Below are 505,212 nucleotides of genomic sequence, written 5' to 3'. Positions count from 1 at the left end.
TACGATTGATGATGATGAAGTCAGGGGTTCAAACCCCAACTCCGCCACACTTAGCCGTGTGACTTTAGGCCCCTCAACCCCACAGCATCTATACATATGTATATATGTTTGTACATATTTATTATTCTATTTTACTTGTAGATATTTATTCTATTTATTTTATTAATATGTTTTGTTTTGTTGTCCGTCTCCCCCTTCTAGACTGTGAGCCTGCTGTTGGGTAGGGACCGTCTCTATATGTTGCCAACTTGTACTTCCCAAGCGCTTAGTACAGTGCTCTGCACACAGTGAGCGCTCAGTAAATACGATTAATTGATTGATTGATTGATGAAGACTGTGAGCCCCCCAGTGGGGCAACCTGATCACCTTGGAGCCTCCCCAGCGCTTAGAACAGTGCTTTGCACCTAGTAAGCGCCTAATAAGCTCCATCCTTATTATCGTTACAAGGTGATCAGGTTGTCCCACGTGGGGCTCACAGTCTTCATCCCCATTTTATAAATGAGGTCACTGAGGCACGGAGAAGTCAAGTGCTTAGTGCAGTGTTCCGCGCACAGCAAGCGCCCAGTAAATACAATTGAGTGACAAAGTGGCACCTAGTAAGCGCTCACTCAATACGTTTGAATGACTTAAGTGGTTTGCCCAAGGTCTCACAGCAGACAAGTGGCGGAGCAGGGATTAGTACACAGGCCTTCTGACTCCCAAGCCCGGCCTCTGTGCACTAAGCCACGCTGCTTCTCCAATTTTTACTTGTTTTGTTATTTTGTTTGTTAAGCGTTTATTATGTGCCAGGCACTGTACTAAGCGCTGGGGTGGCGACGAGCAAATCGCGTTGGACACAGTCCTTTGTTCCACGTGGGGCTCACAGTCTCAATCCCCATTTTACAGATGAGGGAACTGAGACGCAGGGAAGGGGTTTGCCCAAGGTCACCCAGCCGACAAGTGGCAGAGCCGGGATTGGAATTTCAAGGCGTTAAGTCCTGAAAGCCGGCCTGAAAAAGCACCAAATCCCAGCTTGCTTACGTTCCAGACTCATCCAAATCTGGGCAAAGAAGGACTCGGGAGAGGCAAGGGGAAAAATTTACCTCCATGCCACCCTAACCCAAACTTTTGAAACAAACAAACACGTTCACTCACCCGCTAGCGACCACCCAGAGGCTTTTCTTCTTGGGATAAATATCCACGGTAGTCCGGGGGGCAAATGTCCTCCTCCCTCAGTGGTAGGCAGTTGTGGAAAGCAAGGTGGTGTGGACTCCTTAATCACCTGTTTCCAATCAGTGGCATTTCTCCAGTGCTTCCGTCTTCTTCAAATGCTGTGGAAGTTCTTCCCGACCCATAGGGTCTCCATGGATACATCCTCTTCAGGACGTCCCGTCTTCCGCCATAAAGTCTTTCTGGTATGTGATTCCATAGCGTTTTCTTGGTAAAGGTGCAGCAGTGGTTTACCAGTGCCTTCTTCCACGCCGTAAAAACGTGATTTATTCTGTTGTCTTTGATTATTTGGCTCTTCCCCGTGCCCCTGCTGCCCAGCACAGGTGAATGGACTTTGATGTTGCAGGTTTAGACCTTTCCGTTATGGGTATCCTGAGGTGTTGATTCACAGGAGAGTTTGAGTGCTTACTGAGTGGTGTAATAATCACAACAATGGTACTTGTTAAGCGCTTACTATGCGTCAAGCACCGTTCTAGGCCCTGGGGTACGGGTTAATCGGGTGGGACCCAGTCCCTGTCCCACGTGGGGCTCACAGACAATCCCTCCCATTATACAGATCATCATCATCATCAATCGTGTTTATTGAGCGCTTACTGTGTGCAGAGCACTGTACTAAGCGCTTGGGAAGTACAATTTGGCAACATATAGAGACAGTCCCTACCCAATAGTGGGCTCACATGAGATAAAAGGCCCCGTGAAGTGACTTGCCCAAGGTCACAAAGCTGTTACGTGGCAGAGGCACATTAGAACCCAATAGAGGACTCTACTAAAGGCTTGGGAGAGTACAATACAACGTAATTAACAACCACCTTCCCCACCCGTAATGAGTTTACAGCCTTCCAGCTGAGGACCAAATTCATCCTCTAGACTCTAAACTCTTGTGCGCGGGAAGGTGTCTACCGACTCCCTTGTATTGTACTCTCCGGAGTGCTTAGTACAGTGCTAAGTACACAGTCAGTACTCAAATATCATTGATGATTCTCTGAAAAAAGTAAAATTCACTTTTATCTATCTCATTGGAAAGAACTGCCCCAAGGTTAAAACGAAGCAGAAATCCAACTCCAAAAACAAGGGCTTAGAGTGATCATTGGTAAATTAAGGTGTTGATCAGCTACTGAAAAATTAAAGTAATAAAGGGATTTCTTTGGACGTTGCATTTTGCCAAGTTTTCCCCTTGGATTTAGAAGCAAGAAAAATGGATCCCATGAAAATCAGACCTTATGAATTCTTAGAGGGCTTATAAAACTGAAGAACTTTGCTTCTCCTCTAGGTGCTATAGGCCACATCCTACAGTGAGTATTGTGTTGTATCCAGTTAGCCTTAAAGGGTAACATCTGATACATCTGATGAAGTACTTACTAATGAACATGTGAGATGAACTGGGTTTGTGTCCCAGATGGATTATTGGTCTACTGTATGAGCATAGCCAGAGCCTCAGTTTCCTCATCTGTTAAGTAGGGATGAGATGGATTGGGAGCCCCCATTTGGAACAGGGACTATAGTCAATCTTAGATTTACCCCAGTGCTTAGCACCTGAGGAGCAGCATGGCCTAGTGGAACGAGCACGGTCCTGGAAGTCAGAGGACCTGAGTTCTAATCCTGCCTCCGCCAAATGCTTGCTGTGTGACTTTGGACAAGGCACTTAACTTCTCTATGCTTCGGTTCTCCTGCTCTCCCTCCTACTTAAACTGTGAACCCCATGCAAGACAGGGACTGTGTCCAACCTAATTAACTCCTATCTACCTCAGTGCTTAGAACAGTGTTTGACACATAATAAGCGCTTAAATACCATAAAACTGCTTAATGAATGCCACAATCATGAGACTAATACTAACATTATTATTATTACATAATAATAAGGCTTTTGATGTCATGGAAGAGTCAGCAACATAATACTGGTGGGCTCTATATTCCCCAGAGTGTGTTATAGTCACTGGTTCACCAATCTGAAACACAATAGCACGTATGTGCCACTCCCTCCCTGCCTCATTACAGGTTTAGGCTAAATATACAAATAATGAATGGAATGAACAGCAAAAAAAAAAAAAAAAGAATGCCCCTTCCTCCATGCCATCTCCCTTTCCTTCTTCCACAACTTTTGCCAGGCCATTTGTGTATTCCCAGTGACCTTGTATCCTCTCTGTTGCCGTGTATAAAAAATGTGTTGGATTTATGATTGTAGAACAGGATGGTGCCTCTCAGCACTGTGATGACAAACCTACAAGTCACTGGCTCCTTACTGATCTGTAGGAATTACAGTTGGTGTCATTTCACATTTGTTATGTGCCATTAGTATTAATCTCTACCTTCATATAAAGTGTGCTTTACAATCATACCCGCCATTAATTTGTGATGTAAATGGCTTATGCATGTAAGTTTATGTTCACAATTTTACATAGGGCAATAAAGGAGGTTCATTTAGGGCCCTTTGAAGTGTGAGCTGGAAAGTCTTATGTATTTGTTCCATTCATTACAAACACTCCAAGCTGGAAAAGATACTGGCATAATTATAACTTTATACTGGAAGCACAGCAATATATGAGAATAGGAGTGCTTTAAAATGACTACATGGGACTTTACCCACTTTGATCATTTATTAGATGCGCATGCTGTGGTCTTCTCAGACTAATTGCCAGGCGATAGTACTTGGATGCCTCTGAGAAGCAGTTCTGAATCATGGCGGATCTGCTTTCCTGTGGGTGGGACTGTGTCCAACCTGATTAGCCTGTATTTACCCCAGCACTTAGTACAGTTCCTGGCACATAATATGTGCTTAAATACCATTAAAAAACAAACTGGGTCTATCAAGTCTGTTAGGTTGTACTCTCCAAGCCCCACACAGAGTAAACACTCAGTAAAGATGGTTGATTGACACTGTCCAATCATCAGGCTCTTTCTTGTAGGCTCTGTTGAGTTTCCCAGAGGATTGATGATCTCACATGTGTACTCTAGTCTTCTCGTTATGTCCTCGAGCCTGGCTCTAGAGAATAAGTTGACCATGATTAGACCTGGACATAGCCCCCCTTTATTAGCTTGGTAACAGGGAAAGGACCAGACAAGGCCCCAGGGATCTGATATGGCCAGCTTCCTCATTGTGGAGTAACCTTAAGATCCTGATAAACTTCTCAGGGTCTCTCAGAAGTAAACTGTAACTCTTCCTAATCCAAAGGCTCAGAGTTCTTTTTTTTTTCCACCATACCAAGCAGTATGGAAGCTGGCTTCCATTGTGAGAGGACAAGGCTACTGAGATAGCTGATGGGCAGGATGGAGAGGGTGTTACTCCTTCTTTTCAGCTTCGAGATCTCTGACAGGTGTGGATGGAGAGCCTGCCTGAGCCACCTGGTTCCTAATGGACCTATCTTATACAGCAGCAAATTTAAGTAGGGAATAACCCAGGGCCCTGCTGTAGAGCCTCCAATAAAATTCTGGAAGTATTCACCTTCAAACATATGCTGGGAAGATTTTACTTCCCAGGCAAAGCCAGAATAAATCAGCAAACACTTTAACTTGTTGCTTTCTGGGCATGTCCAAGACGGAGCTCCTTGTCTTCCCTCCCAAACCCTGCCCTCTCCCTGACTTTCCCGTCACTGTTGACGGCACTACCATCCTTCCCGTCTCACAAGCCCGCAACCTTGGTGTCATCCTCGACTCCGCTTTCTCGTTCACCCCTCACATCCAAGCCATCACCAAAACCTGCCGGTCTCACCTCCGCAACATTGCCAAGATCCGCCCTTTCCTCTCCATCCAAACCGCCACCCTGCTCGTTCAAGCTTTCATCCTATCCCCCCTGGATTACTGTATCAGCCTCCTCTCCGATCTCCCATCCTCCTGTCTCTCCCCACTTCAGTCTATACTTCATGCTGCTGCATGGATCATTTTTGTGCAGAAACACTCTGGGCATGTTACTCCCCTCCTCAAAAATCTCCAGTGGCTACCAGTCAACCTACGCATCAGGCAAAAACTCCTCACTCTCGGCTTCAAGACTCTCCATCACCTCGCCCCCTCCTACCTCACCTCCCTTCTTTCCTTCTACAGCCCAGCCTGCACCCTCCGCTCCTCTGCCACTAACCTCCTCACTGTGCCTCGTTCTTGCCTGTCCCGCCGTCGACCCCCGGCCCACGTCATCCCCCTGGCCTGGAATGCCCTCCCTCCCAACATCCGCCAAGCTAACTCTCTTCCTCCCTTCAAGGCCCTACTAAGAGCTCACCTCCTCCAGGAGGCCTTCCCAGACTGAGCCCCCTCCTTTCTCTCCCCCTCCTTCCCCTCTCCATCCCCCCCGCCTTACCTCCTTCCCCTCCCCACAGCACCTGCATATATGTATATATGTTTGTATGTATTTATTACTCTATTTTATTTGTACATATTTATTCTATTTATTTTATTTTGTTAATATGTTTTGTTTTGTTCTCTGTCTCCCCCACCCAGACTGTGAGCCCACTGTTGGGTAGGGACCGTCTCTATATGTTGCCAACTTGTACTTCCCAAGCGCTTAGTACAGTGCTCTGCACACAGTAAGTGCTCAATAAATATGATTGAATGAATGAATGCTTATAGGTCACTGTTTCGCCCTGGCAAGCGTATGGAAGTCACATTACAAAATGTGTCCCCTGTTGGCTTCAGGTCCAGGAGGGCTGGGGGCACGATCCTTGTCCAGGGGAGCAGGGAAAAATGTATGTGGAGGATTGGAAGTGTGGTTCTGCTTGTGCCTGTATGCTCTGATACAAAGGGATTATTGGGTAAAAAGTATCTTAAATTTATTTTGAGATCATTATAAATGAAAAGAAGACAAATTGACTACTACTACTACTTAGTATAATAACTGTGGTATTAAGTGCTTACTTCACTCTGCTGCCCGGATTATCTTTCTACAGAAACGCTCTGGGCATGTCACTCCCCTCCTCAAAAATCTCCAGTGGTTGCCTATCAACCTTCGCATGAAGCAAAAACTCCTCACTATTGGCTTCAAAGCTCTCCATCACCTTGCACCCTCCTACCTCACCTCCCTTCTCTCCTTCTCCAGCCCAGCCCGCACACTCTGCTGCTCTGCCACTAACCTCCTCACTGTGCCTCATTCTCTGTTGACCTCTGGCCCACGTCCTACCTCTGGCCTGGAATGCCCTCCCTCCTCACGTCCACCAAACTAGCTCTCTTCCCCTCTTTAAAGCCATACTGAGAGCTCACCTCCTCCAGGAGGCCTTCCCAGAGTAAGCCCCCCTTTTCCTCTGCTCCTCCCTCCCCATCGCCCCTACTCCCTCCATCTGCTCTACCCCTTTCCCCGCCCCACAGCACTTGTGTGTATTTGTACATATTTCTCTATTTCGTTAATGATGTATATATATCTATAATTCTCTTTATCTATTTTGATGGTGTTGATGCCTGTCTACGTGTTTGGTTTTGTTGTCTGTCTCCCCCTTCTAGACTGTGAGCCCGTTGTTGGGTAGGGATTGTCTCTATCTGTTGCTGAATTGTACTTTCCAAGCACTTAGTACAGTGCTGTGCACACAGTAAGCACTCAATAAGTATGATTGAATGAAAAAATGAATCACATAACTGTTTCTTCCGTTTTCTCATTGTAGTCTATCAATCAGTCAATCATATTTATTGAGCTCTGGGGAGTTCCAGGAAGATGAGCATATCTGGAATCATTTTTCCCAATTCCCTAAGTGCTCCATCCACAACTTGTAAAAAAAACAAGTGTTGTGGGAGAACTGACTGCACTTTAGATCAGTTTTTTAGTTTGTCTTTGTTCAACCGAAATCATCAGCCTTCAACATTTGTTCAAATAGGGAGTCACTGCTTTAGAAAATATAGTAGTGGAATTCAGACCAATGAGATTTTTGGGCCCACTATTTCAAGGGAAACATCACAGATTGAAGACGCCATTAAGACATCTACCCTAGGACACTTACATTGAAGAGTATCTTTTAGATAACATAGATTGTGAATTCCCCGTTAGGGTGTAGGAACCTTCAGCATGTCTTTTACTCTCACACTAGGTCCCCACTTTCCTGGAAAAGAGCTCTGTACTGCCAACTATAAAGACCCTACTAATGCTGCCACCACCTCTCCTAATAGTGGATCAGGCTGATCCAGATTTTAGGGTACCTCCACACACTATCACAAGTGGCTTTGAAATGATGTGTGATTTAAACTGGGAAACATAAATCATAATGGCAGAGATTGAACTCTAGTTTTTTAGTAATATGGCATACTATTATTGTGGTATTTAAGTGCTTACTCTGTGCTGAGCACTGTATTAAGTGCTGAGATAGGTACAAGATAATCAGCTCACATAGTCCCTGACCCATATTGGAGTCTCAATCCAGTGGGGAGGGACATTTTAGGATAGAAATTGTCTTTGAGCTCCGAAAGCTGAATTTGGGACTGGGAAGTGTTATACTGATTTCATTACATTAACTTTGTGGAGATCTTGGTCTGTCACTTCCACTTTCCCAGACCCTCCACCCTGAGGCTTGTCACAATCCCTGACCATAACTCACTCAAACGTGGTTATCTAGCCCTGGGAATGTAAGGCTTTGCAGGAAATTTGATGTTCCATTTATCAGCATCATGTTTCTAACATGACCACAGCACCACCTGAAAAAAATCCTATTTAGTTTGAAACTCCCACTTTCAATGTTGTATAAATACAGTAGCTGTAATTCTTTGCTTTTCATCGAACTGGCCACCTGGAGTGATTATATTAACCTGACCATGATCCTGCAAAGCGAGTAAAGAATACAGGAAGAGTACAGTGATTCATGGCACATTGTTGAACACAAGAGGAGACACTAAAGGCAAGATCAGCTGAGAAGAAAGCCCTCTCTGAAATCATGTATTGTCCACTCTGTCTTGTGAACTACTATTTCATCATTGGCAGGGATTTCTGATGTATGTGAAACTCAGAAGCCAAAATTGTGGTGACCCAAATTCTTAGTGTCACTGTAATTCTGACAATATGAAATATCATGTTTGTCCTATTTTAGAAATGATATGAACTCACTAAACAATAATAATAGTAATTAAGCACTTAAATTACGTGCCCAAGCCCTGGGGTAGATACAAAATAAAGTCGGACACAGTCCCATCCCACATGAGGCTCTCAGTCTAAATAGGAAGGAGATGATATATCTCATCCCCATTTTAACAAAAGAGGAAATGAAGGAAGAGAGAAGGTAAGTAACTTGTCCAAGCTCACAGAGTAGGCAAGTGGTTCAGCCAGGATCTTTGATTCCCAGGCCTGTCCTCCTTCCAATAGGCCACACTGCTTGCCAGTTAGAGGACCTGCTTCAGTTAGCTTTTGAATCAGAGGCTTGAGAGAGTTTGCAATTACTCTGATCCAACCACTCTAGTTAGCTGCATATTCATGGTAAGTTGTCAATATCTGGGTTTTGAATAAATCATGGAAGCCGATATGAATAGAGGGTCTATGGAATGCCACCCAATGCAGGAAAATAGAAGTATTAATGTCTACCTGCACAAGACTCTCATCAATTTCCCACAAGCTGAGGTCTGAGAAAGGAATCACCTGGTCACTGGCCTGTTTGTACTCTGGCACAGCTCTGAGGCTCCCTCGATAGCAATAGGACTGGGCTGTGGAATGGAAAAGTCAGTGCCTCTTTAGATCAGACTAACAGAGGTGCTGAGAATCTCAGTCCATCAGTGGCATTTAGTCAGCATGTACTGAGTCCTGGCCCTGTACTAAGTACCTAGGAGAATACACCAAAAGCAAGATATGCCATCCCTGCCCTCGAGAAGATTGCAGTCTAATGGGGGATATGGTCAAAAATTATTTTTTGTATTTTATGGTATTGGTTTAAATCTTTGCTATGTGCCAGTCCCTGTACTAAATACTGGGGTAGATATAAGATAATCAGGTTGGACACAGTCCCTGTCCTATGTAGGAACTCACAGTCTTAATCCCCATTTTACAGATAAGGGAGCTGAGGCGCAGAGAAGTTAAATGACTTGCCCAAGGTCACACAGCTGGTAAGTGGCAAGAGCTAGGATTGGAACCCAGGTCTTTCTGACTCCCAGGCTTGTGCTCTTATAGTGAAAGCTGGAGAAGAGCAAGGACATATATCAGTAAATACTTCAACTATCTCAGGATGAAACAGTTGAATTAATACTTGACTATACAAAAGAGAATTAAAATAAAAATATGCATACGTCTTTAATGCTGAGTATTATAGTGCTCAGTCTGGGCTCTGAAAAGTAATAAGGCATCTTGGCTTTCTAGACATTAATTTTTTTTCTACAGAGCCCAGAACTGGCCAATGTCCACTTGATCATGTGCAGAATCCCATCATGCTTGCCCTGTGTAGAATCCTGGCAGAAATGGAAATTTCTGATGAAAAATGAGCTCTCTAGAGCCTACTCACCTCACATAGACATAATATGTGAAAATTCCCTGGGCACTTGGAAATAAAAGTGCTGTATAAATTACAGAAATAAAACTAATGTATGTAGCTTTTTCCATGTGTTTGATTTAAAACATGTTAATATTTTGAGTGTTTTAACGTGGAAATCAGTAGTTCAAAAAACTGCTTGATTTCTGAGAGCTCGAGATCAGGTGACAATTCATCTTCTGCCTCATGGCCTATTTTGTGTAAACCATTTTCTTTCCCTTTTCTTTTCACATTTGCTCTTTTAATTTCAGGAATTGCCTGAAAAGACTCATTCCCAAAGATAGCTACATCATCTGAATGTGTGTGTGGGGTGTGTGTGTGTGTGTGTGTGTGTGTGTGTGTGTGTACGCGCGCACACTCGCATACACCACATAAACCACACTTCCTGGTGCCAGATGAGTAAATAACCGGTCCTCATTAGGAATCTGTTGATCAGCTTTTTCCACAGTCCTGGTTCCATTAGTGGGCTTGAACCGTCAAATTACTCATGAACAAGTTATTCCCAGTCTAACTTTTTTTTTTTGCATTATTGGAACACAAAGATCCAATTGGCACTGGCAGGTTCACAATCATCTTTTTTCATATGCAGGAGCTTTTTAAGCTTAAAGTCTTCATCGAGTTTTCTAGATATTTTTGAATTGTGTGATTTTTTTTCTTAAATTGGAGGAGTTGCTTTCCTAAAAGCAAAAAAAAAAAACCTGCTAATCTTATTGCCTCAAATTTCTAAGTCACTTAAGATAGATTTTACGCAGTTATGCATGGCAAAATAGAAAGGGCACAGAATCAGAAGAATCAGGGTCTAGTCCCTGATTCTGGGAATCAAAAGATTCAAGGTCTAGTCCCAGTTTTGTGGATTATCTGCTGTACTTAACCACTGTGTCTTCATTTCCTCATTTGTAAAATGGGGCTAAAGTACTTGCTCTTTCTCTCCCTTAGACTATGAACCTTTTGTATACCAGAGACTGTGTTCCATTTAATTATTTTATATCTTCTCCAGCCCTTAGCACAGTGCTTGACACATAGTGTTTTAATAAATGCCATCATGCTGCTGCTGCTTCTTCTCCTTATTTGTTACCAGTCCAGCCACAGAAACTGTTTATCAGTTCACTGCCCTAATGGGACCCGGAAATTTGACAAGAAATGAGGAATTAGATATCATTTTAGTAGCTCGGGGCTATTTGAAGAATGTAGACTGCAATACCTCAAGAAATGAGCAGATTGTAAACTTCTCAGGGGGCAGGAACCCTGCCCTGACTTCCACTGGACTTTCCCAAGCTCTTCAGACAGTGCTCTAAGGAAATTCCATTGAGTGAATGAAAAAATTTATAACTACAATAGAGGAAGACCTCGGTTTTAATCTAAGCTGAAAAATGCCACTTTCTGTTGAACAGTGACCCAGTTCTCAGAGGGTTTTTTTAAATGGTATTTGTTAAGCACTTTCTATGTGTCACTGTTAAGAGCTGGGATAGATACAAGTTAATTAGGTTGGACACAGCCCCTGTCCCACATGAGGCGCTCAGTCTAATCAGGTGGGAGAACAGGAGAACTGAGGCACAGAGAAGTTAAGTGACTTCCCCACAGTCACACAGCAAGCAATTGGTGGAGTCAGGATTAGAACCCAGGTCCTCCTACTCCTGGGCCTGTTTTCTAATAATCCTATTAGTGGGGTGAAGAAGGGAAGAAAGTAAAGAGATCTGCTTTCACACCATGATATCTGAGGATCCTTTCTGCCACTCTTTCTTCTAAGTCCACCTTCATAGATACTAGATGATTTGAAACACATGTAAGAACATAATCTTGCTCTATACTATTGCCATCGAAGATCATGGACTCAGTCGTATTTATTGAGTGCTTACTTGGGTGCAGAACATTGTACAAAGTGCTTGGGAGAGTACACTATAACAGAGTTGGTAGACACCTTCCCTAATCACAATGAGCTTACCATCAAGAGGGGGATACAGACATTGCTATAAATGAACTAATTAAATTATGGCTATGTACACAAGTGTTGAGGGAGGGGTGAATAAAGGGTGTAAATCAAGTTCCAGGGTGACACAGAAAGGGGTGGGAGAAGAGGAAATGAGGGCTTAGTTGGGGAAGGCCTCTTGGAGGAGACGTGCTTTCAGAAGGACGTGGGTTCTAATTCCAGCTCTGCTACATGTCCGTTAGGTGACCTTGGGCAAGTCACTTCATTACTCTGGGCCTCAGTTACCTCATCTGTAAAATGAGGATTAAGAGTGTGAGCCCCATGTGGGACAAGGACTGTGCCCAACTTGCTTAACTTGTATCTGCCCCAGAGTTTAGAACAGTGCTTGGCACATAATAAGCACTTAAAAAGTACCATTAAGGCTTTGATGGTGGGGAGTGGGATCATCTGTAGGATCTAAAGAGGGTGGGCATTCCAGGCCAGAGGCAGGACATGGGTGAGAGGTTAGCGACAAGATAGACGAAATCGTGTTACAGTGAATAGGTTGGGATTAGAGGAGCAGAATGTGCAGACTGGGGATTGTAATAGAAAATCAGGGAGTTAAAGTAGGAGGGGGCAAAGTGCTTTAAAGCCTATGGTAAAGAGTTTCTGTTTGATGCGGAGGTAAATAGGCAACCACTGGAGGTTCTTGAGGAGTGGGGAAATATGCATTGAGTCTTTATTGTATAAAAGTGATCAGGGCAGCAGAGCGAGGTATGAACTGGAGTGGGGAAAGACAAGAGCCAGGGAGGTCAGCCAGAAAGCTGTTAGGGCAATCAAGATGTGATAGGATAAGTGCTTGGATGAAAAAGGTAGCAGTTTGGATGGAGAGGAAAGGGCTGAATTTAGTGATGTTATGAAGGTTGAACTGATAGGGTTTGGTGACTGAATATGAGGGTTGAATGAGAGAAAGGAGACAAGAATAACGTCAAGGTAATGGGCTTGTGAGACAGGGAGGGTGATGTTGCTGTCTACAGTGATGAGAAGTCTCACAGGGTTTATGTGAGAAGATAAGGAGTTCTGATTGGACATGTTAGGTTTAATGCATTGGTGTGACATCCAAGTAGAGATGTCCCGAAGGCAGTAGGAAATGAGACTGCAGAGGAGGAGAAAGACCAGGCCTGGAGACGTCGATGTAGTCTGAAGGAGAGCATGGCTAAGTACCAACCAACACATCTCAAATCCTAAGCACATTTCAATTTCAACATCAGTGAACCTATTTGAATGCTGTCATTGAATTCTGAACCTTGGAAACCATACTGTCCAGGGATTCAAAGATAGACAAGAAGGTAGAAAGCTAAATCAAGGTGAGTTTGTTTTTGGAAACTCAAAGACAAAGGTTGGCTCCTTTATGCAATCAAACATCACACCACACTGTAGGTTGGGTGTTTTTTTTTTTTTTTTTTTACTGAACTCAACATGATATTCCTGAACTATCCTCACGGAATATCTAGGTGATAGTAAGTAGTAGTAGTAGTATTTACTAAGCATCTACTGTGTGCAGAGCACTGCATTAACTGCTGGGAAAAAATACACAGGGGTTTTTAAACAGAGTTCCCAGCCTTTAGTGGCTTGCAATCTAGTGGTAGTGGCTTTTATTGAGCTCCTACTGAATTGGGTACATTATACTCTCCCAAGTGCTTAGCCTAGTGCTTTGCACTAAGTATATTTTCAATAAATACAGCTGATGATGAAAACAAGTGTAAATATATATCATACTAATCAGAATTTTGTGATTAGATATTTGGTTTGATGTTCTCTTGATCTTTTTTTTTTCTGGGCAGTTGAAATAAATTAATATCCTTGGAAATGGCATTTTGAATGACGACGTCCATTTTTTTATTGCATTTGTTAAGAACTTACTATGGGTCAAGCACTATTTAAAGTCCTGGGGTAAAGAGAAGATAATCATGTTTCTGGAATCATTCATGATTTGCATCCTCTGAAAAAATATATATGCTTTTATACCTTAGTGATATTTGGAGGATATGAGAGTGGATTAAAGGAATGGATGGTGGCACTGAATGGGAAAATACATGAAATCAGCATTTGGTGAGAAAGATATGAAAGAGAAGGGAATACTGTGCTAAAGGAAACAGTCTAGACAAGAATATTTTTTCAGTATGCATATTCATAGGCTTGTGATTTTCCGGCCCAAGGGAAAATGAGCTAGTCTGTTCCTCTTAGCCTGCTAAGGTCCACTAAGGCCATGTTTGAAAGCACTCTGGGAATTAGGGCTACCTTGCAATTGATCATTTGTTTTTATTGGGCACTTACTGTGTGCAGAGCACTATACTGAACACTTGGGAGAGTACAATAAGGTAAGTAGAGTCAGAAGCCCCATAGATTTTCCTGAGGATCTGATTTAATTCTAGGCAGTATTTGGAATAATTACAAGTCTCTTTGCACATTATTTGCATAGATTGCAAGAGAGCATAAAGTCCTCATTGCCTACTTACCAACAATTTTCAATCTTGAAATCTTATAGTATGTTTCAGCTTTTACCCTTATGTGAAGAGCACAGATTTTGGAATTGAGGACCTTGAGCAAGTCACTTAACTTCTCTCTGCCTTAGATTCCTCATTTGTAAAATGGCAGTGAAATACCTGTGCCTGTTCTCCCTCCCTCTTAGACTGTGAGCCCCATGAGTCTGACCTGATTGTCTTGTATCTTTCTCAACACTTGCCCAGTGCTTGGCCCATAGTAAGCATTTAACAAATACCACAGTTATTGTTTCATTTCTTGGCTTTCCCTGAATTTTTTCTCCGTTCTTCCCACTCTGACATTAACCTTGGTCCCTGCCTTCAGAAACTTACCTTTGGCAGAGCCAGTCAGAATGTGGGAACTATAAACAGAGCCAATCAATCAACAACATTTATGGAGCATCTATTGTGTACCGTGAGTACTGTACTAAGCCCTCAGAGAACAACAGAATGAAGAGACATGATCCCCGCCCTCAAGAAGCTTTCACATAGGAGGAAGAGGAAGATAAATCACTAAAGTTAAGGGGACAGAGGACAAAAATGGTCACCAGAAATCTTTTCTGGGTCACTAAGTGGTGAACTATGCTACAGAATAAACTTGTTCTCTAAATCGCCAAAAAGAGTGGTCACAAAGCTGATCGTTGCTAAAGCAGGGGCCTAAGATGCCACTTTTATATTTGGCCCCTCTATTGGGGGCAGTATTGAATTCTGCTCTAAAAATGTGGTTGTGAGTCCAACTCACAACTCCTCTCTTCACTGCACACACCCCCTTACCCCCACCCCACTGGTCTACTCATTGTTAGCAGGGAAAGTATCTACCAACATTAATATAATATACTCCCCCAAGCACTTAGTACAGTGCTCTGCACAGAGTAAGTGCTCAATAAATACCATTGGTGGCATGATTGGTCACCTCCTCCCATGCAAGTTTCTCCTCTAGACTTTAAGCTCCTTCTGGGCAGGGAACATGTCTACTTAACTCTGTTACATTGTGCTCTCCCAAGTGCTCAGCACAGTAAGTGCTCAGTAAATATCATTGATTGATGTACTTAATCCAGTGCACTGTAGCCTGTAGGTACTCAACAAATGCCATCACTACGACTACTTCAGTGCTGGCATTCATCTGGGATATTTCAGTAACATCTTATGCCCACAGGCACAGACACCCCCTCTTCAATTTCTCTTGTTGGCAAGAGAAATAATTTGGAGATGTTCCACTATTTAAATGACTCTTATTTTGGAGGAAAACAACGCAGGTGGATAATTTAGGCAGTTAGTTTGGTAGTTTGTCACTAGCAAGTCCAGAGAAATTGCAACTGATGGAGTGGAGTTTTAGATAGGGTCTTGAGTGCAGCCATAGAAGAAGCAGAATGAAGACAATGTAGTAAATTTGGAAGAAAAATGGAAAATGTAGTGTCATGTCTAATTTACGTGAAAAGTGGCTTTCACCTTATATTTAGACCATTCTGGTGTCCTCCTATACTTTAGTTATAGACCAATTTAATAATAATAATATTTATTAAGCACTTACTATGTGGATAGTAAATGAAGAGTATCAGGTACGACACGGTCCCTATCCCATATGGGGCTCAAATCTAACTTATCCCTGTTTTATAGATGAGAAGGGGCCAGGCAGGTTAAGAGATTTGTCCAAGGTCACACAGCAGGCCAGTGGAAGAGCTGGGATTAGAACTCAGGTCTCCTAACTTCTAGTCCAGGGTTCTTTCTCTGATGCCCCATGACCTCAATGGGTTTTTTTCCCATTTTTTAAATGATTTTAAAATTCTGTGAAATGTGGATAAAATAGTAGGCTTTATCTTATTTCAATTGCATCTTGTCATTGGGTAAAAGGACAAGCATATCACAGTTGCTCAAGTGGGAATATCTAGGCTAGGCCTTTAACATCTTTTCCTTCCGATTCCTTTTCAGCAGATGGATAAGTGGGCTTACTCCGTTCAGCAGTACAGTTTTAGCTCAGATTTAATTAGAAATTCATAAAATAGGAAGACTCACAATTCATCTGTCAGATAAAATAATTGTTCTCCCCCCACCCCATCGTCATGAGGCACATGCAATGATTATCACTTTCTAGGTGATCAATCATAATACATTAGATGTTATCAGTTTGTAACTATCCTACGGGAAAATCACGGCACTTAGCTGAAAGCACTAAATCAGAACTAGACATGTGAATGTGACAGGAATGGGGGTGCCTTTTTTAACATTGTTAACCTTATTGACAACAAACCACTCTCAAATATAAGACTATAACATGTGAATCCTGGCATCTAAGAAAGGTTCAGCATTTTCTGAGCTTTTCTGGCATAATGAACTCTTGAAAAATGATTCTTGGAGCCCTGCCACCTATTCTTTTCCAAGTTCCAGTTTTTCCTCTTTTCATGAGGAACTGATAGTGCATTATTAAGGAACATCATATGAATGTTTCATTATCCGTTACATTGGTGAGATATGTTAACAATAGTCAGAACAACAATCACAATGGCTGACTATGATCAAACAAAAATTCTGTATTTTACTTTGTTCTGTGAGAAAATTGTTGGAAATCATTCAACTCATAAAGCCCTCAAAATAACTACATTGCTGATGATGATCATCATCACCTTGGTATTTGTTAGGCACTTCCAATGTGCCAGACACTGTTCTAAGCACTGGGGTGGATAAAAGCAAATCAATCAATCAATCATATTTATTGAGCACTTACTGTGTGCAGAGCACTGTACTAAGTGCTTGGGAAGTACAAGTTGGCAACATATAGAGACAGTCCCTACCCAACAGTGGGCTCACAGTTGGACACAGTCCCTGTCCTACATGGAGCTCACAGTCTCAATCTCCATTTTACAGATCAGGTAACAGAGGCCCAGAGGAAGTGAAGTGACTTGCCCAAGGTCACACAGCAGACAAGTGGTGGAGCCGGAATTAGAACCCATGACCTTCCAATTCCCAGGCCCGTGCTCTATCCACTATGCCATGCTGCTTCAACAGTAAGTCTTTTCTTATACCTCAATCATTTACTGAGGGAACCAATAACTATTAAAATAAAGATGGTTCTAAGCATTTTACTATGTACATAGCCTGGGGTAGATACAAAATAATCATATTGGACAGAGTCTCTGTCCTATACTGGGATTACAACCTAAAAGTCTAGAACAGGCATTTTATCCCTATGTTACAAATGAGGAAACCAAGGAACTGAGAAGTTAAGTGACTTGCCCAAGGTTACACAGCAAGCAAGTAGCAGATCAGGGACTAGAACCCAGGTCTTCTGTCTCCCAGTCTCATGCTCTTTCTACTAAGCAATAAGGTGTTTTGCTATTCTCTCTGCAGTGGGGGAGTAAGACAACCATCAGGGAAGTTTTGCTAGGCGGGTGATCTTAAGCACAAGGATAGAAATGGGGAAAAGCTAGAGATGTTTAGCTTCTGAAGATGTTTCCCTAGCCATTAGAATGTATGAATGTTTGTACATATTTATTACTCTATTTATTTATTTATTTATTTTACTTGTACATATCTATTCTATTTATTTTATTTTGTTAGTATGTTTGGTTTTGTTCTCTGTCTCCCCCTTTTAGACTGTGAGCCCTCTGTTGGGTAGGGACTGTCTCTATATGTTGCCAACTTGTACTTCCCAAGCGCTTAGTACAGTGCTCTGCACACAGTAAGCACTCAATAAATACGATTGATGATGATGATGTCAGAAAGTGCAACGCTAGCCCTTTTTCATCAACCACCATTTTGGAGATAGAATACTGGACTGGAGGGGACATGGGTAATAATCAATCAATCAATCAATCAATCGTATTTATTGAGCGCTTACTATGTGCAGAGCACTGTACTAAGCGCTTGGGAAGTACAAATTGGCAACACATAGAGACAGTCCCTACCCAACAGTGGGCTCACAGTCTAGAAGGGGGAGACAGAGAACAGAACCAAACATACCAACAAAATAAAATAAATAGGATAGAAATGTACAAGTAAGATAAATAAATAAATAAATAAATAAATAGAGTAATAAATACGTACAAGCATATATACATATATACAGGTGCTGTGGGGAAGGGAAGGAGGTAAGATGGGGGGATGGAGAGGGGGACGAGAGGGAGAGGAAGGAAGGGGCTCAGTCTGGGAAGGCCTCCTGGAGGAGGTGAGCTCTCAGCAGGGCCTTGAAGGGAGGAAGAGAGCTAGCTTGGCGGAGGGGCAGAGGGAGGGCATTCCAGGCCCGGGGGATGATGTGGGCCGGGAGTCGACGGCGGGAGAGGCGAGAACGAGGCACAGTGAGGAGATTAGCAGTGGAGGCGCGGAGGTTGCGGGCTGGGCAGTAGAAGGAGAGAAGGGAGGTGAGGTAGGAGGGGGCGAGGTGATGGACAGCCTTGAAGCCCAGGGTGAGGAGTTTCTGCCTGATGCGCAGATTGATTGGTAGCCACTGGAGATTTTTGAGGAGGGGAGTAATATGCCCAGAGCGTTTCTGGACAAAGATAATCCGGGCAGCAGCATGAAGTATGGATTGAAGTGGAGAGAGACACGAGGATGGGAGATCAGAGAGAAGGCTGGTGCAGTAGTCCAGACGGGATAGGATGAGAGCTTGAATGAGCAGGGTAGCAGTTTGGATGGAGAGGAAAGGGCGGATCTTGGCAATGTTGCGGAGCTGAGACCGGCAGGTTTTGGTGACGGCTTGGATGTGATAATAATGTAATAATAGCAATAATAATAATTATTATTATGACGGTTCTTATGAAGTGCTTTCGATGTGCTAAATGAGAAGCAGCATAGCCTAGTGGAAAAAGCACTGGCCTGGGAAGACCTGGGTTCTTAACCCAGCTCCACCACTTATCTGCTCTGTGACCTTGAGCAAGTCACATGACTTGTCTGTGCTTCAGTTTCCTCATCTATAAAATGGGGATTAAGACTGTGAGACCTATACGGGACAAGGACTGTGTCCATCTTGTATCTACCTCAGTACTTAGTATAGTGTCTGACACATAGTAAGGCTTAGCAAATACCAAAAAAAAAAAATGCTTGGATTATTAGGTCAAACACAGGGCTTGTTCATAAGGACCTTACAGTATAAAATGGAGTGATTGAAGGTATTTTATACCTTTATACCTTATTTTACACCTTTATTTACATCGTTCACATCAGAAAACTGAGGCCCAGAGAGGATAAATGACTTGCCTACCATCACCCAACAGCCAGTGGCAGAGCTGGGATTAGAATTCAGGTCTCCTAACTCCCAACCCCAGGCGCTTTCCAGTAGTTTTTGTGTATCTATATTTTTCTACTATAATGATTGGTAATGCAATTACCTAGCCTAGTTTTATACCCAACACACAATTAACTTTATGACCCTCTTGTGGCAGTGAATCCCACTGCTTGACTATTTTTAGTATCGGAAGAAATGGTCTTTTCTTTTGATTTAATTTAGCCACCTGAACCTTGAACATCTGAACCAGTGGGATTAAAACAAGAAAAATAAATGGGCAAAAGCCAATAGTGATTAGTTGATGTCAATATTCTCCAACCCTCCATCAACCCAACTACTAGAAGGGAAAAGCTGTTGCACTTGTTTTAAATCTCCAAATACAGCCTCTGTAGCAATCGAGGATTGTAAATGCCCTGACCCATTGACATTTTTGCCTCTCACATCACTTTTAGGATCAGGTGTTGCATGTGAAAAGGTCGACTGGTAGATAAGGGCATGAAATCATCTTAGGCAAAAAACCTCCTTTTTTGGTAGATCAGCTGGATCAAGGTGGTGAGTGATTTTTTTTTTTTTTTAATGTGGGATCAAACCCATTCAAAGTTTACACCAAGTTCAAATTATAAATTTCCTTGGACTTGATAAACAAAGGGAAACAATATTAGGAAAGCTAGTATGGATCAAAGGGGGTTAGAAGAAATGATCTCAGTTGTCAGCAAGGCAGGAGTTGGGGTTCCCTGAGATGGTGTGGGGACTGCTGATGCTAAATGCTTTGGGGCTTGAAGCTCTGAGGTGAGATGATTTGTGTTTGGGAGCACATTGTGAGGCTCCCTAAGGCCCCTATCCAAGCTGCTATCTGTGCCCTGGTTATGTGTATGTGGATTTAGAACTGAGAATATGGCCGTGGCCGCTTACCTAGTTGCTGAAAGTGAACTGGATGTTTTAAAGGTCTTATGAACCGCAGTAGTAGTAATTGTATTTATTGAGCATCCACTGAGTGTCCTGCATTGTACTAAGCACTGAACATAGATGTCTAGTACTGCTAAATTGTTATCCCTTGAGTGTAAGGATCATGCGCCCTTATAGTTCTTTCCCAAGCACTTAGTACAGTTCTGCATGCAGTAATTGCTCAATATCATTGTTTGTATAAGATGTTCTGTCAGGTTTTACTGTACTGAAGGCAATTTCTCTTTCCCGCTCCCCTGTTTTCAGCCATTTCACTGCACAAAAAGAAGGTAGACAGAGGAAGGACAAGGAGGTGTTGCAAGTCATTTGTTTTTTCTATTTGCCAGGGGCTAAAGATGAAAAGATGTTTGGTGTGGAAAGGAAGTTGAAAACTGGTGTGATTGAAGCTTCTGAATTTGTGGTGGATTTCATTTGTGATATCACTGCCTCTCATAGCACCAGAGAACTGAGTTGGCTATATTTTGTGAGCTTTGCTTTGCTGCCTGTGTAGTGGAAATGAAACAGCCATATTTTGCCCACTGAATCTTCTTGCCATGAACATAAGCCTGGGTCTTGAGCCTGGGCCCAGTTTTTATAGGTAAACATGTTCCCATAATTTCCGTATGTTCTACTTTGGATTGCCCAACTCTCCTGGCTAAGGTCATCATAATTCACCCGAAAAAACACCAGAAGGCTTGAAGAATATAAAATCTTGTCTTTTTTCCCCTCTCTTTAAACTCTTTCTGTACTATTCTCTAATTGCCCAGCTGACAGACCAATCCCAAGTGGGAATATTTTAAAGCACATTATAAGTGTTCTGATTTTTATAAAAGGGCTACAGATGCATCCTAAAATAGAAGAACCTTTGAGTAACTTAGTTGATGAAACAAATGACCTAATCATTGAACAAAAAAACAACCCAGTGAAATACTGAGAAAAATAGTCATTTTATAATGAAACCTCAACTCTGCCTTAGTGTCTAGTATGTATTGTACAAGCATTTTTAAACATGCAGTTTTATTTCTGTATGTCACTCTCTCATACTGAATATATGGGTTGTAAAGATATGGGTTTGGATGACTCATTTTGAGATCAATGAAATGCATTTTTTAGCTGGAAAACTGATAAAGCCAAAAGCAGGGGAAAGGTAATCTGAGTGACAGTGGATCTGGATAATAAGTGAGAAGCAGCGTGGCTCAGTGGAAAAGAGCCCGGGCTTTGGAGTCAGAGGTCGTGGGTTCAAATCCCGGCTCTGCCACTTGTCAGCTGTGTGACTTTGGGCAAGTCACTTCACTTCTCTGGGTCTCAGTTCCCTCACCTGTAAAATGGGGATGAAGACTGTGAGCCCCCCGTGGGACAACCTGATCACCTTGTAACCTCCCCAGCACTTAGAACAGTGCTTTGCACATAATAAGTGCTTAATAAATGCCAGCATTATTATAATAAGGAGGGGGAAGAGAGTCAGAGAAAGAGATGCAAGAAGTTGTGAGATAGTCACATACAATCCTCTAGACTGTAAGCTCATATGGGCAGGCGTCAAGTTTACTAACTTTATCGTATTCTCCCAAGTGCTTAGTGCAGTGCTGTGTATACAGTAATTGCTCAATAAATGACACTGATTGATTTGATATAATTGAGTAATGAAGGGCACCCCCCTTTCCTTCTACTGCCACAGTACCCCAGCAGGACTCTTGCCTCAGTGACCCCTTTTCCCTAACATCCTCTCCATTCTGCATCGTCTATGCACTGTACCCATTAAGCATTTGCTATTCACCCCACCCACAGCCCCATAGCACTTGTGTACATATTCATAACTTATCTGATAGTAATATCTTTCATTCTTATTGAGAAAGAAAATAACAGTCTTCCAAAACCAACGAATGGGACCCTTCATTTAGACTGTGAGCACTTTATGGTCAGGGAACACGTCTACCAACACTGTTGTACTCTCCCAAGCACTTAGTACAGTGCTCTGCACACAGTAAGCACTCAGTAAATGCTGTTGATTGATTGATCTGAGTGTGCTGGTGCTAGATGTTAAAGGAGAGAAGGTCATAGGGATCATTGGGAGGGAGGGCTGGGAAGTCATAGGGATAATTAGGAAGTGGGTTGGATTAGGAAGGGGGGTTGGAAGACCCACATATCCTCTTGGAGGAAAAACAGTAGTGGCCCTAGCTCAGAATAATGACCCTGTTTAAGGTCATAATATCATCTCCCCCACCTTCCCTTCTTACAACTACATCAACCCAATCAATCTATAGTATTAATTGAGCACTTAACTGTGTGCAAAGCAGTGTACCAAGCACTTGGGAAGGTGCAGTCAACAGAGTAGGTAGATATGTTTCTAGTCCACAAGAAGCTTACAGTCAAGAGGGGGAGATACATTTTAAATCGTTATGAATAGGCACAGAAGGGCTGTGGGGCAAATATCAGGTGCTTTAAAAGGTACTGATCCAGGTGCATAGGTGAATCAGATGGGAGAAGAAGTAGAGGAAAGCCTCTTGGAAGAGATGTAATTTTAATAAAAATCACATCACATGTAAGGTCACCCCTTACACTAGCACTGCTAAGGCCATGCTCTCAGCCTGAGATGCCAATGCCTAATGAAGGGCACTGGGGGTTATCACTAGGCCTTATCTGGTACTTATCATCAAAGCACTGAAAGAATTAGTGAAGCCAAAAGAAAAAAAAAAGATTCAGAGGCACAAAAGGTTCTTTGTAGTAAATGCTATACAAATCTGGACTCAGAGTTGGAATTTGTGATCACTCATACTGTGAATACTTACAGTAGAAACCAGTCTCAGAAAATGGCCACGCTGGAAAAACAGACAGGAGACTGTGAAACAGAGGGAGGCAAGGTATGGAGAATGTATGTGGAAAAAGGGAAAGTGCCCATTGAGAGCGCAAAGCAATCAATCAATCAATCGTATTTATTGAGCGCTTACTGTGTGCAGAGCACTGTACTAAGCGCTTGGGAAGTACAAGTTGGCAACATATAGAGACAACATATATACCCAACAGTGGGCTCACAGTGAGAGGAAGCCACAGGAGAAACAAACTCAAGGCATTTGATTGGTGTTTTCAAGCATCTGTGAGCTCCCTATTTGTGTATTGGCATGTGGTTTGTATCAATCAATTAATTATATTTATTCATTCATTCAATCCTATTGAGCACTTACTGTGTGCAGAGCACTGTACTAAGTGCTTGGGAAGTACAATTCAGTAACAGAGACAATCCCTGCCCACAGTGGACTCACAGTCTAGAAGGGGGAAGACAGAGATCAAAATAAGTAAACAGGCATCAGTAGCATCATTATAAATAAAAAGAATTATAGATATACACATCATTAATCAAAATAAATAGAATTATAAATATGTACCTATATACACAAGTGCTTTGGGGCAGGGATGGTAGGTAGAGCAAAGGGAGCGAATTGGGGCAATGGGGAGATGGGGAAGCCGGGGGCTTAGTCTGGGAAGGCCTATTTATTGGGAACTTGCTGTATGTGGAGCTCTGTACTAAGCACTTGGGAGAGGTCAATAGAGTTGGTAGACCTGATTGATAGCATTGATTAGGCAAAGGAGGCAGCTGCCTCAGGGCCACTACAGGACTTAGAAGGACTCTCCTGCAGACATCGTGGCAGCCTGGTGATCCCCAGTGTAGCCTTCCGGATGTGGCTCTGCTTTGGATTATGGTAGCCCTGGAACTCGAAGGGAGGGAAAGAGGTGTGGGTAGGTAGTGCTTAGTACAGTGTATTGCATCGAAGGGGTGCTCTATAAAGACTTCTACTATAGTAGGAGGTTGTAGCAACTTCAGGCCAGGTGGGAGGAAGCAAGCTTTAGTGAGTGTGTGTGTGTGTCTTCTAGATTGAAAGCTTATTTTGGGCAGGGAACATGTCTAGCAACTTTGTTGTATTGGAATCTCCCAATCACTTAATACAGTGCTCTGCACACAGTAAACACTCAGTAAATACCATTGATTGATTCCCAGGTCTGCTACCTTCACAGGACCACTAGAGCCTGCTAGAGCTGACACATCCAGGTAATAACTAGATATCCTGGGCTCAGGTTATCAAGGAAGTGATTAATGTCATTCTTCTTCAAGACTTTTGTGTTATCAACTGCCCTAGTGACAGATTGGAACTGTGGACACCTGAGTTCTATTTCCAGCTCTGCTGAAATCTCAGGGAAGTCTCTTAGCCACGCTGGGGTCCCTATTTCTTTATCTGTTAAGGAAAACCTCTCTGTCTCAGTTTCATCATCTGCCCTCCCTACCTTTTAGATCATGTAGACTGTGTCCGATTTGATTATCTTGTGTCTTCCCCAGTGCTTACCAGAGTACAATGCATGTACTAAGTGCTTAATAAATACCATGATTATTATTACTCGAGGGAAAAGGCTGGGAAGAGGAAAGCTCCACGTGGACTGATGAAACAAAAGGCAGGTCTGGGGCACAAGCCAGATGGTGTGGTGAGGACTGTGGCAATGTGTGAGGCAAAAGTACCAGCAGGGAGGGAAAGAAGTGTCTCAGCAGAGGAGCTCCTCCTGGCACCCCGTTGCCCAGACCCAGGGATAATTAATTCCACACCATTAGGTGGGAGGAGGCAAGGTCTAACCTGGAGGAAGGGGAGAGAGCATCAGGTCTAGCCAAAATAAACACGGGGATCACGTGCATGGATTAGAACAGTGCTGGGCACATAGTAAGTGCTTGACAAATCCTATTATTATTATTATTATAAGCAAGGCTGGGCCCCAAATTGTATCTGGAATGCCTTTCTGGCTTCATAGCTAAATACTGGCCTTGGCTTTCCTTACTCTTAGAATATTCCTGCTACCCCTCGAATCAGCTCCAGGTTTCTTTTTAAACTCTTTCTCCTTTCAGTTTTTTTTTTTTCCATTTTCTAGAGGGAACCATGATTTCTAGTCTAAGCCAGTGTGGCCTAAAGGAGAGAGCAAGGGCATAGGAGTCAGAAGGACGTGGGTTCTAATCCTGGGTCTGAGTTGATTGCTATGTGATTTTGGGCAAGTCACAACTTCTCTGTGCCTTGGTTTCCTCAGCTATAGAATGGGAATACCTATTCTCCCTCCTTAGACTGTGAGCCCCACGAGGGAAAGGGACTGTGTCCAACCTAATTAATTTGTACCTACCCCAACACTTAGAACAGTGTTTGACAGACAATAGGCATTTAACCGATACCATTAAGGTAAAAAAAAAAAAAGTGCCTAGCTGGACTGGCTACCTGAAATGCTTTCTCCCACTCCTTGAATTTCAGAAACAAACATATTTGTTTTCTCCCAAGAGACTGGTTGCCCCCTGACTCAACTTTCTGCCCTCATTTATTACCTTGGGCTAAATGCATAAGCTCCTTCTGTTTAGTACCAAAAAAAGGATGTCTTAGTTTAGAAAACTTCAATTTGAAATTTTTTGAGGGCGGCGATCATGTATATTTACTCTCTTGTGTTCTCCTAAGTGCTTAGTGTAGAGCGCTGCACAGAGGTGCTCAATAAATACTATTGATTTACTTTATGTCAGATATTTTGAACTGCATGTGTTTCAGTACTGACCAACTCACTGGAAATGATTGTTCTTCATAGTCAGCTATGAGAATATGATACTATTATTAATAATAACTATTATTATCATTGTACTTCTTAAGCACTTTGTGAGAAGCACTGTACTAAACACAGGGGTAGATACAAGATAATCAGGTCAGACACAGTCCCTGTCCCACATGGGGCTCACAGTTTAAGTAGGAGGGTGTAGCCTTCCCATTTTACAAATGAGGAAACTGAGGTGCCAAGAAGTTAAGTGATTTGGCATGATCACACAGCAGACAAGTGGCTGAGCTGTGACTAGAACTCAGGTCCTCTAACTCGAAGATCTAAGTTCTTTCCACTAGATATTTAATGATACTGATTCGAAGAAATAGTAATCACTAAGTGCTCACTGGGTGCAATACACCCAATATATTGCTTGGAAAGGACTTGGAAAATGATTTGTGATTATGAATCCTTCCTCACTATGCATATGTTAACATTCAGCCCTGGTTTGTGGGTGCAAGCTCTCATTTTGCAGCATCTAATGCTATTTATAAGTTTCCTTGGATTGCAGTCTAAAGAAAGTGTTCAAGAAATCACCTCAAATCAGTCAGTCTGGTAAATGTGAGAAAGGAACTATACTCTGGATCCTCAATCTAAATTTTAATTCAAACAATTCAATTCTAGCTGCTTGTTAAGAATTATTTCCTGAATTCATTGGCAAGGAGTCCATTGAAACATTCTGTAATATATATAAGTAGAGATGCTAGAATTGTTTTGGGGAAAATGGATTAAATCCTTCTTTTTATTTAAGAGTATGGGAAGGGAGACTGAAGCAGAAACAGAGAAGGGTTGGAGGGAGATGCAAAATGTACTCATCAATAGAGACAGACACACACATTACCTTAAACATCGGCTCAGTGTGCAGTTGAAGAGAAAGCAAGAGAAGGAGTTAGAAGTTGCTTATTTTAAGCTCCCATTAGGCATGGTACACTGTATTAGACACCTGGAAAGTATCAAATAAAGAGGTTAAATGTTGCCTACCTGCAAGGAGCTTACACTCTGAGGAGACAATAAAATAATATAAAATATTTAAAATTAGAATGGTCAGAATAAATATTTGTCCTTATACGTTATCTATGCATATATATTTATATGAGTGCTGATTTGGTTCTAAATAAGTTCATAAGTACTAGAGTTGGCTGAAGGAATGTTCTGAATCAGGGTGCTGCAAAATTAATCAGGGAAAGCTTGTCAAAGGAGGTTGGGTTTTAGGAAGGTTTTAATGTGGAGAGAGAGAGAACTGTGGTCTGTCTGATGTGGAGAGAGAGGGAGTTCCAAGCCAGGGGAACAGCCTGAGTAAGGGGATGGAGGCAGGAGAGTTGAGAATGAAGTCTAGCAAGCAGGTTGACTTGGGAGGAGCAAAGAAACCTTGAATTGGGGAATAGTAGGTGCAGAGAGCACATAGACCACAATAGTAGCAGAGTGAGTTATTGATGACATTGAATATTTGGCTGTTTTCTGAGAGAACAGAGGAGAAGCTGCCTCTTGAACCTACTGCTGTAACTTCCTTTCCTCTGCTACTCCTTGCCATGCCCACCCTGTTCTCAAAAGCATGATATTCCGGTAATGCCTAAGGGAAGACAGTGCTTGACTGTCTCATCTAGCACAGGTTGAAAGATCACATTACCTTTGGTCCCCAGTCAACCAATTTATTGAGCACCTACTTTATGTAGAGCACTGAATTAAACCCTTGGGAGAGTGCAACAGAATTAAGGGACATGATCCCTGGGCCCATGGAGCTTTATCTTGGCTACAGGACCTTTTCAAAACCTCTGTGCTGAAGCAGTCCATCCCCATTTGTTGTCAAAGACGTATTCATCAGTTGAGATATCTGTGTCAAATCTGTAGGAAAAGAGTTAATCAGTTGTATTTATTGAGTGCTTACTGTGTGTGCAGAGCACTGTACTAAGCGCTTGAGAGAGTAGACTCTAGACTGTACTCCTCTAAACCTGTTCACTGTGGGCAGGGAACATGTCTACCATCTCTGTTATATTGTAGTCTCCCAAGTGCTTAGTACAGTGCTCTGCACCTAGTAAGCACTCAATCAATACAGTTGACTGACAGTACAATATAGCATAGATACATTCCCTGCCTACAAGGAGCTTCCAGTCTAGAGGAGTACAGTCTAGAGTCTACTCTCCCAAGAAGTGTCCTATTGGGTTTTGGAAGAATGTGATTTTCTTTCTCAATCTGAATTGACTCTACTGACCAAACCCAATCCAGGGAAATGCTAGTTTTTTTAAAAGCAATCCCTGCCCTAACACTTCTGCTTCTATTGCCCCAAAGGCAATTAGCATTGCCATGTCCTTTTTTTGGAAATGGTCTATGGAAAAAAGCTTATTTGTCACTGACTCATTGACTCTCATTAAGTTCTGTCCCTGTCCAATGATTTTTGAAATACAGGATGAAAGGTCACCTGATTGCAAGGGCTAGCCTGGTCCTGAGATGAACCAGCTACCCATAGATGCTAATTCCAGTTTTCTTCCTATTTTTCTCTCCGATCCTTACCATGTGTTTCCATGGTCAATGTCAATTTGGAAACTTGTGTTGATAGCTCAGGGGTATTGAGGATTCATGAAAATGGGGTTTTTCAAATACCATGAGTTCCTCTGACACATTTCCTGATAGTGGGTGTTATTAAACGCTGAATGGTTTTAAGGAAAATGTGACTCTTCCTTCTTGAATATCTCCCAAACTGTGTCCATAAACAGATTAGTGCTCACCTCCTAAGAGGCAGATGAATTATCTAGGTGATCCTTCAAAACTTTATGAGAGTTCACTGTTGCTAATTGCACCAAGGAAAACCTGTTTCTATCTCATTTTCACCACGACTAGGCACGCCTTCACAATCAAGAACAAAAAACATAGAATTAATTCCATCTCTCAATTGGAAAAGGAAATAGCAGATGCCAGAGAGAAAAATGTTCCCAGATCAGTGGCTCTTCTGATCATGGCTCAACCCAAGTCCAGTTAGTCCAGGCCAGGATCAACCCGTTTTGGTTGGCAGCAGTCTCTGGGGTGCTGCTGGGTCATCCCAGGAAATCCAGACTTTTCTTCAGCAGGTTCAGGCGACATTCATCTGCCCAAGGGTAGGTAAGGGCTTTCAGTTGAGCTTGGGGCCATTCCTAGGGCAGATAGGACAATGCTCGGCACACAGTAAGCACTCAATAAATATGATGAAATGAATATCATTTTCTGGTTCAGTCAAGAAACTGCTTGGCTTGGAATTGGCCTGGCCCAGACTCATGCCTTCAGGGCTTGGGTGATCTCCCCCATGAGGACAGACAGTCAGGTGATGGATTCGTGCAACTCCTTGTCAGACCCTATAGACATATTAGTCTGCCAACTTGATCAAATGGGAAATAATAAAGCTGTTACTCTTGGACACCTAATAATTTCAAAGCCATTTATGGTTCCAAGAGCTAAAAGCAGTGAGGGTTGACAATCTCAACAGATTTAGTTTGGGTAAACGTTATCAAATCTACTTAGCTGAACCTTCCCACTTCCCTCTTATACAGTCTACATTTTTTAATGGGGATAGGGCAAGGGCTTATAGACCCTAAATGGACTCATCAGAATCCTCACCAACCACTGGCTCCTCTCAGAAGCCCTCAACGACCCCCTAGGATATTTTTCTTATTTACGATCCCAGCGGGGCTGAGGGCATAGTAATTTGGCATTGCCTTAAGGACAAGTGAATGTAAGGTGGAGGAGGGTGTCACTGGGTATTTTTGGGGGGTGGGAACACCCTTGCCTGGTGCTAGCCCCCCCTCAGCTGTGAGTCATGGCTAGCCCTGGAAAGTGGAAAATGGGCAGTGGTGGGGTTGTTCACAGCTACTCTCGTCAGCTACCTCAACCCTGCCCCAAACAATCATTTTCTATGGTGGTTTTCTCAGCTCGTTGCCTTGGGATTCACTTCTGTAGCCTTAGGTTTGTATGGGGCAGAGTGTTCCTGCCCTCTTCTGACTTCAGCAGGACCCCAGAATTCCCAAGGTTTGCAGTTCACAGGTAGAGAGAGAAATATCTTTTTCAGTATCCTAGTTGCTGGTGAAAACCTCAGGTGGGTGGGCCATGGAAAGATGTTGCCCAACTTAAATCCAGTCACAATTAGCTTAAATCTACACCCTTGGGTCTTGAAAGGAGTATTTTTATTTACTTCAGAAAGCTTATATAATAATGCACATATCTTTCAGAGCTTCGTTACGGGCAAAATAATGAAAGGGAAAATTTAGAGATTTCAGAGAAAATCCTGTTTCCCATGTGGCACATTCCATATTTATTTTTCTCCTTTCTGACTGGAATGCAGTTGATTTTCAGAACATTCTTCAACAGTTGTAGTGTTTTGGTAGTAATAGATGATGCTTTGCTCTGAATAATTGTGACAGATAGGGTTTTTTGGAACAACAGAAAGGTAAAAGCAGCATGCTGGGGCTCTCATTGTTTTGGTTGGATTCAGGGGTGGTTATGGCAATATATTTTAAACTCTGCGGGTAAAGTCTGTAAATTTCAATTCAGATGAAAGACAAGTTTTAAAGTCCTTGGACTTGCAAAGGGAAAACTTCAGCTTCTATGTTCCTAGAGGGGAATGATTTTGCTCTGTGATGACTTTTCCAGGAAAAATGAGCTTTCAGCATTGAGACCAGAGTCTGAAAGGAACCACACCTTCTGAATCTCTCCATCCACATCCTGGGCAGATTGTCGTCTCTGTCTTTTCAAGCTACCGAAGTGCTTGCCTCAAACTAAATTAGACTAGACTGTGGCTTTTGAGGGAAACAGATGTGCTGCTGGTGGGGACAGCTCAGGCAGCTTTTCTGTCAAACCCTAATAGGCTGAGTACCGTCATACTCATATACATTCAGTTCCTTTCTGTTTATCACATTTCTACTGTGCAGAGTGGAAATTCAAAATTTTTGCCACATGTTAAGGATGAGTCTTATGGAGAGTGTGTCTTCATCAAATATTCTGGTGACAGTTACTCATTTTGGGGGGTTTAAAACTAAGCAACAAGGCCCACCACTTCCATTGCTCAACCCCCTGAAGTAAATATTTTGCGAGTTGAGGTTTTCAGTAACCCGTCCTAGCAACTGCTTGGCTCAGTGGGTAATGCACCCTTGCTTGAGGATTGAGGCATCTCCAGGAATTGGCCAATCCCACCCCTTTAGTCTCACTGTGGGCAGGTAACTTGTTTTGAGGGAGCTTCTGTTGTACTTGTTCAAGCACTATGATATGTCATGCTCAATTAATAGTATAATTACTACCCTTTCATCCCTCCTCACTTCATGGAAAAACCTTGCTGTTACTCGACTCTCTGTCTCTGCATCTTGTCTGTCTGTCTCTGTCTGTCCCTCCACTTTTCCCTTCCTCCCTCTCCCTCCTCCTATCTACCTTCAAACACTCCTACATTTCTCCTGTTCTTAAAATACGTCATCTCTTGACTCCATGTCCATCTTGTTCTTGTCCTAGTTACCTTCTCACTAAGTCATTGCAATTCATGATGAAGGTGATAGCATTATTATTATTGGCGGTCAAGTAGTAGTAGTGATGGTATTATTTCCCGAGCTCCTACTGAGTGTGGCACTGTACTGTGTACTTGGGAAAGTACAACAGAATCAAAAGACAGGTTCCCTTCCCACAAGGAGCTTACACTCTACAGAAAAGCCAGCCAAAGAATTTATAAATAATGGGAACAGTAGGAAGAACAAACCTCGGCTAGCAAGTAGAATGAATCTGCCCCCCAAAATCAGAATGAATATTTGGATCTACAGCTGAATTTACATTAAAGCCAAGGATGAAGATAAATACAGAAATGCATAGAAATGTCTCCTGGGTTGTTAGGACTCAGGATGTTTGGAGTTAGTTTAATAAGTAAGCACTCGTTTTTAGTTTGCCAATAAAACAAAATCCCCCGCTACTTATGGTTATCTATCTTTTTTTATTTTAAATTCGTTTCCTATTCTCCTCTTTACCTCTCTTCTATTCTCTCTATAAATAGGATTAAGGGAACAGTCCATAGCATAAGCAGCATGGCTTATAGAAAGAGCAGGGGCTTGGGAGCCAGAGGAGCTGGCTTCTAACTCCAGCTCTGCCACTTGGCAGCTGTTGACTTGGGTAAATAATAATAATAATAATGGCATTTATTAAGCACTTACTGTGTGCTAGCCGAGGTTTGTTCTTCCTACTGTTCCCATTATTTATAAATTCTTTGGCTGGCTTTTCTGTAGAGGGTAAGCTCTACCTTCTGACTTCTAGGGTTCAGAATGAAACCATACATTGCAACGTTCTCTCCAGAGCTGTGCCAGGGGTGTGGCTGATGTGGTCATGGCCAAGGGTTAAATGCAGGGTGGAGGAATAGGCCTGGTCTGTGGGTACTTCAAGTGTGTGCAAGGTTTCTTCTGAGCCCCCAATTGCTCAATTAAGAGCATCTTAAAATGCCCTGGGCATTAAGGATGGGGCTAAGAACTGGGTAGGAGTGCAAGTTCTGGCAACAGAGCTGGGAGCTATCATCCTCTTTAGCTCCCAAAATACGGAGGCCTGGACCCCACCCACTTAAAGATACATGAGGGATCATCTTTGCCAACTCAGTCACCCCATGGCTCTGACTTCTTCCACTGGCTTATTGGCCAGATGTGTTAGAGCAGGCCTCTTGGAGAGTCTCTTTGGGGGGGAAACAACTGATATGATTAACCGAGGTTCTGCTTTCCCAAGCATACAGGTTTGACAGGGGCAAAGCACAGACATTAGGCTGCACTCCCCCCCCCCCTTAAAAAACTCACAAATTTCAAAAATAGCGAGAGAGGCCTAAAGGTGCACAGCAAAACAGAGAAGCAATTTTACTTGAACACTGAATGTTCTGGTAGAGATGAAAAAGACTATCATCCCGCTTCCAGAAACAACTCCAGTGTATACTTGATTAAGGATATTGTTATTAATAATAATAATGATGGTCTTTGTTAAGCACATACTATATGCCAAGAACTGTATTAAGCACTGGGGTAGTTACAAGGCAGTCAGGTTGAACTTGGTCCCTGTCCCACATGGGGCTCACAGTCGTAATCCCCATTTTACAGATGAGGTTACTGAGGCACAGAAAAGTTAAATGATTTGCTCAAGGTCACAAAGCAGACAGGTGGCGGATCTGGGATTAGAACCCAGGTCCTTCTCACTCCCAGGTCCGTGCTTTATCCACTAGGCCATGCTGCTTCTCTGTTTAGAGTGTGGATTGCTATTATAGTTGGATTATATTATTACTCATTTCATTATTATTTAGTTTATCCTTTAACTCTTTCCTTCAACCCGCAAATTCAGACAGCCACTAAATTTCATTGATTCTATCTCCACAGCCTCTCCAGAATTCACTCCTTCCTCTCCTTCCAAAATGTTACCACACTGGTTCTAGCACTCGTCATATCCCATCTCAAACTACTGCATCATCTTCCTTGCTGACCTCATCTCTGGCCTATCCCCTGTCCAGTCCATACTTCACTCTAGTTGCCTGGATCATTTTTCTAAAAAAAAATTCATTTCATGTACCTCTCCCCACTTTTCAAGTGCCTCCAATCGTTGCCCATCAATCTCCACATCAAGCAGACACTCCTTGCCATCAGATTTGAGGCATTCAGTTGGCTCTCTCTCCCCCCACTTATCAATCAGTGGTATTTATTGGGTGTTTACAAGATGCAGAGAACTATACAAAGCATCCTAACTCCTCTCCCACTATATCCCAGCCTGCACACTTTGTTCCACCTATACCAACCTTCTCAGTATCCATCCATCCCTCCCTCCCTCCCTCCCTCTCATCTCACCCACCATTAACCCCTTGCTCATATGTTCCCCCCACCTGGAACTTCCTCACCCTAAATATCTGACAGATTATCACTCTCCCCATCTTCAAAGCCTTGTTGGAATCATATCTCCTTCAGGAAGCCTTCTGTGACTTAGCTTTCAACCCCCGACCCTATTTCCCTCTCTGCACATGCACTTAGACCCACATCGATCCTGACAGAACTTATGTACATATCCTTAGACGTATTTTCTTTCTTTCCCTGTAATTTATTTTAATATCTGTCTCCCCTGATAGACTGCAAGCTCCTTGTGAGCAGTAATGGTATCTATTGACTGTACTGTACTCTCCCAAGCCCTTAGTACAGTGCTCTGGACCAAGACTGTGAGCCCACTGTTGGGTAGGGACTGTCTCTATATGTTGCCAATTTGTACTTCCCAAGCGCTTAGTACAGTGCTCTGCACATAGTAAGTGCTCAATAAATACGATTGATGATGATGAAGTAAGTGCTCAATAAATACCTTCAATTGAACTTACATTTGTTTGCGAGCAGGAAGCTTGTCTTTTACATCTATTGTACAATTCTAAGTGCATAGTATGGTCTTCTGCCCACAGCAACCACTCAGTAACTGCTATTGAATGATTGTTATGGAAAAACAATTTTTGAAAAGCTCAGATAATTAAAACACACAACGGTTCAGATAGCACTTCCATTTCTTTTTAACATCATCTTTAAAGCACAGTATACATACAATGTTGATCTGCCTTCCCACAGTAAAAAAAAAAAAAGAACCCACCTCATTGGACACCCATAATTGCCTTAGAGTCAAGCTATATGCTTCCCAGATGCTGAAAAGTCCCCATTTTCTTGAGCAACACAGTGCAAGAAGCAATTCTAAACCTTGTCCCCATAACACACTAAACAAGCTTCAGGTTTTGTTGGTGCAACTCCAGGAACAGCATCAGAAGGAAATGTTTCTAATTTCTCCATTGCCCAAATAGTTTGGTCCATAGCCCAATAGTTCTGCATGATTGCAGAAAACCTTGGGGTAATTGTAGTTAACGACACCAATCTGTCTGCACATTGGAGTGTAGTTAATGACTCCAGTCTCCTGACACACTGGAATCCCAGAGTGAGTTTTTTGGGTGTATTTGAAAGAGCTTGTTCACCAAATCTGACTATGGGCACTTTAGGCATTCTTTTGGGATGATTATCCTCTCACAAGTAGACATGATATGGTGCTTAAGCATGTGAGAAATTATGATGTCAACTTGGTTTAAAAGAAATAAACCCATTATAGAATGAATGACCCCAGTCCTTAATGACAAGCAGGATTGGAGAGGGTGGGCAACATTTTCACTCAATGCATTTAAAAAATTATTTCAACTTCAAATTGTCATCGCAATAAGCACTGTGTGGTATGAAAAGATGGAAATCCTGCCTGTTCAGTTCCAGCTTTATATACTGCCTGTATCCCTGCCATCTGATTTCAGAAATACTCAAATAGCTCTAACGCAGCTTCACCCCTGCTTTCTTTGTTTTGGTTCTGGAACCTTGTTCCACTCAACCCCTCCTCTCTTTAAAGAACAATAATAATAAGAATGATATTTGTTAAGCACTTACTCTGTGCCATGCACCCTACTAAGCACTGGGATAGATGTAAGATATCAGATTGGACACAGTCCCTGCCCCACAATGGGCCTCGCAGTTTTAATTGGAGGGATGAGGAAAGTAATGCACAGAGAAGTAAAGTGACTTATTCAAGGTCACAAAGGCGGGTAGCAGAGCTGGAATTAGAGCCCAGGTCCTCTCACTCCCAGGGTCCAGCTAGGCCACGCTGCTTCCCCAGTCTGTCCTCTCCCATTGACCCTCAACAGGCCTCAGTCCTGGCCCCTGTCACTCTCCCCAGGGACTAATACCTGCTCTCCAGGCTGGCCCCAGCTGGGATCCACAGCCCATTGGTTGTCCCCCTTGGAGAGGAGATAGATGCATCTCCAGCTTCAGCAACCTGGGCTTTGCCCTTCCTATTGGATCCCTTGCTCCACCAAGCAGCTGCTCAAAAATGCTAGTGCTAGTACTATTATTACTACTACTACCACACGTAGAAATTCTTGACTATTATGAGGCTAGAACCTTAGAAACTGGGTCTAAGAGCCATCAAATAGAAATAGTTACAAAATATTTTACATTTGTAAATACTTTACAGCAATCTCCACCATTAGAGTGTAAACTCCTTGTGGGTCAGGGACATCAATCGATCATATTTATTGAATGCCTGCTGTGTGCAGAGCAATCCATCAATCAATCATATTTATTGAACGCTTACTGTGTGCAGAGCACTGTACTAAGATCACTATATAAGCACCTGGGAGAGTACAATATAACATGAGTTGGTAGGCATGTTCCCTGCCCTCAAGGAGCTTACAGTCTAGAGGAGGAGACAAGCATAATAATAAGTGTTGTGGGCTGAGGGTGGGGTGAATATCAAGTGCTTCAAATTCAAGGACAGTGCAGAAGGGAGAAACGAGTAGAGATCATCCACATACACATTGAGTCACGGGAGTGAATGAATTCTCCAAGGGAATGGGTGTAGATGTATAATAGAAGGGGACCCAGAACTCAGCCTTGGGGCACTCTCACAGTTAGGGGGTGGGAGGCAGAGAAGACCAAGATAGAGACTGAGAATGAATGGCCAGAGGGATAGGAGGAGAACCAGGAAAGGACAGTGTCAGTGAAGGCAATATTGGATAATGTTTCCAGGAGAAGGGGGTCATCCACAATTTTGAAGGCAGCTGATAGGTCAAGGATGATTAGAATGGAGTAGAGGCTATTGGATTTGGCAAGAAGGAGATCACTGGTGACCTTCGAGAGGCCACTTTCCATGGAGTGAAGGGGGTGGAAGCCAAACTGGAGGCGGTTAAGGAAAGAATTGGAAGAGAGAAAGTGGAACAAGACTTGTGCTCCTGCTGTATTCTTTTCAAGCGCTTAGGACAGTGCCTACCACTCAGTGGGTACTCACGAAATGCCATTTCTACTACTACTAATAGGCAACCATTTGTCCTAGGTGGTTTAGGCATTCACCTGCAGAAGCAGGGGACTGGGTCCTTTGATCATTTGAAGACCCTCCCGCAACATGATCTATAATTTGATTTTTCAGTCATTTTTAAAATTCACAGATATGTTTCTCTCTGTGTATGCCTTCCCTTTTGTGTATCCTTTCTGTAATCTAGCCTAGAAGGGGGAGGTCTGCTGGAGAGGCAGCGTGGTGTGATGGAAAGAGCATGATTATGGGAGTCAGAGAGTCTGGGTTCTTGTCCCAGCTCTACTACTGGGCTTCTGTGTGACCTCAGGCAAGTCCCTTAACCTCTCTGGGCATCAGTTTCTTCATCTGCAAAATAAAGTAGATTATGCTGGAAAACCAAATGAAGTAAGTAATGTGAAACTGCTCTGGAAAAACCAAAGCATTATATAAATTCAGGTTATCATTACTCAAAGCCAGAGAGGGTTTGGGAGTGTCTGGATGGATGTGGTGGGAGGTGTGGGAGGTGTGGATGGCTGATACTTCCTTTTGGAGACATGCTGGCTCTGGGAAGTTTGCCCTCCTGAGACACCACAGGGTGTTTCCGTGGTATCCTTCAAGGAAATGGTCAAGACTCCCATTTCCATTTCTGTACTATTGTTGTGTTTTGTGTGGTATTGATATAGTTGGTAAGAAGGGGGAGCATTTAGACTTTCAGCTCTTGATGTTGGTGGTAAGATGCAAACAACGTAGCAGCAACAGGTTTGGCTTACTATGCTCTGTCGGTTTCTTCAGAGCATCCAGGGATATTAGGCATCAAACACTAGAAAAGCAATATCACAAGGAAGTGACCATCACCAACGTTTCAAATGGTTGCAAAGTACTGTGTGATTCTTCCTGTATCATTGATCATCAACGAGGCCTGAATCACCAATGAGGCCCCTGCGTTGCCTCTTCGGGCACTTTTTGGGGGTATATTGGCCAGTATTATGGGCTCTTTAGCAACCGTCCTTCTTTTTCCACTCCATCTGTTGGCTGTACATTCATGGTAATCTCTAAGTTAATTGTTCTACTTTTCAGTACAACAAGTCATGATTCTCTATTTTCTTGACATGTTCACATTATGCTTTATTATGATGGAACAAAATAAAATCAGCCAGTGCTAAGGGCTCGTTTTGACTAAGGAAGACTGCAGCAGGAAGAGAGGGCTTGGTCTTAGTTTTGGGGAAGTCTGTTGAAACCTCTGGGAGCACTTGGTGTAAAAAGTTAGAAGACAAAAGATTGTGGGGTAGGGTGAGGGGGAAGAAATTCAAGGCAGCTTCTGAAAGAAATGCTAAGACAAGGAGGAGGGTGCTTTTTTTTTTTAACAGAATGGATGCAACCTAGAGAATGGGCTGGGTCCAATTTCAGTACAGCATATACTGTCAGTCTTATTTTTAGTTACTTGGGTTTGATCATGTTTCAGAAACTGTGTTCCATATGGGTTCTTTCCTGTCTCAAAATCCTCATTCATTTCAATCACAGCAACACAAACTCCTCTATCTGTTGCTGGGGTTATTATAACATTTCTTTAGGCACTGCAAGCTGGATATCCCAGAGTGGGGCTTGGGGTAGGTGTGGAACCAACCCAGGTATGGTAAACAAGATTTCAGGGATGTTGCAGCAAAGATTATCTTGCATCTACCCCAGTGCTAAGCACACTGTAAGCACTTTTGTTATAAGTCTTCAGTTTAGTCTGAATCCTGATGTTGTCACAGCCAGAATCTGCCTGTCAGCCCCCAACAGGACATATGGCTGTTTTTGGAACGCTGGAGAGCTAATCAGGTTGGACACAACCCATGTTCCACACAGGGCTCACAGTCTTAATCCCCATTATACAGATGAGATAACTGAGGCACAGAGAAGTTAAGTGACTTTCCCAAGGTCACACAGCAGACACGTGGCGGTACTGGGATTAGAACCCAGGTCCTTCTGCTCTAGCCACAAGGCAATGCTGCTCCTTCCTAGGTAGCAGAATTCAGTAACAAATCAAGTTCTGTGCCACCAAGGGAGAGACAGGCTTTTTCCCAGGATGGGCTGGATTGAAGATTGTTCTTAGGAGCATCCAGTCATATAAAAGATCAGCTGAGGTATTTGCAGAGTTGGCTGTACTGCCCAACCTTTATGAAACAAGTCTAAGGGTCCTTCTTCCCATCCTGTCAAAAGTCAGTGGGAGTGGAGTTTGCTCATGCCTACATTTGGCTTCAAAAATACAGAAAGTCCTAGGCTTACCTTGTTTATGAATAAACATTTCAGGACCTGCTTCCTCCTTCCCCACGGGACAATCTCCCTGACATTTTCAGTAAAATCAGTCAGGGGGACAGGAATGTTACACAGAGCAGGGGAATCACTAATCCTCATGACAGTGCTGTGGCGTGTACCCGCTGGGAACCACTGTTCTAGGGATTGGCAGTTGGCGAGCACTTGCATGGCTAGGTCTTTATTTAGAATCCACCTCCAACTGAGTTATAATAAATGCAATTTGGGCTTTATTCTAGTTTCCATCAGGTTTGTTTTTATTATAATTAGCATTAGTCTTGGCAAGCCAAACACTGAAATGACTCCATTGATTAGATGCTGGACAACTTACAGATGCCAAGATGTGGTTCATTTAAGACAGATGAGGTGACATGGGGATCTATGTGTGAGTGCTGCCCAAGCAGTACTCTGATTCAGAATGGCACAGATGCATATGTTCCATCCCAACTAAATGTGGTCCATGCCAGAACCCACTGGAGGCACTTCACGACCTAATGGAGTGTGTCTATAATCTTCAGCAGAGCAGCTCCATTGCCCTCCCCACCACCCCCGCCCCCCAGGCCCCAGGTACCACAGAGGGAAAACTCTGCTGACACCCTAAGTAAACATTAGCCATTCTTTGCTTATAGGTGAAAACTGGCAATAACCGTGGGTGATGTGGAAATATCCCAGTTGGTCTGGCACAGAATAAAACAGGGACAGCACTCTGTCCGTCCTGAGCACTGGGATGAGATGATTTTCTGCTGCCTGTGGATGTTCTGCTTTGCGATGCACATGTCCTTGTTTAACAATGACCAAGAACAATACTAAGAAGAGATGGGCTGGTTTTGTTACAGGAGTGCTAAGAATTCAGGAAGAACTACAGGACGAGGCCCAATGCCTGGACTGCCTTTTGTCTTGGCCATTTCTGAGAGGAACCAGTTCAGGAAGAAATCATTGTGAGAGGAGACCCGTGAGCTTAAGGGTTTGAAGTGAGGCTATGGAATCTTTAATCTTTCAAGCCTGATCAGAGCACTTTGGAGTAATGATGGCTATGGTTTTGATAGCCTTAGGTAAAAAGAACTGGCACCTAGAGAGGAACTAAGCACATTACCAAGTCTGCCTCTTTGGACAGTTATTGTCAAGGCTTACTTGGGGTATTTAAGCAAAAAACCTTCCTAAAAGGGGGGCTGTCCTCTTGTCATTAGTAATGCTTATCCGGCTTTTGGCTATGTCAGTCTTCCCTTAAAACTATCTCCCTGGATCTTGGTTCAAAAGCCCTCAGGATCACATTTTTATGAGGAGGAAAAAGTGGTCGAGAGAGGGAAAGAAGTGACATCTTTGGAGCCCTCTGTAGATCTTCATTTTGCTGACTTGTTTTGCTACCGTCTCTTGCTTGGGTGAGCCAGGCCTCTACAGACTTAGGTCTTCACAGGAAACATAAAAGTAAACATTACCAACTGTGGCCTCCTGCAACCTTTTCTCTTTCCTTCAGTCATCATTTTCAATTCCTTTTCATTTCTTTGGCTACGATGCCTCGCCTCACCCCACAAACGGGCATGACACCTCTGTCAGTGCCTCTGAGTAAATGTCTTAGCCCGCCTTGTCTGGAAAAACCTCTGTTTGGTTAATCTGAGCCTGTTATAAGGCTAGGAAAATCCAACTCTGCTTGGCTAGCTGGTTGCATGTGGCACAAAACCTTCCAGAGGCTTCCTGAAGGAGGAGGAAAAGCAGGAGGAGAAAAAGGAGAAGGAGGAGGAAAAGGAGGATGGACAGTGCTTCTGCTGCTTGAGCCAAATCTTACTTTGAGAACCACAGGCACTTCAGAGAGGAATGAAATCTGCGGAGCATAGTAAAAGGGTTCTGCTTGGTCTTCAAAAGTTGGGTGAACTGTTATTGAAAACTTTGGGGAGAGTCATGAAACAGTTACCGAAGCCAGCATTACTTGAGTGGAGGTAGCCATTGAAGTAATAATGAGAAAACTGCATATCCTTGGTTCCAAGACTCTCCAAATACTGTACTTTAGAGACATTTCCTGGGTATCTTGCAATACCCGGTGGTACAGGCCAGTAACCTTTAGGCAAAATTTGGCACCAATTTTATTTCTACTTGGCTATAATTAGAATTTTAAAATGACTGGAGGTTGCATGTTCCAGTATGATGCAAAACTTGCTGGCTCCATTTGGGGCACCAGACTATGAAAAATTAAGCCTCACCAAAAACCTTTGGAAAATGTGTTCAGTCGCTCATCCCTGTGCCAACCATTGTGAGGGAATGGGGAAACAAGAATCTCTTGGGAACAACGTCTGTTTATTTAACATCAGTAAACATTAAAAAATGATATTGCAAATGTAATAAATCTTTGCTCATAAGTAATACCAGCTGATTAACAAGTGCTAGAGACCTAATTCTATAATTGTGAGATTTGGCTGATCTTCTCCCTTGCCTTCGGTCAGCCACTACCGGTGACATTGCTTTTCCCTCTCACTCCCTTCCTGGGCTACCTGTTGTGTGACTCCTGGGACCCCCACCTTTCTCTATATATAATCTCCTTCTTTCACATGCTCCCATTGCTCCTGACCCATTAATCAGTTGATCGATGATATTTATTGAGTGCTTGCTGGGTGCAGAGCACTGTACCAAGTGCTTGGGAGAGCACAGTACAACAAAGTTGTTAGGTAGGTTCGCTGCCTCCTTTCGTCTTCTCTCACTCCCTTCAGTGTCGCTCTGGTTTGCTTCATTTATTCATCTCCCTTCCTAGTCCCACAGTACTTATGTACATACCTGTAATTTATTTATTTATATCTGTCTCCCCCTCTAGACTGTAAGCTCGTTGTGGTCAGGGAATGTATCTGTTTACTAAATTGTACTCTCCTAGGCGCTTAGCACAGTGCTATGTACACAGTAAGCACTCCATAAATACGTTTGACTGATGGCCTACCTGGAATGAGATTATTATTTCCTATTTTTTGTCCAGCTCCAACAGACCTCATCTTCACGAGCTGCCTGCCTACATATTTTGTTTTGTTATCTGTCTCCCCCCTTCTAGACAGTGAGCCCATTGTTGGGTAGGGATTGCCTCTATTTGTTGCTGAAATGTACTTTCCAAGTGCTTAGTACAGTGCTCTGCAAACAGTAAGCGCTCAATAAATACGATTGAATGAATTGAATGAATGATTGAATGAATGAATGTGGTGCTCATCTCTACCTTATCTTTCCCAGCCTCATCTTTGCTGGTCATCTACCTCTGGGAATATCACGGTACCAGGCCCCAGAGGTTCAAGAGATGCGGCCAGTGCAAGTGGTGTCTGCCAAGTCCTGTACTAGTTTCTTCACATCCTGAGGTTCCAAAAAGAGAGATCTCAACAACCAGTCAGATTGATTTTCTTGGGAGCGGGATGGGACTAGGTGTGGAGGTGGTGGAGCACACCCAAAATAGCCTCGTCCAAGCCAGAAATAGGGGCTTAGCCCAGAACTGGCCCCTACTGGTGTTGGCTAAGCTCGAGCCTAGCTGTGTCACAATGGGAGTGGTGTTGCTGAACCAGAAATTACTGGTCACTTGCCTCCAGGAGGCCTGCTATGTTACCTCATAGGCAGGACCATAATATGAGGGTGGAGGTAAGCCACCTTGGATGATCATGCCAAGAAGGCAGCATCCTGCTCTGGAACTGTGAGCCCCTTGTTGGGTAGGGACCATCTCTATATGTTGCCAACTTGTACTTCCCAAGCACTTAGTACAGTGCTCTGCAAACAGTAAGTGCTCAATAAATACGATGGAATGGATGAATGAATGAATGAATGAATGAATTCAACAACCTCTTTAGCTGCGAGTGGCGACTTCTCCAGCCTCCAGGGATGCATCGAAGCCAGTTCTGGACTCTGCCAGCGGCCTTGGCTCAGGTTCTAGGTAGCCTCGAGTCGGCTCTGCCCACAACTTCTTGTGGCCTGCTGGCCAAACCCCTAAGTCCCCCAAAGTGAGTTTCCAGACCCGGTGTTGCCTGGAGACCTTCTGGCTCATCGTTGGCAAGGCCAACTCTTGGAAGGGAACTGCAGGGGCCTGGTCAAGGTTGGCTTTTTCCTTCCTGACTTGGCCCAGGGGACTTGGGTTTCTTGGGAACAGCAGGCTTTCCCAAAGCTATGCGGTTCTTGGTCTCCAGAAGCTATTCGTTTTGACTAAAGACTGAAGCCTAGAGTGACGAAGTGGGCAGGAGGTGAGCATGGAGCATACAACTCACTCCCACAGGATGCTGAGGTACCTGATCATCTAGGTTATAAGACAGATGCTTGGATTCCTCCATTTCTCTTTTCTACTACTTACTCTCTTATGCCCTCCTAGTTCTTAGTTGAGTGCTCTGCACAGAGTAAGCACCAAGTAAACACTACTGGTGGATTTTTTTCTCTCTTTCTCTCCACCACCCACTCTCTCCTTCTTCCCTCCTTTTTTTTAAATGGTATTTGTTAAGCGCTTGCTATGTGTCAAGTACTGTTCCAAGCCCTGGGGTAAGTACATGTTAATCAAGTTGGGCAGAGTCCCTGTCCCATATGAGGCTCACAGCCTAAGGATTGTCAGCAAATCCATCACCAAATCCTGTTGGTCCTTACTTCACAACGTCACTAAAATTCACCCTTTCCATCCAAACTGCTACCATGTTAATACAGTCACTCATCCTCTCCTGCCTAGATTACTGCATCAGTCTCCTTGCTGACCTCCCTAGATCCTGCTTCTCCCCACTCCAGTCCACACTTCACTCCACTGCCCGGATCATCTTTCTACAGAAACATTCAGGACATGTCACCCCTCTCCTCAAAAACCTCCAGAGGTTGTCTATAACAAAAACTCCTCACCATTGACTTTAAAGCACTCCATCACTTTGCCCCCTCCTACCTCACCTTGCTTCTCTCCTTCTACAACCCAGCCCACAAACTTCACTCCTCTGGTGCTAACCTTCTCACTGTGCCTTGATCTCACCTGTCTCACTGCCATCCCCCAGCCCATGTCCAACCTCTGTCCCGGAATGCCCTCCCTTCTCAAATCCTCCAGACAATTACTTTCCCCCTCTTCAAAGCCTTACTGAAGGCACATCTCCTCCAAGGGGCCCTCCCAGACTAAGCCCCACTTTTCCTCATTTCCCAGTTCCTTCCACGTTGCCCTGACTTGCTCCCTTTGCTCTTTCCCCATATTCCCAGCCCCACAGCACTTACGTACATATCTGTAATTTTATTTATTTGTATTGATGTCTGTTTATCTGTATTGATGTCTCTCTCTCCCCGCCCCCACCCCACCCCACCTCTAGACTTTGAACTCATTGTGGGCAAGGATTGCCACTCTTTAATGTTGTATTGTACTTTCCCAAGGACTTAGTACAGTACTCTACACATAGTAAGCACTTAATAAATATGTTTGAATGAATGAAGGAATGAGGGAGAACAGGTATTGAATCCCCATTTTTACAGTTGAGGAAACTGAAGCACAGAGAAGTCAACTTACTTGCCCAAGGTTACACTGCAAGCAGGTCTAGTGGATAGAGCGTGGGCCTGGGAGTTAGAAGGACCTGGGTTTTAGTCTTGGATCTGCTGCTTGTCTGCTGGGTGCCCTTGGGCAGTCAATTCACTTCTCTGTGCCTTAGTTACCTCATCTATAAAATGAGAATTAAGACTGGGAGCCCCATGTGGGACAGGGACTGTGTCCAACCTGATTACCTTGTATCTACCCTAGTGCTTAGAATGGTTCTTGACACTTGGTAAACTCATAACAATTTATTATTATTATTATTATTATTATTATTATTATTATTATTATTATTAGCTGGGAAGAGAACCCAAGTCCTCTGACTTCCGGGCCCATGCTTTTTCCACTGGGCCACGCTGCTTCCCTCCTTTCGATTCCTCTATCCCCTTTTCTCTCCCTCCTTCTCTTTCTTTAAGTATTTCACAAGTTTTAGGGTGGGTGATTATGTATCAGAGAAGACAAACCAATAAATAAACTCAAGTTTTCCTTTAGCAAAGGGTAATGCGAGAGCACTGTTATTGTGTTTATGCTGTTGTCCTGTTCTACTCTCGGCAGCTCATAAGCCTATCTTCAAAGAACAAACTGAACTTGTACATGTTGTCTGTTTCTCTCCTGTATATCTAATTTTCAGAGTATGGCTAGAGGGAACAGTCAGCTAAGATCTCTACGTGCTAAGGAACCAATCTTTCAAGGATCTGCATACCTCCTATGGCCACTGGCAGGAATTTCATGAGGAAAAGAGTTCTGTCTCCTGCTCTTGAAAGGACAATGTGAGAATAGCAAATGGTGATGTATGCTTGCCACGCCAGCTCACACAGGAGGCTTAGACAGTGCTCCTTGATCCCTGGGCCAGGGCCCCTTGCAGACTTTGGGATAGTCCTGAAGCAGGACATGGAGAGCAGAGCTGTGTAGCTCTAGTCAGCTTCTGGAGGTGGCTGTACAATATGCTAGTCAATTTCTTCTGCCATCTGTTCACTGCAGCTCTCCTCTTTTTTCAGTAATTGCCTCTACTGCTGCCATCTACCCAGTTCCCTAGTAACCACCTCTTCCTTTATATCCTATTTGGCCTTACTGGATACAAAAGAAAAATATCAGTAGTGGTGCTAACGTCCCAAAGCTATATGGAGATCCTGCCATTCCTTTTACATTTTTAGGGAGGAGAGATAATGTGGAAGATAGTAGAGCTCTTGATTGGGATTTTGGGATGAAAAAGATTGGGAATTATTAGATCTGAATGCTTGTCTGGAGAGCACCTCCAGGAGTCATTAAATTCATCCCCAGGCCTCCAGGTTAAACTAAACAAACCTGGCACCTACTTTTGAAGATTACCAGGGAATTAGAAATCATCCTTTTCCTTATAACCTGTTCTTGTCTCAAATTTGGGAATTTTTATTTGAACTGTATCAAAATCATTCCTTCTACAATTTAAGCTCAGTTCCTCTTGGGAACATTCATTAAGTAGGGTTAACTCTAGTTTATTAAAATAAAGAAAACCCTTAAAAGTTCTTAGTCACCTCTTCTCATTGGTGATGATTTAATCATCCTGCAGCTCCTCCTCGGAAAATGTCAACATTATACCATTTCTTTTAGGTGCTTGAAAAAACCCAAGCAGAGGAAATGGTTTCTGATGAGTTAATCTTCTGACTCCACTCTAAGAGTTTCCAGAATTCCTCATATAGAAGGAAAGAAATGAAAATCCTCTAATAAAAAACTGAAATTTGTATTTACTTTTTAATTTCTCGGTTCCATGAGAAAATTGATTGTTCCACTAAATACATATGTAGACAGAAAAAATTAAAAGCTTCAAGAAATAGTTACTTGATTTTGGTAGTTACCTGGAAATTATTGGGTTTATGTTGAACACATGAGAAGGTACTTCTGATTTGGTTTCAATCCATTATTTTCACCTAGCAAGGATACTGATAGGTGATTAGAACCTCCTGCATCAGGAGCCTTTGGCAAATTAACCCCCCAGCTATCACTTCCCTAAAAAGCAGGAGGAAGGCTGAGGCAGGGGATGGAGAGGGAGGGGAAAGCATGGGGAAGTTTTTGGGAATCTCCCCTCAGATTTTTGAGTCCGGAGACTTGTCCCTGCCTCTCCTGCCTCTCTTGCCTCTCCTCTCCCAAACTACCATGGCAGCCAGCTCTTTTGGCTTGTCCTCCTGTATCCTGGTCCGTGATTTTTTTTTTCTGCCCTTCTCTGCCTTCTCTGCCTTCTCCTCCCTATCACTTGATGAAGCCCTTAGACTGGTATCATTTCATTATTGGACAAGTCTAATGGGCATTTTGGCTTTCGTTCTCCATAGAGGTGCTGTATTCATCTTGCCCGAGAAACCCACATAAGAAGTAGTGAACCAGTGAGTCTTATAGGGTCATTATCCTATTGGAGCAGGGCCAGAAGCAATAGCATTTTTGTAGTTTTGTAAAACAAGTCCAGCCTGTTGATGTTTACGTGGCATCTTTAAATGACAATCAGCAGTTATCACTTTAATTAGATATTTGTCCAAACATTTGATCAATCAATCAGTGGTAGCTATTGCTTGCAGTGTACCGGCCACTGTAATAATAATATTAATAATTGTGGTATTTGTTAAGCACTTACTGTGTGCAAGGCACTGTACTAAATGCAGGGGTGGTTACAAGCAAATTGGGTTGGATACAGTCCCAGTCCCACATGGGGCTCACCGTCTAAATCCCCATTTTATAGATGAGGTAACTGAAACCCAGAGAAGCGAATGATTTGCCCAAGGTCACACAGCTGTCATGTACTAAGCACTTGGGAGACTACAGTACGAGTTGGTAGACGTGTTCCCTTGCCCACAAGGAATGTGCAGCCTAGAATTACATAGATACCTGGGTTTTGTCTTCTAGAAGCCTAGCTTGCATTCTGGAACTGATACATACGATTCCGCTCAGGGCCTTGGCTTTTCATGATAAGAGTTTCCCTTCCCCCCACGTTTGAGCGTTCTGTGCTCCACGATGCTTCTTTCCTTTCCACTCCACCACCTTCTCCCTCCCTTTTCCTCTCTTTCTGCTTTTCCCCATTGCTACTGCTCCTTTCAGCTCAATCTGCAGCTCAAGGTGGAGAGAAAGGGATAGTGAGGAGCTGCAGAGATGCCCCCTCTCAGTCCCTCACTCCCTAACGACAGTGCTTGACTCTTTCTTGGCTGCAATGGGTTCCTTTTCTGCCATGGAGAGATGCCTGGGAGCAGTGAGCTCTGGGCAGCTAGCTACCCATTTTCCTGATGGCTAGATTGGCCTTGGGGTGGTCTCCTGTCAGTCTTGTCTTATGCTGTAGAGTCATTTCCAACCCATAGCGGTGCCATGGACACATATCTCCCAGAACACCCCACCTCCACCGGCAGTCGTTCTGATAGTGTATGCATAGAGTTTTCTTGGTAAAGATATGGAATATTACTTCCATATTTTTACTATTGCCTCCTTCCTCACAGTAAACTTGAGTCTCTGCCTTTGACTCTCTCCCATACCGCTGCTGCCCAGCACAGGTGAGTTTTGACTTGTAGCAGATTGCAGTGCCGCAAAATGCCCAGGTGAGCACAGTACACAAAAAGTGTCCCATCGGGAGCACATATTAATAATGCTAAACTCAAGGATTGGGTTCTGTTTTACAAACTTTGTCCCAACTCTTTTTCCCGGGCTCTGGGAATTGGGGGAGCAGGAAAAGCCAGTACTGCATCTACAACAGTGCTTGACACATATCGAACAGTTAACAAATTTCCACAGTGATTATCATCTCCAACTCGGAGAGAAAAGCCATGGGCCACTGGGCAGATTAGGGGCAAACAAGACATGGTTGTAGGGGGAAATGACGTTTTGATATTGGAATTCTCACCCGAGTTTTGCCAACATCCACCTCACTGGTAGGGTATGTTTAAAGTGCTGAAAAACAGCAGGGCTCTCATTCACTCATTCATTCAATCGTACTTATTGAGCACTTACTGTGTGCAGGGCACTGTACTAAGCTTTGAGGTTTTTCCATCAATTAGCTACTTTATCACATGCCAAGCTCACAGGCCAAGTGCAGGGCCTCCACCCTTCCCCAGTATCAGGACAGAACTGATAAGCAGTGCTGTTTGCCTGTAAACCAGGCTATAGAAGGGTTGTTTTCCAAGTCCACGCAGGGCATTGGAAGGCTTTGAAGTAGAGTGGGGCTGTTAAGTAAATTTGCTCAATAGTGTTGGATTTGGAGGTGGAGGGTCCTAAAACAGCCATTTGGGTGACAAGGGACAATGAGTGTCCTTCCCCTCCTCTTTCTTGATCAGAGCCAGGTGTTTGCTGTTCCTCTGCTAACTGTTGATACTTCCTGAGCACCCAGTGTGTCTAATCTGATTATCTTGTATCTGCCCCAGTGCTTTGGCTCCTTGTAAGTACATTATAAATACCATCATTACTATTATTCTTATTATCAGTAGGGTTCCTGTGTTTCCTTCCCATTAACAAAAGAACAGAAATGTAGTTCAGACGGTTGTCCTGATGTTGAAAACATCACATGAGCTCTACTCTGAGCAATATTTCAAATTTTCTCCACGGTCAGTTTTTGTTAGTCAGTCACATAGCTACCAAGGGTTCGATTCAGGTTCCTTGGAGAATCCCACTGGCTGCAGAGAAAATTGGTGGAATTTTAGTGACAGTCCAAGGTCACAGTTAGCCAGGGATAGGGAGGGGGCTAGAATTTGTGGCCCTAGGTTTATAATAAACTCATCGAGAAGCTGCATGGCATAGTGGGATAGAGAACAGGCCTGGGAGTCCAAAGGTCATAGGTTCTAATCCCAGCACTGCCACTTGGCTGCAGTATGACCTTGGGCAAGTCACTTCTCTCTGCCTCAGTTACCTCATCTGTAAAATGGGGATTGAAACTGTAAGCCTCATGTAGGACTGGGACTGTGTCCAACCCAATTTGCTTCTACCCACCCCAGCTGTTAGTACAGTGCCTGGCATATAGGAGGTGCTTAACAAATACCATCATTATTATTGTTGTCATTATTAGTGACCAGTTTGGGATGAAGCCTTCACTTCCTGGAGTTCAAGCCACATGACATACTTCAAGTTTCAACTCAATCTTCAGGTGACCTTGACTGCAAATCCCTTATGATCTCCACAAGGAATATTGTAGAGAACATCATGAATAAAGGTAAACCTAAGCATTTTTAACATCATTAAATGACCGTGTACCCTTCACGTGGTGAGTGGAAAGCCTTAACTGTTCCTGATTAAAACCCTTAAGCTCTCTCTAGAAGGCTAAAGATGTGTGTCTTAGTTTTTATGAAGGCAAAGGTTTTATTCTAATGAAGTCTTTCATAATGCTTCTAGATGCATATGGAAGGGAAACTGCACATTGCCAAGAAAGCTCATTAATCAGAGAAGATAGTCATTTTATATTTTTGATAGTTATCAGTATTATTACCAAAAAGTCTTACTTGTCCACAGCCTAATCTTTTTAGGTCCGAGGGCAGGACAAGAATGGCTCAATAGCAAAAAGCTGTTTTGTTCTGTGTCACCAAAGAATGGGCAAGGTTAGACTTTTAGATTAGATTTGCAAAAGATTGAACAAAATCCAGGTTAAATTTGCACTGTGTATATGAAATGTCTGTTCTGCCCTCCCTGTCTGCAAATGCCCCCTTTCAGTCCACTCTTCCGCAGCAGCAGCTTCCCACTATCATCCATTTTCCTCATCAGTCAGTCATTTATTGAGCGTTTACCTTAAGCACTGTACTAAGAGCTTGGCAGAGTGTAATATAACAGAGGTGGTAGACATATTCTCTATATGTCTGTAAGCTCATTATGGGCATGGGTTTCTGTTTATTGTACTCTCTCAAATGCTTAGTACAGTGCTCTACGCACAGTAAATAAGTAAATACAATTGACTGACTGACTGGCACATTCTCATATCTGCCATATGGCATTGTGTCTTGTCCAGTAGTTACAATGAGCATTATCTCAATAGCAAGTGAAGTTTCAGGTGTTCTTGTAGATAACCCCATCTTGCAATCTGATATTGAATATGGCTCAGAAATGACTCTAATGACCCTGTTGTGGCTTCTCTGGTAGTGCCAAGGTTTGCAGCTATGTAGAAGGTTAGCTTTGTAGATCTTCAATTTGGGATGAAGCTCCATTGTCTGCCAACATTCTCAGCCCCCAGAGGACCTTCTGGTCTTTTAGAATATTTTCTTTTACTTCTTTGCTTTTCCATCCTGTTGATTGTGCAGTGCCTGGTGGAAGTTTTATAGCAAAACTGAGCACCAAGTTACCTGAAAAAATCTTTTCCTGTGCATATGAATTCCCTGGCGTGCATCGGCACGTAGCCTGTTTTTTTTTTAGCCTTGGCATCCTTCTGATTTTGTAATTCCTGGTTCACAATCATTTGTGTCTTCTCTATGATGTGTCTCTATAGCACAGTCACCAGCCTGTACTATGTTCTCAATGACTGGCTCAAAGACTTTGGATGGTGCTTATAAACTTGGTGAGTTGGAAACATTTCCCTGTAAACCAGTGGCATGTCCTGGCAGCTCCCAGATCTCATGTTGCTTCTTCAAGCATGGTGTTTAGAACAGGTTGAACAGAAAAACGGTGTGACCTAGTGTAAAGATGAGAGACCTGGAAGTCAGGAGACCTCTTGTCTGCTGTGTGACCTCGGGCAAGTCACTTAACATCTCTGTGCCTTAATTTCCTCATTTGTAAAAATGGGGATGAGATACCCATTCTCCCTCCTCCATAGGTTGTGAGTCTCCTGGGGGTCAGGGAATTGTGTCCAGTCTGCTCGTATTGTATTAACCCAGCACTAAGCACAATGTTTGGTGCAGAGTTTAAGTACTTAGATACCATTATCGTTATTATTGTTATTATTAACAGGACTGTTATCTATCATCTAGCCTTATAATACAGAACACCGAAGGAAAGGAACAGCAAGGCACCTGAAATTTGTATTCAGAAAGTTGCTGAAGCCTAGGGTTTAGGTCATTAGGCTGATGGTAGAAAATCTGGGGGCTTTCCAAACTGTGACAGGGAATGATAAATCCTGGATCTGGACTAAGTCTAAGTTTCTCTTCTGACAATAGGAGAAGCACATTTCAGTTAACCAATCCTTTATGGAGCTCTTAATGTGTGCAGAACATTGTACTAAATGCCCAGGAGAATACATACAATGGAGTTGGTAGACATAATCCCTGCTCTCAAGCAGCATTCTTTCCCTTTCTACTCACTGCATGGGATGTTAGAAAGATTAACATGACTAGTTCATCGAGAAGTTGTCAATTCTCAGGTGAACATTGATTATTAGCACAACATATGGAAAATCCAGTTAATGTTCCAGCAAAGTTCACATGGGACAGTTCTCATCTGCACTCCATAGTACTGGTGTTTCATTGAGAGATGAGCTTATATCCTAAAATCCATTCAGGTGAAAATGCCCTTATGTGTCTTCTGCTGTCTTCATTTTGGGACATACTGAAAGAAGCTCTGTCCAGATTTTGTTGTCCAATCTCTCTTGGTAACAGAACCCGCCTCCCTCCTTTCATTTATTCACCCTCAAAGGAGTATGATGACAATATTGCACTCACAATCAGTGGGTCATTTGAGTGCAATTATGTAACACTATGGCGCTCATCAAGGGACAGGATGAAGACTCAGTGAATATCACTGAAACAAACATCAACCTTGGTAATGTTTCTATGGCCTAGTTTATGCCAGTGAAACAAACTCTAGGGCAACGTGAAGGTCACCTGAGTTTGGCATTCACCTCTGAGACCATTTTCTGGTCTTGGTTCAGCATTACAAGATTGGAGTGGAATATAAAGAGGAGAGGACGGAGAGAGAGAGAGAGAGAGAGAGAGAGAGAGAGAGAGAAGTAGAATCAGAAGAGGTTTGACATCAATATCATCCTGTATGACCAAGCATAAGGAAGGTAGTGTGGTCCTGTGTGAATCAGGAGACCTGGGTTCAAATCCTGACTTCATCACTTGCCCCCTATGTGACTTAGGGCAAGTCAATTCAGCTCTCTTGACCTCAGTTTCCTCATCTGCAAAATGGGGATAAAATGGATGTTTTTAGACTGTGAGCCCTGTGTGGGTCAGGGCCTCTGTCTGATCTGATTATCTTGTTTCTACCCAGGGCTTGGCACAGTGCTGAATCAATGAAATCATCACTAGTATTTTAGTCCCAGCTCAGTCACCAGTCTGTTGTGTGAACTTGGGAAAAAAAAAATTCCTAACTCTTTCTGAGCATCCATTATTCTCCTCTGTCCACCTAATGGGGACGAGATACCTGATCTATCTTGTCTTTTGAGCCCCAGATGGGTGGAGAACTCTGCCCAGTCTAACAATCCTGCATCTACCCCAGTGCTTAGCAACCAGTAAGTGCTCACCAGATAACTTAATCAATGAGTGAACTAGAGGCAGTCATTCGACTGTCGAAAGAAGACAGCCTAGTTTGGCCAAACAGACTGTCGAGACAGTCAAGAGAAGACTAGGGGGACTGCTGAGGCCAAGCATCCACCTGCCATTTGTTGGCCAGGGAACATGAGATTTCCTCACTGTGGAAGAAATTCTCAATATGATCATTTTTTAAAGCCACCTTAGTGTTTCAAAATCTTTCAGACTTGGCAGAGCTGATTATTGACAAAGGTTCTATCCACACCAAACAGCTAAAATTACTCACCTGTCTCTTGCACTTAGCCATGAACTAAATGGCCTTGTTGAAAATGCTGCTCTTTCTGCAGGGACAAAAGGAAAACAGGCAGCTGAACTCAGCTGAACCTTTGTGCCCTCCTTATCGTCCGTCTCTCTTTACTCCCACAGCAAGTTTAAATCATTAAAATTCTGTATAATTAAAATTTCATCCCAGTCACATCAGTTACGTTTCCTGGCCACAGTGGAAAATATAAATATCTCAGCAGGGCTTGAGGACAGAGGCTGTTTCCTGCTTGTGGTCTCCTGTTTGCACAGGATACTGTCTGCTACTGTATGCTCTTCTCAGCTGGTTTGCATTGAAATCCATGAGTGAACAAGTTCCGCTCTGCCATGACCATTTGTCGTGCTGAATTTGCTTCCACTCAAACTGAGAGCCAGGAGTTCCTCTGGGCTCTTTATTAGAGATGCTGCCCCAAACTTCAGGGATTTAAAGCCCTGATTTCTCTGTAAAATGGGGTTCTTGTCTGTTAAATGCAGTGCCGGACATTTTCTAAAACATCTTGGGTCCCTGCAAGAATAAATGAGATATCTGAATGGTATATTCTGTCATTTGGTAAACAAGAAAGCAGCAGAAAAGATATTGCTGGGAAGAACTCAGGAAAAAGGACAGGGAAATGGTCACCCATCTGTGGGTCTGGACAACTGTTCTTGCCTCTTGGGAACAATGGCAGAGTCCTCTTTTTGTCCCAGTGGGGGGGTGATGTGGGATGGATTAGAACCCAGATCCTTCTAACTCCCAGGCCCATCCTCTATCCACTCACGGATAATGGGTAGGACCCCACCATCTGTTGTATCATCTTTGAAAACGAAGACTAGCTCTGTGTAGAAACCCCAAGTCTCTATCAGCTCAGTTATTAAATTACCCAATTCAGTACCCAAGATAATCAAACCAGTTGAAATTTTAGCCAAAACTTGTGTGTCTTCCCAGGGAAGCTGGGTGATGTGTCATCGGAAGCCCTGGCCCCAGTGAACTGAGCCCAGCAGTCCGTTGTTTAGAACCTGGTGTCCCTGTAACTGCAGGCCAACCTTCAGTACTCATTGGGATGAGCTCCATCTAGGACCGGTTTGAACCTCTAGTCACAGAACAAGGATTGCCCAAAAGAGAGGGATTCCATCATGCCCCAGGTAGTCTTTAAGACAATTTTGATAAAGCCACCTCCTAACTTACCTACTGTAAGTGTATCGAAGTGTCAGCCGGAATTCGATCGGCAGTGGGAATGCTAAGGGTTTTATGAAACCTGCTTCTTTGGTAATGGGGTGTGTGGGCAGCACAAAACCAGCATTGCCAGTTCTGATGATTTAAATACATGTTTTTTCTCACTGCAGTGTGACCTTGTGCTCTTTAGTGAAGAGTGAACAGTGATCGCTGTGTATACAGCTATAATTCTATTTATTCTGATGGTATTGACACCTGTTCACTTGTTCTGTTTGTTGTCTGTCTCCCCCTTCTAGACTGTGAGCCCACTGTGGGGTAGGGACCGTCTCTATATGTTGCTGAATTGTACTTCCCAAGCACTTAGTACAGTGCTCTGCACACAGTAAGCACTTAATAAATTTGATTGAATGAATGAGAGTTGGAGATTAGAGATTAATTAAAAGGCTAAGGTTCTGAATTCCCCATAAGGCACTGGGGATTCCTGAGACCACAAAGTGAGTCTAGGAGCTCCCTGCAGTCCTCTCACCCAAACTAGGATTTGGTGAGTAGGTGACCAGTGTCTTCCCAGCTACAGTGGAGCAAGATGAAGGGATGAGGATGGAAGTATTGGCTTGTGCTTCAGAGCCTGCATTATCAGGTCCTGAAATTGGGGTTTGGCATGCCACTGGCTAGGGTAGGATGGAGAGAGGTTTCCAGGGTTCTTCTGTTTTTGAGGTTCTCTTGTGCTCCATCCTGTATGTACAGACCCACTCAGAGGTCCAATTTTTACCTGAACCTTAGAGGGACAGGTGGAATGCTAAAGAAGACAAAGCCATAGGGAAGGTACCCACAGTATAATAGTGTTTCAACATCATGGTTCTGTCTCCCTTTGATGGAAATGAAGTCAACTGAGGTCAAGTCATAGCGGCTGCCCCACTCATATTAGAGGCCTTTTGGCTTCTCCAGTCTCTGAATGGAGAAAGTGTTCTGGACAGGAATTGTCTTTGTATTTTGCTTTGTGACAGTCCTGCAAAAGGAAGGGATGGGGGTGGCCTAGATCCGATTACAAAATTAAATGGAAAAGCAATCCATTCAGGACATCAAAAACAATTAGAATAAGCAACACCACTCAGAAAAACCAAAAATGGAGTTGTAGGAGTATTTGTTAAGGACTTACTTTCTACAAAGTACCGGGAAAGAGGGCACTGGTGGGAATTAGACATGATCCCTGGCCATCCAGGGGCTTACAGTCCAAATATAAAAGAGGCGAGAGGGGACTAGCAACAGGCAGAATTGTCTTTTCTGAGATTACCTGAACTCTGCTTACATTAGTCTATCAACATTTATTGAATGTCCACTGGGCTAGAAGAATGAGGTAATTTGTGAGTAGATTTAGTTTAAAACTCTGGAGTTCATTGTATTGTCAGTTTTGGGTGCCCTGTATTCTACATTTATTCCAGAAGGCTTTCATGTAATTGTGTTTTCAATACCTAAAGCCATGACCTTTAACCTTGAGTGACATGGGACCCTCTGAATTTGTCCATGGGAGGGCACCAGATGGTTTAAACAAGCAAGGGATGGTAATGGATGAAGTATTTTGAAATATTATGCAATAGGTTGGTAGTCCTGTTCTTTATGAGTGAGATAGTGGCGTCTAAAGGTCACTGAGCTCTATCTTAGGCTTTGTTAGCTGTTTGACCTTAATCTAGGGCTTTAACTGAAATGTTTCAGGGTTTGCAGCTGCAAAATAGTCCTAACCTATTTAATAGGTCATTGGAAAAGACAGATAAAAACATTTAAAATAGTTTGGAAAATACATGTCTATATAGATAAAGGCTGACGATAAAGGCCCCTTACCACCATCTTCAGTAACAACATTTACTATTGATTGTGTTGTGTAGCCTGACCTAATCATTTAGTAAACTTACGAAAGGAATAGGAGAAATGGTCCCTGCTCAGCAGGAATTTTTCAATTAATTGGGAAGACAAGTGGAAACAAATTATCCAGTATCTAAGAGACAAAGTGATGAGAACCTAAATATATCTAACCGTGAGGTTCATTCCAGAAACACTTCTTTACTTCTGTAGTCATTTTGTTTAGCATTCAGAAGTTTTCCCAACTAGTGCTGCGTCATCTGGTGGGGTGGTACTAAGTTGGTTTGAGTGAAGTTTGGGAATTTCCATCCCACTTCCTTATCACTTAGATCAACATGGGTGTAACTTTCCCTCAGGTAGACAATGGTCAAGGCTGAAACCCTCTCTTGTCGGCTATTTGTAAGGAGGATTTTAGCCACTGCATTAAATAGAATGGAGTTTTGCATTAAAAAGAATAAGGCAAATGGCAGTCTAATAAGGAATTGATGGGAGGTCAGTACTTTGCCTCAGTCCCTGCCTAGTTGACCTCATAGTATCAGTGTGAGATCAAGCAGGAGGAGGGTAAAGTGCTTGTGAGAATCATGGTGGTTGTCCATCCACCTCCAGATCAAACAGAATCCTACCTTACCTCGCTGATTTCTTAATACAACCCAGTCCCACACTTTGCTCCTCTAGTGCCAACTTACTCACTGTACCTTGATCAATCGATCAATGGTATTTACTGAATACTTGCTGTGTAATAATAATAATAATAATTATGGCCTTTGTTAAGTGCTTATTATGTGCAAAGCACCGTTCTAAGCGCTGGGGGGGATACAAGGTGATCACGTTGTCCCATGTGGGGCGCACAGTCTTCATCCCCATTTTACAGCTGAGGTAATTGAGGCCCAGAGAAATTAAGTGACATGCTCAAAGTCACACAGCTGACAAGTGGCAGAGCTGGGATTAGAATCCATGACCTCTGACTCCCAAGCCCGGGTTCTGTCCACTGAGCCACGCTGCTTCTCTACTGTACTAGTACTGTACTACGCACTAAGGAGAGTTCAGTGCAACAGAGTTGGTAGCCATGTTCCTTGCCTCATGTATCTCACCACTTCCCCTTGCCCATGTCCTCGCTCTGGCACGGAACTGTCTCCCTCTCCATATACAAAAGACCACCACTCCCCTCACCTCCAAAGCCTTACTAAAATCACATCTCTTTCAACAGGCTGTCCCCAATTAGGCTGTCTTTTCCCTTAGTCTCTCTCCCTTCTACATCCTCTGTGACTTGGTACTATGCCCTTAAAGCACTTAATAGTCTCCCCACCCTCAGCCCCATAGAACCTATATACATATCTGTAAATCATTTATTTATTTTAATGTCTGTCTCCCCACTCTAGACTGTAAGATCCATGTGGGCAGGGGACGTCTAACTACCCTGTTATATGGCACTCTTCCTAAAGCTTAGTACAGTGCTCTGCACAGAGTAAGCATTGATTGATTGAATACCATTGATTTCTTGATCATTCATGACCTTATGTCAAAAGGACGGGTCAGGACCATCTTCCTGGAAAGTTAGTGAAGTTAATACTTCCAAAGAACTTGCCCTTTTCCCTGCATTCCCAAGAGCAGGGTAGGGAGCCACCTTTTTTCAGTTTCCTGCCCTCTTAGAGGGACTATTTAAAATACTGTATTTCTGTTGGATACAAGTCCACATTTATTGTCTAGGGGAAAACAAGCCATTCCTACGTTACTGTCTGTATGGGTGGTCCGATGAAATTGTTTGAGGGCTAGCCAGTGCCTTTGAAATTACTTTTAAGACTGGAGCAGACAAATGTAAAATGAAAACTGAAGGAGTCTTGGATCGTTCAAGCAATTGAAGAATAAAACAACTCATTTATAAAGAGTTCTGGTTAAATGAAAATCCAACCATGATCTAATCCAAGGTTATGTTGGATAAGTCAAAGGAGTGAACATTTTTTTAAAAGAAAAGAGAATTGCACTTTGCCTGATATGCAAATACTGAGTAAAACTCAGGTTGAATCCTTCACTGTAGAAAGTAAAATCCCCTTCTTTGTGAAATATTTTTCCAGTTATCTGGACAAAATGTTGTATATAGTCTTGGGGGAAGGGGCTTCACTTCTGGAAAAAGTGTGTCCCTCTCTTTTTTTGGACCTTTTTCAAAATTCACTTCCCAAGAATTCTGTGACAGCTTGATTGGTTGGAAATGGGAGAGGAAGGAGGGATGAGGCTATCTGTTTCATCATTCAGTGAGCCCGAAATATACTGGCCCACCCAAACACCCTCCACCCACTCCTAGAGGTTTATGTAGTATCTTTATTGGCTCAAGATAGAAGGTCCTGGGGAGTGGGAATTGAAAACAGCAAGGGCTAGGGAGGAAGAATTGAACTGGGCTTGGGGTGATCTGTGTTCTAATTCCAGTTCTGCCACTTGCCTGCTCTGTGGCCTTGGGCAATTTCCTTAACAGCTCTGTGTTTAATTTTCTTCACCGGCTAAAATCAATCAATCAGCGGTACTTGTTGAGCTTTTGATGTGTCTGGTTATAAAATACCTGCCCTCCCTACCTCTTAGATTGTGAGCCCCATGAGGAACAGGGACAATTTCTGATCTTGTTATCCTATGTCAACTCCATTGCCAGTCCTCTGCATATGGGAATCACTTAATAAATGCCATCGTCATATGTCTGATCATTGATGTGGCATATTAATATCAGTATCTGAATCAGATGAGTAGGATTGCTCTTGATTTGGCAGTTGTGGGGGCAGGGGCAAGAAACTGAGAAATGAGTTCTGACATTGTTATCTTTCTTGAAAGTTGCTAAAGCACCAGTTAAGGTTCAGTATGGCATGAACTGGAGAAACATAAAAATAAAGGGTAAAAATTAGGCTTGGGAAGAAATTTGTCCTGCTTAATCAGTGGTATTTATTTAGTGTTTATTGTGTGTAGAGCTCTGAACCCTACACTTGGGAGAATATAATAGAGTTGGATAGGAATGATCCCTGCCCTCAAGGAGTAAATGAAACATGGCTGGGTGGATGGATGGATGGTTGTAGGAATGAGAATGTGTCCCTTCTGAAGGATAGATGTTGATTTTTGCTCTGATCTCCATTTTGGTTAACCTTGTATTGTGGGAGGATTTGACTGAGGAAATATTTCTTGATGAAACTTGGTCCTGCAAAGGATATTAAAATAATCTTTGCATACCGTGCAGTGAGTGAGGTTTCTGTTAGGAACAAAAAGTGAAAATGAACCCTTCCAAAGAATTTTAAAACTAATAAGGCTCATATTTACCTCAGAGATTTTCTCCAGGGGACTTTCTGTTCTCTGCTGATATTAATTTCCTAATATGCAAAAAACTCCTGAGAAGAAGATGGCAAGTTGATTTGACCCCATCGGCTGATCTAGAGGATCTCCTCAGAGAAGATTAACAAGATCCTAGTCTGACTGTGTAAAGTTGGAGGGGTTTCGCCTTATCCTTCCTTTTTATTTTATTTTTACTTTAATGGCATTTATTAAGTGTTTACTATGTGCCAGGCATTATACTAAGTGGTGTGATGGTATTTGTTAAGTGCTTACTACGTTCCAGACACCTTTCTAAGTGTTGGGGTAGACAGAGGACAGTCAGGCTAGACACAGTCCCTGTCCCACATGGGGCTCCCAGTCTTAACCCCCATTTTACAGATGAGGTAACTGAGGCACAGAGAAGTTAAGTGATTTGCCCAAGGTTACACAGCAGACAAGTGGCAGAGCCAGAACTAGAACCCAGGTCCTTCTGACTCCCAGGCCAGTGCTCTATTCACTAGGCCACACTGCTCAAAAACAGAGTAAAGTAAGGCTATTGATGAGGCCCAGTCTTGTTCAACCTGTTTGACATAGCCATCTTAAGGATGCTACAAGAAATCTGTGAACTACTGTAAAAGATAATTCTGGTTCTCTGAGAAGCCCTGGTAAATAGGTTAAGAAGATCATTGAGAGTCCCTGAATCAGTCATAGGTTGCTCTGAATTGTCCCTTTTCTAAAAAAAAAACAAACCAAAACCCTAAACCAAAAAGCAAATAGAAGTCCACCCAGACAAGCAACTTTTCAGAATTAGCAAAGTCCTGAGAGCTGACAGCGTGAAGAAGGTTGAGATTACACGCTAGTCAGCACCCGGCAAACCTTTGCATTGGCACAACACAGAGTCAGTTAGTCCCTGAATTCTGCTTTCTTGTCCAATGATGCAAGGATAGAAAAATTGAATCTAGATGCTACATGTGGGAGGTTTGGGAGGTGACAGCCAGGCAGTGGTACCGGCTAGCATCTGGCCGCCTTTATCATCTGGGAAGCTTGGGTTGAACCATGACTCCACATCCAGTGTCTTGAAGATCCCCCTCTAGATGTAAAATCACCCTCTTGATTTTAAGCTCCACCTCTAGATTGTAAGCTCTGTGAGGGCAGAGATTGTGTCTACTCACTGTACAGAACTCTTACAAAGACATAGTTCAGTGCTCTGTGCAGAGTAAGCGTTCAGCCAATACCACTGATTGAAAGGATGAAACAAAACTTCAGACAGTGGGGTGTAGGGATGGGCAGGAGTGGACTGAGCAATCTGGTAGAACAGCATGATTAGAAGTGGGGAGACTCTCTGAGTGACACCCCGAGGGAGAAAATGACCAGGATCCAGGCACTGTGGGTAGCTACTGCAATCTACTGCACAAGATGTGGTGGGGGTGGGGGGGGACGCTATTGGTGGCCAATTGCTCTTATCCAAGACACTCACATTCACTAGTTAAAATCCAACTACCAGTATCTTCAAACCAAAAGAACAGCTATACATATCCGCAGAAAATGTCAAAGCTGTATTAAGCACTTACCTGGGCATTTTGGTGTGCTGGATTGCATACAAAGGAATTATAAGAAACATATTCAAAATTAGTAGCCATTCATCTGCATCACTCAGTTATTGAAAAATATGGTATTTTGTTAAATGCTTACTATGTGCCAGGCACTGTACTAAGCACTGGAGTTGATACAAGCTAGTCAGGTTGGATACAGTCCATGTCCCACTTCGGGCTCACAGTCTTAATTCCTATTTTACAGATGAGGTAACTGAGGCACAGAGCAGTTAAGTGACTTACCCAAGGTCACACAGCAGAAAAGTTGCAGAGCTGAAATTAGAACCCAAGTCCTTCTGACTCTCGTACTCTTTCCACTATACCACACTGCTTCTATAACTGATACTGAAAGTCAAGGGTGCCCCTTACTTTACTTGGACTTGACTAGTACTGCCTACCCTTTCCTAAAGAGCTATAAAAATTCTCTGCAGACATTGATCTAATGGCCTAATCTGCTCTCAGAACATCAGTGGGTGGTTGTTAGGGAAGATGGAGAAACTGAGGCACAAAAAGAGGTGAAGTGACTCATTGAATATCATGAGTTGGAGAGAGAGACAGGAATAGAAACCCAAACTCCCGTCTCCCAAACTGCTGCCCTGACCACTAGACCACACTTCCTTCCTTCCTAGACTATGAAACATTGGAAAAAAGGAACAAGGCAGAAAGTAAATATGGAAGCTAACCACAGAGACATAATTTTACTTGTACCAAAATCATGTTGTTCAGCAACAAACAGCAACAAACTCTCCAACCTTCTTGTTTTCCTTTTTTTAAAAAAAAATTGTTTTTAACCTTAAACCCATAGTGGAAAGTAGAGAAAATGGCCATGGCCTGAGCTAACTTTGTTTTCTATTAAATTGAAATGGAAATTAAATGTATGTATTTTTTATTCAGAGAGGAAATGATTTTCTTTACACAAGAAAAAGGAGAAGGGGGATTTTTGTCTGAGCAAAGCATTTGATTTAGTTCAGTATTTAAGAGCCAAAAAAGTGGGTCCAGACCTTGGCAGGCTAGGTAATGGGGTATTTTCCAGTTTCTTATCCTCCCATTGCAGGAAAAGTAATCAAATAAGTGATTCTTATCACAAATTAGTGGACAGAGCACAGGACTTTGACTCAGGAGACTAGGTTTTAGTCCTAACCCTGCTACTTGTCTGTTCTGTAGTCCCTTACTTTAGGGACTACAGGTCGATTGTCCTTGCAGTACCTCAGTTTCTTCTATAAAATGGAGATAAATTGCCTGCTCTCACTCCCTCTTTGACTATGGGCCCCATGTGGAGCCGGGAGTGTGTCCAAACTGATTATTTTGTAGCTACTCTAGTGTTTAGCCCACTGCTTGGCACAGAATAAGCACTGAATGAATAAGATCACTAAGTAGTATGTATCTAAAATAACTGCTTTTTATATTTGGAAATGATGCTATTGATTGTAAGATCATATCTGTGTGAGTTGGAGCTAAATATACCCATTCACTCACACACTCAAACGTGCGCACACAAACACACACACTCACTCACAGGAGGACCAAACTGTAAATAAGTAAGCCTAACCATCCAGGTAAAGCCTGAATTTTGTTGCTATGAAAGATACTTTAAATGACTTTGATATGTTTTTAGCTAAGTAGTTTCAAAATTTGCTAGTGTGGTCTGACACCGAGTTTTATTGGGACCAATTGTTGCAAATGTAACAAATAAAAACCCACATAAAGCAGCATTGTCCATGAGAATGACCCTATTGTCTGCCTGCGAGCTTGTGTCTTAGACCCAGTGCAGCATTTACACCCGGCATTTTGACCCCTGGGAGAAAATTTGACCTTGTTGAGGATGGAGTAACAGAGAGTGTTTTGTCTCTGTCTTAACTTCTGGTTATAAGTTTCTTGATGCCTTAAAAGATGAAAATCAAACAGAAATAATGCAAATCTTCAGATATTTATTATGTTCAAATCCATTTCAAAATTGGGGAAATTTCTGATCCTCTTAGACAAAGTGCAGTCATTAAGATGAATGGTAATATACAGTATTGGATCAAAACTAGTGAACATCTTGGGATTGTTTTTGCTTTGGGATAGAATAAAAATTGGACAAATCAGAGTGCTATATTTTTGTTATGTTTATGTTATGCTTGGAGAAATCTTAGCCATATGTTCTCTAGACTATAGGCTCACCCCTAAATTGTAAGCTTGTTATGGGCAGGGACTGTGTTTGTTATATTGTTATATTGTACTCTCCCAAGCACTTAGTACAGTTCTCTGCACATGGCATGCAATCAATATACATGACTAATGTGTTAGAAAGTGCTTGCTGAAAATAATTCTCCATTGTTGGCAATTATAGAGAGATCCTTGCTCACTAATGGGTTTGCATCATTTTGTTCTGTCTCTATTTCCAAACCTGCCTCCTGGAGTTTGATTTTTAACCTTCTTTTATTATGATATTTATTGAGCATTAACTATAGCCTAACTACAAATAAGGGGTAGATATAAAATGTTCAGATCAGAAACAGTCCTTGGCCCACATGGGGCTCAAAAACTTAATGGCCCAGAGAGCTCAAGTGACTTGCTGAAGGTCACACAGCAACCAGTGGCAGAGGTGAGACTAGAACAAGGGTCTCCCATGTTCTTTCCACTGGGTCACTCTAATGGTTTTCCCTAATGATTTCAGTATCTTGGTTATATTGATAGTTCAAATTTAGAGCATATGAGCTGATAACCGTTTCTGCACTCAGCCCCTAACATATGGACAATGATGTAGTCTATAGACTGAAACAAACAGAAGTGTGTGTTCACATAATTTAGACTAAAATCCTGCTTTCCCTTGAATGCCACCAAATAATCCGACTGATTCAGACATAACTCATCCAGATAATTTCTTCCATTCTTTCTTCATTCTGATTACAGAGTCCTCTAATAGGCAAGGAAATTCTTGCTTATACTTAGCCAGGATCACCAGTGATAATTTGCTATAAGTTTCTTAGGAAAATATGAATCTTTGCCTGTTTACTAACTCCCACGTTCTTTCCTAGTAAAGTGTGTTTTGTGTTACCTTCTTTCTTTCCTATATACCCATGAATCTACATCATTTGCAGTCCTCAATATAGTTCTCCTCTAGACTGCAAGCTCGTTGTGGGCAGGGAATGTTCTGTCAAGTCTGTTAGAACAGGGTCCTGCACAGAGTAAATGGGTCAGAAAATATGATTGACTGATAGATCGGTTGATTGTTATCAGGGTGCCCAAATAAAGATTAAAGCACAACCAAGGCTTTGACTTTGATCTATGAGGGGGGAAAGAAAAATGTCAGTCTGCTGCTGGAAGATAAAACCTGCTCCCATTCTCTCTCCTGGCCCTGGATGTGTGAGAGTAAGCAGTTTCTCTGTTTGAACATCAGGTTGGAAATCCAGTGGGAAAGATTTCGGGAGCAGAGAGAAGGGCCAACCTCTGGAGTCACAAGGGAGATTTTAATCTCAAAGTACAAGGCAAGAGGTTTTGGGGATTGAGGCCATTCTTTAGCAAGACAAAGACTGTGGTGGAGGGGAGCTGACAGTTTAAGGAGAGGCCTGGGAACAGCCTTTTCCGTGATGGGAAAGTAGGGAGAGTAGGGTGAGCCCCAAATGACTCCCTTGGGAAAACAAACCAAAAATGGTGTCCTAAACTTCCCACCTATGGGCGAGTTTGGCTCTAACTGGGGTGGGGGCCGACCTTAATGAAATGAAAGAGAAGGTATATATCAAAGACACCTAGAAAATGGCTCTAGTGGATCATTTAATACTAAGCTTCTCTATTAGATCGTAAACTCCTGAGGTCAGGGATTGTGTCTTCCATTTCTGTCACACTCTCCCAATTACATCCAGTCAAAAAATGTCATCTTTGGATGAATGTTCAATACAATAGAAAACTTTCACCAACACCTCAGTTACAGGAATAAAGGAACTTTGTCATGAAGTTCCCAGCCCGCACCCTCCGCTCCCCCGCCGCTAATCTCCTCACCGTACCTCGTTCTCGCCTGTCCCGCCATCGACCCCTGGCCCACGTCATCCCCCGGGCCTGGAATGCCCTCCCTCTGCCCATCCGCCAAGCTAGCTCTCTTCCTCCCTTCAAGGCCCTACTGAGAGCTCACCTCCTCCAGGAGGCCTTCCCAGACTGAGCCCCTTCCTTCCTCTCCCCTTCGTCCCCCTCCCCATCCCCCCCATCTTACCTCCTTCCCTTCCCCACAGCACCTGTATATATGTATATATGTTTGTACATATTTATTACTCTATTTATTTTACTTGTATATATCTATTCTATTTATTTTTATTTTGTTAGTATGTTTGGTTTTGTTCTCTGTCTCCCCCTTTTAGACTGTGAGCCCACTGTTGGGTAGGGACTGTCTCTATATGTTGCCAATTTGTACTTCCCAAGCGCTTAGTACAGTGCTCTGCACATAGTAAGCGCTCAATAAATACGATTGATGGTTGATGATGATGAAGTTTGATGTTACATTATGATGATACATAAGTTGCAATTCAGTTAATGTATGATGAGCCAAACCCCCATTTCATTCTTTCTGATCAAATACAAAATAAGTTATTTTCTCTTTTCTTTCTCTCCTGTCCTATTCTCTCTCCTTCTGTTTTTCCTTTTCTCTTACATTTTCCCTCTCCTCACTAGGTTTAGTATGTGTGACCCAGAGTAAACTAACTAACATCTAGAAAACAATTCACCTTTATCTACCATTTGTCTAGTAACCTTGTTTTTTCTGTCACATAGTGTGTTCTTTCCAAATGAAGGCCATGACCATTTAGAATTGGCTGCAATATATTGGCACCATCTAGTGGGGAAGACCAAAATGACCTTCCCCATAGAACTTCATTAATCTGTATGCCTCAGTTTATCTCTGAAGTGGGAATGATAGAATTTGCCGTTTGAGAAGCATTTTACAGAGCCTAGAGATGGACAGAGCACAGGGCTAGAGGGGCAGAAGGACCTGGGTTCTAATCCCAGCTCTGCCACTAGGCTGCTATGTGACCTTGGACAAGTCACTTCACTTACCTGTGCCTTAGTAATCTCATCTGCAAAATGGGGATAAGACTTTTGAGCCTCATGTGAGACATGGACTCACATGTCCAACCAGATTAGCTTGTATCTACTCAGGTGGTTAGTATAGTTCCTGGCACAGAGTAAGTCCTTAACAAATACCTTAAAAATAAAAATAAAAAAAAACTGGAGGTGAATATATATCCTGCATATCTGACCCTGAAATCTGGCCCTGTTTAAAGAAGGACAAGGGATTTCACAGGTTGCATTATGAAGAACCTTGCCCAGTGATTTGGCCACTCTGCGAAACATATTTTAAATGTTCACTAACATCTTGGGTGGCAGCTGAGCCCAATAATCTGTCTCAAAAGCAATTATCAGATCAGTACACACCCTTCTATATGCAATGCCCTGATTTTAAATATGTGCAAATACCACAACCACAGGTATATTGAGTAGCTTTAGCAGGAGAGAAAAAGCCAGGCTCCAAGAGAACATAATTTATCTGAGCAGAAAATAGATATCTTCCTTTGACTGTGGTTTGAAGGTAGAAGAGCTTATTGAAAGAAAACAGCAAATTACAAATAAAATGAACCCCAGGAAAAATAAGAACCATGACAGAATGGATTTGAAATGGGGTGTTGGTGTCATGCATCTGAGTGTTGGGTGGGGGCTTCTTGAATGCTAGGTGAAAACTTCCTCTCTTGGAAAAGTTTTTTTCTTTCTTATTGACACCTGGGACAATAATAATAATAACAGTGGCAGTATTTGTTAAACATTTACTACGTGCCAAGCACTGGGCTAACTGCTAGGGGAGATACAAGATAATCAGGTTGGATACAGTTCCTGACCCATATGGGGTTCACAGTCAAAGTAGGGGGGGAGTTCATATGAGATCAGTGAGGCACAGAGAAGTTAGCTGACTTGCCCAAGGTCACACAGGAAGCAAGTGGCAGAGTCAGAATTAGAACCCAACTCCTCTGACTCCCGGGCCTGTGCTCTCTCCTCTAGGCCATGCTGGACAGTAAGGAAATTAGGAACAGGTGGATGAGATCTATGAGCAGTAACAGATTGCTGCTAATGAGGGGTACCAGGGAAAAGGCAGTGGAGTTGAGGATTCAGAGCAGAGAGGAAGCTCAGAGAAGAGAGCTGTTTTCCACAGCATGGCTTAGTGGAAAGAGCATGGGCTCGGGAGTCAGAGGATGTGGGTTCTAATTCTGACTCCTCCACTTGTTTGCTGTATGACCTTGGGTGAGCCACTTAACTTCTCTGTGCCTCAGTTACATCATCTGTAAAAATGGGGATTAAAACTGTGAGCCCCATGTGGGACACCCTGATTACCTTATGTCTACCTCAGTGCTTGGAAAAATGCTTGGCACTTAGCACTTAACAAACACCATCATTATTATTATTTCACCTGAAAACAGCAAAGAGACTCTCCTGGAAAAGGGATAGTTACATTGACTATGGAATCTACTAACATGGTGACAGGCAATGGGTGAACGTGCCTCTCAGGCCGAACAGCAGTGGAACTCGGTAGCAACTCCATCCCTGTTACCCTCGCAACCAACAGAAGTTGAAGGGTGAGTGACTCCTTTTGATTCATGTCTACATTATCTCAAAGTTACCTTTATTTTGTGGGATCCTATCATCGTGTTTAATTTATCTGGGTCCCCTTTCATATGTGAATTTGTTTTGCCTGTGTTCACTGTGAATATTAGGTCGATGCTCCTCCAATGACTTTCCAGTTGGATTCAGTTGCTGGGGTGTTTGGATGGCAGCATCTGATGGAATCTACTTTAGGATGACCTGGTCAAATACCTCTTCAGCCTAGGCCAGCAGTCACCTGGTTACCCCTTGGAGTAAGAAAACTGGGGCTAGAGGTAGCTAGGGTGAAGACAAAATGCAGAGTCTGGTGGACAGACTGATCTCAGGGCTACCTGGGCAGGCCTGATGGTGGGACTGATAGTGCTTCTCTCAGTGATGGCAAAAATTGCCCATGACTGGCTCAATCTTTGCAGACATTTTAGCCCTGAAAATGACTGAAGAAACACATGCTGGGGCAGGGAATGGGCCTGGGCAGAAGTTAACCTGCACCTGCAGCAGTTCATCAGTATTGCAAGGATATAGGGAAATAAAACCCAGGGATTTTATTAAATCCCTTTGGAATGCTGGAAAATATGGATACTGTAGAGAACTATGTGATATAAAAATGTTGGATTTCAAAAAATGACGATTCAAAGACAAAGCATTCTAACAAAGTAGATTGGTGCACCCTAACTGATCTGGCAGGCAAGGTTGGTGAAAGAGGCACCAAATCCATGAGTAGCCAAACCCCAGGTGAGGTTTAGTAGTCCAAACTTGCCTGAGAGGCCTTCCCTAATTAAGTCCTCATTTCCCCTATTCCCTCTCTCTTCTGCATCGCCCTTGCACTTGCACATGTACCCTTTATTCACTCCACTCACAACCCCAGAGCTCTTATGTGCATATCCATAATTCATTTTATCATCATCAATTGTATTTATTGAGCGCTTACTATGTGCAGAGCACTGTACTAAGCGCTTGGGAAGTACAAATTGGCAACATATAGAGACAGTCCCTACCCAACAGTGGGCTCACAGTCTAGTGCCCATCTTCTCTTGTAGACTGAAAAGCCCCTTGTGGGCAGGGAACATGTCTACCAATTCTGTTATATGCTCTCTGAAGTGCTTAGTACAGTGCTCCGTACATAGTAAGCACTCAATAAGTACTATTGATTGAGAGTTTGTTGTCTCAGGTGTCTTGCTGAATTAAATTTCCCTCAGTTTTCTAGCTCAGAGCAACAGTATGTCTACTTACTCTGTGGGAACTCTGTTTGGACATAAACTCAGTGACATTGACTGAGAGGAGGAAACCAAAATAAGCAACTTCAACCAAAACCACTTGTACACAACAAGGTATCATTCAGAAAAAAACAAAATTTAAAATATCACTCACTGACGTCCTTCTGTTATAAAAATAAAAAGTTGGTTATTGCCTCTTGTGGAAAACAAAATTAAATCAAGGCAAGTATTGCTTTTTCAGGTCACATTTTTTTCCCTCTGCTTTTTGTTGCCATTAACAGAGGGACTCCCCCCCCCCCCCCCAACCCCAATAAAAATCACCCAAACATATGTGAGGTACAAACTCAAACTGTGTCCATTAGCCTGAAGATACCAGAGTCCTTTTTGAGAGGAAAAGCAGGAGGGGCAAAGACTAATACACACATAAGTTAATGTTTTCATTCCAATTTCAATATCAAGATCCATGACTCTCTGGCTGGAGGGTGGGGTGAAAGGGAAGGTGAACTTCCTTTCCAGTGCTGAAGGGTGTCTCAAAAAGTGGTTCTGTGACTTGTATGTAGAGTAGGGAGAAGGACAGATAACACTCTAGACTTAACTTTTCATTTTGAATATGTGGGCAAGCAGGGGGCAAGGATGGAGACTGGGAGGGGATAGGTTTCAGAGAATTCACAGGCTAGAAAGTTATTGTTTGGGGTCTTATAAACTCTCAGGTCTTGTCAGAGTCCTGGAGATAGAGGAGTCTGGGAGTGTAATTCAAAAAGTTTGAGAGGATGACCCCCATGGCGTTGGCATGTAGAACTAGAGCTGCCAATAATAATAATAATGATAAAGTAGATTATGCTGGTTTAGAGGGTGATGCAGGATTTTAAGGGCTTTCAATTGGACTCTGAATTCTATATTCAGTAAAAGCAAAATTCAAAGCATTATCCCAGAAGGGATTTCTTAAAGGAATGAAAATGAAAGAAATTTTCTCATCTTGGGCTTAGTGCCAGTGAAGACCTATTATGGCTGTAAAAGGCATATCTCAATGTCTGTGTTTCTTTCATTTTCAGCCTTTAGTGGTGAAAGAGTAATCAGCCTCTAAATCTATACACTTTTACTTCCTCCTGTTTCTGGACTGATCCTCTTAAGTCTATCCCATGCCTTGCAGGACACAAAACCTTAGTTATGGAAAGAATAATTTACCCTTGAAATGAGCTATTTTTGTGCCTTTGGAAGCACTATAATTTCATCCCCAATTTGGTTAGAAGACTGTTATGAAGATATCAGTGATAGTTGAAATATTGTATTTTACCATTTTTTCCAAGCTATTTACACTCCTAGCTACATGTGGACTTGCTTTCTTAGTTCTCAAAGATCTCCATATTCAGTTGGTAACACAAAAGGATTTTTGGAAGTTTAATGTAGTCACACCCAACTGAAATGTGGATGCATCTTATTTGTGATTCCTACAGGACCGCAAGATTTTTGGAGGAGTTGTAACTTGACTTAGCAGGAATCTTGCAATCAGCATCTTCCAATACAGATCTTAAAAATATGTGTTTATTAGGTGCTGCAAGTTAAAAGTTGGGTGAGGCTCACTACTCTGTCTTGCAGTGCTCTTGGTGTCCAACAGCTCTATCAGTTAATAGTATTTAATAAGCACATACCATGTGCAGAGCATTGTACTAAAGGTTTGGGAGGGTATAATAATGTAAAATGGGGAGAAAATACCAACTTGCTCTCCCTCTTCCTGAGACTAGGAGCCTCAGGTGGGATCAGGACCATATCCAGTCTGGTAATTTTGAATCTCTCCCAGTGCTTTAGCCCATGGTAAGTGATTTAACATTACTGTAGGGTTCTTGGCAGGACATGGGAGATTGCTACCTAAGGAACGGCAGTCCTGAGGAGAGCCATGTCTTGAGAGAATCAATTGTTGAGAGCAGTGACATCTACCAATTGAAAACAAGTGCAGCAAAACAATAGAGTCATGCTCCTTGGTCAGCTACTGACCATTAGGCAGACACAATTCAGTCAGCATTGGGAACAATGAGGTGACAGTTGGCCAAATTTAATCCTCTTCCAGAGGCTTGAATGTGCCTCACTGAGCTCTCCAGCTGGAAAGCTGCCATCCAGCCTTAGCATATGAGGGGAGATGATATTCCCAGCTCAACTCTAGTGGTTGGGAGACAACTCTCTAGCTTGGTCTTGATGCTGGAGGGACCAAGAGATGTCGCATTGGGTTCCAGGAACTGTCAGAAAGCTGTGGTCTGCTGACAGAAGTTGGGCTGCCATCTTGGCTCCTCTTCCAGCCCACATCTGGCTCTGGGGCTGGTCACTTTTTCCCTGCCTCAGAAAGCTGTGGGAATGAAACTTACAGCTTCCATGGGAGCGATTGCTGTCTTAGCCTCCATGGACCTAGCTCTCGGAAGCCGGTCAGAGGTGGCATTAAATGGCCTATTGTCTAGTAAACTGTATGTCAAAGGCAAAACTTTCAAAAAAGGCAAAAACAAGATACGTTCTCCTGTTTCTGACCTTGCCTGCTTATCAGTGCTTATGGGACATAGTAAGCGCTTGACAAATACCATGATTATTAATTGTTATTATTGTGGGCAGCAATCATCTATACCTATTTTGTTGTATTCTACTCTCCCAAGCTCTTAGTGCAGTGCACACAGCAAGTACTCTTGAATATCATTGACTGAAAAAGGATGCACTTTAGATAAAATATTTGATTTTTCAGGGAGATTTTACCTGTTTGAGGTAATTGGGCACAGCAAAGTCAACATTTTATGGATTATGAAGTATGACTCATTCATTCATTCATTCATTCATATTTATTGAGCGCTTACTGTGTGCAGAGCACTGTACTAAGCGCTTGGAAAGTACAAGTTGGCAACATATAGAGACAGTCCCTACCCAACAATGGGCTCACAGTCTAGAAGGGGGAAACCTTTAAAACCATTAGGCATTAAACTTCTTCTGGTGCCACAGTTTCACATCCAAAAAACGCTTATTCCAAAGGCGGTTACTACGCAGATTCAACGGTGGGATTTAAAAGGTTATTATATTTTTTCAATAGCTTTTGCATGTTATTGCACTTTGAAGCTAAATGGAAAAGCCAGTTTAACACTGTGCACACTGAGATATCTGGTTTAAACTCCTACTACATTTTAAGAGTTCATCCATTTTAGATTCCCTCCCAGGCCTACGCAAAGAATACTTTTTCCCTCCTTTCCCACTGCCGGGGATCGGCTTAGTCTGTTATTATGTTGACCAACCTCAGGGCAGATGAATGACTCTCTAGATTTCCTTTAGTTGGAAAGTGTGTGTGTGTGTGTGTGTGTGTGTGTGTATGTGTGTGTGTGTTTTGTACCTGTACTTCATGTTTGAAATGTTTAAATGTAAAATATTTAAAGTATACATTTGGCCCAGTGGTTCCAGCGGTGAACTTCTGCAAGGATTTGAGCTTGGAGCCAAGGGTGGCTAGTGAGTCAAGCCCAAGTCATTGACTAGTATACACTGACCCAGGCCATCACTAGGTTGACCTGGGTCTTGGTGAAAGGTGCCCATTCTAAAGGAGCCACTTTGTCCAATTCTACTGAGGCCACGTGTAGGCTGCTTCAGTAATGCAGTCCCACCCTTCCTGGGATTCCTGGGCCCCAAAATAATTTTGACTAGAAATCCCTCAAGGCAGGCTCAGTTACACAACCACATGTCAATGTGCGTTCAGGTAAGCCTGTCGATGGGTGAGATCATTCCCTCTCTCAGGCTTCTGTGCCTTGTGGCTAACTATGCCTCTGCCGCCTCATAATAGAAAAACTGGAAGAGTGAGCCAAATTCCAAACCCAGCCAAAGCAACAGTTTCCCAGGTAAAGTGCCTAATCAATCAGTAGAAGATTGAACATCTTCTGTTTGCAGAGCACTTTTACCAGCATGTACAGTCAGTTTGTGAATGTCAGTTCCCCACTCTGCCTCCTTATAGGCACCATTCTTATGGAAACTAGAGTGGCTGAATGAAACTAGGAATTAGGAGACCTGTGTTCAAATCTTTGCTCTGCCATCAAACTGCTGTATGACTTTGAATCTCTTCACCTCTCTGTTCCTCAGTTTCTTCAGCTGTAGAACAGAGATAAGATACCTGCTCTCCTACCTTTTCAGATTGTGAGCCTCATCTGGAGTAAGGACTGTGTTTGATCTGCTGCTGTTGTTATCTACCCCAGTGCTTAGCACAGCGTAAACTTAATAGATACTATAACAAAACGAATCTGTTTTCTGGGATGAAAAAGACATTTTTTGCCTAGGGTCAGGGCAAAAAAGAGCAAAACTGGGATCTGAAAAGGCACCAAGAACAGTTGATACAGATGCAGGTTTGTTCATCAGTGGCTCACTCCCCCGTTTCTGCTGGTATTTAGAAAGACAAAGGAAACAATTTCTTCCCAAATACTTTTTGAAGGGAGTTAAATCTTTAGGAATTTTATTCCTTGCCTTTCCCTAGTACATCTGAGAGTCCATGTCTCCCTCTAGTGTTGAAGCTTGTTCCTTGTTTCCTGCTGTGAAGACAGTGTCAGAGCACTTAAAACTTTCTACTTAATATGGTGTGTACTATTTTACACAAAAATGCGAAATGCCATTCTCTTCCAACCACCTCTGTGGACATCTTCATCCTATAACTTGGGAGAGAAGGCTAGAGAATTTTCAGTTATTTATAAGGGTTTCAGTGAAACACTCCTGCTTATTCGTGGTCACTGGAGCATATATGGCAAATTACATACAAAGATAGTGTACATTCATTCCGCCCAGTTACACGTTTTTCACCATTCCCCAATTCTTGCGTGAGGCCTTATCTTTTCTGACTGCTGACTACTCTCCTGAAGAGATGCTGGCAGTTAATTTCTGCAAGTGATTATAATCCCTTGGTTTAAAAGCTCCTTTAGGGCAGGGAAGCAAGTGTCTTCCATCCTCTCTCAAGCATTCAACACTGTCCTAAGCAGGGAAGCAGTGTGGTCTAGTGGAAAGAGCACAGTCCTAAGAGTCAGAGGGTCTGAGTTCTAATTTCACCCCTTCCATTTGCCTGCTGTGTCACCTTTGGCAATCTCTTAATTTTTCTGTGCCTCTGTTTCTTCAACTCTAAATTGAAGATGAAATCACTTGCCAAAATAAATTGCTTTTGGTTTGGAGTGTATATGTAGCAGATCTTTTCATCTACTGCCTAGAAGTTGAAATAAAAGTCCCTTTCAAGTCCCTCTAGACTATTTATGGGCGAGGAATGTGTCTGCTAATTGTGTTGTTTTTGTACTCTCCCAAGCGCTTAGTACAGTGCTCTATACATAGTAAGCACATAATAAATGCAATAGATTTCAAATTTTAATATTTTTCTCTCTAACCATGTTTAAAATGTGATTCAAGGTAAATTTAAGGGCTTAAAGATGTATTTGGAGAAGTAGCTGTGGAGACACAGAACTACACTACTACTTGGACTCCGAAAGGTAAGATGGCTCAAACTTGTAAGCAGTACAACAGGCTGGAGAAGGAGAGAACAAACATTGTCAGGTTTTGTCATGTTCACCACTAGCTGTCTTTTTCTCTGACTTGCCCAAGGTCAGAAGTTTCTCTCTAGCTTACTGCAGGGTAGGAGAAGGTAGAGAAAGAGAGACAGAATATGTACATGTACATGAGTGCCTATATCCTAAACCAATGGCAGCTTTGCCAATATATGGTCACCTGCATCTATGACCTTTACTTCCCAATTGGAAGTCTTCAACATAATGTAAGAAATATATTTTTTTACTATTAAGGTATTTGGAGGCTTCTTAACCAGAGATCTCTGTGAGAACTTTAGATGAGAGAAACTAAGGCCATGATCTGCTTTCTGAAGGTGAAGCAACAAGTTGGTGTTCCAGAGTGGGGTGCTGGAACACTTCACCAAGGATTACCATGGGGGCCCTTAGGGGTCTGCAGGCAGCCCCTGTAAGTCAAACCAGGAGGGCGGTTCCATTGTTCCCAGTGCTGCAATAAGACTGCAAGTCTGGATGGGGCCCGGCCTGGGGTAGGGCTCATACTAATCCAGAACACTTCAGACACATTCCCTGCCTAAATCCTTCTAGACTAAACTTGTTATGGGCGGGAACTGTGTTATATTGTACTCTTCCAAGTGCTTAGTTCAGTTCTCTGCACACAGTAAGTGCTCAATAAATACGGATACCGGGTCATTCCAGAAGCCTCTGTCACAGATGGCAGTGCTCACCAAGAAGCAGCGTGACCTAGAGGAGAGGGTGGGCCTGGGAGGACCTGGGTTCTAATCCTGACTCTGCTTCTTGCCTTTTGTGAGGCCTTGGGTAAATTATCTTCTCTATGACTCAGTTTCTTCATCTGTTAAAAGAAATTAAGTATGTGCTGTCTCCTACTTAAACTGAGAGCCCCATGTGGGATAGGTACTGTCTCTGGTCTGATTATTCTGTATCTCACCTGGTGTATGGCACAAAGTAAGCACTTTAAAATATTATTATTATTATTACCACTAATAATAATAAGCCTAAGAGACCGGGCCAGCTATAAAGAGGAAAAAAACATCACCAAAGGTTATGTGGCTTGCCTTCTCTTAATCTAGTAGCATTGGTGTCAGAAGCAAACCAAAGCCTTCTAACTTCCAGTTCAGTGCTCTGTCCATTGGCTTTCATATCTACCTGATACAGGGGAGGGGATCTCTTTTCACAGGGTTCATGCTCAGGAACTTGTGTCTTGGTCCAAACCCCGCAATCTTTGCCATCTTGGAACAGAGATGGTCAGTTGATTCATTCAGTTTTCCTTAATTATTATTGGCTTGGCTGAGATTAAAAGGGATTACCATAGCTATTCCAAACCTGGGCCATTATGTGCAAGTGCTCACAGGTTTGGCTAGTTTATAAAGAGAAAGGAGATGCCAAATAAATGTATCACCAGATCTGTCACTTCAGTTATGCTGGTGTATCCTCCTGAGTTTTTAGCTGGTGGTGGTGTATGTTTTCTAATCCCTATTTCTGGCTTTCATATTTTCCAAATTTGTTCCTACAGGCTTTTAGAAATGACATATATTACTTCCCTAGGGTCCTTTCCTGTTGTCATTTCCTTTTGGCTCTGTTAAAATTGGCCATAGAGTTTGTTTTTTCATGCACTGTTTCTTTTGGTCTGCTCAACTTCCATCATTCCATCAACCCAGACAAAAACTATTCCTGTATCCTCACATCTCCAGTGGCATCTTCTAACAGAGCTAAGTTGGAGGTTAATGGCATTTTGACACTGCAGACTTCACTGCTAAAGACAATCCTCCGAGGTTGGTGCTCCGGTGTCTCAGTTGTGCTTGGGTCTAACCATGGAATTTCCAGAATGTTGAGACCTGTAGTCCTGGGAAGAGTTTTCCAAACCCCAAATAGAAAAAGTACATAAAAGCACTTTTTTTCCACAGTCTCTGGAAACTGGTAGGGCATTTCAAGACTGTGTTTATGATGATCTGTTTGTTCCTCATGGATGGAATCCTTTCTATGCCTGTAGGGTTGGTCAGAAGTGGCTGAAGCTGGTTAAATATAACCCATTTTCTCTCCTTGTTTTAGAATTACAAAGCCAGCATTCTCGACCAAGATCAGTGTGGGCAGGCATGCATTGCTGTCTCTGCAACCTCAAACTCCCTTTCAGAGCTGCTGTAAATTCAGATATTCTTTCCCTACTATTTTCTCAAGTCAAAATTATATCTTTAAGTTAATTTTTTTAGGGCGATAGAAATTTTTAAACATTAATGAGAACATTAAACTCAGAACTGTTTTTCATGGTGTTACTATGCCCCTTAGCTGAGTAAATATGTTGGATCCAACTTCTGGCCAGGCATACCGATTTTATTTTTTCTCAGATAGTGCACCTTTTTTTTTTTTTAAAAAAAGCTGATGGTTATTCAAAATGCAATGCTTGTATTTCTCATTTTCGTGTCTCATCCTCATTTTGAAAATATTTCCAGTCTTATTCTGATGGACAAGCTGTGTTGAAGAACCATACTCAGTTGAGAGGCAAATCATGAATAGGGCATTTTGAGATTTAAATTGACTGTGAGCCACATGTGGAATAGGGACTGTTTTCAACCCAATTATCTTGAATCTACCCTAGTGTTTAGTAGAGTGTCTGGTACGTAGTAAGCGATTTAATAAATGCCATTAAAAATGAGAGGTCGGAAAGAGTCTTTGGTATTTCTCACAAAACCAAATATGACCTGATTCTTTTCTTAACTCTTATTTAGAATACATTTACAAAAAGAAAACATGTCCCAATGTAACTGCATTGGGCCACCACCAACATTTGTGTTTCCCTATTGTTTATAGAAAAGGATGTATATCACAGGGTGAGAACCTGACCCCCTTCTCAGCCAATCAGGAGGCTTTAGGAGGACAAGATTCTGACTTGTGTCCACAAAATAGCAAACAATGAGTCATAATTTCTTACTTTGACTTATTGTTGCTTTGAAGTGGCTTTAGATTTCTCCTTCCCCAACCATGGATGACTTGTACCTTGTCAGGTCTGAATAAACATCTAGCATTCCAAAATAGAAAACAAATGTGGTTTTACATATCATTAGGCAATTGAGCAATGCAAATAATCTGTGTGGAAATTATATTTTTTGTCCAGATAATGAATCCTGTAATGATTTAACTTTTAGCCAGCTGCTCCTCCAAGGAACAACCTTGGACACAATTCTTTGATGATGCATTCTTCACATTCTAGCAAGATCAGAAGTAAAGACATAAATAAGTTAATTGGCTCAATATGAAGAAACCCGTTCAAGTGTAGGAAGGTGATTTAGCATCTTCTAGGTCAGCCCTGATGGTTTCTGCTGTTAATTTGATGACACTCAAGATGCCCAGCCTTATCAACACATATCTCTGGTTTGGAACAAATAGGGAGCACACTGCTGCTTTATACACTTCGAAAAGAATTGTGTTAATATATGACACTTCCACAGAACATTTCTGGCATGTGGGAGAAAATATAGGCAGCCTTGCCAAGTGACTTATTTCGGAGGAATCAAACTCAGTTTTATATCCAAGAAGCGTTGGTAGCCTTTCCTAAAAGCAGGCTTTTTGCACACCTCTTTTCTCATCCTCAGTTTTATTCCACCCTCTATGTAATTGTTTGAGTCAAAACATGTCTTCAGCTATTGAGTGTATGGCATGCTCTGACCTGTAAGATATCAATGACAAGTAGTGTGGCCTAGTGGAAAGAGCATGATCCTGGGAATCAGAAGGACCTTGGTTCTAATCCCAGCTCTGTCACTTGTCTGCTGTGTGACCTTGGGGAAGTCAAACTTAACTTCTCTGTGCCTCTGTTGCCTCATCTGTAAAATGGAGATTAAGACTCTGAAGTCCCATGTCGGTATCTACCACGGTGCTTAGTACAGTGCTGGGCACAGAGTAAACATGTAACAAATATCAAAGGGAAAAAAAAAGATTGACCAGTAACATGATAATGCACAAATGTAAAAATGATATTCTGGCATAAAGAAGCAAAGATTTCTTTGCCTTAGGTCACCTAGATTTGTCTGCCATTTACTCACTATTTAATGTGTTTAAATTATAAAACTTCAAACTGGAAAGGGCTTATATTTTCCAGCAGAATGAACCAACTAATAATATTCACTGAGCACCTACCGTGTCCAGAGCACAGTACTAAGCACTTGCTAGAGTACAATAGGATTAGTAGCCATGATCTCTGCCCACAAGGAACTTTCCTTCTAGAGGCAGGAGGGAGGGGGCTGCTCTGTGCCTTCATAGGGTTTTGCACTGAGCTCAGTGAACTGTAACCAAAGGCTCCAAGTTTGCCTCTTATGCTCCCAGATTCTTTGGTTTTGTCCCTCACTGATGCTGTCCCTCTTTGATGCTGAATAGAATATGCCTTCAATATTTAGAAAAAGGTGGAGGTGGGGGAGAGAGGCAGGAGAGGGGAGGGGTCCCTCCAGGCAATTCTCTTTCGCTGTTTCCACTGGCTGGAGGCTGAGCATTCAGAACTGGGACCACAATCCCAGTTGTCAATCAAGACATTTATTGAGTGCTTACTATGTGCAGAACACTAAACTAAGTGCAAGAGGGAGTTCAGTATAACACAGTTGGAAGACAGTGAGTTTGCCCACAATGAGTTTACAGTCTAGAGATTACAATAACAATAAAAACAATGATGGTATTTGTTTAATGCTTACTATGTGCCAAGTACATTTCTCAATTATTAGGCCGGACAATCAGGGCTAATGCAAACCCAGTGCTATTTAAGTATATATCTTTAAATTATTCATTATAAATTATTCATATTAATATCTGTTTCCCCTTCTAGACTGTAAGCTTATTAAGGGCAGGGACTGTGGCTGCTAATTCTCTTGTACTCCTCCAAGCTCTTAAAACAGTGTTCTGCACATAGTAAGTGCTCAATAAATACCACTGATTGTCACATGCACTCAAGCAATACTGCAATGGACTGAATTGGGTGTTTTCTATCCTGAAGACTGCTCATTTGCCACATTTAGCATCTTAGCAGAGATTTCCTTTGCCTGGCTAAGGACCTAGCACATTACGTGTGTTGTGTTCCTTATTGAAATGCTATAGGGAGAGATGTAACAATCAACTATGTGTTGCAGTTGAAAATATTTTTCTTTTCGTTGTTCTTTTTGCAGGTGGAAGGATTTGCAGGGTGAGGACTTGGGCTGATGTGGCTATGCAAAATGCTGGCCAGGCAGTCGAGGCATGTGCCAATTGGTTTCTCACATCTGTGCTGATTTCCCTATCCCTTCATGAACTTGCATAAAATCTGACTCTATAGCCCCTCAAAAAGTGCTTTCAGATTGGCCTCCCTGCTGGGACTCCCTGGGACTTTTTCAAACATGGGGGATGTCCTCACAGGACAAATCACTCAATCAATTATATATATTGAGTACTTAATGTGTGCAGAGCGCTGTACTTAAATACCTGGGGGAAGTACAACAAAGAAGAAGCACGGTGCAGACACAGTCCTGGGAATCAGGTGTTCATGGGTTCTAATCCCAGCTCTGCTGCTTTCTACTGTGTGACCTTGTGCAATTCACTTAACTTCTCTGGGCCTCAGTTACTATGTCTGTAAAATGAGGATCAAGGGACGTGGGATAGGGACTGTGTCCAACTCAATTTGTTTGTATTCATCCCATTGCTTAGTACAGTTCTTGGCACATAGTAAACCCTTAAGTTCCAAAAAAAAAAAAAAATTCCCACCTGTGCTCTGTAGAAGACAGCCCATCAACAGCTTTTGTTGACTTGACATTTAGAAACAGCTTGACTCTTTTTCAAAAAGGTTTTAGTTTGTTAACAATTAAATTTCTAGCAGATGGAAACTCTTCATACATATGCATGGATTTTATTATACATACAAATCACTTTTTGTTGACAGACCTTTGTAGTCCCATAAGAATGGCAGGGGAATGTTGAGAAAGCTTAATTCATTGGGAAAAATTATCTTGTTTTGTAATTTATCATTCTCCATAGTGACCTTGAAAGCATTCCTGAGACCCATAGAGTCCTTTCAAAATGACTTGATATCAAAAATGTCAGTGCTGCTTAATAGAACAATTCTCTAGGGTGAAATATTTTTAGGTAACCATCAGCATAAAACAGAGGTTTTCATAGGGTAGCTATAAATTCTGAGTTCATTTTTTAAGGAAGGCCTAGAGCAAGAGTAGTAGTAAAGTTTTCACTGTTTACCAAGGTTTAATATGAGTTGGATTGGTATGAACCATAAATGATTTTTACTGATATTCTCAATCAGAGGGCATTTGGGCACTTGTCCAGTGAGCTATGGGATAAGTGCTATGACTTGCACCTTTACAGGAAAGATGGTAGGACTTAATGGTAGGACTTAAGACCTGTCCCTAACCCTGTTCTGTAGTAACGTCAGCTAAAATGTAGCCAATGATCAAAAGCCTCTTCCTCCGAAGCACTGCCCAGATCTGGCTTCCTGGCAACCCATTTAGAGGTTCTTAGCAGTTAACTAAACAACAGTTCTCTACTGAAAGGTCTGTAGGTTGACCTACGGTTAGAAGATGACCCTAATAATGGTGAGATTATATTCATGAGTGTGAGTGTTACACTAAGGATCTTGCACGGTTTGTCCATGAAAATAACTATGCCCTTTTTCTGGCCCCGGACGTGCAGGTAACCATTTGTGTCTGAGTAATGTTCATGAGGGAGAAGGAATGCTATTTTGCTGGCAATTCATGAGCTTGAGTAGGTTTGTGAAGTAGTGGTGTGTGGTGAGTTTTCCCCACTCTCTTGCCCCATCCCTTCTCTTCTTAGTTGTGTGCTAGAGAGAATAGGTGCAGGTGGTGGTCACAGAAAGATATCCTTCCTGAGCATTTAGTACAGTGCTCTTCACACTTGATCCCCGAGACTCCAACAGCAGCCGACACCTCTGTGGCTGCGCCAGTCACATAGGCTGCCTCTGCATATGATAGTCTGATTTAGTAAGGGGTCTTTAAGATTTTCTTGCCAAAATTCAAGAAATAAATATCACAACTAAGAACAAGCATGTAACATTCCTGTGTGACGGGAATTTTATATTCTGAAAAGGGAGACAGACAAAAACATTTATAGGATCCTTTGTTAACATCCAACACCTAAAGGATGGAGATTAGTAAATTAAACAGGTCAAGAAAATCCAGGGAAAGGAGAGTGAAAAGTGTGGGACTGGAAGTGAAGAAAACTTTGACCTAGACAGGGGACACTGATGTTTGGGAAGAGGTGAATGACAGGAAAAAATGGAAAGAAAAAGAGATAAAAGATGTGCTCTGTGTCTGTTACTGAGGCCCACATAGGCCTAGAGATCTAGCTTTTCTTTCTTATTTTTAAATCATGCATCCACATTCTGTCTTCATTTGCTTCCCAAACTACTAATCCAGTCTCAAGTCCACATTTTTCATTGTGAACCTCTGAGAATGGAAAAGGAGACTGTTAAATGCTTGAGGTTCTTTTAAGTTAGCCTCTGAAACATTCTTAAAATATTAAAGAGGAAAACAACCATAAAAGAAACAAGAAAACTACTTCTGAATACAAAGAAAAAGGAATTGATTCAAAACAGTGTCATCGAGAGAGGCAGGGCTATTTACAGCTTCAGGTGGTGATTATTACCAAACTGTTAAGCAACTTTTGTCCTTAAAATCTACATAATTTTGTCAGCAACCTGGGGCAGGAGATTGTTAGTACTTTGAAAATCTAAAGGCAGTAATGAATCAGTATTTTTCTTATAAATCATACAACCCAAGTCACACTGAAACAAATAAACACTAATGTGACTTGGAAAGTGAAAGAATGGATTAGTTAATAACAGTGGCAGGGGTTCACCTGAGAGATTTATTCTGGAAAATTTCATGTTCTTTAGGACTTAAACTCAGAACTGTTTATTCTTTAGAAGACACCAGTGGTGTAGATAGGCAGCCTTTGAACTGAAAGCTGACATCCTATTCCTGCACTTAGATTATACCTTCATATTTGTGATGTTTGTCATACTTATTCTGCTATTATCTCACTTTGTCTTCATGACATTTCTGTGAGGCAAGTGATATTATCCTATTTTTACAGAAGTAGTACTTAGTCCAGTGCCCTGTGATCAATAAATACTACTGATTGATGAAGAAACTGAGTCCCAGAGAAGTAACTTGCCCAGATGAGAAATTTGGGTTCTTGATATAAGCCAATAATGATAATTATAGAAAAAAGAGAAAAAATCCTCAGCTTCTGCAGATCAATCATATTTATTGAGCACTTACCGCATGCAGAGCACTGTACTAAGTGTTTGGGAGAGTTCAATATAATAGAATTGGTAGACACTTTCCCTCCCATGTATAAGAGCTGACATTCATTTGTTGCTGGAGTGACAGGTTATATGGAATTATTCATTCAATCATATTTATTGAGCACTTACTGTGTGCAAAGCACTGTACTAAGTGCTTGGGAAGTACAAGTTGGCAACATATAGAGACGGTCCCTACCCAACAGTGGGCTCACAGTCTAGAAGCTAATAATTTTTGCAAGACTTTCCCTGAACAATTGTTTTGCCTTCGAAGACTCAAGTTTGGCATACTTTTCTTCAAAATGCATTTCTAAGTCTAAGATTTTTATTGTCTAGATAATATTGCTGAAACATAGAAGGCAGAGTTACTCCGGTGAGTTGGGCTTCTGAAAGGTGTTGGTTAAATATAAATCGATAAAAAGATGTAAGACACAGTGCAATCTTTTCCTTATGTAGTCCACCTTTTGTATGGACCACCTATGTATTTTAACTATGAAGGATTTTTCCTCATGTCAGTCATCATTCTTTTCTATGGTATAGTGGGCCTCAAAATTTGATGTGTTTTGCACCAGGTCTTTATGGTCTGATGGATATGCTATGCTTTTCTTGCTAAGAGGCAATGCAAAACTGCCTCCATGCCTGCTGGAAGATGTAGTTAAGCTGTTGAGCCAATCCCGACAGAACTTCCAAACCTTGGAATTAATCAATCAGTAGCATTTGTGCACACCATGTGCAGACCACTATACTAAGCAAGCAGAAGAGCCACAATTAGAACCCAACTCTTCTGACCCCTAGGCCTGTGCTCTTCTCACTAAGTCATGCTGCCTCTCTAATAATACTTTGTTGTTATTATTGACTTCCTACCCCTTGCAGGGCCAGTTTATTGACTGATAGTTTGACACTGATAAAACCATTCTACATACCCTTCCAAGAGCTGGCTTCAGGCCACGGACACTATCTCTCTGGAGTATATGGAGTTCATGTCTTCCCCAAGATTCTTTTCCAAAGTTCATGTAGATTCATCATTGAATTTACTCTTGTAAAATGTACGATCAGCCTTTCTATTTTCCTTTTTTCCTCCCCTTTAACCTTAAGGATTTATACAGGCTTCTCAGCTCTTCTGGCCATGAGATATAGTAATGCTGGTTTGATGTTTTTCACAGCCCTTAAAATCCCAAGTTTCTGCAAGAACTTCCTGAGGGGGAGAAAACATTTGTTTGGGTGGCATTTAAGAGAAGGATGTTTTTAACAGGTTCTTTCTGAAGCTGGCCGTTAAAATGACTGACTGAATTTCATTTGTAGGTGGTCATACAAAGTTCTGACTGCAGTGTTTGAAGAACAAAGTTGATTTATTTCTTCCTGCTTCTGTGTTACCACTTTCCACGGTGTATCTGAGGCTCAGGTCTTACAACAGACAAAGGCAAGACAGATTTATAGAGATGAATGGAAATGAGTGTGACAATTCTGTTAGGAAGACATGGTCTAATGTTGATAATACTTGACATGAAGGAAATTAAAGGAGCCCAATGACTTAATTCCTCTGTGACAACATTTCAAATATTTTTTGCAGACAAAGGTCAACTTCTGCCTTTCTTCTAGTCACTTGCCACATGAGTGGACAGGGCTATAGCTAAGAATGAGTGGACAGGGCTATAGCTAAGAATCATTCTCCACGTTGTAATTTGATCATTTGATCCCCATCTCAAGATTCTGTAAAGTATATAAAGGAAAACACTAGGAGTGTTGTGATTTTTGGAGACCTGGAACATGTGAGATCAGGTTTCAAGTTTGGTTCTTTTGTCAGCATCCTGTCCACCTTCAAGGAACTTGAGGAGGAAAAAGACCTTTAGAGGGAAGTGGAAAAGAAGAGGGTTTTGGCTTGATGAGTGGAAAGTGGAACAGATTGGGATTTTAATTGGAGGATATGTAGTAATAATAGAATTTATGAAACTTTGTTCAGAGCACAGTACTAAGTGCTGGGAAAGAGTGAACTGGTGGGAATTAGACACGACCCTCATCTCTTGGGATCCACACTTAATGAACAGAGTATTCTGTTGCTCCTCTCATAAACCCCCCAAAATCTTCCCCCGGCAGACACATTCCTCTGCATTGACAAGTTGCCCTACTGGTGGGATGTTTTTGGTTCTTTGGTTTGTTCAGTCAATCAGTAGTATTTATTGAGCACTTACTGTGTGCAGAACAGTGTAGTAAATGCTTAGGAGAGCACAGTACAACCGAGTTGGTAGACATGATCCTTGATTGGGAGAAGCTTACAGTCTAGAGTCTAGAGTCATCCTCAAAAATCTCCAGTGGCTACCAATCAACCTACACATCAGGCAAAAACTCCTCACCCTCGGCTTCAAGGCTGTCCATCGCCTCGCGCCCTTCTACCGCATCTCCCTTCTCTCCTTCTACAGCCCAGCCCGCACCCTCCGCTCTCTGCCACTAATCTCCTCACTGTGCCTCGTTCTCGCCTGTCCCGCCGTCGACCCCCGGCCCACATCCTCCCCCTGGCCTGGAATGCCCTCCCTCCGCACATCCGCCAAGCTAGCTCTCTTCCTTCAAAGCCCTACTGAAAGCTCACCTCCTCCAGGAGGCCTTCCCAGACTGAGCACCCTCCTTCCTCTCCCCCTCCTCCCCCTCTTCATCCCCCCCACCTTACCTCCTTCGCCTCCCCACAGCACCTGTATATATGTACATATGTTTGTACATATTTATTACTCTATTTTACTTGTACATATTTATTCTATTTATTTTATTTTGTTAGTATGTTTTGTTTTGTTGTCTGTCTCCCCCTTTTAGACTGTGAGCCCACTGTTGGGTAGGGACTGTCTCTATATGTTGCCAACTTGTACTTCCCAAGTACTGTGTGCTCTGCACACAGTAAGTGCTCAATAAATACGATTGATTGATTGATTGCAGATTAAATTTCCTTCTCAGTGAATTCCAGAGAAAAGTAACTGTGCCCATTCCTTCCAAGCTGAGGGGTCCCATTCCCATGGCCCTTTCTCCTGCCCCCTCAAACCTGCTCCTCCCTCTCCACAGTCCCCTTTTGCTAACTGAGGAGGAATTACGGCAGTGGGCTCCCCTCTCTCTCACTCTCCAGGGTGTTGAAATGTCTCCTCTTTGAATCACTGAGATCAGGATGAGAATGGACAGGAGGTTTGGAGAGGGAAAATTCTACTTTTCTTCTTACTGTGCAACCATCTGTACTGCAGGCTTGTTGGAGTAGGGTTACACTGTGGCCCTGAGTGGCTCACCAGAAACAATGCCCAGGCCCTTCCCAAAAGATTCAGGGGTCTGGCATGAGTTCCAGGCCAATTTATAACAATAATAATAATAATAATGACATTTATTAAGCACTTATTATGTGCAAAGCACTGATCTAAGCGCTGGGGCGGTTACAAGGTGATCAGGTTGTCCCACGGGGGGCTCACAGTCTTCACCCCCATTTTACAGATGAGGTAACTGAGGCACAGAGAAGTTAAGTGACTTGCCCAAAGTCACACAGCTGACAAGTGGTAGAGTTGGGATTTGAACCCATGACCTCTGACTCCAAAGCCCGCGTTCTTTCCACTGAGCCACACTGCTTCTTTATGGGTCGTAAGCCCTAGCACAAAATATATACTCATCTTATAGCAAAGTGGCACTTCTCTTATGCTATTTACAACACTTGGTGAGAGCTATGGATCAATCAATTGATGGTATTGAATGATAGACTGTGTGTAGAACACTGTACTATGTGCTTGGGAGAGTACAGCAGTTGATAGACACTCCCTGCCCACAACAAGCTTACAGTCTAGAGGGGAAGACAGACATTGATATAAAGAAATCTGGCCTTACTTCTTATAACTAATAATCACTTGTTGGGAGGCTCTCTGAACCTATGTAGTTCTGAATAGAAAGAGATTCAAATATCAAGCAGTAGTACTTACTGACATCTTTTAGACTGTGAGCCCACTGTTGGGTAGGGACTGTCTCTATATGTTACCAACTTGTACTTCCCAAGCACTTAGTACAGTGCTCTGCACACAGTAAGCGCTCAATAAATACAATTGATTGATTGATTGATCTGCTCTGTGTAGAGCATGGTACTAAGCACTTGAGAGTGAGTCACAGAGGTAAGAGACTGATCCTTATGCTTCAGGAGCTGGTAATCTAGGGGGGGAGGTAAACAAAAAATAATTTGGAGGCTGGAGGAAGAGGAGAATGAAGAGGTGAATTTGGAACAGCATAGTACAGCATGTTAATTGATATGTACAGAACATCTGGTGGTAATTGATTTTTGTTTGGAAACTCTCATTTTCTCTACTTCACCTTAATCTCTGAAACTCTACCTCCGAGCACAGTATCCAACTTTTTAGGATACAGCCCTTGTGCAGTTTTCTGCTTAGACACCACTGTGTTTCTTTGGGTAGGACTCAGGAAAGGTAGACATGTTTTGAAGCTTTGTGAGGTGCAAGAAATATGTAAAAGGGCAAAATGCATTTCATGGAATTTATTAGATCCTCCACTAACTTTTCCACAGGAAAAAAATAATCTTGTTTTTGAAAGAAAAACTTACCCCAAATTAAGCACCCTTAAAACTGCTCTTACACTTTCCTAATGCAATTAGACAGAAAGCTATTTCATTAGAATTCCAGTGGTTGTCTAGACATACTGGTGGGATCTCCTGATCTGGAATTTAATTAAAAAGAGGGAATTTCTGTGACCTGAAAAAGAGAAAAATGTTGTTTGGCTCTAATGCCTTGTTATTGAAGATGTGGTTTGGAGAAGAACATGCACTTTGTATGGGGGGAGAATGTCTGTTTTTGAAATTAGATATTGGGGAAAGGAGATGGATAAAGAATGTGTCTAGAGGGGTGTAGCACTTGTGTGACCACTTTTTTATGGATTATCATGTTACTGAAACAGGGAGCTGGGACAGGATTCGATTTCTTGTGTTTGGTGATAAATGACACAGACGTTTTGAAGAATGGCTTTTCCTTTTCCTGTTCTCATTTTTAATATTCCTATGGTTTCAGCTTTGGTTCTTATCCACCCCACAGGGTGCAGACAAAGTGAGTGTGTATGTGTGTGCCTTTTTTTCCCCCCCCCCCAATTATAGAGAAAGATCCAGACAGGACAAAGTATTACAAATTGGCTAATTGAAATATACACTCATTCCTACAGTAATTCTAGTTCAAGTGAATCAGTAAGTATTTGAGCACACACCAGGACTAACGTATAGTCAGTTTTGCTATAGGGCACATTGTCATTACATGGAGGATTAGGGAAGAGTCTTCCTACAATGGGTATTACTCTGGATAAAACCCCACCCACGCTTCAGTCCAAGTAGATGCGGTGTGTGAAGAAACCATCCGGAAATATTGTTAATGAAAGCCATTTGGTAAAAATGGACATGAGGCCAGATATATGAGGTAGACTGGGTGGGATAAAGATGTAAAGATGTGCTCAGTTGTGACTGAAAGAACCAGGTACCATGACCAGTCAGTGATGATGATGATGGTATTTAAGCACTTATTATGTGCCAAGCACTGTTCTACGCACTGGGGTAGATACAAGGTTGTCCTATGGGGGCTCACAGTCTTAATCCCCATTTTACAAATGAGGTAACTGAGGTACAGAGAAGTTAAGTGACTTGCCCGAAGTCACACAGCTGATAAGTGGTGAAGCTGGGATTAGAACCCACAATCTCTGACTCCCAAGCCTGGGCTCTTTCCCCTAAGCCGCACTGCTTCTCTACAGTACAGTTGGGAAGAAATATAGTGGGAATTTAAATGCACTGTTTAAAATATGTTTTTGTTAGCATGGAGAATCCATGGTAAGGAGAAAAGAAGAGAAAGAAGAGGGATAGGAAAGAGATAATGTTTGGAGAAGGGCCAAGAAGCAGGATGAGGCAGCCGAGAGACAGGGTATAGGTTCTGGTCTGTTTGATCTAGTATTACCAATATTATTATTTAAGCACCCAATGGGGGCAATGCCCTATACTGAATGTTTGGGAAGTTATATATATAGTAACATATTTCCTGCCCACCAGGAGCATACATTCTAAAGGGAAAAACACATATGAATGATAATAATTATGGTATTTAAGAGCGTATTATGTTCCAGGCTAAATGCTGGGGTAGATACAAGAAAATCGGGTTGCACACTGTCCCTGTCCCACATGGGCCTCACAGTCTTAATCCCTATTTTACAGATGAGGTAACTGAGGTACAGAGAAGTTAAGTGACTCACCCAAGGTCACACAGCAGATAAGTGGCAGATTGGAACCCAGGACCTCCTCCCAGGCCCGTGCTCTATCCATTAGGCTATGCTTCAGCTCCGTGGTGGATTTATTAAGTGATCGATCCATCAATCAACTGTATTTACTGAGCACTTACTGAATTCAGTGCATTGTACTGAGCACTTGGGAGAGTACAGTAAGTGTTGATAGACATGTTGCCTGTCTACAAGAAGCTTGCAGTCTGTAGGGGGAGAGAGACATTAAAATAAATTTTGGAAATGTACATTACTACTAGTATTTATGCCATTGGTTTCCTCTTGATCGAGGGAAGGTGGGGAGGGGAAAGGAGGAGAGGGGAGGGTTTCAGCCTTGGTGACAATCACCGACATCATTTGATTGTCCTAGGGAGGTTGGTGGTTGGGAGTTTTATGACCATCACACCATGATTTTTATTTTTATTCTTTAGCACTTTATATCAAAATATTTCACCAAATTTGGCTTGATTTTTTTTCTTCCACAGTAAGTACTACATTCCTGCCAAGGTCCAAGTTTAGTATTTCAGCCATATTTTGAGTTATTTGCTTGGACTAAAGTCAGAAAGCTCTTTTGGAATGGAAAATAATTTTTTTTCACCTTCTCAATTACTCAAAGATGGCTGGCATGGTTTAACTTGAAGTTTTGAAAGAAAGAAGATATTTGGGTTGAGAACAACAGTGGGGAAAGTTCAAATTCTTGAAACAAGTCTTGTTTGATTTAGTGATGAGCAAATAAAAGAAGGTTGAGAGTGAAATCTAGCTTCAAAATTATCTAGAGTGCTCACAAAACTACAGAACTATTTTTACAACCATATGTGACAGTTTATTGGATTAATATTTTCAGCACATTCACCAAAATGCCCTAACAGAAATGCCATGTTTTCTTCATTACATGGGTAAGTGGAAGCAGTCGGACTGGAAAAGCTAAATATATTAGCTTCAGAATCAGAAAACCTAGGTTCTGGTATGGACTTTGATATTCACTCATTGGGCTCTTACTGGCAAATACTGTCATCAAACTGTCAGGACTCTCCTAAACTTTGGGTTTAGAGTCATAATGTGCTTCTAACAAATTCTCTCAGTAGGAGGAAGTAATTTTTCACTGGGCTAATAAACAGGGCCCCTCACTACTGTATTGGGTAGTAAGTGATAGCCTGACATGCTGTTTCTGTTCATTTTCCTAATTGTTTTCCTCGTATGAGAATTCCCCCTTTCACTAGTTACAAATCTCTCATCATTGGAGGGTTTGATTCTGACAGTTCAAACCCAGTTAAAAGATATTTTATAGGTCCGTGATACATGTAACCCGTAATAAGCCCCTTTTCCATCTGCTCACGGTGCAAAAGTACTTCATTTCTGAGAGGTGCTGAAGACTATTTTGGAGTCAAAGTGAATGGAGAGCTATACTCTTAAAATGGAAATAACGTTCAGTAGTTACCCAAACCCAACAGGGCTCTGAATTTGGAACAGTTTTCATGGTAGGCTCTTAAAGCACTTTACAAATATTATTAATGTTCAGAATCCTCCTGTGAGGTAAGTTGGTGGCAGTTTTATGAAGGAAGAGCTGAAACCCAACCAGTGACCTAATAAGTCTGAGGAATGGGACAGGAGCCCAAGTCTCTCAGGTGCAATTTTGAAGTCTTAATAGACTTTCCTTCTTTGCAAGAAAAGCTTGTGTAGAGCTTTGGGATAGAAATGTAGTTGCAATGTAATGTAAATGAGTATCCTACATCAACATGAGGAGTCCAGAATAATTCCTGCACAGCAGGAGGCTATTTTATAGTCTTTGTACCCTTTTCTCTCTCTCATTGAGGTTTGGCATTTTGTGTGTGTGTGTGTGTGTGTGTGTGTGTGTGTACATGTGCACATACGTAGAACAGCTCATCAACTCCAAATAACCAAGTATTGTCTAAAATACTTTCAATTCCTTTACTCTTTTGTTATTGTCTCCCTGACATGTGATGCAGTAAACATCACAGTATTAAAATAAAATGGAAGATTCAGTTTTGCAAGTATACTCAGGTATGTGGATTGGCTTTCAGCCCATACACTTTTGGATAATTGAATGTGCTACCATGCAATAATTTTGTAGCCTTCCTTTACATTAATTGATATATTAGCCATCATACAGTATGGCTTATGCAATGCTGAAAGAAATGCCTAATTGATTTTAATGATGGAACTGAATTTTCCAGTGATGTAGGCTTAATGCTACTATTGATTAGTTTATATTTTCAAACACAGATGTAGCACAACCCTAAGTCCACCTCCAGACTGTAATGAACAATTTATAGCTCCCATGTTGTTGATCATATCGGAGTCTGTCAAATTTTCTAAGTGGAATGGAGAAATCTGTCAGAAATGTCCCATTTTGTTGCAAAATGAGTCCTAATAAAGCCCCTGTGACATAGAAATCTGTTTTTCTGCTCTTCTAAATAAATGTTTAAACACAGTGATGAAAACCACTGCTTATTAGCAGAGTGTGATAAGTACCTTTTACTAAACCTATGTGGTGGTGATAAGCCTATGTGATAAGAATTTCACTAAATTTGGCTTGATTATTTTTCTTCCACAGTAGAAAGTATATTGCCGATTTGTACTTCCCAAGCGCTTAGTACAGTGCTCTGCACACAGTAGGCGCTCAATAAATATGATTGAATGAATGAATAAGAATTTACTCTTAGTGCTTGCACTAAATAGGTGTTAAATGCTGAATATATTGGGGGAGATTTACTCTATCAAATATAGTGCTCCGTTCTATGTTGGTGTTAAATTCTGATTATAAGGGAGGGCAGGATTTACTCTATTAAATACAGTGTTTTACACTAAATAGATGTTAAGTATTAATTATATTTTGGGGGTTAATTACAAATTGGGGGGTCAAGTACAGCCCTCTCACTATGTAAATGTTGTGGCGATGATATTTGGAGGAAGATCTGTGCTCATCAAATGAGTCTTGTGAACGAACATAAAAATGTAAAAAGTGCCTTTAGTGGGTCCAATCACTATCAAATCCACTATTACTTGGATAGAAGTGGCAGAGGCCAGAGTGGACCACTTAAGCTGAGCAGCTGCTTCATATTTAGGTTTAATACAATTTTAAGGTGGTTACTTTTTTATGGCATTTATTGAATACTTACTATGTGCAAAGCACTGTTCCAAGTGCTGAGTTCAACCCCTTCTCAGTCTAGGGTATTTTTTTTCCAATGCTGCGCTCTCCACTTTTTATTTCTTAGAGTATACAGGGCTGGGGTCTTGGGGATATAAAAGCCAAATCTGCTATATAATAATAATAATGTTGGCATTTATTAAGCACTTACTATGTGCAAAGCACTGTTCTAAGCACTGGGGAGGTTACAAGGTGATCAGATTGTCCCCCGGGGGGCTCACAGTCTTAATCCCCATTTTACAGATGAGGTCACTAAGGCACAGAGAAGTTGCCCAAAGTCACACAACTGACAATTGGCAGAGCCAGGATCTGAACCCATGATCTCTGACTCCAAAGCCCGGGCTCTTTCTATTGAGTCACGCTTGCTTCTCTATAGGCAAACTCTCTTCTCTATAGGCAAACTCTCTGTGGTAACATCAAAAGAGTAGTAACTTGCTACATTTTAATCACTTTACATTAAGCTCCTTTAATGTCTGTTGCCTTGAAGGCAGCTGTAAGTGACAGCACTTCATTCCAGTTCTTGGGAGACACTGGGAGAGGAAGAAGGGAAAGGTCACTAGGTAGATGGATACTCCTGGTTAAATACCCTTAGGAAGCAGTTCCTCCATGGGAGAGGTAAAACATTTTGCTTGTTCATTTAACTCCATCTCTTGAACCTTGCCATTACAACAAAAATAATATTTTCCCAGCACTGGTTCCATTATTATTATTACTGTTTTTATTATGATAATTATTATTATGGCATTTATCGAGTGCTTATCATGTGCTAAGTATTAAGATAGCTACAAGATTGGACAAAGTGCCTGTCCCATGTGGGACTCATAATGCATCATGTTCCCATTTTACTGTTGTGGAAATTGAGGCCCAGATAGGTTGAATGATTTGGCCAGGGTCACACTGTAGGCTCTTGGGAGAACTGAAGTTGAACCCAGATCCCCTAATTCCCAGCTCTATGGTCTTTCCACTAAGTCATTCTGCTCCTTCTTCACTAAGTCAAGAGCTGTGTGAAATCCTGGCTCATGTTCAGAAATGGACAAAAATCCATGACTACCGTTTCCATCTTCCAGAGGGTGCATGAGAACTCACTTCTGGCTTCAGCTCATTGGGTCTTTTTTGAATGGAAATCCATCTCCTGTGCAGCCATGCATCTTTGTGGGGGTTTTTTGGTGTTCTAGAGGAGCAGGCCATAACTTCTGAGGGACAAAGGAGAGACATACTTTCTATTCTCAAACTTTGCATCTGACTAAGCGCTCAATAAATACGATTGAATGAATGAATGACTGGGAGTTAATGGCTCCCATAAATTGATGAAAGTTAAAATGTGTTTTAAAGCATGGCACCAATTTGTCTCTCTTTCATGGCCCAATTTTAGGGAAACGTTTTTGCCATTATATATTATTTACCTAATTAGTTTTACACATTATATTTTAGAACCAAAGATCTGTGGAAATCATATAGTATCAAGCTCTAAAATTTATATGGCTTTTCTCCGGATCAAACCTTTCCAGCTTCAGAGGCCTTTTTTTAGGGAGGCTTGGGCTCAAAGACTGTCATTTAACCAGAAAATCTGTTTCCTCAGCAGTTAGACTAGAACAAAAAGACACCTCACTTGTTCTGTTGCCTTTGCAAAAAAATGGTGGTGCTGTAGCAGTCAATGAATCGGCTGAATTTAATGGTTGTCTTTCGGCAAATTGGCTTCTTGCTGGCCTAGGTGAATGTTAGAGGAAGAATGTGGATTTTGGCCTCTTCTATTGCATTGAGAGGCTTCTCAGTTCCTTTATCTTTGGGTGCTGTAGCTTCATTTCTGGATTGAAAATCCCTTAGCTGAAACATGAAATCTTCTGTTGCCAACCCTTGGATTTCACTGGTATTCCATAATGTTCACCAGAGCTGTGTAAGGAGTTGACTTTTCTGTCTTTTCTTCAGATTTACTGAACAACGCCTTTTCTGTTTTTTGGCAAGGAGCCCAAATGGCACAGTATCAGCACAATTAATGATGTCCTGTAAGCTGAAATGATATCACTGAATCCTTTAAAAATTAGAGGCATTTGATCATTTCAGGTATTCCATTTTGTTCGCTATACACATGAAGACTGCTTTGAACTTGTAGCACTTTTATTTTGCAAAACATTTTTACCTAAATGATCTCATCACGCTGGTTTCTAATTCCGTATTTATCATAACAATCCTAATGTGATTAGATGAGACAATTTTATTGTGATGATGGCTTGAAAGGAAAGATCTTGAAAATAGTTTTCATAGTTTTCTAAATGAAGAAAAGAAGCTAAAATCACTCAAACACAATCCCAAATTCTAGAGGAAATTAATTTGGATGTCTGACTGCTTCTGTTCACTTTTTTTTATGTTGTCAGGGACAGAGAGAGAGTGAGTGAGTTGTTGGCAGAGTACTTGGAAACTGCATTCTCTTCTAATAGTACCAATTTCAAAAGTCCTGATTATTGCAACTTCCTGTCTGGGAAGGAATGTCAAAGTAACAGGTTGGTCAAACCAAGTACTGGAGAGGCCATGAATCAACTTGAATGCACTCTCTCTAGGCAGGTAATCCTTTTGCTTACTGTGTGACCTGTATGTGCTGTTTAATTTTGTGCAATGAGGTAAGTGTGCCCAAGCAATGTGATTCTGTTCAGGTGCTTTCAGAAATCAAAATTATGAATTTTAAACTATGCTCCTACATGGAGGTTTTTTCCTCCATCTTTTTTCTTAAAAAAAAAAGAAAAAAATAGAACTGCAATCCCTTCAGTCAGCACTTTCAATGCCTCATCTGCATGTACTATATATGGAGACCTTTTAAATAAACACATCGTTTTCATTATTTGATTCTGTCATCAGTGAAATAAACACAATTGTGTTTATTTCAGTGTATGGGGCTCCTGATATAAGTACACATGTGAATGATTATATCATCTTAACATCTTGACCCACTTTACAGAAAGGAAAAATAATGTGCTATGTGTGCATGATGTGACTTTTTTCTCCCCCATAACCTTGCCAATACTTTGAAGCTTTATTATTGCTAAATGAAATGTGACCAAACACATCAGAGGCACTTCTGCTCAAAAAGAGCTTAAATTTGTGACAGTTTACCCATTTGAATGTGAGCAGTTTAAATGGGGAAACGTGTGAGTTATTGATTTGCAAAACTGTAGTTTTGTACTTTCCCTAACAATATTTGTTTAATTTTCATTTAACAGAAACAAAATATTTCCCCATTTATTTGGGCAGTGAGATGTTTGAGAAACTTCACCTCATTCTGGGAAATCATGAAGCAGAAGGTTGAGCCATTGATTATAGGTCCAGAAAAGGATAGTATTTGCAAATTCCTCGTATGATGTTTCTGGTGTATTAAAGTCTCTGTTTATAATATTTTATAAAATACAGAAGTATTAGAGCTATAACTTTTCAGGGGAAAGTATTTTCTATAATGAGTGATAATAGATTTTTCTAGTAATGGGTTGGTCATCCATAGTAAAAAATGACATTACTGATAAAACTGCTATCCATGTTTAGGTATGTTAAGACTTACACACAGCATACATTCTCCACTGTGTTGTAATACAATTTGCTTTTCCTACTTTGTGTTTGCCACTTATGACACCTTTAGTTGTACCAGAGCATTCTTTTTTTTATTAATGTTTTGGCTACAGTGTGATGGCAAAACTAGGAAATGTTCTCCCAACAGTGTGAGTCTCTCTGGTTACAGTACAATGTGGTGTCAAAAGAAACAACGATGTGCACAGTGTTGGAAGTGAGAAAGTAGTGTGGTCTAGTGGATAAAGCATGGGACTGGGAGCCAAAGGACCCGGATTCTAATCTTGGCTCTGCCACTTTCCTGCTGTGATGTGGGCAAGTCAGTTAACTTCTCTGTGCCTCATTTTCCTCAACTGCAAAATGGGGATTCAATACCTGTTTCCCACCCCTCCTTGACGGCGAGCCCCATGTGGGTCAGGGACTGAATCAGGCCTGATTAACTTGTATCTACCCAGCACTTAGAACTGTGCCTTGACACATAGAAAGCAGTTAATGAATACCAGAAAATAAAAGCAAGTTGGTAAACACTGCACGAGTGTTATTTAATGTGAGGTACTTGCATGAGCAACAACCCCCTCACTGTAGGAAAACTGGGTGTATCTGATTTTGATTGGCCTCTTTGTGTCTCGTCTTAACTAAAGACTGTGTTCAAAGGGAACAACCTGTGACTGCCACCTTCCAGTTTATATTTGCAGGATGTTTAACATGGGTTTCCAAGCAGAAGCATTCAATTTTAAAATGTCACCTAGCCATGGAGACCTGGGTGGGACGAGGAGTGTGTCTGATCTGGTATGTTTGAACCTACCCCAGAACTTTGCACAGTGCTTGGCACCTACTAGATGCTTACTAAATGCCACCACTAACGTCTTGCAAGAATAATCAATTGTTTATAGTTATATGGGTGTGATGGGGCCACAAGTGCTAAATCCACACTGAAGTGGAAGCTGAAATGTCCAACCACAGACTCTCCTGTATAAGCAGAATCGTCTATTAATCCATGGTGGTATTGATTTTATTTTGAGACCAGTATTCACAGTTATGTGGCAGTTTCTGTGATTAATTATACAATTGAAGTAATGAAATTGTCTTCCCAGTAGATCATTTTCGTCACGAGAAAAGTTGGCGTTGCTGGGATTTCATTCACATTTCCTTCACATTAGACAAAATTGACTAAGAGCCAGCATAGTGGTGCGCGGGTGGGGGAGAGTGCTCTGGCAGGCCTGACTTCTCCAGAAAGTCAGTCTCCTTTTGATAAAGCAGTATTTTAGTTGTAATGGTATTAAGAAAAGATTGGGAGTTTTGAAATAAAGACATCAACAGTCAGTGGGACATTTCAGGTCATTCAATCATTCATTCATTCATTCAGTCATATTTATTGGGCGCTTACTAGAAGCAATAAATAGGCTCAATAAATACGATTGATGATGATGACTCCCAGGCCCGTGCCCCAACACCAAGCAGCAGACAAATGGCAGCAAACCTTGTGACTCCCAGGCCCATGCCCCGTCCCTATGCAGCAGAAACCTTGTGACTACATTTTAGACTGTGAGCCCACTGTTGGGTAGGGACTGTCTCTATATGTTGCCAACTTGTACATCCCCAGCGCTTAGTACAGTGCTCTGCACACAGTAAGCGCTCAATAAATACGATTGATGATGATGACTCCCAGGCCCGTGCCCTAACCCCATGCAGCAGACAAATGGTAGCAAACCTTGTGACTCCCAGGCCCATGACCCATCCCTATGCAGCAGAAACCTTGTGACTACCTTTTAGACTGTGAGCCCACTGTTGGGTAGGGACTGTCTCTAAATGTTGCCAACTTGTACTTCCCAAGAGCTTAGTACAGTGCTCTGCACATAGTAAGCGCTCAATAAATACGATTGATGATGATGACTCCCAGGCCCGTGCCCTAACCCCATGCAGCAGACAAATGGCAGCAAACCTTGTGACTCCCAGGCCCATGCCCCGTCCCTATGCAGCAGAAACCTTGTGACTACCTTTTAGACTGTGAGCCCACTGTTGGGTAGGGACTGTCTCTATATGTTGCCAACTTGTACTTCCCAAGCGCTTAGTACAGTGCTCTGCACACAGTAAACGCTCAATAAATACGATTGATGATGATGACTCCCAGGCCCGTGCCCTAACCCCATGCAGCAGACAAATGGTAGCAAACCTTGTGACTCCCAGGCCCATGACCCATCCCTATGCAGCAGAAACCTTGTGACTACCTTTTAGACTGTGAGCCCACTGTTGGGTAGGGACTGTCTCTAAATGTTGCCAACTTGTACTTCCCAAGAGCTTAGTACAGTGCTCTGCACATAGTAAGCGCTCAATAAATACGATTGATGATGATGACTCCCAGGCCCGTGCCCTAACCCCATGCAGCAGACAAATGGCAGCAAACCTTGTGACTCCCAGGCCCATGCCCCGTCCCTATGCAGCAGAAACCTTGTGACTACCTTTTAGACTGTGAGCCCACTGTTGGGTAGGGACTGTCTCTATATGTTGCCAACTTGTACTTCCCAAGCGCTTAGTACAGTGCTCTGCACACAGTAAACGCTCAATAAATACGATTGATGATGATGACTCCCAGGCCCGTGCCCTAACCCCATGCAGCAGACAAATGGTAGCAAACCTTGTGACTCCCAGGCCCATGACCCATCCCTATGCAGCAGAAACCTTGTGACTACCTTTTAGACTGTGAGCCCACTGTTGGGTAGGGACTGTCTCTAAATGTTGCCAACTTGTACTTCCCAAGAGCTTAGTACAGTGCTCTGCACATAGTAAGCGCTCAATAAATACGATTGATGATGATGACTCCCAGGCCCGTGCCCTAACCCCATGCAGCAGACAAATGGCAGCAAACCTTGTGACTCCCAGGCCCATGCCCCGTCCCTATGCAGCAGAAACCTTGTGACTACCTTTTAGACTGTGAGCCCACTGTTGGGTAGGGACTGTCTCTATATGTTGCCAACTTGTACTTCCCAAGCGCTTAGTACAGTGCTCTGCACACAGTAAACGCTCAATAAATACGATTGATGATGATGACTCCCAGGCCCGTGCCCTAACCCCATGCAGCAGACAAATGGTAGCAAACCTTGTGACTCCCAGGCCCATGACCCATCCCTATGCAGCAGAAACCTTGTGACTACCTTTTAGACTGTGAGCCCACTGTTGGGTAGGGACTGTCTCTAAATGTTGCCAACTTGTACTTCCCAAGCGCTTAGTACAGTGCTCTGCACACAGTAAGCGCTCAATAAATACGATTGATGATGATGACTACCTGGCCTGTGCCCTGTCCCTATGCAGCAGACAAATGGCAGCAAACCTTGTGACTCCCAGGCCCATGCCCCGTCCCTATGCAGCAGAAACCTTGTGACTACCTTTTAGACTGTGAGCCCACTGTTGGGTAGGGCCTGTCTCTAAATGTTGCCAACTTGTACTTCCCAAGCGCTTAGTACAGTGCTCTGCACACAGTAAGCGCTCAATAAATACGATTGATGATGATGATGATGAGAAGCAGCGTGGCTCAGTGGAAAGAGCACGGGCTTGGGAGTCAGAGGTCATGGGTTCTAATCCCCGCTCCTCCACTTATTGGCTGTGTGACTTTGGGCAATTCAGTTAACTTCTCTGTGCCTCAGTTACCTCATCTGTAAAATGGGGATTAAGATTGTGAGCCCCATGTGGGACAATGTGATCACCTTGTATCCCCCCAGTGCTTAGAACAGTGCTTTTCACATAGTAAGCGCTTAACAAATACCATCATCGTCATCATCATCAGAGCACTCTACTAAACAATTGTAGGGGCCCCATTTCCTTTGGTTCAGCAGCTCTTATTACATGCTTCAGAATCTAACTCAAGGCCTCTCCTGTTTGTGAAATTTGGACTACGAGATTAGTCCTGGGAAAGCTAAGAGAAGCAGTGTGGCTTATTGGAAAGAGCACGGGATTGGGAGTCAGAGGAAATGGGTTCTAACTCCCACTCCACCACTTGTCTGCTGTTGTGACCTTAACTTCTCTGTGCCTCAGTTACCTCATCTGTAAAATGGGGATTAAGACTAAGCCCCACGTAGGACAACCTGATTAACTTGTATCGACCCCGGCACTTAGGACAGTGCTCGGAACATAGTAAACACTTAAATGCCATAATTATTCATTTTTATTATAAACCATCTTCCCATGGAAAACTCAGTTTAGGAGTCATCAATCAATTACTGAGCGGTTACTATGAGTAAAGTCCTGTTCTAGGCATTTGGGGAAAGTATAGTAGAAGATGTGGTTCCTGCCCTCAAGAAGCTTAACTGTCCAAATGTGAAATTCAGGACCAACCTACTAATTTATCCAATCGTATCTGAGCGCTTACTGTGTGCAGAACACTGTATAAAGTGCTTGGGAGAGTACATCACAACTCCTGTTTATCTTCCTGCTTAGACTGTGAGCCCCATATGGGGCAGGGACAGAGTTTGATAGACATATACTATATCTACCCTAGTGCTTAGAATCTACCCTAGTGCTTAGAACAGTGTTTGGCACAAAGTAAGAGCTTAAAAATACAACTAATTATTATCATCATCTCTATAGGTCAGATTAAACCCAAGCTCATATTCATTCTGAGGAATCCAGTTAATGCCCCCGGAATTAGTTCCAACTAGGAATTGAAAGAACTCAGGTTGACACTCAAGCTGTAAAGAAGTTGTTTTTCAATAAGAACTGAATTTGTGGCTTATTTTGCTGTATTCTTCATGGCTATTGGGAGCATCTCTCAGGGGGGCAAAGTTTGGTAATCTGGGAGTCTACTTTGACAGATTCAAAATTATTTGTAGGGGTTCCTCAGCATCCTCTTCTTTTTCAGAGAAGTCAATTTTAGCTCAAAACGCTTGCAAATAGGGAGTCAATTGGTTAGGGAATTCATTCCTTTCCTGGTTATGATCCAGGAAAGAGTGATGGTGTTGATGTTTAAACCAGTTATCTGCAAACCCCACATGCTGAAATTTCCAGATAAAAGATAGGTTAGACATAGTCCCCTGCCCCTCATCGGGGTCACAGACTAATTAGAAGGGAGAGGAAACTGAGGCCCAAGGACACACACAGAGAAATAGCAGAGTAAGGTTCAGAAGCCAGGTCCTCCGACTGCCAAGCCCCTCCTCTTTCCACTAGAACACCCTGCATTCCTAGATTCTATGGTTCAAGATTCTCACTGTAGGCTTTCTGCACATTAGCTTAGCGCTTAGTACAGTGCTGTGCACACAGTAAGCGCTCAATAAATACGATTGATGATTAGTTCTCCTATCATTCTCCTATCATTCTAACCCACCACTCTGAGTAGAATGTCTTGCCTGCCATAGACTCTTACTACTTTTACTACTTCTACTACTGCTGCTGTATTGAGGGGGTTACTTCCTGGCAGTACTCCCCCCTTTATGGAAAACTCATATTATGGAATCCATCATGCCCGGTACCACGCGCAAGCAGACGACTGTTTCTTTTGGCGCTATCTCGCTTTATCTGGACAGACAAGTGTTGTCAGAAGCATATTCTCCAATTCTATCATCACCTTCTAGCCAAGATGCAGAGTAAAAGCAGGCAGTCTGGTAGAACTGAATGTACTGTGGATTTTCATTTCCATGAAATGCATGCCAAATAGTAGGAGTCAAGCCAAAGAGGTCAAGCCCATATGACCCAATGAAATGCAACGGGGCCTAGTGGAAAGAGAATGGGCCTGGGGGTCAGAGGGCCTGGGTTCTGATCCCAGCTCCACCACTTGTCTGCTGTGTCACTTCACTTCTCTTTGACTCAGTTACCTCATCTGTAAAATGGGGATTAAGGCAGTAAGTTCGCTGTGGGCAGGGAATGTCTACCAATGGTTATATTGTTTATTGTACTCTTCCAAACACTTAGTACAGTGCTCTGCACACAGTACATGCTCAATAAATATGATTGATTGACTGAGGCCCATGTGGGACTGTGTCCAACCTGATTAACTTGTATCTATGACAGTGCCTGGCAATGGTAAGTGCTTAACTAATACCATTTAAAAAATAAAATAAACACCACTGTCAAACACTGGACTCAAATAGGTCCTTCATTTTTCACAGAAAGTCAGGGAAGTAAGTGTGGCATGCATTGCCAATATAACTCTACTATCTCTTAACCACCTGCCTGGTTTTGATCTCTATCATTTCTCCTTGCTATGGAAATGATCTGTGAAGAGTATCAGTCAGTAGCCACTCATTTCTTGAAAATTATGGGAACCTCCCAGGCATACCGTAATATAAATACCAATAATGTTCAGTCACTAAACTGCACCAAGATGGCTGTATTTCAGTGTGAACTTTGGGAAGGGTCACATATACCATACTGTGTGCTCAGGGGCTCAGTAAATACTACTGATTTCTTATGTTTATCTTGTGGCTCTGATCTTGTAAATATAGTTTAGTTTCCCTAAGCATTGAATACAATTGTATCTTCACAGATGGGGTGGGCACAATTCCATGTATTATCTAGATGTGAAAACCCCCTTTGTTTCCTCAGTTTGTGTTGAAAATGCAAAACCATAATAACACATTTCTCTGATTTCACTGAATGTTGTCTTATCCAGGACCTGAAAGAAAAGAGAGAACTTCTCCCTTTAGATTTGGTTATGTTCATAATTAATAATAATAATGATGGCATTTATTAAGCGCCTACTATCTGCAAAGCACTGTTCTTAGCCCTGGGAAGATTACAAGGTGATCAGGTTGTCCCACGGACCTTCACAACTTGTAAGTGCTAAGGCTTTTTTGTTGTGGTTGTTGTAACATTTGATGTTTCTATAGTAAACTACTCTGGGCGTTTGGGTGGCAAAATGAAGCAACATCACTTTTGAAAGTTAAATGCTGACAGTGAATTCCAGACAGAAATAGTGGAAATAAAGTCTGGCTGGTTATCCACTTGCGTTTGGGTTCGCTCCAGATTGAGGACATAGCTCAGTAAAACTACTAAGGACTCTCGATTTAAGGGCCCACCGCATGCACTAGCAGGATGCCAAATCCAAAGGATATTGAGTGTCAGAGCTACTGGGGGACACCCCCAGTGTGACTCAGAAAGTGTGGTCTTGTTACTCCATAAATCCTCTCCTAGGCTAATTCTCAAAAGCAAGCTCTTTGCCTGGGATTGTGTTCAAAGTTATAGCATCAAGCTAGAAGTCTGGATAATCAACTCAACTGAAGCTCGTTTTCAAGGAATAGAGTATAGAATCTTTTTCCATGACTGCTTCCTAATCTTTTCTTCTCTGAATGGGCTAACATTTGAGTAACTGTACTTAAATGGGCTTGTTTTTTTAGAACAGTGTAAGCTTTGGATTATCCAAAGCCAAATGAAGTGTAAATGTTAGCCTTTGACTTGTGGAACCCACAAGATGAATTCATTTACAGCCCATTCTTCATGTCAGAAGGTCTCCCAGAATGCTCTATCATTGTGATAGGTTGATGGATTTTACAAGGAGAGACAAGTGCCCAGAAAAAAAAAAATCGAAACATCTGCCCCCATAAAATCTCTCCTACAGAACCCTGGCAGAAATATTTTTGCACCATGTAAATCATACTTTGCTTTTTCAGATTTTTTTTTTAAAGAAACCCCACCATTTTTTTTAATGCTTGATGATTTATAATAGACCCTGGTTATAGTATGATATGCACTGCCTGTAAAAAAAATCAAGCTGATGGGATTATTTTGGTGTAGGTAAGAACCTGATGACTAAAATCTGAATTAAGTTAGAAGTTAAATTTTAAAAGCACATATGGTGAACAGAATTGGTCATCTGTTAAAACAGTGACCAGAAATTAATTCCTGCAGTGGATCCCTTCTTGTTCAAAAGTTTGTAAATCCTATCACTTTTGGGCAGGAATCCTTAAGCTTTACAAGCCTGGAAGATGAATGGAGTGCCACAGTGTAAAAGGCTGATGATCTTTGCAGTGTGGAAGGATGGAGCCCAGTGACTATGCAAACATATACTGATGTAGAGGTTATATTGTGAGGCTGTTCATTTATTCTGGCTCTGAGGCTCTCTCTGAACCCCCTCCACACCCCAAAACAAGAAAAAGCTTCGTTCTGCTTTTCTCAACAGCTCTGTCATTGGTTTTTTAAAAAAGCATCTTATATTTCTTACTAACAACCTCAGCTCCATCTATGTCGACCTGTTTAGTGTTATTTAGAAGGAAGATGAATACAAACTCTGAGCAAGTTGCTGAAGTCACTGTGGCTGAACTGATTGAGGTTTCCAAGACTGGCTACAAAGGAATTAGTGGGGTGGAGTTGCAGGGGACAGCAGCAGTTGAGTGCTCATCCCTGAATGAGATGTGTCTGTTAGCTAAAAAGAGAAAGCAAAAGTGTGACAGAAAGAGTAAGCAGGAGCTAATCTACTTCCTATGAGCTGGCAGTTGCAGGGAAGACCATAACAGTCTCAATTTAAGAAGCCATTTAGACTACACTGTTTAATCATTTTGCTCTTGGTTACAGTCTGTCGGCCCTACTTGTTCATAGGGAAAATCTGATTAGCAAGTGAACCAAGTGAGGAAATGCTTCACCATCGTTTCTTAGTGGCTTGGAAATTATGGTACTTGTTAAGTGCTTACTATGTGCCAAGCACTGTACTAAACTCTGAGGTAGATAGAAGATCATCAGGTTGGACACAGTCCCCTTCCCACGTGGGGCTCACAGTCTGCAAAGGAGGGAGTAGTATCGAATCCTCATTTTACAGATGAAGAAAACGAGGTACAGAACAAGTTAAGTGACTTGCCCGTGGTCACACAGCAGACAGATGGAAGAGGTGGGATTAGAATGCAGGTTCTCCCGACTCCCGGGCCCTCCTCTTTCCACTAGGCCACACTGCTTGGAAACATTGTCTAGTAGAGGTGAATCAGGATTCCCCCGAGAATTAAGCACTTATTGGGTGCAGGCACTGAGATAGATTCAAGGATTCCCACTGGGCACTTTAGAATGCTGCATTATTTCGTTTAGACCACGAGGGGATGGTGTAGTTCATTCTAGGAAGCATGTTCCAAGTAGAGCCCAGTGGATATTTTCTCTTTTGCTCATTTCTTCTTTGGTCCTTTAATGTGCCTGTTACACAGGTGGGGAAAATCAAGCTTAAAGAAGTTCAGGGATCATCCAAGGCCATAGCGTGAGTCGCTTGTGAGCCGAGCACTGAACCTAAATGCCTTTACTTTCTCCACTGATGTGTTTAGAATGTGGAGTGATTATGTTGAAAAAATTCTACTTTAGTCACCTCTCCAGGGATTTTTGATTGCCTGTTTTACCTTTATATCATTAGTGACCACCTGGAGGGCCAAACTCCCTTTGAAAATAGGGAGAATTGTATTTCTGAGCTCTGAAGATTCAGACCCAAAACATTCTGCTTGGAATAACAGAGACCAGTTACCATGGAAAGGTGTGATGTCACAATTACAGGCAACTAAGGAAAATGGACAAAGTTTATAATAATAATAATAATAATGACGGCATTTGTTAAGCGCTTACTATGTGCAAAGCACTGTTCTAAGCGCTGGGGGGGATACAACGTGATCAGATTGTCCCACGTGGGGCTCACAGTCAATCCCCGTTTTACAGATGAGGTAACTGAGGCTCAGAGAAGTGAAGTGACTTGCCCAAGGTCACACAGCGGATGTATTTGTGGAATTCAGAACCTAGATCAATTCAGAACTAATCAGTCAATGGTATTTACTGAACACTTACTGTATTGTACTTGTACTTCCCAAGTGCTTAGTAAAGTGCTCTGCAAACAGTAAGCGCTCAATAAATACGATTGAATGAATGAATGAATGTATGCGGAGCATTGTCTTAAGAGTTCAGTACAATCAAATTGGTAGACATGATCCTTAACCTGAAAGACCTTACAATTATTTTGAAGAAAAATGTCACATTTTATGCTTGAGCATTTTGAACTTTCCATGAACTTCATCCACTCTGGGCCTCTAATTCTAATTCTTGCCTTGGTATTTTTCCCAGGGCTTAGCACAGTGCTTTGCACACAGGTGCTTCATTCATTCATTCATTCATTCAATCAATCGTATTTATTCATTCATTCAATCGTATTTATTGAGCACTTACTGTATGCAGAGCACTGTATTATTACTCCTCCTACTGCAAATTAGGGTAAATGCTTTGTTGGCTTTTAAGACCTCTTTCTGAAAAAAGAAACCAGTGTCACAGTTCCCTTTTAGAGCAGTGCAGTATCCTTGGTTATTCAGAGAGGCCCTGTTTTCAACAAGATGCTACTGACCATCAAAAAATAAAATTAGGTGAGAAATACAGAAATGAGGCACTATGGGAATAAATTGGCATAGTTTTGGAATAGATTATCTTTCACCACACGCCAAAGAGACCCAATTAGGTTTCTGTGTTAGTTTGCTCTTAGCTCTTGAGGGCGACGGTAGAGAGCCAAACAGAGGATTCACTTCATCTTTGTGTTAACATCAAAGCTGGCAGCTTCCAGCAAAAGGCGACCTCATGGGCTTGCAGCACCATGTGCCAGATCACAGGAAGTAGATTAGCTCCTGCTTGCTCTTTCTCTCACCCTTCTGCTTTCTCCTTTTAGCTAACAGACACATCTCATTCACGGGTGAGACAGAGCTGGGGCACAGGAGTTTGGGGGAGGGCCTGGGTATGGATTGTGTAGAGAGAGTGGCTATTCTGTTCTGACATCCCCTTAATGAATGGTGTCTCTTTCCTATGGGAGAGAAAAGCTCATTCTTTAGAGAGCTGTAAGACTGAAATAGTGCCCTCGAGCCTCAAGTGGACTATTCCCTCGCTGTGCGTTTGTAAACGGGTAGAAGTGCAGGGAGATTCCAAATGGGAAAGTAGCTTGACCTGGTAATGAACTAAAGCATGAAAGGAAATCTGATTTAAAATGAGGCTAACCTTCCTGCTTTGTTTTGTAGGAGGGTCCAGACCGACCCTCTCTTGTAGTTCATATTTTTCGATGAGCAATCTTCTGGATGGCCTAATCACAGTCACAGATCTACGCTGGTTGTTATTTTCCTTTATGAGGCATTTTCAACTTGGCGGGATTTGAGTTGGCCTCGTTCCTTTTTGTCTCCGTGATATCAAGGAGTGCCATATATTTTAATTTTTTTAGAAACTCCCCCCAATAAAAACAAAAGTAGCAATTAATGGCCTCAGCAATTTTGCTGCCAAAAAGTCCTGGCGGCTGTTCCTTGTTGAGCATATTTAGGGCTGTGGATGGCGCACCCCTCTGATCCTTGTTAACACATCTTTCGTTTCTCTGTATTGTTTTCCCCTCTCGTAACACATTCAAGATTCCCACCCTCTGAGGGTTAACCTTGCATTTGAACCCCTGCAGAAGGCGATGGATTGCCCTTATTTCTAAATAAGTATTTTCGAGATACAAACAATTCACAAGTAATATTTCTTATAAAGTTTTTAAACCCCACATTGGATTTATGGTATTCTTGGGAGATAGGTGGAGAGTGAGAGAGAACACTGTTGGATCCACTCACCCCAACTACTGAGAAATGGATGGAAAATAACCCAACAGCAGTTACTTGTTCTGTAGGCCCCCTCTCCCCCCATTAATACTTAGGATGTTGCCTGCCCTTTGTAGCTCTCTTGCAGCTATGAAAGTAGAGGTATTCCCACAGCTGCTGTGTGGTCACCATTCTTGACTGTGGTACCCAAAAGATGATTGGGGCCAGAGACCAGCTAACTATGCTATTGTTGCCATTAATCAATAGCAGCCATGTTTATTTTGCTTCAGTTCAAGACCCTGTGGTGGAGGGAATAATGTTTGCCAAGTGGAAAGGACAAAGCTGGCTAGGGGACTAGGTTGTTTCCAGTGTTTGGAATGGCCTCTTAAAAACCCTAAAACATACCCCTTCCCCCATGCCCCCCTCTCCGGCAACATGATTCTTTTAAACCGATTTTGGAAAGCTGACTAGAAACTTTGAAGTTCTTCCTGAAAAAGTGAGCAGCCTGGAATTGGAGTGAGCCTTCATTTATTGTTGGGAATTTTCTCTAAATTGCAATTTGTCCCTTGGTGATTTTTGCTTTTCCTGATGAGTAAGGGTCTACTACTCTGTTCCTCTCAGTCCCTGCTCTATTCAGGGCTCACAATCTATCTTTTCTCATCTTTTAAAATGTGAAAACTGAGGGCCTGAGAGGTTAAAGGACTTGCCCAAGTTCACACTGCAAGTCAGTGGCAAAGATGTGAATAGGAACCAGATGTTCTGACAGGCAGCCCCATGCTGGCTCAGCTGATATTACCCTCCAAATCAGACACTGATTTGGTATTACCAAGTCAAGGAAAAATCTATTAGAAGGTACTTCCTTCATGTTCCAAAGATTGAGTACTCCTTTAAGTGTGATCTCACATTTTTCAGTTTTCATGATTTGGCACCAACACAGTCTATTTCTTATATATCTAAACATGTAAAGGGCCAAAAACGTTGCAATCTGGGTTCATCCAGACAACAGTACAAGATAATTAGTCTCCTTGCCCTCAGAGAGTTTATAATCGAGTATCCAAACAAAACCTGCCACATATTAAAAGCCAGTAGCTTAGAAAATCAACTGCAAAGTGCACTTGAGAAGGGTCCCTAAAGAGTAAGTTATATTAGGGATAGAGAACAGAATAGCATTCAATACCTTATTTTGTTGTCATTTTGCATTCCAGAATCAAGAGTCTTAATGTTGGGATCTGTTCATCTTTGAGAGACTTTAGAAATGTGGCATTTAATTATCCCAGCTTCACAAGGCATTTACCAGAGTACTTAATCCATTCCAAATTTTAAAAGTTATGAGTGCCATTTTTCTCACTGGTTTTCTGGGAAACACTCTGGAAATGTCCCCATTGTATTTTATGAGAAAAGCATAGTAATATGATAATAATAATAATAATAATAATGACATTTGTTATGTGCTTATTATGTGCAAAGCACTGTTCTAAGTGCCGGGGGGAGGGGGATACAAAGTGATCAGGTTGTCCCATGTGGGGCTCACAGTCTTCATCCCCATTTTACAGATTAGGTAACTGAGGCTCAGAGAAGTTAAGTGACTTGCCCAAGATCACACAGCAGACATGGCGGAGCCGGGATTAGAACCCATTACCTCTGACTCCCAAACCCAGGCTCTTTCCACTGAGCCACGCTGCTTCTAAGAATATATGGAATTGGTATTAGATTTATGACCCTGTGGTATCACAAGACATAGTGTAAAGTGCAAACAAAGTAGTCATTACTGTAAATCCCAAATAGAATGGGGGATCGCAATGTTTAAAGAACTAAAGTGGAATGTCAGCAACGTTTTGTTAGTCTAAAACTCCATTTTTCTCCTAAATCAGGACATTAAGTCACCAGGGTTAGGACATCCTACTGAGACTTGGTCAAAGTTTAAAAAATCTAACTTCCTTACATTTTATTATCTCCATCTATCCAAGACCCATATGGGATATATTAGTGGTAGGACACCTTAATCTAGTTTCATTCATTCATTCATTCAATCACATGAGAAAGATTAGCTAATCAGAGGCCACTATTAACCTGACACAACATTGGATAATCAAAAATCATCACCTATCAAGATTGGTCATCTTCTTTTGTCTCATTTCCCCTCTAACTTAGGAAAATGTAGTTGACCATAAAGGAGTTTACAGGCTAGATGAGGAGACTGACATTAAAATAAATTATGGATATGTATGTAAGTGCTGTGAGGATAATATAAATGCTGTGGGGCTCTTTGTCCCAGAAGCTCATCCCCTTGGTTTCATCTTTAGCTTTGCTCTGTGTTTTACCTGTCCACATTCATTTTATCAATCAATCAATCAATCAGTCGTATTCATTGAGCGCTTACTGTGTGCAGAGCACTGTACTAAGCACTTGGGAAGTACAAGTTGGCAACATATAGAGACAGTCCCTACCCAACAGTGGGCTCACAGTCTAAAAGGGGGAGGCAGAGAACAAAACCAAACATACTAACAAAATAAAATAAAAAGAATAGATATGTACAAGTTAAATAGAGTAATAAATATGTAATAAATATGTACAAACATATATACATATATACAGGTGCTGTGGGGAAGGGAAGGAGGTAAGATGGGGGGGATGGAGAATTATCTGTAATTCTTTCCAGATTTGTCTCCATAACATCACCAGGATGCTCTCTTTTTGTCCATCCTTATGACGACCACCGTAGTCTAAATTTTCATCATCTCTCTCCTGGCTTACTGTTTCAGCCTCTTGACAAAAATCTGCCTCTAATCTCTCTCGTCTTCACTCTATCCTACTCTCAGCTGCCTGGTTCTTCTTAAAATACCACTCAGAACATACCACTCCCCTCCTCAAAAACCTCCGATGGCTATCCATCGCTATCGGCATCAACCAAAACTCTGGACAGTTGGTTTCGAGACTCTCCACTAGCTGTTTTCTTTTTACCTTTCTGCTCTCTTCTTCTGCAATGCCCTATCTGTTATTCATTTGGTTTTTTGTATTTTACAGCTTACAGAGCACCAGGCACTCTACTAAACACTGAGTTAATTACAAGCTAGTCAGGCTGAACACAGCCCATGTCCAACATGGGCCTCACCATTTTAAGCCCTGTTTTACAGATGAGGTAACTGAGGCACAGAGAAGTTAAGTGATTTGCCCAGGGTCACACAGCAGACAAGTGGTGGAGCCGGAATTAGAACACAGGCCCTCTGACTCCCACTGTCTCTCACTGTTTGCTCCTTCCAAACAACTCTCCTAACTGTACTTCCTTCTTGACTTTCTCCTGTCTCCAACCCATAGCCCATGTCTTTCCCCTTGCCTGGAGAAGCAGCGTGGCTTAGTGGAAAGAGCACGGGCTTGGAAGTCAGAGGTCATGGGTTCTAATCCCAGCTCTGCCACTCAACCCCTGTGTGACTGTGGACAAGTCACTTCACTTCTCTGTGCCTCAATTACCTCATCTGTAAAATGGGGATTAAGGTTGTCCCACGTGGGACAACCCGATAAGCTTGAATCTATCCCAGCGCTTAGAACAGTGCTTGGCACATAGTAAGTGCTTAACAAATACCCTCATTAACTCCCTCCCCATTCAAATCCACCAAACCACATCCTTCCCTGCTTTCAAAGCCCTCCTAAAAATCACCTCTTTCAGTGGCATTCCATAACTGATCCCCATCTCCCGGTCATGTCATCCCATTTAAGCTGCCCAAGGGTAGGGACTGTGCCATCTACTCTTATTATATACTCCCATATGTCTAGTACAGTGCTCTGCACCCAGTAGGTACTCAGCAAATGCTGCTGCTGCTCATGACAGAGCACCATCTATTGACATGACTTGAATCCTTTGACTGATTCTCACTAGAATAAAACCACCCAGGCTTTTCAGATGTATTTCAAAATCAGTTTGAAACAATCAAAACCATTCATATCTCAATCCATTGGAAACAACTCAAAGAATAGTCAACTCAACTCAGTAAATTGCTGCCAAACTATTCAGTTAATTCCCCTTTTAATTCCCCCAAAGGGTTGGGGGAAGGACCCAGACAGAGCTTTATTCTTTAAAACTCTTCCCACTCTAATTTTCTATTTAATGTAATACCTGGGTGTGGGTTTACTTTATATTGCACCTTTGTCTTAGAGAACTCAGGGTATCGGCCAGAGAATTTTAAACCTAAAAATATAACATTGTAGGCTGTGGATAATGCTTTATTGAAGGCACATCTCCAAGAGGCCTTCCCTAAGCCCTCATTTCCTCCTTTCCCACTCCTCTCTGTGTCGCCCTGACTTGTTCCGTTTATTCACTACTGCTCCCCCCCCCAACCCAGCCCCACAGTACTTATGTACATATCTGTAATTTATATTGATATCTATCTCCTCCTCTAGAGTCTAAGCTCATTGTGGGCTGGGAATGTGTCTGTTTTTATTTTTACTCTCCCGACTGCTCAGTACAGTGCCGTACACATAGTAAGTGCTCAGTAAAATGATTAATTGATTGACGTAGGATAAAACTACAAAATGGACAGGTAAAGGAAAACTGAAGGTTAATTGAAGGTCAACAGGTGAGTAATAACTCAAATCACATTAGGTGACATTGTATTCATTCATTTATTCATTCAATCGTATTATTGAGTGCTTACTGTGTGCAGAGCACGGTACTAAGCGCTTGGGAAGTACAAGCTCATGTTTCCTTCATTTGGACACTTTCCTCTTGGCATTCCTAGAGACCTACGTTACAGTATTTGTTGTGTTCCTTTGTGGTGAGTTGCATTCTGCATTCATGGCCAATACACTCCCTTCCATGTCTCATTGTCCCCTTTTCAGACGCCCCTTTCCCTAAGTCAGCATTTGAGATTCTGCATTGGTTTGTTCATATGATTCAGGGATTCACATAGCTTTGTTTTCCTTTGTAAACTTTTCCATATTTCTAGCTACATTGTTAATTGGTTGGGAACATTTTTCCTTTTATAGAACCTTTGTTGAATTGGTTGACTTTCAGAACTGTTAGTTACTTAGCTATTGCCATAAAAATGATGTGTGCCTGTGTTTGACTCAGTTCAACAAAATACATAGAAATTCCCTGAATTAGATGCTTTGGTGATTGAGGCTAAATAAAACTTTAATTTTCCCTTTTGCCATCTTGCATTGTATTTACATAGTAAAGAAACACATTTCATCTTTCTATTGCTTTTGGCTGATTTTTTTAACTAATTTTTAGGCAGAGTGTCCATCATTTCTGAATGCAATATGTAAGCCATGATTAATCCTTGGGTATTTAATCTTGGATCTTTCCATTTTGACATAGTTATGGAGTATCAAGTCAGATTACTCATGGTTAAGACATACACCCAGTTGTCCTTTCTTTTACGACATCTTTGACAACGAACTTTATTTTATGCATTGGTGAATTTGGTTGAAAAAACTTGTTTAGTTGTCAACAGAGCCTTCTACATTGTTCACATGTGAAGATTGTTTTATTTTGCTGTTACATATCTTCCTTGTGTTACTATTATTTCACCTAGTAGCATGATCTTTTCGAAGACATTGCTCCTTAAGATCTATCCCAGTGTAGGGCAGAAAGTGAGACTGTTGGCTCATCCATTCTGTTGTCGGCCTACCACGTATTTATCTCCATCAATTAATCAATCAATTGTATTTGAGCACTTACTGTGTGAAGGGTGCTCGGGAGAGTACAGAATAACAGAATTGGTAGCCACGTTCCCTGCCTACCAAAAGCTTACAGTCTAGTGGGAGAGACAGACAATATGAATACATTATAGCTATGTACATAAGTGCTGAGGGTGGGGTGAATAGAGGGTGCAAATCCATATGCGAGCCTGGTCTGCTTTCTGCTATTTTTTCCCAACAATATGTTGTTGTAAAGTGTCATTTGAGATAGTGCTTTACATTGTCCTTAAAACGTTGGTTCTGCCCTTTCTGCTTGAGCAGACCTCCTTTCAGTAATCTATGCAGCACTTGCTTGGGCTATCCTACTGAAATCTCCTCTTCTCACATGCCCTGAGATTGTGTAACACTAAATGGTGCAGAGCTGGTCAGCTCACCATAGTCCAAGAACTCATCCTTAGTAATTCTGCTTTTTCATTTGATTTTAAGTGTGGGTGTGGTTGTGTGTAGGATCATCCTGAAATATGATAACTGAAGCAGCGCGGCTCAGTGGAAAAGAGCACGGGCTTTGGAGTCAGAGGTCATGGGTTCAAATCCCAGCTCTGCCAATTGTCAGCTGTGTGACTTTGGGCAAGTCACTTAACTTCTCTGTGCCTCAGTGACCTCATCTGTAAAATGGGGATGAAGACTGTGAGCCCCATGTGGGACAACCTGATCACCTTGTAACCTCCCCAGCGCTGAGAACAGTGCTTTGCACATAGTAAGCGCTTAATAAATGCCATCATCATCATTATTATTATTATTATTATTATTATAATACAGAGCATCCCCCAAAGGAATTAAAATATTCAAATTACAGCTATGTTTGACAATTTTCCCATTTTTCATCCATTATAATTAAAACAATGCAGTAAGCTGTATGTTTATAGCCCAATTACCTAGTTATTTTACATAGTTATGATGCAGTAAATAATAGGAAAAGGATAAAGAGCTCGTTGTGGGCAGGGAATGTCACTGTTTTGTTGTACTGTACTTTCCCAAGTGCTTCATACAGTGCTCTGCACACATTGAACGCTCAATGAATATGATTGAATGAATGAATGAACAATGACTTTTACTCAGATTTAGTATGTTTCAACTATCTGGATTCTTTGTCTCATTCACTCAACTCAGAGTTTATTTTCAAATTCTGTTTACTCACCAGTAAAACGTGACCTTTTTTTGCCTCAAAATAAACAGGCTATAAAAGGCTCATAAGTCATCTTGGACTTCAGAAAGCTCTTACCAAACAGAATCTTAATGGGTTCGGTGTCCATGAATCAGAAACATACGGATTGAATTTCCCTCAATTTTCAAGCCCATGTGTATTTTAAGGGTGAAAGTGGTCGGGCGAACACATTTCAGCCTTTGTGGGAGGCGAGACTTTGGAAGAGGAGCTGGAACCTCAGGCACCACCAGGTTTGCCCATCTAGAGTTAACTGGGATGTGTGGGCCACACATCACCAGATAATAGACTGCGGCTCTGAGGGATAGCCCAAGGCATGTGTGGAGTGCTTTGTAATCAACATCATTTTGCATCTCTCTAGCATTCAGACACCCCATGCTCCTTCCCCATTATCGCTCTTCTTGGTACAGAGCACTTGGTTAAATTGGCCAAGGATGTTGTGGATGGTACAAAAACCAACCAAATTATGACCTTCAGCAAGTTCCCAAATCTACTGTTAATCTCCTGCTGGAACGAAGCGTCAGGATTTAGACCATCTTGTGAGTTCCCGGAATCTTTTCTCTACAGTGCCACATACCACTGCTCCTGGCAGAAACCAAATGGCTCCTTCCATGCTGTGCAAAGTCTGTTTTAGACCAGGCCTCTCTCTTTCATGGGCAGAGGGAGGAAGGTGTTGGGAAGGACAATCCTGTCTTGCATGGGCAACTGAAAGATAAGTAGCAATTAATTCCATTTAAAACAATAGCCAAAAAAGCTTTGGCTTTGTAGAGAAATTTCCCCCGTGCCAGGGTAGGGAAAATTCTAATTGTAATCCTGGCCTTCAGATGAGATCATTTATTTAGGCGTAACATTTAATGCGGTGGGACTTTGCAATTTGTATGGCTCTGTATACTTTGCTTGTAAGAAGATATTGGGTTTGCAAAAAAAGGAAAAGAAAAAGCGTGCAAAGAATGGTTTAAAAATTCCTTGGGTATATGTAGAATTTAGGTTGTAATATTGTGCATGTTTGATCTGGCAGTGAGCAGTGCAAACGTGAAGTTGCTAACCATGGGGCCTCCTTGGACATAGCTGCAGTAGGTAAGCTCTTGAAGGCGACTTCTTGTGGGGTCATCTCTGAGGCACAAAGAGCTTGGCTTCATCAAAGTGAGCTGGGTTGGTGGTCTGAGGTTGGTGACCTTGCTTCTTAGGTGTGAGCTGGCTGAAAGGTGGCTGTCGAACACCCTGGCGATTAGAGAACGTTACACTCTTAAACTGAGCTGGGAATGTGAGAAGGAAAGAAAATCCTTGACCTCCACAGAGGTGCTGATATTTTCTTTCTTCACTGGAATTTACTGCATACTGAAAAGGCCTCCAGAAGGAAGGATCAATCGATAGTATTTATTGATCTTTTACTCCATGCAGGGCACTTCTACTAAGCACTTTGGGAGAGTACAGCAGAACAGAGTATACAGGAGAGAACACAATCCCTGACCTCAAGGAGCATATGGTTTATTGGGAGAGAAAGACACTCAAGTAAACTACAGGGTGGGGAAGCAGCAGAGTGTAAAGATATGTACACAAGTTCTTCGATATGAGTAGGGAGACTGCAGGGGGGTAGGACGGAAAGGATCGCGTACCCAAGTGCTTAAGAAACCCTGAAGTGCTGAAGTGGTGCTGGAGGTTGGGAGTAATAGAGGAGGAAGATGAGATTTAATTAGGGAAGGCCTCTTGAAGGAGTTGTGCTTTCAGGGAGGTTTTGAAGATGAGAAGAGCAGTAGTCTGCTGGATGTGAAGAGGGAAAGGGCCAGCAGGATTTGTGTAGAGAGATGCAAAAGAGGCACATTAAATAAACTGGCTTTAGAGGAATTCAGAAGATAGCAATCTTCACCTAAACACTGTTGTTACTCCCCAGTTAACACTCTGAGTTCGTTCAGTGAAGTCAGAGTCCTAAAACAATCAATGAATGGCATTTATTGAGTACCTGTAGGGAGTGCTTGGGAGAGTAAAATGGTGTCAAGTCACACATTACTTACCAATCAGGATCTTACTAACACTATACTAAGCTCTTGGGAGAGTACAATATAGCAGAGTTAGTAGACATGTTCCCTGTCCACAGTGAGCTTAGTCTCAAGGGGGATACGGGCATTAATATGAATAAATAAATTGTGGATTATGTATATAAATACTGTGGGGCTGAGGGAGAAGTGAATAAAGGGTGCAAATCCAAGAGCAAGGGTGATGCAGAAGGGAGTGGGAGAAAAATTAATGAGGGCTTAGTCAGGAAAGTCCTCTTGGAGGAATTTTGCTTTTAATGAGGCTTCTAATAGCTTTTAATAGTAGCTTTATTGATATAATACTAACTTCTAGTAAGCCTTTTAATAACTTCTAGAAAGTGGGTTGCAACTCTGATACATGTGGTAATGAACATTAGTACACAGAGTACATACTCCCACCTCTGTGCATTGTTTGCAGTCCCCCAAATCTCACTGACTCCATGTCCCACTGCAGCGGGATCAGGAATTAGGCCACATACAGAGAACAATTTGTGTCAGAAGTGGCAGCATAAAATACAGGCAGCCCACTGAGTTAAAGTTTCCTTATTTGGACTGGAATAGCCAAGCCTGATTGAAACCACCACCTCACTACTGAGAAGTAGCATTCTCTGGAGAAGTTGAGGAATGCAGAATCCAAACAAAACCCAATCCAAAACTTAAGATGTCAGAATGCTACAGCTTGTTACACGTTGAAAAATGATTTTTCCCATCAGACAGCTTGAAGGTTATAGCACTTTTAAAAGACCTATTTGGGGGTTTCAGGAGATATGCAATCTTGGACTCAAAGCTTAGATAGGATATTTATTTTCAAACCCTTTGCATGCTGCTGTGGTTCAGATGTGCTAGGTGGTTTTCAGGTTCTGCGGAGCAAAGCTCCATACGCCTCACACCTTGGTCTCTTTGTGCCCTGGAGATGACACATCTTCAAGGGCCTTCTGAAATCTCATCTCCTCCAGGAGGCATTCCTGATTAGTCTCTCATCAGCGGCAGGAGAAATTATGCTTGGAATTGTAGGCCAGAGAAAAGGGCAGGCCTATCACCCATTAGCTGAAGCTTTTACCAGAAACTAATCTCACTCAGGGAGTGTCTGTGTGACACTGCAGATATGGTACCGATGAGACAATAGTTGAGGTTAGGGGACAGAGCACAATTAATCTTGCTCAGAATCAGTAGGGGCTTGTACTTACAATGGCAGGGTAACAGAATATAGAAGACTAAATGTATAGAGGCAAAGAGGAGCAGAAATCAAGAGGATTAAAGGTAGGAGTGAGGCAGTACAGCCTGGAGGACTCTGAGCTTGTCCAGTGCATATGATCCTGTAATTTGTGAAAGGCTATATGAGGATAATAATAATGGTATTTTATGGTATAATTAAATGGTAATTAATGGTATAATGATGATGGTATTTGTTAAGCGCTTACTATGTGCTGAACACTGTTCTAAGCACTGGCATAGAAACAAGGTAATTTGGTTGTCCCACAGGGGGCTCACAGTCTTAATCCCTGTTTTACAGATGAGGCAACTGAGGCACAGAGAAGTTAAGTAACTTGCCCAAAGTCAGACAGCTGACAAGTGGCAGAGCCAGGATTAGAACCCACAACCTCTGACTCCCAAGCCCGGGCTCTTTGCGCTGGGAAGCCCTTATTTCCATAGTGATAAGCAAACTATTTGATGAGGAAAATTTGTTGAGAAAATGACTAGGGCTGACATTTCATTTTCTAAATGGGAGGTGTGTACACTTTTACTTGAAGGAACTTGAGGAATATAAGGTTCATCACCAAGAATCCCTTTTCTGCTACCTAGAGAAAAATGATGGAGTGGTGTTGGAAATGGCTACATTCTATCTTGCTGTCCTGGACAGTGGTCATCACTGAGTAATTGTATAATCATGGCATTTTTATTAAGTGCTTACAGTACGTCTAGAGCTATGTGAAGTCCTTGGGCAGATAGATATAAGATAATCAGATCAGACAGTCTCTGTTTCACATGGGACTCATAATCTAAGAGTAGAGTAGTAAAATAAAAGCCTGAATAAGCCCAGCAGAAATCATATCCCCTCCAAGAGGCCATCCCTGATTTGTTTCTAATCTCCTCTCTTTATATCTCCTCCAACTGCTATTTCAGCATTTCCACACTATTTAGGTACTCATAATCGATTTCCCCTCTGTACTTGAGATATTTTTCTACGCTATTACTTCTCCCTATCTGTAGTTTATCTTAGTGTCTGCTCCCCTCTAGACTGTAAGCTTCTTGAGGGTAAGAATCATTTCTAGCAATTGTGTTGTACTCTCCCAAGCAATTAGTTCAGTGTTCTGCACACAGAAGGCACTCAGTGAATTCCCTTGATTGACTGATTGCTTTGTGGCAGAAACATGTAAATGGGGAGGTGTGAGCAGAGGGCATGGTTTTCCTTGGATATTTTTCTAAAATTAAAGTTGGGAGGTTTTTGAGGATTTTCCCCAAGGGGTTGCTACCCCAGATATTTAGAAGAGTGGTATTTTGAGAAGCAGCGTGGCTCAGTGGAAAGAGCACGGTTTTGGGAGCCAGAGGTCATGGGTTTTAATCCCGGCTCCACCACTTGTCAGCTGTGTGACTTTGGGCAAGTCACTTAACTTCTCTGGGCCTCAGTTACCTTATCTGTAAAATGGGGATTAAGACTGTGAGCCCCATGTGGGACAACCTAATCACCTTGTATCCTCCCCAGCACCTCACACATAGGAAGCGCTTAACAAATGCCATTATTATTATTATTGTTAATAGAGTTGCGGTATTTAAGTGCTTACTATGTGCCAAGCACTGTACTATGCACTGCGGTAGGCACAATACAATCAGATCAGGCATATTATCTATCCCACATGAGACTCACAGTCTAAAAGAGAAAGAAAAGTATTTAATCTTCATTTTATAGATTAGGAAACTGAGGCACAGAGAAGTTGTGACTTGCCCAAGGTGGCGCAGCAGGCACGTGGAGAATTTTATTAGAACCCAGGTCTCTTGTCTCCAAATCTTGTGCTCTTTCCATTATGCCACCCTACTTCTCTAGTAAATGTTCTTGGTGCTCATGAAACATACAGACAACGCTGTCAACACCATCCAGTTTAACAAACACTTGAGTAGCAGCAGAGCCTAGTGGAATGAACATGGTCCTGGGAGCCAGAGGACCTGGGTTCTAATCCCACCTCTGCTATGTGACCTTGGGCAGTTACTTAATTTCACTGTACTTCAGTTACCTCATCTGTAAAATGGGGATTAATGCTGAGCCCCTTGTGGGACACAGACTGTTTCCAACCTGATTATCTTACATCTAGCCCAGTGCTTAATACAGTGCCTTTAAGTACTTAACAAATAGCATAAAGACAAAAAAAGGGCAGAAGGATTATTAAAAATGCCAACGAAAAATGGGGCTGCATATATTAGTCCCGTGCTTAGAACAGTGCTTGGCACAAAGTAAGCTCTTAACAAATGCCATCATTATTATTATTATATGAGTCATAGTGAAATATAAAAAACTGCCAGCTAGGATGTTCCAACATTTTGTGGGCTTAATAAAAATATATATTTTTGATATGTAACTGATTTATTTACTGATCGTTCTGCCAAAAGACATGTTTTCACTACATATTGTGGCTAGAACAAGATGCCAGATTAGGGAATATTCTTCAGACCCACCAACCATCTCCAGCACTTATGAATTTATTTATAACTAATCTCAGCACTTTTGTATATGCACTTATGCAACTGTACGTTCAGTTACTTATCATGGTTTCTCTACTTGCAAATATATTTATGTCTGTCTCCTCCATTAGAGTGTAGGATTCTAGTGGGCAGGAATGAGCCACTGCTTGGTTTCGTGTAACCAAAGAACATAGTACAGAACATAGTACAGGGGCTCAATAATAATAATAATAGTTACTATTGTTATTACAACTATTACTTTGGACCAACATGATACAGCACGAGGTACTTTTGGAAAAAATGGTTGTAGTAGTTAATTTAGTAATTATCGAGTTCCCACCTGGTGCAACAACACTGTAGCAGACACTTGGAAAGTATAGAATAAAGTAATACGTTTCCTGCCCACAAGGAGCAAACACAAATGTCATGGGTAAGTACTACAGTGTGAGTTTTCCTTAATGCGGGGTTATTTAAAAATTCAACCTTGTATTATAGACGATCTCTGTGTGTGTGTGTGTGTGTGTGTGTGTGTGTGTGTGTGTGTGTGTGTAATTAAAGGCAGCTCTGGAGGGATTTAGGCATTTCATGCTGAGAGAGTGCAGAGGCACAAAAAGCAATATGAACCTGCCTATGCCCCAACCCCTCATATAGTATCAAGCAAATGTAAATGAACTTTAAGTAACAAATTCTTTTTTAAATGAGATGGGGACCCGCAGTGCGGAATCCCATTTCCACTATGAAACTTGCTGCCCTGGCAATTCAGACCTAATACATTGACTTTGGCAGCACTTCCAGTCCTGGCTGTGCCAATAAAGTTATTGAAAATGAAACAAAACTGTAATTCTGATGAGGTCATTTGAAAAAATGTGTGCTTTGATCAAGTGAACAGAAATGATACAGAACATCCTTAATTTTTCCCATATTTAACCCTCTATAGGGTGGACATTTACAGGTTTTGAATGTTAATTTTTTTTCCAGTAAAAAAAACACAAGTTGTACTTGTACAACTTGATTCAGACTTTTGTGCTGCTAACTGGATTATGTTCCCTGTTGGAGCTGGAGAAAATACCAACATGACCTTCTCTGCATAAGTAGACACAAGTCCAGTCATATGATTCACGCGTTTAGCATCAGAATTAAGTTTGCACTGTAACTCCACTAAGCAAATTCCATTTGTTAAATAATTCCTAGGATCAATTAAAATGTTGTGTTTTGAACCCTTTCCAAGTGCTTAGTACAGTGCTCTGCACACAGTAAGTGCTCAATAAATATAATTGATTTTGAATAATTGCTCTAAGATATGTGATATTTCTTTTTCTCAAGCTCCAATAGGTAATGAATATATATATATATAAGAAAACTCATCGGCAATTTCATGCTGAAGTAGACAACAGTCTAGTTTCCTTATGAGGTTTGATTGCTAGTAGTGATTATTTGGTGAATTAAACTTGGCAATTAACTGAGAAAGTGTTATTGTTTACAAAAGAAACTACTAGGAGCCTTATACTGTTTAGGGTTTAGGGTTATACTTATAGGGTTTAGGAGCCTTATACTGTTAGTCCCTGAGGATCAGATTATCTTGTATTTACCCCAGCGTTCAGCACAGTGCTTGGCCCATTATATGTGCTTAATACCATAATTCCTAGAAAGGGACAGGGAGTAGGCTAATCTGTTTACTTTGTGTTTACCCCAGTGCTTGATATATTATTCAATCGTATTTATTGAGCACTTACTGTGTGAAAAGCACTATATGTAGTAAGCATTATTTCCTCCTATCAATAATGGTGAAAGGGCAAAGGAATTAGAAAGGCCCTAGAAATCTGCAGCTTATTAAATTCGATTTAAAGGTGAAGAGGAAACCTATGACATGAAAGGAAGAGATGTAATGTATGAGTGTAGTGTTGTTTTCTTCCTGGGTCTCCCACCAGAATAATTATCTCAATCATAATTCCCTTTCACCTCCTGAGCATGAGCGAGGTTGCAAGGGGACACGGGCTGTATTACGGGTCAGCGTCAATGGCAGTTGAGAGGTCTGGGAGCTGCAGCTCTTCATTCCCCCTGTTGCCGCTGCGCAGTTCTAAGAAAGAGGTGATAGTAAGTGTATGTTTTAAGTTGATTAGATGTGACTTCTAGATTGTGAGCCCGCTGCTGGGTAGGGACCGTCTCTGTATGTTGAAACTTGTACTTCCCAAGCTCTTAGTACAGTGCTGTGCACACAGTAAGCGCTCAATAAATACAATTGAATGATTGAATTAATATGTTGCAAACTTGTACTTCCCAAGCGCTTAGTACAGTGCTCTGCACACAGTAAGCGCTCAATAAATACAATTGAATGAATGAATGAATAGATGTTACCTGCTGCCAGTCCTGGGGGGCTTGGTTGGTGTGGACCTGGGCAGGAGCTGGCATGGTGGCAAGGAAGTACAAAATCCAGCAATAATGGTTACAGAGCCCGATCCAGGCCCCAACTGCTTAATTGGGAGAGGCATTGGATTCCATCTGACAGAGGGGCAGGTATGCTGGCAGTCCCGCTTGAAGAGCGCTAGAGTCACTACTTAATCTCGTTTCCTCCATTCATTCAATCGTATTTATTGAGTGCTTACTGTGTACAGAGCACTGTACTAAGCGCTTGGGAAGTACATGTTGGCAACATATAGAGATGGTCCCTACCCAACAACGGGCTCACTAGTATATGGGAGTCAGGACCTGGGTTCTAATCCCAGTTCCATCACTTGTCTGCTCTGTGACCTTGGGCAAGTCCCATCACTTATCTCTGCCTCAGCTACCTCAGCTATTTTGTTTTGTTGTCTGTCTCCCCCTTCTAGACTGTGAGCCCGTTGTTGGGTAGGGACTGTCTCTATATGTTGCCAACTTGTACTTCCCAAGCGCTTAGTACAGTGCTCTGCACACAGTAAGCGCTCAATAAATACGATTGATGATGATGATGATGGGTAGGGACCGTCTCTGTATGTTGCCGACTTGTACTTCCCAAGTGCTTAGTACAGTGCTCTGCACACAGTAAGTGCTCAATAAATATGACTGACTGAATGAATGAAATGGGGATTAAGACTGTGAGACAGGGACTGTGTCCACCCCACTGCTTAGTACAGTGTCTGACATATAGTAAGTGCTTAACAAATGCCACTATTATTATTTCAAGAAAGAAACAATGTAAATGACTGGGAAGAAAAGATCACCAAGAAACTACATCTCCTTTCTGGCAATTTTGGGGACAGAAAGCGTGGAAGCATTAAGTCTTGTCATGCTCAGATAGCCCCACTTGCACATCATCACCTTTTCATTCAATGTATTTACTGAGTGCTTACTCTGTTCAGAGCACTGTGCTAAGCCCTTGGGAGAGTTCAATATACCAATAAACATTTCCTGCCCACAGTGAACTTACAGTCTAAAGGAGCCTTTCCATCCTTGCTGTTTTTTCCTGGACTTGTTTGGATTTTGCAGTATCAAGCAACATGAGCATCAGAGTGTACCATCTTAAAGAGCTCAAAAATGTAGCAGGGTGAGTTCTGTTTTCTAGCCATGCTCCAGTGAGTGTTCACTGTCACACCAGGAAAAGTGCTTTCACCAAAAGTGGTCATTGGGCAAGCATTCATGGTCCTGTGACTGTTAGTAAACCACAAGGTGATTGAATAACCAGCGTGTGAATTTTAATGGCAGGTTCTGTGGAACCAGTTCTAATGTCTCAGTCATCATCCAATACTTCCCCCGGCATGAGGTTCTGTCTGGAGTGGGTGGCAATGGTAGCTAAACCTCACCACAGTAATGAGGTAGCTTTAGCATGCTCATCTATGGTGCCAAATAGGAATATAAGAATATATAATAATGGTGGTATTTGTTAAGCGCTTACTATGTGCGAAGCACTGTTCTAAGCACTGGGGAGGACACAAGGTGATCAGGTTGTCCCATGTGGGTCTCACAGTCTTAATCCCCATTTTACAGATGAGGTAACTGAAGACAGAGAAGTTAAGTGGCTTGCCCAAGGTCACACAGCTGACAAATGGCAAAGTCAGGATTCGAACCCATGACCTCTGACTCCCAAGCCCGTGCTCTTTCCACTGAGCCAAATGGCTAAAATATGGTATCTAGGAATCCTGATATTTGAGGTCTGTTTTCATTATTGCCTAAATTCTGCCTTGCTGAATCTATGCCTCCTTGTTTTCAATACCTTTTGCTATTTAGTTCTCGTATCCACAAACAGTGAATTACAGTATTTGTTAGATACTCAGCAGAGAGATACTAAGAACATTGGCGAAGAACCTTGAGAACTTTGGATGCACTTCCATGGTAATTCTGTGCAGGGAACCCCAGAGGAAATTGAGAAGATAAAACACAGCAAGAAATTATACAGAACTATATTCTTTGGCTTTATGTAATATCTTTCCTGACAAATATGATTCACAATATTCTCATGGTTGCCTAGCTTTTCTCATAGAATCAAAGATACCATTCCAAGTGGACACAGGCCAATTTTGTTCGAAGCAGTTTAAAATTTATTTAACACAGCTTTCTGCACCAGTTTTCAGTAAAATATCCTTCTTGTGTATCTGAGATGAACTATTGTTAAAAGCCCATAAGAACTTCATATGTCTGGTGAAGAGAGAGACACCGTAAGGAATAAACTACTGCATTTCAAATCTTCATGATGAGCAAAATAAGGGCCACTGGTACTGATTTTAGTGAAGGGATTTCATGAAAATTTGTTCCCAATATTGTTGTCAGGAACAGTGCCTGAGTCTCCTGGTTAATTTTGTGGACAAAACTAGATGATTACATTTTCTTGGTTTGATCATTATTTCTAGAGACCAAGAAAGGTTGACTTTTATTAAACCAGCATTTGGATAAGTGTTGAAAGAAAAGAAGGATTCCATATAAATAAATCCACATCTTTTATTCCCTGTACTACCGCCCACCCTTTGGTTTCCCCAAAAAACTGAATGTACCTTTTGACAGGCAAAAAAAATCTGGCAGATGAACAATAAAAATGAAATTAAATTTGGGATTGAATTGCTAAAAGTCTCAGGACTCAGACTGTGTTCCCACCATTAGGTTAACTCTGCCTTCTTTTGATACACTGAATAATAATAACAACAAGAGTTGTGGTATTTGTGAAGTGCTTACTATTTGCCAAGCACTGTAATATAAGAGCTGGGGTAGATACAAGATCATCAGGTCACACATGGAGCTCACATTAAAAGTCGATGGGAGAACAGGTATTGAATCCCCATCCCCATTTTTACAGATGAGGGAACTGAGGCCCAGAGAAGGGAAGTGATTTGTCCAAGGTCACACAGCAGGCAAGGGCCATTTGAATCATTTCAAAATCAAGCCGTGAAGCTCCACTGGAGCCAAAGCAGTGATAGTAACAGTAGTTGGTTTGAGACTCAGTGAAGTTTCCAAGGAAACTTGGATAGCTCCCTTTCTTTGCTTGAACCTGAAATCATCTGAATTTTACCCAGTTTTAGGTTACAAAACCAGGGTTTCTCAGAGAGCTAGCAGAACACCAATGGGGAAACCTAAGCGAACAATAAGTCCTTGAAATCTTTGCAAAATATCTTTGCTCGCTGGATTACTCATCAGTGTTTTTAAACCAGGACATGTGGTATTTACAACTGCAAAAGCTCTTGGATAGCTGTCATAAGTACATACCATTTCCACTGCTATCAGTGCTCTATTTTGATTCCTTTTGTCCGTGAACAGTCTGTAATTAGCTCAGGTGGAGATTCTGAACCTTCAGAATGTTTTTCTCTCTGTCACCTGGCAGAACTGTTTCTGGCAAGACTGCCTGTGAGACTATCATTGTCACTGCAAGTTTCCCAAAGCAGAAATAGAAAAGAATTGGATGAAACACATTGATTCCCATGTGGGCTTCTCCCAACCCCAGTTGAGTACAGTGGGGAATCCTGGAACATTGGGCACCCCTTGCCCCCTGTTTAGTGCAGCGGGGTGGGGTGGGGGGATCATGGTACACTAGAGCTCTTCTGCATCTTGGGATCTATTTGGCCAAGGCTCTTTTTCTTTCTTGCCACTGCTGGCCTGGAAGTTTAAGCTCAATTTAAGCTTGCTTCTCAACCTTTCCATGTGCCACCCTTGCACTTGGATTTCTACCCTTTAGGCACTTGACAGCCACCCCACCCTCAGCCCCACAACACTTAAGTACATATCCATGATTTATTTTAATGTCTGTCTCCACCACCAGACTAAGCTCCCTGCGGGCTGGAAACATGCCTACCTACTCTGTTACACTGTACTCCACCAGGTTATTAGAATAGTGCTAGGCACACAGTAAGTGCTCAATAAATTGAGCTTTCAATTGGTTGATGGAAGAAAGGGGAGTGGTGAATTCAGGGAGCGGGGACTAAAATTCCTGTGGAGGAAGATGAGAGAGGTGGTGCTGAGTTGAGTTCCTCAGAGGGGGAAGGGAAAGTGCCTCAGGAATGAGGTCTTGTGGGTCACTTGTTCATAGAGCAGCAAAATCCTCTGTGCTGGTGGAACACTGCTCAGAGGACAAGTAAATCTAAGGCATTACAATTCCAACTAGGCTTCTCTGTGGTTCAACTAAATTCTCTGAGGTTTTGACTTGTAAGATGTGACCACAGCTGGATTTCCATTTGGGTGATCTGCTTCTCCCAGCATTAAGCAATAATGGAAAGGAGAAGAGAAGGAGCTCTGATGGGTAGAGCTTTGAAATAATCCCATGGATTGAATCTTATAAAGAGCTGGGGAAGTTTCAGGGGGGTTAAGGAGGGCACAGCAGGAGATTGGAGACTCAGTGGTGGACAGAGCATTTTGTAAGAATGCAGGTCATCTTCAGAGTCATTTTGTGCTTTTCAAGACCCTGTTCTGTATGTTTTTCCATCTTCCCTAAATTAAACTTTGACTGGTGAAATCTGGAGCTAAAGATATTCCAAGTTTCCTTATCAGCCACCCGTATTATCCAGGCTGGAATACATTCCTTACAAGGACCATCATCAAGGAAAGACTAGTCATTACCCTGACTGATTAAATATCGCTGGGCAGCTTTGTCTTTGCTGCATCTTCTTTCTTTTGGGTCAACCCAAAGCAAATTACAAGGAAACACATTGGAAGTTGTCTAGGCCAGCCTATACATTAGTAATGTCAGGCCTCCTATTCACAACATCTTTTCTGCTGTTCCCCACTGAGGCTTGCTAAAAGAGTGCTTGACGATCTCTGTCAAGCTTGAAGAGCTTCCCCCTTCCCCCTTTTAGGGGGTGGCCCCTTCCCCCTTTTAGACTGTGAGCCCACTGTTGGGTAGGGACTGTCTCTATATGTTGCAACTTGTACTTCCCAAGCGCTTAGTACAGTGCTCTGCACAAAGTAAGCGCTCAATAAATACCATTGATTGATTGTCTGAATGCAGCCATTTATACAGAAGGATCCCTGCTGGGCAAATAATCAATTAGGCAGTCTCACCTTTCATGGTCAAATGAGTCAAGTTGCTCCTTAAACCCAGAGCTGATCATCATTTTCAGGCCCTATTTCCTACCTGGATTTTTGATTATATCACGTGAATATTTTGATTAATATAGATTATATATAATTGTATTATTTAGCAGCCTGCTTGTTTGAGACTGGCATCTAAAGGTACTGATGGTGAAAGGCTCAGATTTATTTCTACAGAAGATGAAAACACAAGATGAGCGTATTTAGTTTTGTACTTTGTATATCAATCCATGATATTTATTGAGCACCATACTAAGTGCTTGGAGAGTACACTGTAACAGAGTTGGTAGACACATTCCTTGCCCACGGGGCGCTTCCAAAATGTTGAATTCATAGTTGGGAGTGTTTTGCTGGCCTGCAGGGCAATTAGATTTCCTGTTCCCACTGAGTCAATAATTTTTAGAAGGATTGATCTAATAGCTGATTGTCTGGATAAGCCCACCCTGTGGAAGAAAACAGTTGTGTCTTGAAAGTTGAGTTCACATAGACTCTGGGGCAATTTGTCAAACTGCACTCTAATGGCCTGAAAGGGGTCATTTTTCATCAATAGGACAGTTTCCTTCCAAGAAATGTTTTACTTCTCTAAGGTCATTAGAGAAATAGGATTTTTTGGAAGACTTTTTTGATTGAAAGATAATATAGAAATGCAGGACCATCAAAGTAGGCACATGATCTATGGAGGAAAAATAGTGTAAGCCCACACATGTAGATGTAATAACAATAGAGACCCAGAGACTTAGGATTTGGGCACAATGGATACCTGTTTTCTTATTTGGATATGAAATGGTTACCTCCTATTTTGCCCCTCATGCTCTACCCTCCCAACCCCCATTCCCCTTTCCCCTCAAAAAAACCCCCACACTTCTTTAAAGCACCTGAAAGGAATTATGTCCTTTATTTGGATTTGCTGAAGGAAAAGATTTGCAAATTGGCAGAGAAGTTAATGAGGCAGAGTCCTGGAGGGAAAAGGAAGGGCTGGAGAAGAAAGAGATCGTGAAACACAGCCTGAAGCAGAAAGTCATGAGCTCAGAGGGAGAAGGCTGGAGAAGAGTGCTGAGAGGAATTATTGCCTAGTCAGGAAATGAAACAGGTGTCTAAACGTAGAAAAAGGAAATGTAGCTGGAAGTACCAGAGAAGAGAAAAATTGTGTACTTAATGAAGGCCAGCTTTGAAAAGACTATCATGAAATGGATAACTGTTGTAATTTCACCTCAGTAGTACCATTATAAAGTGCAAGGCAAAAGTATCCTATCAGTTAAACACTGGCTCATACTCATATCCACTTTTTCCTTCTTCCTAGCTCCCAATTATTTTAATGTCTTTTTCTCCCCTCTTGATTATAAGCTTGAAAAAGGCTCATGTCTGTAGTACTCTCTCAAGGCATTGGTATACTCAGTTACTATTGTTTGACAGTATTTTATGCAAAGTTGTGCGTAGTTTTCATTTATCAATAAACCTGAAAGGGTATAGAGCACTTACTATGTGCCAAATTCTGTACTAGGAAACACACTATAAGGGCAGAATACCTCATCCTTGTCCTTAGAGAGTTTATAATTTAATGTGATTATTGGATTAGATAAAATCTAATAATCTTATTATTACTCCCTTATTATTTATTAATACTCCCAGAGAAGCAGTGTGGCTCAGTGGAAAGACTACAGGCTTTGGAGTCAGAGGTCATGGGTTCAAATCCTGGCTCCACCAACTGTCAGCTCTGTGACTTTGGGCAAGTCACTTAACTTCTCTATGCCTCAGTTACCTCATCTGTAAAATGGGGATTAAGACTGTGAGCCCCCTTTGGGACAACATGCCTGATCACCTTGTATCCCCCCAGTGCTTAGAACAGTTCTTTACACATAGTAAGCTCTTAATAAATTCCATTGTACTTCTCAAGCGCTTAGTACAGTGCTCTGCACACAGTAAGCGCTCAATGAATACGATTGAATGAATGAATGAATTCTTATTATTATTATAAATTTCTAAATAGTTACTTCATTCTTAGATTGGGAAATTTCTGGGGACCAGGGTCTGTATCTGAAGCAATATCTTTGTGGCATACCCCCCTAAGGTCTTAGCAAAAACATTGAGAATAATCAAACTATAATAATAATTTCTCCACCTTTTTGAAGTGGGCAACAGGTTTAAAGAAAACAGAAGCAGAAAATTCAAGTCTTTAGAAACACTTCTTGAAGGTGAGGATAGAATCTTTTACTTCCTCTAGAATTCCCCAGAAGGCATTCATAACATTGGACTTTAAATCTGTGCAGTTTTAATTTATTAGTAATAATGATAGTTGTGGTATTTCAGCACCTACAATAGGCCAAGCACCATATTAAGTGCTGTGAAAGACACAGTATAATCATACTTGGCAGTCCCTATCCCACATGGGATAGTTTAAGAGGGAGGGTGAAGTGATATGTTATCCCCATTTTATTGATGAGGTAACTGAGGCAGAGATCAGTTGAGTGATTTGCCCAAGGTCACATAGCAGGCAAAAGATAGCCTGGGATTAAAACCCAGGTCCTCTGATTCCCTGGCCTATGCTTTTTCCCCTTTCACATCTATTACTTCATTTGTCTTTGTCATATAATAACAGTAATTATGGTATTTAATAGTGCTTTTTACGTATGTGTCAAGCACTGTTTTAAATACTGGAGTAAATCAGGTTAATCAGGGCAAAGTCCTTGTCCCAAATGGGGCTCACTGGCTAAGTAAGAGAGAGAGCAGGTATTGAATCCCCCCATTTTACAATTGAGAAAACCGAGGCCCAGAGAAGTTAAGTGACTTGCCCAAGGTCACACAGCAGGTAAGTGGTGGAGCTGGGATCGGAACCCAGGTTCTCTGATTCCCAGGCCCATGCTCTTTTCATAGGCCACAGTGCTTCCCCATCATTTTGAGGTTAGGAGGAAAAAGTATTACCATTCTTGTCCAATGACAAGGTTACACATGTCTGTGGTAGAGTTGGGATTATGTCTGTTGGTCTCTTTAAATGCTCTTGATTGGTTTACTGACCATGATGATTGAGTTGCGGTACAGTGGACTGACTATTTACTGGCAAAGTAAAAACTGGCAAGTTACCATGGAGCATCCTTATGATATAAACACCAGATATAAGAAAATGTTTTAGATTGTAGTTTGTTAAAGGTACGCTAAGAAGGACAAGTCTTTGAAAGGTTTTCTTTTGATAAAATTCAGCAATTTGGTACACTGAGGGATTTTTCCAGATAAACTGTTAGTGAAATGTAGTAAAAATTCTCTTTCATGAGGATCGGTCTTCAGACCTTTTTAAATAAATCACTGAGATTTGGCTTATATTTCTCAATTTTCCAATCCATCCAAATTGTTTGGTACAATATTCCTCTGAGAATAGTGGAATACGTTGTAACTGGACCAGGATATGCAGAAAGAGAACCCTAGTTTGGGTAAATAGAAGACTGCTGAGTAGAATCCTTCTTTGGGCTTCCATTTGTCTTTGTTATATAAAACATCCTGTAGATTCTTTGGGGCCCAAGACTGAAAAGTGTTGTGATTTTAGCAAATGCTGAATGTGCATTAAAGCAAGGGAAATGAGTGATTATTTTCATGATATGAAGAGCATATTTTAGCCATAATTACTGGTGATTGTACAAGGTTATAAACACTTTCCACATGCCAATAAACACCAAGGCTGGAAGCAAATATTTAATTAATGCTATAGCAGGCACTGTTTGCGGCCAAGTTCTTCACCACCAATAAACGGAGTCCAAACACTGCAGAACTGTTATTGCACTCTATGCAAATGTTTGTTTTCCTTAAAAAGGTCCACATGTTGCAAAATGTTAAGTCGACATATTGTATATAGTATCTTTAAAGAGTGGCCTAGGACATCAACTCTAGTGGAAGCGACAGAGAAAACCTCCAAACCCCAGAGCCTTGGAGCATGAATGAAGAATGTTTCTTAACTTACATTACTCTTAGACTAGACCAGTCTAATGAGTGGCTGGGGATTAACCCTTGTTTTCTACTCTCTGACCTCTCTCCCCGCCCATTTTAGGAAAAAAAAATGAGCCTCTTACTTCTGCCTTAACCTCTGAGAGGTAAGCAATGCAACAGAGTAGCAGTCATGCCTCACTTTTTGCTGCAACACTTACGCTCATGGTTAGGCTCCCACCATCTGTAGTGCCATCACTGGAAGCAAAGGACAGCTACGTGTGTGTGTGTGTGTGTGTGTGTGTGTGTGTGTGTGTGTGTGTGTGTGTGTGTGTGTGTATAAGTACTTGACAGTTCTAAAATACAGTATGGAATTATGTTTGCAAATGTAGTCTGAAATGATGCAGTGAGCCAGAGCTGACAGGCTCCAGTTAGCTTGGAAAAAAAACTGCACAAAGTCTTGTGTAAAAGTCACATATCTCTCAGCATAGAGGACCTTCTGTTTTCAATGGCAAATTCAATTTGAATTTTGGAATGATTCCCAACTCTGCAGGTTAAAAACCACAGGTGTTTGGCAACTTACAGGTGCTCAGAATAGTGTTGCAAAGAAGCCCTCACAGTAAAATGAATGAGTTACACAAAACCAAGCACCCCGGTCCGTTCTTCTGTTTTGGGCCATTTTGGGTGAATGTTCTCCCTGGTCCCCAGCCCTTTTGCATTAAAAACTAGGCTATTTACTATATGGTTTTGATGTACCTGGATAGTCCTAACCTATGGTCTTTTCCCCATAGGAATGATTTGGGTCCAGAGCCAGTTCATCAGTTAAAGGGAGGAGGTATAAAGCCCACATTAAGCACTTGACAAGTTTCAACAGTCCGGCAGGAGACCAAACACTTGGGCTACAAAAAGAGACATGGAGGGAAGAGGACATTTAAGAAGCCACCCTGCTCCTGCCATCCATCCCCTAAACAGCTAGGAGCTGCCACAACTCTGGTTCCCATAAAGTTACTCATCAGCTCAGTGAATCTTGCTGTGCTGGGGAACCCAGCAGTGACCAACACAATCTTTCAGAGGTAAGTAGAGCTCACTCTGCCCCCGCCACCCCCGCCACCCTTACTCCCTCACTGGGTCCTGAGTCATTTGGCCTTGCTGGGTCCCAGGTCCTCCTGAGCTTCTTCTCCATCTATACCATTTCTAAGCGCTTAATGTTTTGTTTGGTTTTGTTTTAATCCCACTTCTACAGGATTCCATCACTTCTCCTGCCATGGCCCTTGCTACTTCTGGTCCCAGTGGTCTCTGTCTTTTAGGGCCGAAAAGCCAGGAGGCTGCTGGGGCTGGAATGTGGTGGTGAAAGTCAGACCCTGGGGGAGGGGTCCAATGGCTTCCCTTTACTCCTCATTTCTGCAGTCCACAGAGTGTTAATCCTTGTGGTAACAAAACTCACCCCCTCCTCCAACTGCTACTTTCACCGTAACAGCACAAGTTTCCGTGGGAGTTAAGATCTTCTCCCCCTCTCTCTAAATGCTGCCCCTGTGGAAGTCAAGACTCCCCTCTATTTCCTCTAGCTCTTTGATGAAACCTCCAATTCTTCTCTCTTTATCTTCACGGGCAGCCTGATGAGCCATATATCTATGGAAGTTAAAACCAGATTTCTGCTGTTGATGTGTCAATAAGAGGTGTCTCTTTCCACTCTACTCAAATACCTAGTGCCTCACTGGAAGTCATCACTGATATTTCTGTGTGTGTGTGTTTGTAAGAATCATGTGCAGGTAAGAGTCTGTAAGAGTACGTGTGTGTGAAAATGTGTGTAAGAGACTGCATGTGCATGTGTGAAACTGAGACTGCATGTGCATGTGGAATTGTGTGACTGCATGTGCATATGTGAAATTGTATGTGACTGCATGTGTGTGTGTGTGTGTGTGTGGAATTGTGTGACTGCATGTGCGCTTAGTACAGTGCTCTGCACACAGTAAGTGCTCAATAAATACGATTGAATGAATGAATGTGCCTGTGAAATTGTGAGACTGCGTGTGTGTGTGTGTGTATGTGTGTGAGAAAAAGAGAGAGAGAGAGAGAGAGAGAGAGAGAGAGAAAGGGACTCTGGGTGTTTGAGAGAGCGAGAGAGAGAGAGAAAGGGACTCTATATGGGTGTTTGTGACAATATCTAAGTAAGGTTGAACCACTTACAATGTCTTGGTGTTGGTGGCTGAGAGAAGCCAGGCAATTCCTCTTATTTTAGATAAGGGACTATGCTCAATACTTAATTCTGTTGATGAATTTTGAAAATAGATTGAATAAATTAAACATTCTTTAGCAGTATTGTCTTTCAAATCAATTCAATGAAAAGAAATCAAAATCACGTTTTTAAAATGCTTTGAAGTGGAGTAGGAAAAGTACGGGGAATGTCCCTGGAGACAAGACAGCCTGAGAGAGAAGCCACAGATTTAGGATTAACACATGGGCCTACTTAATGCTACCCTGCAGAAAAGAATGAGAATATTTCAAGTTTGATAAAAATATAACTATTTGTCAATATAAAAAAAATTCAGAACTTTTTTTTCTGGGGGAGACATTAGGCAACCTTATTTCTTCCTCAGGCTGAGTTCTGTTCCCACATAGTGTCTCTCATACTGAGGTAAACAAACACTTTGCATTTGATGCTGAGGCAGAGTCAGGATTCTTACAGGTTTATCAGGCTCATCAGGCTGAATGATAGGGATTCGACTATAGCAACAACAGTAGCACAGATTATGTTCAAAACAAGCACCCATTTCTACAGAACGACCACTTCATGTACACATACAGTGTTCTACAACCGATCCTTCTTATAAACAAACTAGAGATAAACAGTTAGTTCAGGCTTGTCGTTTATGCATACACCCGTAGCTCTGTTTGATTTACAGGGTATGTTCTGAGGTGCTAAGCAGCTGCAGACGTGTTGCAGTGTTTAAGCTGACCTCCGGAGAAATAATATTTTTCCTTCATCAGTGTTTAGCTGATTTTCCTATGAAGCGGAAGGAATACTCCACCCAGATATCTCTTCCTGACTTGGCAGTTCTATCTTAACCCATTCTGCCACTCACCTTTATCAGTTTAGAACCAGTTCCACTTATTGAACATATCTATTTTACTAGACAGTGAATAAAAGCTGTAGTGGAAATCAGGTGGACACCAGCAAATTCAGGTGAAAGAGGACTCTTTTGCCTCAATTACCCAAATGCTTCCAGGGAAACCATTTCTTTGGTCTGAATTGTTCAGATAATCACTGATTAAATTCCCCTTAACTTATACACAAATAATACAGCCTAGGCAAAGGCCCTGCTTGGGTGAAACTTAAACTCCAAAAGGCTTATATAAGGAGACACTTGTTATGTCTGCATGAAAATTCCAGATGGGGGTAATATTAACCATGATCTTTAAAGTACAATAATAGTGGCATATTCAGTAGTATTTGTAATTGTGGAATTTCTTAAGCGCTTACTATGTTCCAGGCACTGTACTAAGTACTGGGGTGCACACAAGCAAATCAGATTGGACACAACCCCTGTCCCACATTGGGCTCATGTCTTAATCCCCATTTTACAGAGGAGGTAAGTGAAGCACAGAGAAGTGAAGTGACTTGGCCAAGGTCACATGGCAGACAAGTGGCAGAGCTAGGATTAGAATTGAGGTCAATCAATCAATCAATAAATCAATTGTATTTATTGAGCGCTTACTGTGTGCAGAGCACTGTACTAAGCGCTTGGGAAGTACAAGTCCTTCTGACCCCCAGGCCAGTGTCTATCCATTAGACAATGATGAAGTGCCTTTCTGGTTCAGAGCAATGTTAGAGCTGGGGAGAGCACAGTAGAGTTATGAGCATTGCAAGCAGTACTCCTATTTTTGTTTTTACTGTCTCCCCCTCTAGACTGCAGTCTCCTTGTGGGCAGGGAATGTGCCTACCAACTCCCATAGGGCAGGTCCATCTTAAGGCTAGTGGAAATATGTTGTATTTTTAGAGCTGCTTAGCGCTAATTCCACCACTAAATTTGTCCCCAGATTCCTGACATCGGTACATTCATGTGACTGGCAGTTGGCATTTCAATCTGCCAGCTTTGTCCCCTCATTCTGCTGCTACCTTGGGGATTTTAGGAAAGTCTTCAGAATCCAGGTTGGCTGGTGGAATGATGGAGGGCAGAAGTTTCATTTTGCCTAGACAACAGCTCTCCAAAAGGGGTTCTCCTCGACCAATTAAGAGGCATGAACATGTTAGTAGTTAAAGCATGTATTAAACACTTGTTCTCTTCCAATTTCTGTGTTAAGCATTGGGTTAGATACAAGCTAATTAGATTGGATACCGTCTCTATCTCCTACAGGGATCAAAATCTAAGGCGTAGAGAGAGCAGGAATCATACCCCCATTTGACAGATGATGAAATAGACCTAGGAAAGTTACGGGATTTGCCCAAGGTCACTGGGCATGTTAGGACAGAACTGGGATTAAAATCCTGGTCTCTTGCCTCCCTGCTCTATGCTTTTTCTGCTAATCTGTGCTGCACAGGGACCCCATCCCTAGAATAAAATTCCTTATCCGGAAGAGAGAACACACTATCAATTTAGAGTCTAGCAGACATGAATTTTAAAATCAAATTGCATTAGTGCCAAAATGCTTAACATAGTTTGGTAGAAATGACAATTATGCATAGTAATAATAGAATTATTGAGCACCCACTGAGACACACATTCTCTACCCACAGGGAGCTGACATACTAATGGGCCTGCGGTATTGCGTTCCTACATCAATCAATAAGTAAATCAGTGATATTTATTGAGCACTTACTGTGAGCATTGGATTTTTATTTTTTTAGTACTTAAGTGCTTACTCTGTTCGAAGCACTGTTCTAAGTGCTGGGGTAGATAAAATTAAATCAGTTTGGGCACAGTGCCTATCCCATGTGGGGCTCAGAGTCTAAGTAGGAGGAAGTAGGATTTAATCCACATTTTACAGATGAGGTAACAGGCACAGAGAAGGTAAGTGACTTGCCCAAGGTCACACAGCAGGCACATGACAGAGCCAGGATTAGAACTCAGATCCTCTGACTCCCGGGCCTATGCTCTTTCCACTAGGCTGCTTCTCTGTACTAAGCGCTTGGAAGAATACAGTATAACCGAGTTGGTAGACACATTCCCTGCCCGCAAGGAGCCCATATCAGTGTTTGTTCTGTTGCTGGAGAAGAACATAGACCTCTGTGAGTTACTTGCGTCAACCTACCCTTCGGCCAAAGCAAACATGGCCACATTTGCTTGCATATGGAAAGTGCTCTATAGCGGGTTTCCACAGAGCCAGCTCCTGGCTTATCGCAAAAGTTAATGTACAGTACGTGTGACAGAACATTCCACGGCTTACCTCATGCTGCAAATGTGTCCAGTGAGCTGTGTGTGCAGGAGGAAAGGAAGTAATCCTAATTGCCATATTGAACCACTTTACGGAGGGCCATCCCCTCTTTGTTTCATGTCAATCCAAAGTGAAATCTCTTTTTGGGAATGAGGAAGAAAAAAACATCACTAAGAAGCAACATCTGGCCTACTAAGTAACAGGCATGATGGAAAGGATGATGACTTCATTGTGTAGTCTTAGATGGGCGGTCTTTACTTTCCCTTCAGGAAACCGAGCAGCTCCACCCTTTTATCCCCTTTAAAGAAGGAGCCGCTGGTGAAATGGCTGGGCTGGAGGTAGAGGAACTCTACTATCAGAAGATCAGAACGTGCCTGAAAAGCCAGTGAGCATGTCCTAAACATGTCCTAGAAGCACAGCACTCAGATGGAAGGCAAGGAGAGGAATGAGGTCTAGGGGAAACATAGGCTGGGGATCAGTGGACTGAGGTAGAGCGCTGCATAGATGGACTTGGTGGAGAATAAAGAGCAAGAAGCGATAAAATGAAACTCATTTGCCATTTTAGGAAATGGCAAATTCCTATTTATATTCAGGAATTCCTATTTCTGGTGACAGTGAGGTCACATCTTCTCCAGGAGGTCTTCCTCTAGTAATTTCTAATCTTCTCTCCTGCATTTCCCAGCTGACACTTGTCCCTTTTGTAATTCCCATCTGTACATTCTTTCCTAACCTGTACACATAGTAAACTGTTCTGTGCAAAACAGACAATAAATGTTTTTATGTCTTCTAATTTTTTATACTCTCCTGAAAGTTTAATACAGTGCCCTCCACACAGTACACCCGTACTAAATGCTATCGATCAGAATGATTGAATTTTCCTTTTCAACTCTGTGATTGACAGCATACATTCCGACAATGCTAACATTAAGTTCTAAAAGTACAAGTCTATTTCCACCATTCATCCTGGTTATTCCTCGTCTTTGGTTAAATCAAGTGGACCAGGTTTGTTTATTATTCTACATATGCTTTTTTTCCCCTACTTTCAGTATTTATCTTGAATTTTGCTTTCTTTGTTGAGGGGAGGAGGAACCTCCTATACTAATAATAATTGTGGAATTGTTGAGCCCTTACTATTGGTCATGCACTGTACTAAATACTGGGGTAGATAAAAAGAATAATCATCGTGCATTGGGCCCACAGTCTACATAGGCGGGAGACCAACCTTGGTCTTCCTCCAGACATCTCCCTCACTGTATTTTCACAATATCAAACCAACTTAAAGCTGGTAGTGCATATAGCATTTTTGGAGCTCCTTGCCATTATTTCCACCACTGAACTTTCCCCTGGGCTCATGACATCTGAATAATACTTAATCTTTTTAAATCCATACTTTCATTTTTCCAAATCACATGTCAGTGATCTCATTTTATCCTAGCAGCATCCCTGTGAGGTAGTGAGAGACCAGTATTATTAGCCCCATTTTACATATGAGGAAACTGCGCAGAGTGAGGTAGTTCCTTGCCCAATAACACCTAGCAGGCCAGTGTCAGAGCTAACGCTAGAACCCAGATGTCTTAATTTTGGGCTCCTGACTCAGTCCCATGTTCTTTCTATTATACCACACTGCCTCCAAATCATTTGAGAACATGCCCTAGTAATTCTGGCACGTCCAGTCATCCAGGGAAATGAAGAAATGGCAGGGAGACTGGAATCTGATCCGAATAACAGAAACACCTAAATACAGAGGAACAGAATTGGTTTGCTGAGATTTTGCAGTTGGACAGAAAATCTGTATCATTTCCATGGCATTTTCCATTTTAATACATCCAGACTGGGTGGTCTAGGTTTGAGAAAATGCACTTTTAAATAAATGAAACATTTCACTTGGCTAACCTAGTTATGCTAAGAGTGATCATCATCATCATTTGAGTTTCTACTAGGGTCATGAGATGGTACCAGACATAAAATCATGAAGGCCTTGAAAATAAGTTTAGGGCAATTATGTCATACTTTTGCAAGGGAAGCAGCCTAGTGGAAAGAGCTCGAGCCTGGGAGTCAGAGAATCTGGGTTCTAATCCCTCTAGACTTTAATTTCATTGTGGGCAGGGAATATGTCTACTAACTCTGATGTACTGTACTCTCCCAAGTGCTTAGTACAGTGCTTTTTTCACAGTCATTACTGAATAAATGGGATTGGTAATCCCGTCTCCTCCCCTTTTCTGCTGTGACTTTGGGAAAGTCATTTAACAACTTCATGCCTCTGTTTCCTCATCTGTAAAATGGGGACTGAACTCTATTTCTGCCTACTTAGAATGCGAGCCCCAGTGGGACAGGGGCTGTGTGCATTCTGATGATCTTGCATCTACCCCAGCATAGATACAAGCACAGTACTAGGTCCATAGTAAGAGCTTAATAAATGCCATAGTTCTTATTAATTTTCCTCAGTGGTGGATTTGTGGTGACTGAAACCTTTTAAAAATATTTCCTATCTGCACAGTGAACTGTCATTCCTCCCAAACTCTGGTTTATAAATAGAGAGTGCCAAATGAGAGTATTTGCAGTTGGTTAGATAATAAGACTAAATTGCTTCTAACTTTATTTCAGCTATTTCTGGATAGAAAAATTGATATTAAAATCAAATGAAATGTCTGTTCTCCTGAGACCTACAGTTAAACAACCAATATCACTGTCATCAACCATCACTCTGTTCCTCCAGACACTTTTTTTTAACCATTGTCAGAGACAATGTCAGTTAATCAATAGTATTTATTGGTCATCTATTGTGTACAGAATACTTTATTAAGTGCTTGGGAGAGCATAATGGAATTGAGGCACATGATCCCTGTCCTCAAAGTTTTAATAATCCAGTGGGCGACAGATGCTAAAATAAGTCACTGATAGGAAGGAGGAAAAGGGATATGGACTTGAGTTTCAGGTTAAGCAGTAGAACACTGGACTCACCAAACTGTTCTGATCCAGTAATGAAATTTCTCATGTTCTTTAAATATATTTTAAACTTTCATATGGATTTATTTGACCCTTTGCAAATTCTTTGCCTTATAAGATGCATAGCCATGGAGTCACTCTGCTTTAGAAAAGATGTTTTTCACTTTATTTTCACTTGGTGGATGGTAAGCAGAGGAAGTGGTTCAAATTGAAAATACATTTTGAGAAGGAGTTTGAAAAAAATTCATGGGTACGAGATGAACATAGGCTGTTAGAAGATAACATTATAGATGTTTGAGAACTTGAGAAGTTTTTAGATTGACAATCAGCCATAATAATAACAATTATCATTTTGGCATTTATTAGGCACTCCCTCTGTACAAAATAACTGTTCCAAGTGCTGGCGTACATACAAGATAATCAGATAGAACACAGGCGGATCAAGTGTCTTAGCCCCATTTTAAAGGTAAGAAAACTGAGATTCAGAGAAGCTAAGTGACAGAGCTGGGATTAGATCTCAGGTCTCCTCACTCCCAGTCCCAGATTATTTCCACTCAGTCATACTGCCGCCCCATGAGTGGTTATTAAAGAGAAAAATGAAGTGGGTTCATTGGAACATCCATAACTAAGAAGATGGATGTCAAGTGGGGTCAACAGCACCTGTAAGTGTGCTTTGTGAAGTGGTATTATATGAATGCTCACATCATTTAACATTTTTATCTTGTTCTTTATGATGTGCAAAGGAAAACTTACTATTGGCAGAATCTTAAATGTTGGATGTTTGTATTTGTTTTCATGATTTGGAAAAGAAAGCTTACTATTTGGCAGAATCTTACGTTTCAGAGGCTGGAGGATGTTCTACTTCAGAAAACATATCTTAATTTGAGGTAGTGTCAGGTTGTGAGTGCCCATTTGCAGAAAGTATTGAGCAGAGGGGCTCAGGCAAAGCATTTGAGAAGCAGCATGGCAAAGTGGTTAGAGCACAGGCTTGGGAGTCAGAAGATCATGGGTTCTAATCCTGGCTCTGCCACTTGTTTGCTGTGTCACCTTGGGCAAGTCACTTCACTTCTCTGTGCTTCAGTTACCTTCTCTGTAAAATGGGGATTGCGACTGTGAACCTCATGTGGGACAGGGACTGTGTCCAACCTGGTTTGCTCATATCCACCCCAGCACTTAGTACAGTGCATGGCCCATAGTATGCACTTAACAAATACCACAATTATCATTATTATTGCTATTTAGAAGTTTCACATTAGCCTCTACTTGCAGCAGTGGCCCGGCAACTAATGGTCCATGACTCTTGCAGCTGCTTAAAATGGTGGCGGGTCTTTCCCAGCTTGGAGTGAAGTCACAGAGGACGGCCTGACTCAGGGAGACCCTTTTATGTCAGGTTCTTTTGTTTTCTGCTGACTTTTTACTGCAGGCTGCCAGCCAAAGACCAAACCATTAGTCCAAATTGGCTGCCACAGTAATGATCTCTGTGACCTTTCCCTGAACACAGAAAGTAGGACCACTGGTTCAGATTTCCTTTAGCGTGCCAAATGGAGAGGAACATTGTTAATGAGGTGGGCTGCAGAGAAATTAATGTTTAGTGGAGGTGACTGGACAATGGGGGATGGTCTGGGAGCCATCCCCTACCCCAGGAAAATTAGCTCTTAATGACCACTTTCTGTTATTGCCAACCTTCTGTTGGTGTTTAATGTGAATAACCATATTTCCTGTATGCTGGAGGGGAGGGACGGGGATTAATTAGTTGTGCTGTGGTGTCACTGGTATGTGGCAAAACCAGGGCTAGAGAAGAATCGTTGGAAAGTCAGGAAAAGGAAACCAGAGAGGTTCTATGTTATTAACTAACAGACCACTGAGTGAACTATGTTATTAGCTTTGTGGTCTCTTTTTCTCCTTAAGGTTAAATACTCTGTTGACCAAAGGCATTGGAAGTAAGTCAATGACAATTTACCTTCTGTGCAACCTAGGGCAAATCACTTAACTTCCCTGTGCCTCTGTTTCCTTGTCTGTAATAAATGGAGTCCTCCCTCCCCTTTAGATCATGAACCCCATGTGAATCAGGATCTGTGTCCTGCCTGATTATCTTGTACCTACCCCAGCATTTAGTGCAGTGATTGACACATAATACAGCACTTAACAGTATCACAATTATCATATATTATTTTATTTGGCCAATCTTCCCCAGTCCATTCTTTTCTCCTGGCTGCTACGTTGGTACTTCATAGATAGTCCATTTTAAGATGAAAAGTCAACTTTGAAATGAGTCCTCTCGTATTTTACTTTCCTGGGTAACTGTTGCAATACAGTTTAGTCATAGTTATTTTTCCTCTTATGTATGCAGGCTCACACAACTGGTGTGGGATTCTCAAACAACATGACTTGATGATATTTTTTTTTCTGCTGCCAAGTCTAGTAGTTGTCCAACAGTCTGTATCTGTACATAGAATGCCCCATGCTGTACTCTCATACTTGTTGTAGTGCCTGATGCCATTTTTATTTCTTGGTGTTCCACTGTTACAAGAAGAGGTCAAAGAGGCATTCTTCTAAGCCCTAAGATCTGTATGGACAAGGAATGTGTCTACCAACTCTGTTGCATTGTACTCCCAAGTGCTTAGTACAGTGCTCTGCACACATTATAAGTCCTCAATAAATACTACTGATTTGATTTTTGTTTTGTGAGCACAGGATCTCTAATCAGGTTTTGGTCTCCTGATATTTGTTGTGGCCTTAGCTGATACCGTAGAACCTCCCCTTCCTTTTCTACTTTTAGAGTAGAGATTGCATCCCTCATCAATCAATCATATTTATTAAGCACCTACTGTGTGCAGAGAACGATATAACAATATAGCAGAGTTGGTAGACATGTTCCCTGCCCACAATGAACTTACAGTTTAGAGGGGGAGGCAGACATTAATATAAATAAATGAATAATGGATATGTATATGAGCTGTGGGGCTGATGGAGGGGTGACTGAAGGGAGCAAATCCAATTGCAAGGGTGATGCAGAAGGGAGTGGGAGAAGAGGAAATGAGGGCTTAGTCAGGGAAGGCCTCTTGGAGAAGAAGTGCCTTCAATAAGGCTTTGAAGGAGGGAAGAGTAATTGCCTGTTGGGTATGAAGAGAAAGGGTGTTCCAGGCCAGAGGCAGGACATGGATGAGAGCTCGAAGATGAGATAGATGAGATTGAGAGCGGTGACGTAAAATAGGAGGGGGCAAGGTGATTGAGTGCTTACAGTGTGGATGGAAAGGAGTTTGTTTGTGGAGGTGAATGGGCAACCACTGGAGGTTCTTGAGGAGTGGGGAACATGGACTGAACATTTCTGTAGAAAAATGATCCAGCAGCAAAGTGAAGTACAGACTGGAGATGGGAGTGACATGTAGCGGGGAGGTCAGCATGGAGGCAGATACAATAATCAAGGTGGGTAGAGTAAGTGCCTTACTTCTCTTAACCTCTGCCAAGCTCTCCTAAGGCCTCCATTTAGGGCTTGGCTCACCTTCGATACTAAGTAGGACTGATTATTTGATTAATTCCTTTCCATTTCTTTCTTTTCTTGAGATTCTCCATCAGACCTGCCTATTTCATGTACTATCTACCAACCGATCGATCAACAGTACAAATCGGCTAGTTAATCTTCCTTCCTTCTATTTTTCCAACATCACAAAATACCACAGCCTAAACATCATCGTCCCCTTAATTTCCCTTTCTTACTTAGGAATCCAATTCATTATACTGATGCCTGTTTACTTGTTTTGATGTCTCTCTTCCCCATCCTAGACTATAAGCCTGGTGGGGGCAGGGATTGTCTCTATTGCTGAATTATACTTTCCAAGTGCTTAGTACAGTGCTCTGCACCCAGTAAGTGCTTAATATATATGATTGAATGAATGAATGGATCATTATATGTTGCTGACTTGTACTTCCCAAGCACTTAGTACAGTGCTCTGCACACAGTAAGCGCTCAATAAATACGATTGAATGAATGATAAAATCAAAGAGGCAGTGACCCTTTAACAATAATTTTCAGGCCAACTATCTTTTTCATAATAATATTTAGGAAAACATATGGAAAATAACCTTGCTTTAGGGTCCTTTGGTTAAAAATTAGATCTACATAAAACCTATTTATTTGCTCAATTTGAAGTTTACTTGGAGTGATTTCCGTTGGCTTGTCAGTCATTCTAAAAGTCAAAAGCGCCATGCAAGTGCTGCATGTTAGTCATAACATGGAATTCAAACTGAGTATCTAACACTGGGCCTTCCTAGGAAATATTTAGTGAATGAGCCCTCTATTTGTAATATAGATGCTTTCGCATTAGTCATGGAAACAGTGATCCAGTAATGTAATCAGAAAGGAGTAACAATCTCTTCCTCTGGAAAAAAACCATTCCTGAATAAGTGCAGATGTTGGTGGATTTGAGGAGGGAGGGGTCAGTTGCAGTCCAGAGCAGAGCCTAAGAACCCCACCCTCCTCCTGTTCATTCTGATTCGCTTTGCTATCCCAAGGAGCAAATCTCGGTCACTGGCAGGTCTACTCCTCACGGCCAAAGCTAAACACGCAGGGAACACGTCACCATGGAAAGGTAAACATTGGTTTCCTTGCTCAAATCAGCAAGACACTTTTTTCCCCCTTTTGTGACTCTGAAAGGAAATTAGTCACCTTGAATAAGTGAGGGTCTGCTCCTGATTGTAACTGCAGCTGCACCCACTCTCCACTTCCTAATTATTTGAAAACAATTCAGCGCTGCTATGACCTGATTCCAAAGAGAAATATGGACCAGACAGAATAGCTCCACTAGGCTCTCCTGGAAACTTAAGTGGGTGCTTTTGGCTTCCTAATGCATCTGGAACTTCAGTGAGAGAGCATATTGAAAGCAGTTCCTCAATAAATGGGCTCTGAGGCAAAGAACAGAGACTCAGTTAGCTTACATGATTCAGGTATCAAGAAAAACGGAATTTAATGAATAAACCTATCCATCCTCCCAACCCCACTGAGACTTCCTTCTTCAGGGAACTTTCTCTTGCTGTTGTTCCAGGGGTTGAGGTTTTACTCACCTAATAGTGAAAATAGTGTTCCACTCTTAATGTTTGACTACAGCCTGGGACTTGGAAAACAGCAAGTGAGGTACAGGAAAATGCTATTTGGGGAATCTTCTTTTTAATGGAAGGTTCGCTGATTTTGTAAACTGTGGCATGGGCTCAGTTGCTGTAGAAACAAATATATCTTAAAGTGGGTTACTATGGATTCCATAGAGCCATTTGTACAGATTTCTTAAGGAAGAAAGTTCTTTTTTAGAGGAATCGGAAAATTACAGATGCTGTTTATTTGGGAGTCTGATCATTTTGGTCCCTCCAGATCCTGTGATAACTCCATCTGTTCAGCCAACTGTTCCCCCTGATTTTATGGCCTTATTTATGGCTGGGCTGACCATGACCTACCTCCCCCTGTCTGTTCTCCTCTAATCGGCTTTTGACTGCAGAAGACAGCATGCCATCCCCCCTGCTCCCTAAGTGGCAGTTTATCACAGTCCTGTGCTGGTGGTGTTAAATGTGATGACGTTTCCTAAATTCCGTGTAGCTGATCACAGATATTTAAGAAGGCAAATTGTTTATAGCCTATTTGAAGTGCAAAATGTGTACATCACTTACTTCTGCTTAGCACTGTTCTTCCTCTTAGATTATGAGCCCTGACCTGATTAGTTTACATCTATTCCAGCACATGCTTAACAAATTCCACAGTTATTATTAAGGAGATTGATTCATTAAAACATATCTTTGTATTAGGTGACATGCCATTGTTAATCGAAAAGCAGCATGGCTTAGTGGAAAGAGCACGGGCTTGGGAGTCAGAGGTTGTGGGTTCTAATGCCGGTTCTGCCCCTTGTCAGGTGCGTGATTTTGGGCAAGTCACTTCACTTCTCTGTGCCCGTTACCTCATCTATAAAATGGGGATTAAAACTGTGAGCCCAACATGGGACAACCTGATAACCTTGTATCTACCCCAGCACTTAAAACAGTGCTTGGCACATAGTAAATGCTTAACAAATGCCATCATCATCATCATCATTGTTATTATTATTATTATCATTAATACTAAATGAACACAGGAAAGTCAGTACTACAAGTGACGAGAAAAAAGGATTGTCATGGTTCTCCAGGAATGAGGTTAATTTCTGCTTGAAATGTTAAAGTAGTGGTGATGTAGTGCAGCTCAGAAAAACTGGTTATTTGACATTCCACCTTGTACAAGTCCATTAGGAAATACAGTCATTATACAATAAAACTATTAGTGAAAGACCCATTAATATTGTGGCCATTCATTCCATTTTAGAGTGGTCAATCTGGTTTTCATCTGGTCTGTCCCCTGGCTGATGCGGACGCCCTTATATCCGGTATTTTTGTTTCAAGTGCCTAGCCCCTGTCTGCTTCACTGATCAGGAGTGGGGCCCTGCATTTACAGAGTCTCCCCCCACCCCCCAACAAAAATGCTGTTTAGCTTTGGGTGGCCTCATGTGACATCATTACTTCATATGCATATGATGTCATGTGCAACTATGTGACCCGTGTCTGTGAAGGCCATCAATGGCTATTCTTGAGGTAAATTCCTTGAGGAAGGGATCCTTTTGGCTAATTCTATTGTACTAGTCTAAGCTCTTGCTAGTGCTCTAAACTCAGCAAGAGCTCAGTGAATACCATTGATTTGTCATCTACTGATTTGGTACCTGCCTTAACTTAATTCTGTGCTTCTTCCCTTTGTTATTTCTTCTACTGCTGAAAGAAGACAGGCTTTGACCTCAAGAAGGACCTGTGCGACCTACACTATGATCAACAAAGGCTTCGTTAAGCAGTAGAAGCGTGAAGAAGCATCAGGGAGGGAGGGAGAGAAGAGGAAGACAGATGGAAAGTCATGGTAAGTGGTGTTTAAAGACATTTTTTGAATCTCCAGATATGTGAGACTGACATCAAGACCTAGTAACAGAAGAAGTGAAGGACCGATACAGATTAACCAGAAGCTAATAGTAAGATTACCTATCATACCCCTGGTTCAATCAATCAATTAAGATAGTCTGGGAGAGACACATAACGCTAGAATAAAACGTCAATGAAAATATTTCTGTAATTCACTAATTTAGGTTGGGTATCACCATTATCTGAATTAGAGGGGGTTTTTTTTACTCTAAAAAGGTTTGATGACGTTATCCTTCTAAAACAATTCTAAATTTTTATAATATTTCATGGTTACTTAATATTTTTACTTCTAAAAATATTAGGGCTATTAATATTTTTAGGACTACAATAAAAGACTTTAAAATACACACTCAGAAGAGTAATCCACACCAAAAAAGGCCTCAGGGTAGGCCTTAAGTTTCTCCAAATATTATAAATTAAAGTTATTGCTGATTGACGGTAGGTCTGTAAGTTTATGATTCAGACATGAAAACATTTAGGGTAGCTCCATATGCATTTCCTCAGGTGTTTTTTGTCCAAAGAAAATTCTTAACGATCTTTGAGAAAACCGAACTTTCGTTTCTTTCCTGTTATTTTTAATAGCATTACATACACTGTCTTTCGGCATGGGCAAGAGCAACATTAAAATACCTGCTGGTATGATGATTAGTTCAATATTTTAAAAGAAAAGTCAATTTTCAGCTTTCATTTCTGCTTAGTCTTTAACGTTGTGCAAACAGGAAAGTGGGAAACAGACAGCGGTAGGTATAAGTTTAATTTTGAAATCCTAGTTTATGGTTCATCAAGAAGAATGGATGGCAAAATCAATAGTATTTATTGAGTACTTTTATTCAGAGCACTGTAGTAAGCGCTTGGGAGAGCACAATGCAATAGAATTGGTAGACATGATCTTGTCCTCAAGGGGCTTAAAATCTTGTTGGTATAAAAGCATTGATAAGAGGCTTTTTGGTAGCCTCAAAATGATATGACAAATCAAAGAGGAAACAGGCGAGTGTGGGCTTGGACACACAGAAGGAGAAAGGAAGGAATTCTAGGATATCGTTGGGGTTGTTTAAGTCATATAAGATCTCAGTGCCCCAGTGGCTGTACCTTGGATTTTATTTATTGTCACAAAATGCAACATTTCAATTTTATAAGGTAAATATCTCATTTCCCTTTCCATGGTCTGCTCTGTGGCTTGGCAAAAAACAAAAACAAAAGACTTCCCATCCCTCATGAGAAGGTCATCCAAAGCTATTAAAAAATGACCTACTTTTCCCATCTTGGACTATCATATCCTTTTAGAAGGCAACATGGCACTGTTGGATTCATGTACTGTGTTGACAAGTACATCTCAATCCAGTATTGAGTATGTAAATTCAATCTTGCTAAGAGAAAAGGAGCAGCTGCTGTTAATACTCTTATCCCTTCATGCGACTGGTCCTCGTCTGTTCTTCCATGAGCCCATCACCGTAATATCAGCCTGCCTGCCTGAACATCCTGCAACTATTTCTTCTCAGAGTTTTTTGTCACTGGATCCATTTTCCTTCTCCTCTTCCTCCTCCTTCCTCCTCCTCCTCCTTCCTCCTCCTCCATTCGCCATTGACTACGTGGATCTTATTTATTTCTTGGCTGAGGTAAATGTAACTTTCTCCTTTGAATTCTTCACTCATCCCTTAAACGCAGTCTTCTGAACAATATTTACTTTTGCCTCTCGCTAAGCTAACCACATACCCCTGCCTAGCCAGGGCCAGACTGCAGTTTGGCAGGATCACAATCTTTATGGTAGCTACACTGGCAAGCCTACCTTGCACTGACCCTGAGCTGCTCTTTCTCACATTTAAAAGCTTGGATCTCCACATCCACACTGAAGTATGCACAATTTGTTATGGCTGGACAACATTCTGGGATCTGTGGTGTGGTTGTCCTAGAATGCTGTGGGACTTTAACTCCACTTCTCTCCCTATGGTCTCCTCTCACAGTCCCTGAGTAAGAAAGGGAAGGGAAATTAGACTGTAAGCTCCTTGTGGGCAGGGACTGGCTCTACCAACTCTGTATTGTACAATTCCAAGCCCTTGTTACAGTGCTCTACACACAGTAGGCATTCAGTACATACTAAGGATAATCTTCCATTGATTTTTTTTTCAAAGTAGGATTGGCTATTGTTAAGCCCAACTTCATGCAGTAATATTTGGAAATCTCACTATTTTCTTTCCAATTCAGCTGCAGGTGTCATGGTGGAAGGCAATTTTCATCTCTTCCCCCACAATATTGATTACTTCATCCTGAGTTTGTTTAAAAAAAAAGTCACTAGGACCACTCTAAACTGCTTGTGACATTGTGTCACCCTGCTTATGTGATCCTGCTTGAGTACTTTCAAAACCTGAATATAGCTGTTGTGATTTCCTTTGTGCAATTGCCAATTACAGCTTCATGACCTCCTAGTACAACCCTGCTTTGTTCCTCTAATGCCAACCACTCATTGTACCTCAGTCTCATCTATCTCACTGCAAATCCCCTGTTCACATCCTCCCTTTGACCTGGAACTCCCTTCCCCTCTAGACTGTGAGCTCATTGTGGGCAGGGAATATGTTTACTGTTGTATTTTACTCACCCAAGTGCATAGTACAGTGTTCTGCACACTGTGAGTGCTCAGTAAATATGATTGAGTGAATAAACACACCAACACGCTTTCCATCTTCAAAGCCTTGCTAAAAGCACATCTCCTCCAAGAGGCCTTCCCCAACTTCCCTCTCCTTTCTATGTCATCTAAGCACTAGGATCTGTATCCTTTAAACATTGATAGTCACCCCTCCCTCAGTCTTACAGAACGTATGCATATCAAATTTATTTTAATGCCTCTCCTCCCCTCTAGGCTGTAAACTTCTTGTGGGCAGGAAAAGCCTCTTCCAACTTTTGTATTGTACTCTCCCAAGTGCTTAGTCCAGTGCTTTGCAATCAATCAATCACTTATTGAGTACTTACTGTTTGCATTGCACTGTATTATGCACTCACAGTAAGCGTTCAGTAAACACCATTGATTGGCTGACTTGGTAAATACAAAATAATTAGAGGAAATGAACCCTTCCCTGAAATAGTTTCCAGTATAGCCAGGAAGAGAGACCCTAAAATAAATTACAAATCAGAGAATGCAATATAGTGTATAAGATAGATATACTTGTTTTGCAGGGACTTTAGTGCTTTGGTGGCACAGAAAGGCTGAAGTGGCAGTTGAGATGCAATCTCAGAGAGGCTTTGAAGGTGGGCAGGGAGGGAGCCTGTTGGATGTGAAGGGGGATGACCTCTAGATAGGAGGGTGGGCATTTATAGGAGAGGTCGGTGGGAAAGATGAGAACAAATCCCAGAGTGTCCCATAACCACTACTGCCCCTCCACATCTAGTGCCACCAAGAAGAGTTGTGTTGTAATGTGTGTGCAGCTGAAATAGGGCGCAGATTTAGAAAAACCCTTAAGTTTTGCTCATCATAATTTGACAAGCTGTCAACAATCTATTCTCACTACTTCCACGCCAATGGGATAACTCACAAGTTCACACTTCCCCAAGAGAATGAAGACACAGCTAAGAGAAAAGAGTAAATCAATTAGAAAAACAATTCAACTCACGATCACTAATTGAGTTTTTCCAGATACTAAGTTTGGTCATCTTCGGGGATCGCTGAAGTGGATATCTATTTGAGCATTTGCATGAGCTTGTCTTTTCTGCGTGAAATTCCGCAGTGTCATTGACCATCTCTGTTTATAGAGGGCGCCTACAGAATGTATAGAGAATCTGCAGCCCTTTGTTGCTATGTGAGGTAAATTTCTTTAATCTTTTCCATCAAAACAATCGCAAATTACATCACCCCATTTTTTAATCATCTTTTACAACAGTGCAGACACCAGGCCAATCTTACACAGGGCTGGAGAATCTTATCACATGTTGCTTAGTATAAATATTTTTCACAGAGCCAAATGTTTTAAAAAAAATGTCTTCAATATAATGTCAGAGCAGCTGGGTATTTTGAATGCTATTTAGGAATTAAGCTAAACATGTCAACACTTCTTGGAAACAAGTGGGGAAAAGTATGCCAAGTTCTCCACTGAAAATAGTGAAAATGCCAAGACGTCTTTACTGCATCATCATCCCAGTGGGCCCCTTTGTGTGGGAGGAGGAGACAGTCTGGTCTAGGGGAAAGCAAGTGGCATTCTGAGAGTCCAGACTTTTCAGGGGATGACCTTGGCCACCTCACTGTACTGTAGTGTGTGTTGCAGGGTGAATCTAGATGTCCCCTTTTTCAGCAGCCTGTGCTCAGAAGGGTGGGCCCAGTGTGTAAAACACTTGACAAGGTTCTCTGCTCCTGCCTTCCTACTCACACGCTGCACTCCATGCCCCAGAAGAACTACCACTGGCCCAGAAAGTGCAGTGGAACCGCACAAGCCACCAGCACTATAATCAGTTCCTCTGGGCAGGTTTGTGGGCCACGTTTCTTCTTGTCAAACACACTGGAAATGATGGACCTGGGGCTTGTCTGTTACTTTTGGGGAGAGAGTCCATCATCATTTCCCCCTCCCCATCCCCCCGGCCCTACCTCCTTCCCCTCCCCACAGCACCTGTATATATGTCTGTACAGATTTATTACTCTATCTTACTTGTACATAATAATAATAATAATAAATGGCATTTATTAAGCGCTTACTATGTGCAAAGCACTGTTCTAAGCGCTGGGGAGGTTACAAGGTGATCAGGTTGTCCCACATGGGGCTCACAGTCTTCATCCCCATTTTCCAGATGAGGTAACTGAGGCCCAGAGAAGTTAAGTGACTTGTCCAAAGTCACACAGCTGACAATTGGCGGAGCCGGGATTTGAACCCATGACTTTTGACTCCAAAGCCTGCACTCTTTTCCACTGAGCCATGCTGCTTCTCCAATATTGTATAATATTTACTATTATATTATATTATATTATATATAATACATTTTATATATTATATTATATTTATTATATATTTATTATATTTATTTATTTATTTTATTTTGTTATTATGTGTTGTTTTGTTGTCTGTCTCCCCCTCCTAGACTGTGAGCCTGCTGTTGGGTAGGGACCGTCTCTATGTGTTGCCAACTTGTACTTCCCAAGCACTTAGTACAGTGCTCTGCACACAGTAAGCGCTCAATAAATATGATTGAGTGAATGAATGAATTTCTCCGAAATTGCTAGCTGAATTCTCTGGTCTGGTCTTCTCCCCTCCCCAGACTGGTGAATATTGGCTTGGTGGGGGAAAGAAGGGACCCTGCAGAGGGGTGAGTCCTAGGGGAAGGAACACAGGACTGGTGTCAGGAGGCACAGATTGTAGTCCCAAGTCTGCCATTGACCTTGCTGTGGGAACTTGGGCGAGTCATTTAACCTCTCTGGGCCTCAGTTTCTTCATATACTAATACCCACCTCAGCGTGGTTCAATGGAAAGAACACGGGCTTGGGAATCAGAGGTTATGGGTTCAAATCTGGGCTCTGCCAATTGTCAGCTGTGTGACTTTGGGCAAGTCACTTAACTTCTCTGTGCCTCAGTTACCTCATCTGTAAAATGGGGATGAGGACTGTGAGCCCCACGGGGGACAATCTGATCACCTTGTACCCTCCCCAGCGCTTAGAACAATGCTTTGCATGTAGTAAGCACGTAACAAATGCCATCATCATTATTACTTCAGTGATATTGTGTGTATAGCATAAGAACTGAGCTGAAAGGGCTTTGGGAAAATGAAAGCACAGTACAAAATATAAAGTATCATTTTCTTCCCTTCTCCAGTGTCAGAGTCTGGGGGAGAAAATCATGGCACCAACCCCTTTCCATCGCTTTCTTTTTGTATCAGCAATAGCTTGGTCTAGTGGAAAAAGCTTGGGCCTAGCAGTCAGAGAACCTGGATTCTAATTCCCACTCCACCACTTGTCTGCTGTGTGATCTCTTTGCCTCAATTCCCTTATCTGTAAAATGGGATTCAGTACTTGTTCTTACTCCTACTTAGACTGTGAGCCCCATGTGGATCCTGATTATTTTGTATCTACCCCAGAGCTTAGTACTGTGCGTGGCATATAGTAAGTGTCTAACAAATACCACAGTAATCAGCAAGACGATAGATACAATAGAAACTGTATTGTGGGGTCACAATCCTAAAAGGTGGCTGTTGTTTCCTGGGAAAGATGATAGGAAATGTGCTAACCTTTCTCATACATCAAAAAGAAGAGATTCTAATTACAGATCTCTTTTCCAGATTGAACCACGACTAATTTAACAAAGAACATATGTTTGTAACAAAATAACTCATAAAAGGAACAGTTGAGATTTCACATGGGTTTCTGCAAAAAACAAACACAGTCAAATCCCAAAATTGGCTGATGTCTGCTCTGCTGAACTAAAGCTGTAAATGTTTTATTGAATCCATGGGATTCATAAAACTCATTCATCCTTTAAGAGAGAAAAGATCTTAATCCACAGAGGATCTTTCCACTGCTTACCAGAGAAGTGAATACTCCACCCTTTGAATCTTGCAGTCTATAACTTCCTGGAACAGTATGAGTTGCACATCTGACCTCCATCCAGCCCTGTGGCAAAGGAACTCCTGAGAGGTGATGGCTTTGTCACTAAGAGTGCGATTCAAACAATTTCAGGCACTTGGATGTATGGTTATTGCAATACGTTTCTGATTAGCAAAGCGTCCAGTTTGCAATCTCCAATCCAGAAGGATGTTAAATGATGTCGAGAAGTATTAAAGGAATACTTCCTTTAAAGGATTGAGGAACCAATCAAAGACATTATACTGGAGTTCAGGGTCAGTTTGAATTTTGATGGGCAACTTTTAACCTCCTTAGGTCTGATGGGTTGATCTGAACTTATGCTGAAGAGAGTTAGGATGGGTTCTGATCCTATTAAAGCAACTGGACTTTGCATAACACTTAATACAGTGCTCTTCACACAGAGCTTAATAAATACCATTGATTGATAGTGCTTTGTTCCCCAAATACTTTCACATCTTGTCCAAACAGTTTCCACTGAGGTAGGAAACCTGTGGAATTTGAAGATGAGGTGTTATCTCCATAGATGAAGAAACTAAGGCCCTAGAGAAGGCAAGTGACTTGTCCAGTGTCACAGACCAGAAGGTGCCATTGGTTTAAGAACCTCTCCAATAGGTTTGGGTGACATACTGATGTCTTTTTCTCAAGAGAAAATTTGACCATGCACGCTTATTTCCCCTGCCTTGTTTTATGTTAAGACGAATTACGCTGTGCACTGTGATTCTGTGGTGTATTAGATATCATATGTCTAATACAATTTTGTGATTATTCACTGTCTCTTGCAGCTGGGGAGATCTAGGGCATCATGAGAAATAGTTCTCATATCGCTTTGTGGGAATTTCAAGAGTATCCTAAGATGTGCTCCCTTGAGCAGAAAACCCCAAGATTGTAAGCCCCTCATTGGCATGGATCATATCTACCAACCCTATTGTGCTCTCCCAGGTATTTAGTATAGTGCTCTGCACACAGTTATTGCTTCGTAAATGCCAGTGATTGAAGAGCAAGTCTCCCCTAGAACTCCATTTGTGATTGAAATCCTTATAACTTCAATTCAGACACTTTCACTCACTCTCTCTCTCTTTCTCTCTCTCTCTGTCTCTGTCTCTGTCTCTGTCTCTCTCTTTCTCTCTCTCCCCCTCCTCCCCACTCCCCACCCCCCAGGTCACAAATATATTTCTGTGGTTGTATTTGATACATGAGAATACGGGATTGTTCATATAATCCACAATTAAAATTATTTTTGAAATATTTAAAGTATAATTATGACATTTTCTAAGTGCTTACTGTGTACTAATCCCTGGAATGGTTACAAAGTTATGAGATCAGGCACAGAGCCTGTCCCACATGGGGCTCACCCACCATCTACCTTATCCCATTTTACAGATGAGGGAAAAGAGGTCCCGAGAGGTTATACAAGTTGCTCAAAGTCACACAGACTGGAATCTGGGTCTTCTGACTCCATGTCTCATGCTATACCCATACGATGAATGCAACAATTAAGCATTTAGGATCTGTTTATAGAAGGACTCCAACATCAGGGGGCTTTGATGAATTTCTGTTTAGAAATATTTGAATGTGTACATCAAAATTACGATGGTAAATCTTTCAGTAAGCTCTTTCTAATGAAGGGGTCTTCCAGGCATGGAAATAAGAGTTTTAAGCATTTAAACATATGTCATCATGGTAATAGAAATAAAAGTAGCAGTAATGTAATACACTGAGCACACAGTGCAATACACTAAATTTAGCAGTTGTGTAATGTTTTATGAGAAGTCCTGTTTCCAGCATAGTGGCATTAATAATAATAACAATCATAATAATAATGGCATTTATTAAGTGCTTACTATGTGCAAAGTTCTGTTCTATGTGCTGGGGTGGTTACAAGGTGATCAGGTTGTCCCACGGGGGGCTTACAGTCTTAATCCCCATTTTACAGATGACATAACTGAGGCACAGAGAAGTTAAGTGACTTACCCAAAGTCACGCAGCTGACAATTGGCAGAGCTGGGATTTGAACCTATGACCTCTGACTCCAAAGCCCATGCTCTTTCCACTGAGCCACACTGTATTAACTGAATCACTTATTACCTTTAGGATTTCTGCTCAGTGAGAAGATTGTCAGATATGCAATTCCTTTCTAGGACACAGAGCAAATCACAGAACAATAGTGCAGTTATACTCAATTTGCTTCTGAGGTGGAAGTTAGGTTCCTGATAAGGAAGACTGCTGGTGTAGTTACTACTCATGCCTTAACTGATGATGATGGTATTTGTTAAGCACTCACTATGTTCCAAGCACTTTTATAAGCTCTGAGGTAGATGCAAGGTGATCAGATTGGACACAGTTCCGGTCCCACATGGGGCTCATGGTCTAAGAAGAAGGGATAGTACCTATTTTATGATTGGAAAACTGAGGCCCACAGAAGTTAAGTAACTTGTCCAAGGTCACATGGCAGTCAAGGAGCAGAGATGGGATTAGAACCCAGATCCTCCGACTCCCAAGCCCACGCTCTTTCCACTAGGCCGGGTTGCTTTCCACTTCTGACACCGCACCACATTCCTTCTAGATAGGTGTGCATTGTCGGAAGAACGTTTCCTAGTGTAGCTTAGTAGAAGGAGCCCAGGACTGGAAGTCATGAGATCTGAGTTCTATTCCTGCTTCTGCCACTTGCCTGCTTGGTAACCTTAGCCAAGTCAGTACTCTGTGCCTCAGTTTCCTCATCTATAAAATGGAGCTACCTGTTCTCCAACTCACCTTAGACTGTGAATACCAGATAGGACACATATTGTTTCTAGTCTAAATGTAGCCAATCTACCTCAGTCCTTAGTACAGTGCTTGGCACAGATTAACAAATACCTCTATTATTATTATTAATAGCACTCTATCAAAAATAAATAGTGAAAGTACCCATTATGAAACCATAACCCATTAGCAACCTTGGACAACAATAACCATGTGAGCTAAATCTCTTAGAACTGTTCAATCAATCAATCATATTTATTGAGCGCTTACTATGTGCAGAGCACTGTACTAAGCGCTTGGGAAGTACAAATTGGCAACATATAGAGACAGTCCCTACCCAACATTGGGCTCACAGTCTAAAAGGGGGAGACAGAGAACAAAACCAAACATACTAACAAAATAAAATAAATAGAATAGATATGTACAAGTAAAATAAATAAATAAATAAATAAATAGAGTAAAAAATATGTACAAACATATATACATATATACAGGTTCAATATATAACAGCCATCAGTTAAGTCTTTCCCGAAGCTGCCTCTGCCTCCTCTTCTGAAAAATTTTGATTTCAGATGACAGAAATGGTACCTCCCACCTTATAATGATAGAAACAGAACATTTGCCTCTCATTATCTTGTTCCTCAAAGACAATAAAGAAAAGCAATTCAACTGGGGGTAAGAAAGGAAACACTATATTTGGAATATGTTGCCTATTCCTGGAATTTTCTTTTTCATTCTATTCTGTTTTATTCTATGTCACTGTCAATGCTAATGGTCTATAAGAGGAGCTGGATAAGTGTGTCTTTTTGAAATAGAAGAAAATTACAAATTCAGTGCATGAACTGCACCAGGGCCAAATTGGCTGGGCCTACAAAAGAGCGGCAGCCTTGGACATCCAAAGGATTCCTTGAACTATTCTGTTAGAGGCCTCTAAATGAAACAGTGAATAATCTAAGTATTTCACAGGCATGTGGCAAAACTCCAGGATGCAGCAGTAGATTTAATTGCAGATTTGTCCTCATTGGTTACAGAGTGTGAAAATCGTCAGATGCACATGGTCTAGTTTCCTCTCTTCCAGACAATCTGATGATTATCTTTGGACTTTGGGGAATCTCTAAGGCAGCATTAGTGTGTGGTCTCTTGCAAGTGGATGGGACATGCAGATGGTCCACACCCTCGAAAAGTGCATTTCTGTGTTTGTTTCTGAGTAGAAGAATCATGGTCTCCGTGTGGTATCTGGGAGGGTGTTGCTAGAACACTCTAGCACTCACTTCTGGATTTTCTCCTGGGCCTTGTATATGGAGGGAATCATTTTATAGAGCTTCTTGAGGCATTTTCTTTGCATTACTTCAAAAGGAGTGGGTGGTGGAGGAGGAGAAGGTGTAGTGATGACTCTGGTGAAATACATAGGGTATATTGAAGGCACTGAGTTGACCTCTTTATCACCACCAGCATCCTAGTCCTCAGCCCTTATGGATTCCTCATAAAACCCCCCTGCGGGATCCAGGTCAGACTCTTACTTTCTGTGTGGTGGTCCATAAGTCTCCGCATTGCTATTTATCAATCCTGGTTTTTAGACTGTTTTTTTCTTTTTTCACTACAGAGTTACAAATTAGATTCATGCTCCATTTGTTGTCCACAAGGTCCTTTAGATCTTTTTCAGGTGTACTGGCTCCTTGCCTAGACCATAAGCTCCTTGGGGAAAGGGAATGTGTCTACCAACTCTGTGTAGCACTCTCCGAAGTGCTTAGTACAATGCTCTACACACAGTAAGCGCTCAGTAAATGCCATTGATTGATTGACTGAAAGCCTGTTTTCCCCCATCTTCCATCAGAGCAAAGGGCAAATGGGGAAAGTGAACCAACACCTGGATCTGGGAAACTGGGTACTGGAACAAAATAGCCCCAAGTAATAAAAACAGAGCCAGCCAAGGATTGGAGAGAATGAGAGAAGATGAGGACTGTGTGGAAAGGGGTATCCTCATATTCTTGTTTTTTAGGTTCTGCATTTTATTTAATCCAGATGTCCTCTTTAGACCAAACAGAGCCTCCCTTTTTTCCTGTTCTATGTTCATATTTGTGATCCTATTTAAGCTCTACAATGGGAATAGGAGGCAGCAGGATGGAGAAAGTAAATACGCATATTGGTCTCTTTTCAAACCAGAATGTCAATTAATTGATTGCACACAAATTTAATTTTAGCTACGTGCAATGCAATGCTTATTATGTGCTAGATGCTCTTGGCATGAACCACTGGGAGTGGCCCAAAACTATTCTCTGTTTGCATTACTTTTATTATCATTATGCAGAGTTCTTCTAACATACCATGAGCAATGTAACTGAAAACATTCAATATGGTTAGGGAAAGCCATATTAGCTATTTCATCTGTTTGGCTGTATTATGCATATATGGGCTCAATTTTGCTACCTTGGCAGAAAATTGAACAGTACTGCATGGCTGGACAAACAAGTGAAAACTGAATGAAGAAGGCAATATATCAAGTAGAAGCAGCATAGCTTAGTGGATAGAGCAAGGGCCTGAGTGATATGACTTGGGTTCTAATCCCGGTTCTGCCATGTGTCTGCTGTACGATCTTGGGCAAGTCACTTAAGTTCTCTGTGCCTTAGTTACCTCATCTGTAAAATGGGGATTAAGAGTGTGAGAGCCCCTTGTGGGACAGGGACTATGTCCAACCTGATTAACTTGTATCTACCCCGGTACTTAGAACAGTGCTTGGCACATAAATCTTAACAAGCACCATAATTATAATTACTATTATTATTATTAATGTAATGAGTATGGCAACCACACATCTTTATGTGTCAAAATGAACTGCAGGTCTATAAGACTGTAATGGTATCTAGCTTCCCGAATAGTTCTGAGACCTAGATCTATTACCAAAGTCAAATCTAGGTGCAGAGCAGTTTCATCAGTACCATCTTTGAGACTCAATGACTATCAAATCCCAAGACAAATGCAACAACAAACAGGTACCAGAGGTCAGTCGGGTCATTCATTAGCATCAAGGTGAGATATGTGAGAAAAGGGACTGAACATGACATACAAAGAGATTCAAGGTTGTGAGATGGAATGGGGCACGGTATATATAAGCAATAAGGCAGACCTATTTGCTCTACCTCAATCTCGTACTGCTCACGGGATAAGCAGTAATCATGTCATGACAGAAAAGTGTGGAATGCATGAAGTGTGGATAGATTATTTATCACACACTGGTCTCTTCAGCCACATCAACTCACTGGATGGGATTGCACCATCAGTTGAGCCATCTTCAACTAGATATATGTTAGTTTGTGTATGCTTATTTAATATTTTCAGTCAAATGCAGGAAACTTGCTATTAGAATAGCAAAAGAATTCCCCTGAAGCAGGATATGCTTAAGATGTGCTGCCTTTTTCTGCATCCTATCTTCCATCCTCCAGGTTTCCATTCTGGAGAAATCAATGTTGTATTTCTGTTGACCTTCTACCCTATTGTTAGCTCTCATTGCCAATCTCATTGCTAAACTGTGAACCCCATGTGGGACATGGACTGTCCAAACTGACTATCTTGTATCTACCTCAGCGTGTAACAGAGTACCTGGAATATAGTAAGTGCCTAAAAATACCATTTAAAAAAGTCTTTAACTGCACCATACTGATAGGTCTCATCTTAGTTTGAGATACATAGTCAGTGATGAGTTGTCCTAAAGTCTCCATAGGTTCTGGTCTATAGGTGCAGATTTTTGGGTGGTGGAGGGTAGCAATTTTTCAGCAAAATATTTTTAAATGTAAAACATTTTTATGAATAATTCAAGGTACCTCCACATAGGTTTTTCAGCTGTAATTTGCCCTTACAAACTGAGTAAACATGGTGGTTGGGAAGCGAGTTTGACTTGGGAGTGGTGAGGTTCTTTAAGATAAATGGATGTCTTTTATTTAAAATAATGAATAGTGGAAGAAAAAGTGCTTCAGAATAAAAGCAACCGAAAAAGATGTGTTGTGATGGAATATATGGCATGGATCTTCAATGGCATCCTCAATTCCTTTGTGAAAAGGAAAGTGAATTTCTCTAGGTAAATTTCAGAAGAAGTCCATATTAAATGTATTTTGTAAGCTTCCTTTAGGCAGAGAAAGCATCACCTCTTTGAATCCTACAATGCTAAGGTCTTGTAATGGTGGATGATTGATAAATACTATTACTGTAACTGTAAATTCTTTATCTTTTGTAATGAAAAAATAAGATTCGTGCCTGTGGATGGAAACATGACCCACCCCTTCCTGCAGGTCAGGTTTTGAGGTGTTACTGAAGTTGTCTGTGAAGACCTCGAGTTGTTCAAATTTGGCCAGCACTAGAACCCAAGGCTGTGGTCTCAGTCCTGTCTCTTGCTGTCAGCCCATGCTGCCTCACCAATGTAATCACTTTTGGAAGACAGTAGGGAAAATGCCTTCCTATTATGGAATTGCTCAACTAGGCTGAGGGATTATTGGAGGGTACTTTTTTTTTTTTGAAATTCAGAACTCTGGTAACCCTGAGGATGACATTACTTGACTCAACAGACCAGGTTTCCATTCTGGAGAAATCAGTGTTGTATTTCTGTTGACCTTCTACCCTATTGTTAGCTCTCATTGCTAGTCTCTCAATATATCCCTCCCTAAGGGATGTGAAAGAAACCCAACCGAAAGTTGGATATCATTTCCCTTCTCCTGCTTTTGAGATTCCTTTAAAGTCCTCTGGGGTTGACTATATAAACTTTAAGAGGAAGGGTCATACGACCGAATAGTCTTCTTTCATTTTTAATTTATATTTGAGCAATACCCCAAAGGCCAAAAAGGGATTATGGACTCTTTGGAAACCAGAAAAATAGAAACTGCCAGTTTTATTGACCACCTTCTTTTGTTTGTGAAAACTTCAAAATTCCCAGTGACAGAATGAATCAGGCCATCACACTGTTTGAATTCCACAGTGAGCATGCAAAGTATAGCACAATGCCCTTGCCAGAAGGATTGACTTTGGACATTCTTAAAAGCCGCAGAATATGAAATGTTTTTAAGATGGGGAAAAATTTAATATTGTCTGTGAAAACATGGCTCAGACTTAATTTTATATGTGGACTTGAAATCCTGTTTCTATTAGGTTCACGTACTCTGTTTCACCCTTGGGGTGGGGATGGAGAGAAAATAGGATAAATGTATGAATAGACTTGTTGAAGCCTATCCAATCTGATTTTTCCCTCCTTTTACATTTAGCAAAATATGCATCTGACAATGCTGATGGACTTACTTTTTTTCTTTATAATAGAAATTTGAGTGGACTGGTGGCTTTAAGTATATTATGAATTAGTGTTTGTGGGCTTTTTTCTTTATGCTCCTTGATTTGATCTGGGGTCTTGGAAAAGGAATTTACTTTTCCTGAGATCTAAATTGAGGTATGAATCCTGGGTGATAATCACGATAATAATAATAATAATAATGACATTTGTTAAGTGCTTACTATGAGCAAAGCACTGTTCTAAGCACTGGGGAAGATACAGGGTGATCAGGTTGTCCCATGTGGCACTCACAGTCTTAATTCCCATTTTACAGATGAGGTAACTGGGGCACAGAGAAGTTAAGTGACTTGCCCAAAGTCACACAGCTGACAAGCGGCGGAGGTGGGATTAGAACCCATGACCTCTGACTCCCAAGCCTGTGCTCTTTTCACTGAGCCACACTGCTGAAAGCGAAGCAGCGTGAGAAGGGAAGCAACATGGCTTAGTGGAAAGAGCCTGGGCTTGGGAGTCCGAGGTTGTAGGTTCTAATCCAGGCTCTACCACTTATCAGCTGCATGACTTTAGGCAAGTCACTTAACTTTTCTGTGCCTCAGTAACCTCATCTGTAAAATAGGGATTAAGACTGTGAGTCCCATGTGGGACAATCTGATTACCTTGTATCTACACCAGTGCTTAGAATAGTGCTTGGCACATAGTAAGTGCTTAACAAATACCATCAAAGTCCTTGTAGAATTATAGATATGTTTACCATACACACCTAACCTTGCTTTTGACATTTTCTGGAGACTTACACGATTTACTGCTTGTTCAAAAAGTAGCAGAATTGGTCATTCAAGATCTAGAAATCCAGGGCCTTGTTTCTGAAGGACAAGTTAAAAATTCATACTTCTCATACCATTCAAGGGATCCCATATGTTAACCAGCCACCATTAGAGGGAGTTACTAATTTTTGTTGTTGCAGTTCATTCTCCAGATTTTTTCTCCCCTCCCTGGGAGACTGAGTCCTCATACACCCTGCACCTTCACCCCTCAGGTATAATTCATTCAGCCAGGGTTGGGCCACACACTGGGTTAGATACAAGCTAGATCAAACACAGTCCCTGTCCCACTTGGGTCTTACAATTGAAGAGAGATGAAAGACAGATATTTTATTACCATTTTACAGATTAGGGACCTGAGGCCCAGGGAGGTTGACTTGCTCCAATGTCACATGGAGGACAATGGTGAAGCCTGGGTCTAGTAACTGGTCTTTTGGCTGTCAGTCTTGTGTTCTTTTCAATAGCCCATGTTGTCTACGATTTCATCCACCTGGGAACATCCTAGAGAAGACACTAATCAAAACCCTGACAAAATTTCAGGTTAAGACTTGCTAGGATTGGGAACTTGTGCATAGCCAATTTCTTCTGAACAAAATATTAGTTGCCCGCCATCATTTTGTCTGGGGGAACATTCCCCTTGAGCCATGCTCCTCAAGGCCTCTCTGAGCTCCTGTTTGAATCCTATTCAGGTTCTTTACCTATTCTAATCCCTCTGAGTGTCCTGTCTGGAGGAGAGCTGTGAATTCAGCTCAACATTCAGGATATGTTAGCCAGAAGGCCCCAGTATCACTTGTCAAGGAAGTCTAATTCATTGGCCATCAGAGTAAGTCAGTTCTCAACAGGAATTAACTGTCAGTTCATTCTTTTAGGGGGTACTGGGTAATTTTTATCCCCCCCCCCCCCGCCCCCGGAGGCAGGGATGAACAAAGGGAGTAAGTCAGGAAAATGCAGAAGGGAGCTGGAGAAGAGTAAAGGAGGGCTTATTCAGGGAAGGCCTTTTAGAGGAGATGTGCCCTCAATAAGGATTTGAAGTAGGGGAGAGCAATTATCTGTTGGATTTGAGGAGGGAGGGCAATGGTACCTTCCCCGGACCATGGAACGCTTTCCAGGCTGGGAAGGAATCCAGGAGATCAGGAGGGGGGCAGAATTGGAGCAGGCAGCTCCTTCTTGGGGGCCCCAGGCGCCTGCCTGCTTCACTCTCCCCTGAAGCCAGCTCTGTGTTTGTCTCTTCCTGAGGATCCCCCCCAACAACCCCCTTTTAATAGTGGCGAATGGATCTCCTGATTCAGGGCCAGGTTTTGGACTTTGAAAATGCCTCCAAATGATGGGTGACTTGGCCGATGCCATAAAATGAAACATCTGGACCAAGAAACTCTTTAGTGCAATGAAAAGAATGAGGATGAGATCCCAGTGTGACTTTCAGAAGAGGGAGGGAGGTCAGGGTAGTCCTATGGAGGAAGAGCTGCCCCATGTCCCCCATTCTCCCACATTATGACAGATGTCGTGTTTCAGATGAGCAAAACACACCATGCTCAGTCTAATTAAAAATTACTGGAACTCTTTGGCTGGCTCACAACTCCTGTCAGGGCTGGGTACTATCTTCCTTCCAGCCCAGAAACATCTGTCTGCAGGAGTTTTTCTTTGTTCATCAAGACCCCGACAGAAAACCTGTTACGGGCTGGCAAGGGTTAGGGATTATTTTCAAGAGCTAATCAGATCCACTTAGATGACAGATGAAAAAGAGTTGAGTTTTGTATATCTAAACAGTCTTTTATCTTCATTTTTTTGAAAGCTCTCTCAGCAGAATGTTTGTGTGAAATGCACTAGAGGGAAAAATATTCCCCAACTGTAACTGTCACTTGAGTTCTGTTGTACATATATGAGGAGTGCAGGACAAATGCACTGTTCTGAAAAGGCATAAACTAGGCTGAAATGCTGACCACGAGTTAAGAGCTTCTACCCAACAAGAGAGCAGGCGGTAAAGTCATTGCCAAAATGGCCTTCAGAATAATTACTTGTGACACTGATAAATGGAGCCTGTTGTCAATAAATAGATGGGTTTATTTGCATTTAGATGCATTTGATATGGACTCATATTTCTGTTTCAAATCACCATGTTTGGCTGTATTCTCCTGTTGCTCAGAAGACTATGTATTTGCAGAGGGATGGAGAGCTTCCTAGCATCTCCTGAACCTTGGGATATGTCCAGGGAAAGAGGGAATGGCAAGCTCATTCCTAAATCTGGACTGCCAGCAGCGTGCCAGCTACCCACTGTAGAGGGATCTTTGAGTAGCTGTATTTCTGTGCTGGGAAAGCTGAGCACGTGAGCGCATCAGTACTTGGTACTCAGCTCCTCACACAGTAAATATTAAACAAATACCATTGATTGATTGATAGATGGCAACCAGAGTGCCCTGGAGAAGGGTCTGAGTTCTAATCCCAGCTTCACCACATGTTTGCAGTGTGACCTTGGACAAGTCACTTCACTTTTCTGTGCCTCAGTCATCTATACAATGGGAATTAAGATTGTGAGCCCCATGTGGAACAGGGATTGTGTCCCACCTGGTTACCTTGTGTGTACCCCAGTGTCTAGAACAGTGCTTGACACATAGCAAGTGCTTAACAAATACCATCGTCATCATCATTTGCTTGTATCCAGCCCAGCGCTTAGAACAATGCCTGCTGAATACATCATGATGAAGTAACAATGAATGATTGAACACACACGCACACGGACACACACTCTGCTGAGAATGTCCAGAATTCAGCATTATAGGGCAATGATGGGCTTCATTAGAGTCCAGGTGCACAGGACTTGCTGCTTTGGTCAGTCTGCCACACTCAGGTCTGGTTGATCCATAAGGCATGCTGTTTCAGTGAGGCCTTGCTTCCCTCTAATTATGGAAGATAACAGGTGGAAAATGGTATATAAAACCATTCTGTGACTGGTTTGTGGCTACCTCAACAGTCTGGCTGATTCTGGTCAAGAATTCCAGAACAATAAATTCACTGATTCCTGAATGACCCAGTTAATCACTCAATCCTCTACTCCACTTGAGGGATTGTGCCAGCCTGGTCAGTGAGTTATTCACCAGGGAGATCTTTTTTGGTGCTCATAAAGTAGTGAATGTTTGTTGAATAACTTCCAGTAACTACCTGTGCCTGGGTTCTTATTGATTGTTTTCTGTCATGAAGCATTAGCCTCCTCACTGGCCTCCCAACCTCCAGTCTCTCCCCACCCCACACCAATCAATCAGTGATATTTACTGAGTGCTTACTCTGAGCAGAGCACTGTACTAAGCACTTAGGAGAATACAATAGAGTTAGCAGACAGATATGATGATCCACATCTCTCCTCAAAACCCTTCAATGACTTCTAGTATTTCTCGGCATCAAGCTAAATCCCCAAAGTCAGCATCAAAGCTCTTCATCATCTGGCTCTACCTTACTTTTCCACCATCTTCACCCATTATTCCCTAACTCATTGTCTTTGCTCCTACTAAGCCCTCTTTCTGGATGAACTTCATTCTTGATTCTCCTGACCCTGACCCCTCATTCACCCACTTCTCCCATCTTAGAACCCTCCCCATATCAGGCAGACCACCTTCATCAAACCTTTCCCGATTCATTCCTCCTTCCCGATTCCCCACCCGTCATGACATTTCTTCAATGCTGACTAGCATTTGCAAACTTAACACCCTCTTTTAGCAATCACGTATGTTTGTTTTGACCCCTTGAATTGTAAATGTTTTTATATCTGTATTTCGTATAAGAATTTAACCTTCTTGTGGTTAGGTAACGTCATTTTTTAAATCTATACTCACAATACTCCCAAGTGCCTAGTACAGTGCACCATCCCAAGTGAGTGCTCAGTGATTTCCATTACTACCACTACCATTCCCATCTCCTACCCACCCAATCCTTTTTTCCTCTCTAGTTTCTCACCCCATTTATTTAACATCAAAGAATGGCCCATTGGGAACTAATTAAGTCCTGTTTTGACATATGAAAATTTACATGCCTGACTCCTATTAGCATTAATGGAAATTATCCATGTGAATGACTGTGTTTGAATTGAAATCCTGTTAAATCGTACCATACTTTGAAGATTTTGGAGGGTGCCAAAAATAGGTCACAAGTTTGGTCAAGCAAAAGTTTTAAAGTTAGGGTTTGAAATTGCACCTCAAGGTCAAGTGAGAATAATGCCTCCTCTTAGAAATATAGATGGAGGAAAACTGAACAAATGTATTATAGTGTAGGCTGCCATAAGGTTGGATGTAGAAAACATAACATATATGTCTTCTATTGACATGGTGACCCTAGGCAGAGAAGCCTAGAGTTTTCTGAAAGCAGATCATTTTTGTTTCATTAGAAAAGCAAGAATATGAAGTTCTGTTGATGAGGAATAGGAAAACCCAAGCATATGTATGATAAAAGTCAACTATCAGAGGAGAGCAAATGTTCAGGCTTGTGGTAATAGTAGTACTATTTATTGAGTGCCAACTGGATGCGGTGCACTGTGTTAAGCACTTTTTATGGCATTTGTTATGCTCTTATTATATGCCACGCACTGTACTAAGCGCGGGGGCAAATACCTGTTAAGCAGGTTGGATACAGTCCATGTCCCACATGGGTCTCACAGTCTTAATCCCCACTTGGGAAGCCCCCAAAAGCAGTGGCACATTCCCTTCCCATAAGAAACTAAGCGAAGAGGTTTCAAAGCCACTTTGCCATGGCCACAGAGCTGCCCACTCCATCAGTTGTAATGATAATAATTGTGGTATTTGTTAAGCACTTAGATTACCTTGTATCTCCCCCAGTGTTTAGAACGGGACTTGGCACATAGTAAGCACTTAAAAATGTGATTACTATTATTATTAATTATATTATATGCCAGGCACTGAACTAAGTGCTGGAGTGGATCCAAGCAAACTGAGTTGGACACAGTCCCACATGGCACTCACAGTCTTAATTCCCATTTTACAGATGAGGCAACTGAGGCATAGAGAATTAAAGTTACTTGCCCAAGGTCTCACAGCAGACATGGCATAGCCAATCTATCAAACATATTTATTGAGCACTTACTGTGTGTGGAGCACTTTACTAAGTGCTTGGGAGAGTACCGTGGCTCAGTGGAAAGAGCATGGGCTTTGGAGTCAGAGGTCATGGGTTCAAATCCTGGCTCTGCCAATTGTCAGCTGTGTGACTTTGGGCAAGTCATTTAACTTCTCTGTGCCTCAGTTACCTCATCTATAAAATGGGGATTAAGACTGTGAACCCCCTGTGGGACAAGCTGATTGCCTTGTAATCTCCCCAGCGCTTAGAACAGTGCTTTGCACATTGCTAAGTGCTTAATAAATGCCATCATCATTATTAGTATTACAACAATGTAACAGATACATCCCCTGTCCACAACAAATTTACAGTCTAGAAGTTTAGAATGGGATTAGTTATGGTATACAGGACTAAATAAGGCAGTTTGGATAAGTGGAAAGAGCACAGGACTGGGGGCAGAAGAATCTGAGTTCTCATGCCGGCTCCTCCATTTGTCTGTAGGGTGACCTTGGTCAAGTCACTTAACTTCTCTATGCCTCAATTACCTCATCTGTAAAATGGGGATCAAGACTGTTATCCTCATGTGGGACATGGACTGTATCCAACCTGGTTAATACATATCTATCCAAGCACTTAGTACAGTGCCTGGGTAGTAAGTGCACATAGAAAGCACTTAAAAAATACCATGGTTATTATTATTATTACAGTGCTCATAGTAAATGCTTAATGAATACCATATAAAAGTCACATTTTTTAGTTGCCTCAGTTTCCTTATCTATAAATTAGAAATTATTCCTATTCCAGCTCTTCAATTGTGAGTACTGTGTTGGACAGAACTGTACCTGATCTGATTTGTTCTACCTACCCCGATATTTGGGACATAGTATGCACTTAATAAACTCCATATCTAATTTACCCCTCTCTCTTTTCTTGTTCAGCCTACCATGTACTGTTAGCCAGTTTTTGACTTGGAAGTAAATCAACTAAAACTCTTTTGGGGGAGAAGTAGTGATCAGTGATATCAAAAACCACTTCCTATTAAGATGAAGTACAGGACTAAGAAGATTTCCGTAATAATACAGTATTACAATGCAGTAATCTTTGAGCAAGTCACTTCACTTCTCTGTGCCTCAGTTACCTCATCTGTAAAATGGGGATTAAGACTGGGGGCCCCATGTGGGACGTGAACTTTGTTCAACCTGATTAGCTCATATCTAGCCAAGGGCTTAGTTCAGTGCCTGGCATATAGTAAAGCCCTTAACAAATACAATAAAAAAACCCCAAAAGACTATGTACCTGTGAACACTTAATACTGTAAAAAATACAGAATATTATAATTGATGCTGATTTTACAATGAATCTAAAGCATCTATCCATCCTTGGTATTAATCTCACAAGAAAGTTGATCCACATTCTAGTCTCAAACATTATTTTTGAAAGCTCTAGAAAAGCATTCCTTTCCCCCACTGTCCCACATTTCTCCTCCCCTTTGTTAGTCCCTGAAGTTATGTTTGGCCAAGGGATTATTGGAGAAAGGCGTGGTGATATCAATCACAGTTTTCCACTTTCCATAAATATCAGGTAGGGTCTCAAAGTAGCACGTTGTTCGCTGTGGTACGGGAAGGAGTAGCTAGGAGAAATGAGTCGAGCGGATCTGGTGAGGAGAGAGATATGTTTGCTCCCAAATGTTGTGGGGGTTTTTAATAATCACTGAGCTTGCTTAGTGCAAAGCTGAGGTCACTTGACAGAGGGGTTCCCTTCTTCCAGGACTCATAAGTTGTGTTGCTTTATAGTCTGCAAGGCTGAAGCATCTGCTGAGTTTCTTGTGTCAACTGTACTATTGCTATTGCATCCAACAAGACAAAACTTTAACTTCAACCCCATAATGGTGGAGGGGAAGGAAGTGAGGAGGAGGTGGAGGAGCCTGAGCAGAGGGGAATTGTCTTGGTGTTTGAGGTCCCAGATCAAGACATAGTAGCTATAATTCTGCTAACATGAGTTTGTTAACAGTAATGTCTTTTCTGAAAATTCAGGCCAACTAAAGAGTCCTTAAAAAATCAGTGACATCGCCAATTGCAATATTTGGGAATCACCTATTATGCAATCATCCAATTTATAATGTGGGTTATATCTAGAATGTTTAACTGAGTGTATGGTTGAGTTATTAGACAGTCTTTATGTTAGTTCATGATACTTTCCTTCCTTCTTTTGAAAAATTGGCCTGACAAATTATTTTATTATAAATCTATCTTTAGCCTTAGATAAGTTTGCACACTTAATAGTTATTAGAAAAAGAATTCCTGTAATATTTTAAAGAAGGATGTTTATTCTTAGGTCGCACAAATTGGAGGAATCAGAGATTTTAGACATTTTGCCATCAGTTAAAATTTTCACGGGGGCCTAGAGGCTGGTATCTTTCACTTAACTGGCTTTAGTTTATTTTTTTAAGAGCTGCCACTTCCTTGCAATAAACTGATCATCAAAGAACTGCCCATTAGTTGTGGGTTTTGCTAATTTGTGATTTGAGGCAGTTATACTTAAAAAGTCCCCTGCTGGGCATACTAGATTTTCCATAATGGTCCTATTACTTGGTATTAGTGTAAATGTCCAGTTGTTTTAAGCCACATCAGGCTTCTTAGCCTTACTTACTACTTCAGAAAGGAAAAAGTGTGATCTTGAGAAATAGCCATGTGTTGAAATCAGGAAGCTTAGATTCCATTCCTCGCTCATGTCTAGACTGTAAGCTCAATGTGGGCAGGGAATATGTCCATTATATGTCGTACTCTCCGAAGCACTTAGTACAGTGCTTTGCACATGGTAAGTGCTCAATAAATACGATTGAATGAGTATGTTTTTGTTCAGTGGTTTTCCACCTAACTACCAGGCTCTCAAAGGTTTTCAGTCAATCAGTGGTATTTACTGAGTGCAGAGCACTGTACTAAACACTTAGGGGTTTTTAGATAAGTTCCCTGCCCATAAGGAGCTGAAATATGAGGTTCCAACGTAAGGATCTAAGGCAGTATGAAGTCACTGATGAGCTAAGAGGTCTGTAGGAGCTTTGAAATCATTTATGATGATGGTATTTGTTAAGCACTTAATATGTGTCAAACACTGTTCTAAGCCTTGGGGTAAATACAGATCAATCACATCAGACACAGTCCCTGTTCTGCTTGGGGCTCACAGTTCAAGTAGGCAAGGGGCTGTACAAATATAAAATGTTTATTGAAAGGATTAGAATGCTAATTGTAGCTTAACTGATAGCAGGGTTTGAGTCAAAACTGCTCACCAACCCCTGCTCCTGGAAACATTATCCAACCTTGTCTTCGCTGACACTGTTCTCTCCTGGTTCTCCTATCTCTCTGGCTGCTCGGTCACTTTCATGGGCTCATCCTCCATCTCCCACCCTCTAAATGGGGGGGTCCCTCAAGCCTCAGTTCTGGGTTCCCTTTTATTCTCCATCTACACTCATTCCCTTGGGGAACTTATTCACGTCCATGGCTTCAACTACCATCTCTCTAGATGATTCCCAAATCTGCATCTCCAGCCCTGATTTCTCCTCTTCTCTGCATTCTTGTATTTCCTCCTGCCTTCAAGACATCTCTATTTGGATATCCCACCTACACTTCAAACTTAACATGTCCAAAACAGAATTCCTCATATGCCCACCCAAACTCTGGCCCCTCCACCCCTCCGACTTTCCCATCACTGTAGATAACACCATCATCCTCCTGGTCTTACAAGCCCATAACCTTGGTGTTATCTCACCTCTCTCATTCAACCTGCATATTCAGTCTGTCACCAGATCATGTCAGTTCAACCTTCACAACATTACTAAAATCCACCCTTTGCTTTCCATCCAAACTGCTGCCACATTAATCTAAGCACTTATTCTATCCTGCCTTGCTTACTGCATCAGCCTCCTTGCTGACCTTCCTGCCTCTTGTCTCTCCCCACTCCAGTCCATACTTCACTCTGCTGCCAGGATCATTATTCTACAAAACTGTTCAGTCTGTTTCCTCACTCCTCAAGAACCTCCTATGGTTGTCCAACCAGTTCCACATCGAACAGAAACTCCTTGCCTTAGGTTTTTAAGGATTCAGTCGCTTTGCCCCCTTCTAACTTACCTCACTGATTTCTTACTACAACCCAGCCCACACATTTTGTTTCTCTAATTCCAACCTACTCGCCATACCCCAATCTTGTTTATCTTGCTGCTAAATCCTAGCCCCCATCCGGCCTCTGGCTTGGCATGCCCTCCCTTTCATATCTGACAATCTCTCTCCCCACCTTCAAAGCCTTATTAAAAACATATCTCCTCCAAGAGGCCTTTCCCAACTAAGCCCTCATCTCTTCTTTCCACACTCCCTTCTGCATCACCCTTGAACCTGGATTCGCAACCTTTATTCACCCTCTCTCAGCCCCACAGAACTTATGTACACTGCCATAATTTATTCATTTAAATTAATGTCTGCTTCTCCCTCTAGACTATAAGTTTCCTGTGGGCAGGGAATATGACTACCAACTGTCATATCGGACTTTCTCAAGTGCTTAGTACAGTACTCTACACACAGTAAAGCAGTCAATGAATATAATTGATTGATTAAATCACTCTCTCTTATCTGGAAAATTATTAACTTGTGGAGAGACTCCATAGAGGTATACCTTTACTTATTTCTGGGGATTGTCACTTCTCTTCCTGACACCACTGCTCTGTTTAAAAGCAGTTAAAATTTTCTAGCTTCTTTATATGGGAAATGATAGAATGGCCCCTGGTGAGCCCTAAATTCTGTGTGATTGTTTCCCATTGTGTGTGTGTGTAACAGAATGTCTGCCTTTGAGATGAGAGATAGCCTTATTGGTTAATTGCTTCTCATTAGGGTTTAGTGAACAATTACAATGGGCCTTTTATATGTAAAGAAATAACATTCAGAGTGGAGGACAACTGTCTAAAATTAGTAGCTTGGGCTTCATGCTGATCATGCTTATCAAGCGGCAGTGAAAAATTCCGGTGCTTAAAAGGGGGCGGTAGGTGTGAACGCTGGTGTGACAATATTATTATCATTGTTCCCTGGCTCAGTGGCCTCACGTTCCATAATCAGCAATGGAAAAGCCATTATGCTGAATAATAAGTTTCCTTGTGGACTTTGGGCTCCTGCAAATATGTTCCGCTTTCACTGCCTCAAATCCAGCCCCCTCATTCAAGCAGGAGTAAAACTGGGATGCTGGGAGGTGGTCCATTGAAAGTAAAGAAAATGTTAGAATCACAAATATCAAATCGAACATAAAGCCTAGCAGTGGCTGAAGATGGATTGGGGCAAGATGTTCAGGCGATACATAGAAATAATGCATTAGATCCTGGTGATGTGTGGGTCAACTAGACACACCCACATGGATGGATGAAAAATGAGGAGGCAGGTGGCCTGCACAGATTCTGGTAATCCCACATACCAAGCAGGGTGCTTATTTATCCTCAATGGGTTGGGGAAGGGGAGGGTGTGGGTGGTGTGTGTGTGTTTAGGTGTTTAGAGAAGCAGCGTGGCTCAGTGGAAAGGGACCAGGCTTGGGAGTCAGAGGTCATGGATTCTAATCCTGGCTCCGCCAATTATCAGTTGTGTGACTTTGGGCAAGTCACTTAACTTCACTGTGCCTCAGTTACCTCATCTGTAAAATGGGGATTAAGAATGTGAGCCCCACATGGGACAACCTGATCACCTTGTATCCTCCCCAGCACTTAGAACAGTGCTTTGCACATAGTAAGTGCTAAACAAATACCAAAATTATTATTATTATTTAGGTAGAGATTGGGGGAGGGAGTGGTGGTAAAGTACTTTAAGATTACTGGGCCTGGGAATCAGAGGACCTCGGTGCTAATCCCAGCTCCACCATCTGTTTACTGTGTGATCTTGGGCAAGTCACTTCTCTGTGCCTCAGTTTTCTCAACTGTAAAATGAGGATTCAGTACCTACTTAGACTGTGAGCCGCATGTGGCATAGGAACTATGTCCAACCTAACTTGCATCTACCCCAGCACTTAGAACAGTGTTTAACACACATAGAGACTTAACTAATACCATTTTTAAAAAATGGTTTCATAGAACTGATATGCCCATGATAACATTTGAAATGGTCACCTGGAATGTTCAAAATTGTAAAAATAAGGATAAGGTTTTTAGACCCAATGTTTGTTCAGAACCTTGAAATGGCTCGGTGAAAGACTAGTTTTCTTACTACTAACAAAATATTTTCTTCTAATCATTTTAAAGTACCATACTAACTTTGGGTATGTAAACTGCATCCTTATTGTTGTTGATTTTAATAGTCAAGAATAACCATTTCAAACTGAGACATAGGACTTTTCCTTTCTCTAAACATTTTCATCCAATACAAAATGTCCAGCGGCATGAAAAGTATGAATCTCTGCTGATTTTTTTTTTCATTGCAATGTCATAAGAAACAAATGAGGGAATTCAGAGAGAGAATCACTTGACAGAAATAATTTACCCAATGCACTAGTGGGATCAAATGTGAAATGAGCATAGAAAAACTGAGATGATTAGAACTCACTCCACTTAAATTGTTTGTCTTACACATGATCAGCATCACTGCAAATGTATTCAGGACCATATATAGTCTCCATATGATGTCAGATTATTCACCAGGTTTTACAATCTGTAAGTAATTTCCTCTCAAAATGCCAATTTTAAATTTGAAAAATGTGTGAATTAATCCAGTCGTAATGGATTTCCCTAACTTTTAAATGAGTGGGATTTTTTTTTCATCAATTTTGTTTCTGTGGTCATTTCTGTGACACTCTTATGTTCAGAAAAAAATACGTGTTTAGACATTATTGAATTGAATTGAATTTTGAATCGAATTTTGTATTTGAGTTGAATTTTGTATTATATGAAATCAAACAGCCTCTTGAGAGGACTTACTATATGGTAAAATTATACTTTATAGCTGTGTAATGTCTTGTAATGAAGAGAATAGACAAAAGGTAGTTAAGAAATCATCATCATCATCATCAATCGTATTTATTGAGCTCTTACTATGTGCAGAGCACTTTACTAAGCACTTGGGAAGTACAAATTGGCAACATATAGAGACAGTCCCTACCCAACAGTGGGCTCACAGTCTAAAAGGACTTAAGAAATACTAGGCATTGACTATCCACAGTCACTGTTTTTCAAATGCTTAACAATATGGGAATTAAATGGTTTACACTGGGGTGCAAATCCCTTCTAGACATTAACAAGCATCCTTTTTCCTGAAGGGGAATAATAATACTAATGATGGCATTTGTTAAGCCCTTACTATGTGCCAAGCACTGTTCTAAGCGCTGAAGACCCTAAGGGAAGACCCTGCTTATATAACTGAATTTCACAGCCATGATGCAGGGTTAGTAATAAGACCAACTTGCTTGGAAATTAGCAGCAGAAAGGATCCATCTGATGGGCTCAAGTTTTGGGTTCTTGCAGTAGAATGGACTGGCTTCAGGTGGTAATCAGTGACCTCAGGGAAGCATGAAATAGGGGCCATCAGATTGGGTCATGATACTACCAAGAGGGCCCCTATGGGCCTGCATAGAGCTTACCCCACCTGCTACCTCTAGACCTGAAAGGTAACCATCCTTAGAAGGTTTAATTTTAACAGTGATCCTCTGCTTCCTCAGCTTCTCCTAACACCCATGTAACCACCACCGGCAAAAATGGATGTTTCTGAAAAAATTTAACTTTTAAAATTTTTTTAGCTGCCAGAGAGCCATGAGATAGATAATTTCCCTCCCTCAGCCACCCTCCCCTTCCACATCCTGGCACCCCGGGCAGTGGGAGCCACTAGCTGCCGACCTGCAGGAGGTGAGGGCTTTGGGAGAGGACATGGTGTTAGAATATGGGGAGGGCAAGGAAAGGGAGGAACACTGAGACTGGCACTGCAGAGCAGTCATTCAGCTGCATCTCAGCCTATCTTGTGCTACCCAAAGAGACTCACCTCTTCTCACCCGGGCAGGATTTAGGAAAACCAAATTTTGTGAAGAAGTTCCCAGGGCATAGGACACCCAGGGCCCAGTGAACTGTGGTGCTGGTAGCAGTGGAAGAAGGAGGAGGAAATGAGGAGGTGGAAACATGACTCAGTGGAAAGAGCAAGGGCTTTGGAGTCAGAGCTCATGTGTTCAAATCCCAGTTCTGCCAATTGTCAGCTGTGTGACTTTGGGCAAGTCACTTAACTTCTCTGTGCCTCAGTTACCTCATCTGTAAAATGGGGATTAAGACTGTGAGCTCCCCGTGGGACAACCTGATCATCTTGTAACCTCCCCAGTGCTTAGAGCAGTGCTTTGTACATAGTAAGCACTTAATAAATGCCATAAAAAAAGCAGTGGACAGTCTCATCTCTACTCTTCCCTTTGTCTGCTGGGCTTCTGTCACCACTACCAGAGCTGTCATGGTCTCTCCAACTCCACAGACAAAAATAAACATGTCACTAAGGTGTCCTAGTGACCAAGATGGGCCCCCATCATTTGAAATGCTACACCCAACATGGGCCAATGGCATTTCTGGTGAAACTTATTTCTTCTATGTCTGCACATTGATATATGGAAATAGATATGTAAATAAATCCCATAATGTAAATTAAGTTAACTCAATTTCCAGTATATAGAAGGAATATCTCTCACTTGGGAACAATTTTTTCCAAATTATTTTTTAGAAATGAATAGTATTTTCCATTCTTGCTTGATCTGCAAATTTTAATGACTGGGAAACTACTTTACTTGGATGATTCTTTCACTTTTAACTCCACTTGAGCCAGGCCTGGTTTTGCGCATCAAAGAGTTTGAACTAAATCCTGAAAAACAACAAGTTCCTATTGAAAGTGAACACCTTCAGCTATTTTTATTTGGCTAAACTATACGGTCATATCAAAGTAATATTACTAGTAGGGTGGGTCAAAAAAATCTATCACTAGTGAAGTTTCGAATTTTGAAAGCATAAGTATCATTTTCTTCTGACTGGAGAAATGTCCTTCTCTTCCAAGTGGAAACCACATTTCCTTCAACTTTGAAGAAATCCTGCATCATCTAATTCTGCTGCATGATTCTCTTGTAAAGAAAGGAATTTTCTAGAGTTGGAGGCAGTATTGGAAGAAATAGTCAATAGCACCAGAGAGACAGACAAAAGCATCAAAAGTCCAGAATTTATATTTCCTGTATTTTTTCACCAAATTGTAAGGGGTTGGCAGTCACTAAATATATCAACATGAAGTTACTGTTTCCCTCCTACCTCTTTGTAAGTAGGATTGCCAAAAAATCCTATAAAACAAATGATGCTAGCCAAATATGACTGGAAGTTTTTTTTCTTGCAAATCAAGTTAGATTAAAATCTCTATATTTTTTTAAAGTGCTTTAATCATTTCTGATATGATGACATTCAATTAGAGCACCTCTTGTTTAAAAATACTTGACTCCTTTATGTGAATCTTGCAAAGTTAGTTCCCTCAGTTTTTTTGTGGTAGTAAGATTAGCTATTGCCTTGTTTAAAAGCTGTATATCATTTTCTTCCAGGAAAGAGAATCAATATGGAGGAGCTTTGGAGTGCAGATATGAGTCAACCATAATTTCCAATAAGGAGTTCAGTTAGGCAAAACACCCAGTAGTCTATGTGGCCATTATTTCCACATTGATCCAACTGTGACCTGGTTCAAAGGAAAAAAAAAAAAACAAACACTTGTGGCTAATAGCTCTCTAAGAATGCTGAAAGGTTTGACCTTTCCCATATTATTTGGGTATAATGGGACAATATTTCAATTTATAGTAGTATTTGAGATCTTTGATAATTATTCAACTAAGTTTTGGTTACTATAGTATTGCATGGAATAACACAAAAATACAGATGTGGTACTAGCCGCTTGGTACCTACGTCCCAAAAGAAAGCGACAGTCAACAGGCATCCTATGTAAGCACACCCCCACACACAGTTTAATGCCCCCACCTTGCCAGGCTGAAGAGTAAAGCAGCCAGAAGTAGGAGAATTTCTGGTACCATCAGTAGTGAATTCATTCGTTCATTCAAGCGTATTTATTGAGCGCTTACTGTGTGCAGAGCACTGTACTAAGCGTTTAAGTTGGCAACATATAGTGAATGTTTCTGACTGAAACCTAGGGCAGTTAGCCAAGTGGACAGGCTCAGTAGGATTCCTGAGAATAGCCAGCTAATACGGGTGGTGAAGACTGCAGCTGCGGTTGAGCTGAGACAGTCACCCTGTACTGCACTCACTTTGGCTGTATATGGATCTTGCACGTAGAATTCTACTTGAACTTTGCAGCGTGCTGGACCTCTGCCTGCCTACTCATTTGTGGACCCACTGTCCCAGAGGGAGCACAACTGCGAGGAACAAAGGCATGCAAGAGGCAGTCCACGCACGGCTGACACTATGATCGATTCCTCTGCCTAGGTTCTCAGTTCCAAGGTCTTTGGAAATGGACCGAAACTTATCCATTGTTTACAACAGGAGATTCCATACATCATGTAAATAAGACTGACTTGGAGAGGCCAACAAGTCTTACAAGCGTCCTAATGGATGGTGAATAGTCTGGCAGAGAAGATAGGGTTCTGCCATGCTTGATTATATGGCATATAACATGTTTATTTAAAAGGAACAATTTGATTCTAATGGGATTTTTACTCTTGGGGATGAGGAGTTGGGTAACTAGACCTCCCCTAAACCTAGCTTAAGTAATTTGCCAGTAACAATTAGTTCTTTGCCTAATTATGCAATTGAACTTGGCATAATTCTCCCAGAATGGAAAACAAAGTGTGGCCCAGAACTATATAAATGAGATTCATTTCTCTAAACTTCTAATCCTGGCCTGCCACTTGCTTGTGTTACCTTGAGCAAGTCACTTAACTTCTCTGTGCCTCAGTTTCCTCAACTGTAAAATGGGGATTCATTACCTATTCTCCCTCCTACTTAGATTGTGAGCCCATGTGGAAAAGGGACTGTGTCCAATCTGATTATCTTGCATCTAGCCAGAGTTTAGCCAGTGCTTTTCACATAGAAAGAGCTTAACGTATATCACAATTATTGTTCTGCAGTTCAGTCATCAAAAGGCAAGTCAGCAAGAGTATTTTCCTGATTATTTACTTGGTTTTTGGAGTTGTGTAAAGAAACAAGAACAATTACCTGCCAATATTGTTTTGACAAAAAAAAAAATCCCTCACCACATGTCAATTCTTCCTTTTTCGTTATTTTTGAAAGGCAGTCATGGCACAGCTATTAGAGCTAGTTTCATGAGGTAGCCAACAGGAAAATCATTTGAGAAATATTTAGACTCCTTGACTTATGCCCCATGGGAACACTTCAACTTGAAATATTGTATCTCTTAAACCATAACTTCTATGAGGTTTCCCAACAGAAGTTCCCAGTTACCTGACGGGTGGTATGAACATCATATGATTCTCCTACTGAATCAAACAGTTCCTTATATATTTTAAAAACAACAACAAAAAGCACCAAACCAAAAACCTCTTCTTATCTCGGGGGATCAAGTAGCAATGGTTGAATGTTAACTGAATGCAGTATACTGTATGTACTAAGAGCATGGCAAAATGCAACAGAACTCACCCAAGTGCTTTGCACACACAGTAAGCATTCAATAAATACAATTGATGGATTGAAACAAGGGACATATTCCCTGTCTACAAGAAACTTACACTTTAAAAAAGTTGATAAATTTAAGGATGCCAAGTTGTGGATATGATTTGCTGCCTTCCTTGCCCCTATGGCTGGTAGAAGCCAAGGTTCCTGCCCCAATAGGAATGAGTGTATTAATTTAAATGCAACTGAGAAAAACAAGATTCAGTGAGAACAAAGGGAAGAAATACAATAACTAAACATATAAGCCCATGCAGGCTAAGGGTGCTGATGGGATGGCACAACCAGGAAGATGGGAACTAGATACAGAATACCTCATAGATGAGGTGCCATTTTAGGAGGGCTCTAGCTGGAGAATTCTTGGAAACTGAGATCATCCACTAGCCACTTTGAGAAAAAGCGGCCTCTTCCTGCCTGATGTGAATGTTCTCAGAAATGTCCTCCAGGCCCCACAGGGTCCCCAGGAGTCTAGAAATGTTTTCGTCTCAAACTGTGGGAGAGGATGAGGCCACCAACAGCCAGACCAGTGGAAGGAGAAGCCAGGATTCCTGGCCCAGGGCCACTAGCTAAACTCCAGGAGCCATTCTTAAACACATTTCTGAACCAACGGTTTCCAGATCGCAGTAGTCAAACACTCTGTGCTCCTAATTAGTGCCAGAATGGATCTTACAGTCATTAATTACCTTGTAAGATTTCTCAGGGGCAGAACTATGTCTTTATCATTTATTGTATGTTCCCAAGAACCTAATATACTGCTCTGCACACAGTCAGTGCTGGAGAAGTGATGATTATCTTTATGGGTTTTTTATTATTATGCTATTTACTAAGTGCTATGTGTTAAGCACTGTGCTAAGCACTGGGATAGATACAAGATAATCAGTTCAGACAGCCCCCATCCCCATACTGAGATAGGCTCAGTATCTATGTGGCCATGAGCTTACTTTAACCTCTGTCTTTGTGACCTTGGCAAGTCACTTAACCTCTCTGTGCCTCTGGATGAGGAAACGGAGGCACAGAAAGGTTAAGCTACATGCCCAAGGTTGCACAGCTGGTCAGTGACAGATGTGGAACTAGAACTGGCTTGTCCTGCCTCATAGATCTGTGATCTTCTGTGAGGTCATGCTGCCTCCCTAATGATGATGCATAAGTAGTGAGATTAAAGAAGAAAAGGGTAAAATTACAGAGACTAGAGAGGAGGTAACACTTCTGGTGATCTATTGATAGTTTCAGGGGACTTGTCAATTTTGTTCTTTTTATACAGAAAGAGCAATCGGGAGAACGGAATGTAGTAATGATAGCCCCAGACATAGCAATTAGGAGACCTGGGTTTTAGTCTGTGGCTGCCTTTTTGTGAAATAACCATGACGTGAAATCATGCCAAGGATGACAGACTGAACACGGGGATACTCTCCTCCTCATATAGCAGTGAGGTACAGTGACACAAAATGGTTACAAACACCTACCAATTATTCCATTTTCTTACAGTTCTCATAAATTCATACATTCATTTATTACTTGGTCATTTTTTTCTCTTTTTGAATAAATTGCTTTTGCAGGTCTATGCTCAAATAAGAATACTGAGTCTCTTCCCTTGGAAGGTACACTCTCAAATCATGTAGCTTTACAGGGTGGGCTTGTTGCAAGGTAAAATAGAAAAGCTTATGCCCTTAAAAGTTATGTAGTTAGTGCTTTTTAAAAGACATTTTTACCACACTTACTGTGCTGAAATATTGTTTGGTTTATAAATTATATATACAGAGCTGTTTTAATGTTCCAAGATGATACAGTTAATGGTGGGTTTAGCTAAAAAAAGCAAGAATTTATTCCCTCCTGAATCCAAATACAGTGTTTCCTTTGCTGCAGTGTTCTATTTGTTGTCTGTTCAAATCTGCCTCCCCTCAAGCTAGCCTTCTCACCTTGCCTCTCTCTCCACTTTATTTAGCAGCTCCCAAGCCCAATTCTGTTGATATAGAATGTGTTTGTGAGTCAATGAATAGACTATTGATGTTTTGGTGTTAATTAGTCTGCAAATATTATGTCTGCTTTGGTGTATTTTACTCAGACATCACCTTAGGGCAACAGTTCATGTTGTATTGTACTCTCTTGACTTAGTAGTTCCCAGAGCCCAATTCTGTTGATGGCATAGAATGCTTTGGCGAGTCAACAAATAAAGTGTTGATGTTTTGGTGTTGGACGGCAAATATTATGACTGTTTTGTTTTAGTCAGAGGTCACTTTATAGAAAGAGTTCTTGTTGTATTGTGCTTTGCATATTGTAAGTTAGCACCCAATAAATACCATTGATTGATTAATAATATCCATTAGTAAGTAATGATTAGCAATGGAAATCAGTGCAATTCTACAGTAGTTTTCTTTCACCTTTCTACTTGAACAGATGATTTATTTGGAGTCCTAGGGCATCTCTCTGCTGTTTCATTTATCGAGGATGTTGGTGAGACATTGTTAGGATGTGCCAATCAGTGGTACTGTGGAATACTTAACAACTGTTGACTTGTCAAATGTACAAATCTTGACTTTGGCAGTGGATGCTGGAATCCTCATCCATCTCTCAACACTGCTGAAGAAAATAATGATTTCTTTCCCCTACTTATGTAAGAAGGTAGTCTTACGTGACGATTATTTGGGAACTGGTAGAAAAGTACAGAACAATGAGTCAGGTAGAGTGATCAGTCAGGCCAAGAGTAAGAAACCAAATGCTCTTTAAGATTAAATAATGGCCCCTGTGTTTAGCTAGCATAGCTACAATGGAGTGAGTTGTATTTATTATTACAGTTGACAAAGTATGTTGGAATAGATACTCTCCAGACATTTTAAACGTGGAAAGAAATGTTTAGTGACATGACTTATGCGAACTGACTAAAAAAATTCTTTCACGTATATGTATTCTAAACACATTGCTGAGAAAATGTCAAATCGATACAATCACATGTGGCATTTAGAAAACATTTCAATATTAGAGTATGTTTGTCCCTTAGAGTGTGCTGGTTGTGAAGTGGAAATGTTGACAAAGCCTGTGAAAATGCACATTTTAGAGGGTTGTTTCCTTTTTGTGTTTTTGCAAGATGGAATAAGCTATTGGCTAGCAACCCTTTGTTTTGAAAGTGAAATTGACAAATTGCACCTGCCCTTAAACTGTACAGACACATCGCTAGTGCACAAAACGGCTGTCTATGCAAGTCTCTCTTTCAAGTGTGTTGTGGTGTTGTACTACTGGGAATAAGAATGCTCATCATGGGGCCCAGTGTGAGCCCTGACTTGTTCAGACTGCCCCTCCACACGTAGGAGGGTGAACTGGATTCTTCCCTCTGTCTTCAAAGATGGATGAGCCTCAGTCTTGTCCTGAAGACTTTGGGACTGAGGACCCGTACATAGGAATGAATTTGAGTGATGGTCTTCTTCAGGGCAACCCTCTGTCTGTTGGTTTCCCTCGAAAAGTAACAATAATAATAACTGTGGTAGGGAAGCAGCGTGGCTCAGTAGAAAGAGCACGGGCTTTGGCGTCAGAGGTAATGGGTTCAAACCCCAGCTCCACCAATTGTCAGCTGCGTGACTCTGGGCAAGTCACTTAACTTCTCTGGGCCTCAGTTACCTCATCTGTAAAATGGGGATTAAAAAGTGTGAGCCCCCCGTGGGACAACCTGATCACCTTGTAACCTCCCCAGCTCTTAGAACAGTGCTTTGCACATAGTAAGCGCTTAATAAATACCATTATTATTATTATTATTATTATTATTTGTTAAGCGCTTACTATGTGCCAGGCACTGTACTAAGCTCTGGGGTGGATACAAGCAAATCAGGTTGGACACAGTCCCCGTCCCACAAGGTGCTCATTGTCTCAATCCCCATTTTACAGATGCAGTAGCTGAGGCCCAGAGAAGCAAACTCACTGGCCCAAGGTCACACAGCAGGCAAGTTGCAGAGCTGGGATTAGAACCAATGACCCTCTGATGCCCAGGCCCGAGTTCTATCCACTATACCACGCTGCTTTTCTCTAGAGCAGTGACTATGATGTTCAGGTTAGGTGGGCAAGGATGGGACCAACGAAAAGAACCCTTCTGAGTAAAATAGGCCATAAAATGGAAATCTGGCATGTGCTTTGCCAGTCTCACAAATAGAAATGGGGTAGCCAAGTGGAAAAAGTACGGGCTTGAGAGTCCATGGATCTGGATTGTCACCCCAGCTCTACTACTTATCCGCTGTGAGAGCTTGGGCAAGTTATTTAACTTCTCTTGGTCTCAGTTTCTTCATCTGTATAATTGGAATGAAATACCTGTGCTTTCTCCCTCTTAGCCTGGGAGCCCCATGTGGGACAGAGACTGTATCTGATCTGATTATCTTTTATCTACCCTAGTACTTGTACAGTGCTTGGCATATAGTAAGTGCTTAACAAGTACTATTATAATTATAATTTCTATTATTATATCCTGCCAGGAAGAAGATAACAACGTAGGCACTATGGCTAAGGGTAAACATATTCCCCAGGATTACCCCTCTTAGAGCCTGCGAAGACCCTTCCCGAAACCTTAGACTAAACAAGGCAAAATAATCATCTTGCTCCACAATTTTTAAGATGAATGTGACAGTGAAATTAAAAATAATTATCTGAAGCCCATGTTTTCTGGGGAACTGATAGAGGTCAGAGTTTTTTTCAACTACTCAAGTAATTTAGGAAATTTTTCTGATTAGTTAAGCCATCAATTCAACAGAATGTGGATGTTTGAGTGCTGTGCTCTTGAGAAGTTATGAACTCTGACCAAAATAAAGTTTTTGTAATGAAATATTTAGAGTGAGAAGCAGAATGACCTAGAGGCTAGAATGTGGGGCCGAGAGTTAAGCAACCTGGGTTCCAATCCCAGCAAAACCAGTGGCCTGTGTGTGGCTTTGGGCAAGTCACTTAATTCCATTGGGCCTCAGTTTCTCATCTGTAAAATGGGAAGAAGATACCTTGTTGTCCTTAGATTGTGAGCCCCATGTGGCACAGAAACTGGGCCTAATCTGATTATCCTACATGTGCCCCAAAGGTTGATCAGTACAGTGCTCAGCACATCAAGTGCAGAACTAGTAGTACTTGTGAAATATTTATTCTAGTTTTACTCTAAACATAGAATTGACAATGAGCTATTTTCTGCTTTTCTGACTGCAGGGAACCCAAAGACACACCTCACTAGGTTAAGTGGAGATAAACCCCTGTGTCTGGCCCTGTCCTTGGTTCTCAGCTTGAACCAAGCTACTCTGTGTCAGAGAACCACTGCCCACAAGCCAGCGACATCTGTGGCCTTTAGCACTTGAGCTCCCATCTTCCTCTCCGAGGCACACATATGGGAACTGTTAAGGGGCAGGACAGAGATGGGGGTCACAGAATTGCACAGCTGTGGTCCTTAGACCTGCCCACAATTCACACATCCCCTATTACCTGCTGTGGCGTATGACCCAAATAATTTCTAAGCCTCCAGGTTGAAGAAAAATGTCATTCTCCTTTCCACTCCACATAAGCCCACCAAGAAATGCTATGATGTAGTTCCTCCTTCCTCCTCTCCTGCAGAATGCCGCAGACAAAATACTAAGTAGTTATTTTCAACCAATTCATGTTTGTGTCCCCTCATTTACCTCATCTAAACCCTGTCTTAGTGTTCTATCTACAGTACATAGCACGATTGATGAATAGTTTCTTCATGGGTCCGTTGCAGAATATAAGTCTTGGTTTTTACTTTCTGTAGCCTCAGATATTAAGCAGTCCCTAGTATGTGGAAATTTCCCATTCAAACATACAGTTAACAGAAAATATTGGTCAGAGAATGAATAGATGTAAGAACCATTATGAACATAGATGATATGATCTGCTGTCTTCCCTGAGGCAAAAGTTGATGAAATACATGGCAAACACCAGACGTAGTAACTGTACATTTTCACCTCTCAGAAACCTCTAGCATTTCTGTAATTTTCTGAATCATTTTTCTCCATTTTCTCTGGACTTAAAGTGACACTCAATTGGACCGCTCTTTACCAGCCAACTCTTCCTATTGATTGATTTCAAGTAGACAAATCCTAATCTCACCCAATCGTTCCAGAAACACTAAACCAACCAAAAGCAGGTAACCTCAAAGCTATTTTGAAAATGTTGCCTTTTGGAGGCACATTCTTCCTCCATCCTCTGCCTCAAGATCTCCCAACATACACTTCCAACACCTGCTAATTAGGCCGGGTGCCCGTCCACAGGTCTGGGATCCAGGCGACTGGGTTTTGGGGGAACTGAGTGCTTTTTCAGTATGTAATCTCTTCAGCCCCCAGAAGGTGGTTCCCTTTGGTGGCTAAACCCTGACAGGCCTTTGGATCGAAAAGGGGATTTAAATCATCTATTCAAAGGAAGAAATAATTCAGCCCATATGGGGAGCCTGGGTAAGCAGACAGGCTGAAACCAGAGCAAATGGAGAGAGAAACCCTGAGTCAGCAATAGGGTTGGTTGAAATTTATCCAAAACATATTGCTTAGAATTGGGGTAGTGCCTCCCGGATTACTAAGGAAGGGTGACTGGGAGCTCTGGAATTCCACTGATTGGCAGCTGGATCATGACTAGGGATGCACGAGTGTCCCTGTTTGCAAAGGGTCTCATTTATGAGACCGTCCAGTGGTTCTAAGGTTACAAGCAAATAAACAGGTACGTGGAGCTAGGAAGTGGATTGTAACCTTAAAGTGGTGCAGGCGGGATATAGTCATGGTTTCCCCCCTATGGTGATATTTCCAGTCATATGGTAAGTCTGCAGCATTCTTGGGCCTCAGCTACTTGCCCAGACTTGGGAAGCAGTGCGGCTTAGTTGAAAGAACTTGGACCTGAGCGTCCGAGGACCTGGGTTCTAATCCCAGCTCTGTCACTTGCCTGCGGCGTGACCTTGTGCAAGTCACTTCTCTGTTCCTCAGTTTGCTCATCTGTAAAAAGGGGGATCAAATACCTGTCCTCCTTCCTACTGAGACTGTGAGCCCAATGAGGGTCAGGGACTGTGTCCAAACTGCTTATCTTGTATCTCTCCCATTGCTTAGTACAGTGCTTGGCACATAGTATGTGCTTAAATGCCATTAAAAAGCAAGTTGACTTAAATGCCAAACTTGGCTTCAGAGGGTGCCTAGTCAACCACAGCATATGTGGGAACTGGCATATCTGTCTTTTTAGAACAGTCTTGCTTATTTGAAGATGTTGCTGTTGACAGTGAAATCCACCTCTGTGTGTAGTTGTAGTTTAAAATACTTTTTGGTGACCAAGAGTACATCCTAGCCTGTAAGAATGCAGAGATTATCCTGTACGCTGGTGCAATTGATACTTGCAGGTTTCTGGCACAGTTTTTGAGCCTGCCTCTTGATAGGCCAAACATACTGAAGCAATTCCTCTTCTGTTTGCTCCCCCCTCACCACACACGCTCGTCAAGCTATACACCACATGACTCTGAGCCCTGGTTTCTCTATGTCTTCACTATGCTTGCTGTAGCCTCCCAGCTCACGTGGGCCCCATTTCAGTTCATCATACAGCAGCTGCTTAGGCTTTCTTCCTAACTACATGTTCCACCCAGTGAAGCTATGTTATAATGAGCATTGCTTCAATCCTGGGAAACTGAGTCCTTTCCAGGACTTCAGTTTGGGTATTCCTGTCTTGCCATTGGATGTGGGGTATGTATTATGGGTAACACTGATGAAAATACTTGAGAAACCAGGTGTGTTTTCTGTAACGGATTGAGGTCTCCCAGTCACGTAGAGGCTGGACATCGTCCTGGCTTTTTAAACCTTCAAATTCCTATGAAGCTTGATGCTCCACTGGAGCCAAACGCTGTCCATCAGTCTCCAAAACATATGGAGTCCTAGTCTCCTCAATTGTGCTTTCTCTCTCTTTGTATATCTTTGGATTGGGTATTGCTTACTGTAGCAGAATTTGGAGAGAACATTAATCGCTCTGTTGCCAATGAAACATTTTAAACCATGTGATGGGCTTCCTGGTGGTAGCCTGATACAGAATTTTGTTCTTCTCAAGACTTACTGTCAGTTCTGAGCATTGGGCTGACTAGGGCATTGACTTCCTTTCTTAATATGGGCCTTCAGCACTGTCATCAATCAGCAACCCTCTCCGGATAATAGTAATAATTATAATTATGATATTTGTTAAGCGCTTACTGTGTCAAGCAGTACACTATGCACTGGAGTAGAGACAGGCAAATCGGGTTGGACGCACGTGGGGCTCACAATCTTGATCCTTATTTTACATATGAGGTAACTGAGGCACAGAAAAGTTAAGCGACTTACCCAAGGTCACACAGTAGAAAAGTGACGGACCAGAATTAGAACCCATGATCTTCTGACTCCCGGGCCCATAGTCTATCCACTGGGCCATGCTGATGAAACCATCAGGGTGCTTAGCAGGTGCACAAAGCTAGGATATTTGCATTTCTGGTTTGTCTAGACTGTGAGCATATTGTGGACAGGAAACACGTCTACCAACTCTGTTCTAGCATTCCCTCCCAAGTGTTTAATGGTGTTCTGCCCGCAGTAGGTACATATTTACTATTCTATTTATTTTATTTTGTTAATATGTTTTGTTTTGTTGTCTGTCTCCCCCTTCTAGACTGTGAGCCTGCTATTGGGTAGGGACCGTCTCTATATGTTGCCAACTTGTACTTCCCAAGCGCTTAGTACAGTGCTCTGCACACAGTAAGCACTCAATAAATACGACTGACTGAATGAATGAATGAACACCACTGATTGATTCTATTCCAAGTGACATCTCCCTTGTCAATCACTAAAATTTACTGAGCGCCTCTGGTGTTCAGAACACTATCCCAGATGCTTGGGAGGGCACAATAGAATTGGTAGACATAATTCATGCCCTCATTGATTTTACAATCTAGAGGGGGAGAAAGATACTAAAGTATATACAGATTGGAATATATAAGATGCATACATGAGTGCTGCAGGAAGTGTGAGTACTTAAGTGCTTAGATGGTGCGAAAGTGCTGATGTAGGAGATGGGGGAAAAAGTAGAGAAGTTAGAGATTAATCAGGCTTGCAGAAGGAGAGGTGATTTCGGAAGGCTTTGAAGGTGGGGGAGCCTTGGTCTGTTGGATAAGAAGGGGGAGAGAGCTCCAGGAATGATGTGGACGTAAATCATCAGTCAGAGGTGGGAAAGATGAGAATGAGGCTGCTTGTAAGGATTTCTCACTGGAAGCCATTATGGTTGATATTTTTATTGTCAGCAACCAGCATCCTTCTGCTTTGACTCCTACTGCAGAGTTCCACTCCTAAGAAGGCAGGCCTGTTTACAGGGCCCTGGAAAGGGAATACAATGGCTTTGGGGCTAGGGAGAGGGTCTTTGCTTTCCTAGAAAAATACACTGTTGCTAATGGGGTAGGGATTTTTAGAGTGTAGGTTGTGATTCATGTAACTGAGACTTTCTGTGTGTGGAACTAAAGCCCTCTGAAACTGCAGTTCTGATTATTTGAAAATGTCTCCCTAGATCCTTAATTCTGTTGGGATTCCATCCCTATGCTTTCCAGGGGCCTGTATACCCTGCAAGCCCCCTTGGCTCTGTCTGATAGATTTGAAGGGATCAGTCATCTTGAGAGACCCTTTTCCAGGTTTGCAAGCCAACCTGGACCTAGATCTCCTACCCAGCTCTCCTTTAATCCTATAGTATGGACAAAATAATTAATCAAGACACCTTCAACTTCACCTTCAATGGAGAGAAGCAGCGTGGCTCAGTGGAAAGAGCATGGGCTTTGGAGTCCGAGGTCAGGGGTTCAAATCCCGGCTCTGCCAATTGCCACCTGTGTGACTTTGGGCAAGTCACTTCACTTCTCTGGGCCTCAGTTCCCTCATCTGTAAAATGGGGATGAAGACTGTGAGCCCCCCATGGGACAACCTGATCACCTTGTAACCTCTCCAGCACTTAGAACGGTGCTTTGCACACAGTAAGCATTTAATAAATGCTATTATTATTATTATTCAACCCTGGTTCAGCCAGCTGAGACCTTGATGAACTTGGGGCAGCCAGATATGTTCAGTAGTCTGCTGATGGTTTCAGGATTTATTGAGCATCCACTTGGTGCTGTACTAGGTCATTGGAACAGGCAGAAAAACTAAGTGATATATCCCCTGCCTACAAGGAGCCCACACTCTAATGGAGGAGACAATCATAAAAATACTTCCAACTAGAAAGGTCACAAATAAAGTGGTCATATATACATGAATACTAAGGAGGATGTAGATAAGTTCAAAAATGCCATGTGACCTCTGAATGCAAGGGGAGATGTTGCTTCCTGTATCCCTCCTGTAATAATAACAATAATAATGATGGCATTTATTAAGCTCTTCCTATGTGCAAAGCACTGTTCTAAGCACTGGGGAGGTTACAAGGTGATCAGGTTGTCCCACAGGGGGCTCACAGTTAATCCCCATTTTGCAGATGAGGTAACTGAGGCACAGAGAAGTTAAGTGACCGGCCCAAAGTCACACAGCTGAGAATTGGCAGAGTCAGGATTTGAACCCATGACCACTGACTCCAAAGCCCGGGCTCTTTCCACTGAACCACGCTGCTTCCCTGTATTTGCCCTGCTATGAAAACTCTGACAGCTGAGCGGCATTTGGCCTGGAGCCACACTGGAGTTTTGAAACCTTTGACAAACTGGTATGTTCTCAGCGTCCCATTGGTTGAAGACAAGGCCTGAATAGATGTAGCCGAACATGACATCTCCCTCCAGCTTGTAGATTTCTGAAGGGATGCTAACAGAGCCTGGAGCTGTAGTGTTCTTCATGGCTTTGACTGCTGTAGAGTCATCCTGGGATGTTGAAATGCTGGCCAAACTTTCACATTTTGATTGTTTCTCTGTGCTTTGCCCCGCCTCATCTCCTGGGGTGAATTTAGAATATCCCCAAATTGTTTTTGTCATCTTCTGAGGCTCTCTGCCTTGTTTTTGAAAAATCATCCTCTTCATGGGAGCTGAGGTCTTGTGTTTGTAGCTTCTCAGTGATGAATAGAAGTATTTAATTTTGTGACTGCAGCATATTCCTCGATCTCTTCAGACTTGGCCATAATTGTTTCTTATCTAATCGACATTTACCTCATGGGCTTTGTAGAACTTCCATTTTTATCATCAGAAGGAGCTGCGCGGTGTTACTGAAGCATTCATTTGCTTCACTCAAATAGTTTTTCCATCTCCGAGCTGTGATGTTCTAGCCAATCTGAGTGGCGTTGCCTTGGCAAACCCACAGCCTCGAACAGGATCTTGGAGAGGGTCCCACTCACTAAGCACTTCAGGATTTGGAGTTGTGGTTTCTTACTCAATAGGTCTGCTGGAGTTTTGTCAAAGAGAGCCTTGCAGGAGTCTTCATGCTTGAGGAATTGGTCACTAAACTGTCTTTGTGTTGATTTGACTGTGCGTGCCTGCCCTCTTTCCTCTGCCAAGACCTTTCAAACCACCTACTTTGTGGGGATGAATTTCCTTGATCTCTCCCCGGCCTCTTATTACCCTTTGTAGGTCGCCATGACTTTTCGAGTCCCTCCAGAATGTGCCAAGGGCACCAAGAGCTCTGTAAAATGGCAACTCAGGGAAATATGTCAGCAAATATACATATTACATGACAAATTTTGGAAATTCTCCTTACAGAATGACAAGTGGCGATGTATCTTATTGGGGTTTTCCGTTTTTTAAAACACCAAATGATGTTTACATATCTTTAGGGGGGGAATCTAACTTATTGAGAGTTATTGTTCTGGCATCGATTCAGGAGCAGTTATTTTAAATGAGCTTTCCCTCGTCGAGACTTAACTCAGATTTATGATATATGAGCCCTCCGAAGCACCATGGATAATGAGATGTTGAAATAAGGGTCATCTAGGCAATAATAATAATTAATGGGGGTAATCGTTTTAAAGACTGTAACTTTAATGTTTTAGAACATACCTTAGTAACATTAAATATCCTGTCCCGTGCAGTAGGTTTGGAAGCACTTGGGAGGTGTTCAGTGATCTGTACTGTGCTTGGGGAAAGATCTTATAGTAATTTCAGATTGAGTGCCCATTCCCACATCATTAACAGGCTCCATCAGGAGTTTTCCAAAATTACAAAAATGTAATTGCCAGGCTCTGAAGTTCAAATTTTTTGTTTACTTTGCCGGAGTTAATAACATCAGTGAGCTCCAGGAGAGTGTTGTGGGGGTGGAGAGGAAGAGAGAGAGAGAGAGAGCCACCCCTGCTCCAGAACAGCTACTAATTTCTTGTTTTGTTCAAGGAAAATTCCTCGATATCTTCGTTGCACCTCACTTTTCCCAATCTATAAAATGAGGATAAGCATGGTGATGTTTCCCTGGTAGAAACCTACTTTTCAGTTACCCCTAATTCCAATACCATTAGTTTGGGGAGCGACCTGAATTAATGTTAGAGTTAAATTTAAGGGTGAAGGACTAAAATGGAGGTGGTAAGGTATGAAAACTGAGAGACAAGGAAAAGTGATTGAAAAGTGTAGTTCATCTTTTATGGGGCACATTCACCAGCCTGTGAATGTTCCAAAACAAGGATATGAGCATCTACTTTATACATATACTGTGGAGGAAATTGTCCCTTGAGTATTATAGGCATTGTGGCACTTTCCAATATTCACTCAGTTTTCCTAAAGCACATACTTCACCCTGCTGCCTAGAGTATTTTTCTAAAACATCATTCTGCACACTTTATCCACTCCTGGCAGAAACTCCCAGCTTCATGGCACTGAATCAGCTGTCTCCCTCTTACTTATTCATCTTCCCCCACTACACTCCAGCTCACAGGGTACAATTTTCTCAGGCTCATTTACTAAATATGCCTTATTTTCATCTCTCCCTTCTGGCTCAAACTCTGTAAGCTCATACTGGTCAGGGAATGTGTCTACCAACTCTGTTATATTCAATCAATCAATCATATTTATTGAGCATTTAATACGTGCAGAGCTTGGGAGAGTACAATGCAACAGAATTAGCATTCATTCATTCAGTTGTATTTATTGAGCTTTGATGGTGGAGAGAGTGGTGATCTGGTGTTTATGGATGGGAGGGAGTTCCAGGCTAGGAGGATGACATGGAAAAGGGGTTGGCAGTGAGGTAGATGAGATAGGGGCAAAGTGAGGAAGTTGGTGGTAGAGGAGTGGAGTGTGTGGGCTGGGCTGCCCTAAGATTAGTCAGATGAGTTAGGATGAAGCGAGCTGATTGAGTGCTTTAAAGCCAATGCTAAGTAGTTTCTGTTCGATGGACAGCAATTGGAAGTTTTGGAGGAGGGGGGAGACATGAACTGAACGTTTTTGTTGATAACTGATTCATGCAGCAGAGTGAAGAATGGGCTGGAGAGGGGAGAAACAGGAGGTCAGCAAGGAGGCAGATGTAGTAGGCTGGGATAGGAGAGGTGCTTGGATTGGCATTGGAGTAGTTTGAACGGAGAGGAAACAGCAGATTTTAGCAATATTGCTATGGTGCACTCTCCACAGTGCTTAGTTCAGTGCGCTATGCATAGTAAGTGCTCAATAAATACAAATCATCCATTGATTGATTCTTCCTGCTTGGAAATTCCCTTCCCCTTCAAATCCGCCAGACCACCGTCTAAAACCCTTCTGAAATCACTTCTTCTTCAGTATGCCAGCCATGCCTGACTGGGGATTATGGATTTTTCTTCTCCCTAGGCCATATACACTTCAGGACTTCAGGCTTAACTAGGCAGCTTTGCACTCACACCCAACCATAGCACTTCTGAACAATATCAACTTACCCTAATATTTAAGCACTTACTCATTTACATGTCTATTTTCTTTTATTTCCCATCCGTAAATTATTTTGTGTCTGTCTTCCTCATATGACTGCAAACTAGAGAAGCAGCATGGCCTAGTGGCAAGAGCATGGGTTTGGGAGCCAGAGGACGTGGGTTCTAATCCCGGCTCTGCCAGTTGTCTGCTGTGTGACCTTGGGCAAGTCATTAACTTCTCTGTGCCTCAGTTACCTCATCTGTTAAATGGGGATTAAGACTGTGAGCCCCACATGGGAGAACCTGGTTACCTTGTATCTACCCCAGAGCTTAGAACAGTGCTTAGCACATAGTAAGTGCTTAACAAATATCATCATAATAATTATCATAAACTTCTTGAGAGCAGGAATCTTGTCTAACTCCATTGTACTCTCCCAAGCAAATAGTACAGTGCTCTGCACACAGAAAGTGCACAATCAATACTATTGACAGATGGATTGGTGGGTTGCTTTTTTGCAAGACTCTGCATTAAGTAAAACTGGCCTTGTAGTAGTTACAATGTCCATCTGGTTGTCCTTGTACACCAGCTGTTTCTTCCAATGCTGTGGAGTCCTGTATCCAAACAGCCTTGGATGATCAGACAAACGTTCACTTTACAATGTTCACTTTACAATGTTCTAATCAAAATGTGTAGCTAAAACACACGTTCTGGCAGACCTGGGTGTAAAATCCTTCTTAGGAGAGAGCTTGCTTAGAGGCTTTAGACACAATAAAGGAATGGCGGGTTTAGAATTTGCATCCAAAATTGAACTGTCGGGTGTTTAAAGTTTATTTGATGTCAGTCAAACATAACTTCCAGTTGTTTGGCTCAGAGTTTAGTGTGGAGGTTTTGTTTGTTTTAGTGTTTTAAAGGAAATAGATTTTTTAAAGCTCATAAAAGTAGCTTGAAAATCAGGTAACTGCAAAACAGTATTTTAATAATTGCAGTGTAAATGAATCAGAAACATATGGATTGCATTTCCTTTAAAACACATATGGGCTTAAAAATTAAATCAAAGTTCTCAAGGCAAAAAGCACATCTGGAGTTTTATTGAACTAAAAACATTTGAAAAGTCATTTGCTACAATATGGCTGAGTTCCCCATCTCTATCACACATATCTGCTGGAATCTGCTTAGACAGAGCATGATTCCTTTTGTGGAGAATGGCCAAGCCAACTCCAACGTAGAATGCTAAAACTACCATAAATTGGACCTGGCCGAGACAGAACACTTTTTGAGGGAGTAAGAGATTCAACTTGGGAATTTCTCAGGATGCTGCAATGGTTTTGATAGAAAAGCCTTGAGTGGGTTTGTCTCTGTATCTTCTTTGTGTAGCATCCACGTGTTTAGTAGGTGTCAGATAATGCCTGGGTTGTGAATCGACCGGCTGGTCAAGTGACTACATCTGGACGGTGAGGGTTGGCACCAGGCTGCCTTAGGAATGGTGTATATTAAGCACTTACTGTGTCTAGAACAGTGTAGTAAATGCTTGGGAGAAGACACTACAACAGAGTTTGTAGGCATGATCCCTGCCCGTAAGGAGCCTACAGTCTACAGGAGGAGTTTACATCTTCACTGGTCTCTCTGGACACCAGCTGTGCCATACTGGATTCAGATCCAGAATCCATCCAGCCGCACAGTCCATTCCAACAGTGATTCTGAAGCAGGCTTGGAGGGTCACTGTGGTAGCTGCCATCTTGACATCCGACCCCAAGCAAAGGAATATACATTAGGGCCTAGACATCACCCATCTGTATGATGCCCAAAGGGGAGAAAACATTTTGCATGCCATAAAATTGTAAAACAAAGGATAAACAGTGCAAAGTTTGTTGATTATCCACATACTCCCTCTAGACTGTAAGCTCCTTGTGGACAGGGAACTATGTGTCTACTAACTCTGTTGTATTGTACTCTTTCAGTAGAGTAGTCTGCATAAAGTAAGTGATGAACAAAAACCAAAGATGGATTGTATAGATCATAAGCTTTTCCCTCCCTTACGCACTTTAAGCACTTCTTCCTTGTTTCCCTTCAAAAGCTAAATTCTTAGGTTGCAGGGTCTGAAGCATTATTTCCATCAGCATTGTCATTCATGCCATCTTCCCAGGTATTTTTAGGCCCAATCTCTGCACTTGAGCAGTAACAAAAAATGAGTAAGAAGCTGTCCCTTTCTTCATCTACCTCAAGAGGTGGACAAACTCATGAAAGCATTCATATTTACAACTAATTGGACTGTTCTCAAGTGCAGAAACCAATCCCTAATAAAGGCTTGACTGAAATTTAGTAAAAATACCTCACAGTTCAGGAATGCTAGCCCAGCTAGATCAGGCCTTGTGTGTAAACAAGGCAGGAGGGGTGTCTGTCTCACCATCAATCTTTTCAGCCCCACTCCTACCCATGGATAGGGTCTCACTGTCAGACACATCATCCTTGAAAATGAAGGCTGCACCCACATATGCACACACATCGACACATTAACACAAATATAAAGAGCATCTTGATATCAGGAATGCTGTAGTTGAGATGTTTTAAAAGAACCCCAAATGGTTATGCTCTCTATTGGCTCTACACTGACCATCTAGACATGGAACACCCTTACCCGAAATAGAATGGAACTGTAAAATACCTTGCCAAAAATGATAGAGGTTTATGAATTACATCTACAGCACAGTTTTGAATAAGAAATATTGTACTGGACATGTATAATACCCAGAATACTACAATGCCCCTTCTGGCTAGTGGCCAAGCATGACTCTACATGAGGGCTGCCTCCATGCCATGGCAGAGTGCCTGATGTTGGCTTCATGCAGATGGGGAGAGTGTGCTTGACCTAACAAGACCCAACCCGCTTCTAGAATAATAATAGTGATAATAACAATAATAATAATGGTATTTGTTAAGCTCTTACTATGTGCCAGGGACTGTTCTAAGTGCTGGGGTGGATACTAGCTAATAGGTTTGAACATAGTCCCTGTCCCATGTGGAGCTTACGTCTCAATCCCCATTTTCCAGATGAGATAACTGAGGCCCAGAGAAGTGAAGTGACTCGCCGAAGGTCACACAGCAGACAAATGGTGGAGCCAGAACTAGAACCCCTGACCTTCTGATTCCCAGGCCCGTGCCCTAGACGCTACGCCATGCTGTTTCCAGTAATAATATAGTACTTAAGGGCTTGCTATGTGCCAAACACTGTTCAAAGCACTGGGGAGGATTCAGGTTAGTCAGATTAGTGCATCTTCTGTGCAATATTCCTTCTTTTCCTTTCTTCCAATCCTGAACTGAAGCTTGGGTCTGCAGGCAGGCACAAATTGGTCTCTCAGTTGCTGGGGAGACAGCAACCCCAGACTTTTTCTGGTATTTGTTAAGTGTTTACTATGTGTCAGGTACTGTTGTAAGTGCTGGGGTGGATACAAGCTAATCAGGTTGGATACAGTCTCTGTCCCACGCCGGGCTCACAATCTTAATCCCCATTTTGCAGATGAGGCCACTGAGGCAGAAAGGAAGCAAAGTGACTTGCCCAGGGTCATACAATGGACAAGTGGTGGAGGCAGGATTAGAACCCAGGAATATGGTCCTGACTTTCAGGCCCATGTTCTATCCACTAGACCATGCTGCTTGTCAACCCTCATCTATAAAATGGGGATTAAGACTGTGAGCCCCCGTCTGGGATAGGGACTGTGTCCAACCTGATGCACTTGGATCTACCACAGTGCTCAGTACAGTGCTTGGCACATACTTGCCTGCTGTGTGACCTTGGGCAAGTCGCTTCACTTCTCTTTGCCTCAGTTCCCTCATCTGTAAAATGGGGATGAAGACTGTGAGCCCCATCTGGGACAGGGACTGTGTCCCACCTGATTAGCTTATATCCACCCCAGCACTTAGTACAGTGCCTGGCACATAGTAAGCACTTAACTAATACCATTTTAAAACAATATATTTATTGAGGGCCCACTGTTTGCAAAGCCCTGAATGTAAGTTCTTGAGAGCAGGAATTGCATCTACCAATCTATTGTATTGCATCTCAGTGTCAAGGTTGTATGAAACATAAGATTACAATTTTGGTGTTGCCATTACATCTTTGCAAAGCAATGTTAGCTCATAAAATCACTTATTTTTTCCCCATAAAGAACTCCAACATTCCTTCATTCATTCCTAAAAATATTGAAATGAGAGAATTAATTGATTTCATCTCTTGTTTACTTTTGCTTTCCTTAGAAATGAGATAAAGTAATGAATGGGTGAGCGGTGGTATCTGGTTTTCTGGCTTAACTCCGGCTGGAACGCTGCTTGGTGATAATTGTTGCTGATTTATATGCAGAATATTTCAAGCCTTAAAAAAATATACTGTGCTGTCACTGGGAGTGTCACCAACTCCGTGGGGAAAGGAGGGCAGTTGCCTCTCTGCGAAAAAGCAGTGTAGCATCCCACCTGGTTACATCCCTTGTAAAGACTACCTCCAGCTTTAGATGGGGAGGAGAGCAACAACAGAGAGGGAGGTCCCAGATCTGGGGCCATTTGTAATACTAATAATGATGGTATTTTTAAGTACTTCCTATGTGTCAAGCACTGTACTAAACTTTGGGTTAAATGCAAGACAGTCAGGTCGGTCACAGTCACTTCCTTACACGGGGCCTATAGTCTAAGTGGGAGGGAGAGCAGGCATTGAATCTCATTTTCCAGATGAGGAAACAGAGGCACAGAGAAGTTAAGTGACTTGCTCAAGATCACCCAACAGGCATCAGAAGCAGCATGGCCTAGTGGATAGAGCACAGGCCTGGAAGTGAGAAGGACCTGGGTTCTAATCCAGGCTCTGCCACTTGTCTGCTCTGTGACCTTGGGCAAGTTACTTAATTGCTCTGTGCCTCAGGTGCCTCGTTGGCATAATGGGGATTAAGACTGTAAGCCCCTTATGGGACCTGAACTGTGTCCAACCTGATTAGCTCGTACCTCCCCCAGTGCTTAGTACAGTGCCTGGCACATAGTAAGCACTTAAATACCATAAAAACGTGATATTGGAATCCAAGACCCCTTATGCCCAGTCAGAGGTTCTTTCCATTAGGCAACACATAGAAGTGCCCAATTTCCCTCCGCCTGAGTTAGAAGGGACATCCATGTTGACAGAAACATGGATCACTGTGGCTTGGTAGGAAGAGGAGCTGGGGGTCAATATCCCTGGAGAGATATTGTAGTTTTCGGGGTTCAGGTGGACTCTCATATGTTGTCATTATGTGTCCATTGTAATGGACACCGCATAATACAACAGACCAGGAAGGGCAGCACAATTTTTCTCCACCTCAGGGGAGGCCTGCCCATCACACTGAGGGTAAGTTCCCTCTCACCCCGATTCTTATCCTCCTTCAGCCCTACAGGATTCTCAGTCGATCCAGCCTTCTTCTGGCCTGAGGTCATTCTAAGCGAAAAGGGAAAATCCTGACCCATATATATTATGATTAGCAATTATGTTTATATTTCAATAGTTTGCCTTCATGTCTGAGGGAATATGTTCTGCCAGTAATAAGCCCCAGGTGTTGAGAAAATGTCTTTGAAATTCCTACTCTGTAGAAGAGAACACTCTATAGAGACAGAGCACTGTATCTTTGCATGATCCAACCCTTTGAAGCATTAAACTATTTTCTATTATTAAAAATATGGAAATAATTTTTGTTAAGCACTTACTGTGTGCCAAGCAGTATACTGAGTGCTGGAGTAGAGAGTAGATTATCAGTGTAGTAGCACTTACTGTGTGTGTAGACCACTATACTAAGTGCTGGGAAGTGAGAATTAGAGATGGTCCCTGTCCCTCATGGGGTTCACAATCTAAGAATCAGGTTAGACACAATCCCTGTGGGCAGGCCTCACAAGTTCACAGTCTAAGCAGGAGGGACAGAATAGGCTTAAATCCCCATTTTATTGATGAATAAACTGAGGCACAGAGAATTTAAGTGACTTGTCCAAGGTCACATAGCAAGAGGCAGGATTAGAATTCAGGTCCTCTGATTTCTAGGCCCATGGTCTTTCTATTTGGCCACACACAATATCATAATATTTCTTTAATTATATTCATCATCATTTCAGCCTATCCAGAAATTACATGGATTTTATAGAGGTATTGTCTTATTTGTTCAAACACTTAAGCATTCTGAAAATAATAATTATGGTATTTGGTAAGCGCTTACTATGTGCCAGGCATTAACCATTTCTCTACCTGACCATTACTTTTTGTATTCGAGTTTATCGTACAGAGACACAGGCAGCCTCATTCAGGTGTGTACAGCAGCAACGTCTAGTTCTGCAGCCAGTTCTCCCCTTCGAGTTTGAGGGAGAGCAGAGAAGAACCCCCATTTTTGTTCCTTCTCCGCTTTCCTCCATGATCCAGGCAACATCTTCCTTGACTGTGTTCTGTTTAAGAGATGCCATTTAAGAGTGTTCATTTTGTCAAGCAGCTGACGGCAGACTTTAAACCACAAAAGGATCAGGTGAAATCTTTAGGTATTTGAACACTGACATAATGGATGCCTCAGCTGTGCTCGTCAGTGCTAGGGTGTGAGGTGTGCAGGCCTGGAACTTTCAGTTCACCTACTTAACAAACCCTCTGCTCATCTGTGGTAATTTCTATGCCAGGGAAAATTGAGTTCATTGAGTTCAGGTGTTGCAGTGAAGCAGGTGCAGCTAATATTCCATCAAGCAGGATGAGGCTTGGAAGCACAGGGCCATTGAATGTGCTCCAGACTCTCTTAAACAACTGGGATTTCTAAGAAGGTAAGAGGCTCTTTTCTTAGTTTAGATGTTTTTTCAGTGCTTTAAGTGCGTTGGCATTTGGAGGTTCTTAGATTGTGTGTCCCTGTTACTCTCTCCTCCCCAAGAAACGTGGACTAACTCCCAGCTGTATATTCCCTCCCAGCTTTTAGGGTAGTGCTGTGCCATCAATCAATCAGTTGTATTTTTGAGCACTTACTGTGTGCAGAGCACTTTACTGAGTGCTTAGGAGAGTTGGTAGACATGTTCCCTGCCCAGAGAGAGCTTATAGTCTAGAAGGGGAGACAGACATGAATATAAATAAGCAATACTGTGCACATAGCATTTATTGAATACCATTACTACTATTAAATAGAGGGCATGGTTCCTGCCTTAAAGAAAATTCCTGTAGGCACAAACTGACATGAGAAAAGAGTCTGAATGCCCAGCTGTTGGGGCTGGGATGATTTGGGGGATTTTAGGGGCTTTTGGGAAGAGGAGAAGGAAGGGAATATTGTACTTTAGTGTTCTAAAAATAGAATTGGCAGGGAGTCTAGATTATTGGTAGAAACAAAGAAGCCTGGGGAGAGCCTGATATGGCAGGAGAAAAAATGAAGGGGTGGAGAGGGAGGAAAAGGAGAACACAAAACAAAATCTAAAGTGTAGGAAAGGGTTTGTAATGAGAGCAATGAATGTGTGGAACAGGAGACTGGATTATCTACAAAGAAAACAGTATAATGGCATCATTATTTGGGGAAGGTACGTATGCTACCCGGCTTCTTGGGCTCCACCCTCAAATTTAGTTATTCTTTCTTAATGAAGGAACTCTTCTTTTGAACATTTAGGAACTCCGTGTTTGCTCTTTTCTTTAATTAATTTCTCCACTGTAAGAGAAGGGAAGAAGTGGGTTTCTAGACTTCTCGGTCGTTCCATCCACACAGGCTGCTGCAGCCTGGGCTGTGGGTCTGCCCCTAGGAAAGATGGTTTCTCATTGAATCAATCAGTGGTCTTTAATGAGTGCTTACTTTGTGCAAAGTACTGTTCTGAGCACTCGGGAGAGTATAATACAGTTAGTAGACACCATTTCTGCCCTCAGTTATTTTTTAATTAAGCAGGGATGATACCTTTTTGGAAAGGTGAAATCATAATCAAGGGTGAGCCTTGCAATACTATGTGTCACTTGGAACACACAAGTCTATGTGTGTATAACTTCATATATGTAACATATAACTGATTGTTTTGGCAGTGAGCTTGTTTCGGTTTATTTGGGCAAGGTTCATCGGACCGTGCGTGATTGAAAGTTCTGCATCATATGCATTTAAAGATTACTCTTTGCTGCATTACTTTTACCCTCACTGCCTGACATTGCTTCTACTTCTTCCTCTTAGCATCCTGATCTTTCCAAAGCTTCTCCTTTTAAACGGGGACCCTGACAGTGTGGTCTAGTGGAAAGAAAAAAGCCCTGAGTTGTAGACCTGGTTCTCCATCTTGGCTGCTCTGTGTGATTTGGGGACAATACTTACCTTCTCTGTACCTTGTTTCTTCATCTGCAAAATGGGGGGGGTAAAATATCTGTTTGTTATGTATTTCTTCTCTTATTCTGGAGATAGGGGCTGTGTCTGATCTGATTATATTGTATCTATCCCACTGTGTAACACAGTCTAAGCAACTAGTGAGAGCCTAAAAGTCCTCAAAATTAATATTTTCCCAATGAGCTAAAGTGATTCCTTCTTGTTAGTCTCAGGAAAATTAATCCAAATATGTTGGTTTATTTACATTAAATAATGGGGGGGGGGGGGAGCTGAAGAAAGAAAATTCTAGAAGGCCCCCACCTCAAGGGCCCAAAACAGAGGCTGGAAGATGGGTGTATGACTTGATGTTAAAGAGAGATGGAACATAGTGAGTTAGAACATTTTGGAATAATTTAAGAAAATGACTAATGCTTGAAACCACATGTGAAGATTATTTACTGATGAAAATATTAGAGCAGGTTGAATAGTGCTGATTTTAATGCACTTTTGATTAATTTTGAAACTCAACATGTGGTCATCCAACCAAACTGAAATAAATGTAATCTGAGAGTAAGAATGAAGTTAGTTTTCAAAAGTAAAAGTTCATTAAAATATTGAAATCTACTGGAAAACAATGCAAAGGTGCTTTAACTTGGGATATTTTGCTAGCAAGAAAAATGGATTTCTAAGGAGAATTGTTGTTTTTTCAGTCATCCCTTTCTTTTTCTTTAAATGGTATGTGATTAAACTTGAAAACAGGTTAGTGAAAATATTCTGAACATCCACACCAGGAAAATATTAGCGCTTATCAGAGATGATTGGTGAGATTATAGTAAAGTTAGTGTCAAATGTATTCATGAGAAAGTCACTCAGAAAATAAGGTACTTTGGATTAACTTATTTAAAATCAACCTACAAATATTTAAACCACTGTTAGATGCTGTTTTCTCCTAGTTTAATTTGGTTGAAGCAAATCATGTGGACACTGCATGATTCAAATGCTTGTGTTTTTATTTTTAAGCTACTTGTCTCTCCTTGAGGCTGAAATTTTGAGGCAATTTATAAATGGAATTTCTGTCTTTAAATTGTTTACACTTCACAAATAATCACACTTTAGTGAATAGACAAGCTGTCCAAGAAGCATTTTTAATTTCCCATGTTTAAATTACAGCCCTACTATCATATCCATGTCATCTGCTCCTTTGGGAAGCAACTGGGAACCAGAAAAGAGAAGAATAATATTATAGAATGAATTAACCGATGTTAGTATTTAGAATATTGATATATTGCTATTTTCATAATGTGATCCAAATTTCCATTAGGGCTAATTCTCATGACTTAAGGTGAGATCCATTTAGGATGCCTTTTTTCATTGGGTTGGCAAGAGAAACCCGTAAACTCTGGCGGTAAGGGCCATGGTACTGATGAAGGAAATCCTTTTATTAGCAGTACCTTTGTTGAAATTGCTTCCACTGGCATCACCACCAGGGCTGACCTGTGTCTTCTGGGATGGGGTTTTGCACCACAAACTCCCATAGTGTACAACTGTATTTAACATACCAACCCTAATACCAACAAAAGCCGAGTGGATAGAGCACGGGTCTGGGGAGCCAGAAGGACCTGAATTCTAGTCCCGGCTCCATCACTTGTCTGCCGTATGACTTTGGGTAAGTCACTTGACTTCACAGGGCCTCAGTTATCCCAGTGTAAAATGGGGATTAATACTGTGAGCCCCAAGTGGGACATGGACTGTGTCCAACCTGATTAGCTTTTATCTACCCCATCACTTAGAACAGTGCTTGACAAATAGAAAGCACTTAACAAATACCATCATTATTATTATTATTGAACTAGCACTTCCTTGCTCGCAACAAAATCACTTTAATCAGGGATTTTAAAAAACTATTGGAGAAATACAGAGTTCTGCAAGGAAAACAAATATAATCTCAAAGAAAATAATCTATCCAAACATGTGTGAAGGAACCCAGGTCAAGAAAACCGCAGCGCTTAGAACACTGCTTGGCACATAGTAGGCGTTTAACAAATGTCATAATTATTATTATAAAACACACACCTTCTAAAGAAACTGCCAAAGCCATTTTAAAGGTCAGTTGTAGAGACAAAAAAATATGAAAATGAACCTAAAAGAGGTGATTATGTGTATCTGTAGGCGGCATATGACCTCCCCTTAAGCCTTACCATTGCATGTTGCATGAACTGAAATATGCTGATTCTAGAAGTAGAGCTCAATTTCCCGGGAACGGTAAATTCAATTGCAAAGCATGCACGTGCAAGCAAAGCAGTAAGCTCACCAAGAACACACAGAGACTAACACCCCCACCCCCTGAACCCCGCCAGAACAGGACAGTTGAGATAAATGAGACTGAAAAGTTCTGTTTTTCTTAACTGTGGTTGTGACCGAAATGGAGAAGCCCAGGGCTTCAGTTGTTTTCCTAGGAGTAAGAGTTGACTGCAGCTGAGCGTAAGTTGAGAAAAAAATTGTTCTATCTGAGTTTAATAACCCGTAATAAAAACGCAACAAGCACTGAGCACTTTCAAATGGAAGGTGAAACCTGACACCACCCTAGCTATTTGTTGCTATTCGTGATCCCTGCAGAGTCTGTGAAAGCCTGCAACTGGCTGTCAAACTCTCTGGATCAGACAATGTTCAGGTCGGTCATAAGGGCAATGACTAACTTTACCTACAGAAGTCAGTGGTCCAGCAGTCCTTGCTCAAGATGGAGCCAGAAAAAAATCTATTAGAGCTTTTTATGATGCCTTGCAAGCAAAAGACTCATTAACTAAAGAAATATTTTCTTTATTATTAGATAAGCTACTTTACAATCACCTCATTATAGCATATGTCTATCAACATTTTTATTATAATTTTATTCCCTTTCTCCCTCCAAGATCAGTGATTTTATTTTTCCATGATCTCCCATTCACTTTCAAACTTTGCCCTGAAAACTCCCTCATTTTGGCTCCCCCATCACAGATTAGTACTCATTGCAAACCTGTGCAACGAAGTCTAGTCTTTTATACAATGCTCTGTTACAGAGTAAGTGCTCAATACATTCCACTGATTGAATGATTTTGGTCTGAAGAAGTAAATATGAAGAGTGTGTGTGTGCATACACACAGGCTCACACTAGGTATCTTAGAATACAAGGGTTACTTTCTTGCAAAAGCCTTTAAAGGCAAGCGCACTGTAGCAGTGTCCAAAGTTGTACACACACCCCCACTTGTTTCTCCCAACATCATGTCACACTGTGTCCAAACAGACTTGAGTTACTGTCGGATGGTTTTCTATTTCCCTGGCAGGGTTGTAATGAAAACCTGCACTACTGCCCATCTCAGCCCATAGATCACGACCCCATTTGTAGAATTATTAACACTCAAGGACAGTGAGCATTTTCAAGCATGTATGCACAGAGGTGGCTGATAAGACTGACAGTTGGGACCCTGCCCATCCCTTCTCTATTGTAGGCCCATAAAGAGTTGCTCAGAAGAGGCCAGTGCTATACCGGGGGGCTCTAAGAGATGTCTCCTCTCTGCCCTAGCCTCCTTCCCTCATTATGACAGCAGAGATATAGGGTGTAGAATGGTTAATTCCTGTGACCAAAGAAAGCTCGTTTTTTGGGTACATAAATGCTGCATTTTAGAGAAAACTAAGCATAGAGGAGAAATGGCATGGTTGGGAAATGCATTAAATTGGAGATATTTCCACTGCCTTGATGGCTATTTGTATGACTGTTTTTAGACTTGTCTATTTAACTTTGTTTTTTTCCTCTTTGGTCCTGTGCCCAGATTACTTGCTCCCAAAGTGTCCATATAACAAATGTGAGTGTTTTCTTTAGGAAATAAAAAATCCTCCACACACATTTTTCCACACTTCTTATTCCTGGACCCTCCCTATGACTTAGAATACAAGGGCATCCCTTGTGAGCATCCCTACTGCCCTATAGCACAAAAAAGCAGTTAGAAATCTCGGGTCCTAGCCAACTCCACCAGTTGCTTGCTGTGGGACCTTGGGCAGTTTCTAAACTTCTCTGTGTCTATTTCCTCATAGGGACAAAATCTCTGCTCTCCCTCTCCCTGACCCTGTGTGGGCCAGGGACTCTGTCTGATCTGAATGTCTTATCTCTTCCCCAGTGCTTTTCATAGTAATTGTCACATCATAAGTGCTTAAGAAATACCATCATTTTTCTAGACTATAGTGGGCATCAGCCAACTAGTACGTAGTATTTTGTTTTGCTTTTTAATTGCATTTGTTAAACTCATACTATGTGCCAGGCAGGCACTGTACTAAGCACTAGGGTAGATACAAGCTAATTGGGTTGGACACAGTCCATGTCTCACATGGGGCTCACAGTCTTAATCCTCATTTTACAGAGCATTTTATAGGACAGAAGTGGCAGAACCGAGACTAGAACCCAGGTCATTCTGAATCTCAGACCTGTGCTCTATCCAGTAGCTGCTTCTCTAGTTTCCAGAAAGCTCTCTGAACTGTGACTACTTGAATTGGCAAATATTGTATGGATTATGTACTTGGCTTCACAAAATTACAGAAAAGCTAAGGAAAATACTCATAGATTCCAGTTAGTGGAGATGTGCAATTCAATTTAGACTGCATATTACAGATAAGGTCAGAGAAAATGCCTTATTCCTGCAAACTCGGGGGGAGGGAGTGGTGAGCCCGTTGTTGGGTAGGGACCAACTCTATATGTTGCTGATTTACTTCCCAAGCGCTTAGCACAGTGCTCTGCACACAGTAAGCATTCAATAAACACAATATGAATGAAGTGGTGGTGGGGCTATCATTTCAGTATTTGTTGAGGGAAAGAACTTTAAGGCCAGGACAATAGACAGCTCTCAAATATTCAGGAACTATCAAAATAAGTTGGGTGCTTATTCATATTTGAATATGGACATGAAATAATTTAGAAGAGACAAAAGGGCATATTACTGAACAACTGCACACTCTAATCTGGATGCTTTCTGCATACTGGTACTCGTTTCCTAGGTGATGTTAGTCCAGTGAGAGTGCAGGAGAGTGCAGAGATTAGGCAGATATTGGTTGAAGCAGTTAAAGCAAATTGATATTGCTTTGCTTTGGTGTGGTTCAATTTGTCCATATAAATTTTCTCAATGGTGATTTAGGATTCCCTTTTTTAAAGAATAAAAAATGGAAAGAGATGAGATGAGGGCCTGTCCACTAGACTGACTCCATCCAATAGACTGTAAACTCCTTGTGGGCAGAGATTATGTCTACCAATTCTGTTGTATTTTCCATTCCCAAGTGCTTAGTACAGTGCTCTGAACACAGCTGGTGCTCAATAAATACCACTGATTAATTGAAATAGCTATGGTCAGCTTAAATGCACAGGCGACTGAGACCTGAAACCTAAATCTATCCAGCTAGGTTTCTATTAGCTCATTTAAAGCCATTTTGTTATAGGTGAAAAGAATTACTGAAACATCTAATCCCGAATCTGCTACTTATCTGCTTTGTGACACTGGGTATGTTACTTAACTTCTTAGTGTCTCAGTTACTTTATCTGTAAAATGGAAATGAAGACTGTGAGCCATGTGGGACATGGACTGTGTCCAACTTTCTATCTACCCCAGGGATGAGTACAGTGCCTGGCACATAGTAAGCGCTTAATAAATACCATAAAAAAGAAATAAACATAAAAAACTTATTAACCAACTTGTATTGACTCATTTCTTCCTTAAGTTGTGCTAATGTGTACAGGAAAAACTGGGACTTTTGGCCATTTGTATATCAGGGGAATATATGTGTAAAGATAAGCTAAAGTGGCAAAAAGTTGTATTTTTTTCACTCTCTTGTGACTTCAAAATGGCTGATGTACTCTAGCTTAAATATTCCGTTTCTCCCAGACCACCCTCACTTTGGAAAATTCCACCTCAGAGATATATAGTAAATTTCCTAAAAGTTATATATCACTGAAGAGAGAGAAAGAGTTGGAAAGTTACAGGAACTAACCTCTCAATATTCACTGCAGTGCTTATTCCTGAATACTTTTATGTATTTTCTTCTTTAGGTTTAATCCAAATGTTATCAGAGATGGGAACATTTATTGAACTTAATAATCACTACTACTGTGTAGTTAACGGTCAACTTGGACCTGGACCATTTTCCAACCATTTGATGGGAAACAGCAGCATTAAGAAATTGGGAAGAAAATGAGGAGGAAGTTATGACATGAGACATCGCAGGCCTTATAAAACCAGCAATAATTGCATTTAGTAATTTCATTTTTAAGAAAAATGCCTTGTATTTAGGCTGACTAAACTCCAAATGTCCAGATATCCCCTTAGAGAGGTCATTGGCCTGAAATGCTTGTGCATATGGCCAACATCTGGAGTGCAAATGGGACAAGACCTGGAAATAATAAGAGAAGTTCAAGCAAAATTCAGGCTTTATGGAATCTTCATATTTTAGGTTGCATTTCATTTCTTAACTTCAAACCTAACCAAAAATGTTTAGACTCGACCCTCATCTCTCCTTTCCCCAAAACACACCAGTCGTTCCCAGTCTTTCATTGCATCAAACAAAAGCTCCCCACAGTAAGGTTCAAAGCCTCCACCATCTGGCCCCACCTTCCCTATCTGCTCTCTTCTCCCACTTCTCCCCAAGTCACTGCCTCTGCTCCACCCCAGACAACCCTTCTAGCTGAACATCACTCTTGATTCTCCAGCCTTGATACCCTGTTCATTTTGTTCCCTTGACTTGGAACTCCCTTTCTCCCCACATCAGACATACCACAAGTCTCTCCAAATTCAGATCCCTTCTGATATGCCACTTTCTCCCAAAAAGTTCTCCCCTATTAATTTCCAAATACCGGAGTCATATTCTTTCTGTCACCTTAGCACTTGGGAACTTATTTGCACCCTCCTTAGGTCTTGTACACTCTCTCAATTTTTATGTTTATCTTCCCTGTTAGAGTATAAGCTCCTTGTGGGCAGAGAATGTACAAGTTATTTGGCATTTCCCAAGTTTGCACTTAGTATATATGAACTGTGTTATCTATATGCCTGATACAGTGCACCACAGCAAGTGGGTGTTCAATAGTAAATGTTACTACTACAACTTCTACCACCACTATTACTGAGTGCTTGAGAGATTCCATGAAGGTAGAAGGCTCCAGAGACCTTACAGTCTTGAAGCCTAATGTGTAGCTTTTTTCTTGATCTCTAGGGACTTAACCTAACCCCCGGGTTTTGTTGTCCCAACTGGAAATAAGTTCAGTCTTCGGCTGCTCTGACACTGTACATGAAAGGAAATTCAATCTAGGCAGCTCGAGAAATCCAATGAGAGTCTAAGGAAGCCTGGGATTTGTCGCTCAGTTTGCCGTTTTCTTAGTAGAACAATACATATAGGAAGGCACTTTGGGTTTGTTTTTTGTTTTTTTTCCCCCTCACTTCATTATATGCTTATCCTCTGAAAGAGGATCTATATTATTTTATAAATCTGTTTTCCCTCTTTCTGTTGAATGTAGGGTGGACAGGGCTAAAGTAGATCCCCAGAATGAACAATGCTTCATTGTACTATACTCCAAAGGATTTCTATAAGAATCTACCAAAAAGGAGAAATCCATTAGCTCTGCTGAGACTAAACTAAGCACTTGGGGGTATACGATGGATATGAAACACATATTTGAATCTTTGGAAAAGGGAACTGTGTTCTCCGCAACTCAATAACTAGCATCTAAAAGGTGTCACCACTGATCTTGTTTTCTATATCTCGAAAGTAAATGAATGCCCCTCCCCACCCATAAACTCTCCTTGTATGGGTTGCTAGTGTGCCAAGGCAGTTTCTGTTTCCATTTTCAGAATAAATTTTCTAAGATTCATTTTGGTTCAAGGATGAAGAGGCACATTTTGGGGAAGTTCCATTTTGTTTGAAAGGCGTAGCATGTTTGTTTTTTTTTTCGTTGAACCAGCAATCCATTTGGAATGGAAAATTGTCCTTCTAATAGTGGAAACAGTAGGAGCACTAGATCAACTCTGCATTTCCTAATTTAAATGTGGAATAGTCCATGGGCAGACTGTGTACTAAGGGCACATCAGCAAATTGAACTGAAGGAATAATACAATTCAACCTTTTTCACAGTGGAATATGTCCTTGCTTAGAAAGGATGGAGGGGACAAAAGAAGGGCATTATATCTTATAGCTACCTAATCAGTTTGAAAATAGAGGAAGAATTGTGATGCTGGAGAATAACATAAAGGAATAGTGAAACAGGTGTTTTTAGAGCTGTCCCTAACTTAATTTGCTTTGCTGCTGCTTTTTCCCAGAGTGAGAGCTGAAGGAGTTCAAGCAATACTGAAGTGGGGGTTGAAATGAACACAAGAAGCAAGTCACTTCAATTAATTGTATTTTTTGAGTGCTTACTGTGGGCAGAGCACAGTACTAAATGCTTGGGAGAGTGCAATATAACAGAGTTGGAAGACACATTTATATCTGTAGGAAGTGCTGTGTACAGTGCTCTGCACATAGTAAATGCTCAATAAATACTATTGATATAGAAAGGTTTCCTTTGCTTCTCAAAATGGAATTGTCATATGAGGCCACTTTCCCCATACATTTTAACTAGAGAAGTATAGCATTAATGTCAGGTAATTTGATAACATCAGGCTTCCAGAAGTAGAGGATTTACTGTATTAAACATCCTGATTTTTGATCAGATGATCCCAGTAAGGACCATCCCATTGGCTCACAAATCATTTCTCCTTTCCATGTTTCCGTTGGCAGCCAGTAGTCCAACAGAGCCGCTGCCTGCCATGAGCACTGTGGGTGTTGAGCAAAAACATATGGTAAAACATTCTTTGGGCGATCCCCTGGTGTTGAGAATTCTTCAGGCTATAATACTGCAGCCCTGACTTTTGAACTATACATCTGGCAAATAATTTTCTGTCCTATTCTGGGCTCGGAGAGTAAAGATATCGATGCAAAATTCAGGGTATCAGAAAAGATGATGAGAGTTGATTTTGCCTACGTTTCAGATCATTTTCTTGAAGGGTATTTGAGTTCCAAATCTCAGTTGATGACCCACTAGACTTTCCTAATGCATCCAGTCATTTTTTTTATGGTATTTGGTAAGTGCTAACTATGTGTCAAGCACGGTTCTAAGTGCAAGGTTACAATACAAGTTAATCAGGCCAAATACAGTGCCTGTCACACATGGGGCTCAAACAATCCATCAGTGATATTTATTGAGTACTTACTGTGTACAGAGCACTGTACACAATCAAGCAGGAGGGAAAACAGGTACTGAATCCCCATTTTACAGTTGAGGTAACTGAGGCCCAGAGAAGTAAAGTGACTTGCCCAAGGTCACACAGCAGGCAAGGGCAGAACTGGAATTAGAACCCAGATCCTTCTGACTCTCAGGCCTGTGCTTCGTCCACTAGCCCATGCTGCTTCCCAATCTTTTATAATCAATGGTATTTGTTGAGCATTTGGGAAAGTACAATACAACAGAGTTGCTAGCTATAATTCCTGCTCTCAAGGAGCTTTCAATTTAGTGGAGGTGCATACATCGCTACCATTATTAGTAAATTGGATGGATAAATTAAGATATTTGAGTCTGATTCTTGTCTAACCCCTTGGTTTCTGGCTTTTCAATGGATGAAGGAGAGCCAGCTCCCGGGTGAGTATTCATGATGTAGGTCATTTAAGGAAAGTTTCCATCACTTCTCCCCACCTCACCTTACCATCAGTTACTTAAGACTTCAGCTAGAGTATACCCAAGCAAAGGATGAAAGGATGATCTCTTTTCTTTATTCCCAATTGGGGTCTTGAATTAACCTCCCTTTCCTTTAGTGTTTAACTCCAAGTTCTTCACCACCCCCATTTCTGGTAGGTCTACACTTTTTTTTTAATGGAATTTAAGGGCATACTATGTACCAGGCACTGTACTAAGAGCTGGGGTGGAAACAAGACAATCAGGCTGGGCACAGTCCCTATCCCACATGGGGCTCACAATCTAAGTCATAGGGAGGAGGATTTAATCCCCATTTTACAGATGAAATAACTGAAGCACAGAAAACGTAAGTGACTTGTCCAAGGCCACAGAGAAGACTAATGGCAGAGCCAGGATCAAAACCCATGCCTCCTGATTCCCAGGCCCATGCCCTTTCCACTAGGCTGCACTGTTTTTCTACATCCCCACATATCATCTACATCCTCACAGTTTCCCTGAATACTCTCTTATATGCTCCATCTGGGCAGCTGCATTTTCTTCCATGACTTCTCTACATTAAATCTGTATCTGTTCCATTCTTTGGACTTGCCTACCACGTGGAATATATAAGCATATTCTTAATAGGACAAAAGGAGCCGCTACATGAACCCCACTCTTTATTTCAAGATCCTATAAAAACTCAACCTCCTAGTGGAACTTGTCCCCTGGATATTCTCTCATCAAGTTATGGATCTCTTCTCTAGATTCCAGCCCTGTCTGTGAGGGGTGGGCTTCCAGGCGTTGGCCCTTGTCTGTGAGGGGTGGGCTTCCACTGTTGCTCCTTGTCTGTGAGGAGTGGACTTCCAGCTGTTGGTCCTGGTCTATGAGGGGTGGGCTTCCTTCCAGCTGTTGCTACAATAATGTTTCTCCTACTCTTGAGGACTCTCTCCAATTTACTTCCTTCAACTGTCAAACTCCACAGAGAAAAGCTCTGATCTTTTCTTTTCCCTTGAAGGTTTTTTTCTGATGTTAGCTTGGTTTGACTTTTCTAACAAGGTAGCACTCTTGAGGGGAAGGCCCCTCCATTACTGGTGAGTGCTCCTCTCTCTCTAGTAGTCAGGAAGCCAGAAATTGATTCCTGAAATGGAGAACACCATCAGCCAACTAAGCTTCTCACCGTAATTCCAAAAAGACTTGGAGCAATGTGCCTTGCCCTGCACATTGCTTGGGTCTTTCAGAAGATGTGGGTAACCACTAATGAAATAAGCCAAAGTGAGAATACAGTAACCATTCCTCTTCTATTTATTCACCACTGATCAGATCTGAGGAATTGTTTCTCTGACTTGAAACCATCAGTAGGCTTTTTCAAATTGATCACTAAGCTTGTAGAGGCCTCTTGGCGATTTCTAGGCGAGGTGCATTTTTTGTTAAAATCATCATCTAATGTATTTATTGAGCACTTACTGTGTGCAGAGCACTGTACTAAGCACTTGGGAAGTACAAATTGGCAACATATAGAGACAGTCCCTACCCAATAGTGGGCTCACAGTCTGAAAACACATTCATTGTTAAAATGAATGTGAAGTTTAGTAAATGTGAGGTTTCATTGAATTTTAGTATCAGTCAAGTGTATTTTTTGAGCGCTTACTGTGTGCAGAACACTGTACTAAGCACTTGGAAGAGTACAATATAACAACAGACATATTCCTTGCCTACAGTGGACTTACAGTTCAGAGGGGAAAACAGACATTAATATAAATAAATTACAGATATATACATAAGTGCTGTGGGACTGGTGAGGGGGGAGAGGTGATGAAGGGAGTGGGAGAAGAGTAAAGGAGGGTTTAGTCAGGGAGGGCCTTTGGAGGAGATGTGCCTTCAATAAGGCTTTGAAGTGGGGAAGAGTAATGAAGAGGGAGGGCATTCCTGGCTGGAGCCAGGAGTTTGGCGAGAAGTCAGCCGTGAGATAGATGAGATTGAGGGACAGTGAGAAGGTTAGCTTCAGAGGAGCGAAGTCTGTGGGCTGAGCTGTAGTAGGAGAGTAGTGGGTGAGGAAGGAGGGGGCAAGGTGATTGAATGCTTTAAAGTATTAGTTGAATGCAGAGGGACAAGCTGTTTTGTTCATAGCCCCAGTATAAATGGCCACAAGAGTAAACTGAAAATGCAATTAGTAGCTCTTTCTAGGCATCCACTGTGATGGTGTGTAGCCAATGTTAGGCTCTCACAATACTCTGCTGTAGATTTTCTTTGGGATTATGAGAAAGGAAGGTATGCTCAGTGACCTTTATGGCCAAATCCAAGTGGGATGAAAAACCACAAGCAGCTTGTTTTTTTCCATCCACCTCAGATTGCCTCCAAGTTTTCAGTGGTTATTAAAACCAAGGCAGCATCCCACGAGGGCTCTGTAAGAATCAAGCGATATTATTTTTATGCTTGGTGAGGGACAGAGGTTAAAAGGTTTAATTTAAATTTGGATTCTATAGCTTTGAAATTGAATATATACTGCTCCATTCCTCCTTGGGTATCAGTGCCGGGATGTGGAGGGAACTGTGTTCTGAGTGAAGTGTGCACACACACGCTGCTCCAGGCCAGGGGCGGGCATCAGAGGGGAAGGTTCTTGGAGCTGGGCTTGGGCCAGGACTGATGGGTCCCAGGGCTCCTGCTGAGGCTGAGCCACTCCTACTGAACTGCTCTTTGCAGGACTCCCGAGCGTCTCTTTGAAATCCCCCTGTGATTTTTAGTCCTTGTTGAGGAATTGGAATTGTCAAGTATTCAGTGACATATATCCATTTCCAAGTCATACGTTTGTCCTGGAAGGGACTTTCTTGGTGGGGGTGGTACGGGGACTGACAGATTTGTTAGAATGCACTTGACAGTAGAAGGGGCAGGGAACGAGTCTATCAACTCTGTTGTATTCTTCCAAGCACTTGGTCCGGTGCTCTGCACACAGTAAAAGTTCAATAAATAATGATAATTATGATATTTGTTAAGCACTTACTATGTGCCAAAAACTATTCTAATCACTGGGGTAGATACAAGCTAATCAGGTTAATCACAGTCCCTGTCCCACAGTCTTAATCCCCATTACAGATGAGGTAACTGAGCACAGAGAAGTTAAGTGACTTGCCCAAGGTCACAGAGCAGACAAGTGGTAGAGCTGGGATTGGAACCCAGGTCCTTCTGACTCCCAGGCTTGTGCTCTATCCACTAAGTCACGCTGTTTTGAGTAAATTGGGTTAAAAATTCATCTTTGGAATGATTGATACAGGGTTATTATGCTTCACTATTCCTGATTAAAAAGCTCTAACTTCAGGATCTAGAGTGGGATGATGATGATGATGATGATAACAATAATAATGACATTTTTACCACTTACTATGGACCAAGTATTATGCTTGCATCACTGGAGTAGAGACAAGATAATTAGATCGGTCCCAGACCCTGTCCCACAAAGGGCTCACAATCTGAGGCGAGGGATCAGATATATTTTCCCCATTTTTCAGATGAGGAAACTGAAGTACAAAGAGGTTAGGAGTCTTTTTCAAGGCCACACAGCAGGAAAGTGGTGGAGCTGGACAAAAACCTGGGATTGCTGATTTCCAGCCCTGTGCTCTTGCCACTAAGCTAAGCTGCCTCCCCAAGGGGTGGCCTTGCCCACTGAAATAGAGGCAAATTAATAAATTGTCCAGGTAGATATTCTGTTGAAATGTCATCTTTCTGAGTCACTTTGTAATCTGGCTAGTGTTTAGTTAATTTGATTTTTGTTGGACATTTTTATAAATCCTACACGTGCATCCAGAGGTCTTCTGGCATGGGAGGCATATTAAAAGTCAATAATAAATAACTGCAACTGGCCTAGATTTGGAAAAATTGGGAAGTTCCAATTACATCCAGATGAGGTCTAAATCCACCTCATATTTCCAAAGCAAAGAAAATCAGTTGTGTCACAGAATTAATGCTTTTGAGACTGCTGGCATGGATATTTATTCCCTTCCTAATTCTTATGGTATTTCTGTGAGTCTCAGCCTGCCTGCTCCTATTTCCTCCCCCACCTCCCTCCATTACTCTCTTCTCTTCGACTCTGTTTCTTTTCATACTTGTCTCTCTCTGGGTCACTCTTGCTGTATTGATTCTTCCAAACTGCTGTGATGTGTTAATTCTGAAAAGTAGGCTACAGATCTCTTACATAAAGGTAGTGTATCCATTAAAAGTGCATTGCATCTATGTTCTCTTTGGCATTCAGTTGGCCAGCTAGGTATAAAATGTGAGTATTAGAAAGCTTAAACTGCAGCTCCTCTCACACCCTTAATAGTGTGTTTTGAAACAACAAGAGAGCAAAGCCGTTTCAATCGCCACAGTCTATTTAGAAGATACTATATTCAGGACAAATGTTCTGGTGCCTGAGGGCAAATCAATCAGTCAGCATTATAAGGACCCACCAAAACCTAGGACGAGGGTGAGAAGGGTGGAAAGTGAGGGAAGAAACAATTGCTTTTTATGTACAAATCGAATATGCTTGGGCAAGCAAAGACTGTAGGAGGTTTGAGTCTAGTGGTGTATAACAGTTTTGTCTGCAATAAATCATGAGCTGTATTCATCTCTCTATTGTGGGGAGGTTTTGTACCCCTAGACTTGTTGCTTGAATAATTCCATGTTGGAGGATTCTGCATTTGGCCTTTCTGAATAACAGATTCTATGCACTCCCTTCAGTATTGCTGTGTTTTTCCTGTCACTTGCTTATCCTCTTCATTTTCTTTCTTCTCCCTTTGGGCTGGTTTTTTGTTGTAGTTGTTCAGAGTTGTACAGGCCTTAGCTGCTTCTTGCCCTGGGACTCTATTCAGTTCAAGATTAAGCTGGTCTTTCATAGTTCATTATAGCGGTTCAGTGGACAGTCTTTATTCTCTCCACCAACCAATTGTCAGGAGCTCTGTGCTGTCATTTAAAGGGACTTACCCCGATAATGTAGAAATTGGTTGAAATGATTGGCTGCGCATCATATTGGATTAATGACAAAAAAGAGCCAGCACAGCTCATTTCAAAAAAAAGACCAAAAATATTGAATCACAAAACTGAGAAAATGTTTTATTTACAGAACATCAAATCATTCAGAGGGTAGCTAAATATTTCTCCTTTTAGGTATTGCTCTTCAAAGACTGAGGAAGAGAGCAAGTGAATAGGTTGCCTTGTTTGGAAGTGATCCTCCTTAGGAGCCATTGCCCTTGTTGGAGAGTCAAATTAGCCCTCTCTGGGATCCCCCTACCCCCACCCCCCCCCGTCTCTGAATGGCATGTCGTTGTGTTTGTGACATATTGAAATTTGGAAGGTTGGTGTAATTGGTCCCTTACACTACACGTATGATTGGGGACCTTGGTTTAATTCCCACCTTATCTTATTCACTTTCACTAATTGTCACTGGCTGAAACAACCACTACAAACTGTGTCGGAATGAAGCCACTCAAGAAGCAGGTGTGGATCTCACAGCCATGCCAAAGATTGGCGAATATTCCAGTTCTGTAGACTTTCAGCCTTGTCAGAAGCTAAATGCCCTATTGCCACCCCAGAGAAAGCACTGCAGCAGCACAGGGTCTTCCCAAAGGATGGAGCTGGACTAATATGTTTCTGAGATCTCTGTTGGTCAGGTCAGTCCTGGGTTATGTGATGGGTACCTCTGGACTCATGGGTGGATGAAGGGGGCTTAACTGCCCTCCTTGAAGCCACGCTCCTGGCTGTAAAGCTGATGCTTTTTGTACACCTTCAGTATGTATGCATATGTGGAATAGCCAAATGACACTGCTGAAACTGGGGAGATTCAAAACCTTCAGGCCTCACTTCTGCCATGGCCTTGTCATTTTGGTAGATGAACTTCCGGTTTTCCACAAGGGCCACTGTCCCATGGAGCACCTCAGGGAGGTCCAGGCTGGTAGTCAGTTTCTCTCAGCTAATATATCTCCTGGCTTGTTTCCATTATTATTATCATTATTATTATATGTTCTAATTATTCTTGTATGTCAAGCATTTTTCCAGGCCTGAGGGTAGATAGAAATTAATCAGGTCGGACACAGGCCGTTTCCCACATGGGGCTTTTAGTTGATGTTGGAGGGAGAACAGGTATTGGATCCCCATTTTACAGTTGAGGAAACTGAGGTACAGAGAATTTAAGTGACTTGTTCAAGGTAGAACAACAGGCAAATGGCAGAATCAGCATTAGAACCCAGGTCCTCTTTCTTGCAGGCCGATGCTTTCCATTAGGCCACACTGCTTTATGTTTCCATATCTTTCTATGGCTCATTTTACCCCAGAGAACAAACGTTTGTTGTTGATCAGCTTACCTAGGAAGAATATTCAAAAAGGCAGTCATGGGCAGAAAGGCTTTTCCTATTTATAACAAAATGACACTCAAGAATTCCTGTCTATGCATCAGATTTCAAATGAGTTTCCATTCACTTTGAAAGCTTCCCCTCCTTCTTTTAAAAATTATTCTTATAATTACAACAACATTCATGTTTGGGGTTGCCTGACTCCAGTGGGATCACCTTGGACTCTCTAAACCATTTTGTCCTGAGTGACTCAGTCCGCCCACCACTGAACTGCAACTACCATTTGGAGGAAGGCCACTACAGCTCTTCCTGTGGTGCCCAGCAACCCTGTATGAATCGAGGGCCAGAAATAAAGTTCCTTTCACGCAACTGCAATCACTGGGGAAATGGAGAAGGCAGGCAGAATAGAATCATGGGTACTGGACACTAGTCAGAGCCTCTGAGATGACAATCATGTTCTTGCAGTAAAGGCCATGGGGGGATTCTTGTGGGACTAAAAGAGTTTGGGATCTTAGTTTGATGACTGAAACCTCCTGAAAAACCAGCTTGCTTCATTTTAGGGCACCACTTTCAATAATATCCCTCCCACTGCTGCTGAGCTTGGTGAGAAGTTTCGACCTGGCCTTGGCCTCACTGTAGAAAAGTGAGGAGGAAAACTTAGAAAAATGGGATATCTCCGTTACCTGTTCTTTTCCTCAACATTTTTACTCACTAAAAAGCAGACGGCTCATGGCGAGTTGTTAATTCTCCAAATTACCCTTATGTGTGGAGCCATGACAGCTGTTATGGTGCTTAAAAAACACTTTTTTTTTCTGGGGTTGGGTGGCCAAGAAGTTTTGACAGTATTTCTGGCCCTTTGCCACCCATTCAGACCCGTGGCTCCCATCTCTGTGACAGAGGATAATTTCAAGGAAAGAATAGAACAGAATGGGAATATACTGATGGAAAAGCACAGTTTTCCGGAACATAATGAAAGCACTGACTATTCTTTTCTGATTGATGACTGGCCTTAGCCTTTTATTGTATTTTTTTATGATATGCAACTCGGTGCTCAGACTATTTTCAGAGTCTTTGGGTGGTGTTCACTAGTAATTATAGGTCAACCTCAAAAGAATCTAATTTGGAAAACCAATTCAAAGATTCTAGTGTACTGGATATGGCCCTGAATTAAGAGACGGGAGCATGGGAGTATTGCTGCTGACATATTGAAGGACCTTGTATAAATCATTCAAATAATTTCCCATTTTCTCCTCTTGCTCACGCCCTCCCTCCTGCCTGGAACTCACTCCCCTTTCACCTCTGAAAAACCACTCTCTGAAAGACCACTGCTCTCCCCATCTTCAAAGCCCTACTAAAATTACATCTCCTCTGGGGAGTCTTTTCCAGAAAACTCTCTCATCATCCTCCTTGCCCCCTTATATCCTAAGCACTTGGCTACTCACCCAGCTGCCTTTGTAGCACTTATGTGCATATGAGAAGCAGCATGGCTCAATGGAAAGAGCCCGGGCTTTGGAGTCAGAGGTCATGGGTTCAAATCCCAGCTCCGCCAATTGTCAGCTGTGTGACTTTGGATAAGTCACTTAACTCTTCTGTGCCTCAGTTACCTCATCTGTAAAATGGGGATTAAGACTGTGAGCCCACTGTGGGACAACCTGATCACCTTGTAACCTCCCCAGCACTTAGAACGTGCTTTGCACATAGTAAGCGCTTAATAAATGCCATTATTATTATTATTACTATTATCTCTTAGCTGTATTTCCTCTGCAATTTTTGTCTCTCTCGCTGTATGGTAAGGTCCTCAAGGGCAGGCATTATGACTACAAATTCTATTGTACTTTCCCAAATACCAAGGTGGAGGGCTGTGCACACAGTAGGCACTCAATATATAATGGTGATTGGTTAAATGATGCTTGCCAGTCCAAACCTCACAGGGACATTGTGAGGATAAGTGAGACAAAAAATGGAAAGAGTGCTTCGAAGTCTACAGAAGAAGAGTGGTATTTATTCCAAGGTATCTGTATTAACTGGGAATAGAAAATAAAGCCTGTTTTCTTTATAAATTCCCAAGCGCTTAGTACAGTTCTCTGCACACAGTAAGTGCTCAATAAATATGAATGATTGAATGAATGAATGTATCAGGCAGGTCAGTCAATTGATCAGTCATATTTATTCAGTGCTTACTGTGTGCAGACCACTGTCCTACATGCTTGGAAGAGTACAATATAAAAGAGTTGGTAGGCACATTCCCTGATCACAACAGTTTAGAAGGGGAGACAGATATTCATATAAATAAATTATAGTTATATACATAAGTGCTGTAGAACTGAGGGAGGGGTAAATAAAGGGTGCAAATCCAAATGAAAAGGCAATGAAGAAGGGAGTGGAAGAAGAGGAAATGAGGACTGTTGGGGAAGGCCTCTTGGAGGAGATGTACTTTTAAGTAAGACTTTGAAGGTGGGAATAGTGATAACCTGTCAGATATGAAGAGAGAGGGAGTTCCAAGCAGGAAGCAGAGCGTGGACAAAGGGTCAGCAGCAAGATAGCCAAGCTCGGGAGTTGAATAAGTAGGTTCTGAGGATTAAGTATAATATTTGAAATTTCTAGAACTTTTGGTTAGAGAAGAATCAGAAATGTAGAGGTATTGGTCTTATAAATGAATTTGAACGATTTCTTTCCCCCTTCCCTTCCACCATCATGGTGAGATGGGTGGGAAACATGTTGTTGTCCTGGGGGAGAAGAAATCACACCATTCCCCAGGGCTTAATTTGTCCTGGTAGGCGTGACTTCCTACCACACTTTCCCCTGTTACAAGTGTGAGACATTGACTCACTCCTAACAACTCAATGGGGCAGTTGCTGCTTCTGCAGACTGGGATCAGATATTGAGTGCCGGTTGCCTAGTTGATGACAGAGGGCCTTGCTTTGGATCAAAACATTCAGAGGCTTATCTGAACTGAACGGCCTAAGGGTCACTCATCACTTTTTATTAGAGCAACAGTGTAAATTCAGGGTGTTGTCTCGACTGAGCTGCTTTTGTTGTTTCAGGCCAAGCAATTACAGCTCCAGATAAGCTTCCCATGGAAACTGTGGAGATGCAGATGTGAATTTTATGTTTCCGTGCAGACAGAGGGATTCCCCCAGTTAGGCTGGGGTCCCAGACTGCCTGGTGTCAAAAAGGTCTTTTGTTCATTGCTTTGTTCCTCCAGGCTCATCTCTAAAGAGATAAGGCCTGGAGAGACGACAACAGTTACCCCTGCCTAAAGCACTGTGACCTGGAGCATAGAGCACAAGCCTGGGATTCAGAAGGACCTGGGTTCCTTCATTCATGGTGTTACTTACTGAGTACTTACTGTGTGTGGAGCACTGTACTAAGCGCTTGAAAAAGTACAGTACAACAATAAACACATTCCCTGCCCATGACAAGATTACAGTCTTGAGGCTAATGCCTGCACTGCCACTTGTCTGTTGTGTGACCTTGGGCGAATCACTTCTTTGTGCTTCAGTTACCTCAGCTGTGAAATGGGGATGTAGATTGTGAGCCTCATATGGGACAGGGACTATGTCCAACCCAATTTGCTTGTATCTACTTCAGCGCTTAGAACAGTGTCTGGTAAATAGTAAGCGCTTAACAAATGCCACAATTATTATTATTATTATTTATAAAGCCAACCAAGCAGCAGCCCTATCTGCTGATAAAAATGAATTACACTTTCTTCCTAGAATGCAGGGATTTATGCTTCTGATGACTCCACCCTTAGGAAAATCGATCTTGCAGTACATACTAGGCTCAGTATGATTCGACTATGGAACTTATCCCCAGTGTTAACTCTTGGAATCATCACCAGACTACTGGAAACCCTGGGAAAGCTCTATAAAGGGTGTCATTGAGAGTTCATAAATGTACAAATGAATATCTTCTGATAGGTTAGCAGGTCCTGTACAACTTTTGCATACACTGTCTCTTTCTATTCCTGCTAGCCAGGCACAAAATCTCTTGATGCTTTTCAATTAATGACAGCAGCACAGATGTACCTGGGAAGACAATTTGACCTAATATCTGTACTGTTCCTGTTTTGTTGGAATTCAGCCTGCTAGAATCCTCTAGACTGTAAGCTGGTCTCTAGGTCAAAAACTCAGTGTGAGCAGGGAACGTGTCTACCCACTCTGTTGCACTCTCCCAAGTGCTTAATGCAGTGCACTGCACATAGTAAGCATTTAATATGATTGATTGATTGGAATCAATCAATCAATGTTGCCAACTTCCCAAGTGCTTAGTACAGTGCTCTGCACACAGTAAGCGCTCAATAAATACGATTGAATGAATGAATGAATCTGAAATAACTGTATCTGCCGCTGCTCAAGATGCTGGTTATTAGAACTGAATGACTGACAAGCAGCAAGGGTTCTGAGTTCTACACACCTTAAGTCATCTAAAAGAATGAAGATGTTGAAAAACCAACAATTAAAATAACTGGGAGCTACAGATTTTCTAGTAATTTAAAATAAATAAGGAGGAAAATGGGATACGTTGAATAGCACATGAGTAACTCAAGAAATATTTTTGTGCTTGTGCATCCTGTATTACACAAGAAATGGAAGTTTTTCTAAAATTGTCAATCTAAATTCTCTCCTACTTTGAAGGGTAAGTTTAGTTCTGAGGATGGCTTGCTGCAAAATTATTCTAAGGACTAAGAAATCAACACTTCAGTTTAGTTTACAAGAAATTAGCCTCATGTCCTTCATAATAGAGGAGACTCTCTTGTTCAGTGTAGTAAAGATGAGAATTCCATGGGCCAATAGAGGTTTGAGAAGGATTTCTGATTGCATTTTGGCTAGTTCTGTTAGATGGTTGTTTATATTTTTTCTATGAATCAATGAATTGCATCTATTGTGCACTTACTGTGCTCAGAGCACTGTACTAAATACTTGGGAGAGTATAATGTAACAGAGTTGGTAGACACATTCTCTGCCCACAAAGAGTTTCAGTTTTATGGTAATGAGGCTGGGGCAGGTCAGCAGAATGAATGTGTCAATTTTAAAGAAAAAAATATATTTTAATGATATTTTCAATATTCCTTTTGTACCTTTAATAAATTCTGTGACTTCAGGAAAGTCATTTTACCTGTCCACATCAGTCCTTCCTATGTTGAGATTCCATGTGGAGTCAACGGTTTGAATCATGAGTAGCATTTACTTGGGTTCTTGAGGATTAGCAACTTCTTGGAAAAACCGTGTCAATATCATCGTGCAGTAAATAACAGCTAGTAAGAACTCTTTTTTTCCAGTGTGCCAAAAAAGAAAATTAGCTTACCACAACCTGTTAGTAATGATAAACCTCCTAAACCCCCTATTCCTCATAAATATTGAGAATCCAAAATTTTATAGAACAGCTTACCTTTTGATTTTTTCCTTCCATTTCCCAAGCATTGAAACAGTTAGACAATCAAACAAATGTTCAGCTAACAGCAACTAGTGGTCAGATGATCCATGATCAATAAAGCAAGTAACGGTCAGATCTAATCCGCAAATAACCCTGAAACTCTGTTCCATAAACCAGCATCCTAAGCCCCAGCCTTAACTTTAGTTCTAATCTGAACTCTAGCTTTAGTGAGTTTTTTACATTGATTGATTCTTGGTGATGATTGAACTTGGATCCTTGACACTGATGGTGAATGGTCTTGTTGATGATTGATCATGAACTGTTCTGACTTTTTTTCACGACTTGTCATAAATCTCCCATTCAGCATGGCATGAACTTGATATTCTCCCCACTCTCAGCCCCACACAGCCCTGCAGCCCCATCATTTGTTATAATGTCTGTCTCCACATAAGCGCTCAATAAATAGGATTGATTGATTGATCTAGACTGTAAGCTCCTTGTAGGCAAGGTATGCGTCACCTGACTCTGTTGTATTGTTCTCTTGCAAGTGCTTAGTACAGTGCTCTGCACACAGGAAGTGCTCAATACCATTAATCGATAAAAAAGAGAGCTTCCCACTCTTTTCCTGTCACTCCCCACGCCAGAGCCTTAGCTACAGTACCTCCAACACCACTGCACCATGAGCTTCTCCCCCAACACCCCATCCCTGGGTAATTGCCATGGCTGCTGCCACCTCCCTAAAAAGTTCCATTTTCTCAGAGTATATTAAGGGAGAATCGTTTCAAGAAATCCTGAATGGTGATTGAATGGACCATACCTATGCAGTGCTCTGCTGAATTTCCATTGCCCTCAGAGAACCAGAATGTCAGGCAATACTGTAGCAGTGGCTCAAAATGTGAGAGGGATCTCTCTTCACCTGATGAGTTGGGTCTTAAAATTTCCATCCCCTTGGTACCATGTCAACAGTGGTCCAGGATTCAGTGCTAAGGATTCAGTGCTGACTCGGTATTTAATGAGCCCATTGTTGAAGCACCTTGGGGGCTAACATGGAGAGGAAATTAAAATTATAAGAGAGAACCCAGTTCTCCCCAGCTACTGACACACACTAGTCCTTGAGTTAATATGCATTCATTTTAAGTCCATTTAGGCTCACATTTGTTTGGAAAAAATAAAATTGAAAAAAAAATGTTTTTTTTTTTCTGATCTGAAATTTTGAATACAAAGTAAGATACAGGAGTCTCCTGTATGAAAGGTGGAATCTGCTGTTCTATTCCAAGGGACGGGGCTGCAGCTGAAGTGAGAGAACACAAAACGCAACCTTATTATTTTTGCATTGTGAAAAATCTTGTATAAACCTAGAGGAGGCCCGCAATGGAAGATTGTTCAATTTCAGGGGCTGGCCTTGATTTTCTGCTTGGGATAGTGAAGATCAGGAATCCATCCCTAATTAAAAGCAAACAAAAAAATGCCACTTTTTCACCAAATTCCTTACATTCTTGCATTCGAACATATTCCGCAGACAGTATTGCTTGCTATTAATTTTGTAGCACTGGGGTGTGTGTAGGGAGTTCCCAAATGGAAGAATAGTACAACAGTACCTAACACTTAACCCTTGCACTGCTGTTGAACCCCGACCCAGGCCACCTCCCTTGTCTTCCCATTAACACACTCTTCAGAAGAGTTGTTGAAAGTAGAAACTAGACCGTCAGTTAATGGAGTTTTTTTATGATATTTGCTAAGGCCTTTCTGTGTACCAGGCACTGTACTAAGTGCTGGAGTAGATACAAACTAATTAGGTTGGATACAGTCCATGTCCCACATGGGGCTTACAGTCTTAATACCCATTTTACAGGTGAGGTACCTGAAGCACAGAAAAGGTAAGTGACTTGCCCAAGGTCACATAGCAGACAAATGGTGAAGCCAAATGCCCTATTTGGCCATTCTGCTTTTTGGCCCTTACTCCGTGGAGCATTACACTAAGCACTTGGGGGAGTACAGTAGAGTCAGTAATAATAATAATGATAATTATGGTATTTATTAAGTGCTTAATATATGCCGGACACTGTACCTTAGTACAGTGGATACAAACAAATTGGGTTGGACAACAGTCCCTGTCCCATATGGGACTCAGTCTCAATCCCCATTTTACAGATGGGGTAACTGAGGCTCAGAGAACTGAAGTGACGTCCAGGGTCACACAGCAGACAAGTGGTGGAGCCAGGTTTAGAACCCATGACCTACGTGAGAAGGTCAATCCCAGGCCCGTGCTCTATCCACTGCTCCATGTTTCTTCTGGGGTCAGTAGAAACGATCCCAGCCCTTGAGGCCCCTCAATCCAGTACTGTTTGACCTTTGTATCTGAGAAATGTCTGTGGCATGGAATCCCACTTTCCATACCCCACTCTCTGAGGCCTTGGTAATTGTCTTGCCCCCAGGACTCAGTCTGAATCAAAGAGAACTAGTCACAGCTTCAGTAGTAAGTGTAGCATGAGGCTCTGTGAGTTAATCAGGAAAGGAGTTGACCAGATTTTACCTGCGTAAACATGATGAGTTCCCTGATAATTTATTATTAGGAGTCAGAGGACCTGTGTTCTAATCCTGGCTCTGTCACTTGTCAGCTTAATGACTTTGGGCAAGTCATTTGGCTTTTCTATGCCAGAGTTTCCTCATCTGTAAAATGGGGATTCAGTAATAATGATAGAAAGAAGGGTATTTAGCATTTGTTAGATCAAAAACAAGGTGCTAAGCACTGGGGTAATTAACGATAATCAGATCAGACTCAAGTCTCCTTCCCACATTGGATTCACATTTTAAGAGGTAAAGAAGGTAAAGTATCTTATCCAGGTTTATCTGCAGAGGAAATTGAGGCCTAAAAAGGTTAAAGAAATTTACCCAAGGTCATGCTATAAACCAGTGGCAGAGATAGGACTAGAACCTAGCTCTCCTGACTCGCAGTCTCCTGTTCTTCTCTCTAGGCTTTGCTGCTGCCTTTATTTTTCTTCCAAACCTGATTTTTTCTTTGTAAGGTCCGGGTGTGTGTGAGAGTCAGAGCTCCTGATGTGGAGCCTCTCGCTAGGGGGTAGTAAGTGGTTGGATTCTCTTCCCCAAACAGCATGCCTTAATTAATAGCCTGCCCGAGGCCCCTTTCTGGGGAACTGAGTTCCCATAAACTCATTTTCTTCATTTACTACGTATGGCTTCCATTGTTCCTTAAACAGGGGAATAAAATCTCATAAACATGAGAGCGATTGAAATAAATCAGATGCTACAGAATAGAATAATAAATGGGATTGGCCTTCAAGACCATCTAGCTCTCATTATGAGGTGGGGGGTTTTTTGGTGGGGGGCGGGGAGGGAAGGGGGCAGTTTATGAGCTTCAACAAACTAGCCTGAACCACTGAAAGAAATTAAAACCCACCTTTTCCAAGGGCCTCCCAAGCTCTAAGTCTGTGGGTCGTAATGGAAATATGCCCACATCCCTACTATATGGGTACATCTTAGACTGGCTGTAGATCAGTAGAATGACTCTAGCCTCAAGTCTCAGAAGTTTTAGTTATGCTACAAAAATAAAACACTAGTGACTCATAAATGAATGATGTGCTGGGGAAAAATCAATATTTTATTTTCATATGGAAAGAATTGAGGTTAATTTTTTGCATACCTCAACTCTCTGCCTTATGCTACTAGAAACACTTTGGCAAGGTGATTGCATGAGTCATTAGATGGCAGTGCCCTTCTGAAAGCCTATCTCCTCTGGGAGGCCTTCCCTGATTACATTTCCATTTCCCACTCTTTTTCCCCCTCTACTGCCACTTCAGCACTTTGGCATCTTCCCTAATCCCCCCACTGCTATCACTTACAAACTCCGTTGCTTCCCCACTACTTGAAATCTATTTTAGTGTCTGTCTCCCCCAAGCACTGCCAAGAGTAAGTTAAGTGCTCAGTAATACTGTTAATACTATTGATCAAACTCTGGGGGCTAAGTTTTCAACTTCTTTCAACTTTCGAGTTTCCCTACTCCTCAGCTTGTTAAGGGTGCAATTTTGATTGAGCAAGAAAATGTCTTGTATGTTTCACCGTTCCTCATCTCCAAAGCTTGTTGAAATAAGAACAATTTGGGCAGTGGAGACCATCCCAGATGTGGGATAGCAGAGAGACCCTCTGGGAGAGCAGTCTGGTATTAGGTTGATCCATTCTGAGAACATTCCAGGAGGGTATGTCAGGTCCAGGACTGTCCCAAGGGCTTGGGTCTATTTGTACTGACTCAGGAATTGTTCTAGGATGGCTAGTGATGGAGCCATTGAATGATGTGTGGGAAGGCAAGCATGGAGAGCAGAAACCAATCCATGACCTATGAGTAGAGCATAGTCCTGGGAGTCAAAAGGACCTGGGTACTGATCTGGGCTCCACCACTGGTCTGCTGTGTGACTTTGAGCAAATCACTTAATTTCTCCGTGCCTCAGTTACTTCATCCGTAAAATGTGGATGAAAACTGTAAGCCTGGTGTGGGACATGGGCTGTGTTCAATCTAATTAGCTTTTATCTAGCCCAGTGCATAGTACAGTGCCTGGCACACAGTAAGCTCTTAAATACTATTTAAAAGGAAAAAAAATGACAATGTAATCAGTTATCCCTAGCAGATTGAATGCATGGGAGTCCTTTTTTTTTGTCACGTCTGCTGTGCAGTAACATCACGAGAATTAGAAAATGCAGAACAATTCACAATAGGAACTTTTCTGTGTATTATCAGGTCTCATGGCATCAAAAACTTGTTTATTGAATGAAAATTCTGTAACGTGCAAAAAAGTGGATTGTGTCATAAATGAATTTGCATCGACATACATTTTTGTGGTACAGTGTTAGAGTTTTCCAGCTTTTAAAATTTTTAAGAAAGCTAATTCCCCCGTAATGTTGGAGTGGCATTCTCTCAAATCCCCACATTAAGGACAAGTTATTGTGCTGTGGCTCTCCGGTGTTTTGTGCCCAACACTGAACTGTGCTGTATCCAAACAAGCTAACATTTTGGACAAACATTCCAAAATTCCTAACAACAGTCTAGCCAAAAAGTTTCTTGAAAACACATGTTATGACAGAACCAAGTGTAAACCCAGCGTCAGCTTAAACAGTTTCTCAGGCTCTTTTTTAGGTATTTCTGACATGGCCCGTGGCTTCAGGAAGCAATTTTAAAAATGATTTATGAATATGAACTGGCATAACAGTGACCTGACTAACAAAAAGTGGCTCAGTATTGAGCATAGTATGTTTGGTCATAATTCAGCACTGCGGGACCAGAGACATGAGGTGGTACTCCCAAAATCAGATCCTTGAACTTACTCCCCAGCCCTTCCCTATCTCCCTCTAGACTCTAAAGCTCCCTGTGAGTAGGGAACACATCTATCGACTCTGTATTGCATTATTCCTACTGCTTAGTACAGTTCTCTGCATACAGTAAGTATTCCATCAATATCATTTATTGATTTTCCCCCCTCCTCTCTCTCTTCCTCCTCCATTTTTGCTTAGTTCCCCCTCCCCCTCATCTCCCACTCTGGTCTGGCCCTGATCCCCCCTGCCACTGGATAGTGTCAGCAGTTGCAAGAACAGGGAGGACCTAGAAAGGACCCAGCTATGTTGTAGCTGTAGAAAGAAAGAATCCGTTGCAACCTTTGGCATAGAATCAAAGGGGGGGTTGAACGATGGGAAAGACCAGGGAGATGGGTACAGGTTTGGAGCTGTGAAGGAGGGAGAGAGGAGAGCTGTGGGAATTCCAGGAAGGGACGATGGGGAGAGGCTGACTTTACAAACCTTAGAAGGGACAGGGCTAGCTCTGTGTCCCTCAACAGAAAATAGAGCATGTGGGAAACTACTGAGGTTCCTGCAGTGAAGTTTGCTCCACTGACAGGTAACTTGATTATTTCTTCCAGTCCTTAACACAGTGTTCTACTCTGATTTCCTCTTTCCCCACTCCAATTTTTAGATTACTGTTGCAAGGCTCATATGAACAGATCCTGATTTTCCACATCTCATAATTTTCCCTCTTTTTCCACAAAACACATCAAACTATGGGTTGTTTTTGCCAATATTGTGTCTAGTGAAGAATTTGAGTCCCCATTTCATCAGCTACATGCTAGATCTGTAGGGATTAGCTGAAGGTCTATTTAATATTCAATTTGTATTCCCATCACTCCCTTCCTCCTTTCTCCTTTCCCCTCTGATGATTTCTCTTTTCTTTTCTCCTCACCCTGCTTGGTTTTACTCTATTTGCCAACTCAGTATGCTCCTTTTCTGCTAGCTGGTCCCTTCTTGGTTTCTGGTAAAAGGGTGTTGAAAGCTTTAAAAGGGCAATTCTATATGCCTGGACTTATACCACTAATTTCTTTGTATTTATCTCTAGAAATTCTTTTATGAAATGGAAAATATTATTTGGTGTAGGAGGACTCTAGAAATGTCAGATTCTGAACATTGGAAATGCCTAAATGGATATTGTCAAAATCTACAGCATTTAGCAAGGTTGCAAACGCTAACCAACAATGGAAATGAAAATCAAATTTAATATTATGGTGGTGCTTAGTTCATGCTTAAGTCATGCATTTTGGTCTCATTCTCTATTTTCAAATGCATAGTCAAAATTGCTATTAATATAAGTATAAGCAAAAGTTTGTCATACAACAGGAATATTATTCCCCCGAATTGAAACTTTTAAACTCCAAATTTATCTTCTCTGGTTTCCATATTTGAAAACACCACCCTTCTTGTCAATAACTTCTCATGTGGTCACATTATGGAAAGTTCTTTGGGGAAAAATTTAACTATGATCTGTGCCCTCAATAAGCTTGCACTCTAATAGGAAAGACAAGCATTTAAGAAATACATAACTAGAAAAAAAGCTGTGTTTAAATTCAAAAGATCAACTACTAACAATTAAACAAGAAGCAATATGAAATGAGGTTTGCTATAACATTTCATCCCAGGTCATGATATTAGGTCATTCATTTGTGTGTTGTAATAAATGAATTATAAAGATAGAGGATTTATCTGACCCATTTAAAAACGACTCCTTATTAACAGAAATGCAGAAATTCCTTCCCGTGTCCACTAAGTAAGCTCTTTCTTAGTTGTCAAGTAACAAATCAAGGACACTCAGTTCTTCCATAGCTTAGATTCTCACCTAGCATTTTAGCTCGACACCAAAGGAATAGGGAGCTTCCTTCCAACCCCTTATGGTCTATCTGTTGGAAAGTCAGTGAGCTGTTGGAAGAAATCGTTGTCTGTATGTACACCATGTTGGTCAAGGATGAAAAATTGGAATGTGAATTTTCCTTAATGAGGGGCTGGTCGGGAATGTATCCCCCACACTTTTCTCTAGAGTGTGTAGCCTTGTAGTGCTGCAAAGCTGACCCAGGGCAAGCCAGAGCCTGCTTTGGCCAATAATAATGATAATGATGTCAATATTAAGTGTTTGCTACATGGTAAGTGCTGGGGTTGATACTAAATAAACAGAACAGACACAATCCTGTCCCACATATGGCTTACGGTCTGAAAGGGAGATCATTTTATTGTCTTCTCCCCATTTTATAAATGAGGAAACTGAGATACAGAGAAGTTAAATGTCTTCCCCCTTTACATTCTAAACTCCCTGTGGTCAGGGAGCATGTCTACCCACTCCGTTACATTGTACTCTCCCAAGTGGTTAGTACCGAGCTCTGCACACAATAAGTGCTCAACAAAATACCTTTGATTGACTGACACAAAGTAAACAAATTTATTGAGTTGCTCACTATTTGCAAGGCCCTTTACTAAGCACGTGGGAGTGTACAATACAACAGAGTTGGAAGACATGTTCCCTGCCCAAAATGAGCTTACAATCTAGAAATAACATCGATTGATTTGTCCAAGACCACAGAAGGCCCCTGACAGCTAAAATTAGAATCTGAGTCTCCTGACTCCCAGCTCTTTGCCCTTTCTACTGGGCCATGATGCCTATTTTTTATTTTTTGCCAGTGCTAATAATAACAATAATCACAGGGTTTTTTTTGAAGCACACGCTATGGTACTAAGCACTGAGGTAGATCCAACATAAGCAGATGGGACACAGTACCTGTCGTACATGGAGCTCACAGTTTAAGGGGGGAGGGAGAACAGGTATCTTATCCATATTTTCATAGATGAGGAAACTAAGTCCCAGAAGTTAAGGGACTTATCCAAGGTCACATAGCAGACAAGTGGCCCAGCTGGGATTAAAACCCAGTTCTCCAAACCCCCAGGCGCATACTCTTTCCATTTAGCATTGGCGCTTCTCTTTGGCCCCTCTCAGGGCCGCACCTGGAAAGTTTCCAATACTCCACCAGTCTTGACTATGGGAGGGAGAGTCAAACAGAGGCATACCCATTCCATTCCATGCTTGAGCAGTGGCTAGTGAGTGGAAGGCAGTCTGCTACAAGTCAAAATTCACCTGTGCTGTGCGGCAGCGGCACGAGAGAGTCAAGGGTGGAGACTCAAATTTACTGCATGGAAGGAGGCAATGGTAAACTGCTTCTATATTTTTCCAAGGAAACTCTATGGATAAACTACCAGAATGATTGCAGATGGAGGTGGGGCGTTGTGGGAGAGATGTGTACATATTTCACCATGGGTTGGAAATGACTCAACAGCATAAGACAAGCTTCTCTTTGCCTTTTAAAGCCTAGTGTGTATTTCTTTGTGGTATTTGTTAAGCGCTTACTCTGTGCCAGGCACTGTACTAAGCGCTGGGGTTGATTCCAGCTAATCAGGTTGGACACAGTCCATGTCCCACATGGAGCTCACAGTGTTATTCCCATTTTACAGATGAGGCAACTGAGGCACAAAGGAGTTAAGTGACTTGCTTAAGGTCATACAGCAGACAAGTGGCAGAGCGGGGATTAGAACCCAGGGGTGTGTAACTCCCAGGGCCATGCCCTATCCACTAGGCCAGGGCTGGTCCTAGCAACACCTTTCAGAATCCCTTCCCTCTTCCCCAAAACTTAAGAGTGGGAAGAGAGCGGGAGCAGGCTTTTTCGCTGCAAGAATTCCTGGTGGCTGTAATCCCAGGAGTAGACAGCTGCTGTTGGGGGAGAGGAGGAAACTGATACAGCAGGAACATAGGGGAGAGAAGAAGCTGGCTCAGTGTTCAGGACCAGGGGGTAACTGCTTCTCCAGTACCCCTTGCTGCCGACCCCTCCCATACCTCTGGAGCCCCCTTAATAAGGTGCCTCAGGCACTGACCTCCTCACTTCCCTTTCTCCAGCCCTGACTCCAGCCCCAACAGGGTTGCTATTTTATAGGTTGGCATGCAGTTTTTCACTCACTAGTTTCTCCCCCGTTCCTTTGCTAAAATAGCAGAAACATCTGGGTCTCCTCCCTCCATCGGTTCAGTCCTTTATGAGTCCCAGATTTACAAACAGTATCAGTTTCACTCAGTAAACCTCATTCCTGGTCTTATTAATTACTTTCCATCAACTTGTCCCTCAGGCATTTTGGTTACAAAAATATGCTGACAATCAACAGTAATGGGTTTTTAAGTCAGTTATTTAATAAGCACAGACCTTTGCAAAGAGTTTTTTGGGGTTTTTTTTAAGGACCATCTTCATGTGAAAGCTTTGCCACTGCGCTCTTTCTCTCTCTCTCTCATCATAAAAATAGTAATGATAACTGTGGTATATGTTCAGTGCTTACTATATGCCAAGCACAATACTAAGCACTGGGGTAGATAAAAAAAATAAGCAGGTCGACACAATCCTTGTCTTACATAAGGTTTGCAGTCTAAGTAACTAAACAACTGCCTTTTCTTGTGAAGAACAGCATGCTGGAGCTGTATAAATCAAGGTTTGAGAAACTTTCCAAGTGTTTTGGAGTCCTAACCTGGATCCAAACCTTTCAACTCACTCATTTGCTCCAATCCGAGAATTCTAGTCTGTTCATAATGAAACGGTTCACAGGCAGAGGCCTGGGGGAAGACAGTGAGGAGGGTCCATCTCATTTGTTAACTTTATATTATTGGTATTTCCCATGGCTTTGCTCACATCTACGTTTGTATTCCCTGGAACTCCCACAGAAAAATCCACATTGCCTTTGATGAAAAGGTGATGAATGAATCCCCAAGACGCAAACAGCAGCAATTTATTTGGGGGAAATACATAGGGAGGTACACTGTTCAAGGATACTGGGCAAATGGGGTGTGAAATTGCTGACAAATTGCACTCATTAAGCTTTCTTCAGAAGTTTGGCATGATTGAATGTAAGCGAACATAATAATGGGGTAGCCCAGATTGTACCTTTTATAACACCCAAGGCTCTTAGCAGAAGTGAGTGAGAGGACCATAAATTGGCAGATGAGCTTCTTTGTGAGTAAATGCAAAGCAGTGCTTCTAAATCAAATCAATCAAACATATTTTTGGCCATCTTACTGAGTGTACTAAGAGCATGGGAGAGTACAGTAGAGTTATTAGACAAGATTCCTGTCCATCAGGAACTTACAGTTTAGGATTTGTACCCAGAGAGAATTTCTAATCCTATTTAAAAGTTTTTGAAGGCACACTAGACGTGCTATTGAAGCTCAACCTGAGAGGGAGAATGATTATCTCGGCTCTATGGGCCCAGTGCTGGAAACACAGTGCCCATTGATGCATTACTTTCGTTGTAGTTTTTTAGTGTTGCTATTTCTACTCTCTATCTGTGCTCCTAAAAGATGTTGTCCCAAGAGCCTGCCCCTTTGAGCTTGGTAAGAGGAGAAATCAGAGTATTTTTTTCCTTCAAGGGATAATGGAATATATGAAACTTTTACCTGAGCCCAGCAGTGGGGCTGCCTTTATTCTAGAGCCATTGTTGAATGGGATTTTTTGCCTCTGGAATCTGGGTTGTTTACATATTGTTGTCAGGTTTTTGTGGAAAAGCAAAAACCAGGCATAGCAACAATCTAAAATCTGACTCTAAAATAATAATAATAACAATTATGGCATTTGTAAAGTGTTTACTATGTGTCAAGCTCTCCCTAAGTGCTGGGGTAGATGCAAGTTAATTATGTTGGACATAGTCCCTGTCCCACAAGGGGCTCAAAGTCTAAGTAGGAGGGATAACAGGAATTTCATTTACATTTTATAGATGAGGAAACTGAGGTACAGGGAAGTTAAATGACTTGTCCAAGGTCCCATAACAGGCAATTGGCAGAACCAGGATTAGAATCCAGGTCCTCTGACCCTCAGGCTCATGTTCTTTCCACTGGGCCATGTTTTTTCCTCACTAAATTAGTTCACCAAAAGAGTGAATTAATGACACCATGGTTATAGATTTGGTGAGCTATCTTTTTTAAAAAAAGTTGTGCTGTTCATCTAAAGCATATGCCAATTTCTATATTTTATTTTAAGAAATCAGTAGCACTTATACTTGATAGAGATTTTTTTTCTTTTAAAGAATGAGCACCAGATGCAGTACAGAATACTGATTTCAGGAAAACTTAACTCAGCCTATCCAGATCTAAATATACTGGAGAAAAGATGTAGACTTTAATAAAAATGTAGAAGTGAAGCAAAGACATGATGAATTTATGGAAACTGGGAAAGATAGATCTGAAACTTCAAGAATTAGCAATGAAAAAAAAACACAGCGTAGGAGATATTCAAATAGTGTTTCTTCATGTTCTTCTTCCAACTTCTGTTCATAAAGAGAACTATTAGAGGGAAACAAAAATAATCCCATGTCCAACTCTGAAACATTTCATTTTTATTGAGATTGACCTGTGATCGTACTAACATTTCTCCTTCCAGCTCCAATGAGAGTGATTTTTCTGGCCTGAGAGAACTGTGCATTCAGTCTGCCTCAGGAAAACAGTGACACCCGATTTCTGTTTTAATCAAAACTCTGAACCTCTGGCTTGAAGGCCCTTCAGGAACAGCTTTCTCTTGCCTATCCACTCACACCTCCCTCTATTCCCTGTTCTGTCTCTCCACTCCAGGTTTTAATCCCAGTTCTGCCACTTGCTTGCTGTGTGATTTTAGGCAAATCACAACATTTCTGTGCCTCAACTTCCTTATCCGTAAAATGGAGATCAAATACCAGGTACTCTCTCCCCTTTAGACTAGGAACCCCTTGTGAGGCAGGGGCTGTTTACAGCATGATTATCTTGTATTTACCCAAGCAAGCACTTAATATAGTGCTTAACACATCCTAAGTGATTAAATGCCATTGTTATTATTGTTATCTCTAAGCCATTGTTTATACAGAATCTCAGAACGCTTCCCCCTCCCACTTTCTTCACAAACCAGAACACACAACACAAAACTCAACTATAAAATAAAAGCCTCTTCCAAGAAATCTTCTCAAATTAAATCCACCCAGTTCCCTTACCCTTTGAACATTCCACATCCCCCTAGCAAGTATTTTCCATAATGCAAATAGTTATATTATTTTCATTCTCTAGTGTAATAAATTTTGTGTCTATCTGTATTTGTTTTTGTCTTGTTTCCTTCCCTTGGAGGGTAATGGCTGCATTTTGTTCTACCTTCTTAACTGCCCTCAGAGACAAGGCAGAACAGTGGGACCGTGATAAATACTTTTGTCTCAGGAATCCCATGATTGAAGTTGAGATCAGGGTTTGAAGTGTCCTGAGACTGTCCCGATTGTGCTAGTGAAGGAAAATCACATGAGAAATCTGCTTCAGTAGCATCATTGCCTGGTTGGTGAGAGAGCACTGGCTTCTGACTGCATTTGCATAGGAACCCATCCATCTGGGCTGTGCTCCAGGGAACACAGCTGGAGTGAGGAATGCCCCTGCCAGCCTGACCAATTTTCCCTCGAATTTCTATTTCCACTGAGCAGTTTCTGCGATCTTCTTGCACCCTTCCTGGGTTAGCTGCTCTCAAATGGGCTCAGAGGCTGGGGTGGGAATGTTCAATGCCTGAAACATGGACTGAACGGACACACGGCAGTGCTGTCAGGCTGGCAATGCTGTTGGGAGATAGTCTCCTGGTCTACATCCAGAAGCACAGGAGTGGCCTGGTGGGATCAAGTGGATCCTGGAGATGTTCTTTCCAAATGGGATATGTCCTGGTGTGTCTGGTGTCCGGTTTCAGAAAGATAAAGCAATAGCATTACATCTGGCAGCCTAGAGTGTCCGCGTCCTGGATCTGGGGTGGTTGGGTAGCTCTGGTGTCCTAGGCCCATCAGGACCTCAGCAGCATGCTCTTAGTAGGAGCAGCCAGACCCTGCTCTCCTGGGGCTGTGATAACACACAGCTTACGCCATACCAGGTCACACTGTTGACTGGGCACTAAAGCGTGGGAACGGTAGTGGAATAGATGTCAGGACTGATACCAATAGTGGCAGTGGTCTCCTGCCATGCCCTGGGCAGGTATGGTATTATGGAAGATGGTATTATGTTATGGTAGATGGTATTATGTCCATTGCAGGCACGAGGGGGAAATCTGGAGAAGAATGGGGCAGCGTTCTTTGGAGGGAAAAGCTATAGGAAGGTTGAGGATGGTGCATATTTGTTTATATGCATACTGTGTGCCAGGCACATTATCAAGTACTGCGGTAGATACAAGGTAATCAGGTTGGAAACAGTGTATGTACCATGTGGGGCTCACAGTCTTAGTCCAGTCCCCATTTTATAGATGAGTTATCTGAGGCACAGAGAAGTTAAATAACTTGCCCCAAATCACACAGCTGACAAGGCGGAACTGGGATTAGAACCCAGGTCTTTTGACTCCCAGGCCGGGCTCTATCCACTTGGCCAATTAGGAAATGAGATTTATCAATTTGGCTCTTCTGGACTTACACAACTACTTGACCCCATAGCCTCCATTGCATTTCCTATGTCTGACTCTATGGGAATCAGACATAAACCGCTTCGAGATCATTTAGGGTGGTTTAAAAAGTGTCCTAATAATGCTCTGAAATATGTGGAATGGTATCACAGGTGAAGGCTTGCCAGCTGTTCTCCAACTGCATGGAGAACAGGAAATCCTGAGGAATTTAGGCATTGGAAGCCACTTCCCAATCCAAAGGGTGGTTAAGCCACAGAATGGCCTCTGTGAGGAGGCTGTGGAATCTGATTTCCTGAAGAGCCTAAAATACCCATCTCTTCTGGAAGCTGTAGGACAAATGCCTCAAATTAATCCTTGAGCCAAAACAGCTTAATCCATTTGCTGGTGTGGCCAAAGAAAGCATGAACAGAGTCCCTGCCATTGAATGCATGTCGCCAACTTGTACTTCCCAAGCGCTTAGTACAGTGCTGTGCACACAGTAAGCGCTCAATAAATACGATTGATTGATTGATGTCCACAGATGATCTTGTCTTGTCCATTTGAAATTTGTGATTTACAGTCCTTAACTCTGTTTTCTATTTGCCTTCCAAGCCTCGATTTTTATGAGCATCTACACAGTCATTTTATCCTGATTGCCTCAAGCTGGGTTGGCCTTGCTGCCTCTGTTGTCTTCCCACAGTTCGCTTTGCTGTCTTTTTTCAATATTATGCTGCCAACAGTTAGTCAACTTATCCTTTACTCTCCTTGCCTGTGATTGCCCCACTTAACCTCACCTTTTTGTGCATGCCTAAGTATTTTCCTGTCATTCTTTCTTTCCTACCTTGGGGCAGGGGTGGGCTTTCAGTGCCCCCAACCAAATGAGACAATCTGGCCGGGGACTTGACTGAACCAGGTTGTGACCATGTTCAGGTTCCAAAATAGAGTGGCACTGAGGTCCAGGGACTGAAGGAGGATATGGGAATGCATCCTTGTAAACTGTGCTCTCTGAGAACTACGTTTTTCAGAATCAGCTGGAAATTATAGTCAATTAGCAAGCTGGGTGGAGCTTTTTCAGTTCAGGAGAGGGAGCTCCACCTAGCCTGTGCTCCCTGCCTCTTTATTCATTCATTCAATCAATCATATTTATTGAGCACTTTGTGCAGAACACTGTATCCTGAGATCATTAATGAAATACAACACCACTTGTGATATAGAAATATATGTCAATGAGCTACATTGAGAGGAAAGAAGAATCGAAGAGGAAAAGAACCTTTTTTCCAATATTCCAGCAGTGCTAAAAATAAACCTGGAGGGGGTTATTTATAATAAACAAACCAAAAAAAATGCTATTGAAAGAAGTAATTGTTAGTTGAAATTCTAATGCAGGCATGATTGTCCTGTCCTTTATAAATATCCCTGCCTTTATCTAATCATTAAATAAATGAAAAGTATTTTTAAACATTTTGTGGAATTTAGCTTGATCAAGAACATGATGTTTTTGTTCCCCTCTTTTGGCTCATCTAGTGGTTGAGGTCAGCAGCGGTGATGGTCAGCACTGGAGTGAATGGGTCAGTTGGAACATTTGCACTGTGCCCTGTGCTTGGTACCTCTACCTGCCCTCCCCTGCCCAGTGAGAGTTTCTCCTCCAGACAGGAAAGGCGTCATTAGCAGCAGAAAGGTAAGATCTCACTGTGGAGGCCCCCATTGCCTTCTTGGGTGTCTCTGGGATGTAGAGAGGTGGTTGTGCCACTGGTTAAGTGATAGGCGAGTGTTGCTAAATCTACATGGACTGGAAAGACTTGTGGCTAGAGGTCACTCAGTCCCTCGGACCCCCCCATCCACTGGCTCTCTAGCCCTCTGTATCTCCACCCTCCCCTCCTGCCAGGCTAACAGGGACACCAGGGTCCACTTTTTCTGTTAATTAAACAGTTTATGGGACATGAATTCTGGCCCGTTGTGACCCTTGTCATATTAATGCAGTCCTAGGAAACAGGCAGTTTAAAATCAAACTGCTCTTTCCATTTATGGCTTGTGGGAAAGCAATCCCAAATGGGTTTCAGTCCAGCATGACTGCAATAGAGCTCAACTGGTTTTAAAATATTTATGATAAAGAAAACGATTCCATCTGGGCAGAGAATTTATGAGTCTGGAATATACCAATCTAATGTGAAGCCACTGAGAGAATAGTTTTATCCTCTGCTGCTGAAATTTGCGTTTGTTTGGATAGATTTCTGGGGAGTGATTCAACTTATTTGCATACAGCACCTTCATTAAGTGGTATCCTACCTCAGTTGAATAGTACACAGAAAGGCTTGGAGTGGGTTTAATGACAAACAGTGAAGGATTTTAATATGAATTACCTACTAGGATTCAGCCATAAAAGAAAGATCACGGACCCCCTTTGAAATCAACCCAAACCTTTGTAGAGACAAACCTGATGTTGTTGTAAAACTATAGCATTGTAGCACTTGAAAAAAAGATATTTACCAGTGATTAGCAAGTCAGATGGTCTCCTTGGAGTTTGTTCCCTCCCTGAAGAGTATATATGAACACTAGTGGAGAGCTTTCTGGGTATGAAGAAACACAGTATGGACAGTTCTCCGATTTTGTGGGGGTTATGTTCATGATGTGAGTGAACCCTGTGTTAAGGAAATCTTATGTTAGGGCTCATATACCTTGGCCAAAACCTCAGACATGTGATCAACTGTCCCTTCCCCCATCACATCGTGTCCTATCCAGACAAACCCCTGTTGTCTCAAGAGTGCTTCCTAACAGTGTTCTATCCAAAATGGGCAGGACACGTGTTATATGAATGACTATAGTAAGGACATTTTTGCATCCTGCTGACCAGAGTCCAAAAGAAGTATTGGCATTTGCCTTGTCATTCTTAAAGCCTATCTTGAAAGCAACAGCTCAACAGTGTTTCATTTACTGGGGAGGAATAATTCAGTAAGAAAGACACCTTACTGAAGGGAGGTATGAGACCCAGGAGTAGGACTAGGAAAGCCAGGTTCTAGTCCTGGATTTTGCCACTTGCCTGTGGTACAAACCTGGGCGAGGCAGTTAAATTCTCCATGCCTCGGTTTCCTCATCTGTAAATTGTAAATAAAATACCTGTTCTCCTTCTTTCTTAGACTGTGAGTCTTGCAAGGGATGGAGGCTATGATCTGATTATTTTATCTGCCCCAGCATTTAGCACAGTGGTTGGCATACAGGAAGCAGCATGGCTTAGTGGAAAGAGCACAGGCTTGGGAGTCAGAGGTGGTGAGTTCAAATCCAGGCTCTGCCACTTGTCAGCTGTGTGACTTTGGGCAAGTCACTTAACTTCTCTACCTTAGTTACCTCATCTGTAAAATGCAAATTAAGCCTGTGAGCCCCGCAAGGGACAACCTGATAACTTTGTATTTACCCCAGTGTTTAGAACAGTGCTTGTCACATAACAAGGGCTTAACAAATACCATCATCATCAGTGGTATTTATATACTTGTTTTGTTGTCTGTCTCCCCCTTCTAGACTGTGAGTCCGTTGTTGGGTAGGGAGTGCCTCTATATGTTGCCAACTTGTACTGTCCAAGTGCTTAGTACAGTGCTCAGCACACAGTAAGCACTCAATAAATACAATTGAATGAATGAATGAATTGAACACTTAATGTGTGCATAGCACTGTACTAAGCACTTAGGAAAATACATAGGACAGAGTTGGTAGATACAATCAACAGTGTCTTCACTCAAGGAGCTCATAATCTACCATCATTATCATTTTTATCTTAAACTCACTGACTGACTCATGGGAAGCTACAAGGCCACCCCTTAAAGAGAGAGTGCAGTGTTGCAAAAACTTCATTCCAAATAAAGTCTATAAAACTGATCATACTCTTATGACTGGGAGGTAATGTTGACTTAGAAAGTAGTGCACTTAATACGATCTGCAGGAGTGGCAGATCCAGAGGGACAGCATCAGTCCTGCACTAATGCCCTGTCAGTCCTTCAGCTTCTGCAAGGGCTTGTGTAGCCTTTCCAAACATCAAATCAGTGTGTACTGAGTGCCTACTGTTGCAAAGCTCTCTACGAACTGCTTGGGAGCGTGCAATTGCGTAGGAGACATGGTCCCTTCCCAGAAGAAACTTACAGTCTAATTGCTCTTCTGTCCACCAAAGTTGCTGCATTTTCTCAGGCCCACCCACAAGAACCTTAATATGCAGACAAAAACATCTAGTTTTCTTTCCTGCAGTCCGTTCATATTAGAGTTATGATTTAGGATGGTCAAATGAATCATTGCCTACTCTGTTTTGATTACTGAGGTGGCAGAAAACACTTAGGCCGAATTCTCCTTTAATATAGGGCGTCACACAATCAACCAGCATTCTGGCTTATCCAGGAATGGAGCGGTAAACGTGCAGTCCCCAAGCAATCAGGATTTCCCTTCATGGATTATTCTGGGTGAATCCCAGCTTCAGAAGTTCTCCTCTGAGGTCAGGATTGCTAAAGCTGAGCCTTCGTTTCTTGACTTTTGTGCCACAGGAGAATTGTCTGGCCAGAACAAGATCTAGTGCCCATTAAAAGCCAATTTTCTTTTCATTCCTTTTTCACTTTGGAACCATGATTTGTGTGGATTATTCTCATGATGATAGCTTGCACTTGTCATATACCCAGTTCACTTTTCTTACAGAAGAATCTGCTTCTACTTTGGATATGATGCAGAAACCGTCTTTCCTCTTGACCCCTTTTGGCATCACTACTGAGAACTATGAACCTAGGGATGACAGTAAAAGCTTCCTTTGGCCAGAATGGCCAGCAGGCATTCAGGGGTTGCGGAGGCGGTGGTGGCAGGTACCTGTATACAGGTACCTGTATATATGTTTGTACATATTTATTACTCTATTTATTTATTTTACTTGTATATATCTATTCTATTTATTCTATTTATTTTATTTTGTTAGTATGTTTGGTTTTGTTCTCTGCCTCCCCCTTTTGGACTGTGAGCCCACTGTTGGGTAGGGACTGTCTCTATATGTTGCCAATTTGTACTTCCCAAGCGTTTAGTACAGTGCTCTGCACACAGTAAGCGCTCAATAAATACGATTGATGATGATGATGATGATGTGGCCTGCAAAAGGCAACTGGAGCCAGGAGATGGGGCTAGAGCAGCAGCACTGTGCAGGCCCACCTTGCCCCAGAAATCATTTTCTTCCTGGAACAGCCATTCCAGAAAGTCTTATTTTACTACAACCAAATTCCATCTTATTCTCATTCCTGATAAGAAAATTGCTTCAACATGGGAACAAAAACCAGGCTCTTTGTTTGGAGAGTAACATCTTCTATATTGCAACTACTGGATGGTTCACTATCACCCAATACATTGTGGATCATGTAAGTCAAGTGGCTCTGTTGTAAGCAACGCCATGCTGGATCAGACCAATAATTCATTTAGCCCATCTTGCCTCCTGGACATCCATATTCACAATATGGGTTGAGAACTAGCTGCTTAGGTGGTGTGGAAGCGTGAAGTGACAATAATAGGGTTAAAAGGTGGGGAGAAGAAATTAATTGAGGAAGGTCTTCAGTAAGAGAGATGATTTCAGAAAGGCTTTGCAGTTTTTTTTATAAAATTGAATATCCCTGGGTAATTTTTCTTAATATCCTCAACAAAAATGCTGAATTATATTTTGATCACTATCACAGGGTGACTTTCTCACATTTATCTCCTATACTTACCCACACCACGGTTTTTAAATCAGTATATTTTTTTATCTCATCAATTCTAATACTGGTTGCTTAGAAAAATTAACATACGCAGTTGCCTGTAAGCTCCTCCTATAGATTGTAAACTCCACGTGGGCAGGGGACATGTCTATGGACTCGTTATATTGTGTTAGATTGTACTTTCCCAAGTGCTTAGTACACAGTAAACTCTCAATGAATGCCACTGATTGATTGATATGAGGGGTGCTTACTCTCAAAACTTCTTGTTAAGGAAAAATTATGCTATAGTATTCACATGTTCTGATGCACTCACAAGCAGTTTCTTTGACACACATACCAAGCCAAAACTGGTTGGTGATGTCAGAATAATGTTCCCCAATTCCCTAATCATGTTCTAGAAAGTACTTATTGAAACCACAGTCATTGGAGAACAAAGTGTGTTTATCTTATATAAAACTCAATTTCCATTTCTTGTCTTGGTGCATTCTCATACTTATCTGTAAGGACAATCTTCTGCTGTCCCTACTAAGAGTTGTTTTGAAACCTCCCCAGTCTCATTTACTATTTCTTGTTCAGTGAATAACATATTTTGAGTGCATACTGGGTGCAGAACACTGTACTAAGCATCTGGAAGTACAATAGTGTTAATAGACATCCTTGCCCTAAATAGCTTACAATTACTTTCCTCATCTTAGTCTTACAGCCTCTATAATATTATTTTGCTAATAGAAAAGCTAACTCCCAAAGATTATAATATGGTGCTTCTCTCCTCTGGAATGTTTTTATGTTTTTATTGTTAATATTCTATCTCTTACTCTCCGTACCACCCAATCCCCTGTTCTCCTATCACTCTCTTTCTTATAGCATGTTCTAATTATTTTCACTATCCCAAATTTCAGAAATGTGGATTATATCCAAGACCTCAATAGCTGTCAGTAATTTCAATTCAACCTTTTTATTTTGGGGACATCTAAGCACTAGAATAGAATCATTAATATAGTTTTGCTTTGGCTCTTGGCTCTTTTTGTCATACGCCAGGGTTCCTAATCAATGGACAGTCTGACTATGAGCCCGTTATGGGCAGGGATTGTCTCTATTTGTTGCCGAATTGTACTTCCCAAGCACTTAGTACAGTGCTCTGCACACAGTAAGCGCTCAATAAATGCAGTTGAATGGATTGAACGAATTAATGAACTATGCTACAGAATTCCTTCCTAATTCCTTTCCTTTCCTGCTCTTAGTTACACATTCTAAATTTGTTCATGCTCTTGAACGACTCTGAATCATTTACTTCCTCAGTTTTGTGTTTTAAAACTGTCGCCTCCTTTAATATTTCAGCATCATCCCAGGGCCATTTTGGTTCAAGTAGTACCCTACCAAGTTTGTGAACATTCCCTAGTTCCCAAATGATCCAGAGCTCTCCTTTTTCCATGCATGGAGACTCTGAAACTGCCCTGCCTCCTGGGTTCAGCAGGGGGTACCGGCAGAATTTCAGTGGATGATAATAATAATAATAATAACAGTAATATTTTTAAGCACTTGCTATGTGCCAATCATTGTACTAAGTGCTGGGGTAGATACAAGATAATCAGGTTGGACACACAGTCTCTGTCCCACATGGGGCTCATAATCTGAATAGGAGGGAGAACAGAATTGAACCCCCATTTTTAGTGATGAGGAAATTGAGGCACAGAGAACTTAAATGACTTGCCCAAGCTCACACAGCAGGCAAGTGGCAGAACAGGATTAGAACCCATGTCCTCTGACTCCCAGGCTCTTGCTCTTTCCACTAGGCCACAACTGCTTCTATGTTATAACAAAGGCCTCGCTTCACTACTGCTCATCTCTAAGCATGGTTAGAGATGGTAAGTTCTGCTTCCTTATCCCTGGGCTGGCAGATATCCCTACCACTTTCTCGATCTCATACGTCATCCGTGGGGTACCCACCGATAAAATTTTGCTCTGTCATGATCTGTTCTGCCTCTCTTGGGGGCACTTTCTGAAAGAGAGCTCTATGTCCTCAGTGACATCACCACAGGACCATCTTATCTCAAGGATTTATTTCCTTCCCACCCAACCAGAGGGTGGTTGTTGGTGTGAGGATGGAGAGAGGGCATCTATTAGAGAAGCAGCCTGGCCTAGTAGAAGGAACACAGGCATGGGAGTCAGAGGACCTGGGTTTTAATCCCAGCTCTGCCTCTTACCTGCTGTATGACCTTGGGCAAGTCACTTAACTTCTCTGTGCCTCATTTCCCTCATCTGCAAAATGGGGATTCAATACCTGCTATCCCTCCTACTTAAACTGTGAGCTCCATGAGGGACATGATTATCTTGTACCTATGCCAGTGCTTAGTATAGTGGTAGACATATACCACTGTTATTATTATTATCTAGTCTACAATATCTCCTAAGGCCCCTAACTCTTTCTCTCTTAGCTCATATATTTCAGCTTCTCTACCCTATAAAGGGGCCTTTGAGGAGCAGGAAGGCTTTGCACCAGGGCACATTCATAATCTGATGTGCAAAATAACTATTGCTGTTAGTGCAATAATCTAAATAGAAGCCCAGTGCAGGAGTGCTTGTCCTTAAACACTGGTTTGACTGGCGGTTAGTTCAAAAGAGATCTTCTCACTAGAAAATTCCTCTAGACCAATGTTGTTGTAGTGTTTACTGAGCGTGTAAATGTAGAATAACAGTGACACTTTTTCTGCTCACAAACAGCTTATGCTCTAACAGAGCAAACTTAAAAATATTTACAGCACTATCAAATGAATTGAGCAGTCATATATAGCAGTGTGGGAATGTGGTTATTAAAAATAATGGTATTTGTTAAGCACTTACTATGTGCAAAGCACTAAGTGCTGTGGGGGTTACAAGGTGATTAGGTTGTCCCACATGGGGCTCACAGTCTTAATCCTCATTTTACAGATAAGGCAATTGAGGCAAAGGGAATTTAAGTGACTTGCCCAAAGTCACACAGCTGACACAGCGGAGCCGGAATTAGAACCCATATCCTCTGACTCCCAAGCCCGTGCTCTTTCCACTGAGCCATGCTGCTTCTCTAGGTTTTGAAAACCTCTCTCCTCTTATCAGTTAATTAGGAAAGGCTTCAGAGGGAAAGGGTCATTTAAAAATCCCCTTCAAAAATCCACTGTTACTTTCCGGATTACTTTTTGTTATTTTTAAATGCTACAGTTTACAAATATGAGGAATCCAAATCAAAGATCCTGATCAATTACTATACAATTGCTCTGTCATTTTGATTTTACCTAATGCTATTGTACTAGTGCTAGCAGATGAGAAAACCCCTCATTGATGATGATGATGATGATGGCATTTATTAAGCGCTTACTATGTGCAAAGCACTGTTCTAAGTGCTGGGGAGGTTACAAGGTGATTAGGTTGTCCCATGGGGGGCTCACAGTCTTCATCCCCGTTTTACAGATGAGGTAACTGAGGCCCAGAGAAGTTAAGTGACTTACCCAAAGTCACACAGCTGAATTATATATCAGTTTCACACAAAAGTTGATGCTCTCAAAACTTATAGCATTGAATATGCAATCCTGGAGCATCCTAACTCCACCAGTATTTAAGTAATGTAGTCAGGATTCCCAGACCAAATCATTCCCACTTGTATTGAATAATATATGTCGTGAAAAACATGATTTATATACCCTTGAAAGCAAATCCATTTATTTGGGGAAGCTAAATTCTTTGGGAACTCCATTTATAATTTAACTGATTTGATCAAGAAAGTGTCAGCAAATTTCCATTGCAATTATTGTCCACAATGTTCAAAATTATGTGGATTTTAAAATGAAAAGCAATTAAAATTTCCCTTGAAGGAAATTCAATGTTCTCTGGGCAAAAATAAAATCACATCAGAACCAAACTAAAAGCAGGCATTTACATTTTACCCGCATCTTTTCTTTCTTTCTTTTTTTTTTACTTGATTTTATTTTATTGTATTATCAGAGAATCCAACCTTAAATTGTTCCAACTTTGGTTTCATTCTAGAATTTGTTTTGTCTATGTTATTCCCAAGAAACCAGCAGTTAATGATCTGCTTCTTAATACACTAAGCAGCTAACAAACCTGGTGAGGGGAGAAAGCATAATGATAGGCTTCAGTGGGATTACTGCTTATTAGTGTTGCTCCTGACTGACGGCCTGTCAGTCACCTGGGCCCAGACATTTCAGCACAAAATCAACCCAAACTTCATCTGAGTTGTCCCTAGAAATTAAGGTGGTTTTAAAAGTTCAATTCTAGAAAATGATCCTCGAGGCCCAGCTTTGCATCAGTTGTTCTGTGGGCATCTTTACCCCAGCAACTGACGGCTGATCTGGCTTGGATCACTCAAGCTTGTCAAGTAACTGTGAAAAATAATTCAGCGTAACAATTTCTTGCTGTTTATTTTTGGCCCAACTTCTTCACGACGTCCATCAATGCCTAGTGAAAGACATTCTGTCACGCCAGACACATCTGTCCATACTTTCCTCCAACACAGGGAGCTTTCCTTCATCAATAGGACAGATATGTAGAATGAGCCATCCGTTTGTGATTTCTAAATGGAGCCATGGGACATACACAAAAGATTAAATCCCAGTGTTCCTGATGACAAGCCACTGATTTCTTAATCATCTGTAGCATAAAAATGTGGCATTTTCTGAAAGCTTACTAGACATGGAGCATTTTGCTGTGCGTTGGCAGCTTTGTTTTGGAGGTGGGAAAGGAGATGGTGCAATTACAGATGGTGAAATTACTGTTCAATGTGTGGATTTTGGGTGGTCTGTGGTGGCCAACAGCCACCGTGCCAACCAGCCAGTTGTCGAGGTTCTGGTGCCTGGCATCACACTGCCTCTGCCGGATTGTGTGGCAGGAGGTAAATGTCAGCAGGGTGCCATCATGGTCCATTTGTCTCATGTTGGCAGACAATAAGGTTGTGCCCCCATCCAACTTAATATGGGCCACAGATTTCACCCCAGGGACCTTCATGATGAGCTCATGACCTCGAATGCCTGGGTTCAGCTGCAGGTGAGATCTGTAGGGGTTTTTCTGGGTATCCCATCGGTCCTACACTTATAGGTGGGTTGGCCTGGAGTAAAGCTAAACATGCTGGGCCAGGCATAACTTGGGCCACAGAATCTCAGCCCATGAAGGTTTAAATTAGTCCAATAACAGGGATGTAGATCCTGTTTGAAACTGTGGTTCAAGTAGCATTATGGATTCCACTGCATTTCCCATTTTTCAGTTCCCTAACTTTCTAAAAGCAGGTTTTAGGTATTTAAATGTGGAAATTTGAAATCAGAAGATTTCTTCTTGTGAAATCTTTTAATTAAATGAAAGGAGGATCACCATCTGATCTTTTTGTCTGAAGTCTTTAAAGCTTTATACTCAGAACAAATGTACTTTCTTCTCTTGCTGGGTTTTTTTTTGTGTGATTTGCCTTTTTCTATTTTAATGAACATCAACCCAGTAGTAAACAGAATTCTCCTAAGCATTTGGATTTTTTTGGTGCAGTGTAAACACATCATTTTGTTATTCGTTATCTGATTCTGGTAAACGGAAGTTCTTCCTGAAAATCATGGCACCTGCGAACTGAATCACAGTATGAAAATAACGAAACAAACAAGTATGTGATCTTTTTTTTCATAGGAGCAACAACATTAAAATGGAGGAGAGTTCCCTAGTTTGAGAACCTGTTTATGTAGAAAAATGGTTTCAGTAGCAATGGAATCATATCATATTTGAATGATAAATTAACTGCTGGGTTGTAAAATTTTAAAGTCTCTATTTCAAATTCTTACAAAAAGGGCTTGAGATCATGTTGCTAATGTTTCAGTGATGGTTTGAAAATGGTGGAAGTAATTGGTAAACTTCAGCCGTGTTTCAGTGGATCAGGATGCTACTCAATAGCACAATTCCAGTTTGTCAAGCACCATACTAAGTGCTGGCAGAGATACAAGATAATCCAGTCATATACAGTCCCTGTCCCTGAGGAGCTCATGGAAATATTTGACACGCTGGAGATATTTGATACGGTGCATACCGCCAATTGGACAAAAGAGTCTAGTCAATTGACAACTCTGGGCTTTGGCAAGAGCAGCTGGCAGTTTTGTGTCCTTTTCCATTTCACTGCCAAACTGTGAGAGTCTTCTCCCCTCGCCCCCTAGCATGGTGGCAGCTGGCAACAACAGGAATAGGAGACTAATAGAATGTATTAAACTCCCATTGGATGTGCTGCACTGTACTAAGCATTTGGGAAGTACAAAACAGAGAAGTGGAATGTTAATAATAATAATAATGGTGATGATGACATTTAAGCGCTTTCTATGTGTGAAGCTCTGTTCTAAGCGCTGGGGTGGGAGAATACATGTTCCTAGCCCACAGAGAGTTTATACTGTACCCCGGGGGTGAAGATGGACTTGTAAGTTCCTTGAGGACAGAGGTTGCATTTACCACTGTTCTGTACTCTCCCAAGCATGGAGTACAGCGTCCTGCACAAAGTAAGTGTTCAATAAATACCTCTGATTCAGAGTAATCATAGCAAATGAAAGTAGAATTGAATAACATGGACATTGAGAATCAATAAAATTGAGAAGTAGCATTCTCTAGTGGATAGATCATAGGCCTGGGAGCCAGAAGGACCTGGGTTCTAATCCTAGCTGTGTCATGCACCTGCTGTGTGACCTTGGGCAAGTCACCAAGCTTCTCTGTGCCTCAGGTCCCTCATTTGAAAAAGGGGATTAAGACTGTGAATCCCATGTGGGACATGGACCGGATCCAACCTGATTAGCTTGTATCTACCCCACTACCTAGTACAGTGGCTGACACATAGTAAGTGCTTAACAAATAGACACAAATTTGCTGGAGGTGGGAACAAATAAGTACACAGAAGCTGGAGATGACTGCTGGATCAGAATGACCTGGAGTTGTGGGAATTAATCAGGGAAAGCAAGGTTACAAGGTTCCGGAGTGAGTATGGAAAGACTGAACTGTTCCCTGCCATTAGGACATTCATTCATTCATTGAATCGTATTTAATGAGCGCTTACTAAGCACAAAGCACTGTACTAAGCGCTTGGGAAAGTACAACAGAACAATAAACAGACATGTTCCCTGGTCACAATGAACTTATAGTGTAGAACATCACAAGCTAAGGTCTTGGTGCCTTGGGCAGGCTGAGATGGGAGCAGGGCTGTGCATGCTTCCCTAAGTGAGAGATTCAGCTTTTACTGACCCTTACAGTTCCACTTGCTCCTTTTAGGAACGTGTCAAAAATTGCATTTTTTTTGAAAAATACCTCTTCCCCAAACACACCTGTCTCATGCGATCCAGCCATACTTTGCAACACGCATGTGGGGGAATGTCTCTGCGGCTCGCCCTAGTTCCTCTCAATCTCTCCTCGGTTCACCCCCTGCTTCCTCCGTCCCCCAGCCCACCGAGCCCTGGAGAATCCGTAGGGACAGGTGGTCATCAAGGCGTGACAGACCGAGCAGGAGGGCGACACGTGGGCTGCCTTTGACCACGTGGTTCGCACCGGTACCGTTGGGGGTGAGGGGGGAATGTGAGAAGGTAAACACCTCCTGGAAGTCCCTGTTTCCCAACCTAGATTTTAGGGTGGGGGAAATCACTTTTTTGTAAAAAAAAATAAATAACTAGCCGAGCTTCTGCTCTGGGCGACAGGCGAGGGCAGCAAATGTGCGTTGTGTCTTTAAAAGGCTGCATTTCCAGCCCAGCTCCCTCCTCCTCCATCTCCTCCTTTTTCTCCTCCTTCTTTTCCCTTTTCTTCCCCCTTTTCTCCTCCTCCTTTTCCATCTCCTTTTTCTCCTCCTCCTCCTTTTTCATCTCCTTTTTCTCCTCCTCCTCCTTTTCTCCTCCTCCTCCTTTTTCCCCTCCTCCTGCTCCTCCTCATCTCCTCCTCCTTTTTCTTCTCCTTTTTCTCCTCCTCCTTTCTCTCCTCCTCCTCCTTTTTCGCCTCCTTTTTCTCCTCCTCCCCTCCTCCTCCTTTTTCTCCTCCTCCATCTCCTCCTCATCTCCTCCTCCTCCATCTCCTCCTTTTTCTTCTCCTTTTTCTCCTCTTGTCCTCCTCCTCCATCTCCTCCTCCTTTTTCTCCTCCTCTCTCTCCTCCTCCTCTCTCTCCTCCCCCTTTCTCTCCTCCTCCCTCTCCTCCCCCTTTCTCTCCTCCTCCTCCTCCTCCTCCTCGTCCTGCCTTTCTCTGCTCCTCGTCCCGTCCCTCCCGGGCCGAGGCTGTGATTGCCACCCAGAGGCAGGCGGCGGCCGGCGGGAACAGAAGTCGGGGAGCGAGCAGCGGAGGGCTGCGGCTCTCCCTTCCTCTCTCTCTCCCTCTCCCTCCCTCCCGTCCCGGGGCCCCGGCAACAAGTGATCGCCGCCTCCGCCCGGCGGCCCCCCCGGGGAGGAGCGGCGCTGCGGGATCCCGGGGCCGTCCGCCCGTCGGTCCGCCCGCCCGCCCCCCAGCCCCGTGGCGGGCCAAGTTTGCGGGGCTCCTTTCGTCGGCCGGGCCCCGGAGAGCGGCGGGCGGGGATCCTCGGCCATGTAACGCCACCCGAGCCCGAGGAACCGGGGGCAGGGCGAGGGGCGGGGGGGGCCTCCCGCCCCCCGGCCCCCGCCCCCCGCCGGCCCGGCCCGGGAGACATGCTCTGCTCTGGGAGGAGGAAGAGGAGGAGGAGGAGGAGAAGGAGGAGGAGAGCATGAAGCCAGCAGGATGGGGGCGAACAATGGCAAGCAGTACGGCAGTGAGGGTGAGTGACATTCATCCGTCGCCTTTACTGGGGTTGGGGATTCAACCCGGCCCGCCTCCTGGGTCCTGTCTCCTTCTCCCCTTCACCTTCCCATTTTTCCTCCTCCCTCCTCCTCCCTTTTTCTTTCTTCTCACCCTTCTCCCCCCATTCCCTCCTCCTTTCCTTCTCCCCTTTCCCCTCCTCCCTTTCTCTCCTCTCCCCTCCTCTCTTCCCTTCCTTCTCCCCTCCTCTCCTCTCTTCCCTTCCTTCTCCTCCCTTCCCTCCTCTCTTCCCTTCCTTCTCCCCTCTCCCCTCTTCTCTTCCCTTCCTTCTCCCCTCCTCTCCTCTCTTCCCTTCCTTCTCCTCCCTTCCCTCCTCTCTTCCCTCTCCCCTCCTCTCTTCCCTTCCTTCTCCCCTCTTCCCTCCTCTCTCCCTCTTCCCTCCTCTCATCCCTTCCTTCTCCCCTCTTCCCCTTATCCTCTCCTCCCCACTCCCTTCCTCCTTGCCCCTGTCTTCTCTTCTCCCGCGGAAGTTTCAGCCTCCCAGCGTTGCCGCCCTCCGGTTGTGTGTTTCTGCCGAGAGAAGCGGACAGAATCCCCCGTCCCGTTAGGCGGACCAGGGAAGGAAGGGTTAGGTGGGAGGGGGTCATTCGTGCTTCTTTCTCTCTGCCGAGAGTCATCCCTCTTTGCAACTTTCAGAGGAAGCTTCCCTTGTCACCCCCCAAACTGTCATGAAAGTGCCAACAGGTTCAGGCCCTCCCGCTGTCCCGCTTGGCATCCCCACCAACCGATGCATTTTGTCCCTATGGTATTTTGTGCCACAGCGCCCAGCGACGTTCTCCGGGTCGGATAGTGTCTCCCCATCCAACCGGGGGGTAGCAGGGCCACAACTTTGGAAGCAAAAGTTTGAGTTTTCGTTCTCTTTGTGGAGGACCTGCCCGGTGACAGGTCGCTGAAAAAAAATGTCAGCATGCCAAGCGGGGAAGGCACCATCTGCTGTGAAGAGTTGGACATGACAGAGAAATAATTGGGTTTTTCCCCTCCACCCCCGTGTGAAGGGGCAGAGGGGGAATTTGGAAGAGGGTTAACACCTACTAGGGGTCGAAGATGGATCCGGCTATCCTCTTGCTGATTATTGAGCCCCAGTGCTTAATAATTAAAAGACTACAGAGCATCACCTTGGAAGCACATTCTGTCCTTTCGAAGACCCATAAAAGTCTGCCTGTGGTGCATTTGTCCAGGCGAGGGTCTGTCCCTTTTATCATTTGTATATGCTGTCCAGGCGAGGGTCTGTCCCTTTTATCATTTGTATATACGGGCGGGAACATTCGGTCACAAAGTATCGACGTGCTGCGTGCTCACAAACTTTAGGAAGGCAGCAGCTGGCTACCCACCCCAGGTGCTAGAGAGACGCTTGTCGTGTTGTGCTCATCCACTGGCGTGTGTGTACATGTGTATGTCTGTGTTGTGAACCTTGGATTCTTCACCAAGAACCATCTCCGATAGGCAGCCTATTGAGATCTTTTAGACTGTGAGCCCACTGTTGGGTAGGGGCTGTCTCTATATGTTGTCAACTTGTACTTCCCAAGCGCTTAGTACAGTGCTCTGCACACAGTAAGCGCTCAATAAATACGATTGATGATGATGAGATGCCCCGATTCGAAATGCCCCCAGCGTCTGTAGAACTTTCAAACGTATCTTCAGTTTTTGTTGTAGGAATTAAATCCCAACTCCAGCCAAACGGAAGAATTCTTACATATGCCTTAGTGTGTGGCAAAGATTTGGCTTTCAGGCAATTGGTTTAGCCTTTATTAAGCCTAGATTATGCTTTTAGTATCTTGGATGAAACTCAGTAAGTATGAGGAGCAAAAGTAAACATTCTTTCGTACACCACTTAGAATCTTTTCAAAGTTACCGTACACCCTGTGTACAGGGATCTGATCAGAGTCCATGAGTCATAATGATGGAGATGCAAAATCATTGTGTTGTGATAGATTCTTTTATAGAAACACTACCCAGACCAATACATTCCTTTTACTCCTTTTCAGCTGCTTCTTACATCCCAGAATTCTCATATTATTCAGTGTGTGGTATATGAATGCTTCCTGTCTGAACAGCAGAATTTTCAACCCTAAAGGGTGGAGGGGGAAAGACAGGACTAATGTTCTCCAGCTGTTATCCGTAAATGCTACCTCTGCATTTTCACTTCAACTGAAGTGAAGTTATTCTGGGATCAGATTTAGAAATATCATGAAGTTTTTATAGGCTAGACCTATTCTCAGCTGGTTAAAAGAGACCAATGGGAAGCTTTGGAAGTCAAATAGGGGTTTGGCTCCAGGGATAAATTATGTTTGGTATTACCAATTCTCTAAAATCACCCAGAGATACCTTACTCAGCAAGCAGGTGGAAAAACATAATCCTAAGGATTTTCCTTACAACTCTCTTCTGTGTTTTCTACTGTGAGCATTGAAATATTTGTAGATTTTCTGAGGCTCTTTTGTTACAACCCATTTTTCACTGTGAGCAACATCTCTCTCTCTCTCTCTCTCTCTCTCTCTCTCTCTCTCTCTCTCTGGACTTCCAGGAAAGTTTGTTCCGATTAGCTGTATGCTCTATTTTATGGGGAATCTAAGATGCTTATAACCTATTATTCCATTAGTGCCAATGCAGGTATTACATCAGTTTACCACTAGGTACTCAGTACTTTGGAAAACCACATTCTCTGTTCTCGCTTTGTTTTAGTTTTATTTATTTTGGCTTTTTTTGATGACCTTTGCAGGAAAGCCTCAAGTTAGTTACAATGTAAAACTTTATTTGATTTCTACTGAGAGGAAATGACACATACCACATTCTAAAACTGTGATATTTATGTGAGATAAAACATACTTAAGATAAAAGATCCTTGAAACAAATCCTCATTAGATCATCAGTGTGTGTGCAGTGTTTATTCACTGAAATACAGAATTGAAACTAGGAATAAACTAGGCATCGAAATACCTGCCCAATAAGGGATCATCTCTGTAGGTTATAAAACAGAGTATTGAGTATGAAGTTATTTGTATGCAAAATGAATTAATTTTGAATTAATATTGATGCCTGGTTTTTTGATGTCTTAAGTATCTGCATTTAAGCCCCTAGCTTGATCATAGCTTGCTATGTTTTGAGACATTAATTGATTATTTGTGCAGATAAATTCCCAGTTTTTTGTTTCTTGGTCATGAAATGAAGTTTCAGAAGATCTGGTAAGATAAGGTTTTTCATCCTTCGATGAGGCCAGTACTGCATATGGAGAGCATCTGGCTACAGGCAGCTCTTGGAATTTTGACATACATTATCTTACTGTAATATTTCAATATTAGAGCTAGGAATACAGTCTTTCTTTTTTAGTTCCATAAAATGGGTAATGCCATCTTTGCCCTTCAAAAGGAGGGGCTTTAGAAAACTGGAAAGAGTCTTGTCTTTGTAGTCTCCAAATTTGGTCAGTCAGTCAAAAATTTATGTTTGAAGCTACATGAGAATGAAAAACACTCTACTATATCAGTCAATCAATCAGTCATATTTATGGAGTGCTTACTGTGTGCAGGGCACTGTACTAAGCCTCTTGAGAGAATACAGACATATTCTCTGCCCAGAGAGATCTTACAGTCTAGAGGGGAAGACAGACATTAATATAAATAAATAAATTATAGATATGTACATAAGTGCTGGGGGGATGGGTGCAGGGGTAATGCAGAAGAGAGTGGGAAAAGAGGAAAGGAGGGCTAAGTCAGGGAAGGCCTCTTGGAGGAGATGTGCCTTTAATAAGGCAAGGAAGTGTAATTGTCAGATATGAAAAGGGAGGGAGTGCATTCCAGGACAGAGGCAGAACATGAGTGAGAGGTCAGTGAATATAGATGATATCGATGTACGGTGAGTAGGGTGGCATTAGAGGAGCAAAGTTTGCAGGCAGGGTTCTAGTAGAACTGCAGGGTGAGCTAGGAGGGAGCAAGGTGATTGAGGGCTTTAAAAATGACGGTACTGAGTTTCTGTTTGATGCAGAGGTGGATGGGCAGCCACTAAAGGTTCTTGAGGAGTGGAGAAACATGGACTGAACATTTTTGTAGCAAAATGATCTGGGCAGCAGAGTGAAGTATGAACTGGAGTGAGGAGAGAATGGAGGCAAGAAGGCTGATACAGTAATCAAGGTGGAATAGGTTAAGTGCTTGGTTTAATGCAGTAGCAGTTTAGATGGAGAGGATGGATTTTAGCGTTGTTGTGAAGGTTGAACCGACAGCATTTAGTGATAGATCCTATAAATACTCTTTCTCTCTCTAGATAGATAGATGCTGCTTCTGTGGACAACATGGATATTTCATTTAGATATAATCACCAACCTTCTCCATCCTGGGGAACCTTATTAGGTTCTAATGGCATGTGCTTCCAACCAGCCTACAATCTCCCATTCATAAAGGAAGATTATGATGGCTCTGAGCTCCTGTTGGGGATGGAGCTAGACTTCAAATATTTGAGTATTTTTAGCATGGAAATATTACAATTCTTGGCAGATCTGTAAAGGGAGGTATTTAGTCCTATACAATGCAAGTATCATCATCCTCATTAACAATATTAATCTTGCACAAGTGTGCTGAACACTGAGGAAAGAACAATAGGAGTGAAAGAAACATCTCCTGGCTAGGAAAGCCTTAGAGTAAAAGTTTTTAAATTAAGAGGGTATTAATTATTGCGAAGTGATTCTGATTAATAGGGACAAATTAGAAATTGTTCTTCTGAAGGGTGAAGGTTGACATTCTTTGAGTCCTTCCATTCAACAGACTCCCTGTATAGTCAGCTTGCTAAAGAGAGAGGCCCAGAAATAAAAAGTCAAGTTGAGGAAATTAACACCAGTTTCCAAATAGAACTTGAAAAATTGGGTTAGGTATTTGGACAAATTGCCAAAGAAAGTGTGAGGTTAGTATTGTGTGAACTGCTTAGAGGAATTTTAATTTTAATTTTCCTTTATGAGGTAGGCTGAAAGCTCACTTCCAAACCTAATAATTTATAATTTGTGGTCTTAAGGTGCATAGGTCTTAGTGTACAGGTGCTTGATGCAATCTGAGAATTTCTCTAATTTCCTAAATTTTCCCAGCACAGAAACACATTTCTTCGGTTAACTTGATGCCAGAATATTGGTATGAAAAAACTCCCTAGTCATAACATGAAGTGCCAAAGTCATTAATCTTCATCCTATTCTCTTGTAAATTCCTTTCTTTTTGACGACACATTAAAAATCATGTAATGTTTACCAAAAAAACCCCTTTATGATTCTTCTCAGTAAATGAAATGTTATCAAAAATCTTATCTGGACTTCTAGGTAAACACTGTGGCCAAACTGCTTTATTCTGGGAACCTATCTTTATTTCTTCATTATTTTATATTTTATCAGATTTTTTTTCTCCAGCAGGTATCAGGTGAATAAATTCCTGAAGGTTCAGTATTTTTACCTGTTGTAAAGCACCTGGCAGTAAGCCAGCCATTTGTAGGTTTGGGCCAGGCTCAACAATTACACTTCTTTAAAAGTCTCTTTTTCTCCAGAATAAACTATTGGAACAAATGTCTAAGCAATAATCTGGTGGTCACTTCTTGATGAAGCTGGTAATGCAGAAAACTTACAACTTCTACAAATGCATGTGAAAGAGAAGGATTGAGGGTGAAAGAGCCTTTCTACAAACCTTGCCTTGGTGCAGTCTTTCCTTGCCCGTGTTCCAGAAACTGGAAATAGCGAGGAGAGCAGGAGGCAGTGTAACTTTCCTGGAAGTGAGTAAATCAATGCCCATTGTGTATTTGACCTTTCAACTAAAAGATAAAAGCTGTCTTTTATACCTCATTTCCTCAGCCTAGGGGTGTCCTACTCAGTTTTTCATGTGAATTATGCCACCTTGCATATCTAAATATCCTCCATTAGCTAACTGTAGTAGACACATTCTGTCCAGTTGTTTTGGGTTTCTGTGCACTGTTCTTTCCTTTGTTTTGAAGGACACATTCTCTGAGTATGTCTGGCAAACAGTAAGCGCTTAACAAATACCACAATTATTAGTATTAAGTACAGTTGTGATACACTTTGGCAATCATCTCAGTAGTGGTTAGGTGTAAGAAAAGGGATGATGTTGACCCAACTGAATTTTAGTGAATGTACAACTTCTGTGGAAAGGAATTTTAAAGGATTTTCAGAAGTTCTGAGTTTTCATGCTATACCACTAAAATAGTGCATTTATAGCAATTTAAAGCTGAGGGAGAATAAACAACCAAAAGAAAACATTGAAGTAAAAATGAGGTTACTCAATTAAAAAAAAACAGGTTTTCCTGTTTAGTTGACTTCTAAATTATGAATTTGTCTAGCAGAAGTGGTAGTATTTATTGAGTGCAATGCACTGTATTAAGTCCCTGGGGAAAGTACAACAGAAGCACTACATGGAGTTCCTGCCCTCAAGGAGCTTATACACAGGAGACAAATAAAAAATATTTAGAAGTTGAATCAGAATTAATACACTGAATATTAAATCAAATATACATTAATACAAAGATTTGTGATTTAAGGTATCTTAACAGCTTTAATTCTCAGATACCTTTGTAGTTGGTACAATGTAGATATGAGATGTTTCAATATGATTTTTTCTTTTTTCATGGTATTTGTTAAGCGCTTACTATGTGCCAGGCTCGGGAAGATACAAGTTAATCAGGTTGGATACAGTCCCTGCCCCTCATAGACCTCACAGTCTTAACCCCCATTGTATAGATGAGGTAACGGTGGCTTTAGCATATACTTATTGGTTCACATAAGTGCATTTGAGATTTTGAGTTCATTTAAGAGAAGCAGCTTGGCTGTGGATAGAGCTCTTGGGCAAATCAACTTAACTTTTCTGTGCTTCAGTTACCTTGTCTGTAAAATGGGGATTATGATCATGAGCCCAATATGGGACATGGGAAGCAGCATGGCTTAGTGGATAGACCATGGGCCTGGGAATCAGAAGACCCTGTGTTCTAATCCTGGCTTCGTCACTTGTCTGCTCTATAGCTTTGGGCAAGTCACTTCATTTCTCTGTGCCTTAGTGACCTCATGGTAATGGGGACTGAGACCATGAGCCCTATGTGGGACAGGGACTGTGTCCAACCCGATTTACTTGTATCCACCCCATCCCTTAGCTCATTGCCTGGCCCATGGTATGTGTGTAACAAATACCATTATTATTATTATTACTATTATTACATGGACTCTGTCCAACCTGATTACCTTTTCTCTACCCCAGTGCTTAGAACAGTGTCTGACACATATTAAATACTTAACAAATACCATCAAAAAATAAAATGCTTGAGGCCCAGTGTTTCACCCCCACTTTCTGCACCAGGCCTGACAGCCCTTTTTTAGAGTGATGGAGAGTGAAGTATGAACTGCCCCTTGAATTCTAACCCCATGCCTGAACTTGGAAGGGGTTGGGGCTAAGAGAGTCACCCTGTGAGAGGTACTAGTTGACATCTGAAAAATTATGCAACCTTAAGACTTCTGAATAAAGTAGTCACTGCCATGACTTCCCTTGTTTTCACCTATAATTAATAAGGTTCCATGGTCTATCTTAAAGAGGTAATTCTTATTTAGACTGAGTGCTATCTATGGACTTATTCCATCAGTTCCTATTAAATCCATAAAGAGAAGAAAATGAAAAACTGTTCACACTGCATGAATGCAAAATTGTAACTGTAGGACCATTGACAATTTGTATAAATGTTCTAACCTTTTTGGTTGTATGAATGTTCTAACCTTTTTGGTTTGCTGTCTTTTCTGTGGTAAATTCCTTTACTTGCATTTTCGAGAAGGCATAATCATGGCAAGTCAAATCTATAAGGGAAAGTTTTGAAACCTCTCTAGCAGCTGTCAATCCCTTTGAATCTGATTAAGAAAACAGATAAAAAAAATACAGTTTCACTGTGATCTAATTTGGTTATCAGCAGCAACCAGGCAAAAATTAACCAACCCCAAATCAATCAATTGATATTATGTATCGAGGGCTTACTGGGTGTAGAGCACTGTATTGAGTGCTTGGGGTAGTAAGATATAGCAAATGTAATGGACTTGGTAGCTACGTTCCCTGTTCACGATGAGCTTAAAGTCAAAAGGAATAGAAGAAATAATTTTAATTAGCCTTCATCCAGGAATTTCCAAAGGTGACACCATGAGAGGTGGACTCCAACCTGTAATTCTCTTTTGCTATGGGCACCCATTTGGAGTGGCTTTTAGAAGTCTAGATTGGCACCAGGGCATCTCCCACTTGTAGAGACCCGAGCGGACCTGAGTTATTCCTTAAACAATTCTGAGTCTTTGCTGTGTCACAGAGCTCCGTACTAAGCACCAGGGAGAGTACTATAGAGTTGGTAGATGTAATCCTTGCCAACAAGGTTTTTTAGTGGTGGAGCTTACAATCTAAGTGAAGGAATGCCTATGAGCTATTCTGGTTTGTATCTCTGGGGACTTTGGGCAGACCCCAGCGGACAGGTTAAAAATCAGAACCTTGGGCCCATTTAAATGAATACACACATTTGCTCTGGAACAGCTGGGGAAGACATTCATGTCCATGAGATTCAAAGGATTGAGGAATTTTCTGGTGCATGTCCAAGTGAACCCTACACTCTGAATCCCACCTATTGACTTTTGTTTTACTGTCCTATATCTGATATCCTGTTATTTTTACATCGGCTGATGTTACAAACCTAAAGTCTTCAAAATAATTCTTTAAAATACAACTCCTCCATCTCCGCAAATATTCTTTGAATATCCAGTGTATAAATTCAACATTAGAAGGTATAGCAAAAGAGCCTAAATTGGATGTCATTAGTTAAATTGAAAAGATAATATTTTTGAAACCTGGAGAATTTCCTCACTTAAATCTTAAGTGATGAAGTAGCAAGGGCCCACCATTATTAAGTAGGGAAGAAATTATTTGGGATCCTAAACATTCAATCTACCTATTCTAGACATTTCATGTGCTGTCCAAACTGATAGTTCGGGATCCTGAGGATCGATTTTTCCACCCTTAGCCCTGAAAGCTCTAATGTTTCAAAATGGATATTGTGGAGTAAGTGCTGCATTCATAAAATAAAAGACTTCTGTAGACCAGTAGGAGGGAACAATGCTCAGTTGCAGTATTTACCTTTAGTTTGGGATCACATGATGCGAAAACAGAACCTGACACTTTTAAAAAACAGTTTCTTGTCACTTTACAGAAAATAAAACCATGGTTTATATTGTGGAGATATTATCCCTTCCATCTCAGCACTCACATAAGTGCACATGAGCACATGATACGGTTGTACTTTGGAATTAAGGATTCAGATCATGTATTTTGATTTCTTATGTTCATAAAATCTGTATTTCACTTGCTGGTAATATTATACCTGCCCTGAGTTGTATATCCAAGGGAATTAATGAGTTGATTTTCTAGTAAATCCTTCCAAAGATTCTTCTGGGAGTAAAAAAGGAAAAAAAAAAAGAACCAGGAAGTTCTTTTTCAGACTCATGTTTGAAACAGGAAATTCCTGTCTCTAGCTACATAAATTTGTCATATGAACATCATAAATCACGTGACATTTCTCCCTCCCTTGGACAATCATTTCATACTAGGAGTTGGTGGAGAGAGTTTGGAAAATGTTGTAGTTTATAAGACTTTTGCATTTTGAGTACAAAATATATTAATTGCACTGGAGACTTGAGAAAAGTTGGGCCCTAATACTTGAGTGCAATATTTGTGATCCCTTTATGCAGTGGCAAAATGGACTGTTCAAAGTGTTGATGATAGTCATAGCAGTCACATTAAGTTAATTTTGATTTATTATAAATTTAATGGCCTGTGGCTTGGTATATGCTAACAAGCTGTCCAATGTGGCGATATAATGTGGTGAAATATCCATTTAAGCTGTTTTCATTGCCAAAGGCCCCTCTAATTTGGGAACAGATCTTGACATTGTTCTTATTTTAATAGAAACATGAACAAGCAAGTCAGCTCTCATTAAAATGAATCCAACTGTTCAGATTCAGCAAAGTGTAGTGTTTTGACAGTTAATGTGCACACAAGTAACCCAAGCACAAAGTTCCAACGCACCTCAGGAAAACCTTTACACAGTCAAAGTGCTCCATCAGTGTCATGGAGCTAAATACTCCCATGGAATTCTTCTATTTGGGCAGCACACTAATGCATGATGCAGGAGTGGACAAGAAAGAGGGAGATCAAATCATAGATGACTAACATGTCCTTTGGGAGACTGAGAGGAAGAGTAAGGCGTCACAGTAACATCACGAATCAGACCAAGCGGAAGGTCTGGAAAGGAACAGTGGTGTTCAATCGACCATTCATGCTAGGTTGTACTTCTAGAGAAGTTCCCTCAACACCATCAACTTGAAATATTATCATCGAATGCCAAGGCAGGATCACAAATAATGAGGGCCTAGATTGAAGTCAGTCCACTGGCATTGAAAAATACTCATGTCACACCTTCAGTAGTTAGGCCATGTGAGCAATGCTGACGACTGCAGGAAATCCAAACAGCTGCTCCAGAGCAAGTTAATGATAATGATAAAAATAATAATAATGAGAATAATTACAGTACTACAACCTGGCCTTCTGTTTTTTCATCATTCGGTAAGAATAAACTACAATACTTTTCTTCCTTTTAGAAGGTTTAGAAGGTGAACAAACTGTGGAAATGACCTAGACTAATCCTCTGGATTTAATGTATCAGAGATTTTATTTATGTAGTTCCAAGTTACATAAGCCATCAGAAATAATTTGTCGCTGAAAAATTGTCTTGATAATGACTTATTACCCACGGGCCACTACCTTCCCCATAAGAAAGACTTGGTCCCTGGGCTTCCCTAGAGTTTATGAGCTAAATCACAAAGATGGGGAAACACCATTTCTCTAACGATTCCATTTCATTTTTGAAAGCTGTTTGGTATTCTATATGATGAAGGGTCAGGGTTTAGATAAGCAAAGACTTTCTGTATAGTGCACAGACGGTGGATTCATTTTTTTCCAATTTCATCCTGTCTCTTTCTCAGTTGTGTGTATTGAAGCTGAGTTTCTGGGCAAGAAGCCCATTTTGGTTCATTTGTTATCACTACAGCATTCAAAACCTCTTGTCTTCATTTCAGATCAATTGTTGTAAAATGTACCCTTCTCTATGCTACAGATATACTTGGGAAATTTGTAATGCTTTAAAAATGAGAATGTAGACTTGGCCTCTGTAGTCTTCAGAATAAATAGGGAGTTTCAAAGCTCAATTCATGACCTACTCCCTCAATCTGAGATTGAAGATCAGGATTCCTAAGGAAAGTTAATCTCAGGCTTTTAAACCATCTTGCACCATTTGCCTCATCTCAAAAAAACCCAGTGACTTTGTATCATGTAGAGAGGTGCATTCTGGTAACCTGAAAGTCATTACAGCTCCTCCTGAGTCCTGAAATGTGAGTTTTATAATCTTCTGGACTCTGTCTTGAGCTAAATCATATGCTCAATCCCACCACATTGCCTGTTTTCTTTACACATTGGAATAAGATGTAATTAAGGAATTAGACAACATCCATTCAATAACAATGAGCCTGTTTGGCTATAGAGCTGTAGGTGTTAAAACAAAGAATGGTTGTGCACGCATGTCTGTGACATTGCAGCAGAGGAGTACAGTGCATATGCCACTTAGTGTACAGTGCTCTGTACATAGCACTCAATACGACTGATTGATGAGGGCTATAGTGTGTTTTCCCTCTAAAATGGGGTTTTTCTAGATTGCAATCCAAACACTGTAGGGGAACTTGCTGCATGCCTATTCATAGTGGAAAGTTCATGTCTGAAGCTGAGAAGAAATTGCTCCTTCATGTAATCTTCTTTTCTATGGTGTAGAGGGGAAGAGTGGCACAAGTATGTGTGTTTGTGTTGGTATAGAAAATTCCTAAATGATGTGAAGATGTAAGATCATTGCAGTAGCTCAGTGTTTCTCAAACTGAAGCTTGCAGTCCCTAGAAAGGTGATGGAAGAATACCTCAAGGACCCTTGGGGACTAAACTCATTTATTTAGTGATGATAGCAGCAACCTGTAGACTGCTTCCTCATCTCCAAACTTTCCCTCTCTACCCTTCTTTTCCAAGCTTTGAAAAGAGCTGTGCTGCTGATGGAAGGGGGTTTATGGTAAAGGACTTGTGTTAGGCTGGTCTCTCTTTCTAGGGAAGTGCTCAAGGTGGCATACTGCTGCCATCTTGGCTATTTTCACCTCACTGCATTCTCTTTTCTTAATCGCTTTTATTCAGGCTTCTCCAAAGGCAGGTGGAGTAGGAGAACGGTTGTGTGATTGGAGTGGCAATGCTGAGGACATAACCTCCCTTGGAAAAAAAATCCTTTTTACACAATCCCAGAGGGAGGAGTTTCAATTCTTCCATGACAAATTGGGACTAAAAAAATTTACAACAATCTGACTGTCAGACATTATTAGGGCCATTACATAATCAGGAATTCTTAAAATTGTTTCCACCCATGTTAGGCATGTCCTATTGAAGGAAACGTATTTTCCTTGGAGCTCTGCTGGTTTTGGTTCATTTGAGTTTTGGCATAGCAGGCACGTGGGTTTAATTTCACACACTTTCATGACTCTGGCTTTTGAATATGCATTGCGGACACATCTAAACCTGAAACTCAGGGAAGAAAGCAAGACGGAACTCTGCACACCTGGTATGTCTTCTGTATGTGAATGAGAAGCCAAGTGTGCATAAAGCTGAGTTATGATTGCCAGGCTGAAAGAACCAGCTTCCAGGATCCTGGCATTTTCCCAGCAGTGAACCTTTGTGGAATTGGAATTGTTCAAGCCTTCACATTTTGCCACCACAGTCAGAAAATTTACCAGTGCCTTTGAAAGGGCTAGCACCTAAAGTAACAACAATAATAATAATAATCATTGTTATTATTATTGTGGTATTTGTTATGCGCTTACTATGTGCCAGAAACTGTAGTAAGTGCTGGGGTGGATACAAGCAGATTGAGTTGGACATAGTCCCTGTCCCACATGGGGCTCACACTCTTAATCCCCATTTTACAGATGAAGTAATTGAGGCACAGAGAAGTGAAGTGACTTGCCCAAGGTCACACAGCAGACAAATGGCAGAGCCAGGATTAGAACCCAGGTTCTTCTGACTCCCGGGCCTGTACTCCATCCATTAGAGGGTTTTAAAATCTTAGCTTGCCTGGAAATACCTTTTTATTTGTCATTTTCTAGAGAAGGGCTTTTTTTTCCCATTTTGTTTGTGTTTTCCATAGGCCTACTATCCACTAGCATTTCTGACAAAAGTGGCATTTTAGTGTTCATACCTTCACCAATGCAGCGTTGAGGCATAGAACCATTTTTTTCAACATCAGAGCATATTCTGCTCAGATGGATCTGAGTAGGCACATGAAAATTTCTTATTGTCATCAATAACAATTTGTTGAACAACTAGTTTGTGGAGAACGCTGCACTTAGTACTTGGGGAAAGTACAAAAGAGTTAGAAGATATGATTCCTCCTTTCAGGTATCTTACAATGTAGCTTGGGAGGCAGGCACTAAAATAATTCCCTAAGTCGCCAACCGTGATCTGTCCAAAACATGTATTATCGGAGAGTTGACTGTACTCTCATCTATTCAAGTCTGGCAGTTGCTGCCTTATCTCCTTTAGAGGGATGTCATAGATAAACTAATAGTATTTATGAAGTTCTTACTGTGTTCAGAGCAATGCACTAAGCTCTGTGAGAGAATACACAGTTGGGAGCTATACATAGTCCCGGTCCCTTGGTGGAAGGTCACAATCTGAGTTTAAGTGGAGAAAGGGATTGGAGACAGAAACATCAGGAGTGATAAACTCTGATCCATCTAGTATTAATTATCACTTCCAGGGAAACCAGCTAGCTTCTCCTCTGATATTCTACTCATCCCCCTCCTCTGGCCATACGATTAGATTTAATGTGTCCTAGTGAAAAAGTTGGTCATTTCAGGGTGGTTCCCATCTCATTCCAGCTAGTTCTCCGGAAACAGCTACTGCATTTCAGCACAAAAAGGCGATCTTTCCAGGAGAAGAGCCAGGTTAAAAATCGCTCCATCCTGAGGCAAAATAACTCTTTGCCCAGGGCTTTGGGGACTGTTGCTCCCATTTAACTTTCTTAAGGACTCAGTATGCTGCATCCTGTCCCAGGAGAAGCTGAATAAATTTTGTTTTAAAAAAAAATAGGGCAAATGCTCATGCACTTTTATGGCTATTTTATTGAGGAAGTACATGCCCGAAGGTCCGAAAGAACTGGAGAAAGCAAAGTGGATTATGATAAACCTGGCTCTGATAGGACCTTCTGGGGAAGGCTACATTGTTGCCTGGTACAAGTGTTTTCAAAGGGTCAACAAGCATGAAAACTCTGCCCCAGCAACCTTTCGCTTAGGCAGCATAAGGGAGGTGCTTCCCCTGGAACCACTAACAGAAAGCCCAGTACTATAGGTAAGCTTTTGTGGCTGAAGGTGTAATTGCTTCCTCACACTTGCTATGGATAAGGCAGTTCTGTTGTGTGGTATGCCTTTTGATGAGAGAAGAATCTCGGCTGGAGAGCGGTTTCTGCCCTTTAGATCTTGGCTGACATCCAGCCTTGGGAGGCGTGATCAAGAATCCATCTAATCAGTGTAAAACAATGTGTATTGCGTGTCAGAATCACAAAACAATTACAGTCTTTATTCAAAACAGGCCCCAGAATATCAAATGAACGCGGCAACAGCGTCTTTGGGCCACTAGAGGGAGACGGCTGGAAAATCAGCAATGCCGGAGAATCGGGGGAGAGGAAACGGGACCTGTGTTCTGAACCCTTCACTAAAGCCCAGTTCCAGGAATAAAAACGAGACTTTCACCCCCTTGAGAGGGTCAGAAGCATGTTGAAATGGAGTTTGAGAGGGCTTCATCTGCATAATGTCTTAAACTCAACCTTAGAATGTAGGATACAGTCAGATCATCATCATCGTCATCATCAATCGTATTTATTGAGCGCTTACTATGTGCAGAGCACTGTACTAAGCGCTTGGGAAGTACAAATTGGCAACATATAGAGACAGTCCCTACCCAACAGTGGGCTCACAGTCTAAAAGGGGGAGACAGAGAACAAAACCAAACATACTAACAAAATAAAATGAATAGAATAGATATGTACAAGTAAATAAATAAATAAATAAATAGAGTAATAAATATGTACAAACATATATACATATATACAGGTGCTGTGGGGAAGGGAAGGAGGTAAGAAGGGGGCATGGAGAGGGGGATGAGGGGGAGAGGAAGGAAGGGGCTCAGTCTGGGAAGGCCTCCTGGAGGAGGTGAGCTCTCAATAGGGCCTTGAAGGGAGGAAGAGAGCTAGCTTGGCGGATGGGCTGAGGGAGAGCATTCCAGGCCCGGGGGATGACGTGGGCCGGGGGTCGATGGCGGGACAGGCGAGAACGAGGTACGGTGAGGGTCAGATGGGTTGCCTTCCATTTCTGAGGCTGAACAAATGAGAGAAACCTTGGACGGGCCTATGCAGCAGAAGGACATGATTCTCCATACTATCTTGTGCCATTTGCAGCTGACGTATAAACGTGGGGTATTTGCAGTACCCACATTTCTAGAGTCGTTCGTTATTTTAAACTAGAATAGCCCTCTGGTGTCCAAGTCATTCCTTATTTGAAACTAGAATAACACCCTGTTGTCCAGGTTAGGACTGTGTCCTGCTGAATGCTGTATGCTGTCTATTGAATTGGTTAATTGCCTTTGAATTTTGAAGTGAACCAAAATGGGGTTTGAGACTCTGCTTTATTTTCCATTCTAAAGAAAAAAACAATGTGAAGTTACTCTTTTTTTCTTTCTGCTTGAAACAGTGTTCCTTTTGTGATAAGCTCTTAGTGCAGGACTCTGCAGAGAGTGAGTGCTCAATAAATACTACTGATGGATATAACTGAAACTTCAAAGTCATGGTTATATATGTGTGTGTGTATATATATATGAAAAAGCCCTCCCTCCTGCTTTGTATGTATCCATTCTTGGTGGCTGTCATCAGCATCATTCTAATCACTGGATTTAATGTTCCCTGTTTATAGACATCATCTTCCCTTCCTGCTCTCCTGCTGCCATACCACAAGTCGCCGGTTTTCCTCTATACAAACTAACCTAATTTGAACTTGTCTTGACTCAGCTGTCTTCATCTCATTTCCTCATTCCGTTCTCTTTGCATGGAATTCCCTCCTGCCTTAAATTTACCAAAACATGTCCCTCCCCTATATTCAAAGTCCACCTAAAGAGCTACTTCCCCGAGGAAGCAGTCCCCGGTTCCTACCTCCTTGTACATATAAGCCTCAATGATGTTTTTCATTGATGGTATTTGTTAAGGGCTTACTAGGTATCAAGCACTGTATTAAGCACTTAGTGCACTTGTGTGTATGCCTGTTTATGGACTCCATTTAATTCATCAATCAATGGTATTTATTGAGCACAGAGCACTGTATGAAGTAGTTCAGATGGTACAACACACTATAGTGTGTGGGCTGGGTGGTAGTCAAGGTGAGGAAGGGACAAGGAGCCTATTTACTTGCCACATCTCAACTTGATTAAATAAGCCATGTAGCAAGGAACGGTGTGTGTGATGGTCTGAGCAGCTGTTATCCAAAGATCAATGACATTGCCTTCCTGGATTCTGAGGGAAGCCCTTTGAAGATGATGTAATAAGTTGCCAGGCAGAGTAGAAATTGTTTTGAGTTGACCTGTATCCCTGCATCTTATGATTGATATAAATACAATTGAATGAATGAATCTTGCAGCTGAAATGAGGATTTCCTCTGACAGAGAGGAATGAAGATGTGACCCATGAGGTTTCCTGTGAACTGTCTCTGGCCACTTTTTTGTACAAAAGACAGTGTCCACGGCCTTGGATGCAACTTGACAAAGTCACCAAATGCACAAGTTACCTTTTCACTTTGGGAGCGCATGGATAACAGATACAATAGTTTTGTGCCATATAATCTTAAGTGCCTTTTAAATTGCACAGTTTATTCTTCATATTGAGGGTTTATCTGTTCTTTAGCAGTAAACATCTCTCTGAAATGGTTTTTCCTTTCCATGTTAAAACTATCACTGTCAAAGTCTTTCTGGTACTTTCCCCCATCAGTCACAACTTGAGAAGTCATAATTTATCTATATATATGTATACATGTATGTATGATCTATATATGTGTATATACACATGTATACACACATATACACACACATATACATATATATATATATATATATATTTAAAGAAAAGTTATTCTCTTATAGTCTTTGGGTACAAAATTTACTCAACATCTTGAACCCAAATCGTAGAGACAAAAAGCACTCCTCTAGTAGTCCACTTCTGGAAAAAGATCAAATTCTGGATGTCTCCCTAAAGATCTTCATATTCCCAAAGTATTGATTATCAATAGCCCATATTAAACCACTACTTGTAAAAATGATTGGAATGCATGAACCGCTGAATTTATGAATACAAAGTCAGGCCCTGAAATTGTTTTAGCTCTTGATGGTTGGCTGAATGAATTTTCCATAGTTCACTCTGCTTTTTTTTTTTAAATCAACTCTTTCTAAGTAAATTGAAATAAGACATTCTGGTGGCCAGATACTCAAATTATTAAGTACATCTGGCTGATATTAAGGGGAAGAGTTGAATCTTGTAATCAGTAGGAATTCAAATTCAACCTCCCAACTCCAGAGTTACTGACCAGCTGTGCCACCTTGCAGCCAAGGGTAGCTTGAAAATGGCCATGGACCTTCTGTAGCCAACCTGGCACTGACTGTTGGGAGGATCTCTTGGCTTAGTTCCTCCAGATTTACAGCCAGAAAGCAACAAAGATTGGCCCTGTTGCTTTTTGGAAAGGAGCGGTTTGGCTTGTCTCAGGCTCAGTGCAGAGCTGATGAGGACACAGATGTTCCTCATCTGTCTGAGTGCAGAGTGTTGGTCTAGAAATTTCCATACAGGAGTTGGGTGGGGAGAGATCGTCCCTCCCTATTGTATCATGCCCTGAAATGACAAACAGGAGAGGGACAGACTACATTGTTTTGCCAGCCATGACAAGGAAGGTCATCATTTGAAATGAGGTGAAGTGGTACCAGGGACATGCATTATACATTGTGCATCCTCTTGCCCAAGCAGAGCTGCACCCCTCTGATTTTTCGTAGCTAAAGTAGATTCTTCCTCCTGCAGGGGAAGATAATTAACCTTTGTGATTCACTTGCCCTGTTATTTTCTAATGCTTCACCAGAGATGAAGCATTTCTCATCCATGGGTGGGAGTCCCATTGTATATATTTTAAACTCTTTTAGTCAAGGTTTATGTCTTTTACCCATTCTGCCCCCAATCATCCCTCGTAGATTACAGTTATGCTGTGGTACCTCGATAAATGTTTGATGACTACGATGATGGTGTGGTTAACCTAATTTGAGTTTCACCTAAAGAAAACGTTGCCTAATTTCTCTAAAGAAATGTATGGAAAAGGGCTTGAAGAGGAACTAAATAACTATTCCCCCAGGCTCATTGGTATTTACAAAATAGATTTTTAGAAATTCTGTTTTTCTCAAGGAAGGAATCCCTAGAATTTCCAGTTCAGTATCTATTCTCCCTCCCCCTTAGGCTGTGAGCCCCAAGGGGGACAGATCATCTTGTATTTACCCTACCTCTTAGTACAGTGGGAAGCAGCACAGCCTATTGGCAAGAGCACAGGCTTTGGAGTCAGAGGATATGGGTTCTAATCCCAACTTCACCATTTTTTTGCTATGTGACATTGGGCAAGTCACTTAACATCTCTGTACCTCATTTACCTCATGTGTAAAATGGGGATTAGGAGTGTGAACCCCATATGGGATAGGGACTGTGTCCAACTTGATTAGATTATATCTACCCTAGCCCCTAGAACAGTGCTTGGCACATAGTAAGTACTTAACAAGTACCATAATTAGTATTCATTATTATTATTATTATTATTGTTAAAGTGGTTGCCGTTTAGTAAGTGCTTGATAAATATGTCAATTATTCCTCTTATTATTGTACCTAGCTTATAATATCATCAAGCATTGGATCAGTGCTGTCAAATGCTGGTCAGGTTGAGGGAAATGAGATGTGTTGTAAAATTTAGAAGAAGCAAGGATCAGTGGATGATGAATACAGGATTCAAATCTTCTTTACAGGAAAGTATAGAGTGATTTTCATTATCAGTGAATGGTCCAGTATCTCTAACTCCAGAGATTTTTGTTGTTTCTCATTCAGTAAGGCTGTAGAAACAGCATGGCCTGCTGAAAATAGCATAGACCAGGCAGTCAAAGGGTGTGAATTTTTATTCTGGCTCTGCCATTTGCGTGCTGGGTGACCCCTGGCAAGACACTTCTCTATGCCTCAGTTTCCCTACCTGTACAAGGGGAATAAAATATCTCTTCAGTCACTTATCTAGACTGTGGGCCCTTTAGGAAAGGGACCTTGTCCAACCTGATTGTATTGTATCTATCCCTGCACTTACTGTAGTGCTTGGCACATAGTAAATGCTTACAAATACAATAATTATTATTATTAACACAACTTGCAGGTTAAAGGAAAGCTGAGGAATCAAAATGACAGCTGATAAGATTCAAGGTTTCACTTTTTGGCTAGTATTCAGGCCCTCGAGACGATGAACAATCAATCAGTGGTATTTATTAAGCACTTGCAATGCACAGAGAACTCTACTAAGTGCTTGGAAGAGTACTATACAACAGAGTTGGTAGGCACATTCCCTGCCCACAATGAGCTTACAATGATGACAGGTTTGTTTGTAAAACTCCCAGGCCTGGCAGCTTCGGTAAAGGCACTCGGATGCAACTCCATCACAGCTTGGAAAACATGAAGGCCTTGGGGTGGAGGATTCAAAACATTATAAAAAAGGACCATAGTCATATGGGCTGAGGAGAGGGAAGATAGTGATCCACAGTTGTTAAAAAAAAGGGGAAAAAACTTTCCAGTGGGTATCTACACTAGAAAAAAATCATCGACATGTTTATTAGTTCAGACAAGGTTTAAATGATGAACAGATGTTTGGCAAAACTCAGTGGTTAATATCAACTTGTCAATATACCTGGATCTTGGTAAAAATATTTCAATAGTTGAAAAGGTCCTCTTTCTGAATAAATTTGTTCTGATGGAAGTGAAACACTGGAGAGTTCCACTTTGTTCCACCCAAAAGGGAATTATGGGGTTTAAAGCATTGGGCTCAGGTTGTTGTTGGTAACCAAGACTTGGTCACATTTACTTCTTTGTTCAGTTTGCAAATTAAGGGGCTGGACTATGACGGTGCATTTTTGTAAACAAAAGTCACAAATCTTCAAAGTTCATTTCCAGCCTGTCCAGCACTGCAACCAGAAATCAAGGCTATTAGCTATAATGTGATTGTCCTGCGTTATCTGGATAATTCTTGCTGGAGTTTCTAAACCCTTATAGACTGTATATTATTCAGTATTCTACATGTTCAGTAGTCCTCAGCTGCACTGGAAATGGAACATAAATCTTTTTGGCTAGTACCATCTTCAACCCTTCATTCCCCTTGGGTTTGTCATCACTGTAGACAGCACCACTATCCTTCCTGTTTCACAAGCAGCGAGAAGCAGCGTGGCTCAGTGGAAAGAGCACGGGCTTTGGAGTCAGAGGTCACGGGTTCAAATCCTGGCTCCGCCAATTGCCAGCTCTGTGACTTTGGGCAAGTCACTTAACTTCTCTGTGCCTCAGTTACCTCATCTGTAAAATGGGGATTGAAACTGTGAGCCCCCTGCGGGACAACCTGATCACCTTGTAACCTCCCTTGTGCTTAGAAAAGTGCTTTGCACATAGTAATCGCTTAATAAATGCCATCATTATTATTATTATAAGCCCATGACCTTGGCATTATGCTTGACTAAGCACTCCCATTCAAACCACATATTCAATCTGTCACCAAGTCCTGCCCCTTCTACCTTCATAAGATCACTAAAATCTGCCCTTTCCTTTCCATCCAAACAGATACTATGTTGATCCCAGCACTTATATCACTCACCTATTATATCTCCCTCCTACCTGTACCCTGTCTCTCCCCACTCCAGCTCATACTTCACTCTGCTGCCCAGATCATTTTTCTAAAAAAACATTAAGTCCACAACTCCGAACTCCTCAAAAACCTCCACAGGGACCAGAAACTCCTTACTATCAGCCTTAAAGCACTGTCAGCTCATCCCCTCTGATCTTATCTTACTGATTTCCTACTAAAAACCAGTCTTTACACTTTGCTTCTACCACACCAACCTAGCCTCTATATTTTGATCTTTTCTCCCACTCCCTCAACCCCTTGCCCACACCCTCCTTCTGTCCTGGAACTCCCTTCCCCTTCAAATATTTCAGACCACCACCTAATTAAAATCACATCTCCTCCAAGAGGCCTTACCCAACTAAGCCCTCGTTTCCCCTCATCCCTCTCCCTTCTGCTTCACCCTCGATATCCACTTGCTATCCACCCCACCCTCAGCCCCATAGCACTTACGGACATATTTGTTATTTTAATGTCTGTCTCCCCCACTTAGACTGTAAGCTGCTTGTGTTCAGAGAACATATCTACCAACTCTGTTACATTGCACTCTACCAAACATACAGTGCTCTGCACGCAATAAGCACTCAATAAATACCATTGATTGATTGATTGATTCACCAGGAGCTGATGCTAGTAAGAATGTCTGGCTGTAGAATCTAGGTCTCCTGGAATGTTTTACTGGATGTTCTGTAAAGTTCATTTCTACGTGCTTGGGCACATGTTCCTCATTTAGCACACAATGTTGGCAGTATATAGGCCTTTTAGTGGAAGCCCTGCATGCATTCATAAAAATACAGGCTGCATTTTGAACTGGCATCCCTGCACACCCCCTCCTTCCCTCCCTCCCCTAATAGATGCTTCTAGCATAGATCATAGCCTACTGTTCTTGGTAGAATTCTGGCATCCGAAGTATAATTCAAACTTACGCCTTTTGTAGGGGATCATTTTGCAATTCACAGCAGTGAGGTTCCATATTTCACAAACTTGCTGGATTTTCAAGAGCTATCCAAGTCAGAGGCTGGAAATTTGATGTAATTTCTTTCTGCCTTGTTTTTTTTAGTGAAATCTCTTCAAAATAAGGGTGCTAAAGTTTGAACTCCCAGGCTGGATAACAAACTTCCAATATCTCAGCATGCTTCAAGGGGGCTTGAAATGTGAGTTTTGCCAGAACAGGAGCTGTGACAGAGGTGTGTCGTAGCAGCACTGATCAACAAATTTACCTCAATAACCAGATAAAGAGATAAACCAAATGGGGAACCCAGGGAGGAAGAAGGAACAACAAAGGAGGGATTGCTTTATCTAGCTGATGAAGTCAGTCATCATTTGTTGACCTCTGCCTACAAGCATATGCTCTGGCTGGTGTTTATTGAGCACTTGCTTTGTGCAGAGCATTGTACTAAGCAATTGAGAGAACACAATATTCTTGGAGTCACATGGATGATGTCAAATTCCCATCTGTGTTATTCTTTCCCAGCGCTCAGTACAGTGTCCTGCATACAGTAAGCACTTAATAAATACTATTACTGTTATTATTATTATTATTATAACTACTACTACAATCTAGCAGATCAGCTTACTGTGTAATTCATTCATTCAGTTGGATTTATTGACCGCTTACTGTGTGCAGAGCACTGTACTAAGCGCTTGGAAAGTACAGTTCAGAAATAGAGACGATCCCTGCCCACAACGGGTAACGAAAACACACTGTGCAGTGCTTCACGCAGAGACAGTCTCTAAATGCCATTTACTGACTAGAGAATGGAAAAACCAAGAAATGATCCAGTAAGAAAGCCAGGTAGTATATAGCGATGAACTGAGACTAGCTTGAATTTGTTGAGTGAAGCGTGGCATAGTGGATACAGCATGGGCCTGGGGGTAATGGGTTCTAATCCCGGCTCTGCGACTTGCCTGCTGTGGGAACTTGGGCAAGTCACTTCATTCATTCAATCGTATTTATTGAGCACTTACTGTGTGCAGAGCTCTGTATTACTTCACTTTTCTGGGTCTCAGTTACCTCATCTGTAAAATGGGAATTGTGACTGTGAGCCCCTCATGGGACAGGGACTGTGTGCCACCCAATTTGCCTTTATCCACCCCAATGCTAGGTTCAGTGCCTGGTACATAGTAAGTGCTTAACAAGTACTGCAATTATTATTATTATTACAACCTGATGAAATGGTGACTGAAGCATCAGAACAAGGTATGGCCCTGACCAGGTCAGCTTCCAAAAAGATGAAGCCTTTTCATCGATTTTAGGGACAAAAGGTTTGTGAAATGAATGCTCTTTTGCTATGCATTTGCATGTATGCAGTGTTTTTCAGTTTGTTCATAACACTCTTGTATACTGTAAATTGGAATGTGGAGTATATATAGCAGTGTAATTCAAATCCTGTGCGTTGAAGAAATAAGGATTGCGATTTCCTAATCTTTTCCTCAAATTATGTATCTCCTGCTTGTCGGGGAGTTGGGAACAGGGCTGGGGGCAGTAACAGAGATGGCATGAAACTGTTTGAGCATTATTTGAGTTTTGATGGCACCAAAAGCCACAGTACATTTTCAACTTCAGGTTCTCCTGATTTCTAAACTGGAATATGCCCCCCAAAGTGGGCAAGGAGACTTTCATCTCTTTGAGACTTTACTCTTTTTGCTCCATTATGCAGAGTTCAGACAGTGCTCATTTTCTGAGATAGAAGGAAAAGCTGTATTGGTTTAGCAGGTGCTCGCTCACACAAAATGGGAAAATGATCATTGGTGAGGAAGGGGATTCAGCTGTAGAAATTATGTATGTGGCCTTGCATAAAAGATCTAGAGTAGAGCTTGGCTTCCGGGGAGAAGCTCCCACTCCCAGAAATTCTGCATATCCAAAAGGCTAACCACTTAAAAGTTAAAAAAGATTCAAAACTAAGTTTTCCACCTATTTTTAGCCACATGCCCATATTTTACTTCTTGGACGGCATGGAATAAAGATAACTGAAAAAGAATCTCAAATATTTGAAGGGTCACAATTAGCCAGTACTTTTTTCCCTTACGATAAGGTAAGTAGGTATGTAGAAGAAATAGAATTAATGTTAGCCTAGAGATTTGAGTTCAAGGAAAAAAAAACCTGAAATGAAAGGTGGGGACAATATTTAGCTTTATTGTATTAGATTTTGACATCTGCTGTGGTGGGACCTTGAAATAAATGCTCTTTGATCAGGTTGAAAGAATGATTTTGGTTTTTACATTCCATAGCATTTAAGAAGCAGCATGGCCTAGTGAAAGAGCATGGGTTTGGGAGTGAGAGGTCTTGCTAATCTTGCCTCTGCCAATTGCTTGCTGTGTGACCTTGAGCCAGTCACTTAACTTCTCTGTGCATCAGTTTTCTCAACTCTGAAATGGGGATTAAATACCTGTTCTCCCTCGTACTTAGACTGTGAGCCCCATGTGGGACAGGTACTCTGTCCAACCCAATTTACTGGTACCATCCCCAGCACTTAGAACAATGTTTGATACGCAGTAAACTGTGTGATTAAAAAATATCATGAAAAGAGTAAATATCAAATCATTTAGGTGTATTTAACAAAACTGAATAAAGAGTGTATTGTTGAACTTCTCTCACCTTGAGATGCAGCATGGCTCGTGGAAAGAGCATGGGTTTGGGAGTCAGAGGACCTGGGTTCTAATTCCGGCTCTGCCGCATGTCTGCTGTGTGATTTTGGGCAAGTCACTTCACTTCTCTGTGCCTAATTTACCTTATCTGTAAAATGGCGGTTAAGTCTGTGAGCCTCACATGGGACCAAGACTGTGTCCAACGTGACAACCTTGTATCCACCCCAGCACTTAGTACAGTGCCTGGCGCATAGTAAGCACTTAAGAAATACAGATGTTATTATTTAAGAAATAACACCTTTGGGGGCTCAGAACCAGCTCTAAGGAGATGCTGAATTTGTGTCCTGCCTCAAATGACTAAGTCTTCTACACAGTGAGTCCTGGGCTTTGTGTCATGTCTGTTCTGTCATGGCAGGCTGTGGTCTCTATTTGAGAATCCAGGAGAGTATGGATTGGATTTGAAGGCCTTTAGAAAGAACTCTCAGCTCATGGAAATGGTGGCCAATATTTTCCCAAGAGTAAGAAAGAGTCTCTTACTTAGCTCCGACTTCTTCCACTGTTTGTGCCATTTGTTTTGTGTTGAAGGCATAAACTGGAAGTCTACACTCTTCTTGTGGGAATTCTCAAGCTTTGTCCCAATCTGTGTAAATGCTCTGGGGACTCATCTCTTTTGAAGGGAGTTTGAGAAAGAACCATGCCTACCTTCCTAGGTAAATGGATGCTAGTGAGATGATAAACTGTTAGATTGTAAATTCCTTGAGGGCAGGGATTAGGCCTCCAACTTGTGTTGTCCTCTCCTGGGTGAATAGTGCAGTGGTTTGTACACACTAGTTATTCAGTAACTGACTCGATGGTTATTGTCAGCCCTGCTGTTGATCTGTTGGGGGAAAAAAAAAACCCACTGCTCTAGGCATCTGGAGACCTGATTCTAGCCCCAGTTGAGCCCGTAGGTGGCAAATGTGGGTGAAGAGTCCACACATACTTAGTAGTTGGCTCCACTCCTGCTACAACTTGTACTCTTTGTCCACTGCGAACCATCAGCACTATCATCAATTCCTCTGTGCAGGGTCTAGGTCAATAGATTGTATTGATTGAGTGCTTACTGTGTGCACAAGATGGTACTTGGGAGGGTACAATATAACAGAGTTGACAGACACGTTGCCCACCCACAGTGAGCCTAGAGATCTGAGAAGCAGTGTGTCCTAGTGTATAGAGCACAAGCTGGGAGTCAGAGGATCTAGGTTCCAGTTCTGACTCTGCCACTTGCCTGATTCATTCATTCATTCAGCTGTATTTATTGAACGCTGACTGTGTGCGAAGCACTGTACTAAGCGCTTGGAAAGTACAATTAAGCAACAAAGAGAGACATTTATTGCCCACTATGGGCTTACAGTCTAGAAAGGGGGAGACAGACATCAAAACAAGTAAACAGGCATCAATAGCATCAATTTAAATAGAGTTATAGACATATACACATCAAGACAAGTAAACAGGCATTATATTGTATATAAATATAAATAGAATTATAAATCTGTGTGTATATATATATATACACAAGTGCTGTGGGGCAGGGAACGGGGGGTAGACCAAAGGGAGCAAGTCGGGGCAGTGGGGAGAGGAGGAGAGCTGAGGAAAAGGGGCTTAGTCTGGAAAGGCCTCTTGGAGAAGGTGAGCCTTCAGTAGGGCTTTGAAGGGTGGAAGTGTGATTGTTTGGCAGATTTGAGGAGGGAGGGCATTCCAGGCCAGAGGTAGCACATGGGCCAGGGATCGATGGCAGGCCTGATGGGTGACCTTGGACAAGGCACTTCACTTCTCTATGTCTCAGTTACCTCATCTGTAAAAAGGGGATTGAGACTGTGAGCCTAATGTGGGACGTCAATTGTGTCCAATCTGATTAGCTTGTATCTACCCCAGTACCCTGGCAATGAGTACAGTGTGTGGCACATAGTAAGCATTTAACAAATGCCATTAAAAAAAGAAAAGTGCATCCATTTGTCCTGATAGGAGACTCCACCGTTTATGTTGACCCCAAGGGAACGTGTATTTAGATTTCCTGATTCCCCAAAATACAGGGATGAAATTTGGCCCGGGCTTCAGAATTATAAAGGATGAGGACCCTGAGGTTTAGGACTCTAAGGTATTGCCCATGGCTTTCCAGAAAGGGCAGGAAGCACGACTTGGAATGTTAATCCTGGCACAACTGGGGACTGTACCAAACTGGAGACATGCCCCCCACCCCCGCCCTCCCGGCCATTCTGACCCTTATTTTACAGCAGCTAAAACAGTTCAAGGCTCGATTTAAACAGTAGCATACGAGTGAATTTAAAAATTTAAAATCTGGGCTTGTGGCCATAGAAAACAGGGAGGGAGTCATTCATTTAACTTTGGTGGGGGGGGGGAACTACTTTTTTATATTGAATGAGGCCAAAGAGCTGTAGACAAAAATACAGCTTTCCCAATATTTGAGTTTTAATAGGCACTAGGTCCTGTCATACCAGGGGCAGCTCAAGCATTTCGATTATAGAAAACACAGAGATTTAAGTTATGTTTTATTACTTAGGATTTATTAATGTTCTCTTTGCCTAGCCATAAGGATTTATGCTCCTGGGCGTCTCCTTTCTTCCCCTGATGTCTTTTCTCCAAGGTAGAAGCCAACAGCGAATGGCAAACTTTAGTAGGAAAAAAAAATGACCGTGCTGCATAATGCATCGTCAATTGTGAGGGAAAAGTAGGTGTGTAGGCAGAAATGCCTGAGAAAAGCTGTGGCAAAGAAGGAGGCTATCTCTTGAACTTGCTCATTGCATTATTTGGTTTTGTAGGTCTTTTTTTAACTTGCTTAATTTTTATGTAGTACTGGAATACAGGGTTTCCAGGGATTTTCATTGTCTGCTCATTTTCTAGATTTGTTAGCGTGGGTGAGTGGATGTATTAGCAACCACTCTGAACTCCATTGCTTGTTGGCCATTGTTTAAGTGCTTCCAATGGGCAGGACACTGAAAGTAAGCACTGGAAAAAGTTGCAAAGGTTTTGATTCCGAAGACTCCTTGGCCAAGTAGTCACATGGCTAAGAGGGTGGAGGAGGAGACTGAAACGCAGGGAAAGAATGGCTATTCTGGAAGCTGCTAGGTGGATGACATGGAGTGAGCTTCTGCAGAGCTCCTCAAAACAGCCCAGCTTCCAGGACAGAAGATACTGACTCTTTCATTCCATCATCCAGGACCTGGTGTTTAGTGTCAATCAATCAATCAACAGTATTGAACTTCGACTGAGTATGTACCACTGTACTAAGTGGGTAAACAGAGATCAGATTCAGTCGATAAATATTTCAAACAGTGGTTTTTATTAAATGCTTACTGGGTGCAAAGCACTAAACGCTTGGGAAAACACAGTATTGTAGAGTTGGTAGACACAAGGAGTTTTCAATCTACAGGGATCCATGGATGGCAAGCCCCACCTCTGGGGGTTCCTGGACCCCTGACATGAGCCAGCTAGCCTGGTAGACACAGAGAGTGTGTGTAACTTTTCCCCCTCCTTCCTTTCTGTGCCCCTCTCCTCTGCTGCTCTTGGGGCCTTTCCCACCCAAGCCAGTGTCCATGCTGGCTGTGGCATGCGGGAGAACTATGGGCCACCATTATCTGTCAAGTGGGTGGGCCCTCCTGTCCCCCACAACCCCTCCTCCTGGCTAATTAAAAAAACATGCACAAGAGCACAGTTTCACCACAAAATTACCCTTTGTTCTTGAGCTCAGCCAACAGGCTTGGAACCCAGTCGAGTTGAATTGTGACCAAAATGAGTTCTGAAGCCCTTCCCATCCTTGCCCCTACTGCTATCTGGCTAATGAGTGAAATACTGTTAACGACGTAAAAGGTCAGGCAGAACCTGACCATTTTTCAACCTGCCATTATATTTGCCCAGCACTTGCAAGAACAGTGGGAGACTCTGACTCACCACAAGCTTAACCTGTAATTAACAGCCTTCCCACGGCATCCAGTGGAAACCGTTGGACATCCTGGGAACGAATCACAATCCAGTTAGAAACTAAAGTCTGTGTCCCTCCTCCTCACCCGCACTTATTTCTGAGTGAAAAAAGAGCCCCCTTTGGATCCAATCATATAGCTCCTGGTATTTTGCCATGCCGGGGGAGTCAGACTTGGTGTTTATATCCCTCCCACCCCCGGCATAGACACCCTCTTTATTCTGCTTTGGTAAAGGAGGCTTAGTCCTTGGGTGGGGGATGACAGAAATAAAATAGACAACCAATAACCTGCATATGTGTATAAATATATGCATAGTATATATATATATATTCATAGTATATATTTATATATGCATAGTATATATATGCATAGTATATATATGCATAGTATATATATGCATAGTATATATATGCATAGTATATATATATGCATAGTATATATATAATGTAATGTACAATACTTGCATTGTCTGAACCTCTGGGTATATTTAAAATAACTACACAGAGTTTCATTTGATCAAGGACAATGCCCAGTGCTTTATGAAGATTGTCATTTGTTCTAATCCTGGCTCCACTACTTGTCTGCTGTTTGACCTTGGGCAAGTCACTTCACTTCTCACTTCTCTGTGCCTCAGTTACCTCATCTGTAAAGTGGGGATTGAGACTTTAGCCCCACATGGGACAGGGGCTGTGCCCAACTCGATTTACTTGTATCCACCCCAGTGCTTAATACAGTGCTTGGCGCATATAAGTGCTTAACAGATATTATTATCATCATTATTTATTTATTTTATCCACCTCCATCCTCTCAACTCAGAGATCGTAGTGGGTACGAAATTTGTCTGTGTTATCGTACCTTCCCAAAAGCTTAGTACAGTGCTCCACACAGAGTAAATGTTAAAGAAATACTATTGATTGATTGACAGAAAAAATCTCAGTTAAATGATAACGTAGTTATGCTAAGAACCAGATTGATTTTGTCTGTTTCAAGTTGGGAAAGTAACTAAGTTACAGATCTGCGTGCTACTCTTATGAAATAAACAACTACAATAAAGGAACAATCAGTATCCCATTTGCTCTCACTTAGAGTCCAAACAGGTCTTTTTTGGTTAGCCAAACACTTTTTATCAGAGTTTATAAGCAGGTAATTAATTAGGGCAGGCTGTGAAGATTGGCACAGCTACGAAGTCTTGAATAATCACAAGGGACATTTTCTTTAGTGGAAATAAATTAAACCAACCCTCTCCTCCCTCGACAACTTTTCTATTCCCGTTGACAAAACCATGATCTTCTCTGTCTCACAAGCCCAGAACCATGACACATTTCTCCCACTCAGTGAAGTCCAATCACTGCCCATCCATCTTCACATCAAATAGGAACTCCTCATTATTGACTTTGTCACCCAGTTTTCTCCCTCCTCTCCCGTACAGCCCAGTGTGCATGCTCTGCTCCTTTAAATGCCAAACTGTGTAAAAGATATTGGTCTTTTTCAGCCTGATCCCTTGTTCCCACCCTCGGCACTGCCTGAAACTCCATCCCTCCTCATATCTTTGAAACCACCACTCCCATCTTCAGATCCCTACCAAAATGGTATCTCCTCCAGGAAGCTGTCCCTGAATAGTCTCACTTCTCCCCCCTCTATTCTGCTTCCCTTCTATGTCACCTATCAATCAATTAATCATATTTGAGTGCTTACTGTATGTATGCAGAAAAATAATGGTAACAACTGTGGTATTTGTTAAGCAATTACTATGTGCCAGGCACTGTACTAAGTGCTGGGTGGGTAAAAGCAAATTGGGTTAGATGTAGTCCCTGTCCCAGATGGGGCTCTCAGTCTTAATCCTCATTTTACAATTGAGACAGCTGAGGCCCAGGGAAGTGAAGTAACTTACCCAAGGACACACAGCAGACAGATGGCAGAGCTGGGATTAGAATCCAGGTCCTTCTGACTCCCAGGCTTGTACTTTATCCACTAGACCACACTGCTGCTGCACTAACCACTTGGGAGGGTACAATACAACAGAATCGGTAGGCATTTTCCCTCCCACAATGAGCTTATAGTCTAGAGGGACCTTAGGAAGCTAAGAACTTAAGTCTGTGCCTCCTAAGCACTTAGGTAGTCAACAATGTCACAGCAGTTATTTGCATCTCCTTAAAGTTTGTTACTCCCACTACTGTAATGTATTTCACTCTCTGTGTCTCTTACAAACTAATGCATAAGTTTTTCGGGGATGTGGATCTTGTCTCCCAACTTTACTGTACTCTCCCAAGCACCTAACACAGTAGCCTGTGAACAGTGAGCACTGAATAAATACTATCAGTTGACTGAGGGGTTTTGATGCTACGAAGAGCAAGCTCCCATTAAAGTAATCCATCTGGCTCATCACAAAAGCCAAGAGTTGCTAAAGATTCTTGTCTTGTCTTATGTTGTTGAGTCATTTCCGACCCAAAGTGACACCACGGAAACATCTCTCCCAGGACGCCCCTCTCTCCATCTTCAATCGTTCTGGTACTGTATCCATAAAGTTTTCTTGGTAAGAATATGGAAGTGGTTTAACCTTATGCACAGTAAACGCTATTCTCCCCCCTCGACTCTCTCCCATGCTGCTGCTGGGTGAGTTTTGACTTGTAGCAGATTGCCTTCTACTCGCTAGCCTCTGGCCAAGCTAGAAATGGAATGGATAAATCTCTGCTTGACTCTCCCTCCCGTAGCCAAGACTGGTAAAGTACTGGAACCTCTCTAGGTGCAATCCTGAGAGTTTAGCACCTTCTTAAGTATGTCTTTAGAATCTGTCAAGGCGACAGGAATCTCTAGCCTTATGGTTGATGGTTTTATCCATCAACATTATCGATTGACTGATCAGTGACAGTGTTGAGCACCTGCTATGTGCAGAGCACTGTTCTAAGCACAGAGGGGAGTATAATAGAATTAATACATGAGATCATTGCCTTCGAGGTATTCACAATCTAGTGGGCTAACAGGCAGTAAATCACTCAGTTGGGAGTAGGAGGCATGGCAGATTTAGTGACTTGAGGTCGGACAGTGTGACAGGGTGTCTGTGAAACCTCACCCCCGAAGGTGCCCACTCTGTAAATAGTAGGCATGAATGAGGGTGCCAAGGCAAGGTGGCTGTAAAAACCTTAAAATAGGAGGGAAATCAAATGGAAAGAACAGCAGTACAGATCGTAATACTAGAACTAACTCTCCATGCAGCCTACACTTCACCGCTCCAAGAAGCCAGACCCTGTTCTCTGGTTGCTGGAGTTTATGATGAGTTGATTTCTCTTTCCCAGCAAAAACGGAAAAGGAAAATTTTGGAAGCTTGTTCCTGGAACATAAAAAGCTAGTATTATTTCAACTCAATTTTTTCATCTATTCAACAAGGAGAATATGGTTTCTGGCTGGGGTGCAATTATTTATTATTATTGCCAGGCTGAAGGGATCCTGCCAAGTGAGTGGTCCAGGTGCCAGATTTTGTGTGCCTCCAGGATGCGGATACTATTACTCATTGACCTCCTGGTTATACCCAGATGATTGGATATGGATATAGGATTTTCTCCACTCTTGATTTTCAAAAATAAACACAAGTTCCTCAATGAGGCACTTTCTTCTTGAAGGGACAATGCATAAATAAAGCAGGGTTCTTATGTGGCCACTGTGGATCACAGGGTGCCTGGCTGGGGTTTTTGTCAGAAAAGATTGGTGGGACAGTTTTAAAGGAAAGGCCTTGGCAGAGGGAGTTTGTCTTCAGACTCTTGCATCATTGTTTGCTGGGACCATTTTTTCAGCTTGCCAGTTGAAGCAGGATGGCCTAGGGGTTAGAGCACAGCCCTGGGAGTCAGAAGGACCTGGCCTCTAATCCTGTCTCTGCCACTTGTCTGCTGTGGGACCTTGGGCAAGTCACTTACCTTCTCTGTACCTCAGTTACCTCATCTGTAAAAGGGGATTAAAATGATGAGCCCCTTGTGGGGCATGAACTGTGTACAATCTGATTACCTTGTATCTACCCCAGTGCTTAGAACAGTACCTGGCACATAGTAGGTATTTATTAAATACCATAAAAAATAGGAAAACTCCCTCTTCTATGGCAGTACACCCTAGATTCAAGCATATGTTCTGATGAAATGTTTTGCTGTTCAGATTTGCCGTGAAGAAACTGGCACCATATAATTCAATCATTCAGTTGTATTTATTGAGTGCTTACTGTATGCAGAGCACTGTGCTAAGCGCTTGGAAAGTACAGTACAGCAATCTGTGGTATTTAAGCATGTGTTCTGTGCCAAGCACTGTACTAAGCACTTGGATAGAGACAAGGATGTCAAGTTGGACATAGTCCCTGTCCCACATAGGTCTCACAGTCTGAGGGAGAGAAAATGGATATTTTAGTCCTATTTTAAAAATGAGGAAACTGAGCCACAGAGAAGTTATGGCCTACCGAGGATAAACAGCAGGCAAGTGGTAGAGCGGGGATGAGAAAGCAGCCACTAGACCACACTTTACATGAAACAAATTATTCTATCTAAAAACTGATTTGTCATTAAATAATTATAGGAGTAGTAAAAAGATTTATAAGTCCCCTGCCGTTGGCAAAGGGAGGCAGACACAAAATGGAAGAGTTTCCATGCACAAAATGGAAGAGCCTCCACTTAGGAAATGGAGGCTTCCCCACATGTTATAGTTGTGAGATCAGGTAGAGCACATAATCCCACTTTGCAAAGAGCAGTGGAATGCTACACTGTTAAATCTAAAAATCTACCAGCCCCTACAAAATGCTCTCACTACCTGTAACATGGAAACAAAAGATTAAAAAGTATCCATTTCTACTCACAGTGCTCCAACCCAGTAAACCTTTCTCCATGAACGGGTTCATCATCCCATTACAGTCTTGTATCGACCTCCAATAGTGATCCTGTATCCTCTTAGGAATCAAGCGACCAATGGCCTGGGCTGCCTTTTTGCATAGGAAATTCAGTTGGTTTTCCCAGCATCAGTAGAACATTTGCTTGCGTTACTTTTCCAGTAGTGGGGATGGGCTGCATGGAGTCATCCGCACTCTCTTGCCTATTCCCACTTGGACTAGCAGAGCCTGTTGCAATGCAGCTGTCCAGGATTAAGGATACACATTCTATCACCATGAAGGAGAACATTGGCATGCCCTCCCCTTAGACACCATCGGGGCCTCATCCAATTTTTACCACCTTCACTCCTGCTGTGAAAATGGTTGGGCTTTTTGCCTTTTGTATGTTACATACTGTAGTGTCAATGGAAAATCTACTCTTCTGATTTATGGCTCTTTAGTAATAAGAATTTCTGTTGCCCATTTTTTGTTGTTGTGGTTGTAGTTCTTACTAATCTTCCCTGTTGATTCCACTTTTCCCTCCATCTCTACCTTAGCAGTTCTGCAATCTGCTCATAGACTAGCCATCCAATTTCTGCACAAGCACTAAGTTATTTGAACTAATCATGTTTTGAGTGCTGCATTTCCAAGGGAATGACTTTGATACCGTTCTAGTGCACAAGGAAAGGTAGGCTGAATGTCTAGACTGTAAGCTCGTCATGGGCAGGGAATGTGTCTGCTAATTCTGTTATATTGTACTCTTCCTAGCGCTTAGTACAGTGCTCTGTACATAGTAAACACTCAATAAGTACCACTGATTGATTGAAACCAGGTAGCATGACAGATGCCATATTTGTTCCCCTCAGGTCCAAAATAAGCATAAATAGTGCATTCTGTAATCAAACACAGTGATATTTTGCTTGTTATTACCAATGGTAATTCTATTATTTTGAAAGGCATGCTCAGAGCAGTGTTTAAAAATTATACACTTCATACATCACAGTCCATAGTTGAGAAATGCCAAGCCATTGCTTTAATTTTTCAAAATCAATCACCCCCTTGAATTCATTAGCTCAGTCCATTCCATATTTAAAACTCTCCCTGAAAGCCCACCTCCTACAACATGCCTTACCTGATAAATTCCCTGCATCTCAAGTCATGTAAACCCAGCAGCTGTCCTCAGCACTTATTTACCTCCTCAGCACTTATGAATATACCCATATCCACATGGACATTCATTTATTAATTTTGATTACTTAGTTTGTCAACACTTATGTCTCTCTCCCATATTAGTGTATAAGGTCCTTTTAGGCAGGGAATATGCCACTAGTTTGCTTATCCCAGCTCCGCCACTTTTCTGCTGTGTGATCTTGGGCAGGTAACATAACTTCTTTGTGCCTCAGTCACCTCATCTGTAAAATGGGGATTAAGACTGTGAGCCCCATGTAGGACAGGGACCGTGTCCAACCTGATCAGCTTGTATCTACCGCAGCACTTGGAACAGTGCTTGACACATAGTAAGTGCTTAACAAATAGTGTCATTATTAATGTAATTATTATTATTATTTCCCAAGCACTTAATACAGTTCATTGATCAATCAGAAGCATTTATTGAGACTGTGTGTGCAGAACATGGTACAAAGTTCTTGGAAGGTACAGAAACTTCGTGAGGACAGAAGACTAGCCTTAATTTGTCATTTTTGTTGAAGTCCAAGCAGCCGCTATGGAACTCTGCATCACATGGACTCAAATGTTCCTGATGGTAATGATGATGATAAAATGATGATACATTTTTAAATATTTTTATATTTGTTCCTAGGCACTTGCCAAGATCACACAGTACTCATATGATATGCCAAGAGCTTTAGCTTAAATCATGAAAAGTGGGAGGACTGCACTTTTGGAAAGTTATTCATTTGCCCTTGTTGAATCAACATTAATGGAAAACTACTAGTCTTTCCTAATTTAGAATGAAAAATGAGCAGAGGATTCTTGCCATTAAAATGGAAGGAAATTGGCTATATTTTTATATTTTTTTGATATGCTTTTTCCACCCTGAGAAATGTCATTAGGCGCTGCTTAAAGCCTGTCAGATCCAGTGAACAAAATAGCCTTTGAAACTAAGACTGTTTTTAACGTGACAGCACGTCTTAACTGTAAATGATGGAACTGAAGAAAGGAGATACTTCTATGCAAGGAAACCTATCTCTCTGTTCAACTCACATTCATTCAGCTCTGTGAAAACGTGGAAAGGAGAAATAAGTTCTGCGTGGCCACGTGGAAGGGGGTAGGGAATCAGGATCCCCAGGTTCTATTCTGAGCTCAGCCACTGGCCCACTATATGGCCATGCTATTACTATTATTAATATTACTGTGGTATTTGTTACTCTCTTATGGTGTGACAAGCACTGTTCTAAGCACTGTTGTAGATAAAAGTTAAGGAGGTCAGACACAGTTCCTGTCCCACCTGGGGCTTATACTCTAACTAGGAAGGAGAACAGGTATTGAATCACCATTTTGCTGTTGAGAAAACTGAGGCACAGTGAAGTTAGGTCAAACAACTGGGAAGTGGAAGAGCTGGGGTTTGAACCCAGGCCTGTGCTTAATATTGCAGAGCCTCCATTTCATCATCTATGAATTGGAGAGAAGATTCCTCCTCTCCCTCCTTCTTAGATTGTGAATACCACATGAGACAGGAACAATCCAATATGGTTTGCTAGTATCTACCTCAGCACATAGTAAGCACTTAATAGATACCATAAAAATAAGTATTTTTGTCTTACAAAGCTGGCAGGCAACAAGGATGATTTTCAGCAGATGAAAGAGGACAACCGCTGGAGAGGTGCTATGAGCAGTAATCCAGATAGGATAAATTAAGAACCTGAATTGATGTTAAAGCTCACCAGTCATGATCTTCCAGTAAACCTATTTGTGTTTCGATGAGGCAGTCAATTTTCAGTTATCTCACTATTCGGGTGAGCAGTGAATTCTGAAATATAGCTTCTCAGACACCCAGGATGCTATCTAAGGGTGCAGTAGTTCCCTTAACAACTGAGTGACCAATGCCCTGGGCTGCCTATTCACTTAAGACTTTCCATTAGTTTTCTCACTAATGGCAGGGAATTTGCTAGAGATGCTTTTCCTGAATTGGGGATGGGTTGTGATGTCATCCACACTCCACTTGCCTATCCGCACTGTGACCAGCAACATTCTGAGACTGTTGTCCAGGTTAAAGGATGCAGTCTGTGGCCACAAAACAGAAAACCATTAGCTTGTAAGCTCTTTGAAGGCAGGGATCACACCTACTTACTCTATTGTACTCTCCTGTTCTTAGTGCTGTACACTAAGCTCTCAATACATTCTGTTGATTGATTGCCATATACCCACTTCAAAGAAATACTGCTGGGCCCTCACCTGCATTTTGGACTATTGTTGAGTGTGGCACTAGTGTCTACCATGAAAACTGTTGGAAACTATGCAACTTATGTGGTACATATTGTAGTTCTAGTGGAAGATGCATGCTTCTGATTGATCCATTTTTAGATTTTCCAATTGCTTTTCTTTGAAAAAGCTATTAGAAGGAAATGTTTCCAACACACCTTGGTGGGGAGGAAAATGTCACTTAAATGATTATAATAAGTACAAATAAGGGACTGTCATACTCTTTAACCATATTAAACACAATTTCCATTATCTGGAGTAACATCCAATTTTAGGGGATTATTTTCAGAAGAATGAGGTTATGGGGGACCTAAATCTAGAATCTTATTAGTGAGTCAAAACATAAGTTCTGGACGATTTCCCACCAGGGTCAGAATCCATTTATCTGCTTCTTTCAACTGGAGATGCTATTAGATCTGTAAACCCTTAAAATTCCAGTGGCATCTATGAAGTGTTTACTATGTGCCAAGCACTGTACTACTTGCTGGAGTAGGAACAAATAAGATAATCAGGTGGGTCACAGTCTCTGTCCCTCATGGGGTTCACAGTCTAGGTAAGCTTTCCTCTTCATAGATGAAGGTTTCTGCCTCTTTCTTTCCACACATGATCTGCTAATGGGGAATAATAATAATAATCATTGTGGTACTTGTTAAGTGCTATGTGCCAAGCGTTGTTCTAAGCCCTGAAGTAGGTACAAGTTAATCAGGTTGAACACAGTTTCTGACCCACATGGAGCTCATACTCTTAATCCTCATTTAATTGGATTAATTTTATCATTAATCATAAATTATTAATCCTACAACTGAGGTTACTCAGGCACAGAGAAGTTAAGTGACTTGCCCAAGGTCACACAGCAGACAAGTGGTGGAGCCGGGATTAGAACCCATGACCTTCTGATTCCCAGGCCCGTCCACTACACCATGCTGCTACACCACCCTCTACACCTAAATAAAACCTTACACGATAGATGGCGGAAGATATTGGCTATTTTCTGAGGAGGCAGCAGCAGTGCTCAGTGACACCCTGAGTGTTTGAGCTGTCATATTTAGTGAGGGACTGCCTCTCCCCAGCTGGGACAGGGTGTAGATAAGGGCTGCCCAGATCACCCACCTTCCCCAAACTCAAGTCTATTTTGCCAGACAACTGAGCCTGGTGAATATGTAATGACGTATGGGGGGCATCTTGCTCTCTGTAGCTCCATCTTCAAAAATAGATGTGTGTGTTTGTGCGCACGCCTGCGCATACAAGTAGGTTTCAGTTAGCTTTCTGATTATGGATGAGTCATGCAGAGAAGTTAGATTTTTCTTAAATGTGGTACAAAGTGTTCCAAGGAAACTCTCTTGCTTGTCATTTGGTGCCTTTGTCTCTTGACCATTAGAAAGATGGGTTTCTGGTACAGATGGGTTATTCAACTCCCTAATGAGTTTGGTTTCTAGCGTTGTTAGCCTTTCACTGCTGTGAGGGTTCTTGTGACTGTCCCCTTAACCCCCCCTCATCTGAGGCGACTCCAGCGAAGCCTGCCAGCTTCCTATGTTTCTCTCAGTGTCGGGTTTTTATGGCACAGGTTTGAACAGCTCTAAAAGCGGCTCAGCCCGGGCCTGGGAGAGTAATTGTCACTCATCTGAGTAGAACTGTGTGGGCCAGATTTTCTGAGATCCTGCTTTATGGCCACACTTTAATTTTTATGAAATAAAACTTCAAAATGTCATTGTTTTAGCAACCTAACATCTGTTTTATGCGAGGGAATTCAAGTCCCGAAGTGGAACTGAAACAATAAAACCATACCAAAGTTTGACTCTACCCCTTAAATCAAGGAAGTTTTCTTTAAACCCTTCTACTCTAAATAGGGGCTTGATAAATGTTTAAGCTTGATCATCATCTCCTAGTAATCCAACTAATCCCGTGTTTAACAGAGTCTTTCTTGCTTCTCTCAGGATGTTTTAAATCTTCCTAGTCCATGGAGTTGTAATAAGAGGACTCAACCCACCTTGAACACAAACTCCTGACACTTGAGGATTCTCTCTGTCACCCTTGACCCTTTGGCCTGCAGGGATCATTGCTCTGAACCTGTTTAGCTCAGGATGACGCAGTGTAAAAAATTGTCACTAGACATGACGGGGTTGGAGGATTTTTTAGAATAGTTACCTCAGTACACAACAGTAGTTGCGCAGCATGTGAGGGTGGAGAGTGTGGCCATGGAAGGGAAGGGAAATGTCTGTGAATGGGAGTCGGCTAATCCTGAGTTTGTTTGTGGTGTTAGACTTGCCTATCGGTAGGAGAATATTGTTTTCCATGCCCTTCATCACAATGAAAGACAATGCTTGAGAAACCTCAGAACAGGCTGGAAGAAATCTCTCTCTGGTCAGGATTATAGAAAGCATCATTCTTCCCTGTGACTAGATGCAAACAATGGAGTCCCTTACCTAGAACGATGGAGAACCTTGCCGTTGAGCCTTCAGACCCAACAAGCTGTACTGAGGAAATAATTTTCATCAAAGAATTGATGATAGCACTGGCGGCTGTTGCAGGGACACTCCCAATTTTCTCTCTTCCCTGGCAGCCTTGTTCCCACTGGGGCACAGAGTGCAGGGGTGGCAGGGGTGTGGCTCACAGAGTTTTCCATGTAAAATCCATTTACAGTCAAGAGATCAGTCTAATGCCACAGCAGGGTCATGGGGCCTCAACCCTACAGATGGTAGCCTTGGTGGCCACTTCAGTCTTTGCCATCCATGTTGGTCATTTTTCAGAATTCCTCTGGGCCTATCTACAGAGCATGGGCCCCAAGTGGATCTTTGGTGAGAAAACGTCACCCCTGGGGGCCGAACCCCAACAGGCATTCCCCGAATTGCAGTTCTGGGCTGCTTCCCGAACCATGCTCTTTCCACTGGACAAGGGGCCTTCTTACAGTAGGGCTAAAACTGGGACAACTGTCCTGAATCCTGACCCCAGGTCCCCTGTAATTCCTGGTGAGAAGGAGGAGCAGGGCAAGAGCAGTTGCTTGCCTCAGTTACCTGGTTCCTCCTTGTTCTCCCTCTTCCTGGAAGGTGCTAGCTCCTGGGCCACTGCTAGAGGGTATCAGTACATCCCTATCCTTCCTGGTCAAGAGCCATTCCACCCCTTGCCACCATTTCCCCCTTTCCCACTCCCCCACCAAGGCCCCACACCCGAGAAAACCTCATCCCCAGTGGCGAACAGCAGAAGGGAAGACCAAGAGGAACTGGAGAGCCAGTCCCCAGGTTGAACGGAGGGCACCAGAAGGGGCAGTGAACTGGTGATGACCCTTCTTATATCATGGTGTGGTGGAAGGTGCACTCCTTAAATTCTCCCCTTGTTGGGCTGATGATAAAATCCTCAGGAAAACGTCATCTAAATGAGAATTCCTTCTAGAATTAATCATGCTGAAACCCACACATCAGTAATCAAGCACCCAAATCTGTTTCCCATTTGGCTTCGTCCAGGCAAAAACTGCAAGGGACAGTTTGGAAAATATTCACTTTTAGCCCCTTCTATCCTGTGGGATATGGAACCCAAAATCAATCACCCAAGAGATCCCTCTCTTCTGGGCCAGCCCAGCATTTTCCCTTTCTCCCTTGGAGGCTTTTGGATGTAAATTGTTCTCAGTCAACTTTTTCAAAAACTATTCATTACCAGGCCTGTCCTCAGTCTTCAAAATCAGAAAAATGATTAGAATTTGGACAATTTGCATGCATAACTCCTTTATCATTTGAACTCCTGCCCTAGATTAACTACAGAACTGAAAGCCATTTGGCAGGAAAATAATGTCATTGCAAATATGGCATGTGGGCCAGGCCTGCAATTATGGTGGTCACAGAGATTGCTATGTGCCAAATACTGTACTAAGCACTGAAGGAGATGTGAAGTAGATGCCCTCTAAATTGTAAGCCCAATGTGGGCAGGGAACGTATCTACCAATTCTATTGTATTGTACTCTCCCAAGCATTTAGTTACACTGTTCTCCACCCAGAAAGCACTCAATAAGTGTGATTGATTGATACAAGATTATTAGAATGGATTCAGTTCCTTTCCCACATAGGACTCACAGAGTAAAAGGTGGGCAGAGGAGGTATTTTATTCCTGTTTAACCATTGATTATGAGGTCCAAAGTGGTTAAGTGACTTGCCCAAAGTCATGCAGGAGGTTGGTAGCCCCGTAAACTTTCCACCTGGCTATGTTGCTGCCCCTTGGGAGATGGATTTTGATCACCCTAGGGTGGTAAACTTTATACCAAATTAAAGGGTTTCAAGGTTGTGGTGGTGTCCTACTTCAATACATGGCAGGGAGACTTGACCTACCATCTTTATCACATCTGTTCTTCAAAATTTTTTTTAAAAAGCAATATCACGTAGGAGTCATTCTCCATGTGAGTTGACAACCAAGCAGCTGTTTTATGGTCATCTGAGAGGCAACCACAAGCATGGAGGGAAAAGCAAATGTATTAAAGAATTAGCGAGACAAACTCCGTTATGTTGTAACCATGGATCGACTGCAGCAGACAGAGCTGCCTGGCATGCGGCAATCAAGAGAGGGGCTGATTTTCATAAGTAGAGATTTGAGGAAGATTGGGAGACAATGATTTGACACCAGCGACAAGCTCTACAAATTGCTTGCACCACATCAATTTAACAAAGCACAAATTTAGGACATGTGCTGTGTTCAACCCAATTATCTTGTATCTACCCTAGTGCTTAGTATACTACCTGTAACACAATAAGCTTAACAAGTACCATTAAAAAAAATCTCTATATCCATGTAATGTAGACTGCAGTGGCTATTGCACCCTCAGACATGGATAGGATTTCATGTCAGTTAGGGCTGTCTTCCAATAAAGGGCATCTCCCTCTTTCTATAGCTCACCTGTGCACTGTTGCATGTTCGTTGGCTCCCTTTCTTCTCTTCTTCATCCATCTCCCTTTCTCCCTCCCCTCCCCCTAAACCTCTCTCTTCTCTGCCTACTCTGCCCCCCCAAATTAGCAACCTTTATTAATACCGTAAACATTTGGTTCTATCGCTCATCACAGAAACTCAATGACATGCAACAAATGCACTGCAACTCCGTAAATGTGGATGTTCCCTGTCAGTCTAACTTTGGAGTTAAGCTTGTTGATAGAAACTTGTTAGTTGATTCATTTAAACAGTGGCACAAACTGTCAAAGCAATAGTAATGTCTTCTGACAGAAAACATTCAAACCTTTGTAATTGAACAGTGTTGCCTAGTGGATAGAGAAGGTGCCTGGGAGCCAGAAGAACCTGGGTTCTAATCCCAGCTCTGCTGCTTGTCTGCAGTATGACCTTGGGAAAGTCACTTAAATTCTCTGTGCCTCAGTTCTGTCATCTGTAAAATGAGGATTAAGACAGTGAGCCCTGTGCGGAACAGGGACTATGACCAACCTGATTATCTTGTATCTACCCCAGTGCTTAGAACAGTGACTGGCACATAGTAACCACTTAACGAATGCCACAATTATCATTTATTATTTTCTATTATTATTATTATATGTTCGAGCAACCATGTGACTGAGAATGGTCAATATTGTTAACACACTCACTAAAGCCTCCAGATGAAGGTTTGAACTTGCTGAGTTTTCACTTCCCAATTTTGGCTTCCTGTCTCCCTCTGAGGAGGGATTTGGACCGTAGTGCTGGTACAGACTGTAATTTACCATTGGGACGGCGAACTCTGGGCATGAGGCACGGCCATCTGCGGTCATGTGTTCAGACCAAATGCTGGGAACACACAAACCACTGTTCCGCTGATAAATTATGGTTCATGGTTGGTGTAATTGCACTCGTTGAGACCCAGAGCGGGGTGGAAATGGGCTACGGCTAAGGCTTCACTGCACGTGAATTGGCACCGGTCAGCTCACGCCTCAGAGTACACTTGCAGGATTATCTGGGAGTGTCTCCCGGGAATGTCTCTTTAGACCTTGGTTAGAGTTGTGTTTGGTTCCAGATCTCCTCGTTGGAGAAAAACAATCTTCACTGCAGACTGTTTAGGCAGCTGTCTCATCTCTTAAATCCAACTTTGGTGGTGCAGCCCATGGTATTTTAAAGAGTTCTTTGTATATCTGGTAGATTACAAAGGGGTAGCTCAATCCCCCTTCAGCACCTGTGATGCTTTTCTTGACTACTTGTTTACCGGATGTGCAATCATGGATTATATGGAGAAAAGCTGGCAGAGGCAGGTGCTTCCTCTGGCTCTTAGGAACTCCATACTTTGTAAAGAAAAAAATGGAAATCTTAACTGTCCATTATGTTTCACACCAGATAAGATAATCCTCTACTGTAGGTTTACCCTGGAAGAGTCTTTCTAGGCTTGGTTCATGAGCAAGGAGCAAGAGTTGAAGCAATCCAACAGCCATTCTTCACACTTATGTAGGTAGTTCTCCTCAGCACTTATGACCATATGTATATTTATCTGTATATATACTTCAGCTATGGCTATTTTTTCCACTTCCTGTTTATCTTGGTTCTTCCTTTGTAAGTTTTACCTATCTTTCCCATTAGACAACTGAGACTGCATGCATTGTACTTCTTTTGTACTTTTAATAATAATGGTATTTAAGTGCTTACCACGTACCTAGCACTATGCTGAGGTCTGCCTGAGCTTAATCCAGAACTGCTAATCATTTGGACATGATCTCTGTTCCACAAGGAACCCTCAGTCTGGAGAAGGGCCAATGGGTCTTTTAACCCCATTTTACAGATGAGGAAACTGAGGCCCAGGAAAGCTAAGAGGTTTGCCTAAAGTCAAGCAGTAGGCAAGTGGTAGAGCTGAGGCTAGGACCTGGGTCTCCTGATTCCAATTCCAAACTCTCTCCACAATGCCACATTCTCTCAAGTGCTTCATATACAGGGATTTGCATTAAGTAGGTGTTCAATAGGTTCCATTGGACTGATGTGTAGATGTGAGCATTTCAGTTCTTCTGCCATATCCAACACAATCCTTCAGTGCATTCTATTGATCAATTGGCTGATTGACTCACCAAAAATGAAAAAAGCACATGAATCTTTTTTTTAAGTTCCCTTTTTTTGTCCTGTTCATTCATTACACCATACACATTTGTTTCTATTTGTTTTCTTCACCTAGATTGTAAGCCTCTATGATCAGTCAGGTAAATTCTCTCCAGCACTTAAGGAGTCATAATAGCTGTTCCTTAAAATAGACTTTTCCAAGCACACTTTACCTCACATCAAGAAAAAGTACTTCACATCAAATAGATTCACTCGGCACTTAACAAATGGAGTCCTTTCTCATTGAAGTGGTGGTTTTTATTTTGATTTTATCTAATTCACCTCGAAAATGCTGGTGTGGGGGGGAAGAGGGGAGCGGGATCTTATGTTTGAAAGGCAGCATATCTCAGGTGCAGCTTTCTTATGTGTGTCTCCTGACTGGCCCAAGAACAAGATTGATAGCTGATGGTGAATGGGGGTTGGCAGTTTGGTTCACCCTTTGGCATCCTCCTGCAAGCCTTCCTGGACTTTGGGGCTATGCTAGGGACAACAGGTGGGTGGGGGGCAGAAAGGGAGAGTGACAAAGCTGCTGCAGTGGCATCTATGTTTCCGGGATGGGCGCAGAAACAGAACTTGCACCTTCTCTTTCCAAGAAGGATTTTGCATTCTCATGTCTGACCCAGACCCATGGACTAGCATGGCTCAAGTGGAACTTTCCAATGAAGAAATACTCCTGCAAAACTGCAGTATCCTCATGGTCACCTCGAACTTATCTGGGTTCATTGAGGTAATGTTTAAATAGAGAGTTGAGGAATTATCCAGATAAAGTAAAAAAAAAGGCTGCTACAGAGGAAGGGTGTTATTTTTGGCCTGAATCATCTCCATTAGCTTTCAGCATTGAACATATTAGCTAGATAATTGCTTACCTCTCCCCATCATTTTGTCTGCATACATAGAAATGTGCAAACTGGATGTGTATGTGACTGAATTATCCAATTTTCTTTTTTCTGGCAGTCTCATGGGCTTATTTTCTCTTGCCTCCCACAGAAATATTTAGGACGAGAGGCCGGTGGAGATAGCCAATAGTACTTTAACATTTCAGCTAAGGAGGAAATACCATAATAACAGCTTCCCTGTGGTCACCTAATTTGTGTCCCAGAAGAAGCTATGAAAAACACAGGTGTTCTAAAATGACTCCAAAACAAAGTGGGGAAAATCTCCCTAGTTGAGAGATTTATACTTGATAGGTGGTAAATGAGATTCTTTTGGATCAGCTAATGTTTTATGCAAACAACTGATGGTAGAACATGTTTCTAAGAGTTCCAAAGAACCTTTTCAGTTTATCACAATTATTCTCTTCGGTTTCACATGCATATCTAGCTTCCTTAGGTTTGAAATTGAAGAGGATGCTACTTCCTCCATCTATAAGGAAGTAAGTCAATACGAGGAAGAATAATGCTATTTTTTAATATTCCTCAGCTATTTACACATGAGCCAAAATTCAGGACTGGATTTTCTGTTCTATTCATATCCAGAACAGAATGAGACCTCATATGGACATATTTTCACTCTAAGCAGTAATGGAAATGAGATTTTCTTTTGTAATCCGGACTGTGTTGCCATTGACATACTTGCAAATAATTGGCCAACCAGGATGATTGTAGAACTCTGTCTGAGTTCCTCTATAAACTGCACAAAAGTAACTACACAGTCTCAGAATGCAGCCACTATTCCTTCTTTCCAGAAAAGAACCTCCACAGCATTTCTGAAGGGATATCATGCAGATTATAATATGCGGGTGCTATGGTAAACTGACAACTAATGTACTGTGCTAAGGTGCAAGAAGTCGTATTTCAGAATATGACAAGTCTGTGCACAGGAGTCTAAGAACTTGCAAGGAGGAACTGATTCAACTGCTGATAATTGTCATCTATTAGACTTTAAACTCCCTTAGGGAGAGCCAGTGTCTTTTATTTCTGAATGTACATGATTTGCACTTATTCCTCCCTCAATAGATGCTGCTCTGTTTGCATGTATTTGCATGTATAAAAAGATTAGGTAAAAGCCTCAGATTGAAATTAAGCACCAATGCAGGAAGTTAGTAGAAGGGAATCAATCGAAATACCTTATCATTGCAATTCTATCTTTGATTTTTGCCACAGGTTTTAATTCAAGTTGTGAGAGAGTAAAGTATCTTTGACTCCTAAGAACTACTCAAATGAGCTTTCCATATCCCAAGTCATATCTTGGGGAGTGCTAAGTTTCTATCCTTGGTTGAGCAGTGGACATTCGTATTGTCCACATCAAATCAATGGAGGCACTAGAAATAGGTGGAGATGGAGCTAGGAATGAGAAATGGGCTTAGGCTTTCAATTTTAAGGTGCCTAAGAATGCTTTTGTTGGCAGAATTTTCTTTGTGACTCATGTCTGAGTTGGTGATTTAAGTGGACTGATGTTTGTTTCTGCCCAGGTTTTCAGTGGGAAAGGGAAAACACACACCCCCATTTCATTTTCTTTCTCTCTTCAATATGAAACTCTTGGCCATTGAATAATGCTATAGTGATGGAGTCCTAAGTTTCGTATGTGAGCCCATGAGCCCACTGTTGGGTACGGACTGTATCTATATGTTGCCAACTTGTACTTCCCAAGCGCTTAGTACAGTGCTGTGCACACAGTAAGTGCTCAATAAATACGATTGAATGAATGAATGTGAGTGTGTTTGTGTGTGTGTGTGTGTGTGTGTGTGTGTGTGTGTGTGTGTGTGTTTCCTGAAAATAGCTCTGTACTTATTTCACTATTTGTTTTGTTTTCCTTTGAAACCTAAACCTTCTTTCTTGGAGCATTTTACTAAACTTATGGTCCCCACATTCCCTTTCCTTTACCCTTACCAAATGGGGGACCAAGGGCCTCTGCCAACTTCACCTGTGGTTAAACTAACTGTATCATTCAGGAGACTCCAGCTAGGAAAATTGGAAGAAAGGACTTGGAGGCAAGGAACTGGGACTAATTGGAACTATTTTCCTTTATGAGTGATTTGTTGAGCAATCCTTTCCTGCTCCCTTTTTATTCTCTACCCTTGGTTGTGTCCCTTGCATCTGGTTATCATGTGATTTCCATTTTTCCGAAGATGTATTTTTGGCTCCTCCCAGCTCTCTAAATTCTGGGATTCTCGACAGCCTAACACCGGTGCCAGACTGAGACTGAGCCACCAGTAATTGATAGCTTTTTTCAGCTCGACTCATTGTCCAGAAGGAGCAAAAGTGAGATCACTGAATTGAAACCTAACATAATGTTGTGTATTATTCCATACAGCCTGCTCTTGAATTCAAATAACCAGGATGTGTTAGTACAAGCTGGAAAATTGCAGAGTGAATGGTTTGATTGATTAACTGACGGTTACATCTTAAAGATGAACTTTAACACATTGTGGCCCTTGTGGAAAGAGCATGGGCCTTGGGTTCTAATCTTGGTTCTGCCATTTTCCTGCAGTAGGACCTTGAGCAAGTCACTTAACTTCTCTGGGCCTGTTTCATCACCCATATAGTGGGGGGACAATATTTGTTCTCCTTCCCACTTAGACTGTGAGTTCTAGGTGGGAGAGGGACTGTGTCCCATCTGATTATCTGTATCTACCCCAGAGTTTTGACAGTGTTTGGCACACAGTAAGCACTTAACAAATACCACATTTATTATTATTATATCATTAATAAACAGTAAAATTCTCAACACTGTATAATCAACTTTTAATTGTTTTTATTTTCGTGGCAAAGTAGTTTGAGCATCACAGATGAAAAGCGTTTTATTTGGAAAAAATAAGTTCATATCTTTTAGTTCTGTAAACTTTCTCTACTGTGGACCACTTTTATGTCTTTAGTTATATAGCGTGTGCCTGTAATATCAACAAATATTTTTTCTTCCCGTGGAAACTGCGGACAAGTCCTGAAAGTATTTGAAGTTAAACCTTTTGCCTTTTTGCTTTTAAGAAACAAGAGCAGAACCACAAGAATTGTTTTCTGATGGTAATTTTGACGCAAAGTTGAACACTGACAAGCTGCTGCTGTTCAGTGACATTCCCATATAAGGCCAATAAACAGCTTTTCGTTTGGGTTTATAAACATCATTTCATAAGCAACCTCTGAGATATTTTCATTGGAACTACCTTGTAGAGAGGCTTAGTGAACCAGGAAAAGTGGGGTCCTAGCCCAGGAAGTTTGGCCCGCGTAACTGAAGCCGAACTCTTCTCCAGAACTGCATACTAGGCTATGGCATGGCTTCAGGCTGCTAAAATATAACCTGTTTGCCCCTGTTGAGACCCCTCCAGTGCAAGTTCTCTATGGGCAGGGAACACGTTCTCAGCTTTATGCTTTAACTTCAACTCCCTTCTTCATCACCCTGGCTTGCTCCCTTTATTCATCTCCCCTCCCAGCCCCACAGCACTTATGTACATATCTGTAATTTTATTTATATTAATCTCTGTCTTCCCCTCTACACTGTAAACTCATTTTGGGCAGGGAATGTGTCCGTTCTATTGTTCTGTTATACTATCCCAAGCTCTTGCTAAAGTGCTCTACACACAGTAAGCGCTCAATAAATACAACTGACTGACTGACTTTACGGAGTGCTTAGTACAGTGAATTCCTTTTTGGCAACTCTAGTGCAATGCTCTGCCCAAAGTAAGTGCTCAATCAATACCATTGAGTGCTTGATTGGTACCCTCAGTGGATGCTCAGTATATAATAATAATTTAATCATAATTTTGGTGTTTAAGTGCTTACCATGTGCAAAACACTGTTCTAAGTGCTGGGGAGGATGTAAGTGACTAGGTTGTCCCATGTGGGGCTCACAGTCTTAATCCCCATTTTACAGATGAGGTAACTGAGGCACAGAGAAGTTAAGTGACTGGCCCAAAGTCACACAGCTGACAAGCGGCAGAGCTGGGATTTGAACCCATGACCTCTGACTCCCAAGCCCTTGCTCTTTCCACTGAGCCACGCTGCTTCTCTGCCTTCACTCCTACCACTGCTAGCGCTTCCTAGTTCATAAAGTAGAGGTGAACATCCAAACCACTTCTTGCGGATGCATCGGGTAAATGGGTTGGGTTTCTTCTTTTTATTAACCAATGGATGGTTAATAAATACCCATAAATAATTAAATAACCATAAATAACAATTGGTTATTAACCAATGGTATGGAACAGGGAGTGGGCAGCCTGCGGTGAAGAGACTGAAAAACCATCACTAGGTCAGTGCTTCCCGGCTACCCAGGGGGACTGGCAAGTGGCATGTGCCTGCCATCGACATGAGCTTTCCCAAGCTGCTGCGTGGCCAATCACCAAGCTGATCATCTCGACTGGCCTCCTAAGTGATGATGTGTGAATGAGACCCAGATGTTGAGTGCGGATGTTCCAATCTGCTGTCTTCCATCTGGTTTAGCACAAATAAGTATGGATTTGGTTGAAACTCAGTTGAAATTTTAAGGGATGGAAGGCCAGGGCTGGCTACTTGTGTGCAAAATAAATAAGCACTGTAGCATCCATGAAGGATTACAGAAAGTATCCTGTATATTAAGCACTTACTCGGTGCCAAGCACAGTGCAAGCACTAGGATAAATAAGAGAAAATCAGAGCAGATGCAGTTCCTTTCCCTCATGAGGCTTGCAGTCTCAGAGAGAGAGAGAGAGAGAGAGAGAGAGAGAGAGAGAGAGAGAGAGAGAGAGAGAGAATGGGTATTTTATCACCATTTTACAGATATGGCCAATGGGGCCCTGAGAAGTGAAGTGGCATGCCCATGGTCATGCAGGGGGATAGGTGGAGGAGCTGGGACCTGAACCCAGGTGTCCCGACTTCACTCCCACTTTCCTCAGGCATATTAGAAACTAAGTCTCAGGATAAGACTTCCCATATCTATCTACTCATGAGGTTGCATACAAATCTCCACCAGGAAACCTTAAAGCCTGCACCCATGGCAGAACATTGACAAGAGCCAGTGAATGAGTACCAGACTTGCTTCTTTGGCCAGGAAGATTTTGAAACATGATTATCTTGATGATTTCAATTTTTCATTCACTGTGCTTATGTTTTTTTTGCAAGTCTATAACCTACCATGCCACATCATCTCAACAGACACTGTTAGCTAATCTGGTTTATTTCACTTATTTATGTATTCATTTTTGCTTGCTTTTTTTGTTCCTAGTTGTGTCTACGTATTCCCTCTTGTCCCCATTGTTCCTATGCAATCTGTATCTGCCTGTCTCATCTATTGGCTTGTAAGTTTCTTGAGGTTAGGAGCTGTAACTTGTACCTCTATTGATAGTGCCTAAGCATCTCACACAGTGCTCTAACCGCAGTAGGTGCGCAAGAAGTATTGATGATTAGAGTTTCTACCATCTGCATGACCTGACACACCTACAGAAAAGAGGCCAAACAGTAGTTGACGTACATCTCATAAATACACATCAAAACCAGGACCTATCAAAACCAGGACCTGCCATTTTTCTGCCCTAGTACATCCCTTTGTGTTCATTCTGGTGGAAACAGTGACTGTGCAGTCCATCCTAGAGGCAGAGTTTGGATTGTCTTCCCAGTTAAGGCATGGAAGTTGTCCAGGCCTTAAAGCAGGACATTATGGAGGAAATGGGGAAATGGCATCCTCTGAAATGTGAGCGGGTTAATGAAAACAATAAGGGAGGAACAAGACAAAGTGGTGGGTGTGAAGGGACAAGTAAAGTAAGAGTGGAATTAATTGAGCACCTGATGAGCGCAGAGAGCTATACTGTGCACTTGGGAGGAGCAACAGCAGCCACATCTAGGTTCCCTGCTCACAAGGAGTTTACAATCTAATGGGGCCATTTAAGGATGCCTAATTGCTCACCATCCGGATTTCTCCGTAGACCATGGGATGACCTCTCACTGGGCCTTGATAAGATCCAACTGATCTTTCAAATACAGTGAAACCTCTGTTTACAGATTGGACAATGAAAACATGAGAGTGGAGGGAGTCGAATGGGTTGACATGTAAAATATGCACATCCAATTAAAAATAAATAGTAATTCTAGGAGTATGCTATGTAATTAGGACTCTTGTTGTCTCTGGAAAGCATTCAAGTGTAGGTAGTTAAATCCCTTCACTTATATGACTAGTGTCCTAACAAAACATCTGAAATTTTAGATACTTTTAATGAGATCTGACTGATTGAAGGTTAATTAGCCATATTGAAATCCAGATGGCAAAAGCTTGCTAACCATCTTGCTCCCTTATGTGTTCTTTCATCTCTTCTCTCCCACACCCTGACCACACTCCCTCACTCTGACCTTCTCAGAAACAAGTTGGCACCTTCCTGCCTGTCCTGGATGCAGTTTCATCTTGGCCAGTTCTCTCCTGTTCAGGTCAAGGATTCAGGACACATATTGAGTCAATTTGCAAGAGTTGTGGGTTACTGCCTTTTCATTGAACCGGGATGAAAAACCAAACAAACTGAAATGTTTTAAGAAAAATACTTTGTCTCCCATAATCACTGATCATCTTTTTGACATAGATAGTGAGGAAGTAGCCATGGAGAGGAATTTTAACTGGAGAAGCGTGGCCTAGTCGAAAGAAAATGGGACTGGGAGTCAGAGGACCTAGGTTCCACCACTTGTCTGCTGTGTGACCTTGGGGAAGTCACTTAGCTTCTCTGTGCTTCAGTTACCTCATCTGTAAAATGGGGATTAAGGCTGTGAGCCCTATGTGGAACAAAGATGAGTGCAACCCAGTTGTCTTCTATCTACTCCAGTGCTTAGTTCTGTGTCTGGCATTGAACCAACAAATAAGCACTTAACAAATACTGCAAAAAGTGTCTGTGTGCAGTTCTTATTGTATTGCCCCTTATAGTAAGTAATAATGATAATAAATAATAGTAATGATGGTGTTGCATAGTATGCACTTAAAACCTGAGGACTGGATTGCATGCTAGCAGAGATGCAGAATAATCAGATAACACGTGGTCCTTGTGCCACATTGGAATACTACGTAAAGAGGCATAGAGAGCAGATATCCAAACCTCAGTTTACAGATAAGGAAACTGAGGCAAAGAAAGATTACATGACTTGCCCAAGGTCACACAACAGTCGAGTCATACTGCTGGGTGAAGTACTCAGGTCTCCAGACTCCAAGTCCCAAGCTTTTCCCACTAGGCGATCTTACCTCCTAATATCACCCTCTTTCTGATTCTCTCCTTATGTGTTTCATGCATTCATTTTTGTCTTTCCTGTACTTGAGTGTCATCTTATATATTTCTTGGAAACCCTGAAAAATCTCTTTTTCACATCTGCAGTACCTCTCCTGAAGGCCATGTGGTCTGCTGTTGCCAAGCTTACCCAAGATCAGGCAACATTATGAGCAGCCTCTAACTGTCTCACTACAAAAATAAGCTAGGGGATTGCAGCTGTTTTCAAAGGGGAAACATCATCTTGGCCTCTGCGAGGTCTATGTAGGAACAGCCAAAGAGAGTTTCTGAGAAGCAACATGGCATAAAACTCACCTGCAAGAAAAGCCTTAAAATTTTTTTCTTTCTTTTCTTAAGCATAATATTCTCTGTCACTTTTCCTGGGGTTCCCTTTCTGTTTGTGTCCGTAAAATTTGCTTCTGTGCATCCTCTGTTTCCTTTCTCCTGAGGCCTTTAAGGCTTTGTCTTTGCTGTCGATGGTAATATGTTCTTTTTCAGCCAGAATAATATTTATGGAAACACTGATATACTCTCTTCCATTACCGCTCCAGGAAAGGGCTCCTATGCCTTTTGCTTTCCTTAAAATGAGTGCTAATACACGTGAGGTTTCAAGGGCATCTCACGTTTGCTTTCGCCTTTGGCAGCAGACACCTTGAACTTCTCCCCAAAGGGAAGATTTTTGGTGAGAGGTCACAAGGATCAAGAATTTGGCAACACATTTGAAAACAGTGCTCTGCACATGCTAAGCATTGAATAAATATCAATTGATTGATTAAATAAACATGGTGAATATGCGCTTGTTCAAATCTTGGGCTGAGAGCAACAAACTCACATTTATCTTTGGAATTGTGTTTATTCTCTTCATTCCTCTGAGGTAAACTCTGGGCCTGTCTCCCCTCCACCCTCCATCCCCAAAACCCTGGTATGGGACCACTTCTTAAATCTCCTTTTGATCTACCTGTCAGCCCTCAATCTCAATATTGAACTGCATGATGTAAAGACTATGGAAGCAAAAACTCTCATTGCTAAAGTTTTTGAAAGTCACTCATAGTATGTAGCTCTGAATTGGTTCATCAAAAATAATGTGAAACTAAACAATGCCACAGAAAGTGGAGTTTCCCATAGAAAATAATATATAAACTACATTATTGTGTTCCGAAGATCCAAAAAGTGATTCAAATAATAGGAGTACATTACAAAACGGTGATAAAAACAGTGAATATAAATGATCAAATCGCAGTGGAAATACATCACAGTTTTGAATTAGATATTTTGTATATTTTTTAATGTGTGCATCTGTAAATAAGGCAGTTTTGGCAAAGAGGAGATATAGCAGAGGGAGGTTAGAGCCACCTAGTGAGTTTAGGCCAGGGGTTTTTCAGTGCCAATAGATCCATCCATCTTATTTGTCGAGCGCTTACTGTGTGCCGAGCACTGCATTAAGCACTTGAGTGAGTGCAATATAACAGAGTTGGTAGACACATTCTCTGCCCACATTGGACTTACAGTTAGAGGGAGAGACAGAGATTAACATAGATACTATTAATATAAATTTCCCCCTGCAGTCTTCTGCCTCTTGAATCTGTATCTGTCAGAGGCGGCTCCGGCCTCCGAAAGCCCGAATTCACAGATCTGGAACTTTTAATGCAGCTTCAGCCGCCTGAACGCCAGACTCATTATCCCTAGCTTTCTCTTCCTTTTCTTCCCTTTCTCTTTCTTCTTTTCTCTTTTAACCCTCTTCTCCTTTTCTCACTTCCTCCTTTTTTTCTTGTCTCCTCCCTCATTTCTTCTCACCCACCCTCTTAGTCCTACTTGTCCATCTTAGGGAGGCAGATGGTCTAAACCGTTTACTATCCTTCTGATAATTACCATTATGCTTGGTGTGTAATGGTAGACAGGGAGGAAAAGTGATTAGTAGGAATTTACATTAATTAAGCAAGAAGCAGTCTCCAAAGAACAAACAGTGTGAGGCTGGAACGGAGCCATCCCTATAGAATTTAATCTCCTTTGGCAAAATAGCAAAGCTCATTTTTTACAAAAGATGGAAAAGATCTGCTGCTATGTTACTGCATTAAGGAACTACTCAAATGCCTGGCCCTAATGTATCTTCTTTCCTACATGCCAGGCCTTTATCGCTCTCCCACCTTAACTATTTCACAGTCGAGGTTATGAAAAGAGCACTTATAATGAAAGGACTGTAAAAGCAGTACTCCGGAACAGTAATTTTTTAGGCAAGCTGATGAGATTTGGGCAACTGAGAGACTCGATAGTTGCTGAAATCGACTACTTAGAGGATGTCAACCCAGTATGTTATCTATTTCATTCTCCGGGGTCCAAGCTAAAAACGTTTCTCTGAGCCTCGAAAACTTTAGGATATTACGGCCAATATGAATGTATGTGTTTACTCAGGTGAGCAATTTTGAATCAGTAGCTCTCATGAGAAAAATGTTCAGAAACAAGCTCTTAGTACAGTGCTTTGCACACAGTAAATGCTCAGTAAATACATTTTTTAATGAAATTTGCTAAGTGCTTCCTATGTACTAGACACTGTACTGTGCTGGGGTAGCTAGGACACAGTCCCTGTCCTGCATGGGGCTCACAGCCTTAATCCCTATTTTACAGATGAGGTAACTGAAGCACAGAAAACTGAAGTGACTTGCTCAGGTTCACCCAGAAGACAACTGACAGAACTGGGATTCGAACTGAGTTCCTTCTGACTGCCAAGCTTGGGCTCTCTCCACTAGTCCACTAAATACTCCTACATTGAATCATATTTTATTTAGGTGGAGGAGAGTTGGGCTGTGTTTACTTAGGGTACATTGGTTGGTGCCGATGAAGCTGACGAGATTATACCAGTCTACAGGGTCAATGAGAAAATGCCTATCATCTAGAAAGAGAAAGAGCACTGATGCAGGCATCCCTGACACCTCATGCTCTGATAAAGTTGGAGCCCCTCCCTCCTCCTTGCTGAATTAAGCAGAACTCTGTTTGTACAGATTTACTACTCTATTTTACTTATATGTATTTACTAGTCTATTTATTTTATTATGTTAATATGTTTTGTTTTGTTGTCTGTCTCCCCCGTCTAGACTGTGAGCCCGCTGTTGGGTAGGGACCGTCTCTATCTGTTGCCAACTTGTACTTCCCAAGCGCTTAGTACAGTGCTCTGCACACAGTAAGTGCTCAATGAATACGATTGAATGAATGAATGAATGATTAGTGGCTGGTAATCAAAAGCCAGTAGAGCTCCTTGAGGGCAGACACTATGGTCTTTACTTCTTCCTCACTTTCCTCAGCACTTGGTAGAATGCTAGGTGCCCAGGAGGTGATCAGGAAATACTGTAGTTTGATTGAATGCCAGCAGCAGCAGTGGTGCCACCAAAGAGGATGTGCAGATTTGAGTGGAAAGGGATATGACCTGGTGCCAAGATGGAGGCGGGGGTGAGAGCAGGAAAGCTCTGACTGAGCTCAGACCCTGGCTGGGCAGGAATCAGGCCATGGAGGAGTTGGCCCGGAATCCCCACCTGAATGCCAGCAGAGATGAACCCTGCCCGCCGTGCAGTTGGCTTAAAAGAAGAGACAGGCGGGGGCTATATAAAGACCTGGATAATGGTGCCAGTTTGCAGCAAGAAAGAAAAGAGCCCAGTCCAACGCCAACATTTCCTGCAGAATCGCTCACTGAGAATGTCTTGAGTTATTTTGACTGGCAATAACACGACTGAAGTAAATAACTTAAGTTAGGGAGACAGTTTTATAACCCATTAGAGGTGTTGGCACTTGCTTGACAATCACAGAACCAAATCCTGAAAGGCAGGCGTTGCAAGAGAATGAAGTTACCATTGAACAAAAATGTAACAGGCCTACAGAACATTCTCATGTTGGACTTTTGACAATGCCCTTAAGTTTAAGCAGCTGTAATTGTGTTTTAAATACCATTCTATTCAACCTTTTAAAATTAGTATTTACCCCTTAATGGGAAATCTGCATTTCATTGTAGAGATAGAACACAACATTCCTGGCTTAACTATCCTCCAGAGAAGGCTTTTTTTTTCCTTTTTTTTTTTTTTGGATTTTATATTTAGCATAGAGTCGAGATCCAGTTCATACAAATGTATTTCAGACAGGAGGAATACATATGCATGAGCAGAGGAGAATGAAAGATGTAGCCCCTACTCTTTGAGAAAGGAATGCCGAATGAGGATACTGCCCTGAGAGATCATTAATAAAGTCCTCTTTTCAGGGGAGGTATGACAACTGAGGATAAAAGACTGGGTTCTGAATGAGAACTACTGAAGGCAGTGAAATGACCCTTGCGATGGCTTCAGATGCTGAGCAAACTGAACCTTGAAGCACTGAACAGGAGCAAAGTGAATGGCTTCTTGAATGAAGGCTCCCTGATACCTTTCCTCTCTGGATCACTTGATTCTTGGATCTGAAATGGGTAGAGCAGGTAGATAAGTAGTAGTAATAGGGCTGATGCAACTGATTTCCAAACAACAGCAGACTAATAAGCCTGTCGACAATATTAGGACAGTAAGTAATCTGCCTCATTTTATATGTAGGTCAACTACTGAGATATCTCAGAAGCAGCGTGGCTCAGTGGAAAGAGCCCAGGCTTTGGAGTCAGAGGTCATGGGTTCAAATCCCAGCTCCGCCAATTGTCGGCTTTGTGACTTTGGGCAAGTCACTTACTTCTCTGGGCCTCAGTTACCTCATCTGTAAAAATGGGGATTAAGACTGTGAGCCCCCCGTGGGACAACGTGATCACCTTGTAACCTCCCCAGCGCTTAGAACGGTGCTTTGCACATAGTAAGCACTTAATAAATGCCTATAAATGCCTAAATGCCTATATCTAGGAAAAATGGTTGACTTTAATGTTAAGAAATTTCAATCTGGCTGCTTTTACCTCTGTAGTTCCCAAAGGGACAGGACAGTAGCCAGGTTCAAAATTTCTGTGAAAATCAATAAAGGGCAATCAGTCCCCACTAAGACAGTTTGATAATAATGATAATAATAATAGCAATGGTATTTGTTAAAAGTTACTCTGTGCCAAGCACTGAAATAGATAGTGACATCATATCAGAAATGGTCCCTGTCCACCCCCCGAGGGACTCATAATCTAAGGATTGTTTTAACATTGAGGTCTGTGAGGTTAATCCAGTTTTTTCAATTTGGGAATTAATCAAGAAATGGTATTGAGCGCTTACTTTGTGCAGAGTACTCTACTAAGCATTTGAGAGAGTACAATATAACAGGGTTGGTAGATATGTTCCCTGCCCACAAGGAATTTATCACCTTGAGGGGAAGACACATTAAAATAAAGCCTTCTTCCTTCGGTTTTGACATCAGTCTCCCTCAAGGAAATCAGTCAATCAATATATTCATTGAGCTTTTACTATGTGTAGTGCACTGTACTACACATTTTGGAGAGCTCATTGTGGGCACAGAATGTGTCTACCAACTCTGTTATATTGTACTGTCCAAACAGTGCTCTGCATGTAGTAAGTACTCAATGAATATAATTGATTGATACTGTAGAGTTTATAGACATGTTCCCTGCCCACAACGAGCTCACAGTCTAAAAGGGGAGGCAGACAAAATAAATAATTCTGGCTATGTACATAAGTGATAATTCTGGCTGTGTACATAAGTGCTGTAGGTGTAGGGTGGGGAAGATATTGAGTGTTTAGATATCTGTACTAAGTCCATAGGCAATGCAGAAGGAAGGGGGAGTAGGGGGAAAGATGGCTTAATTGCAGTAGTTCTCTTGGAAATATGACTTTAATAAGGTTTTGAAGTTTGGGAGTGTGGTGGTCTGTTCTACATGAAGGGGATGGAAGTTCCAAGCCAGTGTTTACCAACTCTGTTGTATTGTACTCTCCCAAGTATTTAGAACAGTGCTGTGCACATAGTGGCCTCTCAATAAGTACTGTTGACTGACTGAAACTAACTGTTTGTCACAAAGTGTGAGCCCCATGTGGGACAGGGACTGTGTCCAACCTGACTGACTTGTATCTATCCCAGTGCTTAAAACAGTGTTTGGCATATAGTAAGCACTTAAGTACCATAATTATAATGATTGTTATTGAACTGTTAGAATAAAAACACGAAGTAGAAAAGATGAGACCTCAATTTTGTAAACAAGAAAAGTGTATTTGGAATGGTAAGGGAAAAGTAAAATTGAATTCTCCCAAAGATGCTTGGAAATCTGTAGATGTGGGTCTGCATTCCTCCGAATTCTAAAATGGGTAGAGGAAGGGGATGAACAACTTCCTTTAAAGTCATTATCCTTAGTCACCTCAGATGCTCAGCTAGATGGACCGTAAAAACCACTGGCAGGTGGTCTGGTTGCCAAGATGGCTAAGAAGATTCCAATTAGTCATGCAGTATGAGTGCTGAGAATGTGTAGAAAGCCCAGAATGGTAATGTAAAACAAATAAACAAACAAAAAACTGCTAGCACAAAAAGAGGAATGTGTTTGTGTTCTATGTTTTGGTAATTGAATAGATAAATTCTAATTGTCAAAGTAGCTTTGTGTCCAACATTAACCTCCTCCCATTTCTAGCCTTCATTTATTATTATTGTTAGCAATAATGTTAATAATAATTATGGTATTTGGTAAGTGCTCACTATATGCCAAGCACTATACTAAGTGCTGGGTTGGTTGCAGATCGGGTTGGATAGAGCCCCTGACACATATGGGACACACAGTTTTAACCCCCATTTTACAGATGAGGTAACTGGGGAACAGAGAAGTTAAGTGACTTGCCCAAGGTCACACAGAAGACAGGTGGGAGAGTGGGATTAGAACCCAGGTCCTCCTGACTTTCCAGGCCCATGCTTTATCCACTGGGCCATGCTGGAGGCAGTTTGGGTGACTTTCCCAAATGGGTAGCTGTGTCTAACCTTAAAAGCTTCTTTGAAAGACCAAGGGACAGAATAGTTAAAAAGCTCTTTGGGTCTTTTTTTTTTTCAATCTTGGTGGGGAAGACAACAATCCATAGTGTTCTTTGTCCAGTCCATGGATGGGAAGCTGTCATCACTTTTCAGTCAGGATCCCAGCTGTGAAGGCCATCTGTCAGGAACATCCACATTTGTCTTCCTGTCAGCTGACGTCTGGGTTAACGCTTTTGGAATTGCCAAAGGTCTGCCCTGTGGTTGGGGTGTCCAAGGCGGCCGGTGCCATCTCTACTGAATTGCCTCAACTCTTTTCTGATACAAAGGACATATGCTGGTTTGCATTGTGTTCGCTTCAACAACAGTGATTGCTGATATTATAGGGGTGTAAAACGGAAACTCACTTGATCCACTTCTTCTTTTCCCTGACCCAAAATGACTGTTATTCAGGTAAATGTGAGTGGCCATTTGTGATAAGCAGCATATGTATGCATTTTAGCACTGTGGATGAAAACACCAGGGATGTTTAAAGCTATGCCCCTCACCACTACCTTGAAATTTATACCCTTGATGTACTACAAGTCCTATATCCGGAAAACTAAAGGCCATGCAGAAATGTTCAATATAAACCATTCTTTGAAATTTTGGTATAAGCTCCTCTAGGCTTTAAGCTGTTGTAGGCTGTAGGCTCATTGTAGGTAGGAACATGTCTACCAACTCAGTTATATAGTACTCTCCCAAATGCCTAGTACAGTTCTCTGCACACAGTAAGTGCTCAAGAAGTGCCATTGATTGATTGATTGAAGAAAGATAACCTAACACAAAAGAAGTTATTGTCTGTAGAAGAACAAGGAATTCAGTTTGGAAGTCAAAGCTATCATTTCCTGAACCAAGAGAGCACACAGTTCCGTCTGATTTGTGGCTTAGTATTTGTTGAACATCTGCAGTGGTCTTGACCTGGTACAGAGCCCAGCTTCCATAAAATCAAGAATCAGGAGAGCAAAGGAGACAAAAAGTCTAGTTCTGTCTCCTCTCCCAAATCCCATTTTCTCTATGTATTTTTTGAAAGTTTTCCCTGGGCGGTCAAAGATATGATTGCAGTCAGTGTGATGGTTTTGGTCCTGCATAAACATTTGAAGTTGTAAGCAATAATTCTCCATTTACTCATCATTTGTTGGAACTCAGATGTCCTAGATTTCATTCATTTATAAGAATCAGGTTACTTTATTCCTGCCATCTTTCCTATTTTTATAAAGAAAAAAATGAAGAAAAGACTTCCTGTATTTGAGTTCTCCAATTGGATCTAGGGGCATGGGGGCAAGGGCAGGGCTGGCCCTGAAGAGTGGTGTAGCTTTGCATATCCAACTGGGAGATACTATTAAACTTAAACTCCTTCTCTGGTGGCACCTTTTAAAGAACAGACCTTTTTGCATCAGACATTATGAAAACCAGGCATGCCATAACACAGAACCCCAAGGAATGTGTGATTGAAATAGCAGACCAGAAAAGTTCCTTACTAACATTCCTGTGATTTTAGGTTTACTCAAATGACAGAAAAGAAATGTGGTGTCAGCTAGCTTTCTAAACTAATAATGCAAAATGTTTTCTTTAAAGAATAATCTAATTTTTCTGCACTTCACTTCAAGTTCTGTGATAAAAATATTTAGTGTGAATAGACATGGGATATGCTGAGTTTTAGTTTCTTTGCTTTTCCATTCCTTTTTGCCAGATTTGAGCAGATTGATAATAAAATTGCCCTCTCCTCTGCCTGCCTTCCTCTTGTTCTACTGCAAGGAATCCTTCTCTATAGCTCCCTTTTAAGGCCACTTCAGCACTTCCGCATCACATGAGCCCTATGTATTCTCAACCCATCGACAACTCACATACACATCTCACCCTATTATTTAAGCACTAACTCAGGTACTTATCCCTTTTATTCCATATTCTCCTACTTGTAAATTATCTTAGTGTGTCTCCATTAGTTTGTAAGCTCCTCAAGAGCAAGGACAGTAACTACTAACTCCATTGTACTCTCCTAGGAGTTGGGTTCAATGCTTTGCACAAAGTTGGTGCAAAATAATAGAATTATGAATTTTAGTGCTGATAGTCTTACAGTGCTTTCCTTGGCTCAAATACCTCCTTCCTTTCATCCTATAGTGCTTCCCCAACCTCAAACTTTGAAGTATTTTAACATGCGAGAAAGGATTAAAATTCAATTTAAACAGATATTCATTATTGATTTGGTATTAGATTAATGAAAGCTCTTTAGTGTGGCAATACAAGGTGTCTTTTTGCTGAATAGGACCTAAAAGATAATACTTTTAAAAGTAAACATTTATAGCCATACACATAAAAGGAGCCTAATTCAAAATATCTTAATATTGGTACATAGTTTTCACTTGATTACAATATAGTTTTTATCCTTTTTTGGATCTTGGGAAATTAATGCTCTTAATATTTGTCCTTGTGGAAGATATATTTAACATTTTTGCTGAACTGTATTTTCATGGAATTAATTAATGGCACTAACCAAAGAGCTCTTGACTTTCCTGTCCTTTCCTTCACATTATCCTTAGCTCTTCTTCTTTGAGTGGCTGCTATAAAGATGGAATCTATTATCACAGGAAATTATTCAGGCTGAAGTGTCAGTGGGCTTAAGAGAGGCTGGGATAAATTAATGGCCAAATTGATCATAATGGCTACTGGACAGATGTCATGGATGACAACCATCTATCAAGTATCCTGTTGCCATCGTCAGCGACAGAATACTTATCTAAATATCAAATTAGTCTAATCCAGTAATGGTATGTGTATACATGTCTTCTGTTGTGTATTTGGCAATCCTTCCTTCTTTTGTCTTAGTGTCTCATTTTTGGACCCTCTTGTCTCACCGTCCTTCCTCATTTCACTTTTTCTAGTTCTTCTTAAACTCTCCTCCTCATCCAATCCCTAATCCTCACCACTAGCTATTTTCATCCCAGGGTCATCCTGAGTTTAGGAAGAGAGGGTCTCATTTGCACAATTGTATAATTAAGCATGAAACTCCTGGGATGCTAATGCCATTGGAGACCGTATTTAGTGTACAATTCTGGTTGGCTCAGAGGGAGGGAAGGTTGGTGTGTGAGGGGAAAGTCAGCAGTGAAGAGTGCTCATTTTCAAAATCCTGTGTCACTTGGAGGAAATGGCGATGGATAATGGGGAGGAAACAGCAGCTGTTTCACTGCTTTTTAGGTAATATAATCCACTGGCTTGAATTTTCAGTTGCTCTAGCCATTTGAGGAGAAAATGCCATATATATTTTGAAAGATTTGTCTTCAAACTCAACCTCTTTTCTGCTACTTGAAAGGGCACATATTTTGATTGACCGTTCTGTGGAGTAACTGTTCAAATGAACAAAGTCCCGCAAACTCTCCAGTCATATGGAAATAAAATATTTACTGTTGTGGGCACAACTTGATTAGTATTCAGTAGCTGTGAAATATTTAGTCAATCTCATGTGTGCCAAGCATTTGACGTTAAAATTCTACCACTGCTCTTATTGGACAAGTACCATGTAAAACATGATAATCTATGCATTGAAAATCAGGATGATGTTCATTGACTATTTAGTAACATGCTAGGTATGTCAGTCAGAGGAGGTCGAAAACTTGGTATTGCTATTATGGGTAGTTAAAACGTGAAGTAATAGCCGTGTTAAAATTGCAGATCAGTCTTTTCAGAGAATATAGTGCTGGAAGTCTTGCTATTTAAAATAGCATGAAAGAAAACACACTACTAATGGAGGCAATATTTCTCAACTGGCAATGTGATAGATTAGATGACCTAATTGTTGTTCTTCCCCCTTCTAGTTACCATCGGCTATGATAACAATGAGTCAGAATGGTAGTAATGTCACAAAAGTGCAGTTGTCTTAATAAGAGGGAAAACAGATTTTTTCCACACTTCAGGCCATGAATAAATCTTATTCTGCTGTTTGAATGAGAATTCAATTTGCTGGAGGTCTTTCCCTCTGTTAAAGGGCCTTCACCACTTATTTTGGCTAATGTTGCTTCTTTAAACAAATATGCTATATTGCTAGATTACCTAATTTCCTTTGGTAAACTCTCCACTTTAAAAAATCTCAAGAGGAAGAATAACTATGTAGTTGCATGAGCAAGTATGTTTCCTATGAAGTTGGCTAATTTTCTGCATTGGCTGGCTTTTGTGGTACATCCAGTCCTACCAGACAACATGTTTTCATGACCTGATATGGCTAGAACATGATGGAAATATTAGGGAACATTCTTCCCACAACACTGTTCTCAGTTTGGTGTGATCCACATGTTGGTGCTAGTCGACTTAGAGTAGGAATAAATGGTTTGCATGTGTGCAAGGGGTCTTTTGAGGCACAATGGTGCTACACTTCCCAGCCTCTGTCCTCAGTCTGATTATTTTAACCCCCAAAATTATTTGTGCTTCTTAGTGTTTTTGCAACTTTGCAATATTTTGGTGGCAGAGGTGTAAAATATTCTGCTAGGATGGTCATGGAAAAATTTAAGCCTTGACAGGATCTTCAGATCATCTACCCTTTAAATCATCATTCACAGTTGCTAAAGATGATATCCCCCAATACATGAGGTTCTTCCAGAGCAAAGCCACCATGTTATAATACAACAATATGTATCTCACCCATTAGACCATCCACTCCTTGAAGACAGCGAGCATGTCTATCAACTTCTTCCTCTCCAAAGCACTTAGTACAGCATTTTGTACAAAAAAGTGCCCAATAAATGCCACTGATTGATCTGTGGACCTCTATGCTTGTTCTAGCCAGATGGAAAGGCAGTGTGGTGCTCTGTTCGGGCACGTAGGCATTCCGAACAACACCTGCTCAGTGATCTCTCCTTGTTTCATGTCTCCTAGGCAAAGGCAGCTCAAGCATCTCATCCGACGTGAGTTCAAGTACAGATCACACACCGACCAAAGCGCAGAAGAATGCAGCTACCAGTGAAGGTAGGCATATGGTCTTCATTATCGTTGGTTCCCCTTTTCCCAGCAATGGCTATTTTGGGAAGGAGAAAACAATCTGTGGAACTTAAGTCTGTTAAGTGTGTGAGAGTCATAAAAGAGAGAAATTGAGGGGTTCTTCCAAATTCCTTTTTGGGGAGATTGTTGCCTTTGTTTATAAAGTAGTTTTTATTAGTAGTTTGTTTCTAAGACAATGACTGGGATTTTCAGGGAACTGATTCCACCACATTATGTACCTTTGTCTTTCTTTCCTGAACACAAAGAGATTTAAAATCTAGGACAACACATAAGAATTAACCCTGGGACGACTGCCAAGACTGAGGCCATGAATCTCACCTGAGATCCAGTGACGTTCTCAGGGGTAAAGGCAGGAGTCGCTTAACTGTCATTTTACAGGGGATGGAAGTGAAAAATCCGAGTATGGGGCTGCAGGAATGAGAGCACGTCACATAGTATCTCTGTAGAATACACTAGTTCTTTGTTGCCATGGCCCCAGGTTACCATCTTCCCTATGTTGAATAATTTTTTGGCTTGTTACTTGCTTGACTGGTAAGGGAAATACCCTTATGATGATGTTGGTCAGTCTCTGCAACCCATTTGCCGTGGTTTAGCTTGGTTTGTCTTTAGCTACAAACATAAACTAGTGGCTATTTATCCTGGGAATTCAATCTGAAATGGATTCTCTTTGATCTAGAATACATCACAGTATGACCATCAGCTCTCTCTTTTTATAGCAGATGTTAATTACTGTGGAATGGTTTTCTCCTAACCTATTGCTTGTGTTTCAGTTCATGTGCTACCCATTGCTCTTTTGCCCTTCCATAAATCCATCAGGTGGCAGTTCTAGTTTTCTACATGGTTATCCAATTACAAATGTGGTAGAATTTTTTTTTAATGTAGTCCAGGTTATGGATTATAGAAATCTTGCTAATTTGTTTCAAAACTCTTGCATTTAAGGCACTTCCCTAAGAATAATATTTTGGATGCTCTCTTGAAATCATCCCCTATTTTAATAGTTTTATTTCTTACACTGTGACTGATTTATTTTAATTTATGTGAAATTAAAAAGTTGTTATATTTAGAGTAGCTATTGTTTTTGTTTACTGATTTAAAGCCTGGACTATTAAAAATTCTTTCCTGGGAATCACTTAGATCTTCTTTGGTAATCCAAGACATAAACTACATATTTCTACAGCTTTAAATTTTTTTTTTTGGAAAAATTTAGCTCAAGCATTTCAAAATATGTGCATTTGTTCTTCATAACCCTCTGTTGGGCTGTTACTACTGCATATATTTTGAGACTCCCTTTACAAGATCCTTTATGGCTTTAGTCCACTTAGGTTTTTAAGAGATTCTTTCAATTGATAATTTCAGTCCCTTTCAGAATATAGTCAGTAGATATGTCAGTAAAACCTGAAAGCCTCTTGGAGTAAAACTCTTAGCTATAGCCGTACTTGTTTGCAAAATTTGATTATTGTTAAATGGCACTGTTTTGCTAATGCTGAAGATATAGCCATTTCTTAACATTTTTGAAAACCCAAGACAAAGAATCATGTTTAAGGTTGCAGTGCAATTCCCTTAACGAAAGACAATTGGTATGGGTTGATAATTCTGTAGTTAGATGGGAAACAATATCCCTGGGATTTCAGGAGATGGGCAATTATTTTTAATTTGGGTATGCGCTGGAGAAACAAAATGGCTTCCAAGGTTGTTTGTGGCCAAAATTAACATAAAAACCAGGCCCTGTCAGTGTCCAGTGCTAATATGTATAATGAGGAGATGCCCCATCCTTACACCCATCTGTTCGTCCCTGTGATTAGAACCACAAAATCTCAAATCTTCAAATAGCGAGTTTAGCCAGTGCAACAGATGATTGCTGTCCTTTGGAAAAATATCAGGGGCTTTCTTTGTGGTTCATTATCTGATCAATTTGCAAAAACTTCCTGAGTATTCCTTTAGTGTTCTCCAGATAGTGAAGTAAAACACATACTACTTTTGCTCCTGTATAATTCCCAAGAACCAGACTCAACCTTTGGTGCTTAAGAAAAAAAATATGCAAATGGTTTCAACTATGACTGGCAGTTCTCTGATTATGGGTATTTACTACAAACTTCACAGTTGTAATGCAGTCTTTCACTTCTGAATTCTTAGTCACCTCAAAAGGAAGCCAGGATTCTCAGACGTTTCCAGTATATGAGTGACCTTGACAGAAACTTTGACCAATTTTGAAGGGAAATGCACAATTTTCCCGCAGGGTGATCCTTGCAGTATGCTGCACAAACTTTCAGCCTCATGGATCAAAACCATCACTGGGATTCTGGTGGGACGTAGACAGTATTTCCATGATAGGCAAATGCTTCTTCTAATGGACCTTGAAGATTTGGAGTGCTATAGGGATTCTTTACTCACAGGTTTCTGGCCAAATTCCGTTTCTTAGCTTTGGAAGTACAATACTTTAATCAGCACAGATTTTAGCTATTTTCAATGCTAAGGACTGAAAGGCAGTCCTTCTCATTCATTCACGTAACTCCAGTGATGATGCTGTTCCATTGGATCTGGGTTTCATGGTTCCTGAATCCACTTGGTGTGTTGAGTGAAGCTGCCAACTAATCCAGTCATGGTAACTGAGCACAGGGGATCAAATGATGTTGTGATATATTTTACGCTGATCCTTGATGATGTTAATAATAATAATACATTATGGCATTTGTTAAGTGCTTACTAAGGGCTGGGGTTGATATAAAGTAATCAGTACCTATCCCACATGGGGCTCACAGTCTAAGCAGGAAGGAGAACAGGTATTTAATTCCCACTTTAGAGTAAGGAAATTGAGGCACAGAGAAGCGAAATGACTTACCCAAGGTTAAACAAAAGGCAAGCCAGGTTCCATGGAACTGTTCTAATTCTCAATTATAAACCTCATCCATGATTTACACTGAAAGTAGCTGCTGAAGAATTGAATTTCAGTCATCATGATATTTTCCTGATCACTACCAGATTGGTCCTTTAAATGTCTGTCCTTGTATTCCTTATGTCAGGCTAAGTTCCTGATTTCCTACCACTGCAGTGAGGAGATGGGGAAAGTTTGAGGTTGCGGGTTAATGTGTGTGTAATGCTGGAGGCTTTCCATTCTTCCTATTCAATCTACATTCCAGCATTTTGCAAGACCTATCCTAATTCTTTCCAGTTGTGCTGCTGTTGTTGTTCCTTTATTTCTCTCATTCTAAATTTTCTCTCGTGCAACTTGCGAAAAGCCTCTTTCTTTCAAGAAGAAAGAGTGACCTTTGGCCAAAAACGCTGAATATCTTATACCTTCCCTGGAGCATAGTTGCAGGAGGCTTGGGACAAAGTGTAGCTTCTGAACCTCACTCCCTGACAGTTGTTCACAAAAAAGGTCCCTTAAGAACGTGGCGACTTTTCTGAGGCTTGAACCCTTTCACCATGTGACATGAAGATGAAGCTTCAAGTCAGGCAGTATCTTTTCTGGACAGTCCCACTTCCCTCTAGAATTAGGGTAAAGGGAAGCATCAAGGACAAAGGTTAACTTTAATTTGCTGATGAAAACAAATTTCCCCCGGTCTCTGTTTAAACTAGCCGGAGATCAAAATTCCCCCATGGACCCTTCCAGCAGTACCCTGGGAGCCATAAATAAGATGCTGTTCAGTGATTTTTTCCATGGTTCTGGGCCAATAACACATGACTGGTTTAGAAGAGACAATAAAGGTGGGACAATCAGAAGCCCTATAAGCCCGACCTTGGCTGTAGGACTATTTAGTGTTCTAACCTGGCCTGTGTGGGGCTACCCCGACCACCCCCTTCCCCAGCTGAACTGTTTTGCTCAGGCAGGCTGAAGAAAGAGACGGGTTCTGCCCAGCCCGGATTGTTGTTATGGCAGCAGGAGAACATTAGCTTGCTGTGTGAAAGTGAGTGTGTGTTTGTGTGCATTCATTACCTAGTAACGTAGGTGGCCATTGCACTGAGGTGATGATCGCATCACCCTCAGAAACTTGTGAACTGAATTCCCAGCCTTCCTTATCTCAGTGCTGTGACAAGATTGGAGAGTTTTCAGTCAGGGCTGAAATGACTCAAAATAGGGGCTTTCTGACCCTGTTAAGCTCATGAATGCTTATCCCCTCCCAGTGTCCAACCCCCCACTAAAATCCCTGCCCTCCATCTGTCCCAGCATTCAAAATGAAAATGTGCTGCCTAACCGTGATAACAGACAATTCAGCATTAAACTGGCTGGGCTTTTGGACTCATCCTTCTTGAGTTTCTGTTTGTGACAAACCCAGGGCATGTGCTAGAATTGTATTCATTTTCCATCCTTGTAAACATACTTTAAAAATTCATGGCCCGAAAGAAATGCATTTCTTAGCTGTAGTATATGTGTGAGGGGACATGTACCGGAATGACCCAGGCAGGGCTCAAATACTGGGGTATTACACTGACATCACCTCCTGGGGACCAAATGCCACCCTGAGATGGTCTTCGTTGATGTCTGTTCATGTTTCGTAGATCCCAGACGAGGTGGCCTCTAATCATAGTTATTTTGGAAATGGTTGGACATCTGACTTTAATGTTCTTGTTCGATGTGTTCTATTTAGATGTAAAGCCAGTAAGCAAGACTGGGGTCTTCTCTGTGTTCTGACTGTGACCTAGCACTCGTATGACATTCAGAAACATTAAATACATAATTCAGGAGGAAACAGTGTAAGGTCAGCCGAGATATGGTCATTTTTGTTGGAGTGGGAGCAGGGTCACAAGATGGTGTGGCCTCAAGAAAGAGTGAAGTTCATATGAGGAGGGAAGCTGGGCGAGAAAGAAAAGAAGGGGGGAAAGGAGAGAAAGATGGTAGCATAAAATTTTCCATCTATATGATACTGTTATGATATGAAACAGTAAATGTTTACTATTGTTTAAAGATGAAATATAATAATTCTGGTATTTGCTAAGCACTTACTATGTGCCAGGCAGTAATTTCAAGGTTGCAGTTTTAAAATAAGCCTGAATATTGGAAGCTGACTGAAGAGTTAAAGTTATTCTGAAAGCAGTATTAACTTTGACATATGCAGTCTAAGTGATCGCCCATTCTGATCACCCATATTGGCTACTAATACAGTTTCTATATTTAATTATATTTAATATGGTATCTATTTAAAATGAAGAATCATTTAATGTTGATATTCAGATATAAAGATTAACTTTCACAAAAGCCTGGAGAACTGGAACTTAATGTAGAATAAATGAAGTAATTGAAGGATGATCATATCAGTGAGATATTTATATTGTTTATATTGATGTCTGTCTCTCCCTCTAATAATAATGATGATGATGGCATTTATTAAGTGCTTACTATGTGCAAAGCACTGTTCTAAGTGCTGGGGAGGTTACAAGGCAATCAGGTTGTCCCACAGGGGGCTTACAATCTTAATACCCATTTTACAGATGAGGTAACTGAGGCACAGAGAAGTTAAGTGACTTGCCCAAAGTCACACAGTCGATAAGTGGCGGAGTCAGAATTCAAACCCATGACCTCTGACTCCCAAGCCCGAGCACTTTCCACTGAGCCATGCTGCTCATTGTGGCAGGTAGCATGTTTACCAACTCAATTTTATTGTAATAATAATAATAATAATGGAATTTTTTAGGTGCTTACTATGTTCCATGCACTGTAATAAGTGCTCATATTCAGATTGGACACAGTCCCTCTCCTACTTGGGGTTCACAGTCTCAATACTCACTCAAGTGCTTAGAACAGTGCTCTGCACACAGTAAGTGTTCAATATATATCACTAATTGATTGATTATGAGCATAGGAAAAAGAAGCCAAAGAAAACCAAAGGAAGGAAGTGAGATTGAAGATGTTCATGAGACTGTGGTTACAAATTGACTTGATTCCAGACTGTGAGGTTTTGGGGGGTTTCTGAATGCTTGGGATTGATGTCCAAGGGGAAAAAAAAAGAATGAAAGAATGCATGGTCACAAATGCCTTTCAAACACAAGCTAGCCAGCTTATTTCAAATTAGCTAGCTCCATAAGCCTTAACTTTCTAGGGTCAATCAATCAGTCATATCTATTGAGCACTTACTCTGGCACTTGGGAGGGTATAATATATGAGAGTTGGTAGACATGTTCACTGCCCACAAGGAGCTTACATTATGGAGGTTTGACTGGGTAACAATGGCCCCCACAGCTTTTTGAGATGGCCTTCCAGCCTTGCTAATTCGCAGTCTCTAAAACGACCTTAGAGCTGCCAATCAGGGCTGAAAAGATCAAAATGGTGGCTTTCTACCATTTTAGCTTAATGAAGCATGTCTCCTTCTAGAACTCCATTACTTCTTAAAATCTCTGCTCCCTTTTCATCCCTGCCCTCAAAGTAGAAAGCTGACACCTCTGGCTAGCTTAAGTTGCCCGTTGTATACCCCTTGACAAGTGTGAACCTGTATTAATTAACTCTTTCTGGACACCATGTTACCATCTTGAAAATTACTGCCACACAGTAACTCAGTGAATCAAGAGTGCTTCCAAAGGCCAAAAACTGACTCCCAGGAATTCCGTGGACCTTGGGGAAACTCTTGTCTATTCACTTGATTGAAAATGTCACGTAAACCTAGACTGTGAATTTAGAGAGGAAGTATAACCTCAAAGTTAAAAGCTAAGCCTGCTTTCTTTCTACCCTCTTAGGCCATATCTGAAAGACAGAAAAAGAAAGTTGTGTAAGAAACCGGCTTTAAAGTGCATTATTTACATAAGTAGAATATGCTATTTTTTGGCTGTTAGTAAAATGTCTGGAGTAAGGAAATGATTACTTTAAGCTCCCTTCTGGACTGAAGAAAAAGACCAACATGGAAGCTATCACCCAGATTGGAAATTTGCAAGTGTTTGCATTTTCACATTCTGTGTTTAATGTTGTTGAGCCAAAGTAGGTTAAATTGGTTATGCATATAAACTTTTGAAGGAATCAGATTTCCACATGGACTTTTAGCATCCTAAAATGAATGAAGTAGATTGGTCTCAAACCTGAAATTCCATAGGCTGGTACATTTTTTTTTCATATCTTAAGGAAAAGAAAAGAGCGACCTTCAATTCTTCTTAATGACTTCCCAATCTGTAGAGCTCACTGTACAGAGGAATTATATTAATTGCAGTGATTCATTCAGTCATTGTCATATTTCATAAATAAAAGTTATAGGGCTGGAGTCCTAGTCTATGAAAGAGAAGAAATGGCATTTTTATTGCACAGAGATAGAACATTTCCGTGCCTTGTGTGGCTTGTTTGATGGTAAATAAAATTACTCATGTTTTCTTGAGTTCAGTGAGTCCGCGCAGAAAGGTTGGAAAGGCTTTCTTCAGTGCCTCTAAAATCCGACTTGATTTGATGAGAGTACAGCTGAAACTGAATTTGACCTCAGGACTGGTTTTTGCAAGCACTAGCTATGATGAAAAGGAGACCAGCTATTAAGCTATATGCATATGGCCATAAACCATATGCTGGACATATCCCTTAGACTTAAGGGTAGTTGGAAAAGTAAGTTTTCTAAATTTCGCAGAGCAACAAATAATGAAAACTTGGTTCAGCATTACATAGAAACTGGGTTTTTAATGTGGGGAAGTGAAATGGAAAGCAGCGTGGCCTAATGGAAAGAACCCAGGCCTGCAAGTCAGAAGACTGGGGTTCTAATTCTGACTTCACCACTTGTCTGCTCTGTGACCTTCAACAAGTCACTTTACTTCTCTGTGCTTCAGTTACCTTATTTGGAAAATGGGGCTTAAGACTCTGAGCCCCATGTGGGACATGGACTGTGTCTAACCAGATTTAAATTGAATCAACCCCAGCACTTAATACAGTGCCTGGCAAGTACATAGTAAGTCCTTAACAAATACCGTTTAAAAAAATGAAATAAGTTTGTGTTGGTAGAAATGGACTTAGAATTTCTAAAACCTATTTTGTCCACTAATAGTACTCTGTTAATGGCTGCACCCGAATGTATCTTTGGTATCATGAATCTTTGTATTTTGAGATTCAAGTGGAAGCAATCTGGAAGGCTGATTCCGTTCACATTTATCTCTAAAAACATTTAGTGAGTTTAGTGGAAAACCTTCCCTCTCACTAAGTAGTTGGACTGGATTATCAGCTTAAGCTTTAAAGGGGAAAGAAGAGCCACAACTGCCCATAGAATTGTTGAAGGGAATGCTTTCAACAAATGGAGAATTTTATGGTAGCCCCAGGAATTGGCCCTCCCATCAACACTGTAAGAGGCATTGGAAATCCCCAGCAAGTGGGACAATGGATAGCGTTCTGAACTACGTTCTTGGCATTGGAAGTTTGGCCATGGGCTTTGATTTTGGCACACAGCCTATTTCAGGAGTGATGCCTTTCCTGCCACCTCAACCTGAAGTGGGCCATGCCTAGGTTCTATCCTACCATGGCTCCCATTTTGGCATCCTCCTTTTACCCCTCCCTTGGGGACGGTGAATGGATCATGGCTGGTGATAGAACAGCAGCTACAGTAGATGGAATCTAGAAGAGGTAGCAGTCACCGAAATGAAGCCTCTGCTCCTTCCAAACCTCTAAACTCCCTAAAACCCTCTGCACCTCCCACCTGCTTCCTCCAACCCCCGCTGAGTAAGAGTACCGAAAAAGAAACATTTCTGATGCTGCACTGTAATATAATCACAGTCATATAACCCAGACTTTTATATTATAATTTTCTTTTGAAACAAAAACAAATGAAAGTCAACCATCTAAACCAAGCTAAATTATAAACGAATTTTGTCTTGATAAGAAAATGAGCAGCTTGGCCATGTTGCTTGTATTCCAATTATTGGTGCGCCTTTAATGCAGCAAAATGGTTCTGATGAATGCTTGCTAAGGAATAACTCAATAGGGTGATTTCAGTTATATCAACATTATTTTACTCCTCTTAAAACTTTCTTTACGTCAAACCCCCAGATTGCAAGGTGTAGAGGCTCATGTTTGCTTTTCTTATATTGAAGAGACAACGGCATGAACTTTCTCAGCACCGACATAGTCTTTGCTGCCATTCTGCATAGTGTTGTTGTTCGTTTGCACCATCTGTTCAGGGTGTTTTAGAAGTGATTGAATTTTTTGAGGTGGTTTGTCGTCTGTTTTGGAATACATTAAGAATAGCTCATTTTCTCAAGAACTGTCCTCCTGCTCAGAGAAACTCAGGGAGACAGCCATCCTAGCATGATATTTCAGCCAACCCAGCCTCTGTTTCATCACCCCAAAGCTCAGAGTAGTCTTGGGTGGGACCAGGTTCACACTCAGGCCAATGAGGACCCAGAAGACTACCTTTTGACACCTTTGGTTTTGCAGATGCTGGTATCTGAAGTATGGATTTTGTCTGCCCTGGAATCAGCCTGCTTCTGGTTTAAATGCCCTGAGCATTCCCCCACCCCTCAAAAGCCATCCCTAGAGTGGCTTCAAACATTGGGTATTCCCAGGAATTGCCTTGCATTCCTAGGATTTTCCAGAATGGGAAATTTCTGAGATTAACCCTGGTCCCTAACCCTTACCACCCTGAGAATGAGCCAGAGCATGTCTGCACATCAGAAATGGAGGAGTGGACACTCTAAGCTTGGACCACACATTTTGCTTTACCTAACCTGAAGTAGGGCTCACAATCAATCAAGTTCACAATGGCTTTGCAAGTGACATTGCAAATCTATCTATTCTGAGAAGCAGCATGGCCTAGTGGATAGACTTCGGGCCTGGGAGTCAGAAGGACCTTGATTTTAATCCCAGTGCCACCACTTGTCTGCTGTGTGACACTGGAGAAATCACTTCACTTCTCTGTGCCTGTTACCTCATCTGTAAAATGGGGATTAAGACTGTGAGGCCCATGTGGGAGAAGGACTGTGTCTGACCCGATTTGTCTGTATCCACCATAGTGCTAAGGACAGTTCCAAGCACATAGTAAGAACTTAACAAATACCACAATTATTATACTTATTCTGTCATTCCATAGATCATTACCAAGGTGCCCATTTTACTGTCCATGTTATAATTTGTTTTACAGGTGTCATCTTTCCTGCTTAATACGGAAATTTTATGTGTTTCACAGTTATTTGTTTAAGAGGTTGCAATGAATAATGCAGAGAGTGGCCAATTCTTTCACATAATAATCTTTTATGAGGCATGTAGAGACAACTCGAGTTTAATAAATGTAAATGAGCTCTTTAGCAGCATGGATTTCCTCTCTTTAGATTTCCATATGACATGGTTTCTCTCTAAACATCTTTGAAATGTTGATCTAGTCAATTTCATTTTTTCTTCTTGTTCATTATTTTAGTAAAAAGGGACCATCTCACTCCCTGCTGGAGATTTGCATGGAGGCTTCCTTTTGAGAGTCATTGATGTCTAGCCAAGTGCTGTTCTGCTCTTGTTGGGGGAAATAGCACTCTTGGTACTGGGTGGGAAAAAACTTGACAGCTTTGATCTTCCAAAAGTCTTTTGCTGCAAGGAAAGAAAATGGTGCGACTGTATATTCACATAATAAAACACATTTTTGTGTGGAGGTGAGATGTTAGAAAAACCACATGCTAGATATTTCAGTGCCATCATTGTTATGGGGGGAAAAGTGGGAAAAGTCCAATAGTTTGACTTTCTGTTATGTTAAGTGTAGCATTGCTAGTTGGGGCTGAACTGGAGCCGAAAAATTGAGGGTCAGTACAGTGGCTGAAACTTAGTAAACGCTTAACAAGTACCACTAAAAAATGGTGCAGGAAGATGGAAAGGACTTGCCCTTCGTTCTAGAATTACAGTACTAATATTTATCAACGGGGTAGAAACTTCCAAAGATTACATGGAGAAGTTTCCTGATCTGGTATTACAAATAAAATAAAGAACATTGTGAGTGTTGAAGTTCTGCATAACGGAAACAAACTGACTCCCCAATTCCAGAATGAAAAGTGTCCCCTGAGTTACTGTGATGGTTTAAATTATTCATTCAGACTTTTGGGTTCACCAGGAGTTAAGCCACCCCAGAATGGTGAATCTAATAAAAATGAGCACAGAGCTTAAGCAGTGCAAAAAGGAAAACAATCTTGATATTAATAAAATAAATGGCATCGTCAAAAGCCATATGTGACTATGTTTTCCAATGACTGGATAGTTTCTGTGTTTCTTGTATTGAGGCAGCAACTAGCATTTTGATTTTATGTCACTGTCTCCCTTGTTCTGCAAATAACCTTGATTGTGGGTCATAACGTCATCCACAGAAGCAAGGTATTGTATTTTCTCTGCCTTTGCTGATGTGGGATGATCCCCCACCATGACCGATGGTTTTAGTTCATCCCTAGGGAAAAAGATCTGTTCCCGATACCTGGAGGGACCTTTTCAACCCAGGAACAGCGCTTCTAAAGGAGAATTGCAACCACTATTTCTGGATTAAATATTGAAAAGCTGTATTTTAAAAATACAGTAACAACTCTTATTCTTAGACTCTGGACTACCTAGTTGAGTATGTTATCTATGTCTTGAGATAAATCGTGGATACAAGAGTTGACACAGAGTTCTATAGATGATGTATTTCTCTGTATGCTCTGATGTAAAGCTTCGAGTAAATTCAAGAGTTGATGAAAATAACAGGTTTACTTAAGAAAGCAAGACTGTTCAAACAACTGACAATTTGATTTGAGGCTTTTTATACAGCACAGCAGCCTGGCTTGCTGTGTAACATGTCCTCTTCATTAATATAATATTATGAATTCAGGTCTTCTAGTGCTTAGACATAGTCCTTGGATGGACTGCATATCGCCCTGCTTTCCTTGGCTTTTCACTGATGGGAAAGTTATATCCTGAACTGCTAGATTGTAAGCTCCTTGAGGACAAGGATCATCTGCCTACTGTTTTGCATTCTCCCATATGCTTATTACAGTGTGCTGTACAGAGTAAGTGCTAAATAGATACTGGTGATTGACTGATTTCTGAATTACCTGAATCTAAATGTGCCTTCTGACCATTGAAGCAATAACAGTGGTACTTGGTATGCACTTACTATGTGTTAAGCATGCTTGGGAGTCAGAGGTCATGGGTTCTAATCCCAGCTCCACCACATGTCTGCTGTGTGACCTTGGGCAAGTCACTTAACTTCTCTGAGCCTCAGGTACCTCATCTGTAAAATGGGAATTAAGACTGTGAGCCCCACGTGGGACAACCTGATCACCTTGTATCCCCCCAGTGCTTAGAACAGTGCTTTGTACATAATAAGCACTTAAAAAATGCCATTATTATTATTATTATTATTACTGAAATGCTGGGGTTGGTACAAGATAATCGGGCCAATCACAGCCCCTGTCCCACATGGGTCTAACAGTCTAAGTAAGAGGGAGAACAATATTGAATTCCCATTTTACAGATGAGGAAATTGAGGCTCAAAGAAGTGAGGTCAAAGTCGCACAGCGGGCAAGTGACAGAGCCAGGATTAGAAAAGCAGGGCATGTAAAGAAAACAGAGGGTTGCCGGATACCCAGAGTACTTGTGAATGGTGAAATGAAAGAGGGCATGTGAAGACAGGAAGGGCAAAACAGCTATTTTAAAGACATAATGAAGAACGTTCTCAAAAATGTTGTAGCAACTGGCAGTTGGGAGCCCCCATCAACAAACAGATCAGCCCAGCAGAAGGCAGTCCGGGGAGACGTTGCCATTTTACTGTGGAGGTTTTCTTAAGTCAGAATCTGGAAAACAGAGCCAGGCCATGTAGGGGGGAAACACATCAGCCCAGTGAAGAATGATTTTTACATGCACTCATTGTGGAATGGAGTATTGTTTGCACATAAGTCTTTTCAGCTTTGCCCTCACACATGGATAGAATTTCACTGTCAAAGGCTTCATCTTCAAAAATGAAGGATAACTATATGTTTTATGTTTGTGTGTGTGTGCGTGCACACATGTGTCCACGATGTAGTAGCAGTGGCCCAAATAGGAATAGGAACTCCTTCAAGACTATCAGAAGTCCAAAGTACCTAATTTGGCCCTGGACATTATAGGTACAGGTACAATGAGACCCTTACTATCTTTGTGTTAACCACCTCCATCATCCTATACACTCTCAGAACAGCCCAACTTCTCTGTTTTGTGGTTAGAAACTGAACAAATTAGCACGGGGAGAGGAAAGACATCTTTCAGTCAAGATTAACTGAAACAGTCTGAAATAGTTTAAAGTCTTCTGAATGTGGACAGGGCCTGGCTGGACAGATAGTTGTCTGTGGATGGAGTTTAGAAATTCTCTTTCACTGTTTTTACCATCCCCCTCCCGCACCTCCCCCCACCCCCCAAATTGTTCTCAGCTGTTTTGGGGGCCTCTGACTAGCTGGAAATGTTTAAATGCCAGATTGTTGATTTAACCATATTTGCAATCTCCTCGGGATCTTTTGAAAGTTAATGACTGGGTTCTGTGTGGAGCGTGCTAGAGGAGTCCGAGTCCACTGGATCAGAGAGTCCAAAGTGGTGGCATGTGGCGGCTGCAGATAAAAAATTCTACTGTGGGCAGCGTGAAGGATTGAGGAAAGTTAAACTTTATGGTACAGTTCCTGAGTAGTAAATGTCAATGAGGAGATTTGTCATAAATGGCTGAGAAAATAAAATGTGAGGCCAGTGACATATCCTTTTACAAATAAAACTGAATTCTGGTCTTCTAACCTCAATTGGCAGTAAACCAGCCTTATGAATAGTTTTCCAAAATCAGTTGAACTTATTAAAAATTCTGTTTGACCGATAAAATGTGCATGGGCCCCACCCACACTTCCTATGCCACCTCCACTTCCATCTACCTTCCAAGGTGACTCAACTGATGAGAAGCATCAGTTTGTTGTGAATTCATTCAAATTTTCCCTATGTTTATAATGAAAACCAGGCATAAATGAAGGAAAAGGGTGAATGGGGCATATTCAGTTTACTTTCTAGTTTTTATTTTAGTTTATAGAAGCAGCATGGCCTTGTGGAAAGAGTGTGGAAAGAGTCAGAGGACTTGCATTCTAATCCTGGCTCTGCCACTTTCACTCACTCATTCATTCGTTCATTCATTCAATCATATTTCTTGAGTGCTCACGGTGTGCAGAGCACTGTACTAAGCACCTGGACAGTACAATTCAGCAATAGAGACAATCCCTGCCTACACTACGCTTACAAACTAGTACGGGGGACACAGACATCAAAACAAGCAAACAGGCATCAAAATAAATAAATACAATTATGGATATATTCATATATGCATAAGTGCTGTGGGGCGAGGGGGTAGAGCAAAGGGAGTGAGTCGAGGCAACGTGGAGGGGAGGGGGAGCTGAGATAAATGGGGGCTTAGTCTGGGAAGGGCTCTTGGAGGAGGTGGGCCTTCAGTAGGGCTTTGAAGGGGGCAAGTGTGGTTGTTTGCCACTTGTCTGCTGTGTGGCCTTGGGCAAGTGATTTCTCTGTGCCTTAAAAAATGTGTAGATATAAGGAGTTGTATAGGACAAAAGGGGTACAGCAAAGTCGTGTGTGTGTGTGTGTGTGTGTTTGAAGAAAAGATGTAGCATGCACAGACAATCCTGTAACCTGAATATGTACCCCTTCAACATAGGGAAGGATAAAGCTTGATGAGTCCTGTTATTTCTAGATTTGATTCCTTAGATGCATGTTATGCTACCATTTAATAATAATAGTAATCATAGTAATAATAATAATCATCATCATCATTGTAGTATTTGCTAAAATGCTCACTATATGCCAAGCACTGTACTAAGTCCTGGGGTAAATGCAAGATAATTAGGTCCCAACTAGGGCTCACAGTCTAAGTAGGAGGAAGAACAGGTATTAAATCCCCACTTTGCAGTTGAGGAAACTGAAGCACAGAGAAGTTAAGGGATTTGCCCAAAGTCACAGAGCAGGTAAATGGCCCAGCCAGGTTTAGAACCCAGAGCCTCAAACTTTCATGTTTGTGCTCTTTCCATTAGGCCACACTGCTTCCCCTGCAAGAGTAGTGCAGCTGTTTATCATCTGGAATGGAGTTAGGCATTGGGAAATATGGGTGTGTTGTCATTTTGGGTGTTCTCAGGATCTCATGAAGTTCACCTGTTCCCAGCCAAACAGTGCTGAAGCTAGTAATGCAGTAGGTAGCAAGTGCTTCTGGATGTCCAAGCTGACCTTTACAGTTGTTTCCCGTGTGTTCATAGTCACAGGTCGTGTGTAGTATCATCTTCAAGCCATTTTCCTACCCTTTCAATCCCTCTGTACAGCTGAACTCCCTTCCACGTCATGTACATGAAGTGATTATCCTAATAGCAGTGTCATTTTTTGCCAGCCTAAGGGTGTGGCATATGGATCCTCAGGCTTATTTACTTTATATTCTTCGAGGGTATTTTAAAGGAGAAAAACTATGGCTTACCTGGGTTCTAGTCTCAACCTGCCACTGGTCTTCTGTGTGAACTTGGGCAAGTCACTCCACCTTGATTGGCCTAACATTCCTCAGCTGTCAAATGAGGATGATAAAGCCTTCCTCTGCTTATCTCAAAAAGATGTTGTAAAGATAAAACAAGATGATTGATGGCAAAGTGCTTAGAGAAAATAAAAGCACCGAACAAATACAAGGCATACTCAGATCTGCCCTGACATTTGGCTAGAATGCCATTAGGATCATTCTTCCCACAACACGAGCCTATCCAAACCTGCTAGGGTAAGGAGTGACATGGTGTTGGAAGCAGTTGTGCGGTGCTATTAGGCACCATGGTAATTCCAATGTGGAATTTCCTTAGTGGGGGGTTTGGCTGGGGTTCAGTCCTGTTAGAAGAAGTGGGTTTGTTGCCATTGTACATGAGAGAGAAAGTCCAGTTTGGGGAAAAAAATGACATTTTGCTGAGTTGTGGCTACTGTATTTTTCTCATGCCACTTCTGTTACAGAGCTCTTCTCTAATTGCACTGTCATTATTATTCCTCTTTAGTTTCTAACATTTCTGAACTGGACTTTAAAAGGGTTTTGTCAGCCAGTGTAGAACTTGAAACCTGTGTCATGTTGAGGTAATAAGTTCTCCAAATTGAAATAAATGTCTCAGATACAAACAAGATTACAGTTGTAGAAACCCAATGATTCAGCACTTGTTAAATGAAAGGAATGTCACGTAGAATTAGATGTATTTTGGGCCAGGCAAGGAAAGAGTTAACACACCAACATAGGGATTCCTTACTGATGTGCTGACTTCAAATTCACATGCTGAGTGTTGAGGTGATATGGGTATCTCAACCAATGGGTCTATAGGAAGTACTTTGGTTGAGTTTTAGATTTGACTAAGGCTTTGATAGACCAGAGAAGGGTTCTGGATCTGAGAAGCTGTTTGGCCATTGTCCTAGATCTTCTGATAGGCAGATCTGATCTCAGTTGTGAGGGCTTCTCCAATTATCCTGCCTCTGAGTTGCCTTATTGATGTTATGTTCCATGCGCCTCCAAATGGTGATATCTTGTCCCTTTTCCTGTACATGTTACACCAGATTGATCTTGTTGGCTTTATTGCATTTTTCACTGACAAAATGCTCGCCATCTCTCAACTGCAGGCTTTCCACAACTTTTCACAACACTTCACATGGGAAAATTATGGCTGCCTTCAAAGACAGGGCTTGCAGTCCACCAGGCCCTCAGCTTGAGAACCTTTTTTCTGTAAATTCCTCCAATTTTTACCAGGAGCATCGACAGGTTTTTTCACTAAAAGCAAAGCCAGGAAGACAGTAACTATCATTTGCAGGGTTCCTGGTGTATTCTGAATGTAATAGTGACACCAAGCAGCTCAACAAAAAGCACACATGGAAAATACCTTTCACCTGTTGCAAAAACCATAACTCTGTGGGTGTATGCACAGTTTTTTTTTTGTTCTGGTTTGTTTTACTGGTATTTGTTAAACATTTACTATGTTCCAGGCCCTGTACCTTAGTAGATCCAGAGCAGGTACAAGCTAATCAGGTTGGACACGGTCCATGTCCCACATGAAGCTCACAGCCTTAATCACAGTTTTACAGATGAGGCGCAGAGAAGTTAAGTGACTTGCCCAAGGTCACACAGAAGACAAATGGATGATCCTGGATTAGAGCCCAGATCCTTTTGATGACTGGGCCTGTGCTCTTTGTATGTGAAAATGGCACCTTAACTGCAAACATTACCTAAAGGTGCATGTGTGGTTTACAAAGGTAATATGGCATACATAGCCCTAACTATACTAGCGAAGCAGTGTGGCTTAGCGGAAAGAGACTGGGCTTGGGAGCCAGAGGTTGTGAGTTCTAACTCTGGCTCTGCCACTTGTCTGCTCTGTGACTTTGGGCAAGCCACTTAACTTCTCTGTGCCTCAGTTCCCTCATCTGTAAAATGGGGATGAAGACTGGGAGCCCCACGTGAGACAACCTGATTACTTTGTTTCTACCCTAGTGCTTAGAACAGTGCTTGGCACATAGTAAGTGCTTAACAAATACCATAATTATAATAATATACTATGTTCCCAGCAAAGATAAGTGGAAGGTTTTATTTTTGGTTTTGCCCCCATCTCATGATCTTCTTCAGGCTTTTGCTCTGAAAAGCCAATTCTCTCAAATATACACACACTGGGTAGATTCACCTTGTAGATCAATTTAATTACCCTACACTGACACTCAACCACTAAAAATTCTGAAAAACCAAGTATATGTAAATCCAGATAGTATCCTAAGCAGAGGTATTCCTGACTGGTTTTGGCATTTGGGTTGTTGCTCATGGATTTTTGTTTTCCTTTAGGCCAATTTGTTTCATAAGATTTAAAACCTCAATAATCTTCCCATCATTGCTAGAGTGAAGCAGCCTGCATCAAAGAGGTTGTAGTAACTTAGGCACAGAGTGGTGCAAAGTCTGTGCAAGGCCATTCAGTAGTGAGTAATTGTTTATTTTTTGAGCAGCTATCAGATTTTATGACTCCTGGTTACGGATGCTTTCTCACCGATCTTTCTGACACTTGCATTTTCTCCAAACACTAGATCGTTCATTTGCAGTGCCTAATGTACTAAAATCCAGATTCTGTCCACAGACTGCACTGAGTAGGGTGAATTGGTCTGGAAAATGGACCAATTTGGATGGTCACATTCTTGTGATATAAGCACAAAATGTATGTTTTGCTTTCCATTTTGATTTCTCCACCCTCATGGGTTTTTTCCCATTTCTCCACCCTGACCACACCATATTGCATCTTTTACTGAAATGATATATGCATAGTGGTCATCCTGGATAAATAACAAAGTTTCAATGCTTGGGATTATGCTTACTTAAGTCATTTCCAAATATCTAACCAGTACTATTGATTGATTAGTTTTGCAAGTAAGAATGCATTAATGGCTGCAGAAACTGTCTCTTCCAAGGGTTCTTGATTTGCTCAGCACCCCCATGAAAAGTAGCATGATGCAGCAGTTGTTTGAAAGAATCTGATAACTCTCTGTTTATTTAAGCCAGTACAACTGCCAATTATTGGAATAATATTTTAGCACCAGGCTATGATTTTCCTTTTTATTTATGAATGCTTAAGGTGCCACAGAGTGAATAACAACGAGCTATGGGTTGAGAATTACTAAAGCCCCCAAAAATGTAGAGAAAAAAAATGGAGAAAGAAAGCCAATAATGCAGCATTCCATGAAAATTGATAACTTTTGGCAGGATTGAGAAAGAGAGCTATTTAAACTTGTGCACCATATTTGTAAGCATATGCAAGTGTAATCCTTTACTACATCCAGAGGTGCTCACTGTGTTGCGTTTTGGGAACTTACTATTCACATGTTTATCTGCCTTACATCATCTAGATAGAATTCATGGCCAGAGAAAGATTGTTGGTGAGCTGATTGCACCAATACATTTCTGTAGGAGTTTGTATTCACAAGAAAGGCTGAAATGATGTGGCTGTTGGCAGGATTTAAGGTGCAAATTGAAGCCATGCAGTACTTGGCTAATTTGTACTGAAGTATTACAGACCAGTGTTAAAATTCTTACCCAAATATTGAGGGAGGAATGAGTGAAGGCCATAAAATTTAAAACTCCCTTTGATCTTCAGCCTGAATTCAAGGCCCGACAGAGGCTATGCGATTACACTTTACTTGGGAAGTTGAATGATTTGTAGGGAGGAGAAGGTGATTTCAGTAAAGGCACTAACTCTTATGATGGATCAGGATGTTCAAGTCCTGCAAAAGACACTATGCTGTACTTTTTAGCATTAGGGCAATAGTGGGTTGGAGTAAATTTAATTTTTTAAAATTACAGTTCATATATTATCATGTTGCTATTATTAATGAATCATTTTTCTGCACAAAGTAGTTTTCCAGGGTGTCTGCTTACAAAATCATGGCATCTATTGAGTTAAAAAAAAAAAAAACTTGGACCCGCAACTGATGAAAAACAGATCTACCTAATATCTCTCTTGTAGTGAGATGTGAAAAGTTAACTTTTGATTTGTTATGGGTCCACAGTGGTCCATTCAAGATGGTCCTCTACCCAAGAGAATCATATACTTTTAAAAAGGAAAACAAGACTTATAAAACAGTACATGTACAAGAAGCACGCATACTGAGAGGATCTTTTCACTTAAGATTTACTAGGGCATTCTTACCCAATCTCTTTTTTAGTGGCACCCACACAAAATCAAACCTTGTGTGAAAGGTGAGATCTTGGCAGTCTGTTCTTTATTTTTTTCCTTAGGTAGGAATTCACCAAAACACACTTTAAGCATATGCTCTCATGTGGATGCTAGAAACTGGGGAGAATGGTGCTCAGTAGATATCAACACTCTCAGCAGGAGAGGATACAATTGCATAGGAGATATTAGGTGGAGGGAAGGGGTTTTTTTCTAGAGTAGTAGTAGTAAAGTTATTTATTGATTGCCCAATCTTGTGCAGTACTCTGTAGTTAGAACTTGGGAAAGGCATCAGAATACCAAGATATTTTGCCTGGCTATAAGAAGCTTTGATCTAATGGGAGATACAGTTATCAAGATATTTGGGGTAATCAGAACAGCAGCCTACTTACTATACACTGATTTAGTCCCTGGGAGGTTATTTTAGCTATGAAGATACTTTCAAATTAAAAGATGGAACATGCAAGAAAAAGCATCAGCAGGCTCCAGGGCTGTAAACTTTAGGACAAATTCTTCCTTTGCCTAAGACCCTTTCTTGTGATTTAATGATTTAATTCTGTTGTGTTGTACTCTCCCAAGCACTTAGTACAGTGCTCTGCACATAGTAAGCACTCAAAAAGTATGATTGATTGATTGAATGATTGATGTCCAAAACACTCTCACCTTAAATGAGGCTGGATTGAAAGATGAGTTGTGTGGTTTCTCCCTTAATGAATACCTGAATTTGAATAACCCCACAGTCACTCTGATCCCTTAGCTGAAAGAATGTATGCTTTCTCTAAGAACTTGCCTTAAAATTACCATGTTGTTTAAGGTGTTTAAGGTGGGGGCTGAATAGGCTCAGTGGTATGTTTCACTTGCTTTTAAAGTTGTCCCTGTTTCTCTGAAAAGGCTTTTGGGAGAAATGGTCTTGGGACCATCTCTTCTATGGTTCTTTCATATAAGTTTTATACAAATGATGGGGTCCAAACCCTTGTGAGGCACAGTGAGACTTAACAGTGCCAGTTTGGCTCTCCTTGGAGGTGTATTTATCATTAAGGGGGATTTGGAAACAGGTCATGGAATGTTTATGCATGTAAGAGATTGAAATGAGTCCCATGTCTGAGGGTGGCACTGCAGGGTGATTAATTAGCTATTCACCCCCAGATTGTCATGTGATCACTGCCTCGGAGGCATAATGTTTGATATGCGGTTAGATGCTCCCTATTCTGATACTTTTCCAGGCTTATTGCTAGCCGCTCACTTTCTTCTTGAACTTAATCCGTGAGAGAATGACAGATATTTAAAGGATACAAAGCCTCTAACTATGCTTCCCAGCTTCAATCTCTGTAATGGAGAAATTTCCTGATTAGAAAAGCAGGCCCCCAGTCTGGGTCCTTACCGAGCTTTGAGAGATAGATTGTCCAACATTTTGGGCAGGGGATTCTCTGTGTGCTGAGTCCAGGAAGTATAGGAACAAGACTGCTTTGTCAGTCAGTGATTGGGCTCAGTGAATTTGATCAAACACATCCATGGACTGCTACTCTGCACTAGCTTTGCGTTTTCCTTTCTAAACTGCCTCCTTCTCCTTCTTTCCCACCGCGTTCATGGCATCTTTCATTCCTCTGGGTCTTTTAAGTATTGGATTCAATTTGTCCCTAAATCCTGCCAGTGTTTTCTCTATAATAATTCCAGGGTCAGCTCCTTTATCTCTACTCATATGTTCAGCTTCTCTCATCTCCCAACCAGAGTACTGCAGAACCTCCTCACCATTATCCCTGCTTCCAGCCTTTACCTTCGCCTAACACTGCTGCATGAAGCATCCTAAAGTGCTACTCAGAGTATATCACTTCTCTCTTCAAAGTCCTTCATTGGTTACCTATCTCCCTCCAGTCCACTGACTTCAAAACTCCATTCGAGCTTTCTCCTTAGACATCCACTTGTCATCCTACACCACAGATCACACTTTTCACTCCTCTCAAATAAATCTTATTACTGTACCAAGTCTTGACTGTCTTGTCTCTGACCCAGTGGTGCATGGTCTCCCACTCCCTGGAACTCACCTCCCCTTCAAATCCACCGGACCATAATTCTCTCCATTTTCAATGCCCTCCAGAAAACACACCCCTGGTTAATTTCCACTGCCCCAGTCACCCCCTCCCAACAACCACCCATATCACTTGAATGGAGTACAAGCAACAGTATAATTATTCATGAATTCATTTTTCCAGATTCTTACTGTTACTAGTTGTGCCTGTGTTTTTTCTTCTGATCCACTATGTATATATTTATGCAAATAATGTTGGCCCATCTCTCCAACACACTTGGAAACCCACATGGAAAAACAACCAGAGGAACCCTTACAAATACATAAATGCACCCAGGAATTTGCACACAGGAACTCAGTGAACTTTAAAAAAGCAGTAACCCTAAAAGCAAAGAATACAAATGCAGAAAGGTATTGATGAGGAACAGCATGGCCTTGCAAATAGCCTAGCATGGCCTGGGAGTCAGAAAGATCTGAGTTCTACTCCTGGCTCCATCATTTGTCTGCTGTGTGACCTTTGGCACATCACTTAGCTTCTCTGTGCCTCAATTACCTCCTGTAGAATGGAAATTAAGATTGTGAGCCCCATGTGGGACAGGGACTATGTCCAACTTGATTAGTTGTAACTACCCTGAAGGTAGTAGTACAGTACCTGACATACAGCAATCAATCAATCAATCAATCGTATTTATTGAGCGCTTACTATGTGCAGAGCACTGTACTAAGCGCTTGGGAAGTACAAATCGGCATCACATAGAGACAGTCCCTACCCGATAGTGGGCTCACAGTCTAAAAGGGGGAGACAGAGAACAGAACCAAACATACCAACAAAATAAAATAAGTAGGATAGAAATGTACAAGTAAAATAAATAAATAAATAAATAAATAAACAGAGTAATAAATATGTACAACCATATATACATATATACAGGTGCTGTGGGGAGGGGAAGGCGGTAAGGCGGGGGGATGGAGAGGGGGACGAGGGGGAGAGGAAAGAAGGGGCTCAATCTGGGAAGGCCTCCTGGAGGAGGTGAGCTCTCAGCAGGGCCTTGAAGGGAGGAAGAGAGCTAGCTTGGCGGATGGGCAGAGGGAGGGCATTCCAGGCCCGGGGGATGACGTGGGCCGGGGGTCGATGGCGGGACAGGCGAGAACGAGGTACAGTGAGGAGATTAGTGGTGGAGGAGCGGAGGGTGCGGGCTGGGCAGTAGAAGGAGAGAAGGGAGGTGAGGTAGGAGGGGGCGAGGTGATGGACAGCCTTGAAGCCCAGGGTGAGGAGTGCTTAACAAATACCATAAAAAAAAAGAAAGGCACTAGAGGTGAATTCCATCTACATAGTTTTCTTGTAGGTTAGAAATATACATACAGGATATATCACACACAGTTTTTCTTTGACTCTGATATGACTACATTAGAATGAATTGTGGCACATTTCCACATTGAAAAGCTATCTTTTTTCATGAAATGAAACCTACTAGACTTAAGATCTTTCTACATTTATAGTAACAGTCAATTCTGAAGGGAACATATTTCAGGAAGGAGTCCAGTTATGTAGAGGTATTGTCTCTTCTCTCTCTGCTAAAGACATTACTAGATATTGTTGACTGAGGAGGAATCTGAGGATAAAGATTTCTGTAAGTAATGCTTGTGTCTCCCATAAATTAGAAGAGATTTCAGTATTAACAGGTATTTCCTTCCTGTTTAAAGTGTGAAGGAAGTTTGATCTCTCTCTCTCTCTCATCTCTCTCTGAGCCCTCTTTCTCTTAGAAGTACAATGCAATCCAAATTCAGGATAAACAGCACTGTAATAACTGCAAGCTTGAAACAGGTAATGCCATGTGAAGATCCTATAACACATATGAAGTATTTTTCCCATCCCTCCACCAATAAACCTTCTTGAAGTTCACCCAGTCGTGACTGAAGCTGGACAGTGCCCAACTCCCTTTCCCCCAAAACCTTCAGTTCTACCAACAATCGTTTTGTCAACCATAACTACTTTCATGAACTTAAACCTATAGAGGGGAGCCTGTACTAATTGTAGTTATTGTCAGAAAAGACCTGTGCAAGATGTGATCAGGAGAGAAATAAAGCTCATAATAATATTTTGAATTGACTCTAGGGAAAGATTGAAGATGTGAAAGCTGGTAAATAGGAGGTTACTGTAGTCTGGTTCTGGTTTATGGATTTCACAGCAAAGATGATTTGGAGATGCAGAAGACGACTACATGTTTGTCAGTACATTGCATTTGGTGAAGGGATAGATAAGAAGCAATCATATTTGATTGCCTACTATGTGAATACGAAGCATATGGAAGAGTACAGTAAAGTTAAATGTACAGAATGGTTTGAAATGGCATATTTGGAGATGAGTGAGCTTGGAAAACACCGAATGGTGTTCCTACATTGCTTTTTCATTAGTTGGACTGGAATCTATCGATCAGTGATTTATTACTTGCTGTATAGAGAGCACAGTAATAAGTGCTTAGTAAAAGAGTAGGTATAGATGACCCCTGCCCACAAGGAGCTTACAGACTAGAAGGTGAGAGAGACATTAAAATACACAAATTAAAGTTGTTTAGAAGTTCCATAAATTAGGAGCTCCATAAATTGGGAAAGGTCAGACCTATCCAAAAATGAGGTATGTTTTTAGAAATGGTAGAATTTTGAAAAACAAATCCAAACTGGGTGAGCCTGGCATTGGAGATCAATTTCTGTTGGAAGTAAAGCAAGTGTGGAATATCACATTACTCCAGGAAGCAGTTCTGTTTTGTAGAATTCATTATTCCAGCTCACACAGAATAAGGGATTTCACTGTTTACCTTGAGATTGCTTGGGGGTAATTCAAAAAGAGGAGAAAGGTTCACATTTCAACTTCAAGGTGGGATTCCTCCGCCCCCCCCCAAGCCCCAAGATAAAGTTCATGCTAATCCTTCCCAGCGACAAGTCTTCAACTGATATCATTGTGGCTAATCCTTGGAGTTCTGTAATTTAGTGGAAGCCTTAACATTGCCCCACAATTTGAAAGGTCAGTATTCCTATCTTTATCATTTTCTTTCTTTCAGTCATCCTAAGAGTTTCCTGATGACTCATTGAAATCTAAGTTAACCGCTTGCACACCCAATGCAGACACATGGAGTCCTCCTGGAACTACTGAAATCTCAGCCACAGCCTCTAGCCTTTGTTCTCTGAATAAATAAAAGATGGATCAATTTCTGGCAGGGTTCAGATTGAGGCTGAAATTAAGGCTGGGATCATGTGGATTATCTCTATTTGCTAAAGAAATTGGAATTGGAAACAGTAAAACCAATATCTGGCTGTAGGTTCACTGGGTAATAGGTACAAACATCTAGCAGGATCAATATTTTACTTATATGGATTGGTTGTATGATATTGATTTTGGTATTTGCTCGTCTTCCCAGTATATTTACTAGGAATCATTTCATTTTGGTTGGCCCTACATATTATTTTTTTCTGAAATTCATCTGTTTCCCAGTTATTGGAATGTATTGTCTCAACAGGACCCTCTTTGTTGTTTTTCACCTAAGGCAACATACTCTATCATCATGACATTTGAAGATAATGCTTCTGACAGTTGAATTTTTATCAGGGTGTGTGTGATTGTGGCTGAAGGAACCAATGGCTACTCACCCTTGCCTTCCAGATTCAATACATGAAAAGACTGTCCTGTGCCTGACACTGATTTTGTTAAAATGAATATTGTTAAAATGCATAAAGTGAATATGCCTTTCATATTTGAAGACAACATTCTTAATTGATTAATTTGTGGCTCTGACAATTATCTTCTTTTCTTTCTGAATTTTCTTCCCTCTTTCTCTGTATCTCATTTCATATAGCTGTAAAACTGATTTACTCCCACTTGCTACTACTACTGGTAGTTGGGTAAAAATGTAGATTCCATTTCTCTGACTGTTCACCTTCATGTGGTACTTATTGCCCAATGGGGCTTCTACTTAGCCCTGGGGAGCCACTTAATAATAATAATAATAATAATAATAATAATAATAATAATAATAATAATAATAATGGTATTTGTTAAGTGCTTACTATGTGCCAAGCACTGTTCTAAGCACTGGGGTAGATACAAGATCATCACGTTGTCCCACCTGGGGCTCACAGTCTTAATTGGGTTCAAATCCCAGCTCCGCCAGTTGTCAGCTGAGTGACTTTGGGCAAGTCACTTAACTTCTCTGTGCCTCAGTTCCCTCAACTGTAAAATGGGGATTAAGACTGTGAGCCCCACGTGGGACAACCTGATCATCTTGTATCCCCCCCAGCGCTTAGAACAGTGCTTTGCATATAGTAAGCGCTTAACAAGTACCATTATTATTATTATTGTTATTAATTCCTATTTTACAGATGACGTAACTGAGGCACAGAGAAGTGAAGTAACTTGCCCAAGGTCACACAGCTGGCAAGTGGCAGAGTCTGGATTAGAACCCACGACCTCTGACTCTTCAATCATCTGAATTCTTTGCTCTGATCAGTTTTCAAAAACCTTTTCCCCAGTTGGCAGTTTTTGTCACCAGTGACTATACCTCTCCCAAAGCCTATGTCCTTCTGAGATATATGGGTTCATTTAAGTGGACTTGGAGTGGTGGCAGGAGTATTGGTGGAAGAATTCATAAACATTTCCATTAGCCCGCCCCAGTCCCAACCCTTAATGTCACTGTTGAATACCCCCATCAGCTATGAAGCATCACTTCCTTCATAGAACCCTCTCCCCTGTGCAGAGGCAGAGTGATTTTTGTGTTTCCATCTTTGCCTAATACACAGTTTGCCCCTTTGCCACGGGTGTCAGCTCATATCTAATGTTGAAAAGTTGCTCAAAGGAAGAAAAATAATTTATTTCCAGGCATGCATAAACTTTATATGGAAGATTTTAATTAAAGGTTATAAGTGAACTCTGCGGTATCAGATGCCTTTGAAGTAGAGTCAGAAGAGCTATGAAATGTGTGGGATGGTTTGAAGTATCATATATGTCTCTGGGATAAAGTTTTGTTGCCTGGAAATATTCCATAAGTAAGATGGAATACAGTAACTGTGACCTGACCTTCACATGGTTGTGTGTGTTTAGTTTAATGAGCCAGCTGAAAGAAGGCATCTTGGTTTCACGTCTGCGAGCTCCCTCTCGCCCATGCAATTTGGTTCCTGCAAAGTCACTCCACTTTCTCTGGGCATTCTTGAGGAATTACAAATGAGATTTTGTTTGCTTGACTCAAGGCTGGTACTTCCATCTGTACTTGATTTTTTCTGGGGGTTATTTTTACTTTTCCAGCAGAGATTACTCCCTGCTTTGATTTACAGAGTCCCTTGGATCTAGGAATTGGAATTTCCTGACATTCAAAGTAGGGAATCTGTGCTGATTCCTTTCCTGCATTTAGTTTGCAGGGTTTAGGTGTGAAACTTTAGCGAACACCAGAGTTCAGGAATTAGGATGGGGCTTGGTGGTGGTATTCCTAAAATAAGGCTGAGAGCAGAGGAAAGCTGGCAGGCATTGAGGCAGCATCATTGAGAGTAGACCATGGCCCATAAATTGAATTTGATTTAATAATTTTATTTCTAATGTTTAATTAGTGCTTACTATGTGCTAAGCCCTGGGGTAGATGAAAGTTAGATAGGGCAGAGTGCCTGTCTCATACTGGCCTCACAATCTAAGAGATAGATATTTTGCTTTCATTTACAAATGAGGAAACTGAGCACAGAGGAGTTAAATGACTTGCCCAAGGTCATACAGCAGGCATGTGGCTGAGCTGGTGCTAGAATTTGCATCCCCTGCCTCTCATACCTGAACTCTTTCCATTAGGCCGTGCTTATGTCCATGAATAACCTGGGAGGCTATATAGCAACCTGTAGTTAATTACCAGAATTATTGTTATTATTTTAGGCTTTCATCTGTTATGTTCTGTTTGGTATATCTGGTAGTGCATTTTCCCTTTCAGTGCTCTCCTTACCATTTCTTAAAACTGCAACTTACACCGTTATTTCCAGTAGGACAATGAGTGCTCGGCATAAGCGTTTGCTTAAAGTCCCTGAAGGCCTGGAGGTTATACCCTTGATAGGATTCTTTACCTATTTCTCATTTCACTAACTTTGGAAAAAACTTAATGATTTACTCAGTTCTTAGAAACATACTCCAGACATGAGTTTCCCCTGGGGTCCGAACTCCAAAGAGGCTGGTCTACCTCTCCTTCCTCAAGGCTATCTAATTGTTCTAAATCTTTTTTGGACTACCACCTTTTGATGAAAAAGGCCATACAATTTGCCAGTTGGAAAACAATGTAAGCTACATAACTGCATGACTCGTTGCCTAGTGTTCATTAAGTATTTGTTAGGCGCTTGCTGTGTGTCAGTCACAGTGCTGAGCTCTGGAGTAAACCCAAGATAAATATTTCAGACATGGTCCCTGTCCTGTACGGTTCTCACAGTCTAGGCGGGAAGAGGGGGAGGTCAAACATGGAAAAAAGATCAGTTACATACAATGGGAGCAGGTAGAAATACAAGAATAAAAAGAAGGCCAACAAGATAGCTTCACGATCCTGGAGGGAGAATGACTGGTATTATTCCATCTTTGTTCGTGGAGCGAGAATGTGTCACTTCTTTATTCTGTACTTCCCAAGTCCCTAGTTCAGTGCTCCTCGCCACGTAGGGCATTCAATGCCATAACTATGACTACACTTATTACTATAAGCTGCCATAGCTTCTAAGTATTCCAACAGTGGAGCCGGCTGCCCGCCCTCCTTAATATCTGCAGTGTCCTCAGTATCTTCACTGAGGGAAGCAGCATGGCACAGTGGATGGAGCACAGGACTGGGAGTCAGAAAGTCATGGGTTCTAATACCGGCCCCACCACTTGGCTGCCTTGTGACCTTGGGCAAGTCATTTCACTTCTCTGTGCCTCAGTTACCTCATCTGTAAAGTGAGGATTGAGACCATGAGCCCCTAGTGGGACAGGGACTGAGTCCAACCCGATTTGCTTGTATCCACCCCAGCACTTAGTAATAATAATGATGGCATTTATTAAGCACTTACTATGTGTAAAGCACTGTTCTAAGAGCTGGGGAGGTTACAAGGTGACCAAGTTGTCCCATGGGGGGCTCACAGTCTTAATCCTCATTTTACAGATGAGGGAACTGAGGCACAGAGAAGTTAAGTGACTTGCCCAAAGTCACACAGCTGATAATTGGTGGAGCGGAGACTTGAACCTATGACCTCTGACTCCAAAGCCCATGCTCTTTCCACTGAGCCAAGTACAGTGTGCTAATACAGTGCCTAGCACATAATAAGCACTTAACAAAACCTTAATTATTATTATTTGAGCATCTGTCTTCAAGCAGGGGTTAATGGCATAGCTCCTTGGAGTGTCAGGCCGGGCTTCCATGTGTCAGGAAGATGTTTCTCTCTGAGGTAACTGCCTCTTTAGTACCCACTGGGCCCCCACCTAGTCTTTCGTGCCCTGGTGAGGGCTTGCATTGCTTCAGGATTACATTTTAGTTGTGCAGTGTGACTTCAGTTCCAATAGGGCCTGCCAAGGGAAACAGACCAGCTTGAACGTTTCAATCAGGAGATGAAATGAATGCATTCCAGCCATGAAAAATTGCATGAATTAGCCACAGGGAAGATCCCAGGGATCAATCCCAATTCAAGTGGAGGTAGCTTGTCAGTACACATTCAAGCAGATCAGTCTCTGCTTTAACATTAAACCCTCCAAAACAACTCATTCATTTTCTGTTATTGTGATGGCACAGATGGAAAATGGATTCTGTGCTTCCCTCTCCTCCCCAGCTATAGCAAACCTTGGTGGCTAAACAGGAAAAATGGAGAAAAGGGCAGGTTTAATCAGTCAATCATATTCATTGATTGGCTAAACTAAGCAGTCAGCAGCAGCACTACCACAATTATTTATTACTGATGCACAATACAGTGAAGGAAGAATGAGGGTGGCATGTGAGACTGTGTTGCTCTGCATTGGGTGCCATCTGTAATGTCACTCTGGCCACTAAAGATGAACAGAGAAGAGTGTCACTTCCCCAGCAGATATGTCACTTGCCCCACCCCTGGCACAGCCTTGACTGGCAGCAGTGGGTAGGAGGGAGTACTTCAACTGGCATCTGAGATGCCTTACCACCAACCTCCCTGTCAGACAGTGGTTCGAAGTGGAGGTGGCTCTTTGTCTCTCGACTCCAGTCGTCTGACTTCTGAATTGTGAGATGAAGCTGTCCTCACTGCCTGCTCTTTTGTTTTCATTGAAGTGCTAGCCAAGTTGCTTGAGCGAGGCCGAAGTGATATACATCATATTACAGCCGTCTGGCTGCCAAGTTTTAGTCAACTTCGGCAATGTATGTGAAAACCTCCAAAGCAAACAGAGAGAGAGGAAATCAAAATTAAATTAATCCTCTCCACGGATGCATAAAATATGGCTGCAGTGCCCTAAGTTTACAAGTTGGGGATCAGAAGGACCTTCCCCTGTGCTTGAAAAGTCACTGGTGCTCCCAAATTCTCTGAGTGGGAACGAGATGTAGAGCTGTTCAGAAAAGGTCACGTGCCCTGATTTAAACAGGGAAAATGAACTTGAGAGGTATTTTGTTAACTCTGGATCTCAGGATTAGAGTCACCTTCAGTTAGGCATTGTTATAATGGCATTTGTTAAGCGCTTACTATGCGCAAAGCACTGTTCTAAGCACTGGGGGGTACAAGGTGATCAGGTTGTCCCGTATGGGGCTCACAGTCATCATCCCCGTTTTACAGATGAGGTAAACCAAGGCTCCGAGAAGTTAAGTGACTTGCCCAAGGTCACACAGACATTTGGCGGAGTAGGATTCGAACCCATGACCTCTGACTCCAAAGCCCGTGCTCTTTCCACTGAGCCACGCTGCTTCTCTAATGAGGGGAAGGGCAGATGTGAGCAAGGCAGAGATTGAAATCTAGTAGTGTCTGAGGCTTGACAGCCCTCCCTCCTTTTAACACAGGCATCAATATTTTCCATGGGATGGGTGAGGTGGAGAGAGGTAGGAAATGAGGACAATAAGATGAGGGTAGTTTCAGGCATATTTAGAAGTCAGTCTGGGATTATTTCCTCAAATTTTCCTCCCTGACATGAAACAGATGGAATTATCTCTCTGACACTACTGTGGCCTTGTTTGCCTCAAGGCACTCCAGTTAATAAGACTTTTGTGCCCACCTGAAATGGATTCTTGGTATCCCCTGAGTCCAGTTTTTCTGACCAATGTTTGACAAGTGGCAGCAGCTGCCAAAATACAATTGCCTGCTAATCTCCCTTAGAAGCTGAAAGCTATTTTTGATCAGCTGAAATGGAAATCTTGATTCTTTTTCCACCAAACCAAGTAAAGTAAGGATGAAAGGGAAACTCCATTCAGTCTTTACTTTCCAGAGTGCTGATAAAATACTTCTCATGTGGGACTTCCGTTAACTTTGAATGGACTACTATACAGTATATTGTGTTTGTCAGTATTACCATGATAGTGAATGACAGTTTTACAATGATCTGTAAGACTAATTTATATGTGTTAACATACTCCCATTTGCCTGATGCAAATGTTGTTTAAAGACTCTGATGAGACACCTTTTATTTGAAGGTATCTTCAAGTGCCATCAGTAAATACCTTATTTACAACATGGTCTTTCTAATTCAATTTCCTTTTGTGCCCAAGTCCATCTGAGATACTTGATGTCAATCAATCAATCATTTTTTGAGCACTTACTATGTGCAGAACATCTTACTAAGAGCTTGGGAGAGTATGGTACAACAGAATTAGCAGACACATTTCCTTGCCCGTAGTGAGCTTACAGTCTATGATCTACCTTAAATATTCCTTAGGGACAAATGACTCATTATCCCATTCATTTACTATGCAGATAATGAATGCATTTTTTAATGAATTTAAAAAAAACCTTTTAATGTGCTTAAACTTTAGGCTTTTGTTCCTTAGGGATAAACCATTTATTATCCCATCCATTTATTATTTGTAGGATGAATGCATTATTTAGTGAATAGAAAAAAAATCTTTGAATGCACTTGAACTGTAGGCTTTTAGGCATTTTGTTTGTGGTTATTCTTTTCTCCATAATACTAGTTCCTTGGAGGAGAGGGGACTTGTTCCTGGGCCCTGTGTAGAAGGAAAGTATTGCAGGGCTCATAGAAATTGGAAGCAGGATGACTCTTTGGTTGAGCAGAGGCTTCAGGTAAGCCGCGGGTCCAGAGATAAAGACTTGAAACTGTGTTCGACCCTGAGAGAATGCATTGCAACTAGATGCTCTCCGTGGGTTTGCCGTGAAAGTGACTGTGTGTCACTCAGTGATAAAGCTCTATTGGAAGGCTTAGTATTGGAATTACAGTCTTTTAATTCAAAAGTGGGTGGGTATGTGTATTATATGAGACAGAGACAATTAATTTTTACTTCCCTCTGCCCTCTGCCCCCCGCCCCCCTCCTCCATACTGGAAGGATCAACTGGGGCAGAAGAAATCTTACTCTCTACTTGCTGTTGGAGTCACCCTCTGATTGTTGCCTCCAGGAGGAGTCTCTTATATGGTTGTTGAAAGAAGTTGAATGCTGTAGGATGAGAAAGACTGGTGGGACTTTCCCAGGAGGAGGCCTGGGCCATTGGAGACTGTTCCAGGATACAGTGCACAGAGGGAATGGGACTATTTTTAATCAATATCTTGCATTTATTAAGCACTGACTGTGTACAGAGCACCAAACCAAGCTAACCACTAGCTTCCAGCATGCTTCTCCAGGTCGCAGGTCTATGGATTATGTCGGAACTGTAAGGGGAGAATTGAGGTTCATTCTAATTCAATTTTAGGGTTCTTAGTCACATCAGACCAACACCCATTTTTGTCTGAGTCTGAAGGAAACAGCCGTGCTTATTTATATCCAATGGTGTATTACACGTTTGAGTGGAGTATATTATTTTAACCTATGGTATATTAATTTAACCATATTAACTTAGCCTTACATATATGTATATATACATATATATTTACATAAATTTAGCCTATAGTGACTGATTTTCTACCTCTTAGTGTTCACCATGAGGATATGAATAAACTCACCAGGCTGTGAAAACAAACATTAACCTAGAAGTCAGTGTTGTAAGAGGCCTTGGATCTTAGATGGTGTTTATGCCCAGTGGGTAATGGGACCAAAATATCTGGCTGAGATTACCTATCTAGTCCATTAAACTTGATTTTTCTTGAAACATAAGTTGAGCTTTCCATTTTTATTCCAAGCATTTTTTTTTCATAAGAGAAGAAGAGATGAACAAAACAGTGTGGGAATTGTCTGAATATAATCCTCTTGACTCTCACTTGAGATGGGATTGAAATCAAAGTAGTTTTTCACTTCTTGAGGAAAAGTGTCTCTTCCCATGGAAGGTAGGTTATTTACCTTTCTATTTAAGGAAATTTATGAATACTTTTGTATAAATTGGATCATTTTTAAGCTCTCGCCATTTTCCACACCTTCCTGAACATCAAAGAGCCACATTACACTATGGTACCTGAGAGTAATTGATGACAAAAATAACCCTGCCATTGATTTCCTTTGCAGAATTCCCAAGGGATTTGTTATAAAGGGGGAAGGTTTTTGGTAATGACATGCTTGTACCCATATCAACACACATTTAGAACTAGGCCACATATTGATTTATATATAGAGGCTGCTGCCTAGTGAACTTGTATGAGCCTGATTGCAACCTCTGCAATTTATTTTGGGCACTTCAGCAACCAGGCTTACCTTCTGGACTTTCTTAGTGGTTTTAGAGAGTAGAAACAGAATGCAAGTTGTATGGAGTTTGCATTGAAGGTTTGCTCATTTCCACTTTTATCTGTCTAATTAGATGTTTTGGCTAAGATGTTTAAAGCTGAGTAAACTGGCAGAATTATTCGGATAATTACCCAGACCATTTCCAGGCGTTAATTGTATCATTCACCCATGTATGTGGGGCAAATGGAATTCACTATGCATGTTCTTCTCAAAGCAAGATAAGGTTAAAATGGAAAAAAAAGAAAGGAAATGATGGGGAGAGTTGATGATCATTTGTTTATATGGTTTAGGATCTGGAGACTCTCTTTTGAGTGTGCAGAATTAATTAGTACTGTCTTATGCTTCAGTAGCAGCCAGGTTTAAAAATGAAATCTTTGGAGATTTGAAATTAAACTATTTTATGTAGTCGTCCCTTTCTCATTTTAGCCTCTCAATGCATAAAAGCAAAAGGGGAAGATGATTTTTGTATGGTTAAGGTGGCTATTTTTTTAAAGAATGAATTTCCTTTAATTTAGTGGCAGATTTTTTGCAGTGCCTAGGCAGATTTGACTAAGTGGCTCCATTCCAAGATTTGTGTGTGAAAGCAAGGGCAAGCTAGACCAGAGAACTGAGCTCAGGCCAAAACAAACTTCAGTGGAACCACTTAACTCCTTGAATGCCATGTCCCCATGACCTCTGGGGGCCTCTGCTTAAAAGACATCTCCACTTTCAGTGGTGTGTCCTTATGATAAACAGCACATGCGCACTGGGCTCTTGGGGTGGCCATTGAATGGATGCCTGCTGTATGCTCTGGGACTTTGTGGAGGGTGGGAATTTTAACCAGATTCTGGAAGGGAAAATGCAGCTTCTTCCACAATGCCAGAATGTTAGTCCAAGGTCTTGACTGTAAATTCGTTGTGGGCAAGGAAACATGTCTACCAATTTTGTTGTATCGTACTCTCCTAAGCGCTAGTACATTGCACTGAAATATCTTCCATTATCTATGCTAAATTGAAAAGGGGTTCAATCTGTCTATTCTAGTCAGATTATTTGAAAGGGAGGGGAAAGGAAGTGCTTAACACAAGGGAAGCTGTACATTGCTACCTCTGAGAGTCCTTGTAATACATTAATTAAAATTCAAGAGCACTCCTGCAAAAGAATACTAGAAGAAAAATAACAGGAATTGTCATGCACATTTACACATAGACATGTTTAAATCTGTCTATAAATCTGGCTGTCCTACTCCAGCCCAGCCTGCAGCTTCACTCCTCCACCAATGCCAACCTACTCACTGTTCCTCAATCTCATCTATTTCACCACTGACCCCTAGCCCACGTCCTCCCTCTGGCCTGTACCTCACTCCCTCTTCATATCTGCCAGAGGACCATTCTCCCCACCTTCAAAGCCATATTAAAATCACATCTCCAAGAAGCCTTCTCCCAGCCCTCATTTTCCTCCCTGATCTCCATCACCTACTCACTTGGGTCTTTATCCTTTAAGCAAGTTGATTTTCCCTACAGCACTCACATATGTGCCCAGAATTTATTTTAATATCTGTTTCCCCATCTAGACTATAAGTTCCTGTGGGCAAGGAAAGTGAGAACCAGCTCTGTTATGTTGGACTCTCCCAAGTGCACATAGCAAGCACTCAAAAACACTGTTGTTTGATTGAAAGATATCAGTGAGAATGTATTCATCCATCAAGGGGTAGTGGGGGGTGTGGGAGAGACAAGATCAGTGCATGCCAGCAATCCGTTCCACAGTGTGTGTGTAGGTAAAGTTGTCTTTTGAGTTGCTGATGCATTGCCCCAAGGAGTCTCAGTGTTTTTGACTCACTGTTGATATTCTTGTCTTTAACTTTATGAAGTTAGCACCCACAAGATGCCATCTCTGATGGAGTGATTCTGTTTTGTTTTGTTTTTAATGGTACTCGTTAAGCCCTAACTATGTATGTGCCAGGCATTGTACTAATAGTATGGTATTTACTATTTCTGGGGTAGATACAAGCCAGCCGGGTAGAACACAGTCCCTGTCTCACGTGGGGCTCGCAGTCTTAATCCCCATTTTACAGATGAGGTAACTGAAGCACAGAGAAGTGAAGTGATTTTCCCAAGGCCACACAGCAGACAATTGGCAGAGCCAGAATTAGCACCCAAGTCCTTCCGACACCCAGGTCTGGGCTCTATCCACTAGGCCATGCTGCTTCATAGCATTTTGAGAGAGACAAGCAATTTTGCAGAGTCTCTACTTATATCTCATTCTTACCCAGCCTCAGGATTTATGTTCTTAGGCTTAGTTGTACATTCAATTATTTCTTTCGTTTTTTTTCTGTAAGAATTTTGGGTTTTCTCTGTCTGTTAGAGTGCAAGTTTCTTGTGGGCAGGGACTCTATCACTTCTTTGTTTTGTTCTTAAGTGTTCAGTACAGAACTTTGCAACCATATGTGCTGTTACTACTATCAATGTATGACTTCTCACCCCTTTCCATGGAAGCTGAGCAGAGCGTTTTGAAATGGAGGTGAGCAGGAAAACCGGTTGCTGCCGGACACTCCAGCTACCACTTCAGGGATTGAACAACCATTAACCTGGACCACCACCTTGCAAGAGTTTTATGCATAGGATAAAGTGAAAATATCCCACCAGCAGTAGCGTGTGGACTTATCTGCTTTTCCTTAAGTGCTGATGGATTGACACCGGACCATACAGCTTGTGATAGCTTATTTAAATGCATTTATTTAAACTATTTATTTAAATAGTTTGCTGGATGATTGTGAGTTTTTACTTCCTTTTTCCTGAATTAGATTGAAAAGATTTGTTCTTCTTTTAGATGGGGAGAGTAATACTGTTAGGGCTCTAGTCAGGCAACTTGGACTTAGTGACTAGTGAAAAACATTTAATAACATTTGAGCACCTGCTGTATCGGGGCATTGTTTGGAGGTATTGTTGGGAGTTACACAAGCACATGAAAGGTTGGGTGGGAGGCTACCGAAGCATTTGGAATAATTAGAGGTAGGATGGTCTAATGGAAAGTGCCTGGACCTGGAGCCAGGTTCTAGTTTCAGCTCTGATTCTAGCCTGCTCTGTGAAGTTGGGCAAGCCACTTAACATCTCTGTGCCTCCATTTTGTCATCTGTAAAATGTTGAGAAGATAAATGCTTTCCCCACCTCTTCCACTGTGAGCCCATTGTAGGGCAGAGATGTGACTACCTTGTATGGACACTAGCACTTAGTACTCTGCTCTGGAACTTAGTGAAAGCTTAATAACAGTGGTAAATATAGTATTTACTATTTCAAGAGCCAGGTGAGACTAGTCTGGAAAGGATCTATATAGAAAGTGCCACTAATAGAGTTTTTAGGGAGGGCCAGGAGCTCCAAAGTTTTAATTGGGAGACAACAACATCTTAAAATGATTTTCACAAGGCAAGATTCCATAAATCCCATTACAAATGCCCCATTAATACTTAGAAATACCTCACTTTGGAAACGATTGTCAGCACCCAGGGCACCAAGCTAGCTTTGCAAATTACTCGATTAGTGGGTTGGCCAATTGCCCAGCATGCAGAATCACAGCGGAAGTAATCAAGTTTCTAAAAATGGCCCTTTTTCCTTGCTGCCAGAGCAGAGTAACCAGACATTGTGGTTTTCTGGTCATGCCCCTGTTTTATGAGGGACCTAGGCTCAAGACAATGAAATGTGTTCTAGTCATCATGAATTCCAGCTCTGACAGTAGCAACTGGATGTTTAGAGCAACCAGTGATGGCAACAGTCCTTGGCATCCATTGTCATAGTTAGTACTGGGCCTTTTAACATTCCTGCATTTTCCCCCCTACATCCCTAACTTTCCCACTAGAAACCCATTATAGACCCAATCATTCCTGTATTTACTCCAACCTACTTGACCATTCTCGGCCCTCACAACTTTGTGTGGTAATGAATTCCAGATGCTTTCCTCTCGCTGATTGTGTGAAGAAGTGTTTCCTTTTGTTGGTTTTGAACGTACTACCTTCAAGCTCCAATGGATGACTCCATTGCTGGTGCTCTGTTATACAACCATTCTGCATGTGCCTGTCCCCACACTACGCAACGTGGCCTGATGGAAAGAGCATGGGTTTGGAAGTTAGGTTCTAATCCTGCCTCTGTCACTTGTCTGCATTGTGACCTTGGGCAAGTCACTTAACTTCTCTGTGCCTTAGTTACCTCAACTGCAAAATGGAGATTAAATCCTACTCCTTCCTATTTAGACTGTGAGACCCTATATATACTGATTATCTTCTATCCACCTCAGTGCTTATTACTGTACTTGGCATATAGTAAGCACTTAGCAAGTGCCATAAAAAAAACATAAACACTTCAGGAGAGTGTCCATCCTTGTCTGAGGAATTTTACCTGAGATGAGAAATGAGTGAGATATTTCCAGCCAGGAGATTTTTTTTTTATTAATCTATTTTTTCTCCCAAGATTTTAAAGCTGGAAGCAAGAATAAATCTTATAATCTACACCATCACTGTGCCCGGTGCTTTGACACTTAAAGAGCACATGAAAATAAGAGTGATGAGGGGATCTACTAGGACCAGAGCTGGTGAGCTAGTCTGGAAGGATACATGTAGTGTACCATATAGGAGAATATGTGCTACTGATGAACCTGCCTTTTCATTCACTTCATTATCAGTGGCGTGGAAATAGAATGGTGTCTGCAAATGTAACCCTCTGAAAGGAGAGGGAATTCCTCACAGTGCTAGCAGTTGCTTCCATTATCAAACAGTCTTTTTTTTGACATGGGTAAGCTCTGACTATGTGCCAGGCACTGTGCTAAGCACCGGGGTAGGAATATGATAACCAGGTTGGTCACAGTCCTTGTCCCAGAAGGGGCTCACAGTCTTAATCCCCATTTTTCAGATGAGGTAGCTGAGGCACAAAAAAGTTAAGTGACTTGCCCAAAGTCACACAGCAGACAAGTGGCAGAGCCAGGATTAAATCCCAGGTCCTTTTGACTCCCAGTCATATTTTAATTCAGTTTTTTTTTCTTTTGGTTCTAATAGCTCCATGGGCCATGGAGAAGACCAGAATCATTCATTCATTCAATCATATTTATTGAGCGCTTACTGTCTGCAGAGCCCTGAACTAAGCGCTTGGAAAGTACAGTTCTGTAACAGAGACCATCCCTACCCAACAATGGGCTCACGGTCTAGAAGTGGGAGGCAGACAAAAAAACCAAACAAGTAGGTAGTGTGACCCCCCCCCCCCCCCCCATCTCACCCTGCCCACCCCCCAAGGAGCAGCAGGCAGGAGGGTCTGGGCTGTTTGGCCGCCCCTTCCCCCGGCGCCGGGGCGAGCCGGGCCCAAATGAACCAAGCAAGGGGCCAAGCTTGGGGCAACCAAACCAAGCTGCGTCGAGCCAAGCTGAGCTGAACCCAACCGAGCCGAGCCATGTGTCTCCCAGGGTCTCGGCCCCAAACCTCTGTTTTTTCTTACGTTCCTCAAATGAGATAAGGAAAATGGAGTCCAAAATGAGAATTATCTAAGCACCACTTAGTAAGTGGAGAGGGCAGGGAAAGGGGTTCAGCCTATAACAAAATGGATGAAACACCATCCATCATCTTCTCCTCTGCTGCCTCATTAATACTGCTTCCCTTTACCTTCCCATTCCGAGGACAGAGGAGTGTAGAGAGGTAATCCCTGAGCATTGTGATCAAAGGAAGCCTCCTTTTTAACATGAATGGCTGTAAATACAGCAAAATCCCCTTTATGAGAAACCTGGAAAGAGTGGAAGAATTCCAAACTCCCATTAGAAAAAGCAGAAGGCTGATTGCAGTTCATAAATCCTAGTTAGCACCGCCTTCTCAACCCCGGCTACTTGAAACCTCTGGGAGTTCCTATGTTCTTTTAGACTGGAACATAAGAAACAAGGACAAAACAGTTTAGTGTTTAGGTAATCCATAATCCAATCCCCCTGCTCTAAGCTGCCCCTGCTGTCTGTCATTTCCTGTCTGCCACTCTGTTCTCTGCTGGCCAAGTGCTAAATAATATTACCTCCCTATAGTATAAACTCAGTTTTACCCGTCCTGAAAAGATTTGCAATCCAGAATGCCTGATGATAATTATGGTATGAAAGTACTTACATAATAGCAGTTATTACAGTATTTATTAAGCGCTTACTTTGTGTCAGGCACTGTCCTAAGTGCTGGCCTGGATACAAGCAAATCAAGTTGGACACGGTCCCTGTCCCACGTTGGGTTTACAGTCTCAATCCCCATTTTCCAGATGAGGTGATTGAGGCTCAGAGAAGTGTTCATAATACTCATTCACTCAGTCATATTAATTGAGCATTTACTGTATTCAGAGCACTGTACCAAGTGCTTGGGAGAGTACACTATAACAATAAACAGACTCATTCCCTGCCCACAATGAGTTTACGGGTACTTGCTATGCTAAGTACTAGGATTTATAAAAAATAATCGGATTGGCCACAGCCCCTGTCACAGCCAGGGCTCATCACCTAAGAACTAGGGAACACAGACATCTTTATTTTACAGATGAAGAAACCAAGGCCCAGATAAGCTAAGTGACTTGCTTCAGGTCACACAGCAGGCCAAAGGCACATCTGAGATTGCACCCAGGTGTTTTGATTTTCAATGCCATGCTTTTTTTGCTAGGCGACATTTCTGGATCCTCTAGGGTGCAATATCATTGTTGGCAGGGAGTGTCTGCCAGCTCTGTTGTATTGTACTCTTCGAAGTGCTTAGTACAGTGCTCTGCACACAGTAAGTGCTCAATAAATATGAATAATTGACTGGACAAGGAGGTATCCGCTGTTTAGCACAATTTGCAAGCCTCTTGGATTTCAAATCAGGCCCTAAAGCTAGAGTAAAAGCCCAACTTGTCCACAGAAAGGGAACTGTGGAAAACCCTGTGTATATCAGTATTAATGGTATTTATTACGCCCTTACTGTATGCAAAACTCTGCTCCAAATACTGGGAGAGACTACTCAGTGGGAATTAGCCCAGTCACTGGACCAGGTGATGCAAGGCTTCATTCTTACTACCACATCTGTTAACCTTTCCTTATCCGGTGAACTAAATATTTTCAACTGTTTGTGTGGCCATGAAGAGACCACTTTTAACACCTGAGAAATCATTTAATCTAATGTCCCAATTTTATGGGCACTTCTTTCGGTCCAACTTTACTAGTCTAGGATACATCAGTATTTCCAAGTGTTTTAGAATCTTATTGGATTTTGAATATGGATTTTAAAACTCATTATTAAATCTGTTATTGGATGTTGGCATTGCTTGAGTCTGTGAAAAACTCTTACCAAATGAAAAAATGTTTTAATCAAGGATGGACAATGAAAGTCTACTAGAGGGGCTGATGTTGGAAAATAAATTTTGCTTATATTATGAATGTGGGACCTGGGCCTACACACTTTGGCTCTTTGGTTTAACCTGTGTCGCTCTTGCTTCAGACAGCAAATGAGATTGGTAATAACAAGGTCCTGGAATTTGGATGCCTCCTATGCCTTGCTTACTTCAATCTAATATCAGTAAGGTGGCATATCAATCAGTCAATCGTATTTATTGAATGCTTACTGTGTGCAGAGCTCTTTAGTAAGCGCTTGGGAGAGTACAACACAACAATATAACAGACACATTTCCTGCCCACAAAGAGCTTACAGTCTAGAGGGCACATGTGAGGAGAATGGAGGGTAACAGAGTTCCTAAGCAGCTGCCGTATGGTGAACTAAAAAAGGAAGCAGAACAAACTATTCGGAGGTCTCATGAAGCATTTTCAAATGATGTGCATGGATCCAAAACAGACTCAGCTGTCCTGCTTACTAATTCCCCAAGTGTTCTAGCTAAAACATTAACTGAAAACATTCATTCTTGCATACCTGAATGTCTATGTGTGTGTGTGTGTGTGTGTGTGTGTGTGTGCGTATCCCATATTCCCCTGTAAAAATATCAGTTTTCACTTTTCTGCAGAGGGAATACATCTAGACTCCATTCTGCAGGTGTGTGGATTGTAGATGCTGATCAAATTAATCGGTGGTATTTATTGAGTGCTTACTGTATATTGTACATGGTCCTAAGTGCTTGGTACAGTAATCAACCAATTGTATTTATCGAGCACTTACTGTGTGCAGATCATTAATTCAGTCATATTTATTGAGCGCTTACTGTGTGCACAGCACTGTACTAAGCACTTGGGAAGTAGAAGATCACTGTACTAAGTCCTTGGGAGAGTAAAGTATAACAGAGTTGGTAGACATGTTCCCTGCCCACAGCAAACTTACAGTGTAGAATACAATACGAGTTGGTAGACATGAACCCTGCCCTCAAGGAGTTTACATTTATTATGGAGTGAGGAAGAAAAAAGCTGAAATGCACAAGATGTAAGAGATATATCCGGGAGCCCAGGTCCACTTTCCTTGCTGGTGTAAGTTCTGTTTCTCACATTCCACATCAAACAGCCCTGTCCTCATCACAAATTCAGATGAAGGAGTTTGGCTTGTGAAGTCACCGTCACCCCAATTGTGCAGTTCCACAAACCTGTACTTAGGGAGTTAATCATATTTATTGAGCGCTTACTGAGTGCAGAGCACTGTACTAAGCACTTGAGAAAGTATAATTTAACAGACACATTCCCTTCCCACAAAGAGCTCATAGTCTAAAGGGGGAGACAGACATTAATATAAACAAATGAAATTACAGATATGTACATAAGTGCTGTGGGGCTGGGAGGGGAGATGAATAAAGGGAGCAGCAAGTCAAGATGACAGAAGGGAGTGGAATAAGAAAGGAGTGCTTAGAGAAGGAGGGTTTAGCACAGCATCAGAAGAGAGAGGCATAGTTATGAGCGAGACCCACCACGTCATCAGTTGTTCCTTATGAAAAAGTTCTCCCAGTGGCCTTAGGTTTGAAATTGTTCAGAGGTTTCATTGTGGAATTAGAACCAAAACAGAGCCCTCCTGCTTCCAGCTGCTTTTTGGAGCCTTTCCTACATAATCTTAGGCTGCTCTTGTTTTGGGCTTCCTACTTTTGTAATGGTTTTCCTGTTGTAAGCATAATAAATAGCATTCCACCACAGCCACGGGTCAGGCTCTTAGACCTGGATGAATGTCTTGATTGGATTTTCTTCTCTCTGAGATTTCAATATGGGAAGATGCAGCTGTTGGTTTCGCAGTTCATCGTGTATTAATAGTACGGTTTATCTCAGTGATAAAGTGAGTGATATTTTCAAGTGCCCAGTGCTAAAGAAGTAGTGGGCAGAGTTTGAATCAGGACCTGTGGTTTTTCCTGAAGCGCCAAGGATTATTGCAGGTGCACCTGTGTCTATATTCCCTTGATCCCATTTCCCAGCCCTACTCTGCCAGATTTCCTATCAGTGTGCTTAGTGCAGTGCTCTGCACATGGAGCTCAATAAATATGATTGGTTGATTGATTACTGCCCCTTGCTCCTGGGTGTAAGGACATGGAACTGTCTAGTTTGGAGAAGAGATACCTGAGCATAGTTGTATCAAGTACAAGAAAGTTTCCAAAAAAGAGGAAGGATATTGATGACCTCTTTGTCTTCTAATCCTCAGTATCCTCTAAGGCTAGAACAAGATGGAATAAGTCGTAAATCTAAGGCCAATATATACCGGTCATGAAAACAACCTCTTTGTCATGAAGAGCAGGCTAGTGTGGAAATGTTGTGAAACACTGAGATGTGTGACCCAGAAGCAATGTTGTCTAGTGGCAAGAGCACAGGCCTAGGAGTCAAAGGACCTGGGTTCTAATCCTAGCTTTACCACTTGACTGGTGAGGGAGCTCAGACAAGTCATTCATTCATTCAATCGTGTTTACTGAGCACTTACTGTGTGCAGAGCACTGTACGAAGCGCTTGGGAAGTACAAGTTGGCAACATATAGAGATAGTCCCTACCCAACAATGGGCTCACAGTCTAGAAGGGGGAGACAGACAACTAAACAAAACATGTGGACAGGTGTCAAATCATCAGAATAAATAGAAGTAAAGCTAGAAAAATATGGAATGCTTCGTGAATTTGCATGTCATCCTCCCCATGCCTCAGTTTCCTAATCTGCAAAAACGGGGATTCAGTACCTGTTCTCCCTCCTACTTAGACTTTGAGCCCCATTAGGGAACTGATTATTCTTTTCCCCAGAACCTAGTACAGCACTTGGCATATAGTAAGCAATTACAAATACCACCACAATAATAATAACATTTGTAATTATTATTATTGTGGTATTTGTTAATATTTGTTATTAATTTAATATAATGTTAAATGTTAATTTTTGTTATTATCATCACTATTATTGTTATTGCCACTGTCATCAAGACTTCTCCTGTTTCTTAGATGTAGAGACTCAGTGAAGAAATTCTGGATCTTCCAGAGTAGAAAAACCTTTGGGACATGAAAATATCAGCATTAAAGTTATGGAAACCAAGGGTTGCCACTCCTACTTTCACTCCTCACTCCTCGCAGTCACTGTGCCTTTGGGTCCTTGCTCTGGGTGGCAAGTTTCCCAATATCCCTGTATTTCAATGTATTGTTCCTGTGGTTTCTAGAGTTTACACTCAGTAACATGTTTAAGTATGGAATGTGGTGGATGCATTTGAGGTTAAACTAAAGCTCTGTGAGTTCCACTTGATTTTGTAAAGTTTGCTCCCTTCTGGAATATTGTGATTTTGACTTTCCCTTCCCTCTTTATGGTGTTAGGTAAGTTAGAATATGCTGAAAATAACCAAACTGAACAAATATTCTGTAGAGATATTCTTGTCCCTCAGTTCTTCCCATCATCTGAATTGTGTCCTGCTTCTAGCAAAAAGTTTGTATTTGTTGTCATGAAGCTGATGTGTTCTCCAAAACTCGTTCATTGTCATATCTGTGTCAGTGGAACAACAGGTTCTGAAGAGGGTCTGTCAGTTTGCAATGTCCTCTCCCTGCCACTGGCCACTACCCAGATCTATTTTCTTGTGAAGACTTTTGGCGTAATGAAGTCTCCCATTGATAATGACGGGTGAGTCTCAGTCCTGAGACTTAAGAACTGAGTCTTCACAAAGGAATAGGTCGTAGTGCTAGTGGTTGGCTTGTTGAGTTCCCACTGGGACTGCAGGGCTACAGCATGTATGAAGTGCACACAATGGTGCTTTATATGCCCAGGAACAATTTACAGTTCAAGTGACCACAATGCCAATGCTGTGCCACTTGTCTGCTGTGTGGCCTGGGGCAAGTCACTTCACTTATCTTTGCCTCAGTTACCTCATCTGTAAAATGGGAATTAAGACTGTTAATCCCTTGTGGAACAGGGACTGTGCCCAACCCAATTTGCTTGTATCTACCCCAGTGCTTAGTTCAGTGCTTTGCACATAGTAAGCGCTTTAACAAATACCACAGTTATTATCACCGTTATTATTGATGTAATTAATGTCATAATTTAGGTACTTGTTAAGCACCTATGAGGTGTCAAGCAGTGAGCCTGGATTATTGTATTTGGTCTTTTCCTCAGTGCCCACACTTGCCAACTCTTTGTCAGAATCGCTTCTGGGCTTGTCCACCATGGAATGTGCCCAGGGTAGCCACCTTCAGTCTGAAACCTCTGGCCCTGATGATGTAGCCCTAGCAGGCATTCCCCTTTTCACAGAACCAGGGCTAGAATCCAGGTGTGGTGATTCCCAGATCCGTGATCTTTCCCCCGAATGAATATCAGTGCAACCAATGCCCTGGTTCATTCATTCATTGTCATATTTATTGAGCACTTACTGTGTGCAGAGCAGTGTACTAAGTGCTTGGAAAGTAAATTTGGCAACAGATAGAGACAATCCCTACCCAACAACGGGTTCCAAATGAGGCGGCAGATTTTAGCCTACCATCTCCAGTTCTCTGTTATTCAGCTGCAGCTAGACAGTAAGGAAGAATTCTGGGGCAAAGATGCTTAAATTAAAGATGCCCCATCATTCCGGTCTCACTTTGTTAGTCTGTTTTGGAGGAAACTACAGTTTTTCCATTCTAACAAAGTGTGGCTGGAATATACATATCTAAGGCAAGGGGAATGAGAAAGGAGCAACGGGGAGAAAAAAAGACTCACAACCAAAAAAATCTGGATGGACTCTATAGCCATAAATGGAAAAACTAACCCCACTCCCCTGCCAGCCAGCAAAACACTGAAGCAAGGTTTTGATTTACAGGAACAGCTCAGAAAGGGCCTTGTAGAAAACTTCATGCCTGCTATAAAAATGTGATTAGCTATAAAACAGAGAGATTTAACAGGAGAATTTAAGCATCAGCAACAGTCTTGTTCAGCAAAAAATTGTAGACGCTTTTCAAGATCTGGGAACTTGACTCCATAAAGAGTGGGAGTTAAGAGAATTACTGTTGGGCTTGTGGTACAATTTTGCTTTCGAGGGGAAAACCCCGAACTTTTGTACTTTGAGTAACGATCAGCCTGCTTTCTCTCAACTGCCATTTGGCATGTAGTTGTCCCAGGAACACAGAGCTGCTGTGTTCCATCCTTGTAACTCACGACAACCCAAACCGAACCCTCTCCCAACATGCTGGTGTTGGAGCAGAGATCCAAGCTATTAAGGGAGAAAACCCAGTAATCGTGGTTTCTTTCCCGTCCGTGGCTTCCCCAGCCATCCTGCCATTATTGTGACATTTCTTTGGCTGGGAGGTTGAATGGAGCACCGTCTAAGGATGGGTCCCCTGTCTCAATTGGCCAGCCCAGCTTATTTGGGAGGTGGAAGTAATGGCAGTCCTTTGTTAAATCCTTAGGTATCTTGCCGGAGTGGGACTCTTGCTACTGAAGGGCACTACTGAAAGGGCTCACCTCACTTTCTGCCCTGGTAGCCGAGCTTGGGGAGGGAAATGTTGGACCTCAGCCACTCCCCACTGGTGGCTTGCTAATGCTGTTTGTGGTACAATCTCAGAGGGATGGCCCATGTGGCCTAGAGGAAAGAGCGCGGGACTGGGAGCTAGAAAACCAGATTTGAATCTCAGCTTGTCCCCTGGTTTGCTGTGTGACCTTAGTCATGTCACTTTACTCTGTTTTACTCTCCCAAGATCTTTAGTACAGTGCTTTGCTCACAATAAGCTATCAATAAAAATACCATTGTTAGATTGTTAGCCTCTGAATGTCAGTTTCCATCCATAACCTATTACTAAGCAGCGTGGCCTAGTGGATAGAGAATTGGCCTGGGAGTAAGAAGGACCTGGGTTCTAATCCCAGATCTTCCACTTGTCTGCTGTGTGACCTTGAACAAGTCACTTCACTTCTCTGTGCATCAGTTCCCTCATCTGTAAAATGGAGATTAAGACTGTGAGCCCCATGTTGGTCAGGGACTGCATCCTATCCAATTTGCTTGTAGCCACCTCAGTGCTTAGTACAGTTTCTGGCACAAAGTAAATGCTTAACAAATACTACAGTTGTTATTATTATTATTACTAATAATATGGTTTTAGTCCTTTGAAAGAGAAACAGCCCCGCCTTCAAAACCCTCCTAAAATTGCATCTCCTCCAAGAGGCCTTCCCTGACTAAACTCTCATTTCCACTGTGCTCTTGGCTGTGAACCCCTTAAGCACTTTGGTACTTATCCCATCCCCACAGCACTTATGTACATATTCTTATTTTCTAATATTCCACCTATTTGTAATTTATTTGAATGTCTCTCTCTCTCTGTAGACCATAAGCTTCTTGTGGGCAGGGATCTTTTCTGCCAACTCTATGACAGTGTACTTTCCCAAGCACTTAGTATGGTGCTCTGCACACAATAAGGTGCTTAAGAACTAGCATTGATTTACTGATGGAGGCAGCAGCCATTTTAAAGCAAGAGGCTGAGTGACGTTAATGGCAACAGGCCAGAAAAGGTACCCAGCCATATTTCCGTGGGCACAGGTTACAAGTGTGCAAGAGAATCTCCCTCAAAGACCCACACTCACAGCCACAATGATGCATAGTTCTAAAGGTATTAGGATGAAAATGAATGAATCTGTTTTGAATCCCCCAAAAACTCTTCTCCTGCCGTCATCTGTTCCAGGGTTAGTGTGCTAATCAGAGGAGTGTAAAATTTAGGTTTTTGTACAGTAGTCATTTATCTGGTTTCATTTAATGAGTTTTTACCTCATATTTCTCTCCATGGGTATAGCCAATGTGTACTGGAGAAAATTCTGACATGTTTCCTTATGAAAAAAGTGGAGCTTCCGCTGGTCCTGGTCGATGCCCATTCCCTTCATGATAAGGAACGACTCCTGGGAGGACTGTTTCCTGTAGTGTGCCCTGGAAAAAGTCTAAATCCAGTTATCCTGCAGTTTGCCACTGGGGTTCCCTGAAGGGTTTGGGAATGTTATAAAGCGGTCAGTGAACTGTGGTATATAGTTGGATATGGAGGATGGGGTGAAAAGGGAGAGATACAGTCTTCCAAAAATATTGGTTTACACATGAGCAAAAGATATCTTTCAGAAAGTGCAATGGGTGATTTGGCACACTTGCCTTCAGTGAACCCCTCTGTCTAAATTAGAAAGCCCTAAGGACAAAGACAGGTCTCCATCCACTTCTATTCCAGTTCCTGGGGCACTGCCCTTTGGTTTGAAAAGACGTGGCTAACAATATGAAGCTCTCCAGGATGGTGTCCTGTTGAGGGACAGTCTCTAACTCACTTGCATCCTATGCCTATGTGCATATAGGCAGCCACCTTGTCTTGCCTCCTAAAGATACCCCCACCATTACTCATAGTACAGATTATATTTACTAAGCACTTACTCTAGCACTCTCCTGTCCTACTTAGAGTGCACTAAACTGTACTAGATAACCAGTTTGGACACAGTTACCTTTCCTCCCGGGTGTCTCAATCTGTAATGGAGAAAATGGAGGTACAGAGGGATTAAGTGACTTGCCCAAGGGCATACAGCAGACCAGTGGCAGAGTTGGGAGTAGAACCAGGATGTTCTGAGTGCCAGTGCTCTTTCCAGTAGTTCATGCTGCCTCTCTAAATATATGTGCCATATATTTTCAATATATGTGAAATGTGATTACCCTTCACATCTTCTTCTTATTCTTCATTCGGTTTTGGCTCTGGTTTCTCACAGATGTATTTAGAGTTTTTGCTGTATGGAATGCATTTTGGAGGAGGAGCAGAATTTTCATGTATGTGGCACCTTTGTCTGAAGCCAGAGTTAAGTGGAATTGTACAGGTATTATCGGGGTTCGAGTCCCATCCGGGGTGCGTTGGTCAACTTAGAGAAGCAGTGGGGCTCAGTGGAGAGGTCACAGGCTTGTGAGTCAAAGGTCATGTGTTCTAATCCCGGCTCTGCCATTTGTCAACTGTGTGATTTTGGGCAAATCACTTCACTTCTTTGTGCCTCAGATTAAGACTGTGAGCCCCTTGTGGGACAGCCTGATTACCTTGTATCCCCCCAGTGTGTAGAACAGTGCTTGGCACATAGTAAGCACTTAACAAATACCATCATTATTATTATTATCGGCAAAGCCAACGTTGGTTTGGAAGGTGTGTTACACCACGCTCGGGGGTAATTTACATCAGAAATTTTAGGGTCTGAAGAGGCATTGACAACCCTATATGTTTGCTTGATAACAGCACAGGAAACCTTGGGTGTGGCCCCTCCAGCCCCTAAAATACCTCCTGATCCCAGGCCCCCAAGGATTTACCTCTGAAAAGATTCCCTTCACCTGCACAGAGCTTGGTCTGGTGGTTTCCACTGCCTCCTCTTCCTCCCCATCCTCCTCTCCGCCCCCAGCCCCCTGACAAACTCCCTCTCCTGCAGCAGAATTTGAATTTAAACAAGGCTCATGTGCAGGGGTGTCATAACTTCAGGGGGCTCTGCCATCTCTTTTGTCAAAATAGCCTGATGTAAAAATCAGCCTTGAAAGCTATAATATAGATAAAATAGACATAAAATGAAGCCGATAAGTGGTGTTTGTCACAACCCCATTCAGCAATATGTTCTTAATCTCTGGGCATTTTAAAGTAATTGTAGGCTTCTGCATGGAAGCAATTTTCTGATTTTTGGAAACTCAGATAATTCAAATTGCATGTCCATGAATATGAAAATAGGCCAATGTCTGCCTTTGGTTGCTTGTATGCAGCTCTCTTTGCAGTAAATAAGGTCTATGAGCAAAAGTTGGCCTTTCTGTTTCTAACTAGTTGAATTCGGAATTTTCTCTGGAGAATCAGAATAGCAATTATTCCTACCTGGAATTTGCAAACTTAGTCCCCATGTCAAAAACACTGCCGTTGAAAAAATTTTATTTTAAGTCTTTTTCACAGCCTATCATGTTTTAGGATATATATGTACCATCAGGCATAAGTGGTCTGTACAAGTGCTTAAATTAAGCCTTTAGTTTCAAATTTTCCCATCACACAATGTCACTCTAACAAATTTTCAAATCTAGAGTCTGTTGAGTTTCATCAAAATGAGTTTATTTTGACAAATTTTTATGTTGACTGAAATTTGCATTTTACAATTTACCTTTACCAGTCCAAAGAAGAAATTGTGATCAGTGAAACTTTTTGAGAGTAATTTACAGCAGGACAGTGTTTTGCTGTGATAACATCTCTCATTCCCTGACCTCCCAACTCTCACCATAGTTAGACATAACTTCTTGACTGACCTTGAGGATTAAACTATTCATCAAGAGTTAAAATATCTTTGATAAAAGGCACAATCCCTGCACAAAATGCAGAGGTAATTCTAGTTTGGGTTATTTTTTAATGCTGAATTAATGCCTAGTATTTCTGCAAACCATTACTGCAAATGCCACTGCATTTGGATACATACTTTTACAGTTAAGTAGTAGGGTAAGTGGTTTGTTACCTGATTACAACCATCCCACAACATACTCAACTCAGGGATGCAGCCGTCATTGTTTAACACTTTGACAATCCACAGCATCATTGCAAGTTGCCAAAACAGGTGCAGGCATCACAGTTTTTCCATCACCAGTTTAGATTTTTAGGGATTAAGAAGTTTTGCATCAATTTGGAAGAAAGCAGATGAATTTATTAAAATGATGCAAAAATGCTCTAATGGAGAGAGGAGTTCAAAGGTGTGACAAGGTGCGCAGAACAAGTTGGCCTGCCACAGGCTTGACTGGGAGTCAGAGGTCATGGGTTCTAATCCTGGCTCTGCCACTTGTCAGCTGTGTGACTTTGGGCAAGTCACTTAACTTCTCTGTGCCTCAGTTACCTCATCTGTAAAATGGGGTTTAAGACTGTGAGCCCCAAGTGGGACAACCTGATCACCTTATATCTTCCCCACCACTTAGAACAGTGCTTTGCACATAGTAAGCGCTTAACAAATGTCGTCATTATTGTTATTGAAGATAAGAAGACTCTTGTTCAGTTGAAACTGGATAAACTCTTCACTAAAGTTGCAATATTTTCTAATTCCACAGTTTTCTGCAGAGGTTCATGGTTATACTACAACTCCTTATTTAGTTAATGATCTTCACCATGATAAGAAATACTAAACCAATATTTAGTGATGTTTAATGTAACACAATATGGAACTTAAAGGAATTTCATACTACCTTCCCAGAGGTATTTTAATGGATCTTTCTAGTTTGTAAACTCATTGTTGGCAGGGAACATATCTAAAAGCTCTGTTTTATCCTACTCCAGTAAGTAATTTGTATAGTGCTCTGCATCCCAACTGATAACATTTAATTCTATGCCCCAAAAATCAGTCATTCAATATAGATCCACATTCTCCAGGAATAGATTCCAGCTCTATCACGGGGCCCACTTTTTGCCTGAACTCATATTCTTCACAAATAACTTTGTGGCAGTCCATGACTATAAGGGGACTGAAAAATAAGTAACAAGTTTTGTTTTAAGAGTTCCACTCTAGGGCACTTCATATCAAAGAAAAGATAAGAAACCACAGGTCAGAAACAAACCACCTCACGTCTCCCATGGATAGAATACAAATTCAAGCTTCACAGCACTATTTCACATGATTTTTGTGTTGTGGTTGGAATTAAGTCATACATCAAGCAGGGCTGTGTGTTTTCATCTAGAGAAGGCAGCTTGTCCTTTGACAGTACAACATATTAAACTACTTAAAATGCTTCTCAAATGATATCACATGTCTGAAATGTGGTATACGTTACTATAGCACCTTAAGGGCAAGGCTAGTGCTAAGTCATCCTTCTTTGTCTCACCTAGTTACCTAACCACAGTCACTGCTTTTCCTCAGGAAACCCAGTAATCACCTTAACCAGTAAGCACTGCATTCTAGGTAAGGCCCGCCACTCATAGTAGTTGATCTTACTAGGCTGGATTAGAGAGAAGCCATATGAAAACAATGCTCAGCTGGTTTCATTTGCTAATAGGAGTTTTGGAGCTCAGAGTCCTAGGCTGGCTTTGTCCTCTGGCCTTGAGCACTTAATATATATGACTAATTGATTGATTGCATTGCCTAGTTTATGATACACTATCTTGTTACCTCAGACGTTGCCGAGTCCTATCCGAAACTGCTGCTATTCAAACAGAGAATTAAAGGGGTTTTTCTTCAAGCGACCCTTCCCTCTTTTTCCAGATGAAAGGTCTTGGAACATGCCAAATTCTGAAACCTGTCAGAGGGGACAGACTCCAAGAATTTCTCATTTCTGGAGAAAAAATGCCTCAACACTATTTAGCTACCAAAGATACAGAAATACCTAAGATCCTTCCCAATCGTGATTTGGGGATCAGAGAGGAAATCTCCCTCACCAGACTAGAATGCTTTACCCGTACCAACTTCCAGGTCATTATGGTTCTCATGCACTCACTAGTCACTTCAACAAAATAAGCTTCTACACCAGTCTACATTTTGTTCTCTCAAAGGTGTACTTCCTTCTCTACTTAGTGACCTCTACGAGACCACAATCCATAGCCCTGGAAAGCAGGCCATTCAGTTTCTCAGGGAAGCAGCTGATTTGGGTTGGCACAGGTGCAATTATGATTATTTTTCAGGTTGCACCTTGGAAAGTCAGTTGTTTGGATCACTATTTCCAATCAGTGAATTAGAGAAGCACCATGGCTCAGTGGAAAGAGCATGGGCTTTGGAGTCAGAGGTCATGAGTTTGAATCCCAGCCCCGCCAATTGTCAGCTGTGTGACCTTGGGCAAGTCACTTCACTTCTCTGTGCTTCAGTTCCCTCACCTGTAAAATGGGGATTAAGACTGTGAGCCTCCCGTGGGACAACCTGATCGCCTTGTAACCTTCCCAGCGCTTAGAACAGTGCTTTGCACATCGTAAGCACGTAATAAATGCCATAAAAAAATCAGTGGCATCTTTGGAACACCTCTCTTCTGTTCAAGTTCAGCTACAGGCAAAACTGGTTTAGGGATTGGATCATCTAAGTGTTTAACCTGCTGGCTAACTAGTTTTCTGACTGGAAGCAGTGCTTCTGGGAACTGTGCTTGAGTCACCACCCTCCTGGCTTGCAAAAATGATGAAGAGTGCCCAGCCAACTCTGGTCCAAGACACCTGCCATGTCCAGATACGTGCCTTAGGCAATTCATGAAGACTCCATTCCAATGTTTGGTTTTCCAGTTCCCAGGCGATAAAAGGGAAGCATACAGCTATAGAACAAGGCAGGCTGAGTTCAGAATAGAAACTAGATGTTGGAAATCGAGCCTGACTTTCTCTGCAGTTAGTCTTCCTGTCTTTCCGCAAGAGTGGGGATTGGTGCCCTTACATTCAAGCAGCTGCATCAGCAGATCTGTGCCTGGAAAATTACCGGTCAACCTCAACATTCTAGCACCAGAACAAGCAGTATAGATTTGAGGATATGGGTGACCCACATCCTAGCTACTGGCACCCAGTCTGAACTGGACAGGCTTTAGAATTCTCATCCCCTGTTCATCCTAGACTTTGGAAAAAGGAGGTTTCCCAACATCAGGCTTCCAGATTTTTTGAGAATCTCAAGTCACACAAAGCCTATTTGTTTCAACAGGAAAGAATCTTTGTTTTTTCCAGCTCTTGAAAACTACAGCCAAAACTCCTCTAGGTTTTCTTTCATTTACATGGATTTTTCAAGCTCCATTTGTCTTCAGACCAAGATAGCATATTAAAAGAATGGTTTCAGGGGAAAAAATCCCCATCTGACATGTAATAACATTGTCAAACTGGTAGGAAAATGTCTGAATCAAGACAACCAAATGCCGACTCCGTTATGTGCTGTGGGACATTTATCAAGGGATGAGTGTTGGAGTGGTCCCAGAAACTTTTTGTCACATATTTGGTCAATGCTACAAATGACAAGTGTTCTGGCATCAAGCTTGAATTGCTATTGGTATGTCTCTGGTAACATACAGTCCATCTGTCCTACTACAACCCAGCCCGCACACTTTGCTCCTCTAATGCTAACCTTCTCCCTGTACCTTGATCTTGTCTATCTCACTGCTCACCGTCGACCTCTCGCCCACATCTTGCCTCTGCCCTGGAGTGCCCTCCCTCCTCCTATCTAACAGACAATTACTCTCTCCCTCTTCAAAGCCTTATTGAAAGAACATCTCCTCTGAGGCCTTCCCTGACTAGGCCAACTTCCCTGACTAAGCCCTCCTTTCCTATTCTCTCCCTCCCTTCTGTGATGCCCTGACTTGCTCCCTTTATTCATTCTCTCTCCCAGCCCTACAGCAGTTATGTACATATCTGTAATTTACGTATTAATATTAATGTTGGGCTCCCCTGCTAGACTTTAAGCTAGTCGTGGGCAGGGAATGTGTCTATTTCCTGTTATACGGTCCTCTCCCAAGCATTTAATACAGTGCTTAGCACATAGTAAGTGCTCAATAAATGTCATTGAATGAATGAATGAATGTGTTCGCGGACTAGTAATCACCCATTGGTTTTTCTACCACGAGATGAAGCTCAAGTAGGCTTGTTGCCATTACCACCTTCCACAAACAAAGTTGAGGGGAGGGGGAAAGCCCTCATATTAGCCATGTTAAAAGGACAGACTAGTGGGACAGATTAAATTTCTTCTCTTCTTTCTCATTGCTGCCTGGAATGTTCTCTGGCCAGGAAGTGATGTGGACCCTGAGGAGAGAGGTGACTACGAAGAATGCAGTCTCTTTAGAGATTCTCTTTCACCCTCTTCCACTTCTGACCTGTGCTTTACTATTTGTAGCTTTTGTTCTTTGCTCCCAGAAACACTCACCCTCTATCTGTTCTTGCCATGACTCTGCACAGTTTTTGCACAGAGCAAGCAATTTAATTTCCTGCACATATTTTAAATCTCCCCCTCCAGTCTGCCACCCAGCTCTGTTTGTGATTATTCGTTGCTAGTTTTTGAGGTTTGGATGAAGTTTGGAGAATAAAAAAAAATACTTCTCTCAAACAGTTTACAGAAATTCTTGAACTGCCTTTGGAACAGCTGACTTGATGCAACGCAATATTCCACTTGCTCCCTAGGTTTGCTAAATATGCATGTATTGCTCCTGCTAAATTCCCACCAAGACAAGATTGTGGGGTAGTGGCCAAAGTTGGGGTCTGGTAGACAGAAAATCTGCTCTTAGCACTTAGTGAATCGATGGGGACAACAGTTTCTGTCCCTACCTGTTTCAAAAAAAAACTGCTCTATGGGAAAGTGAAATAATCATCTTAATAATTGTAATAGGTGTGTTATTGAGCACACATGTTCTAAGTGCTGTGCTAAATGTTGATACAAGATAATCAGATCAGGAAGTCCTTGTTCTACATAGTAGGAGCCGGGGAAGACAGTTATTTAATTTCCATTTTACAGGGAAGGAAACTGAGTCACCAGAAGGTTAGCTTTGCCCAGGATCACAGAACCTGCAAGTGGCTGAAACTAGAACTGGGACCCACAGCTCCTGATGTCCAAGGTTGTGGGCAAAAAAAACCAATAAAAAACCATGAAGCAAATCCATAATTGCTGTGACAAAGCAGTGGGCCAATGGTATACACCAGTAGACAGATCACCCTGAGTGGAGAAATCAGAAATGGGATATAATCTTAGAGCAGAAGTTTCCAGAAGATGAGACACCAAAAGAGAAGAGAAAGCAGCTCTTTAAACTGGAGGTAACCAAGGCAGCAGTACAGCATAATGCAGTGTTCATATGGCCATGATGTAGGAGGGATTGCCACACAGGCATTGGCTTCATCAGCCATCCCCAAGCACACTGATCAACACACATTGTCTTCCAGCAATAGTAGTAATAACATCTACCGAGCTTGCGATGATTACAAGGCACCCTCCTAAGGACTCAGAAAGCCCAAAAGTGCCACATTGCCTGGCCACAGTGGGCTTGAATTTTTAATGGGGAAGACAGATTACAGATAGGGCAATTAAACTAAATACTTGAATGTGCAATTCTACAAGCATGGGTCCTGAGAAAGGGCATGAATATGTGTTAGAGAGGTATGTGGTCTAATGAAAAGAGAGTGGTCCTGGAAGTCAGAGGATCTGAGTTCTTATTCTGGCTCCACTACTTGGCTGCTCCGTGACCTTGGCCAAGTCATGTCACTTCTGTGTTCCTCAGTTACCTCATCTGTAAAATGGGGGTTGACTCCTACTCACTCCTACTTAGACTGTGAGCCCTGTGAAGGGCAGGGACTGTGTTCAACCTGATTAACTTGTATCTATGCCAGTGCTTAGTACAGTGGCTGGCACATAGTTAAGTGCTTAACAAATATCACTGGAAAAATAAAAATAAAAAAGATGCCCAATCAGTTTCCACTGCTTGGGGTGCTGGGAATTCATTGGGGAAGGTTATCAGGAAGAGACCACCTACCCATAATATGGATTAGGCTTTCATTTGTGAAACTGTTAGCTTGCCTTCTGGTGAGAGCTTGGTTTAGGCAGTTGGATGAGAAGGGATAAAGCTTGTTGGCTGGGAGCTGAATGTTGGATGGCCGGCAGTCTGGAATATTTTCTTTAGTTCTCCAGGCAGGCTGAGTTTAAAGTGCTTTTTATTTACTGCTTGCTACTCAGAAGAGCTCAATTCATTAGGTGCAGGGACACAACTGCACATTTGAATACACACAAAAGGAACTGTGTCTGAGGAGGAGTTCAGACTTGCACACCAAAGCCCTGCTTTCCAGTACAAACTCCAGAAATTTCTGATGGTATTTCATTCCTAATTGTTCCCTGCTATGTCTCCCTAGAGACAAATGTTCTCTCAGCTGAAGAGGTACTGTACAAACAAAATGCTTTCTAGCCAAAAAAAAAAAAAATTGCCGCACGCAAACAGTTGATTAGCTACGGTACATGACTTGAGCTTTCTTCACGGGACTGACCCCAAACATCTGTATAAATGATGCAGATGAAAACAGGACACTCTATATCTGATTTGCTAGATTTATTCCTCTCTCTCTCTCTCTCTCTCTCTCTCTGCTTCAGGATTGCATTACGGTTGATAATTTGCTCTTTTCTGAAAGGATCTGTTTTAGTGTAGGCTTAAATGTCTTGCTGAATTGGAGAGAAAAGCGTGCTTTTTTCATTTTTGATTTTGGCTTCCAGTAATCCATTTAATAATTCCAGGTGTGTGCTGGCATTCAGATTCTCTCATAGGATATGCTGCTTTGATTCCCGACTAGAAACATGGTGAAAATGTTTTTAGGTTGGGGTATTTTATAGGTAACAATGATGTGTAATCTTGCCCATAAAAGCCACAAAATCAGGAAGATTGAGAACAGGGAGAACTTGGAATTCTTGTATACTAAATCTCACTACATGGGTTTAAGGAGCATGCATTGAAGTTCAAATGTGATAGATTCAGTATGAAGATAGCAAAGTACTTCTTCACTTACCAGATGGTAAGAATACAAGAAATGATGAAGCCAGAAATTGTCAACTGGGCCCAGGAAGGGTTTGGATACCTGCACGGTTAAGCTGCCCATAATGGGAAATACTTGGGCAATTTATTATCAAATAGGAAAAGAATTCCAGAAAACTGACTGAAGAAGGGTAGCTGGGTTTTGAGAAATTGGCAGGCCAAGTTTGGTGAAAACAGGTTATACTGTGAGCTTGTTCTGAGCAGGGAATGTGTCAAGCAACTCTGTTGTACTGTACTCTCCCAAGCACTGCACTGACTCCAAAGCCCATGCTATATCCACTAAGCCTCCCTATTATTGTAAGCCCCTTGAGGGCAGAGATCATGTCTATTATTCATTCATTCAATCATATTTGTTGAGCGCTTACTGTGTTCAGAGCACTGTACTAAGTGCTTGGGAAGTACAAGTTGGTAACATATAGAGATGGTCCCTACCCAACAATGGGCTCACAGACTAGAAGGGGGAGACAGACAACAAAACAAAACAAATTAACAAAATAAAATAAATAGAATAGTAAATATGTACAAGTAAAATAGAGTAATAAATCTGTACAAACATACATACAGGTGCTGTGGGAAGGGAAAGGAGGTAGGGTGAGGGGGTGGGGAGGGGGAGAGGAAGGAGGGGGCTCAGTCTGGGAAGGCCTCCTGGAGAAGGTGAGCTCTCAGTAGGGCTTTGATGGGAGGAAGAGAGCTAGCTTGGAGGATGAGCGGAGGGAGGGCATTCCAGGCCAGGGGGAGGACGTGGGCCGGGGGTCGACGGCGGGACAGGCAAGAACGAGGCACAGTGAGGAGGTTAGCGGCAGAGGAGCGGAGGGTGCGGGCTGGGCTGTAGAAGGAAGGAAGGGAGGTGAGGTAGGAGGGGGCAAGGTGATGGAGAGCCATGAAGCCGAGAGTGAGGAGTTTTTGCCTGATGCGTAGGTTGACTGGTAGCCACTGGAGATTTTTGAGGAGGGGAGTAACATGCCCAGAGTGTTTCTGCACAAAAATGATCCGTGCAGCAGCATGAAGTATAGACTGAAGTGGGGAGAGACAGGAGGATGGGAGATCAGAGAGGAGGCTGATGCAATAATCCAGTCGGGATAGGGTGAGAGATTGAACCAACAGGGTAGCGGTTTGGATGGAAAGGAAAGGGCGGATCTTGGTGATGTTGCAGAGGTGAGACCAGCAGGTTTTGGTGACGGATTGGATGTGAGGGGTGAAAGAGAGAGCAGAGTCGAGGATGACACCAGGGTTGCGGGCTTGTGAGATGGGAAGGATGGTAGTGCCATCTACAGTGATGGGAAAGTCAGGGAGAGGGCAGGGTTTGGGAGGGAAGATAAGGAGTTCAGTCTTGGACATATTGAGTGTGGCCATATTGGCCAAAGGGCATTGCAATATTTAACACATAAAATCTGTAAGGCTCTTAAATAGTGGAAGGAATTCTGGACAAAAATAATCCCAAATCCTTATCCTGCTCCTGTACAGAAGGAGGAAGCCGTGATCAGTCCCTCGAGGTGTATATTAATTATAATAATAATAATATTATTTGCTAAGCGCTTACTGTGTGCAAAGGACTGTTCTAAGTGCTGGGGGGGATACAAGGTGATCAAGTTGTCCCACGTGGGGCTCACAGTCTTAATCCCCATTTTACAGATGAGGTAACTGAGGCTCAGAGAAATTAAGTGACTTGCCCAAGGTCACACAGCAGACATGTGGTGGAGCCAGGATTCAAACCCATGACCTCTGACTCCAAAGCCCGTGCTCTTTCCACTGAGCCACGCTGGTATACTGTTGGAGTTGTGACCTGCTAGAGATAGGGCATATTTTTCCATTCTTGACCATTGGTGCCTGAAAACCTTTCTCCCCAAATGGCAAAGAGCCTGAAAGGGTTCATTACTGTACCTTGTTGGGCACAAATGGGTAAGAGATTCTCTCTTGTAAAGTCACTCACAGTCATGGATGCAGTCTCATGAAGACTGAAGACTGCAACTCTAAAGTTGACCCGTACCTCATCACCAAAACTCTTTTTTGTTTTGGTTTTTGTTGTGGTTGTTTTCAACGGTATTTGTTAAGTGCTTACTATGTGCCAGGCACTATACTAAACCCTGGGGTAGATTCAAGATAATTAGGTTTGACCCAGTCCATGTCCCACATGGGGCTCACAGTCTTAATCCCCATTTACAGATGAGATAACTTAGGTCCAGAGAAGTTAAGTGACTTGCCCAAGGTCACACAGCAGACAAGTGGCAGAGCTGGGATTAGAATCCAGGTCCTTCTGACTCCTAGACCTGTGCCTTATCCATTAGGCCAATCTTCTTCCAGCTCAACTGGCCAGGAATATTATCCAAAATGTTTGAGACCATCATTCCAGAGGTCCTGTATGCTGATGACTGAGTTCTTGAGGCATATCACAGGGAGGCATGCAAATGATTGAGTCACTTTGCTGAGCCAGCCCATGGTTGACAATAAGCAGGAAGAATACAAGCCTTTGGAACAGGCACCAGTAAGATAGTCCAACATAGCAATGGGTGTTAGCATCCATAAAGATAGTGAGAGGGAGCTTGGGATAAAAAAAGGATTTGGGGCCAGATACATTTTACTGTGGTTTGCTAACCTTATCTAGACAAGCCTGAGAGGATAAGATAAGGGACACTTTTTTCCCAAAATTTCACCTGAATAATCGTTACAGAAAAGGTGGAATTGAACAACTTTTTCGCTTACAAATATTATTTACTTGTTCTTGACTTTATCATGTTGAGTCACCCTGAAGGCAATGGCATTGGGTGAATTCTAGAAACCAAAATAATAAATGAAGCCAATAAATTCAAAGAAATAAATATGCCACACATCTTTTATCCTTTAAAAAGATGTCTACATTTGTTATGCAAACAAGCAAATATAATAACAAAAACAACACATCGTGATAATCACAAGTTTCTTGTTTGGAAATGTTTCCTTGTTTGGGAATTATTGCTTTCAGCTGTGATAATAACCGACTTTTCCTGTGAGGAAAAAAACGTAACTTTAAAAACAAAACAAAACCACCATCACCAGACCCTTTTTGTAATGTTGGGAAAACACAAATGACCTTTTTAAATTTAAGATCACCAAAAGGCTTCATAAATGTTACAGCCGAGGTTTGTATAACTTCGCTAGACCATGTTAGATGGGAAAGGTTGGTAGAAAATTTCCATATATATGGAAGCTGCTCTGAAGGCATTTTTCCACGTGGCTCTCACCAAGAGAAAAAAAAATGAAAGCCTGCAACCAAGAAACCTGGCTTTTTTTTTTCCATGCAAGCCCCGATGTTGGGATGACTTAAATTCCAAATATGATTTTGAACACTGAGACAATCCAACATTAATTATTGCCTAGGGGTGGGCAGGGGTCAAGGCTTCCTGCAGACAACTCACCCCCATGGTTGGGATCCTCCAGAGATTGTTTTTGAAGATGCCACACATCTTTCTTGAGGGCAACAAGAGTTATTTTTCAAAAGCTCAGATAAAGAAGTCTTTTGATGGGATTTAACACCAGCATCTTCTGATTACCAAAAACCAGCAACTGTTTGAGTCATTGTTCCCTGACAGATCAGCACAACACAGCAAGAACAGTCCTGTTCTCACTCTGCCCTCTTCCCTCAACCCCCCATGTTACTTCAGCAAGGAGTAAGTTAGAAAGCCATTCCTTTGTTTCATTGTTACTTAAAGAATTAGGGGGTGGGGACTGGGATGGGGGGGAGGGGGCAGAGCAGTGTCAGATCAATCTCCCAATCCTATTTATTAAGCAATTACTGTGTGCAGAGCACTGTACTAAGCCCTTGGGAGAGTATAATGTAACACTGTTGGTAGACATGTTCCCTACCCATAGCAAGCTTAATTCATTAAAACAAATCCCTCATAGGGTTCAGGAATTTCTCCTCCTTTCAGACCAGCTGCATAATTCAAGCTGGACAGTGAGAAACAGCAAGAGTAGTGAGAAGCAGCATGGCATAGTGGATAGAGCATGGGCCTGAGAGTAGGAAAGTCATGGGTTCTAATCCTGGCTCTGCCACTTGATTGCTCTGTGAGCTTGGCAAGTCACTTCACTTTTCTGTCCCTCAGTTACCTCATTCTTTAAAATGGGGATTGCTACTTTGAGCCCCATGTGGGACAGGGACTGTGTCCAATCTAATTTGCTTGTATCCACCCCAGCGCCTAGTATACTGCCTGGCACATAGTACATGCTTAACAAATACCACAGTTACTATTAATTTGACCTTTATATGGTGTGTTTATTTCCTCAAATAGCTCAATATTCAAATGATTCTATTAAAATATAGGGCAGGTGACAAATCAACCAGCATTCCACACATGAACACTCTTTGAGGTTACTGCTTTAGTTTATGACAAAGATCTCAGTACAGCTTAAAAGCTCCTTCCCATTATGGACTGAGACCCATCGGTGTGAAAGGGAGGAAATCACAGAGATCTGTAATTAGGTATGGGATTGTATATTCACCGGAGACTCTTGGCTCTAGGGATGAATTCCCTTTGATATGGCCACAGGAGTGTGACAGTGATACAGGTGGATTTGGAAGAAGTAGATCTCAATAAATGTGCCAGCAGACCAATATTTGCATAATTTAACAGGTGTGTCCCTGCATTCCTTTTTCTCAAACCCCCTACTGAGATCAGGGACAGCTTGGATTCATAAAATTAATAGTATTTATTGAGTATTTATGGTGTGCAGAGCAGGCCATTAAGTGCTTGGGAGAATACAGTAAAGGTAGAAGACATCCCCCCAAGGTGTTTAAAATTTAATGAAGAAGTTTACAATATGGGAGAAAATGTTACTTTCATTCCAGTTGTCAACCAGCTTATCACGGCTGAAGTGAAAACAATAATTATAACTGTGGAATTTAAGCACTTACTATGTGCCACGCACTATAGTAGAGAAGCAGCATGGCTCAGTGGAAAGAGCACGGGCTGTGGAGTCAGAGGTCATGGGTTCCAATCCTGGCTCTGCCAACTGTCAGCTGTGTGACTTTGGTGAAGTCACTTAACTTCTCTGTGCCTCAGTTACCTCATCTGTAAAATGGGAATTAAGACTGTGAGCCCCCCGGGGGACAACCTGATCACCTTGTAACCTCCCCAGCGCCTAGAACAGTGCTTTGCACATTGTAAGCACTTAATAAATGCCATTATTATTATTATTATTATTACTAAGTGCTGGGCTAGATACAAGATAATCAAAACAAAACTTAAAAACTAAGCAACCCCACCTTTTGAAACTTGGCATGTTTGCTTGCTTGTGTCTGGTTTTCTTCATGCCTTGTCTTTTTTGTATGTAATATTTCTGAGAATGATTAGACTAAAGTCCTGGGGAGGAGTGACAACATTCGAAGGTTATCCTTTAAAATCAAATGCATCTGTTCTAAAGTTTAATATACTTAAGGAAATGGACTGTGCACCACACTAGAAAGTCAGGGGCTAGGAGTTTGCATCTTTGCTTTGTCAGAATTGAGTGACTACTGAGTAAATGATCTGTGCCTCCATTTCCTCAACTGCAAAGTGGTATTCCAGTGCTGACAATTTTGATTTTTTGTATGGGAGCTTTGCTTTCTCTCTCATTTCGAACTTTAGAACATATATCTCTTGAATCCAGCACCAAGGAATCTTGACAAAAATCAAGATACTTGCTAAGTGCTCACTATATGCTAGGCACTGTACTAAGCCCTGGAGTAGATATGAGATAATCAGGTTGGACACAGTCCCTGACCTAGAGGGAGACTAAATCAGAGGAAGGAGGAGTTAATCCCCATTTTATGGATGAGGTAACTGAGGCACAGAGAGGTTAAGTGACTTTCCCAAAGCCACACAGCAGATGAGTAGTGGAGCTAGTGGAGCTAGAATTATAACCCTCATCCTCTGACTCCCATACCTTTCTGGCAGGCCATGCTGCTTGTAAATATTTCCCTACATGAATGAGAAGCTATGTTTTTATATTATAATTTGTCTACTGTTATGTTAAATTTCCATTCTCATGAATTATTCAGAAATGATCACTGATTCTCGATGGAGAAATCTTGATTTTTCCAGTTCCTTTGTAACTGAGTCAGGTGTTTCCTGTATGAAGGCTTGCTTACATTTGCATTGCTAATGACCCTCACTGCTTTCTGTGTTTGTCCATTTCCTTTTAAATTTCTTCTCAGAAATATTAGAGATGTTAGAAGTCCTCCAAGTGTACAATGACTATGAGCCTTCCTTCCATCTGAGACTAGATGCCCAAATCCTTGGGTGAGTTGAATGAAGTGTCTAATAATAAAATTAGCTATCCCCCATGTAGACTGCAGGCTTCTTGTGAGCAGAGGACCTATCTACCAACTCTGTTATCCTGTACTCTCCAAAGTACTTAGCACGGTGCTCTGGCCACAGTAAGTGTTCAATCAATATGCTTGATGAATTAGCATTTATTGAGCAATGATTTGGTGTAATGCACTGGACTATATTCTTATGTAATGTACACAGGTGAGATGTTCCCTGCCCACAAGGAGCTTTCACTCTAATTTGGGAGACACCCATACAAATATGTGCAAATATAAAATCAAATTAAATAATTGAATGTGCAATTAAATAGGCACAGTACAGAAGTGTTAGAGATGGTTGACAGGATTGTAGAGGAATGAATTGGAGAAGGCTTCCTGGAGGAGGTGGGAATACAGGAAATGGACTTGGGAAGAAGTAAAAGAAAAAAATAAGTTTGGACAACCCAGGCATCTGGGTACAGGAATAAAAGATTTTCTAAAGGACCTTCAATGAAATTGGGCTAAAGTGGGAGATAGACTAGCTGTAGTTATAGGAACTCAAGTGCTAATGGATTGAGGAACAAATGTAGAACTTAGAACTTTCCTTGTATTCTTTGCTGGTGTTCTTATGTTAGCTAAGCTAAATCTCTTCAATATATTTTAGAAAATATGCTCCCCTCAGCTTCGGAGTCTATTGTTTTAGACATTTTAACATTCCCCTTTCTTTTTCCACCAGCTCTGATTTTATGCATTGAGTGCCTGTATGAAAAAGAGCCCCTTGACAATGTTTGTTTCACTTCTCCTCTGTTCCTCAGGCTACTAAATAGGATTTGATCATTGCTAATGCCCATGTTCTTAATATGAGGGTAAAATAATCTTTTGTTACCAGATTGGCCAATTGCATGAATCCTGGGGGGTTACTATGCATCATGAAGCCAGTTAACTAGGAAATGAACTGGTATGAAAAGTTTAATTGAGGAATAGAGCTTGCTTAAAGGTATTGTCTTAGGTTATTTCCTCAGTCCCGCTGAAGTCAGTTTAATGAGTGCCCTGCTTCCCAGGCCTGGCTTCAGATGGAAGCAAGTGAAGACATTACCTCAGAGTAATGTCATTGGGGATGCTGGTGGTGCTAGATCAATCAATCAATCAATCGTATTTATTGAGCGCTTACTATGTGCAGAGCACTGTACTAAGCGCTTGGGAAGTACAAATTGGCATCACATAGAGACAGTCCCTACCCGATAGTGGGCTCACAGTCTAAAAGGGGGAGACAGAGAACAGAACCAAACATACCAACAAAATAAAATAAGTAGGATAGAAATGTACAAGTAAAATAAATAAATAAATAAATAAACAGAGTAATAAATATGTACAACCATATATACATATATACAGGTGCTGTGGGGAGGGGAAGGCGGTAAGGCGGGGGGATGGAGAGGGGGACGAGGGGGAGAGGAAAGAAGGGGCTCAATCTGGGAAGGCCTCCTGGAGGAGGTGAGCTCTCAGGAGGGCCTTGAAGGGAGGAAGAGAGCTAGCTTGGCGGATGGGCAGAGGGAGGGCATTCCAGGCCCGGGGGATGACGTGGGCCGGGGGTCGATGGCGGGACAGGCGAGAGCGAGGTACAGTGAGGAGATTAGTGGTGGAGGAGCGGAGGGTGCGGGCTGGGCAGTAGAAGGAGAGAAGGGAGGTGAGGTAGGAGGGGGCGAGGTGATGGAGAGCCTTGAAGCCCAGGGTGAGGAGTTTCTGCCTGATGCGCAGATTGATCGGTAGCCATTGGAGGTTTTTGAGGAGGGGAGTGATATGTCCAGAGCGTTTCTGGACAAAGATAATCCGGGCAGCAGCATGAAGTATGGATTGAAGTGGAGAGAGACACGAGGATGGGAGATCAGAGAGAAGGCTAGTGCAGTAGTCCAGACGGGATAGGATGAGAGCTTGAATTAGCAGGGTAGCGGTTTGGATGGAGAGGAAAGGGCGGATCTTGGCAATGTTGCGGAGCTGAGACCGGCAGGTTTTGGTGACGGCTTGGATGTGAGGGGTGAATGAGAGAGCGGAGTCGAGGATGACACCAAGGTTGCGGGCTTGTGAGACGGGAAGGATGGTAGTGCCGTCAACAGAGATGGGAAAGTCAGGGAGAGGACAAGGTTTGGGAGGGAAGACAAGGAGCTCAGTCTTCGACATGTTGAGCTTTAGGTGGCGGGCGGACATCCAGATGGAGATGTCCTGAAGGCAGGAGGAGATGCGAGCCTGGAGGGAGGGGGAGAGAGCAGGGGCAGAGATGTAGATCTGGGTGTCATCAGCGTAGAGGTGATAGTTGAAGCCGTGGGAGCGAATGAGGTCACCAAGGGAGTGAGTGTAGATTGAGAACAGAAGGGGACCAAGCACTGAACCTTGGGGAACTCCCACAGTAAGAGGATGGGAGGGGGAGGAGGAGCCTGCAAAAGAGACTGAGAAAGAACGACCGGAGAGATAAGAGGAGAACCAGGAGAGGACGGAGTCTGTGAAGCCAAGGTCAGATAACGTGTTGAGGAGAAGGGGGTGGTCCACAGTGTCAAAGGCAGCTGAGAGGTCGAGGAGGATTAGGACAGAGTATGAGCCGTTGGATTTGGCAAGCAGGAGGTCATTGGTGACCTTTGAGAGCGCAGTTTCCGTGGAATGAAGGGGACGGAAGCCAGACTGGAGGGGGTCGAGGAGAGAGTTGTTGTTGAGGAATTCTAGGCAGCGCGTGTAGACAACTCGTTCAAGGAGTTTGGAAAGGAATGGTAGGAGGGATATGGGACGATAACTAGAAGGTGAGGTGGGGTCAAGAGAGGGTTTTTTAGATGGTGTGATGGTTAAAATTGGAAAGGTTCAGTCTTTTTCCTCAATCAGTCATATGTACTGAACGTTTACTGTGTCAGAGCACTGTGCTCCATTAAACACTTGGGAAAGCACAGTATAACAGAGTTGGTAGACACCATCCCTGCCCACAATGAGCTTACAGTCTAGAGGGGGAGTTATATTAACAGTGGACTCCCCCTGATGTTAATATAATTAAATAAATTATACATATGTACGCAAGTACTGTAGGGCTGAGGGAGGGGTGAATTAGACTGTGAGCCCATTGTTGGGTAGGGATTGTCTCTATCTGTTGCTGAACTGTACTTTCCAAGTGCTTAGTACAGTGCTCTGCACAAAGTAAGCAATCAATAAATACGATTGAATGAATGAATGGAAATCTAAGTGCAAGGGTGACTCCTCCCAAGTCTTAAACAGTGCCTCTGTTTGTCATGGGTCGGTTGCAGAATTAAATGATTCTGAAGCAAGTAGAGATGTGTGGTGGGGGGGTGGAGGGGGTGTCAGGAGTCCCCACAGAGAAACACACTGGGTTCTGAGATTCCAACAGGTTTCCATGTGACACCAGCGTGACTTATTAGAAAGAGCACAGCTCTGGGAATCAGAGGATCTGCGTTCTAATTTCGCTTCCTCCATTTGTGAGCCTAGTGACGTTGGGCAGGTCATTTAACTTCTCTGTGACTCAGTTTCTTCATCTGTAAAATGCGGGTTCCATACCTGTTCTCCCTCTTACTTTGGCTGTGAGCCCCATGTGGGACAGCGATTGTCCAACCTGATTGAACTGCATCTACCTCAGTATAGGGCTTGGGACACGGTGAGCACTTAACAAAGGCCACCATTATTATTGTTATTATTAGTAGTAGCAGCAGTATCATACTGAACAGTATGGGCAGAGCACATTTTTCTCATTCTCAGGGCAACTAAATGTCTGGAACCAGCCCTGCCTGCTGCTTCCAGTGAATGGCATTAAGCCAAATTCTTCAGAAAAGGTTTCATTTTTTGGTCAGGATCAGGAGCTTTTGATATTCATTGAGAAAAAGCAGGACGGTGGCAGTAGATACACAGATTCTATAGTTTATTCTCCTTTGAGAGAAGGGTTAGGTTGTTTGTTCCATTCTGTTGTGTTTTTCTTTTCCCCAGCTTTCATCGATTGACTCCCCAGTGCTCACGTTTGTCTAACAGGGAAGTTGGAATTGTGGCTGAGGAATGTTAAACATAAAATATCTTTGTTTAAAGGAATTCAGAGCAGCATATTGATGTGTTTTAATGAGGAGCAGTCGCAGGCTCAGCAAAAATCCAATTCATCCACCAGCTTGTTGATTCAGCAAGTTAGGTGACCACAAACATATATGTAAATAGAATCCCTGTGGTAAACACCACTTCAGACAACAAAATCTAAAGTTCCTTAAAACCCATGAAAAATGTATGTGGAACTATGCTAAATATGGAGATCCATGGGTATAGGAAGGTTTTGTGCTCAAGAAAATTTGAATTTGGGATCCATACTATACTCACTTCTGCTCTAAGATCATATTGAAGGTTGTCCCATTTTAAAGAGCCAGGTCTAAAATAGGTTTTAATTTTGCTTGAGGAAGACATTTATTCAGGAAATACCTCTCTTCATGGCAGCATGGGAGCTGCACATGGCTTTATGTTTTCTACTGACTGATGGAATCATTTAGAAGGAAGGATTTCTATGGACAATAAATACTGTGGGGTTTACTCAATGTTTCTCTTTTTCCTCAGTGAATTAGAAATCTAAGTGCTTCAGAGTGGGAAGACAGCTCTTCATGTGCTGAAAATTGGAGACGTTCACACCTTCAGACCTCAAGTTTTGATCTAATTGGTTCTTGAAGGAGGCATTATTTGCTATCAATTTGCCATCACTTGGGAAGCAGCATTTCCTAGTGGAAAGAACATGGGCCTGGGAGTCGGGGGATCTGGGTTCTAATCCGGGCTCTACCAATTGCCTGCTGCGTGACCTGGGCAAGTCATTTCACTTTTCTGTGCCTCAGTTACCTCATTTAATAATAATAATGATGGCATTTGTTAAGCGCTTACTATGTGCAAAGCACTGTTCTAAGCACTGGGGGGGATACAGTGTGATCAAGTTGTCCCACATGGGGCTCACAGTCTTAATCCCCATTTTTACAGATGAGGTAACTGAGGCTCAGAGAAGTTAAGTGACTTGCCCAAGGTCACACAGCAGACTTGTGGGGGAGCCGGGATTCGAACCCATGACCTCTGACTCCAAAGCCCGGACTCTTTCCACTGAGCCACGCTGCTTCTCATTTGTAAAATGGGGATTAAATCCTACTCCCCCCTGTTGTGAGCCCCATTTGGGACACAGACAGTGTGTTCAACCTGATTAACTTGTATGTATCACAGTGCTTAATATAATGCTTGGCCCAGAGTAAGCACTTAATGATTATTATTATTGTTAGTAGTAGTATTAATACTACTACTTAATAATAACAATCACTAGTGGTAATGTTGATACTACTACTACTACTACTACTACTACTACTACTACTACTAGTAATTGTTAAAAGATTAATAATGATCAACTAATAATAACAATCAATGTAATACTTACATGGGCCAATTCTACTGTCAAATTAAAACCTAAATTTAGGGCCCAGACTAACTCTGGCAGGAATTATGCTGTGCAGACAGGACAGGCCTTTAGGGAGCCAGGTACCCTAGTTCTGCTTTTGATTGAGCTCACTCTGTCAACAACTGTCTCCCTCCTATTTATCTACTCTCTTCTCCCACTTGACACCAGTTAACATTAATTCCTCTCAAATCAATTTAGTCATTATGCCTCATTCCCAATTCTCCCACCACCAATCTCTTACTCACATCCTCCTCTCTGCCTGAAACTTCCTCCCACTTCACTTCTGACAGACAGCTGCTCTCCCCATCCTCAGAGTCCTTGTGAAATCACATCTCCATCAGGAGGCCTTCCCTCATTAAAATCTAATCTCTCCATTTCATTTCCCTCAACTGCCATTTCATTCCTTCCACGTAATCTAAGCCCTGAAGAGTTCACAAGCCCCCATGGCATTTATGCACATACCTTATATACTCAACTTCCTCCTATCTGTAATTTAGGTGGCTGTCTCTCCCACTCAATTGTGAGCTCAATTATAATTGGAGCATGTCTACTACGACTACTGCACTCTCCCAAGTGCTTAATATAGAGATCTGTGCACAGTAAGTGCTCAGTAAATGCTATTGATTAAACCCCAGCATTGCTATTTTTCTGTAGTCAACCAACATTATTGGTGCTCTTCCCCTTCTTGCCCAGTTATTATTATTATTATTAATAATAATGATAAAAGTAACAATCATAACAATAATGATATTCATTCAACACTTATTATGCTCAAAGCACTATAGTGAAGACTGGAGTAGATACAAGATAATTAGATCAGAAACAGTCCCTGTCCCACACAGGCTCCCAGTTTAAGAAGTGGGGAGAGCAGATGTCTTATCCGTATTTTCAGATGAGGAAATGGAGACCCAGCTCAGTTAAGTGTGTTGTCCAAGGTCATATGATAATCCTGTGGCAGAATTGGGAATAAAACCCCAAACCCCTGAATCCAAGCAGGCAGCAAGAGGGTGAATATTAATAATAATAATAGCTAGTATTATGTTATTGTTGTATTTAAGTGCTTACTGTGTGCCAAGCACTGTACTAAGCTCTGGAGTAGAAACAAGATAATCAGTTTGGATGTAGTCCCTGTCCCATATGGGACTCGCAGTCTAAGTAGGAGGGAAAATATGGATTGAATCCACTTTTCCAGATGAGGAAACCGAGGCGGGGAGAAAATAATGACTTGTCCAAGGTCACACAGCAGGTTAATGTTAGAGCTGGTTAGAACACAGGTCTTTGACTTCTAGAACTGCCGCCCTTTTCCCATTAGGCCACCCTGCTTCTCAGTGTGAATATGAACCTCCAAAACTCCAGACAGGGGCTTCAGTGCTGAGGAACTACCAGACCCATTAGACACAGGAAAAAACAAAAACTAGCCCTAACACTTTTCCAGAGACGGTGTCATTAAGAAGTACCATTATGAAGTCATTTGATTGGTATAGCACCTTAACAAGTGAGGAAGTTGGACGCATTGGCCATTCTGGGATATGACTTCAACCTGCCATTCCACTATGTGGACACATTCATGGTGTTCCCGGGAACCAGACAGGCATGGTTGTGGCAGGAAGCTAGGATACTTAATGGATTCTCAGAGTGTGGAGAGGAAACAAGAGGGATAGGATTCGACCAGAAAAGCTCTGTGAAAGTATGAAGGGAGGGCAAGAACTTAATGATGACTTCGGAACCACAAAATACTTATCTGTAACATGCAGTGAAATAAGGTGTGATAGCCTTAACTTTCTCTCCATGACCAAATCTCCTCCAGCACAAATGTGATGTATGGGGTTTCACTGAAAAATGGATTTAACACTGACAAGAGGGCTTTGCTGTTAGCAAAATGAGAGGAGGCTTTTCCTTGATACCAGTTCTCTGCATGTGTTTAGAGAGGAGGAGGGAGAAGAGGTCATGTTTCATTTTCTGATTCCCTAGAAATAACTGGCAAAAGTCTTTTCCTGGCGCAGCACTGTGTACTCTGTGGTGCTGCATGCAGAGATGATAGGTGCCAGAAATAACAATCATGTCAAATTGCACTTCATGGTTGAAAAAAATTATCTCTGTCCAACACGTTTCCATACTTAATGAAAAAATGTATGAACAGATGGATGCCTTGAGTAGCTTTAATCCCCTCTGGTGAATCTTAGGAGACCTTTGCCCTCACTATGTTTGTTTTCTTTTCTATTTTTTTTTCTTTTTCCAGAAATATAATTTGGTATTTGAAAGTTGGTTCTGGCACAGTTTACTAAATATTTTTTGCATTAATTCTACAGATGTGTTTATTCATGTTTTAAACACTTTTTGTTTCAAATGCCAGTTGTGTATTCAGGACATGTCAATAACAAGCCACTGTTTGCTGATTTAATGAACTAAAGGGGAAATACCCTTTTCTAAATTTAAGATAAAGTGCAACAATGATGTTATTTTCCCCAGTTTATAAGTACCATATTAGATGACATGATAGACCTATGTGCCTATTACATGGATAACTCAACTGAATGATAATTATCAAAATCATCTCTATTTCACTTGTTTTAATTGAACATAGGACATTTTCTCTCAAAAATAAAGATATCATCCATCTTACGTGACTTTTCCATATCACATGTCAGATCAATATGTACTCTACACTCAGATTTTTTTAATCTCAATTAGATTACACAGGTATGTGTGTTATTAATAGAGTAGAGCCAGAAATGTTGGCAAATGTGCTATAAATGGAAATGTAACCTCTCTATGCTGTTAGTCCAACTGCACTGTGAATAGGGTAGTTAGCCACTGATTCAGGCCTGATTGTCTCCTCTGAGCTAGGTTCCCATACCCTGAGGAACAAAAAGTAGACAGCCCCCATTTCCCAACCATTCATGGATTCTCTAAGGTAGGCAAAAACTGAAGATTCTGCAAGATAGCTCCTGGAGAGCAGACATCATGTCTATTTCCTGTCTTATGCTCTCCCAAGTGCTTGGAACAGTGTACTAAACAGAGTGAGCACTCAATAAAATTATTGATTGATGATTTATTGATTGAGTCACTCTTGGTTACAGGCCACGGTTCCAAATACACTTTAGAATCCCCAGTTTAGAATAGCACATTTTTTGAGAGAGGGGGGAAGGGAGAAACATGGAAAGGGAGAGCAGTTTTTCCAAACAAAAATTAAATAACAAAAAACTTTCCATTAGTACTAGCAAGTACAGACATGTTTTTTTCCAGTTGTCCTTTATGCTCCAGGCATGCTACACTAGCAGGGTTGAGCTCCAGACATGACCTCGGGAACCCATAAGTTAACTGGCCTCAGCCACAGGGTGACTGCAGACATGATACAGAGCTCGGCCTTCTCTTTATGATGTGATGGCTGCTGGGACTGGTGGAGCTCCGTGAGTGAGCTAAAGAAGAAAGGGACTGGGAAGGTGGGAATTTCTGGAATAATTGTCATCCCCCACCTGTGCCATCATCAGTGATTTAGCCCAGAAGATGAGACACAGATTGACAGAATCAACGTATTTTTATCAGGACCATTTTGCAGTTGGTCAGTGGTAATTATTGTGCATTCATAACATGCAGAGCACTATACTAAGCACTTGGGAGAGTACAATAAAGTAGGTAGATAGGATCCCTGCCTTCTAAGAGCTTATAATGATTTTAAATGTTGCAATCAATGAACCTTAGTGTCCCCACATGATAAAATGATAGATCAATCTCTGGCTTCTTGTGAACAGGGAATGTGTCCACCAATTCTGTTGTATAGTACTCTCCCAAGTGCTTAGTAGAGTGCTCTCCACACTGCAAGTGCTTGATAAATGCCATTGATTAACTGATTGGGAGGCAAAACCAGATACCTTTCTGCACATAAAATCAGGTGTCAATTGAAGTTTAAGGCTGCAGCTTGGGAACTGGGAGAATCTGCTGTCCCATCCTTCCCAGGTGCACCCCTCTGGGTTGGTCTTCAAGCCCTTCACCTGCAGGATTTGTCTCAGGAAGCCCGAGGGAAGGACAGAGGGACACTGGGCTGCTTCATCAGTAGAGGTAAGGGCCAGGCAGAGGAAGGGAGGTGTTTCCGTGGATCTTAATGCCTCCTTATCCTACAGTGGGAGTGAGAGTGTTTGTGCCAGGGCGACTGACAGTGAGGGGGCCTGGCTATGGAAAATTTCTGTTCAATTTCAGAAACATCAGTTTTGGCCGGTGGTGGTGTCTCTTTGTGCATCTGAGGCTGCCATAGGTCTATCTGCAGTAATGAAGCAGTGCAGAAAAATGAAAAATAGTGAAGTTCCACTTTCTTCCTAATTTGCCACTGAGTTGTCAATCCCTTCCTTTGCCTCTCTCCAGGAGTTGACAATTTTTAAAGTTGATATTTTATTTTGGTGTAAGCAGAAGGCAAAGCCTATGGAGGGCTTATATCTCTGAAATTCCTTTTCCATCTGGTCTGAGATGTTGCCAGTTCACTGACATTTTAGGATACTAAGTCACATCTTCTTAAGTGTGGAGTTTGGGGGCTTCTGTCCCATCTCTCCCCAGTCCCTAGGGTGAGATCAGTTCAGAGCCCTGCTTTAGGTCTGTGCCTGCTGCCCTTGAAGGGAAGGAGGAGAATGAGTCTAGACTGTAAGCTCATTGTGGGCAGAGGATGTTTCTTTTTATTGTTGTATTGTACTCTCCCTAGTGCTTAGTACAGTGCTCTACATGCAGTAAGCCCTCAATAAGTATGATTGAATAAGAGAATGAATGAATGAGTCTTTCATTTCTTCAGTGAGGGCCCCTGCTGCTGACACCATCGCAGCTGACAGCACTGCAGCTGCCATGGCTCAACTGGTCTTGTAGGGCTGGTGACAGGAGACTCAGGTGCAACAAGAAATGCATCACCTGGCTACTTCATTCAGTCATTCAATTGTATTTATTGAGCACTCACTGTACGCAGAGCACTGTACTAAGCACGGGGGAGAGTACACTATAACAATAAGCAGACATATCCCCTGCCCATAATGAGTCAGAATGGCCATCCCCAGCCAAAAAAGGCTGGTTCTGGTGCAGTCGGGCAGGGGTGGCATCTACCAACGATACTGCCTTGTACTCTTCCAAGTGTCTAGTACAGTGTACTGCATAAGTTAGGTGCTGGATAAATACCAATGATTGATGAATAGGTGATTGTCTTGTGCCACTGCTATTCAGGGTGTGCTTGTGAGGCCCTGGCCATTTTACTGTGGGTGTGGCAGAAGCCCTCCTGACCAGAGCCATTTGGGCCTGTCACGGACTCCCTCCTTACCCCACCCCGCACCCCCAAGGACCCTGCCAGTGAACTCTGTGCCAACTTCCTGAATGTGTTGGTGGCAGTACTCAGGCTGCAGGAGCTTTATGGCAGGTTTTGGGTGGTGGCAGCAGTAATGGAGTCAATTCTCTGATTCAGCAGTTGCAATTTTTTACGTCTCAAAAATGGCTCGGTCACAAGAGCCATCGGACCAACTGCCTCGTTAAGGGTATTGTATGTGAACCATGTTCATCTTATATGTAGACTGTTTTCATCTTAGAAAAGGGAGACTACTGCTCAGTGATAAGAATGCTGCTTCTTTGGGTGGTAAAGCCATCTTTCCTGACTCGGCAACAGGTTCGAAATGAAGACATTCACATTTTATCACCCTCAATTCCTTCTAACCTAAGGGTGGTTTTCTTCAGGTTGTATCGAGTCTCTAGGAAAACAAGTGGCCATCTCCATGATGCAGGGCATTGGCTTCAGCCAGGAATACATTTAAGGAAAGCAAAGTCTCAACTCCAGTGGGCCTGATGTGTTTATTTGAAATAGAACAACCATCTGGAAATGTGTAGCTCAGTGAAATCTCCAGAAAATGATACAACTCTCTCTTTCTTCCCCTCTCATTGCACACCAGGTCTCTCCACTTATTTATTTTTTTTTCATTTTTGGTTTATGTGGCACTATGAAATAGAACTGATTCCAGCCTTTGCATCATTTCAAGGCATAAAGTGAAAGAAGAGAGTCTGGAGATATTCACTGGAAGTTGGGAGGCCTGCATGCCCTTCACCTATATTCCCTGGAGTTTCCCTTTCTGAGTTCATCGTCCAATCATCCACTTCTGCTTTCCACAGATACTGAGAGGGTCATTCCGATACCAGGAGTATTTATTGGGTACCGAGTGCAAAGCACTGTTCTAAGCACATGCGACTGTATTTACAATAGAAGCAAGACAGACCTTCCTTGTTTGTACATTCTTTTAACTCCTATGAACATACAAACTGGGCAATAAAAGGACCAAGGCAGAGAAACAGCATGTCCTAGTGAAAAGAGCCCAGGCCTGGGGAACAGAGGGCATAATCTTACCATTGCCACTTGCCTGCCTTGAGAACTTGGGTGAATCTCTTAACTTATCTGTTACTGTTTCCTCATCTGTTAAATGGGGATTCAATACCTATTCTCTTCCTTCTTAGACTGGAAGCCCTGTGTGGGACAGGGACTGTGCCTGAAATATCTAATACTGCATGTACTCCAGTGCTTAGTAAAGTGTTTGGCACATAGTAAGCACTTAATATTATTATTATTATTACTAGTAGTAATAATAATATTATTATTATTAGGCAACTTTGGTGGTAACCTGATAGGACCCCCAGCCAGTCTGGTGGAGCCTGGCTTTTACTGTAGTCATTAAGTTGAATGGCAGAACCCTGTTCTTGTCCTCAGAAAGATGGCTTATCCTGACCATCCTGGTCAGGTGGATATTAACAATCTTCAGGGATGAAGATTCCATGCCATCCCTCAACTCCTAATCCGGTGTTATATCGATCTGATGGCCATTTCTTAACATCATCCTCATTGACATTATCAATAGTACTTACTGAGTATCAACTGGGGGCAGAACACAATACTGATAACTTAAGGAACAGAAAATAGAAATCAAAGTCATGACCCTTGTCCTTGAGAATCTTACAATCAAATAGGAAAACCAAATGGACACAACTGCCAAGTATGTATCTCCTTGTGGGCAGGGAATGTGCTTAGTCTAATGCTTTGTTCACAGTAATACTCAATCAATATCATTGACTGAATGATTGAGGTAAAAAAAAAAAAAGAGGAGGCCAACTTGAGGTTGGTCCAAAACACGATTCCAGCATTCCAGGAGAACTGAGTGAACTGAATTGAAAGTTCTGCTGTTCACCCCAACCCTAGACTGTACTTTCCAGTTTTTCTTGATTTGCTGTAGTACAGTGTTTTGGCAGTGCCAGAAAGGCAATTTTTCCTGTTGCCCACCACTTTTATGCCTTATGCTGAAACACTGGTTCAAGGGAAGCAAGGGAAAGTTTCACCCATTGTGTTGCCTCAATTCTCAAAGCCCTACGTGCACTGCATGCAGCCAAACTGCCCCCAAAACAGCTCGTTTCATTTCTGGCTATGTTGTGACATTGGCATCGGATACGCACAGTTTGGGTTTCTCAGTACACTTAGCCATATGCACTTTCTTATGCTTTGGTGCTTCATTACCCATTGGCTCAGCTGTCTGTGTGGCTGTCTTCCTCCAAATTCTATACATCTCTGGGTTAAATGTGGTTGTGAAGGATGACATAATGTAGCAGAGTATGTAAGCCACAGGAAATCAAAGATGAAACCCAACTAAGCCATAAAACTGGTGGCAGCTGAGGAATGGCAGTTTGGAACTGTAATTCACTTCACTTTACGATAGCTTGAATAACACTACCTTCCTTTGCATTTGCCACTCCAGCAGTGATAAGAAACCATCCATATGCTTCACTTGCTGACAGTCTCTGGGCTACTTGTTTCTTTTCCAGAATTTGTCAGAAGCCTCCCAGTACAGTTCAAAGCAGAGAAGGATCTTTTCTTATAGGGTTAAAATTGGAAAATAATATATTTCAGACCCTTTTTAGCTCTCTTATTTGGACACTTTTCCTTCTTCCCACTTTTTAGACCAAATTATTATCTTTGAACTTTTTTGTGACAGTATACTGAAATAAAGCTAGACTAAACTTGAATCAATCAGTGGCATTTATTGAGAACTTGCTGTGTGCACAGCACTGTACTAAGCGCTTGGGAAAGTACAATATATAAGTGAAAGTGGTGGATATAAACAGCCCGTTCCCAGACTTTGGTTGGGAATGAGAGCAGGAGATGGGGGTGATAGCTGTAGGGTCTGTGGGATCAAGAGAGTGTTTTGTAAATTTGGGAGAGATGTGAGCGTGTGTGAAGGCAGAAGGGGAGGCAGAGGGTGAGAGGTTGAAGACAACAATAAAGAAGGGCAGAAAAATGGTATCGAATGCTTTGAAGAGGTGCAGGTATAGGAGTTGGTTTAGAAAATAAGCAGGAAAGCTCCCCAAGGAAGCAAGTTGAGAAATTGAGAAGTTTTTGTCTGACGCTTTCAAAATAGCCAACAAAGAAGTTGGTGAGGTGAGAGAAGGCTTCATTTAGTTTCATTCATTGTTTAGTCTGAGACTTTTTACCTTTGAACATGTCATCTTTGCCATCTTTTGTTTATTGGTATATGGGCAGAGGATGTGGCTTCTGATTATGGTATACTTCCCCAAAGTGCTTAATACATGCACTGCACTCTTTAAGTGCTCAATAAAAATAGCTGCTGCTACTACTACTATTTGACTGGGGTAAAAGCCCAATGTGAATCTTTGTCTCTATCTCAACTCAGTGGATTTGATGTATTGATATTTCTAGTAAGAATCATTCTTTTCTCTGTTTTCAGGGTGGTTTCAATAGAAGCTATGGTGGCAAGATAGGTGTAAGGCTTTCTCACCTAAACTGCTTTGGTTTTAGGGTATGAGAAGGTTGATCCCAGGCAGTATCAGTTGACAATTTACCAGGTTTAAAGTGAGTAGTCTCCTAGGTGGAGCACTTTACTGAAACAATAATAATCAAAATAGTGTTTCTTAAGTGCTTACTATGTGCCAAGCACTATACTGAATGCTGGGGTAAGATATTCAGGTCCCACATGGGGCTCACAGTCAAACTACAAAAGTGAAATAAGGGTGCTGGTCCCTTTTTGCTTCACTGGAAAGAAAGCATGGATTTCAAGGGTCTCATAGCTGAACACTGCATTCTTTTCTATTCTCCCCAAGTGAATAATGTAGGAGTTGCCACAGTGAAAAGTTTTTTAAGAGTTCAGAGGTCAGTAAAACAATATGAGAACTGACTTTAGGATCAAGAGATTAATGGCAATTGAAGCTGAAATTAATTTTAAATTCCCTATAAGGCCAAGTGCATTTCTGAGCACCCAATAAATATAATTTAATAATAAGAATATGAGCAACTCAATATTGAGAGCTCCATTTCTCTTCTGGGATTCTGTCCCACTTCTATTTAGCCCTTTATATTGTCAAGGAGTTTTGCAAGTAGAACCACTAATCCTTAATCCCATCTTGATAAGAAACAATCTAAATAAGTGTCCCCATTTTCACAATTGAGTCCAAAATAGAAGAAATAATGACTCCCTTCACACAGCAACATATTATTAGATTTGGGGTTAAGCATACTGCTTCTGTGGTTCTAGCCCATAGCCTCCAGGTGAGTCCTCATCATCTCACGTTGAAAAAAATAATTGGAAATAATCCTCAGCACAATCAAAAATATCTGTAATTTATTTTAATGTTTCCCTTACACAATAGATTATATATTCCTTGTGGTAAGGTTAACATCTACCAACTCTGTTGTATTGCTCCCTAAGCATTTAGTTCAGTGCACTGCATACAGGAAATGCTCAATAAGTACCATTGATTGATTGATAGACGAAAATGACCTCACCATAGGATCTCACTAGCAAAATAAAATGGCTATTGAGACCAGGTAATTCAGGACACAAAGAATACACAATAGCTAGAAAGTTGAAGAAGTGATGTTTTGTGGCTCAGTTTTCCACTTCATTTTACCATTGTAGACATTTTACCAGAGTACCACATCATTCTTGACTTCCACCGTATTCCCAGGCTTTCACATGAATTAACCTGTTTCTCTCACATAAAGGCTTCCAATGAAATGATACAATAACTCAATTGTCTAATTTTTTGTAAGCTTAGGTAAAGGCCAGAAAAAATGCATTAAAGAAAAAAGAATCAATCATGTCACCATTCTGTATCTGCCATGTGTCTTGGTTTCCCCAAAATTCTATTTAATTCATAGCCCATATTGGTTATCCTGGAGATATGATTTTATTTTTAAAAGCTCCCAGTTTAAAGTTTTGGCCTTCATAGTTCATCCATTGTTAGCGATTCTGGAGGATCTGAACTTTTTGCCTTTCTTCAACTTTGTCATCAGTGTTATCATCTTGTTTCCAAGTATTTTAGTTGCTGTTATTAGAAAAGCAAATGACCTAACTTCTAGGAACAGGATGTGTATTGGGAATGAGAGGTTGATTAAAAGGATTTATGGCTGAAAATCATTTTTTTCTTGCAAACTCAGGGATTGGTAGCTGAAGGGGAGGTACAAGAGGTCATCTATTCCTAGGGAGAAAATTCCAATCTCCTTCTTCCCCTGAATCATTTGAGTTATGTGACATTAGCCAAAATGTACATCTCTGTAATACTATGAAACAAATATAAATATGTGTGAATCAGAATTTTGGTCTGTTATCATCTAGCCAATGGACCCAAGTTTTTATATATGCAGAAACATGCCACCACCCTCATAAAATAATCATAACAACAATAATAATGATAATAATGGTACTTGTTAAGCACTTACTATGTGCCAAGCACTGTTCTAAGTGCTGGGGTAGATACAAATTAATCAGGTTGGACACAGTCCCTGTCCCACATGGGGTTCATACTCTTAGTCCCCATCCATAAGATGAGGTACCTGAGGCCCAGAAAAGTTAAGTGACTCACCCAAGGTCACCCAGCCGACGAAAAGATATGTTACAATATATTTTTGCTTTCTCATGTAAAGTATCAAGTAATTATTCGGTATCGTAGGCCAGACATGCTGCTAGAAGCTAAGAGGACCTCATTGTTACAAAGAAACTTGCATTCCCAAAGTGATTTACAATATAGAAGATCTTTCTGATGTGAGAGCCATTGTCCATAGTCATACCTGCATTTGTCAAATCCATTTCTGAATTTGAAAGATTCAGAAGTTGAATCTTCCTTTTTACCTAAGGCTGATTGTAATATCTTGTCAACGGGCTTGATATTCTCATTAGGAAAAAGGAAAATTCAATCCATCAATGGTGTTGAGTTAGGGGGAGGAATGGTTTTAGGAGGGAAAATGAAAATTTCTGTTGGGATAATAAGTCTGGAGTGTTGTCAGGATAATGATGTGGGTCTGGCTGGAAGTACATTATACTATATATCACCAGCTATGAAAAGATTTGGAGACTCACTCATTAACCATTCCTAGAGTTCAGGCTTTGCTCTAGAATCACGGTCCCAAAGTCAAAAAAGGCACAAATCCCCCAAACCAAAATTGACTGTGATTAATCTTTCTGGATTCGGAATAGGAAACTGGATCCATTAACTCTTTTAATAAAAGCCAAAAAAAATCCCACTAAGCATTTTTCTCTCTATTACCTACAGACCAACCGCACTTGCACACATGAATATCAAGTTGGTCATCAATAGTGTCACTTCCAAATCCTGAAAACAGCTATATATACCTAGATAGGTGTGAGGCGTATAATCCCATGTTAAAGAGCCTTTTTATAAAAGAGTAATGAATCGTTAGAGGGGCCTAGGAGCTAGGTGGTCACTTGCTTTTCTAGATGGCCCTTGCTGGCACACAGCTGGAAGGGAATTCATGTAGCGGGAATGAGAGGTAGTGAACTGAGGACCACATATCCTTCCTCTAGACAGCAACCACCCCAAAACCAGCATGCTTTGTTCATTGTCTTGGTTTGGTGCATTGCAAGTGCAGGCAGGAGGAGTAACTGTTATGAAAGGTAATGTTCCGTTGATGTTGGAAAGAACCTGCTTCTTCAATTTCCTTTCTGCCGGTTTGCTGGTGCTGTTGAGTAATCGGCAGCATTAATTTTTTGAGTAGGTAATTTCCTCTTCACTCCTTTTAAAATTAATTGTTTGTAACAGTCTCTGTGCCAAAAATATCACTGCCTCATGTCCAGGATGGGGATTGAAATTAGCAAGGACAGCGTGGCTAACTGACAGCGTAGTAGCCCAAGCTGTTTTTATTGTGCACAGACAGGTATTAGGCTTGGGGCTGCCCTGCTGCTTCAGAGATCAGAGTGGGAATTGTCCAAGCCAGACATTCCGAGTTTACATTCTATTCTCAGCCTTGAAGTTTGTGAAGTTCAAAACATGGGGCAGGAGTTGGATTGATTTCGTTGGTTGATCAAGGAAGCCATTTCCCCTTTATATACTGGAAAATATGGTTTTCCTATGGTCTGGTAGCCTGTCTGGTACAAAAATGGCATCAGGCACCTTGACATCAGGAATTTTCAGCTTCCACGCTCTCGCTGCTGAGAACAGCTTGGAACTGACACCAATGACAATGGGGAATCGAGGTCCTTTGGCTGCACCTAATGTGTTTTGATTTTTTCAAATGTCAGTTCACCCCTGCCTGGCCACCATCTTTTGGAGCAGCTGTCCAGGAACTCAAACCACGGTTGTGCGCACACTTTTGTAAAATGAAGACGTGTTTATGGAAAAGCCACAAAATTCCCCAAACAGTGTCTTTCCACTAGTTCTGCCCCGTTTGCAATCCAAGAAGGTTTTTTAAGATAAAAATGCGTTTCAAAATGATGGTGCATAATTTATCCCTGAAGGTCAAATTTCAAAAATTGCAAACGTCTCATAAATCTTCCTGTCATCTTTGATAAAAAGATGGTTATCAGATATCAGTGACTTCTTTCATCGATGGGCAGCATGTGGAGCTGAGAATATGAGTATCCTAGGTTGAACAGAAGAAGAGAGGAAGAACTGCTAACACTCTTAATTTACAAATGCTGACATCAGATTTTGGACCACCTAAGGTCTGGCTAATGCAGTAGGTTTCAGAAGTTCATGTCAGTTGAAGATACGTTATAGTGCTGATGTCTTAACCAACACTACGCACATCCTCACCCCGCTTTTTCCTATGTGGACTTGGATTCCAACCAGAAGAATACCCCCTAGTTCCACAAAGGCAACCTAGCCACTACACATACTGGACACATACATTATGGGAGAACTGACTATAACACTGGTTTGGTTGGCCATCCACCCCCCAACAAACAGAAATTCCTTACCATCAGCTTTAAATCACTCAATCAGCTCTCCTCCTTCTACTTGACCTCACTGATTTCGTACTAGAATCCAGCCTGCACACTTTGCTCCTGTAATGCCAACCTACAGACTGCACCTCAATCTTATCTATCTCACCGCTGACCCCTCGTCCACATACTCTGTCTGGCTTGGAACTCCCTTCCTCTTTCATTCATTCATTCAAACATATTTATCGAGCACTTACTGTGTGCAGAGCACTGTACTAACAGCTTGGAAAGTACAATTCAGCAATAGAGACAATCCCTGCCCACACCGGGCTCACAGTCTAGAAGAAGAAGAATTATAATTATGGTATTTATTAAGCACTTACTATATTGCCAGACACTGTACTAAGCACTGGGAGCAAACCCAAAGCAAATTGGGTTGGGCGCAGTCCCTGTCCCACATGGGGCGCACAGTCTCGATCCCTATTTTACAAATGAGGGAACTGAGGAACTGAGATGTTAAGTGATTTACCCAAAGTCATACAGCAGGCAAGTGGCAGAGCCAGGATTAGAACCCATGATCTTCTGAATCCCAGGCCCATGCTGTATCCACTATACAATGCTTCTTCTCCACTTCATATAACACCCTCCCTACTCACTCTCTCTCTGTCTCTCTACCCTCAAAGTTTTACTAAAATCATGTCTTCTCCAAGAGGCCTTCCCCCTCATTTCCTCTACTCCCTCTATCTTCTGCATCATCTATGCATTTGGACCTGTATTTTTTAAGCACTTGATATTCACCCCAACCTAAGCCCCATAGCAGTTATACATAATTTATTCTAAGAACGAATAGCTGAGCAACAAAAAGTACTCTGTGTGCACTGCCCTTGGCTATGTGGTACTTGCAGGACAAATAAGCTATTAATTAATCAGTTCCCTACTGCGACTTGCTCTATTGGTATCAAACCAGCTGGGACTCACTCAGGGATGGTGGGTTCCATTCTAATTGTTTTTCCTTCTCAACCCTTGTTTGACTCAGGGCACACCTCCTTTTTATAGCTATGTAATGAAGAGGACTGGGTTTTTAAGGTCACTGTTTCTATAGCAACACCCCATTAGAAGCCTGATCTGAAGAGGTGGGAGACTTAGCTGCCAAAACTCTCCAGGAAAAAAAAACCCCAAAGCAGGAGAAAGCACCTTTAGATTGTAAGCTTCTTTTGGGCAGGACTATGTCTACCAAGTCTGTTGTGCTCTCCCAAGTGCTTAGTACAATGCTGCGCACAGTAATTGCTCAGTGAATACCATTAATCGATGGAATTTGTGAATGTGTATATTTCAATACTTATCTTAATATCCGTACTGGTGTCTCTGATTTAAGAAACACTGTAATATGATGTGCATTATGTTACACTAGAAACAAAATTGATTTCTTTTAACTTTTTATAGTTAAATCCCCAGTCATTGAATATTTTGCACTATCCAGGAAAAAAGGAAGTATGCGTCAAGTTGGGTTTTGTGCATGCATTTAGCTTTTTTCTTCCAGTGTGTATTAAGTGTCTAGCACAGAGGGTAACATATGCAACAGGTCAGCCATCTTTGTGTATTCTTGATACAGATGGGATTTTTGGCCACATATCTGTTTATCAGATATCTATCCATTTGAAGGTGACACTATAGTTTTTAACAGTGTGTGCACTACATGATATGTGTGTGATAATACATAACAGTGTGTGATAAAGAATTTATCTCTGTGTGTGTTTTGATTTGATATGGTCATTTCCTTCTCAGACGCCTACTGCAGGTCATCTCTCCTCTCCAAAAGGAAATGATGAAAGACCGGCTAATTAGTTTTGCTCTGCTTCACTATTTGCAGTATTTTTCTTGCTCTCCAAGCCACTTAAATATAGGGAACGGCATCCAAGCCTGCTGATTTCCATTTCACCAGTCCAGTTTGCTTCTCTCTGTCCTAATCAATGTCATATTTATTAACTGATTTCCAGCTCACAAACCCAGTTTGCTTTTCTCTGTTCTAATTGATCAGACAGTCAATCGGTCATTTTTATTGAGCACTTACTGTGTGCAGAGCACTATCCTAAGTGCTTGGAAGAGTATGTCATAAACATACTCATAGACATGTCCTCTGCCCACGAGGAGCTTACAGTCCAGAGGGGACTAAACGTAAGTTTAAGTCTTCAGCATTCTATAGTACTGGTCCAGAACACTGCAATTCCTCAAGAACTTTAGAGTTGTGTGGTAGTCTAGAGGAAAATGTCCACAAAATAACACCAGTAGAAATTAATACTCAGCACAGATTGAGTAATGTGGGGTTTCTGTCTGTCTGGCAGTCATCAGACCCGTTTTCAGTCTAAAGAAATTCTGCTGTTCTCGCTATGAGAAAGTATTGTTTCCCACATCAAAAAACAGTGCTGAATTTATGGCCCTGTTTGCTGTCCACAATCATAATATCTACTGTGGAGTCCACTCAAAACCAAAATAATAGCAACAACAGTACATCAAATTATCAGGACCAGATGAAAATTTTGGAAGTGAATGATCAGACTATGAACAACAGTGAGTCCACGAAGACAGTTGAATTTCATTCTTCACTGTTCACTTTCCCCCAAACGATATTAAGTATCAAAGCATTTCATTAGTGCTGTGTCCGTGAGGTCACAAGAGGGAAAAAAGTATGTCAAAAAAGAGAAATTACTATTTACTTCCTATTCACGGAGAAATATCCTTGCCTTTGAAATATTATTTGTTGTCTTAGGTGAAGTCCTCTTTATGTAAAGAAACCCAGGTGTTCAAAGTGAAACCACTTGTAATGGAAAATGTGGCTACAGTCATGCATCTTTACTCAATTTTTGATTCATTTTTGCCACAGTAGTCCACGTTTTTAATTGTGCAAGTCTGGAGATGTGACTCTCAACTTACCGTTAATGGAGGCCACCAGTTGTCAGTATATTCAAAGATGAATCTACTGACTTGGGGCCCTATCCAGTGACTTGTGAGCGATAGACAGTCCATTCCATCCTGGCTTCATGGAAAGATCATCCGCTGATTGTCGACTAGTGTTTTCTAATCTTTTTTTTAATTTGCACCTAGAATGAATAGCTGAGCAACAAAAAGTACTCTGTGTGCACTGCCCTTGGCTATGTGGTACATTGCAGGACAAATAGGCTATTCAATAATCAGTTCCCTACTGTGACTTGCTCTATTGGTATCAAACCACCTGGGACTCACTCAGGGATGGTGGGTTCCATTCTAATTGTTTTTCCTTCTCAACCCTTGTTTGACTCAGGGCACACCTCCTTTTTATAGCTATGTAATGAAGAGGACTGGGTTTTTAAGGTCACTGTTTCTATAGAAACACCCCATTAGAAGCCTGATCTGAAGAGATGGGATACTTAGCTGCCAAAACTCTCCAGGAAAAAAAAAAAACACCCAAAGCAGGAGAAAACATGATCTGGGATGGCAGTATGCAAGACAGAGTGCTCGCTGATGGCTTTGGCCAGCTTTTCTCAGTGCTGGCATGGGAGTTTAGCCCAGATCTAACATCCTGCACCCATTTGCTGAGGGCTGCATCTGTAATACATTCTAAAAGGATAATTGTGTCTGCTGCTCAACATATGTGTTGTTCAGGCAGGAAAAAGGTCTTACAGTTTGAGTATTATTTGCATCACATGTTTCTTATAATTTTATGGCACAAGCACCATCAATAGAGAATGAAAAGAAGCAGAAGTGACTTTCCTAAACCCCAAAAGTTTGTGTGCATGTTACACACTCACCAGTAGGCCTAGATCTCTGTAGGTCTGGGTTCTTAGTGTATCAAACAATCAGTGGTATTTATTGAGCTCTTGCTGTGTGTAGAGCACTACACTAAGTGCTTCAGGGAGTACACTATAAAAGAGTGGATAGACACATTTCCTGCCCACAATGAGTTTAGAGTCTAGCGGGAATGAAATAGCTGTATCATTTCAGTGGAGGAATGAGCCAGAATTGAATAATGCATTCAACTTTCAGTGGTGAGAAAACTTAAATTGTGAATTTGTGGCACTAAATAACCCTCCTGGGGGACTCCCTATGCTTGAATAATCATGTTGGCATTTGTTAAGTGGTTACTATGTGAGAAGCACTGTTCTAAGAGCTGGAGACATAGATGTGTCATCTTAATTGGCTTTATGTCTTTCAGATGTTTTTATCCACTTTTAAAAAAAACAAAGCCAAACTATTTCACATACCCTAAAATTGTATATTTGTTAACATAAAGGAAAAGTCTTGCATCAGATACAGAAAATACTAGGGAACGCTACAGGATTTGGAATGGTGATCCCCAATTCGAGTGGAATGCACACAAACAGCCCTAGATACTTCTGTGGTCTCTCCCCTTTTTTCCTCTCTCCTTATTTCCCATCTCTGACTTTTTGCTGCCCACAGAGTAAAGGTTTGAGAGGCATTAGCTTGTATTTCCCAATCAACACTCATTCTGTGTTCTAGTAAAATGGTCTGTTAAGTGTTCCAATACATTATTATTATTGTCATTATATTTAAGCGCTTACTGTGTGTCAAGCACTGTTCTAAGCACTGGGGTAGGTACAAGTGATTAATATCAGTTACTGTCCCTGTCCCACATGGCGCTCACAGTCCAAGTAGGAGGGAGAATGAGTATTGAATCTCCACTTTACAGATGAGGAAACTGAGGAACAGAGAAGTTAAGTGACGTGCCCAGGGTCACACAGCAGGCAGGTGGCAGAGGTAGGATTAAAACCCAGGTCCTCTGGCCACCCAGGTCCGTGTTCTTTCCACTAGGCCATGATACTCCTCAAGTGTCATCCACATTCACAATAAATGACAGTTGTGCTGTAGTAGTAGTAGGAGTAGTCATTGTTGTATTTGACTGTCCACTGGTGCAATCACTCTATTAAATGCTTAGGGAAGTAGAACACAGAGAAATGATGTGTTTCCTATCCTCAGGTATCTTACACTCCAACATAAATATGTCTGCCAACTCTGCTGTACTGTACTCTCTCAAGTGCTTAGTACAGTGCTGTGCACACAGTAAGTGCTCAGTAAATAACACTGATGATTACATAGAAATATTTGCTACTAGAGAAATAAAAGTAAATTAATGTGCAATCAAATAAACATATCCACATAAGTGCTGAGGCTGAGTTTAAATTAAATACAAAAGTGCCAGAATTCATAAAGCTTAATCTGCTTGTTAGGAGATTTTCCATTTAATAAGATTAAGTGTATGCCTGGTACCCACCATGGGAGAAAGAGCAAGAGAAAAGTTGAGTCACATATAATAATGAAAAAGCTATAATGCTCTGGATTTCTTAGAAAGAACCAACTGAATCCTAGGAGACAAATTTCCTTCAGATGTTTCATATGGTTCTTTTCATATGTGTCTGTAAATACTTCAAGCATGAAAGTGGGGTATTGTCCTTAGCTTAGTTCCTCGGTCATTCTGCACACCTATAAGACTGATAAAGACTAAGTAGCCAAATTTGTCTCTGCACTAAGACGTTTTCAACTCTATATGTCTGTTCTCCAAGACACAGGAACTGCCTCTACCTACTTAATATTGGCTTTACTGACAGAAAATGATAGACAATGGGCATATCTGTTATCAGCATATCAAGCTTCTCTTTCAAACACTCAATAAGTACAATTGAATAAAATCCTACTTCCTCCAATCTTCCCCCAAATCTCACCTGCCCCCAAACCCACCACACATTATTCATTTGTATCACCTTCAGTGTCTACTTGTAAATATGTAAACTGTATAGTTTATTCTGCTTTTACCCCATTTGTAAAACATTTCAGGCAAAACGTTTTAGCCTTAATATTTAGGGGAGGCCAAGTTTGGGAGGCCAGAATTAATCAAAATATCAAAATACTTCTATTTTAGGCAAAACCAGATTCTTCAGGTACAACTGGAGCCTCCTGAAAATCCATTCCTTTCCATAATATACCTGTAACAGTAATTATACATAAACCACATCTGGTTTTTGTTTTATTCTCAGATCCTGTGGAAGTCCCCTTTCCACCAACACAATTATCTTGACCTTGATTTTACCCCACATGTCAATCTCGTCAATAAATTATAAAAATACAGTCTTGGCCAGATAGAGCCCCATGCATTTGAATCCATAACAACATGGGGAGAGGAAGCCACTGACATTCCAAAGGGCCCAACTGTGGTCCCAGAGTGTCTCGCCAATTTCAGTGTTTCTTTCTCCGACTATACTGTAATATCCTTGAGGGCAAGGATCGTGTATGCTAACTCTATTGCTCTCTCGAAGCACATAATGCGGTACTCTGCACACAGTAAACACTCAATAAATGCCATTGATTGATTGGAAATCAGTCTCTCCAAACCATAAACAGCTCTTCTAAAGCATGCACTGGGCTACCTAAGCTGTCGGTATGGCCGACTGTAGTATATAGGCAGGTTGGTTGAGTAGGGTGAGATACAGGGCTCATTCAACACTCCATGTTCTGACAAAGGTTCTTTGTTAGGAGAAGAAAGACATGGCGCTTACCAAGGGATGAGGGGCTCTTGCCTTTTAGCAAAGTCGCATGCTACTTACAAAAGCATATGTTTCCACACAAGAGGACTTGACACTTCCATCTGTAATGCTTTCACTGGCAGGGCGAATTAGGAAGCCATCCAAGACCTGTACAATGCACACTGCAGGCCTCGAGCACATTTAGAAAGAGCTCCAGGGGTTTTAACACATACTAGATTCACATTACATAACCCAGGGTCCCCATGGCCCCATATTGATCGGGCTTGTGTTCCACCACAGTTTTTGTGGGTATGTGCTAACCCATAGAATCACATTTGTATTGGGTTCTTTTGGCTTTCTTCAGTTACTTTGTCTATTACATTGTGGCGGGGGCACCGGATGTGGTGTATTAGAGATATCTCTGCTAGAATCTTACCAAGGTGCTACAAAACTGTGCTGTGGTTAATCGTCTACTCTGGAGAGTGTTTTGAAATGGGCAGGTAGGGTCTACAGTCTTTCTTTCAGGCGGTTGTGAAGTTTTGGAATCAAGGGCTTTTGTAATCTGTCATTTTTGGGTGAGTCTGACCACAGATTACCAGAGTTTAGCAGGAGCGTTTTATATATATATATATGTATTCTAACATTTCTTCTACCAACATAAACTGGAAATGTTCTCCATATCTTTCAATCAGTCAGTCATATTCATTGCAATATTCATTGAGTGCAGAGCCCTGTAGTAAGCATTCTGGAGAGAGTACACAGGAATCAAAGACACTAGGGACTTAATATCTAATGGGGAAGATGGACAGTCTTAAATTGTTTACAAACAGTGGGAGCAGGAGAGAAAACTAGGATATAAACAGTATGAACGTTACGATGATAAAGTTGAATGAGTACTGAATACAATTGTGTGTATTTATTTATTCAGGCCTAACTTTCTAGGGAAAAAAAAACTGGATAAATGAGAAAGATTAGATGTTTCATTCATTCAGTTGTATTTTTTGAGTGCTTACGGTGTGCAGCGCACTGTACTAACCAGTCAGTTCCATTGTTAAGTACCAAGGGAGACCTCAAAGCAAAATATTTTACATTCTCTCCCCTCTTCATGGTGCCAAGTTATCAGACTATTACAGTCCCGTTTAGACTGTGAGCCCACTGTTGGGTAGGGACTGTCTCTATATGTTGCCAACTTGTACTTCCCAAGCGCTTAGTACAATGCTCTGCACACAGTAAGCGCTCAATAAATACGATTGATTGATTGATTGATTATTACAGGGCCTGAGAGCTCACCTACCCAGAGTACTTTGAGACTTTAATGTCAGTGGACTTCCTCTAAGTCCCAACCCATGATCAGTGGTCTGAATCAGTCAGCCTGAAGGAAATAGAGAACTCCGGCATTCTTGGGCTTCAAGGCTGTCCATCACCTCGCCCCCTCCTACCTCACCTCCCGTCTCTCCTTCTACTGCCCAGCCCGCAACCTCCGCTCCTCCGCCGCTAATCTCCTCACTGTACCTCGTTCTCGCCTGTCCCGCCATCGACCCCCGGCCCACGTCATCCCCCGGGCCTGGAATGCCCTCCCTCTGCCCCTCCGCCAAGCTAGCTCTCTTCCTCCCTTCAAGGCCCTGCTGAGAGCTCACCTCCTCCAGGAGGCCTTCCCAGACTGAGCCCCTTCCTTCCTCTCCCCCTCGTCCCCCTCTCCATCCCCCCATCTTACCTCCTTCCCTTCCCCACAGCACCTGTATATATGTATATATGGTTGTACATATTTAGTACTCTATTTATTTTACTTGTACATTTCTATCCTATTTATATTATTTTGTTGGTATGTTTGGTTCTGTTCTCTGTCTCCCCCTTTTAGACTGTGAGCCCACTGTTGGGTAGGGACTGTCTCTATGTGTTGCCAATTTGTACTTCCCAAGCACTTAGTACAGTGCTCTGCACATAGTAAGCGCTCAATAAATATGATTGATTGATTGATTGAAACCATAAAGCTATTTTTGTCCCCCTTTACCTTCAGCTCCTGTTCAGTCCCCAACTGTACTTATCCCTAGCGTAATTCCCGTCTGTGACAGAGAAGCTTGAAGCATGATTGCCACTGCACATGAAAAACTTGTTCTTTGATGTGCCATTATGTTTGGTTGTTGGCAGTGTATGTCCCTGTTTTCACTTCTGCTCCTCGCTATCGCTATTGTCCAGAATCTCTGTTCTCCAAGAGCTACTGTATACCGATTCATGATTGCCACTGCTGGACAGTTCATTGGCTATTAGGTACAGAAATTTTCTGTGGTAAGACTGCAGCTCGCTAACAGATTGAAGGAGGCCCATTTCTGCATTTGACCTGCTATGGCTGGAGACAGCATTTCTTTCAGCAGTCAGCGTTAGATGAAAATTGTTTCGATTTGGAAGCTGCTGCTTTTGTTCTCTTCTATTTCAAAAAAATCCACACTAGGGGCACTAATAGCTTTAGTGCCTGAGGGAAGGGAAACAACCAGTCCAACCAAGGGATGGCTCTACTTCTCTTGTTGCCAGTGTCCTTCTGGCACAAAAGGACAATCAACATTGCCTTCATCATCTCCACGTTAATTTGGTTTTCTCTTTTCTTTGTCCGTTCCATGCTTTTACCAATGTCATCATTTTCTTAGAGCCTCATGGGTAAACAGAATATACAGCCATGGCTGAAAATCTGCCTGATTTTTCCCTTTGGCTCTCTCCCAAGCTTCAGAGGCAAATACATGCCCACACGAGGGAAATGTGCAAAGAGGGATTGGTACCCAAAATAAGGGAACACACAAACAGAGGTGCGAACTCACAATGGGGGAATGCAAAAACAGGGGTGCATAACCACACAAGGAGTCTGCACAAACCCACAGATACACACCACACGATTGTCATGGTTCCTCAAGTTTCTGCTGTGGTCATGCCTTCCCTTGAGAGAGTAGGGGCTAACAGGGGAGAAGTGTGCCTGCTATGGTGCCCTGGAAACTCAGCTGGGATGGGGTCACTTTCACGGACAGGGTACGTCCGCTTGACTGAATCAGAGAAAATATGTGGAAGATGGAGGCAGGGATAATAATAAAAATAATTGTGGTAGTTTTTTAAGGACTTATTTTAAGCCAAGCATTGTACTAAGCACGGAGGTAGATATATGATACTCGGGTTGATGCAGTCCATGTCCCATATGGGGCTCTCAATATTAATCCCCATTTTGCAGATGAGATATCAGACAAGTGGCAGAGCCGAGATTAGAACCCAAGTCCTTCTGATTCCCAGGCCTGTGCTATATTCACTCGGCCACACTGCTGTGATTCACAGTTATCCTTAGCTCTGTTGTACAGTTGGTTTAATGCATGCCATTAAGCACTTATTCCTTTACTATCCTTCCCTTCACTCTCTTTCTTCTTTCTTTCTTTAAATAATTTGGTGTTTATCCTGGTGGAGGGCAAGGATGTTGGGGCTTTTTTGGTTTTTGTTTGTTTTTTAACCTCTAGTGTACACTCCCAGGGGTTTAGTACAATACTTTGCACATATTGGGTACACAGTGAATGCTACTGATTGATTGACTGTAGGGCCTGGGAATCACGGAGAGAGGGAAGGGAAGATTGAAGTTTGCCATCATGCTAAAAGAAATGTGATCACAACATATTATTAAAGCACTGTAATCTGCCAGTGGTAGTTCTTTTGCAGTGGCGATCAAGGGCAGTGCAAATTAAACTCTGTTTAGCCTCAGTGTAGCTACATCTGGTTTACATTGTGGTCTGTGTCTGCTACAGCTTTGTGTCAGTATGAAAAACAGGCTGTAGCCGTATCTGTGGTATCGGATATTATTTATCGAACAGTGGCACTTCTTAATTTTCATCCTAAAGGGGAGCTCCTTTCTTTTGTTAAAAGACCAGATTTAAATTTTTTTTAACTCATCTCACTTAGCTGATGTAGTCGACGAGAGCAGGGATTTTCCATCAGCCTGCGGCAAAGTGTTCCCCGATGGTCCATGAAGCTTCTGAGTAATGAGCAGAAAGTCCTCCAGCTGCTTAGCTCAGATGCGTAAACTGCATCGAGGAGCTATTCGCTGAAGACTTGCCCATAACGGGCCATGTGGGAAGGAGAGCCAGCAGGGCAGGCGGAAACCCACACACTGTGTGAGTGCTGGTAGCAGGGAGTAGCCGGGGAAGCAACTTTCCAGCTCTCACTTCATGCCGTAAAATCAAACAAATTTGCCCCGAATAGAAGGGGATGGAATGCTGCGGTCCAGGCAAACACTAGGAAGGTACTTTAGGCAAATTAATGGTTCCTGAAGAGATTGCCCAGAAAAGGATCATGGTTATAGACCACCCTGTAAGTCGAACCGCACCAAAAATCTCCATCAATCAGTAGTATTTATAGGGCCCCTACTGTGTGCCGAACACTGGCCTACATGCTGGGGAGAGTACAACAGTGACGCAATTCCACAATCCCTGCCTTCAAACAGTTGCACTCTAGTGGAAGAGACAGACCTGCAGTAATTTTCAGATAGAAGACGGGAAACAGGAACATATAGATGAGTAAGTGCTTGAATAATAGGGTTTGCAAATACTTATACACAAAAGTGGTATGGGACGACGTAAGTGCATAAGTAAGTAATTAGTGCAGGAATGTTGAGGGAGTCGGAGGATAGGACTTGAGGGAAAGGTAAGGAAATTCCTGCAACAGCACGAGCTCCCGACCTGTCAATCAATCCACCACTGGCATTTATGGAACACTTACTGTGTGCATAACATTGTTCTAAACGCTTGAGAGTACACTAGCATAGGGTAGACACAAGGAACATGTCTATTAACTCTGTTATACTCCCCCAACACTTAGTACCGTGCTTTGTACATAGTAAGTGCTCAGTAAATACGGTTGATTGATTCAAGCTCCCTGTTACAAGTCAATGGCATTTAGAGTGCTTACTGTGTGCAAAGCACTGAACTAAACACTTTGGAGAGTACAATTCGAGTTGGTAGACCCGTCCCCTGACCACAAGGAGCTTACATTCTAGAGGAGTAAGAGCAATTCCTTCCTGTACAGGGCAGAGGAGGGTTAAGGAGCAGGAAGCTACAAAACTGGTACCCCAGGAAAGGGCTCCTTTCTACTTATGCTAGTCCATTCTTCCACGTGCTTAGTACAGTGCTCTGAAAACAGTAAGTGCTCGTTAAATGCTTGGTCCACCGTTCTGACTGTTGGTAATGTTGGACTGAACCATTAGGAGCTTGAACTATGCTCCTATAGCCACAGTTTGTGTTTTGCCCTTATACTGACCAGATTCTTTGCCCCTGCGTTGTCTATTGGTTTGTCTTTCTTTTTGTGTCTATCGGCTGCGCCCTCTCCTCAACTTATTCTTTGATTGTGAGTCACTGGAGGTTCAGGGGACCTTGTCTAATTGTCCCAGGACTTTGTAAAATTTCAGGACACAGACCCCTAATAAATTCTGTCATTAAAAAGTTGAATCTACAATATAGGCAGTGCACTGAGGCCAAGGTCGGTATGTCCTCCTTGGGGCTTGAGTAGTTGTAGTGCCAAAGTGAGACCTAGAGTTAGATATAATACCTAACTTTTAGGTCGTATCAACCGATCAATCATATTTATTGAGCACTTTGTGCAGAGCACTGTACTAAGAACTTGGGAGAGTTCAGTATAATGGATTTGGCAGACACATTCCCTACCCAAAATAAGCTTACAGTCTAGAAGTAGTAGTTCCATAAATGAACACACATGAAATGCCCCCCTTTGCTTTGTAATTGCCTTCTCTTGGCAAGGAAGCAGTATGGCCTAGTGGAAGGAATATAGGCTTGAGAGTTAGAGGAGCCAGGTTCTAATCGCAAGTCTGCCCCTTGCCTGCTGTGTGACCATGAGCAAGTCACTTAACTTCTCTGTGCCTCAACTCTAAAATTGAGATTCTATACCTGTTCTCCCTTTTACTTAGACTGTGTGTCTGACCTAATTAACTTGTATCTACCCCAGTGCTTAGAGTAGTGCTTGGCACTTAGTAAGTGCTTAACAGATATTTTAAAAAGACTTGATCACTAACAAGGAGGCCCTAGAACTAAGTCTACAAGCATCAGAGCCTCGCATGTCACATCACACCTTCACTGGGCATAGCATGTCAAATGGATGTGTGTCAGCAAGATACATTAACAGTTCATTCATTCATTCATTCATTCATTCAATCGTATTTATTGAGCGCTTACTGTGTGCAGAGCACCGCACTAAGTGCTTGGGAAGTACAAGTCAGCAACATATAGACGGTCCCTACCCAACAACGGGCTCACAGTCTAGGAGGAGGAGATGGACCACAAAACAAAACATGTCAGAACAAAAAATCGTCAGAACAAATAAAATTAAAGCTATATGTACATACTTAACAAAATAAATAGAATAGTAAATATGTACAATTAAAATAAATAGAGTAATAAATCAGTACAAATATATACAACTGCTGTGGGGGCATGGTATAGCCAAAATGGGTAGCAATAAACAGAGGTCAAAGAAACATTTTAGTTTTAAAAAGAAGCAACAATGCAGCAAGTTACATTGTGAGTTTATAGCCTCACCATGTATAAGGCATTGCAGGTCACATGTATATCTGATTGTGTAGATGTAAATGGTTTAAATCTCACCAACAGCATCTACAAACCCCAGATGGATATATGTACAGAGAATAGATTCTGTTTATGAATTTGTTTCTTGATGCATATGTTTGCTAGGCTTCACATAGGTGCTCGAGAGTCCTTATTTTTTTTCTGTTTCTGACTTGGTGTCCTACTTTTCTTATCTTGCCTATCAACTGAGGTTTTTTAAATAATTTCCTCTAGTTCAGCAACCATGAGTTCCCAACCAATAAATCACATGGTAAGGCAGTGTAAAAAAGTTAGCAAGGAAGCAAAAATTATAATTCAATTCATTAAAAATTCATTCTTATTGATTTCACTTGGCTTCTCTTCCTTTATCCACCACCATGCTTCAATCAATCAATCAATCAATCGTATTTATTGAGCGCTTACTATGTGCAGAGCACTGTACTAAGCGCTTGGGAAATACAAATTGGCAACATATAGAGACAGTCCCTACCCAACAGTGGGCTCACAGTCTAAAACTTGTTGACCCCAGTTCCGTCTCCTTTCCCTGGGTACGAGTAAATGGAAATAATCTATAATGTTGAGAAACTGAAAGAGGAGCTTGATAATGCATTTCCCTTTTCTTATCTATGAAAAACTCCTCTGCCCTTTCTTTTGTGCGTGACCAAGAAATCTTAGCCAACAACTCCTATGATCTCAGCTTCCTCCCAACAAATTAGTTGTTAAAGTGTTTTAAGATATAAAATGTGGAAATTGTGTCTGTTTGGGGCCACTCCAAGCATTCGGTCTGGCTTGGAGACAGCTCCCTGCTGATGACTGGCTGGGAGCTGGCCGGAGGCAAGGGAGGGGCTGGGACAGGAGGAAGAGGAAAGGGGAAAGAAAGGAAGGAAACCAGGATGAACAGTAGGGAAGAAGAGGAGGGAACTAGCTAGTTAAGAGGGGCAGCAACAGACAGTCTGGAGCCAGTATGGTTCTAGTAGATGAAGCATGGGTCTGGGGTTCTAATCCTGACCTCACCACAGCCTCTGCTGTGTGACCTTGGGAAAGTCACTTCACCTCTCTGGGCCTTAGTTACCTCATCTGTAAAATGAGGATTAAGAGTGTGAGCCCCATGTGGGACAGGGACTGTGTCCAACCTGATTAACTTTTATCTATTTCAGTGCTTAGAACAGTGCTTGGCACATAGTAGGTGCTTAACAAGTACCATAATAATAATAATAATTATTATTATTATTATTATCTGGAGGAGAGAGGAAAGAGAGATCCACTTCCTGGGGAGGGTTTGGCTGTGGAGGAATCCAGGGCAAGAGAGTGTCAGAGACTTCTGGGTGAACAGGGCACCTTCTCAGACTAATCCCCCATCTCCCCAATCAATCAATCAATCATATTTATTGTGTAACATTCACCTCCCAACTTCCCCACGCACTTGAGCATGTATCCCCTAAGTACAGGTACTCATCCCACCTACCCTTCCCCCCACTACTAATGTACTTATCCTTTAACTCTCTTTTCCCCCCTAATTGTAATTTGTTTTAGTGTCTGTCTCCCCCACTAGACTGTAAGATCACTGAGGGCTGGGATTCTGTCTACTAACTCTAGTCCACTCATAAATAACACAATTATGTTTACCCTCCTAAACATTTAATAAAGTGTTCTACATAGAGTAAGCACTCAATAAATAGTATGGATTGATTGTGTGAGTGGGCACACTCTTCAAGAACAGTAAAAGGGAGAGGACTGAATTCTCCACCAAAACCATCCGATTCACAATTCCTCTGTGGGACCTCATTCCATCGACTGTAAGCTCCTTGTGGGAAGAGATTATTTCATTCAATCATATTTGGGTGCTTACTGTGTGCAGAGCACTGTACTAGATGCTTGGAAGAGTACAACAATAAACGGACACATCCCCTGCCCTCAACAAGCTTACAGTCTACCAACTCTGTTATATTGTATTCTCCCGAGTGCTTCATACATGCTCTGCAAATAGTAAGCATTCAATAAATATGATTTATTCGTTTGTTATTATTATTGATAATAATTATTATTATTATGGTATTTGTTAAGGGCTTACTATGTGCCAAGCACTGTACTGAGCCCTGGGGTGGATATAAGCAAACTGTCTCTGTCCCATGTGGGGCTCACAGTCTCAATCCCAGTTTTACAGATGAGGTAACTGAGGCACAGAGAAGTGAAATGGCTTGCCCAAGGTAACACAGCAGACAGGTGGCCGAGTCAGGATTAGAACCCATAACTTTCTGGCTCCCAGGCCCATGCTATATCTACTACACCATGCTGCTGCTGCTTCCTCTTTGCTCTCAAGGAGCTTATAATCTAATGGGGGGACAGGCAGGCGCAAATTACATAGGGTAGGGTATAAGACAAAGAACAAGGATTAAGATGATAATTACAAGAGTATGGATAGATGAGTAGGTTTATAAAAAGCCTGTCTAAACAAATGCTATGGCTGGTCTTATTTACACATTTTTTAAAGTGCCTGTTGGCTTACAGGACCAGGGGTGAGGGGGGTTGGAAATTAGTTGGGGGAAGCATCCTATTTCTATGACTTTTGCCCCCATCCGTAATTTCAAAGAGTGGTCTTGCCATTTTTGAATTGCCTGGAGATTAAGACTCTCCAATTTCCTCAAAACTGTTACAAAAGTACTTTCTGTGCACTAGCTTGAGGATATGTCTGGATATGCAAAATGGCCCACTGTGTTTTTCCATTAGTCTCAGACATACCCCCTTTTTTCCCCAAGTTAGAGCTTCCAGGAAAATTATCCCAGCTGTGGCTAAATGCCACCGATTGTTAAGTTAGTCCTGCAGGTAGTTCGTGTTGGCAGAGATGGTTTTGTCAATTAAAATTTCATGCCTACTAAAAGACAACTTAGTCGATCGGAAAAATTTTGTGGACTGTGAAAAGTTGGCTGTTTCCCAAGGTAGGTAGTGGAAGCATAATTATTTGAGTCACTTGAAACCAGAGTGCACGGAACACTTGAGAATATCAAACAGGGAATTTTCATACACTGGCAGAGACATTGATTGAACGATAGAATAACAGATCTTTACTTTTTTCCCATCTAAAATTTGAACCCAGCCAGCATCGTCAGTCAGAAGGGCCGCACAGCAGTTTAGAATGAGGAATTGGCTTCTAAATCACCCAACTTCAGAATAAGCACACCTTGGTGGATATTCTGTGGTGGAGCAATGGGGTGAGCAATTCATAATAGGCTTTTCCATCGTGGGAGAATATTGGCTTAAATTTCACCCCAAATTCATCCTCAAGGATCCTCACTAGTCTTCAAATGATATCGAGTCATTTTGGTGCAGTTTGTGATTGGAAAGTGTTAAGCAAGGTGTGTCCTGGTCAAAAGTAGTTAGCAGGAAAAATCGTTTTCATGCTAGTGGAGAAGAGACAGGATGTTGTTAAGAAGAGCTGAAGGAAGGTTTCTAACCAAAGAATCACCTGCAAGGTGGCTAGGCCCAGCAGTAATCCTGAAAAACAACAGGCTCACATGGATAGCGAAGTCCACAGTGGCTACCAAGACCACCAGTTGTTGGGATATGGTGCAGAGAGGGCACTATGTGATGGTCTCTTCAGCCTTAAGGGCTTTTGCATGCAATATTTTTGCATAACATTCACAGAGTGCTGCACCCCTTCCCATCCGCTTGTTTACTGCATCGTTTTTCCCAGAGGGGAATGCAATTGACAGAGATGGGAAAGTTTGAGGGGCGCTGCCCAAACCACTAGCCTTGACATCAGTTCCCTCGTGTAGCTTCTTTGTTGTGAGTCCCAGGCCTGAGACTCATCTGCTATTCTCATTGAGAGACTCTATGAAATTCAAATAGAAGATTGCATGTGATGGAAATATTATGTAAATACAAAACACTTCTGTCTTCTTCACAGCCCCATTCTCTCCCACCATTTAAATGTGCATATCCTTGAAATGATGGGAGAATCAAGTTTGAGGTTTACATACATTATACTAGAATTGCAGATCATATTATGCAGGAAGAGGGAGAGATGAGAAGTGCTTCCTTCCATGGTAGTGCCAAACCACAGTGCAAACAGTGGTCAGTCTGTACCGACACGCAGTGAGGAAGTGATTCTGAGGCGTGCATCAGCCTTACCGGTTCCACTCTCGGATAGATAGATAGATATTATCTCTATATAATAATAATGATAATGGTATTTAAGTGCTTACTATGTGCCAAGCACTGTTCTAAGCACTGGGATAAATACAAGGTTATCAGGTTGTACCACGTGGGGATCACGGTCTTTATCACCATTTTACAGATGAAGTAACTGAGCTAAAGAGAATTTAAGTAACTTGCCCAAAGTCACACAGCTGACAAGTGGCGGGACTGGGATTAAGACCCATAACCTCTGACTCCCAAGCCCGCACTCTTTCCACTAAGCCATATATATATATATATGAGATCAATCAAACAATTGTATTGTGCACTTACTTTGTACAGAGCACTGTACTAGGACCTTGAGAAACAATAATAGAGTGAGTAGAAATGATCTCTGCCTGATAAGGAGGAGTAATAACGTTTACTTCTTACATGCAAGTGCAACGAGGTGGCTGGGGTGACTATCCAAGTAATTAGGTGATGCAGAAGTGCTGAAGAGGCACTGGTAATCAATCAATCAATCGTATTTATTGAGCGGTTACTGTGTGCAGAGCACTGTACTAAGCGCTTGGGAAGTACAAGTCGGCAACACATAGAGACAGCCCCTACCCAACAGTGGGCTCACAGTCAGGAACATGAGCAGTCACTCAGGGCTATGGTTTCAGAAGGGCCTTAATGATGGGGAGAGTGGTGGTCTGTGAAGTGGAAGGGAATTTCAGACAGGAAGGCAGGTGAGAGCATGGCAACAATGGAAAGAGAGATTAGAACAAGGCCCGGTGTGTAGGTTGCCTTGAGAGTAATGTGGGGTGAGAGCTGGAGAGGAGTGCGAGAAAAGTGAAGATGAGATAGGGTAATAATAATAATAATAATTATTATTAATAATAATGATTATTATTAATAATAATAATATAATAATAAATATTATATATAATATAGTAATATAGTAATATAATAATAATTATATTGATTAATAACTAATATTATTATTATTATGGTATTTGCTAAGCGCTTACTATGTGCCAAGCACAGTTCTGTGCACTGGGGTAGATACAGGGTAATCAGGTTGTCCCACGTGGGGCTCACAGTCTTAATCCCCATTTTACAGATGAGGTAACTGAGGCACAGAGTAGTTAAGTGACTTGCCCAGAGTCACGCAGTTGACAAGTGGCAGAGCCAGGATTAGAACCCACAACCTCTGACTCCCAAGCCCAGGCTCTTTCCACTAAGCCAGCTAGGGAGATGACTCTTCCTTTAAAGCCGATGGTTAGGAGTTTCTGCTTGATGTGCAGCCATTAGAGATTTTTCTGTGTCTGTGTGTTCCCCGTGTCTAAGAAACTTTTTGTTACCTCTGGGATTAATTTAAAACATTGTCATTTTATCTCTATTCATTTCAGCTGGCCATAGTGACATCTACTGGTTAAGAGAAAGGCTAATTTAGGGCGCATACCTTCTGAATGCATTCAGAGGGCACACAGTTACCATCAAAATAAGGTGGAAAAAAGAAAACGCCCAGCAGATGTTTCTTTTTTAGACTTGTCAGAGCTTTATGGCCTCGTATTTCCATTCTTCTCAAGTGTATTTATGTTCAGAAGAATAAATCATTGAAACAGAGAGAGGTCAAATCTAATAATATCACCCACGAAACGAAAGGACACAAACACAGCAAGGAAAAGTAAAAGTAAAAAAAAAGGCACATTTTGGCAAGTCCCTGTGGGAAATATTGTTGCGGCCTCGTGCAGGGCAACTATTTCAGTGCTTTGTTTCCCCAGAACTTGCCTTTATCTTTGGAAAGGGGTTGTGATATTGGCTTTGTGGCCCCAGGATTTTGAAAAGGTTGGGACACAAGGCTGTCTGATGATCACACAATTGTGTTCTGAGTTTTGGCTCCTGTATTCCTTCCTTGAAACAAAAAGGCTATTGTTTGCAACATATTAATAATACAAGGGTGAAGAAAAAACCCTCCCAGAAGTTCTTTCCGCTATAGATAGAAAAATTGGCTTCATTACAGTTTAGAGAGAACAAGCACAGCACATTTCCTCTAGGAAATGCTTTTCAACGTTTCCCCCTTCATTTCTCTGCCCATGTCCAAGGATTGCTCAAGAAGATGCTTGGAGGTTGTTGTAGAATTAGGTAAGGGGTATATAGCCCTCTAGGCTGCGGTGATGTCAACTTTGGCAGCAGCAGGTCTGAATAATAATATTTTCACCAAGTGTAGAGTTTCCTGAAGGTATTCTTCCTTTTGGTAGCTTTAGGTCATTCCTCATAAAGTCCCTGAAAGTTTTGTGTGGGTCGTAAAGAGAAGAGACAGTGAACTCCTTTGTTAATCCAAGATGTGTCTTTGAGAAGTTGATCTTGGGCAGCAGACATACAGATATCAAAAGGGTTGGAGTTGAGAAAATGTTTGAGTTTTTTTAACTGTTCTAACATCCTATCCTGCATCACCTTCCTTTCTGACCCCCTTCTCCCCCCCAGCCTCCTGTCTCTCCCTTCTCCAGTCATGCTTCACTCTGCTGCTTGGATCATTTTTCTGAAAAGCCATTTAATCCATATCTCCCCACTTTTCAAAAACCACCAGTGGTTGCCTGCCTGAAACAGAAACTCTTTACAATCAGGGCACTCAATCAGCTTTCCCTGCTCCTGCCATACCTCATTGATTTCTTACTACAACCCAGCCTGCACACTTTGTTCCACTAATGCCACTCTCTGCACCTCTATCTAGGGTGGGATTCAGCATTGCTCCTGAGTAACTGAAGTTCTGGGATGCTCAAACAGCCCACCAATGTTAGAGTAACATTCCCCAGACTTACAGTGACGAACTTGGAGGACCACTACAGTAATATCTAACAGCCCACCACGGATTTGGGATAATGGTCATTCAATGAGAAATGGCTTTTTAAGTATTGGGAAATCTTCATTTCAGTTCCAGTAATTCAAACCAGCACCTTGTCTGTGTTTCTTTAAGGAACGTGGCTGTTTATTATAGGCAAATTTATTTCGTCATGTCATTTAGTCATATAGCTGTTCTGTGCAGTTTGCTTAAACTTGGGTAGGTAGTGACTGGAACAAGTTGTTGAACTGTGAATATCACTTGAGGGGTAAATACCTTGTACAGAGTAAGATTTTAAAGGCTCTGATATTTTCAGCTGTAGAAATGAATAAAATCTGGTGAGGAGTGGGAAGAATTATTAGGAATTTGAGTGTCCCACCTCAGTGATGGTCTGGCAACATTTTATCACAAATCCTTTATAAGTAAGGCTGGAGGGTAGGTTAATACTATCCTGTCATGTCTGATTAGAAAGAATCAGCACTCGTACCTGACTAGAATTTTCAAGCACGAAGGAAGTTCAAGGTATAGGCCAAAGTAATTGTGCTAAGGAAATCATTAAAAGCAATTCATTTCCATATACTATCTTGGCATCCAGTTCCTTTTAGGCTTACAAATGAGGAAAGCAACCAGAGTTTAGAACTCCTCAGCACTGAATATATGCATTCCTTGAAGGTGCCATCTAAGCCTTACTTGGATCCATTTTATAGTCCAGTTAAAAATACAGAATTCCCTCTGTAGCAGGAGCTTTTTGTATTCTGGGCCAAGGGAATAGTGAAAAAGTAGGCAGAGCTAAACCATGAGTTTGAGAGATTATACATTAAGCCACGCCTCCACTGGGGAGAACAAGGGAATATGATAGTATATTCCTTTTATTTAATTGACTTGTTACATGCATGAGCACATATTTTGGATGCTTAAAAGCAATCACCAATCTCATAGATCACATCACATTTTAGAAAATTTTCAGAAACTATAAACTGTTGAGCCTATCCTAGTTTTCTAAAATAGCAATAATTTGATCAATCAATCAATCATATTTACTGAGCGCTTACTGTGTGCAGAGCACTGTACTAAGCGCTTGGGAAGTACAAGTTGGCAACATATAGAGACGGTCCCTACCCAACAGTGGGCTCACAGTCTAGAAGGGGGAGACAGAGAACAAAACCAAACATATTAACAAAATAAAATAAATAGAATAGATATGTACAAGTAAAATAGAGTAATAAATATGTACAAATATATACATATATGTGTTTATATGCATATATACATATATGTACATACGTGTATATATATACATATACATATTGATGAATTTGATCGGAATAAAAGAGGATAAAATATGTGGTACATCAGTTGTCTTTTGTGTTCAAAGATGAGGCTAGCGACATTGAACTCTATCCCTGTGCATTAGTGTGGTATCTTGAGATCCTCTGCTGAAAAAGAGGATTGTTAGTATAAACCGTAAGAATTCTACAGTTCACTGCATGAGCTTTCTCTTCAGAAGTCTGCAGAGCATGCTCACATCCAGCCCTTGGAGAACTAGTTGCAGTCGGGAGCTATGTGGAAAAATAATTCTGAACTTCAGCACAATAGGGCTTTTTTGCTACAATGAAAAATCATTCCTGGAAAGGTGGAGTGTGGGAAATGGGGGAGAAAGAGAGAGAGAGTTTGAGAATAGTAGTGACAAAGCCAAGCCAGGGATTGTGCTCTGAGGAGTGAGGAGCTGAGTCCTGTTGCAGCCAAAAGCTGTAAGCTCAGTATCTGGCAAACCAGTCACCATGAGATAATTTGGATAACACCATCCCTCATTGTATATCACCTTTATATATCAACAGATGTCAAGAGTGAAATGGACTCAGAATGGGTTTGGTCCAAGTTAGAACACGCTCACCAAGGAATCACAATTGGGTACTCATCCAACACCAAAAAGTATATTCTTTAGTCCATCTTCTATCCCTGTCACTTGAAATAAAAGGATAGTTTGTCACTCAGTTCAGAAAATAAGTACTAGTAGCCATAGAGAATTAGCACGGCGTAGTGGAAAGAGCATGGGCTTGGGAATCAGAGGTCTTGGGTTCTAATCGCAGCTCTGCTATTTGTCGGCTGCGTGACCATGGGCAAGTCACTTAACCTCTCTGAGCCTCAGTTTCTTCCTTTGTAAAATGGGAATTAAATCATACTCCCTCGTACTTAGACTGTAAGCCCCATGTGGACAGGGACTATGTCTTACCTGATTATCTTGTACTATAATAATAAATAAATAATAGTAATTGTAGTATTTGTTAAGCACTTACCATGTGCCAGGAACTGTTCTAAGCACTGGGGTAGATACAAGATAATTGGGTTGGACACAGTCCCTGTCCCAAATAGGGCTCATAATCTTAATCACTATTCTACAGACGAGGGAACTGAGGCCAAGAGAAGTGAAGTAACTTGCCCAAAGTCACACAGCAGACAAGTGGCGGAGCTGGGATTAGAACCCATGTCCTTCTGCCATGCTGCTTATATCTACCCCAGGCTTAGTACTGGGCACACAGTAGTGCTTTGCACACAGTAAGCACTTAACAAATACCACAATTATTATTATTTTTAGGAATGGCATCTATTGAGCCATTGTAGGTGCACTGTACTAAATGCTTGGTACAGAAAAAGAAAATGATACGTTCCCTGCACATAAAGGGCTTAGACCATAATGGCAGAGACAAATACGAAAGTATTTACAACCTCAGTGTTCAAAATTTTTTAAAAAAGAGCAGAACTATAATGATGAGTGGTAGTAAGGCAATTCAAAAAGTAACAGGAATCTTATCACATTACAACGGAACCTTTATCTTGTATTGTAGAAAAAAATTTAGGAGAGTGGGTTTAGGGATATTTATAAAAATGTTTAATGCTGCTGATTGACATTCATAGAGACTAAAATCAATTATTCTTTCACAAAGCAGGATGTGAAAGGATAGTAACCATGGGGTCCTGGTAAATGGGATGTCTTTTTTATTTTTATGGTATTCGTTAAGCGCTCACTATGTGCCACGCACTGTACTAAACTCCAGGGTAGATACAAGCTAATCAGAGTGTACACAGTCCTTACCCCACATAGGGCTCAAAACTTAATCCCCATTTTACAGATGAGGGAACTTAGGCACAGAGAAGTTGTGACTTGCCCAAGGTCACCCAGCAGACAAGTGTCAGAGCCAGGATTAGAACCCACTATTAGATTCCCAGTCCCAATCTCTTTCCACGAATCCATGCTGCCTCCCCATTGTTATCTGGTCTGAACACAGCCACAACGTAAAACATAAAACACAACGTTTTATGTTACCCATCTGATGAACTGAATGATCAGGCCAAGACGACCATACATCTCGCTATATATCACCAGTGCCCGTAAAGCTCTTGAAATAATGAAGACAACTCTAATGTTAAAATACACCATAAAAAAAAACTTCTTAAAGAACATCTAAAAAGTACTTGTTAATGTTTTCCTCAACCAAGTTTCAAAAAAAAAAAAAGTATTTTCAGTTTTGCAAAACCTAAATCTAGACTCCCCTAAAATATGTTAAATTGATACTGAAGGTTGGGTTAGCCATTAACAAAATTCAGATTGGAAATTAATACATTTTCTAAAGAAATAATTTATCAGAATATGCTTTGCCTTGTTTCTGTGAATACTGTGGATTTTGTGAATCCAAGCAGTTAGTGCTCAGTATTGCCTTTTAGTATCTTCATTGAGAGAAAACAATTTGTCCAGTTCCAAGCATTCCACAGTGAGCTTGCAGTAAAGTGTACAGAGATATTCTTTCCCACCCCTTATTTCCTGTACGTGATAGATTTAAGAACAACAGCAGCTCTGAGCTGAAAGTGGTGGAGTGCAGATGGGCCTCTGTTGCTATTCTACAACAGCCATATGCAACGTTCTTTGTGACGCTATACCTCCTTGGTTCTCTTCCGACAGCTGAACTGAGGCCAATTCCCTGTTAGAAATTCCTGGCTCAGTCCTGAGTGCTGGGACATGTATTATTTTCTTTCTTGGGTGTTTTTTTTTTTTCAGAATAAATGAACAATGTGCACGAACATCATTCAACTCCTTAACTTGCTTCTCTCTGGTAACTCAAAAGTGCTTTTTCCTTTTCAGTTTCTTATTGGGGTATTATACTCAAATGTCTTCAGCTGGATTACCAGTTACTGCGTGTAACTGTGTGTTTCGATTTTACGCAGTCACTTCATCCACAGTGTGAGTTGCTACGATACGTTTTAGGGGAAATGTGACGGCAGAATTAGGGAACGTTATTCTGACACTGTGCATCTGTCAGAGTAGAGTGTGACGCGGGGTCAGAAGAAACACTTGCGTGCTTGCCGCAGATGTGGCATGTGGTCTAGAAGTGGGATTCTGCAAGAACACAGCTTCTGAGTTGTGGGAGACCTAGATGCTTAGCCTTTGCTTTCCTGCTGCAATGACTGCATTGTATAAAATCTGCAAGTTGGTCAGGTGCACAAGGAGGACTAAGACCAGATACTTTCCTGAAGCCTCTTCCAAAATCCTTCCAAGCTGAAATCAAGCAATCAATCAATCAATGGTATTTATTTAGCACTGTGTGCAGAGCATGGTGCTAAGCACTTGGGAGAGTACAATACAACAAATTGGTAGTCACATTTCCTGCCTACAAGGAACTTACTGTCTAGAAGGGGAAACAAACATTAAAATAAATTACAGATAAGAACATAAATGCCATGAGACTGAAGGTAGGGTGAATATTGAGTACTTCACTAAAGTATCTGAAACGTCGTCAGTATCAGCTGGCTCCTGAATATAATTTTGTCAACTGGTAGACCTGTTGTCCTTGAATGCTGTGTGTTTGTTAAGATGTATTTTGAATTTGTCAAGTTTTGTTTTTCCGAAGTGCCAACAGGTCAGTTTTTTAAATTTCACTGACCCAACATTCCTGGGAGGTGGTATTATTGCTCCCATTTTCAGATGATAAAATGGAGGTGCAGAGAGGCTATATTGTACTCTTCCAAGCACTTAGTTCAGTGCCCTGTGCATAGTAAGCGCTCAATAAAGAATATAATTGATTGGTTGATTGATTAAAGGACTTATCCAAGGTCACCCAGCAGCCCAGTACAAGAAGAGCTGGGACAGAATCCAGGTCTCTTGCCTCCCATGGCCATTCTCTTGTGACCACACCACCTGCCTTCCGCACATTTTTGTGGCACTTGTTCCAAAGGGTGTTGCATTCTATGTTTACATTTCTCTGCCAGGTAGCCATGGTATCAATATGCCACCTGTAGGCTTGATGAATGAGCTCTCACCATTCACTAGATATTAATTTATGCAAGAACTCAGAAGATGTTAACCCAGTTTTCAAAGAGATTTCCTCAGCTCTGGGTTGCAATGCAGGATGGTAGCTTACTTTGGGCGGAGCTGTCTGCTTTCTCATCTAAACTAGGCCAAATTGCTTTGTGAATGATGGTAAACAGCAGTACTGGGTGTAGGCTGCTCCTTGTTCATGTTTTTGGCCATCATCGCTGCTTCCCTCAGTTGAAGTATCTGCCCCACAGTGGGGCCACTGTCCAGCGTTTCTTTGGAGGGCTGGGAAATCTGATCAGCCTTGAGTCAGGTCTTTAAAGTAGACACTTGGTATTTTAATTCGCTAGACAACACTCTTTCTAGACAATCGTATTTACTGAGCGCTTACTGTGTGCAGGGCACTATACTAAGTGCTTGGGAGAGAGCATAGAAACATTACCTCACCACAACAAGCTTACAGTCTTGATGGGGAGACCGATATTAATATAAATAAATAAATTAAATTAGACAACCCTTTCACACTTTGCTAAGGTATGGATGAAAGACTTGGCCAAAGTTCCCTTTCTCTGACATCAAACCATAAGGAAAATATCACCATCCTAATGGTTTAGTTGTTTTTACTTTATCCTTAAACCTAAAGGTGATATACAGTGACTCCAGATAGAAATATGCAAATCACAATTGATGAGGTTTGTGATTTAGCCTAGGGCTCGAGAGATAGGTAGCTATAACTTCTCTTTTGGAGTCAATATTTCTCTATTAAAGTGTCCTTTTAACTCATTTTGCATTGGACTAGTGGAAAGAAACCTCTACTTTTCCCACTCAAGATGTATTAATATTGTTGAAATTTTTCTCGGTAAGAACTCGTCTCGAATTGTGTGGTAACCTTTTTGCTGCTACTTATCTCATTGAAGGGATGGAGGGTAATAGATGGATTGTGTGTTGCGAGGAAGGAAATACAAATTAACTGCTTTGAACAGGGGGTTCAGATACAGAACAGTTGGGCATCCTCCATGGAAATGGAATTCCTTACTAATATACTTGGTAAGCTCAGTAGTACATCATCTCTTTTATTCAAGTGGTGAAAAGCTTCCATTTCGCTGTTGCATATTAAAGTGGGCAGTTGGGAAAATTGAAGCTATTCTATATAATCTGACTTTAATTAGAAATATGTTATGGTGACAAGCATATTGATGAGCAAGATGTGTTTCTCCTGTGAGACATTCTAAAAGCTACCTAGTCTGTTTACATGGGTATTTGACTGCAGCTGAGAAAGTCAAAGTACATAGTTCACAATCATTTTAATCCCAGAAAACAGAAGCAGTGTAGCCTAGTGGAAAGATCATGGGCCTGGGACTCAGATAACCTGGGATCTAATCAATCAATCAATCAATGGCATTTATTGAGCACTTACTGTGTACAGAGCACTGTTCTAAACACTTGGGAGAGTACACTACAAGCCACTTGTCCACTGTGTGACTTTAAATCTCTTCACTTCTGTGTGCCTCAGTTCCCTCATCTGCAAAATGGGGATTAAGACTGTGATCCCCATGTGAAACAGGGACTGTTTCCAACTCAATTTGCTTTTATCCATCCCAGTGCTGAATATGATGCCTGGCACATAGTAAGTGCTTAACAAATACCACAGTTATTACTATTGTTAATACATTGCCCCCCTGAGAACAATAGTTACCGCAGGAATTTGAAAGACAGTAGAGAATGATCATCTGTCAGATGTTAGAAGCTAACTTGTCCAGCTTTGCAGTTCCCTTGTGTTCCTTTGTCCTAATCTCAGTGGGCGAGATGCGAAACTAAATCAGTAGCAGCAGCACGGTGAAGCACCCCAGGTACTTCTTCAAGAATGAAATGGGTGATAGTTGGACTAGCTGTCTAAAACACTATAGGGCCGCCATATGCAATCTAATCTGTGTTTTATCCAAAGGCAAAGGCATTTGATCTGATCACAGTGGTTGAACTATTAGCTTTTGACCTCTTTGGGTGGGTGTTAGGGTTTTGTCTAAAAAGCTGATTCAGTGCCCCAGGCTAGCATTCAAATTTATCCTCAGCAGGTGATAATCAAAGCTAATAGCCTTTCTCAGCCTATCTCAAATTTCCCAGCAGGATATACATGGAGAGGATTTGGTTAGAAGATGAAATTGAGTTCCAGACTACGGATGATTTTATTTCTCTCTAAGTAAATATGTTAATCTGTCATTACTTGTATTAAGAGGTCATCCTGTTTCTAAACTATAGAGAATGGGGTAGAGGTTGATTTTTTTGTAGCATTTAAGAAATAAATATAGAGGTAAAAAACTAAATAAATGAGGAATGTTGGGACCCTCACAGTAGACAAGACAAGAAAGGAGCTGGATCTGAGGAACTTTATGGTCTGATTGGGTTGTGTTTATCCAGCTATCACAGGAATGTAGGTGATCATTTAGAAGATTACACTTCAGCCAACTCTATCATTCCTCATTCCCTGAAAGATGATGATCCTTCTATAGGGGCCTAACATAGCCCATGAAGAAGCTCATACACAGTGACATAGGTGGCTAGCAGTGGCACTCCATGAAACCCATGACATGACATGCATCTCACCATGATGTGATGATGTCATTCGGATGCCATTTTGCAGAAGTCCATCCGAGTTCACCTGAAGCTCTCTGTCCCCCACAGTTGATGTGGAATCATTGCATTCGCCTCTACATGTGGCCACCCCTGCTTCCTAGACAAAGAATTTGCAGCAGGAGGCTGGTACTGCAAAAACAAACACCAGAAACACGGGCATCTGATGCCTCATCTCTCCCGCAAAGGGGACAGACCAGGTGAAACCTGGGTGGCTGACTGGCCACCTCACAGGAGTAACTGGCATGCTGAGTGGTGAGCGCTCGGTTCACCTTGCTAAGAATAAGCAGGGAAGCTAATGCCGAGACTAGGCCAAGATACATGGACGATTGCAGGGGTCTAGACCATCTCCTAAATCATCCTGTCTCACAGCATGGTGGCAGCAAAAGGAGAGAGTCATTAGTTCATCTCCTTAGGAGACAGGGAATAGCTTTTTTTAATGAATCTCTGGGTGAGAACATGTGTGCATACTCTCCACTTACTTCAGGGAAATTAAGACGGAAAGAAAGAAATTTAAAGTCCCTTTAGCTTTACTTTTCGATGTGTTGTCGTTAAAAAGAGAGGAAACAATATTGTCTTGTTCCCTCTTAAGCAATAAATCTTGGCGGGGAGTGTGGTGTGAGAGCCCTTAGCAATTCCTGTATGACTCAGGTTTGGAATGGATCATGACTCAGAAGGTTCTAAATTTGTCCTTTGTTTTAAAAAGAAATTCCTTCATGAATATGTAAAAAAAAAAAAAAAAAGAAAGAAACTCCATGATATGCTTTTAATTTACTGTACCCTTCCATATTAAAATTTGTTTGCATTTAAAGGATGAGAGGGAAAAAATATGAGCCCCATTTTATTGAGGCAATAAAACACATTTTATTACTTTAAAGGATTTCATACAATATTCTAATATGGAGGTGCAGCTGCACATTGAGAAACATTTATAGCAAGTTTAATAAGAATATTAATGCTGGAAATATTGAACCTCCTTTATAAGAGGTTCTACCTCTTTAAGCACTGTCCCATGGCACCTTGATTCCAACCTCTCTCTCAGTGATGCATAGGTAATAAAAACCACCCCAGCAAAGAGCCCTGTAGTTGATAATAAAAACCACCCCAGCAAAGAACCCTGTAGTTGACTGCGTGAGTCACATTCAGTGGATTTGCCATTGATCTAATCCAACATTTTTTCAGCAGTCCCAGGTGAAGAGCAAAGAACAAAATGGTCTGCTGACATTTTAGTTCTGCTAAGTCTTCCTCTGTCTATCAGCCAGAGCCATTAGTGGGACTTATTTCATTCTTCATTGTTCAGTTTCTGGCTTGGTCCAGTAAGCTATTTGTGTGGAACATAAATCCTGAATTGTGGGGATGATATTGAAGGGAACAGCCTCCTGTTTACTGAAATGTTATAATGGAGAGATTGTACTGCTGAATGAATCCCAATTGATTCTTGGAAGTCAGGAGACCTGAGTTCTAACCCCAGCTCTGTCACTAGCCTGCTGTATAATAATGATGGTATTTATTAAGCACTTACTATGTGTGAAGCACTTTTCTAAGCGCTGGGGGATACAAGGTGAGCAGGTTGTCCCACGGGGGGCTCACAGTCTTAATCCCCATTTTACTGATGAGGTAACTGAGACCCAGAGAAGTGAAGTGGCTTGCCCAAAGTCACACAGCTGACAAGTGGCGGAGTCAGGATTAGAACCCATGATCTCTGACTCCCAAGCCTGTGCTCTTTCAACTGAGCCATGCTGCTTCTCTGTATGACCTGGGACAAGGCTTGGGACAAGCCACTTAGCTTCCTTTTGTCCCCGTTTCCTCATCTGTAAAATGAGAATTCAAATTTTTTCCCTCCCCCTTAAACTGTGACCCCCACATGGGACAGAGACTCTATCCAGTCTGCATTGTGTCTACTCCAGTGCCTAGCGAATAATAACACCTACCACTGTTACTGTTATGACTTATGTTATAACTTATGTTATGTTATGTTACGTTATGTTATGACATATATGACATGTTATATACTGTTATGACCCTGTATATATGTATATATGTTTGTACATATTTGTTACTCTATTTATTTTACTTGTACATATCTATTCTATTTATTTTATTAGTATGTTTGGTTTTGTTTTCTGTCTCCCCCTTTTAGACTGTGAGCCCACCGTTGGGTAGGGTCTGTCTCTGTATGTTGCCAACTTGTACTTCCCAAGCGCTTAGTACAGTGCTCTGCACACAGTAAGCGCTCAATAAATACGATTGATGATGATGATGATGACTTGTTTTTTTCTGAGTACCCTGGGTGCCCCTAACAAAAAGACTGATTCAGGAATGAGTTGTGAAGATGCCCAAACTCTGATCTGGTGTGCCCAAGATCTTCGTCTCAATTTGGTAGCCTGCACTCTCAATCAATCCTATTTATTGAGGCCTAGTGTGTGTAGAGCACTGTACTACTAATAATAATTGTGGTATTTTGTTAAGCGCTTCTGTGTGCCGGGCACTGTACTAAGCGCTGGGGTGGATCCGTGCAAATCGAGTTGGACAGTCTCAATCCCCATTTTACAGATGAGGTAACTGAGGGACAGAGAATAAATAAGTAAATAATGATGGTATTCGTTAAGCACTAGGTACTGTACTAAGCACTGAAGTTAAGTGACTTGTCCAAGGTCACACAGCAGACAAGTGACACTTGGGGGAGTAATATCAATATAACAGAGTGTGTAGATGGTTTTCCTGCCCACAACCTGCTCATACTGAAATTCAGAGTCACCATAGAGTTCAGGGACCCTGGCCCCCATACAACCTGGGGGATAATAATAATAATAACGGAAATAATAATAATAATTATAAATACATGTTAAGTGCTTATCTTGTTCTAAACATGTTCTGTGGTAGATACGAAATAATCTGGTCAAAGACAATCACTGTTCTATGTGGGGTCATTCATTCATATTTATTGAGCGCTTACTGTGTGTAGAGCATTATACTAAGTGCTTGGAAAGTACAGTTCAGTCCACATTGAGGAAGAGGAAACTGAGACCCGAAGAAGTTTAGTGACTTGCATAAAGTCATGCAGCAGGCAAGGCAGAATTTGAATCCAGATCTCCTTACTCCCAGGTTCATGCTCTTTGATCTAGGCCATGCTGTGCTGTTAAGGCCAGAAAAGGGGGTGTCTGCCATCCTCGGAAATTGGCCACCCAGGGCAAAACGGCACCGTGGAGTGATATATTGCTGCTTCCTACTGCCATTCAGTGTGTGGGCAGGAGGTGGCTGGGGAACAATCGTAGTAGTATTTATTAAGCACTTTGTGCAAAGCACTGCTCAGTAGGAGAGAATTCTGTGGCTGAAAGACTTCTGTTCTTTATGATCATCTCCTAACATTTGCCCAGAAGAAATAACTTTCTCAACATGGCTTGCAAAGCCAGAGGAGCATGCATTCTGTGCTCTGACAGTCTTGGACCAATGTTTTAGTACGGTTGTAGATAATAATAATAATAATGGCATTTATTAAGCGCTTACTATGTGCAAAGCACTGTTCGAAGCGCTGGGGAGGTTACAAGGTGATAATAATAATGGCATTTACTAAGCGCTTACTATGTGCAAAGCACTGTTCAAGCGCTGGGGAGGTTACAAGGTGATAATAATAATAATAATAATAATAATAATGGCACTTATCAACCGCCCACCATGTGCAAAGCACCGTTCCAAGCGCTGGGGAGGCCACAAGATGATCAGGCTGTCCCACAGGGGGCCAGCGTGGGTCAATCAATCAATCAATCGTATTTATTGAGCACTTACAGTGTGCAGAGCACTGTACTAAGCGCTTGGGAAGTCCAAGTGGCTATTAGTATAGTTAGTACATTTAAATGAAAGCTTATAATTATCTTTATTATAGGCTGTGCTACTTAAGACATCTTCTGTACGAGTTACCCTGCATTGCTATGGCCCATTTATAAGTGGGCCACCATGTAACACCGAAGCTTTTGGGTGTGTATGGTGCAGGGGCAGTTTCTGAGCATCTTGTAGTTATTCTGGGGGTTAACCAACCCCAGCCTACATCAACCACCCATTTTCAAACCCAAACTAGGGAGAAGCTTGTTTGGGCACAGATCAGCAAATGCCGCAAAAGTATTTTCTTCAAAGGGAGTCCCTGCTAATGAGCAATGGACAGAAAACAAAGTGGGAACTGTTTTTAAAGGCTTAGGGATGGAATGGGAGGAGTGGGAATCACTTATTAAGCTGTAGTGTCATCTATTCCCTTCTGAGTAGTACCATGAGGAAGCGTTGGACTTTATAATAGATTCCCTTTGTGAGTAACCTAATTTTGTTTATTTATATCTGAGTTGGTCATTATGAATGGTTCTCCCAGTACCCTCTTAACCCAAATTAAATCCCCAAATCATGATTTTATTTTCTTGAGGATTCACCTCAACGCATAGATCTATAAAGTCTTATTTTAAAAACATATGATATTTCTATTCTTCTTATTATGTGCCAGGCACTGTACTAAGCACTGGGATATATAGAAGATCATCATGACGATCATCAAGTTTGACACTGTCCATGTCCCACATAGCGTTCACAGTCTTAATCCTCATTTTACAGATGAGATAACTAAGACACAGAGAAGCTAAGTGAACTGTCCAAGTGGCAGAGAAGTGACAGAGATGGGATTAGAATCCAGGTCCTCTGGTCCCAGGCCCGTACTCTTTGCCCTAGGCCATGCAGCTCCTCGGCAACTAGAAATTATTTTTGTAATTATTTTCACATGAAATCACTTTGGGGGCAAAGGTGGAGAAAAGAGTAAGAGCAAAGTCATCTTTCTCTTTCTCATGTTGGGACCAAATTTGCCTCCATCCACCCTCCCCAGCACAGAACACTATTTATAAGCACCGTGGCCTTTGTGACCATTTTCTTCAAGGTACAAAACTTAATACAGTGCCTTGCACACAGTAAGCGCTCAATAAATATGATTGAATGAATGAATGAGTGAACCAAAGGAATAACACATTAACACATGCTGCGGTTATTATACTTCCTTGAAAGAAAATGAAAAAGGGTCTCCCAACTCCTACCAAGTTGTTTTGAATATCCATACTCTGTTTTCAGAAATAATTTAGGAAATGAATGAGGGGCCACAGATGTCTGAGATCTCTGTAATATTCTGTTCTGTGATCACTCCCCTCTTCCTACCAGTTGTCTTGCAGTGAGTGCCACTTTGTAAAACAGGGAGGGAGAGAATGTGGGTGACAGGGCAAACCATCACCACTATTGCATAAACAACTCATGTGTCCCACAGGGGTTGTAGAATATACCTCTGGCCCTCTAAGCCACTGATGTCTGATCAAAGCTCACCCAAATGACAAGGGCCTAGAAAAGGTGCACTACGGTATTTTCTTGGTCTCATTGCCCAAGTGGGCCAGGATTGTGTGTGACATTCCCCTTTGGAGATACAATCTGCCTTTCATCTCAGTTAAAATGGCTTGCAGTGAGATTCATTCATTCATTGTCATATTTATTGAGCACTTACTGTGTGCAGAACACTGTACTAAGCGCTTGGAAAGTACAATTTGGCAACATATAGAGATGGTCCCTACCCAACAACGGGCCGACAGTCTAGAAGGGGGAGACAGACAACAAAACAAGTAGACAGGTCAGTACCCATCAGAATAGATAAATAGCATTATAGATAGGAAGTAGGATTTAAGATTATCAGTGGCTTCCCAGAGTCACCTTGATATTGTCAACGCTTAATATAGTGCCTGGCACATAGTAAGCATTTAACAAATACCATAATTATTATTATCAACAGCTTCCCAGAGTTATCTTGATATGGCCAAGCATTGATTGAGCCAGTCCTAAGGGGTTTGCCATCTAGGGTGAGGCAAAACAAGGGAGAAAGGGGATTTAGATGGATCAAGTGTTTCTGGGATTTCTGGTGGGAAACATAGGGTTGCAACCATGGCAAGGAAACATAACGGCAACTGGTAAAGCCACCGCCAACTCCTTCTCCCTTTAGCATGTCACCTGTCCTTAGGACAGGCCACATCCATGCCAAGTCCCCACTTCTTTCAAGGGAAGCATGTTAATCTTTCTGGTCCCTCCCCCTCACCTCTTCGCCACCTTGGTCTAGCCCTGGTCCTGGGCAGAAAAGAGAGTAATAGTTGTGGCATTTGTTAAGTGTTTAGTAGGGGCAAAGCACTGTACTAAGAGCTGGGGTAGATGCAAGGTTATCAAGTTGGACACAGGCCCTGTCCACATAGGGCTCACAGTCTTAGCCCCCATTTTACGGCTAAGGTAACGGAGGCACAGAAGGCACAGAGGACTTGTCTAAGGTCACACAGCAGACAAGTGGCAGAGCCAGAATTAATATCCAGGTCCTCTGACTACGAGGCCCATGTTCTTTCCAGTAGGCCACGCTGCTTTCCTTGAGTACTGTCCGGTCTTCTGGTGCCAGAGCTTAAAATATTTGGTTTGTAACTTTGGACATTTAGCAAAGTGAGGTATGAAAAGGAGATTTCAAAACCCATTTTAAAATTCAGTTTTCTTAATATTTCAGGTCAAAGAATTTGTCACCCCAGAATAGCAAAGTCTAGCGAAACATTATTCCCTATGTAACCCTTTGAATGGAACAGAATTGTTTCCTATAAAATAGTTAAGGTAAAATATTCTTTCCCCAAATCCTTTTTTTAATTAAGCAATATTGCACTGCTAGATTGGTTAAAAGCAGGGAACGTTCAACAATTTATGAAAAAAGTATAACTCCTCATATCCTTAAGTCTAAAAATTGGCTGAAGATGATGGCACTGACATCCTGTCATCATGATCTAGTAATATATTGGTTCCTGCTGCTATTTCAAGTGTTCTTGTGTACAATAAAACCTAAAACAGGAAGGTTGTTGGCTTTCGATTTAATTTGATTAGGCTGTCTAACTTTCCTCAGGGTCATACATCTTCAGTGCTTCCAACCAAAGTTCTTAAATGGCATAGGGCATTGAATTCAGTAGGCTCACAATTACCACTGCTGTTAACACGGTCCAGAATCACACAGTACTCTGAAACCTTGTCTTTGGATCTTGCCCTCTTATGACAAGCTTCAGGATCTAATTATCAAAGTCCTGCTCTATTGTTTATGATGCCTGAAACAATAATGAAGGTACTCTTCTTTTTGGTGGCTATTTTTCACCAATTGAAATCAGCTCACCTTGAGATTCCTGCAACTCCGATTTCAGCACTTATAACACCTAAACACTTCAGCATTCACAACACCACTCCACCAGCACACTACATTTTATGTGCTTATCTTAACACTCTACTGCTGCCTCCTATCTATAATTTATTGTAGCATCTGTCCCTCCCTATTTGTGCATAAGAGCATGACTTTGGGACAGGTAAACTGTATAGTATGAGTTTTCCTGCAAGCGCACTGTGGGTAGAAATGTCAGTGTTTACTGTTGTATTGTACTTTCCCAAGCATTTAGTACAGTGCTCTGCACACAGTAAGAACTCAGTAAATACAACTGTGTGAAAGAATGAGGTATCGCAAGAACACAACTCTATAATGTGTGTGTGTGTGTGTGCATTGTGTGTTTGTATACACAAATTTATTGTCACTGGAATGGAGTTTGGGAAATGTATAGAACTGGTAAATGAATTAAACATTAGGATCTGTTTTCAGTCAATTTCCATTATTTTTAAATTTATAAGTTATCATCTCTACTTTATAGTGATAGATTATGCTCTTATTTTGATCCTTTCTCAGATGAAATCCATATGACTATCCAAACCACTCTCCGGTGGTCTCATTATAATTTTTTTTACTTCCCCCCCTTTTTTTTTTAATATACTAAGTCTCCTCTTTAGAAATGAATTCAGAATCCAGAGGTTTCCTTTGAGGCTTCTTTCTTCCTCTAGGAAACAGCATACTTTGACATCCTCCCAAACTTTCATCTTCCCCAAATCCAAGATAAAATGTGTCTGTTCTTCCATCACCTCTCACTCACTCTGTCTCAGCTTCTTTGGCCTTCTCTTCCCATTCCTTCTACCGGGTCTTTGCCATTTTCCAGTGGGCTGGAATTGCTGGAACATATACCTCCACAAAAAGGATGCCAGATAATTTTCTTTCTGTAAATGTCAAGCTGACATTTGAACCCTGAACTGTTTTACTTTGGAGTAATAGGTGCAATTCCTCTATAATTTATCATGTGAATTTTAAGCAAGTTTTTTCTCTTTCCATCCTCTTTCTCTTTTTTTTCTTCTCTCTCCTCATGGTCATTTTCCTTCACCATAAAATTATTGTTTCAGGCTGGGAAGTGGAAAAGGAGATGAATACAGGAGTTGGTAAATGGCTAATTAAAGACTTTGAAGCCAAAAGGTAATTTAAAGGTAGTTCCTGTAAATTACAGGTTTACAGTGCATTTGGTGGTGCTGTAGTACAAACAGTACAAGTGTCCTTTGCTTAAAAGATGGCACTGCTAATAGTGAGACAGTACCTTTATGTGTGTTACATTGAGGTCTCTGGCACACTTGTACACTATGCCCTTGAAAATAATTTTCTAGCTCATTGCCATTCGATGTAAACATTGCTCAGAAACCAACGTCAAAAAAGAGAAGATATGTTTGGTTTGTCCATTCTTTGAAACTGATTATTAACTAGAAATAAGATTGAATGAGTAACATCATTGCAGAGAGTTGTTTGCCCTTGGAAGAATGAATACTTGTTGAAAAAAATGCTTATCAACACAAGTTAGAGGCTATCATACAAACCAAATGAATTTTCTCTGTTCAGCTATTACTATAGATGTGTTTTTTGTTTCATTTGGAAGTTGGAGGCAACAATTTAATGCATTAGTGCAATCGAAGGTAAATGTAGATGTAAAAATGTCACAGCATAATGCTGTAGTTTGCCACTGGATGATGATATCAGAATAGTCCTTTGGCGAGGAATATTGACTGGGGATAAATGAGTAGGCGAAAGAAGAAGTGGGAAGCAGTGTCACCCAGTTGAAAGAACATGGGCATGGGAGTTGGAGACCTGGGCTTTAAACCTGGCTCTGTCACTTGCCTGCCATGTGACCTTGCGCAAGTCACTTTATTCTGTGCCTCAGCTCCCTCAACTTTAAAATAGGGGTTAATTACCTGTTGTTCCTCCTACTTAGCCTGGGAGCCCTTTGTGTGTCTGTCTTGTTGTGGGTAGGGACCGCCTTACCAACTAACTCTGTTGTATTGTACTCTCCCAAGCGCTTTAGTAATTGCTCTGCAAAGAGTAAGCACTTAATAAATACCATTGATGATGATTATCATGTACCTATTCCAGCTTTTACTACAGTGCTTGCCACATAGTGTTTAACAAATATTATTATTCATATGAGTTAAAATTCACTATTCTGACATCTCAATTTCCTTATCAACCTTTTCGTGCCACCTTCTTGCCTGATTATGAGTTATAGGATATAGTAGGACCAGATATGAGAAAACCGAGTTCGTAAACAATGGCAGCAGCTCCAAATTGCAATGCTCACTCCTCACGGAACAGTTATTACAAAATAAATTGCCAGCTGACACACAGTGTAATATTTTGAAGATGCAGAAAACTTTCATTTTTCTCAGGCAGCTTTTCAAAGCACGCCTGTGGTGAACTATTCGCGGGCAATGTGCCTGTGAAATACAGCCTTAGCTTTGCCTCATTTTGGGATTACTTTTTAATATAAAAAGTTAATCAGCCATGCATGGACTGGGTGAACCACTGGGGGCTAGATGTTCCATGTTCAGAAGTATTTTCATAATTGATGAGAGCATGGTTTTATGTCCTGGTCCCCAATTTGCTTCCAGCCCCATATGGGTGTTTGCATGAAGGTTGGTGGAGTAGTTTATTTGTTGGCTTTGCTGCCTTTCCTGTCAGATTTCCAGTGCACAAGAGTCATTTGGCTGGAACTTCGGACAGTCTTCTAAAGAGGAAATTTGCCATGGGCATGCTTTATGGTGGAAATGGATCTAATGGCAGATCATCTATCTTCTTCACCTCTAGCTACAGGCATAAGCTGCCCATATCCATAAAATATAGGGAGCAAAGGCCAACCAGAAGAAAATGGGACTCATTGCTTTCCTGAACAGAACCCTCTTTCCTAGCCCTCAACCGCACTCAAACTCTGAGATGACATTCGACTGCCTGTAGCCGAGGGGATAGAGCCAGTGCTGAGGTTTCACAGTCTCATGTTCTGAGTTAGAGGAATTGTCTTGCAAGAGAATTTCTGTTCCCCAGTGAATGGCGAGAACTTCGAGCCACGTCCACTTCACATTTCATTTCCATTTCCGGAAGCGCCGGTGTTGGGCGGGTGGGTGCGGAGCCCAGGCCAGGATCATCTCGAAAGTCTGTCTGTGGCCTCAAAATTACAGACATCTCGCTCCTGAGATGTGGCCTCCGATTCTCAGAAGTTTCTCCGGCTGCTCCGCGGGCCTGAATTCCTCTGGGAGACTCATAGTGAGCTGTGACGGCTAGCCTGGCAGGTGCTGAGATTGTGGCCTCATTAATCCTGGCAATCGCCAACTGCCGATAATGAAACGTACCCCCTATCTTCTCCCCACATCCCCTCCTAAATACAAGGTTGGCATTGGGCACATTGGGAACTTAGCCAACAAGATGGAACTGTCTCCACTTCAACAGAAAGCCCTTGCCACTGCAGTTGTTAAGCCAGGTGAGAGGTAAATCTCTTGGCTGGGGTCCGGTTTAGTTGTCATTATTTCTGTCTGCCTTTGCCAGCATCTTTTACATGAATGGAGAATGCAGATGTGTTGCCTCAGCACAAGGCATCTCAAGACTCAGTGTAATGAATTAAATGGAATCAAATGGCAAACCACAGGGTTTTGAAAAACCACAGGGAAGCAGTGTGGCCTAGTGAAAAGAGTGCAGGTCTAGGAGTCAGAGGACTTGGGTTCTAATTTACCACTTGCCTGCTGTGTAACCCAGGGAAAGTTACTCAACTTCTCTTTGTCTCAGTTTCCATAGCTATAAAATGGTGATTAAATGTCTATTCTCCTTCTTGTTAGACTGGTGAGCCCCACGTGGTAAGCGACTGTGTCTGATATGATTCTTTTGTCTCTGCCCTGTGCTTAGGACAGTGCTTGTCACATAGTGAACAGTTAAATGCCACAATCATTATTATTAATGGAAGAATATTCTTCAATTCTGCCATCGTGTTCTAGCTAAAATTCATAGTGAGAGAACACATTTTGGCAAAAATAACTTGACAGACCAGTTATTCAAGAACTTGAACTAAGAGCGCCTAGTTTTCCAAGGAGTTTGCCAAATTTACCTGAGGTGCGGTGTATAAATCAAGACCATATTCCTCACACTACTTCTTATTTATAATAACAATGATAATTATGTTATTTTTAAATGCTTAGTATATCCCAAGCATTGTGCTAAATACTGGGGTAGGTACCAAACAATCAGATCAGAACCAGTCACTGCTACGTATGGGGCTCACAGACTAAGGGAGAGGGAGAACAAGTATTTAATCTCCATTTTGCAGATGTGGAAACTGAGGCACAGAGATGTTGAGTGATTTACCCAAGGCTATAAAGCAGGCAATTGGTGGAGTTGGGATTAGGACCCAAGTCCCCAGCACAGGTAGTGAACCCCCATTTTACAGATGCGGAAACTGAGGCACAGATAGATTCAACTTGTACTTCCCAAGCGCTTAGTACAGTGCTCTGCACACAGTAAGAGCTCAATAAATACGATTGATTGATTCAATGGTGAAGGATTAGAACATAGATCTTCTGACTCCTAGTCCTGTGCTCTTTCAACTAGCCATGGTGCTTTTTTATCACTGCTTAAGGTGGCAGTGACTTTCTGACTGACTGCCACAGTTGCATCTTTCATCACATATCGCCGTTTCATCCTAGATATTCCCAGGGCCCATCATCTCCCTGGTGCATTTCAGGAAGAGAGTAGAGTAGAGGATATTTCCACTTTAATCATTCAGTGTCTCAGCCCTCCTGAAAGGAGGAAGCGTGGCACAGATGTGAATGTTGTCAGGCGAGTTCTCATTATTGATCGAGCACAGCAGCATTGCAGGGCAGTATAGACTTTTGCTCCTGTTGAGCATGGCAGAAGTTCTGTACGGCCTTGCCAGTTCTGTGGAGGCTTTAGAGGCTTATTCTAAAAAGTTGAATTTCTAAAGCCTTGTTCTAAAGAGATAATGCTTCCAGTGGGAAGCAACATGGCCTAGTGGAAAAATCCTGAACCCTGTGTGACTTTGGGCAAGTCACTTAACTTCCCTGTGCCTCAGTTACCTCATCTGTAAAATGGGGATCAAGACTTTGAGCCCCCCGTGGAACAACCTGATCACCTTGTAACCTCCCTGGCGGTTAGAACAGTGCTTTGCACATAGTAAGCGCTTAATAAATGCTATTATTTTTTTTTTTAATCCCAGCTCTGCCACTTGTCTGCTGTGTGACCTTGGGAAAGTCACTTCACTTCTTGGTGCCTCAGTTACCTCATCTGTAAAATGGGGATTACATTCAACTCCCTCAACCTTAGACCGTAAGCTTCATGTAGGACAGGGCCTGTGTCTAACCTGATTAACCTGTATCCGCCCTAATGCTTAAAAAAAGTCTTGGCACATAGTTAGTGCCTAGAAAATACCATTATGGATGACAGAGGAGGTGGTTGCTCCCCACTGAAGCTTCAGCTTGAGCTCTGGTACTCTTTGGTTCAGGCCTGTTGGCCAATACTAAGTGAATGAATGAGTCAATCAGTAGTATTTGTTGAGCCCTTACTGTGTGCAGAGCACTGTACTAAGTGCTTGGGAGGGTATACTACAAGAGAGTCGGTAAACAGACACATTCCCTGCTCACAAGGAGCTAGGCAGACCTATTACTCCTAGCTCCTTGTGAGCAGGGAATTTACTCTGTTGGAGAGCATCTTGCCTCTAAGCTGGCCCCTCCACAGCTGACTGATGGATCGTCAAACTTCTCTTGTCCCAATCCCTACCCTGTGTGGCCCTAGGGAAAGCCCTTCTTCCAACCTGTAAGGTCAACATAACTTACATTTCATTGTGTAAGGGCAAAGGTTGGTGGAACCGACAGAGTTACTATATCACCAGATGGACCCTTGACCACCTTCATTAGTCCGGGCCACTACTTTCCTTTACCGGAGTCGATGTAAACCGGGGTGCTGCTTCTGAGCTAAGGGGCTGGAGGACAAGAGCTGAAGCAGAAGGGTGCTGGAAATGAAAGGATCAGACCTAAGGGTGTGGTTGTACGAGTAGCTTATTTTGACCACTTGGGAAGTACGAAACAGAGTGATGCACCCTTGCTTCAAGGAGTTTTCTCCCTAATGGGGATGACAGACTTAAAATGTGTGCAGAGAGTAATCAAAGTACCATAGATACAAAAATGCCTTGGGTAGGGATAAATTCAGTGTAAAAGCAGTGGAGATTGCTGGTGGGTTTGTACAAATTTGAATGTTAAGGACTAATGAGGGAAGTCTTGTTGGAAGAGGTGTGATTTTAGAGGGCATTGAAAAGGTGGGAGCACTGATGTCTATCAGATTTGTGGAGGGAAGGGAAGGGAGTTCCAGGTCAGGGAGATGGCTCGTGTGAGGGGAGAAAAGTGGGAAAGGTGATAGCAAGATATGGTTAGAGCACAGCGCTCTGTTCAGAGCCCTTAATAATAATAATGGCATTCATTAAGCGCTTACTATGTGCAAAGCACTGTTCTAAGCACTGGGGGGATACAAGGTAATGAGATTGTCCCACGTGGGGCTCACAGTCGTCATCCCCATTTTACAGATGAGGGAACTGAGGCACAGAGACGTGAAGTGACTTGCCCAAAGTCACACAGCTGACAAGTGGCGGAGGCAGGATTCGAACCCATGACCTCGGACTCCAAAGCCCGTGCTCTTTCCACTGAGCCACGCTGCTTCTCTTAAGCAGCACTTAAGAAGGTAGGCTCGAGTGGAGCGAAGAGAGGGAGGGAAGAGATGTGGAAGGTGGGGCAAGTTGGTTGAGAACCTTGAAGCTAAGTGCGAGCAGTTTTTGTTTGCTGAGGAGGGTCAAAGGAAGCCAGTCGAGGGATGTATGCCTAGTGGGACTCTCCAGGAAAATGATGCAGGGACTGGCTAGCTGAAAACCAGACTGTCGAGTGTGAATCCAGATCACTTTGTATCCCCCCCAGCGCTTAGAACGGTGCTTTGTACATATTAAGCGCTTAACAAATGCCAACATTATTATTATTATTATTATTATTGTTATGAATAGCCACAGTAGCCACCTCCCAGGATGTCTGCAGTGTGCCTGCCAATGCAGAGGTGGAGGGAGAGGGGGAGAGAAGGAAGGGGGGTTGTTCATTCATTCATTCAATCGTATTTATGGAGCAATTACTGTGTGCAGAGCACTGTACTAAGCGCTTGGGAACACCATCCCCTCCAACTAAGTGGCTCCGGTAACCTTTCCGGACGTGCTTCCACGTGGCCTGAGTCCCCAGTGCGCTGCCCTCTGGCATGGCTTGGTCTTGCCCTGGTTGTGTGCCCTAGAAGTTGAGTCCATTAAGATGCCATGACCTCGCTCAATATAGTTTTGTTTTGGAAACCTGGCTCCAGAGTGGTTAGAACTTTCCATTGAATAATGAAAAATTGGAGCCAGTATATCCGTACAGCTGGGAATATAACGTAACTTAGTAATGCAACTTTCTTTTTAGTGGTGAAGGATTGAAATATCCTAGGAAGAGCCAAATATGCCTGTATTAGCCAGCCTCAGCAATTAATTCCCAAGCCCCTCATTAGCCGTGACCTCATATTAACCCTTCACTCTTCAGAGGCAACACGTGCCCTCATTTATTTTCTTGACATCTGCAGGACCTTCAAATGCCCTTGGAATATGCAGGCTTGTAATCTTTGTTTTCTTACGATAGTCACATGTTTATTTCTTTTTTTTCAATGCCAAGTTATTCACAATCTGGTAACAAGTAACTGCAAACCCCTTGAAGGCTAGAGAGCTTAATAGCCAGGTTTCACCTTCATTTTAAGCCAACTGTGTCTAGTCCACTGGGGGCAGTTAAACGGCATTTCCCAACCCCATCTCCAGAATCAAATGCTAAAAGGAATCACTTATGTTATTCGATCTTTTCATTTCTACATTTTCACTAATACGAGGAAAGACCCAAGTAACATGTGTTAGAAATTTAAAAATCAAAACCGTGTACAATTACTGTTAATCAAAGTATGATTGGTTGTCATTATCCTAAATCCACATATAAGTATACCATTTTTCTCTTAGTAAGTATGGTCCATGAAATGATGATGATAATGATTAGCACTCCTGATGAAGTCCTAATTGTGACTCCTGAATTCCCACGGGAGGTTTGTCCTGTGAATTTTGGCCATTGGAGCCATTAAATCCATTAACCTGACTACCTTCTTCTCTAGAGCTTGACGTTTCCCAAAGTAGGGCAGATTGATTGTTCCATTTTATAGGTAGGAATACTGAGAAAATGAGTGAAAGTCTTGTTTTGGGTCAGAGTGAGAAAGGCAGAGAAGGTGGCCATTTTAATAAGGTACTGCCGCTTCTAGTTAAAAATGGTGTTATTGGTGGTGAGATTTAATCCGTGTGTGTGAAAGCACTCGGGTGCACATGTATTTATAAAGTGTCCGCTGAGACAGTGGTGGCAGGGGAGTTCGATAACATCGCTTCTCCAGGCTGTCTTTTACAAGGCATTTTCAAAGGAGCACAGATGGTTTCAGTCACAGAACCCACCAACTGAAGAAGAGCAGACTGAACCTGCCTTCACTCATTGCTTTGAAAAGTAAGGACTAGTGTTCCAAACACGATGATGATAATTGTGGCATTTGTTAAGCACGTACTGTGTGCCAAGCATTGTACTAAGCACAGGGGTGGACACAAGTACATTAGGTTGGACATAGTCCCTGTCCCATGTGGGGCTCACAGTCTTAACCCCCATTTTCTGGAGGAGGTAACTGAGGCAAATAGAAGCGAAGTGACTTGCCTGAAGTCACACAGCGGACAAGTGGCGGAGCCGGGATTAGAACCCACATCCTTCTGATTCCCAGGCCCATGCTCTAACATTCTGTCGTACCTTCTCCGGCACCTTTAATCTCACCCAAGCGTAGAACACAAGTTCATTGGGCCAGTAATGAAAAACCATTGCTTGGGACCCATGAGAGTCATATGCTCACATGGAAAGAGAATTCAGTGTTTACATTTTATTAAGTGGTTAGGCTCATGGTCATGCTTCTCCTCAGGCTCCGGTGCACCACAGTGTATATTCTAAAAAGATGAGTCAACAGCAAACTTGGGAAAGCAGAGAAGAAAGAATCAAAAGGAACATTCAGTTCTTATGGTTCTTGGGGAGCTGACTGAAGTTATAGCTGGGTGTCCAAACTATCTACATCAGGTTCAGTGGATCATTTAAATCAGATGTCCTAGATTCAGTTTTGTGTGTGTGCGTGTTTTGTCTCAACCTAGACTAAGGCCTCTGTCCTCTGTGCTGTTCCAAGTTTGCTGGTCCTCATTCATTGGACACCCAGTTATTCTTTTACAAAAGTATGGGCATTTTCCTTAAAGAAAATTGCTTAGGTTAAGGTAAATTGGGTGGTAGTATAGTCAAGAAAAACTGGGTTTTAGTGGACCTAAGACGATTTGGATTATTTAAACTGAATCATGGATCTGAGACGTGAATCCATCAGTCAGTAATATTTGTTGAGCACTTACTCTTTGTAGAGCATTGTACTCAGCACTTGGGAGAGTACAATAGTTAGACTTGATCCCTGCTCTCAGGGAATTTACAATCTTAGTGAACATCATATTGATTGTTAATAGATTATTTTTTATAAACTCCTGCCAAAATATTCTTTGAGTGAGGACAAACCTATCCTGTTACTTCAGAGTAATTGGTTTTGAAAAATATCTTTTACCCATTTTTTTGGTGAGCAAATGTAACCAGATGAGCAGGTTTAAGGAACCCTAAATGATCTTGTTGGTCATGGAATATGGAGAAGCACTGAAGTGTGATGGTGCTGTAGGAGCATAGGTGAAATTCTAATAATGTGATGGTTGGGGTGGGTTTCGGAGGGTTTTTCAGGCAAACGGCCAATTGAGAAAATAGGATACAGGGATTTGAAAGAAATGAGACAGAAGAATGTTACCATTTGAGGTGAATGGGTAGAAACCTGACATGGCTAAGTGGAAAGAGCCCAGGCTTGTGAGTCAGAGGTCATAGGTTCTAATCCCGACTCTGCCACTTGTCTGCCGTGTGACCTTGGGCAAGTCACTTAACTTCTCTGTGCCTCAGTTCCCTCATCTAAAATGGGGATTAAGACTGTGAGCCACATGTGGGACAACCTGATTACCTTGTATCTACCCCAGCGCTTAGAACACGTAGTAAGTGCTTAACAAATACCATCATTATTATTATTAGTGAAGAATACAAGATGGGAGCAGACTTATGTTCTTCTGTGGAGTCTTGTAGCACCCCCAGGAACCCCAAGGGAAAAATTTAGTTCACTAAGTCCAAGACATTTTCCTTGTCTCTGATAATTGGACATAATATAAATGTTCATTTTCCTTTCCTCAAATAGGCTTCCAAAAGCACATTAGTGGGTGTGATGTCATTCCCAGGGAAAGGTTTGCTGAAGATATATTTGCTAGGTGGAAGCAAGAAGAAATCAATCAGTCAAGCAATGGTATTTATCAAGTGCTTACTGTGAGCAGAGCATTGCCCCAAATACTTGGGAGACTACAATATAATGGAGTTTGGTAGACATGTTCTCTTCCCACAATGAGCTTAAAGTACAGAGAGCGAGACAGACATTAATATAAATAATTTGTAATGTATAATTTATAGATTTGTATTTAAGGGCTTTGGGGCTGAGGGTGAGGTGAATACCAAATGCCCAAAGGTCACAGATCCAAGCGCATAGATGAAGCAGAAAGGAGAGGGAGCCAGGAAAAAGAAGGCTTAATCGGAGGAGGTCTCTTGGAGGAGATGTGAAGTTAATAAGGCTTTGAAGGTGGGTAAAGTGGTGTTCTGGCATATATGGAGGTGGTGACAGTTCCATGCTAGGAGGAGGATGTGGGAAAGGGGCTGGTAGCAAGATATGAGATCAGGGCACAGGGAGCCAGCTGGAACTAGAGGAGTGAACTGTGCAGGCTGGGCTGTATTTAGGAGATCAATGTGGTAAGGCAAGCTTGACTGAGTACTTTAAAGCGGATGATAAAGAGTTTCTGTTTGATGCGCAACCACTGGGGGCTCTTGAGGATTGGGAAGACGTGGACTGAACTGTTTGGAAAAATGACCCAGGTAGCAGATTGAAATATGAACTGGGCAGAGATAGGAGACAGAGAGGTCGGTCATTCATTCATTCATTCAGTCATATTTATTGAGTGCTTACGGTGTGCAGAGGACTGTACTAAGCGCTTGGGAAGTACAAGTTGGCAACATATAGAGATGGTCCCTACCCAACAGTGGGCTCACAGTCTAGAAGGGGGAGACAGAGAACAAAACAAAACATATTAACAAAATAAAATAAATAGAATAAATATGTACAAATAAAATAGAGTAATAAATATGTACAAACATATATACATATATACAGATGCTGTGGGGAGGGGAAGGAAGGAAGGAGGGGGAGAGGGGGCTCAATCTGGGAAAGACTTCTGGAGGAGGTGAGCTCTCAGTAGGGCCTTGAAAGGAGGAAGAGAGCTAGCTTGGCGGATGTGGGGAGGGAGGGCATTCCAGGCCAGGGGGATGATGTGGGCCGGGGGTCGACGGCGGGACAGGCCAGAATGAGGCATGAGGTCAGCAAGAAGGCAGGTGCAGTAGTCAAGGTGCGATAGCTTAAGTTCTTGGATCAGGGTAGCAGTTTGGTTGGAGGAGAAAGGGCAGATTTTAGTGATGTTGTGACTCTACAACATAAGTTCATTTTGGGCAGGGAATGTGTCTGCCAACTCTGTTATTGTTATTTTATACTCTCCCAAGTGCTTAATTCAGTGCTCTGCACACAATAAGCACTCAATAAATGTGATTGAGATGGAACTGACAGAACTTGGTGATGGATTGAATATATGGGTTAAATCGGATGGATGAGTTGAGGAAGTCAAAGTTGGGGCCTGTGAGATGGGGGATAGTGGCACTATCTACAGTTATGGGAAAGATGGGGGAAGGCAGGGTTTGGGTGGGAAGATAAGTAGTTCTGTTTAGGACATGTTTATTTTTGTAGGTCTCATGTTCTTTTAAAAATGGATATGCCTGAGCAAACAAGCTATTCTCCCACTTATTTCTGTCTTCTGAAGTATATGGTCCCACACAAGACTCAAGCTCTCTCTTGAATGTTCATGTTCAATGATCTAGAATATTCAGTTGTGAGTTTAGCACAGATTTTTCACTTGTCCAAGGAAAAGAACCACAGTAGGCCAGGAAAGGCAAATTGTGTGTCTCTTACCTCAGGTACCCTGTCTAATTTTCACTCATGATTTCTTTTCCAGTATTTAGTATAGCATAGAATGATTATGTGTGTGTGTGTGTGTGTGTGTGTGTGTGTGTATGTGTGTGTGTGTGTGTATACACACATATATATACGCAGAATTGTATATACACACATATAAATAGATTTACTCTATACGATATATATATAAAGTGATATCATTTTAAAGTAATATATACAGACATATAGATATATATTTAGTAACAATGGCTTGAATGTGTATAGATCCATATTATGATCTCATTATATCCTGAGAAGTGAAGGAGGTATTATTATCCCTATTTTCAGATGAGCAAACTGAGGCACAAAGGTGTTGAGCTACTTGCCCAAGGACATACATCAGGCCAGCCATAGCACTGTAACTAGAACCCAATCCCAACTCCCAGACAGTGCTTTCGCCATTTAGACCACACTGCCTCACCTTAATTTGTTTGTGCCTCTCCAAAGACCACTGTGATATCACATAGTGTGATGGAGATTTTATGATCCAGATTATCTGTGCACTAACATGTTATTCCTTTAGCCCATAATGACCACCTATTTACCACCTAGAACTAATCATTTACCGTGGTCAGCAACTGATTTCCTAAACAAAAGGGATAAGGAATGTTTGAGGTACGTGGAGAGAAAAAATAGTATCCTCTAAATGGTCTCCTAAAAATACTATCAAGTAGATGACTTTTTATTTTATTTTATTATGATGAATAATTTGGATGAATCATTTAGCTCTAAAAATATTATTTTAGATTGCTGAAATTCTGCGTAGAAAGGTTTCTGTGTTCTGGACTGTGATTTGATGAGAAGTCATTTGGAACTCTTGTGTTAACAGAAGACAGTATGAAGGGATATATCCATTTTGATCCAAGACTTCTGTTATATAATGTTTAGGAAAAAAAAATAACATCTATTGGCTTCATTTGAGTTCCAAGTCACAATCTAAGGCTGCTAACCTCAGAATTCAATTGCGCTGAGTATTAAAATTGCACTTGTTCTGAAAAGTACTTAATTGGGATGGACATGTGTGCTTAGTGGGGTAACTGAAACCAGAGGCTTGAGTCATAATGATAAAACGGGAGCAATTTAGACCACTGTTGGTTGAAAGGTTGCTACTGGAACCCTTCCTACTAATGTCTGACAGGATTAAGAAATTATGAGGACCAGGGATGTCTCAGTCACACTGGAAAAAGTATCACTGCTATAAAATACTTCCATGGAAGGACATTAATGGGCCATATCTCTGACCATTTTAAGCCTTAGAATTGTCATCATTTGAGCACCCATTCTGCTTGAAAACTGGTGTAACTTGCTGTCATCCAAGAGCTTTTATTTGAATCTAAAACTGTAGCTCCACTATTTATCCAAACTTGTTCTGAAAGAGTAGACTGTAAAGCTCTTTGTGGGCAGGGATCCACTGTACCAACTGCATTTCACTCTCCCAAGGATTAGGTAGAAAAGTAGGGTAGTACCATTGATTGTAGAGTGGTCCAGGAAGGTACAAGACTCCTTGTTTTATCTGTGGATTGAATGAACTTCAGTAGAGGGTGCCAACTCTTTATTTTAAAAGGCGGGGGCAAACTTGGGGTGGAATAGTAGAGTGCGTGCTGCTTCAGGAGAGGGTTGGGAATGGAGTATCAATCTATATTCTGTGTGTGTGGGGGGGGGGTGGATGGGTGCAAATACATGGGTGTCAAGAATGTCTTTTGTGCTGAATTCACAAAAATATTCTAATAATTCCAGATAAATCACAAGGGCTTAGCTGGTATATTACAATGCTTTTTCTCATTGTAATTTGTAGTTATTAAATTAGTCCCTCCAAACTGTCAAATAAGTAGTCCATAATACAGGATTTCTGTGTATATGCTTCTCATATATATTCTGAGAAGCAGTGTGGCTCAGTGGCAAGAGCACGGGCTTTGGACTCAGAGATCATGGGCTCAAATCCCGGCTCTGCCAATTGACAGCTGTGTGACTTTGGCAAGTCACTTAACTTCTCTGTGCCTGTTACCTCATCTGTCGAATGGGGATCAAGACTGTGACACACCCCCCCCCCCCGCCCCGTGGGACAACCTGATCACCTTGTAAGCTCCCCAGTGCTTAGAACAGTGCTTTGCACATAGTAAGTGCTTAATAAATGCCATCATTATTATTATTCTATGCTCATCAGAGGGCATATCCATAAAGGACAGTTAGGTTAAAAAGATTTGGAGTCATTGCCTTGGAGAAATGTAATTTGTTACAGATTGGAAAAAACTCTTGCCAGCCTGGTTCCTTGAGTGGATCAGATGATGCTATAATGGCTAGAAAACACTCCTTCCAGTTACTGCCAATCAAGACACAAGGGAGAAAGGCATAGATGGTAGATAGAAAAATCTAATCTCTACTTTTACAGAAAAGTAAAAATCCATTAGCGAGCAGGAACATTTAATTGCTTCAGCTTGGCCTTCTTATTTTGAGTCAGTCTTAAAGTGCTGCTCAAGAACCGAGGAAGGGAAGTGACCTGTGCTCCTCAGCACCGTGTCTGCTTCTGCTTAACATTTCAGGCAAGTTTGCCTCATCCAAAGTTGCTAACCACCACAAGAGGAGATATATGTAAAGTGGCTCCAAATAAAAAGTAATCAATTTTTGAGGTCTGACCTTTGCTGAAACCTTCTGTGAGAGTGCCTGGCACTCTGTGGTGCCAATCCACAGTTTTATTTCCTGCTGCTCATTGGAAGAAAGGAAAACTCTGTGGTGTTCAAGGCAGCCTGCCCAACTGAAGTTACTAAACAGTGGAAGAAGCAGAGTCAAAGTAGGAAAAATATTGTCATCTTGGAAAGGGAGACAGATTCTGAGATTCTAGCCCAGCTGTCCTTATTCCTCCCCATCGTGGCTCTGGGAAAATTTCAGGTTTGGCTGTAAACTGAAGGGGAAAGAGTTGTTGAAGTGGAGGATTGTGGTAATGCCTGTGCTCTTTCATCACCCCACTGTATCGGAGCTGTGGACCCGAAATGATTGTCCCTGACTTCTAAATTCCTTGAACATATAATTTAACAAACATAGGCCATTTTCAAAGAGGGCAATTATACCCAACCATGATTTAAATATTTCCCTATTATCCCTTACATATAGACCATTCTTTCTGACCTGAAGGAGCTAACAATGGAGTGGTAGAAACAAGACCCCAAAATTACACCAGTGTAAACAGATGACCCTCTCCCCCCTCCTCCCCCCCTTATCTCCTTCCCCTCCCCACAGCACCTGTATATATGTATATATGTTTGTATGTATTTATTACTCTATTTTATTTGTACATATTTATTCTATTTATTTTATTTTGTTAATATGTTTTGTTCTCTGTCTTCCCCTTCTAGACTGTGAGCCCACTGTTGGGTAGGGACCGTCTCTATATGTTGCCAACTTGTACTTCTCTAGCGCTTAGTACAGTGCTCTGCACACAGTAAGCACTCAATAAATATGATTGATTGAATGAATGAATGAAATCAAATGGAAGAAACATACCAAGTCGAAAAGCTACATGAGGCCGTAAATGACCAAAACAAATAGACCTAAACAATTCAGTTCTGCCACAAGTGTGTTTTCCACTTTGCAGGCAGGCTAGTGACTTAGGATAGAGGATGGTTAGAAAATTTGGCAATGCGCATCAGGCAATGTGGGCCTGTTTGGAGGCAGGAGGCTTTGTTGGTGGTAGAATCAGTTTGTGCTCATTCATTAGGTGTCAGAATGTCTGAGTGCTGCAGCATGAGTTTTCCTCAACGTGGGGTTTTATGCTGTAGTAGAACTGGGTGTATTTTATAGCAATCTGCACCCAAGCTTCAGTGGTTGCTGGATTAACTGCAGACATGTGAGGCTATGTGGGGAAGCTGCCAAGATAAGGTGACCAGACATCCCAATTTTGGTGGGACAGTTTTAAAAGTTCGGGTCTGTTCCTATTCCACCAGCTGCTTTAAGGGTACTAGTTCTTCCAAGATATGCCTGAGCTATACATGCCTCTCAGTGGATGGGCAGGGTGATGTAGAGAGAGAGATTCTTTAGCATCACCTTGCTAAGTAGGGATAGTAGTAAGAAGGGGAGAGGATGGAGACAAAGGAATGGGTAGACTGGAAGTGATGTGATGTATCTCCTGGGGCCTGACCTCAGGAGCTTAACTGGCAATGGCAGCTCTGAAAAAGAGGGGCCTGGGCTATCCAGATGGGGAGCGAGAGTGGTGGGGGGCTACCACGCTGTACTCCCGAGGGTCTGGGGAGGAGAGTTTCAGGATGGCCCCTGAGGCCCAGCCCAAGGGGCAGATTGTATCTATGGGCATTTTAATACACAAAGATAAACTAATTAAAATCTTGATTTGGATCAGAGACCAAAATCCAGAGTAAAATGGCACCACAAAAACAGCAAACCCTGTAGGGTGTTTTGTTTCAGTTTTGATTAATTTCTTGGAGACATTGGGTTATAGTATGGGTGATTGTCCAAATTTTCCTCCATGAAATCCCAGAGACCCTGTTGCTTCTTTAGATGCTACATGTACTTGTTTATTTCAAGCAGCCTTCACTGAGAGTCCTGAATCCTTAAAAAGCGTTTAAAACAAAAGCCAGGGTGGCAGACGTGGAGATTACATGTAGGATCAGTTTCGTGAATTTCTCGAACTGAAGGAAAGAAAGGATTTTCCTAGAACTGGTAGCTCTAATGTGCTTTCCTAATGGCCATCCTGGAAAGTGGGACTGAAACAAAGTCCAAGATCACCTTACTTCCTCTCTGAGGAACAGGTGCTGAAAATACCAGCCAAAAGCTGAGACTGAAGAGTTCAAACAATCCAGGGGGCAGAGAATGATAGATCCATAGCAGTGGTAGCCCCTTATGCACAGGCAGAAGGAAAGTTTGGAGGAGAAAGAGTACAAGTTGGGGAATAGTGGAGGAAGAGAGCTGATGCATGGAGCTGGAGAAGGAGTCTTGAAGCCACCAGTAAGAAAATTACATAGGCCAAGTCAGTAAGGTGATTTTCCAAAAAGCCTGCAAACAGATGAGAGGTTCCCAGCGTGTTGCAGAAGTGGAACATTAAATAGAGGGAAGTAGGGGAAGGACAGGAAGCTGAGGTGCTCCCAGCTCCCACTGTCAGCTGGTGGAAGATCAAACAGTAACTATGCTTTGACTACTGACTTGTCTTTTGGGGGTTTGGTCAAAGTAGAAATCCAGCTCTCATCTACATGCTTATCCACCTCTTTTCACAAGTCCTACAAGGGCAAAATGGGTGAGATTGGGGTTGGTAAAGGTATAATTTTATGTGAGCAATGATAATAATAGCATTTATTAAGTGCTTACTATGTGCAAATGATGATACTAAGGATTTGATACAAATTATACACACATCCTTTCATATGTATATACATGAGATTACTCTGTCTCTGCCACCAAACACAGATTTTTTGGCACACAGCACTTCCATAGACCATGTAAGTCAGTCTCCCACCTCTTCAGCCCAGCCTGGCGACCTGTGAATACCCTTGTGGATTGCTGGATTGCACTAGGGTCCGTTATTTCCCCAGAGAAGATTGTTCCTACTGCTGGCTGACACACGAGTTCCTAGAGTCCGTGAACCGAGGGCCCCTCTCCTCTGCCTCGGTTAGAGAACACAGGGCATACAAGCACTTAGTACAGTCCTCTTCACACAGTAAGCGCTCAATAAATACGATTGAGTGAATGAGATTCCACTCTTCCTTTTCCTCTTTCCACAGCTGGGGACAGTGTTTGGTGATTCATGGAAGGAAAGGTAGAGTCTTATACACAGTCACCTGCACTAGGACACAGACCTGATGGCAGCTAGGGGGGCAATCAGTCAATGGTATTTATTGATTGCTTACTGTGTGCAGACCACTGTACTAAGCACCTGAGAGAGTACAATACAACACAGTTGGTAAACACATTCCCTGCTCATAATGAACTTAGAATCTAGATGGGCAGACAGACAATACAAACATTAATGTGAACTTGAGCATGAATACACACCTATTTACCTAAATGAACTAGGCAAAGCACAAAAGCAGAAAGTATCAAAAAATATATTAACCCAGAAAGGGCTAGTTTCCTCTTTTCATCTCATTTTCTTTCTTTTTTTTTTAATCCTCTGGGAAATAAAAGTCTGTGTTTCCTTCCGGGTTGCACACTTGACGTAATGACTCTTTCCTGTTTGAGTGTACGTGATGTGTTCCTCTCTCCAGAACATATCAACACCTGACTTTTTTCCTCTTTATAAAGCCGTTCTGCATCATTGCAAAAGTGCTCAATTAGAGAGCTCTTTTCTGTATCCGTCTGCAAACACAGTTTTGCATTACAGCCTCTGTTGCTAGAGACCATTGCTTTTGTAGTTATTATACTTGTAATCAGCAGGGATACACATAGCCTAGTCATTTCCTGAAGAGCAAGTTGCCAGGCTATTTAACAGCCATTCCTTTCCTTTAGCCTTCTCCATCAGTTTGGAGGAGGATCCTTATAGCTGTTCTCAACTTTCTATTGGTAAATGGTTTCTAAAGGGACTTGCCGAAACCGAGTTGCAACCTGACAAAAATATTCCAGTTCAGATCAGTACTTCTCTCTCTGTTTGGAGCAAGTATAACTTGTTCTGTTCTTCTGTGTCCACCACGGAGGGCAGAACCTCTCCCTTCTGTCTGCTCCTTGAGTTGGACTACTTGAATTTTTCAGTTATGGGGACCTTTTTACAATGTATCTTGCAGCCGGAGATGTTTTTGATCAGGAGAGGATGGGAATTTATTGTAAGGCTCTCATTATCATTAACTACTTCTGATGGTTTGTAAAGTCAGCATGAGGGGAACTAAAGTTATAATTCTATATGTGCTCTGAATACATGGGTGTAGGAGAACAGGCATTGAATCCTTATTTCACAACTTGGGAATCACTCACTCTCTCTTGTGATGGGATTAGAACCAGCAACCTCTGTCTCCTTAAACCCAGTCTCTTAGACACACCACAGTGGGCTATCCTCTTAACCCTTCTCCTACACCTTTGATCTCTCATCATGGATCATCAGTCACAAACACCTGGTCTCACTCCTTCCCCTCTCCCCCCTCTTCCCCTCATCCCCCACCTGCCAAACACACAAAATACCCCAGTTGGAGAAATTACATGAAGACACCTGTCCATAAGTGCTCCTAAAGGAAAATTAGAAAATGATTCTCATTGCATGCTTATTGAAATAAACATAGCATTAGTGTTTCTCTCTACCCTTCATCATGGCCTACCTTCGGGGGACAGTCACTTTATGCAGGAAAGTTTTGGAGTTGATCGCATTTAGCCTCCAAGTAAAATATCTCAACATTTTGGTGCACTGTCACCAGTTTGCTTACCTTTTTGCAGCCAATACTAAGTCCTGACCCATGACTAAGGATATTGCCTTTACAGCAATAATCACAACCCTCCAAGAGTTCTGCCCTCTGCATCACCTATGTACTTGGCTGTGTACTCTTCAGCACTTTAATACTCATCCCAACCCCACAGCAGTTATGTGCATATCCTTAAACTCTATTTTTCCTATCTGTAATTAATTGTAACAACTGTCTCCCTCTATAGAATGTAAACTCCTTATGGGCAGGGATCATGTCTACGAACTGTGTGGACTGCTCTGCAGACATTAAGCACTTAATATGTACCATTGATTGGTTCTTATTGCCATTTCCATTCTTTCTTCTTGTCCAATTGTTGGGAAAAGATATCACTCTAAGGATTCCTCAGCAAAACAGGGTAATGAGCAGGTTTTCTTCCCCACATGTTTACCATGTATTGACATGATTACAGTAAAGTAGAAGAGCCCACTCACTAAGTCAAATCCAGAAGAATCAGTAAGGCCCCCCTTTCTCTGTTCATACTGTCTATGTGGAACGAGAGAAAGATGAAAAAGAAAAGGATGGAAACTGAAGAAAGCTCCATGTTAAAAACAATTAATTTTTTAGGAATTTGGGCTTAATGGTCTCCCACCTTGCCACCGTAGCTTGAAATGTTCCATTTATCAACAGTACTTCTCAGTGTATACTGTGGGTGGTGTCAGGGGAATACGTCAGAGTTAAAAAGACCCAATGGAGTTTATAATCAAGGAGGGGAGACAGACACTACAATCCAATCAGATTTATTGAGGGCAAAGGTGGAGGTTGAGTGGAGCCTGCATGCTGAGAGAGAAACTCAATGTGACTTGGGCTGCAGTGCCTCCACAGCCAACCTATTAAGAATAAAATACCCTCCAATTCCAACCAGGAGATTTTTATTCCATTAAAGGGGAAAAGTTTCCATTACAAGTTCAACTGTTAAAGCTACTGCATTTCCCCAGGAAGACAAGCTTTAACCCTCAGAAGAGAAAACATAAGATCGTCTATCAGGAACTTTCCTGCAGTGACTAGCTTTCTAGTTGCATTAATTTCAATTTCAGTGGCCTTTGAGGAGTTCCATCTTCAGCTGCCTTGATTTTTGTCATCAGGTATGACTGCTGGCTGAAGACCAGAAATAATCAGTCATTGGCAAGTTCTTTTTCTGTCTGTTTTTGTGGGGTTTTAGCACTTGCCAATGCTGAGCAATCAAGAGGAAGAAAGAATCAGACAGACCTAGGGGAATTTCATTGGTTTTCCTGGAGTTTTCTGGATGGATTAATCAGGCATCATATAACTTTTTCTTTAGAGCTGCAAACCCAACAAGTCTTTGGCCATGGGTAAATAATAATTACAGTATTCATAATAGTGATAAAAATAATAATATTTGTTTAGCTCTTCCATGCCAAACCCAGTACAAAACACAGGGGGGAGATATGGGATAAACAGACAGGGTTCCTCCCCCAAATGGGATATGTAGTCTGAATTTGAAGGAGAACAGGTATTGAGTCCCCATTTTACAGATGAGACAAGGCACAGAGAAGTTGTTTGTGTTCTTTTTTATGGTATTCGTTAAGCAATGCACCTTACTAAGCGCGGGGGAAGATAAAAGCTTATCAAGTTGGACACAGTCCATGTGTCACATGGGGCTAAGTATTAATCCCCATTTTACAAATGTGGTAACTGAAGCACAGAGAAGTTAAATACCTTGCCCAAGGTCACACAGCAGATGAGGAGCAGAGCTGGGATTAGTCCCCAGATCTTCTGACTTTTAGGTCTGTGTTCTTTCCACAAGGCCATGCTGTTTCCAATTGTAAATACCTCTTTTCCTTCATTCTCTAGTTTGGAGACTTTCTCTTCAGACAATTTCTATGTCTGGGCTAGAATCCATTTTATGCTCTGCGAGTTTGGGGCCTAGAAAGTGCAATTCTCCTCATCTCTTAGGACCCCTTATTGTGTAATTCATAACCCTTAAAGCAATAAAATGGACTATGATAGTAGTAAAGTATCAAGTACCTACTGTGGCCAAAACACTGCTTTTAGTGTACAGGAAAAATATGTAGTAGCAATGAGACATGGTCCCTGGCCCCCGCTGGGCTCCCAAGCTAAAATAATGGAGGAGGAGGAAGTTCGTGATAGAGAAGGATAAAACAATAAAAACAGCAAAGATGACAAGCAAAGAGGTAAGTAGAGTAAGAGCAATAAAATACCATCGCTTAGAGGAGCAGACTTTCAGCCATCTTGTGGCTTGGCGTTTCCCCACTCTGCTGATCAGTTCACTCAGTCACATATAAAACAGACTTTGAATTTCAGAGATATTCATGGATTCATATTTTGTGTCCATGGTAATGGAACTCACCAACATCTTCTCCCAGGGAGATGCAACTTTCTCCTGCTCCCAAACCTGGGAGAACGGAACCTGGTAATGAACAGCAAAATGGTCTCTCCTTTGATTTTTCTGACCCAGCCACTGCTGGAGATGCACTGAGCATAGCAGTGGGCAACAGTGCAGGGAGCTGCAGTCCTGGCTCATATCTAGAGCTCCGTGAATGACATCAATGGAAACCTCAGAGAGGTAAGACCCTGACATGTCAACGAGATGTGAGACTCCTCACAGCTGCCGGCAGTGGGCTGTGAGGGCTGGACCCGATCCTAGGGGTTGGAAAACTGGGATTTAAGGTTTTCGTTATTTGGTTTCTAACGTTGGGTCTGGCCATAGGCCTTTGACGATGATAATGGTCCCATGGCTGTGTTTGTGTTTAGCCAAAAAGCTTCCTTTCTGCTACAGGCTGATACGTACGTAACTGATCAGTTCACAGGACTTTGCCATGTGAAGGAATGGTGTTCAAATAATGAAAACTCCAATGACCCTCATTTACTAATTCCCTCAGCAAGTGAAGGATTTAAGAGTGTGGAATGAACTTCGGGAAATCCTGCCACAAACTAGCACCATTAAGCATTTGCCCCATAAAGCAGCACAGATCACCCTTTCCTTTCATTTCATATTTGACTGTTTATAATGATCCAGGGACACTGGTTTACTGGCTGTGGTGATAAGACCACTGCATTTCCTAAAGTAAGAAACCAGTCGCAGACCATTGTTTAGATTTCCTGTACGTAGCAGCAATTTGCATCCCCAGCTGACTTCTTCCAAGTCAGGAAAATGCACGGCCTGAAAGTTTTCCCAGCCATTTGGATTACCAATGGAGATATAACGATAAGCAGATTCTTCATTATTTTTGCAAACTCGCGTTTAGAACAAAGCTTTTGTTTAGCGGAACAGCTTAAAGGCTCACGTACGGTGACACGGTACCCTATCGGCCTCATGAACGTAGCCCATGGGACTGGGAGTTAGGAGACCTGAGTTCTAATCCTGGCTCTGCCGCTTGTTTGCTGTTTGGACTTGGATAAGTCCAAAATCTCTCTGTGTCTCAGCTTCCTAATCTGTAAAATGGGGATAAAATACCTGTTCTCCCTAAAATACCATTATTATCATTATTACTATTGTGTTTTTTTTTCTTTTTGAGCCACATGATCCCACCTGATTCTAAAAGCGCCACTGGCTTCAAAGGGCCTTTAGCATGAGGATGTGGGCCCATAGTCTGATAGAGCACAAGCAAGGTAATGAAGGATGGGAGACATGTAGTTTGCTTTAGCTCTTAATAACAATAATTGAGGTAGCGTTAAGCACTTACTATATTCCAAGCCCTGTATTAAGCCTGGGGACATATACAAGATAACCAGGTTCACGTGGGGCTCACAATCTTAGTATAGGGGAGAACAGGTATTGAATACCCATTTTCCAGATGAAAGAACAGAGGCACAGAGAAGTTAAGTTACTTGCCCATGGTTACACAGCAGCTAAGTGGAAGAGCTGGGATTAGAACCCAGGTCTTCTGACTCCCAATCTCTGCTTTCCACTAGGCTATGTCACTGACCACATTTCCACTATCTCAGCAGACACATTTTGAAAACATGGCTAAAAAGATGCTACTTTGGGAAAAAAGTGTTCACTTTATTTTGTATTCCCGTGGCTGACAAAAATAGTTCTTCTGTATAAACTTCTAAAGTGCTTAACGGGGCAATATAGACTGGAGGCTTTTGTTTAAACAAATCCAGAGAATACTTGAATTACTCTGGAGCCAATTTTTCTGGAAGAGATATTGTCAAGCTGTATCAAAAGAGCTATTGAGCACATGTCAACACAGGGAGCTTATGACTTGGTTACATGATGTGCTTTTCTAGACTGTCAAAACAGTGAAAGCAAATCCTTGCCCGGGATGCCACAGGAAGGGAGAAAATCAAATTAGGACTTCTGATGGTTTCACTGTGACACACTGAGGAGGAAGGAATGGCCAGCTTTGTGATTAACAATTGAAAGAAAATTAATGCAAGGAAAGGAGTGCAAGGGAGGCATAGACTTATTTTCCATATGCAAGACGTTTAAACAAATCTTTCTCTGATCCAAAAAAAAAAATCCTTTCGAAAAAACCTAATGAAATCAAGAAGTCATGCTTACAGCATTTCTCAAAATATTTACTTCCAGCTTGGGTGTGGAGAGTATAGTGGAGATAAACCATGTCTCCCTCAGGGATCTTAAATAATTCTTATCAAGGTCTTATTTGACAGTTGTCACACTCTAGAGTTTACAGTGATCGATAAGACTAACTGAACTGTCCACTGGAGGATATAACTGATAGTACATTGCAGTTTTGTAACAAGCAGTGTAGGGGCTGTAAGGAAAAGAAAAGAAATTGAGGCATTCTCAGTGTACATATAAATGTATTACATGGTTTTCATAGTCATGATAAAACAAACTTATTCATCACAGTCCATGGAAAAAAACATGCAAACAGCGAGTGATTTGAAACTGAAGGACTCAAATCTAAAGCAAAATACAAGTCCATTCAGGATTCTCTGACTGATTCTTCCCTGCTAGCAAGGAGCATATGGAAAGTTGTTAGTGGCCTTCTGTACTTCTGCAGCCAAGACCAACAGTTTTTGGAGTCCAGAGATACAGACACCCTGCTAGCCAGTTGACCTTTTTAGACTGGGAGCCCACTTTTTAGACTGTGAGCCCACTTTTTAGACTGTGAGCCCACTGTTAGGTAGGGACTGTCTCTATATGTTGCCAACTTGTACTTTCTAAGCACTTAGTACAGTGCTCTGCACACAGTCAGCGCTCAATAAATACGATTGATTGATTGATTGACCTCCAAGTCAGCCCACAGACTGTATTTCAGCTCCACCCGCCCCCTTGCCTCTCCCCATGAGCCTGGGTGGGCTTGGGGCCATAAGGCCCCAGAATACAGGAAGGCTGGTGAAAGTGGAAAGAGATAAACCACGGCCTTCTACATCCCAGGGAGCAGCTGTCAGTCGGGCTGAACTCTGGGTCTATTATGAGTTGGTCTCCTATAAGCCTCTGATATCTCCAAGAGAACTGTGGGATTGAGAGCTACTCCCTGCCACACTGAAGGCTCCCCTCTTATCTGTAATTGTTCAGCCCTGACAAGTTGAATCACAGCGATTGTATTTATAGTGAATCCTGTGTTGTTGACTGACCCCCAAGGCTGGTCACAGCAGTCCCCCTAGAGGGTGAGAGACTGATTCTGTGTATATTTATTTTTCAAAAAGGTGTCCTGTTTCTTCCATTAAGACCCGAGAATACTAAAAGAGCAAAGCAGTTACATATTTTCTTAAAAACAATTGATCAGGTCTATCTTTAGTATTGCCAAAATGACAATATTAAACATATATTCAGATTGCGGAGTCCTGAGGCCAAAGGATGCACTCTGGTCAGGATAGAGCAGAATTATCTGGATATGTCAGGCCACAGAACCTTTGCCAGAAATATTCAGGCAATGGTGGATGAAATATATACTTGCGGCACAAAGTATCCTGATATTTTGCATGGGTCAACAGATCATGAGTTTTGATTTTGTTACCAGATCCCTCATTGCAGTTCTGCCTTTTGTTTGTATGTCTCCACATTTCAGTCTTAGAACTCAAGCTTCATGACTGTCCTGAGGTGTCTGTGCTCAAATTAAGCCGACCTTCAATAGTCCCATTCGGTGGTGACTGTTGATTCACTGACGTAGAAAACTGTGGTTATGGTAAACTAAAATCCTTATTGACAGCGCTGGGTTGTGGGGATCAGTAACCATGTTGACATAACTTAATTCTGCATAAAGATCTATTCCTGTCAGCTCCAATTAAGCTCTGACCAGTTTTGGCCAGGAATAAGAATATAACACTTATCTAAGGTGAATTGGGTAATTTTAACATATAGGTATGGCGTGGATTATTATTTTTATCTGAAGCACATGGTAATGGTTCAAGAACTAACAGCCGTATTTTCAGGAAATAGAAATTGAAAAGCTAAACAATTGTTCCAAGTTAGCACATTGTCTGAACAAAATGCAAGGTTCCTCAGTACGACACTTTGGATTCTTTCCCTGCTCAATTTCTTGATATGCCTATCCTTTCTCAAGATTTTTTTCCTGCACTTCATGTGCCACCATTGTCAAAGCCAGACACTAAAGGCACCAAATTTTTGGCTAAGGGAAAATGGAGGAAATTATTGTTTCCTCTCTCCCTGTAGTCCATTTTAGCCTGAGTCCTTCAGAGAACTTGGCAAGGAAGAAATCATAGAGCTGGTCATCTGATAAATATGTATAAAATAAATTGAACTGTATTTATATGAATTCTTGGTATCTGAGCTTGCGTCTGCCACAAAAGAAAACAAATGTTTTAGGCAGAAATGCTTGGTATTACCCTTTAACTTTCCAACCTTTTTTTTTTTTTCCTATTTTCACGAAAAAACAATTAGTTGGCCTTAGTTGGGGAGGGTTCTAGGCTACGCTCTCCACTCTCCAGTCGTCCATCGCGGAGGGAGAGTGATTCAGACTCACAGACAGGGGTTTCTAGTTGGCTATGTTGCTCCAGCTTCACTGGCAGAGTTGAACAGCTCATGTCACCATCCTGGGGCAGAACTCTTGGTTGGAGTGGCAAATCAGAGCCACGATTAACATTAGAAACAGTCAGGAAACTGACTAGTTGTAGGTGGTCCAGAGTCCCCCATAGAGGACACTGCAATCTAAACATTTGTGAGGAACTTGGGTCCCTCTCCACTCTACTCAACTTGACCTCCCTACCCTGATCCTGACCCTCCCTTTTCCACTTTTCCTTCCTCCTCCTATCTGTAAATTTTAGCATCCACCTCCCCTTTTATAAGCACCTTGAGGGCTTATAAAAACCCTGTTGTACTCTCCCAAGTGCTTAGTGCACTTAGTGCTACAGTGCTCTGCACACAGTAGATGCTCAATCCATGCTACTGATTGATTGTTTAATTCTGCATGGCCACTGGGTCGGTTTCCCGCGAGATTTTACCTTTTTCACTCTCTCTAGCTCCATCGAGAAAAACAATTCAGCAAGAGAAGAAAACATTTGGTCCCAACAGTATAGTCTGATGGAAAATTCTTGCCCTGCGGAGGCCAAGCCATAATGATCAGAGTGTTACTCCCACATTCCATATTTACGTATTTCCTTTCAGGAAGGAAGAAAAGAAACCAAGAGCCCAGGAGTGATTCTATTCCAAAACTGAGTGAAAGTAGGAGACTACTCATCCAGGCCCAAGTATAACCGATGGGTTTGATTTGGCAGGGAGCTGCATAGATAATCCTTGTGTAAATACACTTTATCACATGCACAGAGGAAATAGGAGAGATCTAGAGGGGAAAAAAAACCCATACAACCATGCAGATGATTTAGGCCATTTTCCTCCAAAGTCAATAAATAAAAGCAGTTTAGGGCCATTAAATGAATGAAAAATAACTAAGGAAGAGAGAGAGATTGTTCAATTATTCTGTTTTATAAGTTGCTTTTGCTTTTTCGGTGAGAGACCTTTCTATAAAGTGGCTCAATTATTGGATGTAAAATCTTTGGGTCTTAGTGCTGGAGTGGAACTGAAGGGTTATTCAGTTCTACCTCCTGTCTCCAGGCAGGATTAGATCTAACCCATTCAAGGGGGAGGATTGTCGAGTTTGCCTTCCAAGTAGTGTTTATCTGGCCCTAATGATCTTGCAAAACTATTTATCCCTAGGGAATTAGTCTGGTCCTTCCCTCAATCATCAGTGCCATTCAGTTGCTCCTTCTATGGCTAATCATTTCAGCAGGCTTAAAGACTGCAATTGTTGACACAAAACAAACTGGTCTTTTTAGATAGTGGGGAGAAGAGCAGTTGGTGGCATAGGTGGGGTCAGCTCCAAGTGGGAGGAAAAACAGTTCATGCATCCTCTCTCTCATGTCCCTGTAATTCTATAGGAAGAGTGGCAAAAAGAACTACCCCTCCACTACCAGCTGGCAATCCACAAACGGATGGAATAATAGTAATTGCAATATTTGTTAGGCGCTCACAGTCTAAGTAGGAAGGATATTAAATCCCCATCTATGCAGAAATTAAGTGACTTGCCCTAGGCCACACAGCGGACAAGTGGCAGAGCTGGGATTAGAACTCAGGTCCATGTTCTTTCCATTAGGTCCTGTTCCCTTGCACCTCAGGGTACTCCTCACTGCCTGAGCTTCCATCACCAGGCTAGTTCTAGAACTGACTCTAGGAATAGCAAAAGCCCACACTTGTCTCTCCAATTTCACCAGCATTGAACTGGTATGGAGTTGTCTGTATACAACTGCACAGAGCCCTGGCGCCATTTTTTGACTCGACCAAAGTTGTATTTACCATGAAGAGATTCATGTCCTGTCACTGAGATGGAATCAGGGACAAAAGTTCCATTCATTATGTCCTCCCCTCCAACCTACCATGCATCCCTGGTTCAAATCCGGCATTAAAATGTTTCAGTATTTCAATCATGTCAATATCATCCTCTACTCCCCTTGTCGTTCACTTGATGAGCTTCCCCATTTTTAGAATTAGTCCACTGGAGGGTACTGCTGGGAGAGGAGGAAAGGTAAACTCCATCCTTTGAGGGGGCAGGAGTTGGACCAGCGAGAGAGCTGCTGTTTGATAGTCTGCAGAGGTCCTAGTTTGTGGTGCACAAATACAGTCAGAATTATCTCCCACCCATGAGTTTTTCTGGAAGCCAAACCTAACAGTAGAAAAGCAGTCAGACAGTATTGTCTCTTTAGGTCAATCCCTGATGTCAATTAAGGCTCCAAAAACTGAAAGAAACACTCTAAGCTCCTAATGGTCACAGAAACATATCTTTTGCTACTGTTGAATTTTCCTAAACACTTAATACCATGCATTGTACCACTTGAGCTCAATAAATAACTACATTTTTGTTAACACCTAACCAAGACCTGATGACTGCTCTCTCTCAGATGAAGCAGTTTGTTTTTTCCCCTAAAACATTTGTTTCCCATCACAAAGACAGTGCCATGTTTCAGTTTACACATCGTCTGCTACCTCCAAAACCCATCACCCAAGATGACCCTCTGGAATATCATTCATAGTTAGCATGGCTGGTTCCAGCTACGTTCAACTTGCGGTTCATGATGTGAGTGAATTGAGTGGCGCACAGAACTCACCCTATCAGTTGCAAATGATGGTCTGGAGTGGTCACTGGGTCTTTCAGCAGTGCAAACAGCTGTGGTCTCTTTCCAATATTTACTGAAGTCCAGGACCTAATAGGAAAAAAAAACATACTTGTCAGCCACAGCTAATAAATGTGTTTTAACTTTTAACAATAAGTCTGGGACTAACTTGAAGGTATATTTTAGTGCTTTATCCCTTTGGGGCTGATGTCCACACAGAGATAGGGGCTCTGTCCACCACAGGATTCCAAAACTAGTTTGGGAGGGCTAGTCTCAGCCTTGGGGACTCCTGGTACAACTGTCCCTGGGAACAATTCCCAGGCTGACACCACTCCAGGGTGCCCTCATTTCTCCTACTTCAGCTTCAAACGTACAGTATCAGGTGGATAGGCCAGTGAGACCTTGACCAAATGGTCCAGCTCTCACTCTAAATGTCCTTGGATGCTCATTAAAACAAACACTGCCCAAAATAAAAATGAATTTCCTTCCTGTGAGCTCTTGAAAAAAAATCCCCAAACCCTTACCCTTATTCTCTTACCAACCTCAAGTCTTTAAGACAAAAGAGGCCTGTTTTTGCACAGCTCTGGGCCATGGAGCACTGTGGATTTTCCCAGTGTATCACAGCTACAGGAACACTCAGGCCAAAATTTGTGGATTCTGACTCATTAGGAAAATGTGCAGGGTTTCGGTACTCTCAAAGAGTTCGAGTATCTGAAGTGTGGTGGGGTGGTCTAGTGGTTTTGCACTGGGCTGGAGCTTAACAACAACTTGTACAGAAAGCAACAACATAGGCTCATGAGGAACCAGGATGGCATGAAGATTGGATTCCACCCTCAGTCTCAGGTCTGCTGACCCGATTCAGTGAAGGATTGGCTTTAAAGGGGTTTTTGCTTTTTGAAAGCTTAACGAGAAAAGAATTACAATCTCTGTGGGCAGTTTCATTTGCAAATATCATGTCCATCAACAAGTGAAGTGGCAAATTCAGGCCGCTAGCTATCTAATTGGAGTCAAAATCTTAACGAAGCAATTTTCCCTCAATTTTCAAGATGCTCCAAGCAAGTCATTCCATTCCAATTATTCCCTTGATTTTCCACTTTCCTCTGTGGTACAATCTTTTAAGGCAAGAATCATGTCTTTTTGCTCTACTGTATTGTCCCAAGTGCTTAGTAGCGTGCTCCACACCCACAGGTGTTCAGTAAATGCTCTACCTTACTTCTTCTGGGGTGTGACCACCTGGTTTTAAAGCTCTTTATAGTCAGGCAAAGTGAAAGTGAATATTTCTCCTTAAATTGAAGAATTGAGGGGTGAATCTTGTGTATCTAACCCAAATTTATCAGGAGTTTCTAATCCTTCGTGGCTTTTCCTTAGACAAGACTAAGTTACCATCAGATTGGCTCAAAAATCTCAACTTCCATATACTGCCAACCATACCACACAAGAAGCAGCATGGCCTAGTGGAAACCAGAAATCAGAGGACCTGGGTTCTAGTCCCAGCTCTGCCATTTGTCTGCTGTGTGACCTTGGGCAAATCACCTCAGCTCTTGGTGCCTCTGGTGCCTCATTTGTAAAATGGTGATTCAGTTTCCTGTTCTCCCTCCTTCTCTGAGCCGCTTGTGGGACATGGACTGTGTCCCACCTGATTACCTCGTACCTACTGCAGCACATGGTGCAGGGCTTGGCCCATGGTAAGCACTTAAATTCCACAATTACAGTTTTTATTGTTACTGTATCTTTTCATCTGTTGCTCAGGTCTAACTGATTTAAACAGTAAAACATTTCTTTTTTTTGTCTCCTCTACAACTTTGCCACTACACCTAACACCACTGCTTGTTTAAAATTCCTTCCCAGCATTCTGACAGAGCAGATTCCAGAATGTTTCTATCTTGTGAACAATTGATGATATGGATTTGAAAGAGAAGGAATTGTTTGGTTATTATGATGTTTAGGACACTAATATTGTGAGAACACAATGATGAAAGATTTCTCATGGAGTTTAATAATACAGCTCTAACTTTAAAGTATTTAAACCACTTTTTCCAAATGTTATACACTTAAGTAATCTTCTGATAAGTCAACCCAGTCGTTCTTGAAACAGAATGAGAACAGCCACACTGTTTAGTCTAGGCATTGCCACACAAATGACTTTATCTTTCAAGATGGCAGCCATCTTCTCTTAGTCAAGCGGTGCCTCACTGTAATTAAAACCAACTTTTTGAAATGCATTTCTTGGCCTGCTTAGGATAAGATAGCTTTCTTTTAATTATAGTGAACCTGAGAAGGAAATGCCCGCTTCCAGTAAAGTTTGTTTCTGTGATAAAATTATCTTTGGATGACTGGATTCCTGGACCCTTCTCAATTTCTATCTGCTGCCTTCTCATTTTCAGTGCAGTTTGGATTTAATTTTGAATTGTGCTTCTCAGGGAGAGCAAATATTTCTCACTTTCCCCCGCTGCCTATTGAAATCCTTGTTAGAGCTTGTCATTGATTAGTACAGTGCTCTGCACATAGTAAGCGCTTAAAAAATGCCGTCATTGTTATTATTACCTAATGAGTTTCAATTCCCTTATAGGTAAGCTGTCAATATGTGTTGATTTAGCCAGGACAGTAAATTTTTTCAAGCTGTCTGGACAATATTAGAACAAAAGCACAAACCTCCCCAAACTGGGCTGCCCTGGCTCAGCCAGTCAGCTGTGGTGAATTAACACTCCCCCAGCTACTCTTGCTAATTTTCAGTGCTTGTACTCCCAAGTCTATGCCAGAGTCTTTCCAAATATGCTCACTTTCAGGGTCATAGCAATCTGGAACAACCCATAGCATAGAGATCCTAGGGTGGCCGCAATTCACCAGATCTATGCTTCTCCCCATACCGTGTTCTCAGTCACAGAAGGAGAAAGTACAGTTGCCCCCATGACCCAATTTTCAACAAAAATATTTGATGTCCCCATTTTCAACAGTATAATATGTACAGCCTTCTAATGGTATGTTATTCTGAAGGAGAGTGTTATTTCAGCCCTAAGGATTGTCTGCTAACATTTGCAAAGAAAGAGTGTGGGCAGTTTCATCCTATAAAAACATTTTTTTTTAGCCCGATCAGTGGCACATTTGTTTGGTATAGGTTTTTCCCAAATTCATTTGAGAGTGTCACATGAAAGCCAAAATGTGTTTTGGGGAGCAGGCTGAAGGGAAATTCATGGTTTCATGAGGCATCATCGGAGTCCATAAAAAAAAGCAAAACAAAATAAGGATAAAATTGAATTAAAAGGGGCATTAACCAGGCCACCCACAAGAGGCCTAGCTATCTCAGTTCAGGCTTGCAGGTTCCCAAGAGGCAGTCTAATGCATCTGTAATGGGCTAGTGAGACGATCAGGTAGAATACTTCCAAATCCTGGAGAAAACAGACTTTTATGACTTAAGTAACTCATGGAGAACAGTTTATACGGATCAGGTGGAGTAAGTGCAGTTGCCCCATTAAAAAAATTCACAAGCCTAACCAGCAGCTCAAACACCATCAGGACAAGGACCAGAAAATAGCAATAACTCCCAAGTAGGAAAGACAATATGTGGTCTGAGCCCTAAAACTTTTTCCTCCATTGACTCAGTCATAAATGTGACTCTAGACAAGTAGCTCTCCTTTAGGTAGGATTATAGGTTTAATGGGCTTGGCAGTGTACATGCTAGATTTGTTTCTGAGAAACAAAAGAATCATTTAAAGGAGAAAAAGGTTTTGGGAGGACTCTAGAAACTAGAACGAATGGCATGTTTCAGATCAACTTTAGTTAGCTTTTGGATTCTTTTACCAATAATAGTGTCACAATGGCCTTCAGTTAACATTAATCTGGGGCTGTGCCCACCAGGACAGAAAAAGCTACTGTGAGCATTGACCTGTAATCTTTAAGTAAACAGTCTGTTGGCTACAATCCATATCATCTATCGGAACACAATTTGAAATTTGGGATTGTAGAAACCCAGTGCCAATGAAAATGTTATCTAGGCTACGTCTACTGGATAACAACAGCACCCAAAAATGAACATGCTTTTGGAGAAGTGACCAGTGCATGAGAAAGTGGACACTCATTTTCTACCATAGGCCCCGAATCGCTTCCTCCTTCAAAAATCAACTGATCTTTCAGTGGTATATATTGAGCACTTATCTTATGCAGAACACTGAACCACGCATCCTAAAATATCTGTCTCAACAATTCATTTGACTGGTTGTGGCTATGTTTTTGTTTTATTTTGTTTTTAAGGTATTTGTCAAGTGTTTGCAATGAGCCAAGTAGTGTACTAAGCGCTGGGGTAGGTACCAGCTACAAGATATAAGATACATGTTAATGATAGGTTTCCAAGCCCAGCTCCCTGAGATTGGGTTCCAGAGGATGACAAGTAAATATTCCAAGATCTTACTGTTGACATCTTTGTCCTATCACTAATGTGGAGGGGGGTGGTTCAGAGCTAGCACTAGTGAAACTGCTGCAGGAGTTGCTTGTGTCTTTTTTCGGTTTCTCCACCTGGTCTAGATGAACTACGGGATTAGACACCACAGCAGCCTTATCGACCTTCATTTTAGTAGGGAGATTGGTGCCCCACAACTCCCTTCAGTTAACATTAATCTGGGGCTGTGCCCACCAGGACAGAAAATGCTACGGTGCGCATTGCCCCACTGTCACCAATTCATCAATTCATTCAGTCATTTCCAGAGTACTTACTGTGTGCAGAGCACTGTACTAAGTGCTTGGGTGAGTACAATATAACAAGAAACAGACACATTCCCTGCCCAGCTCTGTTAGCAGTCTGTTGAAAGTCATGCTGTTTTTTTATACTCTGCTTTCTCTGTCTGTGGTTCCGTCATTGGACGGTGTACTGCCTGAGTAGTAGGATTCAGGGATTGCTTTAACTTTTATGTGCTTCTGTATTAGTTTTCCCATGTGTGGGCTGGTACATAACTTCCATTTTCTTCAGACTTACTGTGAGTCCAGAATACTGTCCTAAATCTGCAAAGTGATTGATAATTATTTTCATGATTTCTCTTGTGGGTGCCTCTAGGGCACAGTCATCTGCTTAAAGCAGCTCCTGAACCATCATCTCAAAGGCTTTTGAAGACGGTTAGAGCCAGTTGAGCTAGCAGGATTTCCTAGTGTAGGAGAAGCATCTTGTTGACACCATGTTCCCTGCCCATCAGGAGCTTACACTGTAATGATACTTCAGCTTCTTCATCCCAGAAAGCTCCCTTTGAGTTTTCATCATTACTCTCTACCCAGTATTCGACTCAAGAGAACAGGAAGTCCTTGCAATTGTTAGAAGACAACGTTATTTGGGGAAAAATGCTATTCTCTCAAATAATGTTGGGTTTTTTAAAATTTTTGGTTTCGCAAATTGCATCTTACCTCCTAAGGAAAGACTGCCCTGCCTCTTAATTATCTTAGGTCATGGTTGTCAAAGTAGTGGTAGAGCTCTTGTCACCTGAAGAGAGTGTTCCCCTTATCTTAATTAGCACCCATTAAACCTAATGAAAGATCTTTTCACAAGGAGGTCTGACAAAGATCTTAAAAGTAAAAAAAAAAAAAATAGGTATAGAACACAGTGACTTCTCTACTAGACTGTACTTCTCTCATATACAGGATCATTGCAGTCTAACACACACTTGCTATCCTCCAAAGTCACTTCAAATATAGGGCCCGTTGTTAGGTAGGGACCATCTCTATATGTTGCCATATATGTTGGTTGTACTTACCAAGCGCTTAGTACAGTGCTCTGCACACAGTTAGCGCTCAATAAATACGATTGAATGAATGAATGAAAGGTCATTTAAGAAGTAAACACCTAGTTCTGTTAATCTTCCCACAGTCCTTTGATTTACCGCATTTGCCAAATTGGAAGAATAATGAATAACCTAATGTAACCCAGAGAGCTCTGCTTGCTTATCATACAACAAACAAAGCTATGAATTCACCCTGGTGACATGGAGCTTTCCCACAGTTCCAGGGACAAGCAGCTTGTCACTTTCCACCCTTCTCCAAAATGTCAAAATGTAGTGACATGATGGTGTCATTGATTTAAATCGTAGATAAGAGATATTACTCTATTTTACTTGTACATATTCTATTTATTTTATTTTGTTAATATATTTTGTTTTGTTCTCTGTCTCCCCCTTCTAGACTGTGAGCCCACTGTTGGGTAGGGACCGTCTCTATATGTTGCCAACTTGTACTTCCCAAGCGCTTAGTACAGTGCTATGCACACAGTAAGCGCTCAATAAATACGATTGAATGAATGAATGAATGAATGGGGCATTCTTTGCATTTACCAAGTTTTGAATGTGGCCCACATTGAATTAAAAGTCCAAACATGATTTTGTTTTGCTTTGGGCAAGGAAGAAGGATGAGAAAAACTGTAAGATACAAGGGGCATGCAAATAGTTCTTCCAAACAAACAAGGACTAATTGCTCTCATAAATGTAGGAGGCTCCTAATTTAAGAGCAAGGGTTTATATACAGAGTCGGCCTTGTAAACAGAGTGGGCTAGTCAAGGCTACGGATGAGCCCAAGCAAGGGGGCTGACTCACCAACACCGTCAATTGTTCTGTTGTGTATTTTGGAAGCTACTGCCAAGTTTACATTTCTGGCCGGCGTTTCACTCCTCATGTTTATTGCGGCACAAAGAGACAAGCTCTGGGAATTTCTCAAGAGGAAGTCATAGTAGCAAGCATTGTCACTGAAGAAGGGAATGTGGAAAGGAAAACAAAGCAACAGGGGGAAGGGGAAATGTGAGCTTAGTGTAATGTCTGATCCAAGTGGCTTTGCTATCCCAATCTGATAGTGGGGAAGATGACTTCTATACCCAAGAAAAACTTATCTGCAAAACAATTATTGATAAAAATATTAATTCTCAATGCAGGCCACCTTCTTCTTTAAACCATCAAATAAGGTACCCGTCTTCCCACCCCAGCTGTCCTCTCTAGATGTTTCTAGATTGCCTGTCGCCAGCCTTCTTAAGCACTTGACTGCTTGTATACATCTTGCACTTTCCGACAGCTGAATCAAGACTCCAAATGTCCAGACATCTAGGATTGGGCCAAATGAGCAGAGAGGGAGCTCATTACTCAGTTTTGAAAGCCAAGTTACATTATCTCTTTCAAAATCCTACTTGCAAGGGATACTATGGAGTCCAGAAAGTAGCTGGACCACGGGTTGCTGTGTTGTAAATACAAGCATTTTGTTTAGCTATTCCAGGATAGAAGCTTAGCGAAATATATGTCTTCCCCGGCAAAATAGGTGTCTTTTCCCTGAAATTACTTCCAACATTTGAACTTCATTGATCATCAATGTAGGCCAAGTCTAGGAAATATCAATAAATCATTTAGGATGAATGAAAGATGTTAAAATAGCCTAAGAGATGTATCACTCACAAAACATACCTGCATGTCTAGTCTGTTGACAGAAATTTAGAGGATTGAATCTCGCCTTGACACCCCTCTACATAGTAGGGAATGAACCTTTAACAAAACTAACTTCTGTCCTAATAAAAGCCACTCAGATTAAAGCAGAGCCAGCCCCTTCACAGCTTTAGCAAAGCCATGCCATCTCCCCAGAGCAGTAGTAATGATATTCACAGTCTAGATATTCACTTCTAGACTGTGAGCCCACTGTTGGGTAGGGACTGTCGCTATATGTTGCCAACTTGTACTTCCCAAGCGCTTAGTACAGTGCCCTGCACACAGTAAGTGCTCAATAAATACGATTGATTGATTGATTGAGTGCCTTCTGGGTGCAATGCACTGAGCATTTGAGAATGTACAGCAGAAGTCCAAGTCCCTCGCCCCAACCCACCTCCCCGTTTTCTCATGGCTGCAATCTATTCAGTGCATGAACACAAGTTCCATCAAGCTCCAGTTCTGTGGCCAGGAATGTCCCAGATGTGCAACAAGTGGTCCATCAGGTATCCTAACAAACTGGCCAAACACAGCTGCTATTCTCAACAGGAACGGAGGGAAATGAGAGAACAGTAGAGGAGTAGGATACCATAATTATTATTATTTAAGGAAGCTCAGCCTTTTGAGAAACACAATCTGGGCTTCTCTAAAAAGCAGTGGAACACCTTCGTGGCAAAAGATGGAAGGTGATATTCTCGGGCCTACGGTACTTTCACAACAAATCAATCAATGTTTACTGTGTGCGAAGCACTGTACAAAACGCTTGGGAAATTACAATCCAATAGAGTTGGTGGACATGATCCCTGCGCAGAAGGAGCTTAAAGTCTCCAGGGGGAGACAGTCATTAAAATAAATTACAGATAGGAGAAAGGGTAGAGGATTAGGATAAGTACATTAAGTGCTGTGAATCTGTGGAGAGTATCAAAGTGTAGCTGCTTGTTTCTTCCCAATTCAGCTAGAATTATGACCTACAAATATGCCAGCTTTCTTACAAGCTGGGAACTTAATGCAAACAGCTAGCTGGAATCAAGAAAATCATTTCTCTCCTTTGCTACTTGGTAGGACATTTCTTGAAAGGCCTGGGAGTCTTGAGTTCTAATCCTGGCTCTGCCATATACCTGCTGTGTGATCTTGAGCAAGTCATTTAACTTCTCTGTACCTCAGTTCCCTCATCTGCAAAATAGGAATGATTCAATGCCGGTTTTTCCTCCTTTTTAGACTTGAGCCACATGTGGGACTTGATTATCTTGTATCTACCCCAGCACTTCGGGCAATGCTTGATACACCGAAAGCACTTAGCCAACCCCAAACTGATTATCATTACTGTGGCAATCACTTCAACTGATACAGAGACTTTTCAGTACCACCGCCTTATCCAAAATACACCACGATTATGCACTTATAAAAAGCCCCTTTAAAAAACCTTTCCTGCTGAAATGTGGGGCGGTCTCCTGCTTGACCCGAGCTACTCCAACAGTACTAGTTCTAAGGCTATAGCACAGCAGGTGTGGGGCATGCTGTTGTCGACAGACAGCTAAGATCTTTCTCTGAAGTGTTCTGCCTTGATTCAGTTGCTGTCATAGGGTGAGAAAGACTGTTCGTGGTATAAGCTTTAAGACTGGGGTTAGTGATTTTATTTCAAGATCCCTAGAGAGAAGTACGTACTTGAGTAAAACAACCTCTGGAGAGCCAAAGAAAGCCTAGTCTGTCAATTGTGGCCATCACAAAAAATCATCTAGCCTGTATGAAACTGCATGTAGCAGCAGGTCGGGTTGATGGGGGACAGTGGAGTGGGGAAAAAGGAAGTCTTACTTTATCAATAAGCCAGAAATCTTGGCCATACGATGATTCAGCAGGAATGGTCATCAAGGACTGGAATTGAGCACAGCTACTAAGTACGAGCTGCTCCCTACACACACCCAGTGGGTAATAGCCTGGTGTGAAAGATGCCCATTTTATTCTTCCCAGGAATCTTCATTGAGAAGGTTAGGAAGCTCAGTATACTGGTTATCAGAGTCCCTCACGTGCAGTTGGTGATGTGTTCATCCCTGACTGCCTTCTTGCTTGCTTGCTCCCCCGTCGCTCTCATTACCCCGTGGATGATGCACCGCCCATTCACCCCTCTTTCCCGTATCTGTTGTAGAGAGGAACCAGCAAAGGAGCAAGTAACTCCATGGGGACTTAGATGGGGAGCAGTGGGGGCAAAGCCATTTACTTTTGCCCACAACTTTGGGGGCTGAGTGTAAACCCCTCTCCCGCTACCCACCTTGGCTCTGAACTGTGACCCAAGAACCTCCACATAGGGCCAAATGGCCCTGGGAAGGACTGGGAATCCCTCCAAAAGGATTCCAAGACAGCTGAAATGGTATCTCTCAAATGGTCAGGAGCTGCCTGCTCCTTACAGGACCTAGACTGGCCTCAAGACCAGTGGAACAGACGCTGGTCCAAGGGACTACAGGCCCAAGCCCTGGGCCTGAAAGGTGGAGAACCAACCCCGAGAGGATAGTCTCTCCTGTCCCCAAGTCAGTGAGGTAGCTGTTGGACCTCTGGCTCTCCTCCGCCTGCTACAGCCGACCTTGCTGCTGGTGCTGCTCCATCTCCTCCAGCTCCACTGCAGCTGCCAACTCAGTCAGTGGAACAGAAAGGGCAAGAGAATAAACCCATTTTGTTCCCCTCCCCGGGTTTGGAATTTGCAGTGACTACGTAGAGCAGGTAAAGCATAGGGGTTGGAGAAGGCAGAGCAGCCGAGAAGAAGCCAGCAATGAACCAAAGAGCCAGAGCAGGTTGGAAAACAGTGGAGGCAGCAAAGGGAGAGAGGGAGGATATGGTGGAAGTAAGAAGGAAGCAGTAACCACAGGTGTGAGGAGCATCTGCAATGGTAGAAGTGAGAGCATCAGCAATGGCAGCCAGCAACAGACCAGGCCAAGAAAGGCCAAGACAAGAAATGGCTGTGACTGTGCCAGGGGAAAAGACCTCAGGAAGGACTGATCTTACGGAGGAAAGAGACCACACCAGGCTTGTGCTCTCTGGTCCTGCTGTGCTCTCACCCTCTCCATCTGATATGCCTGTTTCCACCTTCCTTCCTTCCCTCTCCCGCTGTGGAAGATACTCTTGTTAGAACACTCCAGTCCAAAAGGATGAAGGGAATCACCCTACAGAGATCCCAAGCGGGAGAGGGCTGCAGCAGCAGAGGGAGACTAAAAGAAACATTCAGATCAAGAAACTACGCTGCTGAAATGAAAAAAAATCCGTCTATTATTGGACTCCTGGAGCCAGTTAGGGATTTCATTTCTGAATTGAGAAATGAAACCCCGGAAAACCCCAAAGGCAATCCAAATGCCAGGGTTGAGATTTCATTCAAACTGATGACCAAAATTATTAATGATCAGTGCACACTTTGGAAAACAGGAACTTAAAAAGGAATGCCCCACTAGAATGCAAAATTAAGAAGAGTATGGAGAAGTTATTGAGCAGGTGTCAAGTGCCAGATCAAAGCCAAAACAACAACCGTCATCTTTTTGAAGGCCTGGGTACAAGGGATCACCATTCAAAAAGGTAAGCATAATCCAATTCTCTATTAATTCCAGCCTCTTTCACCTTTCAGGAAGAACATACTTAGTGAAAGTGTCACTGGCTGCTGAAGAAATGTCTTGATGTACAGTTTCCAATCCTTCCATCTTCAGATAGGCAGTTGGCAAGAATTGGGAGCTAAGATGTGTCCTAGGAATTTCCAAGAAAACTACTGTTTCTGTTTCTCCTATTTTGCAATAATCAAGTTAGTTGACAGAGGAATTTATGTGGAAGCATCAGCATCTTTTGGTTGTGCAGAACTTGTAAGGACCTCTGGAGAAGCCCCATGAACCCTCACAGAGCTTCATGGACAACACCAGGGATGCCAGTTACTATACCCAAATGCCAGAATCCTCCAGGTTTAGTTCAGAGTGGGTCCCATGTATGGGTGGGAAGTCAAAGGGCCTTCATAGCTTTTAGTTTTTTACTGTTGGCACATGCAGCCACTAATTTTGCAGCTCAGTATTCTTTATCCTTAATTAAGAAAAAATGAAATATATCTAGCTCAGATTTTCCCCTCAATCACTCAGTGATATTTATCAAGCCCTTATCTTTTTGCAGAGCACCATAATAAGCACTTGGGAGAGACTGTGAGCCCCATGAGGGACAGGGACTGTTCCAACCTAATTCACTTGCATCTACCCCAGTGCTTAGAACACTGTTTGAAACACTGTTTGACCCAGACATAGGTAGCGCTTAACAAATACCATTAAAAAACCAAAAACAAGTCCCTCTAGACTGTAAGCTTGTTGTGGGCAGGGAACATGTCTACCAACTCTGTTGTACTGTGATCTCCCAAGCACTTAGTACAGTCCTCTACACACAGTAAACACTCAGTATATACCATTAATTGATTACAATACAATGAAGCTGGTAGACACGATCTCTACCCTAAAGGAGCTTACAGTCTACTGCAGGTTATCTGGAAAGAATCTCTGGAGAAAGTAAATAGCACTGAAGGGTTTGTCATGAAAGAAGGAGGGAGAGCAAGGTTTGTCCCATCCTCTAAGACCAAAGGTCTGTGGCATAATCTGTTTCAGGATGCCTCCTGTCCCAATTCCTTTATTTCCGTAATGTACACTTGATCCTTCTTTACATCATCCACTTTCTCCAGTGATCTTAGCAGTGAGAAATGCAACACTCGGAAACCCTTTAACTTGACTATTTGACTAAGAAAAACACTTGAACACTAGAAACGTGAAACACTAGAAGCAGTGAGGCCTAGTGGAAAGAGCACAGGCCTGGGAATCAGAGGGCCTGGATTCTCTTCCCAGCTCTGCCACTTGTCTGCTGTGTGACCTGGTGCAAGTCACTTACTTTCTCTGTGCCACAGTTACCTCACCTGTAAAATGGAGATTAATGCTGTGAGCCCCACATGGGATATGGACTGTGTCCAATCTGATAAGCTTGTATCCATCCCAGTGCCTGACACAAAATAAGCGCCTAACAAATACTATAAAAAAACTTGGATTTAAAGGACCTAGATTCTCCAGTCAGCTTCCCCTTCGGTTAAATGGGCAAGCTTGTTGATGACCGGCCTAATGGAGGAATGCCAGTGATGGTGAAACTCTGTGCGGTGTAACGAGCTATATTAAACCTTAAATCTTTGTTCGCTGGTAGACCAGATCAGCCCCTTGGGCCTTCTCTTCACTCAGACTGGGGGAGGCTCCTTTTTGGCTCGCCTTGTTGAGCTGTTGCCTACGGACTGACAATCCCGGCCAGAGCCTGCTGTGAGGCCAGGGCCAGGACCCACACGCTTCCTTACATACAGCCATTGCGTTCAGTCTCCAGCTGAGGGGCTTGTCTAATCGGTACGTTCTGCTCGAGGCCAGCCATCAGCTGGCAGACCTGGCAGCCACCCCCTCGGCCCCTGCCCGCCGGAAAGTCTGCTTCTCATTCGAAACCACAAGCCGTGATAATCCACTGGAATGTTTGCTCACGAGGAGGGGACCGTGCTCTGCCTCAAATGGATAAATCAGGATGAGGCCACGTCGATTCAGCCGGGTAAATGCCACGACTTCCTTGGTGCTGTTGAATCATTGATTTTGATGACAGGGCCCTGAGGTTTGGGGGTCTCGGGGACTTTTCAATGAAGAGCCATTTAGGCTCCAGTTCTAGGACGTGCTCCGGGAGCACTGGGGCAGGGGTTTCATCTTCCGGCTGACCCAAAACTATCCAGCCTGGCTTCCGACTCAGAGCCACCTCTGCTTCTGCAGTGGGTCTGGAGTGTCCACAGCTAGATGGAGAACCTGTTCTCTATCAGATCTATTTACAGTTCAGCTTCCGGAGTTTATTTTCTTTTTCTGTTTGGAAATTTCTCCACTGCACCTGCTCACCTCCTGCCAAGAATTTCCTTCTGGCTGGCAAGTTGTAAGCTCCTTTTTTCCCCCCCTTGAAATGTGGCCAAATCATTTGAACCATTCCCAACCAAGATCTCCTAACAGATCCTTTTTTTATTTTGCACACTCCATTCCGTTAGAGAGCTGTGAGTTTCTGTTTTACATTCTTACTTCCATCCTTTCTTCTAGAACTTGTCCCTCAAACAGCCGGCTCCGCCATGTCAGTGAAGCCCCAGTGGCCAGCATTGTTGGCCATAAATATGCAACTCCAGTTAAAGCTGTGAAATGCACTTCCACCAACTTTCTGTTTGATTTTGTGGAAGATTTAATTTCCCCTTTGCTTCTCCCACTTCAGTTGTGAGAACAGTGTGGTTTAGTGGATAGAGCATAGGCCCGGGGGTCAGAAAGACTTGTGTTTTAATTCCTGCAGTGCCACTTGTCTGCTGGGTGACCTTGGGCAAGTCACGTAACTTCCCTGTGCCTCAGTTATCTTACCTGTAAAATGGCATTTAGGATTGTGAGCCCCATGGGGGACAAGGACTGTGTCCAACCTGATTATCTTGTAAGCACCCCAGCACTTAGTACAATGCCTGGCACACCGTTAAGCATTTAACAAATGCCATATAAAAAAGATTGGCCCTAAATGCCCAAGCCCATATTTTCTAGTGGGAAAGGGTCTACAGGGTCAACAACCCCAAATGGGACTCCAGTTGGCTCCCTTGCTGGGGCTCCAACAGGGAGAAGTAATATTGAATAGTGGTGAAGGCGACATTACTGTACATAGAATTTGAGAAGTACTGAAAAAGAGGAGCAGAGAAATAGGGAAAGGAGTAGGGAGAAAGTGAATTTTGCCTCTTCCCACTGGTGTTCTCAGCACCACTTACCCCACTACCTAGGACATGCCTGGGAAATATTTTTTCATGTTCCTCCTCTTTCCGTCTCTCCCCACTCCAGTCCATATTTTACTCTGCTGACCAACATCATTTTTGTTAAAAAAAAACCAACAACAAACAGTCAATGTTTCCCGACTCCTCAAGACCTCCAGTGGTTGCCTGTCCATTTCTGTATCAAAGAAAAAGTCCTTACCATTGGCTTTAAAGCACTCAATCACCTTGCCCCCTCCCATTTTATCTCACTGGTTTCCTACTATAATCCAGCATCCACTCTTGGCTCCTGTAACCCCAACCTACTCACTGTACCTCGATCTCATCTATCTCACCACCAACCCCTTGCCCACATCTTGCCTCTGACCTGGAACTCCCTGCTGTTTCATGTCTGAAAAGAGAAGCAGCGTGGCTCAGTGGAAAGAGCACGGGCTTTGGAGTCAGAGGTCATGGGTTCAAACCCCAGCTCCGCCACATCTGCTGTGTGACATTGGGTAAGCCACTTAACTTCTCTGAGCCTCAGTTACCTCATCTGTAAAATGGGGATCACGACTGTGAGCCCCATGTGGGACTACCTGATCACCTTGTAATCCCCACCAGCATTTAGAACAGTGCTTTGCATATAGTAAGTGCTTAACAAATGCCATCATTAGTATTATTATTATGTCTGGCAGATGATCACTGTCTCCACTTTCAAAGCCCTATTAAAATCACATCTCCTCCAAAAGACCTTCCCTGTCTAAGCCATTTCCCCTACTTCCTCTCCCTCCCTCATTACCCTTTAAGCCCTTTATACTTTAAGCACTTGTTATTCATCCACACCCCATAGCACTAATGCACATAGCCTTCATTTATCTTAATGTCTGTCTCCCCTCTAGACTGTAAGCTCCTTGTGGGCAGGGAATAGTCTTCCAACTGTTATATTGTACTCTCCCAAGCACTTAGTACCATGCTCTGAACACAGTAAGCACTCAATAAACACGACTGATTGATGAATGGATGTGACAGGCCCTTGGGAAAGTAAAAATATCTTACAAATTCAAGGAATTGGTGTTATGAACATCATCCTCAGCTATTCAACCTGATTATCTTGTCTTAGAATGGTACATGACACTGGCACATAGTGAGCACTTGAATTGAGAAGTAGAGCGACCTGGTGGAAAAAGCTTAGGCCAGGGATTCAGAAGAACTGGGCTCTAATCCCGCTCTGCCATGTCTCAGCTGAATAAACTTGAGCGAGTCATTTAACTTCCCTGTGCCTCAGTTCCCTCATTTCTAAAATGGGGATTAAGACTGTGAGCCCTAGATAGGAGAGGGACTGTTTCCGACCTGATTATCTTGTATCTACCGCAGCATCTAATACATAGTAAGCACTTAAATCCCCTATTTAGAAAAAATACCATAGTTATTAGGATTTGCCGATGAGAGGTGAGTGCCTAACCTCGACTAGGACTCCACCAACCAGAAAGGGCAATCTCATTCAGCAGAAATTGTGAGCAACCTGAGGGGAGGAGGATCAGGAGGACTGGGGATGCCCCACAAGAGATTTCTGTTCTCCTAGTCATGAGGGGAAAAGATCTAATTCATTCATTTATTCATTCATTCAATTGTATTTACTGAGCACTTACTGTGTGCAGAGCACTGTACTAAGCGCATGGGAAGTACAAGTTGGCAACATATAGAGACGGTCCCTACCCAACAGTGGGCTCACTGTCTAAAAGGGGGAGACAGACAACAAAACATATTAACAAAATAAAATAAATATGAACAAATAGAGTAATACATACAAACATATATACATATATACAGGTGCTGTGGGGAGGGGAAGGAGGTAAGGCGGGGGATGGGGAGGGGGAGGAGGGGGAGAGGAAGGAGGGGGCTCAGTCTGGGAAGGCCTCCTGCAGGAGGTGAGCTCTCAGTGGGGCTTTGAAGGGAATAATGGCATTTATTAAGCGCTTACTATGTGCAAAGCACTGTTCTAAGCACTGGGGAGGTTACAAGGTGATCAGGTTGTCCCATGGGGGGCTCACAGTCTTCATCCCCATTTTACAGATGAGGTCACTGAGGCCCAGAGAAGTTAAGTGACTTGCCCAAAGTCACACAGCTGACAATTGGTGGAGCCAGGATTTGAACCCCTGACCTCTGACTCCAAAGCCTGTGCTCTTTCCTCTGAGCCACGGAACTCTTTTTAACTCTCCTAGAATTATTTTGCCTTAAACTCCCTAAGGGATGGAAAACAGCCTGCGGCAAACAAAAACATAAACACAAATTTGTAAGGGTACAAACTGGACCCCACACAGTGGACCACACACATTTTCCCAGTGAAACATTAAAACGTCAGCCGTGAAACAACAGAGCATTGTGACGGCTTGATTTCAAAGTGATAATGGGTAAAGCCCCAGTAGATTGGGCTCAGATAAGCAGACAAGCCTTGTTTAGTTAAACTTTGGGCGATCTTTGACAAGGTTTGCGAGCTCTGTCCCCATCGTGAATCTCCCTACGGTGTTTGGAACTATGGTCTGGAGAAAAATCAGACAAATAACCAACAGAAAGAGCATAATGAGAAAGAATATTTGAGGTTTAGTTCTCTGGACTCTGCTTGAACCCTAAATTGTCCCAAAGAATATCAAGCGGCAGCATTTTTAACCACCTAAAAACAAAGTAGAAATAGCACCATCTTCCAAGAGTGTGGGTTCAGTGGTCTCGGAGCCCAGCTACTCGGCAGCTCAACTCTCCATATCCAGTCCTTGCGGGCCTGCTTCTACTTAGGCTGTGGCGAGGCCAAGAGGACACAAGAGAATTTCTTCAGCTCCCCTCCTTGCCCCCAGCCTCTCTCTTCATTGATGTCTTTTAAGCTAGGAAGGCATTTTCAACTTACACTTCAGATTTCTCCCACAGGAAATCATAGTAGCCAAGACCCTGAGAGGAGCCAAAGATACTTCTCATCCCTAGACAATCAAATTCCTCCCCCCGATCCTTCTCTACGTCATCCCTTCTCCTCTCGCTGGGTGTGAAGGGTGGATTGTTCTTCGCCTCTGAATGGTTTTTGCACTATGACCCTACGCCTTAAACCCAGCCCCGCTGGCAGGATTTTCCTGAGCATTTTTAATGTATTTCAACCGGGGTAGAATCATCGCAGTTCCGCTGTACATCGCGTGTGTTTATTTGTTCAGGTTGCAGTCATGCATTTTACAAGCCTGGGCCCGGGCTGTGTCTGATTTGTTTGGTGTGGGCAACTGTGCGAGGCTAGGCACAGGTGAGTCCTTGACAGGGAGAGGCAATGCCGAGGTGCATATTGATGCTTGTCAGCACACACCAGTGCTTTGGTGACTGCTCATGGCTCCTGGGGAAAAAAGTCTTCCCCCCTCCAAGTTCAGAACTCTCATCGTGTCACTTCCTGTGCCAGTCACCTAAAGTGGGATTATTGTGCCCTTTCCGCTCCCTCAGCCCCTGCTCCCCTCATGCCCGTATCTCTTCTCCAACCATATGTGTGGTATTTGAGCTGAAACAGGATGTTTACATTATGACTTACATGTTTGTTTACGTAGCAGTGCCTTGGCAGGAAAACACGTGCAGTCGCAACGGTTTTAATTTCCTCCAGCCTCCCATCACATGTGCCTCTGTGGCAATTAGCACCATCTTTCCTGATCCTAATTGGCCTCTTGTTTTGGAACACATTGTCACTGGTCGAGGCCGCTAACTGTTGACTGAAGATTGCAGAACCCTACCAGCCTATATCTAGAGTTTCCCTCACTGCTGCCCTTAAATTCTTCTGGAATTGTGCAGCACAGCTGAGCTGCAAAAAAGCACCAGAGAAGAGCCACAATAAACTGGGATAGAACAAGGAAGATGATGAAAGGCCTGAGGCTGGTGGAGAAGGAACTTCCTCTGAACTAGAGGAAGCATCGTGGCCCAGGAGTCAGAGGGCCTGGGTTCTAATTCCCACTCTGCCACTTCTCGGCTGTGTGACCTTGGGAAAGTCACTAATTCTTTATGCCTCAGTTACCTCATCTGTAAAATGGGAATTAAATCCTCCTCCTTCCTACTTGGTGAGCCCCATGTGGGATAGAAACTGCTGTCCAATCTGATTATTTTGTGTATCTATCCCAGTGCTTAGAATAGTACCTTGCACATAGTGTTTCACAAATACGATTAAAGGAAAAAAAATGAAAGGGAGCAGAGTTTTACATTCTGAGATCTCAGATTGGTAGCAGTATTTGAAGTTGATGTTCTAAAAACTAAAATAAATGAACAGAACAGTATTTTCAGGATCTTATATGACAGTTATTAGTTTTATAGTGGCTACGAAAAATCCTCAATCTCATCATTCCAGATATTTATTAAGGGCTAGAAATGTGGGAACTTGATATCTGTCCACATGTTTTGTTCTGTTGTCTGTCTCCCCCTTCGATTGAGAGCCCGTTGTTGGGTAGGGACCGTCTCTATATGTTGCCAACTTGTACTTTCCAAGCGCTTAGTACAGTGCTCTGCACACAATAAGCGCTCAGTAAATACGATTGAAGGAATGAATGAATGGGAAGCACTGAATGAATTGCTGGAAAGACTTATGAATGAATGAAACTATGGTTCCCAGCCCACAAATTGAGCACAAACAGGTATAAGGAAGAGTGAGACTCTATTAGTATTATCATTATTATTTTTGTTAAGTGCTTACTATGTGCCAAGCACTGTTCTAAGCTCTGAGATAGAGATAAGTTAATCAGGTCAAACAGAGTCCCTGTCTGGCATGGAGTATTAAGTACTGGAAGTACATTCTGGAAGTAAATCATACATAATTTGTCCTTTGAATAATAATAACTGTGGCATTCGTTTAGTGCTATACCAAGCTCTGTACTAAGTGCTGGGTAGATAGAGGTTAATCAGGTCCCCCATGGGGCTCACAGAGTAAGTGGGAAGGAGAACAGGTAGTGAATCCCCATTTTGCAGATGAGGAAACTGAGGCACAGAGAAATTGACTTGCCCAAGATCACATAGCGGATAAATGGAGAAGCCAGGATTAGAACCCAGGGCCCCCTCCCAAGGAGGACTCATTTGCTCCCATGGCTTCAACTACCAGCATGGCCTAGTGGAAAGATCACAGGCTTGGGAGTCAGAGGACCTGGGTTCTAATTCTGACTCCGCCACTTGTCTGCTGTGTGACCTTGAGCAAGTGATTTTACTTTGCTGTACCTCAGTTATCTCATCTGTAAAATGGGGGTTAAGACTGTGAGCCCTATGTAGTACAGGGACTGTAACAGACCTGATTATCTTGTATCCACCCCAGGGCTTAGAACAGTGCCTGACACATAGTACGCACTTAAATACTGCAATTACCATTATTATTATTATATAATTACCATCTCTAAGAATTACCAAATGCACATCTTTCATATCTTTTGATGTCTAGGTCTTTAACACAGAGAACATGGATAGCCTAATTATGCGATACTCTATCTGGAGGAAGCCTAGTTATTTGAGAATTTAGATTTATGTCTCAATTTTAAATAACATTTGTTAATTTTGCTAACCCATGGGAGAAAAAGCATATAACATATTTGGAGTCGTCTTTTCCCCCGATTGTCTATTTTGACATTGCAATTACACCACAAACACTCCCTACATACAGACACACACACACACACACTTATTTTGAGAAATTTAACCCTTTAAAAGTGCAATGTTTTCTATTCCTCCTCCTGACCCTATTGTAGCAGAGTAACATTCTGAAATCATAAGTGATTCTGGAGCAAAACCAACAATGCTTTGGTAAGATAAATTGCTCCGTGGATTATTGTAGCTATTCAACAAAAATAGTTGTGGGCTTTTTGTTTGGGTTTTCACACAACTTAAATCACAAGAAAAGAAAACAATATTTCCCAAGTGAAACAGGATAAAATTGGTCAAAGAGTACAATTATTTCCAGGTTTTAAGTAGGTATTCTGGAAAGTAAAGTCATTTTTCAAGAATTGTAAAAATTATATGTTTAGAGTCCTTCGTGCATCTGTTTTAAGATATTGCAAACAGACATCTTGCCAAGTACAGTGTCTCGTCCATTGGAGGGTAGGGGCCATGTCTTGTAACTATTCCATTGTTTATACAAAAATAAATAGCATATTACCAGACCTTGCCACTCCCTAGCTGTAATTTATTTTAGTGTCTTTCTCTCATGTATGATTGTAAGCTCCTTGAGAGTAGGGATCAACCAGTCATATTTCATGGGTTCTAATCCCAGCTCTGCCAATTGTCAGCTGTGTGACTTCGGGCAAGTCACTTAACTTCTCTGTTAGTTACCTCACCTGTAAAATGGGGATTAAGACTGTGAGCCCCCACGTGGGACAACCTGATTACCTTGTAACCTCCCCAGCGCTTAGAACAGTGCTTTGCATTGCCATTATTATTATTATTTATTGAGCCCTCACTGACGGTGGAGCACTCTGCTATGGGCTTGGGAGACTACCATACCACAGAATTAGTAGATACGTTCCCTGACTACAACGAGCTTGCCGTCAAGAAGGGGATGATGTCTACCAACTCTGTTGTGCTCTCCCAAGTCTTAATAGAGTGCTCTGAATGGAGTGGAGTAAGTGCTCAAATACGATTGATCGATGTGTAACGTGGATAAATCTAAGGAGCATTCTGCAATTGGGGAGGGTGGAGGCTAAAAAGACCCAGAGTTCTGCTATCATAAACCAAAAATTTTACTCATCACTTGGCGAGTTAGATGAGGCCATGCATCCTGCCCCCAGAACACCACTAAGGAGGTGGAGGACTCCTCTTCTTCGATTTTCCTGTGTCCATCTTCCACCATCAAGTTGAGCTTAGAGAACTAGCCAGAAGGAAAGCCTAGGCTTTATTTCTTGCATTTGTCGATGTAGCTGTGGCATACAAAGCCATGGAAAACCCTAGAGCACTTGGAATTGATGGGATTCCTGCATTAATTGCCAAGCAAGGAAGGGATGTGATGCTTAGATGTCTAAAGGTTGATTGATTCGTGGATTCATTCATTCATTCAATCGTATTTAATGAGCACTTACTGTGTGCAGAGCACTGTACTAAGCGCTTGGGAAGTACAAGTTGGCAACAAGTTGTGGATCTTCCTCAGCTGTACCCTCCCAAGTGCATAGAACAGTCCTCAACACATGCTTTTAAGTCAAACCAAACTGTACTGCAAGGCTAATTCACTGCTCATTGGAGATTGCTAGCTAGATAATAATCAGAGTCCAGTTAGAAAGGATAGGGTAGAATACTATTACCAGTGGTCTTCCTAAATCGCAGTATGACTTCAGACCAACTCACAGCACAGCAGATGTGGCCAATGAAGCAAAATAGGTACAAAGAGCTGGGAAATGACTGCAAAATCTTCACACTGCAGTTACTTATTGTGTAAAAATAATTTGACGGCTGCTTTAAGAATCAATCGATGCAGAGCACTGTACTAAGCACTTGGGAGAGTACAATACAATGGAGCTGGTAGACACGTTGCCTGCCCTCAAAGAGCTTATCCAGCCTAGAGGTTCCCATCATCCTGAGTTTACTTCAGGTGGCCAGTTGTGTCAAATCTGACAGTCCTGCCAGATCTTCGCCCATAACCATGAAGTAAAACAAGACTATATAGCAGGCTCACTCCTGTTCAGCAGGCTTTATCCTGCCATGTTTGAGAACGCAACAAGGGTCCTGGAAGCATCCCTGATCTGACGGAAAACTCTTCCAATGCAGCAAGCAGGTTATTCAAATAGTCAGAAGTTTTTGAGGGAGTGGGTAGGAGCTGACCTTCCACTTAGCCATTCTAGAAACTCCCTGACCACCACAATGGCTTTCATTCCCCCACTCTCTGGAGTCTAGGAAAAATCCACTCCAACCTATGGTTCTTCAGCAATATAGGTAACAAGATGGCCTTGGGGATGGAAAGCCAGGAGCTGGAAGGAAGATGCTGTGGTCAAGTGATCGAATCGCGGTGCCTCGCTGACCTTCTGGGACAATGAAAGCAATCAGAGCAACCAACTGTATTGTGCTGTACTCTCCCAAAAACTTAGTCCAGTGTTCAGCACATAGTAAGCTCTCAGTAAATACCACTGACCAACTGAAGCAGCCCTATGTAGAGCCCTTTCCAGTGAGGGCAGTTGGTCCCTGTCGTACATGCCACAGACATGTGGTGTTGGGGGGGGCGGGGCAAGATCAGGCTAAATATATTAGCCTGATATGACTTTTTTCTACAACGTTATTGAACTTTATTACAAGATTGATTTAGTCAGGATTTCTCATTTCTGCACGTAACAAAAACTGGGATAGAAAATTTTGAATCACCTTCGTACTTCTTGTTTTGCACTGCAGAAGAAGTGAAACAAAGGAACTGTCCCCTAGCTGTGCTAATCTTAAATCAATACCGTATATTGAGCTCTATTTAAATAGATGCAAAGTTGAATTTCCACCACTAGCCTGAAAAGAAATGGGCACAAAAGATGACTTGACAATTGAAAGTAGCAAAAAATTAGAAATGCCCTTCAAGTGAAATTACATGAAAATCTGTTCATCACTCCTCTTGTCAGGATTCCTGACTGCTGGCTCGCTTCCCAAACTCTGTGATGCTATCAATAGGCTTGCAAGAGCAGTCTTAGTCAAAAATGATTTATCTTTCTTGAACTCCCATCTAAACCAGGCAAACTCAGACTATGGAATTGGAGGGGTGAATCATCCCAGAAGAAACAGAAATGCCGGCTGCTTTTTAAGGAGCCCCGGCTTGAACTATCCTCTTGGAGGTTATGAAATCTCATTTTTAAGAGTTCACTTTCTTTTTTTATAATTACATCTCTCCATCAGTCTCAACCACCTGGCCCTCACTGGAAGATTCTTGTAATATTTCCAGCTGGGCCCAGAAGTGGAAATGCCAGAAACCCCAGGAGGGCTCTTCTGCAACCCCCAAGCCCCATTTTGCAGGCTCAAGAAAGTCAGACAGAACAGACAATTTCACATGCCTGCGGCATGTTAGTATGGAATATTTAGGCACTATATTTTTCCAGTTCTTTATCTCTGGTGATAAATTATCTGAGTTATTTATCTCTTTGAACCACAAGGCCCGAACCATCCTCACTTTCCAAATAGGCACCAAAAAGGTCTGAAAAGGTCATTGTCCAGTCGAGAGCTGGAAATAGCCAGTTACTTCCTTTCCAAAGGGCTGGAGGAGGGTCTTGCTCTACAACTATTGTAATGGACTTCAGGCCAGAGCTGGTCCCGCCCCAACCACTTCCAGAGACCCCATTCCTGGTGGAATAGTCTTATCTGGGTCAGCTCTGACCCAAGAAAGCTGGGATGATGGGCCAATTCTGACCCCACGCTCTAATAAATCAAAGGTATTGATTGAGGGTCTACTGTGTGCAGAGCACTGTACTAAGCATTTATCCTCAGGGGCTGAATTAATAATGATAATAATAATAATGGTATTTGTTAAGCGCTTACTATGTGCCAAGCACTGTTCTAAGCAATCAATCAATCATATTTATTGAGCGCTTACTGTGTGCAGAGCACTGTACTAAGCGCTTGGGAAGTACAAGTTGGCAACATATAGAGACAGTCCCTGCCCAACAGTGGGCTCACAGTCTAAAACGGGGAGAGAGCACTGGGGTAGATACAAGGTAATCAGGTTGTCCCACATGGGGCTCACAGTCTTATTCCCCATTTTACAGATGAATTAACTGAGACAACAGAGACGTTAAGTGGCTTGCCCGAAGTCACACAGCTGATAAGTGGCGGAGCCAGGATTAGAACCCACCACTTCTGACAACCAAACCCGTGCTGTTTCCACTAAGCCGTGTTACTGCCTTTTATAGGCTCAGAATGCCTATAAGGTTCTGGAAAGAGTTGGACCATGAACCCCACCGAACAGAATAGATTACCTAAGTCACTTGCTTTCCCCCTGTGCTTTGGAGTCCTGGGATCTCCCAGGGTCAGCATATAAGGTCTGTTAACCCTACCTCTCCAAGGAGAGCTTTGGGTCGGTCCAGTTGTGACCTGCCTGAACCAGAGCAGCCCCAACACAATACGGGAGAAAAATGATTACCTGACAGTTTATGATCTGACCATTGTCTTCTTCCAGTGAGACTCCCTGGAAGCATGATGGTCACTTCAACACACAGCCTGTCGATGGTAGATGCACCATTTTCACTCAAGGACCCTTGCTACCAAGCCAGGTCAAGACCACTGGCCTCAACCCAGGTCTTGGAACCTTACGACGGAAATAAAGTGAAATTGGTACAGAAGAGACTGCTCTGCATATGAATCCCCACCACTGATTGTGTGAATCAGTGGCACCGTATCGGTGAAATAAAGCGTGAAATCAAATGGATTGCATATCCACCTTTTACCCAGTCTTTTTATAGCAGACATTTTTTTTTTATTGAGATTTTAATGTTCCTCCAGAAAAGAAACTTCACTTTTTATGGAAATGGCCCTGAGATGAGAGGGAAAGCTATAATGGAAAGCATCTTGCACAAAAGCTTTAGTAATCAGAAGAGAAAAATGCAGAGTTGCTTTGTAAATCTTGACTTTCTAAGGTCACCATAATGTAAATATGTGTTCCAAGACTGTAAACAGCAGTGGATTGAAAACAAGAGCTTGTATAAAATAGCCAGCTATCTAGCCAGGAAAAAAATGTGTCTAAATGAGTGTGTGTGCCTTAAATTGCCATCTTGGAATTGAATATATTGATTCCATACTATAATTACTCTGCATGCTTGAAAATTTTTTTTTAATTGTATGATAGTGTTTAGGAAGTTGGGGTGAATGGAGGTTTGAAGGAGATGCTTTGAAATTATACTAAAAACTCTCCTCATTATAGGGGACTAGAGGTTTGTGCTCTGGCAAGCAAGGTTTTTCCCATTTTCTGGCAAAAGGTTCCTGGACTCACCTGCTTCCTCTCCCCACTTAGGTGGGAAATGGAGAGTGATCCTGAAGTGCCACTGTGGATTCTGCCCCTGAGCTGTGGCTAGAAGAAATCTAACCTGAAGGCGAAAGTGCCAACAAAGTTATTACTGTGCTACCAAATCCACACTGGGGAGCTGTACAATGAAGGGTAGATCTCCTCACTTCAATTGCCATGGCAGGGGACGTGGGAAAGGATACAGTAAGGATGCCTTGTCTTTTTCCGAAGGAGTCAGAAAGAGGCAAGCTTGAAATCTCCCCTGCCGACTGTAAGCTCATTTGGGGTAGGGATGACGTCTACCAACCCTGCTGTACTGTACTTTGCCAAGCATTTAGAACAGTACTCCACACACAGTCGGTGCTCAAAAAAATGCCATGGATTGACTGATGGATGGCAGTAGCCCTACTGCATGCCGGATGCCTAAGTGCAGTCACTAAAACAGTGATTTAAAGACTCAGAGGAAACACAACTCAAGCAGTGCATCAGAGCAGTAGACAAAGCAGCCTGGCAGGCTGCCATCAGGAAAGGGCTTCCTAAACCTTTGCGTAGAGCAGGATAAGCAGCATATACCAAGAGACAGAACCTTCCTTATGTGCCAGTGCTGGGGCAGGAAGATTCAGTCACGCACCAGTGTTTTTTGGCTGCGGACAAGTCTGGCCGGCAGACAGCGTCCTCTTGTAAAACACACAGTCCGTACATATGTATATATTTTGGGAAGTCTGGAAGAATCGAGGAAGAGAGACACCTTCCCATTTTTACCTAACAGCTTAGAAATACAACTCCTGATTCAAGAACAAGAACAGGGGCTGATTCAAGAACAAAAGCTCTGTTAGTGGCTTTTCTCTCTTCCTAGACCAACCGAACACAGGCAGGGAAGCAGGAGAGAGGTTTCAATCAGGGCCACCACAAAAATGTCCCACCTCTGAGCTGACGAGTATTGTTCTTGTAAAGACAGGTGGGCGACCTGTTGAGGCAGCTCCAAATTGAACAATCAGTGGCATTTATTGAGTGTTTATTGTGAGCTGAGCACTGGTACTAGGCACGAGGAGAGTGCAATACTACAGAGTTGGTATATAAGTTCCTTGTCCACAAGGAGCTTACAGTCGAGACAGGGAGACAGACTTTAAAATAGATTCTGGGTATGTTCAGAAATCCTGTAGGGCTTGAGTTTCTCAAAACTTTAAAATATAAATATAGGAATGAATTTAAATAAAATATAGGAATGAATACAGGAATATAGGAATGATTTTTTTGCAATCTGACAGGAGTAAAACTCAGGATGCAAGTTAAAAAAAAAATCAGTGCTGCACAGAACCATTACAGGAGACAAGACAGAAGAGCAAAGAAGCTAATTAAAGGGTTTTTTTAAGGACTTTTTCTGTAGAATGGTTAGGGAACTCCGTGATAAGGAATTTATATCAGATCATAAACCATGCTTGTAATTGTGTAAATATTTTTAGTAACATAGCTGAGGACAAGCTCAGAAAGATGGAGATTTTGTAGACCAGATGGAAAATTATGCAATTAAAGGGACTTAATTACATTCCCAGGGATTTATGAGGAGAACGTTACAAAGCAGGGTGTGAAATTTTCCACAGATAGAGAGTGTGATATGGGAGGTGAGAAACCAGGCTTCACTCTCAGTGGATTTCACTGAATGTCTGAATTCGTCTCTTGAGAAAAAAAGATTTCCCTGACAGTACCTACAGCCACACTGAGCCTATCTGGGTTCCAATAGCCTGACGGAACGTCAACCCTGCTCGAACCACCTACCAAACTCTTGTTATGGTAATAATAATAATAATAATGATGATGATGGTATTTGTTAAGCGCTTACTATGTGCCAAGCACTGTTCTAAGTGCTGGGGTAGATACAAGGTAATCAGGTTGTCATTCATGCATTCAGTCGTATTTAGTAAGCGCTTACTGTGTGCAGAGCACTGAGCTAAGCGCTTGGGAAGTACAGGTCGGCAACGTATAGAGACGGTCCCTACCCAACAAAGGGCTCACAGTCTAAGATTGTCCCACTTGGGGTTCACAGTCTTAATCCCCATTTTACAGATGAGGTAACTGAGGCCCAGAGAAGTGAAGTGGCTTGCCCAAGGTCACACGGCAGACAAGTGGCAGAGCCGGGATTAGAACCCATGTCCTCTGACTCCCAAGCCCGGGATCTTTCCACTATGACTGCACATCCAGCAGCATCAGCCGGGGCCTCTGATTGGTCAGAGGAACCACAGCGGACAGCTCAGATGAGTAATAGTTTTCCTGGAAAATGCAATTTAAAAAAATCTTCACCTTGAACTGATTTCAAGGAAAGACATTAGAAATGGGGAACGTGGGAATATGGGGGAGAAGTGCAATTCTGGAACCTTCCAGCCTCATCAGCCTACAAATCATTAATCAGTTCCTAGATGATTTAATGGTAATACACAGTCAGGACTCCCAGAGTAATAATTTTCCATTCCCAAAATTGAATTGAACCTGAATTCATATCATTACCAAATATTATTATTCATGATAGGATTTATAGAATCTCCACTTTGGAAGTGACAAGTTCAGTAACGGCGTCCTGCCACCATTCTGTTGTATTGATAAGGGAAATTTTTGGACATGATCCTGCATATTTTGGATCCAGCACTTCACCTCTGAAACAGCTCGTTAGTAGCAGACTTCACACATTTTTCCTCAGAAAGTGGAGCCATCCAGTGTTAGGACAGGATCTGAGGCAGTCCACGTCATGTCCTTTCTCCCTCAAGTGTTATAACAAACTCTGCTTCTCAACAACATTCCCTGACACATGTAGAACTGTCTCTAAACTGAGCTGACCTTCTTGACAGCAACCAAAACAAGATTGTTTCCATAAGAATCTGGTGAGCAGGCTAGTATTTTTTTACACTGTTCAGAAATGATTTTCCATCTTATGTACAGTATCTCCTAGTATCTCTTCACTCCCCCAGAATTTAACCCACAACCCTTCCACAACTTTCATGTGACGAGGAGAGACAATTTACTGTTTCATAAATTTTACTTTCTCCTTGACCCTAATGAATTGGGGAAAGAAGCAGACCAAGGTTCTTTCTTGTCTTCACCCATTACCCTCCATTATTTAGACCGTGAGCCATTCTGTCTACTTTTTTATTTTGTGTAGTAACTAATTACTGCCAAACTCAATTCCTGAAAAATACATGAGCGTAACACTGATATTTGGCAAAAATGATTTCCTGAGTTGTACAAAAATGTTGGCTTACCTCTCCTCTCTCCTACTCAGAGCTATAAAGAGAGTCTATTTCTTTTTTTTTTTTTAACTCCCAAATTCCTCTACTCTTCATGTCAAGTCTTTCTGCTTGATGCTTGAGCGGCCATCTTGGCAGATGGGCTTTTTTCCCCTCTCCTGGTGTAGCTTTATGAATTTGGTTTGCATTCATTTTTCACTCCCTAACTGAAATGGGGTTGATGAAAAGAGAAAATATGGTTGAAAAAGTAGGGTCCCTTTCTGAAAATAAGAAGCAGACGTTCAGTTGTGGAGTAAAGATCTGGGTGTTCAATGCGTTGGCTGAACTTTTCATTTTAATGGTGGGACTGGGAGGCTCCAGGTGTGGAGCAAGGGTAAGTGCTCCCGCTAGACTATAAACTCATTGAGGGCAGGGTATGTTTCTATTATGTTGTACTTGCCCAAGTGCTTAGTACAGTGCTGTCTACACAGTAAGCACTCAATAAATAATAATAATAATTATGGCGTTTGTTAAGCATTTACTATGTGCCAGTGCTGGGATAGATACAAGTTAGTCAGATTGGACACAGTCTCTGTCCCACATAGGGTTCACAGTCTTAATCCCCATTTTACAGCTGAGGGAACTGAGACCCAGATAGGTCAAGTGACTTGCCCAAGGTCACACAGCAGACAAGTGGCGGAACCCAGATTAGTACCCAAGACCTTCTGAATCCCAGGCCTGTGCTCTATCCACTAGGCCATGCTGCTTGACTGTCTTACTGATTGACTGGCTGCATCACCTTTCTGGTCAGCTTCATCAAATCATATTGCATTAGTCATGCTAATCAGTGGTATTTATTGAGTGCTTACAGAGCACTGTAGTAAGTGCTAATCTTTCAGGGAAGCAATTCACAATCCATAGAGTAGCAAGGCAAAGAGCGTACTTTGAGTGGTGACATTATCATTCACCCTGTGAAATCGAGGCAAACGGCAAATCAAGTCCCTGTCCCACATGGGGCTCACAATCTTAATCCCCGTTTTACAGATTAGGGAATTGAGGCCCAGAGAAGTTAAGTGACCTGCTCAAGGTCACACAGCAGACAAGTGGTGGAGCCGGGATTAGAACCCACATCCTCTGACTCCTAGGCCCTGCTGCTCAGGGCCCATAGCTCTCATTTACCTTGAAACAAGGGATTCATTTTCTAGATGCCCTTATCCTTTAGCGAAGCAGCGTTGCCTAGTGGAAAGAAAACGGGCCTGAGAGTCAGTGGACCTGAGCTCTGCTTGCGACTCCGCCACATACCTGCTGTGTGACCTCGAGTAACTCACAACTCTGTGGCTCATCAGTAAAGTCAACCGATGGTATTGATTGAGCACTTGCTATGTGCAGATCACAGTACTAAGCAAAGTGGGAACTCAATGCCTGTTTTCTACTTGTGGGACAGATTATCTTGCATCTACCACAGTGCTTCATACTGTACTTGACACAGAGGTGCTTAACAAAGTCCACAGTCATAACTATCATTACTGTTTGCCACTACTGGAAATTTTCCAATGACTGTATGCTCATTGTGCACGGCAAATGTGTCTACCAACTCTGTTGTACTGTACTCTCCCAAGCACTTAGTGCTATGCTCTGCACATAGTAAATACTCAATAAATATCATTGATTTATTGATAATAGTATTCATCCCATACACCAAATAGGCTAATATCAGTATTTCCTTACATGGGAACACAGTGTCTTAAGACGTTCCACAGGGGAAGTGACATAACCTACTGGGAAGAGCATGGGACTGGGAGTCAGAGGCCTTGAGTTCTAATTACAGCTCTGCCACATGCCTGTTCTCCCTCCCCCTTAGACTGAGAGCCCCGTGTGGGACAGGTACTGTGCCCTATCTCATCTCTCCCCCAGGGTATGGCATTTAATAAGTGCTTAACGAATGCCAAAAAAAGAAAAAAAGAAGACACACTGACTGTAGGGTAATAAGTCAAATAAGTACTGGACTTCGAGGTCACCTGTTTTCTCTGCGTTTCCCCCTCTGAGCTGGTCCAGGGAGTCTAGTCCATCTCTAGTATCTGGGACTACTACAAAAGCTACCAACCCTCAGTTTCCCACTGCTGACTCATCATTGCCTCCCCGTAACCTCCCTACTGTTCTCTTTCCGTTTGCAGACTCCGACCTGAGCATGCGCACGCTCAGCACACCTAGCCCAGCACTAATATGTCCTCAGAATTTGCACGGGTTCCAGAATGGAAGAGGGTCGTCGACCTCCTCGTCCTCGGTCACCGGGGAGACCGTGGCCATGGTCCATTCGCCCCCTCCCACACGCCTGACCCACCCTCTCATCCGCCTAGCATCCAGACACCAGAAGGAGCAGGCCAACGTCGACCGGCTCCCGGACCACGCCATGGTCCACATCTTCTCCTTCCTGCCCACCAACCAGCTGTGCCGGTGTGCCCGCGTGTGCCGCCGCTGGTACAACCTGGCCTGGGACCCCCGGCTCTGGAGGACTATCCGCCTGACGGGCGAGACCATCAACGTGGACCGGGCACTCCGCGTGCTCACCCGGAGGCTGTGTCAGGACACGCCCAACGTATGTCTCATGTTGGAGACGGTGACAGTTAGTGGCTGCAGGCGGCTCACGGATCGAGGACTTTATACCATTGCCCAGTGCTGCCCCGAACTGAGGAGGCTAGAGGTGTCGGGCTGTTACAACATCTCCAATGAGGCGGTGTTCGATGTGGTGTCCCTGTGCCCCAACCTGGAGCACCTGGATGTATCAGGTGAGTCGAACCAAGATGTAGGGACGAGGGGCCCGTCGTCTGCCTAGTCACAATGAGCTCCCGAGAAACTCCCCTTTGGAGGAGCGGCTCTGGGATCGAGAGGTTTGGGCCTCACCAGTCAATCAATAAAGAGTATTTATTGAGTGCTTACTATGTCAAGAGCACTGGACTGAGCGCTTACAAATACATCAGCGTTGATAGACCCCGCTCGCTGTTGGAAAGTCCAAACATAGAAATCAATTGAGTCCTTTCTGGGTGCAGAGCACTCTACTAAGCACTTGAGAGAGCACAGCACAACAAAACAACAGACCCGTTCTCTAAGGTGACCTCCATGAGTTTAAAATCTGTTATAAATTTGATCTTCAGGTAAAAGATAAAATCCACTCTCAGTGCTACAACTCAGATGACTAACACAGATTAATCATCTTGCATTTCCAAAGCAAGCCAGAAACGTGGTGTTTTTTTGCGGGGGGGGTCTTTCCAAAATTAGCTAGTCCCCTCATTAACTCTGGAAGTTATTTCAGAATCTTTCAAGGAGGCTTGGTCAGGATCACTCTGGGCAGGGGATAGCCGTGGTAAAGTGCTTAGTACTGTGCTCTGCACATGGTACATGCTCAGTAAATAACATTGATTAACTGAATGGCGGTCAGTCCAGCCATTAGCTCATTAACCAATGCGTTAACTCATTGCCCGGTCCCCTGCAGGCTGCTGTCCTGACGCCTCCGCCACCGAGAACATGCTTCTAAAGCACATAACTGTAGCTCTGCACATTCCCCCTCCCCGTGCCCTTCACAGAAGTCCCTGCACACAGCCCAGCCCAGCTCCTGATCATTTTGCCATTTCAGGGTTTCAAGTACATTCATCACGTTAAACATGTTTCTCCTCAAAACTCACCCACTTGGTTAATTCCGCCTATCGGCACAGGCTAAATTCTCATTTGTATAGTCCAGGGTGGGAGACCCTGAACTCCTTAGCTGGTCCGTAAGTCAGACACACTGGTTTCAAACAACGAGACAGCTCACCAGAGTCAGTAATGCATTTGAAAGGCCCTCACACTGGAGATGAAACCCCAGCCAACACTCAGGCGCCAGAGGCTGATCCTGCAGGACTAGCACAGCTGGTTTTTTTATCTCATCCATTCCAGTCAGGGATGAACATTTGAGAGGCTGATACCTTGAGGATGTGTAGGGGCTTTAAGACGTGTGATGTGTAGTCAAGAGAGAGCTTGCACTCAAACCCAAGTGACAGGCAAATAAACAGAGTGAGGGGTTGATGAACTCTGAGCTAAAAGAAGCCAGCCAGCTCCCTCTGTCTGCCCCCTCCTCGGAAATAATTCACCCGCACATGGGTTTTTTTTTTTTTTTCCACCTAGAACAATGACAAGTAATTCCTTTTACTGCGATTCTTGCCCAGTCTAAACAGTATTTATTCCTGCTGGCTTCATGTCAGGGCCAGAGCAACTGTTTCTTTGTCCAAGGACTGAATGTTCAGTTAATCGGGATTGGGGGGGAAGCCATTGGCTTGACAGAGGAGGAAAATAGATGTTTCAGAGAGTCCCTTTCGAGGATTCTGGAAGGACACGTCTCTTTTCCACTTTGCAAGCATCTCACCGTTTTTGTTTTGTTTCCCCAAACATATGGTGGTTCCTCTAGTCCCACCTGGGCTGGATGTAGATTGTGGGACTGTGGAACAGGGGCTCCCCCTGCTATCATGATCCCCAGGTTTCCAAGTCCTCCGGGTCAAAAGATAGTGTTATCACCTCCTGAAGTGGCCCATTTCAAAGGCAGGATTGGCGGGACTGGGGAATTGAATCAGTTCATAACTACTCTTCTCTGGTTTCAAGTATTGCGTATTTTTTATGGAATTTTTTAACAGCTTACTACATATCAAACACTGTTCTAAGCTCTGGGGCAGATATAAGTTCGTCAGGTTGAATACAGTCCCTGACCGGCATGGGACTGACAATCCAAGTAGGAGAAGAACAGGTATTTAATCCCCATTTTACAGTTGAGGAAACTGAAGCACAGAGAAAGTTTAAGTGACTTGCCCCAGGTCATGCAACAGGAAGTTGGCAGAGCCAAGATTAGAACCCATATCCTTAGACTCCCAGGACCATGCATGCTCTTCTCACTAAGCCATGTTGCTTCTAATTCTAATCATTGCCACGTCTAGCAATAATATTTTACGGTTCCTGGGGTGAGTGCAATAGCATTTTCTTGAACTCACACCAATACAAGAAAGCAAATAAAATCCAGTGTACAAATCTTGGAGCCACAACTCCTGCATCACTGGGAAGGTGGTTTTCTTGCCGAGCTCTGCCTTTGACCCAGAACCAGGGCGCAGAGCTCCAGTGATCCATTTTTGAAGGAGCACCAGCCCAAGATCCAAAACAAAGGGAGAAGATACCATTGCACAAACACCAGGGTTGGCAGCCAACAGCGAAAAAACACATAATTCTTGAATTTGGGATTAACTTCCTCCCCTCTGCTCCTTGACCCTGAGGTATGTAGGAGGTCTTCAACTTGGCTATTCTCAGGAGATTAATATAATAATAATAATGGCATTTATTAAGCGCTTACTATGTGCAAAGCATTGCTGTAAGCGCTGGGGAGGATACAAGGTGATCAGGTTGTCCCACGTGGGGCTCACATTCTTAATCCCCATTTTACAGATGAGATAACTGAGGCACAGAGAAGTTAAGTGACTTGCCCCAAGTCACACAGCTGATAAATGGCAGAGCCGGCATTTGAACCCATAATAATAATGATGGCATTTATTAAGCGCTTGCTATGTGCAAAGCACTGTTCTAAGCGCTGAACCCATGACCCCTGACTCCAAAGCCTGTGCTCTTTCCACTTAGCCTCGCTGCTTCTCTTGGTTTTAATGGTTTTAACTTCTTCTTGGGGGCTGCCCAGAAATGCCTGGAGAACCTGCCACAGAATAACAAAGTCATTGCCCTGCATGTATTAGTTTGTATGCGGGTGGAGGTAGTGAGCCTGGCCTAGCAAATAAAAGAGCATATGATAGGCCCAGGTGGTCAAGGCAGTGGCAAAATCAGGTGGGTATAAATAAGGCAAGAAGGCAGGGTCAAGGAACGGGGGGAAGAGGTGTAAGGTGAAAACTAGGAAAGTTTTAGCCAATTTCTGAGAGACCATCTGTGCCTCAGAGTTCTGCTTCCTGAGGACTTCGGTTTTCAGCGACTTGCCTTATGTTGGGCCATCAGCTGCCTCTAGACAGGAGCACAGAATCATAATGCTGCCCTGTAGTCCACAAGCTCCTTGGGGGAAGGGATCACTACTGTCAACTCTGAGCTCCTTGAGGGACAGGGACTGTGTCCACCTAATTAACTTTTATCTACCCCAGCACTTAGAACAGTGTTTGACACATAGTAAACGCTGAACAAATACCATAAAAAACTGTATTGTACTTTCCCAAGCACTTGTTTACGGTGTTCTGCACACTGTAAGTGCTCAATAAATACAATTGATGGATTGATGAGGCCTTTTCTGGCTCTGGGAGTCGTTGAAGTAATTAGATACTGGTGAATTTGAGATTTTTTTTTTCCTCCAGCCACAGAACAGCTGGGTGAGTTGTTTCCTTCACTATTCTGCTATCTAGGGCAAACGAGTCACCTGGGGTACTGAAGTAAAAGACAGCAACCAGAAAAGGGACACAAGGAAATATCATCTAATATTAATCAGTGGGCACTAATTACGGAGCCATTCAAGATTTTTACTCTCCTATAAGTACATGCACCACCCCTAGTAGATACTAAATAAACACTGTTTACAGGTAAATTGTGTTTACCATGAGTAGTACCATTACTAGTAAGTTGAGGAGAGCAAGGCACCCTTACAATGAGTACATATTCGGGAAAACTGCATTTCAGTTTCCTTTTCCTGAATTTCCCATCTGGAAAACATGTGCAAGAAGGTCCCGTTAAAGCCCAGGGTAAATGGGTTCAGGTAAACACTCCGATTCCTGGATTCTGCATATCAGAAAAGGATATTATTAGGTTTTAGATTGAATCTCTGACTCTGAATGCCCTGTCCCCAACTCCCACGCCGATATGACCGAAGAACTGAAGCTAATTCCAGCCCAGTCCCAGCTCTCAATCTCTCAATGATATTTATCGAGTGTTTACTGGGTTCAGAGCACTATACTAAGTGCTTGGGAAAGAAAAATGCAGCAGATTTCTGGGGAACGTGCCTCTCCAGGAGCTTACCGCCAAGATGGAGAGAGACATTAAAATAAATCAAGGGTATGTACCTAAGTGCTATGGGGATGAGGGGTGGTGAATATCAAGTGCTTTAAGCATACAGATCCAAGTGCATAGGCAACGCGGAAGGGAGAGGGAATAGGGGAGTTAATAAGGGAATGGGGCCTCAGTCCTACGTATGTGAAGTAATGGCAATTTTGCTGACATCAGATAGAGTCGTCTGGGAGGAAGCCGTGAGTTTACCTAGCTTCTTAATCCATCTCTCCCCACATCAAGAAGGAATTCCTGACCTTGGTCTTTAAGACACTTCATCAGCTCCCTCCCTCCTACTCATCCACCGTCTTTTCCCACATCCCAACCTCCGTCTTCATTCCTCTCAGGCTGATCTACTCACTGTGCCTTGTTCCCAGATTGCCTGCCTCCTCAACCGTTACGCTCTTCCCCGGGGCCTAGAAGACCCTGACCCTTCTAGTCCCTTAGCCAAACAATTTTACCCCTATCTTCACAGCCCTTCTGAATCATACCTCCTCCAGGAAGACTTCCCTGATTAATTTCTCTTCCCCTCAATCACAGCTTCAGCTTTCTGGCTCCGACTCTGCACTTGGGTACTTCCAACCCACCAGTACCTACCTACGTACACACTCGAGTAGTTGGGCCCTTACTCACCCACCTACCCTGCTCGTCTCCTTCCTCCTGTCTGAAAATTAACTGTGCTTACCTCCCCTGATGGCCCAGATTGAGTCTCCTACCTCTGGCATGTGTTCCCCAGCACTTGGTACAGTGCTCTGCGTGCAGCTCCATCAGCGGCGATGCCGTCCATCAGTGGTATTCACTGAGCATTCGCTGTGTGCAGAGCACTGTGCTGAGTTCTTGGGAGGGTACAGTAGAATAAGTAGACATAATCCCTATCCTCAAGGAGCCTCCCGTCTAGCAGGGGAGGCAGACGCTGAAAATAATTACGGGTAGGGGGAGCGACGGCGAAAAGAGCTATGCACGCGAGCAGAGGGGAATCTAAGCCCCGCTGTTGGCTGGAGTCAACTCTTCCTCTTTGCTCCCCCCCAGGATGCTCCAAAGTGACCTGCATCAGCCTGACCCGCGAAGCCTCAATCAAGCTGTCCCCCTTGCACGGCAAACAGATCTCCATCCGCTACCTGGATATGACGGACTGCTTCGTCCTGGAGGACGAGGGGCTGCACACCATCGCCGCCCACTGCACCCAGCTCACCCACCTGTACCTGCGCCGCTGCGTCCGCCTCACCGACGAGGGCCTCCGCTACCTGATGATCTACTGCGCCTCCATCAAGGAGCTGAGCGTCAGCGACTGCCGCTTCGTCAGCGACTTCGGCCTGCGGGAGATCGCCAAGCTCGAGTCGCACCTGCGGTACCTCAGCATCGCCCACTGCGGCCGCGTCACGGACGTGGGCGTCCGCTACGTGGCCAAGTACTGCGGCAAGCTGCGTTACCTCAACGCCCGGGGCTGCGAGGGCATCACAGACCACGGGCTGGAGTACCTGGCCAAAAATTGCACAAGACTCAAGTCCCTGGACATCGGCAAGTGCCCCCTGGTCTCGGACACCGGCCTGGAGTGCCTGGCCCTGAACTGCTTCAACCTCAAGCGTCTGAGCCTCAAGTCCTGCGAGAGCATCACGGGCCAAGGCCTGCAGATCGTGGCTGCCAACTGCTTCGACCTGCAGATGCTCAACGTGCAGGACTGCGACGTCTCGGTGGAGGCCCTGCGTTTCGTCAAACGCCACTGCAGGCGCTGCATCATCGAGCACACCAACCCTGCCTTCTTCTGAGAGGACAGCCTCGGACCCTGGCCCTCTGGCACGGGGACAAAGAGCCCATGTCTCAAGAGAACCTATATAAGCACACCAACCTCCCGCGGGCAGCAGGCACGGTTTCCCGGATGGCCCTTAGGAAGCCGCCATCTTTCCGTTCTTTGATCTGGTCTGTGGGAGGTTGAAGGGTGGGGGGAAGACAAGAAATCTAACCAATGTTTCTATTTTGATAATCACCCGATTCTTGGTTGGGAAGATTCAGACGGCATCCCTTCACTTCGAAGGAGTGCTTCCGCTGGCCCGTTGAAATGCTAGGGATCCCCTTAGGACCCCGCCCGGCCCCACACACCTCTGGACCAACGCTATCCCAGTTGGCTCCTTCGTCACGGATCGATCCGCCCTGAGCAGATGCTGCTCGACATAGGGGCTGGAGCTGCTCGAAGGAAGCCCCGCCCCCTCAGCCCCAGGGACAACCAAGCTCTTTGCAAACAGAAGTCTGCAGCGCTTCCTATGTTTCCAGAGTGCTGTGCCAACTTGTTTTTAATGAATTATACCTCAACTGACTTGTGAACAAGGATTTTTCCCTTTTTACAGGTCAGGAAACTGAGGCAGAGAAGACTTCCTGTGGCTGCGCCCTGTCACCAGAAACAAACCGCATCCATCTCCATAGTCCCCGGTCTTTGTCTTGAGGTTCAAGGCCCACTTCCCATCCTTTACCCCATTGATTCGGTAGCACCTATCTTAGCTACTTTGCCCCTCCCTGAGCTGGCCTCCCCGATAAGTACCCGGAGCAGCATTCACTCTGCTGATGCTCCCCCATTTCTGTTGGGAAGGATGAGCTCCTGGAGGAAGCTGAATTGAGCTTTCCTGGCCAGTCCTTAATACAAAATGGAAAACCCCTCCAAGATCGTCTACAAGCCTGAGCTGGGAAGAAGAAAAAAATCCTCACAGTCTGATGTGAATGAGCAAGTGATACCCAAACGAACAGTTCGGTCCCCTCGACTTTGCTTTCTTAGTCCAAGTCTAGTGCCAGGGGCACATCTGCCTACCGGCTGTGTGTGGACCATTCGGACTGCCCTGTTCACTGGGGATTTACTCTCCGGAATCCATCCCTTTCCCCACCAAGACCCAATCACCCCACACTCCCTTCATCTACTACTGTGCATGCCGCCACGCCCCGAACCTGTTCCCGCATGTGCATTTTGCTACACCTGCAAATCTGGAAATGATTTGGCATTCCCTGTTCCTGACCAGTTGTTCTCTGGGACGGCATACATGCCTGAGTCCTGGAGAGCCCATTCCAGTTGCCCTATGTGGAGAGGCGTGCCATGTGCCAGGCCCACTCTGTTCAGTATCAATTAGCCCAGAAAAATTGCATCCTCCCCCTTCGTGCAACCATCACCCGACACGTATAAGCCCAGGACCACCGCCTCCCTGAATCTGCTCTTCCTCCGCGCCCCTTGCTGCACACCCTCCCCCCCCACCCGCATTCCCTCTCCCCGCTGCCTAGCCACGCACCCTGTCTCTGGATCTCACATCTGAGCAAGTGAGTCCAGACAGGTCTTGGCAATAATTGACAACTGGGTCATTTTGTAGGCTCCAGTGCTATAACGGCTTCTTGTGTAGTGGCAGAGGCATCTGGCCTGTGAGATTTGTCTATAAAACAGTAGCTCTGAGGCTCCAAATTTCATGATTAGCATCACTAATCCAAACCCTTATGGTAAGAGGAGGAAAAAGAAAAAGTATATTCAGAAGGGGGATGTGGTTCAGATGTGCTCACGGTTTGTGGTGGAGAGACCCGATGCCACAGTTCACCCAATACAAACTGGGCCCCGTTTGACAAAAAACTCCAGGTGGGTCTTGGACTGCAGTTTCTCCATTTTGAAGCCCCTTGGGCCCTGGGATTCCCTCTGGAGACTCCAGCTGAGACCAGAAAAGAGAGCCTGATGATCCCATGCGAGACTGTCACAACTTCCTGTCTAGAGAGAGCCCCAATTAGCTACCACCCCTCCCTTTCTCCTAATCCCCTCCCTCAGGCCCAGTGGCAAATAATTGATAAAGCTTCATGTCTCAATTGAATCTCAAACAAAATTGACCACGTGTACTCATGATGACTCAGTGGGAGGAGGGAATGGGCAAGGGGCACCAGAGACCACCAATATGCCAGTGGGAAGGGGTGGGGAGAGGTCCCTGCTGCCCTTTATGGTGTCCACTGGTATAAGGCAGAGCCATAGGCCCTCCCTCATCCTACTCCCCACCCCCCCCAGTCCCCCACCTTGAGGGCCAGACCAAGCCTACTGAGCCCAAGTATTCCTGCAGCCCTGTACAGACAGCCATTAGTTGGCGGGCACTTGAAATGACTCCTGGTCATGCCATCTATTTTTGCCTGCTCCTGCTCGCATGAGCCAGCAACTGCCCTCGCTCATTTCTCACTCTTTCCTGGGAGTAGCCTCACCCGACACTTTTCACAGGGAGCCCCAGGAGTCTGAATCTGTAAAGGAGGTGAATGGGATTCAGCAAAGTTGTACTCACCGAGCAAAAGGCCTCATTAGCGATTTTAACTCTTATAAAGTTTTGCTACCTTCCTGGCTATGCTAAATTGAGTGCTCGGGTTTCTTTTTTCTCTTTTGTTTGTGTTTTTAAGTTCTAATGTTCAGATCACTGCATTCTGTATGACTCTCTTAAAAGCCTTAATTTACTACCACCGAGAAATAAAGCAATATGTTGGTAATTATACTGAGACTCATGTAATGACATGAAGGAGGTCAGAATATCACCCAGATGAGGCAGTTTCCCAGATCTAGTCCTCCATCAATCATGTTTCCAAGCCGGTAGCGGGGATGGCCCCCAATGCCTATGCACATGGTTTTGTCATTTCCTCTAGCCCACTGACTTTGGCTTCAAACTACCAGGTAAATGGAAAAGCATTCACAGTACAGGTTACTGTGTTCGGGACTGCTCCAAATTTCATTCAGAGGCCCTCAAAATTGTTATCCTTAGCATCTGTTGCTATAAATACTGAGACCAAACGTACTTGTAGGAGAATATAATCGGTCCATAAAGAAAAAGGCTCAAATTGAGTAAACGTGACAAAAATCTGAGAAATCAATTTGCGGGGAGGTGGCATGAAAATGACTGGTGAATCTGATCACCAAACAGTAAAGAGCAGCTATGGCTTCCATTGTTAATGTCAGGTAGTACCCCCAGTTCCCAGGTAAAGACATAGAAGGAGGATTAGAGAATAAAAGAAGTGTTGACGTGTACACCGCAAACCACCCATTAACAAATCTACTTTCATCCCTTCGTCCAATTTGTTTTTAATTTGGTAAGGAGCACATATAGGAAGAAAAATTCTTATTGCTTTCCAAAGATCTTATGTGAATTCCCAACAATTGGGAAGTGGATTAACAGTTCCCCAAACAAGTCCTGATCTAGCCTGACTTGCAGTTTCTAAATTTTTTTAAAAAAGAGAACTGCCGTGAGTTCGTGGGACGCAGAATTGGAAAGAACTAATTCCAGAAACCAGAATTTCCCAACCCTTTTTGCTCTGGCTTGTACCATCACAGACTTCAAACCCAAGTATGCCATAGAAGAAATAAAAGCAGTGAAACAGACATATCAGAAAGCTAGAGACCAGAAGGCCGTGCCATAAAAAGACTTTCAGACTTTTAGACTGTGAGCCCACTGTTGGGTAGGGACTGTCTCTATATGTTGCCAATTTGTACTTCCCAAGTGCTTAGTACAGTGCTCTGCACACAGTAAGCGCTCAATAAATACGATTGATGATGATGATGATGATGATAAAAAGAGACATCAAGTGCCTTCGGGAGGCAACCTGAGCTCCTGTGACTATCGGATTATGGGAGAAGATGCCCAAGACCACTCTTTATGCCCCTGGTATGCTCCAAAGCCATCAAACTTGAACTTTTTTGAATGACTATGGAATGTAGAGAATTGGGCTAGGAGCTTGGAACTAATAAGAGGAAAAGATGTGATCTGTGTCCTCGAGCAGTTTATAACCTATTGGAAGGAAAAAAGCCAGGGCTCACACTGCTTATGTGCAAAATGCTGAGGAGCGTGCTTACCAGTGAGTAGAAAAGTCAAACATGGTGACTCAATATTGCCCAGCCTACCTTGGAAAGAGCCCTGTCACCCCGACAGGGGCTGGAGCCTACCTGTAGACAACTCTTGTCCCTGTAACTCCTCTAAGACACCCAGAGAGTCCCTGAATGTTTCCTTCTTGGGCGTTTTTGGTTGATCACAACAACCAACTCTGTTGTACATTCCCAAACACTCAGTACAGTGCTCTGCACACAGTAAGCGCTCAATAAATATGATTGAATCACTTGGGGGAAGGAGCAAGGGAGGCAGAAACTAGTCCAGCTGGTAAAAAATATTCCCAATTACATCTTGGAATTTCTCTTTCGGAGATGGAAAGGAAGGTGGGACTAATTACCTTTCTACAATTTTCATAGCTCTGAAATCATCATCATCAATCATATTTATTGAGCGTTTACTGTGTGCAGAGCACTGTACTAAGCGCTTGGGAAGTACAAATTGGCAACATATAGAGACAGTCCCTACCCAACAGTGGGCTCACAGTCTAAAAGGGGGAGACAAAACCAAACATACTAACAAAATAAAATAAATAGAATAGATATGTACAAGTAAAATAAATAAATAGAGTAATAAATATGTACAAACATATATACATATATACAGGTGCTGTGGGGAAGGGAAGGAGGTAAGATGGGGGGATGGAGAGGGGGACGAGGGGGAGAGGAAGGAAGGGGCTCAGTCTGGGAAGGCCTCCTGGAGGAGGTGAACCCTCAGTAGGGCCTTGAAGGGAGGAAGAGAGCGAGCTTGGTGGATGGAATATAATTATATATAATTAGAGCACTAATTCTGCTGATCAACTCCTTTTTTCCACCCTCCCACCCACATTCAGATGTTTATTTGCTTGCTCCCCTTCTATTTATTACATACACTAAAGATAGGATTTTGCTGAACACATTCCTGACTTCACTGGAGAACTAGCTGAAAGCCTCAGGTCATTTCTCCTTTTTACGCCAAATAATCGTAGAGCCGTACCTTTGTTGTACAATCTATTTTATCTCTATTGATGCAGTTTATACAGTAAAGATTTTCCATAACCTAGCCTGAGTGTGATGCTCCAATCTGCTCGACTTTCCCTAGCTCTGGCCACGTAAAGCAATAAAGCAATGAAGCTGGCACAGGAGAGAGCTGGAAAGCATGAGGGTGTCACATTAAAAAAAATAATAACCTTTCAGTGACATAATGGAAAATGGAAATTCGGGCCCAGAATTCCCAGGCTGGCATTGGTCTGATTGCAATATTGTGTTGGGGTTTCTCATTATATTACCTTCAGAAAGAGCATGCGCGCGCACACACAGACACACACGATAGGTAAGCAGGCATTACTGTGAATCAATTTCCCTCCCTTTCTAAATGAGCATTAGGTCTCACCGGGGAGCAGTGCAATGACCTCAGAAAAAATGTGGGTGTTCTGGGAATGTGACAACCACTTCTTCAACCAAACGTGTGGAAAAGCAAATTCATGCAGGCGTCATTGTTTCACTTCTCTGTTCCTTTTAACTGTCCTCATCCCCCATGTGCACATAGCTCTTCTTTATTCCTGTAGTTAACTGGCACCCAGCTTCAGATTTCAGTGCTTCTCTCATCACAGCCAGAAGCTCAGTCTAGCCAAAGGGAAATGCTACAATCCTTACTTTCTTTACCTCATTTTCTGAACTGTGTATTCCAGAAGGAATGTTATAATCGTGAGGTTCCTCTTGAGGTCATCATAGTCAAATGCTCAAGCTGAGGACCAGCTGCCTTGATCAAGCTGACTGTAGCAGCCATCCTGCTAAGTAGCTATAAATCTAAAATATACATGTGTGCATGTATACATGCATGCACACACACCCAGATGCCCACATGTATGTTTATATACTTTAAGTCAAAACAAGAGTACTCAAAGTATGGACTCTGGAAAAGAATTACTGTTTATTTTAAAGAGATGGAAGAAGTATGTGCCTCTTTCGAATCCACTGCTAAGGCATGCTCTCATGTGGAAGACTGGCCTATTATGAATTTTAGTTATTCAAATTTTCTTGATTTCTAAATAGCTAAAATTCAGTTCCTGTGTTAAAGAAGTATCTTTTGTTGTCCCCACGATACCCTTTGCCTCGTGCATGTAGAGAACCTTCTCTTCCTACTTTACGGTGTGCCAAACAAACCAAAAAGCCTCATGCTGTCGGACAAATTCCCTAACAATCTTCTAGCCAGAACACAGTGAAAATCCACATAATGGCAGAACTGAGTGTCTTGGCAAGTGGCAAACACATACTTGTTAGACTCAGTTCACAGTTCTTTAGCTTACGAAGCCAAACAACTTTTTTGGGCTAAATTGACAAATAGAGGAAGTTATGGTGAATTCGAGAAAAGCCAAATTTCAAATTTTGCCTGTCATAACAATCACCATATTTTTGCCTTTCCACAGCATCCTAGTAGCCAGAAGAAAACACTTTATGAATGTCAGAGATTGACATATAACTTAAATTGTACTTCTACATGGCATCAGCGCTTCAGACGGATGTGACACCAGTCACTCAATGAATTGTACTTATTGAGCGCATGCTGTGCACAGAGCACTGTACTAAGCGCTTGGGAAAGTACAATATAACAGAGTTGGCAGATCCCTGCCATCCTAATTTTCGATGTATCTGTGATACCTAACAAATTCTCCAGACAATTAGAGAGAAATAGAATACATCTTTGTATCCCATTTTATCTATGGAACTAGAGCCTAGAGGAGCACATGCCCAGGGAACATGTCTGCCAACTCTGATGTACTGTACTCTGTGTACTCTCCAAAGTGCTTAGTACAGTGCTGTGCACACCTTATGTGCTCAACAAATGCACTGAATGATGAATTGACCAAAAAGAGTGGAAATCATTTGCCAATAGATCCACCATCCTTTTAAGAATAAAGGGCTGATGAATTTCCCAAATTCCAGTCAAGGTTTAAAAATCAAGATCATAAATGGCCCTCTCACCAGACTTGGAGGATGCTTAGTCATTGGGTCTTAAAGCCCTGATTTTTAGTTTGAATGCAATTGAGGATCATCTCAAGATTGAAATTAAAGGACCTACAGGCAGCCCTCACTTCCCAACTAATGGTAATGATGGTACTTATTAAGCACGTAATTTGCACAGAACACTCTACTAAGCACTGTGGAAAAAAAAATCTATGGGTGAGAAGTAAACCTGGTCATTGGTCCCCAAGAAGATGACAACCCAAGAATAAGGGAAGGGCCGAGGGGACAGGCAATAGGCACCTAAGGAAGTATGACGCAAGGCAAAACCCAC

The 505,212-nt window shown here is 42.1% G+C and overlaps 1 protein-coding gene across 2 annotated transcripts; it reads left to right on the top strand.

The window, feature by feature from the left end:
- Positions 1 to 198,909: 198,909 nt before the first annotated feature.
- FBXL7 (F-box and leucine rich repeat protein 7) lies at positions 198,910 to 497,930 on the top strand. Of its 2 annotated transcripts, XM_038770432.1 has the most exons (5): positions 198,910 to 198,980; positions 237,154 to 237,307; positions 314,045 to 314,134; positions 491,209 to 491,820; positions 497,102 to 497,930. In XM_038770432.1, exons 4-5 carry the CDS (start codon positions 491,223 to 491,225, stop codon positions 497,836 to 497,838), a joined length of 1,335 nt encoding a protein of 444 aa, XP_038626360.1. In that variant the 5' UTR covers positions 198,910 to 198,980; positions 237,154 to 237,307; positions 314,045 to 314,134; positions 491,209 to 491,222; the 3' UTR covers positions 497,839 to 497,930. The 2 variants fall into 2 exon arrangements, with proteins under 2 accessions (XP_038626360.1, XP_038626359.1); XM_038770431.1 differs by lacking the exons at positions 198,910 to 198,980; positions 237,154 to 237,307 and adding an exon at positions 249,993 to 250,093.
- The last annotated feature ends 7,282 nt before the right edge of the window (positions 497,931 to 505,212 follow it).

Source organism: Tachyglossus aculeatus, chromosome X3 (genome assembly GCF_015852505.1).
Source record: "Tachyglossus aculeatus isolate mTacAcu1 chromosome X3, mTacAcu1.pri, whole genome shotgun sequence".
NCBI lineage: Eukaryota > Metazoa > Chordata > Mammalia > Monotremata > Tachyglossidae > Tachyglossus > Tachyglossus aculeatus.
The sequence above is the reverse complement of the archived record's forward strand: the minus strand, read 5'-3'. Positions and strand labels throughout refer to the sequence as shown.

Coding starts and splice junctions, on each gene's coding strand:
- FBXL7 (XM_038770431.1), top strand. CDS start 250,057: ATGGGGGCGAACAATGGCAAGCAGTACGGCAGTGAGG. Junction 314,135..491,208: donor GAATGCAGCTACCAGTGAAG/GTAGGCATATGG, acceptor TTCCGTTTGCAG/ACTCCGACCTGAGCATGCGC. Junction 491,821..497,101: donor GGAGCACCTGGATGTATCAG/GTGAGTCGAACC, acceptor GCTCCCCCCCAG/GATGCTCCAAAGTGACCTGC.